The sequence below is a fragment of the Siphateles boraxobius genome, unplaced genomic scaffold (assembly GCF_051911475.1).
Source record: "Siphateles boraxobius isolate OS27281-9 unplaced genomic scaffold, OSU_SipBor_1 26, whole genome shotgun sequence".
Lineage (NCBI taxonomy): Eukaryota > Metazoa > Chordata > Actinopteri > Cypriniformes > Leuciscidae > Siphateles > Siphateles boraxobius.
In genome coordinates this window covers 20524120-21045802 of record NW_027508876.1, presented here as the reverse complement: position 1 = coordinate 21045802, position 521683 = coordinate 20524120, and the positions used below count along the sequence as shown (strand labels likewise).

Below are 521683 nucleotides of genomic sequence, written 5' to 3'. Positions count from 1 at the left end.
ACATGCATATGGCTTCCATACTGTGCTCGTATGGCAGGTTTAGCTGGGGGTAATTGTGTCAGTACTATAGGCTTTCAAAAGCCAGAGCTACGCCGTGAGACCTCTCCAAGCCTCTGGTGAAATGTCTGGAACTTTTATTACAGTAAATGTGTCAGTCCTGACACTAGGAGGCGCTGGTTTGCTATGATTTTCATTCAGTGAAGTGCTGCTTCCTAACTAAATGATCAAAGTTAAGGACAAAGTGCATGTTTTGCCTTGTCATGTGCTTAAGTGTTTGATGACAGCTTTATGAGGGCCGTGCGCAAGTGTTTATTGAGACTAAGACCCATTCTGATAACCGCTTTACATGTTGGCTCCTTCCCACCTTATGAATTTCCTGTCATTGTTTGCAACCAACTTTATTTTGATGGTCCCTTTAACACATTCTGTTGACTATAAGTAACGTTGCACCTACATGTCTACTAACTCTCCTTATAGTATTAGTAGAGACTTAGTAGACTGGTAGGGTAAGAATGAGTTGACATTTACTTGCAAAGTTACTTATAGTCAGTATGTCTGTTGGAGGACCATCACAATAAAGAGTTAGCAGATATTAAGCAGTCAGTCTACTAATACTCTAATGAAAGTTAGTTGACATGAAGTTGCAAAGTTACTTATAGTCAACAGAATTTTCCAAAGGGACCATCAAAATAAAGTGTTACCAAAGATCCGTCAAAAAATCTACAAATCAAATAAGATCCGGGTCTGTAAAAAGTGCTTTTCAGGTAACCTAAAAAAATTGCTTCACATGGTAACATTATTCTATGGTATTGACTAGAATAAAATTCTAGGCAAAAATGTTATGTAATGTGACTAAATCATCCTGACAAATTTAACCAACAATCAAAGTTATTTAGATCAAGTAGAAATTTTGAAGAATATTTTAGTTATTATATATACTTTTTAGTCAATATATATAATACATTATAATATTTAGTCCATATAAAAGTCCCACTCACACAATCATTTTTTGAGAATTTTAGTTTAGGATCCTTTGAAGATTTTTCAAATATTTTAAAAGTACAAATTATGAGAGAAATCCCATTATGTCAATCCTGTACATTCTTTTAAAGATTTTTTTAGAACTATTAAATACTTATAAAAAAAACCTTTAAAACTTTTCAAAATTATATTTAGAATTGTATATAATATGAATCAAGTGAGAATAAAAAGGGAAAGAGCTTTGATACAATTTCATTTGTTGGCAGTTACTACAAAGGTAAACAGGAAGTGCCACATTTTTAGCAACCTAAGGTACATATTGTCATTCTGACAATATGAGTTTATCATATTCACTTTAATGTCTAACTTATGAGTTGGCAAACACGACACAATAGGCCTATTTCATGCTTTATTGGTTTATTTTATGTCAAATAGGTCTCAACGTTAGGGAGAGTAAATTGAGGCACTTTCTGATTTGTTTTTTTTTAAATGATACACATGGCTAAATGTCATCCCATTCCAAAAAAATATTAATTGAAGAATATACACAATTACACATTAAGTGTCCCACTTATATTCATAAATTCACTGAACTTGGTTCATAAACACAATACTGATATATGTAGAAAACAACCTATAGAAAAACTCTCTTTGTTATTTAAGACTCATGCAATGTACAGTGTATGCAAATTTAAAATAACTGCAGTTTTTCATTGTTTCACATTTGACTGAAAAACAAACTGTCATTAAGACCTTTAAACTCACCTTGAAGACAAATACGGTGATGCTGTGAGCTCCACTAAAACATGTTTTAATTTATTGAGTATTACAGATGCATCTCTTCCATCCTCTTACAAGGCAGTTCATTTTATTTGAAGAGGGAAATTGATAAAACCAATGGCTCCAAACCTTCCTGGCTCTGAAAGATATCGACCACAGCTCAGTATTTGTGCATAAATGTGTCGTTACTATCATGAGCAGTATTTGCATTGTTAATCTGCCTCTGGCCGGCGGACTGATTGTGTGCTGATGGGAGAGAAAGGTGCATCTTATTGCCCAGGCAGTTTGGCGATTTTATTCGAGGTTCAGCTCCCAGTCAATGGGATCGGCCGTAAATTACATTCTATGTGCTGGAAAATGATGTGACACCTGTAATTTATGTCAAATAACTTTTTGAGGATGTGAAAGTGTGTGTAATCAGCGCTGGTGCTGATACTGGAGATTTAATTGAAACATTTTTCTTTTCCTCAAAGGCTGATGGAATGGCGTCTTGTGTAATGTTCTGTAATGTTTCGTTTTAAATCTAGGCTCATCACCTGGTTGGGAGAAGGTCATAGATTCACAGATTTAGGAATGAGACCAGCTTTTCCACATACATTTATTTCTAGAAATCAAGATACAGTGAGGTTAGATGCAACAAGACAGAAACATGGTACACAAGTCTAAATATGGGTCTTGTGGCCCCTCAAATTATCGATTACTATTTTCGATGTGTTTATAAGGCAGTCTGTTTCTTATTTTTTTAAATAATATTTTATGATTGAGCATATATTTCTTAGAGTGGAATTAGCAAGCTTAAAACAATCATCTTTGTTAAATAAATAAAAAAAGCAATCTATGAACACTGTTGATATTAGATTACCACCAAAAATGATTTTGAATCATCTCTCAGTTTGTCAAAACCTCCAAAAACATACATAAACACACAATGGAAGTCTATGAGACAAGACATTCTGGAGTGTTTAAAAGCATAAATTTGAAGCTTGTATTTTTGGTTAAAGTACTTTTAAATACAAGTCTTCAGTAAAAATGTTTATCATTTGATCTGTAACGTTGTTTAAATTGTCCGTTGAAGGTGGACTCAGTGGATGTAATGGAAGTAGTGCAGAGCTTTTCTTACGGTGGCCGAGAGTGCTCAACGTGCTGCAACTCTAGAAAACACACATGCAAATAGAAAAAAACCCCCAGCAAATTAAGAAAACATCTTCATAAGTTTGACAATGCATTGCTGCAAATACTCACAATGCAACCAAATACAGAAATACACTGCAAATACTCACAACGCAACCAAAAACCAAAACACGCTGCAAATACTCACAATGCACATTCGATCAAGGTGCTAAAATAAACAACAAAACTTACCTCTCAGGTCAGTTTTTTTCTGTTTGCATCAGTTGCAGCATGTTGAGCTTTGTGCTATTTGCAGTGTGTTTCTGTATATGGATGCATTGCTAGTATTTGAAGCGTGTTTCTGCATTTGGTTGTGTTGCGAGTATTTGCAGATTGTTTCTGTATTTGGTTTCTGTGCGAGTATTTGCAGCATGTTCTGTACTTGCAACGCATTTCTGTATTGCGTTGCGAGTATCTGGAATGTGTTTCTGTATTTGGATGCGTTGCGAGTATTTTCAGCACGTTTATGTATTTGGTTGCATTGCGATTATTTGCAGAGCATTTCTGTTTTTGGTTGAGTTGCGAGTTTGCATTGCGTTCTGTATTTGGTTACGTTGTGAGTATTTGCAGGACGTTTCTGTATTTGGTTGAGTTGCGAGTATTTGCATTGCGTTTCTGTATTTGGTTGAGTTGTGAGTATTTGCAGCGCGTTTGGTTGAGTTGTGAGTATTTGCATTGTGTTTCTGTATTTGGTTGAGTTGCGAGTATTTGTATTGTGTTTCTGTATTTGGTTGAGTTGCAAGTATTTGCAACGCGTTTCTGTATTGCGTTGTGAGTATTTGGAACGTCTTTCTGTATTTGGATGCGTTGCGAGTATTTGCAGCGGGTTTCTGTATTTGGTTGCATTGTGAGTATTTGCAGCGAGTTTCAGTATTTGGTTGAGTTGCGAGTTTGCATTGCGTTTCTGTATTTGGTTGAGTTGCGAGTATTTGCATTGCGTTTCTGTATTTGGTTGAGTTGCGAGTATTTGTATTGTGTTTCTGTATTTGGTTGAGTTGTGAGTATTTGCAGCGTGTTTCTGTATTTGGTTGCGTTGTGAGTATTTGCAGCGTGTTTCTGTATTTGGTTGAGTTGCGTGTATTTGCATTGCGTTTCTGTATTTGGTTGAGTTGTGAGTATTTGCAGCATGTTTCTGTATTTGGTTGCGTTGTGAGTATTTGCAGCTTGTTTCTGTATTTGGTTGAGTTGCGTGTATTTGCATTGCGTTTCTGTATTTGGTTGCGTTGTGAGTATTTACAGCATGTTTCTGTATTTGGTTGATTTGCGAGTATTTGCATTGCGTTTCTGTATTTGGTTGCGTTGTGAGTATTTGCAGCGAGTTTCTGTATTTGGTTGAGTTGCGAGTATTTGTGTTGTGTTTCTGTTTTTGGTTGAGTTGCAAGTATTTGCAACGCGTTTCTGTATTGTGTTGTGAGTATTTGGAACGTCTTTCTGTATTTGGATGCGTTGCGAGTATTTGCAGTGCGTTTATGTTTTTGAATACATTGCAAGTATTTGCATTGAGTTTCTGTATTTGGTTGCGTTGTGAGTATTTGCAGCGAGTTTCTGTATTTGGTTGAGTTGCAAGTATTTGCATTGCGTTTCTGTATTTGGTTGAGTTGCTAGCATTTGCATTGCGTTTCTGTATTTGGTTGAGTTGCAAGTATTTGCATTGCGTTTTCTGTATTTGGTTGCGTTGTGAGTATTTGCAGCGTGTTTCTCTATTTGGTTGATTTGCGAGTATTTGCATTGCGTTTCTGTATTTGGTTGCGTTGTGAGTATTTGCAGCGAGTTTCTGTATTTGGTTGAGTTGCGAGTATTTGCATTGCGTTTCTGTATTTGGTTGCGTTGCGAGTATTTGCATTGCGTTTCTGTATTTGGTTGAGTTGCGAGTATTTGCAGTGGGTTTCTGTATTTGGTTGCGTTGGGAGTATTTGCATTGCGTTTCTATATTTGGTTGAGTTGTGAGTATTTGCATTGCGTTTCTGTATTTGGTTGAGTTGCGAGTATTTGCATCGCTTTTCTGTATTTGGTTGAGTTGTGAGTATTTGCATTGCGTTTTTGTATTTGGTTGAGTTGCAAGTATTTACAACGCACTTCTGTATTTGCTTGTGTTGTAAGTAGTTGCAATGCGTTGAGCTCTCACAGTTTTTTATTTCTTATTCTGATGAACATTAGAGTGTAATGGATTATCACAAAAGAAAAAAAATTAGGGTGTTGCTCACAAAAATTAAAGCAAGCTTGCTGTCCATTGTGGAGTGGTTGGGTTAAAGTGGACTAAATGAATGGAGAAGCCGCATACGCCACCAGTCAGAAAACTGCCATTTTCACCAGAAGATTAAGTTATGACATTTTGATTAAACATTATGAGGTCAAAAGATGTAAAAACAATCATACATAGACATGGATAAATCGTTCACAATAAGATATATAATATCAGTCCACTAGGTGGCCATCTTGTGAATGTCCCCGAATCTATTTAGCGTAGTCTTATTTAAAAAGCCCCTGGTTGTAAGCCTAAACTTCACCTAAACTGTGAACTTGTCCCTCAAATCTGATTGGTTAATTGGAATGTTGTTCCAGGTTAAACAAAAATTTTGATCCAGGATCATGTTGTACATGGTGAAATTGCATTTTCTTCCATTCTTATAGCCGCCATATTGAGTATTATGATTTCTTAAATTGCTTTTTTTGTATAAGTGGTTTTTCCCCTCCCCTTATTATGTCTATGTGTAATATCATATCATTATGTCTTGATATTATTGCTACACTTTCAAAACACAGAAAATTCGGTGCTATGTCAGCCCCTAGATTTTCAAAGTAAGTGCATTACTATAAACACAAGGTTGACTCAAAATAATTCCAATAAATTTCATCAATAGAGTTAAATTTATCCCAGAATGTTATGGAGCATAACACTTTTACATAGAATAGCTTCTTTTTAAGGCTCCCTGTGCATGTGATCTTGCATCTGCCCCCCTTGGGCTGATGAAATGTGTGAGCACAGGAGATGATAATAATTGTGTCCATAGCTCATTACAGCTCCCAGATGATTTGAAGCCGCCGGGAGAGCACTGTCCTCTAACACCGCCACGGCCGCGCGGCACCGCTGACTTCAGCCGCTGATTGGTGGGATGAAATATTGCTGGAGAAAATTAAAAGGTCCCCGTGTCAAAATAATTCATGACATGCATATCTTCTGGCCTGATGAAATAGCTGATATCTGGATTAGAAGGATAATAAAAGCGATCAGGCTACAGTTAAACTATTTCGGCGGCAGAGGCGTTCATTTTGTCAATGTCAAGCGCGGAGGATCGCGGGGTCAAGTTCTGAGTGTGGAGGAGGAAGTGTGTGTGTGTGTGTGTGTGTGTCTCAGACAGTGACGGAAAATCTGTATATGCTGCGGGTCACTCAATATCCCACCTGCGATTTGAATATCTCCTATAATTGTCCTAAAACGTCCCATCAGTGGATCTGCCGGACGCCATTACGGCTCCACAATATGGTGTGACATTCAAATTCCCCCCAAATGACAGGTTATTAGAAGCGGGGAGCAGGCGGCATGTAATTAAGCACCATAACTTTGACCTGTAATGTGAAGTGATGGCAGGATTGTAATAGGTGGAGGCACTATGTTAAAACAATGCAGGGAAGAGAGCGAATCACTGGGGATTATTTGCTTCTGATTCTCCTTGGGTTTATCTTCGTAACGGGCTGTCAAAAAGATGCCCAGACGGCGCTGAGATTTCTGACCGTTTACTTCAGAGGTTACGGGCCACAATTCACAGCAGTTATGATCACTTTGGACGTGATGCTTGCTCTGCCTCGAGCTAAACTGACGATATATGATTCAATTGAATTTTTTAAGGTGCAGTCATGTGGAATTTAATTCTCCTACAAGGATGAAAAGACTTGCCACAACCACCTTTTACTGTGGTAATGATCGTCCTGTCTATTGTGTGCACATCGCTGACTTTTTTTTAGAGGAGAAATGGTCTAAAGACGTTCAATATAAATCAAGTTTTAAAGCGAGTGATATAAATCTTTTTATAGTGAGATTTTATGTCCACAGCATCGGTGGCAAGTGAAACGCGATGCAGGGTCTTTAAAGAGAAACTGCTCGCTCAAAACTGACTAAAGTAGCAGAAATAAAAGTTGTTAGACTGTTAATGCAACAGAATCATGTCAGTAAATCTGGCTCTAGGCCTCTACATCCATTTCACTTGTTTGGTTTTGATGTTCAAATCATTTAAAATCATTCAGCTGGACGTGTCACCCCCAATATCGAGAACAGTGGTCTATCAATATGGGTTTTCAGTGACTGATTTTTAAACATTACCATTTGGTCAACACTATCTTGAAAATTTGGTTTGTCGAACTTTGTCAAAAATACTTTTAGTTTGGATTATCAATACTTAGTCAATAGATTAGTAAAAAAACAAAAAACAAAAAATAAATTATGGGAGAAATTGTCAAATGCTACAATACAAAATGTGTTAATTGTTTAACCGTAACTGTAATTGTATTGCAAAATACTGCAGGATGTATGGCTTTGGGAGTAGAAAGTATGAATCTAATTAGAATTTACACTGTATATATGATAAGAAAGCACATTTACATTATATTATTAGTAAAATTGTTTCTTTGTAAGTAAAATGAGAATATTACAATCCCAGAAGTCCCTGCATGAAATATAATTTGATTGTGTATTTTTTAAAAGGTTGTCAGTTATGAGCATTATGGTGTTTTGTGTCACATTTCATGTTTTGTGTTATTACATGTTTTTTTTTGTATTTTGCCAGAATCTTGTTTCTACAGTCTTTTGTGTTATTTCATGTTTTTTAGTCTTTTGCCAGAATTTAGTTTTTACAGTTGTTTTTATCCACCTCTCTCTTTTTAAAATGATAAAAAGTATAAAGACTTAAATTATTTTGAAAACCAGTGTCATGCAAATACAGTAATAATCCAATCAGAGACAGATTTATGTTGGTCTGTACAGTCAGTTGCTACCCGAAGACAAATTTAAATAGTGAGAAAAAACAATGTGTGATTTTCAAGCATATCTCCTATATACCATCAGAACAGGCTCACGCTGGCTTCATTTCCGGCCTCGTCTTTTTGAAGAGCAACTGGACGTTTTGATGAGCAATAGAACCCATCTGCTCCTTAAATTCCTCCAACTGGTGTGTGAATATGACGTAAACTATATGTTCAGCGAGAACCCTCGTCCTTCTGTTACCTGGACTTCGCTCTGGGAAAGTATCACAGATTTTCTGCGCTTTTGGCCGCATCCGTACGAATTCGTACCTTCGTCTGCCCGACCCCACAACCGTCCCTCCCGAAGGCGAGCTGGATGCGCAAGTGTGTTAATTCAACACGCAAAAGGCTTGTCTATTGTGTGATAGCAGGAAGACTGCTGAACAGAAGGTCCGCTGTCTCTCCACACTCGCCGTGCGAACCCACCCTCACCCCCTTTCATAACCATGGCAGATGGCTCCCGATGAATCCTTCATAATCATGTCAGGACGGTTCCTCCAATCCCAATTCATCTCTTTAAACACATTTCAGCAGACAGAGAATTACACAAAAGATAAAAGCGGCCACCGGTCGACAAAGACAAACAAACATCCGCTTGGCGAGCAAGTGTTCTTATTCCGTAATACCTTTTAATCAAGCGTGGTTTCAGGCTGCTCGCGTTGGGCCTTGGGAAATGAGCCCCGAAGCGGGTTGAAAACGGATTTTTCCACATAAAATATTGACTTTTGTATTCTTTTGTCTGCTAATGTCAAATCGGCCCATGCAACGTTGTTAATTGTGGTTCAGGTGAGGTTTGTCTCACCTCATTTCAAGGTCATGCACCACTAAGGCCATTTTCTTGACTCAAAGGGCACGTAATTTCACAGCGGTGTACTCCTCATTAATCCCTCCTGAGTGGGTGCTTGGGAAGTTCCAGATCACAGATTTGTTTTCCTCTTGTTTTCTGACTCACTGCGTCTCACGGCTCCACCAAAACATTAACCCCTGCACCCCACCCCACTAAATGCACACACACACACACACACACACACACACACACACACACACACACACACACACACACACACACACACACACACACACACACACACACACACACACACACACACACACACACACACACACACACACACACACACACACACACACACACAAAGAGGCTCTTTTCGCTAATGTTCCTTGTTTGTGGATGAGTTATTTGGAGGATGTGGAAAGGATTGACGATCTGGCCTAGAAATTCAAAGATTTGCTTCCAAAATGTTTTTTATAATGGTCGGGTCTTCTAATGGTTTTATAATGATATTTTCTACCTCCTAAGTCAGGCTGTCAGGTTGTATAGGGGGTCCGTGGAAAAGTTTAGAGAAAAACATGAAAAATTAAAAAATTAATAATATAAATTTGATTGATATAATACATCTAACAGCACAGTACTATAGTGTGCAGAATAAAATGTAATAATGCTACAATATAACCTAAATATTTTGCATATTTATATATCTTTATACTTGAAAATATATAGCTGCCTTTTAAAATTTAGAATGGGGGTCCCTCACAAAAAGATGACCCTATCTGGGGCTCTGTGGCATCTAAAAGATTGCAAACTCCTGTCCTAACCCTCTCAGGAAACTTTTTTGCATTTTTAGATTTTTATTAAGACATTATCTTTGTTTTTGTTTTTTTACACAATTTCTACTTAAAGGCTGTTTACTGCTCTCCTCAACATGTAGGTGATTTAAGGTTTGACTATGAAGGCAAAAAACTTAATTATGCTTATTATTTCTTTTTTTGCATGATTTTAATTGTGCTTTGTATACGGTACTTGTACACATGACAATAAACTACTTTAAAAAAAACTATATGTAAATCTCGCTGTATGTCTAGGATAAATGCCATTGTCTGAGCTCAGTATCAACATTTTGTTGTCAAATATATTTTCCAGTATTTCTGTGTGTGTGTTAACATAGTCCAGCAATTTTCACTTTTCATTCCTTTTCATTTCTTTCCGCTAAACTTTTGTTGATGTATGAATAATTTATGAGGAAAACTGAAGCTCTTTCATCAACATGAAATAACAATTTGCAAATTTATGGAAACCACTAATTACTTGCCTTATTTGCCGTGACTATGATATTAAATATTCATAAATGTGTGATTATTTCTCTGATTTGTCTGTGGTTTGTTTTCAGACACCAGTAAATGAGATGGTTTGCTGAAGAAAAAAGAAAGAAGCAAGCAGAATAAAAATGTTTTGATTCACGTCTTTCACACAGAAATTGTCTAAAACAAAACAAAATTAACCTTTACCCTTCATGTCAAATAATCCGAAGATGGTTTTAAAGCCAACACTGATATTTTACAAAGCCGTCACAAAATGTATTTTTCATCTTCATGGGGATCTGAGTATCTTAGTCCACTAATCACAGTTGACAGCATTTTGTAGTTGTTCTTTATCTCAAAGGGTTAATCTGATCTCTCAGTAATGGTGAGATGTTGGATCCCAGCTGGGACTCTCAAATGAGCCCCCTGTCACTGCATCTGAAGGTAATCCCGGCGTTTAACCTTAAATTTATGACTTTGTTATATCAGAATTAATTACTGATAGTTCCAACAAACTGAAATGGTGCTGACGAAAACACTAAGCACAGGCAATTTAGCTCTATTTGCACATTAATTTGGGCCCACCTGTGATGCTCACTGTGCTGAGTAGCTACATCAGTTTTCATTACGGCTCACGCCGAGTGGTTTTAGTTGAATTACAGTATTAATTATCGAATTCACAAGGTAAGAGGGTGACTAACGCTCCTCCGCAGACACCTGTGAAAGTTCTCCGTTCCTCCAGGAGACGGTTTGTCTGTATCCTTGGCATAACCTTCACAAAAAAAAAAAAAACTGATAATGAGAGTTGTCATGTTCGCCCAGATAACATTTGGGCTGTTTTTTAGATTAACCATGTAAATATCAAATCAAAGGATCTGAAATAACCTGAGCTTGTAAATTAAACTCGTTCTGATCGGGTCAGTCTGTCCAGTTTCTTTGGTGGGTCGAGGTCGGGAATCAAAGAGGGCCGTCATTTAGCCCTTGGCTGGATTTTCATGTTGTAAAGTGCTGTATTAATCATAATCACACAACACCATTAGACTATGTCATTCTATTACAGAAATCACATTATCATACATTTCATTAATTAAAGTCTAACCCAGTCAACCTCTTCGCAGAGATGCCACCTCCAGAGGGGAAATGCAGAAGGGATAAGTAGTTGAGAGTGGAGGGCAGAGGGCAGAGGTCACTCCACTCTCCAATGTGACATAAAAGGGGTGCGATATTTGCATGTACAGGGCTTTTGAAGCAACTCTGGCAGGCAGGTTTTGATGGGTTCCTCTCCCGATGAGTGTCCTCCAAATGCGACTAACAGCAGGGAGATTGGAGGAACAGGTGAAGGCACAATTACATCCTGGGCTAGGCGTAAGGTAGGACAACAAGGCTCAGACAACCCCTCTGTTTCTCAGTGGCCCCCCAAATTAACATAGAGTGGCCTGGATGAGTGGTACCTTTCATGGACACCAGTGTGATGAGGCTTAAAAGTGTGACTCTTTCTAGAATGCCCTCCATGCCCCCCATTTATTGCACAAAGATTGGCATTTTCTCAAGTACGCAAACAACTGCAATTATCACAGGTAGCTTGCACTTTACACAGCTCTTGTAAACACATGCACCTTCATGCAAAACTGAGTAAAATTGCACATACAGGCCAGTGAAAACTAAAAACTCTGTGTGGCTCATTAGGCCTAGTGAGTAGAGGAATGTGAAAATGAAGGCTTGTGTTTGCCAACAGTTTTTGAGTGTTTATCCAAGACGATTTTTGTAATAGATGCGACTGTACTCCAAATGTTAACACCATAAGAGGTGTGGCAGCAGTGTGAGGTTCATATAATGAGCATCGGAACGGCAACAGAAAAGATCACAACTAAAAATACAAAATATGAACCGCCATAACTCACTAATTATGAGGAAAAATAGGAAAAAATATCACTATTATTTTTAAGTTAAAACATTATTCTTCATTTTAAACAGTTGAGGCGTTCCACTTCAGAGCTTAGAGCTGAATGCACTTTAGCAGAGATCCACAATTTGGGTATTTAATGTCCCAGACAGGAAAATGGTGAAACCAAACCAAAACCCCCTAATTGTCCATTCAGATGCATATTAACTGCACCCTGCAATAATTGCTTCTGATTGGTCAATAGCAGCATTCACTCTAGATATTCATAATTAATAATCACATATAAACTGACAGTTCCTGCATTTTATATCACACGCAGTCTCTCTCAAACGCGATTTCGGCAGATTTTGGTACTGCATACAGTTTCTTCTTCTGTTGCTCGCTCGGCTAAGTGTGGGCACCGTTACAGGACAATGGCCAAACATAGGACGATGGGCAGTATAACTACACTTGTTGTGTAATAGCAGATATATAGGCGATCAGACAGACGGTATATTGCAAGCAGGCAGACAGACAGGCAGTGTTGGTGTCTGCCATCTCTCTGGGCCTGATTAGCATGTGTACTGTATGTTCTCGAATCTCTCGCGCTGCAGTGTTGACCTGTGCTGTCATATCCCTGATTACCTCCCTGATTCACTTTCCTTGTTCAGTAATGTGCAATCAATCATAATCAATTAGCCAAAATGTTGAATCATTAAAACCATTATCATTAATTAAAACAATTATCACTTTCTGCCAATGCTTCATTGCCACTGTTGTCTAACGTGTCTGCAGCTCACCAGAATCTCTTTCTCTCTCTCTCTCTCTCTCTCTCTCTCTCTCTCTCTCTCTCTCTCTCTCTCTCTCTCTCTGTCTCTCTCTCTCTCTCTCTCTCTCTCTCTCTCTCTGCTCTGATACTTTGAAGGGAATGACTTTCTTTTGCTAGGAATCTTACTGATGATCTGCTTTAATCTTTATCAAATGGCAGTGGGCTTTTGTAATACAAATTTAAATACATAATCACTTATGGCTTACTACTCATCTTCGAATGACAAGGCAATGATTATGATGTACGTTTAAGAATTTTTTTATTTGAAAATGATTAAAATTGATATAAAAAATTGTATTTTCTGCTATCAAGTTTTGTACATTTGTATTATTATATAACAACTTTTTCTTCTACACAATTTCTTGCAATTTATTTAGCTTAGAGTGTTTGGGAAACCTGTTCAACAAAAATTATTATTTTTGCAATTCCATTTGTTAATGTTTGTGGCACAGACATTAATTCACACTTCAGCTTTAATGCTATTCTTTTGCTTCCTTGCAAGCACTGGTATTTTACTTCAGGAAACCAAATCTATCTTTTTATTGCTATATACACAATACAAATGTGCCCTATAATACTGGCACTCTGTAAAAAATGATATGATCAATACGTTATGACAACATATGTTTTTACATTGCTTTAACTCATCCAAATAAGTTAAGCAATTTTTTTTTTAAAGTTATACAAGATTCAACTAATCTTTTAAGTCAGTTTAATCTAATTTAAGTTGCAGTGACTTAAAAATCCAAGTTGACTGTACTTAAAAATTTAAGGCACCAACTTTTTTTTTTACATTGACAATGACTAATTGTTGCGATGTCAGGCGGTGTATCGTCTTCAATAAGCGAACGTTACAGCACTAGTTCCACTCTCTCACGCTTGACTCCTTTCCTGCTGTTGATGCACATCTGAATTTTGCAGGACTATGTGAGAGATGCCGGTAATGATGTGTAAACATCCAAAAGGCACACTGCACAGAAGCCCTGAGGGCAGAAAAGAGGATAGAGAGAGTCATCCGAGGGAAGGAATGGCGGTAATTCCACCCTTTCACATGACTGTCAGTACACTTCTCCTCTCTGTTCCGGATTTAAACCTGGAATAGACCTGTCATGTTAAAACTCTCAATAATTGCTCATGGCAAATTTTTCTTGAACGTACCCAGGGGCCGTGCGCTCGCGTACGTACCCCTGTCGACCGCGTCTCCACTCAAGCTCACCCGTGAGATTGAGGTCTCTGCACAGCATTGCTCAGGGGAATCTGGGACATCATTTAATGCTACGGTGCTAAAGCAGGCGTCTCATTGGGGTCACATTGCACCCTCGAAATGGAAATTGACCCGAACGTGGCGGGGGATCCCACACGCAGCACCGTTAAATCACTCTGTCATGAGTGAACTTCCACTAAGGGCCACACTGCAAGGGTCCATGCGTCCTCAGATAACACATGCGCAGGGGACTGAAGATCGGCGATGTCTGCCTCGGAAAGGAAGAGAGAAAGACCGCAAAAGACCTCATGGAGATATGAGAGGTCTGGAAAGGCCATATATAGAGCGCCATATGAAACGCACCTGATTACATTACCAGCAAATGGTCTGTAGGAATGAATGTAATTGTAGCTCATTACAAGCTCTGGAGTGTGATGTGGTTAAAAAGATTACTTTTTTTCATACACAGAACTCTCCTGAACTCTGTCTGAAGCCTTTGTATCGAACACAGCAATGAGAAAACAAACGTAATGTAAATAGCGTAACACAAGAACAACACTCCCATTAAATAGCATAACACAAGTAAATAGCATAACACAAGAACAACACTCCCATTAACCAATAATGGTTTGACCGTTAGGGCTGTCACACTGTTTCCCAAGTAGGACAACATCCTTTGTTCTTCCTGAAACATTCCTATCATTCCATACTCGTATGATCAGATTTTGTTTTGTTTTTTTGATCTACAACTTATTGCTAATTGTTAATATCAAGTACAATGAGTGCTGTTGTTAAAAAGTATTTAAGATGAGTTGTAACACAATAGAAAAAAGGACATCAGTTTCAGTTTTTTATTTTGTTAACAAAGCCCAAATCAATCCCTTCCCACAAACCCACGCCATTTTAATTCTATTATTATTATTATTATTATTAATAATAATTAAAATTTTGGTCACACTTTAGATTAAGGTCAAATTCTATATAACTATAAACTAAGACTGCCTCAATAAACTCATAATGACTGCTTAGTAATAGTTAGGGTTAATAGTATAATAGGTAAGGTAGTTAAGTTTAGGTATTGTGTGGGATTAAGGGATGTAGAATATGCTCATGAAGAATTAGGCATTAATGTGTGCTTTATAAGTACTAATAAACAGCCAATGTCCTAGTGCATGCTAATAAGCAACTACTGTTAATAGTGAGAATTGGACCCTAAAGCATTACCCTCGTTTTTTTTATAATAGTACAATCTTATTTATTATTATAATTATTATATATACAATTTAAACAATATGAGAAAAAATATTTAACAAATGTTTAAAAATAATAATAATAAACCATGTGTAATGTGGAATTGTCAAGTTCACATTACTTAATTTTTTCAACTACGCACAAAGTTTATTTACTGAATAATTTTAAGGCAACAGGTTTCCTCACTTTTTAAAGTTACATTTAAACTTAAATTAAATTCAAATACAATTGAAATACATAACTATTATTGATATTTATGTGCAATGACGGCTGATTTTGTTAGTTTTTTGTTAGTTCTGCTCAGACATGATATTTCTTTATTTTTTATTTATTCATTTTTTTTTTTACTATGGTGAACATTTTGATTAAATGTTATACATCAAATTAAAGACAATCTGTTGAGTCAGATGATTCACATTTGTCATTTAATAGGCATCACAAAATAAAATGAAATATATGTTTCTAAATATTTTTTTTACTTAATTTTAGGAGGATGTAATGCATAATCTTTGACTAAGTTCTAAGTGGTTAACTGACTGTTATAACTCACCCAGTATAACAATCATGGTGTATGATAAATACAATGAATTCGAAAAACTGTGATGCGCGAATTATATCACATAGCTCGTTTGTATGCATGATGGATGTATCCTGCTCATCTACCCAGACTGTTTGTGCTTAAAGGCTCTCATTGGTGTAAAAAAACCCAAGGCAGACTGTGCTGGCTGTCGTGTCATAAAGGATGCAGGACGAGAACGCAGACATGATTTCATGGCTAATGATTCCCGTGCTAATATCACTATGGGCAGCAGAGAGGATAACCAAGTTGAGCTGTCTTAGCTCAAATGATTCAATTAGGCCAGCTGTCCCCATTTGTCATGGCCCAACTCGCTTTTAGATTACCTTCCAAGAGTGCATACGTGCCTCCGCATTGGACATACACACTCAACAATTTCTAGGGAGGGGGAAAAGAGAAAGAAAGGAAGGAAAGTAATAAATAAATAAACAAATGAAAAATCTCAGATTACAGTAAGCACATAAAGGCAATTATTGGTAATAAATGTGACCTTTTGTTTCAAGCCAAGCTTGATGGCAAACGCTCGGTGTGAAATAGAGGGAAATCCCTGAAGCATGTCACATTGATTGGCAGGACAGAGATGGTCCTGCTATGCTTGAGAGAGACTACAGATGAGCACATTGAATGGGGTAAATCATTAAAGCAATCGAGTCAAAAGCACATGAAAATAATACAACTGAAGTGCAAATGCTGACATTTCTAGTACGACTGCTTATTGGCATTTAGGGTCATTTTGAATTATTTATAGCATTACAACAGCTTACCTTATCAATAATTACAGTGATGGTCAGGTTTTTATGTTGTTATGTTATGTTATGTTATGTTATGTTATGTTATGTTATGTTATGTTATGTCATGTTATGTTATGTTATGTTAAATAGACAATCAAATTAAAGCTACAATATGTAAGATTTTTGTAATAAAATATCCAAAAATCACTTGCACAGTATGATATATGCCATGCAGTTGTGTACTTACAATATCCCAGAAGTTCCCAAAGATTTTTAATTTCAGAAAAATTCCAATTTTAAATAATGTCTGGTCCATGTTCACTTGTCATCTGTGAATGACGTAAATCGGTGTTATCCCTGGTTTCCGCTCGTACTGTCATAGTAACCATGGCTCACGCTGTTGTTGTTTCATTCAAACATTATGGACCATGGCAAGCAGACTTTGGGACAAAAGGAGAACTAAAACGAGGATCAATATCAGTGTGGCGTTTTCGAGATGCCGAGAGCTCCACGTCCGCAACTATCTTGGACTTGACAGAGACGCCACTCTTGCATGTACTTTATTAGATAAATGAGCAAATGTACATAAAACTAATCAATGTTATCTAGCTCAACATGATGAAATGTTAGAATATGATATGATATGATCAGTATGTTATTCTAATGTTGATCTAGCTTACTGCTAGTCTCATATAGACAAACTAACACATAGAATAACTTTCAACACACTCAGTGTTTAGTGTGATAGTGTAGACCAAGTGAAACAGCTCTGCGTTACCTCACAAGTTTTACACTTGCCTGTAGTTCGGTAGAATGAAATGTCTTTATTCCTTTATATCCGCGGGACTCGCGTGTGGCGCTGATATCTGTCTCTCATTAGCAATCGTGGCCTGCTTCATACCAGTCATGTTAAAAACATCAATGTATTCACTCATCCATAAACATTATTAGATCCATCAGCATGACGACAAGTTCCATAATTCCGCTATGTGTCATAAACCTACGCCTTTGTTATTGTAAGAGGTTAGCGACCCCTAGTGGTGAAAAAAAAACATTTGTAGCTTTTAGTCTAAATAATTTGTATTGATTATTTTCTTCACAAATGTAAGATAATTTCAGTAACAGTTCACAATAAGGTCTCATTTGTTCACATTAGTTAATGCATTAGCTAACATAAACTATCAATGAGCAATATATTGTTTAAAGAATTTATTAACAAATCGAATTGTTTATTTTTTGTTTGTTTATGTTAAAGGTTACAGAGTATTAATAAATGTTAACAAATACAACTTTGGATTTTAAAAAGTAAAAGTTAAAAAGACAGCAACATAGTGCCGGCCCAGATCCGGGCCACATCTGGTATGTGGATTCGATGCGTACCAGTGTGGGCCTGATCTGGGCCAACACTATGACTATGCTGTCTGGGTCATTTATTAAGATTAATAAACGCTGTATAGAAGTATTGTTCGTTTTGTTAACTAATATAGTTAAACAATGAAACCTTATTCTAAACTGTTACCATAATTTCCTTTACGAATGCTGAAAGTGCATCATGTTGCATCACTTCATTTTATTGAGAGTGATCTTTCACTTCTAAATATTTTCTTTTCTTTTTTTCTAAAGGTAAATAAGGAGCAAAGTGAATAATGTTAAATGCATTATATGTATTTTATATGTATTTTGTGTAAAATATGTTAGCAATCACACCTAATGTACCTAATGGACAAGTGCGTTTTACCTTATTTAGAGTCATCTCTGTGTTTTTATGTTGTTTTTAAGCGCAATTAAATCACTTATAGTGAGCATGTGCAGATAAACATGATAAGATGATAAACATGACAAACATATCACATGGGAAGGATAGTTCCCAGTGTTAGAGCAGACCATGTATTTGGAGACATGGCTGAGAATAGGGACATATACTTATTACAGTAATTCAGAAAGGAAATCAACAGCCAGGAAAAGAGGGGGTCACACTTATCCATGTGAATTCACTCATTCACAGCAGCAAACATTCATTAATGCAATTTCCATCTATTTTGTCAGTCTTGTAGCCCGCAATGCTAACAAGGGGTATGGGAAATGAGGACTGTGGGCCTTGAATAAAAACAAGCACTTAAATCCTGGCCTGAATCACAGGAAATTAACAATGCTCAGACACATCGGAGCTGCTCTTGACCTTCAAGCTATCATTATTAGAGGGGTGCTAATAGAACAGTTGTCAGTTTACAGTTGTCAAACCAACAAATAACAAGAAAGTAAATAGCTTACAGATGATATTACTGATGGAAGATTTGGCTTTACAAACCTCAAGCATAAGTTAGCTGGCAATAGGAAATAATAAAGCCCTTTTCCTTTCAAGGGCAATGCCATTGTTATTTGTGCTCTTCAAGATTCAGCTTTCGTGTTAATTTTTTATTTTTTTACAACTATGAATTCTTTTGACCAGTGTTTAAAGAACTGGCTCCACTCTCAACTCTCACATAACAGAATTTAAATGACAGGAAGTGAAAAATCACAGATCCACTATGGTGGAGGAAAAAAAATAGAAACTAACCATCTATCTATCTATCTATCTATCTATCTATCTATCTATCTATCTATCTATCTATCTATCTATCTATCTATCTATCTATCTATCTATCTATCTATCTCATTTTAAGGTATCTATTGTTTTAAGGTATTAAAAACAAACGTGGTAAAAAAAATCTACATCTAAATATTGATGTTTGGATCTTTATTTTTTCACAGTCAAGAAAATCGTGTTTCTTGAAATTTTGCATATGTTGATTGTATGATTTATGATAATAGGCAATTAGTAAAAACTAAACATAATCTAGTTATTACTTTGACTATGAATTACTATGAATTACTTTGAATCGTAATGCGATCTTAATTCTACTTCCTTAAATTCAATTTTACATCCTGTGTCGGCTAATCAAATTGAGAAATTACCCGTTTAGTTTCTTTTCAGCCTGTTTATCTCAGCACATTTTAAACATTGTCTTTAATGAAACAAACCATCAGAGACATTTAGCCTGCTTACGGTTGCATTTGAGTTGACATTACGGCTTTGACTTTCCTGCGCTACCCAGCATGACGTTCTCTCTCCACATTCTGTTTAAAGGTCAAAGATTATCACCTCATTCGAACCCCATTCGAACATCCATCTTTTGATGAAACGTCCCCGTGTTCAGAGCGTTCCCGGTGACTTGTGTCCCCTCCTGCTAGCGCCGTGCTTTGTTTAGCTGAAGATGCTGGCACTCGGCCTGTCCCTCCCTACCTGCATTAGAGGGCTGATGCCATGCCAAAACACAATTTGGACTGTCTCCAGCACTTCATTGGAAAGTAATGGTTTTCACTGAACTGAGTTATGACCAGCTGTTTGCAGACAGTCTGTGACATACTGATAGACCAGAACACCGTATGTTGCTTTCCAAATCAAATGATACAAGGAGTGTGACAGAGTGGTGAAACATCTGTCATTAGCAATTTTCAGCACGCTCCACTAATTCTGGACAAAATATGGGTAATGAAGTTAACGCTGGAAACTTCAAATACTGTCAGCGCAACAAGGCTGTAAGAAACTGGTGCTCATGGAGGCTTATAATCTAATTCATTTGTTGTAAGACATACAGACGGAGCGATAATTGTTTTTGATCATCATATTTTAAAATGCAAATCTCAAATGTTCTTCTTTAATCAAAGAACAAAAATCAAGGACAGGCGGGAGATTTGTTCCTTGTACCAAGACACCCTCCCTTGTAGTTCTCGCTATCAGTGGGGGCATCTGAGCGAGGGCCACAAAGGTTTGACGCGTCTGAGCGTCATTGCTCACTCGACCCAGAAGCATGAATCTAGTCTAGCTTGTTCTCTGTGATCTACAGAAAAGACGTCCTGCTGTTACAGAGAACCAAATTTAAAGCGTTTTATCTTGCCAGCTGCAAGATGCAATTTCACATTTGCCTCTACAGTTCTCCCAATACTGACTCTCATTTCAGTTGCTTGTTTTTAGTAATGGTTTATAGAATAAGATCTGTGGATTATGTTTTGGACAGTTCTTAAAGTTGCCAATAATGCATAATTTCAGCTATAGTGTTTTCGTCACACTTTCCCCCCTACAATAGTCATTCAATCAGGCGCAACTTGTGGTTAAGATTTTTTATGTTTTTGAAAGAAGTTTTTTATTCTCACCCAGGCTGCATTTATTTTATCAAAAACAGTAAAACTGTAATATTGTGAAAATATGATTACAATTTAAAATAATTGTCCTACTTACAGTAATATATTTTAAAATGTAATTTATTCCTGTGATGGCAAAGCTAAATTTACTCCAGTCTTCAGTAACATGATCCTTCAGAAATCATTCTAATATGCTGGTTTGCTATTGCTCAAGAAACATTTCTAATTATTATTAATGTTGAAAACAGTTTTTTTGTGGAAAACTGAATACATTTTTTCAGGATTATTTGAATAGAAAGCTAAAAAACAGCATTTATTAACAGCATTATTATTTATCTTTTGTAAATTACTTTACTGTCACTTTTGATCAATTGAATGCATCTTTGCTGAATAAAAAATAAAAATAAATAAAATATATATATATATATATATATATATTTTTTTTTTTTTTATTTTTTTTTTTTATCTTACTTACCCAAAACCTTTGAACAGAAGTGTATCATCAGATGCACCCTCCCCTAATAGCATTTAAAAATATAGAAATATATTGTTGGTTGCTTTGTATGTCAGTCAGATGGTTTCTTCCTGTGTAAGTGGGCTGTTCTTGGCAAGAATAAGCTGTAAAGTGGAGCATCATTTATAGTCAGAAGTCTGGCTATGTGAGACAAGCGGCAATGCAGCTAAATAGTCTATGACATGACATGATCCATTATTACTCTATTTTCTCAGGATGAGGAGTGATATCTTACTATAAAACTACCTTTTCTGTTTTAGCTTTAACAGGGCTTATATACACACCTGAAAGACATCATAAATATAACAAATAATAACAAAAGTTTCTTGAGGACCAAATAAACATATCAGAATGATTTCTGAAGGATCATGTGACACTGAAGACTGGTGTAATGATGCCGAAAATTCATCTTTGCATCACAGGTATAAATTTAATTGTAAAATAGATTACCACAGAAGGCGGTTAATTTAAATCTAATTTAAATTTAAAGTATTACTGTTTTTACTGTATTTTTGATCAAATAAATGCAGACTTGGTGAAAAGAGAATTCTTTCAAAAACATTAAAAACCTTAATATTTCCAAACTTTTGACCGGTACTATATATATATATATGTATATGTATGTATATGTATTAGTGCTGGGCAACGATTAATTGTGAATAATAGCATCCAAAAAAAGTTTGTGTTTACATAATGTGTGTGTGTGCAGTGTATAATTATTTTGTATAAATAAATACACACATATGCATGTATTTATTTAAGAAACAATTGCATGTAAATACTGTATATATACTTATACATAATTAATATTATATATACATATTTTATATATAAATAACACATTTTTATTAAACATATACATGCATGTGTGTGTATATATATATATATATATATATATATACTGTATATAGGCTATATATATATATATATATATACACACACAAAATGATTATACACAGTACACACACATTTATTATGTAAACAAAAACTTTTATTTTGGATGCGATTAATTGTGATTAATCGTTGCCCAGCACTAATATATATATACAGTATATAAATCAATAAATATTAGGATAGGATTGGATAAAACACTTACAATGTCCTTACAGCAGCTTCAAGGATTTGTCTTTCCAAATCATTGTCAGAGTAAGACATGTTGAAGTAGGGTGGGCGTAATGAAGCGCTCCAGAGATCACTGCACAAACAAGGGGCCCGTTTTGGCAAAGCTTGGCAGCAGAAGGGCTATAAAATGATATGTGTTAATTTTGTGTTAATTATTATGGGTGCCACATGTTAAGCAGAATGTTCTACCATTGCAGAAGTTAGAAAAATCCACACGGATAATTGTGGCTGAGTGAATGTGGAAGGGAACAGTTGGACTCTGTGATTATAAAGCTGTACTGCTGGAGTCCTGCCCCAGATCTGATGCCCTATTTTACCTTTTGTAATGATGCATCTCATCTGACACGTGGGGTGAATTACTGGCAGGACTGAACTGACGATAATCACCCGAAATTCTCCAGGGAGGGGGCGGCTCCTCCTGGGAAGCACAGAACTCATTAATATGCAGAGTCCCACAATTCTTACTTTTTTCCCTACTGTTAATTGTTTAAAGCAGCACAGCAAAATTTTTAATTTAGACAAACTATATCCACAGAAGATGTCTACTAATTTAGTAATATATTAATTCATATAATCCAAACAGTCAAAAAGAGCTGGAGCAATGATGTTGCAGAATGCAGACTTGAAATGCATTGCAATCGTTTGATAATTTTGAATTGAAATGGAAAAACTGAACTGAAATGCCTATATAATATAGGTCAAATTCTAATATATTAGGCTATAATTTACAGTATTTTCTATATTTAAAAAATTTCAAGCTCCCAATTTGCCTGCCATAGTTTTGGATGGAATGCTTGTATTAAGCTGTCAGCCGTTTTAAAGCAATGTGGAGGAAATGTTTTCATTTTTCTTCAATGTCACATTAACATGATTTCTAATTGAATGAACTATATAGGTTTGTCTCAACAACAAAGTTGTTTGTCAGAACAACTGATTATGCACGCTCATTGGCTTGGCTAACAAGTTGTTGAACATAGAACAAATGAGCAATGAACAAACACATTTGACTTGGTTTGCGTTTCAGTGCAATATTTTCCACTTGATTTCCCCAGATTCAAAGATCCATGAATGCTACTGGTACATTGCACTACCCTCTTTACAAACCAAAGTAGAAGGCATTCAACATTCCTCCCTTTCTCCGCTGGGTTTCGGGTGCCCCCTCAAGCATGCTGTCATTGATAACTGCAACAAGCTCGGCAGAGCTTGGCTGGGATGCTCTTGGCAGAGCTGTGCTTTTTGCTTAGAAATATCACACTCCATCATGTTGCATGAAAAGCTTTGTTTTTCTCCCGATGACCTTCTCCCACTCCTCTGCCTCCTCCGTCCATCTGTCCGTTTGTCCATAATGACAGAGGATGGACAGTTTCTGTCCCTCAGAAACAAGAAGATCCTGTGCTGTAGCATGTGATGGAGGCTAATTCAGCTGGTCTGATTCTGTGTTTTGAAGAGGTGTTGCCTTGAGCAGCAGTTATTAGTCATGTGTCATGCATTGTTTCAGATTAATATCATCCAAAACATTTTAAAAAGGCACAAAGTTGGAGCCATAACCTAGCGGATAGCCTGCTTTAGGAATGCACGTTTAAAATGCAATGCAATAATTTTATCATTTTTAATTGATGCAGCAATTTTTTGTCTTACTGTATTGTCTGCATAATGTGTTCACAAATGCTGGTTAGTGAATCCCTGGACTTGTGAGGGAAGTGCAGGGGGTTCGTAAGTAGATGAAACTCTAATAATTATTTCAATTGAATGTAAAATTAAAATAAAGAAATGGGGCAGCATAATTAATTGAAATAAAATGTCTCGGTTACGTATGTAACCCTCGTTCCCTGAGTAGGGAACGGAGACGTTACGTCGGATGACGACAAATGGGGTTTCGCTTAGAAAGCCTATCAACTTCGAGTATTTCAAAACGAGCCAATGGCAAAGAAATGATATGGGTCTGCGGAATTTTCATGGCGTATCTCCGCCCTACCTCGTGGGTATAAAAGGAAGACGCTGGCAACATGCAGATATGTTTCTTCGCTGAGGAGCCAAGACTGAGCTCAGGCGATCCCCCTGGTACAGCGGAAAGTGGCAGGCAGACGTAACGTCTCCGTTCCCTACTCAGGGAACGAGGGTTACATACGTAACCGAGACGTTCCCTTTCGTTGTCACTACGAGTTACGTCGGATGGCGACGAATGGGGTTACCAGTCTAATCACGCCACCTTCTCGGCTGTCTTCCAGTGCCCTGCGTAAATCTGAGATCCCTGTCGTGAGACTGGCACGGACGAAGGACTCCTATTTAGCACAGGAATACCAAGGTACACTGGGGAGCATATCCCATAGCTTTAGAGGAAATATGCAATTATTGCCAACCAAGAGGGGGGGACTTAGAGAATACACATATGACCCGGAGGGATGCGTATGGAGAACAATGGGGTGTCCAGCCGCAGGTGGAATATTTCAACCCCAGGGGTGGCAAGGTGGCTTGCCAAGGGAAAGACACATGCTCAGAGAGGCTTACAGTGGAAATACACATGTGGGGGTCGCTCAGAGGAGGGACCATGCACACGGGAGGCACCTAGCTGACGCGCAGGCAATAGACACTGGCGCCGACGTCAGGAGTGCTGGAGGAACTCAGGGCTTTCGGGGAAGCTCACCTGAGGAGATATCGCACGTATCCAGTCCGTGGAGTGGAATGGCGAGCAAGCGAAGACACCTGAGCGGGTCCAGTACTAGCTGGTTAAGCGAGTACATAAGAGGACACTGGCTACACTCGGAGATTGTAGAATCTGGCGAATGTGTTCGCTGTCGCTCAGCCTGCTGCTCTGCAGCCAGTACTGCGCGACCAGAATGACCTGCTCCTCGTCCTCCATAACCTTGCGCAGGGTCTGCGCAAGAAGGCTCACTGGGGGAAACGCATATTTGCGGCCCCACGGCCAGCTGTGGCCCGGGCATCCGTGCCGAGTGTGCCCTCGGTCAGGGAATAAAACAGGGCGCAATGGGTCGAGTCGTGAGAGGCAAACAGATCTATCTGTGCGTCCCCGAACTGGTCTACAATCAGCTGAACCGACTGGGGATGGAGTCACCAATCTCCCGGGAGGGGCTGAAGCCGTGAGAGCTTGTCGGCTGCACAGTTCAGGGCTCCGGGGATATAAATGGCATGAAGCGACCTCAGATGCTTCTGACTCCATATGAGGAGGTGGCGGGCGAGTTGCGACATACGGCGGGAGCGCAGACCACCTTGACGGTTGATGCACGCTACAGCGGTATTGTCTGATCGGACTAGTACGCGTTGACCCTTGAGCACGGCCCGGAAGCGGCGCAGAGCAAGACGTACAGCCAGCAAGTCGAGGCAATTGACGAGCCATAGGCGCTTGGGTCCTATCCAGGAGCCCCACGGTAGCACGTCCATTGCACATGGCGCCCTAGCCCGTGGTGGAGGCATCTGTCGTTACAACAACATGCCGGGAAGCTCGTTCCAGGGGCACTTCGGCCCGTAGAAAACTGAGGTTCGACCACGGGGTGAAGGTCTGACGGCAGGTCGGAGTAACTGGTCTTGGGGGGGGGGGAGTCGCCGTGTTGCCATGCCCACCTCTGGACTCGGTCGCAAAGCCAAAGCTGAAGCGGTCTCATATGAAGAAATCCGAGCGGCGTTGCCGCGGCTGCAGATGCCATATGCCCCAGGAGCCCCTGAAAAGTTTTCAGTGGAACCGCACTCTTGCCCTCGAACTGTCTCAGGCAAGTCAGCAGTGACTGCGCGCGCTCGCTCGTAAGCTGTGCCTTTTACATGGCGACTGAGTCGATTTCCATACCGAGAAAAAAAGATCCTCCGCACGGGGCAAAGTTTGCTCTTTTCCCAGTTGACCTGAAGGCCCAGACGGGCTAGGTGCCGGAGCACTAGGTCCCTGTGTTCGCAAACTTGGTCTCAAGAGTGAGCTAGGATCAGCCAGTCATTGAGATAGTTCAGGATGCGAACCCCGTGTTCCCGTAGGGGAACAAGGGCTGCCTCGACGACCTTCGTGAAGACGCGAGGAGACAGGGCTAGCCCAAATGGGAGAACCGCGTACTGATATGCCGGCCCCTCGAAAGCAAACCGTAGGAACGGTCTGTGTCGAGGGAGAATGGAGACATGAAAGTAGGCGTCCTTCAGATCGATCGCTGCAAACCAATTCTGGGGCTGCACACATTCGAAAATGCGTTTTGCCATGAGCATCTTGAACGGCAGCCTGTGAAGGGAGCGGTTCAGAACGCGCAGGTCCAGGATTGGCCGTAACCCACCGTTTTTCTTCGGGACAGTGAAGTACGTGCTGTAGAAGCCGGACCTCATTTCGGCTGGAGGGACAGTCTCGATCGCACCCTTCGCCAGGAGGGTAGCAACCTCCGCTCTCATGATAGGGGCATTGCCACTGACCATAGTGGAGCGGACTCCCCTGAAGCAGGGAGGAGACCGCGCGAACTGAATCGCGTAGCCGAGCCTGATCGTCCACGCGACCCAGTGGGACAGGTTGGGAAGCTCTTGCCAGGCTCCCAAGACTGTACCAGCGGGGTCATACGAACCACAGACTTCCCACCGGTGGTGCAGCAAGGCGGAATGACTGGCCCAGACGTGGACGGCATAGCGGCCCGGTGTGGGGGCACAGTCATTAACCGCACCCTGACAGAGGAGACCAGGGAAGGATGAGCGTTCCACGGGGGTCTGCTCTGCCAGGGGGCTGGCGACAGAGGCGGTTGAGAGCGGCACGGTCCGGGGACGGCGCGCACTGTCAACCGGCTCTGGGACAGAGGAGGAGTAGGGGTGCACGGCTCGGGGGCGGCGCACCGTGTCGTCCGGGAACTCTGTGTGCTCAGGGATGAACATGTCACTGGCGGCTGCCTGTCCTGGGCGCTATAGGATTTCGCCACAAGTGTAGACGAAAAACTACAGTCTTCGGACGGGTGCTAAGGATCGCGCCGAGAAGAAGCACTCTGAGGACCCAGTTATTTTAGTATCACAACAGAGCGTTCAACCGGGGGACCCCAGTGTACCCATGACCAGCGGCCATGGGAAGGAAGGGCGGAGGAGATCAACGAGGGATCGCTGGAAGACATGGGGGTCTTCGAGGATTTCGAGATCTCCTGATGCACATTCGAGAAGAAAGGTATTGGGGTTAGACGGCGACGAGAGTCAGCGGCCACCCCAAAACCAATCGTACAGCAGCGAGCGCTCAGGACAGGGTGGAGGGTTCCACCCTAGTCCGATGCTCGCAGCTACCCGGGAAAGCATGGCTGTTATCTCAGGATCTGACTCGACAAATGCTATATGCACACCCTAAGTGGCAGCACTGTCAAATCTTCACTTCACCTGAAGATTCTTGCCCGCCCTGTGATGCTGCGATGGACAACAGATCCGATTCTGGAACGTCAAAGGAAACCCGCGGGGGGTCCGAAGCCGGGCCCGCGGGCGTCACGTGATCGTTCACGGGTTGCGTCAATGAAGAGGGGGGCGTGGGGCACGGACGGATAGTCGGCGCCTTGTTCCACACCAACACCCTCAGGTCACCCTGGCCACCAGCCAAAGTAGCACCTCACGTGGAGAGTGTTAGATCGGTGTGTGGATGAGGGGACTCTCTCTCAAACGAGATCATTGAGTCTCGACCGTAATGACTCGATGGTCACGTTCCCGCGGGGAGAACATGAGTCATCCACAAACGCTGCTCTAACGTGATCAAGCCCAAGCACACAGAGCAGAGAATGTGCCCATCAAAATCGGAAATGAGTCAACCGCCACCAGAAATGCACGGGCGAGCCGTCTTTAAAAAGACGTGCCGCGTGCGAGCTCTTTTGTGAGAGAAAAGAAACTCTGAAAGTGTTGAAGCGCCCGGGGAGAAACACGCTCACTGGCAAACCACTGCACAGATAAGCAGGAAGCGCGCACTCGCCGGGAGATCGCCGTCACACCAACACCAGAGAATCTCGCTCGTCTGTAAGAAGCTGACAGTTGAGAGATGGCTTGTAGAGTGAAGAATTAACTTCGCTCCGAAGCGAAAAACATATCTGCATGTTGCCAGCGTCTTCCTTTTATACCCACGAGGTAGGGCGGAGATACGCTAAGCAAATTCCGCAGACCAATGGCATTTCTTTGCCATTGGCTCGTTTTGTAATACTCAAAGTTGATAGGCTTTCTAAGCGAAACCCCATTCCGTCGTCATCCGACATAACTCGGAGTGACAACGAAAGGGAACTGAAATTGCAATATCATTTATTAATATTCTTTATATTAATATGTATATATATATTTTAAAGATTTTTAAAGTGAAAACAATCAAAATAAAATGCTTACTAAAAAGGTTAAATATTTTTTAATAGATTAGAGAAAGGTGAACATGTGAAGATATCATTAAGTTACTGAAATATCACCTTTAATTTTCAGGGGGTATTGCAAGTAAATATTTTACGTCTAAAGCCCAAAATTATACTTCGGCCACACTGTCCGCATGACATAATTTTCATCCCGTGGGCACGTGGTTCAGTTTCACTATCCTCCTCCTCATTCATTTTTTAAAGTTTGACATCAACCTTGTTAGTATTCCTCAATTAAATCATTATAGACAATGTAACAGAAAAAAAATAATAAAAGAGGGAAATGGGAAATAAGCTCTGACGAGGACTGTAAAAATGGTATATAAAACATCAGGTAAAACTGAACCCTTACAAGCTCCAAAGGGTAACAAAATATGCTTTATTTTACTCTTCTGTTATTGTTACTTTAATATCAGGAGAGTTTTATATTATCGCGACACGTAGAGATCAATCCCTGTTAGATATAGATCCAGGTCGCTAAAGACCCGAATATGTAAAAATGATTGGCGAAACATTCATGCATTTAAGGGTTAAAGCAGCTTTTCTTGCCCATTGGCAAATATGTTTTTTCTTGTTTAAAAATAAAATGAATCTTATAGCAAGAAAAGTTTTGTGAATTGTGAATCAAGTGAATTGTTTTTGCTTTCAGAATGTTAAGATTTTTTTACAGGAAAAATACAGACAAAAATACTGAAAAATGCAGAAGTTACACGCTTTACCTTAACATGTTTCAGCATATGCGACAGTATCTCAACTAAAGAAGCCACCTGCATTTTTTTTTATATTCGATGCCCTGTATTTCTCAAAGATTAACTATAAACCAAACTTGGTACGGCCAGAACGGAGCTACTAGAAGTACACAGGAACCGTTCTCCCTTATACGCTTGATTACCTGTGGTAACAGCATGATCGGAGGGAAAGCATAGAGAGGGCGGCTGGGCCAGTGATGGGCCAGCGCGTCCTTGTTCTTTGTGAAGCATATTGAACACTGAGCGTTGTCTTGAGACGCAAAGAGGTCGACTTCTGCTGTGCCAAAGGTGTCCCACAACAGCTGAACTGTCTGAGGGTGGAGGCAGGGGCGCGGCTAGAAATGTTGGGTCCTATGAAAGAATATGAGGTTGGGCCCCCTACCCCACCCATTCCATTAATAAAATCGATCTCTGGGGGCCCCAAATGTGTGTGGGCCCTTAGAATCGTCCTAACTTTTCCCCCCTTAGCGGCACCCCTGGGTGGAGGGACCATTCCCCTGGGGGAACGTTGTCCCTGGACAGCCTGTCTGGACGCACATTAAGATGGCCTGGCACATGCGCCGCTCTCAGCGAGAGTAGGTTGCGCTGAACCAATACAAGGATGCGTTCTGCCAGTGCATGAAGGTTCTGTGATCTCAGACTGCCCTGGCGATTTATGTAGGAAACCACCGACATGTTGTCCGTGCGGACAAGGCCCTTTAGAAGGGGAAGGAAGAACCGCAAGGTGTTCTCGACCGCCTTCATCTCTAGACAGTTTATGTGCAAGCTCTTTTCTTGGCTTGACCACAGGCCAAAAGTCGGTCTGCCCTCATAGAGGGCGCCCCAGCCCGAATTGGAGGCATCTGTCGAAACCACTATCAGTTTAGAGATTACTCCGAGGTTTACACCTGTCTGATACCAGTCGACCGCCTTCCAGGGCTCCAGAGCTGTGACACAGTTCTGAGTTACCTTGAGACGTAAACGACCGGATGCCCAAGCTCGACGCAGGACCCGTGTCTTCAGCCAGTGCTGTAAAGGGCGCATGCGAAGCAGACCTAAACGAAGAAATTATTAAGTTGTGAATGGACTGTGTGTTTGGCATGCGTTTTTAAATAAAAAATTGCATACTTCACCTCCAATTGTCATGTTAAGGACAATATTATTGCTTTTTAGTCTTGGAACCTATTTTATTGGACTCCTTGACCACAAAAATGTACCCGTTGATACCAAATTTGTCATTATAGCTATAACAGAAGCAAAGATATGTGCCTCTCAAGTATGGTCGGCAGCCATTTTTAAAAAATGTGCGTATATAAGATACAAAATGTGATCTCACTTGTGTCTTAGGATAAATTTATTTCTATGGCCCTAAGGTACTTCCATACCAAAGGGGACCTTTGCATCATGACTTGAAGTCAAAAGTCACTTAACCTCCCTACTAATAATTAGAGATGGCACAGGAGCACGGCATAGCAGGTCATGAGGCGGTGGGAATGAGCAGAGCAGTGATGTGACATGCAGACATTTCTGTCAGAATAGTGAATGCCCCCCTGCTGAAATCTACTGACATTGATTTGTAAGCATAATGGCTGATTATAGGATGGGTGACAGATAAATTTTATCAAAATTAAGGCACAATTAAACATTTCATCTTCCTAATTACTGGCTGTAGATCTGGCCTGATGACCATGTGCTGTATGAAATCAGCAACCATCACATATTTTAATGGGACACAGCTGTCCTGCGGCCTAGTAATATCTGCACAAAGCCCCGGAAATGTAATTTATGAGGGGGAAAAAAGAATAAATTAACAGTGGATCAAGTTTCAGAATTGAAATCTTTTAGGAAGTTTTGGATTAGTTTGTGGTTGTTTTTAAAGAGTCTTAAAGGTACACTCATTATTTTCCCCCTCATTTAAAAAAAAATTGTACCCTTAAATGAATAATATTTTAAGTAAATACTTAAAATCATTCATATACTTATATGTGACAAACTAAAAGCTGTTTTCTTCTAGGTTTTCACATTGAAATCAGATGACCAGTTTATTACTATTTATTTTATCTCTTTCACTAATATATCAAATTATTTATGGCTATTTATGGGTGAAAATATCTAAATTCTATGAACCAATTATTGCTTTTGCTTCACCCACGCCACTTTTTTTTTCTTCAGTAAGTCTATGACATCTGCCATATTATAACAAGGAATATTTTAATTTAAAATCAAAATTTTAGCTATATTTCGGTTAAATGTTTAGTTAAGTTGTGAAGTAGGCTACATAATTATGGCCAATGCAAAGAAACACAGATTGTTTGATGGCTTGTAATCATATTTGAAAAATCCAAATCTCTGCCCTGCACATTCCACAGGCTTCCTAAATCAGACAAAGAAGAGATTCTCATCCACTGAACGCCTGAATTTCACAGGCTTGGAAAGGCTTGTGGGGTTCACACTGAAGTAATCAGCCTTTCTGCTCTGTCTGTGCCAAGGAATTAGCCTGGGAAATTCACCAAAATGTGGGAACAGCTTGGGAACAGATTGATGCAGAGGGGTGAGAGAGACAAGAGAGGCTTAGACTGCGTGCACCATTAGCCCATTCCAGAGCAAATATATGGAAAAGCTTCTCCTAAGTAACTCGGCTCCTTGGAGCAAGGCTGTCATGCTCTCTGGTGTTAAGGGTCTTGAGTCATTGTGCGGGCCGGCATGCTCCGATTAGTTTGCTTATCAAATCTTAACTTATCTTTTTTATAACGTGGATTTTTAGATTCACTAATAAAAATATGAGTTCTGCTTGCCCTGGCAAAGGTCGCCTCAACAATGTCAGGATGTTGCACTGTACAAAAATATTTTCATGATTTGTTATCACAACATTTTTTTTTGTCAAATCAACTGCGATAATTTATGCGATTCAGATAACATAATATTTTGAGTTTCTGTTGATTAAATCAATCTCCTTCATTGTATGAACTCAATTTTTTAATTTCAATGAACTTCAAATTTTAAGGCAACCAGGTGACATACTTTTTTAAATTAAACCAACAATTATTTTTTAACAGTGTGGGTAGATGCCAGAATGTTGCTCTGTTGTTGCTAGGGTGCTTTGAGTGGTTGCTAGTCCAAAAGAATGACTTGAAGTATCATTCACGTCCATAGCATATCAAAATAGATAGATTATGTACATACTGTAAGTTTAATACTTGTGTTTAGGGTACTGTTCAAATCCAATTGTTATTATTGTATTTATCAATGTAGTATTTTTAAATGCCACAAGCATGCACCCACTACAAAATCTATGACATGCAAATTGGCTTTTACTATAAACTTAGGCTACTTTAATCACATGTAAATGGAACACACTTTTAGTGTTTAGTACTATTTTAGTATTTATTCCATTTGTATTTTTAAACATTCCTTTCTTATTAAAAAACTACTCTGAATCGACGCATGCCAAAAGATTTGTGAGCAGTCTCAGCCACCAGAAGTTAATTTTGTTGCTGTTCTCTGGGTGACATCCTCAGTCTGGTATGATTCTATTGCAGCATTGTGCTCATGCCAGTTTCCATGGCCACCCACAGATCTGAACTTGGTCCCAGTTCAGGTAAACATGGTACCCTAAAGGGGCAGTTGACCCTCTTTCATGGGGTGGTTATTTTTGGGTAATTTCACACATTTCACATGTTCTATGTTTTGCCTTCATGAACATTTTAAATAATGGGAAAAATAATAGTATGTGTGTGTGTGTATATATATATATTAACTTTACATGTTTGTTGTTCGCGCACACACGCACACACACACACAAACACACACACACACACACACACACACACACACACACACACACACACACACACACACACACACACACACACACACACACACACACACACACACACACACACACACACACACAACACACACACACACACACACACACACACACTCACACACACACACACACAACACGCACACGTGCACGTGTGTGTATGTGTAACAAACATGTCAAGTTCATTGTATGATAAATACATATAATATGCATAAATATAATTTAAATATTATGCTTTTAAAATAATTTCAATATTATTATATTAATTTAAATATAACACTCTAAGAAAATGTGAAAATGCATTAATATATTAACATAAAAATTGACATATTTAAAAGAAATTAAACACATAGTGAATCAGAAATTTCGTCCATAGTTAGTGTAAATTGAATAATAGTGATTGATGCTGTCTAGCTATGGTGAGACTTTGTTTTAGGGGCATGGATGAGCATATAGGAAGATAAAATGGCTTTTTTTTGTGTGTGCACATTTGTGACCACAGGCTCGTGTCACTGTGAGCACTGTGCTGTAGCCTGACAAGGGCTCTCATGCTCACAGATAGCCGGCTGTTGTCCTAAACAACGCAACATATTGCCACATTGCCCTGGGACAGGGAATCAGGAACAGCAAAGAACAATGACATGCACAAGGTCTCCACACTGTTTATTCCCTCTGAGCTGAGCCAAACAGGACTTTACTTGAAAATGAAACAAACCAATTAAAGTAGCTTAGGTTTATGAGGTTGTCAAGATGCCACTCTGTTTGCTGTCAAAACAGATACAGTTGCAGTTTTCTACGATAAGTTTACACTTGGTGTCTCAACTTTTTAAGAAGCATAAAATCAGATGTTTGTTGTTGTTGTGAGAACTATTAGATATTTTATTAAACCTGGCTTAAGCCTAGTTCCAGACTAAAATCCATGTTTGAGCTGTCTTAAAGCAAATTGCACTGATATATCTTAAAATTATTGTGTCAGTGCCATTATTTTGTCTCAAGATGCACATCAGTAATGTTTTTTTCTAAGGCACATTTGTAAAAGATACTTAAATGTTCTAATTGAAGGCCTACTCCTGGCTAAATCTAAGCCCTGTCTGTGAAAGTATACATAAAATTAACCTACAGTAACTAACTGTACTAACACTAACTGATTTTGGCCTGTCCTGGCATGTTATATTATATTATATATATATATTTTATCATTTTCTTTTAATGTTTATTTGATGTTTATTGACAAACATCACATAATCCCATTTTTTACTCCTATTTGTGAGAAGTGCCAATACTTGTGTTGTAAAGAAGTTTTCTCACATTTTGCATATTATCTGCCTGCATAATAAATATTATATATGAAATATGAAGAGATAATATATATTGGCGTTATTGTTCAATATATACTGACATTGGCATGCCAGATGTGTGTGTACCGTTCGTCTAAGAATTGGACTGCTAAGTGTGAAATTGTCTAATTTGCTGGATGGTATTGCAAAAGAACTGAGTTCTAAACAAGCATGAAAAATATGCATTGATGTTACACATGTCTTATTTTCTTTCTGCACATTGTCCTTTACCCTCCTGGTCATCTTCTACATATGTCTGGGTTTGGAACACATACTGCCTGCCATAATTTCATACAAGGCTGAGTCTGTTTTGAATGCGGCGCTTTTATGCCCAATGACTATTACTAAAAGAGGCAGACATTAAACCATCTGTGTGAGAGAAACTCTTTGTCAGAATTAGATTTTAAAATGTTTAGATTTTTTTTCAGAGAATGTTGTAAGATTTCCCCTTGTAATATCCATAACAGAATTAGTCATTCTTTAATATCGTCATGATGTTTTGCGATGTTATCTGTGATAATTAAATATAATTAATAAAATATATAATGAATTTTGCTATTTATATTTGCTATTCTGCTAGTTACCAAAGGCCATATTAGACAGTAGGGGTGGGCGATATACCGCTAGACGCAATTAACCGGTAGAGACTTTGGACCATCGCTACATGCGCGCGCTGTCTGAGAGATGTTTTCTGAACGCGTTCTCATGTTTATAGAGCGCGCGAGTACTGAACCGAGTACTTTTTGTCGCCTAATTGGGCTTCAACGGTAAAATACACATAATTATGTGTCAAAATACCCATCTTTGCAAGTATTCTCATAAACACAGTCATTTATGTCTCAAATGAACCTAAACAGTTAAGAAAGAAAATGCATGTGTAATGGGATCAGTGTATTCGGTCTTAAAGTGACAGCAGCCTAATAAACCTGCTGTCATCAAACAACAAAAAAGGGAAAATCTGATAATGCTCTCTATATCACTTTTGTTTTATTATAATAAGAATGAAAAGTATACATTTCACATTTCAGTGAAGAAATTCAGTGTTTTGTAATACATTTGATTTCTTTATACAATTTATGAAGGCTAATATTTCTTATTTCTAGTGCTTGAAGTTTTTCAGTTCGGTCTATTTCTTTGTTCTGTAGTTTGTTGTCATATTTCTTGTAATTAGTTTCTTTGTTCTTATTTCATCACTGACTGTTTACTTGTCTGCACCAGTAAACTTGACTTTTTTTCCCCCGTAGGCTAGTTTTTTTTTGTGAAATTGAAATTGGCGACAAGAATTATGAAATTTCAATGGTATCAAAAATTTGGATGATATAAAAAAAAACTTATTTAAAGCAAAAATAAATATTGTGATATCGTTATCATGAAATAAAATTCCTCATATTGTTATATAAGATTTTGTTTATATTGCCCACCCCTATTAGACAGGGCAAAACATTCATTCCAATAATAACCAACCGGCTTGATATGCCAACTTTTGATGTCACAGTTTCCATGGCAACTGATATCAACACAGATCCTCGGGATTTTGCAAAGCCTTCAACAACTCTCATTATTTCCAGACGAAAACAAAGCGCACAAATGCGCGTTCCCGTGTTTACCTTCATATTAAACTGTGTGAGCGCATTGTTGTTTGTTTTTTATTAGCGTCGCGCGCAGGATGCTGACAGCTGAAGAAGACTGTATTTGGGGAGGAACAGCATGGCTGCAGAGAGGAGTGGGGATCCTGAGGGAGGCCTAATGGTTCCACTCCTTCCTGCACAGAGATAAAGACTCATAATAACCGTGTATACCCACCATCTGGCTCTGTGCATGTGGTCCTTATGGAAGAGAAAGCAGTGCAATCTGTAAACGATCAGGAGCCATAGCACTCCCCCCAGAGAGACCGCCATGCAATCAAGGTGACAGATGGCACAGCTACTGCTGTGGCCGCATGGAGGAGATCAAAATCACCTTCAATAAACTCTGACTAGAATGGGCACGGGCCTCTCCAAAAGTCAGTTTGTCAGTCAAACTGTGGCAGCTTGCTTCATCGGGGGTGAGATGCGCTGACCTCCGCCCGTTTTCCATATTTTCCGTCTGACTGGTTTTGAACTGTGATCTTTCTCTAGCTGTCCTCGCTGCTCGTGGCGATGTGGGCGAACCAGGTCCATTGTTTCATTCAGGGGGAAATTAGGTACATGATGTCACAGATATGGGGCACGGGTTGGCTGGTGGTGTATGGGTCATCTAATAAAATTTGAGTTGGAATACTAGCCAACCCAGTGTACATTACTACTATTTTTATGATATATTGTTGTCACATGACCTACACCGCATGTTTAATTCACAAAGTGCTGTCCAGTTATTTATTTATTTTTAATTGTAAATTATTTTGCAATATATTTTTAAATCAAATTTTGTGTATGATATAAAATCAATTTTTTTTTTTAAATATCAATATTATGTGTTGTTTATTATTTAAATATTATTAACACGTACACATGTATATGAATAATATATATATTTAAATAGTATATGTTAATAACATTGAAATATGTTTATAAATACATTTTAATTTTTAAAATATTTTAAATATATTTACTCTTTAAAAACATTTAAAAATCGTAATCTTAAAAAAAAAAAAGGCTATAAAATATAGTCCGCTAAAATAAATGATACTGTTTGCAGTCCGATCAAATAATGATTAGAAAAGAGAATATGGTAGGTATTATTTCCGGCTCATTTGCTGCATAGAAATGTAAGGTCAAATTGAGTGCATTGCATTATGGGATCCTGCATGCAGCTCTGTATATTGCACATTTTAGAAATTATGACTAGTCCTTCAGAACACCTGCATACTAAACAATATATACATATACTATAAATATTTTCTGTATTTCAGTATTTCTGTTATATATGCTAACATATTGAAACATACAAAGACATGTCTGTTTGGTTTTTCACATTCATTGCTCACATAAATAATTTGAATTTTGAAAATGTAGGGCAATAATCAACAGCTAATGCATCTGATTTCATCGCTCAGCTTGGGAGACTGGTGAATAATTATGCTGCATGGTGTCTCTAGCCCTGCTTTGGCTCGGTGTCTCTTAGTGAGCCTGGTGAGCAAATTTGCGAGAGAGAATTATTTCACACGTCTTCTTCTTCTAAGCCACAGCTCATGTCAGTGATGTGAGAAAAACAGCCTGACTTTCCAAGCTATTTTTTTCTGCTCTACTGCAAAAAAGTTCAAAATGGAAACACCATCTGTTAAATCCATGCAAAAGCCAATCAAATCTTTTCTTGATTGGATATGTCATATCTGATCTTGAGGTCACAAGGTTTGACTGTAGCATTCACAAAATGCTATATAAATGAATACATAAGGAAATATATTTTTTTTACATTAACATAATAAACGTGTACAAATACAGGACACTTAAAATGTATGAACTTCATTACATTAGATACAAAAAAGAAATCATTATATATTTTAGAAATATGTTATTTTAGTATAGCCTATATAATAAAATTACATATATATATATACAATATATATATATATATATATATATATATATATATATATATCAAATATACAGTATATATAATATATAAATATAAAAATAAATATATATAATATATAAAACAAATTTACAGTATATATAATATAAATAAATATATTTATTTATGGGTCATCTAATAAATTTAAGTTGGAATACTAGCCAACCCAGTGTACATTACTACTATTTTTATGATATATTGTTGTCAGATGACCCACACCGCATGTTTAATTCACAAAGTGCTGTCCAGTTATTTATTAATTTTTAATTGTAAATTATTTTGCATATTTATAAAATTATTTATAAAAACAAATATACAGTATATATAATATATAAATATAAAAATAAATATATACAATATATAAAACAAATTTACAGTATATATAATATCAATAAATTTATTTATTGATTTATTTATTATATACTGTATATTTGTTTATATATATATATATATATATATATATATATATATATAAAATATATTTTATTAATATATGCTATTTAAAAATATTTTTATTTCATAAAAAAAGCCATCTGTAAATAAGTGATACATTTTTCAGAAGTAGCATTTCTGAGCCATTTTTATAATGACATTTAACCAGCTGGAGTAAAGTTGATCTTATTGGTCTATGTCCGTGTCGATAGTGCTACATATTCCACTAATCTTTGACAACTATGTCTAAAAACGTTTTGTCTTCATTTTGAACAGTACAGTATATTTATTGTTATACAGTTTATCATTTTAAATGGAACTTTTGTGACATGTTTTGCTTGTATAATTACTGTGTAACAATGCAACTTCTCATTTAAGTGAGTCATTTTAAGTTACATGTATTTAAAATTAGGGTTTGGTTTGTTGTAGTGTCAGTTACATGTAATTATGCATAATGAGTTATTACTAGTAACTACATGTAACATGTAACGATGACACTGTAAAATAAAGTGTTATCACAATGACATTGAAACATTTTACATGTAACCAAAGTGTCCAAACTGAAGGTACAAACTATCACCCATAAAATATTTTCAACAGTACTTTGAATAACAATAATGATCAGGGTGTTCAAACCCCATTTTTATGTACATCTCCATCTATATTATAAAGTCTATACCCTCTTTAACTAATATGAAGAGTTGGCCACTTATGAAAGGTTCCTTTGTCCTTTCACCTAGCTCTCATAGAGTACTCACTTAGGTAATTGGTGCTCTTATTTGATTAATTGGAAAAATTCCATTGTACTCTCCACAGCACCTTGTTTTATAGAGGTGTCTCTCCACATTCTCAATCATCCACTTTTAAACATTTTTATAAATGTTAAATATGTGCACTTGAGTCAGTAATTAGATCAATTAAGTTAATTGAAACCTAAAGCTCCATTAAAATCAAGAGAGATTTTTATGACTTTAATTTGTCACTTTAGCCGTGGCAAGATATTGTCTTGAGGACTTTTTTTTTTTTTTGCTGCATCAAAAGTCCCTTTCTCACCTTTCACGGTTCTGTTTCTGATGATTTAATTATTTATCTAGCATGAGCGAATGAAAAGAGAGCTTGTTAAAGCTAACAAGTCTTTTCATGATAATCATTCTGAATGGTGACTGCAGAGGTCACCTGTTTGTTTTGGCTGTCAGATTGCATTTCCACATCCTCTTATTCAACATGACACAGACAGCAGTGGGATTGTAGACTGTGACATTTCGCTCCTTTCCTGTCAGCTGAGGAAGACCTGCGCTCACTGATAATTGTGTCTCTCTAAGTGGCAGCTAAAGCTCTGCGTGCCATTTTCATGGAATGTGTTCATCGGACATTTGGCAATTAAATGCATCTTAATAATTTATTATCTTAATTTCAGTCAGGACCACTATCGTCAAATATGATTGACAATTAGCATACATTTTGGATTGGCGGTATGGGTCCGTTCTGGGCGAGAACTCCCTGCGCATCCATGCAGCCTAGCATGGATAATAGCAGGGAGAGCAGCAATAACCCCCCTTAGGGTAAACAGAACAGAACCAACATGAATGCATGCAATATCGTTAATTCAAGATTTTAAAGTACAACATAATTTAAGAATTTATTCTGATTCAAGGGGAAAACCAAATCCCGACTGACGAGAGGAGGAGCTGGGGATGGAGGAGGGTAATTAGCTCCTGAGAAACGCGATAGCTGCGGATAATACTGAAGGAGCTTATATATGTATACAGTGATAGGCGTCGTATTCCTATAGGTAGACGTGGATCAGCTGATAGTCAGCTGATGCGAGCTTAACTAACGTGACCTGCCAGAACTAACGCGATGTTTGATTTCAGTCAGGACCACTATGGTCAAATACGATTGACAATTAGTATACATTTTGGATTGGCGGTATGGTTCCGTTCTGGGCAAGAACTCCCTGCGCATCCATGCAGCCTAGCATGGATATTAGCAGGGAGAGCAGCAATAACCCCCAAAACAAAACCATATGCCAATAACCCCCAAACCCAACTGACAGCGTAATTCTGGATGCTTTTGCAGTTACCTGAGTGAGCCAAGGCAACAAGCTTGTTGGCAATACCTGAAAAGCTTGAGCAACAGCATGTTACCAACAATATGGAAGCCTTAAGCAACAGTATGTTGCCCTTACGTGGATGACCTAAACGAGTATGTTGCAAATACCCGCATGAGCCATAGCAACAAGCATGTTGTCAATACCCAAAATGCTTAAGCAGTAAACAGGCATATTGCCATGAATGAAATGCTTCCTGTAATGAACAAGTGAAAATTTAGATATCAAAATTAATCAGATGCTTGCGGATGTATATCCACAGTCCAGTTCCAGTTTCTTTGAGTGACGACTGTGAGCTAGAGATGAGAGATGGAGATTTCCTTCAATTATCCTTTTCAGTGAAAATACGTCACAGTACTGTAGTAATGTTTGTGGAAACTACCGGTTCACACAGAATTAAACACATGTCATTAATACAGCTGGATGGTTTGATGCTACAAGCATGATGCTGATACTTAGATATATTTAGACACAAATATGTAGGTTTACATAACTGCATACACTGTCACCTGTCAACGACGTCATAAGCTTGTTTGAAGTTTACTTCTGAAGCTTCTGTTTACGGGGGGGGGTTAGGGGTAGCGTAAGCTTCTGTTGTTGTATGTCACACGCATCACACACGACCAGCGTCGGCCAATAGTGAGCCTACGTGTGACGTAGCTCTACGCTATCACACTACGTTAACTAACTAGAGGCCCACAGAGAAGGAAATGAATAGTTGAAATAAAGTCGTTATTTTTGTTTGTTTTTGCGCACAAAAAGTATTCTTGACGCTTGAGAAACTTAAGATTGAGCCACTGTAGTCACTTGGACTATTTTAAGTCGAAGTTTCAATCCCTGAAGAAGCCTATGGAGGAGTATGGAGGAGTGATCCAGCTCTCAGATTTCATCAAAAATATGTTAACTCGTGTTCCGTAGATGAACGAAGGTCTTACGGGGTGAGGGTGGGTGAGTAAATACTGACAGAATTTTCATTTTTGGGTGAACTATCCCTTTAAAAAAATCAGATATACAATACATTAACGTATAGGGACGTCACGCCTTTTGGAACAGGCATTTTGACGGAATAGAAAATGCTATACCGCCGGTAATAATACAGCTCGTCGTGAAATATTTCTATCATGCCCGAGCGATGCTGTGCAATTGGATGCGATCAGATACGTGATCATACAAAAGGAATATCTTTATACCGTATCCCAAAAGAAACAAAACGGAGAAACAAGTGGTTGGCGGCAATAAACAGGCAAAACGATGATGGTGGTGTTACTGTTTGGCTTCCAACTCAACACAGCTTTGCACTCTTCATTTTGGATCAGGTAAGTTGTCCCCTCGAAGGCTAATGAATGATTTCCCGGAGTTCGGGATCAAATGTTATAAATCTACTGTTGCCATAGAAATCCACAATGTGTGTGTGCACACTACCATTCAGCATAACATAACAGGGCTCTCAAGTGTCACGCATTGAGCGTGACAGTCACTCATTTCGGTCTTTTGTCACGCTCTCCCGCCACACATTGTATTTCTCACTCTGAAAAACTATTTGTAAAATATTTAATATGCCACAGCGCCCAAACTCTGGCCGTGCCACTCTCACTGTGGAACCGGCAGGAATCAAGCGCGTCGCCTCTGGTGTTGTTCGTCGAGCTACACAATAGCCAATCAGAAAATAGCACTATTGTATCTGGGTAAGATTTAACACAAAAACCAATGAAAAAAAATTTACACGGTTCTAATGGTGTATGGGTTGACTACATTTTTCTACGTTTTTTTTCTAGCAGTGAAAAAAAACCTACCAACATTAGCTAGAAACAGAATTAAAGTAGTAGTAAAGAGTAGAGAAGAGAGCCGTGGAATTGCTCAGTTAGCTTCAGAGTCAGTAACGTTACTGGTAAATGCATTTACCTAACACACTGTAGCCCAATGTCAAAATGTTTTTATGTAATTATATTATTAGTATAATAATATACTAAAAATATATATTACCCACGGCAATGGATCTATTAATAGGGGTGGCCCACCCCTAATAATGGATCCATTGCCACTGAGTAGCTGACGGATGTATTCCGTCAAAATGGCTGACACGCAGCTAGGGGTCACGTGACTTGGAGATCCCTATAGCTTTAAGAACTTAGTGCTTCCAAAAACTAGATAGACGGAGCATGTCCAATTCCCGACAGAATCAACGCTGAAATGACTCAACTAAATTGTGTGGCATTCAGCATGTGTTTAGAAATCTCAAACAAGCATGGTTCAAAAAAGAAAAATATTAAAAATATATATATATATATATTTATAATAATAATAATAATAATACCTATTATTAGTATATTAGTTATTATTAATCAATAATAATTATTCAAAAATTATAATTTTTTATTTTTCTATATATAAACTATATATTAAAATTGTGTGTGCGTATGTATATACACTCACCTAAAGGGTTATTAGGAACACCTGTTCAATTTCTCTTTAATGCAATTATCTAATCAACCAATCACATGGCAGTTGCTTCAATGCATTTAGGGGTGTGGTCCTGGTCAAGACAATCTCCTGAACTCCAAACTGAATGTCAGAATGGGAAAGAAAGGTGATTTAAGCAATTTTGAGCGTGGCATGGTTGTTGGTGCCAGACGGGCCGATCTGAGTATTTAACAATCTGCTCAGTTACTGGGATTTTCACGCACAAACATTTCTAGGGTTTACAAAGAATGGCGTGAAAAAGGAAAAACATCCAGTATGCGGCAGTTCTGTGGGCGAAAATGCCTTGTTGATGCTAGAGGTCAGAGGAGAATGGGCCGACTGATTCAAGCTGATAGAAGAGCAACTTTGACTGAAATAACCACTCGTTACAACCGAGGTATGCAGCAAAGCATTTGTGAAGCCACAACACGCACAACTTTGAGGCGGATGGGCTACAACAGCAGAAGACCCCACCGGGTACCACTCATCTCCACTACAAATAGGAAAAAGAGGCTACAATTTTGAAAGAGCTCACCAAAATTGGACAGTTGAAGACTGGAAAAATGTTGCCTGGTCTGATGAGTCTCGATTTCTGTTGAGACATTCAGATAGTAGAGTCAGAATTTGGCGTAAACAGAATGAGAACATGGATCCATCATGCCTTGTTACCACTGTGCAGGCTGGTGGTGGTGGTGTAATGGTGTGGGGGATGTTTTCTTGGCGCACTTTAGGCCCCTTAGTGCCAATTGGGCATCGTTTAAATGCCACGGCCTACCTGAGCATTGTTTCTGACCATGTCCATCCCTTTATGGCCACCATGTACCCATCCTCTGACGGCTACTTCCAGCAGGATAATGCACCATGTCACAAAGCTTGAATGATTTCAAATTGGTTTCTTGAACATGACAATGAGTTCACTGTACTAAAATGGCCCCCACAGTCACCAGATCTCAACCCCATAGAGCATCTTTGGGATGTGGTGGAATGGGAGCTTCATGCCCTAGATGTGCATCCCACAAATCTCCATCAACTGCAAGATGCTATCCTATCAATATGGGCCAACATTTCCAAATAATTTTTTCAGCACCTTGTTGAATCAATGCCACGTAGAATTAAGGCAGTTCTGAAGGCGAAAGGGGGTCAAACGCAGTATTAGTATGGTGTTCCTAATATATTTATATATATATATATATATATATATATATATATATATATATATATATATATATATATATTTATATATATATATATATATATATATATGTGTGTGTGTGTGTGTGTGTGTGTGTGTGTGTGTGTGTGTGTGTGTGTGTGTGTGTGTGTGTGTGTGTGTGTGTGTGTACACACACACACACACACACACACACACAATTTTAATATATAGTTTATATATAAAAAAATAATAATTTTTGAATAGTTATTATTGATTAATAAAAACTAATATACTAATAATATATATTATTATTATTTTTATTATTGCCTCTAACTGTATATATTTTTAATATTTTTCTTTTTTGAACCATGCTTGTTTAGGATTTCTAAACACATGCTGAATGTCACACAGTACCAGCGGACAAAAGCAGCCATTAAGACGTATTACTGCGGTTATGATAATCACAGCTCAGTGCCTCACAGATATACTTTAGAAGAGTTACTAGACAACCGTGTTGTCCTCCATTACAGAATTATGTCAGATAGATATTAAAAGAGGAGGGGAGAAGCAGAGGATCTTGATGCTAATGGTGGCTTTGGGGCTCAGTGATTGGGTTAAATCATCTTGATTCATTAGTAATCTCAAACAGCCTATTGCATTGTCAAATAAAGTGTTTCATTTGAGCTTGCCTTGATTGATGCCTGTATTTCATACTGATTGGAAAAAAGCATAATGTTTTTGCCTATACATCCATCCAAAGATCAATCCATCCTTCTATCCATATATCTATCTATCTATCTATCTATCTATCTATCTATCTATCTATCTACCTATCTATCTATCTATCTATCTATCTATCTATCTATCTATCTATCTATCTATCTATCTATCTATCTATCTATCTATCTATCTATCTATCTATCTATCTATCCATCCATCCATCCATCTCAGATCGTCTGTCTATCTATGTCGATATATTATCTATCTATCTATCTATCTATCTATCTATCTATCTATCTATCTATCTATCTATCTATCTATCTATCTATCTATCTATCTATCTATCTATGTCAATATTTTATTTATATATCCAACCATAGATAGATCTATCTATCCATCCATCCATCCATCCATTCATCCATTCATCTCAGATTATCTGTCTATCTATCTATCGGCGTCCCTCTGACTGAGCTTTACATGAGTGACAGGTGTCACCTCAGAGACTGTGACCTGTATGCGTGAGATAGAGCGGTTCGGTGGAACAGTGTGTGCAGAGGAGTTCTTCCACTCCGCTTTGCTTTGCTTCACCTGACAGCGGTGCCACGTATTGTCAGATGGCATCAACAGATGACTGACAAAAGAGCCTCCCTATAGTAGACAGATCTGCCACCGTCTGTGGAGGGGAGGGTGACATAGAGTCCACTTGCAAGAGTTGCGCATAACGCTCCCGTGTTGCACATTTGAGGAGTATGTGAGCCAAATGGCACGTTTATGAGATTTACTCTCTAAAATGACTTAATAACTATATATTGAAATTATTTTTTTTAAATTTGTTTGTTTAAATGAAATAATAAATATCCACTTGTGAATAAAATTCACAATTTTACCTTATAAACTCAGTTGTGCTGGAGTTAGTCAGCCCCGTAAAGCAGATTGCTAATCCTGCTAGATCAAAATGGTGTTTCATTCCTAGACTTGGAATTGTGGAAGGACCCTCCTGTTTCCAGCCTCAGTGTGCCCGCCTCAAATCGAGGTGCTCGGCATAAACAACACTGTCACCTTAATATTTGCCCTTTTGGTGACGGTGCCCATAAACCTGACTCCATTCCAACAGCTTGATTTCACAAATGGAAAAACAGCATCTGTTTTCCTGCAGCTTCACATATGGCTGTGATTGTTGCTCATATGAGATGAGGCAGGTAGGCCGGGCGGCGGGGGTCCCAGAGCATAGCATGCAGCTCTGGGGACCCGGCTTGGGTCTTCTGTGAACGGCACTCGGTCCCTGGCCAGATGAACCTGCATTGAAAATGAGGCCAGACAGAGAAAGTCATAGTGTTAGTGTTCCTGTAGGCGCCTCACCCATAGCTTGGAGCAGATTACCAGGGGCCTCATTTATAAAACTTTGCGTAGGATTTGCGTCAGAAGTGGCGTACGAATGAAACATAGGACGTGCGTACGCACAGAAATATTCGGATTTATAAAACCGTGCGCACGCACATCCTACGCATTTTTCCCTTAATAAATCACAACCAATTCTAAATATAGCGCAGCTTTTACGGCTTCATGTCATGCCCATAGTTGCTCATAAATAGTCCGTGAAACGCCCACAAGTTAATATTCATCGATTGCGAAAGCATGGTGAACACAGAGAGGAAATCAAAAAAACGTAACTTCACTCAATGTGAATTAGAAGTTATCGTGGCGAAGTGGAAAAGAGGAGAAAAATGTTGTTTGGAGGGCACAGTGTGGGCATTACTAATGCCAAAAAGGCACTTGAGTGGCAAATGGTTGCAGACGCCGTAAATGCTGTAGCCTCAGAACATCGGACTGTGGCCGAAATAAAAAAGAAATGGTCGGACATTTGCCTAATTTGCCAGCAAGTCTTTTGCTGTCTGAAGATGCGTTCGCTCCGAATCCTTCCATTTTCCACATCTTCTAAGAGCGCAAGATCAGCCATTGTGCGTCATTACGCATTGTGATGGGGCATTTTATTTCCATCCATTTAATTGCATCCATTTAATTTTAATAGATTGAAGATAGATAGATAGATAGATAGATAGATAGATAGATAGATAGATAGATAGATAGATAGATAGATAGATAGATAGATAGATAGATAGATAGATAGATTAAAATTGCGGTTATAATCTACTTGGAAATGGGAAATAGTTCAGCGCAAATGTAATTTCTAGCAGTTTTCTGAATGTTTGAGACATACGTCATACGTTATTTTATCTAAAATAAAACAAACTAATGGCATATGCATGAATACCATAATTCCGTAGCTGACATTTTTACTAAAACAACTTTCCCCAGTGGACAAATAATCAATCTATCTATCTATCTATCTATCTATCTATCTATCTATCTATCTATCTATCTATCTATCTATCTATCTATCTATCTATCTATCTATCTATCTATCTATCTATCTATCTATCTATCTATCTATCTATCTATCTATCTATCTATCTATCTATCTATCTATCTATCTATCTATCTATCTCCCTAATTATCTATCTATCTATCTGACTGACTATCTAATTACATCTATATCTGCTCCGCCAGACGGACACATTGGCGAGAATATCAGTTTTGTACATTATTTCGTTCTGTTTACCATCTTATTTATGAGGATGAATTGTATAATATGCCAATATTATTGCAGAACATATTTCACTTTTCTTTTTGCAAATAGGCCCTATGTGTTAATTTGCATTTCTGTTGCAGATCGATTAAACGGGTGTTCGTGTAGGCTGTTAATTGTAAGACTTGCTTTGTGAAGCTTCGTTTTATTTATGAGAGGCAGTATTGCCATTTATTTTACACAACGGTCTACAGTTTCACACACTTTCACGTGTTTCTTCCATCTGCAGACGGTGTCGCCATTTCTCATTTCACCCGTTTTTGTGCGTACGCCTGGGTCAGAGCTTGCGTGAAGGACCGCACATTTTACCGTCAAGTTTGCTTTTTATAAATACCAATTATTGCGTAGAGAGCGGCGTACGCCTTCTTTTGTGCGTACGCAACGTTTATAAATGAGGCCCCTGATGATCATTGATCATGCCAAACAAACAACTACTTTGTTTGGTTAATTGATCTTTCCATATTTCACGAATGGTTTGAGAAATCTGATTAATTTAAAAAAATTGATTAATTGATGGTAATACAAAACACTATAATATTGTTTTCTATCTATCTATCTATCTGTCTATCATGTTGATATCTATCTATCTATCTCTCTATCTATCTATCTATCTATCTATCTATATCTATATATATATATATATATATATATATATATATATACATATATGTCTGTCTGTCTATCTATAGATGTCGATATATTATCTATCAATCTATCAATCAATCAATCTATCTATCTATCTATCTATCTATCTATCTATCTATCTATCTATCTATCTATCTATCTATCTATCTATCTATCTATCTATCTTTCTATCTATCTATCTATCTTTCTCGATTTATTATCTATCTATCTATCTATCTATCTATCTATCTATCTATCTATCTATCTATCTATCTATCTATCTATCTATCTATCTATCTATCTATCTATCTATCTATCTATCTATCTATCTATCTATCTATCTATCTGTCTGTCTGTCTGTCTGTCTGTCTGTCTGTCTGTCTGTCTGTCTGTCTGTCTATGGGTAATTAGATCTGGTCTGTTCTCATATGATTACACATCACCTGTCATAATCAAGTACCCTGCTGCTGCACAGCCTTCAGAGGGTCACTGGGGAATCTGTGACCGCTCAGCAGATAGTGATTTCAGAGCCACACAGACTTGCTTTGTTCTTATGCAAATAGAACCCAGCCTTTCAATGATCTGCCGCTAAACATGTTACGCATGCACAAGAACACATATACACAAACACTGGTGTGTACATAGTCATTCATTATTGAATGTACACAAACTCAAGCGCTGACGCTCAGCAAATGATTAAATAGTCTCAAACTCCCGCTTTCGGCATCAAGCACATCTGATCAGGGGGAAAAAAAGAGAAAAAGTACTGGTAATGATTGCTAATTGCCTTGTTAGTATGAAAACAAAGCTGTACTTTTTTTGCTTCAAGGGCTAAATTACCAGCAAATAAGCGAGTGGAAGGAATTGCGTAGAGGAAGCTGGTTTCACACGAGCATCTGCAAATGCAGCTGGTGTGCGATCTGGCTCCTCCTTCTCCTTTGGAGAATGCCAGACGACACCTTACCAGCATCTAAACTGTGAGCAGTGTGATGTGACATTACAAAACTAGGTCGCTCGCATTATAATCATCAAAGTTAATAATGGAAACGATTTAGTTTTGTCACTGACTAGCAGTAGAATTTAATATGCAAGTGAGGCCCTGTCCCAAATGATGCCCTTGCTGCGGACTCAAGGCCTTCTCTTTTTACATGAAGCATTTTGGGGTCTCAATTGTTGTCTTAGGTTAATAGTCACTGTCACTCATGTTGCCTCAAATCTCCAACTTACTGAAAAAAGATCACCAATTAATTAAAAAATAATGTTCAGTTCTATCAGTGCAAATTTGCTTAAAATGTGAACGCCCCATTCTGAATTAAATGAAGCGTGCACAGAAAAAAGGTAGCTGCATTAAATTTTTAAGTACAATCAACTATCAAGTCATTTCAACTTAAACTCCATTAAACTACTCTTGTAAAATGTTAACTAATTAACTTATTTTGATGAGTTAAACCAATGTAAAGAACATATGTTGTCATAACTTATTCATCATAATTATTTTTACCGTGTAGACAACTTTGGCGATAGCAATGAGAGCAAACTAGTTTTGTAGCATGGTTTGCTTGCAGTTTAGACATGAGTTGCTAACAATGAATTCTATTATCAGCTTATCTAATGTAAAAAAGTGAAACTGACAGCACATTTTTCTCTTTTACGATTGTAAGCTGTTCCCCACCACTTTTTGTTTTGTTTTTCATAGAAATGTACCTGAGATGCATCTATTTTTCCTTTTTTCCCTGTTTTTCCGCTGATATAGGATGCTGAGACATGGGACCTGCAGTGAAGATTAAAGTATATGAATGCACAATAATGATGCCTACATCTGGATATTTTCCTTTTTCTCCTGGAAACAATATTTCAGATGCAGTTAACATGATTAAGAGAGAGAGAGAGAGAGAGAGAGAGAGAGAGAGAGAGAGAGAGAGAGAGAGAGAGAGAGAGAGAGAGAGAGAGAGAGAGGAGAGAGAGAGTGAGAGAGAGAGAGAGAGAGAGAGAGAGAGAGAGGAGAGAGAGAGTGAGAGAGAGAGAGAGAGAGAGAGAGAGAGAGAGAGAGAGAGAGGGAAAACACAGATCTATTCCTTGGAGAAATGCATGTTTATATACCAGCAGTCACCTGTCACAGCGGAGCCCAAATGAGATTCAGCAGCCTATTGTCCCAATCAGCATTTTCCTTCGTTCTAAATGCTCCCCAGAGACAATCATTATTACATGACATGCTCTTCATCGTGGATAAACGGTGCTTAGTGTGCCAGGCCCGTCTGGGGTAGATGGACAGCTCTGGACCCGAAAAATGAAAGGGCCTGCAGCTTCATTGACATTTTAATCAAAAACAGTTAGCGAGGAATCACTTGCTTGTGGGAGGGCTTTGTATTCAAGCATATTCTCAAAATTCACTGGCTGCATCACGCAACCTTCTGACAAGCAATTTACCTGCTGTCAGTGGGATTGTGGGTGTCACCAGCAGGGCTACCTGTTGTGACGGGTCTTTCTGAAGCTGGGCACAGAAAAAAAGAAGAGAATAAAAGGGGAACAGGGTGGTCAAAGTGTCTGGGACACAGCATGGAGTCGCAAGCAGACTGGGGGATAATAGATGGCCTAGATTGACGTTAATGGGAGGGAGGATATTCAATTAAACTGTATTTGATTTTCTGAGAAGAACCAGAATGTTTCTGCCTTGCCATCACAAAAATAATATTTCTAGACCTTTTACAGTCTACAGAAAGAAGAATTATTTTTAAGCCTGTTAAATCACCAAAAACTTAAATACATAATTTGCAGGGTGATTAATTGCTTAAATGAATTTGGCTGAGAAAGTTATATTATTGTGGCTGACGAGTAAAGAAAAATCCTTTTTTTAAATTGACAATACATACAGGTCAGGGGACATGATTAATTGTGTTAAACTTTAATCACTGATTTTTTTATTACTATTATTATACATTTTTATAGTACATTATTAAGTGATAAGTATGAACTATTATTTCACTTATGTGTCTAGAGATGAAGAAGCTTTTATATTGTTCACAGAGTTGGCTCCCGATGCAATTGATAATCTTTCATATTTTAAGGTCAGTTTTTTCTTGTGCTGCAGGAACAAGCATTAAGATGTGTTATGTTCTTAAGATCTCTTGAGACTCTCAGCATCATTCATTTACTTGCTCGTTGTTTGGCACCATTTTCACTTGTCACCGTTTCAATAATCAGGCTGGGAAATATGCATTTCCAACTGTGCAACGGTCCAACCAAGTATTTACATAAATGTTGAACGAACAATTTCCACCTCATGAAGGTTATTTTGACTCCTTTTGTCAGATTTAATGTCCTCCGTGAGTTGGAATGTGCAGACGATATTAGGCACGCAAAATGATAACATTAGCATTTCTTTTAAATAATTCATAGTGTTCTGAAGCCCCTGAGTAAGTTTAAACATTGCAGACAACAATCCTCAAACCCGATCCCATACAACTAATTGTTAAATACACTCCATTGGGTTTTAAAGATGTTGTCACAGACTTTTCATTAAACATTAATGTGCAATCCCAGTGATTTCATGCTATCCAATTTTTATATCTCCCTTTTAATGGCACTCTCCGAAAAGCATTAAACTCATCATAAATCGCTTAGTAATAATGATGGTGAGGAAAAATCCTGTTTCTAGGCTGTCAAAAGTTGATCTATGTTGAGAGGTGCAGAGTCTTGATTCCAGCTCTAATGAATTACACCCTGACACCAGGTGACAAAACAATCTGATACTGAAATAGAGAGATATTCTGAATTTCATCCACCCCATCCAAGTTACAAAACTTTTTTTTTTTTAGCAAAAACAATTTACAAAAATTAAACAACAACATACTATCAGACCCAAAAAAACTCCTTGTTATTTTGTGTGATCGCCCCAAATGAGTAGCCTATTATGGTTAAGGTTATAAATTGAGATTTGGTTCTTATACCGTTTAAAAAAAACTGAAATACTCTGAGACTAGCGTCACCACTTTTGAATCTACATCGCAAATCTAAAAACCTGGTTGTTTTTAGTGAATCAGAACATACACGACCAGTGTATTCTCGTTTACTCTTATGAGTCAGTTATTTTTTATGAATCAAAAACATACTGCATGACCAGTGGAGTCTGATTTCAGATTGAATGACTTTTTAGAAAGTCAAAACTGAGTATGAAATAACATAGGCCTACTTTCTGAGTAGGTACATACTCTTAATTACTACATGAAAGTTAAAAAAAATCATGTTCTATATACTATGAATGTGTGTAGTAGCTATGAATGAAATACAAACTAAATTTCCCATACTGTCATTGTCCAGTGTGACCTACAGTACCAGCATCAGTTGTGTCACTTCACTCTCCCGTGGCCTCATGGGATAGTAAAGTGTCCATTCGATGAACTTCAGAGTCTCACAGAAAGTATTAGCCTATATTTTTCGCCTCCTGTTTTATAAATACTGTGAATTCATTCATACTACACTTTTCGCATACTGTTTTTTGCCTACTAGTATGCAAGTGTGTATATTTGGATGCAGCTCTACATCGCGAACAGTAAATTATGATTCCCGTATACTCTGAGCCGATTATTTTTAGTGAATCAAACACACACAGACTAGTGTAGTCCGATTTCCAAATAAATTACTCTTGGAGAACCAGTCACGTACAAGTTATTGTTTTATTGTACTTAAAGTCCCACTGTAGTCAATCGATTTATCCCTTAAAACTCATCTTTGATCACCAAAATTACATTTTACAAAATGTAAGCGTTTTTTTCCATGAAAAAAAATTTCTTCATGTCTTAAAATAGCTTAAATGTACCTCTACATCCTTGCCTCATTTAGTATACGCGGTTCTAAGAATATGCTAATTAGCCCTGCCCCCACTCATTCACTACAGCTCAGAGATCCATACGTGACGTGAAGGTGTGACGTCAGAAACACCAGCGATTTCAAAACCGCGTTTTTGAGACTGTCTTTGCTTCACTGCAGTTTTAAGGAGAAAATACCCAGCAATGGTGTTGACTTATGAATTTACACATGGTTTGTGTATTAAAAACACAATAAAATTATGTATAAAAAATATTTAAAACATCACATAGAAATATAAACAATATTAAAACCTTGATTTTCACCACATGGGGACTTTAAGGCTAGTGAGACTTAAATCACTCACTGACTGCAATAAAAATGCATATCTTTTTTCAAATAAATGTAATTCTTAAAAATCATTTAAATTTTTTTTAATGGAACTGTTATCATTAAGAGGAACCAGAATTGTTAAATTCTTTATGATTCCTTTCCCTACTTATGATTCTCTAGTATAAAATGGAAAAATTCTAGTAAACTTACTCTTATAGGGGCCATTTACACGACAGCGTTTTCAACAAAAAAAACCTGAAAACTTTCACTACAGCTCAGAGATCCATACGTGACGTGAAGGTGTGACGTCAGAAACACCAGCGATTTCAAAACCGCGTTTTTGAGACTGTCTTTGCTTCACTGCAGTTTTAAGGAGAAAATACCCAGCAATGGTGTTGACTTATGAATTTACACATGGTTTGTGTATTAAAAACACAATAAAATTATGTATAAAAAATATTTAAAACATCACATAGAAATATAAACAATATTAAAACCTTGATTTTCACCACATGGGGACTTTAAGGCTAGTGAGACTTAAATCACTCACTGACTGCAATAAAAATGCATATCTTTTTTCAAATAAATGTAATTCTTAAAAATCATTTAAATTTTTTTTAATGGAACTGTTATCATTAAGAGGAACCAGAATTGTTAAATTCTTTATGATTCCTTTCCCTACTTATGATTCTCTAGTATAAAATGGAAAAATTCTAGTAAACTTACTCTTATAGGGGCCATTTACACGACAGCGTTTTCAACAAAAAAAACCTGAAAACTTTTTATGCATTTTTGCCATTCATTTACAGAGTTTTGGGGTCCTGAAAATGCAAGCTTTTGAAAACAGGTTTCAAAGTGCAAGTTTTCGAAAACAATACCGTTATCATTTCAGTGTAAATTACAAATATACAAACCTTTGAAAACGGTGTCGTCATGCGCATGCGTATTATGTGTTCAGTCAATAGGCGCGTAGTTTTTCTTTACAAAGTCATCTGTACGGGGAAAAAGCACAGAAAAAACTTAGTACACTTTATGTGTAAACGTACCATTAGTTCCCTTTCGTTGTCACTCCGAGTTACGTCGGATGACGACGAATGGGGTTTCGCTTAGAACACCTATCGACTTCGAGTATTACAAAACGAGCCAATGGCAAAGAAATGCCATGGGTCTGCGGAATTTGCATGGCGTAACTCCGCCCCACCTCGTGGGTATAAAAGGAGGAAGCCGGCAACAAGCAGATATGTTTTCGCTTCGGAGCCAAGAGTATTTCTTCACTCCACAGTCATCTCTGACTTCGCTCTACGAGACGAGCTTCTCTCTCCGGTGTTGGTGTGACGGTGATCTGCAGCGAGCTCACAGTGCCTGCTGATCTGTGCAGTAATCTGCCAGTGTGTGTGTGTCTCCCTGTGCGCTTCAACATCGCAGAGTTTTTTCTCTCCTCTCATAAAAGAGCTCGCACGCGGCACGTCTTTTTAAAGACGGCTCGCCCGTGCATTTCTGGTTGCAGCGGACTGGTATCGGACTCTGATGGGCACGAGCGCTGTCTAGTGTGTTTGATCATGCTTGAACAGCGCTCATGGGTGACTCATGTTCTCGCAAGGGAACGTGATCATCGCGTCATATATAGGTCGAGACTCGGTGAACTCGCAAGAGTGAGAGTCCCCTCATCCACCCCCCGATCTTCGGCGGGTGGCCAGGGTGACCTGAGGGTTACGGTCTGGAACAAGGCGCCGACTATGTGTCCGTGACCCCAGCCCCCCTCTTCAATGACGGTGCCCACTAGTGAACTGCTGATTCCCGCGAGTCTACCCTCTGGTGGCCCGCGTGTTTCAGTTGAAGCTACAGAGGAAGATGCCATGTCTGTTGCAGCATCACTAGGTGGGCTTGAGTCTTCTGGAAGTGAGGGCTCGTCACAGCTGCCACCTTCCGGTGTGCATACGGCTGTGCCTGAGTCTGATCCGGAGATGACGGCCATGCTTTCCTGGGACAATTGGTTTGGGGTAAGGCCGCCGACCCTCGTCCGCGGCAAACCCCAATTCCTCTCTTCCCGGACGTGCATGATGAGATCTCGAAGTCCTAGAAGACCCCCTTGTCTTCTCAGGACCGCTCGCTGATCTCATCCACTTTTCCTCCCCTCGATGGGGCCGCTGCCCTTGGGTACACTGGGGTTCCCCCGGCTGAACGCTCTGTTGCGATGCTACTGGGTTACGGCCAATCCTGGTCCGAACCGCTCCCTTCACAGGCTGCCGTTCAAGATGCTCCTGGCCAAACGCATTTCTGGATGTGTGCGGCCACAGGATTGGTTTGCAGCGATCGACCCATTGCGACCTGTATTATTCCCTGACCGAGGGCACGCTCGGCATGGATGCACTGGCGCGCAGCTGGCCGCGGGGCCGCAAATATGCGTTTCCCCCAGTGAGCCTTCTTGCGCAGACCCTGTGCAAGGTCAGGGAGGACGAGGAGCAGGTCATTCTGGTCGCGCCATACAGGCCCGCCCGGACCTGGTTCTCCGAACTAGTACTCCTCGCGACAGCACCTCCTTGGCCGATTCCCCTGAGGAAGGACCTCCTTTCTCAGTGACGGGGCACCCTATGGCACCCTCGTCCCGATCTCTGGAACCTCCACGTGTGGCTCCTGGACGGGACGAGGCAGGTTTGAGTACCCTACCACCAGCGGTGGCGGCTACCATCACTTCCGCTAGAGCGTCGTCCACGAGACACGTCTATGCGTTGAAGTGGAACCTCTTCGTCAACTGGTGCTCTTCTCACCGAGAAGACCCCCGGAGATGTTCGATTAGTGTCGTGCTTTCCTTCCTTCAAGATAGGCTGGAGCGAGGGCTGTCTCCCTCCACCCTGAAAGTCTATGTTGCCGCTATTGCCGCACACCACGACCTGGTCGAAGGTTAGTCTGTTGGAAGGCACGACCTGATCATCAGGTTCCTGAGAGGAGCGAGGAGACTGAATCCTCCTCGCCCTCCTCTCGTTCCCTCTTGGGACCTCTCAGTGGTTCTAACTGCCCTGCGGAGTGCTCCCTTTGAGCCGTTGCAATCAGTGGAGCTTAAGTTCCTGTCTATGAAGTAGTGTTAATTTTACCAGCCATTTTTAAATTTAGTTTCAGTTTTAGTCCAGTTTCAGTATCGCTTGTTAGTTTTTATCACATTTAGTGGACATCATCCCATTTTTATTTAGTCTAGTTTAAGTCGACTATGAGTCGAGCATTTTAGTCTTTATTTTAGTCCAAGAAAACATAATTTTATTCGTTTAGTTTTAGTCAACAAAAACTGTCAATATTTTAGTCTAGTTTTAGTCAGGACATCATTTTAACCTTTTACTTTTTTGTCAGCAGATAATATTTAACATTTCCTAAAATTATTTCACATTTCAACATTTTCTCATCTTTTTGATAAAAACACAATTTAAGGAATGTTAGATTATAAACAACCACCAACAATCTCTCTGTTAAAGTACCACAATGTCTTTGTGGTGAACTGCGACGTGTCTCTTCAGGTTTGTTGTGTTTTTTCCAGCTACCATGTGGCCACATTCCTTCCCTTCGACTAAAATCAAGCATTTGGTTTTGTTCTCCACTTCAATGAAGCGAAAATGTGTCCATATATCACGTCTCCTCTTTCTCCCGAGCCCCGTGCAAAGCATGTTTTACTTTTAACCTGTCGCCGCCTCGCCGTGAATCCAGCTCCTGCCTGCTCCATGTGTTGTGTAGGCTACTCTGTGCCCGGCCCGCCCGCTCCAGGTTTGAAAGTGGGTGTGTGGCGGAAGAGCTGACGAGGAGGAGGCGGAGGAGGGGACAGGATTTGACAAAAACATATCATATAATAATATGTAATTTTCGTCTCGCCTTTGTTCGTGAACTAAAATGTCCATAGATTTTAGCCCAGTCTTTTATTTACCGAACTGCATTTTCGTCTCGTCTTTATTCGTCTACGAAAATTATTTATGATTTACTCCCAGTTATTGTTTATTAGTGGGGATTTTAGTCTCGTCTCGTCTAGTTTTCGTTCGGTGAAAAATGTGCGTTGACGAAAATATTTTCGTTTAGTTTTCGTTAACGAAATTAACACTACTATGAAGACAGCGCTCCTGGTTGCATCGGCTTCTCCGTTGACGAAGCGTGCCTGGAATTTGGGCCGGCTTACTCTCACGTGATCCTGAGACCCCGGCCTGGATATGTGCCCCAAGGTTCCTACCACTCCCTTCCGGGACCAGGTGGTGAACCTGCAAGCGCTGCCCCCGGAGGAGGCAGACCCAGCCTTGGCACTGCTCTGTCCAGTACGCGCCCTCCGCGCCTATGTAGACAGGACGCAGTGTTTCAGGACCTCTGACCAGCTCTTTGTCTGTTATGGTGGGAAGCTGAAGGGAAAGGCTCTCTCCAAGCAAAGGTTGTCTCACTGGATAGTGGACACCATTGCTTTGGCATACCAGCAGCAGGGTCGACCGTGCCCCCTTGGTGTGGCTGCCCACTCCACCCGGAGTGTGGCATCCTCTTGGGCTCTAGCGCATGGCGCCTCGCTAACAGACATCTGCAGAGCTGAAGGGCTGGGCGACACCTAACACATTCGCCAGATTCTACAATCTCCGAGTGGAGCCAGTGTCCTCTCATGTACTCGCTTCAACCAGCTAGTACTGGACCCGCTCAGGTGTCTTCGCTTGCTCGCAATTCCACTCCACGGACTGGATACGTGCGATATTCTCCTCAGGTGAGCTTCCCCGAAAGCCCTGAGTTCCTCCAGCACTCCTGACGTTGGCGCCAGTGTCTATTGCCTGTGCGTCGGCTAGGTGCCTCCCGTGTGCATGGTCCTTCCCCTGAGCGACCCCCACATGTGTATTTCCACTGTAAGCCTCTTGAGCATGTGTCTTTCCCTTGGCAAGCCACCTTGCCACCCCTGGGGTTGAAATATTCCACCTGCGGCTGGACACACCAGTGTTCTCCATGTCTCCTTCGGGTCACATGTGTATTCTCTAAGTCCCCCCCTCTGGGTTGGCAATAATTGCATATTTCCTCTAAGCTATGGGATATGCTCCCCAGTGTACCTTGGTATTCCTGTGCTAAATAGGAGTCCTTCATCCGTGCCAGTCTCACGACAAGGATCTCAGATTTACGCAGGGCACTGGAAGACAGCCGAGAAGGTGGCGTGATTAGACTGGTAACCCCATTCGTCGTCATCCGACGTAACTCGGAGTGACAACGAAAGGGAACGTCTCGGTTACGTATGTAACCCTCGTTCCCTGAGTAGGGAACGGAGACGTTACGTCTGCCTGCCACTTTCCGCTGTACCGCGGGGATCGCCTGAGCTCAGTCTTGGCTCCTCAGCGAAGAAACATATCTGCTTGTTGCCGGCTTCCTCCTTTTATACCCACGAGGTGGGGCGGAGTTACGCCATGCAAATTCCGCAGACCCATGGCATTTCTTTGCCATTGGCTCGTTTTGTAATACTCGAAGTCGATAGGTGTTCTAAGCGAAACCCCATTCGTCGTCATCTGACGTAACGTCTCCGTTCCCTACTCAGGGAACGAGGGTTACATACGTAACCGAGACGTTTGCTACTGCTCTGTCTGTTTGGTATTATTTCTCTGAAATAGAGGCGAAGCATGGCCTGACAGCTGCCTAATTTACTTGTGTCACCAGGGTGACTTAATTGAGCAGCAGTCCTTCTGACAGCACGCACACAGACGGCACAAGAAAGGTGGTGGTGTCTGCTTTTTTGATGCACACAGAACAACCAAGGTCACTTTAATTAACTGCCAAATTGCTATTTAAATGATGATACTGATCACTCACTTTGCAATATAGGAAAGCTACTTGCTGTCATGGTAATTTAGTGCCATAGGGGGAACGGACGTCTCATGTCCTGCCACGTAGAAGGTTTTATGTCTCTGTGCTCAATATTTATTTGCAGGAGATGCATTCCTCCGGAGGATTGCAATTAGACACCTCTGGCGGTTTCGTTTCGTTTTGTTTTTGTTTTTTGTAATCCCTTTGTTTTGCATGCTAAAACAAAGCACCTGACTGCATACTGAGAAAAAAGCAAACTGTTTCCTTTAATGTAATTCCCTTGCTAATGGACACAAGGTTACTGTGAATCACTGTGCGCATTTAGTTGCTAATTGGACCAGGGATGTGAGCATGTCCCTAAAATAGTCTACATTTGTACTATATGAACATATTACATCAACACATGCCCTTCTCAAACAGTACTCACACATGTGAGAGCCTGGCTGGAGACCACCAGACTAGGATCCAGACTGTTTGAGATTTATTCTAGTCAGTCTCCACCCCATTACCATTAGCGTCCATCTGGCACTGTAGCCGTGTGCAGGACTCCTAAAGGTTACTCATTTACATACAGTAAATGCTCCACCAATAATTGCGGCCCTTTAATCAGTAAGCAACTAGCTTGTGAGCTGTATGGCCAATCCCTACAGTGAAATAAAACTCAGATTGAAGAAGGGAACAGGAAATGAAGTCCTGAAATGTCATCACAATAGCTCTCTCTTTCAGTTAAACAGTGCATAATTGTGTCATATATTACGATAGGTGATCAGAACCTGATTTATTGTTGTAATCATTTCCCATATGGCACAAACTGTGTTCCCCCCTCATAGTCAAATAAGAGGAGATTATAAGATGAGGTCATAACCTTCTGTACAGCATAAAATTAATCTCAGTCTGTTTGGAGAAACTAAAAGGCCAAAAAAATTATGCAAATATATTTATCTGTTGACAACGCATGCCTCTGATGTTTTTTTTTTATGTAGCAGAAATAAAAACTACAATCTACTCAATAACTCTTATGTCAAATTAACTTTATGAAACTTTTTGTTAGATACACAAGCTAACAAAATGTATCTGGCTAACTACATTGAAGCCTAAATAAGGGGGCAATATATTAAAATATATAACTGATATGTATATTAAATATAAACAATTAGGATCTCAGTTAGAGTGACAGCATTAAACTCAAAATACAACAAAATTAATAAAATGGAAAAACAAAATATATATATAAAAAGACACAGGGACGTTTGCGCAGGGAAGTTTGAATGAACCAGTTCAGTAAAATGAATCAGATTTTCCATATATTATATGCATATGAACACATTCTAGTGAGTGTGTTTATTAGTGTGAAAACGTAATGTTTTTTAATAGGATCCATTTTGCGCATATATGTTGGTTGTCTTAGTGATCTTGTCACCACCCCGGAACTTCCTCCCATCTTCCCACTGTTTACTAATTGAAGCACATGAAGAAAAAAATATTAGTATTCATATATTTAAATGCCTATTGTGGCTGATTTTAATAGCTTACAGCTTCTCTTTGATGGTTTTCTGATGTAAACGTGACGTGTCGTGAGGATAAAAGATGGCATGATTGAGCTGCCGGAGCGGGCTCGTGTGAGTGACGGGTGGTTGGCAGGTCAGGTCCTCTCTGTTGAGTCTGGCCTGCTTCAGCACACTCACCTGTCATCTCAGGTGAAGTCCGCTTCACATCTAAGAGCAGAGGCAGTAGGACGGCTAAAGAGCCCGGATTTGACTTAGACATGAAGTAGGTCTCTATTTGTCTAGTGTCTGAATAATAATTATGTGGATTATATGTTGTCTGAGATATTGTGCAGTCAGCAAACAAAAATTGTAGGAGTAAAATTGAATTCTATACTCACCCTCATGTAATTCAAAACCAGTATCAGTGCGAACAAAATAATTTGAGTCTTTTCCTAACACAAACCTACACCTTTAGAGAATTTTAACAATTAGCCATGTACCACTTTATGATAGTTTATGTTTTTAAAGCTTGTACAATTCTTAAAAATGTCTCCTTTTGTGCTCCACTAATGAAAGAAAGTCATATGTTGTCAACTACTGTACATGAAGGTGTGTAAATAATGTCAGAATATTAGGAATAAAAATTATTTAATGCCCTTTTTTTTTGCTTTATAACTGCCATAATTTTAATTATTTTGATGAATTTCATGCAGATGTTGATCTGACTTGTACAAACTCACAAAGGCCATAAATGTGTATCAAATATTGCGTTAAATATTCAAATATCAAAATTTTAAATTTTAGACATTTTTCACGTATCTGGGAATGTCAGAAATGGAAGTCATAGTTGGGTAAACTTTAATAGTGGTCAACGGGAGACTAAAGCAAATGTTTTTTTTTTGTATTCCCATTTTCTCTTATAGTCCACCATAGTGATATCATGACATTCCAAAACAGGGAAAAAAATATTTGATTGATTACAGAAGTAGGAAGAGAAAAAGATGTCAAATTTACCATCACTCCCTCAGCCATTATTAGAAACACACTTGCAGCATTGTTAACTGTCACGTCTTAGGTTGTGTCCTTAATTGATTTGTTTCCAGTTCAGTTTCATGTGTTTCCTTTGTCTCTATTCATTTGTTTCCATGGTTTTTGATTCGCCATCATGTGTCTAATTATCTTGTTTAGTCCCGAGGGTTATATATTATATATAATATATATGTTATATAATTATATATAACTTTTTATATATAGCCCTCATTTTCAGTTGTTCTTTGTCACTTCTTTTCGTTGCTTTGGTGGTTTTTCTCTGTGTATGGTGTTTTGTTCCTCTGCTACAACCCATATTAATCGACCACTAATCTGAATTTTGTTTCTCCCTCAATGTTTTCACCTCTAAATTATGCGTCACTTAGATCCTCTTTAGATCCTTTCCAAATGTTGTTTAAATATCACACAACACCCTCGTTTAAACAGCAATGCTCAAATGCTAAGGTGTATTCAGAAAATTTGCACCAAGTAAATAAGACTATCAGAACAAGTGGTGGCTGAGATTTAACTAAATGTGAAGTACATCACATTCATTACCATAAACTACATTAAGGAGGCACCATAATAAGGCCAAATCTGCTCTGACATCTTTCTGCTCCAACTCGCTGGCTTCTGTCCTCCAAGACACTAGCAGATTTAACATTACGTTATAACTCTTTCACCATTAATCCTGGAACTGATGGGAAAAGCAAAAGATTCTTGCTTCAGACACATACACACAAACACACATCTCTCTCAGACATGTCAAGGGAAATCGGGAACTGGCTACACATACACGCCACATTTTTTTCTGTCTGTTTCAAAAGAATGTCCTGACAAGTATCGTGGGCCATGTGTCCATCAAAGTCAGTCTGATACAGGCAGCAAAGACTAAGGAATGATGGGAAGGTGGAGCAGTTCCTGACTCAGCCTAACCAGAGCACAGCAGACCAAAACACTGCAGCTGGTTTCTAAAGCTTGATTTAAGGAAAAGGAATAAGACAAGAAAAAGAATAAACTGTTTTGAATAAGTAAAAAAAAAAAAAATCTTTTTTTTTCTATTGTAAATATAATTTTTTTGTAATATTCTAACAATTTTATTATTATAGTTTTTTATTGCATTTTTTTCATGATGTACAGCTAAAAAGATTGAAAGTGAACAAACATATTTATTTATTTGAGGCACATACTTAACTTCTTAGGATTCGATGTAGCATCAAAGATTTCTTTAAAATCATGATTTCACATTAATTAGAAAAATAAGATGTAAATTCTAAATAAATTAGTGAAAATACCCCTGCCCCCCTCCCATCTCCATGCAGGAAATGTGTTTTCATCTATATATTGCCTGTTTAAAAACTGTGTATCAATGACTCATTGCTGCAGGTGATTTCTGTCCCCCAGGCGTCGAGGGGTGAACATCAAAAAATTGCATCTGCATTTTAAATATTATGATTTTCATTGTCACATTAAAAAGCATTTGCCTGTGTGTCCTCCATGTAGAGCGCTAAGCGTGCCTTGGGAGTCTAGGCCCTGTCGAAGAGATTTGCATCAAGGTATCGCCGGTGTCCCACATCTCTCTCTGGAGAGCGGTGCGCATCAATCTAGAATCAACAAACAGCTCAGCTAATTAATAGTTGCACCATGAGGGAGAGCTTTTGAACAATGTTGACTGGTCCTTGCCTCCAGACCCACAACACTAAAAGCTACTGCTGGATTCCAGAGGAAAGGTGACCAAGAGGTTGCTCCAAGGCTCTCTTTGAATGCACATGTTTGTGGGTTTGAATTTTTGTGAGGTTTGAATTTGAATCCTACAGGAGGTGTCCCCTAATTACTTTAAAACTACTGTTTCTTCACAGCGCCTACCTGCTGAGAGGCAGGCTACCAGTTATTTGGAAGTTCTGTGCATGTGTAACTGTGTTAATACTATAACTTGGAGTGATATGATCTTTTTTTTACACATGTTTATAATTAACGGGACAAAAAATTAGATAGCTAAAAATAATTTTGGCTGACCAACCTTCACAGTTTGATGTAGACTTGTTTTATTATAAGTGACTAAAAAAACTGAGTGGATTGATTAGATGTTTATGCTGAAAACAAGGTTTGGTTGCACTATATTTTACAGTATATGCACTTACGTGTATTTACAGTGTACTTACCTAAGAAAGTACTGGTTAATATAGGGTAACTACATAGGTTAAGGTTAGGTTTAGGGGGTAGGTTCAGGGTTAGTACCTAGTTATTACCCAGTTATTAACAACTGGGTAATGCTGTTAACTCGCTTGCAGTTGGTGCAGAATGCTGCTGCTAGATTGCTGATGTGTGTTCGTAAACACCAGCATATAACACCGATCTTAGTTACTTTAAATTGACTTCCTATTGTCACGGTTTGGTGTTAGCAAAGGTATGAGGTGAGGCAAACGGTTCCAATACAAAGACTTTTACTCACCATCAACTTCAGTAAGGTACAGACAGGCAGGAATGACACACACACACGCTAGAACTAAGAACGGACAATGACAGGCTGAACTGAAAGGAACTAAATACAGACACAACTGAACAATAATGAGGTGAACACAGGTGACAAGGATGATGATGATGACAGACAGGTGCAGGTAAATGAGGGAGGGAGTGCAGGTGTGAAGACAAGAGGGATGCTGGGAAGTGTAGTGCAGGCGATGACTGTGAAGGGCAGACGATGACTGTGATACCTATCTACTACAGGGTTGATTTTAAATTACTTATTTTAGTATATGAAGTCTTACACAATCTGGCTCCCTCTTATTTAATTGATCTTTTGCACTTGCATAAACCTCAAAAGAATCTAAGGTCATCAAATCAGATGATTCTAGGCGTCCCTAGGACTAGATTAAAAACATTTTTTCAGGCATTTTCAGTGATGGCCTCAAAGCATTGGAATAGCTTGCCTATATATATCTTAGACTATTACCCAGATTGGGTTCTTTTAAAAGAAATTTGAAATTGTATTTGCTAGATTTAGCTGTTAGCTCTACACATTTAGTAAACAAAGCGGGTCTCGTTCTTTGCTATGATATTTGTTTTACTTGTTTATTTATTTATTACTCTCCCTCCTTCTGTGCTGTTGGTCTCCTTTTTACTAGTTACTATTGTACAGAACATTGGTCAATCTTGTGTTGTTTTAATTGTGCTCTATAAATAAACAGAAGAAAAAAAGAAAGAAAGAAGTTATTCTAATTACTATTTTAAGTACCTATGTACATTGGGAACAGGACTGTAAAATAAAGTGCTACCCAAGATGTCTTTAAGTGCAATGAAAGTAAGGGTCTGTTCACGCTTGGCTGGTTTGGTTCGAACTCTGGTGTGATTGCTCTGTTAGTGCAGTTCATTTGAATAAGTGTGAATGTCATCCGAACCCTGGTGCGCACCAAACAAGTGCACCGAGACCCACATATTATGTGGGTTTTGGTCCACTTCCAAACAAACTCTGGTGCGGTTTGACTGCAATATGAATGCAACACGGACCAAAGACATCTAAAGAACCAAAAACAGGATGTGATGTATCTTGATGTGTACATTTGTGGAGGAATTGCCAACGCTGTTTCACACTGTGTATAAAATAAACTTGCCTTGCCTACAAATGTAAACACACACCTTAAATGTAGACCAGAGGGTGTCAAGCTCCAAAAAGGACAAAAAAAGCTCTATAAAAGAAATCCAAATGATTTATAAACTACATTCCTAGTCTTCTGCAGCCATTCAGTATAATACCTTTATGTGGCCTGAGGATATACAAGTTTTGAAGAGTAAAGGATGATAGTATTTTCATTTTAGGTGAACTAAAACTATCACGAACTAATGGATGCCAAAGTCCTGTTTATTTGTTCATTTGGGATGACTGAGGATATTTAGTCACCTTTTGTGTAGGCATGCTTGCAAACTGCTCTCGTGAAAGGTGCCCTCCCACCATCCCACCCCAAACACAAGGCCCCATCTGCTTAGAGAATGCCACAACATTTATCAAAGCACAGATGATAATGGCCTTGGCATCCTCATTACGAGCGCAGAGTAATCTTCATTTGTACATGGCCATGACAATGAGACGTGCATGATGTTGGATACACAAATAGCTTAATATCTTCTAGTTTTCCATTTGTTTAAGGCATGATGAAAAACAAAAATTCTATTTTAACAATATTTCGTGTGAAGCTGATAGAGCTCAAGTCAGTCATTTTTGCACCACTGAATGTTATTGAAAAAAACAACTGTGTTCTGATTTACAGGGTTTCCATGCAGTGTTCACTGTGCCCTATAGAGTGCAATAGTGCCCGCCCACTTTTCCGCAGCTTTGGTTCCGGAAGTATTTCTCCCATAGGGATTTAAAAAGAAAAAGTCTTTGTTAAAGCATTAGAGGTGAATCGCAACATTACAACATTTTATTTTAAGCAAAAAAGTTTTTGAAAATCAGACAAAAAAGCACAGTGTCACGTTTTAGGTTATGTTTCTTGTTCTTGGTTCTTGTCTGTCATGTGATCCCCTGTTCTAGTCATCTGACCCTGCCATGTGTTCCCTTGTCTGTTGTGTCATGTTGTCATTGGTTCATTGTTTAATTGTTTACAGGTGTCCCTTGTCTAGTCGATAGTCTTGTGTATTTAAGCCCTCATGTTTGCCCTGTGTCTTTGTCTACTATTGATTGTTTCATGTACCACTGTTGGGAAGCCCAGTCCTTGTTATTGTTCCTGTTTCGAGTTTCTAGTTTCATACTTTTCCATGCCTTTGTTTTATGTTTAATCACATTTTGGAAATAAAGCTGCATTTGGGTTCTCACTTCAAACTTGCCTTCAGTGATCTATCATTACAGAATACTAGACCAAACATGGGCCCAGCAATTCGTCTGTTCCGCCTCAGCCAAGGTGACCGTCCAATTGAGGATTACATGAGGGAGTTCTGTGAGCTTTGCCATGGGGTGGATTTTGGTGATGGTGTCTTGAAGGACATGTTTCACCGTGGACTGGATGAGCATCTTTACTACCTCATGCCTGCCAATACCCCTCACAGCACTCTGGTGCAGTATATGGACTTTGCCCTTTTGTTGAGCGGCTCGTAATTTACTCTGGGTTTTGTGGATGAGGAGACCCGCAAGCTCACAGTATCCTCTCAGCCTGAGTCACTTCACGTCATGCCTGCCCAACCAGAGACTGTTCACATCATGCCTGCCCAACCAGAGACTGTTCACGTCATGCCTGCCGATCCTGAGACTGTGCACGGCATGTCAGTCGTGCCTGTGTCTTTGGACAAGATGGCCACTGCGCCTGAGTCAGCTCTGGATGATACGGCACTTATGTTAGTCGTCACAGCTATCATGTGTGTCTCCACACATCGACTCCAGCCTGCGAACCTTTGCCCAAGATGGTAGCCACACCAGAGTCTCATCCCGAGATGGCCACCGTTCGAGAGTCTCGTCCCAAGATGACTGCCGCCATTCCAGAGTCTCGTCCCAAGATGGCCACCACCACGCCAAAATCTCAATGGCTATGTCACGTTTTGTTTTTTGTTCCTGGTTTTTGTCTGTCATGTGACCCCCTGTTCTAGTCATGTGATCCTGCCATGTGTTCCCTTGTCTGTTGTGTCATGTTGTCATTGGTTCATTGTTTAATTGTTTACAGGTGTCCCTTGTTTAGTCGTTAGTCTTGTGTATTTAAGCCCTCATGTTTTCCCTGTGTCTTTTGTCTAGTATTGATTGTATCATGTACCACTGTTGGGAAGCCCTGTCCATGTCATTGTTTCGAGTTTCATGTCTTGCCTTTTGTTTTATGTTTAATTACGTTTCGGAAATAAAGCTGCACTTGGGTTCTCATTTCAAACTTGCCTTCAGTGGACTATCATTACAGCAAAGGTACTGACTGTGTACTTACACTGTGTCCTAACTACATGCGAAGCGCGATAAAAGGTATCTTTTCCATGTTAATCAGAGATTTTGTCCTAACTAGCCACAGCGGCAACACGTAACGATTATATTTTCAGAAACGGTTTCTATTTTTCTGCGACGTCGCGGCTGGAACAACAAACACAAAGTGTGGAAATGATCATCTCAGGTACTGTTTATGTGCTTTATAAAAGCATGCAATGTGACTTTGAATACCATTTAGTACCAGCTTTGTAGCTGTAAAAGCAACAATGGATAATTCACCTCAGATCTTGAAATTAAACTAATGGAAACAAGAACGTTCAAACTGTGAACAAACAAGTGTATTTTTTGACAAAGATTGTTTAAGTAACAGTAGCCTATGTATTTTTAGTAATGTTTAAATGGTGTAATATTTGTGATTTTGATTATGTACTTATCCATTTTCTTGCGAGTGCGGACAACATTACTCTCTGGTGCTGTGCACTTGCCGCGAGACTCTGCCCACAAGCTGTTCTGATTGGCTGTGGGTTTTGATAGATTTTGACGCATCTCGCAGTCAAGTCGCGTCTAGTGTGGACAGACAAATTATTTGTCGCTGGAATCTAATTGCATCGCGTCTGGTTAGGACATGGTGTAATGGTTTTAGAGCAGTGGTTCTCAATACTGGTCCTGGGGACCCACAGCTCTACACAGTTTGTATGTCTCCCTCATTTAACACACCTGATTCAGATCATCAGCTCGTTAGGAAAGAGCTCTATGAACTGAACTGGCTGTGTCAGATAAAGGAGACATAAAATGTGCAGAGCAGTGGGTCCCCAGGACCGACATTTTACATCATTTGCAGTGCTTAGAGGTAAGTTTCCCTGCAAGATCATTTTTGTGTAATTTCCTTGCCGTGGTTCTCTGATTGGTGGAACTTTCTATGGTGGAATACCCTGTGAAGTCTACAAAGTCAAATGAAACGCACCCAGGGCCAGATTTACTTAACAGGGCAAATTAGAGTGAGCGTGCAATTCCAAAAAGTGCAGATTGGAGTGGAAAGTTTTGAGTGTGATCTACTGATTAAAGAACACAGATGGATAATTTCCATAATGACCAACGCAATCTACCAAGAGCAGTGCAAATTAGCATCTAGTTAAGACATGCTTTTTTTGGACAGTAAATAACGGTGCAAATACCAGTAATTTGACTAGCGCAAACCTTAGTAAATCGCATTCATTTAAATAACTACTCTCCTCCCATACATTTTGCGTCTGAAAGGGAAAATCCTACAAATGCATATGAAAAAAGTTCAGCCACAAAAATAACCCTGTCCACATCTTTCCAGGACTGAGTGTCCTTAGTAAGTAGTTTTTTAACGCCAAAAAAGAGTTTGCGCTGGCACAAGCTGTAGTAAATCTGGCCCCTAGTGTGTTCCAACAGGTTTTCTTCCTATATTCCATTGGTCAGACAAACAGCCCCACCCCCAACTCACAGCATTGGCAGAGCTAATGCTCAATCATACAATACATTGTTGTTGTTGTTGTTTTTTGTCATTGTCATTATACTGTACATAAAAATATATATTAGTTTAGGAATATTAAAAACAACATTAAATAAAATGTAAAAAAATCACATTCTACTTCCTTAAATATCTTTATTAATACAAACAGAATAACACTGTTTAAAGATTCCTTGTACACTTAAGGTTGAACATGCACCCCCAAAAATCAGATTTGCAAAAGAGGAACAAGCACGATTTCGTGCCCCAGCTTGGCAGGAATACGCAGACGGCCACTTCCCTTTATGTGGGTCACACACGGTTCCCAGCTGTTTGAAAGAGTCAGCTGTGCCACTACTGCGCCCACCAACATCTGCTCCACAAAAACAATCTCCAGCTTTTAGCACTCAAATGGAGGTTACACCATATGCCAGCCAGCCACTTAGTTTATGCCAGGGGAGCCAGGCTCGCGCTAGTCTCAGCAACAATGAGGAGACGAGAGAAAACGGGTGATGTGACTGCAGCCTCACATGCTCTGTGCGGCTCCATCAGGCCATCAAGGATGTGCCATGTGCATCTGTTCAAGGTGTTGGCAGCAGTGTCTGCTGAATATAAATGCCTCTAAACAACGGTTTATCTGCAAGGTCTGCTCCAAGGTCTGTTCAAGTTTTTCCTGGGCGTGTGTGGCATGCATGACAGGTAAACACGCAGGCGCTGAATGTAATCAGACTGCGGGCAATAAGCGCTGTCATCGCACGTGTGTTGATTTGCGAGTCTCTGCGGGCTGGTGGTGTTTGTGTTGGCATGGAGAAAATGTCAACACATCTGTTAAAAGAGGTCGGTGCTGTATTTGAGATTTGAGATCACTTATGTAATTGGCTCTTAACTTTTGACCCTTAATTGTGATGAGTTTAAATGGCAGAAACATTGAAAGTATTCTGGACTGTTTTGTTAATTGAAACAGCCGATTCATTGAAAAGATCCGACACAAATAAATAATCATTCAGTTAAATAATCATTTATTTAAAGAATTAGATAAAGAATCAAATAGTTAAAGAATCATTCAAATAATCATTGGTCCGCATCATTCATGCGGACCAACATTGTTTTGGTTGTGCTTCTACTCTGCAATTGTGCGGATGAATTATGTTATCCTACTGCTCATGCAACATTCGCTACTAGACTTAATAGATATAACCACTTGAACACAGAGGAAAATGATCTTTAAGCTGACTTGTTGAAGACTTTACTATAGCTATAGGGGAGCGTGGGGCACAACCTAACGCGGGGTTAAATGTAACACGGACCTTTTACATAATCAGAGTCAAGCAAATTGTGTTTCCGCTCTTTTTCTCTCGCTGCCAGAAAACGGTCTACCACGGATTTTTGGCAAGTTTTGATAAGATGTTGTGAAGATTCTGGACAAAGAGTGTTTTGACACTATGCAAGTACATTTTTTTTCATCATTCGTTTTTTTCGGTTTCTGAGTTGGGTGTGTATGTCACCAAATCTAACTTCATATTACCTTAATCACTGCCTTGTTGGCTAAAACAGCACCATTTTGAAACATATCAGCAACTCCTAGCAACTGTTAGCTAGGCTTAACATATTCTTACACAGCGGGGTTAGTTGTAGCACAGTGATACAACTAAGCCGCCAAGTGGGCAACAATAATTAAATGAAAACAGGGAGCCACACAACTTTTCAGGTTTGAGTATTTATTTATATATTTATTTTGCCACATTTTACTTTGTTGGACTTTCACGAACAATGTTGGAATTTAAATGTCAAAGTATGATTTATTTCACATTTGTTTCTATGCATTGGTTACTTGTTTATTTATTAAAAAGCCTGTTTTTCATGCAATAAACCCTTTAAATGTGATTTCGAGCTCGTTTTTAGTATTATTTCTGTTATTATTAATAATAATAATTTTGCATGCAGCTGCCACACACAAATATAATTCAATAGCAATTACAATATTTGATGAATGTATTCATTCATTTATTGCAAACCTGTGCAGCCCTTTCATATCTCTATCCATGATATTGATTCATAACAGAAGGATGATTGGATGAGGGATGGATGTATGGATATCTATCTATACAGATGTACAAACAATGTGAAACTATACAGATAAAATAGTATTATGGGTGTTACACACAAGTGTTACAAACTAACCCCTCTGTCTGTTACAATTAACCCCGCATATGGGGTTACTTTCTGTCACTTCTGTCACTTTCAGTGCAACTGTATGGAAATGTTAGGTCCTAGAAAAAAAACTTTAAGTGTTCATTTGAAGCAGAGATGTGTATGTTGCTTGTGTAAAAAAAAAAGAATAATTAAACTTAATTTTTTTTTAAATAATTGAGCCAAAACCAAAATGTGTTAGGTTGTGCCCTTCTCTCCCATTAATAGACACGGTACTTCCTTGAAAATAAATTCTGGCACATCAAAGATAATGAAATGACCCTTCACAATAGAAAAAGCTTTACAATGAACTCTGTTAGAGAGCTACGTATGAAAATGTATCTGTTCAATAAAATACATGACCAACCTGTTGAGAAATAAAAACACCATCTCCGCATCACTTTTACAACATTTCCCACAATCCCTTCTCCGAAACAATCCCTTCTCCGAAATTCCAAGCCAATGTTGATTCTTGTTTTATTACGAGCTCTGTCACATTCTTAAGACTCTCCTCTGTTTGGTTTTTTTTTTAACGGAAAAAAATCTGTGCGAGACTTTTTATTTCGTAAAAAAAAAAGACGACGCTACGAAAATAACGTTAGAATAATGACACTGACATATAGCCTGACAACATCTCATCTGACAGAGCAGATACTGAGGCCCCATGCACACTACTGCGTTTTAGTTTAGAAACAGAGAATTAAAACGAATACGATCTCCGTCCACACAAGCGTTTTAGCTGCGTATTAGAATTGATCTCAGTCCACATTAAAACGACTGAAAACGCGGATCACGTCACCATTTACCTACACTGGGCATGCGAGTGCAGTTGTAAACAGGAATCAGATTGACTATTCCTCAGATTTCGCTGATATTGATAAGTGCTGATCTGGACACTTGAAAGTTTTCGCACCATTCCTAAGAAACCACAACTTCATTGATAATATTATCCCACCATGAGCTGGTTCTTGTACGGCCGATATCGCCGCTGCACACGATCGTTGTCACAGATCGCTCGAATAATAGCTTGCCTCAAGCACATGTAGGCAGTATGACACCCAATCAGAGAGCCAAGCATGAGCCTCTGCATCATCGTTTCTAAAGTCCTCCGTTTTAACCCGTCTTCACTAAAACGCCCTCCGGAGATTCAAAACGCAAAACGGGGTCGGCAGCGTTTCTAAACTTCTTCGTTTTAGGTCTTTGTTTTTGCCGTTTTAGTGTGGACGGGAGGTGCACACGTAGCAAAAGGTCTCCGTTTCTAAACTAAAATGTAGTAGTGTGGAAGGGGCCTGAATCAGGACAAAACACGTTTTTTAATCTGCCTATGACAAAAATCAACAGCTTTCACGCACGTCTTTCAAAATAAATGTCTTGCAGCATAAAAACATTTAGAATTATGTTTTTTTTTTATTTGACTGCACACTCCACAACCCACTCAAAATGGTCTTGCGACCCACCAGTTGAGAAACACAGACACCTTTAAAAACGAACTACTTTTAAACTAAATCTTTCTTCTAAAAACATGACAGTGCTATGTGTTCATAAAAGCATGCGACCGAATAATTGCACTTTAACTTTGCTTCACTATTCAGCGAAAAAAGGCAGAGCATGTGATATGCAATCTACCCATTAAGACCAATTAAGAAAACCGGTCTGAATTGTATCTGCTGTAACACAGCTCAGTACACAGAGAGGTGATAATGACGTTTTAATTAAATATGGGAGGAAAAGGTCCCAAAATGAAGCTTACAGCTAACCAAGCAGCAGCCATTTGGTAACTGTGCAGACAAGGCCCTGTTAATGTCTCCAGCCTCTGTCTGCACATGTGGCTCTCATGGTTTCCTTCAAGCTAAAAGCTCATCATTAATCAGAGTTAAGTGAGAAAATCAAGGTCCTTACAGCTGTAGGTTAGAAGAACGCAGATCCTGATCGTTTATTTGTGCCACCGCATATTTTAGTTGTGTCTCATCCAATCAGAGAACTGCTTCAGTTTTATTTTGCAGTTACAGTTCTTACAGTTTTTTTTATATTCCCATTTAAATGCTCTATTTATTTCCTTGCAAGAAAGAAACGCATGGATTTATAATATAACAGATATAAAGAGACTTGGAGCTAAGGTAGAGGGAATCATGGGGGTTTGTCCTTGTGGCAGTGCAGGTGAGAAATCGATTGCTTTGGACTGGGCCGGGTGAACAGATGAGATTGTGAGGTTAGGTTGGCCCTGTGTGCTGGAGGTCATGGTTTGTGAGGTGTTTAATAGTGACTTGCAAATAGCACAAGGGAATCTTCTGACGGAAGGTGAAAGTTCAGTGGAGGTGTATGAAATCAAAGTGACCGCTCACATATATCAAACCCTAAATAGGGCAGTACAAGAGTGCTCATGAAATAACTGCTGAATGGAAATGTAATAAAATGGTTACTGCGCAAATAATGCAAGAAGTCATCTGGAGGAATCTGTATGGAATACATAACTAAAAACAATAACACAGCTGAATGACTTGAATCACTGATGTACCAATGAAATCGAAACTTTTTTTCATTCATTAAAGTTATTTATTTTTCTGAAAACATAAAATGGTTTTACACATAAATGAATGGTGCTTTTGAAAAATATGCCTACCAAGCTAACAAGGAACGTACTCAGAACTTTTGTTCACAGAACATTTTTTCAGAATTGAATGTTTCAGAATGTTCAGAGAACATTCATAAGTAACATTCCCATATTGTTTGAAGAATGCTAAAATGGATGTTTCCTTAAAGGTAGCTACACTCTTAAAGCCTGTTTTATGCTTCTGCGTCGAATCGACGGCGTACCCCCGCAGACCCCTCTGCGTCGCCGTGAACCCCTCCGCCGTAGCTCGACGTGCACCTCCAAAAAATTGTAATTACGCGTCGTTTATGCTTCTCGATGCAACTCAACCTGACGCAGAACCATAAAACGGCCACGACGCCGTAGGAGTGACGGCGTAGCTACGCCGTGGAGTTGACGCAGAAGCATAATGAGGCCTTTAGAGAGACAGTGCAGCCACTTGTCCTTAACGGGATAGTTCACCCAAAAATATAAAATTCTGTCATTATTTATTCACTGTAATGTTGTTCCAAACCTGTATTAATTTATTTCTTGTGCTGAACACAAAAGAAGATATTTTGAAGAATGTGGGTAACCAGACAGTTGCCGGTCCCCATTGACTTCCATAGGGAAAAATATACTATGGAAATCACTGGGGTACATCAACTATTTGGTTACACACATTCTCCCAAATAACTTCAACAGAGGAAAGAAAGTTATTCAGGTTTAAAACAACTTGAGAGAGTAAATGATGACAATTAAAAATTTTGGGAGAACTATCTATTTAATGTTAATAAAACAACAAAAAAACACTCACTGCTCTTGACTGAAGAGTTTAATAGTAGCTTTAATAAGAATCAATGTATAATTTATACAGTGAAGACTATATTTGGCTTTGACTTTGACCGAACATTTGCTCTCACTTTGCGGAAAAAATATCGGGATATATATCGTATATCGATATTCAGCCAAAATATATCGGGATATGACTTTTGGTCCATATCACCCAGCCCTAGTCACCAGGTCTTAAACAGGCGACAACCTTTACTGCTGTCTCTTATTCATTAAAAATAATCTAATAACTTTAAGGTTAGGCTACACAGCTAGAGCAGCACTCTTTAAAGCTGATGATACAAGAGGGCAACTTTTTGCCAGCTTCTTGCCCGGCAACATTGCTGGCAAGTCTGACTATGTTTTGAACGGATAGTAGCGGTCAGGGCGGGTGGCGGAGTGGGGGAAGAGTATTACGTATTAAGGGGGGGGGGGTGTCAGTATATTTTCCTGCTTTTTTGTCCTTAGGCAATCACATGCCTGTTTGGGGTACCTAGCGCAGTGGTACGGTACTAAAAGGTGGAGCTAGACTCACTGCAGAACGTTGATTGGTTGACAGAGTATCGTCATGTGCGCGTGCTACAAGGGCATTAGAAGCGCCATTTTTTAATATACAGTTGAAATATAATACTACTGTTATTGTGTCACGAAATGTAGTTTTAAGAGTTTTTCAGGCGAGAATGTAGTTTTTTAAAGCTCAAATCTGTGGTTTATTTATAGATTTATGATCATTTGACTGAGATCCATTCCAAGCAATCACCGGGCGCTCGGCGCTCATGTACACCGCCTTGAACAGCCTTTCCTCGGCTAGTCGTTCTGATGTTTGCCGCTGACTCTGACGTCTCTGTAGTGGTTAAACATGAGATATAATTCGTCTTGTATAGACCTAACAGGCGATCTTTGGTCTCGTGAATCTATAATTTGTTCCCTGGCCAATAGTTTTAGCAGAAGGCTAAGTGAATTTTCATATATTTGAGCGCTGAATTTGTATATTTGACTGAATTGTTTGCTTTATGTTATTAAAGCTTTACTGTATAGCTTTTTGTACCTTTTACTTATACTTTTATAATGGCTATTATTGATAAAACTGAAATTTAACAAAAAGACATAGGGTTGAGTTTTGTCATTTTTTATTTTATTACAAGATCATCTGTAATGTTGTGTATTGCAGCATTTTTACCAATGCACATATTACCTGGAATATGTTTAATATTTTTAAATTTAAACGAAAAGAGGCAGGGTTGTGTTTTATATGTAGTTTTGTTATAAATATAGGCTACCGTATAGCCTACATGCAATGATTAAAGGTTATGCGTTGCCTAAACCACATTTGTGTGCTTATAATGTTTAAAATGTATTTAAATGAAATCGAAAAGAAGCAGAGTGGTGTTTTATAACATATTTCGTTTTATTGTTGCCTAAAATGTACATACAGAGATAACGATACTCGGTTACTAACGTAACCTCGGTTCTCTCTAGAGAGGGAACGAGTATTGCGTAAGTTTAGCTTACGCTACGGGAAAGATTCATCTTCTCGAGATATTGAAGCCAAAAAATTATCCTTAATTTTGTATTCATTGTCAGGCCATCTCGCGTGCTCATTGGCTGCCCTGCGGGCAACTGCTGCAGCCTACCAGTGAGCCCGGCGTGACGTCACGCCCAACGAAGGACGCCCGCGCCTTCATAGCGTCACAGTCCGCCGGAATGGGCGTGGCTTAGCATATAAAAGTAGGGGCTGTAGGCTGACTTCTCTGGTTTTTCGTCGACTGAAGCGAAGTCGCTCGTGGCGCGAGCACGGCCGGTTACGCAATACTCGTTCCCTCTCTAGAGAGAACCGAGGTAACGTTAGTAACCGAGTATCGTTCTCTTATGAGAGGTTCTCTCGTATTGCGTAAGTTTAGCTTACGCTACGGGAGCACTTTGTCAATGCCGTGCGCGCCAAGCATCCACCATGAGACCCCGAACTTTCAGGGGAACCCCATAAGTGGAAAAAATACTCTCGTGGAATGAGCCCTGATGCCCAGAGGGCATTGCAGACCTTTTGACTAGCAAAAGCAGCTGCTATAGCGTCCACTATCCATCTGGACAGGCTCTGTTTCGAGGAGGCGAGACCCTTGGTGCCCCCACCAAACGAAACAAGAAGCAGTTCTGAATGCCTGAAGGAGGCGGAGCGCGTAATGTAAGATCTTAGTGCCCTGACAGGGCAGAGGAGATTCACCTCACCTTCGCTGTCAGATGCTGGCAGAGCTGACAGCGTAATAACTTGCGCTCTGAATGGAGTGCCCATCACTTTAGGAACATAGCCATGTCTAGGTCTGAGGATGACTTTAGAGTCATTCGGCCAGAACTCAAGACACGACGCGCTGACAGACAGCGTATGCAGGTCCCCCACACGTTTTACTGACGACAGTGCAGTCAGAAAGACGGTTTTCAGTGATAGATATTTCAACCCCACGGAGTCTAGTGGTTCAAATGGAAAGGCTTTCAGGGCCTCGAGGACCAATGAAACAACCCACATAGGAACCAACGGGGGGCGCGGCGGGTTCATCCTTCTAGCTCCTCTAAGGAAGCGGATGACCAACTCATGTCTTCCCAGTGACTGGCCGTGCGTCGATTCTGCGAACGCTGACACAGCCGCCACGTATACTTTGAGCGTGGATGGGCACCTCCCCTTATCCAACAGCTCTTGTAGGAAGGTGAGCAGATGCGCCACCCCGCATGTCCGTGGGTCCAGACCTCTGTCGGTGCACCATCCGGAGAACACCGACCATTTAGGCGCGTAGAGCCTTCTCGTGGAAGGAGCTCTAGACTGCGTGAACGTGTTCATCACTCCTTCTGGCAGGGCAACGAGTACCCGTTGATCAACCATGCGTGCAGAGACCAGCGCTCTGGATGGGGATGCCAGATCGCGCTGCGAGCCTGAGAGAGGAGATCTGCCCTCACCGGAATCGGAGCCACGGAGCTGTAAGTGACAGCCGTGCTAGTTCCGGGAACCAAATCTGATTCTCCCAATACGGGGCTATGAGGAGCACCGAGTGGCGCGTTTCCCTGATTCTCTTGATCACCTGTGGTAACAGAGAGACCGGTGGGAAAGCATATAGCGGGAGGCTGGGCCAAACCTGGGCCAGCGCGTCCTCGTCCTTCGAGAAGAACGTCGGGCATTGAGCGTTGTCTTTTGACGCAAATAGGTCGACTTCCACTCTGCCGAATAGGCGCCACAGCTTCTGGACCGTTTGGGGGTGCAGGGACCATTCCCCTGGGGGTACATTGTCCCTGGACAGTTTGTCTGGGCCATCGTTAAAATGGCTAGGCACAATCGCCGCCCTCAGTGAACGCAGGTGCATCTGAGACCAAATAAGGAGGCGTTCCGTCAGATTGCAGAGATTTCTGGATCTGACACCACCCTGACGGTTTACATAGGATACCACAGACATGTTGTCCGAGCGGACAAGAACATGTTGGTCCTGTATGAACGCGAGGAAGCGCTTCAGCGCGTTCTCGACCGTCATCATTTCCAGACAGTTTATGTGAAAACACTTCTCTTGGTCTGACCACTGGCCGAAGACCGGTCTGCCCTCGAACAGCGCGCCCCAACCCGAGTTGGACGCGTCTGTCTAATGACTTTACAATAAGAGATGGTTCCCATCATCACTCCCTGCTGGTACCAGTCTGCTACTAACCAGGGCTGCAGAGCCGCTATGCAGGTCTGAGTCACTCTGATTTTCTGGCCGCCAGAAACCCAGGCTCGGCGGGATGCGCAAGCATTCAACCATCGTTGGAGCGGGCGCATGCGCAGTAGGCCCAGCTGATGCACCGCTGCAGCTGATGCCATACAGCCCAACATCCTTTGAGATGTTTTCAAAGGGAGAAAGCTGCCCTTCTGGAAAGATGCGGCTAGGTGGGGAACACGGCGCGCGCGCTGTGTCGATAAATGAGCCGTCATGGCCACCGAGTCCAGTTCTATTCCTAAAAAGGAAATTGACTGGCTGGGCAGTAATGAGCTCTTGGTCAAGTTGACCGTGAGACCCAAGCTTTCCAGGTGACTGAGAAGCACTGTTCTGTAAGATAGCAGTTCTGTCTCTGACTGTGCCAATATCAGCCAATCGTCCAGATAGTTCATTATTCGCAGCCCCTGACTTCTCAAGGGGGCGAGCGCCGCGTCCATGCAATTCGTAAATGTACGGGGTTCTAGGGACAGGCCGAACGGCAGGACGGTGTATTGATATACCTGACCGTCGAAGGCGAATCTCAAAAATTGCCTGTGATGGGGTATTATCTGAATCTGAAAATAGGCATCCTTCAGATCTAGAGAAATAAACCAGTCCCTTGGGCGAACGTGCGCGAGGATTTTCCTGGTCGTAAGCATTTTGAACGGTCTTTTCGCAAGCACTTTGTTCAAATGTTTCAGATCTAGGATAGGTCTGAAGGCTCCATCCTTCTTGGGTACGAGAAAATATTGGCTGTAAAAACCTGACTTGCTCAGAGAAGGCGGTACCTTTTCTATAGCCCCTTTGCACAGCAGCTTTGCTATTTCTGCGTGAAGTAGGTGTGCTACTTCCGCATTCACTATTGTCGCGGTCCGGGCTTGAAAGCGCGGGGGACGGCGAATTAATTGAAGTGTATAGCCCTGCTTTATTGTGCTCAGCACCCATTTTGAAATCCCTGGGATAGTTTCCCACGCAGCTATGTGAGGCGCTAGGGGGCGAATGGCCTCCGGGTTCAGATCGCCGCCATTTGCGGGCTTGTGAAACTGAAACGCGCCACAGCGCATCGCTGTGGCCACAGGTTCCGGCTGTCTCAGGGAACGGCGCTTCTTCCTGCGCGGTCCCACAGAGAGCGGAGTGACTGCTGCGGTGTTGAAGGCTTCGAGTCGAGCCCACAGGGTCGACAGCGGAAGCGCTTCACAGAGCTTGCAGCCCCCGGACGCGAGGGCGAGCTCTGCATGTTCCAGGCCCAGGCAGAGAGCGCAGATCAAGTGAGCCGCAGGAAGCCACAGGAAGCGCGAGGCATCTTTAAAAAGACACTCGCTGCTCTTTTAGAATAGGTAGCAAGGTAAAGGATACGTCGCCGGATAGCGTAGCTCGCACGGATGGCTGAAGGTGGCGAAGACGGCCGGCTTCCTCAGCGCTGTCCTAAGCTGGCTGTTCGCTGTTCGACGGCGGCTGTGGCTTCTCTCAGATCCAGCAATGCGAAGAGCTCGCTGAAGAGACGAAAAATCAGAGAAGTCAGCCTACAGCCCCTACTTTTATACGCTAAGCCACGCCCATTTCGGCAGGCTGTGACGCTATGAAGGCGCGGGCGCCCTTCATTGGGCGTGACGTCACGCCGGGCTCACTGGTAGGCTGCAAAAGTTGCCCGCAGGGCAGCCAATGAGCACGCGAGATGGCCTGCTCTAGGTCTGCTAGCTGCTGCACTGCGTTGACAATGAATACAAAATTAAGGATAATTTTTTGGCTTCAATATCTCGAGTAGATGAATCTTTCCCGTAGCATAAGCTAAACTTACGCAATACGAGAGAACCTCTCGTAAGAGAACCGGAGTAGCAGAGCGAGCTGAGTGGCGCTTTCAAGAATGCGCTGTTCCATTATCTGGAATCAGCCGGATCATGGTTTACCGATCCGAACCGTACTGTACTGTACCGTACCGTACCGTACCGCTCAGTGGAAACGAGCCATAAGCTTTCGGATGCTGTGGTTACTTGATGCCACTGCTGTAAGAGATTAAAAGAGACATTTTTTTTCTTTTTGTCTTTTGTGGTTCAAATGAACACGAGAAATAGAGCATTTTCCATAACAATCTCTCTTCAACTGGGATGACACACTTTGAACATGTAGGCTACCTCAGCTTTTCTGCAATATACACCCCAGGTCATTTTGATCATAAGACTGTATATTATTTACTATATCTATTTCTATTTTCAAAATCGAAGCATTGGCCTTGAAAGTACATATTTATCTTTGAATTTTAGGTCACAGAAGATACTTTCAGAGAAATGTATTAATTCTTGCAAATGTTTTTCATTCTGTAATCTTGTAAAGAGATTTCAGACAACATCCTAATCTGCTTTGAATGCAGGGTGATGGAATAAAGCCCTTATTTATTGCTCCAAAATATTTTGTTTACTGCTTTTGTCAAGATATATTCCGTTTTTCAATTTCACACATTAATCTGATCACACTTTTAAAGGCGTATCATCCTCAAGCGAATGAAGCTGGGTTTGTATGCATTACCGGTTGCAGTCAGAGGAGGGCGCTGTTAAAGAAGGAGCCGTGACTTGCTTTCAGTAGTTTATAGAAAAGGAGCCCAGAGCATTTATTAGCTTGGCTGAAACAGTAGCCATAAAATTAAGTGCTCTTGATGCAACCCTATTCTCCAAACTACATATTAAAATTCATATTTTTGTAGTATTTGTAATTTATATTCACAGAAATGTCAGCATGATGTTAAATCTGCTCTTCATCTGTGTATGATAAATAACATGGACAAATAAGCTCTGTGGTTATGCAAATAGTACAATGATTATGTTAATTTGGGCGGAAAGGTCTAGAAAGCTGTGATGAAGTTTTCACATTATTATTAAAATGATCTGAACCAGTTATATCAAATACTATTTGCATGTTTTCTGTTTTTGTTTTAAATAGAGATTAATTATATTTGATATTTTAACAAAATTCTTTTTAAATTAATTATTATTAGTTTAATCCAGATTTAATGTTTAATTTGGTTTCAACTACTAACCATGTCATTCTTGGGTTTTTTTATATGCACAGTTTTTTTTTAAATAAAAACCTGTTAAAATATCTAACACTGATAAAATATATTTTTAATTTGTGGCTTAATTCTTAAAGTTAGAAATGTTACTATAGTGAATAGTTTATTTTTCTGGTTTTTATTATGAAATTTGTGTTTAGCAACTGCTCATGATAGGAATTGATAGAAATAAAATGTAATTTTAGTAATGTACATATTTAAACTGCCATTAAAACGTCAGACTTCAGCAAGAATCTAATATTAAACATCCAGATGCTTTTGGTGCAGGAATGTTGACATGTAGCTGTCATGTTCATCTTTAATTTAGGCTAAGAATCACAGACAAGTTCTATTGTCACTAAGTTTGCGCAAAGCCATTTTCACGCCACTCTGATTTATTCATGGTCAACCAAATGTATGTGATCCTGTGCGTCAAATGGGAGGCGCATCAACCCGATACCCAAATACATTGCCAAAGCTGGAAATGGAGCTCAATGCCACGCGTCATTGCCTTTAATGGTCAGTGCCTCAGAGCTGTGCGCCAACAATGGCTTTAATCTCCCTTCAGCTCCGCTCCTGATGCCGAAGATGCTCCAGGAGGATGCTGAAGGTGCCTGTAGGGGCAGTTAGGGTGGCATGTGTAGCACTCGCTCTGTAGGATGGTGCTCTCGGCGGGCACCGCAGGGCAGGACCTGGTGCTGTCGGATGCAGGCTGGGGCTTGGTGGCACTGCCATCTGCTGTGGAGCGAGGCATGCTGATGAAAGATTCAGGGCCTGAGACTCACTCATCTGTTATCGATTATGCTGCAGATGTGGAAGCATCCCACTTGGAGACTGTGACAAAACCCTGCCAGATTCAAACATACAGCTATGACACTTGCCATTCATAAACCATGCATTGGTGTTGATAGGATATTAGATCAGAATTTCATGTTTTGTAAAGGAAAAGTAAATATATGCTCTGGAGGCACAGGGAATGGAAAAAGCATTTACAATGTAAGCGAAAGGGGCCAGTCCATAACAGTTAAAATACTTTGTTTCAATAGTATAGTCATAGTCAGACGTAAAAAATATGCAAGCTAACCTCATTTTGGTGTGAAAACATTGCTTAATAACCTTTTCTGTGCAAAGTTATATGCAATTTTGTTAACATGACAACAGAATACCATAAATCTTAAAACCCACACAGCTTTAAAACATGCTACAGATCAAATAATACACAAGCTTTAACAGAATAATTAATATAAGTGCTTTATAAAATTGTACGTTTCTCACGTTTCTGCTCCTGGAAAAGTTGTCCTCATGCACTTCAATTGCCTCCTAATGACTTTTTCTTTTGGTGCTTTTTCTGAAAATTAGGGACTAGTCAAAATTCTTTTTTGTGGCACAAATGACTTGTATTGAACTTGGAATTTTCCATAAAAGCTGATATATTTATGCAAGATAAATGCTTGAAGACAACAAAGCACAAAATGACGTTTCTGCATGCTACCAGTTCAACAAAAAACAGTTACAGTATCTCACCAGGGTTTTGATGGATTAAGTGGCGTGTTGTGAAGCATCCATTTGTTATTGGCTGGTAAAACCTTTATTCTCGGACCAGCTTTTATTTAACCTTTGTTTATTCTTGGTTTACTTTTGTTTATTCTTAGTTTATTTCTGCAGCTGTGAACCTCGCTTTCAACAAGACTGAAAAATGTATGTAAATGTATTGGTGAGGTTGAAAAAGTGAAATGAAGCAGCCCATTTTTTCAAACCAGTCGTGCACACCAAAAAAAGCAAGAACCTTCCCCTTCCAAAGGGCAGGGGTGACCTCAATAATTAAAGGACAATTTTCAAATGCAATTCTAATTTTCTACTAGACTGAAAAGCTTTATTATCCAATGGCTGACAAAAAAACTCCCCTGAATAGTCTCGACTCTTGGGCTTTCACTAAACTGGTCATGAATGCACAAACCATCTGTTTTTCTGGACGTTTGTCAGCGTGATCGTGGCAGAGGCAGCTGCCAGAGTGGCACTGGACTGAATGATGAACCACACAACCTTTGTTTGCCGTGCGCTGGGCTTTGTGTGGCTTGGAGCTGTCCAGTCGCTCCTACGGGCCTTTCTTTGCCTCCCCCCCGGCCTCTCACCTCTGTGCGCACTAGTAACCACGAAGGAGCAGAGGAGAGGAAAGGAGAGGAGAGGATGGACACTGGCTGCATTGTAGCTGCGAGGAGGGATTTGGGGTATTGTGCGCCTTCCAATCTGTAGCTCAGTGGGCGAAGATGTCGAGAGCCAAAGAAGCTGTGTGTGTGTGTGCCAGTGGGGCAGGGGAGAGGTGAGAGCAGCCAGAGGGGCTGAGAGACACAGAAACAGAGAGTGAGATAGAAAAGAGAGAGAGAGAGAGAGAGAGAGAGAGAGAGAGAGAGAGAGAGAGAGAGAGAGAGAGAGAGAGAGAGAGAGAGAGAGAGAGAGAGAGAGAGAGAGAGAGAGAGAGAGAGAGAGAGAGAGAGAGAGAGAGAGAGAGAGAGAGAGAGAGAGGGAGACAGACAGGGCGGAGGGGCCCCTCTAGAATATTGCACACTTAAAATATAATCATGTCCTGGCAGTCGGGACACAATCTGTCTGCATATTTTCAAATTAAAAAAAGGCCAGCGTCGGGCAGCTCCGGCATATTGGAGCATAATTTGATTCTTATTATGTGTGTTGCACATCTCACTGTCTTTGTAGTTTATTTATTTGTGATCTTGTCATGTTGTTTAGGAGATTGCTTTCTAACTTATTTATTCTCTTCTTTTTATTTCACTTGTGTGAAATATCACTTTCATTTTGTATCAGCGTCGACTAATAAGTGCCCCCTTGTACCGGCCATCGTTGTGACCTAATTGCATAAATTTGCCTCTCTGGTACACTTGACCAGAGCAAAACAAAAAACAAAAAAGGCAATCTGTGATTTGAGGAGACAAGATCAACCTGTCTGAGCAGTCTGGGTGAAATAATCTGCTCTATTTCTGAGCAACCTTAAATTATAATAAAAAGATTAGCATCAAATGTAAACTAACTTATCCTTTGTTATGAAGCTTAAACATAATAAATAGGTAGACTAAATTCTATATATTATATAAACAAGAGAGATATAGATAAGATAGATAGATAGATAGATAGATGGATAGATGGATGGATAGATAGATAGATAGATAGATAGATAGATAGATAGATAGATAGATAGATAGATAGATAGATAGATAGATAGATAGATAGATAGATAGATAGATAGATATTCGCCATCTATAGATGGATGATAGATAGAAGGATAGATAATATTTCGACATAGATGGATGGATATAGAAAGAATATGTTTAAAAATATATAAATATATTTCTCTCTCTGTGATATATATCATGTAGATACATGCACTACTATCATAATGATCACAACTCTTTTTTTTTGTTGAAATTCAATATTTAGAAAGTAAAATGCTTGATTTTACACTTTCCACCAAGGAGTGAGTGACACCTAAATAGCGTAATGGACGTCTCGGCCTGATGGGAAGAATTTGGATGAATGGACGTTTGGTTGAGCTTGTGAAGTCTTTCCTGATTAGCAGTCTATTGTGTCTCATCACTGAGCTTCAATAATTTCTTGTTCCTGCTCATTGGGTTTCAGCCTCATTAAGGAAGCAGGCTAATAACTCAGAAGGAATGTATTTAATCTTTATAAAAGATTGAGGTGAATTTCTTTTTCTTCTGTATAATCAACATGGCTACATGTTCTGTTGCAAAATAGAAAGAAAATCCATTGACGTTATTAATCATTAGATATTTTAGCGTTCCAGTGAATGTTCCTGCAACCCATAGCAAAACAAAAAAGCCCTGTTTACAGTGGCCTACATAATTGTGCAGGGCCGCTGCTAGTAAAGGAAGGTTTTAGCAGGAAACAGTTGTGCGCTTTCACACAGCGGTCAGAGCACGGCGGGTTTCTTTAGCCCGAGGGGCTGTAGGCACCCAGCACCGATGCTATGAGCTTCTCTCCCTCTGAGCGGCGTGTCATGAGTCAGACCCGATTACCGATGATGGCTTTGTGATGTGGGCAAATTGTCACTAAGGGCAGATCTGGAGCTCCGGCTCTCTCGCTGCACTCGGAAGTGAAAGTCAAAGCACCAGAGACCTTGTTAGAGCTAATTCTGTACTCGTGTCTGCGAGACAAACCGTGCTAGTGTTGCATGCTTTGCCGTGCATAACAAAGATGATAGAGAGAAACCGCTTTGAGAAATAAATAAAATGGGAATTCTTAGATTTAGAAACAGGTGCGTGGTTTCGGCGTGAAACTGTTAGTCTTGTATTGTGAGACATTCATTGTGATTCAAATCTACAATAGACTGCGAGTCACTCATTGGGGATGTGGTGCTTTGTCTCTAACTTTAAAACTGCACAATAGACTGTGGTTATTGAGTAGCCTTCTTTTTAACGGTTAGTGGGCCGTGTTAGCCTGAGCATATAAGCTTTTGACTTCAGTTGGGGCCAGAGAAACATATGGAGAGCTAAATAAAATTCAGATCAAGCACAATGATCCCGGCAAATCCTTTGTTATGCCACGTCCCCCTGTGAAAGACAGTGGGAGGAGAAGGGAGTTAGATACTTATAATGAGCTCATGAGGCATGAGCAAATGAATGTATAGCTCGATAATCTGGCCTTCTTTTAAGGCAGGGGAAGTGCGGCACTGCTTGGGGAATTCTCTGAGCCCCTTTTCTCTAAGTTTGACGGTTGAGGGTTTTGAAGCCTCATTGGCCGCCCTGTGTTGTCCTGTAATCAATGACAGTGACACTTGACAGATTGTCCAAGCTTGCGTCCTTTGTTGCAGATTGGTGAAGTGAAAAGGCTTGGGAAGTAGCCAATGAATAAAGATGTTTAAAGCCAATAAATAAAGCTTATAAGGCTATCGGTGTGAGCAGAACAGGGAATAGCTTTTTTTCACACCAGAAAAAAAAATCTGCCACCTTTGAAGGACTTGTGAAGCCCAAGGCGTCTCATTGCTCAATCAAACAGATTAAGTCAGTCAGACAAGCAGCAATCTGTCCTTTTCAATAAAGTTACTTTTGTCATGTGGAATCGCACAGGCTCACATACATCCAATATTTTTCATATACTGTATATATTTATATTTATTCTGTAAAAAATTATTGTGATTTTAACAGTAAAAGACTGTAAAAATACTACGGTGAAACACTGTTAATTGGTTAACAATAAGTTTTCCTACTATATACGGTAAATAACTGTGATAGATCTACCGTTCATTTAATGTAATTTTACTGTAAAACTGTACCAGTTTTTGGAAGTGAAAAAGAACAAGTCATTGTATAATTTACAGTGAAAACACATAAATTGACATTCACACAATTCCCTGCGTGACACTTCACATTTTATGTATTTTTGTTGAAATAACTGTTTCTTCACTGTTTTTCTAAAAAAAATTCTAATCAGTTATGTACATTAGGGTTTTATGTTACATTTCATGTTGTTAAATTAATGTTTATTGCATTTTTAAAATTTCATGTGTGTTACCATGATGGTTTTTAGTCTTTGCGTGAATGACAATGTGCAGCTTTTAAAAATTAGTATTACCCTTCTTGTGTAAAAGCACCACTGTGATTGGTCAGTGTAATACACAGGTACAAAACAGATAATAGTACTTCAATAGGTCGGTAAATTAACATTATATCAGATAATGAATAGGTTTTTTTTTTACTGCAATTTAAGTTAAGTCTGTAAAACCTAAAATGTTGCTACCGTATTTACTATGGTAAATTTATGGTAACCACAGCTGACGATTTTCTTTTTACAGTGTATGTTTATATACTGTATATATATATACATATATATATATATATATATAAATTTTTAAAAGAATAAATGTTGATTTATAATTTTAGAGTGATTTTATAATCTTATTATAAAGCGAGTACAAAATAGCAGTCCCCACAGTCACTCAATACGATTTGCTGTTTACTAATAGCAGCATGTTGTCTTTTAAAGCGGTTGCGACCCAGTAATGAGGACATCTGTTTTCATATGGTGCTTGACGCGTAGCACCAGAAATTTGATGTCATCCTGTCCAAACTTGTACATGGCTGGCAGATACCATTAGATTCTCTGATTGGTTCTGACAAGTCACTGACAGCTCTGGAGGTGAGGAGGGCGCATGACAAAGGGCAAGAAAAGGCTGAGTGGATGTCAGCTGGAGTCCACTACTGCACGCTACTCCTCACAACCCCCAAAGCCCAGTCTCTGTATCTCATCGTCCCCCATTCCCGACCTCTGTGGCCTCGAATCGACACAAGCCTGTCAGCACTGTCACTATCCTGCAAGCCATGTTGTGAGGCTCCACCCACTTTAATATTAAAACCACGCCTACTTGCCAATACCTCTGGACAACTGTTCTCTCAGAATACTGAAAATTCTTCATTTACAGCTTTTTCACAGGTGTGCGATTACCTTAAAACATTTTGTGAGGGCATTTGTTATGTACGGTTATTTGATGCGGATTGACGCTTGCTGTGATATTCTCTGGAAAAAGGTTGTTATGCAAGTAAATACCATTAGTCAATTTTAGCAGGCAGACATAGCTAATCTACTTTGTTATTTAATCATAGTTTACCATCCTGGAATCTCTTAGATTGTCTATTTTTGTGTTCCAAGATTCACAAATGCTTCGTTTCCCAGATCGGCTCTGGCTTTGGCAACATCTTGCCAATTCACGCACAAATTTTTTGGCCATTTTTACGCTAAACTTGGCAAGTGGAAATACTCTGTAAATTAATAGCATAGTGGCCATGTGTAGTTTAAAATAAATTAACCTTTATTTACGTCTCTAATATTTTTCAGTACAGAGCAATTTTCAGCCTTTTCCCTTAAAACTCTTTATTTTTATATTTTTAGATATGCTTCTTCATCCACTTCAGCATCATTGCAGGATAACCCCAAAACCTTAGCTTTCAAACTGGGTTATTTGCACTCGGATAATAGAATATATTTTAAGAAAATCACTTTTTTTTATTCTAAGACTAAACCTTCATGTTGGTATTAAAAAGGTTTGAAGCCATTTTACAATCAAACATGATGCACAATTATAGATTTTTTAGAAGAAAAAGAAAGAAACCCTCTGCCACATGCATCAAGGGCCAAAACATAGGGCTGCTGTGTCTCCTGACATAATGTGTTGAGCAGATTTTTGGCTTTCAATTATCGCTAGCACCTTTTTTTTGTCCCCTTGTCAAGAATGAAATTGTCCTGTAAAAAGATGATTCACAAAAAAGAAAGAAAACAAAAACTCCACTTTCTGATGAATTCCACAGGAAAGCATCCCAAACAATTCAGATGCTATTTTAAGTTTTAGTGTTTGTGGCAAATATTAAAAAAGTATTATAATAGTTAAATTTAATTTGTTACTGAACATTTGAATTTTGGGTTTTAAACACACGTATTGCCCAAACACACATATTGCCCAATCTTACAACAACAGTATTGTCACAAGTGAAATCCTATGTTTGTACATTTCAGTATTTATTACTCTACATAAAATGAATTTTTTTAAATATGAAATTACATTAAAAAAAAAATTTTATTCCACATGCAGTCAAAGAATTAAGGCACCATTCACACGAAGAATGATAATTATAAAGATAACTATTAGTGTCCACACCAATGCATGATATTGTTCTGTTTTTTTCAAATGTGCATCTGTCGCTTTAAATGCTTGAGCTCTTTAAAGGTGCTCTAACCGATTCTTTTTGATGTTCGAAGTATTGTCAAACAAATCGGAGGCTAGCAAGACCCTCCCTCCTCCTCATCCGCGCACTACACCCAAACCCCACCCCCAAATCCTTCTTGTCGGTTATTGGCTGGCAGTTTGTTATGTTTTTTGGTGCGGGTTAGCCCAGTTTGTTTTTGTTGCCGTCTTTGGAGCCAGGGGTGTCTGCAGAGACCGCGTTTTTTTACAGTGTGTTCAGGGGACAGGCAGCTAGCGGATAGTGAGGAGATGTTTGCTGTATGTGACAAAAAATGTTTTGGCCTAAAAAACACCGTTAATGATGTCTGTCGCTTTAAATGCTCAAGCTCTTTAATGCAGGATGGATTCTGATAGGCTGTCAATGTTTTTCTCCTTCATCAGCTAGACAAAATCGTTCTGTAAGTGATTCCAACGATATCGTTTCACTGTGTCGTTATTGTTATAGTTGTGGTGTGGACTCTGCTGTTCTTTTACATTTAGAACAATTTTTAGAACTATATCTTTATCGCTATAGTCATTGTCCTTGGTGTGAATGAGTCTTTAGCTTATATAATTGGTTGTTAATTATGAATTCTGTGCAGATTTAAGTGCAGCATGCTAACAGAGATTTGAAATGCATAATGCGTTTATAGTATCATAGTAGAGAAGTTCAGTTCAGCGGGGCCATCTAAGGGTAAACATGGCCCTCTAAGCAGCCTCGTTGTTGCGCACTCGACCCTCAAATCACTCTAGCATGTCAGTCTGGGTATACACTAACCTGCCATGTTTCATTTGACCTGTGGTGGTGAGATTGCCATCTCAGTGCTACAGGGGCATCCTTCCCTCCCTGCTGTGTCGGGATACATAAATGACCCTGGCCTCATCTCATCAGATAATAATATCCTTTATAATTATAACAACAGGCTCTGAATATGATCATGTCCTGACCCATTTGTTAGTGTTTTATGTTTATGTTATTATAATTAGTGGTAATTTATAGCACTATTATTTCAGCACTGTTTGTGATATAGACATATATACATGAAGTGCTATTACTTTCTGATGCAATTGCACTAATGTTTGGTACAAACTGTACGATTTTGGGCTGTATCAGATGAAAGACGACAAAATCTTGGTGATTTCTGTGGTCGTGGATCTTAAACGGTGATCCCACATTGTACAATGAGAGAGATTCAAAGACTGCCGTCGTCACGGTCTTGCGACCAAAGATAGCCTGCTATTATTTTCAGACAGTGTCAGAAATTTAGCATGATCATCTCACAGTGTGTTTGCTGCTACGACCTATGTCAACTGACTAGCCAATAAAACTGCAACATGAAATGGCGCATTGATCAACGCTATGGTAATAAAACGTAATACTACTTACCTCCAGACATGGACAGTATTTCAATTAAATGTATTTTAAATACGTATTTAATTACTTTAGTGTATTTTGTAATTTGTATTTTGCAGGTGTGGAAAAAATAAAATTTAGTTTGTAACAAAATATTTTGAGGGAGTGTATTTAGAGTATTTCAAATACTTAAATACTTAAGAAAAATCACCGTAGTAAATGATTTTGCCATATTTTTGGTCTGATGTTTGGAATGGCAATGTCCAGGTTAGATGCACGAAAAATCACGTGACACCCTGTAGACCGGGCTCCCTCCAAGAAGTGAATGAGTTTTGAACTCTTAAAAATGGTATTAAGGTGTTTTGTGAAAAATATACAGTCAACACACACACATATTGCACACTGAACGGCATTATAGAGAATATAATTGTGCCTTATGAGATCAATGCACTATGTTGTCATTCATAAAAGGACATCATAGGCCCTAACGTTACCTATTATGAAACAGTGCGTCTGTCGTAACTCCACCGAAATCTCCATGCTAAGCAAGCGTTCACAATATAACATCCATCTGCAGTTTTTACACGTTTTTTAAACGTATTACATATGAGAAATATTGATATTGATTTTGTATAAAATAATCATCAATCCTATTGTTTTTCAGTAATTGCGCACATAGCGCGATTCTACTATGGAAAAGCCATACGCGGTCAGGGCAGTTATAGTCTTGTGTGTAAAACAAACCCACACATATTATGATTAATCATATACACTCACCTAAAGGATTATTAGGAACACCATACTAATACTGTGTTTGACCCCCTTTCGCCTTCAGAACTGACTTAATTCTACGTGGCATTGATTCAACAAGGTTCTGAAAGCATTCTTTAGAAATGTTGGCCCATATTGATAGGATAGCATTCTATCAGCAGATTTGTGGGATGCACATCCAGGGCACGAAGCTCCCGTTCCACCACATCCCAAAGATGCTCTATTGGGTTGAGATCTGGTGACTGTGGGGGCCATTTTAGTACAGTGAACTCATTGTCATGTTCAAGAAACCAATTTGAAATGATTCGAGCTTTGTGACATGGTGCATTATCCTGCTGGAAGTAGCCATCAGAGAATGGGTACATGGTGGCCATAAAGGGATGTACATGGTCAGAAACAATGTTCAGGTAGGCCGTGGCATTTAAACGATGCCCAATTGACCCTAAGGGGCCTAAAGTGTGCCAAGAAAACATCCTCCACACCATTACACCACCACCACCAGCCTGCACAGTGGGGTAACAAGGCATGATGGATCCATGTCCTCATTCTGTTTACGCCAAATTCTGACTCTACCATCTGAATGTCTCAACAGAAATCGAGACTCATCAGTCCAGGCAACATTTTTCCAGTCTTCAACCGATTTTGTTCCAATTTTGGTGAGCTCTTGCAAATTGTACCCTCTTTTTCCTATTTGTAGTGGAGATGAGTGGTACCCGGTGGGGTCTTCTGCTGTTGTAGCCCATCCGCCTCAAGGTTGTGCGTGTTGTGGCTTCACAAATGCTTTGCTGCATACCTCGGTTGTAACGAGTGGTTATTTCAGTTAAAGTTGCTCTTCTATCAGCTTGAATCCGTCGGCCCATTCTCCTCTGACCTCTAGCATCAACAAGGCATTTTCGCCCACAGGACTGCCGCATACTGGATGTTTTTCCCTTTTCACACCATTCTTTGTAAACCCTAGAAATGGTTGTGCGTGAAAATCTCAGTAACTGAGCAGATTGTGAAATACTCCGGCCCATCTGGCACCAACAACCATGCCACGCTCAAAATTGCATAAATCCCCTTTCTTTCCCATTCTGACATTCAGTTTGGAGTTCAGGAGATTTTTCTTGACCAGGACCACACCCCTAAATGCATTGAAGCAACTGCCATGTAATTGGTTGATTAGATAATTGCGTTAATGAGAAATTGAACAGGTGTTCTTACTAATCCTTTAGGTGAGTTTATATTATGATTAAAATGGAATTAATGGCATTATCGCCACCAACTGGGCTGGAGTGTCTATTATTCAAGCTCTCAACGGAAGAATGTCCGGTTGGGGTGCTAACACAGAAACCTAAAATTCTCGGGACAGCAGCATTTGTCCAAATTTCAATCTTAACCGTTCTATTTCATCAGAAACGATCTTAAAACAGGGCTTTAAGTGTAAATATCGAACTTGTCCTTTAAGGCACGGGTAGAGTAACGGTGATAATATGGCTACGTAGCCTACGTCAAACACGTTTTGCTATTAAGGGCAGCCTACCACACCACTGATGTGAACTTAGCTATACATGCCATTTATGTCAGAGGGAGCTATTTCAGGCCCTTTAGAGATTTAGTGAAATGCCTATACTTTTTTATTTTGCTACTTCGCCATTTTGAATTTACACATTTCTCATATTTGTGTTATTGCTACTATTTGCGTTATTGACCTTTCAGTAATAAAAAAAAGACTTTAGATTATTATGGGAGTATTTTTGTATTTTCAAAATACTAATTACTTGTATTTTATTTAAATACATTTTTCACATCAGTATTTTGTATTTTATTTTGTTACATTTCATGAGCCAGTATTTGTATTTTGTAACAAAATAGTTTTTGATGTATTTGTGCCTACCTCGGCTTACCTCAAACTCCACTTACAAATTTGTCATGCCAAGTTGGCTTCTTTTTCCTAGCCATGACTGCGTTCGAATTCTCCTCTTTTGCCTACTCCTCTATTTTTGAGCACACATATAAACCACAAATGCCAAATTGTGTTTCATCTTGGTCTATTTGTTTACCACTAACACATGCTGATGACGTTTTATTCTTCTACTAACTTGCGTCTTAGCCTATTCAACATCGTACCCAAGTTTATTAGATCCATGTCGTACATTTGTAATGATCTTATAGGATTGCCGAAATCGCACAGTCTGTAGCAGGCATGAGGATGAAACAGTTAATAGATAAAATTAATAATAAGCCATAATGAAAACTATGAGTTTTATTATCAATTAATCAGCTTGCACTGTGAAAAAAACTGTGCTGATGACGTAATTTTATTGTTGCAAAAAACGTTTTGTGTGTGTTCAAAAATTATATCTACACAATTTGCCATGTTTCATTGTGTTATCGCAACAAAAGAAATTGACTGCATACACACATACATTGTGTAAATAAAAAAAAAAAATAAAAAAAAATATATATATATATATTAAGCTGCTGCCTTAAATTTTTAAGTATAATCAAATTTGCTGTACAAAGTTATTTTTTTGTTGCATTTGGTTAAATCTTTCATATTGCACAGTATTTTAGTGTTCAAATACCTTTTCATTTTACAGGTTTAGTTTTCACTACCCCATAGCGTCTGTTCAACACACCTGAAATGTCCTGTTATGGTGCTTTTGCTGCACATTTTCTTTGTCAAAAGAGCAGTGATGTCTCAGTAGCCGTGCCAAGCTCTGCCAGTTTGGGCCATGACATGACCACCTCAAGACCTGTGATGCCAAACTTTAAAAGAGTATGTCACTGCAAGTATGAATCTGATAGTGATTTGTACATGCATCTTCAGTCTGACAGATGGACAGCATTTGATTTGTTTGCCTGCCAACCAGATATACAATGATTATATGTAATCCAGCCTGACCACGGCTGACCACAAAAAGGGTTTTCAATGAGAAACATGTGTTTTCATGATTACAGTTTGACCTGTGGCATTTTGTTTTAACGAAGCGACATGCTAATAATGAGGATGTTGAATACCATATGTTGGCCCATATTGATAGGATAGCATTCTATCAGCAGATTTGTGGGATGCACATCCAGGGCACGAAGCTCCCGTTCCACCACATCCCAAAGATGCTCTATTGGGTTGAGATCTGGTGACTGTGGGGGCCATTTTAGTACAGTGAACTCATTGTCATGTTCAAGAAACCAATTTGAAATGATTCGAGCTTTGTGACATGGTGCATATCCTGCTGGAAGTAGCCATCAGAGAATGGATACATGGTGGCCATAAAGGGATGGACATGGTCAGAAACAATGTTCAGGTAGGCCGTGGCATTTAAACGATGCCCAATTGGCACTAAGGGGCCTAAAGTGTGCCAAGAAAACATCCCCCACACCATTACACCACCACCACCAGCCTGCACAGTGGTAACAAGGCATGATGGATCCATGTTCTCATTCTGTTTACGCCAAATTCTGACTCTACCATCTGAATGTCTCAACAGAAATCGAGACTCATCAGACCAGGCAACATTTTTCCAATCTTCAACCGATTTTGTTCCAATTTTGGTGAGCTCTTGCAAATTGGGAAAAAGGGTTTTCAATGAGAAACATGTGTTTTCATGATTACAGTTTGACCTGTGGCATTTTGTTTTAACGAAGCGACATGCTAATAATGAGGATGTTGAATACCCAACGAGTCATTCTTCTTTTATATGCCGCCTGGTTCGCATTCTATCAGCAGTTTCCTTCATGACATTGCGGTTTTACAGTCAATCACCCTTGAATTTAAAGCTTATTCTTATCTTAATGTAAATTAAGGAGAGCTGGATGCAGCATTGCTGCAAACCCTCATGTCTTCTGTTTAGCCATTGATACAAAAGCATTGATTCTCTAGTGCAGTTCTTGCCATGAAAATTATAATATGGAACAGAGATTAGAAGGAAATTATTATTGCCAGAAGGCATTTACCCAGAGATGGTGGGCAGAGAGGAAGAAAAAGCCCTCAACCCAAAAATAATGATAATCCATTTGGTTGGGCACGCGTGGTATTATTGCTGTACATTATGTATGTTCCATTTATACTACTACACACGCCACAGCCATGCTGACAGATAGGTAATTACTCTCTGCGCCAATGAACTCTTATCAGCCCCACTGCTGTTTATTGCCAAAATGAAGAGCACTTGTCTGTCAAGGTCACTGCTTTGTACGTCCTCTTTAATAGTTCTTTCTTCACAGTTGTTGAACTTTGCATGCGAGCACTTTAAGTGGCGGTGCCCTTACGAGAGCTCAGAGCTGAGTCTTCCTCTCTCGAGGGAGATCTTGCTTTATTAATCACTGTTCAAGGCTCTATGGAGATTTACTATAGACCACATAAAAAGAAGGGGGAAAACCTCTTACTAGTTAGAGATATCAAAAATATATAGTTATTTATACATTTAAATGTGTGCGAACAAATTGTATAATTTTGAAGCGAGTTGCTTTACAAAAGGAATCATTTAAAAAAAAAAAATTAACTGTAATTGCGATTTCATGCCTTGGAATGTTGTAGAAATTAACAAAATATGTAAAGTCATGGAATGGTTAAATGGTTAGTTCACCCAAAAAGGAAAATTTGTTTTCGACATCATTAAATTAATCCATGTCAATCCCTACTGGTTTTGCAGCAGAACATGATTTCACCAATTGCTACATGTTCCTGGATCAACATCTTTGATGATCCTTGAACAACATTCATGGTTAGGGTTAGTGGTAGGGATATGGTCATGATCAAATTTTCAGACAGGAATGTTGTTCCAGGATCAGCAAAATATGTTGTAACTCACCAAAATCAGGACCCGCCGTATTGCAGCAGTTTGATGGTGGTAAAAGCTTAATACTCTGTTGATGTACCCCTACCCTAAACATAAGCGATAGTTTGAGTAAAAGCAAATGTGAGATCTTAGTTTTTTAGTTTATTTTTTAATTTATATAGTAAAAATATCAGATAATATTAAAAATAATTACTTATTGTTGTTGGCCAGAATTTTTATATTGTGCATCCCTATTGCCTTGATATCGCTCTTTGTAAGTGCTTTTCTCGCAAGACAGTGGGGTAACTCTTTTGATTGTTTTTTATACTATAAATGTTTAAATCTATTAATGTTTCATGAGAAACCTTGCCCAAAACTAATATCTGAGGGTAATCCTTTTACCCTAATGTTGTTGAAACCACAAAAGGATTTTTTCATTTTTTTTTTTGCAGAATGTTCTATCTGCTCCTTTCAGCATGTTGAAAATGAACAGATTTTTCCATTCTCTTTGCCATTCTCCAAAAACAACAAAAGATTCAGGTATTATGAAGTCATACAATGACTTTGTTTATGTCACGATTTCCCCTGAGTTTTGTTTCAAGGACTCTTATTTTGATATTCTGTTGTGTTGCTGTTTGGCGTAAAAACAGGGTTCAAAGTGCAAGTTTTATTGATACCGTTATCGTCTCTGTGTAAATTACAAAAAACATAACTTTGTGAAAACGGTGACATCATGCACATGCATATTACATGTTCAGTCAATAGGCACATAGTAGTGTTTCTTAACAAAGTGACCACCAACTACTGGCCTGGCATGTATAATACAGCGTTTTTTGTCGTTTTCACAGATCCTTATGAACGGGGATCGTTTTGACAACCTTTTTGTCTGTATGCGAAAAGCGCAAAGACATTTTTTTTCACTTTTTAGTTCATCATGTAAATGTAACCTCTAAAAATGATGGGTTGTTTCAACCCATGTTTGGGTCAAATACGGATAACCCAACTGTTAAAAATTTAAAAAAATTAAACCAACGGTTAGGTTTGTCCATATTTGACGCAAACATGGGTTGAAACAACCCAGCATTTTGTACCCTCAGATGGAATCCTCTGAACTGCGGTGAGAATGTCATAAAAGCAATGCTTAGTGCAGGATAAAAGTCTCTACAGCAACGTTTCCCTTATGAAGGCGCCTGGGTGTGTACGATAAGTTCAGCTGACAGGAACCAAAGAGCCTGTTCCTATCTTAAGGGGCAATAGTAATGCATGAATGCCTTTGTTACTCCAGTTAACACTAAAATTACAAGTAACCCATAGTGCAGGCCATGCTATGGCCTTGAGATAAAAACATATTTTTGTTGCCTGGGTCCCTTATTGCCTAAAGCTGCAGATTTCGCTATGTGAAGCCCGGAGTTTCTGCCCTGTCTCATATCAGTAGTGTGGAGACATGTGTACGCTATACGTATTTAGACTGTTTAGGTAGTTTGGTGTGCCCGGTGGTATAACTGTCTGCTGTAGTTTATGTTGTGTTTGAATATCAGTGCTGTAATATTGCTCACTTCATTACCATTTCAATTAGTTTGCTCACACTCCCTCAAAGGAAATGTTTTTATATTGCAGTATTAGGTCAGACAATCAGAATGGTTTAATATTTAATATAATAAGTTTGACATACGTTTTAAAGCAAAACCTGATTAAAAATTTGAATGAGTGCGTCTTTGATATGAAGTCTCAAGTGTCATCCATTAATGATTGGATATGGGAATTTATCATTTTACTGATGTTTCAAGCCTCTTCGAAGCCTTCTGTGTATGGACAGATTAGTTTGAAGAAATGAACAGTTCTTTCTACTCCCTCTGACGAAATGCTGACAGGAGTCACTTTGATACACTTTTGGAGCTGGGATTTTTCTATCAGTTGTGTACGTTTTTTTCCCGGGGCTTCATCTTTGCAGACGTTGTGAGCTGTCATTTCGTTACTCCCTGTGACATGCTTGACACTCACAGGTTATGACAAGTGCTGGACATCAGCCTCAGCACAGACCCAACTGATAATATTTCTTTAGGTGAAAAGCCACAATGTGTAAACATAGATGTGTAAATTCGCATGCTTCCCGTTTTCACTTTTTTGCAGGAAGAAAATGATGGTGGAAAATGAAAAATACTTGATTAGCTTGAAACTTCGATTGAATATAGATCGAAAAGCTGAAAAATAATAAGCAAAATATGTGGGATTGTAGTAGCCTGGACATTAAACAGCCTGTAAATATACTTTAAATCTAGCCAAAGTTTTATGGAAATTTCAACTTGAGTAGTTAGGATTTAGACGACTTTATTTTTCTTATGTAACACATAAAAGCTTCAATGACATCGTGCAAATTTTCATCAACAGTTTCTTTCTTACTTTCTTAAAAGAAGGACTTTAGCCTGTCTAATATTTTGGATTTCCTCTACTTGACCTGTATTGCTTTAAAGGTTGTTTTGAAATCTTTTCTGAATATATCCTATCATTTTTTTTTTTTTTTTATTGTAGCCTTGAGGCACATTTTCACAGTTCTGTGTAGACGAGACACCTACGAACGGCCTGTTGTGAGCTGGTTGCGGCACAGCTCTAACACATAATGTCTTGGTCACCTGACCTACAAAAATGCTTGAAAAACCACAATATTATTAATATGATTTAACAGAAACACAGATAGGGTTTGTAACTACTTTTAAGATACAATCAGTAAATAACACATTAAAATATCATTTATACATATAAATGTATGTATATATATATAGACCCGTTTTAAATGAACAAAAATATATAGTGTGCCCTTTTAAAGAATGCTTTGACAAATAGCCTGTTCTTTGATGAGGTTGTTCAGTGGGTGTCAGAGAGAGTGTGTGCTCATGGTATTGATAGAGGTGGAGAGTATGTGATGGGCTTCAGATCTGTTGGCACATGACCTTCAGGGCTGCCGCTGATGCCGGTCCAGGGCGTAGAACTGAGCCCACGTCGCACTTCACAGCTAGAGAGGGAATCTTGTCACCACGCACCACTCCAGGCCAGCCTCGCCACAAACTCACAAACTCTCTCTCACACACACACACACACACACACACACACACACACACACACACACACACACACACACACACACACACACACACACACACGTCTCTAAATTCATCCATCACCACGGAAACCGCCACAGGCTTCAGTTCCCTCACAAAGACAGTTTTTGACTGGAGTGCTAAGAGCCAAGATGCACACAGTCAAAATGCCAGAGATTTTACATGCCAAATTAAAAAGGGGACAAATGCTGATTTGGAACACTTAATGAGATGAAGCGATAGGAGAAGGCATGCTTGCATGTGTATACTTGGGGGAGAAACGTCTCACTGATCTAATCTCTCTCCATCTCTTTTTTAAGAAGGCATATTTTTAGACAGATTGTTTTTCGCAGATATTTTTTTTTATTCATTTTCATTGCTCTTTTAAAACATTTCAAAAAATGTATGAATGTATGTATAAATGCTCACCAAGGCATTGCATTTATTTGATCAAATATAGAGTAAAACAGTAATATTGTGAAATATTATTGTAATTTAAAATAACTGTTTTCTATTTTAATATATTTCAAAATGTAATTTATTCCTGTGATGGCAAAGCCTAATTTTCTTATTATTAAACATTTCTTATTATTATCAATAAGAAAACAGTTATGCTGCTTAATATTTTTGTGGAAACTTTTGATCAATTTAATGCATCCTTGCTGAACAAAAGTATTAATTTCTTTACAAAAAATTTAATACTGACCCCAATCTTTTGAAGAGCAGTATATACAGTATACGTATGTAGACCATGCATTGACACCTTTACCTCTAATCTACCTTGATGTTTTTGTAGCCTTGAGAAAGTTTCCCTTTCAAAGTAAGTATACTGTTACTGAATTCTAATTTTACTTTCAAATTTTGTCCAGCGTTTCATTTTCACAGCTAGGAGCACTTAGGGTGTGGTCCTAGCTTTGCTTACTTCATGGAGTGAACTGTAAGTAGCCATTATTATCATTATTTTGCATCTGCAATCGCTCAAGAAACAGCTGTTGGATTTGAGCACAATGCAAAGTGGCAGAGCCTGGAGTTGTTCTTGTTCATTCGGCTAACTACGCTTTGACGTGATGAATTCTGGCAGGGTTTTGTGCTGAATTCCACATCTTTGACAAGCATCAGTGCCACTGACCAGCAGTCATGGTATTGCCATGTTTGAAAGGGAAAGAGGAGGGGAAATGTGGAAATTCTCCACCTTCTGCTGTGGGTGCCACTGGATCACTGCCGGCTGCCAAATCTCATCCACGTCATTGGCTTGTCAGCAGGTCCCTTGGTCCTGGGGTCAGCCCAACATCTGGCCCCTCTGCCTCGTCCTTTAAGGACTGTCACTGGGCAGCATCTGTTTATAGACACTGGTCCCATACCCTCCCAGACTGCAGCCAGGAACCGATTCAGTCACCTCCATGGTGTCAACACATCTGTGTGAAGTAAATGCGTCTGCTCACAAATTGTCCCCATATCAGCGTCATTTACAAAAAAAAAATTATGTTCATTAAGGCTCTTTTTTAACTGTGTTTGAGTTGGGGGTATTTTGGGAAGGCCACTATAGATAATATTGCACAAATACTTGTTTTCTCTAGCAGTGGTTCAACATGTTGCTTTTAAAACTCATAATTCTTAAATGTGGACATTTTTCATTAAATTTATGTTCCAAACTATTTACAATTTTAAAAAAAAGTTACCATAAATGTTAGGTTGGAGCACGCAGACATACGTGTTGCATTTGTCATTTTATAAAATGCATAAATTAACATTTCTGTTGACTAACCAGTGATTTGATGTTTATTTTTGCATTTTTTGCCGTTTCTTTATTTTGTGTTAATTGTTTATCTCTTTAAAAAGCTATTTTAGCAGAAAAGCCATTAGTACATCGTACTAATACAGGTCCTTCTAAAAAAATTAGCATATTGTGATAAAGTTCATTATTTTCCATAATGTAATGATAAAAATTAAACTTTCATATATTTTAGATTCATTGCACACCAACTGAAAAATTTCAGGTCTTTTATTGTTTTAATACTGATGATTTTGGCATACAGCTCATGAAAACCCAAAATTCCTATCTCAAAAAATTTGCATATCATGAAAAGGGTCTCTAAACGAGCTATTAACCTAATCATCTGAATCAACTAATTAACTCTAAACACCTGCAAAAGATTCCTGAGGCTTTTTTAAAAAAAACAGCCTGTTTCATTACTCAAAACCGCAATCATGGGTAAGACTGCCGACCTGACTGCTGTCCAGAAGGCCATCATTGACACCCTCAAGCAAGAGGGTAAATCTCTGAACAAATAGGCTGTTCCCAGAGTGCTGTATCAAGGCACCTCAGTGGGAAGTCTGTGGGAAGGAAAAAGTGTGGCAAAAAACGATGCACAACGAGAAGAGGTGACCGGACCCTGAGGAAGATTGTGGAGAAGGACCGATTCCAGACCTTGGGGGACCTGCGGAAGCAGTGGACTGAGTCTGGAGTAGAAACATCCAGAGCCGACGTGCACAGGCATGTGCAGGAAATGGGCTACAGGTGCCGCATTCCCCAGGTCAAGCCACTTTTGAACCAGAAACAGCGGCAGAAGCGCCTGACCTGGGCTACAGAGAAGCAGCACTGGACTGTTGCTCAGTGGTCCAAAGTACTTTTTTCCGATGAAAGCAAATTTTGCATGTCATTCGGAAATCAAGGTGCCAGAGTCTGGAGGAAGACTGGGGAGAAGGAAATGCCAAAATGCCTGAAGTCCAGTGTCAAGTACCCACAGTCAGTGATGGTCTGGGGTGCCATGTCAGCTGCTAGTGTTGGTCCACTGTGTTTTATCAAGGGCAGGGTCAATGCAGCTATGCACTTCATGCTTCCATCTGCTGAAAAGCTCTGTGGAGATGAAGATTTTATTTTTCAGCACGACCTGGCACCTGCTCACAGTGCCAAAACCACTGGTAAATGGTTTACTGACCATGGTATTACTGTGCTCAATTGGCCTGCCAACTCTCCTGACCTGAACCACATAGAGAATCTGTGGGATATTGTGAAGAGAAAGTTGAGAGACGCAAGACCCAACACTCTGGATGAAATCTGGATGAAATATGCTAATTTTTTGAGATTTTGGGTTTTCATGAGCTGTATGCCAAAATCATCAGTATTAAAACAATAAAAGACCTGAAATATTTCAGTTGGTGTGCAATGAATCTAAAATATATGAAAGTTAAATTTTTATCATTACATTATGGAAAATAATGAACTTTATCACAATATGCTAATTTTTTGAGAAGGACCTGTATATTGTTCTTAATTCAGCAGATTCCCAAGTGTGACAACTTGCCCCGCCAATGAGGCATGTTGTCACGAATTTAAATTTTTTTTATTTTTATTTTAGCCAGGGCTTTATTTAAATAAGCTCAGCCTGATAACTAATTACTTGAGTAAAAAGTGTGAGAATTCGCTCTGGTATCCCATCCCATGTGCTTTACTTGCTCTTAGCTCATGCATTAAAAAGTTTTAAATAAAGCTTCATATGTAGTACAGTTGCGTACCAGAGAACATTCCAATACTAGTCTTCTCAAAGACTTATTTGTTTGGATATCTGTTCTTATCCTTTGCCCACCATCAAAACACCAGTCACATGACTGTTTGTTTGTCACAAAGCAAAGTTTCCGTTTGTGGTAAGCTGGGAGCGTCGCTGCCTCAGAAGGGTCATGACAGAAATTATTGAACACCGGTTGAGTGACAGAGGGAGCTGGCTCAGGGATCAAGCAGATGTTGCAATCATAAAGAAATACACAAGTCCTGAATTAAATATGAGGCCTTAAGGCACAGAAAACACAGACCTGAAAAGACACGGATTATTGCTGTTCTACTGGCTTTTTCGATGCAACAGGACCATAGATTGATTGTAGCGCGTCACAAGCAAGAAAATCCCTGTGAATATAAATGCATTGGATTATATGAAATAACTGTAGTTATGTCTAATGCCGTCATCTCTTAATGTGTCAGTCTTGAAGAACACTTCATTTCTGGCGAGTAGACAGCTGTTCTCAACATATTGTAAATTCATTATTCAAACGGCTGGGATCCCTGAACAGCCCCTTTTATGTCAAAGGGTTTTAAAGCATTTACTTTGCATGCACAGAGATGAAATTTGTAAAAAGGCAAAGAACTTGACAGAATCTCCTCAGAACATGATTTTACCAGGAAATGATTTGTTAACCAATCATTCCTCTGTTGCAACATGTTTGAAGAGGCCGTGTTGTGGGATCTGTGAATATTTTACAGTAAATCTGCTGGGTGATTCCAGAGTATTTCATAAAAACAGATATATGCCAATATTTGTATTAAAATATAGCTAAAAAGTATTTACAGAAACAATAACTTTATATAATCCTAAGCTTCCTTTTTCACAAAAGGTAAAATCATTTACTCTTACACTCTATAATTTAAATGAATTTAATTGAATTTTTTATTTCTTCTGTGGAACACAAAAGATATTTTGAAAAACTTAATGCATAGAAATATAAATGAATGGTGATTAAAACAACATTGGATCACATTGACTTTCATTTTATGGACCAAAAACACAACAAGAACAACAACAAAACAAATTTCCTATTCTGTGTTACAAGTCAGGTTTAAAACAACAATGTTTGATGTGATAATGTAAATGACAGAATTTTCATTTTTGAGTGAAATACCTCTTTTAGTGCATTAATTAAAGAAATAAACACAAACAAAACAAGAGTTCAGCCTTATACACACAATTTTTTTTTTCCATAGAAATGCAAAGTCCATACTAGTGTGACATTATTTATGCCAGTATGAAGCTTTTTTTACATCTGGTTAATGTTTTAGACTGATTAAAGTTTTATTGCTTTCCTCGTAATGGGACCTTTTAGTAAAGCTGACATTTGCATGATCATTTCGCATGCCAAAATACAATTCTCTCAATGGTACTCTTCCATTTACTGAACAATACAAGTGTGCCAGTGATTCTCGACCAGAGGCCTCAGCAAACTGGCCATTTAAATTAATATATTGTTATTATAATGGCTATTATTAATATTTTGTGAAGATAAAAAAATACTATTTCAGTCTTTCTACTTCAAAATTTCACATTTAGTTCAATGTTAGTTTCTGTTTTTCTGAGTAAAAAATGTTTTTTTGTGTAGATATTAAAATAATATAACTTAATTGAATAGCTAAAAAAACACAATCAATATGTAAAGTGAATTTATATTTCATTTTTCTTTTCTTCCCTAAATAACTTTTTTGAAAAAAGTTCTTGAAATGTCTAGAATCACAAAGTTAATTGTTCATTTATAAATCGACACTTATCAATAAAAAAAAAGCAGCTTTGTCATAATTACGGCAGAAATCCGAGAGGAAATATCTGATCTTATTTTGGGGCGGCTTGGAATATTGTGTTGGAAAACAGCGGGCTTTCGAGTCAAAAATGTTGAGAATACTGGTCTATTTGCAAGAATATTTGACTCTACATTTAGAGACAGATGGCTTTTGCCAAAGTGGCCAGTCAACTCTGCCTCCATATCTGTTAAACACTGTCAACAATGTCAGTGTCAGAGCCAAATGGGTGATGTAAGAATCGACACACTCCCTGAAATCACATTTTCTTTGCAAAGAAAGGGAAGTTACAGAAGAAAACAATGGTGCTGTGAATTCTTGGCAGCGGGTTGAGAGGCGCCATTGACAAAAGCAAATGTGATTAAATTTTACTGGGATGGCTAGAGTCTCCGCGATCATCAGTGAGCTTGGGCTAAAGAGAGATGACACATAAATTACTCTGCCTCTTTGCCTCTAATGGGACTCGTCACTGTGGGGAAGTATCTTGCACACAGAGCAAATGACAGAAATGTTCACAGCTAATAGACTAACAATTTGCCAAAGCATCTCCATCGTTAGGATAGAAATCACAGAGAGGCGAGGTGATCATCTCTTCTAGATGGGCTTTTTCGGAAAACCTCAGCATTGCTGGGATTGAAATTTTGAATCATGACATGCTGACATTTAGTGAAGACACCGAAAAGTCCGATTTTGGATGGAAATAAGAAGAAATATGATATTTCCGTCCTCTTGCATTTGTACCCAAAGAGCAAACCTCTGAATATGTGTGTGTCTGTCCGAGCCGGTCTATGTTTTGGCGTGTTATTGCATGTCGGCAGTGTCTGGGAAAGGAGTCTAACTTGCGTCTCTGTGTGGACAGACCCCTGGGGAGTGACATTTTCCATAGGCGGACACAGGGCAGCCGTGTGACTGTTTGACTCCCTCAGTAGTCAAGCACCACATCTAATGCCACACACCTCTTCCACTCAGTCGACATGCTCTCTGCTGACACTTCACTGAGCACAAATCGCTTCTGCCAAGGGTTTGTTTAAAATGTTACCTGAGCATGATAGGTAGACTGGGTCTCAATAATGGGTGAGAAAATAATTTTTAAAAAGAATTAATAGGTATTCATAGTTTCTTCAACTATGGGAACTTTTGGCTTAGCGGACAGTCTCTTAAAACATGTTTCTATGGAGCCCCTAAAGAGACATGGTGATGGAAAAAATAGGAGATGGGAGAAAAATATATATTTCGCTCACAAATGTTTTGATTTCCCCCCGAAAAACTTTGCGAAAAATTAATGTTTATTTATTTAACCACACATCACATGTCTCACACACTATACAGTATGCCGTAGGTATACAAGTAAACTATCTTTTTTACAGCTGTAAAATTGTTAAGAGTGGTAGAAATGAAACGACAACTGTGGGACAATTTAAAAAAAAATGTATAATCCATTTTACACAGTTTTAATATGACCTTCATATAACCCAAAAGTAATACAATAAAAATACATTTATTTTTTTGTATAATATGTTATACAACTGTAGTTTCAATCCAAATGGTGATTTTAACAACTGTGTGTCTGTGTGAGAAAGCAACCGTGAAGAAATCTGTGTGTGTTTTAGTGTGTCTTATAAGGTTAACAGCGGTGTGTAAATTCCTGGGCAGCATGAGATATAGACTTGTGATCCTCTGATCTCTGATTATGTCGGAGCCTGTAAATATCATGTGATTAATCAAGAGGGCTTGTTCTGCACACGGCTTCCTCAGTCACCTTCACAGCTGGGAGACCAGCTCTGCCTTGTTTGCACAGATTTGTTTCAGTCCCGTCTGCCCGCAGCTTATTTCATTTAATAGACCTTAAATCTGCTGCACTCTTTACTGTCTCTGTGTTTCTGTTTTCTCCGGTGGCTTGAGACGCACAATTTATACCTAGTCACATGTATTTTGTGCTGTTCTTTTTATGGTATTTACGCACATCACACCTTGAATGTGTCTTCAACCTCTACAACCATGAGGTTTTGTCACAAGACATTTGCTCTGCGTTCCTTTCACAAACACATTCAGAGGTTGTGAACATAAGGGAAAATTTATTTCTCTTGTGTGCATGTGATAACGGTTCAGCTTGTATGAAAAGTGGTTTTGCTAATAAAAACTTTCGTCAATTTTTTTTTTTAAAACAAATGAAAATAGGACAAATAACTTATCAACTCTTTGATCATTTTTTAGATAAACAAACTACTGAGTCGACATCAATATGCTTTAGAGTAAATAGGTCGACCTCAATGGCAGTGATGGAACTGGTAGAAGAGATTTCCACTTCTATGGATAATAATGAAAATACTGTGGGGGCGTTCCTAGATTTAAAATAAGCTTTTGACACTATTGATCACAGTTTATTCATGAGAAAATTGGAGAGATATGGCATAAGAGGAAAATCCTTCTCTTGGTTAAGAAGTTACCTTGAGGATAGATATTAGTTTGTACAAATAAATAATATTAAATCTGATCTAATGAAGGTTACTTGTGGTGTCCCACAAGGTTCAGTGTTAGGTCCCAAATTGTTTGTATTGTATATAGATGATATTTGTAAAGTGTCTAAAGTATTAAAAATGGTATTGTTTGCTGATGACAAATTTATACTGTTTGGGGAAAAAAATTGGAACAGCTTCTAAATCCAGTTGAAATTTAAAGGGGCATTCGGTAACTCTAGCTATTTCATTGCTGATTTTCCCTTTTGTTGTGGCATGTTTTGTCAATGAGCTCTCCCTACAGCTTTGAGGCATAAATTTCACAACAATGTCGTAAAAAAACTCACTTGCGGGCCCCTCCTCCACCTTTCTACCGCTGCTCATGTGCATTTGTTATTAAAGGAGCCGGACAACTTTATCGTGTGGAGCTATGTCTACCGAGGTGGGTAATACCATAGACATAATAAATACATAGAATAATTGGCCACTTTGGAACGTTGCTGCGATACGTCAACACGTCCGCCATTTTGCTGAGGGCAAGACTGCGGTGTAAACAAATGCAAGAAAATGGGTGAGCTGTGGTTTTCTTGGATAAAAACAATAATGACGTTTACATTTATCAACCGGTTTCAGTGTTTTGTACGTGGTGTACGTTACTATTACTAATTATATAATGACCAAATTCAACCAGAAAAAAATATTCAGTCTTGTTTGTGAAAGTTAATTCCCCGAAACCTGTTTTCAATTGTGTGGCGATTTGTACAGCCCCAAGCAGCACACGAAGTAGGCATTTTTCTCAATTCCCGTAATGAGAGGTATGGGAAAGTTGCCCTCCGCAATATGGCGGCGCCGTTGACGTACGCTCCAGCGGCCAATAGGGCGTGTATGTATTTATTATGTCTATGGGTAATACATCATACACATTGAGGGTGGCGTGTGTGTTTATGTCGAATTGCCGTAAAGCAGTTTGTGTTTCTCGCTCGTTCTCGCTTCTCACTTTTCACAAGACTTCCTATTTCGAGCTTACCGGGACGTTAATCCTCATGTTGCAAGGTTGGTTTTCTGCCTAGGAACGTTAGAGGGAGCGGGGAAAGTCACCATTCACACCAGAACAGGTTATTAAACCATCCAAATGATTTCTAAACAGTTTTATTAAGCTGAAATAGTTGCCGAATGCCCCTTTAATTGATGGTCTTAAAAAGATGGTTTGATGATAATCGACTTTTATTGAATTTGAGTAAAACAAAGTTCACAATATTTAGCAATCGCAAAGAAGTAATAAAGCTATAATTAGGATTAGTAATGAGGAAATAGAAAGAGTATATGAATATACATATTTGGCTGTTATAATATTGTTTGCTCATAGTTCCATACATTACTTATTGTGTGGAGGTGTGGGGTCATACTTATAAAACTAATACAAATTCAATATATATGTTATAAAAGAAAGCAATAAGAATTGCAAAATGGGCTGACTATTGTGAACCAACAAATATATTATTTATTAATTTACAAGCTTTAAAATTTGTTGATTTAGTTGACCTTTATTCGGCACAGATCATGTATAAAGTATATAATAATTTTACTCCAAATTGTGTTCAGAGGCTGTTCGAAATAAGAGAAAGTCAGTATAAACTAAATGTATATGTTTAAAAAAGTAAGAGCAAGAACTAATACAATATATAGATGTATACCTATGGACCTATTGTGATAAGGAATTAAAATTGTGTATTTCACTCTGTAAATTCAAGAAAATGTTTAAAAACAAGGTGATAATTATATAACTCAAAATGAATAATTTGTGTACGTCATATGTAAACATATGTAAACTATTGAAATAATATGTGATGTGTTCCTTTGTAATCATGTATGTACATCTTGGAAATTGTAACTGTTTGTTTAATTTGAATGGATCAAATCCAGAGAGTAAAGTGACGCTCATTAAATAATTATGTATAAATAGGCATAATAAGCAAAGGCTTCAGCCTAAATCTTTTTTCGGCTATTATGTATATATATTGTTTTTCTTTACTTTGGAAAATTATGTGTGAGGACCGAAATAATTTTGTCGTTGTTGTTGTTATTTTGACAATGTCGGGCTTTTACTATGAAATCAGTATCTTTTATTTTGAAATTCACAGGCCTTGTGCTTTGTTTGCTAATTGTTAGCATGTTGTGTCCTCCTAGGGACACAACAACAACAACGATGTGCCAAAAACAGATTTTTCGCATTCTGACGAACATAGTCAAAAAGATCCCCGTTAACACGGATCCATGAAAAAGACTTAAAACGCTGTATTATGCTGCCAGGCCAATAGTTAGCGAGGTCACTTTGTAAAGAAAATTGACATGCATATAGACTGAACACGTAATACGCATGCGCATGATGTCATCGTTTTCACAAATTTGTGTTTTTTTAGTTTACACAGAGACAATAACATTATCGTTTTCAGGCCCGCAAAACGCAGTTGTCGTAAAAATTAAATAAAAAAATATTCCATCGTGTAAACAGCCCTCTAGGTCTAGCTGCCTAGAGAGTGAATGAGGCAACAGTTTTGTTTGAAGGTACCAACTGTAGAAACTAATAATAAAGAAATTATATAAAAAAAAAAAAATCTAATGTAACAATGCTTATTTATTGGTAGAAATAGAATCATAGGTGGGAAAAAATAAAGAATTTGGGTCACACTCACCTAGTGACACGTTACTACTTACTATAGGAATAACAGTCAATAATATATAATATTACAAGTAACTAACCCTAAACCAAACCTTACCTGTAACTCTATAGTAACTCATGTGGTTTATTAATATTACTCAGTACTTATCTGAGTAAGTACAATGTAACTAGAGCACCTTAAAATAAAGGGTAACTGGAATCTGTATTCCCTCAACTGCCAACTCGCACACACACAGAAGGATACATTGATGCTGCCTTGAATAATAGACCAAACTGATGTTATGCAAATGTAAGATTAGGTGGGTCTTGTTTCCTTTCTGGCATCATCTGGTGCCATTTTGAGTCATTATAATAATCATAGTACTCATTATAAAGATGCATTTTCATCAAGTTATGCTTTAGAGCAGATTTCTGAGTAGCACTTTATTTCACAGTCCTGTTTCGCATGTACATACTACAGTATATACTTATTGTAGTAATTACAATAACGGGGTAATAACTTAGTACTAGTCCCGAACCAACACCTAAACCTAATCTTAACCTATCTAGTAACCTTATATTACTTAGAACTTTCTTGGTAAGTACACTGTAAGTACATTTTAGGTGCAAGAACTGTAAAATAAAGCCTTAACACTTCTTATTACTTTTTTCATTGTACTCACATGCAATTTTTAAACAGAGTGAAGTAGCTTGAAGCCAAGTAACACTAATGTGGTCTTAAAGTGAAGTCAGAAATGTTGTACATGTATGACCAAGCAAAGTTGTATTGAAATGTGTGAAACTTAGAGGTCTAGACTACATTTAAGCTGTGATGTTGGACGGGGCGTGTCGTAAAAAATGGGGGCAAAAAAGTCTGTTGTGAGTGGTAAACAATGATTTGCATTCAAAATTAATGATTTTTAAGGTTATTTTACTTTTAATGCTGTATTTCATCAAAATTATGGTGCTACTATGTATGAAAGAGCATAAAAACAACAAATTAATTACTCGTCTAATAAATAAATGTGATAGAATGTGGTGAATGTGGCTTGAAATGTGGATTTTATTGTCTTCAATTCAGAATTAGTAGAACATAGTTTTTGTCAATCATCCATTGTTTGTTTAGGCTACTTCCGTATTGTTTTTCCAAAATGCATGGCTTATCACAACAAGGAACACCCAACTTGAAAGCAGGAGCTTCCCAGGCACACTCAAAGGCTTGACCTCTTAGAAACATCCATACGCAGAGGCAAGAGTCTCCTTTCTGCATTTTCAAGAGCGTTTGACAAATACCCTGTCATCTCCTACTGCTGTTATCTACCAATTACCCCTTTTCAAACCAGTTCACTTGGAAAACGCAATCGGATGTCGTGGGTAACTCAACATGGGCTCGAAGGTGGGTGAGTGATTCGGCTGATTGCTGAAACCTCAATGATTGTCATTCTAAGATGGTGTAAGGGACATATATGTCAGCTTAATCAAGACATTAAACCTAGTGCCCGTCCGCCAGGATGCGAAGCCCTGACCTGTCTGAGAAAATAGTTCTCTAATTGGTTTTGTGTGGTGGTACAGCGTTCCCGTTCTCGCCCAACCGTCATCCCCACACACTCCCAGTGCACATCACTGTCAGCAAGCTCGGAAAATCTCCTTAACAAGCTCCACGTTACATAAACACTCCTTTTTTATTGAAGCTTTAAGTGAGACACTCTAGGAGAGGTTGCATTTTCATATCCAAGACGAGGCCTGATGACAAGTAAACATGGTGGGAAAAACAACAACCGCTAACCTGGGAATGCATCCAAACCTTAGCTATGCTAATTTTGTCAGTATCACAGCTTGACCATGGAAAGATGGAATTAAGTTCTTGAGCAATTTGAAAGGGGCGTGAGGGTGGATGACAGGCCTGGTGAAATATGCCACACGCTGCCCTTCTTCAGGTTAAGATCAGGGAGAAAATGCAAATTCATTGGATGTGCTTATAGAGGTCATGAGCCATTCTATTTATCAGCCAACCTCTCGACAATGAACAAATACTACTACCGTTATTATTTAGACATCATATATGTTATACTTGTGGCATATAGTATTTTTGCTAATGTTGTTTAACAACAAGGTGCAATAGATCAATCTCATCATAAACAGATTACATTCAATTATTTTGCATGTTCTTCACTGTAAAAAAAGTTGCTGTCTTTAATGAAGTACAATCAACTTGGATGTTTAAGTAATTTCAAGTAAAATTACATTAAACTGACTTTAAAAAGGGAGTTGAATCTTGTACAACTTATTAAAAAAGTTATTTTAAAAAGTTAAACATTTATTTTGATGAGTTAAAGCAATGTAAAAAAACATGTTGTCATAACTTATTGATCATATGATTATTTACAGTGTAAGAAAATGTTGTATTTACACATACTAATTTACTTTTTTACATTGTTTACTTATATAAATAATGCATTTACGTAAGTCAACTTTTATACAGGTAAATAAGCAAAAAAGTAAATTAGTATACAATTAAATAAGATATTTATTATAGATTTACTTTTTACATATTTGTTTGCTTAAATGTACATGTAAATTTACGGCTGTAAATTTCTTAAAAACTTACTTTATACTATTTATAGTATGGCAAGGCAAATTTATTTATATAGCACATTTCATACACTATGGCAATTCAAAGTGCTTTACATAGAAAGGAACAAAAATAATCCAGAAAATAAAAGCAAGGAAAATTAAAACATTTATATAGTAGATTCTCTATAATTTATAATTTACTTTATTTAGACATACCCGTTTACTTTTTTAAATAAAATGCAAAAAGTAAATGAGTATTTATGTACTTATATAATTATTACTTGTATACTTATATACTTTATTTTTTACTGTATTAGTACGCTAGTATCTGTACTGAGATTTTATATTAACCAGCAGTGTGCTGATAATTAATGATTAATTCGAGCTTTGTTCTGATGTCTATTCAGAAACTAAAAGTAAGGCTCTCTTCTAGATAAATTCCATATGCAAATATCATATTGGCAGAGTTATTTATTTAATCTAAAATATGCATGACTTTAGATACAGTCATTAGTTTCTCAATGAACTGTTATATTTTATTTAGCCTAATCATGTCTAACTACACTCCTTAAATAGCTGAACGGTTTTTAGGTTAATGCATGCAAACACACTGATTGAGATATGCAACTTTTATTTATATATTCAGATAATAGGTTGTTGAAACATCATTTAAAATCAGCATTAGAGAGCACTCATGTTGAGCATTCAGCATGCTTTATTTTTAATCTGGCTCATTACTGATGATAAATTACCTCCTAATTATAATGATAAACATCCTGTGTAAATGAATGAGGTGTATCTGACAGGAGGACTAATTTGCTAATAACTATCACCCTGTGAATAAATGATGACACCTCTCATTTTGCTTTACACATTAGTCATGTCTCTTTTGTATTCCTCTGTCTTACTATTATTTTTATAGATCTTTTGGAATACAGTATCAGTATGATAGGCTTCATATTTAATATGTATTATTATTAAAGACAAGCATCTTCAGGTCTACTTTATTTTCTTAGCTTGCCATCTTACACCTCAAATGTACGTTTTTTATATTCATTTCAATTCCTGGGATTGATATCAACTCGTTATACACTGTAAAAAAATGATATGATCAATAAGTTATGACAACATTGCAAATGTTTTTACATTGCTTTAACTCATCAAAATAAGTTAAGCAATTTTCAAATATTTTTATAAATGATACAAGATTCAACTTTAGACTCAACATTATACAAGATTAGAAACTTCAGATTTAAGTTTAAATGACTTACATATCCAAGTTGATTGTACTTAAATTAAGGTAGAAACTTTTACAGTGTATATAGTGTTGTGGTTAAACTGGTGGAAAAATCAGTTAAAGTACAATGTCCCAGACTTTTGTAATGCTTCAGTGCTTTTCACACAGCGCTTAAGCCCGGGTTGTTGTCTTTCTAAACCCCGCTTTTAAGCCCAGGTAAAGGAACATCACACACTTGTAATTTAGAAGCAGGGTTACCCGTGGTTATGAAACCCATGGTGATAAAGAAGAGACCCTTTCATTTTTACCCTTATAGTCCGAAAAGTCCATTCAGTATAAACTTGATTGTACATTCAACAATACAAGCATGCACAATACTAGAGCTTTTATGTAAAAGGGTTGCATGCTCCGTTCATCCAATCAATGACACTGACACTGCAAATATACAAGCATATTAACCCAGTGTTAATGAATACATCAGGTGAAATGTCAGTTTATGAATTGTTAACCCTGGGTAAATTATGAGCAGTGTGAAACATGAAAAAAAGATAACCTAGCATTTTGTTTACCCATGGTGGTTTAGAATGGCCCAGGGTTAACAATTTCAAGTGTGAAAAGCCCCAATCAGACAGAAGTCCTCTACGCAAAATGTCCATGTCACTCCATTGACAAGCTTAAGTGTTCAGATAAGCCTTGATTCATTGCACTACGCCTCGGAGCAAATCACAGCCGAACGACTCAATAGTGAGCTAAACCTCTTCAGTGATAAACATTAACATGAGGCAAGCAGACAGAGAGCTCATCCATTAAAATATACAGCTCTGGTTGCTTCACAAGAGACCGCTCATAAGACAGGACAAGGGTGGGTGACCTTGAAGCATTAACTATTCCTGCTAATTGACTAATAATAAAATGTTTTTATTGTGCAAAAAAAGCCTTTAGGATAATTGAAATTCACTCCACTTTGTGGTAGGTCTGGATTTTTGCTGAGGCTGTAAAACATGACTCTTAATTGGCATAATGAAAAAGATTACAGTGATGGCTGTGATTACAGTCCTCCGTTTCTGGAGCCTCCGCTCTGTCAAACTTTACATTGAAACCAGACTCATTAAGCTGCAAATTACAGCACACAAACCTATTGGTCCTCATTAGCATTGACTGATCCTTGTCTGGGTAGACACCCGCACATTTTTTAATTAGCTACACCTCACATCCAATCAGTCTAATAACAGGTGTTAATTTTCGATTTCCTCTTTTCTTTCTCCTTTCATCGATGTTGATTGTGTAATAGAAATGGGTGTCTTAGATTACATGATCCTTTCGACCTGTCTTGTAGTACTAAAGTAGTTTGCCAACTTATTGACTCAAGTACCCCCTTCATCAAATGTGTTAATATTAACTCGGATACCAGGGTTGTGCACCACTCAGAATTGAATTGACAATGCCTTTTAAATTCCAATTTAGTTCCTGAATTTGAATTGAGGTAGCAAACAGAATGCAGTATTACAATCGGAATTTGAAGATGGCTGAATTAAAATGAACTGAAATTCTTATATTTTATGTTATTTAATTGATACGTAGTTTATTTATTTTATGATATTTTATTTTAACTTAAATTTCATATTTATACTAGTACTGGGTAGATTGCTTACAAAGTGTAGTTGGTTACAAATTACATGACAAAGTCAATGTAATACATTACATTACACTTTTAAGATATCATCTCATTACTTTTTGATTAGGCTAATTTTATATTACTTTTGACCTAACTTTATTAATCAAATTAATTTGAATAGGACAATCTTGTACCATTTTGCAATAAAAAAACTAAGAGAAAGAAAATATATTCCATGTTGTTGTTAATAACAACATGAAGTGCATTCAACATTACATGATGTCCGTGTTTCCCTGACTGTGGTTCGTGATGGAACTGCAGGGGGTTCGTGAGTTTAATTTAAAGCTATTAATTAAATTCAAGTTTTAAATTAAAATACATTTTACAATAAAAACAATCAAAATAAAACACTTACTAAAAAAGATTATTTGTTTATCTGCCATGTGACCATTAATCAACATCAGAGAATGTGAACTTAATTTTATTATTTATTATTATTATTATTGACTTAATTTTATTATTGGCCTAATAATAGATGGTATATTATATAACATTATATTTGTACATTTTATATTAAATTGTTATTCTTATTATTTATTCACTCTTTTAATAGATTTTTATATATAGCCTATATTTTACAAAACAAAATCTTTCTAAGTACCCCCATGAACCCTCAGCATACACATATCTAAGCTATTGTGGTTTCAAATCTTTCATAAATCAAGATTATAGCCAGGTTAAAGAAGGTAAGTGGAGCTGTTCTGATTAAACTTACAGGAGTATCAGACAAGTTTTGTCATGTTATCATGTATTCTGCTACATGAAAACTGTGGCGCTGGCTCTGCCCTGAAGGCATACAGTCAAAATGCATCAATCTCAGCTGAAGTTTTGCTTGCATGCCTGCAAATATAAATTCTGCAACTGTGTCTAAATTTGTGTGGTTTCTGATGTGTACATTTTCAGATTTTACTGTGCATAAATGACCAGTATTTTAAATTTACATCCCTTTCGGTGATCCATCCCCATGCAGCACGATGCAAACTAAAGATCACACTGTGGTCTATGCTGCGCTGTGCCATATATAACGGGGACTGACGGGTCTTCTGATAGGGTGTCAGTTTGGCTGTGTGTTAATGTTAAGTTGCCGGGCTATGCTCCCAGACTCATTACAGCACATTTAGTCCTCTGAGCACAAGGGAACTGCTCACGTGCACATCATGACAAAGAGATCTGTTTTGATATTAGGTCTAATACTGAATTTTGCAAATAAACCATAACAGTTCAGCCTACACTCTTAAAAATAAAGGTTCTTTATTCTATAAAGAACCTTTCACACCCATGGAACCTTTTCATTGCGTAAAAGGTTCTTTGTAGTGAAAAATATTCTTTGGATTATTAAAAACTAAATGGTTCTTTTAAGAACTGCTAACTGAAAGGTTCTTTGGGGAACAAAAACATGTTTTTTTCTATTGCATTACTAAAAAAAAACTTTTGGAACCTTTATTTTTAAGAGTGTTGATTATGGTACTGAATGCTTCTAGTGTTCATGCTAGCAATCATGTGAATGGCAGGACAGCTGGTCTGATACTGAAAAAGACATCAGTGTTGGGCAGTGCAGATTCCCTAGACAGCAAAATCCTTGGCAGATTGCGTATTTAGTTCTCACTGAGAACCTTGATAAATGTGACTTCTCTTTTTAGATAGACCAGTACAACAAGACCACCACTAGGACCACTGATAGTAATCAATAACACAGTAAATAAACTGCTTGATGCCTTCCGGCTTAGATTTATCATAACATGTTGTGAATCAGGAAGCACACGAACATCTAGAATACCAGCCATCATCCATCATCCCTTACCCATCAGAATAATTGTTAGCATGTGGATGTCAATAGTTTTAAGATGCTGTTAACACAGCCAGATTAAGTGTCGTATCAGTTCAGTGACTTGTGAAGTGTTGTACATTTTTATGGTAACACTTTACAATATGATCTCATTTCTTGACATACTAGTTAACATGATACATTTTTACAGCATTTATGAAGCTTTTTTAATGTTAGTTAAAGAAAATAGAATCGTTCATTGTTTGTTCATGTTAGTCCACAATGCATACACTAATGATAGCAAATAGCAATTTTGTATTACCGGTAGTTCAAAATATATTAGTAACGTTAACGTTACATGTATAAATGAACACAAACTAAGATTAATGAATGCTGTAGAAGTAGTTCTTTGTTAGTTTGTGTTAACTAATGTAAGGTAGGCAATTTAAGACAGGTTAGCAATAGCAAGCTAGCTTGGAAAGCAAAAGATCACATCCACCCTTCAGAGCTTCTCCAAAGCCACGCCTCCTTTAAAACACATGATCGCACACAGCAGCTTTTGCAAAGCGTGACGAGAGTCAGAGACGGTTTAAATTACCGGTACCTCATGTTTTAAAGCACATAACATTACAATAATAATGCGTGTAAACAACTTACAGAGCTCTAGTTGTACCGCCTGACTGCTGCATATTCATTTCGCTATTGATAGTGTTGACATAAAAACGCATATCCAAGTTTGAGGACGTGAACAGCTCCGGGTAGAACGTCACGGTTTTCTTTCTCATACTGTTAAAACATGAAGTGAACGCAGCAAAGCCCGTTGTTTTGGTTCTGGAGTAACCGTAAAAGGCGGCTGCTGTTCGTTTGTTGATTGTCCACAACTCTGCATGGCCTAATGGAACGCGTTAATGACGTGTGATTTCTGCGCCAAGGAATACGACAGGCAGGTATGACCTTACTGTCTATGAGTATGATCATCTTATCATTGCATTCGGACGAATGCACCATTTTTGGTCATGTGACTTCCATAGAAGATGTTTTAATATTTAGACCACTCATATTAATGATTGCTATCAGGATGTGAAGAGAGTTTCAGCCAGGCCTAAAACAAAAAAGTGTTTATAAAACAAATTCCTAACTTTATTGAGGGAAAACTCCTAGTTATTGGTGAATATGTGTTCAAGTTTAAGTTTATATTTAATTTATTTTCATATCTAGTTAACAAAAGAAGAAAAGTTCTATGGTTTTATTTTTTAGTTAACAATAATAAACCTGCATAGTAGGTCTACATTTGTTAATTTTTACATTTGTTCTGCAGTTCACTCTACATGATGCTTGATGTCATTTGAAGCTAGAAGATCTTGGCCTGGTTTCACAGACAGGACTTAGACTTAGCCAGGATTAGGCCTTAGTTCAATTAGAGCATTTAAATATCTTTTATAAACATGCCTTAGGAAAAAAAACATTACTGGTGTGCATCTTGAGACAAAACAATGGCACGGACATATTTTAATATATATATCAGTGCAAGTTGCTTTCAGTTGAAACAACTCAAACATAATTTTTAGTCTGGGACTAGCTTAAGCCTTATCTGTGAAACTGGGGGCTAGACATTTGTATTGATTAACAGCTTCAGAATTCATTAATTATCGGTTATTGTATCATCCGTATCAATGCATTTATCTACATCACGTTCCATTATATGACATTTATGGATTTATTGGTGTTTGACTGAATATATTGTGTACTCAGAGGGAGGGGAGGGACTGTGTTTATGGCTGATCCCTTGACATGCCCTAAATTGCCTTGTTTGCTCAGCACATGCACAGAAACAGATGCTGCTTCACTGCGCTGGGTCATTCACTCCATCTCCTGGAGCTTAGTGGAAAACCTCCTTAGTTACTTTCGTCCTCTAGCACACTCATACGCTTTAGTTTGTTCATACATGCACTACTGTTAATGCAAAAGCAACCATTTTTGTACAGATGAGCTGTGTTGTCGTTACAAAACTGCTACGTTTAGGAAGCAAGCCATTCAAAATGAATTAATCTACTTTGGCTAGTGCTAATGTGACTGCCATCATTTACTAATTGTCGTCTGGCTTTCCGAAAACCTGTGTTAACTGAGGGACCACCCCACCCCCCGGAGAGGAGGTGGTGTGTGCAGACATGTCATTCGGAGCTTTGTTACGAAGGTCTGTGCTCCCTGGCCTAGATTATTATGATTAAGATCCACCTAGCAGATGACTGTCCAATTGTCACCTTCATTACGGCACTGGATCTGGAAGGGCACATGTGTTGTGCCAATTCATCGTGCCACCAAACAAATGCTTATTGTTTTGCTGTCCTCTGATGGCTTTCTCTGTGTCATTACGGATTTATATATATATATATATATATATATATATATATATATATATATATATATAAACACATCTTTACCCATAATGCACATCTAACCTCTGCTGATTATAGAAAGAAAGGCGATCCAGGAGAATGTGCATGGGCTTACAGGACGTCACATTGGATCATGACACAGTCGCTGGTAAACTAACCACGATCCCATCTCTTCTGACAAATGTATGAAGAGGCAAAAGGCTAAGCAATTGCCGTAAAGCCCACAAATGAAATATCCTGATGCTGAATGTCTTCTTTTGTGCACTGACAGGGTGGCACGTATACCTCGTGCGCATTTAGGTATACACAGTGTATTTGCAGTCGTATCAGTGACAGTGTTGGCAAAATATGTTAAATAGGGTGTAGATTAGATAAATAAAATACAAATTTTAATTAAATATTAATGTGGATTTTATTAAGTAAATTAATATGATTCATTATTAACAATTTATTAAGTTAAAGAAATTATTTAAAACAAATTGTAAAGAAATTAAAAACTGCATAAAAATTAAATGCATTGATTCATTCATAAAATGTATTGTTAATAATAATGAATCATTTAAACATTTTATTTTACCCCTGTTCTGTTTTATTCTTGCTTGAGCTTGTGGAAGTTATATTTTCATTTTTTAAAAAGTGGACATTTAATTATTTTCAATTGCTTAACAGCAGTGTTATTTTAGCATCAGGATATTGTTATAAGTTTTTACTAATGTTTTCTGATAATTGAATTGGTTATTTTATTAGTTATTTTATATCTGACTTGGTTGTAATTTTAAAGTTGTAGTCATTTTGGTTTGTGTTTTTTTTATTTATTATGTTATTATTTAAAATGTATCTATAAAGGTTTTATGAATTTGTATTTCAGTTTTAGGACATCAAGTTAAAATAATCAAAAATGAGTTTGTTTTTTTTACATTATTTCAGTTAAAGGTTATTTTATTTCAATTAACAAGATTTTTTTAATATAGATTTAGTTAATGATAATATAAAAAATGTGTTCTGCAGCTGCACCGGTTTTAAAATTAGAGAAATAATTTTCACTCTAAATGATGCTTGATGTCATTTGAAGCACATATAACGTAGATCTGGACTTTTATTTGCATTTATTCATTTAGCTGACGCTTTTATCCAAAGCGACTTACAATTGCTAGATATGTCAGAGGTCGCACGCCTCTGGAGCAATTAGTGGTTAAGTGTCTTGCTCAGGGACACATTGGTGTCTCACAGTGGATTCGAACCCAGGTCTCTCACACCAAAGGCCTGTGTCTTATCCACTGCGCCATCACCACCCCACTTTTATATTGATTATCTGCTCCAAAATATAAAAACATTTTGTATCGTATTGTATCGGCCATAGTTATCGTATCGGCCATATCAGTGTAGGCCGATCTATACATCATATTCCATTACATGTCTTTTATGGATTTATTGGTGGCTGCTACAGATTATTAAGCAGATGAGGCTGAGGCTTTTGTGGTCAGACCTTCGGATTCTGTGGAGAGAAGTCAGCTTTGATTACAAACTAAGTGCCGTGCTGCCAGACGGGGGAGGGTCTACATGCTGATATGCATTCTATCAGAATGATTCATGCAAATTATGCACATTATTCCTGCAGGAATTTCCACTGAAACTGCCTGGAGAAATTGCCGGAAATTAGCCATAAAATTCACTGTGTCTGGAGTGCAAGGTGAAGGCCACTAGGAAGCCAAGGACACTGGGCTTGTAGTTATTCCGCACGTGTGTGTAGTGTGTGTGGTAACCTGGTGTTTAGTCCATGTGGCGTTCGTGGATGCGAATACACAGCGTAGTGTTCATTAGAGGATTTTCCTTTACTAACTCACTGATGATAATTTCAGTCACATGTCTGATAATGAGGCTGTGAGATGATGAGAAGTGTAATGTTCATGAGTGTTACACTAAAATGAATCCCCAGCTGCTCATTCATTGTGTCCCGCAAGCACGCCTTCTTGTTAGTTCCTGTTGTAGCATTCATTCATGTTATCTTGCAACAGATTATTATCTTATTTGGCAGACTGATCAGTTGACATCTTAATTAACAGGTTTGTTTTTCAGCACCTGCATTAAGATTTGTTGACTTTATGTTAAATCATTTAACAGTTGATTTGATAAAAGAGTATTTTTGGGGAAAAAAAGATTGTATTTGATGTTTTAAAACAAAAATGTGTGTGTGTGTGTGTGTGTGTGTGTGTGTGTGTGCGTGCGTGCGTGCGTGCGTGCGTGCGTGCGTGCGTGTGTGTGTGTGTGTGTGTGTGTGTGTGTTGGGGTTGGTTGCTCTTCAAATTATTGCTAGAAATAACGTTGTCAATGTTTAGGTGTTCATTTGCATATTAAAAATATAAACAGACAGCTTCAAGAGGTTAAAATAACTTTATTTGTTAAATGTATTTATTTGTTTGTTTATTCTAGCAATGTTATTGTAGTAGAAAAGTCACATTTATGATGATAGCATGCCTAGTTTGTGTAGAGCGTTAAAACCAATAATATCTGTCAAATTGGTTTTGAGTGGGTTACAGTAACATTAAAACAACTTACAAATAAGAGGTCAAGTTTTCAATCTTTCAAACAGAACACGAGTTTCATTATTTTAATGAATTAAGGTTGATCAATTGACAGATCTCAACCAGAAACATAGTCTTCACTTCACAGGAAAAATATCAACAGAAACTCTTTAATAGGCTGCAGAACAATTAATTCCCTTCTCATTAGGAACACAAAGCCTTAAATAAATGGCATGCTAAATGTAGAACATGAATGTCTACATTAATCCTGAGCCACAATCAGCAGGGGGCTTGCTTTAACTCCATATGTCTGCTCTGTGCCTCATATGGCTGATGCTGGACGCCTGGCCTGTCTCGCTTGGGAACTGCCTCATGGAGCGAGAGAGCAGGGCTGTGGATGTTTCTCTGACTGAATCCCCTGGTAATGATGTTGTCCCGCTGGCACCTCAGGCCTTCCCCCACAGCCACAAGTTTGTATTTCAAAGTAAATGATTGTCACAAGTGTTGAGCATAACCGTATCCCTTCGATCGTCCTGAACAGGTGCTGCACTATTTAGCTCATAACCAGCTAAGTGTACCTTTAAACATACACATTAATATTCATGTGCCATTTACTGAGGTAAAAATGAATCATTTTATAAATGAGTCATTTGATATGGCAAGAATCAGACTGTGATCACACTTTGTCATTTTTTTTCTGTTCCGGACACATATGGTGATTATGTGACAACAGTTTCATGTAATGAAACTCCGATGCCAAAGTATTTGTACTTTTTTTAACTTTTCAGATATGTGCTGCTTATATCCTGCTTTTAATTAGGTATATTAAAAACAAATGACACATTTTCTGTGCCATAACCCCCAAACTGTCTCTAATTGGGCTGAAACAAACACTGGGTATGTTACAAATTGAAACATTCTCCCTGGAAGCCTAACAAGACTGTAGTTATTGGTGCAGCTGGTCCGTTACCTTTGACCTCTTGTGCAATACTAATCTGTCACTAGCAGCACTGTGAATTAGAACCCTGTCTGAACAAAGATGTAATCAGAAAACAACTCCAAGAACATCATTATTTAAAGAAAAGGACAGTGTTGGAAAGGGATTAAGATCTTAAAACTCTCCATTAATCTCATTCATCCAGACAATAGACAAACTGAATGTAATTCAGTAATTCCTGTTTTCAAAGAATAGCTCGTAATCACCAGTGACAGATCTAGACCATGATTCTTAAAAGATTTCCAATACTTTCCCTGACACATCTGGCATTATAACAACACATAAACATGCATGAAGATCAAGAGATTGAAGTCTAGACCCAATACATGAATGCATAATAAGATGCATACTTGTTAAACAGGACCTACATTCAATATAAATTCTGTCTATATATAATACAATTTAAAAGAACTGTTCTATTTTAATATATATATGAAAGTGACATTTATTCCTGTGACGGCAAAGCTGAATGTTTTAGCAGCCATTACTACAATCTTCAGGGTCACATGATCCTTTCTTTCATGATCCTCATTTCTTGTTATTAACAATATTCAAATAAACTATTAAGCCGCACAACTGTTTCAAAAATGTATAATAGTAAGAACCATTTTTATTAACTGAGCACCAATAATAATGACAAAAATGTATCACCAAATCAGTATATTAAGCAAGAGACTTCTTTCAAAAACAAACAAACAAAAAAATCTTAATTACTCCAAACTTCTGACCTGTGTGTGTATGTGTAATTTTAGGCTCACCATTTCTCCAGTTATTTTCACAAGACAAGTTGCCAAACGTCTGCCTACTGTATATAAATGTTTAGAGAGAGCAAGTAGTGTTTAACTTTTCAATCTTTTTAACCTGGAAATGAATCATGCCAGTGCAACTTAACATTGACAAAAATGACTTCTAGCATTACATATTTCATGTGAAGAGCAATTAACCTTAACAATAGGAAATTCGCTTTCTGTTCCTTTAATTTAACAACATCAGTTGCACAGCTCTCTGTAAATTACAGCGTGTGACATTGGGCCACTATTGCATGTACAGCATATTTCTTCTTTTAGTTGGTACAAGAACAGAGAGATGATTCAATTCCTAGGCAGTAAGTCTGATGCTGATATGAAGAGGACTGTCCGACAGGGTACTCTTATGTATACTTTGAATATCCTTGTTTATCACCTCCAGCATACATCACATCTATATAATAGGTGCCCTGGTAGCTCTTGATATGGTAAATTGGATATTTTATGGTTTATGAAGAGCCGCCTTTTTATCTTTCACTTTTATTCATGACCTCTGAAGCTCCAATCCAGACATTGTATAGACAGGTTAAGCGGTTCATGAATACAAACACTGCTTTGATTCTGTGTCACTAGTAAAGTGGTTATCTCTTAGTTGGCTCATTGGTTTTGAGTTTATGTGAGTTTGAGCAGGACAAGCTCAATCCTACAGTGATGCTCACTGATTTAACTCAAGGATCTGTGTGATAGCACTGCCTTCATGTCTCTTAAGAGAGTTCAGACTTCTTTTGATGGATCCCATCCTAGTTCTTTTGAATTAAACCCTTTGTCGTAAGCTAATCGCTGTATTAAATAATGCATCCCATGCAATCTATAATTAATGCACTCTCGTTATTGTCTCGCGCTGATGCTGCCTGTTGAGGTATGTGGAACTGGCGAATAAAAAGTTGGTGAACCTGGGAGAGAATGATGGAAATCATGTAAATGGGGTCCTGAAAGTAGTTGACTCCACACAGTAATTGCTGACAGTATTTATCCAGGCAAGCCTTTGTGATGGCTGATTACTGCTTGCCCTGATTAACGATTCCTGCACGTGTCTCCACATCTGTGCTGTGCAGAGAATTAGAGGGGACAGAGCAATACCATAATGCTAGTGCTTTCCAAATGGCTAATGTACAGAGTTGAAACATTGGAGAGAGTTAAGATGTTTTATACCCCCCTTCTGTTTTGTGGTTGAGTAATGTACTTTTGTTTTTAGAATGGGTAACTTTTTTTGTGTTTTGATTGTTTTATAGAATTTTTTAATTTCAATTAATTGCATGCTAAGGTTAGCCATGCCTTTTTTTCCCGTCTGACTCTGAATTTTATTATGCAAGCTAGTCATTGAATCCATGTTTTTTGGCTATTTTGTGATCCATTAAAATTTTCACTGGTTTAGAAAAACGCACCGTTTCCCCCAACCTCGAATCCAATTGTATGCGATTATTGTAATTGGCTAATGTGTAAAATTAGTAAGGGCTTGGCTTTTTAAATTACGTATGATTTGGTCTCATTAAACGGTGGCTGGGCAGGGTTACCAGGTCGTAAAACAGAGAAAAATCTGGTAAAAAAAAAAAAAAAACAACTTTTAAATCACCCTAACAATCCTTTCCTTTTATTATAGTATCTTTAATTATCCCCATTAACTGAAAGGGTATTTCCGGTGACGTAGTTCACTAGAGAAGGTTGTGATGTTATGCAGTAATACTGAGCATCATGTTGCTGCTAGTGGTGGTGCTGTCCCTGGTGCTGAACTAAACGAGTTATATGGGAGCGTGAAAACATGTTGTAATTGTTAAAAGTGTTCGCAAGAAACAGTTCCAGCCTTGACACCCAAAAAGTCTCACTTTTTGATGATTGGATTGAAGATTAGATGTTTAATCTTCTTCCACAAAGATCTCTTAAAAGTGCCCAGCGACAAGACAAATTAAAACGTCCTTCCGATAGAGAAATCGAGGTTCTCTGTAATGTTTAAAAGTACAAGTTTATTTTATAGGCTACATGGGTCTACATACATGTGAGGTCGTTAAATAAACGAATTGTTTTTATTTTACGTGCATGCAGGCGCTGCATCAACCCATTTATGTTTAAGGGAAAGTATATAATTCACCGTCTTTAATGTTAACAATGTTATATCTTCAGCGTTTTCGCCTCACTTTTCCGTTTATTACTATTATTATTGTGTTAGTGATTGATTCGTGATATTTTAATTAACTATAGTCTTACTAAGCTTTTTATCCTTTGCTGTTCTAATTTTAAAAATTATTTTAGTGGGCCTAATTAATTCTAAATAATGAATTTTAGTGATTTAGTGATTTTGTATACAGCCTATGTTGTAGTTCTATATTGTTTTTAAAATGCATAATTTATTTGATCTATGCCTTACTTCAGCATTCTTGAAACTTCAACTTTATTTAAATTCAGGAACAATCTTAAGCTAAATGATTAACGTGATTGTTTGTTGTAGAAGTGAAGTTTTTAAGTGAAAACTGAATTGCTGATGCACTTCATATCAGCATCGTGTGAACGGGTGTAATTGATGTGGTGGACACCAGAACTAGAACAATGCAAAATAATGACACTGACACTGATGTTCATGACTGTTTCCTGTGATTAAAGACACCCAATTACGGCAGTGAACAGTGTCGTAATTGTGTTCCTTAATCAGATCCAGGAGTTTAATTGCCTTAACGATGTGCTTAATTAAAAGGAATATAGGTATTGCAGTCGACAGTTTTGATACACTGTTGTTTTCAAATTAACATTATTAGACAACGTCACGGATCTTTTTTTAATAATCATGATCGGGGTGACTAAGCTTTATCTTGTAATACCAACAGACATTCTCCTTTGGCCGAAGGGCATTGCTGTCCATAACGTCTGGTCTTTTTTCCCAGGGCTTCGCCCGTTTATGTAAACGAGCAGAAAATTAAAAACACTCATGTTCAACAAACCACTGCTAATTTAGTGAGAGAAATGTTAAACATCTTGCTTCTTAATCGTTAAATGTATCATAACACTATTGCTGTCAGATGCCGAAGTTTAACATTTCACAAAAAACTCTCTTCCGTAAAATATATATTTTTTCGAGGCGACTTATTGATCGTGTAATCTCTCGAGCCAACAGGAGCCGTGAATCAGTTTACCAGAGGCATCACAACATACAACCAGGCATAATATATTGGATCAAAATATTTTAATAAAGCTTTCCAATACATCAACACATACAAATGGCCCTCTGTGGTCATATTGAAACTAATATATCTACATTGCTTCCAGCCTCGACCTGACAACAAGTTGAAACCGCCACGTCCCTAGTCAAACTGCATGTGTGTTTGTAAAAAGTCAAATCGGCGAGATTTACAGCAATTATGACAATGCTTAATCAGACCAGGCATGCAGACCCATTTGATTTCATCCATTTAGAGAAATTAAAAAAGCAAAACAACTTTTTAAGATTCCACCAAACTAACAATATATTATATTACAATTTTGAAAATGAACAATCTCAACTATGCTTTCGAAATAACACGTAGGCTAATTTGGAATAAAGTCCAAAAACGCTGCTCCTTCCAGCTGCTGCTTTTTAAAACACGGATGCACTTGAAAGCAAACATTTACATAACATAAATTCAAAGTAGCAAGAATACGTATTATTGCAAGTTAGAGTTAAAAACCTTGAAACGTTTGGCATCATAAAGGTAAAACATGGTTGCATGTTGTCAGGTCAGTGATACACGTCATTCTGAAGGGTCCACGTTAATTAAGTGTTCGTTCTTCATCAACAGACATAGACTTTTAGTTTGGATTTTATCCCACTCTCACCAGCACTTAAAGTATAGGCTTTACCGTATGCACACAATCGGTTTTTCTTGGAATGAAGTTGTAAGAAAAGTTTTTAGCATTCTTCTATTTTGAGCTCATTGTAAAACTGCTGGAAAACATCAGTCTCTCTTTTTTTTCAGAGTCAAACGTTGCGCATGTGCTTCTACCAGAGTCAGTACCGCTGCAGAGTTTAAGGCTTGTCAGTGCATTGCTTACAAAGGCTGGAGGTGACGTTGTTGAAAAGGGCACATTTGTCCGGACAAGAGGATGCTCCAACTCCTGCGGGGAACGGATAACCAGTCGGCTGCTCGTATGCGCTCAAACCCGGTGCTGCGAGAGCTGTGGTCGCGGGCAGCGAGGCTGCAGAGATAGCCTGGCCTTGGTTGAGATACGCAACCAGCCGTCTCATCTCCTCCAGCGCCTGTGCCTGCATGAGGATGTAATTTTTGGCTAAGAGCAAGGTGGCAATTTTGGAGAGTTTCCGTACAGACGGACTGTGCGCGTAAGGGATGACCGCGCGCAGCTCATCGAGCGCATCGTTCAGATCGTGCATTCTCCGTCTCTCCCGGGCGTTGATGTTTAGTCTCAGAGTTTTCTGCTCTTTGTTTTTCTTACCTCCTTCTGACTTTGCGCCGGGCACCATCGTTCTCCCGTCCGCCATGAGCATCATCTCGCATCGGTCGTCACTGTCATCGTCCTGGCTCTGTTCGCCGCCGCTGCTCTCCGCAGCCGAAGTTCTGTTTGCGCTCTCGCCGTACTTCACACACAAAGATCCGGTCGGCAGACCCAGTGTGCCCGCTCGCCCCCCGGGCTGCACCGGGTCTGGGTCGGTCTGGTCGAAACAGCTGATGGGCGACTGGCTGTCGCGGGAACCAAGATCAATACCCGCAGCCGGTCGAAACGAGTCCATCTTTTTGCTCGACACTGCGCTGAGAGTTTTGTGAAAAATGTCTCCACCCAAGTTTAATCTCCTGTCCATAGTCTCCAGAAAGTCGGACGCGATGGTGGGACTTCACTCAGCCACTGTCTTCTCCGTAAGTTTCTACTCTATGAAGTAGAGTTGATGTTGATGGCTGCTCCACTTGTCAAGTGAGGTGTAGAGGCAGTAGCTCCTCCTAAAGTGCTCTACACTGCGTTTATCGTGTTGAGACACACTTTGTAGATCTCGCCAGCGATCAGCATCAGCAGCAGAAGGGGGAGTCTTTTACATCATTATCTCAAGTCGGGCTATTAATGTGAAGAAGATTCGCCTATCGGGATTGAACGCGCGCTACCCAATCAGGTTAACGTTTTAATTAATGGGATTAAAACGGTAACAAACAATCCAAACGGGTTTCTCACAGCTTTACAAAAGCACCACAGCTCCTTCTCGGGTTCCTGAATGCTGCAGTCTTTTTCATAGGCTGGGGGAAGGACAGTGAATGTGTGGGGCTAATTTCTAATGCAAATAATAAAAGGGGGCACATAATTAGATCAGGTGCCCTGGTAAACACTAAAAAAATGTTTTAAGTACAATCAACTTGGATGTTTAAGTAATTTAAATTCAAATTACATTAAACTGACTTAAACAATGATTTGAATCTTGTATAACTTATTAAAAAAAAGTTGTAAATTGGGATAATTTATTTTGATGAGTTAAAGCAATGTAAAACCATATGTTATCATAACTTATTGATAATGTAATTTTTTTACAGTAAAACTCGCATCACTTTAGCTGTAAAATTGAAAATAAAATTTGAAAGAAAAAGTTATTAGTCTTAAGTGTGTTGTTGTAAAATTTGTGTTAATATTTGTTACTTCACATTTACTCTTCGACAATCAAATAATTAGACTTTTGATGTTTTAAAGCTCACCTGTTACTTTCTGCTAGTGTCATACAACACTGCTCTTTCCTTTAGCAAACCACGTGGTCCAACAGTGTAGCTATTCAGTCTTGAGTCATTTTTCAGAGTATCGATATGACCTATCCTCATCTTGAGAATTCATTATTGAATCAACCCCTTGGATTATATGAAAGAGAAAAAAAATCTTTAAAAAAAAGTACTCTTAGAAATTCACATCTACAGCATTAAACAAACACACAGAGCAGCAACTATTTGGATAATCGTAATTTTGCATTTGGGAGTATAGGCTACTCGTACTGGGTAGGCAGGCCTACTTAATAAAGTTTATCTTCGCTTGGCCCTTTTGTATAGGCTACTTTGCATCACAGTGGCAGACAATGGTAGTGTGCGAACTTTTGGGACAATGCTTCTAAAAAGAAAGAGGACACATTTGTGAGGGAGAGTCTCCCCCACGTGGCCATAATGAATTTTGCGCTCACTTGTATTTTTTAGGTGGTCTGGTCTCACTTATTTGTCAGCAATAGGCCTAGGCATATTTTGTCGGTCTCACCGATCATCTCACTGGTGATGTTTAGCTGTTCCTATAAACTCTTTAAAAAAATGTTGCACACATTTTTGTACACAAATTACATTTAGGTTTATTTATATGTCTAGATTATATATGTTTTTACTTAACAAAACAGATACAATTCCAATTCATATATTCTATTCAAACTTCATTATTACAATGCCGTAAAAAGGCTACAACCGCACTATAAAAACCATAAACCGCACATGTAGGCCTACAGTAGCTCGGGTCTAAATATTTTTTGCAATAGGCTACTGTCCTGCGCCATATGGTCTCACCGACTCACCGAAACATTTAATAGGCTATTTCTGACAAATATTAATACTAATAAACATTTTTTTAACGTAAAATAGGAACGTGACCAGTTGGGTGAGTTTCCAACATGTTTGGTATATATAATTTCAATGTACAAAACAACAATATCGGGATCTCTATTATTTTATAGGCTATCTGTTTTATGATTCCACTAAAACACACGCGCGTTTACATTTGCATATGGTTAGTTGTTCGTTATTCACTTTTATCTGTTATCAGTAGGCTAATGCAGTACGCGATATGCACAGAGAAATTCAAGCGCTGTCCACATGTGGTACTGTTGCTGCAGTATTGATGAGCAAGAAACAGTTTCCAGTGTGATGGATGAACCGGAAGTATTTTTCATCTCCTTCTAAATTCTGTATTTAGGACCGCCGAACGTAACCCAATTCTTTCTTTACAAAATTTGATTTTTTTAAGGCCAATACATAGGAGCATATCATAGACCTATTATAATTATTTCCAAAATGATACACGAATGCATCTTATTAAACATCCAACTTGATCTCATTGAACAACAATGTAGTGTATGCCTACTCTTTAAAACCATCACTTACCATGAATAATATTGGGGCAATACCGCTAATTCAGTCTCTTTTTCTGATCCTCTGTTTGTTTTCTCTCACTCACCCCTCGGCCTGTCTGTCGTTTAATAATTATTAGCCTATTATTCATCACTTAGCAACGGCTTAGATGCTCGACTCCACGAATGAATGTGTTCACATGCAAGTAATGATTTAAATGCGCCGTTAAATCCTGCTGCTCCTGCAGGTGGCAGAGTTGCTCTATACATGCCATTTCAACTCTCCTCTTGCGAAACATTATGTTCTGATCTTTTCGTTCTTTTAACAAACACTGGTTGCATAGCAACACAATGAACCGATACATGTTATTTTTTGAGTGAGTAGCAATTTTATCATTTCAAAGTGGTCACTTCATACCAATTACTGCATACTTCTGATACGAGAGTAGCTCGCCTCGCGCAATTGTGGCCGCGCGTGCTGATCTGTCAAGGCTCGCGCGTGATCTGAATAATGATGGCAGTTTATGTGATGCATTACTGTTTTGCATTGAGCGTCTAAGCTTATTTAATGCAAGTTATGTAGCGTACATTTACCAGGTTAGGTCACGTTCTAAGGAAAAGTGCGTTTTATTACGCCAACGTTTTTGTAGCAAATTAAGGGCCATGGGATTCGATGTGGATATAAATATATTTCATTCCGCCAACATCTTGAAATGTTCTTTCGTCGTGTGTTATGTAACGTTAACTGCTGGGGCAGCAATGTGATGCCTTGCTCCTTTAGTACGACTTATTTAATTCTCCTTGGTCCCTGGGCAGATTATTTATTCTCTCTCTTGTATTTATTTGTTGTTGTTATTAAAATCAAAGTGCTGCGCACAGGCTATTTAAGACAGTACAAGCTCAACTGCAAATGCTAGACTAGACACTCTTCGTCGCTCCTCAAATACATAAAACATTATAGCCTTCATGTAGGCCTATATGGTGTTTCTCGAGCAAATAAAACGTTGTACTTGTTAAAACAACCAGTTCTTTATTTACCTTTGCATTGCAAACAAGCAGAGACGGTCCAAGCTGCGTGCGGCAATTCATGGGTGGAGTGATATGATGTTTGGCCGACAGTTTGATGATCCGATGCGTCATGAGGTTTAGTCACAAGCTCTTTTTTAATACTTTTCATTGGTTAAATATGTGCAACAACAAACAGACAAACGTAAAGGTTAAAAAATAGTAATGATTTATAAAGGGGACAAAAATATAAATAACGGTTTCTGTCCGACAGCTACAATAAATTTTTACATTTATTAATGTATAAAGTAATTGTCTTACAGAATTTTAGCATTTGAGTGAAATAATAACAATAATCACACCACCACTTCATGGTTTATTTCAGATCATCATGTTTAGTCTCAACGCAGCATCATTTGAGTAGATTTGTGTGCTTCTCTTAAAGGGATAGTTCACCCCCCCAAAAGAAAGTCATTATTTACTGTTTTTTTTTTCAATATTAAGTCAATAGTTACCCAAATTGTTTTGTTATTAGCATTCTTCAAAATGTCGTCTTTTGTATTCTGCAGAAGAAAGAAAGTCATGCAGGTTTGAATCGACATGAAGATGAGTAAATTATGACAGAATTGTCCTTTTTGGATGAACTGTCTCTAGCTATTTCTCTTCTCTCGTCTTGATAAGACACTACGGTTTTAGCCGTTAGGGGTCGACATCTCCTTAGGGATCATTCAATTGGATTGAAGATTACTGTAGGTGAACATCAACTCTAAGCAGGCCATTCCCACCTTTTCTTTCAACAGAGATACAATTGTGGACATAATGCTGTTAATGCCATTCTCTCTTAAGATTCTCAAGTGAAGGTTGGTAAAATATTCATCTCAGGGTTTCAATAATATTTGTGGTATAAAATACAAAACAACGTGACCAGTTGGGTTAATACATGTTTGGTTTATATAATTTTAGAGTCATAAAACAACAATATCGTGATCTCTTTTGCAAATTAATGATACAATTAATGCTGTTTTATGATTTTAAAAATACCAGCTGTCTTTTGATACTAAAACACACTCGCTTGCACGTGTGCATATGGTTAGTTGTTAGCTGTTTACTTTTATCGCTTAGCTGTGATGCAGTTTTTCTGCACAGAGAAATTCAGCACCACGCGTAGTGGACAGCGCCTCACCTTCAAGCCGCAGCGTATCGCATAGTTTCCCTTTTTATACTTTTACAGATTGCAGTACACACATACTTTAGCAATTATTTGGCACAATATCCAAAACACACAGACCAGAGCTATCAAAACCAGCTTTTATTGGTAAAATGCAATTTAATCAAATGAAAAGTTCAGGTAGAATTTGCAGTATTTTGGCCTGCTGCTGGCGGAAGGCTCCGCTCTTGGCATTCACCGCGTGCCTTAATTGTAAGACATTAAATCAAGGTCCGCTGTGAACACGGAGAGCCAGAGTCTCAAATCACGCAAAGCCTGTCTAAAATATGCTACAAACCCTCTACATCATTGTAACCATCACAAAGCAGCTGTATTACCATGAAATCCTTCGTTTATCCAGTCATTCCTCAGCCTCTGGTTTTAGTGTCCCGGCGCGTATGACTTGAGTAGCCTAGCTACTACGGTGGATTCACTATTAAATTAATGGTTTTCAAACCCCCATCCCAGTGATGTTCTGTGCTACTGAAACCATTCCGTTAAGTGTTTAAACGCAGCACCGATCTGATATAAGCGAAGCGAATGCTCAAAAGGATTACTTAACCACCATATGATGAAATATGGCCATGAAATGTTGACAGCAAAGGGATAAGGCCTTCGGTATTTTTTGTAGCTGGTATCAAAATGACAGCCAGTCTGGGACAAAGAGGGAACATGAGGGGGTTGACCATTTGATCTACTTGAAAGGACCTCTGTGAAAAAGGGGGGGAAAAGCTTCAGGGGCTTCGACCACGTCCGTACGTACTCAAACACCTACAAGAAGAAAACACAAAAAATACAAATTAGACACATGATAGGCTTCCAGTTAAATGTGAAACAAAACACTCAACCCTTGAATACGTCAAAAAGAATTCAGATATATTCCAGGCAAACGTCGCGTTAAGCTAATGCGCATGTTTGAGAAAATATGCATCCAAAATGCGTTCGAAAAAGACGCATAACTGTATTCCGTTCGCAAGGAACAAGCGACAAAAGCAATGTACTTCCCACAGCTCCTTCTGGGACTGAAGATGGGCTGAATATTCCCAATGTCCGTGCTGTTAAACGGTACCAGTCTCTCTCTGTCCAGTCTTTTCCCCATACCGACTGACTTTAGGATTAATGGCTCTCCAGCCAAACAAATAAGGCATCTGCTTTTAGCAGAAGAGGATTGCATGGGGGTGGTGACGTCACTGGCCAAACAGATGTTTGCGACCAACGTCCTGACCGTCTCCTTATGTCCTTGAGAGTAAAAGGAGCGCACGTTTGCTCTGACATAACCGCGCTTTTTGTTTCCCTTTAGTAATTACTCCTCCTTTAGCCTTCATCTGCTTACTAGACGCCTGTCATCATTGTCAATCGATCAGCGTATAGGCCTATAGAACTAAGAGGAAAAATAATTAGCTATTGAAATTTTTAAGTTTGCCATCATCAGCATTTTCTGTGCAGAATTCCTTATACGGATTTCTGAACGCTGTATTCATGTATGTAGACTGAGATAAGATTATTTAAGAGTTTTATCCGTATAGTTGCTTGGAATACAAAGGCTTGTCTTACTCGCTCAGATACAGGTACAGTTTGCTGCACCGTGTCCAATCTTTCAATGCATACATTAAAAAAGAACCTGTCATTAACGAACTTGGATATAATTTTATCTCATCATATTCCTCAGCCCTGGTGCAGCAAACAGCCTGAGAATAATCTCAAAATCGAGTTTGTATGCGCAGTAATCCGCATTCTGTTTACATCAGTGTCAATAGACCTCTCAAAACCCTACTGTGTGTTGTTTTTAGGATACTGTATGTCAGTGGTGTATGTTCGTGGGAATAAGAAATTATGATGCCAAAAGAATACAGATTCAATAATCAAAAACATTGACAATTAAAGAACGCCATCGCCATCCATACCAAGAGACCTCAACAGCCGTCCTAACATATTTAGTCTACTGGACTACAGCTTAGTTTTTATGTTCTATTTCGTGTTTTTATGTTCAATGTCACGCAGTTTTCTTTCAGTCATTAGTAGCTAACAGCTTTAAGCTGTTTTTTGCATATGATGGTCGAATGAATGGAATCGAGAAACAAAGGGAAACGCCATTTTTGATAAAAAAAAAATGTTTGTGCATTGCATTGTAATTCGTGCATGTTTCTCCATCCTGGTCTTAAGCCCACGCGCTTCTGATTTATCAGTGTTTGTACTCTCATAATGAGCAGTAAAATATGACCTAGTTGACCCAGCGTCCATTAATCTATTGTCTGTAGGAATCAAGCGGGTACAAACAAAGCGAAACCAACACGTAACGAGTCCTCGTTCGTTTTGCGTGAAAAAACAGTTATCGCTTGCTATAAACGATTAATAAACCGTTAGAAGCATTCGCGTGGTTGTATTTTGCATGCGTTTTATCCATTGCGCTGTATAAACAATAGCAAGTGCAACGTGGGAAAAAGCTTCCCCGTTATTCTGATGATGCCGATCGCGAGCTATTGCAAACAATTAGCTACATTTTGGTCTAATATCAGAAACGTTCAGCCTTCTCTTTATGCATGTGTTGCTTTATTTTGTATTCTTAATCCCACACATGTATCCTATAGCTAATATTCCACACTTACGCGCTCGCTCGCTCGCTCCACAGCCTCAGCAGGAGGTCGTTGTTTTTCCTTGCATTCATATCCATTCATTTTTCACGAGGATGTTTTCGCAATATAATGTGGCTTTTTTGCGATTTAAAGAAACTTAATTGTATTCCCGGGTTTCTGTCGATGTGTAGTTGGATGCCTCCGCTAGCCGACTTGCCCTATCTTGTAGTGAGTCAGGGGCTGGAGCCCCTGCAAAGCATGGCTGCGTTTTTCTCTTTTTTTCAAAAGAGGGCAGGTCGCTATGCATTATAATGAGTTAAATCTCTCTCTCTTTCGCTCTGCCCCTCGCACGCACACACACGCACACACACACAGTTGCAAATTTAAAATTGCAATAGACCTATCAACAAAAACATCAAGCTTTTGTACCGTTGAAGTGCCAACCCGTTGTGTCTAATGTATATAGCCTACATATCTACTGATATTACATTCATCAGGGCATTATATAAAACTCAATCAGATGTGTTGCCTGAGCCATAATCTCATTTTAGATTTTCTTGTGCACATTGTCGAATTGTTGCGTTAGTGTTTTGAACGCAATTTGTCGCGTTCAGTCCATTACGACGCCCCAGTTGTCCACGTTATAGCCTATGGAAGAATCAATGATCAGCCGCATTGTATTTGTTAGAGTACATTTTGTTGCTTCAAATGAATCATTTGGATAGACAAATGACGTTTTATTCCACGCGCACTGGAATCAGTTGCGCAAACGTAAGTCAGATAACTTAACTGAACAGCAGGCTCATTTGTTTCATTTTGTTTTTTATATATATATATATATATATATATATATATATATATATATATATAGGCTGTAAGAAGGTTAAATTCACAGCCAATCGGGATATCCAGGCTGTATAGCCTATCCCCTGCAGTAGCCTAGCCTATACCAAATGATAATTATATAATTTCTGCACGTGCAGTTATCATTATTGCACACAGAAAACCAAATCAGAACTTATCATGGAAATCGTAGCATTTTTTTGTAAACATTAAAAACGCCAAATTTTGTCCATATTAAATGTATTTGCATATTAAAGAAAAACGTCTTAAATCAATTTGGTTTCATTTCTCTAGTTTTCTCTAAAGAACCTTTTGGACAAAAAAAATGCTTTTGCTTCTTCAAGAAAAGTCAGTGAGACGTGATGTTGCATTAATAATTAATCGAAGTAGCCTGCCGTTGTCCACCATGTCAGTGGTTGTATTTCTTTTACTTTTAGCATCGACACCTAAGGATTCAGACGGAACAATTCAGAAATACAAAACAGACAAAATGAGAATCACTTTACATAATCCTGTCGTTTTACTTCCACACAGTGTTTGTCTCTTGATGCAAATAGCATAGGTTACGGTTTAATGTAGCCTACTTTATTTTTAGGAGCTACAGAGGTTAGAGTGTCTAAATTCATTTTTTATCACACTTGCTATTTTGTGATCATAACGTTTCTGTTTGCAACGGAGAACTTGTTGGCAGGTAGATTGATCCATTTGATCAAGTTATTAAACTTGATCAAATGGAACAAATAAAACTAAGACATTATATTCGATTAATAAGCAATTCATTTGCCTTTGCATCAGTCAAATCTTGCTACTGCTGCAACTTTACATGGAATTTTAAAGAGATTATTTTCCCTGGGAAAACGCCATTGTTAGTCTTGAAACAATAGGAGCTGCAGGCAACCGCAGTGAGGCGGCATGAATGGCGAAGCTCCGGGTCAGTGCATTGGGTCTCAGGCCCCAAAAGCCTTCTTTCCCCGTGCACCACAATGACCCTGCGCGAGGTCGAGGCTCCGCGGGGTCACAGGGCATCGCCTATTGTTCTGCACTTCAAAACAGATAAACATTTATTAATCAAGGCTGGCCAGAGGGCCCTGTTTCTCAGGAAAAAGTGGGGTAAAGTTGTACCTACGAGTGCTATGGGCCAGAAGGACTTCTGATGTGTGTATGAATAAGGGTAGCCTATATTAGAAGTCAATGATTATCTTTTCCAGGATGAAAGGACTTCCAATATTCGCTCTCAAGTAAGGCCGATATTTTTTAGATGTTAAACTTTACATACAATGTGCAGCTGGCTATGTTGCATTAACTTGTATATTTAGTAGCGTATTATTTCTGTGTTAACCGTGAACACACGATGTTTTGCTGCAGGTTCTTTTTCATAGAAGTCAGTGCTATCTGTCGTGTAAGGATACAAAAGAAAAATACAATAGGAAACTAGCTTGACGATATGAATTAAGCCATAAAGAGTTAAATGATGACTTTCTTTACTGACCCAAAATCGTTCTTAAAAATCGTCATGACGTTTTGTTATGCTAGTTTTTCGTCTCATGCTAATCTAACTTGTGTTTTGGATGTCGCGTCATTTTAAATTGATGTAGGCTATTGTGTCGGCAATGCACAGACCATGAAACATGTTCGTTAAGATGAGTGGAAACCAGGCATTTAATAAATTAATTCAATTGTCAACTGGACGTCAGAACCACATCAAGCTATTTGAACAAAGACGATATCAAAGTAACATTTAAGTGAACTTATGTTGCAGCTAAGTGAAATGTAAGTAGACTGTTTGTATTGAGACTAAATTAGTTTACTCATGCACGCATGTCACAGCAATTCAAACCGTGCTCTGAACAATTTATACTTTAGTACATCTAGGCAAAATAATTGTTCGAATGATTATGCAACGTGGTTTGTGCATTAGAAATATTTAGGTGCGTTTATTTTTCTAAGCTTTCCGAAATGCAAATCGCACAACTTGAAACCACGAAACGCTGATGCTCTAATTTAGATTTCTTTATATTTGCGCAAATTTAACATGCATAAATCTTGCGCGAGAAACAAATTGCATAACAATTAATTTCAAGACTGCGAATGGAAACTGCTGTGCTTCCGTCACAAATCAAATGCATTGTGGTTAAATGACGGGCATCATGGCTCAGCTCCCTGCAGCTACCGACCGAGCTATCGTCATGTTCTGTGCGATTAAAAATAACAATAATAATATAGGCTATTTACAGCGTTTCCCCCCTTTAAATCACTTAACGTGTAGCTATGTTGACTCTACATGGCACAAGGAGTATTATCTTTAAAGGCTCTTCAGATAAATTATCTTGCTATAGGTAATTGATTTTGTGAGCTTGAGTCTTTATGATCATGTAAATGTATACTTTTGAGGAGATCTGACCTTCTCTTACAATTGCATTTTGCAGTTTCAAATAACAGATATAGTGCTATTATAGTCAATCAAATATGTACTTTTATCTAAATTAATGTGTAGAAATCTAATCACTTCATGATCTGTATTAGTTACTGCTGTGGAATTATTATCAATTTAATGCAACATTTGGTTTAATTGTTTGTCATATGCAATCTACTGCATCTAAATCATCATAAGCGAAACTGAATCATTTTGATTTGTTTTAAAAGGAATGCAGTTAGCAGCAATGTTTATGTATCAGACCTGTTCAACCCTGCTAATGTCCACGGTGGCCATGGATTTTAGTATCAGACCTCAGAGTTTGTATACTGTATCTGTGCTGAGCAAACTGCAGCGGATCAGTGATCGAATGATGGTTATGAAGTCCCTGTTTAGATTTGTGCTCCTCACCCTCCACATTATGCTCTCAGCTGGATTGGGAGGGGGGTCTTCCTTTTTTCTTTTTTCTGAATAACGGATACGGTCCTCATCTATGTAAAGTAAGGTTTTCCCTTCTCACCCACTGTGACCTAATTTAGTTGTTAATAAGCTGTTAAAACTCCTGATGAGTGTTGCTTTAGAGGATTTCTATGCACTGGACCCTTTTAGTCTATCTGGAAAGGAGTTGAGTCAGGTCAGAACGTATGAACCAATCAGGATGCACTACAGGCCTATGAAGTTCATTTTAAGAGTTTTTTTTGCCCTTTAAGTATTTTGTACTATGCACTTATAGCACAAATATCATGGCTGAATCAGTTAATTAATTAAGCTCTGTATTTTATATAAAATGATCTTCATTAGCACTCACTCACATGCTAAGTATATGTGTACCATTCATATGCATGAACCATTGTCAGGTTTGAGCATCTAGCACCTTTGTTGTTTTCCTGGCGGGTCGAGAGAGCTCATGACTGTGTTTGGGCCTCTCATGTCCTACATCTCTTAGGGTCAAACATGCATGTTGAGGCATCTGATCTACTAGCCACTCTCACACTGAGCTGTTAAATGTCAGAAAGAACAGAGAATGAAGGCCATTACAGTCTGTTCTCAGGAGCCTTACTACTTTTATTTCCCTGCCAGCTTCAGTTTTTTATTTTTTTTGACTGACAATTAAAGGAGACGAGAAGAAATTGAACAGTAGTGCTCTGACTTGTGTGAACGCCCCCGTTGGTCACCTGTCCACATAACTCCCCTTGCAAAAATGAGCCATTGTTTATATTCAAGGGCTCAAGTGAATAGGAGACATTTTTATCAACACAATTTAAGCAATTTTCAACGTTTTTCTTTTTATAAATTATGCAAGATTCAACTAATTTAAAGTCAGTTTAATGTAATTTAAGGTGAAATGACTTATACATCATCTAAGTTGATTGTACTTAAAAATGTAGGCAGCACTTTTTTTACAGTGTGTGCATCATAAAGGGCATACTGCCTATATTTATTGTTAGTAGGTGAAACAGTAGGCATTATTATATATATTGCATTATAAATGTTGTCCTTTTGGCCTCTTTGATGGAGATACTAGTCATTCAATAATCATCTTGGAATTACAAACAGTTATTGATAAAAACAGAAAATGTGCATACTATGTGTAGAGTATACACACTAAACACTACAGTACTAAGAGTAATACGTTTGTATACTATTCTGAGCATACTCTGCTAAAACATTATCAAACTGTATGATGCTGTAATATTTACATAACAAAATTGAATAGGCCTAACTGTTTGTTATAGTCATTCTTAAAGGGATAGTTTGCCCAAAAATAAAAATTGTTATCATCATTGTCTCTGTGCTTTTTGTCCATACAGTGAAAGTCTGTGGTGTCTAATGTCATCTGGAATATCTTCAAAAGATCTTCTAGCATCATCTTTTGCGTTCCACAGAAGAAAAAGTCCTACAGGTCTTGAACAGCATGAGGGTGAGTAAATGATGACAGAATCTTTATTTTTGGGTGAACTACCCCTTTAAGGTTTCATCCATGTAAGGAAAATTTTAAGCACATCTGCAATCTCATCTAACCTCCCTCAGCACTGAATTACATCCAGGTAAATAAATAAATATCCAGTTATCTAGCCATAAAAAATATAATCAAAGATGCAAGGCAGCATGGGAATCTCTTATAATCTGTCATTTTATTACAATGCCTCTCTGTGATGTCACCTGCAAAGTGACAGATAAATCAGCACCCCAAATAACAGTTATTATGCTTTCTCTGTTTGTGTCTAGGTTCTTGTATATGGTATTACTCTTGTATGAGTATTACATCGTAAACATGCTTTACAGGGACATTTACTTGGCTTAAAAAACATACTAAACAGTGTTTTTGTTTTTAATTTAAATACATGGGTAGGTTTAGGGGTTGGGGTTAGTGCAGGGGAAAAGAATATACAGTTTGTACTATATAAACACGTCCCCGTAAACACATATACTTACTGTGTGTGTGTGTGTGTGTGTGTGTGTGTGTGTGTGTGTGTGTGTGTGTGTGTGTGTGTGTGTGTGTGTGTGTGTGTGTGTGTGTGTGTGTGTGTGTGTGTGTGTGTGTGTGTGTGTGTGTGTGTGTGTGTGTTTACTGCAGTTCATCAAATGCCACAATTGTGGTTTGCATATAGCTTTGAAACAAACATTTTAATCTTTTGAAAATATCACTTAACCTCCACAGATTTTGAAATGCTGTACAACCAGCTTACGCAGTTCCACTGGAAATAGTCAATTTGTCAGCATAAACAAATAGACAGATAGAACCAAAGGGGCTGGAAATTTCAATTGCTGCTCAAGCTTCACATTGCACATCCACCCACACGCGCTACTGAATCTTCATGTGCTTTGGTAGGTCCGCTAAAGGATCTAAAGGCTTAAGCTAAATTTAAATGAATTGATGACAGATTTATGCTGTATGTGGTTGTAAAGAAATTTGCATACATTTTGTAAAAGCAAGACATTTAATTGAGAACCAGGTCTGTTGTTACTTGAAATCTGATTGATGCATTGTTTTTAATTCTTAAAAGCAAAGAGACATTACTACAAGCAGATGCTTTCTTAAGGAGCTAATCTAGTATAAATAAAAGTAGTTTTGTTGGTGTAATTAATGTAGTTTGATTGAGTTAGTCATATTTTCGACTTCAATAGAACTGGTTGATTTAGATGAAATAACATGAAGCACGTTTTAGCACGTTACTGTATGTCTTTACCTGGAAAAAAAAACTCTTTTTTTTCTCATCATATGCAACATTTCACTATTTTCATTAAGCATAGGTTGTCTTTATAGCCATAAACGGGTGTAAACCATAAACCACTTTAATATGGGCCATCAGACATTAAAGTGAATATTTGATTCTAGCAGGCATTATTTGCACCAAACTTCGGTGATCATTTTGGCCATTTATGACGCTATTAATGCAGCAAATGATGGGTCAACATATGTTTTTATGCGATTACTATCCTAGTGACTTGCTGTCCTAGTTGCCTGCTATCGCCTGACTGCTGGAATGAGAATATGTGCCTTGAGTTAATGCTGATTGCAGCAGCTGCCAACACGTGAATCTCCATGGCAACAATAATGGTTGCCTAGCAACCACGTTCTTTTAGGGACACTGGAAGTGCCCAAAGGCTTACTAAAAATATATGAGTATAATTCCCCATTAATGCTTCAGCTACCTTTACTGCTACTGCATTTACCAACAGTGACGGTCAAAGATGCACAAACCAACTCGGGGTTGGAATAGAAGCACTTTGAATTTGGATTGTAATTTCAAATACATAAACACTTTAAAGCTAAATTTGAAATCAGACTTAAAATAATTGAACATCCACTGTGACTAACACTAGATGTCAGATATGCAATAAGACCTGCCTGTGTTTTTTACAGTGTTCGGATTCATTGCATAAGCCTTCGGTGGCTGGTGTAATTGAATGGAGCGTCAGCCATCTTGCAGCACACTCAGCGTGCATCTCGCAGGCTCTTGCTCAGACCCAGGTGGCATGCGCACACGCTGAGGAACAAAGCATTCCATCAGTGCAAGTGACATCACTGCAGTCAGCTCAGCTGTTTCGGCCCACATTCTTCTAGATATTGTGAAAGAGAGTGAGATGGGCTAACGTAGAAGCCCTGTCAGGCCCATATTGTGAAAGATACCACTAGATGCGTGAAGTATATTGTGTGCAGTTTTTAACTGTGGCTTTAGTAGGTCTTGTCACTGAAGCTGTTCTGTGTTTTGATGAGGCGGCTTGATGGATTTGAAGTTTATGGTCCGTATTTTTCTCTTGCTTTGCACATGCTGTACTATAATAAGCATTGGTCCACAATCATGAAATCTTATTTTTATTTGACCCACTTTTCAAGTTAGTTTCAAATTATTGCATTTATTGTGCATAGAAAATGACATCACTGAAACTTCCATGCGTACAAAAAATTTATTGTTATATAAAATATAATACATACATACATATACATATGAGTGTGTGTGTGAGTATATATGTATATATATATATATATATATATATGTGTGTGTGTGTGTATGTGTGTGTGTGTATATAATATATACTGTATGTGTGTATACACAATATGTATGTATATGTATGTTTGTACAGTAGATTAGTGCTGTCAAATCGATTACTCATGATTAATTGCATCTAACTTAACAGTTTGTGTTTAAATAATATATGTGTGTGTGCATATGTTTATATATATATATATATATATATATATATATAGGTATCTGTGTGTATACTGTATATATACAGTGTGTGTGTGCGTGTGTATGTGACATAAACATATATAATACATAAACATATATAATGTATAAATATAATAATATATACATACACATATATTAATCGATTCATCAATTTGACTGCACAAAGTATATATATTCCAATTCAACCCAAGGTCCATGCACAGCCTGGTTAGGTGCAGGTATACAGCAGGAACGAACTTGAATAGCAAAAATAATAAGAACACTCTACCGCACACTATAGACTTTACTCTTTTACAGGAGCGAATCTGAGGACGCTATATGCGAAACGTGTTGTTCGCTCTGAACAAATATATATATATGTTTAAAAAAGAGCATTCATTTGAAATAGAAACCTTTTGTAGCATTCTAAATGTCTTTACTGTCACTTTCGATCAATTTAATACGTCCTTGCTGAATAAAAGTATTAATTGCTTGACAAAAAAATTTACTGAGCCCAATTTTTTTTAAAGAGATGTACATTTATTGTGACAAATTATTTTACGTTTTAAAATAATTTTCTGCATTTTGTTTTCCAGTAAAGAAACATATTTTTCCATTTAAAGACTTAACCACAGGACCTGTCAGACCAGCTTCAGAATATCCAATATTTTCCCAGCATGCCACTATGGAGGCTTTGGTGAAGGGGCGCACCTGCTTGCAGGCTGATAACGCCTCAGCCGTACAGTGGATAGGCCAACTTTCCTATCTTTCACTATTGATCCCCTCTCAGGAGATAATGGCTCTCAGACCTGAGTAACTGACTGATTATAGTCACTTGATTCCTTCCCTCTTACCCACACACACACACCAAGTTCTGCCGAGAACACAATAGCGAACCCTCTCTCTCTGGCACTGAAGGGGGAGTTAATGCACGTGCAGCTTAAGCTGTCACTGCAGCAAACTGGGCTGGTCTGCAGCCGCTGGCACGGTGCCAGTTCTGCCGTGTGCCCGCAATGTTCCCGTGCATCCACTGCTCGGCCAAGCCCCGGCAGGCACTCTTTCATGCAGAAGAGGGCTGAGGTGGTACTGGCTGAGAGCCAGGACGTGTGCGTGCGGGATGGATGCCATGGGTGCAACGCTACAGGCTGGCAGCAATGGGGAGCATGACGGTATTCAGAGTGGGTGAATGTGCTTTTTGTCTCTGCGCACAGTGCCAGACAGCCTCTAATGAGACGCGTCTTTGTGGCAGGCCTCTCGACATCAAGTGGGCTGGTGGGCTCATTAACCTGACGATGGCAAATAAAAAGCCCCACACAAGAGATGCCATGATAGCATACTTAAGGCTGTTCGAACCCTCTTGCAAGCTTTGTTGCCACGGAATTGATGGAACAGCACGTGTGAGAGTAGCTTCAGTTGTTTTTCTTAGTGTCACATTTCTGCTTTTCCTAAAAATAACTCTGACACAACATTTCATATGCCCAGTATTACCAACAATGATTTACATATTACTTTTTGAGCACAGTTAAACAAATAGTTCTGCTTTTGTGATCATTATTGGCACATTCTCCATTCTGAGAAGGACAAAGAGGCAATAGATTTGCCAAAATGGACTTTTGGATTAAACCTAAAATGCATGCTTTTCTCTTTTTCTTTTTTTTTTTGAAGAGGGTTTGGCTCAGTTTTCTCTGCTCTTAGCAATTTGCTTTTATCAAAGCCTGTGGTTTCAGCTTTTCTCATTATTTGGACTATCCCTCTGCAGTCTGATTCTATATTTTGAGTATTTAAAGGGATAGTTCACCCAAAACGGAAAATTCTGTCATAATTTACTCACTGTCTTTCCAAATCTGTATAACCCACTTTCTATTGTGGAACGCAATATTTTGAAGAACATGCTATTTTATAACTATGTTCTTCTGTACAATTCTTCTAAACTATATTCGTCTGTGCATTTGAGTTCATAATTAAGAGATAAGGAGTCGTAATTATGAGATAAAAAGTCAAAATTATGACAAAAAGTAAAGATTATGATTTTAGAATTATGACATGGCAAAATTGGCATAAAAGTTATGACATGCTAAGCCATAATATGAGATAAGTCTAAATGATGACATACTAAGTCGTAATTATAAGATAAAGTTGAAATTTAGACAATTCAAATTTGAGGTAAAAAGTCATGACTTTTTATCTCATAATTATGATTACCAAAGCATGATTCTTTTTTTTATTATGTGGCAGAAATGGGCTTACTATGAAGATGAATAAATGATGACATTTTTGAGTGAACTATCCCTTTAAGAATATAGATACATAAAGAGCTCTTTTTAGCGTTTTGATGTTTTAAAGCATATGGCGCAGACTGCTTTTATAATTTCTGAAGGATTTGATCGGATGGTTCGTATATGTTAGCCTTAATTAGATATTCATCATTTACCATTTTTTTCCCATGTTTCTCTTCCTTTATGATTCTTAATGTGATTTACTTTCTAAATTATTTTCCACTGTTTAGGCTACACAGACACATGCTGTCTTTTTCAGGCTGCGCTATCTAATTCTGGGATGTGGGAGCTCATGCTAAGGATTAGCATTAGTCAGGGTCGTCCTGCAGAGAAAACAAAAACCTGAATATCGGTATAAATATCAAAGGGATGACTGTGTGTGACACTGACAAATTGCAGTTGAAGCACCATTAATTAAACGGGATCAGTAATGTGTGTTTAAATGAATTTACTGTTGCATTATTGATTCGCTCACCGCACAAATTATCTTTCGAGGTGCATATGGAGGTTGCGGGTCCGGCTCCCCGTGAAGGATTTGTCAGGGTGAGGTCTGTGGACGTGATCTAGGCCTAAGGATGTGCCCGTCCCCATTTATCTGCCGAGGAAAGCCTGCCCTGGGGGGATAGAGGAGGGGTGATGGTACTTGCCGGCTTTGTTTGCATTCAAACTGCAGATAACAAGGAAGCCCGGCTCAGAGAAATCACTAGCGCTGCCCGCGCTGCCAGACTGTATGGTGAATTAGAGAGGTGTGCTTGCGTACTTCACACATGGCTGATTGTTTAGCGCACGTGCTTTGTTCTTTTCTCTCATTTTTTCCCTCATTTTTTCTTCTTCTACCAGAAATAAAGCGCTGACAGCATGCTGAAGGTTCCTCTATCGCTGTTTATTTTGCCTGTGAACCATTTGAGCACAAGATAATGTCTGAATGCCTTTACTTTGTCGGCATGTGGAAAATAGATTTTTTGGAGGGGGTGGAATTGAAACGGCTACTCTTTTCTCTTTCCTCTTTTCTAATGTAAAATCAGCCCATTAAAGCACATAGATAACAAAGCCCCCTGCTGCTCTAACATAGATCTGAATTATTTTCGATTACATCTATACAGGCTCTCCATTGCATTAAACACCAACCAGGCCTGTGACATTTTCTTTGCATTGTTCCCAAGGGCAAGATTGAGTCTGTCCATGCATCCCAGCATGCCCCTGGGCTCTGGCGGAGTGAGGGAGAGAGTGTGTTAACACACAGCAATTTGTCAGGACAGCAGCATTCTCTGAATTGCAGTTCATTGACAGGTAGCTACACAATGCACCAAAGGCAAGCGCTCTGACTCGATAAAAGTGAATGATGCCTTCTCCTAGATGTTCGCTCTTTCTAATTTCCTGTAATGGACTTTTGTATGCTTTTCAGATTTGATTTAAGTCGAAGCGGTCAGTTTTAGAACTCTGTTAGCCAGTTTGCTTCCTCTCTAATTATTTCAGAGTAATTCAAAAGCGGTGTGTAAAATGCTGCTGCTTCTCATATCAACCTAGTTTGCCATCTGCCTCAAATAGCACTCCATTCATAATAACTCTGATTCTGATTTACTTGTGTTCATTATTATTAGAAATAAAAGTGCAGTGGCATAAGTCATCATCTGTTTTGGTTTACAGGTATACAGAGAAATATTGGCATTTCTTTGTCTGCAGCAATTCGCAGTGCTGTATGCACAACAATAAAAGTGATTCACAGGAGGTGTGGATCTTGTTTTTTTACAACGTTTGAATTGACATTTTGTTTGGGTTCATGATTGGTGCCCATAGCTAACCACAGAAATAACTGCCATGATATACAGTAGGTTCGACAGCAACTTAGATGCTGCTACACTGCAAAAAATACTATAATAAATACTATAATAAAATGATTAGTAATTAATTTAGTGAGGCTTGTGCTTAAAACAAGTGAACAATCTGCCAATAGAACAAGACATAATTCTTGTTTATTCAAGATCTATTCTTAGTTAACAAATCAGTTTTCTTCCCTTAATTTTGCTTACATGTAATGTTTTTCCTGGAAAGTAAGATAAAGACACTTTAAAAATTAAATAATTAAATAATTGTATTTTTCAGCCTTGCTTTCCAATAAAATATCTAAACAAAATTGCTATAACTAAGTAGGTATATATTAGTATATATATGTGTATATATATATATATATATATATATATATATATATATATATATATATATATATACACTAAGTTATAGCAATTTGGATATAGCAAGATATAGCTATATATATATATATATATATATGCATGTATATCTTGAAGTAAATTTATTGTATTAGTTTAAGTCATTACTATATTTTTAGTGAAATTTAAAACAAGCACAAAAAAAAACCTGTAACTCAAACAGTAGATGGATAAATGCATCTGTTAAATGCACAAATACAAATATTTACATTTGATATATACATATTATTTATGTCATTATAAATGCATAACATTATATTATCAAAAGTTTGTTTCTCAAGTAAATGTGGCATATTTTAAGGAATTAGTTTTTAGATATTTTTTCCTGTAAAATGAGATATACTTTTGTATTTTTGTTATTTAATTTATTATTATTATTTTTTATTTAATTTCTTTATGTATTATTTTTTTACTGTGTAGCTAATTTTTGTAATTTAACAAGTTTCTAAAAAGAATTGTGTCTTGATCAGTTTTTAATTTCAAATTTTGCATTACTGTCCTCCTCTGCACAGGATAGCTTTGGGTCTGTGGCGAGGTTGGCTAGATTCCCATGGCACACAGAGCAGCTGCCTGAGTTTCAGGGCTCTGGATAAAACTGTTTTTCTTCCCTGCCGAGAGAGCATAATGACAGTAGGGCCCTATGGACCTGCCAGCCATCTGCAGGTACAGGTACACACTCCACCTCCAGCTCTCTCACTCTCTCTCTCTCTCTCTCTCTCTCTCTCTCTCTCTCTCTCTCTCTCTCTCTCTCTCTCTCTCTTTTCGTGCAGTGCTGCTCCAGCTAACTTCCTCTGCACTTTACACTTGTTGAACGTACCCTTTCCATCTGTCCATCATGGCGCCTGCTCCTAGTCTTGGCATGCATGTTGTGCATCTGCTGCCAAGGGAGGGACAGAGGGAGAAAAAGAGAGATGGTGAGAAGGAGAGCAAAAGCAGGCAGTATAGGGCAGATAGCGTATGACATTGTGACAGCAGAGAGAGGTCAAACTCAGCAGGCACAGAACCAAGCAATATCATCAGGAGTGACGCTGTGGGCCTGAACCCCACGGGCCGACCTCCCTGCCACTGCGTCCGAATCTCTAAATCTGTTTTTGTTTGTGCTATATGTTAATTTGACGCAATTACATTGTCAATATGTTACAAATAAGCAGCTCGTTTTTGATCTCTGCTGATTTATTTTATGGTTTTGCAAGATTCTGCATGTGTGTGGTTTACCTAAACATAGCCGTGCTGTACGAAAAACTCACAAAGCCGTCGTGGGATGACCTAGATAACTGAAGCTGAAACGCTGCTCACCCACATAATATTGCCAGATAATTTATGCAGGATTGGCTCGTTTATCTCTTCTAATCATGGTGTTTATCTGGAAAAAAACCCAGCAACTGTCATTTTCTCTACCACACAGAATTTATATATTTTAATACAGATTTATTACAAACATATTAGAGATGCATTTGCAGGCAATGTTTATGTTGAGTATATTATGATAAAAAAACAACGATTGTGCTACTCTTGCCTAAATGCAGATCATTTTAATTACAGATGAAGATATCCAATTAAAATGATTTGCATTTGAGGAGTTGCACAGTATTCATTTATATATATACAAAGAAACGGCAAGTAATACATTGAATTAAACGTTTTAAGGTAAAAAACTTAAATTGTATTTTTTTGTAAAATGTACTCCAGTAATCTTTGATTTATTTACAACTTTGAAAATCCATTTTTTAATAAATGGTAATAAAAACTGTAATAAATATGCCACTGTTATAGAAATTATTTATTATTGTTATATATTTATATTTTATTTCATTTTCATACATGCACATACACTTATATGTATATATACACACATACATACACAGATATATTATACAATATTCTTTTTTCATCCCTCACTCCCACATACCTATGCACTAAACACACAGTCATTATTTTGTGCCGCTATCATGACCCCTGCACACATGCAGCATATGAGCTGGAGAGACGGAGGGGAGGAGGGGTGGAAGATGATGGCGTCTTTCTTTCTTTGCCTTTCTCTGTCCTTGTCACTCCCTCTATTTCCTCTTATTCCAATTTCTCATTCGGTTTCACTCCAATTTTCCATCTTTCGTGCTCACTTTGTTATTCATCTCCTGTTCGTTCCATATACACCGACACACAATGGATAATGAAAGTCAAATAATATCTCTGTTTGGCAAATGGTGCCTAAACTGCACTGAAGGCTCAATTAATCTCTTTTTGACTGTGTGTTTATATCCAGGAAAATATCACCTAGTGTAGAAGATGAGTTAAAATAGGAGAGATCTAATGTAATTTAACTAATACATTTAAGGTGAGAAATATTGTTTACAAATTGCTTTGTATTGGTATGCACACAGTGCTCATGCATGTACGCCTGCATGCTTTCATGAGCGTGTGTGTGTGTGTGTGTGTGTGTCTGTATTTGTGTGTGTGTGTGTGTGTGTGTGTGTGTGTGTGTGTGTGTGTGTGTGTGTGTGTGTGTGTGTGTGTGTGTGTGTGTGTGTGTGTGTGTGTGTGTGTGTGTGTGTGTGTGTGTGTGTGTGTGTGTGTGTGTGTGTGTGTGCTCACTGGCTCTCACAGACAGTTAATAATGTTGCATATTAATCAGGACCCAGGCGCCCTATGGCGGATCAAAGCCTTCAGGTTGAGATTTTCTGCCATTAATTTTCTGAGGATGTGGAAGCGGCATTTAACCCAGCTGGGGCTGCCAAATAGAAGGCAAAACGTTCAATGTCCTTTCCATTACATTCTCCTAAAAACCTTAAATGCTCCTTAAAGGGATAGGTCTCCCAAAAATAAATATTTAATTTCCAAACCTGTATAACTTACTTTCTTCTGTGGAACGCAATAATTTTTTTTGCTGAGCTGCTTCCATACAATGAAAGTGAACAGGGACCAGGTGCAAAAAGGCACTATAAAAGCATCATTCCATATGACCCAAGTGCTGTAAATCTTCTCAAGCCATTTTTAGCATTGTGTGAGAAACAGACTGAAAGTCTATATTCATTGAAAATCATTGAAACCTTTTCTGGATTGCCTTAGTCACATTTAACTTATTTCATGGAAAAGAGCACTTCTGTCTCAAGTCAGGTCTGCGTAGAAATGTTAGAGAGTAAATGATAATCCCTTTTTTTTATCCCTTTAAAATATCCCAGTTTGGTGACATTATTGAAATCTGTTGGCAAAAATAATAAAAATGAAATGTTTTTTGCTAAATATTAAACAGACATTTTTAAAATGTTGTTTATGGTGCTCAATCCCTTTAAAATATCCCAATCTGGTGACGTTATTGATTTCTGTCTGCAAAAATAATAAAGTAAAATGTTTTTGCTAAACTTTATACAGCCATTTTTTAAATGTTGTTTATGGTGCTCAAATGTACTCTGTCTTGAGCAGCTAATTTTGTGTTAAATATATCATGTGCATCCTTTACTTATCAAACACATGCAGTTTTTTGATTGCAAACCCTTCATTAAGCTCTTGTTTCTTTTTGTCGTCTTATATCACCCAGGTCCAAGTCCAGGTTAAGCATGACCAGGTGCAGGAGAAAAGTCTTCTTGCTTCCTCTCAGCTGATTAGTGGAGCTGCTTCATTGGTGCAAATGAGTAAGCTTTTATCCTGCTTGAGTATAATCTGCTTGCATCTTTATTGGCTAAAATGCTGGCATGACCCAGGCTGGCCCAGGTACTGTCCTCAAAAAGGATACTGACACTAATGTCTTCTGACACACACATCCCCCCATGCCTTTCCTGTTAAAGTTACACACACACACACACGCGCGCGCGCTGTGGAAAGAGCTCTCCAAACCCTATGCATGCACTTTTCAATTACACTATTTGTGCAAAAATATATTTTTTATTATAAAAAATATACACCCTATTAAAATACACAATCGCAATGAAGGCGAACGCTTTATAGCTGTCGGTTTTGGTGTAATGGCTGCCTGTTTTCTTCGTATCCTCTTTTGTCCTTAAAAGACGTTGCTTTGCCTAGCTGCACAGATCCTTGGAGCATCTTTCCTATCTGTCCGTCCCTCTCTATGCTGCAACACAGCCTGTTATTTCAAGGAAAGTGCAACCTTTGCCTTGGGCTTTAATTATGTTCAATTTGCCAAGCCGAGCCTGAAAAATTCAGAGGGTAAAAAAGCTCTATGACCTATTTATTAATGCTGCGTTGGGTCTAAAGCTACACTGAGATCAGCACTGAATCACTCAACAATAACACATCTCTAGAGAACAGAATGCATCAATTGCGCTGTACTCCTCTCTCACAGCACGGAAATCATTATTTTATAATAGATAACTGACCAGTTAAATTACTTTATCATTATTAAAATAAATGTAAAATTTAGTAGATGAGCGTGATCTGTCTTTGGCGTATATTATTTAAAAGAACCTTAAATCTTTATATATATATATATATATATATATATATATATATATATATATATATATATATATATATATATATATATATATATAATTTGTTCTTTATTATTATTATTTTAGATTTTTTTAGACTTTTTTCTCGAACAAGGCAATCAATTTTTGGTTTGTTTTTTCAGTTCCTTGTACTGTTTGGTTGAGCTCTGCTCTATCTAAAGCAGTGGAAAAGCGAATTTTCTTTGTGTCGATACCGAAGGAAAAGCATGAATGATTTATGGGTCAATCTGAAGGTTTCCCCAGCAGTGCAGTCACTTCTTCAGCCCTACAGCAGACAGAGACCCCCTTCCACACACTGAAGTCTGCAGTCATGCAAATGAGAACGTTCTCCAGCCAAGGCATTTGACAATTAGTTTTATTTTTAGAGCTTGTCCGATTTACCAATTAAGACAAGGGTTCGTTATAGTCAGGGAGAATGAAAGCGTGGAATATTTTACAAACATAAGATTTATCTGAAGAGGGCATTGGTATTTTATAAATCAGATTTTAGTAAAGAAAAAATGTCTGTGCTCCATGACAGTCCTCATTATGTCTATTGAAAATCCCCATAAAACATGGAAACCCGACGTGTGTGTGTGTGTGTGTGTGTGTGTGTGTGTGTGTGTGTGTGTGTGTGTGTGTGTGTGTGTGTGTGTGTGTGCCCTGTCATTTCACCTTCCTCTCTCTTCTCAATAGCACACACCTCTCCATCTTCACAATTCGACTGTGGGAAAGATGTTATCAAGATTATATTGAGTTCATGTCAACATCATGATTTACTTCATTTAGAGAGCAACCACTTAAATATTTAAATGCAGAAAAAACGCTTTTGTTACTACAGTCACTGTTCATCCACAATACAAAAAGTAAAAAGACTGATGACATATTTGTGGTGTTAAAGTGGTAATTTGTAGTTATAATAGCTAGAAAGCAAAATATCTTCTGAGATCTACTATGTTGTCATGTTTTTGACACAATGTTACCCTGAAGCCTGCACAGAAATAGAATCCAGATTGCAGTTTTAACTGAAGTGTGTTTGTCCCGCTCACCTTCCACTCTTACCTGGTTTCCTTACTAAAAACAGAGGATTCTGAGAGGTTGTTTTTGAATTTTTCTAAAAGCAATTTTTCTTTGGTATCTTTTGGTTTCAAAATTAGTGTTTGACTCTCAGAATGACCCTGAAAAGAAAATAGAGTATTCCATCTCCCAACCCTATGACCCTTAATTATCAGTTCTTAAGTCTTAATTCTAAAAAGAAGAAAAAAAACATTGATTTAGTAAGACATTGATTTGAATTATAAACAGGCTGACATATTACGCTCAAATATTATATTATTTTCTCCATTGAGGTGATACACTACCTTTAAAAAGTTTGGGGTATTTTTTAAAGAAATGATTACATTTATTGGGTAATAAGGCATTAAATAAAAATAGTAAAATACATTTATAATGTAACAAAACATTTCGATTTCAAATAAACGCTGTTCTTTTGGACTTTATATACATTAAAGAATCCTGGGGGGGGGAAGTATCATGGTTTCCTCAAAAATATTAAACAACTGCTTTAAACATTGATAATAATAAGAAATATTTCTTGAGCAACAAATCAGCATATTAGACTGATTTCTAAAGGATCATGTGGCACTGATGACTGAATTAATGATGCTGAAAATTAAGCTTTGCCATGACAGAAATAAATTACATTTTACAATATATTAAAATAGAAAACAGTTATTTTAAATTAGAATAAATTTTCATAATACAAATTTGATTTTTTTTTTTAAATGCAGCCTTAATTAGTGAGCATAAAAGATTTCTTTCAAAAACATTAAAAATTCTTACAGACCGTAATATATATTCCCATTTCTGCAGCAAATCTGGATCATGGATCATTATACTGTATATATGCAATATAAAGATGATGAAAACTGCAAAATGAACCTCAATAGTTCTGGAGTTCTGAATAATAAGATCAGCTTTCATGGATGCAAATACACAAATGCTAATATCCCCAAATTATTCATGGCAATAAAACTCCTTGCATATAAATAATTTGGTCCAAGACTGCTGCAAGAACTAACATTATGCATATGCATACAATTATATAAATTCTAAAGGGTTGTTGAAGATGAAGCTCTTTTAGAAGTTTGTACAATATAATAAATGCATCCATCATCTAATCTTTCCACCCATAATAGTACGCCACAAAGATGTCTGACCTCCAAAGCCCAGGTGGAGGTACAAAATATCAAAGTTGTCTCATTCCATATTAACATGTAGCTCGTAACCCTCCAATGGCTTCATTTATGGTTATTTGTTTACTTTCAATTGAGGGATGCAGCATTGCTCTATTTAAGCATCATTACACTGGTGGAGAGGAGCTCCATCTCACTTCACCTACGATTCCAGTTAATCGTTCTGTATCGATCTCCCTGATGACGACGCATTTGATTGTGTTTTGACAGAAAATGTCACAACGCTATAATCTTTGTTGGTGGTGGCAAAGAGCTTTCAGAACAGACTCACAACACATTTAAACCCTATTGTGTCACAATATAAAGACCAAGTGCATCACTAATGCAATTTGACTAGACCGAGCAATTGTGTGGAAGAAGATAGCGCATTTTCATGGGAGGGGAGAAGCTTTTAAACTGTCACCTCAACTGTCTTCCCTTCTAGAGAGGAAACCTTTTAACTGGGAATGTCCCCGTGTTGGCCTAAGCTCTCTAATGGTGGAAAAACAGTGCCTCCTCCTCCCATAATAGGGTGACGATCTTTGTTTTTTCACCCGCTAAGCATTTTTCAAATTTTCAAATGAGTAGGAAAGATACTAGATTGAATGGAAGTAATGGTAAAAATGTATAGTCAGTTGTTGTGAAACACAGTGGGCCATATCACACACCCGACGCAATGCAGCGCCAAGCGCGACGCAAGTGTTTTTTACTTGTGTCAGCCCGACGCAGTTATCATTTTCACGTCCTGTGCCACGTTGTTAAAATAACAAATGCATTTGCGCCCATGGGCGTGCTGGTCTGAAAATGGGGTGTGTTCAGGCGCATTGTTGGCACGTTGCTATTTTGAGGCAACTGAAATAGTATTGGCGCAGTATTTTCTTTTGTTATTTAAAGAGCGTGTTAGTAATGTGCGCCTATTTGCGGGTCCACAGCGCGCGTACACTGCTAATTACACACACAGGGACTCGCAGCAGCACACAAACATGCCAAATATTTAAAATAAAACACACCAAATATTCATTAAGAGAATTGGGACAACCCTACCATTTTTCCCGTTTTTAAACTAGCAAAAGTGGATTCGGACACTCCCTAAGTGCACTTGCCCTCTGTGCTTAAGACCATGCTCTCAGATCGTTAAAATAGGGCCCAGTATCTCAGCCCGTTCTGAGAGTCTTTTTGCTTACTCTTAAAAAAATGTAATTTACTTATAAATGCATGTTTGGAACAGCATGAGGGATTCTTCTTTTCATGCTCTTTTGCTGTGCAATTACAATAAACGGAGAACTGTTTAAAGCTTTCAAGCTTCAAAAAGGATGCAAATCACAGTAAGAATGTCATCAAAGTAGTCTATATGACTTGCACAGTGTATTTCAAGACTTAAGATAGCTTTGTGTGATGTTAACAAATTAGAGTCTAGGATTTATTTTTAGAAGTTTCTAACAGCAATAATCTTTGGTTTGCAGGTGTCTGACTCTCTGAATGACCCTGAAAAGACATAAATTGGAGGAAAATAGAGTGTTCGAGTTATTTTCAGTGAATAAGTTGATTCAATTTACAATTCTGTCTGGGATTCATTCACAAATTAGACTGATTCAGTTCTTGAGTTCACCCCACTGACTCTGGAGGTACATTATCAGTTAATAACAACTTGAATTAAAGTCATATAAACTGCTTTTAATGATACATATGATTCTTTTATGGGGTTTTTGCATCCTCTTTCAAGCTTCAGTCTCCATTTATTGTAATTGCACGGAAAAGACTGCTCAAGATGTTCAAAACTTCTCCTTTTGTGTTCCAGAGAAGAAAGATAGCTAGTAAATGATGAAAGAGTTTTCATTTTAGGTGAATGATTCCTTTAAGCCTGAGGGAGATGAGATGTCAGCCATGATTCAGAGTGGCTCCTTTTATCAATTTGTTTATTTCCACTTCTTGTTTCTTGATCTCACAGGAGAATCGCTGGAAAATATACAAGTGAAGTCATTCATTTTGATTTTTTTTCACCATACTTAGCAACCCACACAGCTCATGTAAATAGAAGCTTTTTTGGAGGACTCTGTGTGCTGCGGTGAAACTCTCTGTAACTGTGGAATAAAAGTAAATAAATTTACAAAATGTTCAAAGTTCAAGATTGTTTATTTTAAAAAATGAAATTATCATTAACCATGACAAAGATGATGCGCCTGCGTTTCGCACACCAAGCATGAATAATGTATAGTAAGCCTTGGGCTATAGATTGAGTGTGAATATTCATTAATTTGTTTGCCCTTTGGGAGGTTATGCATATTCAAACAAAGGCGTGCTCAAGCCCCATGTTTGCCAACTTGTCTGTCCATAGTCTGTGCGAGTAAATTACAGAATAAGTGCCGATAACTCCCTTCAGTTGGGCTCGAGTCACTGTGTCTGTTCCTCTTTAGAAGGACATCATGTCAACTTTGCTAGTGGGTAAATGGTTTAAACTTAGATTACTTATTTCACAGAAGGAACCCAGCTAGCTCTTTAAGTGCTAAATCACTAAATCCTATTACTTAGCCAGAAAGAATCAGCTCTGATTGCACTGATAGGATGCAGCAGACCTGCGCTGCACAGGTCAAGCCTCGGAATAGCCATTTGGCTTCAAACAGGGACTGTCCCAAAAAAACAAGTTCAAACTATAGTCCGTCCAACTGATCTTTCTAGTTGCAAACCCTTCCATAACACTTCTAAAGATAGAGAGTATGTTACATCAGCAGGCCAGAAATGGATGGACAGGTGAGGACTTGAATCAAGGGTTCAGGTTCTGGCTGGTGAACATAATGTCATGAGCCCCTGCTGGTAGATGTGATAACTACACCATCTGGACCCCCAAAACACCTTTTTTTCTATTGGCACCACTGAAAAAAAGTAGCCCATTTGTTTATTTGTTTGTTTGTTAAATATAAACACTAGATTATATCCCTAATTATTACAATTATAAGTGATATTAATATATTATTGTTGTTGTCGTTAATAAATGATAATAATTCACTAGCTACTGTTCCTAATTATTACAATTGAAAATTATTATTGTTTAATAATAATGATAGTAAATTATGATTCACTAATATTCACTTGCTAATTATTTAATTGCAATTATAAAATAATAATAATTCATTAGTAGTAGTACTAGTAGTATTTATTTTTGTTTGATAATAATAAATAATAATAAATCACTAAATAAAAATCACTAGCTACTGGCCCTTTATTTAAAATTTTAAAATGTTTAAATGTATTTATTTGAGGGCTGTTAAATATGTGATGTACATTTTGTCCTTTTTTTGAATTTTTTTTGTATATATATATATATATATATATATATTTGCCTGATGTCAAGGACTTAGTGAAGGATTTGGGACTGTGCACATTCATATGGTGCCATCAGTGTCCAGAGCAATTGGTCACGTTCCATTTACAAATAGCTTTCTCCAGGTATTATAGACCACCTTGATTTGAATGATAGTGGACATGTAGCACATTGTTTAGAATCATGATGGACATTTGAAGGACAATTATTCAAAACATCCTAGCGAAAGCATGTGAAATTTTGCTAGATTAAATAAAATAGATATTACTCTACTTAAATGAAAAGTGTGTTATAAATAATGATTTACCTCCACCTCATCCTGCTCTGCAAACATTGCATTCACACTGGTTACAGCACCACTCGCATACAATGCAGAAATGCTAATGAGGACAAATAGCTTTTGTTTAGATGTTGATTTGCGCAGAGTTCATCAGCAACCTCGATCTCTGGCTGTCCTCGGAGTGAGGGTGGGGTAGTGAATGGACCAAGATGAATGACTCATTAGCTGTAGATTGATCACAGGCTGTAGGCCCACATGGACATTTCAGTCATTAATATTCCAATTTAATTATTCAGCCGGCTCGGCATGCATGTTGACTTTGTAGCCCTAATTGACACGTCACCATGTGATATATGAATTATAATAATGAACGTCATTTTGGTTTTAATAGTTTGTGTGTTATGCGCAACGTGTGTGTGTGCAAGTACGTTCATGCACCGAGGATTCATAAACATTCAGGCATTTATCAGTACAGTCCAATCAGTCTGTTATGTATCTGACCTAAAAGGTCATCAGCATATCTATATGAAGTGGCTTTGATAAAACCAAAACTTTAAGCTATGAATGATCTAATTCTGTACGTAGGCAAACGCTCAGTGCAGGATGACCCAGATAGCCTGTGGGCTTTGGTGAGTTGTGTTCGAGATAAAACCAATGTGTTTTGTCATTGTTAACACTTCCTGTTCTGACGGCTGTCTGTTCTCTGTCTGTGGAGTCATTTGTCATTGCAGGGTAGGTGAATAGACAGTCTTGTTTCGGCTTCTCTGCTTCTGTTACCTGTGAATTGAAAGGAAAGAGAACGTCTCTGGTTACGTATGTAACCCTAGTTCTCTGAAGGGAACGAGACGCTGCATGACAACGCTTTGGGAACGCCCCTGCGTGAGTGCATCATGAACCACGTATGAAATCAGTCCAATGGCGAGACGGAACATCATAGGCGGGTGACGTCATCGACCAGGAAACTATATAAGCACCCCAAAACACAAACGCGTCAGCTTCTGATAAGACTGAAGCAAGTGCTCACGGGCATGCTGGGAGTATGGCATAGACACGCAGCGTCACGTTCCCTTCAGGGAACTAGGGTTACATACGTAACCAGAGACGTTCCCTATCAGGGAACTCGAGCTGTGTGACAACGCTTTGGGAACGCTAATACCAACGTCGCCATACGAGCAAGTGTCCGTCGTGTGAAGTCAGAGCGCACATTCGGATGAAAGCACCTGCGCCCCTGGAGTGGAGCTGGAGTCGATATGATAAAACTTCACGAATGTGTGCGGTGAGGACCAGCCTGCCCCATCACAAACATCCTGGATTTGTACTCCTGACAGGATAGCCTTAGAGCCAAAGGAGAAGGCTGCCCGGAAGACTCATAGGCAAGTGAGATGGCCTCGACCACCCACTTGCTCAACCTCTGCTTAGATACTGAACAGCCCTTCTTAGGGGGTCCAAAGCAAACAAATAGCTGTTCACTCTTTCTCCACAGGGCAGCTCTGTGGACGTACGCATCTAGGGCCCTAACAGGGCAAAGCAGATTAAGTTTCTCTTGGTCCGACGTCAGAAATGGAGGAGGACAGAAAGCCTGCAGTACAGTAGGCCTGACCACATTGGTTGGTACCTTGGGAACGTATCCCGGCCTAGGGAGGAGGAAAGCCTTCACCATGCCTGGTGCAAATTCCAAGCACGAGGGAGAGACAGACAGAGCTTGGATATCTCCTATTCTTTTTAATGAAGATATAGCCAGAAGAAAGATAGTTTTAAGAGTGAGGAATTTCTCCGAAACTTCTTCAATGGGCTCGAACGGTGCTAGAGAGAGACCTTCTAGAACAACCGCCAGGTCCCAGGTCGGCACCCTCGTGCGAACTGCTGGCCTCAGCCTCAGAATGCTACGAAGGAAACGGGTTACAAGTGGGTGTCTCCCGAGAGAAGCACCACTCAAAGGGACGTGGTAAGCAGATAAAGACGCCACATACACCTTCAGTGTGGAGTGGGATAACCCTGTGGAGAAACGCTCCTGAAGGAATTCCAGTACTGCACCCACCGGGCAGTTAACTGGGTCCAGCTGGTGTTCTCCACACCAAGAGGTGAACATTTTCCACCTCAAGGCATATAATTTCCAAGTGGCCGGAGCTCTGGAGTGGAGGATGGTCTCCACGACCTCAGTCGAGAGACCAGATTCTATGAGCTGGGCCCCCTCAGAGGCCAAGCCGACAACCTCCATAGATCTGGGCGGGGGTGAAGTATCGACCCGCTCGCCTGAGAGAGAAGGTCCCTCCTCATCGGAATCTCCAGAGGAGAGCCGTCGAGGAGAGAAATTAGGTCCGCAAACCAAACTAGGGCCGGCCAGTACGGGCCTACCAACAGTAGACTGACCCCGTCCCGGCGAACCCTCTCCAGAACTCCTGGGAGCAGAGCAATCGGGGGAAATGCGTACAGGCGTAACCTCGGCCACTACTGTACTATCGCGTCCAACCCAAGAGGGGCTGGAGGACTTAGGGAAAACCACAGTTGGCAGTGTGATGTTTCCCTGGATGCAAATAGGTCTACCTCGGCACGACCGAAATGTTTTCATAGGAGCTCCACCACCTCGGGGTGGAGTCTCCACTCCCCGGGCCTCAACCCCTGCCTCGAACAGGATGTCTGCCCCCTGATTCAAATACCCCGGGATATAAATCGCCCTCAGTGAGAGAAGCTTCCCCAGGGACCATAGAGGGATCTAGCGAGCCAGCTTGTATAACGGGCGCGAACGCAGACCCCCCTGATGGTTTATATAAGAGACCACCGATGTGTTGTCTGACCGGACAAGAACATGGTGACCTCTCAGGTCTGGGAGGAAGTGTTTCAGAGCCTGAAACACTGCCATCATTTCTAGACAATTTATGTGCCAATGAAGATGATGGTCCTGCCACAGACCCTGGGCCGAGCGACCACTCATGATCGCCCCCCAGCCTGTGAGAGAGGCGTCCGTCGTTAGTGTTACACGACGACACGGAGCCCCCAACACAGGACCTAGGGACAGGAACCAAGGTTCTTCCCACATAGCCAGAGCACGGAGACACCGTCGCGTGACCCTGATTTTGCGGAGCGGGTTTCCCCTCGGGGAGAACCCCTTGGTCCTGAGCCACCACTGCAGTGGTCTCATGTACAGCAGGCCGCAAGGTATAACGTTGGACGCTGCTGCCATCAGACCCAGAATCCTCTGCTATTCTTTTACAGTGAGTAACTGGCCTAGCTTTGCCAGTTTGACGGCTAAGAGAATCGAAGCTATTCGAGCAGGAGACAGACGTGCCTGCATCGTCGTCGAATCCCAAACCACGCCCAGAAAAGTGGTCCTCTGTACTGGAGAAAGAACACTCTTCTTGGCGTTGAGCCTCAACCCCAACTTTTTGATATGGGCGAGAACGACATCTCGATGCCGAATCGCCTGATGCTCCGATTGAGCCAGAATCAACCAATCGTCGATATAGTTTAAAATGCGGATGCCCTGGAGTCGCAGCGGAGCCAGAGCTGCATCCACACATTTCGTGAAAGTTCGGGGAGACAGTGCTAGGCCGAACGGAAGAACCCGATACTGGTACGCTTCGCCCCCGAAAGCGAACCTCTGGAACATCCTGTGTTGTGGAAGGATGGAAATGTGGAAGTACGCGTCCTTTAGATCTATCGTGACAAACCAGTCCTCGGACCTGATCTGTGACACGATCTGCTTGAGAGTAAGCATTTTGAATTTGAGCTTCCCTACTGAGCGATTTAACAGGCGCAGATCTAAAATTTGGACGCAACCCACCATTCTTCTTTCGAACGATGAAATATCGGCTGTAATAACCCAACTCTCTGCTGGGAGGAAGAACTCGTTCTATAGCCTCCTTCAGCAGGAGAGTTTTCACCTCCTGTTCCATAACCAGAGCCTGCTCGGGGCCCACCGCTGTGGGCAGAACCCCTCTGAAGCGAGGCGGACGTGATCTGAACTGAATCGTGTACCCCTTCTCGAATAGTCTGCAGGACCCAATGAGATACATTTGGAAGGCTTTTCCACTCTGCCAAAAATTCTACTAAGGGTACCAGTCTCTCGAGACTGGGCTCTGGAATATTTTGAGTGGCAGACACAGTGCCCTGTAACGGCGCACCGGCAGGGAACAACTGGTCTGACCACTCTAAACCGCTCCTCAGAGCGGGCGAGCGTCCCTCGGGAAAGCGCTCCCTGGGACCGTCTACGCCCCGGCACGCAGGCGGGGTTGGCAGAACGGGCCCCTGAGGGCACCGAGAGAGAACGGACGCTGTGTACTGCAGCGAACACCTTTCTCTCTTGGTGGGGACCACCCTCAGTACCCTGACGTTTCTGGCGTCAGGGCTTCTTCTTCGACGAAGCCTTCCTGGCGACAATAACCGTCCTCAGATCGGCCTTGCCCCTGGAAGACCTCGTCTGAGAGCGCCGCGCCTCGGCCCAGTCTTGCTGGGGAGGAGCACGAGACGCGACACTCCTTTTCTGTTGCGCCCGGTGTGAGGAGCTACTCGACGGCCGGGGCTGCTCCCGCCCAGCAGCCCTGGAGACATGAACACGGAGGGGGAGAAATTTCTGGAGTGCCGCCAGCTGCTTTTTCTCTTCCTGAAACCTCTCGATGACCGAATTCACTGAGTCACCGAAGAGGCCGGCAGTTGAAAGCGGGTCGTCCAGGAGAAAAGATTTTTCCTTTTCCTTCATCTTGGATAAATTCAACCATAAGTGTCTCTCCGTTGCCACCATGGCTGCCATAGAACGGCCCACTGATTTGGCCATCTCCTTGGTGGCACGGAGAGAAAAATCTGCTGCCTGACGTAATTCTCGAATTACGTCAGCACAAATTTTATCCCCCTCACTCATATCTTTTAAAAGGTCTGTTTGATATCCTTGTAATATCGACGTAGTATGTAAGCATGCTGCCGCTTGACCTACCGCCGAGTAAGCTTTGCCCACAAAAGCCGAGGTATTTCTTAATGGCTTTGTGGGCAATGCCGGTGTCTTAAATGACGATGCCGTATCTGGAGATAGATGGCTCGCTAGCGTTTCTTCAGCCTTAGGCATCGCCCCATAACCATAATTTTTAGCCCCAGAAATATTTGAATAAACAGATGTTTGCTGGCTAAATATTCTGGATGACACTGGTCTTTTCCATGACCTCGACACCTCGGTGTGGAGGTCAGGAAAGAATGGAACACACCGACGTGGAGGTGCAGCACGAGACGGCAGAAATCTTTCATCTAGTTTACTTTTTGAACGAGATTCCTGTCTATCAGCTGGCCACTCGATGCTTAATTTTTCTACAGCACGAGTGAGCACCTCCATAAGCTCCTCACTAGCAGGAGACTGAAGTGACGAGTCCCCAGTCTCTGCTGTATCAATACTTTCAACATCCAGATCCTCAGAACTGGATAATTGAAGTGATGGTGCCTCAGCCTGGGGGGAAGAAACCGCACCGCGTGCTTCCTCACCCGGATCTGAGGCACTGGATCTACCAGGTAAAGGCTGAGATAAGGCAGAGCCCGTCTCAATCCCCGCTGATAGATCCATTTGCGATCCCCACGATTGAAGCCTCCGCTGTGCCTCGGCAGCAGCAGGACCCGAACCGCGGGGAGCGCGCACCGAACCACTCTCCTCAGGGGGGCTCGGCGGGAGCGGAGCGTTTTCATTGACATACGCTCGCAATGCTCGCAACCAGCTCCCTCGAGAGCTGACTGGGCATGCTGCACTCCCATACAAACAACACGCAGAACACACTTTCTGAACTGCTGTTCGCTCGCCATATTATATATATATATATCGTCTCTTTATAGTTTTTTTATATGTGAAAAACTCCTGCCTAGCAATTTCTAAGGACAGACAAAAACACTTTGAGACACAGACTGATATATTCACACACAGAGCGCTTGCTGAAGACTCAGAAACTGACGCGTTTGTGTTTTGGGGTGCTTATATAGTTTCCTGGTCGATGACGTCACCCGCCTATGACCTTCCGTCTCGCCATTGGACTGATTTCATACGTGCTTCATGACGCACTCATGCAGGGGCGTTCCCAAAGCGTTGTCACGCAGCTCGAGTTCCCTGATAGGGAAACTTAATTTCCTCCTCCAACCTGAGTAACATGACAAATTACACATGCATTTATACCTATGTCTATTTTATTTCACTGTATTTATCAATGCATAGCCGTTGACATCGCTAATAGGGTGCTAGTGCGAGAGATGAATCAAAACTTGTGCATCAGCATGTCTTAAGCTCAAAGACCATAATCTGGGATTATTTCTCATGCAAAAACGGATCAGTTTTGGTGCAATATTGGTGCAACTTGCCATTCTTTTGTGTGCATGTGTGTTATTCAATTTTGTATTTGTGTGTGTGTGTGTTTGTGTGTTTGTGTGTGTGTGTGTGTGTGTGTGTGTGTGTGTGTGTGTGTGTGTGTGTGTGTGTGTGTGTGTGTGTGTGTGTGTGTGTGTGTGTGTGTGTGTGTGTGTGTGTGTGTGTGTGTGTGTGTGTGTGTGTGTGTGTGTGTGTGTGTGTGTGTGTGTGTTAAAATGCACTCACGCGTGTATAAATATATATATATGCACGTGTATGGCACCAGAGCTGTCATTGGGGTGTGGGAGGAGCGTGAGTCAGTCGAGTGGACCGTGATTGGTTGGTTTTTGGTTTAAGCCTCTGTGTTGCCGGATCTGAGAAACAGCTCAGATAGGGTATAAATGATTATACATGACAGAGCTCAAGATGCACGTTTTGGCAAAAGACCTTCAGGATTTTCAGACCTGGCTAATAAATGAGTCCATTCTAGGAAATTCTGTGAAACAGTCATGCTATAAAACAAGTGCTTTTTCAGTTTGATCAGGTGATTTTTAGAGGAAATATTTGTAAGCTTATACAGTATACTGCTATCGTTAAAAAAAATGTTTTAGTTAAAGACACTTAATATAATGTGGATCCAAAAATATTTTCTTTGTTGTTCATAAAGGATACTACTAAAAATATGAAAATGTCTAATTTCTACATTGTATATAAGATATATATACTGTGTGTGTGTGTGTGTATATATATATATATATATATATATATATATATATATATATAATCCATATATATTAACATATATATTAGCTTTAATAATGTATGTCTTATTTACCAGTGGTTGTGTAACTCTCATTTCAAGTGCTGTGGGCTGCATTATCTCCTGCATTATCTGGCTTTTTCCTGTTTTTTAGCACTTTGGATTACATTTCCAGCAGTGTTTGTTTTAATAAGTTCCTCTCAGACGGACTCCGAGGTTAATGTAGAGCAGTGGTAGTTCTTGCCTGTAGGCGCAGCATAAATGAGATTGAACACTGACTTTCTGTGTATAGGACTGTTCCCACAGCTCTTAATTTGGTCAGGTTTTGCTCCAGGGACTTCATGTGCCGTGAGACTGCAATTTCCAAACCCGACATAAGCCCCTCGGCTCTTTTGGCCAGTTTCTTTACTACTGTCATATTTATTTACCAGCGTAGATTATGAACATAAGTCATACTGATGTAGTTTATGGATAGTTTTGTACACCTTGCATGTAAAGGGTATTCCGTGGTATGTAAAATTATGGCATTATTAATCTGTCGTACTGTACAAAAGAAAGGGTTCTGTCAGGCACTTCCCATCATTCGTGGATTTATTTTTAATTAATTTTTTACTTTGATTAAATTTCATGAATTAAACATATTTTATCACTTGAAAACATCATGCGATAATTTCAGACATTTATCCCTGTATAGAACCTTTTTGGCATAAAGGGTTCATTAAAATTGAGTTTTCTATATAGAATCCCATTGGACCTTTTTTTCTAAGAGCATTAGAAAAGCAATGTATGAGAATTTACTTTACAAGGACAATAGATTGCATCCATTTTAAGACAGCATTACATAATACATAAAGACTCGAAGCACAGATCAACAAACAAAAACATCACATTAAATAACTGATTTATTTCAGAGTCTATTCCTGAAATCAATGTTATTTATTAATACTCTGAAAGGGAATAATTTTCAATAAATATTCTGCTAAATGCAGAACCATTGCATTTTTAATTAACCTTGATTTGATGTATGAATAACTACTTGATTTAATCATGAACATGCCTTTTTTATCATTTTTATATAACAATTTGCTACAAAAATAATGATGTCCATTTATATCTAAGCTACAGTTAATTTCTTATTAGACTAGTAGCTAAACAAATAGTGCCCAATTAATTAGTCTTTACTTGTTTTGTCAACACTCTGTGTACTAAGACTATTCTTTTCATTTATATGTGTTTTTTGAATAAATGTTGATTTTGTGCATGTCTAATCTGAAAGGATTGTTCTACGTTTCACTTTAGATGTACGCTGCATTTATAGCCGTAATCTGGCCGTCCCTTTCCCACACGATAGTGGTATTAAACTAGGCCCATTCAGAAGAATTTAATGCACCATAATCTGCTTTCCAATCCCAGATTAGATATTCACATCAGAACAAATCATCAGGATGACACAGAGTGCACAAGCCGTAGGCCTTCAGTATATTATTTTCTCTCAGCATTATTCTGGTTGGTTGCAGGAGAGAGAGGTAATGGGCTCTAGTGCTGGATGTTTTAACTCTCTCTCACACACACACACACACACACATGCATGCGCAAACACACACACACACAAGATTATTCCGGAGAGCTGCCCGAATGAATATTAAAACATTTTCAGATTGTACACGTCCAATGCCTTATTACTCCCATTCTACGGCGCTAGTCATAAAACTAGCCAAAATGGAAGGTGACATAATACGGATCTAAAATTGAATAAAATAATGAACACACAATTTAATACATCAGCGACATCGCTGGATCAAAATGGAGGCCATGCCATGATTTAGGACATGTGTGTGAAATAAGAACAATTTACTTATTTATGACACCGATTTATGAAGGTGATCCATGACATCGTTATAATGACATCGTCTATAGCTGAATATGTGAGTGTTTGTACACAGAGGAGTGTGTGTGAGCGTGCAGGCAGGGAGCAGGTGAGAACGCTGATGCTGGGGGGAGAGGGTAACGATCAGGATGGTCTGTTTTTCAGTCAGGCCTGTCAGACCTGCAGCTCAGCAGCCTGTCAATGCCAACACAAAGCTGAGGGACTGGAATACATTTCATCCCTGGCCTCCTACAGGTCAGCAATGACAGGCCTGTTCTTCAATTACCAAGCATCACTGCTTTCTCTCTCTCCGTCACACACACAAATACACACACCTGTGCTCATGCATGTGTCCTGGAGTGGTGTATGTTTGCGGTTTGACTGCATGTATTTTATTTGTTCATATGTGTATATGGGTGTTTCCTGTGGACTTTTCACACACTAACTAGTTTATTTGTCTGTTAACAATATCCAACAGTGCATGACAGAAGAATCTTTTAATTTTTTAAGTATTGTGAGAATTATGTGGTGGACATTTTTTGGGATAAATAATGTGGTTAACTAATGTTAACTAATAAACCCTTTTTCATATTATGCAAATAAATTTAAATTATTATTTGAAATGATACACAACATATTTTGATATTTATGTTGATTTTTTTATGCATCACGTCTCATATCTCTGGCACTGTAAAAAGTACACTAACTTTTGAGATCTGAGTGAAACCTGAGATTTGTGTAAAAACTGATTATATTATTAAAATATTTCACTCTTTGTTTAAATCAGTGTTTGTTTTAAAAATGTAATAGTTATATGTTATAGAGATGAGGGTAAAATATATTTTTATACATAAAAGACAGTTTAAAAAGTCAACTGTTTACCGTAACCTTCCAATAAAAAAACAACAACAAAATCCAATAAAAAGCCTACAGTTGAAAAAAATGCCCTTCTTTGTATGTGTGCATTTGTGAGTATTCATTATGAATCGTTGCAAGTGATGTTTAACTGTTTAGGTGACAATAACTAAATCTCAACACCATCATCATGCATAATTCTTGACAAAGCATCCTCGTCTCGTATAGACAAACTGTAGCGTTGCATATGCGCCCAAATGAGTGGGTTATCTAATAATCAAAGCTTGAACAGAGGGCCATGCATTTTAATGGGACCTCTAGGAGAACAGACACATGACCTTACAATATAATGGATTTAGGATAAGTCAATACAATGGCAGGATTGACCAGCTGGAGCCTGTACTCTGTGACCCAGGTCAGCAACCATCATAGATCCGATTCCATGCCCTCTCATTTAATTACATGCTTCCTTTTAAACTGGAAACAGCTTATTTTGGAATAATTTTCAGTAATGATTGTCCAGTCACCCTCTTGATTCTTCTAATCAGATCCATTCTGTTCCATTCATTTTCTTTATAATAAAGTCATTTTTAATGCATAATAGTCCAAATTAAGTGATGTTCTAAGCAAATAAATAAAACATCATATGAGATGAACAGAGCTTCGAGGCTTAACAATTCAAATTTAAAGGGCCAGTTCACCCAGAAAAATAAAATTATGTCATCATTTACTCTCCTTTCTTTCAAAAGACATGATTTATTTATTTATTTTTATCTTATATTAGTGTCATGTCATACGAAGATACTCAAATGCTCAATTGTAAAAGCTGCCTTAGTTAGAGTGATTCAACTTGAAGTTGTTAAGTTGTGAAGAGCTTTGTTGACTTAGGAGAGTTTGTAACACTTCAATAAACAAACATAATGAGACTTTAGTCACACTTTAGATTAGGCTCCAATTCACTAACTCTTAACTAAGACTTTTGCCTCAATAAACTCCTAAAGACTGCTTAGTAGTAGTTAGGGTTAGTAGGTAAGTATAATAGGTAAGGTAGTTCTGTTTAGGTATTGTGTGGGATTAAGGGATGTAGAATATGGTCATGTAGAATAAGGCATTACTATGTGCTTTATAAGTACTAATAAACAGCCAATATCCTAGCAATATGCATGCTAGCGACTAGTTAATAGTGAGAATTATCTTCCCCTCTGCTAACTGAACACAATATCATCCATACATCTCTTTGTAAATGTAATTTGTCAAAAGCATAAAAGGTTGGAGGTGAATTGTCAGGTTATACTCTTTTTATATTTTGTCAATGTAACTTTCAGTGTGGTGCATTTATGCTTTTGAGATGCTGGCTGAGAAAGTGTTCACTTTGCTCTTTGCTTTTAAACCCCTTTTGAGATAAATACATGTAGCCTGAAGCTAACAGTGATGTCAGATATAAAGGACCTTCATTTTTCTCTGTGGCTGAAGTAACCAAACAGTTCTGGACTGACGGTAATGCTTACCATTAATAGAGAGATGGACTCAACAAAACACAGGCCTCGGAGGTTTGAATCTGTGGGCATCTATTGTTAGATGTGTCTGCCTGGCTGCCATCCCATAATATCTGGAGTGCTCTTTGTTCCCTCAAGCCTGTCACCAGCCGCTTTTCCTCACATTCTCTATAAGCTGCTTTTGCCTGATAGGCAGTTTGTTGTGGATTTCCCTCTGATATCTTCTTAAACGGACCAATTGGTTGCAAATTCCCAACTAAACTAGCGTAGATTTTTCAGTAGTGCGTTACAAAACGGTTACAATAAATGGTAAGGTACGATAAAACATTGTTTTTATTAGCTATTTGTAGTTCAGTCTATGAATTTAGTATGTTGCTCGGTTTACTTATATTTCTAATAACTATATGTGAAAAGAAAAAAATCCTTTAATGATTTTATGATCAAGTTTTTGGTCGGACAGCTTTTTAAAATGTTTTTAAAAGCAGCAAGGCTGCATTTATTTGTTTAAAAATACAGTAAAAAATTTTTTTGAAATATTATTGAAGTTTAAAGTAACTTTCTATTTTAATTCATTTTTAAATGTAATTTTTCCTGTGATGCAATGCAGAATTTTCAGTCTTTAGTATCACATGATCCTTCAGAAATCATTCTACACTCAGAAAAAATTTTTTGTAAAAATAATGACAAGCTCTTGTACCTCTTAATGGTACAATATACATTTCTTTCTGAGAGTGTAATATGCTGATTTGCTGCTCATGAAACATGTATTATTATTATCATCATTTTTAATATTCTACTATTCTGACTTAGATTTTTGTGGAAACTGGAAACCGTAATACATTTTAGTTTAGAATTCTTTTATAAATAGAAAGTTCAAGGCTTTTACTTGAAGAATTTACTTGAAATAGAAATCTTTTGTAACATTATGATTGTCTTTACTGTCACTTTTGATCAATTTAATGCGTCCTTGCTAAATTAAAGAATTAATTCAATTAAAAAAATCTTACTGACCTCAATAAACACTATAGCACAAAGAAATTATAATAATAAACTTTTATTTTATATTATATTTCGCAATTGGTCACTAGCTATTTGCTAGCCAAAGAGTTGTATGCAGCTCCCATATCTCTCAGTATTATATCCTGTGTCTCAGAGGCTTCAAATCAATAACCGAGCTACTGATGGAATTTGCAGCATGACTGCACGCGGAACTCAGGCCGAGTTCTGTCCGGCCCAGCATGCTTTCTTATTCAACACTTTTTATTTGACTTTTCAATGCAAGAGGGATTGTATTTTTCATTAGGATTATTTTTTTCTTCTTTTTTGCTCGATATAGTTCCCAGAGGCTGAAAGAGACTGATATATTTTGTACAACCATGGCAGACCCTTTTCAAAGAAGGTTTTGTAAGACAGGGACACTGAGCAAGTGGATTTAGAGACCCTCTGTAAGAGCATTGTGCACCTAATTCATACTGATATATCCAGGTTACCTGAGTGAGGCGGGCTGATGGGTCTGTTCCTGATTTTGACTTGCAATCCGGAATTGTAGGAATAAAAAGTTTGCATTCGGAGAAATGTGGGTTGGATATTGATTCTTGTGAAAAAAAAATGGTTACCAGAAATCACCAGATTAAAGGAATAGTTCACTTAAAATTTTTAATTCTTTAAACTGCTGAACGCAAAGGAAGATATTTTTGAGAATGTCGGTAACCAGACAGTTGATGAACACCATTGACTTTCATTGTAGGAAAAAAAATACTATGGAAGTCAACTGTTTGGTTTCAATCATTCTTCAAAATATCTTCCTTTGTGTTCAGCAGAAGAAAGAAATTGATACAGGTTTGAAACAACTTGAGGGTGATTAAATGATGACAGAATTTTCATTTTTAAGTGAACTATTCCTTTAAATTCAATTCATATGGGTCATCAATCATAATTTGCTGCCTTCTTTTGCATCAAACTTTACAGTATTTCCATAGGAAATCATTTATTTAGAATAATTTGTATTGAATTGAATTTTGCTTGTTGTTTCCATACATTTGCATATCATATACATACAGTATATCTTGGTCAGCTCAAACTCATCTCAGTCTCAGTATAACTAAAGGAAAACACATTCTTTTAAAGCAGCAGTAGAAGACCTGAACTATTGGAATCACTTCTGCAAAACAGAAATAATCTAGTCTGAGCATCTCTTTATTTTCCTCTGACTTTCAGCCTGGACTGGGCACCGTGTACGACTGTGAAAGCACTACACTGTGTGGCATGTTGGAGAAAAACAGCGAGAGAATCAGTGTTTTAATCAGATTAATCTTGGCAATAGTCCCAAGACGAAGTGCAGTACTTGTGTTTTGGGCATGGCTTATCCTAAGTCTCATCCATGGAAATAATCTGCTTTTAAAAAGCAGGAAACAAATCAGCTAAGGTAAGGACATTAGTCAGTGTCGTTAGAGAGTGATTATGAGAAAATATTTTGCATGCGTTTTGTTGTGCATGTGGTCCATTTGAAGAGAAATGAGACTCATGCAACTTCTCTTGAACAGGAGTCAAGGCATGCCGCCTACCTGCCTATTTTCTAAGCAACTAAATAAAACCAAAAAAAACATAACACACACTCATAATGTATGCTGTCTCTATGTAATAATATAGAACAGTGGAGCTGCTATGACTCCAAGGGTCCCCATAGTACAATTTATTCAAATAATTTTTGTTATTTTGCAGCCCCCTTGGAAGGCACAGAGCCCCGGACAATAATCCATAATGAGGCCATGGGAAAGAGTCATCATGATTGCAATATGTTCACAGATTCTAATATTGTATATTGTCAAATAGTTTTACATGCATTAATGAAGGCTACATGCATCAGAATCTCAAAAGTTGCACATGCAAATAAATTGCCAGTAAATAGGCCTAATGTATATATATAGTACTGACATTTTAACCATATTAATCAAATGAAATTGCTAACCAAGCTACCTTTAAAAAAAATATATATATATATAAATATATATATATATATATATATATATATATATATATATATATATATATATATTATTTATAAATTACCAACCCAAAACTTTGTACAAAACTGTACATCTGCTTTTAAGATGAAGACTATTTTAGGTGTAATAATTGGTATGATCTGAATAGTTTATGGATAGTTTCATATGCTGCGTCCCAATTCGCCTACTTATACTACGCCCTAAAAGTATGTACTCTTTTTGTGAAGAAAAAGTATATACTTTTGAGAGTGTAGCAAAATAGTAGGCAGGCTTTGGGACATACTACGTCGTCATCTTTAACGGACAGCTCTATCGCGTGCATCCTGTCACCGTAAACTGCCCTGTCAATCATCTCGTCACAGTTAAAATCCTCCATTCAATCTAATATAATTTCTTACCGTTTCGGAGAGAAATGTTGTTGCACGTTCACCTGCCAGTCGCGGGTCTTTCATGCGGAGACTCTCACTCTACTCATGTGTTTGCAATTTGAATGTAATGATGCATTTAAAAGTTAATGGCTAAACGTATCTTTACATAAGTTCACAATGCTGCTGCAGATGCAATAAAATGTAGACAACATTGAATAAATACATTTTCGTACACTTTTTTAACACTTTTCACTCGTGTTTGTAGTTCTAACCGAATCCTCGTCCAACGCGCGATGGGTTGTGGGCACTATCAGCTGTTAGAGTGTGCATCGATCTGCACTTCGGATTCTGACCGGATATAGTAGACCATCCGGGTCTCTTTGGAACACTCATTTCAACATACTACCATTTAGGACGTACTAATTCTATTTTCGAATACTATTTAGGACGGATAGTATGCGAATTGGGACGCAGCAACAGTCTTATTAATAGTTTCTTTTGCATGCATTATGCAGAGCTTTAGGAGTTGAAAATGCTTTTATAAATAATGCTGCTATTTAATAAGCCCAAATGCTTTCAGACCATAGCAGTTCACTTACAGTGATGATTCATAGCTTCATAATGAAATGATTTTTCGATAAACATAGAGGTCTCCAAATAAGTGCAATGGTCTTCTGAAGTGTGTGTGTGTATGTGAGAGATCAGCTGGTGTGGTTTTGCAAAGTGTCTAAGGGCCATGGTACAAGCAGCAGGGATGTAAATTATTTATCAAAGGCCTCAGAGAAGTCACTGCAGTGGTTCATTTCTCTCTCGCTGCCTCTCATTCATTTCCCTTTTCCAGTCGAGCGTAAATATCTAACAAGGCAAAGATGAACATCATCCGACCAGATTTTAATGACACAGACCAATGTCTTTCATTAATTACATCCTCTTCAAATACTCCACCGCGCAATACAGTAGGACGGTTTGGTGAAGAACAGATTGATCGGGCTCTGGTTGGGTTTGTCCGTGTCAGCTGTTGCCACACTTACTTTGATTGGATTCCGATACAGCCTCATTATTTCCATAGAGTTGACTCCATTTCATTTTCATGCTCTTTAGATTAAATGTAAGAAATGCCATAATGCAATTTTCGCTTATTGCGTGCTGGGGCTTTAATTGCATTAGGCCGGAGCGTTTGCACGTAGAGACATGAATGCATCCGCTGTGGACCAGCAGGTGTTGTTTTCGCATGTGCCAGCACTCAGTCAGATTAGCTGCAATCCATCTATGCAACTTAGTGAACAATAGCTGCTGTTATGTATAGCATATGCCCTACAGGACGATTGTCTGGTCTACTTCGGGAGTTTTCCGTTGAAGGATTCATCCTTTATATATCAGAAAGACATGCCTGCTCTTATACGTCTAACTAAGGACATGATCTTTCACCCTCACACATATATAGCATGGTGATTGGAAACTGAAGGATGGAGACCTTGGCAGTGAGGTTGGTTCAGTGATCTAAGGCAGGCTATTGAGATGGGAAGTAATTATAGACAACAGACATGAAGAGCCATTTTAGATCCCTTGTACATGTTTCTTTAGATTGGAATTGTTAGACTTTTTTTTTTTTTACAATATACCTCCAAAATGTACGTTTTTGAATCATAGATCTTTGAGTTTTCACATGTTAAGGATGTATCAAAGTAATTCAACCATTTAGATGTAATTTTGATAAGATGGGACTCACAGGGTTTGAACATGAAGTGTGTCCTGTGAGGCCATCCGTGAAATCTGAAATGGGCCAATCTCTCTTGGTGTGCAATCTTTCTGCCTTCTTCCTGTGGGACGTGATATTCAGCTATGTGTGCAGCCTACTAATGGAGTTGATTTAGAGCTACTGTGTACATGTTGAATGTATGTTTGTTAAAGAATTTGTCATTTCGGTTTCTCAACCGGCCTCTCTGGATATAAATACACACATACATACGTGTGTGTGTGTGCGTGTGTGTGTGTGTGTGTGTGTGTGTGCGTGTGTGTGTGTGTGTGTGTGTGTGTGTGTGTGTGTGTGTGTGTGTGTGTGTGTGTGTGTGTGTGTGTGTGTGTGTGTGTGTGTGTGTGTGTGTGTGTGTGTGTGTGTGTGGCCTGGTAAAAATGTCCCTACATAGATGGCAATATCTGTAATCCTTGTCCTTGTGGGGAAAGGTTTAGGTGTAGGGTTAGTGTAAAGAGAAATAATACACAGTTTGTACAGTATAAAATTCATTACGTCTATGGAAAATCTAAGCTATAGAAAGTTCAACAAATATATGTTTTATTTTATCTTATTTTTTATTTAATATAATATATATAATATATTATTCTAATAATATATTAGAATATTCTAATCTGATGTCATTAATGACTCACCCTCATGTCGCTTCAAGCCCGTAAGACCTCCGTTCATCTTCAGAACACAGTTTAAGATATTTTAGATTTAGTCCAAGAGTTTTCTGTCCCTCCATTGAAAATGTATGAACGGTATACTTTCCTTGTCCAGAAAGGAAATAAAGACATCATCAAAGTAGTCCATGTGACATCAGTGGGTTAGTTAGAATGTTTTGAAGCATCGGAAATACATTTTGGTCCAAAAATAACAAAAACTACGACTTTATTCAGCATTGTATTGTCTTCCGGTTCTGTTGGGGATCCGCGTTCACGAGTCCGCAGTGACGCTGATGACGTAAGACGCTGCTGACGTGTATCTGGTGCGTCCGTGTATTCGGGTTCAAATAAATATGGCTGGGCAAAAAAGTGCAAGTCTTCCTCTGTGTGGAAATCCTTAGACATGTTTGTGAAGATTGTTTTGTTTCCAGCGTGCGTCTCCCTCAGACTGTAAACGAAGCTCGGGCGCACCAGACACACGTCAGCAGCGTCTTACGTCAGCAGCGTCACTGAACGCGGATCCCCAACAGAACCGGAAGACAATACAATGCTGAATAAAGTCGTAGTTCCCCTTCAGGGACTACCGCTGCGTGAAATCGCAGTGGGAACGCCCTCAGCGTGACGCGTCTGAAGCATGAATGAAATCAGTCAATGGAGAGAATGAGCGTACGGCGAGTGACGTCATCGACCAGGAAGCTATAAATATCCCCTGAGTACACAATACGCCAGCTTTAGTTACTTCAGCAGCTCTGTGTGTGTCTGAATCTGTCGATTGTGTTTGTCTGTTTTGTCAGGAGTTTTCACTATATATATTTTATATAAAAAAAGCAATATGAGCGAGCAGTATAAGAAGTGTGTTCCCCCCTGTACTCGGTACATCACGGGTGGGGATTCACACGAGCTAAGTGTGGCTTATTTGGGAGTGCAGCAATGCCCAGTCGGCTTTCGAGGGAGTCGATTGTCAGCATTGCGAGCGTTTTCCCTTGAAAACTCTGCGCTCGCGGCGATCGCTCTTCGAGGAGAGTGATTTGCTGCGAGCTCCCCGAGGCTCGGGTCCCGCTTCTGTTGAGGCAGAGCGGCAGCGCTTGTCTTGGGGCTCGCAGATGGATCTCGCTGGCGACGTTGAGACGGGCTCCGCCCTATCTCAGCTATCTCCGACGAGATCTAGTGCGTCTCACCCGGCTCTGGAAGCACGCGCTGCGGCGGTTACTTCTGCCCGGGTGGAGGCACATGATGATGTTGAATTGAGATTTTCCAGTTCTGAGGAGCTGGATGTCGAAAGTTTTGCATCAGAGAAAACTAGTTTATCACATTGTACTGCAAATGAAGAAGGTTTGATGGATGTATTATCTCGGGCTGTTGAAAAAAAATAAAAAAAATAACAGTATCGAGTGGCCAGCTGATAGACAGGTTTCTAGAATTAAAAGCAATCTAGATGATAGATTTCTGTCTGCACGACCTCAACCTTCTAGCCGGTGCTTACCGTTCTTCCCAGATCTTCATGCTGAGGTTTCAAAGACCTGGGTTAGACCGGTTTCAAGCTGAATTTACACAAATCAGTCCAATGCTTATGGTAACATTGTTGGTGCTAAATCTGCTGGTTATGTGACGATACTGTAGGCGGAGGAGACGCTCGCGAGCTATCTCTCTCCTGCTTCATTGTCTTCACTTAAAGCACCGGCTCTTCCACCAAAAAATAAATAAATAAATAAATATATATACCTCTGTGCTGGTGGGGAAGGCTTACTCGGTGGCTCGGCAGGCGGCTGCATGTTTGCATACGATGACTTTTATGCAGGCTTTTCAGGCCGACCTGCTCAAAGGAAATCTGAGGGGGGTCCCCGCCGAGAGAGACTTGCGTTCACCTCCCTTAAGGGTGCCCTGTCTCTCCCGGCGCCCTCAGGGGCCCGTCCTACTAACCCTGCCGAAACAGGGCGTAGAAAGGTCTGGCGAGTGCTTTCCCGAGGGACGCACGCCGCCTCTAAGGAGGGTTCTAGTGTGTTCAGACCATTCGTTCCCTGCCGGTGCGCCGTTACAGGGCACTGTGTCTGTCACGCAGAATGTTCAACCAGAGCAAAGTCTTTCGTCGAGTTCGTCTTCCAAAAGAGCACAGCAGAAGCGGAGTGTCACGTCTCGTGCCCCCCTGCAGAGAAACTGGAGGGACGAGGCGGGGCGCTCTCCGGCGCGGCCTTCTCGGGGCAGGACTGATCTGAGGACAGTCATTGTCGCCAGTAAGGCCGCGTCGAAAAAGTCCTGACGGGCTGAACGTCAGGACTCTGAGGGTGGTCCCCATCGGGAAAAACTTGAGTTCACCGCACAAAAACACGGTGTCCTGTCTTTCTCGATGCCCTCAGGGGTCTGTTCTACTAACCCTGCCTATACAGGGCGTAGAGAGACTCGGCGAGCTATTTCCCGAGGGACGCTCGCCCCCTCCAAGGAGGGTTGTGGAGTGCTCAGACCAGCTGTTTCCTGCCAGTATGTTACAGGGCGCTGTGTCTGTCACTCGGGATGTTCATCCGGAGGCCAGCCTCGAGAGGCTGGTTCCCTTAGTAGAGTTCCTGGCGGAATGGGTCCCCCACCCAGCAGGGAGTTAGGATACTACTTCATCGAAAAAAAAAAAAAAATCCTGACGTGCTGAACGTCAGGGTTCTGAGGGTGGTCCCTATCGTGAAAGACCTGAGTTCACTGCACAAGAACACGGTGCCCTGTCTTTTCCGATGCCCTCAGGGGTCTGCTCTACTAACCCTGCCTTCACAGGGCGTAGAGAGACTCGGCGAGCGATTTCCCGAGGGACGCTCGCCCCCTCCGAGGAGGGTTGTGGAGTGCCCAGACCAGCTGTTCCCTGCCAGTACGTTACAGGGCGCTGTGTCTGTCACTGGGGATGTTCAAATCAGATCCGAGGACTGGTTTGTCATGATAGATCTAAAGGACGTTTACTTCCATGTATCTATCCTCCCTCAACACAGGAAGTTCCTGAGGTTCGCTTTCGGGGGCGAAGCGTACCAATATCGGGTTCTTCCGTTCGGCCTAGCACTGTCACCCCGAACATTCACGAAGTGTACGGATGCTGCTATAGCCCCGCTGAGGTTACAGGGCATCCGCTTTCTGTACTATATAGACGATTGCTTGATTCTAGCTCAATCGGAACAACAGGCGGTTCGGCACCGAGATGTCGTTCTTGCTCATATCAAGTGACTGGGGCTGAGGCTCAACGCCAAAAAGAGTGTTCTTTCTCCATTACAGAGAACCACTTTTCTAGGTGTAGTGTGGGATTCAACGACGATGCAGGCACGATTGTCACCTGCTCGTATTGCTTTGATTCTCGCTGCAGTAGATCAGGTCAAGCTAGGCCAGTCATCCACTGTAAAACAGTTCCAGAGACTGCTAGGTCTCATGGCAGCTGCGTCCAACGTGATACCTCTTGGCCTCTTGCACATGAGACTGTTACAGTGGTGGCTCAGGACCAAGGGATTCTCCCCGAGGGGAAATCCGCTTCGCATGATCGTGAGTTTGCGACGGTGTCATCACGCCCTGATCATGTGGAAAGATCCTTGGTTTCTGTCCCAAGGCCCTGTGTTAGGAGCTCCTTGTCGTCGCGTTATGCTAATGACAGATGCCTCTCTCACGGGTTGGGGGGCGATCATGGATGGTCGCCCGGCTCAGGGTCTGTGGGAGGACCATCATCGTCTGTGGCACTTAAACTGCCTAGAGATGTTGGCGGTGTTTCAGGCTCTGAAACACTTCCTCCCAGACCTAAGGGGCCACCATGTTCTTGTCCAGACAGACAACACATCGGTGGTTTCTTATATCAACCATCAGGGGGGTTTGCGTTCTCGCCCGCTTTACAAACTGGCACGTCAGATCCTTCTATGGTCCCAGGGGAAAATTCTTTCTCTGAGAGCTTTTATCTCCCGGGGTATTTAAATCAGGGGGCAGACATCCTGTCAAGACAGGGGCCGAGGCCCGGGGAATGGAGTCTTCACCCCCGAGGTGGTGGAACTCCTATGGAAACATTTCGGTCTTGCCGAGGTAGACCTATTTGCTTCTCGAGAAACATCACACTGCCCGCTGTGGTTCTCTCTCAGCCATCCAGCCCCGCTTGGGTTGGATGCGATGGTACATCCGTGGCCGAGGTCACTCTTGTACGCTTTTCCCCCGATCGCTCTGCTCCCAGGAGTTCTGGAGAGGGTTCGCCGGGACGGGCTCAGTCTCCTGCTAATAGCCCCGTTCTGGTCGGCCCGGGTATGGTTTGCGGACCTAGTGTCTCTCCTCAACGGCTCTCCCCTAGAGATACCGATCAGGAGAGATCTGCTCTCTCAGGCGAGTGGGTCGATCCTTCACCCCCGTCTAGAGCTATGGAGGCTGTGGGCTTGGCCTCTGAGGGGGCCCAGCTCATAGATTCTGGTCTCTCGGCTGAGGTCGTTGAGACCATCCTCCGATCCAGAGCTCCCTCAACGAGGAAGTTATATGCCGCGAGGTGGAAACTTTTCACCTCTTGGTGTGGAGAGCGCCAGCAGGACCCAGTTAACTGCCCGGTTGGCACAGTCCTGGATTTCCTGCAGGACCGTCTCTCCACAGGGTTATCCCACTCCACACTGAAGGTGTATGTGGCGGCCTTAGCTGCTTACCACACCCCTTCAAGTGGAGGTTCCCTCGGGAAACACCCACTTATGTCTCGCTTCCTTCGTGTCACCTTGAGGCTGAGGCCTGCAGTTCGCAAGAGGGTACCAGCTTGGGATCTGGCCATCATCTTAGAAGGTCTCTCCCTTGCTCCTTTCGAGCCCATCGAGGAAGTTTCGGAAAAGTTTCTTACTCTAAAGACTATCCTTCTTCTCGCTATCTCATCTCTAAAAAGAATTGGAGATATTCAAGCACTTTCGGTGGCTCCCTCGTGCCTGGAATTTGCTCCTGGTTGGTTAAGGCCTTTCTCTTTCCGAGACCAGGTTATGTTCCTAAGGTTCCAACTGTTTCAGTTAGACCTATAGTTCTGCAGGTTTTCTGTCCTCCGCCTTTTCTGACGTCAGACCAGGAGAAAATTAATTTGCTGTGCCCAGTTTGGGTTTTGATGCTTACGTCCACAGAGCTGCCCTGTGGAGGAGATCGGAACAACTGTTCGTCTGTTTGGGTCACCTAAGAAAGGGTGTCCTGCATCTAGAAAAAGGATGAGCAAGTGGGTGGTCGAGGCCATCCCACTTGCTTATGGTTCGGCCCATCAGCCTTCACCTTTGGCTGTAAGGGCTCATTCCACCCGGAGTATGACTGCTTCTACAGCTCTTCTTTCAGGAGCTTCTCTTCAGGACGTTTGTGATGTGGCAGGCTGGTCCTCACCGCACACTTTCGTTAGATTTTATTCCCTCGATCTTAGCTCCACTCCCGGGGCTCAGGTTCTCTCGTCGGTTTGTGTCTCCTAATGACACACGACGGGGATTTGGTCGTATGGGGATGTGGGTATTGCGTTCCCACTGCGATTTCACGCAGCGGTAGTCCCTGAAGGGGAACGTCCCGGGTTACGTATGTAACCCTAGTTCCCCGAAGGGACGGACGCTGCGTGTCCTGCCATACTCTCGGCATCCCCTTGGGTCGCTGCTTCAGTAACTTTTAAGCTGGCGTATTGTGTACTCAGGGGATATTTATAGCTTCCTGGTCGATGACGTCACTCGCCGTACGCTCATTCTCTCCATTGACTGATTTCATTCATGCTTCAGACGCGTCACGCTGAGGGCGTTCCCACTGCGATTTCACGCAGCGTCCGTCCCTTCGGGGAACTAGGGTTACATACGTAACCCGGGACGTTTTTTTTATTTTTGGACCAAAATGTATTTCCGATGCTTCAAAACATTCTAACTAACCCACTGATGTCACATGGACTACTTTGATGATGTCTTTATTTCCTTTCTGGACAAGGACAGTATACCGTTCATACATTTTCAATGGAGGGACAGAAAACTCTTGGACTAAATCTAAAATATCTTAAACTGTGTTCTGAAGATGAACGGAGGTCTTACGGGCTTGGAGTGACATGAGGCTGAGTCATTAATGACATCATTTTCATTTTTGGGTGAACTAACCCTTTAAGCAGTAGCTTCACAGTACAACAAGCGTTTAGGAATTCTGCTGATGAATTCAATCAGTGGAGGTCAAAAAAAAATGTGTTGCAAGCCAACTGTGCTGTGACTCTGAGTGAGTGAATTTGCTCTATGAGTCATGGCATCCACTACTGCAACCCCATTGAATGGCAGAAAGGCAGACCCCCAGTATTATACACGGCTCCACGCCGCAAGAATGGTTCTGTCAGGCTGTCGCCAATTTCTGGGACAAGTGCCTAAAAGTAAACCAAACACGCCTGTCCTGCTTCCAGCAGACCCTACAAAGAACCAATTGACTAACTGAGTCTCCATTAATTCTCCAGCCAATTTGTAAACATCACGGGCATTAGCTTTGACACCCACAGGCCACTAACATCTTAAGCCTCATAGTTGTGAGATTTCACCCGATTGAGTGGAGGGAACGTGTCTGGCACGTGTGCATTAGGCCAACAGTGCATTCTTAATTAAAGCCAAAGGCCACAAACCCACAGACTCCCATCATGCATCATTCATGCAGATGGTGGAATTGAGATGATTTTTGTTTTGTTTTGGCCATTAACTGAGCAGAAGGACTTTAGGGATTAAGCATTAATGCATTATATTCGTAATTATTCTAATCCAGTTTAGTGCATGGATAGCGGTTACTGCCAGTGCAAATGTATCTTACCACATGTCAATGTCTTTAAAGAGATAGTTCACCCAAATATCAAAATTATGTCTTCATTTACTCACTTTCATGTTGTTCCAAATCTGTATGTGTTTCTTTCTTCTGCAAAGCACAAACATTTTTTTTTTTTTGGTCCATTGTTCATTTGGACCCCACTGAGTTTCATTGTGCACAAAAACAGTTGAAACATTCTTTAAAATATAATTTGTTTTGCTCTGCAGAAGAATGTTCCTGTACATGTTCCTGTACAGCTCAGTAAAGCCACGGGAAAAGATTTGAATAGTGGAATAAAACATCCTTAAATAAAGACGACATCAATAATTAGAAACATGAAAGCTTAAATAGATAGGTGGATAAGATCTAAGAAATATAAGAACAAAGTGGAATATGAATGGAGAGAATGAAAATAGAGTCAATAGGGCAATGCTTTTTAACAATTTTTCCATTTTAAATACAAATCAGGCCATTTTTATTCGTCTCTACTATCTGCAAATGAACAGAATTCCTATAATTGCACAACCTTTAATGAAAAGAAGTAAAATAATACTTAATCAACATGGGTTTAGTTAAACCGGCAAAAAAGTCCACTTATAATAAGCCAACCGAATTTTAGAGCAGCTATCAATGTTTAAATAAGGTCCTTTGCCCCTATAATTAATATTTTTGCTCATAATTTTACTATTGAGAAAATGTGTCTACTGTATGTGCACTTGTTCTTCTTTTTCTCCTCTACATTAATCCCTGTTCTTCTACACTCACCTAAAGGATTATTAGGAACACCATACTAATACTGTGTTTGACCCCCTTTCGCCTTCAGAACTGCCTTAATTCTACGTGGCATTGATTCAACAAGGTGCTGAAATCATTCTTTAGAAATGTTGGCCCATATTGATAGGATAGCATCTTGCAGTTGATGGAGATTTGTGGGCTGCACATCCAGGGCATGAAGCTCCCGTTCCACCACATCCCAAAGATGCTCTATGGGGTTGAGATCTGGTGACTGTGGGGGCCATTTTAGTACAGTGAACTCATTGTCATGTTCAAGAAACCAATTTGAAATGATTCAAGCTTTGTGACATGGTGCATTATCCTGCTGGAAGTAGCCATCAGAGGGTACATGGTGGCCATAAAGGGATGGACATGGTCAGAAACAATGCTCAGGTAGGCCGTGGCATTAAAACGATGCCCAATTGGCACTAAGAGGCCTAAAGTGTGCCAAGAAAACATCCCCCACACCATTACACCACCACCACCAGCCTGCACAGTGGTAACAAGGCATGATGGATCCATGTTCTCATTCTGTTTACGCCAAATTCTGACTCTACCATCTGAATGTCTCAACAGAAATCGAGACTCATCAGACCAGGCAACATTTTCCCATTCTTCAACTGTCCAATTTTGGTCAGCTCTTGCGAATTGTAGCCTTTTTTTCCTATTTGTAGTGGAGATGAGTGGTACCCGGTGGGGTCTTCTGCTGTTGTAGCCCATCAACCTCAAGGTTGTGCGTGTTGTGGCTTCACAAATGCTTTGCTGCATACCTCGGTTGTAACGAGTGGTTATTTCAGTCAAAGTTGCTCTTCTATCAGCTAGAATCAGTCGGCCCATTCTCCTCTGACCTCTAGCATCAACAAGGCATTTTCGCTCACAGGACTGCCGCATACTGGATGTTTTTCCCTTTTCACACCATTCTTTGTAAACCCTAGAAATGGTTGTGCGTGAAAATCCCAGTAACTGAGCAGATTGTGAAATACTCAGACCGGCCCGTCTGGCACCAACAACCATGCCACGCTCAAAATTGCTTAAATCACCTTTCTTTCCCATTCTGACATTCAGTTTGGACTTCAGGAGATTGTCTTGACCAGGAACACACCCCTAAATGCATTGAAGCAACTGCCATGTGATTGGTTGATTAGATAATTACATTAATGAGAAATTGAACAGGTGTTCCTAATAATCCTTTAGGTGAGTGTATATCTAAAAATTCGTCTTTATTTTATTTACATAAAGTTACATATTTTACACTAAAACAGAATATTCAACAAGCAAAGTGAAGGCCTGGATTTAACTGGATCTTGAAAAATGGGTGTTACATTCCAGAATGGAGCTGGAACTAATGATAGATAATGTTTAAATAGCTATTTAGCGTTTGGTTAACATCGTCCGTTAAAAATAAAAACCATGAACGTGCAAGAGAAAAAGTAAAAAGTCATCTTTGAACAAGTCATATTTCCTCTTTTTGGCTCTTACACCCAAACACATTTCCACGATCTCTCATGCAGCGTAACTACACCATGCTGCTTGCTGCTAGGTATTAATACATTTTCATCTTATTGAGTCTGACTCATAAAGATGTGATCACCTCAGTGTAATGATAAATCTACCTTCCAGCCTTTAAGAGAATATATGTGAGGAAAGGATTTGGCACTTTTCCCTCCAACAACCAAGAACCTCCAAGACGCTAATGTATTAAAGATGCAGCTTTACGACTTTATTTTACTATTTTAGCAGCATAGCACGGATAAGATGTGTTAGACACTTTGTTAGGGATTTTGTGTCCTTGCTGCATTGCAGTTATTATAAACTGTATTTATAATTTTTTCACTTGATTTTTTTGCATGATTTTAACCTGGAAAGCTGCATTAGTTTTGATGTCTCCTTCTCCAAGGATGTTCTTTGACTCTTTCCCATCACAACCGTGACTTTGCAGCAGGGCCCACGTTAAGCGTAATGCATTAGTTTGCGCATTACACGTTCATTTGCGTAATATGACTTTCCTCGCTGAGCGCTGATGACAAACAAAGCTGTTTAATCCACAACAAGCACCTCATTTTGATAAATAGCGGGATTAAAAGAATATGAAGACATCAGTTGGATGTTAAATCTTCTCGTTATGCTCCCTCTCGTGTGGCATGAGCAGAGGCCCTCATAACAAGTTCATAATTAGTCGCATGCATAACCCACGGTGATTAGCGCAGGCATAAGGTTGTTAACACTACGTTCCCTCATTTCCCTAAAGAGGTTCCATTTAATTGGAAAGCGTATTGTTAGTTTTTCTTCTGCCATCTTTCTCTTTGTGCTAAACGAAAATTGCATCTGTTATAATGTGAGCCGAAATGTAAACTGCATAATGTATGTATGTGTCAAATTCACCCATGCACACCGCAATAGCCTTTCTTTATTTACAGCAAAATAACTATTTTACTTTTTTAAAGAAGCATAAACAGCATCTCACGGAAGTCTACTGTTCCTTGAAATTGAATTCTTACAATCCACTAACCCTGAAAGGAAATAAATGAAACACAAAGCCAAGAGATAACAAGAATGGCATGGCTATAATATTAAGTGTAATGAAGGTTTTCTCATCAACCCCAGCTCATGTGTTGGTCGTCCTCACACACATGAGAATGTGTTGGTCGTCCTCACACACATGGTCAGAATGTGTCGGTCGTCCTCACACACATGAGAATGTGTTGGTCGTCCTTACACACATGGCCAGAATGTGTTGGTCGTCCACACACACACGTTCGGAATATTTTGGCCATCCTCACACACACGGTCAGAATGTGTTGGTCTTCCTCACACATGGTCAGAATGTTTTGGCCATCCTCACACACATTGTCGGAATGTGTTGACCGTCCTCACACACATGGTCAGAATGTGTTAGCCGTCCTCACACACATGGTCAGAATGTGTTAGCCGTCCTCACACACATGGTCAGAATGTGTTGGCCGTCCTCACACACACGATTAGAATGTGTTGGTTGTCCTCACACACGTTCAGAATGTGTTGATTGTCCTCACACACATGGTCGGAATGTGTTGGCCGTCCTCACACACACGTTCGGAATGTGTTAGTCATCCTCACACACATGGTCGGAATGTTTTGGCCGTCCTCACACACACGGTTAGAATGTATTGGTCGTCCTCACACACGTTCGGAATGTGTTGGTCGTCCTCACACACATGGTCTTAATGTGTTGATCGTCCTCACACACATGGTCAGAATGTGTTGGCCATCCTCACACAAATGTTCGGAATGTGTTGGCCGTCCTCACACACATGGTCAGAATGTGTTGTCCGTCCTCACACACGGTCAGAAGTTGTTGGCCGTCCTCACACACATGGTCAGAATGTGTTGGCCGTCCTCACACACATGGTCAGGAGTTTTTGTCCGTCCTCACACACATGGTCAGAAGTTGTTGGCCGTCCTCACACACATGGTCAGAATGTGTTGGCCGTCCTCACACACATGGTCAGAAGTTGTTGGCCGTCCTCACACACATGGTCAGAATGTGTTGGCCGTCCTCACACACATGGTCAGAATGTGTTGGCCGTCCTCACACACATGGTCAGAAGTTGTTGGCCGTCCTCACACACATGGTCAGAATGTGTTGGCCGTCCTCACACACATGGTCAGAATGTGTTGGCCGTCCTCACACACATGGTCAGAAGTTGTTGGCCGTCCTCACACACATGGTCAGAATGTGTTGGCCGTCCTCACACACATGGTCAGAAGTTGTTGGCCGTCCTCACACACATGGTCAGAATGTGTTGGTCGTCCTCACACACATGGTCAGAAGTTGTTGGCCGTCCTCACACACATGGTCAGAATGTGTTGGCCGTCCTCACACACATGGTCAGAATGTGTTGGCCGTCCTCACACACATGGTCAGAAGTTGTTGGCCGTCCTCACACACATGGTCAGAATGTGTTGGCCGTCCTCACACACATGGTCAGAAGTTGTTGGCTGTCCTCACACACATGGTCAGAATGTGTTTGCCGTCCTCACACACATGGTCAGAATGTGTTGGCCGTCCTCACACACATGGTCAGAAGTTGTTGGCCGTCCTCACACACATGGTCAGAATGTGTTGGCCGTCCTCACACACATGGTCAGAAGTTGTTGGCCGTCCTCACACACATGGTCAGAATGTGTTGGTCGTCCTCACACACATGGTCAGAAGTTGTTGGCCGTCCTCACACACATGGTCAGAATGTGTTGGCCGTCCTCACACACATGGTCAGAATGTGTTGGCCGTCCTCACACACATGGTCAGAAGTTGTTGGCCGTCCTCACACACATGGTCAGAATGTGTTGGCCGTCCTCACACACATGGTCAGAAGTTGTTGGCCGTCCTCACACACATGGCCAGAATGTGTTGGTCGTCCTCACACACACGTTCGGAATATTTTTGCCATCCTCACACACACGGTCAGAATGTGTTGGTTGTCCTCACACACGGTCAGAATGTTTTGGCCATCCTCACACACATTGTCGGAATGTGTTGGCCGTCCTCACACACATGGTCAGAATGTGTTAGCCGTCCTCACACACATGGTCAGAATGTGTTCGCCGTCCTCACACACATGGTCAGAATGTGTTAGCCGTCCTCACACACATGGTCAGAATGTGTTGGCCGTCCTCACACACACGATTAGAATGTGTTGGTTGTCCTCACACACGTTCAGAATGTGTTGATTGTCCTCACACACATGGTCGGAATGTGTTGGCCGTCCTCACACACACGTTCGGAATGTGTTAGTCATCCTCCAACACATGGTCGGAATGTTTTGGCCGTCCTCACACACACGGTTAGAATGTATTGGTCGTCCTCACACACGTTCGGAATGTGTTGGTCGTCCTCACACACATGGTCTTAATGTGTTGATTGTCCTCACACACATGGTCAGAATGTGTTGGCCATCCTCACACAAATGTTCGGAATGTGTTGGCCGTCCTCACACACATGGTCAGAATGTGTTGTCCGTCCTCACACACGGTCAGAAGTTGTTGGCCGTCCTCACACACATAGTCAGAATGTGTTGGCCGTCCTCACACACATGGTCAGAATGTGTTGGCCGTCCTCACACACATGGTCAGAAGTTGTTGGCCGTCCTCACACACATGGTCAGAATGTGTTGGCCGTCCTCACACACATGGTCAGAAGTTGTTGGCCGTCCTCACACACATGGTCAGAATGTGTTGGCCGTCCTCACACACATGGTCAGAATGTGTTGGCCGTCCTCACACACATGGTCAGAAGTTGTTGGCCGTCCTCACACACATGGTCAGAATGTGTTGGCTGTCCTCACACACATGGTCAGAATGTGTTGGCCGTCCTCACACACATGGTCAGAAGTTGTTGGCCGTCCTCACACACATGGTCAGAATGTGTTGGGTGTCCTCACACACATGGTCAGAAGTTGTTGGCCGTCCTCACACACATGGTCAGAATGTGTTGGTCGTCCTCACACACATGGTCAGAAGTTGTTGGCCGTCCTCACACACATGGTCAGAATGTGTTGGCCGTCCTCACACACATGGTCAAAATGTGTTGGCCGTCCTCACACACATGGTCAGAAGTTGTTGGCCGTCCTCACACACATGGTCAGAATGTGTTGGCCGTCCTCACACACATGGTCAGAAGTTGTTGGCCGTCCTCACACACATGGCCAGAATGTGTTGGTCGTCCTCACACACGGTCAGAATGTTTTGGCCATCCTCACACACATTGTCGGAATGTGTTGGCCGTCCTCACACACATGGTCAGAATGTGTTAGCCGTCCTCACACACATGGTCAGAATGTGTTAGCCGTCCTCACACACATGGTCAGAATGTGTTAGCCGTCCTCACACACATGGTCAGAATGTGTTAGCCGTCCTCACACACATGGTCAGAATGTGTTAGCCGTCCTCACACACATGGTCAGAATGTGTTGGCCGCCCTCACACACACGATTAGAATGTGTTGGTCGTCCTCACACACGTTCAGAATGTGTTGATTGTCCTCACACACATGGTCGGAATGTGTTGGCCGTCCTCACACACACGTTCGGAATGTGTTAGTCATCCTCACACACATGGTCGGAATGTGTTGGCCGTCCTCACACACGGTTAGAATGTATTGGTCGTCCTCACACACGTTCGGAATGTGTTGGTCGTCCTCACACACATGGTCTTAATGTGTTGATCGTCCTCACACACATGGTCAGAATGTGTTGGCCATCCTCACACAAATGTTCGGAATGTGTTGGCCGTCCTCACACACATGGTCAGAATGTGTTGTCCGTCCTCACACACGGTCAGAAGTTGTTGGCCGTCCTCACACACATGGTCAGAATGTGTTGGCCGTCCTCACACACATGGTCAGGAGTTTTTGTCCGTCCTCACACACATGGTCAGAAGTTGTTGGCCGTCCTCACACACATGGTCAGAATGTGTTGGCCGTCCTCACACACATGGTCAGAAGTTGTTGGCCGTCCTCACACACATGGTCAGAATGTGTTGGCCGTCCTCACACACATGGTCAGAATGTGTTGGCCGTCCTCACACACATGGTCAGAAGTTGTTGGCCGTCCTCACACACATGGTCAGAATGTGTTGGCCGTCCTCACACACATGGTCAGAATGTGTTGGCCGTCCTCACACACATGGTCAGAAGTTGTTGGCTGTCCTCACACACATGGTCAGAATGTGTTGGCCTTCCTCACACACATGGTCAGAAGTTGTGGGCCGTCCTCACACACATGGTCAGAATGTGTTGGTCGTCCTCACACACATGGTCAGAAGTTGTTGGCTGTCCTCACACACATGGTCAGAATGTGTTGGCCGTCCTCACACACATGGTCAGAATGTGTTGGCCGTCCTCACACACATGGTCAGAAGTTGTTGGCCGTCCTCACACACATGGTCAGAATGTGTTGGCCGTCCTCACACACATGGTCAGAAGTTGTTGGCCGTCCTCACACACATGGTCATAATGTGTTGGCCGTCCTCACACACATGGTCAGAAGTTGTTGGCCGTCCTCACACACATGGTCAGAATGTGTTGGCCGTCCTCACACACATGGTCAGAATGTGTTGGCCGTCCGCACACACACGGTCAGAATGTGTTGGCCATCCTCACACACATGGTCAGAATGTGTTGGTCGTCCTCACACACGGTCAGAATGTGTTGGCCTTCCTCACACACATGGTCGAATGTGACCAACACACAGGATCTATTAAAGAGGCCAGGATTTTATCAGCACTGAATATTGATCCATTGCTATGCTAAGCCTACAAAAAAGCCTATCTAGCCTTTGTATTATATTTATTTATTTAAATAATTTCTTTAATTTTTTCTCTTATGTATTTTTTATCTATCTATCTATCTATCTATCTATCTATCTATCTATCTATCTATCTATCCATCTATCCATCTGTCACTCAATCCATACATCCATCTATCTATCTATCTATCTATCTATCTATCTATCTATCTATCTATCTAGCTAGCTAGCTATCTAGCTATCTATCTATCTAGCTATCCATCTGTCACTCAATCCATACATCCATCTATCTATCTATCTCTCTGTCCCTCACTCCATCCATCCATCATCCATCCATCCATCCATCTATCCATCTGTCTAGCCTTTGTATTATATTTATTTATTTAAATAATTTCTTTAATTTTTTTTAAAAATAATTCTATTTTGTATTTTTTTCTATTTTTTTATGTGAATTGTAAATTATACCATGCACATGTATATTGTTTGGTACAAAATTATTTTAACTTCCATAAACCTAACTGGAATTTTTACCAAGAAAGTAAGCTGTTATTACAGTTAAATACAAAAACTTCACTCCTATTAAAATAATTATGGCTTTTTATGTGATGCAGTACTTCTCCTGTCCACATCGCATTCTAGCCGAATGTATGAAATCTTTTCGAAATTGCAAAATCAATGCAAAAATTCTGTGAAGTGTGCGCTCTCCCCCTGTGTCACCATTCATTTGCATGTTCTGTCAGCAGTGGTCAGGAGAGCTTTGATTCAGCAGAAAGAGGCATGCTCCGGTCTATAATATTGATGCCGAAAGAGAAAGAGGGGGAGGTGTGGGGGGTGTAAAGGATGCAGAAGGGGTAGTGGGGGTGGGGCCTCTGGATTGATGGGGGGTGGGGCTGAGCCTTAGCTGCAGATTACTCTAGAAATTGCCAGCTGCAGCAGTGTCTGCAATCAGGCTAAAACCGGTTTTGACTGGGGAGGTGGAAGTCACAGTCGATTTTTGTCAAGCCAGCCCGGGTGACTGTTTATCTCCAGGGCTCAATGGGACAACATGCATTACAGCGAATGTGAAAATGTCCCAACACTTCATAGTCAGTTTAATAATTCATTCACCTCCTTCTCCAGCCTGTCACAGATTGGGAGAGAGAGAGAGAGAGAGAGAGAGAGAGAGAGAGAGAGAGAGAGCTGTGTGACTTCCGTTCAGCCCTGATAAACCATAACCCATGCATTTACATTCAAATAACAATAATATACCAAACAAAACAAAGTAAACGGTGTATTTTGGGAGCGCTGGGAGATTATATACAGCGCAGAGTGTCGGGCCGCAGTCGTTTCTTTTTCTCCCTCAGGATGGTGTTCTCATTTCCACTGCACATCTCTATGGAGCCGACAGATGCCGGAGGTCCTGCAGGATCCAGAGCCCTGGGACAGTGCCTGATTAAAACACACTATTAATAACGAAGAGCCGGCCTGCCAGCAACCGCGCCCACGCGGATTTAATCTTAATCTGCATTACGGAGCCCAGAGCTCTGACCCCCCGTCGCCTCGATTCCCTATGACATCAGCAAAGGCAGGGCGGCCATTTTCCCGCACAGCGCCGAGAATTTGTAATGGAGGGAGATGAGCTTGGTGAAGAGAGAGAAAGAGCGGAGGCGAGACGCATGGACGGCAATGGAGCAGATCTAATGCATGCAACTCCTAAAAAAAAATTGGACTGTAGGGATAATTTTAAAAGCTATAGGCTATACTACTGTTCAAAACAAGTTTGGGGCCAATAAGATTTTTTAATGGTTTTGAAATTAATATCTTAGGCTCATTAAGGCTGAATTTATTTGATCAAAAATACAGTAAAACAGTGATGTTATGAAATAAAATAACTGTTATATTTTCAAATGTAATTCATTTCGGTGATGGCAAAGCTGACTTTTCAGCATCATTACTCCAGTCTTCAGTGTCAAATGTCATTCTAATATGCTGATTTGCTGCTAAAGAAACATTTCTTATTGTTATCATTGTTGCAATTAGTTGTTCTGCTTAATATTTTTGTGGAACTGTGATACATTTTTTCAGGATTCTTTGATGAATAGAAAATTCAAATGAACAGCATTCATTTGAAAATGAAATCTTTTTTAACATTATAAATGTTTTTACTGTGATTTTTGATCAACTTACTGTATCCTTGCTGAATAAAAGTATTCATTTCTTTGAAAAAAAAACGTTTGAATGGTAGTGTACTCTTTATCAAGTTGAACTAGAGATTAGGTATAAATTGTTAACTATGTTGTTAACTGAAATGAAAAGATAATCTATTGCTCTGTTCCAAAATTAAATGAAATATAGGCAGCATTTTAGACAAATAACAAGGCAGCATCTTCCCCGAGAAGGCAATCCTAAAATGCATTATAACTGTCTCTCTGGAAAAACAACAAAAAGATGATGGCGGACAAGGTGAAAAAACAGACTGTGTTGACCCATTTCCACAATAATTAACATAAAAGCAACATTTTTTATGTTCATTTTAGTTACAGTAAACACTGGCCTTTATTTTGTGCTCCCATGGAAGTGTGAAAAGGTTAGTAATGCTATTTGGGCTTAGGACTATTAGATTATCACTGTTAGCTTAGCAACGTGCTATATCAAACTATTGAAATTGCTCGCTATTCATTGTCTGTTCCTTTCTGCCTAAATAGAGCATTCTAAATTAGTCACTTGTAGACATTGAGGAAGCTCAGTAGGTTTTGGAACAGAGCTTATATGACAGCAAATACAAGAGGCTCAACATCACTCCTCAGTAAACACAGTTTATCATGTTGATCACAGTGGGGATTCAGTTCAGATTAAAACTAGTACTGTTGTGCCTTATCACTCCATCTTCTACCTCAAACACTGGAATTTCATACAGAAATCAGTCCAGAGCAGAAGATCACAAACACCCACAATGAATTCTCACATGCTAACTCTAGCTTGCCTGTTTGTGAGTGTGTGTGTTCTCTTCCTCTGTGTTTGTGGAGTGAAGTTGTGATAATATCTCTGGGCAGAGCAGTAGATGCCCTCTGGCAAGGTATAGTGGGCAGTCAGAGAACAAAAAAAACAAAAACAAAAAAAAAACGAACCTCGCTCCATTTGTGTACAACTGTTTACATGCAAGAGAGACCTTCGTGACAACCTGCCCCTGCTTGTAGGCTACATATTTTTTAAATACAATTTTAAGAAATTTATGCTATCATTGATTTGAACAGATACAGATCTCTTTTATTAAAATATTTGGTGTTGATAACTTTTGTTTTATATTTTAGGGAATGTGGGTTTGAATGAGGGTGAAATCCCAGAAGCAATACAAGGCAGCACCTGAATTTCATTCGATAGTTTGGCATCATGTGTAGGCTGATATTTCCTCTGTTGTTCTGCTCGTGGTCTCTCTCTCTCTCTCTCTCTCTCTCTCTCTCTCTCTCTCTCTCTCTCTCTCTCTCTCTCTCTCTCTCTCTCTCTCTCTCTCTCTCTCTCTCTCTCTCTCTCTCAGGCTCTTGGTTTTGCAGAGCCATAATCCCTTGACATTTGATGTTCTCACGTTTACTGTTTGAAGTTCTCTTCGCCCTGCCTTTGCAGGCACAAACAGCTTCTTCTACATATTCAGCTGTTGTCACTATCAATCTTTTGATGCATGTGGACAAGAAGCTCAGTATGAACATTAATGAAGAGAGTGACTAATACAGTCCATGTATTAGTTTGGTTTATTTTATCTGATATGTTATAATATTTATATACAGTTTTTAGATTATATTTATTTTATTTACACTGATCCTGACATTTATAAGACAAAACACAGCAAAATTCATGTACTTAGTATATTTGTCTCATTTTTCAGTAAAATATCAGTACTTTTTGAATACAAGATACATTTAATATTCAAAGTAGTTTAAAATATTAAGATTTGAGTTTTTTAATTAAGTTTATGTTTCTTACATTGCATTGCCGAATTGTTTGTAAACTATAAATTGAGTCAGATTTATGCTTGAAGCCAGAAATAATGCTTATTGGGTTTTAAAAAATAAAGTTCTCTCTAAAAACAAGTCTTACAGTAATATCTCTTTTATGATGTATCTGATTTTATGTTTAAGTAGGCTATTTTACTGAACAAAAAAATACTGATTACGAAAACAATTTTGCAGTGTTCACTTTTACCATTTTTACAGTCATCACAGTCAAGTTTCATATCAAAGTTACATTTATTGCATGATGTCAAAACATTTTGAATAGATGATGCAGCTGTGTGATGCAAAACATAATTGTGTTTCTAGGTGAAATCACTTGGAGTTGTGGTGAAGTTCCTCAAATGTAAAAAAATAAATAAATAAGTGTCATCTTTCTAAAAGAAATTAGCCTGAAGCACCGAGCTAATCAGACACATCTAAAGACAGGAGTCACAGTACAACTTCACAGCAGAAAGTGTGGGATTTCCTGGAGATCCATGAGGTACAGTATATCTTCTAGGACCCTCTGTTTAATTCCACTTGAAATGCAAGTGGAACCTGGTCAAAAAAGCCACGTGTGGTCATTAGATTGATCATGGCACATCTGCCCATTTGACTACAATTGCGAATTGAGGATAAATTGCATTTAACGACGTGTAAACTGTGTTTTTATATTCTGATTTATTTTCAACTGTCAGATGTTCTCTGGAAAACTTTACAAATGCAGTGCCTATTTGTTTGAACTGAAACAATCAATCTCCTTATCTAAATTTAAATCTTAAATACTCAACACATTCATTTGCAAATCCAACAATGGGAACGTATGTGAGATGGACCCCTGTGTCATCCTAGCTGTAATTTAAAGCAGTGATCCCCCTGTTCCTGCTTCAATTTGCAATCACTCAGGGGGGTGTACGATGTACTCAGTTCAAATTAGACTCTTTGAATATGAATAACAAAAGGTGTGGTGCATTATGATAATAGCTTTCAATTAACCACAGATATCTACATATACTCCTTAGGAATATTAGCCTGATAACGAAACTCTGCACAATAGGAAAAGCTGGTTCTCCTAACAACATGATATGATGATTTGCAATTTCATTATATCCTTGTATTTGTATTTTAATCTGTTGCCATTAATGTTAATGGATTATCTTGTTTTTCAAGCCCTCCTGAATTTATCGCTTGGTGGCTGTCAATTGTGTAAGTCAATTTTCCAATGGACACAAAACCATTTTGTTTTCCCCATTGGCTGGTAAAATTGGTCCTTTTGAGTGTCTCTTTTCACATTTTATGTGAATAGAGTATTGATCAGTACTTCAGAGTATTGGCCTTAAAATATCCTTTGATTAGTGCCAGAAATAACCATAGAAGAAAATGAAACCCAGACATTTTGCTGAGTTCGCCTTTGTAAGAGAACAGAAATACTTATTGTAGAAACACTATTCTTTTTACACCAAACAATTTTTACAATTTGTATTATTACTTGCAAACTATTTTACATAATTTTCAAGTGGTATATATTAATATTGTGGGAACTTTTCTGGACAAATAGACGGACAATTAGGTTTAAATTTCAATTCAATTCAAGTTTATTTGTAGCGCTTTTCATAATGGAGTTTCAAAGCAGCATTTTAAAGAAAATGCTTGTTTCACTGATTACAATATATGAAGTATTCTTTTATCAATCAGAGATGTGTGTCAAAGTAATTTCCAACTTGATTTTTGTTTTAGCGACAAGCTCCTAAACTTTTCCCAGGTGGCTCAGACCACTGTTTCATGAATTTAAAGGATCAACCCCAAACTAATATATATATAAATATATAAACACATACATTATATAAACAAACTTTTATGTTAGAATAAATTAATCGCGATTAATCGATTTGACAGCACTAATATATAAATAGATATATATGATAAAAAATGTTAAATTGGGATATATATATGTATATCCCAATTTAACCATTTTTTTATCATTCTTCATGCTTGAAGAAACAAAGTTGTGCTATGTACTCATTCATCATGTTGACACAAAAAAACTTTTTCATTAAATTGGGTTTTTTTCCTTTCTTTTTTTTAGATGATGTTGTTTAGACAATCAGTGTAGGTCCTGAATAATGTATAACTCATGATTGGGAGCGTTTGTGATTTGGAGAGGTCAGAACTGTAGACTTTTACTGAGAAAAAAAGATTTATGGCAGTATAATGACATGGTTGCATGAATATTCATGAGAGAAAAATTAGAGTAGGCTATGATAATTCTAGGGTCCTTTGTTCTTATAATGACTGAAAGCAGAAGAGTTTGTGTCTATCAGACAGATTCCATAAACAGGTGAAGCTTCAAGTGTACACTGAAAACGTCAAAGAGGATTGTTCTTCTTTATCTGCGTTTGTCTGCATATTTACCTAATTCAGATAAATTCAACATCCATGGCTGCCTAATTATCATAATTATACATGTTTCTATGGAAACCTACTTGTCCTTTATTTTTGATTCATTAATTTTACCTTCCGGCAGATTTTAATTATTATGTTTTGATGTACAAGAGAATGTTACAATTGTGTTTTAAAAAGGCTGGATTAGAGCGGAATTTCAGCTGACTTTAAAGTGTGTCCTTCAAGGGCATTTCACTGTTTCAGGGTGAAGAGAGCATTTGAATGTATACGGGCAGCATTTGAATATTGGCTTATACTGTTGGATGAACAAAGCTGACCTCTTTCATTACCACATCTATTCATAAATGTCCTCAGATGACATTACTTTGGATTTGACTTGGCCGATCTGTATTGAATGACCAACACAGGAATGGAAGTTTTTGCATTTCCTTTACAAACAAGAACACTGGAAGAACCGTTTGGTGGCAATTAACTGCTCAGCTGGTGGGAAGATGTATTGCATATGCTTTTTATAGAAAAGACAATCTTATTTTCAAAATGCTTCATTTTAGTTTAGACATCAATAGTTTGCAGTTTCTGCTCATAATTGGGGGATATATATATATATAGAGAGAGAGAGAGAGAGAGAGAGAGAGAGAGAGAGAGAGAGAGAGAGAGAGAGAGAGAGAGAGAGAGAGAGAGAGAGAAATGAAAACACACAGCTAAACATTTTCTGCATTTTTATTGCCTTTTATTTTCGCTGCATCTCCATTCTGACCGTGGTCTTGTTAAAATAAGTTTTATTCAGCAGATAAAGTTGCAAATGTGTGAGATTCTCATTAAGGATGAATTGAATTGACTTGACTTAGCAAGAAATAACGAAATTAAAGAAGGTTTGTAAAAGTTTCTGTCTGCAAGGTTGATGCATTTTATAGATTTAAGTGATACTAAATTTCTTTTTTTTTTTCAGATTTTATTAACCCTTTAATGTATAGAGGTCACTACAGTGGAACATCAGTACATTCTTGAATTTCCACGGGTTTTGATGCCATAATTGCACATCAATCTCTACAGTGGATTCTGGTGCATCATCCTATACATTGCCATCAGGTTGCAAGCCAGTCAGTCAGAAATGCCAAGTTGCTCCGGAATATCCACCCATTCCTTCTATCCTAGGAAACTCTTGCAGGTAAAAAAAAGATTGTAGCATCAAGCAATATCTAATGAGTTAAATTTCACAGTTAAATTTTCCAAGTTTTGATTTTAAATTCTGATTAATCATCTGTTCACTATAGTGGACCTCATGCATCAATGGCTCTATTTCAGCTACAATTCATACTTATACTGAATTTTTTTTTGAAAATACTTTATCTGCAGTAACTTTTTTTGGACTGTAAATAAATGTAACTAAAAATAAATTTACAAACAAATTTGTATTATTAGAATGTAATTTTCATTGACATCAAAACGTAATTTGATTACATAATATATGTGACATGTAATGCATTACTTTACTAATTTCATCAAAAAAGTAATCTGATTACTTAATGCACGTTACTTGTTATGTATTACTTGTTAGATCAAAAAGTAATATGTTTAAGTAATGCAAGTTTCTTGTAATGCATTACTTGTTAGATCAAAAAGTAATCTGATTTCATAATGCACGTTACTTGTAATGCGTTTCTTTACTCGTAATATCAAAAAGTAATTTGATTACATAATGCACATTACTTGTAATGAATTACTTTACTTGTGAGATCAAAAACTAATCTGATTACATAATACATGTTACTTGTAACACATTACTTTACTCGTAACATTAAACAAATCTGATTACATAATGCACGTTACTTGTAATGCATTACTTAACTCGTAACATCAAAAAAGTAATCTGATTGCGTTATGCATGTTACTTGTAATGCGTTACCCCCAACACTGCTCATTTCAGATGAGATTGAAAACACCTGATCGCTAGGTTTTCTCAGAGGAGGGGAAAATAGTGTTTAAATGTTAAAATAGTGGGAAAATGTTAGAAATGTGTCCATCTTGAACACTATCACAATTATCAGCTAATAAGGGTAAATTGACATACTCTGGTACACTGGAGGGAGCATCTGAGTGGTTTCCACAGTTGTACCTTGACAGGATGTAGAGATTTCTGAGGGAACCATATCCTCATGTTCTGATATCAAAGATACGAAGTTCCACTTGTATGAAGTTCAATTGCCTTTGCAATATTTTGCATTTGTATTTTTGGTATATATTTTATAGTTTTCACATGATTTTATACAATTTTATTGATTGGTTTGTTAAATACACACAATATTGCTGTGTTATTATTGTATTATGTTTAAGACAGTATCTCTTCAGTTTGAACCATAAACGCATGTTGTCCACTCAAGTGAACATCTGAAAATCTCTTTTAAAAAAGTTATATAATATACATTTTAAAAAAGTCAAATCTTGTTTTTCATGCCTAGGACTCGAAGCAATAAAAACACATAGGAAGAAAAATCCTGACTGAGGTTATCATAATTCATGCATGAAAGGGTTGATGTAGAAATACATTAATTTATACAATTATTTATTTAGTGCTTGTTTTGTTATTTATATCATAATTTGTATGTGTGTTATTTATAGAAGTGGTCTCCAAAGGCCCACCAAAGGAAGATGCCAGTCATAAACCAGGATAACCATCTTTTATGCCTGGATATCTCTCTACTGCAGCAGTAGGAGATCACTTCATTTCAGAGAGACACCCAGATAGCTCTAAACGGATTAGATAGTATCCATTCAGGATCATGCACTTATTAAAGGAGCCCTGAAGGCCTGTTTCTTTTTGGGGTTGTCTAAATCATACATCAATGAATTATGTCATAGCTTTTGGCATTTTTCTAAAGATACACCAACAATTTTTAGTTTAAAATTAACCAAATTTAATGAGTCAATACATCATTAATCCTTCCTCTAAAACGTGTTTAGTCTTACCCTGAATCACTATGGCAAGCCTGTTATAAGCGTTTGTATTTTAGACCTGACAGGATGGTTTTGCAGGAAATTGCGTACACACGTCACTCACCCGTGCATGTCTCGTCATATCCATAAATAAAGAAAAGTTGCTCCGGCTTATTTGACGCCTGTATAGTGGGACATTGGTTAGTTGTCACAACGACCGAGAAAGGTTGATAAGGAGCACGCTGACTTTTTTTTACGCGAACACACAGTCTTGCAAAGTACACTTACACAGGCATTCAACACATGCAGAGCAATCTCTCGCCACGAGTTACAACCCATGAAAATATCTTTGTATTCTTTCATGCTATAGTTGTTCAAATAGGGTAGGCCTACTTTCTAACCTCTCCGCACAATCTCTCGTCTATGTTGGCTTCCATTGTCGCTGTGGCGTGCATGCGATCCGGTCTGTTCTGTTCATAGATATAAACACTAGATGTCGCCTTGGGGTTCTAAGGATGCGTCAAAACCGCCGCCATCTTGGAACAGGGGTCTTGTCATAGGAAGTAGCTAGGTAACGCTGAATTCATGGCTGATGCCGGACTTTTGTGCTGCGTATGGATGTTCACATGAACGAAATCTAAAAACCAGACAGCAAGGGGTTACATTTCACAAGTTTGTAAAATTTTGTACATTTTTTAAATTTCTCTGGGCTCTATAATAAATACATGTCCATTGGAACGAACCAAAACAACTAGAAAATCGCATTCATGACGATTTATGGTGATTTTATTTCCGTTAGACATTTTCCTACATTGATGCTGATGAGGGGCTCCCCTGTTTCAATATCGCGGCTCTATTGACGCATTCGTTCCAATGAACTGCCGTAGCCAAGGCGACATCTAGTGTTTATTTCTATGTGTTCTAAATGCAGTTTTTAGTCAAATACCTTTCCACCTTGTGTATAAACTAATTACTGCTAAAAAAATAAATAAATGCGCATGTGCGGTCTGCGACGAAATTTGCGTCAAGCGCACTATATCCTGACCCTCGCCTACGCGTTAAAAGTGAAGTATACGTTGGCCTTAAATCTCAAACCTCCAGGGAATCACTCTTTTAAAAAATATTTAACAGAGGAGAGTCTTCTGGCAAAAAGAGAACAGGACAGAGCTCATAATAAAACATGAATCAACATGGGCTTGGCTTTTCGGAGATGGAGAGAACTGAGTGATTGAAATGTTGAAAAAATGACAGAGATGGCATTTTTATTACTCAGCAGGTGAGTAAGGTATTTATTTTACAGATAAATTGCCATATGTAGCTCTTTAACAGAGTGCATTGTGAACCGTTATTGTGAAGGGTCATTTTATTGTGGTTGTTTTAGCGCTGTGCTGGAATTTATTTTCAAGGAATTACCGTGTCTGTTAATAGGTGTAGCTACAGTAACGTCTTCAGCTAGTCAGCTTGAGATCCTTTCCATTCCAGACAGCAACATTGTGTCGGCCCAGATCCGGCACACATTTGGTATGCGTGGAATCCACATGTACCAGATGTGGCCCGGATCTGGGCCAGCACTATGTTGCTGTCTGGGATCTAAACTGGTTATCTCTTAAGCCTTGTAGTGGATGTTTTATGAGCAGTACTGTAGGATAACCTTATTTGTCCATAGTCACGCAGGGCCAAAGCACAACCAAAACAATGTTCCTCTGCAAAATGCATACAGTTTTATTTTTTTAACCACTAGAGGGCCAAAAGTTGCATAGTGTACCTTTAATTACAAAGCTATTTTCATGTTGCCTCTATAGCATGTACTGTAAGTGATTATTTAATATACATAATATGCGTAAACATGAAGTAAAATTTATTTTTTTACCTTTATAGTATCTTAGTCTATTAAAAATAGTCTATTACAAGTCCATTGTCTAGCAACAAGACAAGATCTTTATTGAATTGTATATTGTATGAAACGAGACGAATGATACAAGAAACATCAATGTAGTTTAGATTTCAGTTACCCAGATGAGCGAACCAATATACAACTTTGCATTTGCAAATATCAGAGTGCTGCGACTGACCAATCAGAATCAAGAGTTACAGAGAGTCATATTAAGACATATTACTATGACATTTTATCGTCATTTAAAGGTTGATGCAGTGTCTTTACATGAGTTGGCTTTTAAAATTAAATTGAGAGAGATTTGACAAACACTATTAAACTTTGATAATGGAGTACAGTAGAAGAGCTACAGCAGCTGTGTGGACAGATGTCCGAACCTGGGAGAAATACACATTGTTATCCATCAAAGCAACTAGCGAACACACACACACACACACACACACACACACATGCCATTTTCAGTACATTAACAAATTTGCATCTGCTCTGTTGATTGAGTTTTGCTGTGTGTGTGTGTGTGTGTGTGTGTGTGTGTGTGTGTGTGTGTGTGTGTGTGTGTGTGTGTGTGTGTGTGTGTGTGTGTGTGTGTGTGTGTGTGTGTGTGTGTGTGTGTGTGTGTGTGTGTGTGTGTGTGTGTGTGTGTGTGTGTGTGTGTGTGTGTGTGTGTGTGTGTGTGTGTGTGTGTGTGTTGGAATGAAATCTGTGCCTATAATAACATTAGTAAGGGGGAGGGAGCTGTCCACCAGCAGGTGCTGAAATCCACAGATGCACAGACAAATATTCCTGTTTGCATTTGAAACACACCCTTACTCGCCTCGCATACGATTTAAAGGCAAATTCCAGATATCATTCTCATAAATGTGTAAATGTTAAATATTTATTCACTAAATACCATACTGCACCATACTTTCTAGGTTCATTTTAGAAACCATGTCTCCCCTTTCCTCCTCCCCAGACATGAGTGTATTGATGTGACACTGAAGCAGAGACACTGTTATTCTCCTCTTTCTGCTTTCATGAATTTTCCTTGAGATGCAGGGGTCAGGCCACTGCACTGAAACATTAGCCCATTTATTTCTGGGCTTCCCCAGTAGTGCTCTTTCCTTTCTGGCTACATGTTTGCAAAGCATTTTCCTCTTTCACTATCCCTCTTCAACCTTCTCCACCTTTATTTGTTCTCCTCTTTTCATCCATTTCTGTCTTGAGTCAGGGAAACAGTGGTCGTATGTCGCCCGTTCTGCACTGTCCTCCTCGCGACCTTGGAAATGAGGCATGCGCCGCGCTGTCACTGTATTCGGCACAGGGCTCCTGTGGATCGTTGGGGCCAAGGCCTCTGCGGGGATCCATCCAGCATGAAGGCTACAGTGTTGGTTGCAGGAATTAACTGAGCGTGGCGTTATCACGTGGAAGGCGAGGTCTTTGGGGAAAAATGAGTGCGAGCACGACATTCTACACAAGACATACAGAAGTTCATCGGGTTGATGATTTTTGAACTGCATTAGTGTGCTCAAAATGTTTAGGTAAATATATGTGTGTGTGTGTGTGTGTGTGTGTGTGTGTGTGTGTGTGTGTGTGTGTGTGTGTGTGTGTGTGTGTGTGTGTGTGTGTGTGTGTGTGTGTGTGTTGTTGACATACACAATCTGGTGCAATAAGTGTTTGTGTGTGTTTGTTCCTGTACTGAAGCAGTGTGTGGGAAATCCTAGTCTAGTCAGGTTAGATAAAACAGCGCCATCACCTGGTACCAGAAGGACATGCATCCAGCAAATCTCTAAATTCTGACCCCAAAATCATCCCAGTCCCATAATACACATAATTTGAATTCAGACTAACAACAATCACTCGTTCTTCTAATCAAATGCTTTGTTTGTTTTGAGTCGTAAAGGGAAAAATGAAAGGCTGAGTGTTACCTATTATCATTATCAAAATTTCTAGAAGTCCTCATTTAATTCTTATTAGCATTTCATAAACACTCAGCCTATTTTCCTTTCATTATTCTGTACCTGTTTATTGAATCCACCCACACATTCTGACACACAAATGAACCCATTAGAACACTGGCATTAAAAGCATTAAAAGCAGTTTAATTCATAATGAAGTGCTTCATTTCAGAGCAATTCTTTTCACTCTAATGTTGCCACAATAATGCTGATGCTTCAGTGATATTTGTGGCAGGCTATTTTCCATTATTACTATGTACAAGTCAAACTAAATGAATGCATTAGTAAGACCGTACCAAATTCTTTTGAGGAACAATGTGACCCAGAGGAGAGCCTTGATATTGTTTGGAATGTCTCCGTGGTGACGCCTATAAACTTAAAAGAATAGACTTTAAAGTTGAAGTCAAATTATGTTAAGCCTTGTATTTTTTGCATAATTAATCATATACTTTCATTTTACAGTCCTGGTTTTTAAGCATCCTTTTGAAATCAAACACACAGACAGACCCCAACAGTCCAATATTTAGACACAAATGATTCACACAAATGCGCACAAGCCTGTCTTTGAGTCGATAACAGGCCTGCAAAGAGTGTAATATACTGTAGCTGTCTGGTAGTTGCTTGTGTAATTTTAGGTTCACACACTCTTTTTGTTTATGTTTATGTTTATACTGCTGATTTTTAAACGCCACAGACTGTGATTTACCTTTCACTACATAATTGAAAAAGAAAATCAATAGAACTCACTTGAGATTGCTGTCTCTCAGGAACTCTGACTCTTGGCTAATGAATCGATCCATTTTTTTTCTCTCTCCAGGTTTTGTTCTCAGCTGAAAGAGCAACCCACCTCTTGCATTCATATCCACATATCATGAGCTGTCAATCAAACTGCCAGACTGCTGACATTACATATTAATTTCGACACATACCATCACCACATCTCACATGATTGCAACATGACTTGTTAGCACTGCTATCACAAATCGATGGCAGGTGGAATTTGTTTCTGACATACATGGGCGTTTCTGAGTCCTGCTGTAATATGTCCACCGGCAGAGGGAGGAGGAATCCTTTGTGCATCTCTGATATCTGCTGCAATGCTGAAACAATCCAGCCTGCTTCCTCCAGATGTTGTGAGCACACATGACTGGGCGCATCAATAGAGCTGGCATGGGAAGCCTATTGATTCGAGTGTAATCACAGGAGCAATGGCTGCTTCAAAAATTCACAATCCACAATCAAGGCTTATAGAGGGAGATTTATATCACATCTGACTCAAGACATTGGCTGTGCTGGAATGACTCTGGAATGAGAGTGTACTGCAGTGCATACCTTTAAAAATAGTTTGGGGGAAAATAGGTATTACGTTTCAAATAGTGTATGCTATAGTTTTTGTTATATGACCTCATCGTGTGCATGTTTGAAGTCAACATGAAAGGCTGTTTGCGGCCCGTATTATTTTCGTAATTTTGCATATTTCTAAGTGAAACCGAATTTATTTCTTTTTTAAGAAAAATGTATGTTCTTATTCAGCAAGGATGCTTTTTGAACTTTTCTTTTGAACTTTATATTTATCAAAGAATCCTGTAATATTCCATGGTTTCAAGAGCAATTTTAAGCAGCAAAACTGCTTTCATCATTGATAATAATAAGAAATGTTTCTTGAGCAGCAAAACAGCATATGAGAATGATTTCTGATGGATCATGTGACACTGAAATCATGGAGTAATTGCCACTGACAACTCAGCTTTTCCATCACAGGAATAAATTACACTTGAAAATATATTAAAATAGAAAATAGTTATTTTAGATTGTTATGATATTTTAAAATATTACTGTTTTTAAAATGTTTTTTAAAATTTATTTTGAATGGTAGTGTATACTAGAACGGAGCCTGACCAAATGCAAGTTTGCTAAAAAAAAAACTCATTTATTGATGATTAATTAATGAGTAAATGGTTAATTAACATTGCATTTTTGGATATAGTATTCTGTGCTATAGTTTCAACCTGCAGATTCATCCTGAATTCATTGCATGCGTTTGACCACTTTGAATAACTGCAGAAAACTGAGGCTCATAATATTCATAGAATCAAGTAAAAATAACAGAAATCATTGTGACAAGATAAATGGATAAATGTTATTTTTTTGTTAGTATTAGTTTTGCTCCTCAGTTAGAAGAAATGAGACTGGTTCACTGGAAATAATAGAAATTCTTCAGAATGTTACAGTAAACATTTTGACAATAACAAAATTAGAGGTTTGATAATAACATTACCACTATAGAAAAAGTATTTATTTTCTAAATAAAATTAAAATTAGGCACCAGCACATGGTTGCAAATTTGAAATTTAGAAGTAAATTTGTGATCAATTTCTGATCAATTACTGGCATCGAGATGTTTGATGCTTGTTTTTGCATGAACCGCAGATCACAGACAGAATGAGAGCAGCTCTCTCCTGTTTAATCCTGACTCTGCATGCTTGGAGTGTGTGAACGGCAGCTAAAAAAGCTGTGCCATTTCTGAAGGTCAGCGCTGGAGGTGGCCTTTATCTCTCTCTAACTTCCCTTATCTCTTAATCACAGGCATTACCACAAAAATGCTGTTTGTTTGTTTGTTTGTTTGGGCTGTCGTATTTCAGTGTTTGTTTCTTTCTGTGTGGCCCTCACAGCGGGAGCTAAGACTGTGGCACACATTCATGCTGCCTGCTAACCCGCAACTTATTACACACAAACACACACAAGAAAACCTGCAGTGTTGCACAAGCTGATTGGCCTCGGCTGATCCTGCAGCCAATGAGGTTGCTTGCTCAACACTGAAATAGTCTGGTTCATTGTTAGCTGTAAGCTAATCCTGCAGCGTGCTATCAGAGTTCCTCTGAAACCCTCCACCTCCCCCAGCTCCACCTGCCTAGATCTGCTACAGGTTTTATGTATGTCATTGTCTATTCATGCAGCAGAAGCCTCTCTTACATGCTCTCAGCAGCGTGTCTGTGTATCTATTAGCAGTAGTATGGACTGAATAATCAACAGCAGCAGTAAAGCAGATATTATATATATATATATATATATATATATATATATATATATATATATATAGTTGATTAAGAAACGTGCTACTTGGCTAAATTATATTGATTTATACATGGCATATTCATGCTCTTTTTGGAGCTGTGACCCATTGTTTAAAGATTAATGGGCCATCTATGATTCTTCAGCATCTCTGGGCAGGTAATTTCCTCCATCAGCCTTTCCATAGATGTGACCTCCTTTTATATGGCAGATCTCCTATCGCCAACCCATGTCACAGAGTGTGTTATTAGACAGCAAACAGGCTGTGTGGTGAATCAGAGAGGGCCGCTCTTTGAAGATGGTTAATCTGGTGAGTTCCTCTCACCTTTGCCCCGGGGAGAGATATCTACACTGTATAATTACCACATAAAATTTGCAGGAAACACCTCCAGCATGCTTAAAAAAATAAAGAGTCTACTCTGTCATGCTTACCACCTCTCTCTCTCTCTCTCTCTCTCTCTCTCTCTCTCTCTCTCTCTCTCTTACTCTACCTTTGCTGATTGTATCCCACTGTGAAAGAGAGAAGCTAATCATATAGCATTAGTGGTGGGGATTTTTCAGTGACTCCATTTGCAGGTTACATTATTACACCAGTAGGTGGCGAAAAGTTATAAGTGCGTGAACTAAAAATTTGCTCTAAACACTGATTTATTCAGGAACGAAACAATCGACTGTTTTACGAATGAGTGCAAACTCATGAGTACGGGCTTTTTTGTTCAAAACACTATTTCATTAATTAATTCCTTTATGAGCGAGTCATTGTATCTTTCAACCAACCGATTCGTTCACAAACACTAATTCATTTAGGAATGAAATTAAGCAACTGTTATAATGAGCGACTCATTGAATTTAAAGCAAGTTCTTATTTAAAGTAGTACACAGAGATTGCACTTTAGGATGCAGGGAGCGAATGTGTCTTTGAATCATTTACTCAACTGACTCGTTTTAAAACATTGATTGTTTCAGGAATGCATCTAACGTATGTTGCACAAAGATTCATTCTACTTTTTTTTGGCAAACAGCACTCTTGATTGTGTGGTACTGCTTAATTATAAATACTTTTTCATTTTAGAATAAAAAAAATAGTATTTACTTTATTTATGAATAGATATTACATTTGAGGATTTCACATGTCAGATTCAACTTATATTTGGGATAATAATTTTTTAGCTATATCTATATTCACCCACACTGCAGACTGTATTTAATTGATTTTATGTCATAATATTTATTTGTTTACATCTTCCCGAAATCCTAAAACTTTCTGTTTATTTCCAAGTTTATAGACTGACAGATATGTGGCCTTTTGGACCCCGTTGTGTCTCTCATCATTTTCTCTCCCATGTATCTCCATCATTCCATCTTGCTTGTTATCTCACTCTCATATATTCTCTGAAAAATGTCCATACATGTCAACCAAACAATGAGAGGAGAGACAAAGCCACTGAGTTAATTGCCCATCATTTACAGCAGATGGCTGCTGACAATATGTAAATGGTAGTATGTGTTTTGTGCTGTTAAGGCATATGTGTGTATTATATGGTCCAGAGGAGATTTGATCAATGATTTTATTTCTCTTGATTGATAGTTAATGATGCTTAAATATTTATGCATGTAAAAACATAATCACTGGTTATAAAGTAGGATGTAATTTGTATTATTGGAACACCCGTAAATCAAAATACTGTTATCATGTTGTCAAATCCACACGTCATTTCTAATGAATGGTGATCGTCAAGCAAAGATTTTAGTACATGATTTTAGTGATTATTACACAAAGCAATCATGTGATTTCAGAAGACTTGGATTACTGCGCACAAGTCAAAAGGACTTTTATGGTGCTTTTTTGTCCTTTTTTGAGCTTTTTTACTAAATTGAAGAGAGCAGCTCGGACATTCTGCTATCTTATCCTTCTGTGTTCCACGGAAGAAAGTCATACAGATTTGAAACAACATGAGTGTGAGTAAATGATGACAGAATTTTCATTTTGGGTTGAATTATTGCACTGTATAAACTCACATATTCATATCCTCTCCTAAAATATCACACAGATGTATTTATCCATCCAGCAAAGCTCTCAAATGTTTATGTAATATTTGTCCTTTTTAGTTTTATTTAAGGCCCTTGAGGGTCTGCCTTCTGATTCAAGCACTCTGTATAAAGAGCATGGATTGTGTTGGTAATTTAAGACGGGTGGTTTTAATACATAACATGAATTGAATACGAGGCTGGGATCAATGGACCAGGCAGAAGCTCAGTCCACAGAGCGTGATCTATGTTCCAGTGGGCAGCGCACAGGAAGCTGTGAAACCACAGCCGTGTAGAATCTTCCTGTTGCTGGATCGATATGGCTTCTGTAAACACTCACCCTCTTACTCTCTTGCCGTGGCTATAAATCAAGACTAAGCGTATATACTTCCACAACAAGCTGAGAGAGTGTGTATGTAAATATGAGGGTAGCTCCTTGGATATTAATAGTTGTATTCCCACATTGATGATCCAAATCTTTTGAATGGCTTTTGGCAATAGTAGAGAATTAAATATCGGGCATTAGTGAAGAATGTATTCCTAGAGGACAGTTTTATTGTTTGGAGCTTTGGAGACTTAATGAAGCTCTCAGTTATGCTTCAGTGAAATATCTACTCTGACTCAGAGAAGTTTCTGAATTTGACGAGAAATGTTCGAGGTCATACTTTAATCTCTTACTTCTGACTTCAGATTATTATCATGTCAAATGTGAGCACAGATTGAGACATTGTTGAAATTTCAAACTCTATAGGAGAGATGCTTGTGAGACTACTGGGGTCATTTTCAGGAGAAACATGTGAGAAGCAAATGTCTTAAATTGCTCTCAATTTAATCTAATTGCTGTCTAGAACAAACCTTTTCATTGTAATAATAATAATAATTTTAAAGGGTCATTCCACCGGTGGAGACATGAATATGTATTGAAAGTGGGTCATATATGAAGTAGAATAGTATCATAAATTTCTAATTTAGGACCTTCTTGGCCGATAAAAGGCAGAAAAAGACTTTTTAGTGCTTGTGGATTGTAGACAACAATCCCCATAGTGCATTGCAATGCTCAGCTCCGCAGACCACTCCCACTACAGTAGCTAGCTTAACTGCAAGATATTTGTGCAATGAACCTGCCACGTTAGTGTATTAACAAAATGAAAATAAACGTACTTTACAGAAAGACGACCATTTGACCCTGTAGGCTTTGGCTGACGTTGCCAGTTGAACTTAGGTATTCTAAAGTAGTTCTCCAGGACGCCGCTATCCATATTGGGTGCGAAACTCGGGTGAGCTACAACACACACGTCCGTGTCATCCTCCGATTCCGTAGCACCGCTGGAAACCTCGGCAGCAGACTCTTGTTCTGTGTCCATTGGCGCACAGTGAGAGCACAGGCTCCACCAATCTGACGCAGCTCGAGCCATTGCGGGCTCCTCGTCTGCGGCAGCTAGATCGTCTGCATCGGCTGTGGTGGCAGCAGCTTCAGCCGCCTCCGGTTCCTCCATAGCCCTCATCTGCTCGTCGCTATACTGTGGCTCATAAAGGTAGCCACGAACATCCGTTTCTACCATAACTTCGTCAAAATCCAGATCCTCCATAATGCATCCGCCTGTGTATTCAGTACCTTCATCCATATTTTCAAAAAGTTTCTCCCGGTGAAATCAAACGCACTGGCACTGATCTGATAGGTCTGTTAACGCATTAGGTCCAACCCCCTTTGGGCCGGTTTGAAAGGGTGGGAACTTGTGCTTGTAGTCTTCACAGAAATCCCCCCCTTTTACACTTCCTCCTACAATGACGTAAAATTACGATTTTTGCTTCATTGTAGGAGGAAGTGAAAAAGGTAAATAGAGGATTTCTCTCGTCTCAGGGGAAAATGAAAGTGTTGCACGACCATTCAATAGTATGACTGGATTTCTAACAATGGAAATCTTAATGCAAATGGGTGGAGTGACCCTTTAATAAGATAATATTAAAACAAATTATCATTTTGCCCAATTTCTTCCATGATAATTGTGTTCTAGTCTTATTATTTTTTTAAAGATTTAATTTTGTCATTTTTTTTCTAAGCTGTATCTCAAAGGGTCCTTCCATGATAAAAAAAAAATATATATACAATTATTAATGAGCCAAAAAGCAGATGTGGTCATGAAATACATCAAATCTTGTGTGAAAATATGAAACGAGCAGTCTGTTAAAACATGTCCCTCTCTCACACTGCATATTTTGATTAGATTAAACATTTGCTATTAAGTGTTATTGGAGCCAGATGGAGTCTTGTTCATTTTACAGTAATTAGGACAAGACGAATCACTATAACACATGTGTGTGTTATGTGGTTCTGCTTCTGATGCGTCCCTTCATCTGCTCACACACACGATGCAATTTGATCACTGCAATGGGGCTGGATGAAATGACATTTTGGTTAAACAGTATTAAAATGATGTCTGACTTGATTTACTGAACTAGAACTGTGCTTAACTGGATTCAAATGGCAGATTTTTTTTTAAAAAATTCTCTAGTAAAGAGGATATACCAGTCTCAGTGCTGTAACAGACAATAGTGTTGCCTCGAAATCCAGGATAAACCTGTAGTGATTGAGCCGGTGCATCACAGCTGGCCTTAAGTGCTTATTGGAGAGCAGAAACAGTCCTCAGAAACCGGCTTCAAAGCAAGGAGGACCTCTGTTGGTCAAGATCCAGCACTTACACCACAACTGCAGAGGGAGGAATAAAATGACACTTATCTGTCAATATTCATTTGAATTGCAAATGCTGAGCACCATGGAAACAAACTGACAAATTCTGATTTGTCAGTGTTTAAGTTAGAATAATCACAAACACATTCATTTTCCAAGTTAAGAATGATTCCACCAAAGCTATGAATTAAAAAGGCCTTGATTCACATTGGTGATCTATACACACTCAAAAATAAAGGTTATTTATTGGCATCTGTGGTTCCATAGAGAACCTTTAACATTCCTTTTCATTGCGCAAAAGGTTCTTTATAGTGGAAAATCTTATTTTGTAGATTATTAAAATGTACTTTAAATTAAGAAAAGTTTAAGAACTGTTCACTGAAAGGTTCCATTTAGCAGCAGGTAAGCTATTAAAACCATGCAGCATATCATCATTAAATACATTGCATTTACTTTGCTCATGTCATGACAGCCCTCCCCCCTCTCTCTCTTTTCATACAACCCTCCAACTCCTCATCCCCATCACTTGCATCACTTTTTGCTTGCTAGCGGTGTGTGTGTGTGTGTGTGTGTAGCGCTTTGATCCTTCCCGATCGGAGGATAAACACGGGTCCCGTCCTGAAGCAGAAAGCCATTAAATGCACTCTGTGTCTGCAGCCGCCCGTCATGCATCGGGAAGCTCAGATCCCGGCGAATCAAAGGTGTCCATTCTACCTCCAGCCCTGGCATGAATATTTATGAGTGCTGTGCCGGCTGCCCTCCTCTGTGATGTAATTGCAGTGCTGAGTGCCTCCGTGGCACAGAGTTCATCCAATACAAAATAAAACAACCACACTCTGTGTACTAGCTTGTTTCTGACAAAAGAAAGTGAAATGCACTTTTTCAGTGCTAAAAAAAAAATCCTGAGATTAGCACATGCTCCCCAGTTTGGAAAAGGTGGTTATATAACGCTTCAGGCTGTGGCTGCCACACACGTGTTAGTATTCAGGACAGAACTGCTTCTTTCCTTCACTTTTTATGACTTTCTTTGTCTTTGTGACCATCTGCTCACAACACACATTCACATACGGATTAGCTCTTTATCTATATATTTATAATTGACTGTCATTCATTTGTGCACGATACAATTTCAGTAAGCACAGTGATGAGATCAATTGTAGCGGTTAAACTAATTTACACATAGACATACACTGTCCCAAATGGTTTTGCAGAATATATTCAGTAAATATATGCCTGCTTAATTTACTCATCTTAATTTAAAGTCATCATGAATTCAAAATGGACAATTTCGTATTTTTTTATTTGGATTATTGCAGTTTTTATTATATATGATTTATCTGCACAACATAACTAAAAATAACTTAAATAAAATAACATCACAGCAATAGCAAACCACAACCATCCACCAATCCAATCAGTTCCTGATGGACAAAATCAAGTCCCGCCCTACATTCGACAAGCCATCTTACTTGGACATACGTCACAATAGAAAGGAACAGTCATTGGCAACTTCCGTTTCATGCAGACTTTAATAAACGTGGCCTACATGATGATTATTTTCGTTAACGATTTGTGCACGTGCTTTCATCCACCAATGTCATAGCGTACAAAAATGCGTATAAAGATGCACATCATGAGATTTGTCATTATTTGATGTCTATGGTATCGTTAAGAGGAATCTGAATTGGAAACGCTAAATAGTTTACGATTCCCATATCCCTGCAGAGCACGCATGTTAAACGCAACGCCATGGCTCTGACCTTCATTTTTAACCTTCACACATTTTCTAAGCATCGAGTCTCTGTTTCTGATAAATGAAATAAATCCTATTGTGGTGAAACTTGGGAAGGGACCCTCTGTGGTAAATTCTCTTTTTCTATCACTGTTGATGATCATGGAACTTAACGAAAAATTCTGCTGTACTTAACTTCTGAGAACTTTATGAGGTTTTTTTCTAAACCTTTTGGGTTTATTTGGCACGTTGTTTGTTTGTCCTGGATCTGTCAATCATGTGTTATGTGACAGATTAGAGTATAAAAACCAAAAGGATGGGAGAGACAGAGTGCGGTAATAACCAACATCCACTCTGTGGGATAAGACCCAGTTCTGTCACGCTTTTCCTCAGAAAGGCTTATATGAGCACTATAGAGACTGCTAGAATCAGATCTAACCTTCAGGTCCAGACAGAGAGCAGTCTGTAATTCTACCCCTGATGACTGGATAGGAAACATGCACACATTAGGTTACGTTAACTATTATGATTAAGAACATGTGCAGTGCAGTATTTTAGTGGTGCTTGGCTGCTAAGGTTAGGGATTTCAACAAACCCTTTACCCCAAGTATTAAACTTTGGGATGTAACTTTTAACCCGTTCTATTTTTGCAACACTTATAGAGTTTTGAATGTCTGATTCATTCTAGAGAATCGGTCCATCCTGAACTCTCTCATATCTAGTTAAGAATTTCCATGTTTATATCATTCCAGTGAATCTGTTCATACTGAACGGTCCTCTCTCTCATAAGAATGTCCGATACATTTCAGTGAATCGGTTCATCCTGAATGTCCTCTCTCTCTCATATCTGGTTAAAAATGTCCAATTCATTCCAGTGAATCGGTTCATCCTGAACAGTCCTAGTTGCAGCAGCTTAGGTTTAATTTTCAAGAACATAGAAGAAACAAAACACTTATGAACAGACTCTTTGCAAGAACAAAACAACCAAGCTAAAACGCAACAACACCAGATAACTGAACAGGACCAAACACAGGGCTTAAATAGACAGAGAACTGTGGAGCTTATTAACAAGACACACCTGAACACAACTAACAATCACAATGACAAACCGAGAGAGAATGGAGGAGAACTGAACTAATTAACAGACTGACAGTAAAACACTAGAACTGAAATACAAACATGAATCAAAACACACTAGACAGATTCTAGTGAATAATTAAAAATATATATATTTTTTATTTTTACGCTTAATTTAAATGAACAGATTTACAAAAATGATTCACCAATTAGAGTCCCAGGACTATGTACTTTTTGTCTCAATTATGTAAATTAGGGTGTTTTGGTGTGTTAAGTCTCAAGTTACTCATTCAGATTCGGTGCTGTCAGCCTAATTGAGCTCATTCATTCAAAACCCCACATTGTTTTAAATGAGCAAAATACATCTTTTTACAAATTATATCATTGTAGGGTAGTTATTTTTTTAAATTATAAAACATATTGTCCCTTTAATTATTATAAAGTATTCTTTATATTGTGACTTTTTGTATCTGATGGTTTAATGCCCAACACTATAAAAAGCTTGTTATTAGAATTCTTTATTGTATTGCATACAGTATCTCAATTTACTGCATGATGAAGGTGTTAATGCGAGAATATACCTGTTCTGGTCTAGCTGCATGTATTTTTGGCATGTAACGGCTATTTCGTCATCATGCAGATTAAGAAAGAGACAAAGAATCATAGAGAACTCTGATACCCGTGGGACACTGCTTAAGTTCAAATCCAAACAGATTAATGAGAAGTTATGTCGATATTAATAACTGCAACGATTTGAAAGCGCTGCCCCTCGGGCGTCTTTCGATCCAGCAGTCCTGTCGAACTTCACTTTGTCTGGGCCATTCTCACATCCTCAGCAATCAAGGCTGTCTGTTTGCTGGATCTTGTAACCCAGACCTGTCTTAATCTAGTTTGGCACAGCTGCAGTCCGGCCTACTTGGCCTGCCTCTGTCTAGGTATGGAGCTTTAGGAAATGCACATGTCAGCATATGGTTCTGGCACAACAGAGAACTTTAGCAGGGGACAGAAGGAAGAGGGCCAGGGGAGGGGTGACAACAGTTGTAATCGGATCATTGGCTAAAACAAGCTGAGTCGATGGGATCAATAGAAACTGCACATGCAGCAAAGAGCCTTTAATGGCCTTTAATCTCCATTAGGTCTTAGAGGAAAGAAGGTTCAAGCCCCTCCGAGTGTCTGCTTTTGTGAGGAAGATTCTTTCTTTCTAAATTTCCGGATGATTATTTACTGTTATTACTATTGTAAGTACACGTAGGCTAACATATGACACGAGGACACTGAAAAAATGTTACCCATTTAAAAAAAAAAAAGAGAATAATAGCCTACTTTTCTTCAGCAAGGATGCATTAAATTGATCAAAATGAACTGTACATGTTTATAATGTCACAAAAGATTTATAGTGCAAATAAATTCTTTCTGTTCATCAAAGAGTCCTTTAATATGTTAAAAATATTCTAAGCAATTCTAAGAAACTGTTTTAACTATTTTAACATTGATAAAAAGAAATGTTTCTTGAGCACCAAATCAGGATTTTAGAATGATTATTTTAGGATCATGAAATAAATTCTATTAAAATAGAAAGCAGTTATTTTAAAATGTGATATTTCACAATATTACTATTTTTCTGTATTTTTGTTCAAATAAATGCAGCCTTTAGCATAAGAGATTTCTTACAAAATGATTAAACCAACTCTTACCTTATATTATTTGTATATATTATTTTATTTATATAAGAACTATGTTAGAATAAAATAAAACAATTGGTTACACTTTATTTGGTAACACTTTATTTTACAGCATCCTAGTTACACATTACATGTAGTTAATATAGTAATAACTATAACTTATGCATAATTACATGCAACTAACCCTAAACCAAACCAAACCCTAAGCCTAGCCCTTTTGTAAGTACAGTTAATATTAATTACTAATTAAATGTATAATTACAGTGTAACAAAGACACCTTAAAATAAACTGTAACCCTTTATTTTAAGGTGTCCGTGTTCAAGTGTAATAATAATTAACTTCGTGTACTTACTATAGGGTTAGGATTAGGTTTGGTTTGGGGTTAGTTGCATGTAATTATGCATACATTTAAGTTATTACTACAGTAACTAACTACATGGACAAGGACACTGTAAAATAAAGTGTTACCAAAATTACCACACTAAACATCGTTATTTGTTGTTGTTTTTTTGCAAAGCCATATCAGAGGGATAAGTAAAATAATTTTTCAACAGGCACCCATCTTTATAAAGCTTCAGCGTAACCTTGCTCGCAGCCATTTCTCTGCAGTTAAATACGACAGTTGCTTCAAAGAGAGCAGAATCAAAGGCCTTTGGCTGTGGCTCTCATCTCTTCCTAATTGGCTATGCCGAGCCTTCGAAAGGAACATCTGTAGAATAACAGAACACCATTCAAACTGCATCAGAATGAATCAGCTTCTTCTGATTAAAAAAAAAAGATTAAAATCTCTCATTCAGTTTGTCCATCATGATAAAATACTTAAGTCTTGACTGCAGCTTTACCCTTTAGGATGCATGATACAATTAAGCACTTCATAAACATGAAAACGGTTGCTATAGTGAAGTATGTTGCAGTACTTCTCATTGTTTCACTGTCAAAGATGAGCCGATGCACATTACGGCTGTTTAAATGTGTTAAACATACTTTAATCAGAAGCTACATGTTGGAAATCCCATGCATAGGCGTGCAACTAAAAGTTGAGCACTCTTTGAAAGTTCACTGGCAATCATTTGCAAAGCTAAGATCAAGATGCACTCATGAAAATGCCCATAATTTGATACAAACTGTTTTAGAGATGCATTTACATTTTCACAGTAGTTGTTATAAAAACAACTTTATACGTACATTGCACAGTTCTGCAGGTCTATTGATTTGCTGTGATTAATCTGAGATGTATGTTTAGTTCTAGAGGCCTGCTGTGATCTGCTCCGACTTCTCAAAAACAAGGGCCAGGAAACCCCAAGCCAGCACAAAGCCTGAAATAAAAACCATCATTTGCATATTCAGCCTTTGTTCTTTTCATGCCTGTGAGCCAAACTGGCAATTAGAGGGAGTGAAGCAAAGGTTATTAATAGCACTGTGTTGTACAAACTCACCTAAAAAAAAAAAAAAAGTAAAGGAAAGCATTTAGCAGTTCTAGCCAGATGGGTGTACTGATACATATGCGGTGAACATGGTAAAGTCTTAATTCAAAGCCTTCATCTTAGTAATTACAACTTTTTATACAGCAGCACCACACAAAAAGAAATTTCCCCTGTCACGCAAAGGGATTCTCTTGGCAAGCCACAGTTAATTGACTTTACCCAAGGTGCAGATTGGACAACAAGTGCTGTGTTCATGTTGTAATTGCCTGATTAAAGATGAAGGGGCTCTGGGCAAGAGACGAGAGAGAGCTCTGTCGTTTTACCTAAATGACAAGGCCTTGTCATTGTGTTCATGTAGCCGCACATTCTCTCTCTCTCTTCCTTCCCGAAACACCAAGAACATAGACTCTTTAGTGGAACAGAATAATTATCTTATGTAACATACAGGTGTGCAAAAGATAACCAAGAGGAGATATGATGTAAGTCACCCTCGCAAATCCCTGTAATAAGGGAATCTAGGACCACTGGCTTTAATTAAAGCACATTTTGTTAAATAAATAGTCTCTAAATAACATATAAAGAAGTATAAACTGGGAGATATATTAATTGATATATGAATGAACTATATTTTTTTTTATCCAACAATGTTAAGAACTGTATATTAAAAAAAGATAATTAAAGGAGGAAAATAAAAAGTTTACATTAACAAAATAATTTCAGTTTACATCTTGATTGTGTTTTTAAGCATTTTAATTAACACTATTTTATTATATTAATAAAAACATTAACTTTTTAAACTACCATTGTTACACTATACTGTTTATTAAAAACAACTCAAATTTATATTTTTCTAGAATTTGGGGGGAATTTTCAAATCCCTGGTTAATTACTGTAGCCTACCTGGCATTGACATTTGATTATATCTATTATAGCACAATAGCGGTTCAGCGACTTGAACTGAAATGGAATGGGCAATAGCGCCACCTAATGTATGATCTTATTAAACAACAACTCCAGGCAAAATATACGGTAATCAGCCTGTTACAAATGTTTACATTTCATCTCAAACGAATCCACGTGAAAATGTTGCATTCAGACTTGTGTGTGAAATTTGTATTAGATTATGAGTAGCCTAATATTACAGCACATTTATATTAGTTTTGTTTTCCCTCAAATTAAGGTGATGGCACGAAAAAAGCAAGTGACGTATTAAATTAAATAAGTAAATTTCAATCGAATATTACTGTAATTTATTTGCAAAAAAATGTTGTGTGAACTCAATAACTGATTATATTAAGCAGAACTCAGGGTGAATCAATTTCAGCATATTTCTAGTTCCCAGCATGCTTTGCTTAAACTCTGTAAGGAGAGTAAATGTTGAAATCAAACGTTATGTTTATGTTTTTGGACTAATTGGTATTGAGAGATATGTTAGTGTTTAATGTTATGTCAGGATATAAAAGGGTTTATGCTGTGTCTGCGTAATTAGGCTACCTGTGCTGGATAGTTGAACCTGTGGTTAAGTCGATTTATATTTATAATGCTTTGAATAACAGTAAATGCTCTTTCTGGTGTGGTGATATTATGTTTTAATATCATGTGCGCTATCTAGCCTGCTAGCTCGTAAGTAAATATAGCAGAGTTCATGTTTTACTGACGTGTCAGCAACTCAAACCCCTGGTTTTACAGACAAAGGCTTAACCCATAGTCCCAGACTAAAATACACGTTTAAACTGTTTTAACTGAAAGCAACTTGCATTGACATATAATCTTAAAATATGTCTCTGCCATTGTTTCGTCTCAAGATGCACACCAGTAATGTTTTTCTTTTTTTCTAAGGTAGGCTACATTTATTAAAAGCCATTGAGTTTATAGTTTTGTATTAAGATATAATCTTGTCATGAGCTCAAGAAAAATAAAATTCACATTACTCATTGCTGTCGGTTTCTAAACTTAAAAGAATTGAGACAATCAGTTCCCTCAACTGAGATGAGTTATCATAACTCTGGTTTAGTTTGTCATTTAAGATTAGATCTGGTATGCTGCCATGCGATACATAAAACCAAACCTGCTGCAGTCAAGACAATTTTCAGAATGTTTTCATAAATCTATATTTATTTTTCAAATCAGATTAATCAATCACATCATACCTGTTAGCATCAGCATCATTAAGAAGCATTGATTTACAGTAACCTATACAAGCATGGCCTTAAACCAAAGCACACAGAGGAGGGGCGCGGAAGGTGTCTCTTTTTGCAGCAGTGTCATCGTCCCGCAACAGTAGAACGTGAACCCAGATGTGATGCCTGGTTCATCACTGGGACCAGTTCTTCTTACCCACATCATCCTGAAGCTAGAACAGCCAAAAGTGGCCTGTGGAGAAGGCAGCTTCCAGTGAACAAACAGGAAATGGCAGAGACTGTAATTACTTTGCATTACTCACAGATGTTTGAGAAGATCATGTCTTATGGTGGGAGTGTGATCTCAAGACACCGACAGCCTGCGCAGCTGGACCCCAGCGGGGAAACATTCGGACTGTAACGTCAGTCCATAACAACAACATTACTTTATCATTCAATCAATCAATAGACTCAAGACCTAAATAGATTGTTTCATTTGCATGGCCTCTGAATAATGCTCAGTATATAGTTGCAAACAACAAAAAACAAAAGTTCTCATGCAATACAAATTTGGACGATATCTTGCGCCCGTTAATTAAAGGAGTAAACAGCACATTCTGAAATGAAAAACTCAAACGTGGCATCGCTAAACATGTATAATGTTTATTTTAGCTAGCGAGTCACCTATAGGAGAAAACTGTCACATTCTCGCTGAGCTTCGGCAATTCGGACTAAATCCTGATTAGCAGCAGATCAGAATCCTGATCAGTCCAAAAAAGCGTTAGAGGCTATCCTGAACACCAGGCCTGGTTACGTCTGAGGATGATGGACTTCAGAGGAACTTATGGCATTTCTGAGCAGGTTTCTCCTAAGACAAATGCACTTTTGAATTACAAGATAGCAAGAAAAATAAACAAAAAAAAATATAACAAAAAAAATGTCCCTTGGCTGGTGTCATTTTGCACCAAGCTGCAAAATTATCTCTTGGTACACAGAAATAGATGCTGATACACAAAGGTGAAAGGGCTATTGTGAGGTCAGTCTATAATATCGGATGTGATTATTCTGACTTGAGATTCAGTCAGGTGGGACGCAAGTTTCTGCGCCTCAATTACATTTGTTACAGCTTCACGTAAATTCAAGTAAAGATTTGTCTTTCCTTGGATACATAATTCTAGTCTCCTCTGAGGGTGCTCAAATGTATAGAGCACTACAATTTGAATGATTTACAAAAACAAACAAAAAACACTAAACAATAAGCCTACAAATACATTTGAAATCCTCAGGACCAGCTACACTGGTTAGTCAGTTAATACCAAACAGATGTCCGATGACAGTTAAGGGTACTGGTAGAAGCTTTTAGAAGGTCTGAAAGTGCTTTAAGATACAGTTTACGTGAGTGATTTTCTATCCGTTTCGTGCGAGACTTGAGCGTGAGGGCAGATCCATCAGAAGTTGACTCAGAAAAGTCCCATGTCTTGATTAGGTGTTCGTACATCGTTCTTCCTCTGAGGTTACACAATATTTAAGGTACTACATCATTAGTGTTGATGTTCTACCATGGAGATCTCTGTAAACCTACTGTTTATTTCTATTTCGCTCCTGTAAAGAAATACAAAGAGAGAACACAGACAAAATTAGATGATTAAATGCAACATGAAGATCTTTGTCTTTTACTAAGCCAGTTTGTGTAAACTCCGATAAAACGGAAGTGTCTTTAAAAACACTTGTGGTATTTCACTTGCTCAGGAAGTCAATAGAATCTTTTCAACACTGCAAGATGCTCTAGAATCTTTTCTGCTTGTTGTGATTTGGCTCATGCTTCTTGAGATCACAATTTCAATCCAATTCAACGTAGGAATGAACTGATATTAAAATTCAAGCCGCTTTAAATTAGTTGAGAATTATTTTCATTTAAATTGGTGGATATAAATTCTATATTTTGTCAAAATTAATAAAAAATAAAAATTAACTCTTTTATATTACCATTAATGTAGGCGTCACAACATTATAATGCACAGTATGCAAATGGATATTGATTTTGAAATCTGGCAAAGATTAGATTAATTTTTTTTTTTTAATATGCATGTTGTGGGTCATGAGTAGCTGGGACTGCTGACACAGCCAGTGGTTTCCAAACAGTTAGATAGATTAGTTATCTCGGACTTGCAGAGTAAAACTTTTCACCCTTAAAAGTGCAGTAAGCGATTGAAATGCTTTGAAAATTGAAATCAACACCCAAACAAACAATTTAGTGAATATGTAAATGAATGAATATGTAAATATGTGCTGTGCGCTTTCCTCTCAATAATAAAATAAACAACGGTGAGAAAACAGCAGCTAAGAAAAGCATCTGGTCCTAGTGATGTGGATGTTTGCACAAGCTCTGCAATTCGGCACTTTCACGTTCAGCACTTTAGATTGTTTAAAAGCAAGCAGCTTTACAGTATTAAATATGAAAAAAAGCATCAGTGTCTTTCAATTAGAATAACTGCTTCAATTTCTACTACAAAGCTACTCTCCAGTGTGTTGATGTTTTTACTTGCATCTGACCTCGACAGACTGAATAGAAGAAATAAACCAGAGAAGATTTCGTTTTGGCCTGATTTTGTTCGAAATGACATCACACCAGTTTGTTCTGTTGTTGAATCACAGCTGATCCATCCATACTTGCGCAAGCTGTCTGATGCGCCAGCTGTTAGTCGTTGCCTGCGTGTTCATTATTTTGGGGGCAGAGCAATAAAAGAAGGGGTGTTTCTTTTGGGTGTCGATTTCAAATAGTAACAGTGTTTCTCAGAAATCGCTTACTGCACCTTTAAAGCAATTCTTAAAGAAGCAAGTAAATGTTAACAGAAGACCTGTCATGTAAAAAGCCATTTTATTCTATATCGGGGTGTTACCTCACATGATGGCTGCTATATGAACAGCTGAATACTACTCACTTATTTAGTAACCACTTTTGGACATTTTACTGAAGAATAAATTAAACATAGGTGACAAATATGCTTGTGAACAGAGTATTTCTACAATGTCATCAAGTAACTGGAAACTTGCTTTTGAATGATGCTGCAACCACATCAATAGGTGTTAGTATAAAGGAGGCGAATTCCATCAAATGTTCATATTATTATCTTGACGAGCTGAGAAACAACTTAACATATATTTCAATGCATAAGCCAGTTAAATGTACTTTTACTTTGCGTACTTGGCAAAAACAGGGCACAAAATTTTTAAAAGCTTTAAAAAAAGACATGATGTGCTTACCCCTGCTTTGCCAGTGAACATGAATGAATGTGTGGGAATGTTAGCTAAATCAGGAGACTATGAATACATGCTGAATATGTATGAATACAGCTAGACTCATTAGTATCTCCAAACAACATGAACATGAATTGCAACTACAAGGCTTTAGTCCTCTTAGCTGGAGCTACTGATAATATTATAGACAGCACTTTTACAACACAATGCTTTGTTTGGGGAAATAAAATTAACAGTTGGTGAGTGGATCAGATGTCAAATTGATGAGCTAATGACTTAAAATTTTTCTTAAATAAACAGCTGAGAATTCTGATGATAATAACAAAAATAAATAAATCACACAGCTCTTTCATTTATATATAGCATTAGATTTCACAATTTAAACCACAAGCCTTGGAGACCTTTTTAATTTAAATAGTTGATTTTATTATGGCTTTGGCAACCTAAACATGATTTGCAAGACAATGAAACAGACAGAAAATTAGGTTTGGAGAAAAACTAAATATGAGGTTTTGATAATCTCTCAAGAAAAGAAGCTTAATTAGTCAAAGTGCAGCAAGACACCTTGATTAAGCCATTTTGATTGCAATTTTTCCATTTATGTTCTTTACTAACAATCCTGTAGTGGCTAATGTAAAGATGCACAATATATTGTGTAAGTGACACATACTCAATCAGCTGAATACAACTAATAAGGCCAATAGAGTTGCAGCTCTGCATACAGACCATATGCATGTAGCAGCTAAATTCAGTCAGTTCAATATTTGGTTATTTACAGAAAAAAGCAGCAGCTTAACATGCATAAATCACAGAACTCTGTTCAGCGGGAGTTTATTAACAATTGCCAGACAATTCAAACATTTCTGGTAGCTTTGGTCAAAATATCTAAAAAATAAAAATAAAGTTAGACTGCTGGTTTTCATGTTTTTTTCTTTACAGGCATGTGATGGTAAAACGTTGCTATTGTTATTACCATATATGTTTGGGAGTCACTCCCAAAACTTTGAAGTGATTACATGACCACAGTAGCACAAAGTCATGCCAATGAGTCATATAGGTTTTAAACCTAGTGCCAAACATTTTCCAACAACTTCCAAACAAATTTAAGCTCTATACTAAATGACTCCATTGGTTCAAATGCAAGACATTCATCCTTAAGGGTCTGACCTGATAAACCCCCAAAATAGTGTGAAATCTGATCTAAATGCTGTGTTCATAACTCACATACAAGGATAAAATGCAGCTGGTGCCAAGGTAATGGGCACAGACATCAATTATTTGTGTTGGTTAGGCAGGAAATGATGTAAGTCAAATCTATTAATGGGACATCTGCCTGCTGTTTGAGCAGAGATACTGATTGGCGTCACAGCTCGACACCAGCCTTTTTGTCAATAGATGGGCAGAGACTTCTTAGTTGTTGTTTTTTTAAGACCATTATTTCACAATACCTAGTATATGCTGAGACTTTAGCAGTTTGGTTAATTGAAATATAGGGGAAATGGGTTATGAGCAAGCCATGTTGAGCAATAAAACACAAACAACATTTTACATAACCTCCAGTAATTATGTACCGAGTTACCAGATCAGACATTTCATTTCTAATTATGACTGACTGCACTGTTTTTGTCTTGTTTTTTCAGAAATAGCCAGTAGAAAGAGAAACAGAAAGACTAATCTGGCTTAGATACGAGTTGCTATTAAAAAAACTACTTTTGGAAATAGATGGACATGCTGACAGCACTAAAACATAATAATGATTACGAGATCTAAAGGTGCAGTGCTTGCCTTCTGCTATTGTGAAGAGTGGCAGAAAGCTGCGCTTACCCTTCGCATTGCTTCCTCTTCCTCCTGCCGCTTTTCGTAATGTGCAAAATCGTCAAAGATTGAGGTGGTATGCTTGAAAGTTGCAATAATTTTAAGCACTTGCTTTGCCTTCTCTAGGGGCACTTCTTGAGTGTCCCTGGAGTTGGTGACAGGCTTGTTGTCATTGTTCTCTAAGCGAATGTGCCTCAGTTGGTTATTGGGCACGTCCTTAACAAAGATCCATTTTACCTCAAACTTGCCCTTCCACTTATCCTGGGACCAGACGCCGGCATAGGCGTTATAGTCCACGGTCGACTTCATCTCAGCCACACCGCAGAAGTGTCCGCTGCCATTGACACTAAAGAGCAGGTACAGTGGACCTTTGGCACCGAGCGAGCGGTAGGCACCGTCCAAGCGCTTGTTTCCGTGCTCTGTGCTGCACCAGATAGAGTACTTGATGGAGCGGTGGATATCGTCCTCAGAGTAGCTCTTGATGATGAAGACCCGTCCATTTTTCAAGTTCCAGTCAAAGTCTTTGGGGTTGTAATTGTTGAGGGCCTTGAGCTTCTCCAGCACTGGGTGAACCTCGCCGGAAGAAGGTGACGAGCTCATGGGGACTCCCGTCCCAAGGCCAAAGTTCTCCATGCCGCAGTTCTGGTTAAACGTGGTTCCTCGGTTCCGAGGGGCCACCCAGCGATTTTGGGGTGGGGGATTCTGCACCTGAGATGGGTGCAGGGGCTGTGGAGGACCTGGCTGCGAGTGATGGTGAGGGTGGGGAGGACCTGGAGGCAGCTGGTGAGGGTGCTGAGGAGATTGTAGATGCAGCTGCTGGTGATGGGGTTGAGGAGGCAATGGACTCTGCATCATGGGTTGAGGTTGGGCCATGAGTTGCTGCTGCACCAACGGCTGAGGGGGAAGCATCTGTTGCGCAAGAGGGGGTTTGGTGATGGAGCCTTTGTCCTCCCAGGTACCAATGTTCATGTTATGCTTTATCGGCGGAGGGGGGATCGTTGGGCCGCTTCCCAAACCCATGTTGGGCTTTGGCTTCAGCTTGGGCTGTGGTTTTGCGGGTTTTCTCGCGATGGCCGCCCATGACGTGGGTTTTGGCACGGAGGAGCTGACAGGCGGCATGCTGTTGGCAGCCATGCTACTCATACCCGGTGTCCCTCCTAAAGGAGACCCGACCGTTTTCGTGACGGCTGACATGTCGGAGCCAAGCTTGAGCCCGGCCATTCCCTGATCGATACTACTGAGCCCTGGAACTTTACTAAGTTGCGTGTCACTGCCGAATCCAGCCTGTCCATCAGCAATGGCCCGGCCCAAAGAGCTCGGGGGATATCCGTAACTGCTGCTATACGCTGAGCTCTGTGTAGACTGTCCCTGAGAACCACTGGTGCCCCAGGTGGAAAAGTCTGCATTTCCAGGAAAGAAGTTAAATCCGTGTTGGCTGAGAAAAGGGGGCGTGTTCCCTAAAGCACCAGGCTGGCTGAAGACTCCATCGGGAATGAAGTGATGCTCACCATTGCTCATCTGTCCATATGTGGTCAGGTACGGCATAGGCGGGTCTCCTCCGGTGGACCATGCAGCCTCTCCCAAGGAGTAAGGGAATCCGATAGAGGGAGCATAATAGCTGGGCATGTAGGGATCGGACATTTGTTGGTAGCTATTACTCTGTAGGGTGTAATTCAAGATAAGTCAGTAATGATTATGTAACGAACAAATGGGTGTAAACTAATTTTATAAAAACATAATAGGAGAAAAAAAGTGTGATAAACACACTACCGTTCAAAAGTTGTTGTTTAAAGAGACAAATACTTTTATTCAGCAAGGACACAAATATTTCAAAAGTGACAATAAATGCATTTGTAACGTTACAACAGATTTCTATTTCAAATAAATGCTTTTCTGATTTCAAAATAGATAAGAAATGTTTCTTGAGCAACAACTCAGAATGTTTTTGGAGGATCGTGTGACACTGAAGACTGGAGTAATGATGCTGAAAATGTAGCTTTTCCATGACAGCAATAAATAACATTAAAAATAGTATTATTGTAAAATATTATTACAATTCAAAGATTTCTATTTTTATACATCTTATACTGTATTTGTGTTCAAATAAATGCAACCTTGGTGCGCATTAGAGACTTCTTTCAGAATCACTTAAAAAATCTTCCCATCCCCAAACTTTTGAACTGCAACATATAACAAATTTATAGGCATCAACAACAAAATAAAAAATATGAAAGAGCTCAGATTTGTTACAGATTTTTTTTAGACATTTGTACAAAGATAAACTGTAGTTTCATGTAATGTAACACTGAAAAAGGAAGGGAAAAAATGACTAATAATATTTTCAGAGTACAGACAACTAATATGACAAAATAATGACAGAAACTCACCTGATTTGTCTGGCTGCTCAGATAATTGTCAAAGTCATCATCGTTTACAGCATCCTTCTGATGCATCGAACCGTTTTGCACTAAAAATTATATCAAAAATTTTTGTGTCAGTTAATTTTACTTCAATACACCATGACGTTGATATGAAATAATGAGACAGCAAATGTAAACAAGTAAATTAAATTTTGAAGTGATTATCTAAAAATCTCTAAATTTTAAATGCAGTAAATTGCTTGCTTGTCAGGACTACAAAATCACAAAGAGAGAAAGATTAACATTAAGACCGGTCTACTACATAAAATATGATTCACAGAAGGAGTGACTATTTATAAATCCACACAAGCAAGACAGTGAGAAACACATCAGTAAACTAAACACCCTTAAAGGGACATTTCATCATCCACATGATCATATGACTTTCTTTGGCTGAATGACATTCACAAGCTCTTTCATTGCAAGGAAAAGAATATAACGAAAGTGAATGGTGACTGTGGATGCGGATAATATTCTGTTCCATAGAAAAAAGAAACAAAGTTTGTGACAGGCTCATTTTAGGGTCCCTTTGGACATTCCTGAAGAAAACGAGTCTTTGCATCACTTACCTTTGTTTCCTTGTCCTTTAGGTCTCTGGTTTTGGGTTGAAGGTGTGCGGACAGTGACAAAGAGAGAAAAAAACATGAACACCAGTTAATCAGGAACAAAACACATACAATAATTTGGCCTAGCAGGAACAGCTATCAAATAGGGCTCTCAGTTTGTGTAGAAGCGACTTGACTATGATTGATGTTGGCTTTTTCTTTTACCGAATTAAGTAAGTTAGCTTCCTGTGCGTTCGTTTGTTTTGGAGCGTTCATTCGTTCAAAGCGCGCCAATGAAACCCAAAAATGCTGTCTATGTAGGCAACTCGCTATGGTTTGAAACACAGCCACTAGCTAGCTGAGCAGCACCATCATGTTTATATAGTTCTATAGTATAGATGGAAGCGCGTCCGTCTCGCGTACCTGATCGACAGTTGTCGCAGACATCCTCCGGAAGCCCGAACTGATTGCTGTTATGACTGTCCACGGTCTCTCCTGCCACCGCTGCGGGTTCGCGTTATTTTTCCTCTCTCCGGGTTGCCCTATAATCACAGCGTATTCCTGAGGCGTTGATCTCCTCGCCCGGTCTCAAACGGTCGACAGCGGTCCTCTCGGGCGGTAGTGACGGCGAATGTCAAATGGTTGGGGGAGCTTGTCGGCTGTGTGGTGTGTTTTAGAAATTCTGAAACACTCACACACTGTGATAACGTCTGGAGAGAATATTACCCCTGCTCTGCTCCACAATGGCGGATGGGCTCTGACTCTCACTTCCGTTTGAGCGCTGACCTTCCGCCGCTGACGTCAAAGAGGAGACATGCGCCTTCATTTTCATACAGTACAAAATATTACCCATCTTTTATTCGGTAGAATTAAGACTACAGATGGTGATATAATGTGAAAGTGATCTCTACATTTTACACAATTATTATTTCACTTATGGCATGTCTTTTCATAGGGATATACACATTTTACATTTTACAAGTTTCACAATACCTAAAAATAATATTTTTGGGAAAAAAGGAAAGCTTTGAAATGTGTTAATATTTGTAAAAAATAAAAATTAAAAATAAAACTTTTTTAATCTATTATTTTATGTGTATCCTAATGTACCCATAATGTACCAATAATAAAACAAAATCTGTACACAGAGAGGGAAAAATGTATACAGTTCAAAAACACTTATACATGCAAAATGTGTTCAACTAACAGATAATTTCTCTCAAAATATAGTTTTATAACTGCTTGGAGGTATATCATTTTATATTTCAATGGCCATGGGACATAACAATTTAAAAGTGCATATTTAAAATTATTAATATTATGCAGAAATTCCAAATGGCCTACATTAAAACCTTTTATTCATTGTATACGTGACTTCATACATTGATCACTTTATATGACAATTTAATGTTTTGTATAACCGTTAAAGCAAAAATAAATCAATTAGAGTAAGAAATAACAATATTAAAACCTCTTTAATTGTAATTTAACCAGTTATACTCTGTAAATGTTGTTCATTATTTTAATCATTACAAATATTTTACACAATAATAAAGATTTCTATACATTTCTATACATTTTAAGTGAGGTGGGTGAGACTGAGAAATAAAAATATCCCCCATGAAAAGACAACATTCTGCTATAACTATTCTTTACCGCTTGGTGACACTATTCTATTTCACGAAAATAACATGCCCGTAAATTACGAGCTTTACAAGTCTTCAAAATAAAAGTCCTGTTACTGCTTATAACTCTTATAAGAAATATAGGCTATCTATCTATCTATCTATCTATCTATCTATCTATCTATCTATCTATCTATCTATCTATCTATCTATCTATCTATCTATCTATCTATCTATCTATCTATCTATCTATCTATCTATCTATCTATCTATCTATATATCTATCTATTTGATTATTCTTTGATTTTGAGCTAACATAAAAATGAGCCTTAATTTTTTTTAATGTTTTGCCTTAGGGAACCCCACAAAGATTTGCTGTGTCCATCATATTATTACAAATATGCTTAATATGACTTAATATCGTTATATTAAATTAATATTTATTATTTAAATTTTTTATCAATTATTTTTCAACTTTATTGTTGCTGTTGCTGTGCAAAGTTAAGTTGAACTTTAATTCTTGAAACAGAGTGTAGTCAAATCCTCAGCCATACTGAGCTAGTGTGTGTGTGTGTGTGTGTGTGTGTGTGTGTGTGTGTGTGTGTGTGTGTGTGTGTGTGTGTGTGTGTGTGTGTGTGTGTGTGTGTGTGTGTGTGTGTGTGTGTGTGTGTGTGTGTGTGTGTGTGTGTGTGTGTGTCTGGCTTCAGCTCACTGTGTGGTGTTGATCCTCCTGAAACACTCCTGCTCACTCAGCCTGGGGTTTGGAGCATGCAGAACATGCAGACAGTAACTGCAAACGCATTCAAGGGCGGTGCCAAAATAAATGTAGGTATCATAATTATCTGTTTGGTTATCTTTTTGCTATTAAAGAGACAGAGGCATTGAAAGGTTCAAGCTCTGTTTAGCTTAGGGGCATTAAAAGATTTACAAGAGGCTAAACTAGATCTCATAGTCTCATCGACCTTGTAGATGGTGTTCAGTAAATATAAATTCATGCTTACTGTAAATTAAATGGACACTGAACTGATTGTATCTGATTACTGTAAAAGGAAGAGTCTTCGCTGGTTTGGTCCCTCTATTTTTTATCATAAAAATATGATAAATCATATCATTTTTTTTCATTTAGAAAAAGTGTATTTGTCTTCAATCAGTTGGATTATAATAATTCATGCCAGATCTAAAATGTTTTGTTTACTTTTAATCTTGAGTAATTTCAAAGACTACATATACACGTTATGGAATGTCTGTGTTATTATATTGTTGACCAACTGTAACACTACTGTTCAAAAGTTTAGGTTCAATTAGGTTCTGCAAGATTTTTTTATGTTTTTAAAACATGTCACTTATGCTCACCAAAGCTGCATTTATTTGATCAACTAAAACTAGTGGGCTAATATAGTCAAATATTATTACAATTTAAAATAACTGTATTTTAAAATTGTACATTATTCCTGTGATGTCAAAGCTGTATTTTCAGCATCAGTCCTCAGTGTCATATGATCCTTCAGAAATCATCCTAAAATGCTGATTTGCAGCTCAAGAAAGATTTTTGTGGAATATTTGATGAATAACAGTACTGAAAGAACAGCATTTCTTTGAATTTTTTTAACAATGTAAAATTCTTTACTGACACTTTTGATCAATTTAATGCATCCTTGCTGAATAAAAATATAAATTTCTTTGAAAAAAGCTCTTACTGACCTCAAACTTTTGAACAGTAGTGTGTTTATATTTGGTACATTAGTGTTTCACAGTTTCGAATGGTCTTCAATATCTCACATGATGATTCTTATCAATTTAAATGCATTTTTCCAGTATCTCTGTTTTAAAATGCTTTTTCATAGTTGTATTACTCTTCTCCAGGGCTCCAGAATGGTGGTATCAGCACGTTCTTTTGCAGACTTCACATCTCAGGCCAGCTTTGACATCAAGGTAAAGTTCTCATATTAGCTTAAAGCATGCACAGAAAACTTTGTTCATTCAAGAAAAAAGTAGAACATGGTTCAATTTTAGAGGTGTGACCTTCATCGCTTGGACGAAGGCCCTTCGGTGCAGACGGTGCTCACCAGAGAGGATGGACTCAGGTACTACCGCACTATGCAGACCATGAGACGCATGGAGCTGAAGGCAGATCAGCTCTACAAGCAAAAGATCATACGAGGCTTTTGTCACCTGTATGATGGCCAGGTAATCCAAAACTGAATACCTTGTAGTCTATAACAGCTGTTTACACACATAACACAGTCAATGTCAAATGATTTGTCTTCTCGTTACCTCTCAGGAAGCCTGTGCTGTAGGCATTGAGGCTGGTATCAATCCCATGGATCATGTGATCACGGCATATAGGGCTCATGGTTACACCTACACCAGAGGTGTCTCTGTGAAAGAGATCATGGCAGAGCTCACAGGTGGGGACGTCCTGCATAAAACTGCATTAAAGGAATAGTTCACCCAAATATTGAAAGTATGTCATCATTTACTTCCCCTCAAGTTGTTCCAAATATGTATGAGTTTCTTTCTTCTATTGAACACAAAAGAAGATGTTTCAAAGAATGTTGGCTCCATAGTATTTTTTTTTCTACTATTGATGTCATTGGCTACCTTTAACTTTCTGGTTATCAACATTCTTCAAAATTTCTTACTTTTAGTTCAACAGAAGAAAGAAGTTTTCATTTTTGGATGAACAATCCCTTTAAAATAGAAATCCTGCAGTGCTGAGTAAAATACAGTTTTTCCAATTTAATGCGATGTGCATACTGTATATACAACAATAACTCGATTCAGGATCATGTGAAACTGAAGTAATGGGTGCTGAAAATTCAGCTTTGCCATCACAGGAATAATTGACATTTGAAGACATATTAAATGAGAACAGTTAATAATTTCACAACAATATTGTCTTTAATGTATTTTTGATCATATAAATATAGCCTTGGTGAGCAATGAGCATAAGACACTTCTTTCAAAAACATTAAAAAACATACTGACTCCAAACTTTTGAAGTAGTGTTTTGATAGAGTAAATAGCAGTTGAAATGAAAGATTTTCATAATTTAGTGAATTTCTTACACGAGTAAAATTGACTGAAATGGGAAAATACCCAACTGACTCAAATCGAATTAAGAGCTTGTGAATTGGAATCAAATCAAGGAACGTGTAATAACCAGCCCGAATCTGAACATGTTCACAATCTATTTTCAGGCCGAAGGAGTGGTGTTGCCAAAGGGAAGGGCGGCTCTATGCACATGTATGCCAAGAATTTCTATGGTGGGAATGGTATTGTTGGTGCCCAGGTGAGATGCACGCATCATATCTTACTACAATATTACATCAAGCATTTCTTAATCTAAATCTCACTTTGGAAGGTTCCTCTTGGGACAGGTGTGGCCTTGGCATGCCGGTATCAGGGTAAAAACGAGGTTTGCGTTACTCTGTATGGGGACGGAGCTGCTAATCAGGTGAGAGCAACTTCCTCCATGCATGCGCTCACGTTTGTGTGCGGTCTGCTGTTGCAAAATAACGCTTTATCTGATTTGTCCCCTTATCGAGGCAGATCTTTGAGTCATTTAACATCATAGCTTTGTGGAAACTCCCCTGCATTTTCATCTGTGAGAATAATAAATATGGAATGGGGACATCAGTGGAACGGGCCTCAGCCAGTACAGACTATTACAAGAGAGGAGACTACATTCCTGGCCTGAGGGTGACTGTCTTCTTTTATTTTCTAGATGCCTCACCATGTTACTATATTAACCAGTGCCTGCAATTTTTTAAAGATGTACATAAAAGGAACATGTGTGCAAATAAGCCCTTTTCTTTGTTTTCTCCAGGTGGATGGTATGGATGTTCTTATTGTGAGAGAAGCAACCAGGTTTGCAGCTGATTAATGCAGATCTGGAAAGGTAACAGAAAAAATGACATATTTTACTAACTTAAAGGAGTAGTTCACTTTAAAATGAAAATTAGCCCATGATTTACTCACCCTCAAGCCATCCTAGTTGTATATGACTTTCTTCTTTCAGACGAATACAATCCGAGTTATGTTAATAAACACCCTGACACTTTCGAGCTTCATAATGGCAGTGAATTGCATCCATCAGTATGAAGCTCAAAAAAGTGCATCCATCCATCATGATTGAACTCCACACGGCTCCGGGGGGTTAATAAAGGCCCTCTGAAGAGTAATGCGACGTACTGCTGATATTTACGCTACGCCTTGACGCACTATGCTACTTCCAGTGTCACAAGTTGCGAAAGTCGCGCTTTATACGCAAGTAGATTGCGTGGCCATTTGGCCGGAAGCAAGAATTTTACTTTTTAACGTGTTAAATATGAATATTTTATTAACCTTTATTAACTCCCCGGAGGCATGTGGAGTTCAATCATGATGGATGGATGCACTTTTTTGAGCTTCATACTGATGGTTGCAATTCACTGCCATTATGAAGCTCGAAAGCGCCAGGCTGTTTATTAATATAACTCCGATTGTATTCGTCTGAAAGAAGAAAGTCATACACAACTAGGATGGCTTGAGGGTGAGTAAATCATAGGCTAATTTTCATTTTTGGGTAAACTATCCCTTCAACAAGTCAAGGATTATAGATATAAGATTTAAGATAGATTATAGATTTAAGCAAGGGCTAGTTTGCTACTGGTGGGAAAATGTTTGGCCTGTGCTCTCTAGGGTCCCATACTAATGGAGCTCCAAACATATCGTTACCATGGCCACAACATGAACGATCCTGGGGTCAGGTTGACCTTCAACCTTTTCCCCCTTGGCAGGCGCTCATCCTTCCTCGTTGTGTTTAAAACCATGTCCTCATCTTCTAACCTCCATAATCTCATTTTTTCCTTAGTTTTGACTATTTTGCACATTATTTCAGTGAGCGCACTATTCGCTGTACCCTCAATCAGTGCTTTTCTGCCCTTAGTTATCGCACACGTGACGAGATCCAGGAAGTTCGCAGTACGAGTGACCCCATCTCTATGCTGAAGGACCGCATGATTAGTAGCAACATGGCTAGGGTGGAGGAGATCAAGGTACTTCATTTTTACATTATTCATTTTTTTTGTCTGTCTATTGCACTCTTTATTTTTTCTAGAGATGAACAGAACTTAATCCTTTGATTTATGTTTTTTATTTTTAAAAATGTAATCTAATGGTGCCAAACATTGTGACTTTTGTGACATTTACTATATGAATACATGAATACTTCTGAGTCAAAAAAGGAACATTATAGGAAATTAATAGGAAATAAGGAACATGAGAAAATACCGAAAAATGTTATGGGGTCTCTGATAATGTCTAAATATATATCCAAATTCCAAATGCAAAACCTAATAAAAGTAATAATCTCGAATTATATAGCAACAATCTGACTTATTTACTTAAACTGTAATAATTGATTTTTATATAGAAATAAATGGTGCATAATTTAGTTTTGTACCATTAAATCCTCTCAAAATATAAAATATTAAAGAATAAATATTATTGAAACAAAAAATATAGTACATTAATTCATTAAAAAACTGGTTCACTTATTGTGTGCATCTCAATCAGCTTAGTTCACCAGTCAGGGAATATTTTATGGGGCTGTCTCAGTCGCAAAATCCTTCCAGTGCACTGAAATAATCATGCCCTAAAAATTCCCACAACGCACTATGAAAACCAGGGAGCATTGATGCTCACTATGTTCCCTTAATGGAAGTTCAAAAGCGAGAAACATAAATCATATGAGGCAACTCACTACACATGTGATAAAAAAAAAGAATTATACAAACCCTTATTTAATTAAATGTCAGCATAAACATACATCACCAGACAGGTAATGAACATAATCTAGCTAACATTTATAAAGTATTTATGGCTGGAATTTTGCACATATATGTAAAAAAAAATTAATTTCTGCAGTTGTTCATAAAAGACACAGTAGTGATGCTGTACAAAGAGGACGTTGCCATGTCGCTGTAAATAGAGTCATCAGTGTCCCAATGTGTAGCGAGCCAGGGTCCTTACTGTCCTTTCCTTACCAGTGCCCGAATTCATGTACACAATTTATGGTTCACGACCTAGGAAGCTAACGAGTTAATTGAGATGCACCCATTGTCTTCACTCTTTTTTAACTGCTGAGGATCACAAGAGTGACAACTAAGTGAGGAAGACCTCACTGAACCAAATATGTAATAACTTGACTTATATTTGCGTCAGTATTTGTGTCACTGAATCATAATAGACTCACCCAGCAGGTGTCGCACTCTCCACTTACGTGAATAAAGTGTCAAATCACTGACAATGTACAGTAGATGCCAATTTATTGGAGGTACATTCTTACGTACATTACAGTGTCATATGATGTCATCAAAAGATTATGATGACTGATGATGAATCACACTGACGAGCAACACTTTTTAAAGAAATTGTGTCCATTGTGGATTTTAATATAAGCAATAGGCCTATATATATATATATATATATATATATATATATATATATATATATATATATATATATATATATATATATATATATATTGTCCATTGGAATAAATATTAGAAATAAATATTAAACTGATGATAAATTTGCAGTTTTATGCAGTTTTATGCAGGACGTCCCCACCTGTGAGCTCTGCCATGATCTCTTTCACAGAGACACCTCTGGTGTAGGTGTAACCATGAGCCCTATATGCCGTGATCACATGATCCATGGGATTGATACCAGCCTCAATGCCTACATCTATAAATTTTATAGATCATATATCTGAGTGACCGTACTAATTTACTACCTTCCATAGAGTAAAAGTATGAAATTAAATAAATGTAATTATTATATAAATACGTGTTTACTCGGATCACAGGTTGGGGCATCAAATGCACTGCACTCTCACCTGTCCGTATACGACGAGCAGCACAGATTTAGCCCCGCCCCTCTATTTTGATTGACAAGCATATCAGCCAATCAAATGCGTTTTACTGTAATAAGCGGAAGTGAATATAGCGCGTAAACGTGTTTTTTTCTGTCAAACGGGAAAGCGAAGAGAGCGAGAGAGAGAGGGCGACTGGCGCGAGATTAGGCAGGGCACGGTCATTCTATTTCTATGGAAACGCTGCACTGACTGACAGAAGTGAGTGGAGGAAAAGGTGGCGGCGCTTTTGGATACGTTACGCAAGTAACGAATTCGCAGCTTTCTCTATCAGTGTCAAGAGCGTGGAAACAAACAGTCATAATCTCTTCAAAGTAGCTCAGAATTGTTCTTTTGAATCTGATTCATAAAACAAGGGTACCTCCAAAAAGTGAAGATGCCCCTGGCACAACTAGTTGACCCATGGCGAAAGATGGCAATCGGCAGTGCGGCGAGTGAGGTAAGTCTCCAACGCTCATGAAGGTTTATATCACTGACATGTTAGTTATAAAAACATTACTTCTGTTTTTTTCTTTTCTTTCTTTTTTGAGGCCGTTTCTCTGTGCCGTTGTTGTACAACCTGTTCCAGATCTTTATCCGATGTTGCAGGATTAGCGGTTATAGAGTATGACCCGTGTAATGTCTGTGCGTATTGCTTTTTAAACGATCCGTTTGCCAAAGGCCCTTTGCATTTATCCCCCTTTTTTTGACTTGTAAGTTAGTTAATTTGTAAATAGCATATGAGTTCACCTTGTTCACTGTGTTTTGTTAATATAGACTTAAGTTTTATGAATGAGACGACGTAATGATCATGAATCCAAGTCTGATTCATGCCGGTGGAGTGATGATGATGAATCGGTTCATCTGTGGGAATCTTTGCTTTGTCACTGAGAAATGTAATCAGTTTAGTTAACCTGTGTGTGTGTGTGTGTGTGTGTGTGTGTGTATATTTATTAGTTGCAGTGTTGGGAAGGTCACTTTGGAAATGTAATAGGTTACAGATTACAAGTTCCCCTGTTTCAAATGTAATAGGTAGTATACCTATTTCAATTACTTAAAGTAATGTAACTGATTACATTTGATTATTTTTCTAAATTTCTATCTCTATCATTTTCAAACATTTAAACCAGGCAGGGTTAACCTTACAGTAGTAGCCTGCCTACTCAACACTGATTACTGTCAAACTTTCAAAATCCTTCATCACTTGAATTAAAATTATACTGTAATTTAATTTTAAAGCACAGCCATCACATAATCAGACTTTAGCACCTCTTTTTACTTTGAGATCGTTCTGGGGTTTAATACAGATTTAAAATCATAACAAGAAATAGTTTAATAGCTATGATACTGTTTTTGAAATCAAATCTTTGCATAGCAATGACAGGAAACACTGACATCAAACAATACCTCGAAGAAAAAAAACTGTTAATCTTAAAAAATAAAGCATTTACATAAACCCAAATAGAAAATAAAACAGTTTATCGGGAGTAGGCAATACCTTTTTGTACTTTATTTAATGACTGCTTACAGTTAACTGTAGGCTAAGTTTCATACCTGCGGATATTTCCTCAGGTTCAACATTGAAACCTTCGATGTCAATAGCATTTTAATAGTTGGTAAACATATTTTGCACTGAATTGTTATATTTGCAAACTTTTTCTAATTTCTGGATAAATTTTTTTTTTTAGATTTCCAGCACCAGAACGCGTTTTTATCACTCGCCATGGTAGCAACTCTCAGACAGGTTGTAGCCTAGGCCTAAAGCTTTCAGCTGCAATGTGGATTGATGCAATATTCAAATGTGGTGAGCTGCAAATTCAAACAAGAGAACCGATCAAAAGTATCAGAATAGCATCGCTTTACTAAATGGCCTCTTAATGGCAGCAGCCATCGTGAACATCAAAAACAGGCAAAGCAACAAATTAATATTATTCAACATATCCTAGCTTTTTATAGAAAATATTCAGATGTAACCCCCTTTGTAATCGTTAACATTTTCGTAAGTAACTCGTAAGTAAATCTAATTACACATCTTTTCTCCGTAATAACAGATTACAGTTACATTACTTTTGCAATTAAATTACTTAACTCTGTTACATGTAACTAGTTACATCATGTAACCAACATTGATAGTTGTTATCATGCATGTTGTAGTCATGAGATGAGGCAGATGAAAAAAAAAAAAACATACGATTTTTAAGATTTTCCAGATAATTCTAAAGAGAAATTCTACCTAACCCAAACATGAAAATGAAAACTATGACATACTTTGCTTGCCCTCATGTTATTAAATTTTTTCATTTGTGGAGCACAAAAGATGTTGAGCAAAATTACAATGTTTGTTGACTGTTTTTTCTGCCTAATATTGCCTTATCATGTTGTATTTATTTTTTATTTTTGATCTTTTTGTATTGTTGGGTGAACTGTCCCTTTAAAGGGTTAATTCACCACATGGACTATTTTAAAGACATGAGGGTGAACTAATCCTTTCAGGGGCAATATTTCCACCTTGGAATTGATTTTTAGGGGCATTTCTTCATTTTATGTTTCTATAATTTATGTAAACTATCTTTTAATCCTTTTTGATCTTTTAATCTGCATTTAAGTATAATCAACTTGGATATTTAAGTAATTACAACTTAAATCACATTAAACTGACTTTAAAAAATGAGTACTTTTATAAAATAAAAGTTTACTTATTTTGAGTTAAAGCAATGTAACAACATATGTTGTCATAACTTATTATTTTTATTTTTTTTAAACCCATTACTATATAGGCCTAGAATAGACTAGAATGGAATGTATCAAATGATGGAGGACAAATTTTAAATCTTATGAATTTTAGACAGAATTTGTGTGGCTAAAGATACATTGGAAGGATTCCAAGGATAACAAAGTAAACATTTATGTACTCAGGAACCCACATCGCTTTACCATGACCGTTTACTCTCTCATACTGAGTTTGATCAGTTTCATTGCTGCAGATTTCCTGAGAATTCAATACCCCTGACTGTTTTTTTAAAGACGATTTGCAAAAGATAAGGGTTTGCATGAATTCATGCATGCAAATTACTGCAGGTTTATTAGAAAAACTCAATCCAGCCTTCTCTGTCATCTACTCTGGAATGACACAATTTCAGAAATTACAACTACAACCCCATTGATCCACATGTAATAGTCTGCCGTAAATCTGCCGTGATGGCTTTGTAAAAGAGAAAGAGAAAAGAGTGGCAGGTAACACACTGTTCCCTTCCAGCCAGCAGATGATGACGGCATCCCTCAGTTTCACCCTCTCGGTGACAGATCGGCCCGTCTGAGGCGCCACCCTGACTAATTAACCCTAAACAGTCAATGACAGCATGTAGTCTAACGAGACGTTCCTCCACTATCATTTGGTGCAGAGGAACAGACGTTCATATTGGCACAAGTGTGTGTCTGCTGTAGTAATCAAGGCTTTGTATCGCTCTTAGAAACTGATCCACACTGCGATTGTTCAATGTAGTCTCAGTCTCAGACGGACTGCCTACAGACCACCCACAATCAGTTCGATGACTGTCTGATGATTCATATTTCATGAAAAGAAAGCACTTGTTAAATTCACAAGCCTCAATCAGATATCTGACCGCAGCACAACATCCGGGAGTGTTGGGAAACAAAATAATTTTCAGGTACCTGGATGATGATATGGCTATTTGATAAAGTTTGTCAGGTCAACTGACAACTAAAGTTTGTCAGTTACAAATGCACTAATGGTGCATTTGTAATTTGACTGATATTAAAGATGTTTCGATTTATCAGTAACAGTTGATATTGGATATTTAATTTTTCATGCTCATTTAAACTATTTTTACTTTTCGATCAGTATTGCCGTGTATAAGTCCCAGTATAAGCCCATTTCAATCATGCTTTAGTATGTCATAATTATAACATAGAAGTTGAAATTGTGATATACTAAGTCATTATGAGATAAAACAAATTATGACTTAAAATTTCAGAATTATGAGATAAAACATTGACATAAATATGACGTTAAAAAGTGACTTGTATCATAATTAGGACGTTTTTATCATAATTTAGACTTTGATAATTTAAACTTTTTATGCCATAATTTAGACTTAATTTCATAATTATGAATTAGTATTTCATAATTATGATTTACCAAAACATGATTTATTTCTTATGTTGCGGAAATAGGCTTTCATAGTCATCTAACACTTAATCAAAGTTAATCTTTAAAAACGCTGATAATTTAATAACACTGTTATGTAACATACTAAACATTATAATGTTTTAATGCCTAAGTTCACTTTTAAAGTCTGCATTCAAAAAGTCTGATTTTAGTGTTTTATTTGTAATTTATTTAGACAAAATAATAAATAGTATAACATTTTAATATTGCCTGTTTATGGGTATTGACCACATGAAAATTGCTATAAAAAATCTATTATATTATAGCAATGAATATATATATATATATATAAATATATATATATATATATATATATATATATATATATATATATATATATATATATATATGTATATATATATATGTATATATATATATATGTATATATATATGTGTGTATATATATATATATATATATATGTGTGTGTGTGTGTGTGTATGTGTGTATATGTGTGTATATATATATATTTTTTTTTTATCTGAGGATATATATATATATAGTTTTGAGTTATTTAATGAAATAATCAGAGCTTATTACTTTTGGACAAACAGAAAATCTGACCTAAAGTTCATGAAGATTGTTTATTATGGTATTATCTGGCCATAAAAATAAAAATACAGAACTTTGGTTGTTTTGTGCTGGTCAGGTGGTCTCTTCCTGTCTAAGTTGACAGTTAGCCAGAATAAGCAGCAATGTGGACCAAGCATTATGCTGTTAGTGAAAGGTCTGACTTTGCGCTACGGTGTTCGGTGCAGTTCAGACATTTAACACATTATGCATATTTTATTTTCTACTCGCTATGGTTCGTGAGACACTGATTTTCCATATTCACATTTCTCTCACATGACAGACGGAGCCCCATCATGTCTTGGAAGACTCGACAGGAGAAGATGAAAATCTATCATGTCAAGTGAGTGTCATGCCTCCCCCTGCTTCTACACTCTTCTTATATCTCTCTCTCTTTTCGGTCTTCTCAAGCTGTCTGTTTCTCAAACTCTTTCTACCTTTTTTAATCCGTGTCCTTCTCATCTTTTCATGACGTGTCCCCTCATGGGCTTTGATCTTCTTATTTTTTTTATCTGTTCAGTGTTTTGTAGCACTTGACATTTCTCAAGGAGCTTTCTCTGCAGCATAGAGAAGTGGCTCTTCTAAGAAGGTGGACTGAATGTCCCTCCATGTACATGTGTATCTGTAAGGGGAGCTGGTCCTAAATGATAGCTATTGATCATGTGTTCCCCATAGAAGGCAGTTGTATTGATTTGTCCTTTGATTGCCGTAAGCATGTTGGAGAAGCTGGAAATCCAGCTTGTTACATGGACACAGTTTTACAGTCAAACTGAGTGACTGTACACTGTACCGTACTCATTGTGTTGGGCCCAGAATTCCTGTGTCCCAGCTGAAAAGATACCAACCTAGACAACAAAGTACTCATTGTTTTTGTTTGTGGGAGCGTTTCTGTTCAAGCCGTAATGGTTGTACTAGTTCAGGAAGGATTCTTCCTACACTCAGAGGCCATTAATGAGTTTCCATAACACGCATGTAACGAGTCCATTATGACATCATGCAGTCTGACCTCATACAGGAAACGACGAAGACTTTTTAGGTCTCCTCTCCCACTAAAACACTCCTCCGTCTTCCTCCCTAGCTTGTGCTGAGAATCATTGATTTTTAAATGCAGGGCAGATGGACCTATGGATCTTGTTTGCTAAGAAAGCTGGTCCATCAAAAAAATTCTCTAGAGTATTTGCTTTTCCCCCTGAATGTCCCCACACATAAGCACGCACTTAAACGAATAGTGTGTCTGAAAGCTGCTCCTTTGCAAATGTTGCGATAGACGTAGGTTAAATGCACACTGTTTCTTTCTTCGCTCCTTTTGTCTGCACACTTGTGTTTGGCCTTGTATTGGAGAATGTCATGAAAACACATCAAAGTCAAAGTATTTTACATAATCAAAAAAAAAAAAAAAATGGGAAGCACCGTTTCTCTCTAAATATTTTAAATAATATATTTTTCATACATTACACCGTGTCCTAATCAGATTCGATGTGATGACATTCCAGCGACAAGCAATTTGTTTGTCTACACCAGACTTGACACAATCGATCAAAAAACACAGCCAATCAGAAGAGCGTGTGGGCGGAGTCTCTCTGCAAGCTACTGCGTTCGTAACACTTTCAGTATGGCTTTAAAGGTCATGCAAAATGATAACATACAAAGTACGACAATGATAATGTCAGGTACTGATTAAGTTGTTGTTCCAGCCACAACATTGCAAAAATGGAAACAATTTCTAAAATGGAATTCCCTGTCGATCAACGTGTATCGCTATTATTGTTGGTTAGGACAAAAACTCAAATTAACATGGAAAAGATCCCTTTTATCGCGTCCCGACATCGCGTCTTCTGGTTGGGACAGGGAGTTACAGTAATTTACAGTTTTTACCATTATGGTAATTAGAAATTGTGGAAGGGAATATGCTTATGACCATAAATTAAGCAAAAAACTTAGTAAAACTAAAGTAAAAAATATTATAAATGCATTTATGTAAGCTAAATATAAATTTTTTTTTTGTGGAAATTTAAATGATCTACCAGTGTGTCTTTGTCAGATAGAAGAGTTCACATGTAAAGGACAGCTGTATAAATCAATATGGCTGTATTTTTTCTTTCTTGTCTATTTAGTAGACTGCTGTAGTTGTTGTTATTTTTTTGTCTTTGCGTATTTGTGTTCAACATGTATGTTCCGATTCCTGTGTTTAATGGGGCGTATGATGGTAAACAGTATTTCAGTAGCATAATAAGAGTTAATGAGTTGGAGAGTGTGTGAATGCATTAGTCATGTGCTCTGTTAAATGGGCTTAAAGCAGCTCTCTTTCTCAGAACGGCTAATAAAACAGGAAGGAAGGAGTGAAAATGTGCTTTTTATATTTAGTTTGCAATCAGCCATTTAACTTAATCTGGAAGCCATTTGGGAGTTTATAAACGGGATCTCATTTAAATTCATTCCCAAAACACAGAAGCAAAACAGTGAATCACTCCAATTAGCAGCTCACTGGCTCCCCCTGGTGAATAAACATAGCTCATGTTAAGGTAATTCATTTAAATATAGATGTAAAGCATTTAGCAGACAGACTTCCAAAGTGATTAAGAAAAGTAGTAGTAGTAGACTTTTTAAATAGACTTTTTAATCCAATGTGTACACCTATTTCCCTGGAGTGACCTGGGATTATGTGCGCACACAGTTATGATGACCAATGCAACTCCATCAGAGAAGAGGAGACAATTATTATTTTTTTCTCCCATAATTAAAAATGAGTTGAAACGCTTGCTCACAGTCTTTGCAACTATCCCCATATCGGGTAACTATGACTTTCCGTCGTTCCCAGGTGCCGTGATCAGACCCTGACACTGATGTACTGTATGTGTCCAGCATCATCCATGTCTATGTGCGGGGTGTGTGTGGTGTGTCGCTTGTTTGTGCTAATGTTTGGCTATGTCTCCAGATCTATCTGGCAGATGGTATTTAATCTTCTCTGGCCATCTGGACTGACTTTTTCTCGCTTTGCGGACACCCACTCTTGCCTCTTTTTACCTCTCTATCTCTCTCTCTCTCTCTCTCTCTCTCTCTCTCTCTCGTTCTCTCTCTCTCTCGTTCTCTCTCTCTCTCGTTCTCTCTCTCGTTCTCTCTCTCTCTCTCTCTCTCTCTCTCTCTGTCTCTCTCTCTCTCTCTCTCTCTCTCTCTCTCTCTCTCTCTCTCTCTCTCTCTCTCTCTCTCTCTCTCTTCTGCATTCATTTGTGTAAGAGAGTGCCGATACATCATGCTGTCTTTTATCTACTCTGACTCACTCTTCCAACATGGCCCTGCACACCTGATTCACAGAACTTGCCTGACTGTAGTTAAATAACAACCGCAGCTTAAAAATGACTCAGAGCATTTTAATTTGCTGCAGATTTAGTTATTAGCAAGGACCACTATTACTTGTAGTTAACGTTGGGGCTTGGAATATTGTACTAAACAGACTTGAATGATACCTCATGCAGTTGCAGAGAAGTGTTATTAAAGGGTTAGTTCACACAAAAACCCTTAAAAACTCTTATTCATCTTTGATACAAAATCTGAGAGATTTATTTCCTTCCATTAAATGTCTATTGACCCAAAACTTGTGATGGTTCCAAACGTTCATAAAGAGGTTGTAGAATATGAATCGAGCAGTTAAATCCAAGTCTTCTGAAGAGATAAGATCGCTTTATTTGTTGAACAGATTTAATTTAGGCTTTTATCCACATAAACATTAATCAACAAACATGCATATAACACTCAAATATTATAAAGAGAAGCTCATCTAGTTGCTTGACGCATGGGAACAAACATTATTGGTTTTTGCTGAAGCTCAAATGTGCTGGCGTGACACACGAGAATGAACTTCATTGGATCTTGAGCTTTTGTTTACCAGATTTGAGTGCTCAAAATACGTTCACTGAGCAATTTTTATATGTGAATAAAAGCCTAAATTAAATGTGTTAGTTATATTAAGCAATTGTGTCTCTTCAGAAGACTTTGATTTAAACCATTCGATTCATATGGATTACTTTTAACACTTTAAGGCGTGGTCACGAAATTTCTGCAAAATTTTGCCGGCAGAAATTATATTATCCTCTGTCAGAAATATAATGATGCTTTGTCATTTTCAAACCAAGCAGCATTCTATTGGTCAGTGTGGGGAATTTGCATGACAAAATTGAACCCAATGTGAAATCCGTGTGGGCAAATGTTTTGGCCTTAAACTAAATTCCTTTCGCAGAGCAACTGTAAATGTGACCACAGCTTTACTTTTTAAGATGGCTGGACAAACGATTTCACTTGACATATCATGCGAACTACTTGACTTTTTGCTATTTTGCTCATTTCTTTAAATGCCCCCCCCCCCCCCCCCTTTTCATTATTCCCTTAAATCCATTTAAATTCTTGAAATTATATAATTTATTTAAACACTTTCACATTAAGATATTTATGTAAACCTGTGGTTTTTTTTCAGGTTTCCATTTTATTCCATTGCTGTGTTTCTTCCTGTTTCCCACCTAAATCAGTCCATCCATTTTCAGTAATAGGCCATGATCCTGCAACAATTGGTATACAATACCCATAATACCCTTTGAATTGATTAACAACATGGTCCTGTTAACTGACGGATCTATTAAGACCCGTTTACACATGATGCTGATGGCGTGACCAGGCGATGATTCAGTCACAATCCCTTTCCACCCCATCCTCCATTACAGCGGCATCGTGATGGGTCACAGCTGGTGACTTACAGTCCTCTAACGCTCGAGGATCAATAGAGCTTGCTGGGAGTGATGGCCCTCTCTGCCTGTTCACCCGGTCTGTGGATCTATGTGTGTTACATGCGCACAGCACACACACACACACACACACACACACACACACACACACACACACACACACACACACACACACACACACACACAGAGAGAGAGAGAGGTTATGCTGGGTAATGCCATTAATTCTTACTGAAGGTTTCCTGTGGATCTCTCATTGTGAAGCTCTTTCCTCTAACGTCCCACATAACATGGACACAAAAGCGGTGTGACGGCACTTTGTATGTGTGAGAGAGCAAGAGTGGGTGTGTGTCAGAGAAGTGGCGTGTGCAGAGATTCAAGACCCTCGGAATCTGTGTTAAACTCTGCTCTTTGTTCCGGGCTGAATAAGTGTGCGAGAGTTGACTTCATCTTCATTCCTTAAAGCTACAATATGTTAAAATAAAATAATAAAATGTACAAAAATCACTTGCACAGTGTGATATATGTCCTGCAGTTGTGTACTTACAATATCCCAAAAGTTCCCAAAGATTTTTAATTTCAGAGAAATTCAAGTTTTAAATAATGGCTGGTCCATGTTCACTTGTCGTAATATCTGCGTTATCCCTGGTTTCCGTTCGCATAGTAACCATGGCTCACGCTGTTGTTGTTCGTTCAAATATTATGGACCATGGCAAGCAGACTTTGGGACAAAAGGAGAACTAAAACGAGGATCAATATCAGCGTGGCGTTTTCGAGATGGCGAGAGCTCCACGTCTGTGACAAACTTGGACTTGACAGAGACGCCACTCTTGCATGTACTTTATTAGACCGGTGAGCAAATGTACATAAAACTAATCAAAGTTATATAGCTCAACATGATGAAATGTTAGAATATGATCAGTATGTTATTGTAATGTTGATCTAGCTTACTTCTAGTCTCATATAGACCAACTAACACATAGAATAACTTTCAACACACTCAGTGTTTAGTGTGATAGTCTAGACCAAGTGAAACAGCGCTGCGTTACCTCACAAGTTTTGCACTTGCCTGTAGTTCGGTAGAATGAAATGTCTTTATTCCTTTATATCCGCGGGACTCGCGTGTGGCGCTGATATCTGTCTCTCATTAGCAATCGCGCCCTGCTTCATACCAGTCATGTTAAAAACATCAATGTATTCACTCATCCATAAACATTATTAGATCCATCAGCATGACGACAAGTTCCATAATTCCGCTATGTGTCATAAACCTACGCCTTTGTTATTGTAAGAGGTTAGCGACCCTATTGAGGGTGTGTGTGTGAAGAGTGGCGAAAAAAATTACATATTGTAGATTTAAGGACAGGCTCTCATTATCACGGCAGACTCAGAACCTTACAATTGGGGAGGGGGTTCGGTCAGGACCAGGAAGATCTTATGTATCTCAGGTCATGATCTGCCCTATGGTCACTGTGGTGAGTAGGACGAGGCCAAAGGACGTGAGAGAACGTTGCGTGGCCGCCGGTGACGTTCATTATCACTCACGCCACCAGCCTCGCGCAGTTCTCTCACGTCCCTCGGACTCGTCCTGCTCGACCCCAATCACCAACAATGATTTGCCTTACCTTTGCCGCTTGGCTGTATACATTTTTAGTAACAAATATTTATGTGTGAAGGGAAAGATATAATTTTATATATATATATATATATATATATATATACACATACATACATACATACATACATACATGCATACATACATGCATACATACATACATACATACATACATACATACATACATACATACATAATATACACTACTGGTCAAAACTTTGGGGTCACTAAGATTTTTTGGGGGGGGGGGGGGAGAAATTAATAATGCTGTGGGAATACAATAAATTGATTGGTAAAGACATTTAAAATAGAGGTTTCGATTCATCAAAGAATCCTGAAAACAAAATATCATACTTTCATCAAAACTATTAAGGAGCACAACCGTTTTCAGCATTGATAATAATATGAAATGTTTCTTGAGCAGCAAATCAGCATATTAGAATAATGTCTGAGGGATCATGTGACACTGAAGATGTAATGGCTGCTGAAAATTCAGTTTTGCTATCACAGGAATAAATCGATTAAAAAAATAAATTAAAATAGAAAACGGTTATTGTAAATAGTGATAATATTTCCTACATTTCGGTTTTTACTGAATTTGAGACTTCTTTCAAAGGCTGAAATCTTACCCCAAACATTTAAACGCATAATATAACACATCTGTATGCATCAGGTAAAAAGAAATGATCTCATATTATAATATATATATTTTTTTTATTGTAGCAATAGTTGGACAACTCTAATGTAAAAAATGATGGCATATTGTGCAAACATCTTGTTTACTCCGCTATCTAGATCACATTACATGTATGTAATCAAACAAATGTAAGATAGCCAGAATGCTAGGTACTATTTCAAAAGGCCAATGATAGCTTTGTCAAGTGTTCTAAAACTCTCTGACATTGACTTTGATCCACTGGGCCATTCTTATCATTAAGCCCTGGTTTGCACTGCCAAGATGAACACATGACAGAGGAATGTGAAAAAAACAAGGAAAGTGAAGTGGCAGCCAGAGAGGAAATTGAAGGCAGAGGAAGAGAAGCTGTTTTACTAGAGAGATTGTGTGGTGGTTGTTGAAATGTTATTGAGATCTAGAGAGAGGGATCCATTAATCTTGTCTCTGTTGGCTTTAGTGCAAATGTCCCCTTTACCAGCACTCACTCTGCAGTTAAAACGCCCTCCATCTCCTATAGATCAGTGGCCCAGTGCCACAAAGACAATAATTGTGAATAACTCCAGTGTTTTGATAAGACGGACACGTCTGAGAAGCAGCAGAAGAGAATCGCTGAGAAAATGCTGCTATCTTCTGCAGTGTGCACTGCAGTCTGTGCTGTCAGGATGAGTAAGTGCTGTCCATTGCGCTGTATGAAGGACATGGTATGTGGAAGTTCATTAGGAGTGTCAAAGGCAAGTAAGGCTATGAAAAATTCAGCTTTGCCATCACAGGAATACATTTACATATATATATTTATTTATTTATTTATATGTATAAATCAAATAAATATTTCTTTAATCAGTTATTTTTATTATTATTGTATTTATTGTATGTATATAAATGTATATATAACTTTTTTTATATAAAAATATTGCAGAATGTAGTTTATTGGCCAGTAAGATATATTCATTGCTGGTGAATTTTTCTCAATTCAGCCACCATTGGCAGGTTTAGAAAAAAATACATTTTGGACCCTGTTCTTACATTATTTTGTCTTTGGAGCACTAAACCTTTCAGTTTGGCACTCTGTGCTGTTTATCATTCTCTAACTCTGAGAAACAGTAGAGTTGATGTCACATTTCCCTCTGAGAAAAGGAGACGAGGATGATGTTTTTCCACATCTGAACTGAAGGCGTGTTGGGAGGCAGTCTTGGCGTGGTTCCACGTGTGAGAGGAGGATTTTACATCTGAGGTCAGGATCTGAAGGTGATGTAATGCCCTCGTCAGGGTGTCTAACTTCCTGAGAGCTTTCCAAGAACAGGGGGCCGACGGGAGGGTTCCTGCTCTGTCATTCAGCACAGGAAGTAGGGTGAAGCAGATGAAAAAATAATACACAACTTTGAACTTGATCCGGCGCCACGTGACCTGGTTCAGCCCAGGATGATCTGACGTAGTCTCAATATCAGCTGGAAGAGATCTGCTATTTAAAATAAGGCATTTTAACTTAAAATGTTTAAAATATTTTAGTAGTGTAATAATATATTACACTACTGTTTGGGAGTGTTTTTTAAATATTATTAAAAGAAGTCTCCTATGCTCACCAAGGCTTAATTTATGTGATAAAAACAGAAATATTGTAAAATATTATTAATATATAAAATAACTATTTTCTTTTTAAATATATATATGTATATATATATATATATATATATATATATATATATATTAAAATGTAACTTATTACTGTGATGCAAAGCTTTATTTTCAGCATCATTACTCCAGTCTTCAGTGTCACATGATCCTTCACAAACTATTCAACTTTCTTTCAATGTCTCACTCATTTTAAATGCTCTTTGACATTTTAACTGTATCTTTTTGTTTTTGGGCACCACACATAATCTTGTTCAAAACATGGATTTTAGGGACTGCCATTATCATGTGGAGGATGTTTGTCAGACCCAGCGACAGGAAACTGAGACTCTTTTTGCATATATAGAGTATACACACTCGTATACAGCCCCCACTTGAGTGTATGAGCATGTATGTTCAAGGCTGATGTATTATTGATGCTCTATTTGGACACATGTGCTTCTTCCTGTGCAAGTGTTGCCTAGGAAACCAGGGCAGGACATGCTCTAATCTCAGTGCTGACCTGCAGCTGTAGGCCTTTCCTGGGCAGGCGTTTCCTTTAGCTTGTCTTTTGTATGCATGTATGATCCCACCACAGTCAGACCGCCTAAGTGACCACTCCTGCCACGCTGGCCAAGGGTCTTGGTTTATCCGTCCACAGCGTGGAGTGACTGACATGCGAACAGGATCATGCTGAAAATGTTTCCCCTGCGGATCAGGCAGAGAAACGCGCGGGTAGGAGCCCTTCGGTATTGTCCGTTTGAAATATTAGCGGGATTAAGGTAAAAGTTGTAGTATTTCTGCGAATATTGCAGCATGTGCAGATATGCAGCTCACATATGCTTTCTAAAGGTTATATAAACCGTTAGCTTATTTTTAAGGGAGAGACTCTAAGGGAAGAGGGCATAAAGGAGGAAACTGATGATGTACTAAGGATGTATTGTGTAGATGGAACAATGTAGTTGGAGTCTTTGTGGGGGATTCTTTGCTCATTGGTGCTCTGAGCAGGAAGAACCACATCAAAAGGCTGAAACATTCATTTTTCAGAAGAATGCTTTTGGAGTCTATGGCATGAAATGTTTAGGAATCTCCCTCGGCTTTGCTCTGTTTTATCATTGGCCACACTTTTTCGTGGTTCTATTTTGGATTTTGTGTTGCTGTGCTTGTTTTCTTTTGTTGCGTTTTTCTCTAATGAGCAATGGCTTTGTGCCCTAGAGACTGAGAGTTCGGCATGGTCTGAACTTCGCAATTAGTAGACTTGGCAACAGAAAAAGGCCCCAGAGAAGCAAAATTAATAGGGACATTGTCAATGACTTTATTCAGACCAGCCCTAGTAAATAAAACCTATACCAAAATCTATTTAAAATACATTTATTTCATACTAAGTATACTTCAAATCCATTAACATATTTATATTCGTATTACTTAAGACTAAGTAATATAAAATTATAATGAAACTTTGTTTGGAGTAGTTCTTTATTGCACATTGCACATTTCTCAACATTACGCCAAAAATGTGTTTTAATATATCACTATTAATAATGATTTTATGATTTCTGTATTATTCTGTATATATCTTTAGTTGGACATCAGCACTACTTCCGCACAGTTAAAGTGCATTAAGTAAAAAAAGTAGTTGTTCCAATTTAGCAGACTTTAAGTATACCAGTTTAGTATACCAAATGTACAATTGCAGGATATTTTTATTAAGCACATACATATGTAAATGTATTTATAGTATACTTAGCACAAACAATTTTAGCATATTTTATTTTCACTAGTAGGGAGGACATGTGTGTTTGTGTTTTGAGACGAGGTTTTGAGTGTTTGTATGTTGCACAATGTGGCTTAAATGAAACCTTTCGAGGACACAACCGGCTTGTATTTCACCTTAAAAACTAAAGAAAATTTAATTAAATTAATATGTTTAATTTAAATGAATTATTACATTTAATACTTATAGCCATAATACATTCAAACAGTTTATTTAATGTATATTTAATATGAATCTGCTTCAAATTTGCATCAAAAAATGCATCAAAAAAGTAATTTACTTTTAACATTACTTTAAAGTAATGTTGGGTTAGTTCACCCAAAAATGAAAATGATGTCATTAATGACTCACCCTCATGTCACTCCAAGCCCGTAAGACCTCCGTTCATCTTCAGAACACAGTTTAAGATATTTTAGATTTAGTCCGAGAGCTTTCTGTCCCTCCATTGAAAATGTATGAACGATATACTGTCCTTGTCCAGAAAGGCAATAAAGACATCATCAAAGTAGTCCATGTGACATCAGTGGGTTAGTTAGAATGTTTTGAAGCATCGGAAATACATTTTGGTCCAAAAATAACAAAAACTACGACTTTATTCAGCATTGTATTCTCTTCCGGTTCTGTTGGGGATCCGCGTTCAGTGACGCTGCTGACGTAAGACGCTGCTGACGTGTGTCTGGTGCGCCCGAGCTTCGTTTACAGTCTGAGGGAGACGCACGCTGGAAACAAAACAATCTTCACAAACATGTCTAAGGATTTCCACATAGAGGAACACTTGCATTTTTTTGCCCAGCCATATTTATTTGAACCCAAATACACGGACGCACCAGATACACGTCAGCAGCGTCTTACGTCGTCAGCGTCACTGCGGACTCGTGAACGCGGATCCCCAACAGAACCGGAAGACAATACAATGCTGAATAAAGTCGTAGTTTTTGTTATTTTTGGACCAAAATGTATTTCCGATGCTTCAAAATATTCTAACTAACCCACTGATGTCACATGGACTACTTTGATGATGTCTTTATTGCCTTTCTGGACAAGGACAGTATACCGTTCATACATTTTCAATGGAGGGACAGAAAGCTCTCGGACTAAATCTAAAATATCTTAAACTGTGTTCTGAAGATGAACGGAGGTCTTACGGGCTTGGAGCGACATGAGAGTGAGTCATTAATAACATCATTTTCATTTTTGGGTGAACTAACCCTTTAAATGTTGTATCAAATAAAAATGTATTAGTATACAGTACACTACTGTTCATAAGATTGGGGCAAAAATACAGTGTAATAATATTTCACAATATTACTGTTTTAATGTAAAATAATTGTTTTCTATTTGAATACATATTTAAAAATGTAATTTATTCCTGTAATGGCAAAGCTGAATTTTTAGCAGCCATTACTCCAGTCTTCAGTGTCACATGATCCTTCAGAAATCAGATGCGTGTTTGACATGTTTCGTTCAATGCTGACTGTATGTTTGGTGTTGTGTGTCTGTTCTTTCTGACATCTGTCAAAATCAGATGAATCAGACTGACATTTTGAATTCTAGGAGGACAGAGCCTTCATTTCTTTTTTTGTTTCTTTCTTTTTGTCCTTTTTTATCTCTTTTATGTCTTCTTTGCTCTCCGGGCATTTCGAGTTCACAGGGAATGCAGAAATTGTCAGGAAGTTGAGATTGAGTTGCACACTAAGCACAAAGGAAACATTTAAAATAATATTACCCAGTTTGAACACAGTCGGTTTTATTGTGACTTGTAAACCACCCAGAGGATCCTGGAAACCAGATAATCAGTTTTTTGTTTTTGACTTGTCATGGCTCAATTCAAACCTCTGACCTTTAACAACCGCAGAAACCCAGAATACATGCTTTGATTTTTGTGGGTCCTTAGCCTAGTTATCTTCAGACATCTTTTTGGATTAGCCATTCAGCTCGTAAGTGTTTCTGTCAGTTGAAATATTACAGAATGTTCAGTGCTGTGGGCCAAAGCTATGAGTTGGACCATGTCGAGGACACTAGCTCACTTATAATTGATTAGCTCTATTGATCTTCCTGTCCCCCTCTCGGAAATGTATGAATAAATTATGCCTCCATCTCCATTCCATTTGCTTCATGTAGAAAATCTTTTTTAGTCTCTTAAAAAATGCACACACTTCATTTTTCTTAAGAATATAGATTGATATTGGATATGTTATTGAATGAATTTGTTGATGCACTAGAAGGAAATACTTTTTCTTAATTATATTAAATCTTAATATATATTAATGCATGTTAATCTTTATTTTAAAAACTTTTTTATTTTATTTTTTACAGCCTTTTGCCATTTTTATTAAAAATAAAAATAAGAATGAGAAATTAATGAAGGCAAAAGGAATCAGGAAATGTTGCAAGTTTTATTCAAACTTCTGTCACCCACATGAGCACCACAGCTCAATATGTCAGCATAAAAAGCATATTTTTTAATTTAACATTAAGTTAACGTTAGGTGTGCTTATATTTTATATCTTATATTTAGTCTTCTCTGAGTCCCCACGGTGCACCTCCCTCTGACATCTTTTGAGTTTTAAGATGTTTCATCTCGTGTTCTAGAATGGAGCGTCAAACTCTCACTTGTGCCATTCACTACGACTGACCTTGAGATTCATCAGTACAATGTGAGAAACTGGATCCTCAAAGATTTCACAGCTGCTCTCTGAGGTCAGAAACCTACTCCATTGAGTTGCATAACCCATTGCGCTCACACTCACGCAAAACCCAAACCCAGAGCACAGTTCAAATCGGACCGAGATTGCCACGGTCTGCTTCTGTTTGTTGGCACCTGACTTATCGTAATAGGAAACTCTTCTCGTACCATGATAATGTACTCTTTTCAGAGCTGTTGGGTGAGCTTGTGTCATCCGAGTGGAAAATGGTGAGTGTTGCGTCCTGTTTATGGAGCATGGAGTTTGCCTTTCTGACTTCAAGGTCCTCAAAGCCAGGCCAGCCGAGCTGTTAATTGCGTTGCGCAAGCGGCTTTAGTGAAACTGACTCTCAGAATTCCATACGTGCAGCTGACAGGATCTACGAGCATGGAGAGGTGGAAAATAGAGTTTGAGTGGATTGTATGTTCCTCTTTGGAGATCCCCATAAGCTGGTTTTGTCCCTCTGTAATGTCCTGGTAACCAATGGTGTAAAGGAAATTTTCTTTTTGTATCAGTCAGGCTGATTATCCAGACAATATTTAGTCAATTTTCTTTTGGTTCCAAAATGTACCAAACTTGCCATTGGAAAATACTCATTACAATGTAACTACAAAATATTTCAACCAAATATATACACTGCCCGGCCCAAAAAAAAATCGCTGCTTGGCTTTAAATAGGCAAATACTTAAGAGTCTATGATTAGATCATTATTGCAGTGATTATTATGGTTCTAGCATGTTAAATGTTTGGCCACAGTTCTTCTAACCCTACTTGATGGAGTGTATAGCTTTTCATTTCTTAAACAACCATTTAGGAAGACACATCATGGCCATATTCCAGGATGACAGTGTCAAGATTTATCAGGCTCAAATTGTGAAAGAATGGTAGGAGGGAGCATAAAGAATCATTTTCACACATGAATAACACAAGATCTTGACCAAACGTTTATGCATCTCTTGATGGAAATAACATTACAACATTTACTTCCTTCAAGAGGTGCATCAATTTTTGGTCAAGATCTTGTGTTGACAATGCAAAATGCCAACACTCTGTAAAGTCTCCTCCAGCACATCCGAAAGACTTTAAGGTCTGGACTTTGAGGAGCCAATTCATGTGTGAAAATGAATCTACATGCTCCCTCCCAACCATTCTTTTACATTCTTTAACATGCTAAAAACATAATAATTACGGCAATAATGATCCAATCATAAGCATTTGCCTTTTTAAATTCAAGCAGGGATTTTTTCTTTTCTTTTTTGGCAGGGCAGATATAAATGTTTATACATCCGTTTTATATTACTATGGTTTGTGTGTATATATCAAACACTACAGTGATTATTATATATTATACTTAGTATTATTATAACGGCCATAAACCACAATAGCTTATCAACATTGATTACTTTTGTAACCAGTTGTGTTTTTTAAGGTGTTTGTGGAGCTAATTGAAAGTTCACTGTGTTTTCTGCACACCTATGGTCTCTGTTTAAAGGGGACAGTTCTTGTATTGCACCACTGGACTTTACAACAGGTGTTGCTAATCTCAGCTGTAGCCCAACATCCTGAAACAAGGCTGAGTGTGTGTGTGTGTGTGTGTATGTGTCTCTGTGTGACTGGTCAGCTGTGAAAGTGTGTGGGGATCTCCAAGACTTTGTATTGGAGGGATTGGGGGGGTAAGCAGAGGGGAATCTCCCAGTTTGGCTTTAACACTCCCTCTTTCTGGACTGGGCTTTCCCCCCCCGTGAGTCAGTGATTGTCATCCAGGCTCTCACTCCTTACAACTTCTTGCATATCTTGGCACACACACTCACTCACTTGGACCGGGTTCCTCCAGACCAGAGGTAGAAGCAGGGCACTATAGCGGTATGGCGGCCACTAAGCCCTGGACACTTGTTTTTGGTGAGGCAGTGATCCGCATGCTTCAACGTAGGCTGAAGGCTCTGCGGAGGCTGTTTCAGAGACAGCCTGAAAGATTCCCCAGCAGAACAGTGAGTACTACTACTGTACTGTGGACAGTGATCGGGTTTCTGTTTTGCCCCAAAGCTGACGTGTACCTCCGGAAGGCATGTATTAGACACTCAAAACAAACTTTATTATGATGTATAGTTGTTGTTTTTTTAAATGTTTTAATCTGAGTTTGAGGGTGTTTTTCCTCTTACATACAATTTGTAGCCATTTTGTAAAATTAAAAATTTCTAAATATATATTTTAAAAACAAGGACCGTATCAAAGTTTTATTAGTTACCATTTGATTGCCAAAATATACATTTAAAATTTAAAAAAAGATTAAATATAAATTAATTTTTTATATTTATTAATCTATATCTTTTATATTTATTAATCTATATCTTATACAATTTTTTTTATATTTATTAATCTATATCTTTTATATTTATTAATCTATATCTTATATTTAACTATATCTTTATACATAAAAAATTCACCAGCCACTCTGTATGTTTTTATTTCTTTTCAAAATATTATACAAAAAGGTGCAGTTTTTACACATTTTTAATCTGTGTGAAGGAGGCTTTTAACTTGAATATTTCAAAATGTCAAATTCCCCCTCTGATCTCAGACCTGTAATAAACCTCCTACATAAATAACGTGTTGCAGATGGAATGGGATAAATGCAAAGGAAATAAGTTACATTAAAAGAGTCCTAGTATTAGAAGAAAATTAATTTTACTCATTTCAAATCTAGGTATGATCTAGGTTTTTACTAGATGCTGTTTAAGTCATACAAGACTTACATATGGTTATTTATTAAAGGGGTCATGAACTGGCTTTTTAATTTTTTTTATATTGTTGTCTGAGGGTCAATTTATGACGTTTGCTTGGTTTTTACATTCAAAAACATTAAAATGAATAAGTAATAGGCTATTTTTTACCCTAGTTTTGAGCCTAGCTCAAAAACGCTCGGTTTTTATGGGCGTCTCGCATTGAAGACTTGGAAGTAAACGCCCACTGCTGTGAGTGGATAACAGTTTTGCATATTATAATGAGTTTCAACTCACTCGTCAGTGCACGTGGGGGAAATTGTTTTGAAAACTTCCAATGTTGTAAAATGGCAACCAGAATGATTGCTACAAGAGATAGACAAGAGGACAAGCTACATCCTTCATAGTTGGACTCTTCTGTGACTGATTAGACACATACACATAATTATTAGATATCAAACAATCTGTAACAATGCAATACTAGCCTATCAGATTATTATTATTTTTTAAATAAAGATTTTACTCACATAAGTGTGTTGCACCATTCCTGTCGGATCGAGTATAGAAGGCACAGCACCGTTTTTTAATCTTAATCGGTTTGCAAATCCAGTCTCGACCTGTGTCTTGTTTACAAAATAATCTTCAGTGAAATGAAGCGAACAAACGGACAATGTTTTACTCACATCAGCTGGAACGTCATTAAAAATAAACTTTAACCATGCATTCCTATTGGAATCCAGAGGAAGCTTATGCAGCGACTGTCTTCTTCCACAACCAGGCACTGCACAATATTTAGTAAACGGCATGTTTATTGCTCGGTAGCCCGATCCGGTTTGTCATCACGAGGTAGGCCTATGTTATTTAGCTATGCGTGTAATGCGTGAATCGGTGGGCGGGGCTAAACCGGCCGTGTTGAAGTAGGCGTTGATCTTCTTCTGCGGGGGTGGTGTTTTATCCTCTTTGTCGTCATAGTTCCCCACTTTGAAAAACGAGTCGTTTGCTGAGCCTGGTGTCAATAAAAGCTTTTATTGGACTAACAAGGACGGTTTCAGTTCTGAAACTTACAGGATATTCTTATAATATGATGACCTCTTAGATGTCAAAAGCTCAACGATAATTTGATTTCTCAGTTCATCACCCCTTTAAAAGGTGAAGAACCACCATCATGCCTTCCATATCAAACTACAATACTATCGTCTTTTGACTATTATATTTTACTGGACTGCAATGTTTTTACTGTAAATAGACAACGGTTCTATTCAGAGATGTGTTTAACTGATGTATTTAAAAAATTATCAACTAAATAAATAAATATGTGTTAAGAAAACAATTGAGAAATAAATATTTGGTCTGTTGTGTGCGGCTTGTTAAAACAATGCTTTGTCTTCTCTTTTATTTGATTAAAAACCAAACTTGACCAAAATCACTCTTATTTTTTAACTACATTTTAGTCTCGTCTTTTTTCGTCAATGATATTTCATGTTGATATAATGACAGTTAACGTTTAATGGCGTTGGTGTCGCCTCATCATCGTCTCATCTTGGTCATGGAAAAAAAGGTTGTCAACGAACATTTTTGTCATAGATTTTGTTAAACGAAATTAACACTAATGCACATCTTCTATTGTCACCATCTGTACTCTGAATCACAGTCTCTAAATTACCACCACAAGAACACAACACTTCCACCACAATCCAGACACTGGACAACAGCTCTGGACACAAACACACTTTAGAGCATGCTGGAGTCAAGCCTTGTGCCTTTTAACACTTTTTTGTATAACTTTGATCTTTATAGTACACATGGCTCTGATTTTAAATGGCTCCTTTTGTATCTCTGTCAACTTTCATTTGGACTCTAAAGCGTTAGCGACTCATTCTCATTCTGAAGTATCAGTTTCCATTCTTGGCGACATTGAGATGAGGTGTGAATTATGCTCCGAGAGAGCCGAGGAGGGAGGCGGGGAGGTGCTGCCGGTTGGATGCTTGTATGTGCTTAACATGGTGCAGGTGATCCTGCCTCCCTCCCTTTGCTTTTCCTTTCCTCCATCGATTGGTTCGATGATTTTCTCTGTCATATATCAGGAAAACGGAGCTTGCATTGATGCGTTGTAGACTTCTGGATGATTCCAAGGAAGATTCCAAGTTCCTTGCCACCCTTTCCTATGCTTTTCAACAAGAACTTACCAAGGCATCTGAAGTGGAGTGCAACTGGTTGAATTCTTTATCTGACTATCTAAACAGACCTTGTTTCAGGGGAACACGTAGTTTAAATGCTAGAGACAAACTCTCCAGACTGGACTAGACTAAGACGGCGACACCATTATACCATAGACTTGCCCTCGGGGCTTCAGGAAGTGACAGAAAGGTTAGGAACGCTGTCAGGGCTGGACGGAGATCCGGCGCCTCATGGCAGGATGCTGGCTGCTCTGAGGGATCCCAGGCTGACACGATGCCAGAGTGATTTGGGCTGGAACAGGATGGAGGATTCACTGGCCTCGCTTCCACATCGCTCTCCGTGGGACTCTGAGGTATTTATGGTTCCATGCGCTTTAGCGATAACACTGGAGATGGGAGGAAGAAGGAATTTGGGAATCTTCGTGGAAGTGGACTTTACATAACTCTTGTGAGCTTTACACAAAGGATTGTAGAAAATCTTAGGGTGTGTTCGGAATGGAGTACAAACATGCTGCATAATGCTCAGCCTTTTTTCCAAAATCGTAATTGAGAAGAGAATGCAGTAGTGTGCAACAATAAATGTTAATTTTTAATACATTTTGTGTGAAAATGTCCTGACTTTTGGAAGTATAATCAAATAACTCATTATGTAGATAACCTCGCTTCACCTCCATTAATAAATTTCCTCCTGTGGCCTCGTGGGATAGTAAAGTGTCCATCGAATGCACATTTCAGAATCTCGACGGAAGTAGTAGGTAATCCGGGGACTTTTCGCCTACTGTTTTTTGAATACTATGTATTGTGACATACTACTCTTTTGGCGTACTGTTTTTCGCGTACTGTTTTTCGCATACTATATAGTGGGGAAGTATTCGATTTCGGACACAGCTTTACTGTTTTTATCTAACAGTATAAATGTGTCTTAGCTTATACATTTTAGTTTTAAAGTTTTAGCAATAAGTACCTCACTTATTCAACTGACTTATTTAATTTAGTTGACAAAGCAACATTTCTAATTCTTTGTTGTTTAAGGTAAGTTTATGTTTTTCCATCTAATATTTATTTATTATTTAATATTTTATTTCAGCTATGTTTTATATACCAAAAAAAATGTTTTAGTAGTTTTGGTTTTAACAGTAACAGCACTGATTCTAAGCTACCAGATTTAAAAAAATTTGCCTGGTGGACAATTAAATGGATAAGAAAATATAGACTAATGATATCTTGTGACCAGCATATCATAGAGACTTGTAGGAAGGCTCTAGCAACCACCTAGCATACCTTAGCAACCACATAGCCCCACCCACAGCACCCTGATGGTGAGTTTTGCACAGTCAAGCACCCCAAATATAGCTGTGATGCGTTTAAAATTTTAGTTAAACGTTGTCTAAGCTACTACTGTATCTGAATGCATCATAGTGAAGGTTTTGTTATTGTTTTGGTCTCAGTATATCGAGGGATTGAGGACCGTCTGTGCCCATAAACTTTCATCACTTTCATGAAAGACACTGTGCTGGTACGCCAACGTAGGATGACATCATCTCACCATGTGGAGATTGAACGCTGATGGATTTAGAGGGGGAGACAAAGAGAAATTGATGGAGAGAGAGAGAGAGAGTGGGAGGAAGAGGGTGAGGAAAGAAGAGCTTGCACGTTGTGTCTTTAGTCACCCTTCTCCACGCCCACCGGTACTGTGATGAAGCAGGAGGATTGGGGGCGGTGTCATGGCAACCGTGTGGGAAGCTGTCCGTCACACAAGCTTTCAACTGAGTGTGGTCTTGCTCTCTCTGAGCATCAGAAGCCCAGCAGCAGGCACACGCTGCAGGGGGATTGACGGGGCTCAACCCCTCCTCCCTCGAGTATGGAGCAGGGTGCCGAGCCCCAGGTCGGGCTCGGGAACACGTGGGACACCATGGGGCACTGCTGTGATGTGCGTGGCGTGGGTGAGAGTGATGCGTTTGCGACCGCTTCGCAAACATTCCCGCTTATTCCATCCATGTATTAATTTCATGCTGCATGTCCAGGTTTATTATTGGATTCGAGTGTTTTCTGTCTGGCTGGTGACCAACTTTTCTCCGGCTTACTTGTCCGAATTTTTATTTGTATGTTTTACCTTTGGCACTTTGGCATTGTCAAAGTTTTCATGTTTCTCGCTGACGTGATTATCTCTGTGTCTTGTTGTCATCTTTTCTCCAGGAAGAAGTGTCTGTTAAAGAGATCAGCATCACACATCTTGTCAAAGAGGGCTCGGAGAAGGCCGACCCACAGCAGTTTGAGCTCCGTAAGGTGCTTGGACAGGGCTCTTTTGGAAAGGTACGTCATGGGCTGTGAAGTATGATTTTATTTACATTATATAGGTTGGTAGAAATATATAAACAGGTGGAGTTTCTGTTATACCATTTATACCAAGGGTCTTCAAACTTTTTGAAGAGCAGGGACCAGTGTTGATTTTGTTAATTAAAATTATTATAAATCATCTTCTGTAAATGAAATAAAGCTGACATAAAATATAAATGTAAATATTAGATGGAAAAACGTAAACTTGTTTCAGTTAGTTGCCAAGGCAACATTTCTAATTTCCGTTTAAGTACTAAAATTTTAATAAAAATATATAAAAAGCTATATAGAAATATAAAAAATGAATACAAATTTAAAAAGTACATAGCAAAATTACTAAAACTTAACTTAAAAAATAATAAAAATAAGAGCTAATTCAGAATATTAATAAATTCAGTATTGTACGTAAATAACGTTAAAAAAACTGTTAGGGACACCCTTTGTTACATGTCGGAGAAAGTTGAGTGTTATATTTTAAGCATGATCTAAATTAATGCATGTAATTAATTATTATTTTGTTTAACCCATACTTTCAAATTTTCACAAAAACATAAATTAATAATTTTACCTTTTGGTATGCATTCATCACATTCCAATAAATAGCAAAACATTTTCAAATGATTAAATGGGATGCAATCCGTTCGATTTTTAATGTAAATAAGTCATTAGATTAAGTGATGAATAAAACATTTTGGGAAAGTGACAATTTTGTTTGCATATTGTTTATGTGATTTAAAATAACTCGTACAGTGATACAAGATTTTGGTCATACCGCCCACCTATACGAGTATATTTTTAGTATTTGGTGTGTGTGCGTGTGCATTGTGCTTTGAGAAATAATCAGCACAGATAAAAGCCTAGTGGAAAAGTGGAACTAGTCACGGTCACCACAGTTGCAGTGTCACTGAACAGCACAGAACTAATTGTGTTTTCAAAAAAGATCTGATGAGTAAAATAGATCCTGTTTTAAAGTGTTTTTACTGTTGTTTTAATGAAGACTTGATTTTGGTTGTGTGTTGCAGGTGTTTTTGGTGAAGAAGACAACAGGCCCAGATGCAGGACAGCTATACGCAATGAAAGTGCTGAAAAAAGCCACACTAAAAGGTATTAAGTCGACCAATGTGGTTTTTCAGTTATGACATAATGTTGCTATCTCGCTGACATACCTGATGATTATGGAGTTAATTTTGTAAAATGCAATTTATCATTGTGCAAAAAACAGAGAGCACAAGGTTATGTTGTAATGCTAAATATCACGGTAGAATTGTGTGTATTTACGATCCATCGGGACCCGATGTGAGATCCACCAATCAGAGAGTTTCCCGATTTTCAATTGTTTTTTAAATTATTATTGGATAAAATGAATGGAGACTATCTCGCATTTTTCCGTAGGTGCTCGGCCATTTGCGCAGGTGATCCGCTATGCTGTAGTGGCCAAAAGTGATGTGCGGTCTAGGAAAATTCACTCCTTATTCAAATATTATAAAAAGTGTGTAAAAAAAAAGGGGGAAGCATATTGCATAGTTGTGCTTGGAATCGATTGTTTTATTTGTGATAACGAAATGAAACACGCAAAAGAATTGAGAACCAATGAAATATTAATAACTTGTAGTCAATGTATGCTTTTTCTGCTATTTTTTTGCATAGTAAAATATGACATATATGACATATATGTATCATCCATTAACATTGGACATTTTGATATTGATACAAAGGGCAAATTCTTTTACACTGCAACTTCTCTAAGTTCTATCATTGAACACATCCAATGCTCTCTGAATAGACATATCGACATGGGTCATATATCATCTATGAATAGTATGAATACTTTGAAGTATGAGCTGGCAAATTTCACTCTTTGAAACAAAGGCAATAAAACAAGAAGGAAGGCTTTTAGTTCCCGTTTGCTATAATCCTGTTCCGTAAGTATGAATTAATCGTTTTTGCCCTCGACAGGAAGTCTTGCAGGTGTGAAAGCCAAGATATTAAAGGCAGTTCAAAAATCTCATTAACTTTCTAAGTTTCTAACAAAACTTCCGAAGTGTTTACACTTTTCAAAATATCCTGTTTAAGTTCTGTTTCTTCCAGCGTGTTGGTTGGTTAATTCCCAGTTGTGGCTGTTTAAGAATGTAAATCGGTGTTCGTGCAAAGGTCCAACTACAAAAAACAGCCACTCCAGATGATAAACACATCTACATCCACATGAGTAAAATGCTCTCCTCCCCTTACACTCTCAGCTTCACTTGTCTTCTTCCGCTGCATTTTTCTCCCTCCTTTATTTAATTAGTCATCCGGTGCCATCTGCGTAATTCTGCTGTGCCAGATTTCTGGTCTGGGGGGGACATTGTTAGAGGGGAGAGAAAATGTAGTTAGTGAACTCAATAGAAGTAAACAAGAGTGTTGTTATTTATGCGTGTTTTCAGTACGAGATCGCGTCAGGACTAAGATGGAGCGGGACATCCTGGTGGAGGTTAATCATCCCTTTATTGTTAAGCTACACTATGGTAAGTGCAGGTCATCAGCCAATCAATGGTAACCATGAACCCATTCCCTCTTTCTCACACTCTTCTTGTGTTCTTCCTGCAGCATTCCAGACCGAAGGAAAGCTCTATCTGATTCTGGACTTTTTAAGAGGTGGCGATCTCTTTACTCGACTGTCAAAAGAGGTAAATAGTGAATGGTTACCCCAAGCACAGTCTCATATAGCCAAGTCTATTTTCGCCAAGACTGCCCACTTGGATAGGAGGAGAATGTCTAATTGACATTCAAAACATCTTTTCTCTTTTCCTCAGGTGATGTTCACAGAGGAGGATGTGAAGTTTTATCTGGCTGAACTGGCTTTGGCTCTGGATCATCTGCATGGTCTAGGCATCATCTACAGAGACCTGAAACCAGAGAAGTACTGAATGTTCTTAAATTTAAAGTTTAAAAATCTAAAGTTTTTAAAACACAGAAACCAGACTTCTTAAAAGTGCAAAGAAATATGTCAATTAATGGAAAATTAAGTTATCATTTAATCATTGTTTAGACTTGTATTGTGTTTGTATTGTTCTTTTTGTCTGAGGGAAGTATGTAAAGAAAGTGTGTTTGTGGCAATTTAAAAAAAAAAAAAATGTTACAAAATATTCCTATTTCAAATAAATGCTGTTCTTTTGAACTTTCTATTCATCAAAGAATCCTGGAAAAAATGTATCAGGGTTTCCACAAAAGTATTAAGCAGCACAACTGTCTGAAAGATTTATAGTAATGAGAAATGTTTTTTGAGCAAATCAAATCAGCATATAAGAATGATTTCTGAAGGATCATGTGACACTGAATACAGGAGTATGGGCTGTTAAAAATTCAGGTTTACATTTTGAAATATATTAAAATAGAAAACAGTTATTTATAATTGTAATAATATTTCACGATATGACTATTTTTACAGATTTCTTTTCCAATAAATGCAGCCCTTGGTGAGCTTGAGACTTTTTGGGTGGGGAAAAACATTTGAACAGTAGTGTATATTTTTTCTTTCCATACTTCCATTTGTCCTTTTATTTTTCATTATTTGTCAATCAAAACACCTTCCCTTGTTCTCCTTTTTTTAATCCTACCTCATTGCTGTCTTTGAGGTCGTCCATAATTCACTTTTAGGTCTGGAGCGAATAAAGCTATAAAAATAATGGTTGTAGTCTTGTAGCCGTGACACATAGAGATGTCCATGTCCTTATGGCGCAGGGTGGGAATGGCGATAGAAAGTAAGGGGACCCTTTGTGCGAGTGTGTTCATGCTCTTTTAAATGGCTTTTTAACGCTGTGATTCTTTGTAATTTCAGCATTCTCTTGGATGAGGAAGGCCACATAAAGCTGACAGGTAGGTAATTTCAGATTGCTGGAATGGCTGCATCAGCATGGTGCCACCTTGAGCATTTAGGGCTTTGTGTTGATACCGTTAAACTGCACCATTATGGGGGGGACAGACAAACGCATTAACCTTCACTCTGTAGAGGTTTATGACCATCTAAACCACACTATATGAGAAGGTGAACTGCACAGAACTAATATGGGGAAAATTCGATTTTGTGGAATGATTGTTGGAAACTGAGATTAGGCCCAGTGCTATTTTAGTATGATTTATATTCTAAAACAGCATTTATAAATATTTATAATTAGCTGTTTTTAATATATTTTCAGTTCATTTACTTTATTAATTTTCTTGTGCTTTTTTTTTATATTTCAATTTAGCTTTAATTTAGTATGTCATTTTAATACTCCAACAGGTAGTTGTTAAGGAAACATTTCTATTTTTTGTTTATTTAAAAAACATGGCTTAAATTTTTCATATAATATTTATATTTTATTTTATTTCAGCTTTATTATGAAAGTTTTAGTTATTTAGTTTACAATACCAACACTGATGTTGCCATACTGAAAGTGTGTTTGTGTGTGTCTTCAGATTTTGGACTCAGTAAGGAGTCGATCGATCATGAAAATAAAGCATATTCTTTCTGCGGGACGGTAGAGTACATGGCTCCCGAGGTGGTGAACCGAAGAGGACACACTTATAGTGCTGACTGGTGGTCTTACGGTGTACTCATGGTGAGGAATTGCCACTTCCTGTTTTTATTATTGTCTATTATTGAGCATTGTATATACTGTACATTCCCATTAAACCTGATCTCAATAAATAAAATAAAACCTTTATTGAGGAAACAAATGACTATTTTATTTTAAAGAGCATTTAAGTGATGTTATAATATAATTATGAAATTACAATAATGATAAATTAACTTTAAAAGTAACTTGTTTTGCTCTCCTTCCTCAGTTTGAAATGCTGACTGGAACGCTGCCTTTCCAAGGCAAGGACCGCAAGGAAACCATGACTATGATTCTAAAGTGAGTGTGACGGCCTCATTCTTCCGCCTTCTCGTGGAACACTATAATCTAAGCACAGTCATCCAGTCTGAGTGGGAAAAGCCAGCGGAATTGGTCTGACTAACATCTGGATGCTTAGTGCTGAAGCGATGAGGATAAGCTGACAGTGCTGTTTAGCCTAAAGACTAACCACTTAACCATCAGTAAACATGGAACCGCACATAACACACGTCACGTCATAAAGCAGCCTGCTGAGGGGTGAATAACGCTCAGGCGGCGCGCCACATTAGCACTGCTGTGCTGGATGATTCTAATCAATGGTCTGTGTACAGTTTGATGGCTTTGATAAACACTAGTAATGTGGTTTTAGTGGACTGACTGCAGACCTTCAGAGGGAAGGCGAGATGAGGGTTTGTCAATTACAGTGTTCATTTGAGGCTTCTGCTGAGGACTGATAAGAACAGACAATTGTCACTGATATGAATACACAAAGTGTTAGCTGTGGAAGTGACATCAGTGCATACGACAGTGTCTGACTTTGTCTTTGTCCTCCTTTTTGTAAGTTGACCTCTAGGCTTGTGTAGACAGATATTTTACCATAATTTGACTTGATCTAATACACATTGCAGCACATTCTGGACAAAAAAATTGCCCACTTAGAACTGGCCAACGTCATGTAAATTAAATTAACTGCAAATTTGCCTACAATTGCATGACTAGTAAAATCCAAAGTAAAAGCTATGTAGAAAAAAGCATTAGTTTTTTTGACAGAACATTAAATTGAGAGTATCTCAATCTGATTGGTCGACGACCAGCACATACCATAAAGGGATGATCAACGTCCATTAGGATGACCTTTCTTTATGCATCAAATTGTATGTGAACTTTCCATGCATGTGCTGACTCTCTGACCTTTATCTTGACTTTCGACCTCTCCTTTTGTAGGGCGAAGCTGGGAATGCCTCAGTTTCTGAGCTCAGAAGCTCAGAGTCTCCTCAGGAGTCTTTTCAAACGAAACCCTTCCAATAGATTAGGTAAGCCCACTCGTTTACACTACGGTGGAAAAGTTTGGGGTCAGTGATTTTTTTTTTTTTATAAATTTTTTTGAATACTTTATTTTTGAAGAAATTAATACTATTGTTCAGAAATAATGCATTAATTTGATCAAACAGTATTTCTGTTTCAAATAAGTGCTGTTATTTTGGACTTTCTATTCATCAAAGAATCATGAAAAATGTTATCCCGGTTTCCTCAAAAAAATGTAAGCAGCACAACTGATTTCAACATTGATAATAATAATAAATGTTTCTTGAGTGGCAAATCAGCATATTAGAATGATTTCTGAAGGAACATGTGACACTGAAAACTGGAGTAATGATCCTGAAAATTCAGCTTTAACATCACACAAATAAATTTCATTTTAAAATATATTAAAATAGAAAACAGTTATTTTAAATTTTAATAATATTTCACAATAATAATGTTTTACTGTATTTTGAGCCAATAAATGCTGACTTAGTTCCCTTAAAAGTTAAAAGTCTTTCAAAAACTAATAAACCAAACTATGAACAGTAGTGTATTAGACTGTCTAGATGCTCATTTCTGTATTGAGTTCTGCATATTTGATTTTAACTTGACTATGCTTGTCTGCAGGTGCTGGTGCAGATGGAGTTGAAGAGATAAAGAGACACCCGTTTTATTCTACCATTGACTGGAATGTAAGTATTTACAGGAATATGCATTTACAATGAAGAAGTGAGACACTATCAATGCGTGGTGGTTTTAAAGGATTTTTCATGCCTTGTTTGTCTAAGAAACTATTTAGAAGAGAGCTTCACCCGCCCTTCAAACCAGCCTCTGGGAGACCAGACGACACATTCTACTTTGACCCAGAATTTACAGCAAAAACTCCCAAAGGTACATCAGCTTATAACCGACTGTGTCTGACCCTAGATCAGGTAGACTGTGTTTGCCGTCCGTCTTTAATCCCCTTTCAGACAAATACATAAAAACCTATTTAATTAAATGCTTCTAGGCCTTTTGAAATCTGTCAGATTATTTGATGGTGTATTTAATGAGTAGATCAAAACCGCTGTGTTTTTGTTCAGACTCACCAGGTGTACCTCCTAGTGCCAATGCCAATCAACTCTTCAGAGGTTTTAGTTTTGTGGCCATCAGCTCAGAAGAAGAGTCTCAACCTCTGCAGAACAGTATGAGCTCTATAGTTCAGGTATACACATATGGTATCCTTATAGTATATGCTGTAATGATTGTGATTAAGGTCTAGTTATGAGTCATATTTTATGTCAGCATTACATCTGGTTGTTTTCTCTCTGTAGCAGCTTCACAGAAACGTGTCACAGTTTAATGACGCATATGAGGTGAAGGAGGATATCGGAGTTGGCTCGTATTCTATCTGCAGACGCTGCATACAGAAAAGCACAGGCATGGAGTATGCCGTGAAGGTGAGGAGAGAGTCATATTAAACCAACACACTTTCATTAAGGCAGTAAATCTCAAATAGACCGCCCAGAACACCTTGGCAAAATGATAGCAACATAAACTGGTACTGGTCAATATTGGATATTTAATTGTGCATGTTGATTTCCCATATGCCTACATTTAGATTCAAAAACTAAAACCAGTATAAATGTGAAGAGTGAAAAAGGGATATTTCATATTTGGTTTTGAGATTTGCTAAATATGACAATTTAACAGTGTTATTAAATATCGTTTTTAAATATAGAAATATTTTGTAAAATTATACTTTAAATTAGCATTTAAGAAGTTGTTTTTAATATTTAAAAACACTACTAATTTAATAACACTGTTTTGATTTGTAATATTCATCAAAACTGAAAATGAATATCAATTTTTCATTCTGTACATTATAATGCCAAAATTGTTGCAATTAAAGCAGTTAGTTTTAGGTTTTATAGTTTTACTTTTGAATTATTTAGACATTAATAAGTAAATTAACATTTTAGTATTATTTTTAATTATTTAGTCTAGAATTTCTGTTAATTAATTATTAATAAATTAAACAATCATGAGCTTATTGGACAGAATTTTAATTTCAGCCCATCCCTACTAAAACTGTTCTTTAAAAGCATTTCTGGCCTTTTCCAAAACAATTTCATACAGCCTGGCCCTTTTTATACTGTGTTTCTTGGACATTGTGATGAATGTCTCTATATATTTTATGTTTAGATAATCAATAAAGCTAAACGGGATCCAACGGATGAGGTGGAAATTCTGTTACGCTATGGACAACATCCAAATATAATCACCTTGAAAGACGTGAGTGTTTAAAAACAAGGATGCAGTCTTTTTATTTTCATCTATCAGGATTGAAAACAATAGTCTGCGGGGGCAGACTCCGAGCTTTGCCTTATTGGCCGAATGCAATTATATTAAGATAATGTCTTGTTCTTTTCAAAGAGCATTGATGTGTTTACCTGAAAGCGATTCTGCTCTGACATTTCCGGAATGAGGGAATAGTGTAATGAGTTCCTGCTCTAACCGTCTCTCCTGCAAATTACTCAGAGCAGGTTATCCATTATCTTTTCCAGTATGTTTCCATACATTAGAAATGCATCTGATTCAAGTGTTCCTTGATTGGTTTCAAACACAAAATTCATTTTGTTGCATATATAAACATCCTTAATCATATTGTTATGTTTTGCAGAACAAATTGCAATAGCATTCAATGAAAAGTGAAGGTAGTAATAAAATAGAAGAGGTTATCCATGATAAACTAATATAACTATGTCGCTGTTTGCAGGTGTACGATGATGGCCGCTCAGTGTATCTGGTGACAGAACTGCTAAAGGGAGGGGAATTACTGGATAAGATCCTCAGACAGAGGTTCTTCTCAGAACGGGAGGCCAGCGCTGTGTTGTACACCATCACAAAGACTGTGGAGTACCTGCACACTCAAGGGGTATGAAAACCACTCCAACTATAGGAAAGAACCAATGTGTGCCGCAATTCAATATGTTGAAACTTAAAGCCCGGCTCAAGTATGTTAAGATTGTGATCTTGGGAAACAAATGACGCTTTGTGAGACGTGCCTCTGGTGTCTTACCACATACTGGTTTATAATGGCTCTAATGCAGAGATACTCAAGAGGGGCATCCTAGTATTAAGCACTTCATTATGGGGACAAAATGAGCTGTTTTCCTCATGGGGACTAAAAAATGTCCCCACAAAGATGGCAATATCTGAAATTCTTGTGGGGACTTTTTTTTGGTCTCCATGAGGAAAACATCTTATAAAGTGATGTTTTTTTTGTTTTGTTTTTGATGGGTAGGTTTAGGGGTAGGGTTCGTGTAAAGGGAAAGAACAGTTTTTACAGTATAAAAATAATTTTGTCTATGGAAAGTAAAACATGAAAACACTACGTGTGTAATTGTAATATATAATTATTTGTATAATTAAGTGTAGTATATATATATATATATATATATATATATATATATATATATATATATATATATATATATATATATATCATTATTTTTATAAATAAATAAAACGATAATATTCATTTTTACAAAAGATATTAAAAAAATGTATTTAATTCAGGGATGTGATTTTTCTGTATTTATATGGATTTACATGGGGTGGTAAGGTGATTACTGTGTTCTGATTGAAATCGCGAAATAACCTTAAACAATTACTATATCAACTCGAATATTAAGCTTTTTAATATATTAATTTCATGCACGGATTGCTTCTGACAGCCCTGCACAAGCTCGCGGCGCCATCTGCCAGACACCATTAGCATGTTAGCTAGGTCAATGGGCTAAATAGGAGTAAAAGCTGGCATTAAAACGGTGTTACTCGCCAGTTGCCCGATAACTTTTTTTTATGAATTTTGGCAATGCATGGTTGTGAGAATGTGATACGGCTTAGTGTGATCATCAAATCATCGTGACGCTTGTCATGTAATTATATAAATATATGCCCCGTTTTACAGTGTGTGCAGAATTATTAGGCACGTTGATTTTCGGATAATTTTTTATTCCCAGGCACAATTTGCCAATTCCAAACCATATTTATATTAATTAAATGAAAAATGCCTTTAATTCAGGTGTGCAGAATTATTAAACATGTTTTCTTTTACAGATAAAACAAGCCAAAAAAGAGATTTAACTAAGACTGAAAAGTCCAAAATTATGAAATGCCCTTGAGAAGGATGCAATACTATAAATGGCAGTTGAGGCATGACCATTGGACAGTGAAATGCTCATTGGGTCAGCAGGGTCAGACAAAAACAGGTGGAGAAGAAAATACGCAAAATAATTAAGAATGAAGGTGAAGAATTAAGTGTGAAACCATCAGGAAGCTCTTCTGGAGACTCCAGGTAGGTTGCAGGTCTGTAAAATGGTGGCGCTGGAGACTAACGGGTTCCTGATGGTTTCACAATTAATTCTTCTCCTTAATTCTTAATTCTTTTGCTGTTAACATGTGTCTTTTCTTCTCCCCCTAGCAGGGTCAGACAAATACTTGTCTGACCCTGCTGACCAAATGAGCATTTCACTGTCCAATGGTCATGCCTTAACTGCAATCTCTAGTATTGCATTAGTATTGCATTCATGGGCATTTAATAATTTTTGACTTTTCAGTCTTAGTTAAATCTCTTTTTTGGCTTATTTTATCTGTAAAAGAAAACTTGCCTAATAATTCTGCACACCTGAATATAAGGCGTTTTTTCATTTCCAGCCTTCATGAACAATTATATATCACTTATAAATGATTAAATACAAAATTAATAGTAGTTATTAAGATTAATATGGTTTGGAATTGGCAAAATGTGCCTGGGAATAAAATATGATCAGAAAATCAACGTGCCTAATAATTCTGCACACACTGTACAGACAAGGCTTTAGCCGAGTCCCAGACTAAAATGCCTGTTTAAGCTCTTTTAACTGAAAGCAACTTGCACTGATGCATTTTAAAATGACAGTGCAATTGTTTTCTCAAGATGCAAACCAGTATTGTTTTTATTTTATAAGGTTTATAAAAGCCACTTAAATGAACACAAAGAAATGAAGACAACCATAAATGTTATTATTGTAATTTTACTGTTGTTCTGTAAAATAAAATAATAATAATTATTATATATTGTATTATAATATAATATACAATATACATATATTTTATTATTATTAAATACTACATTTTAATTTATTTTACAGTACAATAGTATGTATTGATGCAATAGTAAGATATTTCATTTAACAAAATAATTATTATATATTGTATTATAATATACAATATACATATATTTTATTATTATTAAATACTACATCTTAATTTTATTTTACAGTACAATAGTATGTATTGATGCAATAGTAAGGTATTTCATTTAATAAAATATGTATTTTTTTAATAATAATAATTGCTGCAGGGAGGTTTCAGGTTTTCCTTCTTTCTTTCGTTTTTATTTAGCTGATCATATGCCTATTAATTATAAATACAAAAATTGATGGGCCTAAGTCATATGCAAATCTTGAGCTCCTTGGTTCTAATTTAAGCTTCATATTCAGGTGGTTCACAGGGATCTAAAGCCCAGTAACATCCTTTATGTTGATGAATCTGGGAATCCCGAGTCCATCAGGATCTGCGACTTCGGCTTTGCCAAGCAGCTGAGAGCGGAAAACGGACTGCTGATGACGCCATGTTATACTGCCAACTTTGTGGCCCCAGAGGTACGTTTTTCAGGTGGCATAGTATTTTATCAAATAAATGTGAGTTTCTTGATCGGAGAACATCACTTTGGTCCCCAGGTGCTGAAGAAACAGGGTTATGACGCTGCCTGTGATATCTGGAGTTTAGGTGTCCTACTGTACACAATGTTAACTGGGTATGTATTTAAACTTAGCACTATAGTTTTCAAAATGTGTTTCTATTCAATTGACACCAAGCTTTTTCTCAGATTTACGCCATTTGCTAATGGCCCAGAGGACACGCCGGAGGAGATCCTGGCTCGAATCGGCAGTGGGAAGTTTTCTCTCACTGGCGGATACTGGAACTCTGTTTCACTCGAGGCAAAGGTGCCCATCTGAGAAGAGCATCTGAATATACACTTCAAAACAGGACCACCAGACAAAAATAATCATTCATTGTTGTTCTCTACAGGACTTGGTGTCTAAGATGTTGCATGTAGACCCTCATCAGAGACTAACAGCTGCACAGGTGTTGAGAAATCCCTGGATCGTTCACAAAGACCAGCTCCCCAAATACCACCTGAACAGACACGACGCCCCCCATCTGGTTAAGGTTTGGTCCTGTCTGCACACTGTGCTTTAGAATAAGACGTTAATATTTAAAAGTGTTCACATAAATATTTTACTCTGCCCCTGAGATGCTTCACAAGGTTACCAAGGTCATGGAAAATGTGTAAATATCGGGGAATCAAAACCCTAAATAAAATATTTTTTTATAAAATAAAAAATAGATTTTGTTTGGCTCAGCTGTTGAATCAGCTAGAAATTCTGTTTATAAATTATACACTACTGGTCAAAAGTTTAAAAACATTATTATTTTTTTTATGTTTTCGAAAGGCGTCTCTTATGATCATCAAGCCTGCATTTATTTGATCAAAAATACAGAAAAACTGTAATAATGTGAAATATTATCACAATTTAAAATAATGGTATTCAATTTTAATATGCTTTAAAATATAATTTATTTCTGTGATGTAAAGCTGAATTTAAATAAGCCATTACTCCAGTCTTCAGTGTCACACAATCCTTCAGAAATCATTCAAATTTGCTGATGTATTATCAATGTTGGAAACGGTAGTGCTGCTTAATATTTTTTATGACCTGTGAGACTTTTTTCAGGATTCTTTTATGAATGAAAAGTTTTTAAAAAAGAACAGCATTTATTTAAAATATAAATCTTTTGTAACAATATACACTACAGTTCAAAAGTTTGGGGTCAGTAGTTTTTTGGTTGTTTGTTTTTAAAGAGATTTTTTTTAAAAAATCCCCCCAAAAATTCCCCTCTGCTTCCAAACGCAAACCGCTGAAGAATTCAGCAAGGATGTGTTAAATTGATTTTAAAAAATGATAGTAAGGATTTATATTGTTAGAAAATATTTCTATTTTTAACTTTAAAAAAAAGTATCACAGGTTCCAAAAAAAATATTAAGCAGCACAACGGTTTTCAAAATTGATAATAACTGAGTATCAAATCAGCATATTAGAATGATTTCTGAAGGATCATGTGACACTGAAGACTGGAGTAATGATCCTGAAAATTCACCTTTTCATCACAGAAAGAAATTATATCTTAAAGTATTTTAAAATAGAAAACCATTATTTTATATTTATATAATAGTATTTCACAATATTACAGTTTTTTTCTGTAATATTTTATCAAATAAATGAAGGCTTGATGAGCACAATATACTTCTTTCAAAAACATTAAAAATAGTAATTTTTCCAAACTTTTGACCGGTACTATAGTACTATCCTATATATACTATACTATAGTACCAGTCAAAAGTTTGGAAAAATTATAATTTTTACTATTTATAAACCATAAATATTAGTTATGTTAGGGAAGTTATGGAAAGAATTTCACTTCAAATGACAGTTTAATTAAGCAAGTTTTGTGTGAAATGTTTTCTCCTGTAGGGGGCGATGGCTGCTACATACTCTGCCTTGAATAGGAACGTTCCTCCCGTGCTGGAGCCCGTGGGCTGTTCTATTCTTGCTCAGCGCAGAGGAGTGAAAAAACTGACCTCCACTGCTTTATGAGCTAATACCTTCCACCTCCAACCCTGACCTCTAGCTTGGTTAGAGCACAGCCTGAACTCGGCTTGCTTGCTGCCCACCTTGTGTCGAGGCCTTTAGAATCAAGTGTAGATTCTGAGGACCCCTGGTGGACACTCAAAATCTTCCTTCACTGGTTACTTCGAGGGCCAATAAAAACAGTTCACCCTGTACAATCATGCCTCTGCTTCCAAACGCAAACCGTTAAAGAATCTGTGGACAATCTAAGAAGCTAATTATGTATGAATATAAGCATACTGTAAAAAACAAAAAAGCTAAGATGTTTATGTATTCAGGGAGGATGGGGATTTTCGAGGATAACAAATTCCTGCACCAAACCGTGAACACAGTTGCGAAAAGCTCCAGTTGTATGGGGGAGTCAAATATGGGAAATGTTCCTGTCAGTTCGACACTGATTATTAAAATTGTATCCTGTTCTGCTCTACTATTTTACATCAGGAACGCCATATAGCATATTTAAACCCCACCAAATCATAACTGCTATGATGTATCCCAGCAAACCTTGTACTCCTGTCATCTTTTAACAACAAACTAGGACAAAATCCTCTCAGCAGACCCATACAAGACTGTAAGTCGAGTCTGAATGTTTGTATGACGGCTGCTGGCGTTAATGTGAACGAGGTCCAAAGCACAAAAATGTGGTGCAGGCCTACATGTAAACGGCACAGAATGTCAAATAGAGAACTCAGGTGAAACGCAATACAATATACAAAAAATAAAATAAGCTGGGATGGAAATGTATACGGCTGTATCGCCTCACCTAAAACCTGCTGACCTGTGTATTTGTTTGTATGTAGGGATGTACAGAAATGCTCAGAGATATATGTAGTGACTTTTTTAAGTGACTACTACAGCCTTGACATATTTTTATAAATGTGCATGGGCAAGATGCTATATTAGCCAGTAGCTCTGTGGAAGTGGTCATGTTTATGAGCATGACTGATTATGTTTTTTCCCCCCCCTTTATTTTAATTTTTTTTAAACCACTTCTAATTCCTTGCAGGTTTTTCTTTTCTTTTTTTTCTGAGCAATTTTAAATATGTTGTACATTTTCTTTTCATCTCAGTTGTATTTTTCCTGTCTTGGAAGAGAGCTAGAAATGTTGCTGTCCATATAAGCTGCTATCCTGTTCTTTCTTTTGTACATGTAGAAAATAAATTTTGCCATTTTCTAATATGACTGTGAATGTTTTTTTTGCACTGTTTTTGATTTTTTTTTAGAAACCACATTAAAGGGTTCATCACACAATACTTGAAACGTGGGTGAGCCAAAGTGCAAGCAAAGAAAGTGATTTTTGTCTTGTGCTGCATGTAAAATATTCAGATTTGGTGAACTCTGACCTCTAATTTTGCATAGCACATTTGAGGATCTGAGTCACATATAGACCTTATGCAAAGATTACAAACTTCAAAGTTACAATGCTGGCAGTGTTGCTGGAAACTGTTTTTTTAACGCTATTTCTAATTTAGAATGTAGAAAAGTCTAATTAATAATTTTGCGTGCTTAAGCGTGTGACAAAAATTGTTAAATATATATACAATACCATTCAAAATGTTGGGGTCAGTTAGATTGTTTTTGATTTTAAAAAAAAAGCCTGCATTCATTTGATCAAAAATAATAAAAACATTAATATTCTAAAATATTAATATTAACTGTTTTCTGTTTGAATTTTAAAAATGTTATGTATTCCTGCAACGGCAAAGCTCTTTCAGAAATCATTCTAATATGCTGATTTGGTCCTTAAAAAACATTTCTTATTATTATCAATGATGAAAGTTTTGTAACTTAATATTTTTGTGAAAACCATGACATTTTTTCAGGATTATTTGATAAATATTTAAAAGAGCAGCATAAATTTGAAATAGAACTCTTTGGTAACATTATAAATGTCTTTACTGTCACTTTTGATTCGTTTAATACGTCCTTATTGAATAAAAGTAGTCTTTTCTATAACTATATAACTTAAATTTTGAAAATCTGTCCAATGCAATATCAATTTCTTAAATGAAAGACAAAACAAGTATTTCATAAAAATGCATTTTAATTGTGATTTTAAGAAATTCATCTCACAAAGTACATGTCTGTGAATATGCACATAAAATGTTTTTAGAATGTCGAAACATTAATAGCAGCTAAACATTATTACTAATACCACAGAGACATAATACAGAAATCTGCCTAGTTAACAGTGTAACTAATATTTAAACATTTTAATTGGATTAGGTTCATCGATTTAATCATAATCCTGACAATTGAAATAAAAAATAAAAATCTGCCTCAGGTAAACTAAATGGTTTATACTTAATTTAACAAAATGTATTCTACAGTACTAGTTTAAACCGAGATCTCATTGTGTGCGAGCGCTGTCCTTCTCCTTCTCTTCATGGTTATCTTGAGGAAGTTCCTTTTCCAGAACCATTTCAGACTCCACATCCTCCACTGTTGACAGATCCATTGAACTCTCAGCAAGATCTTCCATGTCATCTTCGCCGAGTGGCTCCATCGTGGCCTCTTCCTGCCTATCGGTCACAGGCTCGATTCCTTCTTCTGAATTGTTCACATCGATAGCGTTTGGTTGGTTCTCAACCGACTCTTCGGGCTTCTGCTCATGGGTGAGCATGTGTGCCGCGTAGCCTCGCTGTGAGAGATATATTTTGCAGATGTCGCAGTAGAACGGGGTCATCACATTGTGTTTGTCCATGTGTTTGATGTAGCCATTGACTCTTAGAAAACCCTTGTCGCAGGTCTTACACAAGAGTTTTTCTCCAGCATGAGAGGATTTGAGGTGCTGAATTAGGGAACCTCTGAACTGAAAGGTCTTTTCACAGATGGGGCAGATGCACGTGAGTTTGGATGAGTGATGCTTCATGTGAGCAACGAGAGCAACTTTGTAGCCGAAACGTCTGGGACACAAGTGGCAGGTGAACGGCATGGTCGACTCTGCATCCTCGTGAACTTTCTGGTGAGCTTTCAAAAAAGCCTGATGGGCAAAGCCTTTTCCACACTGTGGACACCCAAACCTCCCATCGGGATTCTCCCTAGTGTGTATGACTCGATGCCGCAAAAGGAGACGCATTTCATTAAACTTCTCCCCGCAAGTTGAACACATATAAAACCTTTCTTTAACTTCAGATTCGGTTTTCTTTTTACCGTGATTAGCACGCCGATGCTTCATTAGGTTGCGTTTACTACGAAACCTCTGGCCACAAGTTAAACAGCTGATAAACTTTCTTTTGACATGATCTTCTTTATTCTCAAAGACGGTTGAAATACAGTCCTCTGTAATGGCCAGCTCACTCTCCTCATATTTAACACACTCATCCTGCTCTTGTCCAGATGTCATGTTGGCACTCAGCTCATATTCAAGAGGCTCCTCTTTGACACAAGCAAGTGAAATGGCCTCCGAAATTGTGATTTTGCATGTTTCATCTTCCACACTCTCATCTTCTGCTTCCTGCCAGATAAAACAGAATCCAGTGCATGATTGCAAAACATAATTGTTTATATACAGTATAAATATATATATATATAGAGAGAGAGAGAGAGAGAGAGAGAGAGAGAGAGAGAGAGAATGTTTATATAAAACATGGATGTTGAATTTAATGTAATTACATATATGTATATTACATACAGAATATAATTGTTTATATACAGTAAATATAGAGAGAATTTTAATATAAAACATGGATGTTGAATTATATGTAATTACATTTAATTTGTATATTACATAAAAAATAAATGTGTGTGTATACTGTATAATTATTGATAATAAATCAGTATATTACAATAATTTCTGAAGGATCATGTGACACTGGAGTAATGATGTTGAAAACTCAACTTTGCACCACATAGATAAATTATGATTATATTAAAATAGAAAACCATTATATTAAACTGTAATAATGTTTCACAATATTACTGTTTATGTACTTTATCAAATAAATTGAGGCTTTGATGAGCATAAGAGACTTTTTTCAAAAACATTAAAGATAGTAATGTTTCGAAACTTTTGACAGATACTAATATATATATATATATATATATATATATATATATATATATATATATATATACACATACATGTATGTGTGTGTTTTAACATTTAATGCCTATATTATATCTCAAATGAAATTGTACATTAAATATAATATAATTAAAATATAAATGTCCTATGAATTGAAAACTTATTGGAAAAACTTACACGTATCTCCTTTTCCGTCTCAGATGATCGTTGAACTGTATATACTGTAGGAACAGCATCCACGCTTAGTATCATACATGTGGTGTAACCCAGATCCATTTTGAAGTAGTTCTCCTCGGAGAAATGATCCCCACACACCCGGCATGAAGGGCTCGCGGTTTCCTCATCAGCTTTACTGTGTGCAATAAACTTTAACCAAAGATTGCGTCTTTTCGGATCCTCGGGTAACATGTAATGAATAATGGTTTCCGATCGGTTCGGACAACCTCCTACCACACATTTATGTACCATAATGTTTACGATCTAACTGGATTTGGGCTTTAATATGGAATGTTTAGACTATGTAAACAATCTGATATTTGCATTAAGATTGCTTGCTATCTTGATTATATTAGATAATCCTATTTTAAGAAGTACAGGCAAACATTTTCAAAACAAACCTCAATGTGGTTTCTTCAGATGTTACTGGCGTAAATGATGAAATTGTCGCCCCCTAGCGGATAGGAGGATGGAACCTTCCCCACCCCCCATATTTTTTCCTTTTCTCTTTTGAAGAAGAGACCCTAACCCTATCTTTTTCTCTGGCCTATTAAAAAATTACAATTATTTATCATGTATTGATATGAGATCACATCATAATAAATTATACTTAATCCACTGCAATAAAAACAAATGGGGTCCTATTTCCTATCAGCTCCCGATCGGGTTTGAGGTTGTGATGTCAATAAAGTTTTGCGCTGTTGAATCTTGAATGAAGCAAGCAATCTGCGCATGCGTCATTCTCGGCTTTTCTCGCTAGCGGCGGTGAACAGCTCACTATAGCATGTTTGAGAAGTAAAATATTTGACATATGGTTATAATTCCCTGACGTTTCGAAACATTATACGAGAGTCGTCGACGTGATTGAAAGAATATGCCGAAAAACAAAGGTAAGGTGGTATCTTAAGACAATTGTAAAAGATGTTAGCCTTGAATTTAGCAATCAAGGTAACGTTAACGTTAACGTGAGCTGTTGCGCTAGATATGTAGTAGCTCATTGTCAATTTTTGATTTTCCATTTTGCCAAAAAAAAATAGTTTAAGTCATTTTTGGGCCCTTTAAGCTCATAAAACGAAATAAAATATGCTGTCAGGTAACGTTAATGAGAGGGATGCCCTCGGTCGCTTTACGTTGAGCAGTTACAGATAGATGTACATTGATCTTTACCTACTTATAATATTGTTACTTATAATTATCAAAGTAATATTTCTAAGAGGGCTCCTACATGCTTAAGTTGCCCAACAAATAAACATTATAGATCAAGATCATCCATGCTGGAATGGATGTTTGTACTTTGGTCTGTCATTAGGCAACATTTGCAGTGTAACATTAGTGTTAATGAGAAGACTTTGTTCCATGTGTATTATGGCATCTGATATAATTTTATATCTCTTTATCCAGGTAAAGGAGGAAAAAATCGGCGGCGTGGTAAGAATGAGAATGAATCTGAGAAAAGAGAGCTGGTGTTTAAAGAGGATGGACAAGGTATGTTGTTGTAATACTCTTCCGTATAATAAACATTCTGCCTTTCCTTGAAATGCTTTTAGTTTTTTCATTTGTTGAAAACCCATCTTCTGTCTTCTAGAATATGCTCAGGTCATCAAGATGTTGGGAAATGGGAGATTGGAGGCCATGTGTTTTGATGGAGTCAAACGGCTTTGTCACATCCGAGGAAAGCTCCGGAAAAAGGTGCACTTTACAGTTTCAGGCTAAATGCAGATTCAGCGTTTTCATCACTTTGCGAATGAGCTTGACTGAACTGATTATAAAAAGTTTAGGCCAATCAGTCAGTATTGTTTGATTAAACTAAATAATTTACGTTACTAATGTTGTGGATGGATTTTTTTATGCTGGAAAACTGAAGCATAGGACAAAAAATGTTTATAATACGCATTTATATTGTCATTTATTGTCTTATGCTTTTTGTTTCTTATATTTAGGTGTGGATTAACACATCAGACATTATACTCATTGGATTAAGAGACTACCAGGTTTGTTAAATATTTCTTAATTTAACAATCATATATTATAATATAGCTATATAATACAAATACATATTTTGTAATATTATTATAAATGTATTACGGTTTAAATAATATATTTTTGTTTGCTTGGAAAGATATGAATTCCCAATTTCACTTAAAAGCTTTATTACTCTTGTAGTTTAAAAATAAGACTCATTCTGCTTCTGAGACTACAGAATTCTTTAATACAAGTTTTTTTTTTATGGAGTGAATATTTGACTCTTTAAACTCTGAAATATCTTATCAGGATAACAAAGCAGATGTCATTTTGAAGTATAATGCTGATGAAGCTCGGAGTCTGAAAGCCTATGGAGAGCTTCCAGAACACGGTGAGTATATTCGGAGAAACTTAACCTCTACTAGACAGTTCTTGATGAAAAGAGGTTCTTGGCTTGCAATATGCTGATCTTTTTGCTGCGCTGTATTAAATGTCATGTCATTAAATTCTCACTTTTGGTGCCTTGCAGCCAAAATCAACGAGACTGATACCTTCGGGCCTGGTGATGATGATGAGATTCAGTTTGATGATATTGGTGATGATGATGAGGACATTGATGATGTAAGTACTGAAGCAGTCTTGTATTCATCAGAAGATTAAGATTAATTAAAAACTGAATGTTTTGAATGATCCATTGAAATGGAGACATGATGCAAGTTGTCAGTACATCCGTTTTTATCTGTGTTCATTAGTGTTTGTCCTGACTATACTATATATCCATTCTGCAGATCTAAAAGGAAGAAGCGGGAAAGTGAATATTTTTCAGACTGAAGCGACAATATACTCACACCCCTCATGAAGTTGCCCCTCCATCATTATGTACATGGAGGCTCAAGTTTTGGGTTTCTCTTACTAAACACATGACTGCATTTTCACTTTCAATCCATTTTGTTATCTTTTAATGTATTTATATTGATTTCACATCAAGTGGAATTTAGTTACAAGTACAGAATCTATGGATTCGCAATAAAAAGATAACCAAATTTATGTTTGGCCTTGCAGTCTGTATCCTAATAGACAAGTTCACACGTTCTGTAAAGGTGAGTGAAACTCTTATGAGCAAAGCTGATATACCTCTACAATGCCTCTTGTCTTTTTTGAATGTTTTTGAAGTCTCTTAAGATTTAATGGTCACAAAATTGATGCGTTGGACAAGGTCTCTGATTAGCATTGTTTCAATCCATCCTAGTATTCTTTTTTTGTGTTTTTGTCTACTTCAAATGATGATAATACTAATTTTACAGGGCTGCTGAATTTATGAAAGTAACTCATCTTGAAGCTCTATGTATTACTTCAGTTGTTACTTAGTTACGGCTTAATACTAAACTACAGTAAACATCAGCAACTGAAATATTTGTAAGGTGAAAATGGAAACAGTTTTTTTACTTTCTAAAATGATAGCTCACAAAGTAATCAGAATGAGTGAGTATTTTTGTATGCAAATAGGCTAATCAAATCAAGAATAATGAAAGTTTGGTTGTATTCTTGCAGAACTGGCCCTTTTGACTGAGCTTGTTGGTTATAATTTGTTATTTTATTGTTTTGATGAGCTAACGATGGTTGCTTTTTGTCCTCTGCTGATTTTGATCAGAAAACCTGTGATTTTGAAATAAAATTCAACAACATTCAATATCCTAGAAATTTGTATTTTAAGCCTTCGAAAATATTCACTTGTTACCTCCAGTGTTTGTAAAATGTACAAAATGGCCATATATGATATTGTCGTTATTGTTGCAGGCATTTTATGTTTGATGCGGATATAAAATAGGCAGTATAATTATAGTAAGTGTGTGTCTAGCCACAGGCTTGAGTGATATTAGTCACTGTTTGTTTTTCGCCCGTCACGCGTGTTGCAGTTTGAAAAACAAAGGTAGGCTAATGCTCATGCATATATATTCCATATATTCTTTATAATATCGTATTTGGCTTGTGGTTGAAATTGTCCATTGCTAAAATTATTCAAACCAGCCTATTTCCCCACAAAATTCACACACTTCTGGATATGAAATAGGCTGTTGGTGATCTGATTGTGCACACTATGTCTCCAGACATAATCTAGGCATATATTTGCATATTTTAAGCAGTCTTTACAATGTAACTGGTCAATTATAAGACAGTGGCCATATTGTTAGTTAAATGGCATCTTGAATTTGCTTTTGATGTTCTATGAAGTACGCAATAGATATATGTTTCTAGACAGGTTAAATTAAACGTGTTTAGAAGAAAAAAATGAGAAATGTCTTCCTGTGCGCAGCTGCCGAGCTTTCCATATATAGCGCAATGTAAACTATGACGTAATGCGTTGGCCCTGGGCGCATTGCTTACGCGCGCGTGCGCTCGGTACGCGGCGATTGGTCGAGCGTGTTGTAATTTATTAGAACCTCGCGCTCTTGTGGCTCTGCCTTGCCTTCACTAATAGTGATATCTGGTCGAAAACTCTGATGAGGTTCGGATGAATAAAACCTGAGGTGAACTGTGTTTTCCGTCGCGTTTTGATTGTTCCTCTAAATAGTGATAACTGAGTGTGTGGGGTCGGAATGTCATCTGGATATTAATCGTCGAATACACCAACAGATAAACCGGAAATGGCCACAATTTTGGAAAACCTGACAGGTACGTTATGTTATATTGTCATGCTTTAAATTATATGCCTCGCCCAAATATGACAGTATTGCGGAACGGATTACGGGGAAAGCGAGCATTTTGAGCTGTTGTCATGGAAACTGCTAAGGTGAGAGCAGGATGGGGAACCAAAGACTGACCTGTCCAGGTGAAGAGTGACACCCTTATGAAAGGCAAATAGACGTAAATTGGTACCTGCTTTTAGGCAGATAGGCTTTACAGCTAAATTTAAACAGTAAAACATTCATGATACAGCAAAAGTATCAAACCAATGTTTTAGCCAAGAAAATTTTAATTAGTGTATTGCATGTGTTTAAAACAGCCCAGAAGTTCTACTTTAAGATGATTTGAAACCAACATACAATAGCACTGCTGTAGAAAACACATTTGTGTAATTGCTCTACAGTCCTTGTGACAACCAGCTCTGGTCTCCACCATAAGCTATTTATATCTGTCTAACAGACAGTTCAGAATAAATGTGTTTGATGTTGGGTTTATTGATTTTCAGGCATGCTTTGTGCTTCATATGTTTAAATTCGGATTATTGTAATGATACTATACATTATAATACATATTGTCCGAATGTCTTTTCAAGAATTTCTCCTCAGCTGTATGAAATGTGCTTTAGATTTTAAGCTAAAAATCACGTGTGTGTTCCCCTTGAGCATTTTGTCTTTGCATATATCTGCATACCATTACAGATTTAAAGCCAGCCCTCTGTTTTAGTTCTTGTAACTGGGCCATAACCACCATAGATATTTAGGGGGGCTTGACTGTTGGCTTGGGTCATGATTCCATATACAAGGTGTATTCACTGTTTATGTGCATTTTAACATTTAACGTCTTTTCACACTCAAAGATGGAGGCTCGAAAAAGGACAGAATTCGACTGGCCAAAGAAAGAAGAGAGGAGAAAGATAGAAGCCAAGGTTAGCTGCAAGTCTTTTACTAAACAGTCTGTCCCACTGAGATTCAGATACTAACAAAGAAACATGAAATTATATTCAGAATAGTCTATAACATCTTGCCTGCTTTAGAACTACTTTTAATTCCCAAATGGATTTTGTGACAATCTGGGGGATAAAATTAAAGTAGGGGGTTATTTCAGGGCAATAGACTACTACTCCATTCATCACTGAATCTAATGGCTCTTGAGTAGCGGAAGACTTCTGTAATGCCACTAAGTGCTTAGCAAAATGAATCAGCATTGTCAGCAGGTTGGGAAAGGCCGAGCCTTTCCCGTATCAGGGCAATCTATAGACTTATCCGTGTCCACTGACCCCCACCGTTTCTCTAGCTGTGCGGGAGCAAGCTCTCTGGGAGAAGGAACAGCGTGCACAGCAGCAGTATGAACGCTCAGTGGTGGAGCGAGGGAGGCGACTCGAGGAACAGCGGCAAAAGGAGATGCACCGTCGTTCGGCCGTGGAAGAGAAAAGGAGGCAGCGGGTAGAGGAGGAAAAGGTCAGGGGTTACACTCTTTGGGGTATCTGCTCAATAGCACAGGTTTTTCATACATGTCTCTGCATCCCTTTATATTTGTTTTGATTTTTAAATTAAAAAAATGTATTATGCATATGCTCTTTCTGTTTATTTTTCTCTTCAGTTGGTTTAATCTTAAAGGTGGAGTGTGTAATTTTGTAGCTATTAAAACATATTTAACATACAGTATGTGGGATCAAAGGCAGCAGAAAGGGAATGACATAAGTAATATATTCACTACTGTTCAAAACTGAGAAGTCAGTAAAGATATTTTTTTAAAGAAATGAATACATTTATTCATTAAGGATGCATTATATTGATCAAACGTGACAGTAGTGACATTTATAAAATATTTATTTTTCAAATAAATGCTGTCCTTTTAAACTTTCTATTCATCAAATAATTCTGAATCACAATTTCCACAAATATATTAAGCAGATCAATGTTTTTCAAAATTAAAATGAGCACCTAATCAGCATATTAACATCATTTCCGAGGGGTCGTGTGAGACTGAGGACTGGAGTAATGATGCTGAAATTCAGCTTCGCCATCACTGGAATAAATTGAATTTTAAACTGTATTAAAATACAAAACAGTTATTTTAAATTGTAATAATATTAAACAATGTTACTGATTTTACTGTCTTGGTGAAGATAAGAGACTTCTTTCAAAAACACACAAAAAAAGCTTTTGAACATTAGTGTATGTACATAATACATTATATCTGCCAGTAGGGGCTAACTGTACCATGCTAACATGCTAAATTTTGACCCCTTGATCACAAGACAACAACACACGCTCAACCAATGGCGTGAGTTTGGGGGTGGGACTGCCATTTTGTCTAATGGAAGATCCAGGAGGCATTTGGGAAATCTGTTTGGCTACAATTATTATCTTTGCAAATCTGCTGGTGGCACAAAAATTACACACATCATCTTTTAGCCTGAGACAAAATGTCATTTTCTTAGGTGTATTAAGTCATTTGATTCAAGATGTCGTATTTGTGATGGTGATACCATAAAGGTTGACATTTTAACTGGGATGAGTGGGCTCTGTTTAGATTTTATGAAGGGAATAGTTTTTGTTATCTTTGCGTAATTGAGTATTTATTCATGTCGAATTGAACCTCCTAGAGTTCCCACCTTTTGTGACATTGAGCTTTGTCTTAGCAGGAGAGTGAAGTCTTTGTTTATATTGATTGAAAACTAGCCACCCCCACTCAGATGCTGCAATGATTGGTGACTCTGGAGTGCTCAAATGACCTCACTGTTCCCGATATACATCCTTAACTGACATATAGAAATCCAATTACTCTAGAAAAACGTGGTGTGACATAGTTAGGGCGTGTTTGAAGAAGCTAAAAGGAAACTAAGATGTTAAATACTGTATGGTGTCATTATGATGTCTACTAACATAGACTGCAGTTAGGCAGTGCATCATTGTATGCAGGGTGTGGTGCTGTTTCTGTGTTCTGGCATGGTTGCTCTGCACTATAATATCTAGTTTTACCTAAAATCCCTCTGATCTGGGCCAGCGTTTGGATTTAAATTAATTTTGTCTCCTTGGTATCTGCAGTGGCATCAAATCTGTAGCAGTAGCTTGGCCTCTTTATGTCCACACAATATGCAGCATGAGGCGCCACCTAGTTGTGTGTACACTCAAAGTCATTCATCATCTTTTTTTGCAGTCTTTTTCATCAGATTAATCAAATGATTAAAAAAATTAGATGTTAGAGGAGAATGTAAGATATATGAGGGGTTTGCATCACCCTAAAGGGATTTATTTTTCGTTAATGATTGGACATTATTACACTTATTACATTGCTGATTATGAGGCTCTTTATAATGAAATCAAGTTATAAGTTGTAATGCCTTTTTTCTTGTTTGTGTGTTTTATAATCTGTTGATTGCATTTGGTTTTAGGTTATTTTGCCATTTGCGAATCACCCCCCAAAAAATTAAGTCTTTTTGGTCATTATTTACTCACCCTCATGTCTTTTCTGTGCGACTTACACAAAAGGTGGATCTTTGAAAAATACCCTGCCTACACTTGTCCTTATAATGAAAGTGAATAGGGACAGGATCTGTAAAGCTACAAAATCACAAAGAAGCACTATATAATTATAATAAACGTGGTCCATACAATGTGTGCACTATAATTCGAGTCTTCTGAAGTCCTACGATATCTTTGTGTGAGGAAAAATGGTGTATGCTTATTTCGGTCTTTTCATTACACAAAGCTATATCATATGGCTTCACACAACTTGGAATATAGTGTACAAGTCATGCAGATCGCCTATATGATACCTTTATGGAGTGTTTTTTTTTGTGGGTTTTTTTTTATTTTATATAAATCTTGACTCAGTCCCAGAGTCTCAGTCTCCATTCACTTTCATTATATGGAAAAGAACAACCACGATGTTCTGAGAAAATTCACTTTTTTACGTTCACAAAAGAAAGAACAACATGGGGGATTGGGATGACATGAGTGTGAGTAAATGATGATAGAATTTTAATTTTGAGTGAACCATCCATTGTGAAAAAGAAGTATACTTTTAAAAAGAGTACCTATTACAAAAATAGATTACTTTAAAAGAATATACTTAAGTGCAAACTAAATGTAGCCTATGTTTTCAGGCACTTTCTGCTTGTTAATCACAATTAAATGAAAATGTATTGCAGTTTAATATTATATTAAATGCACTTAGTTGAACTTTTTAGTGCTTTTTTCACTTGCGTACAATGTTAATAATTACTTTTGATGTTTTAGAAATATGGTTAAAGTGTACTGCCAAACTAATGTCATTTCTACTGAAACCTGTAGCCTATGTCATGTATTTAAATAAGTGTACTTTAAATTCAATTTAAAAAAAAAATCTTAATTGTTTTGAGAAAGATATTAATATATTATTTGCAGGTACAGTACTTGAATTACACTACAAAGTGTACATTAAGTGAACATTCAATACAATTAAGCACACTTCTTTTTCACAAGGGATCCCTTTGTAAAGTGTGCTACATCTTTATTATAAACAAAGAGGCTATCATTTAACCACCATTATACAAAAGTATTTGAATTCCATTTGATCAATTGGAGTGAAGTACTCCACGTTATTTCACTCTTATGATTATATTGACAATGTGTTGTATTCCCCTGAATCTGGAAGGCTGTTTAATTGTGTAATTTTGTACGTGTAAATTTCAGTTTTTTGGGAAGCTTAATATGCCCATTTATGCAAAATCGATCATAATGTGAAAATCAGATGGAGAAACAAGGTTATTCAGGTTAGAGGAAATGCAGAGAGATGGGGTAGATAGAGAGAATTTTTGGAAAATACAAATAGGCTTCCTTATTTTCACTGATGCAACCTGTGTCATGATAATACTCGGTCCGTGTGTGTCAGCTGCTGAGGGGGGAGGGTGTGGGTGGAGTTTTGTATGGCAGTTCTCTCCTCTGTCTGGCTATACGCTCTCTTAGACACACAGTCACCTGGGAGGAGAGAGATACAAAGAGAGAGTCGCTGAGTGCAAGGGAGGGTGAGGGAGAGAGAGGCAGAACCAGAAGGCAAGGCCCTCGTCATTTTGCTCGCACGCATACAGGAAGGAAGAACAGGGAGAGAGAGTCGGAGACGGATAGGAGAGGTGGTCGCCATGGAGCAACCAGCCTTATCCCCGTCCTCTCGCCGCCGTAGCGACAGCTCGGTCAGAGAGTCTCTTTTCTTCCCTGTTTTGGAACGCAACGAACAGGAACGACTAGAAGCCCTGATGCGACGTTCCTTGGAGCGGAACCTGCAGGTGGACCAGAGGCCGAAACGATGGACATGGGGCGGACCTCCCGGAGCCTGCGAGGGTGAGTGTGCGTTTGCGAGGGCGTGGGGGGTCCCTTGTGTGAACTCTCAGATGGAGAGATAGGAAAACAGGGTGTGGGAACTGCACTGCAGCCCTTTTGTTTTAAAACCGACTGCAATATTGACTGATATGGGAGCTGTGGGATGGAAACAGACAGATGCAGCTGTTTTATGAGGGAGCTGCAGTGTCACACAGGCATCGAGCTGTTGCTGATCTCAAGGAGTCGCCCCAGTCGCAGAAAAACACTCTGCCTCAAGGTTAGCGCTGTCAGCGACTGATCAGAGACTGATAGGCATTATAAATCATCCGAGGAAAATAAGGGGCAAGGCTGTTTTGGCTGGAGAACAAACACCATAAACTGTTCTGTCACTGTGCCTGCACGGGGCATATTAGACTGCGCAGCTGAAGGCGTTTTGCTCTGTCACTGCCACGTTCTGAGTGATCCCCCCCCCCCCCCCCCCCATGTTTCATTTACACAAACCTCTAACTCTCCTAAGCAGTAGACCTGAGGCTCAAGTAAATCAAATCAACTCTTGGGAAACAATGCTGCTTATAAGACAGACAGACACTAAAGCACCAGCCTGAATCTGTGGTGCATTCATAACTCCATCAATTATTTACACTGTCCAAGAGCAGAGCTCTAAGCCTGATCCTGAGTCAGATTGATAATATACCTGGATAACGTGCATGTAACGCCTTTTTTGCTTTGTGGGTAAGGGCGAACGTTTGAGAATGAGTTTGGTTACCCTTGGAGAACATTAGGCTCTTTGATAACCTGATATCATTGCATTAGATGCATGCTCTGGGTTATTTCATCTGGCAGTGGTTCATATTACTATCCTGCTTTATTAGCGAAATCAATTTTTTCAAAAATAAACAAATAAATAAAAATGCCCTGCTGGAAATTATGCAGCTTTCCGTCAGAGAAAAAAACGCTGACTGGGTATATCAGTATTTCACAGGGACACACTGTTATGACTTCCCATAATATTCACTGTGAGCTTGTGAAATACTCTGTCGTGCTCATGCACCTGTGCTTTCTCTGCTTTGCATCACCTGCTGCACAGGTGATCCTAAGATCGCCCCGCCCTCTCCTCCTGCTTCAGCCTCCTTAGCCAATGACCCCGCTGCTCCTCCTCCTGCCAGCAAATCCAGGAACGGTACTGACTTCATGCTGCTTTATGTGTCATGCCCGTTCACGTCCATGAAGTTTGAGTCACAGTGATTCAGATGTTGTATTTGTGACGGTTTGCATGTGCATGAGATTTTACATAGGTGTAAGTTATTTGCGATCTAAGATCCACACTACTGTTTAAAAGTTTGGGGTCAGTGAGATTATTTGATGTTTTTGAAAGAAGTCTCTTATGCTCACCAAGGCTGCATTTATTTGATCAAAAATACAGTAAAAAACAGTATTATTGCAAAATATTATTACTATTTAAAATAACTTTTTTTTTATTTTAAAATATAATTTATTCCTGTGATGGCAAGGCTGAATTTTCAGCAGCCATTAATCCAGTGTCATGTGATCTTTCAGAAATTGCATTTATTATTATTATCAATGTTTAAAACAGCTTAACATTTTTGTGGAAACCATGATACATTTTTTTTCTTTGATGAATAGAATGATTTAAAGAATCAGCATTTATTTGTCTTCAATGTAATTTTTGATCAATTTCATTCCTGATTTTACTGACACCAAGCTTTTGAACAGTAGTGTATATTGGTCTTGCCCATACGTGTATTTGATGCTCTGTTTTTTATTTCTGTGGTGAGTTTTATTATTGGTGCTTGCTTCACTATTGCTATTGTTCTGTACTGTAATGTATTAAATCATCATTTCTACATAATCTGACTTAAAATTGATGCCTGGCAGATGATAAAACGGGTGAAAAAAAACCCTTTGACTTTGAATGAGAAATATGAGCGTATCTAGGGACGAGAATAACATATGTGTGTCGGCACTTTTTTCACGCCGGTAAGAAACCACTCAAAACACCCTAGAGCAGTATGCTGAAAACTACTCAAAACCCTCAACTTCTGCATAGCAATTTGCTAAAAATCAACCAAATAGCAATATGCTACTTTATATTAGCATATAAACAATTGGTTTTTAAACTGTTTTACATTATATACTGTATATAGTATTTATATCATCCTAAAGCCAAATGAAAAGAAATAAATATCTGGAAAATATTAATGTAATGTAAAAAGAAAATCAGAAGAGAAACATTTTAGTTTTATTTCAAATATAGTAGTGTTATCCACAGGGGAAAAAAAATCTTAGTGTAACCTTTCTGGTTCTACTCGCACTGTTCTAAGCGGGATTCAAACTGGGATGTCCGGCATCGGAGGCGGTCGCACTAACAACAATGCTAAAGACTGCAGCTTCTAGTGTCAGTTGCTAGCGCACCAGGGGAGTGAGGTTTACCTGCACAGCTCTCACTAGCTGGCCTCCGTTACACTAGCAGCCACATAACAGCACCCTGATGTTGACTTCATAAAATATAAAAGTCTACTTGTAACCATCATAATATTCTTTGTGGTGAATGTGCATTTATACGCTATATTTATGCTGCCGCGCCCTGGAAACACCCTATCATCAGGTTTTGTATGGTCTGGCACCTCCTTTCTATTTTGTGTTTGTATTTTGGAGTAGTTTTTTTTTACTGTCTGTGTCGTCTTCTTTTTTTTTAAAGGTAAATGTTATATTAATGAGGAAATGAAAATGTTTGGATTTAGAACCAATCATAGGTCCCAGGGAGATTACAAGCTTCAGCTATGGAGACCGTCATATTCTTCCCCGCCAAGTAAGGGGTCCGGATGCACAGAAGAGGATGTGTGGTCTGGGTCCGCCTTGAGCTGCATTGCACCCCCTAAAGAATGCGTAGGGGGTCTAATCTGTTGGGTCATTTTAAATGCAGCATCCGAGTTTAGCAAACACCCTAGTTTAGCCAATCTGTACAGAAATCTACCTCATATGAATATGAGCCTGCTGCTCTCCATGAAAGTCTTTGATCAGTGTAAATATTCATACCCAAATGGCCACTAATTATTAATCAGAAAGAAAGCCTCTGGCGTTTATCTTCAAAATGAACTGTGATTGAATATCATTATATCTGATCGTATGTGCCTGTTTTCTTTCTCCCTGGAACTATTCATAATATGTTTTACTGCAGTTCCAGATTTTATTATTCCGCCCGAGTCCCCAGACTCTCTCCTGAGCAGACATCTCTCGTCCTCATCCACCACTTTGCCCAGTATGACAGAGAAAGGCAAGTTTTTTTGCATTAAGCTTCACTATATAATTGTTTTTCATTTCTGCCCTGCCCCTATTTGATCCTTTGTCTTCCTATGACCTCTTGCCCCTCAGTGTCTTGTCTTTGTTCCCGAATAGCCTCCTCCAGCCCTCACAGGTCTCCTTACAGGGCTTCACCCAGTAGAGCCGAGCGGAAGAAGGGTAGCGCATCGTTTTGTGGACCATTGAATGACTCCAGAGGGGCAGCCACAACCCCGAAAACCCCTCAGGTCCGATCTGCATGGATATGAACAACATTTTGTCAGATAGCTCAGAAATGTATATTTGGTGCAAAGCACAGTGGGACACAGCCCACAGAGGAGCTGGTCTCCTAGCAACTACACTACTCAGATCTGTGCATGTCCAGGTCCGGTCGTGGATTTACAGCCATAGATTTTTCAACTAGGTGTCTGTGAATGTCCAGCAAGGGGTATGTTGGCAGATATATGAAACATAAAATAAATACAAAGTTCTGTCATGAAACTTTTGATGGCGCAGGCTCATAGGTCCTTAACCCAATCTGCTTGCAATTACATCATTCTCTATAAGGCACAGCTGATTAGTTCCCACTGTATTAGTAGCCAATGAGCTTGCTGATCAACATTCAGATTCTTGTCTATATAGTGGTGCGGGTATGACGTTACTTTTTTAGGTGGTTCCCTCGACAAACACCAAATAGGATTTTCCCTTAGGCTTTTGGATTATCACTAAAAGCAAGCTCTGTGATCAACAAAAGTTTATGATACTTGCACGTCTTGTCCATCAAAATAATTATCACAGATGATCACAACTTTTATGAATTTTGAAGCCTAAATACAGTCGCCAGAAGTAAAAAGCTAAAGGTAGGCTATAAACAAACTACACCTGAGTCAGCAATTAAACCGAAATCCCATTTAAAAAACCAATTGATTTCGGGACGATGGAACCAGAAGTGCTAAAATGCTAACTCGCTTCTGCGTTTTGGCCTATACAAGTGATGTCATACCTGCACCACTCTGTTGTTTGCTGTAGCAGTTTTCAGCGTGCTTTCAGACACCCCTCCACCTTCCCCAGCTCCATCTGTATAGATCTACTATGGTTGTGATTCATGTTTGCTTGTAGAGCAGCAGCATGTCTTGCTTGCTCAAAGCAGTAGCTATAATCAACAGCAGCAGCGTAGCAGATCTATTCTGCCAAGACCAAACGCATTAACATTGTTATACTCATTACCATTCTAACTAAGAGAGTTGTCATGGCAAAAAAACATTTTTTTTAAATCGTACATTAATTATGTCTATAAGGTAAAAGTCGTTGATAATGTTGAATACTATTGTCACTATTATTAGTAAAATTGATTACGCTTGACAATTCGTTAAAGGGATGGTTTACTCAAAAATGAAGATTCTGTCATCATTTACTAACCTTCATCCTGTTTCAAACCTTTATGACTCTCTTTTTTTCTCATAGATATTTGAAAGCATTTCTCAAAATATCTCCTTTTATGTTCTGCAGAAGAAAGAAAGTCACAAACATTTTATAACAACATAAGGGTAGAATTTTCATTTTTGGGTGAACAATCCCTTTGATGCATTAGTTATTGTGAATAAGCAATACGTTTGCTGCATTTATTAATGTTAATGCTACTTCATACTGTACATATACAAATTAATTTTGTTATTTCAAGTATAAATAAGCTAATGTACATGTATATGATTTAACCATAAACAGTAGTATAGTTACAAATTAACTTTAACCTAGTTAAATAAATGCAACAAATTGCTGTTCATTTTTTAGTGCAGGATACCAAATATTTAGAAATTGAAATCTACACTTTTTTTATATTAAGGGGTTTCTGGGTTGGCTGAGAGACTAAGCTTATCTTTGTGGCTTTGTTAGAACAGTAAATTAGACAAATATATAATCCTGGTGTCTGTTTTGGGTGTTTAGACTGAGAAAACAGAAAAGAGCATCGCCCAAACCTTAGCCGACTCATCTATGAAAAAACTTGAGTCTCCAACAACACCCACCCGAAGTTCTTCTACCCAAAAGAACCCCAGTACACCGAAAAGGTTTTTTTTTTTTAATCAAATCAAATCAAAACAAATTTACTTGTTGTCATTGTTTATTTAAAGACTATGGGCAGAGTGTATATTTTGCCATTTACATTTGTAATTCAGATCAAGGTCCTGTAAGAGCCGCATCCAGTCCCCAGCCTCCCCAGGCCAATACCCCCCTTCCCCGATGAGGCACAGAGCCACCACACCAAGTTTAGAGAGCAAGAGGTGGGAAGGAGAGGAGAAAGGGACCATGGAGAGTAAAGGCTACAGCACTCTAGAGAGAAAGACCTCCAAAGCAGAGAGAATCCCAAAATCTACAAGCAAGGAATTTGGACACAATGCAGGTAATATCTTGTTCAGGGATTCCAAGAAAACATTTTTATAATTTTTGTCTTTTAAGTGTATGTTTTTCCTCTAATATTTATATTTTATTTTGGTCCAAACAAAACACACTCTGTCATCATTTACTCACCCACATCTAGTTACAAATCTATATGTCTTTCTTGTCTTCTGCTTTAAAAGCTGTTCTAATGGGATCTCAAACACGTGACGTGGACTAAATGCCTCCTGTCTTGTGTTTCAGAGTCTCCAGTGACTCCCACTGGGAAAGCAGGAACCACTGATGCAGAAGAGGCTTCCAGGCTGCTGGCAGAGAGACGACGCCTGGCCAGAGTACAGAAGGAGCAGGAAGAAAAGCAACGACTGGAAGAGGAGAGGTAGAGATATTGTGTGTCTCCAGGGTCTGTGTGTCATATTTATGTGTTGCTGCTGTATTATATATTATCTTCTCCATGAATCTCAGGCTCAGGGCTGAGGAGCTCCAGATGCAGCAGGAAGAGGAGAGACAGCGGCAGGTGCAGGCAGCTCAACAGGCGGAGGAGAAAAGACAGAGACAGGAGGTTGAGCGCTGCCAGAGAGAGCAGGAGGACAGACACCAAAAGGAACAACGTTGGAAGGATCTCCAGGATGAGCTGGAGAGACAGGTCAGAGGGATTTTATTATATTATTTTAAAAAAAACAAGTACTCACTATTTATTTGTTTCAAACAGTGGGGTCCAAAAGTCTGAAACCACTGATGAAAATTTATTACATAGATCTTTAATATAATATTTTTTATATATTTTTTTTATAATATATGATAAAATATATACATATAATCGATTTTTTAGTTTTCATTTAATATATTATTTTAAATTAAATAATTTATTAGATATTATATTATATTTTTATATTTAAATCTATTATATTTTCTGCACTGGTCTCAGAATTTTGAACCTCACTGTTTGAACAAACAAAAATATAACATAAATATAATTGATTTTTATTTCATCCATTTTCATTATAAATTATTATATTAAAAATAAAAAATATATAATTTCTATAATAAATTTACACACAAATAAAACTGACTCATCAAGACATATTTAGCATACTCACCCATCCAGTCACTTACTCAAACACGTGCAGCACCAATCTGTCTTCTGTAGCTGTGGATATCTGTAGGGATGAATATGATTAAGTTGGAAATGTGATGTGTCATAATGTCTGGCAGAGGGAGGAAGCCGTGCAGCGCGTTCATAGGGAGGCCGAACGGAAGAGGCAGGAGCGAGAGCTTCTGAAAATTCAGGAGGAGCAGGAAAGACTGCAAAGGAAGAAGGTTCTTCTCTTTTCTGTCTGTTTACATTAAGAATCAAGAAATGAATGGAAAATGTAATGATACTATTACAATGTGAAGTACTTTATGAGAAGAAAAGTTTAGTGGTAATTATGAAGTGGTAATCTCTAAGGGCTACTTTTCTATGCAGAGATTTATTTCTTAATTAAAGCTTAATTCAAACTTTAGAGTGTGCAGCAGAGCAGTTGAATCCGGGTCTGCATGTGTAGTCAAAATTAAAGTGTTTGCAACCCATTGGAGTTTAATAATCTGGCCTATATCTATGTCAGAAGACATATTCAAGGTGTATAGAAAGATTGATTTGTTGACCAGCTCATACTGGATAGTGCTTTATAACCTCCCACTACTTATTTTGGTTCAATGAGAATAAATCACATAACAATTGTTTATTTATTTATGTTTAGTAATATTTCACATGAAGTTATTTTTGATTTACTATATGACAAGTCAATTCACTTTACATCTGTGATTTTGACAGCGTATTGAGGAGATTATGAAAAGGACAAGAAAACCAGATGGAGAAAAGGTAAATTAATTATCTGCAGTCCAATTACATTATCAGATGACACCGATTCACTGACTGTAGCAAATAAAACTGCATGTCATGTTATGGACAGAAAGAAGAGGCGCAGATGGAAGTCCCATCCCCCATTTCTGTTTCCCAGTCCATCTCACCATCTCCCTTGGAAACTGGAGGTATTGACTTATGATATGACCCGTATCACTATGCAGATCTACAGTGGGCACGTAGCAACACTTAACTTTCCTTTCCACTGTGTAAAAGCATCAGTCCTTGTAATTCACTGCAACATACACACTCATTAATCTGTTTCTTGTTGCTGAGTGACTCAGCATGTGGAAAATCGATATTATTTATAGAAAAAATGAAAGAGTGCCATCAAGTGGTGTAATTAAGAACTGAAATTATTGTTTAGCCTCCACAAAAATATAATGTCGATAATCTGGTAAGATAATGCATTTATTATTATTTAATTTTTATTGTAGATTAAACTACTTTAATCTTGTACAACAGGTAATACAGTGATTAACAATCCACCAAAGGCAACATCTGAATCTCCAATCATATGCCTTCAGCCACTGGAGGCAAAGAGCGGGGTGGATGATCTCTCTGATGGGGTCCAGTCCATGGATGTCAGGTTAGCCTTCAACAAAGTGTTATTTCAGAGAAAATAGGTTAGATTATACCACATTGATAAAATATTGTCAGTCTCTGTAATGAACCAAATTACGTTTCCTTGCAGCCCTGTGTCCAGAGATTCCCCTGTCAGCGAGATCTCACAGAATAGCATGAGTTCTGTGGCTTTGGGCGACATCCTTGTTCTGACCGGGCAGGTCTCGCATCCCAAAATGTCTGCTGCTCCAGCTTTTGGTGACTGCAACAAGAACCTGATCCAGGATTGCAGTAGCGCTGCTATTGACTCATCACTTTTCCAAAGTCTTAGACCGACCTCAGACAAGCTCAACATCTAATATAAAGGTGATTGCTGAAAACTACAGATAGAGATATTAGACAAATAGATATTAGCATGATTTCCTATTTGATTGGAATGCATGTTTAAATATGCAAATTATGAATTATCTAATTTAACATGCACTAATTTGTATACATTTCCAGAACATACATCTGAACAGTGGTTTAAAAAAAGCCAGGTTTAAATTCTTGTTTCAATTTGGTGACATATTTGACAAAGGGAATTTTGGATATTTTTTTATCATTCCGTAAATCAGAAAATACGGCCAACAGCCAGAAATAGATTTCTAAATTTTTTTTCAAATAAATTGTTGTGTAAAATCAGGAAAATGGTCTATGATTAAACCTTCTGTTAAAAAAACCCTTCAGAATATAGATAGGAGTAAAACTGTAAAGTTTGGTGTAAGTGCTAAAAATTAGTTTAGAGAAAACGGCTTTTAACGATAAAGATATGTATTGTAAGTGAAATCTACAAATAGATAATGTGTAATAAAATAAACACTTAAAATGTGTATTTTGGATGATTTTATGTACTAATAACATATACTAATAACATACTAATAACACATAACAACATGTTATGATAAGCCCAACATTTTAAAATTGACCAGTGCAGGAAATACCAATGTTTTTGCCTGTAGTGTCTTAAAGAAATAGTTCACCCAAAAATGGAAGTTCTGCCATCATTTACTCACCTGATGTCATTTCAAACCTGTATGACTGTCTTCCTTCTATGGAACACAAAATAATACGTTCATGAGATCAGTGGCGATGTCTGATTCATGAATGAATTATTCAGACTACTTTTGTGAATAACACAAAAAGTCAAGCGAGTTTAAACAACATGAAGGTGATCAAATGAGAAACAGAATATTCATTGTTACGTAAACTATCCTTTTAATCATCTCATATTGTTGCCTTTTCTGTTTTAGACACTATTGAAGCGCGGGGCTGGACTGATGTACTGGAGTGGAGCTGAAAAATTAGCCCAGCCCTTTGTGCCTCAGCATCTTCATGAGAGCCTGAATAACCTCTTAAACAGGAGAACAAGTGACTGAATGTCAAACCATGTGTTAATAGCAAAGAAAAGACACCCTGACGGTTGATTCCCCACACATAAAATAAAGTTTTGCCTGCTCCTCGTAGATATTATATTTCACACCATTTCACCGTAGTATCACCAGACAAAGCAACTGTATTAGCGCAGTCCTAGTGGTCGTCTTAGTCCTGTTATACACCTGTAGCATTGATGAGTGATACACCGTGACAATTGTAGCAGCTCCATTGTGTAATATTTTTTATTTTGGGTTGCATAAATGACCGAGCAGTTATGTGCTGAGTCTGATAATTGTGCTGTATTAAATGGCTGGGGTTTGCAAGCAGTATATTGTGTAAATCCATGACTTCTCTGCAATCCAAGCTTCGTAGTCTGAAAGTGGATCTGAATAGATGTAAAGTGTGAAATTATTCTATCCTAACACTGTTATACTGGCATTAATGTATTATTAGTCAGCAGTTAGAAGTTATGGGGAGGTATACAGAAAAAAGTGTACTTCTAATGTCATTTATTGTGTAAAAGCTTAAAAAGGAAATTAAAAGTGCACAATTCCATTGTGTTAAATAGCATAGTGCTTTTAATTCTTCACGGACTTTTTCTGTATTGTTTTATTAAATGATATCATTGCACACAGCTCTATTCAGATCATGAAAACCAAGCAGTCACAAAACAGCAACACAAATCAACGTAATTCAGCATCCCACAACTGTACAGTAGTGGCTAAAAAGATCTGTACTTGCTGAATATGTTGCTTAAAACACACTGTTTACCATCGTGTATACTCAGGGTGCTAGTGAGCTTTGCATGTGAGCTCATTTTTGATGTTTGGTGGTCATCTCAATGGCATGTATCATGATGCTGTTGTGTAAAACTTCTGAGGCACTGGATTGCTTTAGGACCAATAAGGAACCAATTTCTTGAAAGATGTAAGTTTCTATCTGTCTGTCTGTCTATCTATCTATCTATCTATCTATCTATCTATCATTACAAGACTTGGGATTTGGATTGATTACATTTTCGATTATACAGAGAGTGTTGGGTTACTACTGAAATTACGCACTTCATAATGAAATTTGAGAAAAGGTGCATGAATCCGCTGCTTTGAAGTTGCCGAACCCTGAGATACTGACATAACAATAAAACATGTATCACACCATGAGCTGTGCTTGTTCACAATTTATATAGTTTTGCTGGTTTACATTATCTATGTGCTTGCATTATTCCTGCATGTACAGTAGAACAGACATGGCTTGTTGTCACACATGTTAGGCCTATGTCAGAGAATATTTGGTAATATATAAAGATTTTTTCCCCCAAAAAAAAGATATTTCCAAATTGCTCAGGAAAAATGTACACACTTTATTAAACACTTTTATCACTAGTGGGGTGTGTTGTCACGGTTTATAATATAATTAATATATATTGTACAAAACAATGGTTTGGTATTTTTGTACATTACCTTTTACACTGTTTCATGAATGAATTTGTTGAATAATTTACTCTTTATATTTATACAAAAATATTATAATATTTAAAAAAAATTGATTTGGAGGACAATATTTCTATAAATAAGTTTAAAAACATGCATCCGTATAATGTACAGTATGTTTTTCATTAAAGGGATAAAATGAAAATTCTGTCAGCATTTACTCACCCTCAAGTTGTTCCAAACCTGTATGAGTTTCTTTTTTCTGTTGAACACCAAAGACATTTTGAAGAATGCTGGTAGACAGTTGATAGCAGCCATTGACTTTCATAGTATTTATTTTCCTAATATGGAAATGGCTACCGTCAACTGTCTGGTGTTTAACAAAAGAAAGAAACTCATACAGGGTTGGAACAACTTGAGGGTGAATGAATTATGACAGAATTTACATTTTTGGTTGAACTTTCGCCTTTAAGAACATGAGGGTGACAATCTGCAGAGGTATCTGTAGGGGTCAGTGACGCTCGCAATCGCACTTGTGAGCTGCTGACGAAAACGAGACGTTGTTTCTCTTCCGGGTCAATCTTGTGTGGGATTGCAGGGTCAAGTTAGTCGTGTGATAAAATACGTACATCATTAACACTCCAACCATTCTTGATTCATCGTACTGATTCTGAAAGCTTCTCAGTCTGTACTGTAATTCACTGTATGACAGTTTGTTCCTTTTTTCCGCGAGAAACTGGTATTTTGGTGGACGCATCGTCTAGCAGTGTGTGGAAGCCATTTCGCCCGGGGTATGTGAGGCTAATACTGATTACTGTAACATTAATCACAGTAATTTTATTCTATATATGATGTTTATATTTCAATATTCATATAATTTCTCCTTTCTTTAAAATGTTGCATTCGTTATTACACACTCTAGCATCAGCATTGATCGCATGTCATTTTGTTGTGCAGGCCTTGTAAATAACGTTAGCACATGTCGGGGACTTTTAATTATTAATGTAAGTTAGTGTAATGCGTTACGGTTTCATTCTAAGTGCATTTGAAAACTCAATTTATTGAATATGAGCATTACGTTTTGCAGCATTGATAACACGTGTGTTCTGTGTTTGCAACGGGCTTAGTTCGACCCCTTAATAATATGTTACCATGGTTTTACTGTAGTAACATTTATTCTAGTTGCTGGGGTATCTTTATGTAAAATTAAATATGTATTTATTTTCTAGTTTTAACAAAACAATTGGAAGCGTGAAGGAAAAACGGCAACATGGATCTTAAAAGATTGTTTCCAGTTTTTTTTACCGATTTCTAGGTCAAAATTTGATATTATTAATAAACTTGATAAAACGTATAGAATAATTCATTTCAAGAATTGGTACGTTACATACAAATGGAAAACAGCCCCATACATATATATATTAATAATAATAAACAAAATCATAATAGCATTAGCAATCATGAACAACCGGAGAAGTAATAGAAAATTTAGCATTATCTTTGGTCAAAATGTGTAGGGAAAGCGATAGGTTAATATTTCTATTTTCAATAGCACTTCAGACCAGTATATCATTTAAATTTATAATCACATACAGTGCCTATATCTGTTTTAAATTCTATGTAGATTTTTATAAATTTTAAATGTTAAAACTTCAGTTTTATATTGAACATGAAAATGAGGGGATTTTTAAAAAAATGCTACAGTATTTAATTATGTGCTACAGTATTTTGTTGAAAATGTTATTGAAACACTAAATATCTGTTGAAAAAGTGAGGAAGAGTTCTGTGATTTTTATTGAAACTTTTGATTGTAATGTGTTAAGGCTGCTATTTTTTTTTATAACAAAAGCCAATACATTTGCTGGAACCATAGTAGTCACAATTACAACTATAGTTACTATGCAAAAGGAATGGTAAATCTTCATAATGGTCACCTCGGTTGAATAAATCTGGTCTCATGGCTAACGGTTTCTTGTTTTTCAAGGAGACAATGTCGCGTCCGCGTTCGAGATCCCCTATATATTCAAGGTATTTAATCTAAAGTAGATATTTTTAGTCAGTGTTACACTTTTTTTATTTTTTTATTGTTGCATTGCTGAGTATTAACAGCTTCTTGAACCTCTCGAATACCAACAGAATTCCAACCCTTCATGGGAGGAGAGCGGAAGGATTATTTGGTGACCAGATGCATTCATCGGTACAATCTGATGCATGGAGAAACCCTGAATATGTCAACAAGGTAGAAAGTAACACGCACTGGAACAAAGATTTCTATCAAGGAGAACAACATGTCGACCACTGGGCCAAATTTATTGATGCGATAGAGCATGCTCAAAAAAGAGGGCCTTCACCTATGACCAGATACCAGATGCAGGGTGATGAAGAAAGACAGGCCCATTCTCCAAGGAGGCTGCCCAGGGAGAGGTTACCTTCCCCTGATAACACACGTTTTGGTGTGGAAGATAAATACAGGATGCCGTCGCCAGGGTGGAACAGGAATCAAGGCGTTGAAAAGGAGCTCAGTTCACAGCACAGTCACAGAGAATCGAGGGACAGATCTTATCCAAGAAATCAAGAAGGAAGAAGACACATGGATTATGGATATCACAATGAGGAACATGGCGATCAGTATCATGAAAGAGGCTCCTTCCCAGAGAGGTACAAGAATACAATTCTTTCCCCGCTTCATACGTCTGACGTGGACAGAGAGGAACGAAGAACAGAAGGAAGGATTCAATCACTATCCATCTCATTCAGTGATGGATAAAATTGTTTCTAATTGCATCTGTTACACTATATGCCTTTAATTTTACATGTATTACATTTAATCTTTGTTACTTTTTATTTTGTTCATTCAGATTAGTTTCACTTAAATGTCAATATTGTCAATTGGAATATATATAGATCCAGTTAATTGTATTGTTCACTAAAACGTTGCTAGTAATTAGGTGTTTCTGTAATTTCTTTCTAATCTTGGTTAAATGTTACTTGCTTTTTTTTAATACAGGTCATCAAAGTCAGATTATAGGGAGCACCACCCTTCTTCTAAAGGATTTTCAGATTTGGGTCTCCACGATGAGTTCGTTGAGCCTCACAGGGGCTTCAGCCCACGTCGTGCACCTGTCATTGTGGAACACGATCATGGAATCACAAAACAAGATTCGAGGAGCCGCGATCCCCCGAAAACAAGTGGCTATCCGAGGAGCAGAGATCCACCTAGGCCAACTGAAACCCAGAGAAACCGGGAACCTCATCGAAATAGAAGAGACCAAGGTCATCATGCACGTCCCTTACAAGATAGACACACCGGACGACCAAATATTAACTCCCGAGAGGAGACAAGGAAGAACTACTCTTCTTATGCAGGAGAAAGTCAAGGGAGAGAGCGACCAAAACGCATGGATCAATCTAGAATGCAGTCACATTCAAGAGACTCAGAAGGACGGAGGGAAATGAATTTGAGGGATGTGAGTGATATTGATTTGAGGAACAAAGAAAGAGGCTCTGTCCATGAATGGGAGGAAGAGAGACCACAACGGAATCATGGGAGGATAATGGGACAAGAGGAGGTTCGCCAAAGAGCTCCGTATCACAGGAATCAAAATGCTAATGTTGGTCCTGCGCCTAGAATGGATTTCAGTGAACAGGAGACCCTCAAGATCAAAGTGGACATGAGTCGCCCCGTTAGGCAAACCAGGTATAGTATCATTGTAATACCACAATTGGTTAGAGTCAAAAGTTCATGCCTCTTTTCCTGTCAACTGTTGCCAAACCATGAAGACCTGAAGCACAACAATCTACAGCTTGTGAACAAGAAGACTCAATGAAAGTGTGGGGTTGAATCCAGAAAACCCACTGATGAGCCATTTTGTGTCTATCATCATGCACATTGGTATTGAAGATCACACCAAGATATCGTTATTTCAGGATGGGCAAATTATCCATTGCGAAAGTCTGACAACCATTGTTCAAGATTCCAAGGAAATCCCGTACGGCTCTGAACAGCTTTAAAAGGGCAAGGATTTGCATACCTGGATATGTCCACTGAAGTTCAGTGTCATCCCTTCTGAATAAACAATTTTTCTCAAACCATGGAGTATTGGAATGTATTAAGGATTGATCTGACATTTCTGAAGTATTCATCTTGTGCTGTTGTGTTGGCACAAAAATGTACATGTCTCATTTAAACAAATGTTTGGATGTGAAAGTTACCAGCCAATCCTTCAAATGTCAGGAACATTGATGACTTCAAGGCTGTGACATGGCTAATGCATCATAAAATGGGACCGGCAGGAGAAGGACTGCAGAAGTTAAACTACTTGTGATCATTCACAAGAAAAAGTTTCAGAAGGTATGTGAAGAAACTACAAATGCTGTATAAAATTCCAGGTTTCACAAGAAGTTGGTGCAAGTTACAGTGTGCTATTTCTTGACGCCAATGCCAAAACACCTGGGTTTGTGTTCTTCTGTCTTACGTCGTTTGTCATCTGGAGAGGACGTGATTTGAATAGCCTTTCAGTTTCACTCTTCATTTAAATGAATGTTACAGGACAGTAAATCCAGCCAAAACACATCTTCCTGCTGCTAATTCCTGCATGTAAATGGTTCATCATATGTCTGAAATACTAGACTGGAATTACATGGATCTCAACTTAATTTGCCTAAGAACCTGAGGATAATGTGCTCCACCAATTCACCCAGAGAAAGGAAAATCAGTCCCCCTATTTTCATCCACTTTTTGTCTTTTCAAGATGATGTCTCCACCAAAATACCAGTGCCCCACAGGGTCTGAGCTCTTCTACTTTCAGAGCTGTATTGACTTAAGGTAAGTCAGCAACCATACAATCGAATTGAAGTCGTGTAGGTATCCACACGTTTTCCAGATGTCCACAGCGTTCAGACTGTCATTCGCTGCAGATGGTTTTTCCTGTGGGGAAGACGTATGACCTTATTTGAAAGTAAGAAGATGGGACTGAAAGGACAAATGGCAGTCATTTAATCTGGAACTGAAGCAGAAAATGTCACATCACAATAAGAAAAATCTTGGATGCGTTTGACTTTCACCAGGTCGATTTGCTTGTTTCTATCCAATGTAATATTTGTTGATGTATTTACCATGGGCAAAACTGCATATACAAGCAAATTGGAAGCAGATGGACAAAGTCACAGTTTTAACTGTCAATAACCTGCATTTATTGATGAAAATCTCATCCAGCGATTATCCATCCTGCGTTTAGTGAGTACTCCCAACATGTGGATGCAGCAAAGATGCTTGGGCTGAAGATGATACCTAATTTTGATGTTTCTGTTGTATAGACCCTACAGCCTTCCCTTAACGATGAGTTATGAAACCAAAGAAGCATACTCAAAATATTCTACTCAAACGGACAAAGCAACAGGAATGGTTTGGGGCCTATGTGGCAGACACTCCAAAGTGACTTGCATTGTACAATTCCTTCAAGACTTGACTGTGTTCCCTGCCAAGCAAACCCATGGACTTGGCATTGCTAGCACCATGCATTACTAGATGAGCTACAGGAACTCTTTCTAATTTTTGTTTCAGTATTTGGACACGTTTTTTCAATAAATGATGAGAACTCCGTATACATGGCTGTGTCATGTGAAGACATGACTTTGGAAGTATTTTACAGTAATTTACAAGACTCTTCAATACAGTTTTGCCATCTTTCCCAAATGCGTACCTGTTATTTGGAAGTATTTTTTAGAAAGGAGATGTCAGCGAAGAAACTGAAAGAAACAAAGTGTCATTTGTAAATTCCACAAGAATAACTTTTCCCAGATGACAATGTTTGAAGCATCAGCCAATAGACATTTGATTTTATCTGAAAGACAGCGGAGCAGCGAGATTCATCATATCAGATTTGCATATTACAGATTTGCCATATGCCAAGGGAAAGTCCAGGAGCACAGCTGAACTTGAAGGGTGTGTTATTTTATTCAGTGAGGAGGAGAGGGATCTGTGAAGACCCACTGGAGATCTTCAAAACTCGTCTAGAGGTTGCCTAAAGTTGATATCGTCGGTTCAATGCATCCATTGCATTTCTCAAGCTCACAAGATTTTGCTCTACAAGTAAACATACCTTATGAACACATTTGAGATTTGTTGTCTTATCGCCATCGGTCACCGCGTGTTGACAGTCTGGAACAAATGAGTTTACTGAAGGACCCTCTGATGAATGGAAATGCACAATGACAGTGAGAGGAGAGGCATGAACTTCGACCTGCCATATTTCTTATGTATCGTCAAATTTATTATATGATAGGTAAATTAAGGTTGAGCAAACCTTAAAAATTTTAATCTTGAGCACACGACTCAAATTGAATTAATCTGAATACTGTAAACTTCAGTTTTCAGACCAGAATCGGTATGTTGAATTTTCTATATGTGGGCCTACTTTGTATTCACTGAGTCACAGTGAATATACCGTTTACACGAGACAACTTTTTATGCATTTTGGCTGTTCTTCTACCCGACAACAGCGTTATGGGGGCCTAAAAATTGTATCTTTTGAAAACGTGTTTCAAGGTGCAAGTTTTTGAAAACGATACCGTTAACGTCTTCGTGTAAACTACAAAAATGCAAATTTGTGAAAACCGTGATGTCATGCGTTTTACTGTATGTGTTCAGTCTATAGGCACATAGTTGTTATTTCTACAAAGTGATATCCCCAACTATTGGCCTGGCATGAATATTACAGTGGTTTTAGCCGGATTCGTTTTAGCCGGACCCATGTGATTGGGGATTTTTTTGACAAAGTTGTCGCCTGTACAAGAAAAACGTAAAGAAACTTTTTTCAGTTTTTTTGTACATGGTTGTCGTGTAAACACCCTGAGTTTCCAGGTTATAAAGTTGCTTTCCAAAAAAGGAGACCACTTTTAATTTCACTTAAAGATGCGTTTTAGATTAATCTAAGTAGTGCTGATGAATTTGTAGATAAAAGGCATTATATGACCAGACCAGTTGTTTTTCATTCAAATAAAAATTGCCGTGTTTATTGATTAATATGGTTGTAATACTGATCTTTTGCACCAGAGTTTTGTACCTCATTTTATTCCAACAGGAGTATTAAGCAGTAACTATTCTAAAACATGTATTTATTTATACGTATTATAGTCTGATTCATTTGAAAATTTAAAGCTGTATTGGATCACTATATCTCTGTATGTCATGTGACCTCTTGTTCAGTCATTTAGGATATTCTTCAGATAGGCAGTTATCATTGGACTTAGTCAATGTGGGTCGACAACGCCTTGATTTCCTGCCCATGCTGGAGCATTCTGGGACTTTTAGGGAATCAGCGGTGCATTCTGGGACATTTGCCCAAGAGATCATCACCCTTGTGCATCAAGTTAAAGGTCAGGAACCAGTGGATTAGCCTGGTAGCATATGATGTGTCTTACATAGCACAGAATTGATTTTGGTTAACCGTTTACTTGTTTGTTTTGCAGAAAGCTACTTTAGGGGCCAAGGCATCACACTTAATCAACGATTTGCAAATGAACAGTATTATTCACTCCAGGATGAGTTTAAGCAAGAAGAAGAGGAGGACGAGGAGGAGGAGATGGGGAATGTGAGACCAGTCATGAATAGGTACACATGCCAATTATTTCGTCATTAGTGAAGCTTGCAAAGGTAAGCATCACTGTTTTTTTAATTGTTATTTATATTTAAGGTTAAAGATTTAATCACCACCTGTTTCTAAATTTTAGTCCTTCGCTTATAACTTATCTCAAACCTTTTGCGGTACAGAAATGAAAATTCTTTCTCTTATTGTAGGCAGCTGGGGGTGGCTTCATCGAAAACTCAGATCTTCTGCAACATAGGAGCGGATCCAGTAAGTAGATTTTTTTCAGGTCTATCAAAATCAAATAGAACATTTTATGTATGTTGGTTAAAATGTAGATTCTTTTGCTAGCTTCAGAGACGACAGCTTGTCCCTGACCCTAGTGACCTCAGATATGACCTGGAACGAAGAAGACAGCAGCGACTGGAGGGTGTGAAGATCACCATTGCTGGCGGAAGCTTAGCTCAAAGGGCTCCAGACAGGTGTGGACTGAAAAGTGTTTAATATATTTGCATGCAACATCTCAACCAATCATGTTTTCTGCATTGAACAAATACAAAATTGTGTGCTTGGCATCCACATCTCCCATGATTTGAAATGGTAATGTCTTTCCAAAGTCATGAGAGTGAGCTTCCCTACATGAGTGACGATGCTGAGGAGGCGGAAGAGAACTTTATATGGTCTGAACAAGAGCGTGAGCATCCAAGGCAGTGGGTGAGTCTTTGTCTGTTTTTTGTCGATGTGGGGCACATCTACTTTTAAAAAAGTTTGGTTGATCAAACTATGACGCCTTTTGGTCCTCCAGGATGGTCCTCGTCAAAGAATGCCAGAACCTAGCAGACAAAACTACAAAAAAAGGGCGAATTCCAATCGAATTAACAGACCACGTGGACGGAGGACTTGAAATGGTGGTGAGGAAACTGTGTGTGTGTGTTATTTATTTATATATATATATATATATATATATATATATATATATATATATATATATATATATATATATACACACACACACACAATAAATATATCTACTCTATATGTTTATATACATTTTTGTCTGACTTTCAAATGGTTGATTTTTATCTAGTGTACATTGGCTCTTCATTTTTGTTTTCTATATTTTGTCTTTTCACCTGTAGGTGGCAGTGAGCAAAGAGAAAGTCAGCATTTCAAATCTGAGATCACTTGCGCACGACACAATGTTTTTCTGTTTTGATATTAGAACCACTAAGACCTTTAAATTCTGAAGCTTCAGATAACTTTATGTACATGTCACTGATCTTTTTTTTTATCCATTTGTTTCACCTACTAGTTTGAGACGAGCTGTTGATTTATAGAAACCGCTTGTAAACATTATTTGTTTTGAGGATTGTAAAGAATAAAATAGGTTATTAAAGACTACATAACACATTGGAAATGTTTCCCTGCTATAATCCTAAAACATTGCTATTCTTTATTGTCAGTGGACTTTTAGAGTTTAGAGTTTAGATTTTGATTTATGATATTCCATCATTGGCACATATTTCAATGCTTTCAATACAATTCATACAATCAAACATTTCATAACAGTACGCAAACACAGACTTTTTTGTTGTACCACCTACATGTATGATGCAAAATAGTTTCATATTTGCTGTGTTCGGCTGTGTGAACTCAAAGTAGAAGTTCTTCTGTAAATAAAATCATCTGGTGCCAAAATGTTTTCAAATGAATCTTCGGGTGTTTTCAGTCCACATAATTTATTTTACAAAAGATTGCAAAAGCTGTACATGTAAAACATCTTTACAATAAAATATTTTGTTTATATTGGTATTGTTTAAAACAAAACTATACAGAAAGGGTCAGAATGTAAAACCGCACTTTAATTCTACTGGAATATGTGTCTGGTATAACATAATTTTATACTAGTCCACAAAAGAATCACAGTAGTAATCTCACAGAAAAGGCACTAAAAGTTGTTAAACTTTTTAGACCCTCTTAAAATGTCTGTATTAGTTCAGGCATTTCAATGTGATTTTTCAAGGTTAGTGACAGGGCAACGGTTTGAAAGACACCTCTGTATTCTCCTCCAATATAATGTCATATCGACACATTAGTGCCCTGTTGGAGACAAGAGCAACATGATTAAATGCCTGTTTTTGTTTACCGTGCATCACAATCATATACTACCATTCAAAATATTTTTTAAATGAATGAGCAAGGATGCATAAGATGATCAAAAGTGACAGTAAAGACTTTAGAACTTTCTAATTATCAAGAAATCCAAAAAATATGTATCATGATTTACACAGAAGCAGCACAAGTGATTTCAACACTGATAATAGTAAGAAATGTGTCTTTAGCGCCAAATTATCAGAATGATTTCTGGAGGATCATGTGACACTGATCTGGACTGGAGTAATGATGCTGAAAATTGTGCTTTGTCATCACAGGAATAAATTGCTTTTTAAAATATATTAAAATAGTGAATAGTTCTTTTAAATTGTAATATTTCACAATATCACTATTTTTACTGTATTTTAAATGCACCTATGCTGAGCATAGGAGACTTAAAACTTTTGAGTGGTAGTGTATGAGCAGTAACCCAGAAAAGCAAAAGTTGTGTGGTTATTCACCTGTTTGGATTTTCCAGTGGAGTTATCCGAATACGGAGCAGCCTTATCTTGTATCGAGGTCCAATCACATTCCCAGTGACAATCCGTAAAGACATTTTTTGAATTGGATATAGATCCTCATCAAACTGGGCCAGTAGTCGAGTGGATGTATACTGCTCAAACCTCAACAGCTTACTGAGCAAAACATACAGAATAAGCATTACAGAATGGCAAGTGAAAGTTTGAAGGAGCTTTTTGTGTTAAATAAACTCATTACATCAGTTTACATACTTATCCATCTGGGCCTCTATTACGTTTTTTCCGTTGTGCAGTCGGAGTATGACCACCCCCCACCGTAGAAACTGGTTCCAGGTTACTAGGTCCACCCTGTAGCTTGTCTCTGAAATGAGAAATCAGAATATTGCACAAAATGCCTTTGAGGAAATTTCTGCAATGAGCCGTTATAGTGCTGATAACTCACTGCTGTAGGGAAGCTCTGCCGTAGTTGAGAAATATGCTCTTGTTTGCCCTAACCTCAAGAGAGTATCCTTCCATGGGCTCATGTCATAACCTGAGGAAGAAGGTTAGATAACAGTTAGTTATTGTCTTCAAATCTGATTGGTTGAGTGAGTTTCCAAGAGTGTTGTTAGTCCAACAGCACAGTGATTTAGTAGTGCATTAGCAGGTATTTGTGATTGTGTTTGATTTATGAGAGTTTATACCATCTCATGACTGCAGCTGATGATGAGCCCAAAACCAGCACAACCAGTGCAAGTAGACTTTGACTAGTTAATTTTACTTACTATTTTATTTATCCGTTATATTGAAGAGACCTTTTTGAAGGATAATGGTTTACGTATGGCTGTTTTAAGTACTTGAGCTTAACTTTTTAATGTTGTTTATATCTATGTGGTGTTTTTTATATTCTTTAAGACTGCAAATTCATAAGATAACACCATTGCTGAGTATTTTCTCCTTTAAACTGCAGTGGTAAAACGTTTAAAAACGCAGTTTGAAATCCGCTGATGTTTCTTACATCACAAACTACCTTGTAACCAATCACGACAAAGTGCCAGCGGTCCTTAGCATTGCATTATTATGCTGCTAAGCAGGGGAGTCTCGAGAAGCCAGGTTATCCCAGTATATTTTTCTGTTGATATGAAAATTCGTGTTTATTTAGCAATATAGCGGGTGAATTATGTATATGATGTATATTACGATGTTATTATGAACTAAATGCCTTTCTCCACTGACGTTTTAAGAACGCAGTTGTTTGACGCTGAGGTGGCGAACGGGAACATGAGCTGTGTAACATTAGCAACACATTATTAGCTGTTTGATAACGTTGTCAAGCCAAAGGCTAATCATATTAAATACCGTTATGTGTTCAACGTGTTAGAGACCGATACATAAAACGCATTACCATTCTGATATATCGACTTGTAGATGACCCTATGAGTAACCCTGCTGAAAAATCCAGCTAAAACCAGCCTAAGATGGTCAGGCTGGTTTTGGCTGGTCTCCCAGCCTGGTCATAGTTGGTTTATCAGGCTGGTTTTAGCTGGATTTTTCAGCAGGGAAGTGGAGGCAGCTATGGCACGTTTGCATATTCATTAATTTGCGTATACTAAATGAAGTTGGGAAATGTTTTTGTTGGCAGAACAAAAGCAAAATCTTTTGCATTTAATATGGTTAATTGCTAGATATTATGTTTTTACCCAGAACAGGACAGGTCGCAGGCTTAAAGGTCTCACACTGCAAACACTGGCCACTGAGGAAGTCGCTGTACGAGGAGCACGGGTATGCTGTAAGGTTGCAGGTGTGATTCAGAGCACACAGGTACAGGAAAACAGACCTCTGGTGATCACACACAAAATAAGATTTCCCTGTGGAGAACAGAAGGAGTGAGATTAGATCTTAGCCCTGTTAGCTAAACCTTATAATGAACTCAATCCCATTGAGAGGATTGCATCATTTGATTATGACAGAATCTTAATTACACAGCCAACATTTTGGGTTTATTTGAAGAGCATTCATTAATCATTAATTATTTGGATCTCAACCCTGACTTCTCCCAAATGTTAATCTTAACATACTGACCTGAGAAGATGGTCTTGGGACATCCAGGCTGATCTAATCCTCCATTGGCATAGAAATCAATATGGCCATGGGTTCCTCTGAGGCCAAAGGCTGCCACAGGAAACAGTGTTTGAGTGTGGGATTGTTAGGCTATGTTTGGAGTAGCACACTATGTAGTTCTATTTTTGTTTTTTTTAATCTAGAGCATACTGTGCACAATGTGGAAATTTTCTGTATGCATGGAATAACTGTTTGACCTTAAACATTTGCAAAAACGTGAAGTTTACAACAAATATTCAATGCAATGAATCCGACCTTCCATTTCTAATGTGACAAATGTGACCCCAGATTTTTTTTTAAGTTTTCTTGTCTTATTTAATTGTACTCTTTATTTATTTATTTTTCGATGACTGGATCACACTCACTTAGTTAAATGCAACATAGTTCAAATTATGTGACAACAAAATAGAAAACAAATTTTTGAAGAAAATTCTAAAAAACAAAAAAACGTAGCATACATTATAGAAATACTGCAAAGTATTAGTTTCCCATTCTGAACATATAATAGATAATATAAACAAATAATATATCTTTTTTTATTCTTTGTTATCATTAGCCTGTATTATACTTACAATTCATATCTGTGTGCAGCACATCTACAAACTGGGCATCGGTTGGATCAAGGCGGTCCTCAGGGGGAACACCGGCAAACATTGGCCCTGCTGGGTCTAAACCTAGAGTTGACCAGGTCAAACATTTAGTAAACAAAATTTATTAGACAAGATTAACTAAATGAAGATGTTACAACCGTTTTGTTTCATTGGCTCATATTCCTGAGTCTCACCTGTGATTCTGGCCACTCGTCCTCCCAGCATCGCACCAATGAACCCGGCAACGTGTGCACCCAGGCTGACACCAATCAGGTGGATGGAGTCAAGAGATGCTCCCTCTTTCTGATTGGAACACAATATTTTCGCCACATTCAATAATTTGGCAGACATTACTGACCAAATTAATTTCAGACCACTGACCCTACCTCCATGCTTTCTATCAAGCCTGTGATGTTCACTGCTGTACCCCTTGTGTTGGCTACAGCCGTGAAGTAGTTGAGGTTGGCTGCACCTCTGTTCCAGTCCACCACCAGGATGTTCATGTCCGTCTGTGCTGCTAATAAGTGCACAATGTGGTTGATCCAGATAGGCGGTGCCCCTGTGGGTCGGTACCCGTGTATGACAAAGGTAGTGGGTCTGGTTACATCAAACAGGGGTTCTTGAGTGAAGTTGTGGTGGGGAAGCTCCTGACCACACTCGAGGTTAGCGCGAGTGTAGAGCAGCAGCCGCACATCCAGATTGGTCCCTATGAAAGGCTCATGGAAATCCAGATCGGTGAAGTTGTCACACTCACTGTCCTCACCTAACGACAAAAGACACTGGCTTATTGGTCTGTGTTTTGCTTGTGTGAAAGAGATAAAGATGTTATTGAACCAATTAATTGATATGGTTTGTTATAGCTTTTTGTTTCCAGCTAATTTTGTGTTTGGGTTGACAGCACAGCATAGTTGACTAAAACTATAAAAAATTGTTGAAATGGAAATTGTCAGTAACTTAAATGAAGCTGAAATAAAATTAAATATAAATATTACGAATAAAAACCTAACTTAAACGAATGTAGCTTTGGCAGCTGAAATAAAAATTATTAAATGCTATATAGGAATATTAAGATAATATAATAATTACAAAAGTGCTTTGGAAAATTACTGAAACTTAAACTAAACTGAAAATTAAAATATACAAATTTAAATTAAAAATAATAAATGTTATAATAATAATACTAAAACAACACTCCAGCACAGACAGAAGATCATAAGTGGCATTTATTTTAAAGAAATATTGTAACACATTTCAAACAAAATATAAAAGCTTGTTAGGTTTCAAATTATACAACAATAGATTTTCTTTTAAATAAAGACAAAGTATTTGGATACTTCCTAATTAAGCCTCAGTCACATAGCAATTCGATTAGCCAAGACAACTTTAAAGGGTATTTGTTGCCTGTTTAGAAATTGCAGAAAATAATTTTGCATCTTAATCACAAATATGTCAAATAATGTCTTTTGCTACATATCACACAATATTACCAAAGCCAATATAGCCTTAATTTAGCCTCCGGTCAGCAAGCTAAAAGCTTAGCTTTCTAGCTTAGCATAGTGCTAGTTGGCTCTTTTAATTAATTAACTATAAAAAATATATCCATAACACACTGTTTTTAAACAGACATTGAGGCGGTTTTAGGATGTAAAAGTAAAAAATGGTCCAGATAAATTAAGTACATTCTGAGAATAATGTAGCATCCTTTGTTTGCATATTTTATATTCTGTTAACTGTTGCATTGAAGTACATCCATGATTCTTTTGTTTCATCATAAAATCTTCAGTCCCAGCTCCTCTGAAAACTGAATAATAGTTAATTTTGTTCTGTACATTTGGAATATTCACAAAAGTCAGTCATAGCTGTTCTTTCCCTCTCTTGTTCTTTCCCGAAATTGACAAAGACTGATCCTCAAGTGAAGTAAGCCTGGATTTTAGCGACTCACTTTCTGTTCAATCTTGCTGTGTTGTCCGTCCTCTCTACTCATGGTTCCATTTTTCTTTGTCAATCTGCACTACATCCTTCTGGTCATCCTGTAGATCATATTATGTGTCCACCTATAAGGCATGTAACCTCTTACGTTTTCCTTGTAGATTTCCGACCAAAGAGGTCATCTGTACTCTGTAATTAGCCTGCAAGTAAGTCACAATTGGATCATGCTTCTATAAAAAAGCAGATCATCCCACCTCTCCTTCCACATGTTTCTCTGCCCCCTGCCCTTCCCACAATAGAAAGATCTGAGATTATTACAGTGTCAGTCAGATGAGCTGGATGGTGGTTTGTTTTATTTAACCCTCTTTCACACTGATCTGCTATTTCTGCCATCTAGAGTTAATGACTACACATCACTGAAATAACATTGGTAAATATAGGCTACAAATGAATCCTCAAGTCCTTGGATTCTGCTGTTTTCTTGTCCTAGACACCAGAAACATTTTAAGGTAATCTGTGTCAGACCCCAGACAGACACAACATGAAGATTAAACCCCATGTTGAAGCTCATCACACAGTTGAATAGAAGACGGACAAAATGTTAAATCAGAAATGAAAAACACCCCAGGTTAAATATGTCTCAACTAAATTAAAAAAAATGTAAAAAAGAGGCTAAATCTTTCTCAAACCTAATTTTCCAAGTTCCCAATCAAAGTCACCGGATCAAACGTTTAACCAAATTAAATTGGTGTAATCTATAGAGTCCTGTCCTGTCTCTTACCTTTACAAAGCATAAAGATGCTCATTAAAGTCAGGAAACTCCACATTGACATTCTTAACACAAGATGTGAGAGATAGACTCGAGGAACATCAAGAAGACTAAGAAACAACATTAGAGAATGTGTAGTAAAGAAAAGAGCCCATGGAGGAGGGGTTGTGGGTGGGGCGAAGGAGATTGGATGAAATCACACATGCTCACCCTGTGGTTAGTGTCACAATGTGGTTACAGTAAGTCAGGCCAGCTTAGGACTTCCAGAAGTTTACAGAAAAGAAACAATTAGTGATGACCAAACAACCTTACAATTCGCTCAAAAATAACATTTCTGTCATTTACTCACCCTTATGTTGTGAATTTCTTTCTTTCTTAGAATACTGAGATATTTTGAACAATGCCTAAAGGTCTGTTCACACTAAAGGCCCGTTCACACCAAGAACGATAAAATACCACACCAGCGGACGATATTGTTCTGCTTATTCTAAGCGCATGCTTGTCTTGTCACTTTAAAGGCTCGAGCTCATTACAACAGTATGATCAGCTCTCTATGTTTATCATCAGCCAGATAAAATCATTCTGAAAGTCATTCAAATTATTATAAATTGTTCTTCTGTGCCGTTATCGTTATAGCTGTGGTGTGGACTGCTATTCTGTAATATTGAGAACAATTTATAGAATTACATCTTTATCGTTATCTTTATAGTTATCGTCCTTGTTTTTTGTTAATGCAATGAAAATCAATAGGGTCCGGTGTTGTTTGAACCTCCATGTTCTTAAAAATATCTCCTCTTGTGTTCCACAGAAGAAAGTCATAAAGGTTTGAAACGACATGAGGGCGAGTAAAAGATGACAAAATGTTTATGTGAACTATCTTTTTAAATCTTTTTGACACTTTTTATTTTTTTCTCTAAGGTCATGATTATTTTGCCCTCCAGTTGTTTTGTTCCGCATCAAAGGTCACAATTAGAGCAGTGGTTCTCCTTCCACACTCTAGTAAAAGGGCCACATCAGCACAGATATTCATAGTACATCAGACACAAGCTGTGGTTTACCCAGATATACCGTCAGCAAATACACACATGTAATTTTCATATTGCACCCATCTAGTTGAGCATCGAGGGCATATTGTTGTAATAGTCTCCAGAGAGAAGCAATGATCCAGGGTGCATGTAGAGTTCTGCTTCCCTGCTGAGTACCTTAAAACCTTGTTTCCTCCAAAACGATGTCATGCATGAAATAAGAAATGAGAGCATTATGACAGTGTGTCTTTGGGGTTCAGGGTCAGAACAGAAGCTGTTTTTCTCTATGCGAGGTTGAAATGGATTAGATGGCAGATTACAGTAACTCTACTAAACTGTCCACCCATTCCTGTATCTGATGCAGTCAATCCTATTATGGTGCTCACTGATCAGGGCTCAATGTACCCATTTTTTTCTGCATCGGGCCGACAGATTAACTGTAAGTCTGCTCTCATGACAGCGTTAAGAGTTTAAAGAGTCATGCTGTCATGTATCTACAAACATGTTTCTAGCATGTTCACTGTTTGCGTGTACTTATGTCTTTAAGATTAACAGGCTACAGGCATACCCAATGACATTTACATCTTAAAAGATTACTTTAATACATATAAAATAATCCAAGATGCTACGATCATAGTATAATAGAAAAACTTAGTTATAATAGGCTATTTGATAGATTTAATAATGTATTACAAAAGAGCATTTTGAACAATTACATTGTAGAACACATGAAATATTTGATGTAAAGTTCAAATCATCAACAACATAAACAGAATATTTTTTGCCTGTAAGCAATGAGTGCTGTTGCTGGTTTAAGAGATGGCATGGCTGTAATGTCTGTACAGAGATATTTGAACATATTTATTGATATAATTCTTGTATGTTGTCATCTTCTCATGAAACTAGAGATGAGGTCCATAGGAATAGGAAAGACAATAGTTGAGTTCCTTTCCGTGGCGATCTCAGTCAGTGTCTGCATATAGCGTAGCTGAAGTGCTGCCGGAGACTCTGACATCACGTCCGCCGCCTCCTTCAGAGCACGCGAGGCTTTCATTTCTCCATCTGCTGCGATCACCTGATCAGTATACAACACACTTAAATATATGATAATATGATCATTTTACCAAGGCAACACTTAAGCCAACAACCATTTTAACATGTCCCAATTCACATTCTAGTCTCTGGCACACACCTTTAATTACTCGGAAATTTCCATTGAGCAAATCCAGTTTGTTTTTCCACTGCGCTTGTGCCATGGTGTGAGGACATAAAGGCTCAGGTTTCCAGTCAACAATATGACATTATTATTGTGTTCACTGAAAGGCAAACACTTCTCTGAACTAGTGTGTGGATTGGTGGTTAAACTAATGGGGAAAAAATGGCAGATAAATGAATAAAGAATCTTTGAAAGTTTTCTTTCATGTAGGTCACTGATTTGCCTAGGCTATTTAAAAATGTTGGATGAAAATACAGGTACGCACATGTTTCCTAACCTTTGACACTTAATATTAAGTTATAGTTAAATTCATAGGTATACATACTGTGTATAAACATATTGCAAATTCTGTGAGCGGTCAGTCATCACAGATAATAAAATCAGGCTAATGTCTTGACCTGCTAGTGCTTTGCTGGTCAGCTGGTTTTGTTTTGGAAATTGATTGGCTTAAGGAGGTTCAGTTCATCTACACCCTGACCGAGTGAGTGTGAGGGTCTGCAGGTATTCATCCACACATCCAATCAGAGAAAACCATGTTTCCCCAGACAGACTGAACACAAAGCTGCAAAGCTGATAAGACTAAACTTGACAAGCTCGGCAGAACAGACAGCATAGCATGTGTTTGTTTGTGTGTGAAGCATGTAACAGTCTTTCAGTGCGAAGACACCAACCTTGGCCCGGGCATCTCTGGTGGCCTCTGCTTCAGCTGCCATGGCTCTCTGCAAAGAGGTGGGCAGTTTGACGTCTTTAAGCTCGACCCGTTCCACTTTGATACCCCAGTTCTTGGATGCAGCATACAGCACAGCCTGTCGGGCAAATTATGATGAAAGATGAACCATTTATATTTAAGGTATATCACATTTATATGCTCCCATCCAGAAGAAAATGTTGACCCTGGAGGAAATACCCTTAAGGTTACAAAAGGGGGATTTTCAGTCGCCCTAATGCCATAGAAGAAAAAAACTTTCAGTGAACAGTTCTGAAAAGAACACACTAAAAAAATAATTGAGCTAACTTAAAAGATCTGGAGCGAATTAGTTAAGTTAAAAAATTGAGTGTAGTTGCCTTACTTTTTCAAGTTTGCTCAACTTTTTTTTACAGTGCATTTTTTAGTGTGAAGAACATTTTTATAATCTAAAGAACCTATACTTCCTTTATTAAGAATGGAAAGTTTCCATGGATGTTAAAGGTTTTTCATGGAACCATCAATGCCAATAAAGAACCTTTATTTTTAAGAGTGACCTAAAACAGGGCTACAACTTAAGATTCAGATGTGTTTACAAGAAGGTTTATCTTACCTCCATCTGTTCTGACATCTCCTCACGGTCTTTTAAGATGTCTGCCAAGCTCTTAGTTCCCAGCATGTTTCGTAAAGTAGTCTGTGCAATCATCTGCGTGGCTTGATTAGCATTCTCCACTTTGGTAATGGAGACAGTGGGGTTAAAGATACGATAGTAGACCACCGCATCCACCATGATAGTCACAGAGTCTTTGGTCAGCACCTGAGGAGAAATGTCGAAAATGTAATGCATGTTACATATACTGATATAAAAAAAAGTTGCTGCCTTAAATTTGTATATGTACAATCAACTTGGACGTTTAAGTCATTTCAACTTAAATTACATTAAACTGACTTTTAGAAAATGAGTTGAATCTAGGTGAAAATTGATAGTTGAAAATTGCTTATTTTGAAGAGTTAAAGCAGTGTAAAAACATATGTGGTCATAACTTGTTGATAATATAATTTTTTAGTGTAACAACACAATAAAACTCTTCAATAAAGATTATATCAAACACATAACCTTGAATACTGAATAAAATTTTAGCTATTTAGATAATAGGTAAGATAATAGGTTTAGACGTTTTTGATTCAAATTAATCACTCACCTCTTGAGGAGGGATTTCAAAAGACACTGTCCTCAAGTCAACCTTCCGAAATGTATCCACACATGGAATAATCCAGAACAAACCTTCAAAAACAATCAAGATTAAGTACTCCTTGTTGCAATGGCACTAAACTATGTTTAATAAATTATTCATGATATTCATGAAGGGTAGGCTAATTACTAACCAGGTCCTTTAGCACCGCCAATGAGTCGTCCCAAACGAAAAATAACTGCTCTTTCATATTCCTGGACAATCTTTTAATAAGATGAAATGCAGATATACCAATTGAATTGATTGTGGGATTGTGGGACTAACTACAATATCTTAATGTTTATGTCCGATTTTATTCTTTGATAATAGTAAACTATAATGTGTTTTGTTTAAAGTAGGTTTTAAGTAATTATCTTACCTTCATACAAAACCACACAGAGACAGGAAAAGTAAGACAGACAAGGAGGAAGGAAAAGAAAGAAAGGAGGAATCCGCAGAACCCAGAGTTCCCGGATTGCTCACCATCTGATTAAACAGATTAAACATTAAATTAAAAAGTTAGTCTCTCAATGACATTAAAATGATCTGATTAAATAATATTATTTTTTTTAAAAAGATGAAGAAGAAAAAAACTCAGCAAACCTGACTGGACATTTGGTTCACTCTCTTCCTTTGCTAGAGGTTCAATTTTGTTACAGGACATCTCACTTGGAGAAGAAAGCATAGACATGGTTAGCAATTTTTGTTTTCTGCAGGACTGTTGAAATGTACTTTGAGTGAGATATTTAAGGTGAATTAAATATGCTCTCTTTTTCCATTACCGCCCATTTTCACACACAACACAACATGGAACTTTGCATGGCATGTTTCTAAGCAACAAAACTGAGCTCATGTTAAATCTGAAAGTCAATTACTCGTTTGCTCTTTCTTCCTTCCTTGAGGCCTTATCAAATATCATCATATATTTTCTTTTTGTTTACACATGCAATGAACAAATGTTTTGTTTTTCTTCTTGTTCAAATGCAGAGAGTATAGGCTATTTGAATAGTATGTAAGGCCTAAATTAAGTAATCATTTATCTCTCTCTGTCTTTATTCTAATATCTTAGCTAATACAGTTCAATATGATTTTCTAATTCAATGTTCTTTAATGTTCTTGTTTTTCTAAATTATTAATGTTTTCTTTTGGATATAGTAAAGACCTGCTGTGACAATGACTGAAAAATAATATCCTATTGTGTGCAAAATAATCCGAAACAATAAGATTTTACAGGTTGTATATTGTTTCAGGTGCTATTTAATATGCAAACATGTTTCTCACTAAGTTATATTATTAAACTTTTTATTATAAATTAATGAATTAACATCTTCTAACTAAGGTGTTCTCTTGTTATTATAATTGTAACAAAAAAAAAGACATCAAGACATTTTTTAGAAAGTAAGTTTCAAAGTGAAATCCAAAAGTCAGAGACCACATGAAAATATTAAAATAGTAAAAGGCTCAATTAAAAGCTTGTTCAGTTGTGTTCTCAAAAATTACCGAAATGGTTTTCACAACCAAATGATTGACAGCTGTGAAACATACCACGCCCCCAGCTGAAATCCCCGCTGTGATTGGACAATGTGCGCACGCTACACGCTCCACTGTTTATGCTCCAGACGCGGTTTAATTCAGCACAGAAAGAAAGCGGGCTTTAATGATCCCAAAACATGTCAGAGGACATTTAAAACGTGAATTTCATCGGCAAGCGTTAATAACGTAAATTGTTGGCTACTTTGTGATTTCCTCTAAGCTGCTATTGTTCTAGCTGTGCAGTCTTGCAGGATGTCATTTACACGCTGCAAGATTGTTTTCAGACGCCGCAAGATTTAGTGAAATGAGGTAAGCACAACTTCTATTGGGGTTTTTTTCACAGTAGGCCTACATGAACTTAATGTCTCTATTTTTAGTATGTCAAGAGGACGCAAGCAAAGTTCACATTATTGTAACGTCGACATTTCACATGTCTAGCCTAGTCAGTCAGTCAGTCAGATAGATCTGTTGATTCCCTTTGCAATTCATAAATGTATATTACCTTTCTCCATTGACTAAGATTATTGTCTTTGCTGACATCTGTGTTTTGATATTTCTACTCGCAGTAAAAAAGGAGCTTTATCTGTATGAACCTGTTTAGGTTAAATAGGTAATCTATAAGTCTATAGCTGGGGAGGTATTCTATAATGTCAACCACAGCAACCTTTTAACAGTTTTTGTTTTCAGGGTGGTTGTAATGGGTCACAGGGGACCACGGCATTTGTCTGACCTTTGCAAGCTGTATAATGAGGATTCAGTCCACACCCTATTCTCAGTGTTTGAGCGTGAGTGGGAAAAACAACAGAATTACAGTGAGGTAACTATAAAAATATACAAGGGTTAGGGACAACCCTCCTGGTTGGACTTGTTTTTATTGTTTCATTTCATGTGAAAAGCATGTTTTGTATGAGATGTAATGTTAATATTTTATATATACAGAGGTCAGACCTAGAAGAGGATTCTGGAAGAGAGTTACTGCTGGTATCCAGGAAAACCAATGCTGGTTACTCTCTCCTTTATGCGATATGGATGACATTCCATCCAGACTTAATCAAAGTTGTGCTCCTAAGAGTGTCAACTGATCTTTTTAGCATTTTAGGTCTTCTGACACTCAGGTATGACTATGACTATATATAAAAATGTGTTTGTGAGTGTGTGTATATTTTTTTTAATGTATTATGTTTTTGGAAAGCTGTTTAAATATGCAAATAGAAATAATCAAATTAAATATTAACTAACTTGCATATAATTCCATATCAGAAATCTGAACAATGGATAAAGCCAGTTTCAAAAGTCTTGTTACATTTTGTTGACATATTAAAGTCAAAGGTTTTTAAAGAGGGGATTTTTGATAGCGCGAGTTATCACTCCATAAATCAGAAAATACTGTCAACAGATCACCATGTTTTTAGGAATAAAATATATAAAATTAGGCAAATAATATATGAATTAAACCCATGACGTCACACACGGAGTGGACTTTTGTCTGAAGGTGACGCACAGGCAGAGGTATAGCAACGAGACAAAGGACCTCATTCCCCTTCTCCGGACTCCAGGGTTACAATCGAAACCTGCGACATCCCCTTTCGAAAGTGGAACTTCGACACTGCGTCTCGGTATTGGTGCTATAGGGAACCAATACCCACTACACAATGATGAGGGAATGCCTGCCTCATTAGGCTGTGAATATGCACAAACATACTGTGCATAGCATAAATTGACTCAGATTACCCAGCTGGAGTCAGAGGCATGTGAATCCCATGGGCGCATCCCATGTGACTCATATAGTGGCGCTACTCCCTAGCCAATACTCCCCAATACTAGGAAAAATCCCCAAGTTTCTATGCTCTAAAGCAAGGGAAGTCCTGGCTATGCACCTTCCTCCCTCCCTTGCGGGATACCAAACATCACCAGTATTTGGCAAGGCTCTTAGGAAGCAGCCTTCCGCTTCTACTCCATTCTAACAACCAACAAGGAGCATAGCTCATACCCTGACTTGAGTAAAGGCACTTCTCCCAGACTCACTAGTTAATGGATAAACTATAGAATGCTACAATGAAAAGGAGGGACATCTTTGGCAATCCACCCCTACTCAGTTTGTAATACTGATCATCCCTATAGAAGCACCCCACCAAAGGGGAGCAAAGATAAGGCAGACCGAAGAGTTCAGAGTTTGAGATGTGGGAACTCCCTCACCTGGCTCATCACAGTGAGCACATTCAGTTTCCTTCAAGGCCTGAACGCGCTCGCTCCATTGGCAAGACGGGAGCCTTCAAACAGCATGCAGTACCATGGGGAAAGATAGCTAGCAAGCTGCTCTTCAGCTGGGCCATTTTGAAAGGGAACTGTAACTTTGGTGTATGCAAGTGCTACTGAAGTGAAGATTTCTGGTTCAGTCCATTAGATAAAACTCATTTCGAGAAAACTGCCTCTAAGGATATGTATTGTAAATAAAATCTACAGACGCAAATAGATAAAGTGCAATAAAATAATATATATACATGCATACATATATATTTAATCTTTTTATGTACGTCTTTTAACCTCAGATGGGTGATCCTGTTCTATGAGAGGCAGGCTGTGTTTGACTGGGCAGGATACACACATTCTCTGGTGGTTTTGGGAGCAGTTTGCTGCTGCGCTGTTTCTCAGCATTACTTTGACAAACATAGTCGGATAATTACAGCCAATGCACAAGCGGTTCTGGCTTGTGCCCTCTACAGGAAGGTAAAGATCATCGACTGTCTCATTTGCTCTATTAATGTGTTTTTTTAAGTCCTAACAAAAACACTGAAAGCAAGCAGTACATTTCCACTTTTTCATATGCTAAATGGTTTCTCTTCTTTCTCCATGGTTCCTTCCATTCCCCCTCCTCCTTTAAATTGAAGACATTGTCTCTTTACCATAGTTCTCAGCGACAATCCAACACCACTCAGTGGACGGATGTATTAGGCGAAGTTGAATGTGTAGCAGAGCTGGTGGTCACATTCACTTGTCTTTGGTCCTGCCCATTGAGAGTCACTCTCTATCTGGGTTTACTGTGGGGAGAATTGGGCCCTGGCGTACTGGTGGGGGTGGTATTGCTACTAGTCCTCATCCCTGTCAACTCCGCAGTGGAGCACAAAGCCAAACAGCTTCGGGTTAGTAAGTGCAGGCTGCTCAAGCATTTGCTTGCATAAAGCGTGCATAAAATGAAGATGAAGGATGTTCATTGCATCTCAGTACATTTCTGTCTTCTATGTTTTGTTGCTGATATGTTTCATTATCTTTGTTTGTTGTCCCTCAGAAAACTCAGCAGATCATCAGGGAAAGGAGTGAACAGCTCATCAAGGAAATGTTGCATAAATACCAGGTCTTTTCTGTTCCTGATCCTTCCTGATCATGTCATATAAAGTACTTCCTCTCTTGAATTTGTTTTAATCCCAATCGGGTGATAGGATTTCGGTCCTAGGGTGTCTCAGTCATGTATCTGAGCATGATTTGGGTTGGAGGAATATTTCTTGCCTTAAGTGCAAAAAGGTGAGAATCAGTTTTTTCATAATGACTTTTTTTTTTAAATTCACATGAAATCAAAATTAACCATTCTTATTTTTTATGAAACATTGCAGTTTTTTTATATAAATTATTTATCTGTGGATTATTGTTTTATTAAAATTAATGTGTTTTGTAATCTTTACGAAAAAATATTAATTTCCCCTACCCCTTGGGGTTGGAACAATAATCTCTCCCCTCCAGCAACCTGTCACTCATATGACATCAATGGAATTAGCAAACAATAAGAATGCAGTCAATTCCTACTCATGGTTTGTGAAGCCATTTCACATTTCACAATAAATAACAATAGGGAAGAAAATACAATTATAATTTCCCTTTCACACCAGTTTTCAATAAACAATCAAATGTGTTTGACAGCAGATGTATGTCAGTAATGAATTTATTTTTGTGATTGCACTTGGTCAGTGTTTAAGTATAAAGTTAGTCCAGAAACGCAGCATTTTAATGTGTACTTTATTCAGTGCCTGATTAGTAATGACAGAACATTACTTCACTGTGTGTATGTCTTTATTCATGAAAACGTTTATGCCTTTTTTGTCATCATGTTATATTACAGAAGCTACAATGTGTCAAATTAAACATTTTCCTTTCTTTGTACTTTCAGTTAGCAAGCTAACAGCTAAGTCTACTATAGCTTTGCATAGTGCTAGCTGGTTAATAAAAGCTCTTTTGATATAACACAAATGCAAAGTTTTTGAGGAGAAGTAGTCTGGCACCTCTTTCTGTATTTCACTAGTTTTGTTACTTCTCAGTTTTAAGTTGCAATGAAACAGAATTAGTGACAGATCTTTTTGTTCCTTATTTTGATGTACATCAGAGTGAATCTGATTATTAAAAAAGAAAAAAAAATTAGGGGACTTGGTTCAATTCAGCTGTTGTTGATTAGATGGAGGCAAACCTGAATGCGAGGTTGCATTCGATTGTAAGGATTTAAGTGGTGCATCAGATTTTTTTCTTAACATTTATAATGTTTAAAAAAGGTAAAAAAACGAAATGTATTCATGAATGAATTGTTCAAAAAAATGTGCATTCAGAAAATAGGGTGAATTTTAATTTCATGCCAACTTTAATCTACCTTTGTGTAGGCGCTGAAGCTTCTTGCATGGGAGTCTTGGTTCCATCGGAGAGTTACAGACTCACGAGCCAGGGAGCTGGAGGTGCTAAGAATTCTGGGATATTTTACAGCCTTCTCTATGCTTGACTCTATCTGTATGCCTTTCCTGGTGAGTGCTTGATATTCTGGACATGAATTCCCTGGCTGTTTTTTTTTTTTTTTTTGCTAGACCAACATGTTTATTTTCTGGTTCTGCTATTTGTCTTGCTGACTAATCTAGTCAATAAGCCTTGCTGGTTTGTGTAGATATTCAACATCCTACACTCAAAAAAATTATTCATTGGATGAACTCAATTAAGTTGTGGGCAGGATTTCCATCCAATATATATATGTAGCCCCAACTCAAACTGAGTACATCCATTCAACAGAATGTAAATTAGTTAGCCTAACTCATTTGTATCAAATAGATGCAAAAGAATATAAACGATTGACTCGATTAACTTATTTCTATCAAATACTTATTACTAACCAGACTGACTTTATTTCTGTCAGATGTCTACAAAAGTTTTATTGAAAATTAACAGGGATTTAACTCTGTTTTCCATTTAAAGTTACCATAACAGTGATTAGTGTTTCCATTAGTTGGGCTCTTAACTCTTATTATATCTATTGCCTTTTTAAGCTGCTGTGACAGTGTGTTTGTTAAACACATTTGGAGCAGCAAAGTAAGCTAAAGTGAAACGAGATCAGCTGATGATGATGGTTTTATAATCATTATGAAACAGAATGATTTACTTGGTTTTTTATAATCTAACCATTTTGTTGTCACGTTTTTTTCACAACACATACCTTGTGTTACTGCAGCATGAGATCAAGGAAAATTATAGCATTAAGTTTGAAGACTTTAACGAACATGAGCACAAAAAAAGTCTGTTTATGAAGACACACACAGACATCAACAATCAGCGTATGAATCTCAACAATGGTGACAATCAAAAGTACTTTGCTGCAATGCATGCTGGGTACCACCATAGTACAAAACTCCCAGCATGCATTGCAAGATGAATAAATTATGCAGCTGAACTGTCCTATAATTTTGTTTGATTCTAAATATTTGCTTTTATCTTTGGTGTTGTATATGTTGTGAATTAGTAGCTTTTCAGTGATGTTCTGAATTAATCTGTTTATCTAAATATTTGTGATTGTCACCATTGTTGAGATTCATACGCTGATTGTTGATGTCTGTGTGTGTCATCAGAAACTGCGTTTTTTGTTCATGTTCGTTAAAGTCTTCAAACTTCTTGTTATAATAGTGCTTGATCTCATGCTGCAGTAACACAGGGTTTGTTGTGAAAAAAAATTTGTTAGATTAAAATACCTCAGTGAATCAGTCTGCTTCATGATGTTTATAAAACCATCAACCGTTAACCATCATCAGCTGATGTCATTTCACTTTAGCATTCTTTGCTGCTCCAAATGTGTTTAACAAACACATTGTCACAGCAGCCAAAAAAGTCTATAGATATAATAAGAGTTAAGAGCCCAACTAATGGAATCATTGATCACTGTTATGGTGACTTCAAATGTTAATCCTCAATAAAACTTTTATAGACGTCTGACAGAAATAAAGTAATTCTGGTTAGTAATAAGTATTTGATAGAAATAAGCTAGCCTCTCTCGTTTATATTCTTTTGCATCTATTTATTACAAATTAGTTAGGCTAACTGATTTACATTCTATTGAATGGATGTACTCAGTTTGAGTTGGGGCTACATATATTTATTGGATGGAAATCCTGCCCACAACTTAATTGAGTTCATCCAATGAATATTTTTTTTGAGTGGAGCTATTAATACATTTTTTGTTAAACAAATTAAATATATTTACACATATGATCTTAAATAGATATATTTAAATAAAGCAAATTAGATTTAAATGTGTCTCCTCTAAGTAGGGCTTGAATCATTTTTTTGAGTGTACCCAAAAAATCTGGTTTTCACTTTTACTGCTGCTAAACTACCCTCTCTTTGACTTTGACTTCAAATTACATCGTCTCTCTTCTCCAGATGCACAGGGGCTTACTAAGTTAACAAATCCACAGAGCTCTGAGATTAAAACTCAAATCATCTATTAAAACTCTATCATAGATTACAACCTGAGTTCAGAACATTGAGGTCTGCTTCATGCCTCTATTTTATCAGTGAAAACCTCTGAGTTCTGCTCAGTGTTTTGTAAAGACCAGATAGATAGATATCTCCTTTGACCCATATTTCCCACGCTCTTTGCCTTTCCATTTAGGTTGGTTTCTCTAGTCTTGGTGTGTTTGTCCTGGTGGATGATGGGAATGTTCTCACACCGTCTCAGATCTTTACATGCCTCTGTTTCTTCAGATTGCTCCGCCCACCTCTGCTGGAGCTCGCTGGGCTCTTGTGTGTTCTCAAGCAGGTAGCATGCATGTGACAACATCAAAACCTTTCATAAAATTCTAAGAAACTTTATATTTAATATTTTTGTTCTAATGAATAAGGCACAGCAGTCTCTTTGCCATCTGGAGAAAATATTTCTCACAGAGGACCTGGGCACCTCTCAGTTAGTTACTACAAAAGGTAAAGTCACAATATATTAAAAGTCGCAGATGCACAAAGAAACTTATTTATTATTATAAGTGGAAATGTTTGGCATTGTTGTTAAAAATAAAGTGTCACCCTATCAGGTGCTACAGAAGACATTCCACCTGACAGCCCTCAACAGCCATGTGATGGGTAAGTTTATTTGTATTTTATAATGTAAAATTATTCTATTGAAGTTCCTCTTTTAAAAATAAATTTACATTTAAAACAGTAATATTATTACAATTTGAAATAACTATTTTCAATGTTAATGTATTTTAATTTAATGTAATTTATTCCTGTGATGGCAAAGCTGTATTTTCAGCATCATTACACTTTAGTATCACATGATCCTTCAGAAATCATTCTAATAGGCTGATTTGGTGCTCAAGAAACATTTCTTAATATTATCGATGTTGAAAAAGGTTATGCTGGTTAATGCCTTTGTGGAAACCGTAATACAAAAATAATTTTATTTTATAACATTATAAAAGTCATTTTTGATCAATTTTATGCATCCTTACAGATTGAAAGTATTTATTTCTTAATATAAATTAATTTAAAAATAATAGTACTGACCCCAAATTTTCTATGTTCTATGTATAGAGGATTTTTGATAGTATGTCTCCAGCATGTTTGTGTGCATGTTATCTTATCCTCTGCCATTTGATTTGGCAGAGTCCTGAATCTGAGTCCACTGTGCTTTGGGTAAAGCACAGTGTGTGACCTGACCCGTAGGATTTCATTGTCCAGTACTTATCCTGCATTAATATATTAAAATTGCTTTAATCCAAGACAAACATCCATGCATTTAAGAGCATTAGCAGTGCTTCTGATTTTAATATCTTTCTGATCCCCCTGAGAGAATTTATCATGCCTTTCTTACACTGTGTTCTCTGTACTAGATTGGCCTTGTGTGGTTTAGTCCTGAGGCTTAGTGCAGGTTAAGAAAGGATGATATCCACAGAATCACAGACAGGGATTGTTGGTCACAGGATGATGGTGCCTGATAAAACCTCATGGGAAAGAAAACCTCTAGTATCACTGAACAGGGCCGCCGACATTCCCTTTTTATTCCTGATTAATGAGCTTCTTGTGGCATCATCATCAACAAGCTACACCTTATTTCTCCACCCAGCCTGTGGTTTTGTTGTGTTCATGCATGCAATGCAGACTTACCATTAATACATTGTATAAATATTCTTGATGTTTTGATTTTTACAGGTGTAAAGATAAGCTCAGTAATTCTGACGAGAAACGAGATCACTCTCTATTCCAAAAAGTATGTACCAAAAATGATCATATTTCTTTAAATAAATGAATTTTGTTTCTTAATTATTCTTTTTATTTTACTTAATGTAATAATTTTAAAGAAAATAACCATATTTAAAAAAAATCTAAATAAGCTTTGTTGTATTCCTCATTTATAATTCATTATAAGTGTCTGTCAAATAAATAAATGTATGAATGTTCACTCAAAATGAAAATGGTCATCATTTACTCACCCTGTTGGTCACCCATGGTCTACTTATATCCAATAACATAATTTTTTATACCAGTCTCCAAGTGATCATAAAATAAAAGCAAGATTTTCTGTAAATAATGACTTGATGATACAGTTTATTTTTGAGTGAACTCCCCTAGCTGTGAATATTGTATAGTGATATGGTTTGTAATTCCAGGGCAGTGGAGAGACCCGCAGGGTTTATCTGAGGGCTTTTGGCTGGCACTGGGTGTCAGTTACCTCGCTGGTCTACCTGTCTGTGTGTGCTGTTAGTTTAGCACAGGATGCCGTCCTGAGCGTGTGGACCGGTGAAGCCAAAGAAGTTCAAGGCCTGGAGGAGTGGAGCGAGCTCAGAAACTCGCGACTGTCTGCGTACGCACTGCTCGGACTCCTGCAAGGTTATTGTCAACCTGTAGTTTCATAGACAAGAGTTTGTGTTTTTTCTTAGCTTATTTATGTGCTTTTCTATTGCAGCCTTGCTTGTGTGCTGTGCCGCCTACTGTCTGACCCGCGGTTCTCTCAGGGCTTCTCATACGCTACACTCTGAGCTGCTGTCAGATGTTCTTCACCTGCCTGTACATTCCCAGAAGACAGACGCCAGATGGTCACTGCAATCATTCACTCGGGTCAGTGTCATCCTCCAGAGACCGTAGTTGAGAAGAGGTCAAAGCATGTGAACTGAAAATATTGATTCCCACAAGTAGTAGGTCATCACTGTTGTGTCCTGTAGATATTATATAACAGACACAAGCAAATATGATGGAAATACAACATAGATCTGATTTTATCCAATTTCAACAACACGTCTAATTGTGTTCTCATTTTGGCTCAGGATATGCAAGTGGTTGATGAAGACCTGGCCAAACATTTGCACAGCTGGTTGAAGAGTCTTTTGGACATATTTAGCACCATCACTTTGATCATCTTTATCATGCCAGTTTTCAGCCTAGCTGTGTGCCCGCTGATAATGCTCTTCCTCCGTATTCAGGTACCTCAATTTCCCATGAATGTTTGACCTGAAGGTTTGTACAGTACATAAACCACCATCTAACACCTTTCCCCTTTTCAGTCTCATTTTTCTTCAGGTCACATACGAATCAGACACATTGAGGCAAACCCTGTTGTTTCAATTACTTCTCTGGAGTGTGTGACACATTGTGTTGAAGTTCCACTTTCTGGGCCAAAACACAGGGAGGTGTGTCTGACGCACTGCCTCCAAGCCTCACATCAAAACCTGCTGGTCAAGTACAACAAAATCATCACCGAAAGGTTAAAAAAGGTTTTTACATACATTTTGTTTATGCAGGTGATTTGTGACGGATTCCGAAAGGTCTACACGTTAAGAATTAGTGGAGTAAAAAAAGAAGGAAAATATATATATATATATATAATTGACAAAAAGCATATTGAATTAAACAATTTAACATTGATTTAAATCAACTAATTAATCAACAAGGAATTAACTGGTTGTGGTAATGTTGATTTTGATCAACTGTTTCTATTGTCCTTCTTCAATAACTGGTGCTGATGTTGATATATTAGCTTTTGTAACTGTTTTTCTTATTGCCTTTCATTGTTATTATTAGTTAAAGTCTATAGATTATATTTACATAATTTATTTGAGATATACTGATAATAAACATTTATTTATGTACTGAAAATATCCATATTTAAATCTCCGGCTGAATTCTGTGTATTCGTCTGTGGACCGAAAGAGATTTGCATTTTTTGTTTTGACCTGCCACCTGAAAAAAATGAGAACTACGCTACACTAGGGGGCGCCATTTGAGTGTAATATCGTGTAAAATGCATCTGTGAATGATAGCTTTTGCAACTGTTTTTGTTTTTTGAGTATGTTGTATTTTCAAGCCAATAAAATATTATTTTACATACCTTTGGAGTAAAACTAAGTTTTAAACGTAAATGTTCTCTACTAAACCTGTCAAATAACTGTTACGTTTATCGCAGCATATACAGGAGCTTTAATTAATGTGATTACTTTATGACCAAAAGCAATATTTCTGCGTGCAGTTGGGCTTTGTTGCAGTTCGATGGTGTTGCTGGGATTGTGCTGTTCCTGGTCAGTCTGATTCTGCTTGAGACTCAACCTGACTCGGGGCTCGTGGCTCTGGCTTTGATCTGTGCCTTTAATGTAAGTTTATCTGTAATAATACCTAATCTGAGTTTGAATAATTCATAATGATTATGAAAACATTTTGTTACAGATTAAAGAAGCTCTCCGCCGTTACCCTCAGGCCACCTCTGATATCAACATTGACATGCAGAGCATGCAAAGATTTTGTGAATTTGCCAAAGTAGAAAAGGAGGTACAGGGTAACATACTTATTTAACAGCTAAAAACTCATTGTGCAGTCACACTTTACACATAATCCTACATGGTCAAATTCATAGTTCCCAAAGGGATGACTCTCATTTTCAGTATAATTGGATGTCATATCCTCTGCATGGAATTGAATTTAACCAAATGCCCCCTTTTACCCCAGGCAGAATGGACAGTCACCCTCAGACCATCCGTTGACTGGCCCCGGCATGGAGAGGTGAAGTTCAGGAACTATGAGTCCGAAGCCTCCTCTAACTGCACACCAGCTCTTAGAGGAATTAATCTCACCATTTTAAAAGGGGAAAAGGTATTCTGAATTTATTTATCTAACTATTTATTATTTTATATGTATTCATTTATTTATAAATAACAAATAAATTAAATATTTATATTAATGATAGATTTGTATGTATTTATTATTCATGTATTCGTTTATTATTAATTATAACAATAACAATTTGAATAATTTAAGATTAGCTCATGAAACATTTAAATGTATTTATTTTATTTGCACACTGAATATATCAGTATTTAAATTAGGGATGCAGCGATCCAATACTCAATATCGGTATCTTTTTTTGCCAGATCGGGTATCTGTCAGTACGGGACCCATCCAAATTAATTGGTTAAATTATTACACGGAAATTCTTCCCTCCTCTGCAAGCTGTCAGTCATATTTCATCTTCAAACAGCGTATCGTGTTCAGCTGTGACAGTCAGCATGGCAAAACTCTCTCCAAAATGTTCCAATGTTCCCATTATCACGCATAATCTGAACATAAAGGTGTTCTTTTGTTTAAAACTACTGTATTTAGCTGGAGTTTATTAGTGATTCTTAATGGTATGGTACTCGCTATCGGATGAGAGGACTGGAGTAGAGGATATTCACACAGTAACTGAGAAAAAAAGAAGAAAAAAAAGGCTCAGTAAACTGCTAGACAGATGCAGTAGTCTGTTGCGCACACAGTATATCTTCGCTCTCTTTATTTACATGTACATGTGTGTGTGCACAATTTTCTTTTTATTTATAATGTAGGAATGTGTAATTAGTGAGGTATAGATATTATAAACTGATCAAGAAAAAAAATGGGTTGGTGACTTGGCATCAAGGTTGTGGGATCGATATCTGTATCGGACATGAGAAAGTGGTATCAAGCCATCCCTAATTTAAATGTCAGGTTGATTTTGGTGTGTTTGCGTGTGTACACAGATTGGAGTTCTAAGCAAGGGGAAAGCAGACACCGATAGCTTGGTTAGCTGTCTGTTTCGGACAGTGGAGGCCAGGAGTGGTGCAGTGCTGATTGACGATGTAAACATTACCTGCATGAGTCTACAGGACCTTCGTAGCCGTCTGCAATTCATTTCTCAGGTTAGACCAACAATATTATATTTGCCATGCAATGCATACAAGAGAATGAGATCGAACTAGTTCGATCCAGCCAAAGCGAAATCAGTGAAAGTCTGGAGGGGAAGGAGTGTTGACAGGTAACAGAACTATTTTACTGGGTGTGGTTGGAAGAATGCTGTCGAATATTGTGTATAATGTAAAACTTGCATTACCCAGGCTCCACCAGTAACAAGCATTTTTCAGTTATTGTATAATTTAATGAGTTATGGTGTCCCATGTGTTACAGGTTCCTGTACTGTTCACGGGACCCCTGAGGGCTAACCTGGACCCGTTCGCTCAGCATACTGACGCGCAGGTGTGGCTGGCTTTGGAGCTCTGCCATCTCAAGGAACGTGTTCAACAATTGCCTGCTCAGCTGCTGCACCCTGTTCAAAGAACGTCTCTCGCTTTCAGGTGTGTGGGAATCATGGCAAATCTTTGACATGTTTATGTAATATTCAGAGTATAACATCATACCAGAATTGAGTGATCTTAATACAGTTATTATATAAATGGTTGATGTAGTATTAATAGTATATTATTTATTTAATTATAATTTGATTATAGTTATTTAATCCAATTCCCCAAAAACAGGATCACAAAGATTAAATACTGAATAAATAAAAAATAAATAAAATCTATTAGGGGGGAAGAAAACCTGTTAGATTCTTCTCAGTTGAATATTAAAAATAAAATTCCATTAAGTGGATTTGCTGTTTGGGCAACAAAATAACTGAGCTAATTCATTGTTTCTCACAATTTGGTATAAAGGCTGCTCATTTTGTGTGTAAAACAAACTGCAGTGAGAAAAGATTCACGGTCTGGCTGGAACCAATCATGAGTCCAGATCTAGACTCTGGCTATGGTTTATTGCTTCATGAAACATAGTTTTCTCTGTGGCAACCTTTATGCACTGGCACAACAAACAAATGGTTGTCATGGGTTAAATATTTCTGTTTTTGTGTTATGTAAGCTTTGGCCAGAGGAGGTTGCTGTGTTTAGCAAGAGCCTTGCTTGCAAGGGTCAGAATCCTTCTTGTGGAAGAGGCTCTTCCTTGTGTGGACATAGAAACAGAGGGCCTTGTCCGACAGTTGATCCACACAGAGTTTAAAGACTGCACCGTACTGTGGCTCACTCAGAACCCGCTCACTGTCATGCACACTGACAGGTCAGGAGCTACAATCCTTTATTTAACCTGTGACTCATCCTGTCATTTAAATGTCAAGTATTCATGTAAGGCATCTCTGATTTGTTGTTACTCCTTCAGGGTGCTGGTTTTGAATAATGGACAAGCTGTGAAGTTTGACGCCACTTCCACTGTCTTCCAGCAGGGACCGCAGTTCAGTCAATAAGACGAGACCTCCTGCTCTCACAGTACATCAAATTATTGTTATCATTTATTCTTTTCTTTTTTCTTTTCTTTTCTTTGCTGACTAAAAAGTAAATGATACAATTACTATTTATATAATAATAAGTTTCATATAATTTTCAAATCATACATTAAGTTCCCTAAAGCACAGTTTATATGCCTTTGGACAGAATATACTGAATAAAATCTTAGAATAGGTGACAATTGGAACACAAACAGACTTTGAAATATAATGTTGAATTGTGAGGTTATTTTAAATGTATTTAAATTATTCATTTCTTTTTTTTTCTATTAATCTTTTTTCTTTCTATTTTTCTATTTTTTTGTAATGTATTATTCATTTTGATAATATAATAATTTAATAATGTTTTATTAATTTATTACAGTAATATTTGAAGCTTTTTCTGCCACTTAATTAAAACAAATATTTAAGTTCACTTATTTAATGTTAACTTTAGTTACACAATACCTTAGGGCTGTTTTTACTGAATTTTATGGGATGTTTTCTTTCAGCTTATGTCAGATCAGAGTTGATCATTTATAACTAAATTATATTTTTGACACTTTTGATACTCTTATGTCAGTGTATTACAATGCAGTACAATACGCAAACGAAAATGTGGTTACACTTTATTTTAAGGTGTCCGTGTTACTGTGTAATTATTCACGGAAGTACAGAGTATTAATAATTAACATGTACTTACTATAGTGTTAGTTTAGGATTAGGTTTTGGTTTAGGGTTAGTTGAATGTAATCATGCACTATTTTTAGTTATTACTATAGTAACTAGACAGTAACTTGTATTAAGGACACTGTCAAATTAAGTGTTGTCAAAAATTACACCAGCAATGTGATAAATAATAAGCAACAGCAGGTCTTGTCATTTTTTCCTTCTAAGGGCTGTTTGAGGTTATGCACAGTGGCCGTTTGAGCTGTTTGTTGACACATTCTCCCCGTATCCATTTCCTTTGCAGTTATTGTCAGTTATTTGCACATTAGGTTGCATTAAGGTGCTGGGGTTTTTTCACAACAGTTTTCCACATTGTAACTTTCCTTTCGTGCTCTGGTCAGGTCATTACAAACCATTCAGTTGACAGTTGTTTCACCAAGAGCATAGTTTAGCATCAAGTTTTATATTTGTTTTGTTTTTTTATAGCATATTACAACCTGTATGGACATTTCCTGAATAAAATCCAAAACGAAATATATATTTGATGTGTTTTTTTATTCATGCTCTTAAATGCTGCTCTTGTTAGCTACATCATGACTACAGGAGGTTTCCCCTGCGTCTTATCATGTCCACTGTTGTCCTCATCTAAATCTTTTCCAGTTCCTCTGCATGACATTAAAGTTTAATCATTTAAAGTTTAATAATTTAGCAGACGCTTTTATCCAAAGCGACTTATTGCCAACAATAAGGCAACAATATGCAAGTGCTGTGACTAGCCCCAGTCTAGATATATAGATTAGTAAGTTTTAGCATTAGACAAAATATAAAGTGTTGACAAAAAATATGCGTCTTCAGCCGTTTCTTGTAAATTTCTAAATTTCAGATTATTCGACCAGGTAAAGGTCCATTAAAGTGATTTTTTGCCTCTTTGGGATGGCACCACATGGAGGGCACACAAGTCTGAAGTAGTGTGGTTAGGTATAGTGTTGAAGAGCCAGTGGTTGTTCTGTAGGCAAACATCAGTGCCTTGAATTTGATTCAATTGGCAACCAGTGCAATTTTATTAGGAGATGTGTGATGTGCGCTCTTCGGCTCGTTAAAGAAAAAATTAAATGAAAAAAAAATTGGTTCTAGAAGTAAAAATAGAATAACCCAAAATCAGTTATTGCCTCAGCTGCAATAACTGGAGCAACTGCAAACTGCATGCACTTGTGAAAATTGGTTGCGACACAAACCTCTCATTTCACTTATAAATAGTCCCACTCAACATCTTCCACCCACCATCGGAACTCCCCTTCAGATAGCAGATATTGACAGTGAATTTGTGAGCAGCAGTGCAGATATGAGGGTGTCTATTGCGGTCTTGTGTCTGATGTGGCTGTCCTCTTGTGAGAGCCGCACACTGGGGCGTTGTGACGTCGTCCGTATCTTCAAGGAAGAGGGACTTGATGGCTTTGAGGGATTCTCTCTTGGCAATTGTGAGTACTTTGTTTCTTATTTACATTATCACTGACCTGCAATGTTTGGCATATCTGATTGGATTGTATTTTTACTGAGGATTTTTTAGTAGATCCAGCTATTTAAAAACCTTCCATTATATATTGTATTACTTTTCTTTGAACCTTTCACTTAATTTCAATAGATGTGTGCACGGCCTTCTGGGAAAGCAGGTTTAAAACCCACAGGGTGCGTTCGGCTGATACCGGGAAAGACTATGGAATCTTCCAGATAAACAGTTTCAAATGGTGTGATGATGGCACTCAGGGTGGAAAGAACATGTGCAATGTGCCCTGTTCAGGTACTTTTATTTTCTTTAAATGGATTCCATATGACCAAAACATATTGAATACAATCAGAAGTAGGCTAGTTAAAGTAGAATACAGTGGGGTCTGTAAGAATTCAAAATGTTATTCATAGCTTTTCTTTTTTTCCCAAATTCTAAAATTTAAAAGTTATGGTATTAAATGAAGGTTTATGTTTTCTGATGTTCCTCCTGTATTAAATATTGATACATTTTTTGTTAATCTTTTAATATAACTTGTGTTATGGGGCGGTCACATTTAGGCTACTGTTGTTTGGCACATTTTTCACAGACATTTCAATAGGAATTTCAAGTGAGGGCGAAAGATTTCCCCTCACAGATTTCGCTACGGGTTCAAGTTGGTCACGTGGATTTCTCGCTTTGACCGACAGAAAGCTGTTTGGTTTGAAAGTGACTTCTGTGTGAGCTGTGCTTCATACATCGCTACACTATTGATGAGATGGGTTTTTTTGCCTTTGAGACTTCACTAATGTGATTAGGCAAAGATTGTCCTTTATCAATAGTGTAGTGATGCATAAAGCACCGCTTACTCAGAGGTAATTTCCAAACTTAGCAGATTTAAATGTAATAACTTGAATTCATTTTGACACAACTTTTTGACCCCAATGTGTCTATGTTTTAAAACTTTAGTATAACATTTTGTATATAAATCTTTCCCATCTGCTAGATTTGCTTAAGGACGACCTGAAAGCTTCAGTTGAATGTGCAAAGCTCATTGTGAAAACTGGAGGACTGAAATCATGGCAAGTATTCATTACAAACATCCTTGGGCACAACTGACAGAGCTTATTTGTCACATTGCTTGTTCCTTTAGAGATTTGTCCTCAAGCTCTGCCTAATATTGCATCATATTTAAGTGTATTGATCTGTGGTGCATGTGCGTTTTTGACATGTTTATGTTGATCTTTGTGTTTGCAGGGACACCTGGGATAGTTACTGTAATGGCCGTAAGATGAAACGCTGGGTGAAAGGTTGCGAATAGTACTAATAAGGCCTTGATTGCCTGTGGGATCTTTAATGACCTACAATGATTATGTGCTAATGCAGTTTAATCTCTTGATTGATGTGACTTTAAAGGCATTGTCATCAGTAATATTTGTATCCTTGATCTTGAGATGTATATTAAAGCATCTTCCCAAATTGTAAAGTTGTGCTTGCGTCTCACTTTTGGCTTAAGCTGATGCAGCAGCAAATTATGACAGATGGTTTGTTTGATATTACTAGATAGTAATGGTGGGCTTTTATTTAAATTGCTTTTATTAAAAATGGAATAATCGGTCACTGAAAACCCATATTGATTGACCAGTACTCTGAATATTAAACATGTCCCTCTAAATGTCTATGCCGATTACGTCTCTTACATCCAATTTCAGATGAATTAAATAAAACTATATGAACTGTGATCAATGAAATCCATCCATCATCACAAATATGTAAAACTCCACCTGAGTGCAATTGCATACACTGATTATCATTGCCAAACCCCTTTGATTAGGATTTGGCATTACTAGTAATGTCTTTGACATTTAGGTTTGATTTGAAGCTTGCAGGATGCACTGTAAAAAAATCTTTTCTCGAAGTTGTTAGGCTAATAAAACAAAAGACTAAGAGTATGTTTTACAAGACCTCCCCATTTCCACCATAAACAAAGCGTATTCCAGTTCTAATAGAGCGATGTGAAGAGCTGTTTGGATTTTGGTCAGGTGGAGAATGAGATGCTTTTGTGTTTTTAAAAAAAATCTCTAATAGGCTAAAATCACCCCCCTCTCCAGATGGGAAAGGGTTTGTTTCTTTAATTCTACCCTGTGCCTACAGACTAGTGATTACAGTCATATCTATAATTACCAGATCCTGAGTGTGTGACGTGAGTTCTCCTGTCGAAGCATAGGACTGATTAGTTTAATTGGCTCCGTAATTAGCAGTGTGCTTTAAAGTCTATGCTGGCACTAATTGCAGACCAGGGTAAATCGCATACAAAGTACCACATCTTTTCGGTGTTAATGCGGTCCAGTTCATTTGTCTTATGTCTGGCTCTAACTCTGCCTGCCAGCTGGACACCCTGAAAGCTTTCTTATCTCCGTGTCCATTTAAATTCATGGCCATAACTGTGTTTCTCTTAAACAAATACAAATGGTGCAATTGCCAATAGTAATCTGTTTATTCAGTTTTGATCTATGTATCTAAGGTATTTTTGTGTGCAAAAGAACCTTTTTCTTGAGTGTTTGAGGAGCAGAGATAAGGACGTGAATTCTTTGAATCCGATTCATATTTAATATCTGCCAATCACATTAAACTTTTTTTATCGATAAGAACAGCTTTTTAACCTGTGATGAATCACAAAACATAATACAGATTTCGTGTAACTCGGACGTCGAGTTACTCAAAAGACTGGTGATTTTTTTGGCGATTAAGCATTTACTACAAACAAGTGGCATCATTTTAGAGACATAAAAACATACTAAAACATCTTCACAATATTTTTAATCCGTTTGTACACGTCCAATTCCTGTCTCAAAAATATAAAAAGTATTAACAGCACATTTTAAATCCAAACACACAATATTACCCACACTCACAGAAACGTATCTTCCTGTACAACCAGATGTATAACTGACTAACCTCGATATCTGATACAATATTTCACAATGATGCAAACCAGTTTAATACTTTTTAGCATTGATAATTTCTATATGCAGTGTTGTAAAAGGTGATGATAAAATATTCTCATGCAAAATACTGCATATACATGTGGCAGCTTAAAGCAGCTTTGTAATAGCATCATACAAAAAAATATGTACATTTCTGATTAATTCATCTGTTTTTTGATAACAATGTCCTATAAGCTGCAGACCAAAACAGTCACTAAGCCAGTCGTTCCAGTAATTTAAGTTATGATCATGTATGTTTTAAAATAAATCTCATCATTATCAAATTATCAGTTGTATGCAGGTAATTATACATGATATTATGGTGTCATAGGCAATGCATCACACTGCATGAGTAATGTTTGAGATTAAATAGGCCTCTAAGTTCTTGAATGAGACACAAAGTACTCTAATTCTTCAGAAACCTTTAGAAGCAGGCTTTTTTATGCTCTTCAGTTTGTGTGACACTCGCTGTTAGAAGGAACTCTTAATTCCTCTTTTTATGTGGTTCCCACTTGTACTTGCTTTAATTACAGTCATTTAATTGCTCACTGTGTTTGGTGCCAATTAGCATTCACCCTCCCTAAGCAGCCCTCAGTACCCTCGGGTCAGACTATCTGACATGAAACATGAAATGGAGAAGAAGGTCATGGGAGTGTAAAGGAAACTGCGTGGTTGTGAGAGGCTGAGGAGCAGCTCTAAGCACAACATTTGTACTGAAATGCGATACGTGTGTAACTGCTCTTCTGGTGCTGCATATTTGAGCTTGTTTTATTAAATCACACACTAAACTAACAACCGGACGAGCGTGTTGCTGACCAAGCAACATTGAAGACAGAACCAGGAAGCTGCTTGAATCGTGGAGATGAATCTTTATACCTCCATGCCACTGTCTGTCTTTGGCGTCTTGGAGATCCAGAGAGTTGATTGGTTAACGCTTGTTTTGGTCCGTGGTTTACTGTTAAAAAAAGAAATATATATATATATATAATTATATTTACAATTATACAATATTTATGTACTGTATAACAGGTTTGTGCATCTTTCAGTGTCACTTTTCTTTAAAATAGGCGAGTACACTTCCAGAAAATTATTTGCAAACATTGAAAAATGTTACTTATAAAAGTATTCACCCAAAAATGTATATTAATTTACTCATGTATGAATATTCCCTCATATCTTTCCAAACCTGCATGAGTTTCTTCTGTGGAACACAGACGATATTTAAAAAATATATTTTTTGTTAATTTAAATATTCAAATGTCAAATTCAAATTCAATATTGTGCATACATGCAATTCAGTTGCATGAACAAAAACAATTCTTCAAAATATATTTTGTGTTGCACGAAAGAAATGCATGCAGTATTGGAATGATATGAGGGTGAGTAAATAATGAGAGAACTTTCAGTTTTAGTTGTATGTGTTAATATATACTGATATACTGTAATCTGTTAATATGGGCGCAGAAGTAAATATGTATTGCTTTTGTATGTATTGTGAAAATTCAATTTCCCCACTTAAATCTCCCCTTTGGTTTAGTTATTTTCATAATTTGTTGCTGAGTTTTACTGGCAAAGTTTTATAGCACAATGCATGGAATACATTTAAAGGTATTCGCGATGAACAGACCGAAGCAAAGCAGCCGTTAGGTGACTCCTCCTGGTTTTATGCTCCAAGATGGTTTTTAATCACGAGAACAAGTGGCAAACATCGTAAAACAGAGAAGTATCATCTACTAAGGAGTTAAGACATTTATCCAAAAGCTTTGAACTCGCTCCAGGAAGCCTTTTACTGAATAAAGCGCTCTCAGTCACTGCCAGTGATTGAATGCATTGTCTGAGAATCCCCGTCTGCCGAAGTGATTGGAAATATGTTAAAAAGACATCACTCTGTGGGAGCGTCAGCGTATAAACATAATAAATTACACAAATAAGCCACTATATAATGCCTTGCCAAGCACGGGCCGAGGGTTAAAGGGAGATGAACTGTGTTTCATGATCTGTGTTGATAGCCGTGAGTGGAGGACAAGAATGGCTTGCTTCAGCAGTTCTGTAGACCCGTTCCCTGGGCCTGCCGATCTGGATATTGATGGGAATAAAAGTCGAGTTGGACTCTGTCTCCAACGCAGTGTGATGTAATGCGGCAGGAAAACCCCTCCCACTTCAAATATGCCAAATCCATGCTATAATGAGTATGTTGATGATGATTAGTATGGGCTGAGCTGTTTTTCCAGGCACAGTTATAAACAGAAGAATCTGGGTTAGTGAAAGAAATAGAGGATGGTGTCAGATTTCGGCTAGTGAGCAGAAAACCTTGATTAATCAAGACGCTAAGGGAGTTAATGTCTAAAGACGCTGGTGAGACACTGACTTCCTGATGTGTCGCAGTATTTGGATGATACTTTGCATAATAGGACAGCGCATTAGCATTAGTCTGACAGCGTTTACAGTGATTTGATCTTAATGGCTCACCTCTTGCTCAACATCTGGAAACAGCACGTCCCTGAAGCCACCAGGATCAGCAAGAGAAGTGGGATGGTAGGGATAATCACGTAGATTAGCAGCATACCTGGGTAAGAAAAAAACACACTTTGATTTCTATTCACATTCAGGCATTTATTTTGAGTTGAAGGAATATTCTGCGTTCAGTACAAGTGAAACTCAATGAACAGCACATAAAAACCTTATTTATTAATCAATCAAATGTTTTTTTCAATGTTTTTTAAGTCACCTACCTTGAAGGTTGCCTTTATGAAATATAATTACAATTTAAAATAACTGTTTTCTATTTTGATATATTTTTAAATGTAATTTATTCCTGTGAAGGCAAAGCTGACTTTTCAGCATCATTACTCGAGTCTCCTGTGTCACACGATGCTTTAGAAATAATGCTGATTTGGTGATCTTTACTTATGTATCCTTATTAATTTATATAATATTAAATATAAATTAAATATAAATAATATAAAAATAAAACATATTTTCCTAAAAAATCTCACCCCAAACTTTTGAACATTAAATTCATTATTTTGTTAAAATGTGTATTATTTGATCTATAGAGCTATTTAAATAATAATGTTACAGTTATTTTAAGTTTTCAAGGCACTCCGTTGAAGAAGTTTTAAAAGTGGATATAACTTTTAATTTAAACTAAAATCATGCTAAATGCTTACAGTTTTAAGTCTTCTATTGAAACTTGAGAAATTGAAATTGGCCCCATTCACTTTCATTGTAAGTTCCTCGTTGTAATAGATTAATGATTTTTTTTTTTTTGTGGACATTCTTTTTGTGGTAATCAACATTAGACCACAAATGCTGTTAAAGCTTAACTTGTACTGAACACTGAATTTTAAATCTCATGTTACTTGAGGGCCCTGGCATTATAAGTTGAGGGCTCTCGTCCTGCTCGACGGGAGGTGTTCTCCTCTCCTCTTGTTCTTCTGTTGAAAGATCTGGAGGGCACATTTACAGATTAGTGTCAACACATCTTTAAATCTTTATGTCAAATGATGATGGATTTGACACCTGGCTGCTTACCAACATCACGCCCTCCAGGCCTGTCGCTCTGCTCTTTTACCAGGTAGCTTTCTGCTCAGAACAACATAATAAACATTGTAAAGCAGTGAGGTTCAGGTTAATCAGGTTACTTTTGACAGTCATCTCAAAAAGTTCACAGTGCAAATCACCTAGTACCTGGTTCATACTTGCAGATGAAATTGTGCTTCATATTGCACCTGTCATCATTCCACTGGTAGAGATACAGCCCGCCAGGCCCGGCGAGAGCAGTAGGCTGGTGATACATGACCACACAAGCTTCTCCTCCACAAGATGGTTCATCAGCATACCAGTTTCTGGAACACAAGTGCTAAAGTTTGATTGATCCATAACCCTGATCCATAACTCTGCTTTGAACAGGCCCCAAATCAGTCACATCTTACCTGAAATGTGAGACACTTCCATCAGTCCACCTGTACAGGTTGGGGCATGAGGCGAAGCTGCCAGGCTCCTGTGCGTTCTCACCCTCAACGCGAGTCAGCCCGATCCAGAAGTCTCCATCTGTGATGCCCGACCCCGTGGCAGCACCAGTGGAAGTGGAGATGCTGAGTTCCCGCAGGAGGTGTTCGATGTACTTCTGCTCTGCTGTGTTCTCAATGCTCAGCAAAGAACCGCCGTCTATTTCGCACGCCTGCAGAGCTTCCCAGAACGCAACACGACTCGTCACGTCCCTGAAGTAAGCGATCTTATAGCAAGGGTGCTCAGGACTACCTTGACACACTGTCTGACCTGAAGACACAAAATACATGCTGCATAGAGATTTGGACTGATGGATGGATGGACGGACGGACGGACGGACGGACGGACAGATAGATAGATAGATAGATAGATAGATAGATAGATAGATAGATAGATAGATAGATAGATAGATAGAAAATGCATGAATTTATTCTTTGAAAGAAATCATAAACAAAGCATATTGCATTATAGAAAACACTTAAGATACACTGATGGGCCCAATGAAGAGAACTGTGATTAATACACAGACTGCTAAAAGTCTAATAATAACATTAGCTCCCTGCCCGGGAGGTACTTTAAATAATTGCTTGGTCCGGATCTGCAATATCATCAGTTTGAGCCCAGTAATAGCTGTGTTTAACTGGGGGGGAAACTAGACTCAGCATTTTCTCAACCATCTTCCTTAGCTTCCTTCCTCAATTCTTGTCTCTGTGTGGCACAGTTTTCCTCCTTCCAGCATGGAATGTTCTTGCAGTTCCGTTCTCCAAAACTGCCGCTTTCTAGTTACCTTTGTTAAATCCGGATCTCATCACAAAGAACTGCACAATCGATTTTAATTTCCCTTGGTGCATCCTTATAGTTCACATATGACAAACCTGTTTTTTCTGTTCAATTGTCTGTCTCTACCCATCTCTATCACTTTCATCTAATATTTTCATTCCATCTCTTCATCAAGAGAGAACGGTTTTAAAAAAAAGTCAGAGACAAGCTTCAAGAATAATCTTCAGGACAAATCATCTTTGGGCAAGAGAATAATATGAGCTGATCTGTTAGATTTTATAATACAATTATAATGTTTTTGAGAGATGATTTATTTAAAAAAAAGTAGAGGTGAATAAGAATGAACACTTAAATACAGATAAAAAATAATGGCATTTTGAATTTTGTGACAGCCTCTAGAGTTTATTCCACATTTTTTATAGATGTTATCAAAATTCCTGAAAGCAATATTTTTAATTCAGACTATTGGTGTGACAATGGCTCTAAAGGGACAGCTCATCCAAAATGAAAATCTTGTGATCATTTACTCAATATTATATTGTTCCGAACCAATGCCTTTCTTTCTTTTGTGGAATTCAAAAGATGTTCAGCTTCAGTCACCATTCACTTTCTTTGCATCATTTTTCAGTGAAAATGAACGGTGACTGAGGATGTCATTCTGCCTAACTTCTCCTTTCTGCCAAACAAAGAGAGTTATACAGTTTTGGAACAACATGAGGATGATAAAATGATGACAATGTTTTCTGTTTTGTCTTAACTATCCCTTTAAACTCTAATACTTAAGAACAGCAAATGCTTTGAGCATCATTTTACAACAAAAAAAACCCTCAATATTTTGGTACAATTGCCCTCACTGACTGAAATTCTAGAAATGAATTAGATGGATAAAAATAGCTTTATAGTACTACATAAAAATGAAACCTACCGCTCACAACTCGCGCGCCATGGGTGCACGAGACCAGGAAAGTCACAGCACAAAGGATACCGAGTTCCGCGCGCATCCTCGCGTCTTTCACTGGAGTAGATGATGGAGTGAACTTCATAAAGACTTGTTCCAGTCAGGCGCCTTTTTAACGTTTATTGGCAGAGTCTCTTCTTCATAGTGTTCAAAGACATGATTTCCACTGAGCAGGGCTGACACTTTGCAGAGCGCCTCGGAATTCTGGGGAGAGAGAGAGAGAGAGAGAGACTAACGCCTCCACTTGCGAGCGCGCTGCTGCTCCACTTGAATGATGTCTTCCTCGCGCGTGTCTGGCTGGGCTGCAGAGGTAGCCTAATCGAACAGGGCGCAGATGTTCATCGCCTCCTTTATTAAGCAAAACAATTCTCAGGCGTTCTCCAGTTATAAGGTGGACGACGAGGAAGGTCACAAACAGGTTTAGTGTATACACATGATTTAGGCAGCATTGGGTCAACGTTTGAGGTGAAAACACTCTTGAATAATATGCATTCAATTTAAAGAACCAATAAGACGCAGCCCAATTATTATATATTTGATGTATAACATTGTGTATACAGACAGATTTGTCAGAAGGCTGTAATAGGCTACAAAGCATGTTGCACTATAAACAGATGGATGTGTGCCAATTTCAGTTATTACCCCTGCTATACAGGTCCTTCTCAAAAAATTAGCATATTGTGATAAAATTCATTATTTTCCATAATGTAATGATAAAAATTAAACTTTCATATATTTTAGATTCATTGCACACCAACTGAAATATTTCAGGTCTTTTATTGTTTTAATACTGATGATTTTGGCATACAGCTCATGAAAACCCAAAATTCCTATCTCAAAAAATTAGCATATTTCATCCGACCAATAAAAGAAGTGTTTTTAATACAAAAAAAGTCAACCTTCAAATAATTATGTTCAGTTATGCACTCAATACTTGGTTGGGAATCCTTTTGCAGAAATGACTGCTTCAATGCGGCGTGGCATGGAGGCAATCAGCCTGTGGCACTGCTGAGGTGTTAAGGAGGCCCAGGATGCTTCGATAGAGGCATTAAGCTCATCCAGAGTGTTGGGTCTTGCGTCTCTCAACTTTCTCTTCACAATATCCCACAGATTCTCTATGGGGTTCAGGTCAGGAGAGTTGGCAGGCCAATTGAGCACAGTAATACCATGGTCAGTAAACCATTTACCAGTGGTTTTGGCACTGTGAGCAGGTGCCAGGTCGTGCTGAAAAATGAAATCTTCATCTCCATAAAGCTTTTCAGCAGATGGAAGCATGAAGTTCTCCAAAATCTCCTGATAGCTAGCTGCATTGACCCTGCCCTTGATAAAACACAGTGGACCAACACCAGCAGCTGACATGGCACCCCAGACCATCACTGACTGTGGGTACTTGACACTGGACTTCAGGCATTTTGGCATTTCCTTCTCCCCAGTCTTCCTCCAGACTCTGGCACCTTGATTTACAAATGACATGCAAAATTTGCTTTCATCCGAAAAAAGTACTTTGGACCACTGAGCAACAGTCCAGTGCTGCTTCTCTGTAGCCCAGGTCAGGCGCTTCTGCCGCTGTTTCTGGCTCAAAAGTGGCTTGACCTGGGGAATGCGGCACCTGTAGCCCATTTCCTGCACACGCCTGTGCACGTCGGCTCTGGATGTTTCTACTCCAGACTCAGTCCACTGCTTCCGCAGGTCCCCCAAGGTCTGGAATCGGTCCTTCTCCACAATCTTCCTCAGGGTCCGGTCACCTCTTCTCGTTGTGCAGCGTTTTTTGCCACACTTTTTCCTTCCCACAGACTTCCCACTGAGGTGCCTTGATACAGCACTCTGGGAACAGCCTATTTGTTCAGAAATTTCTTTCTGTGTCTTACCCTCTTGCTTGATGGTGACAATGATGGCCTTCTGGACAGCAGTCAGGTCGGCAGTCTTACCCATGATTGCGGTTTTGAGTTTTTAAAAGCCTCAGGAATCTTTTGCAGGTGTTTAGAGTTAATTAGTTGATTCAGATGATTAGGTTAATAGCTCGTTTAGAGACCCTTTTCATGATATGCTAATTTTTTGAGATAGGAATTTTGGGTTTTCATGAGCTGTATCCCAAAATCATCAGTATTAAAACAATAAAAGACCTGAAATATTTCAGTTGGTGTGCAATGAATCTAAAATATATGAAAGTTTAATTTTTATCATTACATTATGGAAAATAATGAACTTTATCACAATATGCTAATTTTTTTAGAAGGACCTGTAGGTGGGCAACCTTTTTAACAATTTTTAACAAATTTAAAATTATTTTAATTTTATTTTTTCCTGTTTATGCGTTTGTCAAGGCCAATTCAACTGAAATCCTTCCACTATATGGTCACATTCACTTTGCGTTGAGTTTTTATCACCCTGTGGGGATTTATTTTGCAATAATGACCATCTCATGGGCCATTATTCTGCTTATTGTACTGCTATTTACCAAATAAATAAATAAAGACATAAAATATTGATTTGAAATTGTTTTATTATGCGAGAAGAAAAAGGCTGCAAAAGCCTAAAAATGAAACAAAAAATTTGACCACATAGTGCTGCAATTGACCAGTCAGAATCAAGTATTCCCGCATTTAAATATTAAGTAGCGTACTATAAATTAATAGAATTACCCTCTTAGAATCAAAACAAAGTCAATGAGGATTGACAGCAAAATCATGTAAATATATGAACAGATGTAGACTATTTCCTGTCAGACCTCCCATTAACAATATCATCTATTGCAGTTGACACCCTTCATCTCAGTTATTCATCTCTCTTTACTTTTAAAAAGTTGTTTTCCTCATAGAAAATCGCATGGTTTCCCTGACTGCCTCTTCATGGTTCGGATTCATGAGCTGAATATCCGAGGGAGGATTTTCATATTGTCCTCAAACACGTTTCTCTGTATGATAACTAATTATGTTGTCAAAGCGAGACGTCAGCTCTGTGTGCGGATTGATCTGTTCATCCTGCAGCGTGGAGCCTTGCCGATCCGAAGGCTGTTAACTGAGCTGTAATATGCATCGACGCCAAAATGCTATTACTTAATTTGCTGTTCCCTATCGATTACTTATTTCCCACTGAAAATGCCATTCTGCTCTACCAGTGTTCGATAACTACACTGAGATATTCTGTGACACATTATCAATAAAAAGGCAGCTGTGTTATTACTAGGACCCTTGTCAGCTGAGGTATTAAGGAGATCTGGCTGGAAGCACCAGCAGCAGAGAAGAGAAAAGAAATGTCAGGCAATCACGAAAAAAGGGGGAAGCTGAGTGCACTATACCGGCCAGCTTGCAAAAAATAACATCTTAACTGGGCCAGAGGAATGGGGTAGTGCTGATTTTGCAAGGCCGGACAATGGGCCCAGTCTGCAAGCTCTGCCAGAACATCACATAACTCTCGCGTCTGCTTCTCACCGTTTCTCCCCCTCGCTGTCTTGTCTTCTTTTCAGATCAAGCATCGAAGTCAAACTGAGTTCATTCTATCAGTGAGCTTAATTGCCCAGAAGTAATCAGCAGCATCAGGTTTAGGGCATGCACTGTTCACATTAAAGGAATGAACTGTGCTTTCCTGCTAAAAGAGGTGGATCCAAAGTGATCTTATGTTATTGCTTTGTGTTGACAGATGCTGCGACCCTTTTTAAGATATTGGCTTTAAGGTTTTTTGTGACACTTTTATCATTCGGAGACCCCAGTCTGAGACACTGACCAATTTTTAAGATGGTGCTGAGTTGGAACTCTATTGGAAATCTGACAATCAGCCAAATGCTTCAATAGAACACTCGTACTGCTCATTTGTGCCACCTTAGGATGCCCTGACCTATGAACCTTGACCCCCGTGAACATATTTTATCATTAGCATGTACTGTTGAGTATAAACAATGTGTCAATGGGTTATTAAGTCTCAGAGCATATATTTGAGCATTACTCTAGACTACCTAATTAAAAGCTTGATTTTAAATGAAAAATGACATGTAGGGTAAAAGACACCGTCCCGTCATGGCTCTCCCCACCACGGATGTATGATAGGCCCCTCAAGCCTTCTGGGTAAATGAGAACGAGCTCTTTGCTGATTGGATTAAATTCTACGGTTTGGCGATGTGAGATTAAGGGAACATTAAAGAGAGGGAGTGCCAGGGATCCATTTAAGAGTCTCTGTGTTCAGATCTATCTATATGTGCTTCCGTCTCCAATAACTCACATATCCAACTCAACTGATAATTGACCCGTATCATCTTTTGCCATAATTCACTTCAGAGATATTATAAGTGTGAGTTTGGCTTGCCTTGCACAAGTATTAGTGCTCTATTATGAACGTTTCACATGAGTTGATTGGGATTGATCAGTGGTCCCTACCACTGCACAAGCCAATTAATGGCTGTCTCCTAGAGTCTGGTTGGCCGAGCCGCAATAGATGTAAATGCAATTGATTGACTGTAAGAGTTAGTCTAAGTGATTTGGCCCAGTAAATAGGGCAAGCAGAGTGTGGGCTACATCTGAGATGAGTCTTCCACATCCGTCACAAGAAATGGCTTCTGTTCTTTCATCTTCAAGGGTGTTTGTGTGCAAATTGAGGGGGGAAAAAACAGAGTAGGAAGGGTATAAGAAAAGTGTAAGTGCTGTAAAATCAGCCAGGGAAAGTACTTCTTTAACAAGCAAATCACTTTACGACCCCCCTAAGACCCGAATGGACCAAGCTGCAATCTCTTTCTGCTCTCCCTCATTACTTAGAGAGGTCATTGACTTCCCCAACAGCCTTCCTGTCCCAAAAGGGATTGGCTCTGTGGGCTGACATCAGCTGGTGACTGGGTGCTCGTACCAGAATTAATGTAATCAGTAATTACTGGATGAGCCGGAGGGGCGGCATGTCTGTAGATAGAAACATGCAAATACAAAAATGTTCAAATGTTTGGGGTCGGTAAGATTTTTTAAATGTTTTTGAAATAAGTATTTTATGCTCACAAAGGCTGCATTTATTTGATTAAAAAAATACATACAGTAAAATCAGTAATATTGTGAAATATATTTATATTTTAAACGACTTTTCTATTCTAATAGATTTGAAAATGTAATTTATTCCTGTGATGGCAAAGCTGAACATTCAGCATCGTTACTCCAGTCTTCAGTGTCACATGATCCATCATTCCAATATGCTAATTTGTTGCTCAAAAAACATTTTTTGTTAATATCACAAAATGTTATTTTTTTTCAGGATTCTTTTATAAAATAGAAAGTTCAAAAGAACAGCATTTATTTGAAATGTCATTTTTTTGTAACAATGGTAAATATCTTTGCTGTCACTTTTAATCAATTTATTGTGTCCTTGTTGAATTTATTCTTCTTTTTTTTTATCGGTATATTTTACAGTGTCCTTATTACATGTTACATGAAGTTACTATAGTAATAACTATGGTAGCACTTTATTTTACAGTCCTGTTCCACATGTACTAGTATGTACTATTTATAGTTATTTCAATAACTGGGTAAGGCAACCCTGAACACACCCCTAAACCTAACCTTAACCCATGTATAGTTACACTGTAAGTACATGTAAGTGCACATACTGGAAAATAAAGTGCAACCATAACTATAAATTGTGCATAAATACATGCAACTAACCCAAAACCAAAACCTAACTAACCCTATATAGTAAGTACATGTAGTTAATTATTATTACTCTGTACTCAGACACCTTAAAATAAAGTGTAACCAAAAAATCTTACTGACCCCAAACTTTTGAATGGTAGTGTGTTAATGTTAAATTTTTTCTCATCGTCCTTTTTAATAACAGATGCAGAAAGGTAAAACTGTTTCAGAGAGGTTGTTTTCTCTCTGTTTTATTTCCTAATTTTTATCTATGAGAGATTTGAGATAAAAATTAAAGACCTATTGCATGGGCGAATGACTTCTGTTATAGGACCAAGAACGGGTGTATTTTCCTCTAAATTGCCCTATTTCCACAAATGGACTCTTATTGATTCTAAGAATGCATCTCCTCAAAGCAGATAATCTGTTACTGCCATTTGCCTCCTCTAGTCACCACTTAAGTATAATTACCCAGAAGTCAATACGGCTGCCAGGCTGCTGCCACAGTTAACCTCTGAGTCACCAGTCGCAAGCATCCCGCTCAAATGTCCTGGCAGAATGACAGGGTTCTGGGTTTTTAATTAAACTATTGTCTTGTCAATTAATAGAAATGTTCTCGGTGCTTAATGAGCTCAAGGCATCTTAAAGACAGGCTTTGGTCAACTGTAGCTGAGGCCGCAGGGGAATTGCATTAACTACAGATAGTTGCAGTTTAGCTGTGGCAACTTTAATTACTGTATAGCAATCTAATTTATGCCCTTTATGGACCATGCTTTAATTAGTCGTGGCAATACCTGGCAAAATATATTTTAATCTGAGCATTTTTGAAGTAATGTGATATTCCTGTTTCTATCAGTTTTGTTGCATCAATGCATTTTTATTTGGTTTAAGAATATTTTTTCTTTTGCCATGATGGTTATTTATGCTCTGATTATATATACTCCTCACTCACCTCCTCTAATAGGTATTGTGTGAATACCTCCTTTTTATTGGTATTGTGTGAACCCATTTTGTTAAGCACTGAGTGACTGATTACTTGGAGCAAAATCTGTTCTATCCAGTATACTGAGGTCTGTCTGATTTGCTGATTATATTTTTGATTGCTATTTCAGGAACATATAAACCCTCGATTATGCTAACCATCACAATACATGCTCTGAATACACTGCCATATTGCAGGCAGCGTTTAAGAAAATCAATTCACAGTTATGAATTGGCCTTGTCATAATCTCTCCAGGAGATAATGCATTTTCCAGCACTGGCAGTTGATTTATACAGCAGATGACAAGCCATCCATGAAATATGTAACTCCCTTCAGCTAACGGACTACTACAACCAGCACCATGATCAAACTGAGCTTGTGCCAAAAGCCTGAAAGACATTAGGCTAAAGATGAATTTGTCATACAAGTTATGCCCTTATGCACTCTATTGGTTTCTGTTTTAATCAGCAGAGTTAATTAAAACTGTTTAGATTTTATTACAGAATTAAATTGCATTTCTATAATGGATCGAGATAAGCATCACTCCATGACAAGATTTATAATCACGGTGAATTACTATTTTGCCTTTGTCTGGAAATACACGTCAAATCTTTATAAAACACATTTCCCCGCTCCCTCCAAACACACAGATGAGTGGTTCATCACAATTATTTTATCCATGTCAATATTGTGTGTGTATCTGCATAGCACACCCTTAAGCAATGCAACACTGCAATCCAGCTTCTTGCCTTTAGCCAGTGCATGGGGCTAATGAGTCTAATTGATGACCTCTAGTAGGCTATTTCTTCATAAAATAATTAGGAATACTGCACTCGGCCTATCAATCTTTGCCGAAGAGGCAGAATGCCTGACCAACAATCATTCTTGATTATTGACCGAAAAGAAAAAAAAATCTTAATTAAGATTGATTTTCCTTTCCATTTTATTTACCACTTATTTTGCCTCAGTAAACCTCAGCTGCACTTTGACAAAGTGATTAAGGGAAATGAACATTTATTTAGTTTTTTTACATTGAAATGTTCAGTCTTATTAATGCTGAGAGTAGGCTATAGGTCATATGCATTATAGGAATTATTTTCCCCTCACAATGTTTAATAAGAGGTAGGATCGTTTGCAAACACATTTGTTTACATCACTGTTGTTTGAGTGCTATTGTCCGATTCATGAGCGAATGTTTCTCAGTCGGATATTTTCCCTGAATCAGTTCTCAAAAATGGCCTGCGCGAGAGGGTCCACGAATCAGTCCGAGCCGTTCACGAGTCAACATCTCACTGACTCATTGAACTAAAGTTCAAAGATAAACCGAGAACCAAAAATTAGGCTACGCAGCATATTAAGCATTTTAACAGATAGTAAGCAGACTAGCCTTAAGAGCATTTGGACTGAACTTATGATTTGACTGGGGCGAAAAGTAAGTTGCTTTAATATCATCCTTCCTAACAGAAATGTTAGACTATAGGCCTATTGAAATTGCAGTAGGCCTATAAAAGTGCAAAATAGTGTGTTCAGTGATGAAAATTAAGTAGACTATTGTGTTGGCTAACTAAATACAAATTAAGCTAAATTTATGTTTTATTAAACTAGTGTCCACATATATGAATTTAATAAGAGAAAGCATGTAGCCTACGCAACGTATGCCAGCAGCAGTGAGGGACCACGTAACGTTAGCCTACTTGCGCTATTGCATAAATGAATCACTGAATTTTTTTAAACGGTTCTTTAAAACGAACTGTTCTAAAGAATCGATTCTCGAAAATGACATGCACCATTGTTTAGGCTCCACCTATCGGACAATGATGGAAAAACATTCGTAATATTGTTCAGTTGTCGCTTGTTTATTCTACGGTGCTTATCTGCCATCTTAGATACACTTTTTATATATTTTTTTTATTAAAGTAGTTTTGAAACGAAACCTTTTGTAGCTAGAAGTCCAAAATCCAAATCTAAGTTCGCATGATTCAGGAAAATAATAAATCAATTTCCAACGTTATGTCAAGTTGTAGATGCTTATCACTGTCTTCATAAGTCCCCTAATAAACTTGACAATTCAAAGTACGAAGTTTGTTTGCTAAAACACATGCTCACCGCCACACTTCCGCGACTCTCCTCTCGATAACACATGCCTCGGCGGGAAAGAAACATTTGACGGGCGGCGTCTGTTGTGTTCACGGTTGTCAGTATGGTCTACCTCAACTCGCTAGCTTTTCTCCGTCGGAATGTACAGCCGTGTCGCCTCAGAGGGCACTGAAGGGTACAGCTGATGCCCGGAGGGCATAAAGGGAGGTAACCAAACAAGACGAGCCAGATACAATCAGCCTATAATGTCAACACATGATCTGAGTTTGCAGCAGTCAAGTTGTCAAGGAGTAAAAGCCAGCGTGACTTGCGTTCTCTCAGATCAGGAGAGATTTTACACACACACTGACAAATCACGGTAGGCTATAAAGTTTTTACTTGCGTTGTGAGGATACGTTATTTTTCTGTTTCTCTCACACAAATGCTACTTTTCCTCTCTCTCTCTCTCTCTCTCTCTCTCTCTCTCTCTCTCTCTCTCTCTCTCTCAAACTGACTCTTATCATCCTCCACAGATAGCATTGGAAGTATTGTAAGCGGACAGGTTGAAATTCTTACGTAGGTAGAAGAGCCTGCGTAAATGATTACTTAAAGTAATGTGTAGCCGTCAGTAGCCACATCAGAAATGATTCATTAAATAATAGAGAATTTAAGATTAGATCTTTACCAATATGTTTGCTTGACTTCCTCTCAGTTTAATTGTTTCAGATGATTTCAAACATGCCTCCATAACATCTAATGAGTTGCCACTGGTATTAATCTTTTGCAACATGTCTAACCATGCCTATGATAATACTTTAGCTCTTATGTAATTTGTTACACCCATATTGTCTAATTATATATTTAAAAAAAAAACTAGGCAACTAGTCATTTTCTTTGCACATGTAGAGGAGTTTGCGCACACAAAAAAAATCATGAAATTTCACTGTTAGCGTCATGTGTCGATATACTAAGAAAATATCTGTGGGTGTTCCTGTGAAGATTTTTTTCTGAAGGGAGTGAACCAACCTTGAAATGTTTTCACTTAGCCTAGTAGTTGTAGTTGCAGACATGTGGATTTCATGTGTCTGTTAAGTGAAGCAGTCTCCAGCTCTCTGTAAGGTTATGTTGTAGCAGTATTATAATGCCAAAGCTTCATTAGTTTTCAGAATAAAAGTGAACAAGAGAAGTTACATCCTGGACCATCAGCTCAACACATCCACAACAAGAAGGATTTAGAAACAAGAACTACTGCATCTTCACCAGCGTTGCCATTAGCAGGCCTGCAGAAAAGCAGCAAAAGTGAGTTTATATGCCCAGATTATACATGTGATATTATCATGCTGTTATTTGTAATGCTTCTCTTCATTTGGGGTTGTCGCTGATCAGATTTGCAGATCAAGCAGATAATACTGCTCAGATCTAAGAAAGACTCCGGTAGGACATCTGAGGAACAGACGGAATCTGACAGATTCACTTCCACCATCTCTATCAGACTTCCCACCAGAAGATGCAAAAAAGACACAGCAGAGGGAAAAACGTTACAAGCCACGACTAATTTGTGAGTGTGACTTTTTATATATAGCCTATTTATTTATTTATTTTTAAAAACATTGTTACACAGCTGTTGGGGGTTCACATACATTAAAAAGAGATGTCTAATATCTGTGTCATATCAGTATTATATATTAGATGATTTAATAACACTGTTCAATGTAATCTTTAGCAATTCTCATAAAAAATTTCCAGGTTTCCTAGTGTATATTATATTGTGATGACTTGTATCATTTAAAACTATTGATTTTAGTGTTTTATTGTCAATGTTAAGCAGCAAAATTGTCATATTGCATTTTAAGCAGCCATATATCAGTTATCGGCCATAACATGAAAATATTTATGGTAATATTCCATATATGTTTATATATGTACAATATATATTTATCGTTTAATAATGGGGCATCCCTGGGTTTGGTACAATATATATTTATCGTTTAATAATGTGGCATCCCTGGATTTTATTAGCTGCATTAAAGTTCAATTAATTTTAAACTTCACTGCTTTCACTCCAAAACTGTTAGTCTCCCTATGAGAAAATGTTTTATTAAAATTTGATTCCATTGAATACAAACTTACTGCACACAATAATATCTTCTGTCATGTAAATTATGCCATAGCACTTTGCATTATATGTCATTTGGCAGTTTTCTAGCCAGAACAGCAAACGCCCTTTCAACCTGTGACTGGCAGTAATAGTCCTTATATAGCAATAACTCATGATTTAATGACCATGAATGATAGCATGAAAGTGTATCGCCAAAGGTTTACTGTTTGGCTGTACCGTATCTAGGTGTGTTCATGTGTTCAAATAAAGTGTTTACACCTTTATCTTGGAAACAGTAAATTGACATTTATTGTGCAGCATTGCAGTATATTATTAAAAAAGTATGACATCACTGCTCTCTCATCTTTTAAACTGGGTTTTTTTTTTTGAGTGAGTGTGAGACACTCCGTGCTAATTATAAAACAGTTTAAGCATGGATCCCTCCCTTCATGTCAGGCCAATGAATTGTTTACCCCTATAATGTGAGAATATGAGAGAAAGGATGGAATGTTGTTGATCTTGTTTCCCTGCATTGTGTTGATGAAAGACATTGAAGTAGAAAAAGGTTTTAGGGAGTAAGAATAACGTGTAAAACGTTCAATTGGACAAGTGATTTGTTTTCGTCATAGTTTTTCATCTTTTTTTATCTGCCTGATGGAACTTATTACGGTGGCCGAGAGGTGCCAAACAAATCACAATTATAAAACCAAAATAACAAGTCAGAAAACACAACAGGGCAATTCAGAAAACACAATAACAATTCAGAAAACACATTAACAATTCAGAAAACAAAATAATTCAGAAAACACAACGACATTTCATAGAAAAGGAAAAGGTAGGTACATTTTGAGAATGGCAAACTTGTCGCTGATTGGACGAGACACCTGTCAATCAAGCTTAACATGAAGTAAGAAATTTGTGATCAAAATGGAACACACACATTAAACATTACTTTGAAGAAGGACATTCATATGCCGTGATTGTGGACATGCTGGCGACATACCACGACATTAAAATGAGCTTGTGCTCAAATGGCTTAAGTTTATCGCACCCATCAACATGCCAAAGATAGTTCGGACCGAACATGGAGTGATATGCAGACATCCCAAGTCTCCCGGAAGTTCCCGCAAATTAGTTAAAAACTCGGAGCTCTAAACCGTGTAGCCCACGGCAGAGACGTAGAGACAGAGAGCGAGAGACCTTGCGTGTGTGTGCAAATTGTTATTTTGTTATTGTTGTTTGTATTTGTTGTTTGTTATTTTAACTTATCTTTGTGAATTGCTGTGATTTAAAAAAAAATTAACATGAATGTATATTTTAATCAATGTTCAATGTTTGCTAAAATCATATGCTAATTAAAAATTATTTTCACAATTTGACAGTTACAGCACACTTGAAGTGGTAAGGAACACAGCTTATCAGAACAAAACAGAGGTAGGCATCCAAACTAAGATGCAGACACATGAAAATCATATTTTTAGTAAGAGAATATTTGATCTATGCCTTGCTACTCAATAATATCTTGCTTACAAATAATAAACTTCCTTTTTGTACTGCCCTTTGAATATATTTCTGCTCTACTGGGCCATGTCATGTTTGCAGTTTTGTCATGCAGAGTATTTTTCAGTGGAATGTAAAGCTCAACTGTGAAGTTGATCTGTCTGTTTAAAGAGTTATGGAATGGGAGTGGCGATTCGTTCAAATAGTTCAAATGTATGTGAGAAGTATTTCTTACAATTTACCCAAGGAAGTTAGAAGTGCAATTTAGTAGTATAAAAAGTGCAAATGCTACTGGGCTTGAATTAGTGCCTCTGTTTTGTTCTAATTTTGGCACTAATCAAAACCTTTATTGCTTGTTCTGACAGCTAAGGGACGAGTTTTCACCAACAGAGCAATGTGGCAAATCAACTGGTGAATTATTTAAGGATGGGGATTGGCCAAAAGCAACCTTTGATGAAGACCACTTTACCACTCTGCATCAACATGTACATAACACACCTAAGCAGGGACAAAATAAAGGAATACAACACAACATATGCCTTCATGAGCAAACTCAAATAATCCACGACTCCCAAAGACATTCTACTCAACCTGTTTGTGAGGTACAAACCGAAGTCAACAGGGATTTTGGAGCCAACGACTGTAGAGAGAATGCCCCAACAACTCCACAGTACCACAGTAATCTGACCTCCATTGGCGTGGACAGTGGACTAAAAGCAAGCACTGATTCCCATTTTTTTGCATGCCATGGAGAAGTGCTAAACCAGGTCTTGTCATTAGCCTCTTTTACTGCACTTGATTATGAAAATACTCCTGATCCAGAACCTAGTCTTAACAATCCTTCATCAGCTATGTTGACGTCTACCCTGGCCACAGTTCTTGCTCCACCTTGGAGTAATCGTCTTCGAAGACCAAAAAAAGGCAGCAATGAAGTAGAGTACGTACCCCAAGATTGTGGACAGAATATCAAGCCATCTAGCTTTTTTCGCCAGGATTGGCACCAACAACTTTTTTTACCTTCTCAAAGGCAACCATCTGAACACATGTTGGCCAATGACAATGAAATGCAGTTAACTGCTGGAACCAGCTTTAACTCTCCTGACTGGCAAAAAGAGAACAATTCTCCGAATGTCACAACCACATTACAGCCAAAGAGACCCATTTTAAAATCATCCTCTGTGGGCACAATGTACAACAATACAGAATTATATAATTTTTCATCACCTCTGGACACTTGTCAGGCACCAAATTCAGCCCATTCAGGGTACAGAATATCCAAAACTGGAGATGAACATGGGCCTTTCAAATCATTGAGCTCCAAGCCAACAACAAGCAGCCTACTTCTCTCCTTAAGGAGGACACATTTGAGAAGCTCCAGTGATGAGCCCACACAAACGCAGACTCCGATAACTAGGTCTGTCAGAACCCTTACATTGCCTAGCAGAATTGTTTTGAAAACTCAATCGTTTGCTCATTCTGTTAACACTGAGGACGAAACCGGCAAATACCCAGACACTCCTTTAAGAAAAGAGGAAATGCCAGTCAGTCAATTCCCATTCTCACCTAGAAATAAGAGTAGAGTGCCGTTAAGGACACCCCTGTTTCAAAACAGACCAGAGACAGAAATATCGAGACTAGAAACTTCCGTTGCCAGAGAAGAGGAACATTTCCCACAATCCAAGACCAGAACTGGACAAATTGGGATTCTCAAAGCTAAACATAGTTCTTATTTAGTTCTTTTGAGGGAATATTCCAGTTCAGAGGACATTGATCCCGTGGAACAAAGTACTGTTAACAACACCAACCTGCAAAACTTCAATATTACCAAACAAAAAATAACTCCACACACCACAATTTCTCTTAAAGATTCAACTAATTTTAATCTCCAACAATCTGGCTTTAATGTTCAAAATTTAAAATCACAAAGCACACAAAATTTAACAGTCAGCAATTCTTCGGGCACAAGCACCTTCAGAGACAGGCTTAACTACCCACCCAGGAAAGACTCCTCTGTAGATGGAATAAGCCCAACAACTGTGGGACAGATATATCTGGACTCTAAGAAACATTCTCAGTCAAGTCAAAGCTCAATGGATCTTTCGAGCCCTCTTTCTCCAACCAGACCTCTCAGAAGTGTCAGAGTACCAAGCATCTATTCATACCTTCGAGAGTCCAGCCCAGCTGTATTCACCCCTTTCCCTTCCACCCATTTTCCCACCTTACAGAGAGCTGAAACTTTTCCTCCTATGGAAGATGGAGGCGTAACACTGCAGGGTGAGCAGAAGACATTTCCTTCAAAATTTTCATTTGACAATGCATTTGCATTACAAAGGTCTTATGGCTCCAGCTCTCATATAGCCCCAGCTCAATCTCTGCCTCCTGATTTTGGAAGAGGATCAACACCTCGTCTCAGCACTTCTCCATATTCTAGCCTCATCTCCTCAAGACCTGCCCTCAACAACACTTTACAAGGACTGTCCTCTCAATCTGCGTCTAAAACGCATTCCAGATCTACATCTTATGATATTGTAACCACTCACGCTGGCCTTATAAAAGGTGACCCAAGCTCTTCACTATCCACATACCCAAGGAGACCAAAGGAACAATTAGCTTCCCCTAACAGAGAACAGAGGACAGCTGTTCAAGCTTATACAAGCACCCTAGATAATCACAGACCTGCCCAGCCATGCCTCTCACAACCTGCACCAGATACAAGTTTTGTCATGGAATGCCAAAGCGCTAATATAAGCCTACACCCAAGGCAGTCCAACGCAGGCTCGAACAACTTCCCTCATCAGGAACATGGCTTGATGGCACCTCATCTTGATAAGGGTACTGCTTACCCCAACCAAAGACTGAGAGAGAAAGAGAAGAATTTACTGCTGAATAAGCTCACAGTAAAAAGTGAGACTCCTCTTACAGCTGAGAAAGAAAGTACAGCTGTGCATATGCATGAGAGATTGGAGGAAATGCAGAGTCCCAATTCAAAAAAAGGCCTCTTTGCTTCACGAGTTAAGAAAGACAATGCCTTCTCTTCTGTGTCTTTGCCAGACAAAGAGGTTGTTAATCCCCAGCATTTAAAAACCAAAAGACATTCGCCAGCGTTTAAAACAAGCAGCAGGATAGACCAGATATTAAATCGCTTAAAACTCACATTTGGTGTTAAACATTCAGACGGCGCACTTGACACAATCACGAAAAAGAACAAGCCCCCCACCCAGCAACACTCAGACAATGAGACTTTTGAAAAATCCAAGACAGAGGCGAAAACATATTCTGGAAGCCAACAGGGGCCCTGTAACTCTTCTTTTACAACCAATAAAGACTCTATGGGTTCCTTCTCACCACTAACATTAAAGAAATTTGAGAATACATTAAATATGGATTGGCAAAACATGCCAACTACAACTAAACAAAGTAATTCTGGGTGCACGTGGGAGGCCCCCGACTCATCTTTGAGCACTGATAAAGCATATTTTGCCGCTTTTGGGTCCTTGTCACCCTTAACATTAAAAAAATCATCTGAGAATAAATTAAATGTTGATCAGCAAAAGAGGCATAGCGATGAAAATGGAAACCACTCTTATAGCAGGAGCTTTAGTCCGAACAGGCTAAAGGCCCAAGGTATGAACCGTTCTGCCAGCTTGCCACATTACAGAAAATCCCCCTTCAGTCCCCAATCACCCTTTTACTTGTTTGATTTTGATTCAGAAGACATTCAGAATGACAATGTGTTTTATAGTCCAGTGAGCAAAAAAACTAATTCGCTTTGTGAGTCTGATGACTTCTCTCCACTGAGCTCCGCCAAGAGTTCAGAGCAGCAAAACCTTGCGAGGTCTCGATTGTCCTTGTCGTCTGCAGACTTAAAGTATGGTCTGCACAATGGACGATCTTTCTCAGTCAGCAGTGTAGTTTCAAGCCGCCCATCAGGCCCTGGACGAATATCAACAAGCAGCGTTAGCGACCTCTCAAGTTTGGATGACTTTGTGCTGAAGGAGAATTATACAATAGTTGACTCTCCAGTGAGTAGCTATTCCCCAAGCTATGAGCCCAGATCTGTCAGTGGTAAACAGTCTCAACCTGGATATACATATGATCATCTTGATCATGATGATGCTGACCCAACCCCCCCTCCATCACCAACTTCATCCTCTTCTCCTCGCCGGATATCCCAGGCTCCTGCTATGTCTTCCCTCATGAGGACAACTCCAGAAAATATTTCTCCTTCTCGAGGTATCCTGCCATCTAGGAGCTACACAACCAGCTTGCCTGTTTTTGAGGAGTCTGGTTCTGACACCACAACCGATGATGAATACTATGTTGACAGTGGTGATGATGAGGTAGAAACAGAACTTTAGAGGAGAAAATTATGTGTTGTTCAGTTCCATGTTGTAGATGTGATAACATGTACTGGACATTGAATTTCTTTTCCCTGTGCATGGAAAAGCTGCAGCAAAATTAGGCCTCTTTTAAACCAACAGATCTAAATTGTAAAAACAATTAGGAATCAGGACATAATTAATAGAAGGAATTATAATTATATCAGAATTATTTGAAAATCCTTTATTAGAACATTTTTTATACAGTAAATAAATACTATGGGCTTTTTTATTCTACAGTGCTTGCGGATAACCGTGTTTGATCTAATTATGAATGTATTTACAATACAGAACAATGTACTGTTGTTCCAATAGGTCTTTTGATATTTTCTGGATCTTGAGGCTCTGAGTTCTTACATCATTCATTTTATTGAGGGCTTCCTCCTGTTTCATTCACTGTATTTAAAAGCACAGCGTGTCAGTCACAATACATACCTTTACTGACAGACAGTCTATAGTCGCTGTGAAATTAGTAGCTGAACCACAACTGTTTAATGTGTTTGAATGTTTTTTTTAACTCATCCAGCCTCATTAAAAGAGTCAGAAAACAGAATAGAAAAATAGTCTTAATGTCTTACATCATGATTCCATCTCAGTTATGACTAACTCTATGCAGATTATGACATTACATATAATGTTATTGTTAAAAGTAAATGTTATTGAAAAGAACTGGTGGATTCTGGCATATGCTAAATCCACAACATGTTAATTTGAGATTTAAAGTGACCTCTCACAAACTTTTCAAAAGACCACTAGAATAACTTTTGCTCAATAATGTAATTATAACTGTTTGTGTGCATCCTTGGCTTTGGCAGTGGAACCTTAATGGGTAATTTATTGTAATATATTATGCTGGGTAGGGGGTTGGGGAATAAATTCTCCCCTAGAGCCTTAGGGACTTCCACAAGACAATTGCAGCACTGATCACAACACAGTACTAAAGGCTGTATAACTATACATGTATGTTCCTTTTTTTGTAAGATTGTTTTTTGAATGTCATCATTATTAACAATATTGTGATATTTATGAAAATGTAATATATTGACTACATTGGTTATTTTTGCTGTGCTATGTAGAGGAATACTGATCACTTTAAAAAAATAACTTTGTAAAATAAAATATAAATTAGAAATGACTAACTTTGTCTGTAAAGTTAAACTGCTAAGATAATCTTTCACACTTTGATTAGCAAGTACACTCAGTTTTCATCTCAGTAAACATAAAAATATATAATAACACAGAAACGTCTTAATTACAGCTCATTAAAACAACCTTACTCTGTTGTGTCATGTCACAACCTGCCATCCCTAAAGGGATAGTAAATATTGCCATAATTTACTCAACCTCAAGTTGTTCCAAACCTGTATGAGTGTCTTTGTTCTGTTGAACACAAAGGAAGACATTTAGAAGAATGTTGGTAACCAGACAGCTGACAATAGCTATGACTTCCATAGTAGGAAAAAATACTATGTAAGTCAATGGCTACCATCAACTCTCTGATAGGTTACCAACATTCTTCAAAATATATTATTTTGTGTTCAACAGAAGAAAGAATATCATAGGGTTGGAACAACTTGAGTAAATGATATAAGGGTGAAAGAAAGGTTGAGTAAAGGATGACAGAATTTTTTATTTTGGGTGAGAAAACCTTTGATTAAATTGTATTGCACAATGAACGGTAATGAGTGATAGCCTACGGATAGGCCTACACCTATGGGATTAGATTTCGGTCACAATTCTGCGCGCGCAAGATCACATTTTGAGCTCGCAAAAGGGCATTTCGCACGCGCGTGAACTGAGTTTTGCGGAGAAATGTTCATCTCGCAGACAAGAAAATATTTCGAGCGAACGAAAATCAATTTTGCATTTAAAATAAGTATTTGGATGTGCGCAGACGTTCTCTTTCGCATGTGCAAAGTTTCACTTGCTTGCTCCTCTCATCTTTCATACCAGCCGTGCGCTTAGCTCGCTTGCTCAACACAACCCAGCTGCTAAATTCTGATTGGCTAGCTTGTCAACCAATCACAAGACTCCCTGCATCACCGACTGTGGAAGAGGAAAAATACATGGTGGAAGATGTTTATTTTTAATGGCTTGATTTAAGTTCAAAGGTCTACCACTCGACGACCACAGTTTATTTTTTAGCTTATTTTAAACTAATTTTTTAGCTTATTTTTAATCGAAATCAAATCGTACTATTACTGTACATAATGACATGTCCCAGTGTTTGCTGCCCTTCAAGTGGTAGTTCTTACTTCTTTCTGAACTGCAAGTTATGTAATTAACATTAGTGAAATATGAATCTGACCGAGCTGGGGTCTCAAATTTTACACATTTTCAGAAATGAAGATGGACAGACTTTTCCCCTTTTAATGAAATAAGTGTGTAAAAACGGTACATCACTCACATTAGAATAAAAAAGCCATTAAATAAACGTAGAAATGCAATGTAATAACGTTAAAATAATAATCAATCTACTTGATATCCTTGGAATTATTTAAACAAAAACATTCACAGCAGAGATGTTCTGTAAAACAACTATCATACTAAAAAATATACTTTATTTTCTTATATACTATTTTAGGATAGATAGTGTGCACCTTGGGATGCAGGCTTGTTACCCTCTCTGCAAAAAAATAAAAATCTAATTATGAGAGTAATTATATAGAAGTCGTGTGAGTCACACACCCAAGATTTTCACTTACAGTTATATTTGCATATGTTTGCATTGTTACCCACATCTTTTTCTTTCTTTTTTTTTTTTTTTTTTTTTGCAGTGAGAGGAACAAGCCTGCATACATATGTGAACACTATCCATCCTAAAATAGTATATAAGAAAATACAGTAAAAAAAATTTAGTATGATAGTTGTTTTTACAGAACTTCTCTGCTGTGAATGTTTTTGTTTACTTGAACTTAAATTGAAGTTTTCAATCCATTAAACAAATTAAACATAAACATCTTCCACCATGTATTTTCCTCTTCCACAGGCGGTGATGCAGGGAGTCTTGTGATTGGTTTTCAAGCCAGCCAATCAGAAAGGAACAAGAAAGTGAAACTTTGCACATGCAAAAGAGAATGTCTGCGCACATCCAAACACTTATTTTAAATGCAAAATTAATTTTAGTTCGCTCAAAATATTTTCTTATCTGCGAGACGTAAAATTTCTTCTCAAAACTCAGGTCACGCGCGTGCGAAATGCCCTTTTGCGCGCTCAAAATGTGATCTTGCGCGCGCAGAATTGTGACCGAATTCTAACCCCATACACACCTGGCCCTTTGAGACAGCGCGAGCATGTAAGTGGAACATTTCGTACAAACACGAATAAATCAATAGCCTACTTTGAATGTTTTTGTGTTTTGTTTTTTCAGTGATCTTTTACAAATCAGTGATTCGATTACTCATTCATGATAAGACACTTCACTTGTTCTCGCTACCTACTCGCGTAACGATGTAAGCTGCTGAACGGGCCACTGACTGAACGAATCTTTTTTGGTAACGTTAAACGTATCAAGATTCGCGTCACTGAAATAATCTCCTGCACTATTTAAATCAATGGTTTAAATAGAAGAACACATAGTCCACACGTAGTTTTCCATAATAATAATTCAAAAAGACTGTCATAGAAATTTCGTGTCGTTTTCTAGCATTGTTTTCACGTTGCTCTGGTAACGGCTCTTGTAGGCGTGCAGTCACACTTCCAGCTTGTAGTATTTTGTCATTTTGTTTTAACTCTCTTATTGTTAAGCTTTCTCTTTGGTTCGTAGTTTTAGCTCTCTCTACGTTTTTAACTTCAACTGGTCTACGCCATTGTGAAAACTCACAGCTACTCTTTACTTTTCGATGTTTGCATGATGGATTTGCATCATAAGGGGAAAAATCGTGTTATTTACACTGCAGGCCTAATTACTTACATGGCCTAGGCACCTTCTATCCATTAAACCTTTTCATTCGAGTATGCTATATTTGAAAATAACCTGCTTCTTGAAGATGAATAGGACTCCAGAGATCAAGTAAGTAGTATTTTGTGGGCTGAATAGAAGTTTTATTAAAAGCAACTGTTAATTGAGTATCTGTGTGGAGTCATGTAATAATCCAGATCCTCATAATCCTATCTGAATAAACCAGTTTCCCATTCCTTGACATGTGAAAGGCTTAATCAGGGTGCTGAGCTTTAGCCTCAAATGAACAGTTAAGTTGCATAATTTATGCGCTCTCTAAGCAGAATTATGTGCTCCTTTAGTTTGGTTAATTTAAATGTAAATCCATGTTAACGTTTCAATAAATATTTTTTTCTTTCTCTTTTTTATGCTAGCATGAGCAAGAAATTGACTGTACACACAAACACTTTTGACAGGTATTAAATACAGCAAAACAGACTAATTTCTAAATGAGTGAAGTGATAGAAAAACTGTCAATCATTCTTCCGCCCTTTAGGCATCACCCAACATCTCCAGCTGGGGAAACTACATCAGAGACTAATGTCATTCTTGTCCCACAGCTGGAAACAGTTTTCAGCCGAGCAGCCAGGATCATCCAGCGAGCATGGAGGACACATGTTGTCAGTGATCACAGTCAACTTTTGTGTTACAGTTTCTTCAGCATGGTTACATATGATTGAATGCCCAAATAAAATGAGTGCATACTGTGCCTGTCATGTGTAGGATACTGCTGTTTTCAAGCACCTCAAGAAACTAGTGAGTTTCCATAATCAAGGGGATCCACGTCTCCTTCTTAGATTTATTAACCCTGCAGAGGTAAATTTATGGTACAATGCAAGTTTGTTATCAGATGTTTTTTCTCTTTTTACAAAATCGTATGCATGATGCTTTGTTGTAGGCTAATATTCTGGATGCTGCTTCAGGGGCCCTTATCCGATTCAGACTGGGTGGGGTGAGTGCTGATGTTATTCATATTTCCACCATAAGGTTATTTGTACTCAAAAACATGATGTAATGTGTGGTTGTTTTCTGCCCTAGAAGGTTACGTTTTTGGGGAGCTAAACAGTAAACAGTCAAGTCAAGTTACAAAAAACTGAAAATAACTTACTAACATTTATAAAATTCCAGCCAACCTATCCGCCAAACATCTACTTTAAAGTATACACTCGGGCACCCATAGTGGACATGTGTGCCTGCAGTCCTAAAGATTACACACAGCAAAAGAAACCAGCTCCAAGCCAGATCCATAATGGCCGACGGACGACCTGTAATGAGAATGATCACTCTGGGTGGTACCAGCGGGTGGAGAACAATGGCTGGAGGATTTTGTCTGGCAAGGTAATAAATACAGTCAAAATACTTTCATTTTCATTTTGAAAGTAATGAAACATACCAGGATTATTTGATGAATAGAAAGTTAAAAAGAACAAATAATATATATATATATATATATATATATATATATATTAGTATGTATGTATGTATATAAATATTTATTGAGCATTAAATCATGTGACACTGATGACTGGAGTAATGAATGACTGCTGAAAATTCAGTTTAAAATTACATTTACATTAAAATAGAAAACAGGTATTTTAAATTGTAATAATATTTCAAAAAATTGCTCTTTTTACTGTAGGCCTATGTTTGATCAAATAAATGCAGACTGAGTGAGCATAAGAGACCTCTTTCAAAAACACTGAAATTTTAATCATTCCAAACTTTGGACCAGTAGTACATGCAACCATTTTGGTTTTAGGTTTTATCTTTATTCATGTACCATTTAAATGTAAAATTAAAATATATATATACAAGTGTTGTTCCATGACTGAGCATTGTATATCTATTATTTCATTTATGATTAAAGATTTCCATCTTTGAAGACCCAATACCTCAAGATACCAATGACAAGAAGATTGAATTCCATCACAGCAAAATCCGTCGGCGACAAGATGTTGCAAGAAAAAAGAAGATTCGAAAAATTGAATGGATGAGGAAAATGTATGTGTATTTAAAGTAACTTTGTTTGTAATGGGTATTAAGATAATAATTACAGAAAAATGGAAATGCATAAGGTATGTATGACAGCATAATTATAAGCACAGACACTGTGCACAGGTATGCTGAGGGTCTCCTGCATGCTCGTTCAGAAGACAGCGAAACCTCTCTGCTGGTGCACAAATCCACACATAGAACGATGGATTCACTCCAACAAATTGGACCAGATTCAGTTTTAGAGCAGGAAGTGGATGAACTGCTCGCATGGACCGATGCTCTTAATTTTGATGAGTAATTAAGATTATCACACTAGATTTTTTGTAAAATAGATGTGGGCTAACTATAAAATGTGAAAATATAGTTTTTTACATTATGTTATTAATATCGCATTTAAGAATAATATTTTCTTGTCTCAGGTATATCAATGAATGGATGAATTTGGGCACCAGCAAATGCTGCATAGTTAAAAGTAAGGCTCTTAGGATTGCCCTCATTCTGCTCTTTGTTGCATTGCAGCTCCCTCTGCTTGTCAAAGTGAGTATCCACGCTTCTTCTTTTCTCCCTGTAGATGAGCTGTCAGAGAGTGACCAGAGGGACTTTGCTCCTGTCTCTGTGCATGATATTTGTAAGATTCCTCCGATCAGTCGGGATGAAAGTCCAGAGGAGGACCAACATCTGGATCACATCTGAGAATGGAATGTGTCATGCATCTCTTATAATATTCTCATTTGCTTTATTAATTTGAACAAATAAAACAGGTATGAACACTTATGGAGTCCATTTTCGATCGGTCAAATATATTTTAAAACTGTTAAAGGTATATTAAGAAATTTCTCAAAAAAATGTGTTTTACTGATGCACCAGGGTTATTATCATTAACTAAAACCATAAAAAAAATACATGAGATAGAATTATACCCCAAAAAAGCTAGATGCCAAGGTAACATCTCGTTTAAATTCTATAATAACTCAAACTAAATTAAAAAACGATATAGATATTAGAAGCTAAAATAAAATGTAAAAATCTAACTAAAAATATTAACAAAAACTATAATGGTATATAAATGTACTGTAAAAAACAACAACCACCTTTTTACAGTCTAAAAAGGTAAGAACCAAGAACATTGTTTTGGTAAGAACCCGTATCAGCGAGATATTCTGAAATACCGCGAGAGTCGTGAATGCGACGCGCAGCCAATCAGATTTTTCCTTTTTTGTCGGGGCGTGTTGTTCGCCGTTCGCAGTCATGGCGAACTACAAAGAGGCTCCTTTGGCTACACGGCCAAAAACATTAGATCCAGCCGAATATTTCAATCTTTCACCTGAGTACCGGCGGTCTGAGGAGAATAGAGCGGCTCTGCGGTCACGACTGAAGAGGCAGTATCTGTTGCAGCTAAACAATCCTCATCGGCAAGAGCTTATTGTAAGACGAACCAAAGAGAAGTCTTCAAACATTAGCATGGAGTAAAACGTTTACAATGAATCTATAAATCGCTTTGATTGCATATTGTAACAAACATATCATTTAATAACGTTATTATAAATATTTATTTAGTACGTATTCCTGTTTTAGAAGCACATATTGTTTTATATTGAACCCTCAGTGAGTGACCTTCACTGCTCGCTGGCTAGCAGTTATTATTGCTGCTAGCTTGTTTTGGTCCTCAAGTCTCAGTTGTCTTTATGTAGAAAGATCATATTCAGAATGCATCATCCTAAGTGTGTTGTTTGCCAAGGTGTTACTTAAAATACTGACAACTGCATTATTGAAACTTTCAGCAGGTAACCTGACATGTTTGAGATCAGGTGATAAACTTCCATGTGTTTTTATTTGTAGGAGGATCCTGCTCTTACAAGGTGGATACATGCGCGCGGCAGTAACGTCTATCCCAACTTCAGACCAACTGCTAAAACATCATTGCTGGGTGGCTTGTTTGGAGTTTTACCTCTCTTCGTCTTGTACTTTGTCTTTAAGACCGACAGGGTGAGTTGAAATACACATCATTTTATGAATTCTCTTATCCTGTATGTTTATTGACAATTACAAAGTTGCAGAGTTTATGATTTTCTTTCCTTTTATCTTTCCAGGACAAAAGGGAGGCCAAGATAAAGGCAGGGACCTATGAGCGCCCCTATAAGCTGTCATCCTAAAATAATTTTCTGAATTCACTGTTTATTGTAATAAATAGTACTTGTAATTATATACTAAATAAAATGCTTTATTGTTGAAACTTTATCACTGTTATGGACAAATGCTAAGAAATCACACTGTATCTTTGTCATTTAATTTGGTTTTATTGGTTATATTCCAATAGAAGGTTTTATTTTGACATCTCTGGTTAACTAAACCTCTTTTATGTAGTGATGAAACCATTGTGAACCACTGATCTACATGTCAGGCAAATCAAATATTATGATGACCAACATTCTCTCAAGTGAAAACTATGTATGTCATGTTTTATTTACTGCTAGGTTTCCAGTTTGGATTGAAGTGACTCTTTAAATTCTCCCAGCATTTATAGTAGTTCTTATCCAGACGGTGACAGGTGTCCAATCCCCACTTGGTCACAGCCATGCTGAAGGATGACTCAAACATGAATGCCTGTTGGATACAGCATTGTTTAAAACCTTTTACATGATGTGTTATAAAACAAAACACCTAAACATTACCATAGTGCCCTCGGCAACTCGCTCTGGTTTAAGAAGAGCTGTGCTGTTCTTCTCAAAACAGTCGACATCAGGGCCATGTGGGGTCATTATGCTGTGGAGACTGGCTCCTCCAGGCTGGAAACCCTCTTCCTTTGCTTCATAGTGGCCTTTGATTAATCCCATAAACTCGCTCATGCAGTTCCCTTTTAGCACAGATAGAGGGCGCTCATCAACCGCTTAAAACTTCACATGGTTTCAAAACTAGTACGTGGTCAACAGCGGAGACTTACTATGGTAGTAGGGAGGCCGAAAGGTACGGTCAGCTACACCCCAGCGAGGGGGAAAGATCACAAAATCTGCTATGGCCACACCTGGGCGAGTGGACTTGGCTGTCAAAACGGTGAAAATCGAGGGATCCTGGGAATAAAAAGTCAGTTAATTTGAGTGCAAATGTGGTGATTTTGAAAATGTCATCACTTACTCTCCCTCAGGTTGTTTTAAACATGGCTGTATGAGTTTGTTTTATTTTATTGTTTATATCACAAACAAATATTTTAAAGAATGCTGGCAATCAAGCAGTTGACGGTAACCTTATAGCCATCGCCATTGACTTAGTATTTTTCCCTATACTACTAAGGAAGTTAGTGGTTCTGGTTACCAACATTCTTTAAAATATCTTCTTCTTTTTTCAACAGAAGAAACATACAGGTTTGGAAGAACATGTGATGCCAATTTTTTATTATTTTTGGGTGAACTATCCCTTTAAGACGTCAAATAAAGCAAATTACTCACTGCGTGATCAAACGCCACACAGTTGATGGCCATGAAGTTCTCCAGATTGTATTTGTACGGTGTGTAGTTTCCGTGCCATGCCACCACATTAAATGGCGAAAAGTCCTATTAGAACACATTTAAGATGACAAAAACATGGGTACTGCAAGTAATAATAAACCACATAATTAATTTTTGTTGGCTTTGAGTATTTAATCAATAGGCTACTAATGTCAAACTCAAAACACCGAGACCCTACGATCACTGTCCTCAATAAAACGTTTAAACTGTATCGTCTTGTTTTGATGCTCTGCGCTTGTACTTGAAATAATAGGTTACATGGCGAAAAAATGTCTTCGTTAAAAACCGCAATTTTGTACACCATTCGCTTGATAATGTTGCAGCAGGCCGGTTTTGAATGCTGCTAGCAAAATCAATACAATTCATTAAAGCAAAGACTGCCTGCTGTCCTGACCCTCATGCGCCCTCCTGTTGTTTCAACCCATACACACACACACACATATCCAGGTAAAACATCAGTCACAACTGTACACACAAACACAAATCCAGCACTCAAACAAGAACACGACTGTTTTTGCAGTTACATTCAGTCACACAAAGACACTCTCTGTGCACCCTGGGGTTTCTGGGACCCCAAGGTTTGTAATCTCACAGGCATAACAGTTCTTGGGATAACTCTACCAGACTCTATTAAAACGAAGAAAAAACAAACTCATACACACAAAACAAACATATTTTCCCAGTCAAGCAAATAATAAGCTAATTTAAGCAATTTTAGCACTCAGTTGGAGGACAAAACAACAGGATAAGGCAGTACCTTCTCCTTCAAGACTGTAAATAAACCGAGTACAGATAATGGGAGCAGTCTGCTCAATGTATAGATGTGCTCTAACTGCATTTTTTTTCTTCGTTACAATGTTGATTCTGCTTCGTGATGCTACTTTTTCTTTCTCTAACTTGCTCCTGACAGCTGTAAAGTCAATTATTCACTCGACAGGACACAGGGAAAAAATTCAGTGCAAAATGAATGCTTAATGCTTGATATCTTGATCATATTAAAAACATATCCAGCATGGATTGTAGACATTTTGTGCAATCCATAAATATTCAGTGCTTTATTGATGCAGCAGTGTGAGTAATGGAAATTACTAATGACGCGGTAATTTCATAGTACCTGTTGACATGAAAAGAGCTTTCCCTGGTATTTGTTGACAATGGTGTAACCAGTAGCTACAGTACGGTCCTCGTACCAAGCCACAGATGTTTGGAAGTCCCTGGGGTTAGCCAGTCCATTAGCCCCTGCATTGTAGAACCAAATTAATGGACTTTTCCCAGCAGCCAATGAAAGCAATATATGATTCAGAGTCATTAAATAAGAAATTGTGTTGTACATACCTATAGGACCCAGGTCAGGCAGCTCAAAATGGGCTCCAAAAACCTCCAGAATATATCCCCTGGTCTCTCCAAACACATCAACACTAAAACGCATCCCTTGCTGGAAAAAAACATAAATAATTTGTTCATCAGAATATTGAATGCAAAAATGAACGCACTCTACCGTTCAAATGTTTGGGTTGAGTAAAAAAATTTTTTATAAAGAAATTACTTTTATTCAGCAAGGATGCAATTGATCAAAAGTGACAATAAAGAAGATTACATTAATACAAAAAAAATCTATCTGAAATAAATGCTATTCTTTTCAGATTTGTATTCATCAATGAATCCTGGAGAAATGTAATATATATATATACATGTACATTAAGCAGCACAATTGTTTTTAACATTAATAATAATAATAAATATTTCTTGAGCACTAAATCAGTATATTAGAATGATTTCTAAAGGATCATGGAACACTGAAGACAGGAGTAATTATGCTGAAAATGAAGTTTAGTATCACATGAATGAATTACATTTAAAATGTAAGCAAAATATAAAACATTTCTTTTAAATTGCAATAATATTTCACATTATTACTGTTTACCAAATTAATAAGAGCATTCTTTCAAAAACATAAAAAATGTTAAGTATTCCAAACTTTTAACGGGTAGTGTATTAAAATACAAAACAGATATGTTAAACTGTAATAATATTTCACAATATCACTGTTTTTTCTTACTTTAGATCAAATAAAAGCAGCCATGGTGAGCATAAGAGACTTCTTTCAAAAACATTAAAAAGTTATACAGACTCCGAAATCTTAGATATAGATAGAGTGGCACCTGAATGACACAAATCTCATTGGGCTCCACCATCATCTTCCCAAATTCTGTAGTAATCAGGATTTCACCTTGTTGAGGCACTGAAACACAGATTGCAGTGTTAATTAAAAGGCATTACAACTAAATCACTTTTAAATGCATCTATATAAACTGTTAATCCTGAAAGATAAAAATATAATAATCTTGTAAAAATATGGCAATGAATAACAAGACCACAAGCTGACCAATAAGGAGATCCCCATCTGCATTTTGGAAACATCTATGAAAAGAAAAAAGTACCATCTTACAAAAAAACATTATGAACAAAGAATTAAAGGGATAGTTCACCCAAAAATGAAAGGGTGAAAATTGAATTTAGAAGCTTGAACATGCTTGAGCTTCCGTTTACCACAACTGATGTGTGAGTTGATTAGTGTTTATGTGAATAAAAGCCTTAATTTAATCTGTTCATCATATAAAACAATAATGTCTCTTTAAAACATTTGGACTAAACCTCTCAATTCATATGGATTAGTTTTACAGTCTCTTTATAAACTTTTTGAAGCATCATCAAAGCTGAGTTGCGTTGCTGTCTATGGAGGGAAAGAAAGCATCTTCATTTGTGTTCCAAAGATGAGCGAAAGTCTTACAGGTTTGGAACGACATGAGGGCGAGTATTTATGACAGAATTTTCAATTTTGGGTGAATTATTCCTTTAAGGTCATTAAAATCATTGGTGAGTTGAATCCAATTCGATCTGACCTGTCAGTCATTGAAGTGTTACAGGTGTACATGTGGATGGCGATTCCATTACGAGATTTTGAATCTCCAGCTCCACAGACAGTATGTAGACCCTGAAAATATAAAATTAAAGCTGGGACTGAAGATGATTAAAATATGAAGGAAAAATGAGTAGTATGGTCAAGAATGAAATCATTTACCGATATAAAATCCACTTTTTTCTCTGAAGATTTGAGGATGTTAAACGGCTTCCATCGTAGCTGGTTGGGGTCAGGCTCCACTTCATTCCAGTTCTCTGTGAGATCTCCACAGCTCATCGGAGTGAAAGGTTTGTGGCGCACAGAGGGTAAAATGCGGTACAGCCAGCTATAAACACATAAGTGTGCTATGCTCAGGAGTTTAGTATGCTTAAGAGTTTAGGTTGGACTGTTATGTTACAAACTGAGATGACTTTTTTCAAAGCTATATGTACCTTCGCTTATTGGTCGACCGTGGGCAAGTGAAGGCAGATCCAGAGAGTTGCTCAGCATATAGGCCATATGGACACACTTGTGGATTGTTCTATAAGACAGTAATCTAAACTGAGCATTTGATGTGCAATGTTTATAAGTCAGGCAGGTGATCAAAGTTTTGGTATTACCTGTCCCTCAGGTAGAGATCCTGGACAGCGAGGGTCTTCAGAGGCAAACTCATTGCCAAAACCACTCATGTACTGCAACACAGTTATTTGAATACGGTCAGTTCATTTTATTTTCAGAATGATATAGATGGCAAAAGGTGATAAAAGAGAATAGTAAAACACAAAAGAAGCTCTGTAGAACCATTCCAGTATGTCCTTCATCCTGTGAGTGAGCGACAACAAATGTGCTTAGTCATGATGCATCTGCAGATGTGTTCAGAGCAGCTCTTAAAGATCTCAAATAAGATTGAATAGGCTAACTGAAAACATAACATTTGGAGGGGTAAAATATGACGATAAACAATACTTATATAAGATTTCAACTGAAAACACCTGTAAAAAAATATTTCTATTGGTCAGTTGTTTACATTCTTGTCTACTAGATAATTGAGATCAGCAAGAGTCCACTGTTGGTAGACTATGCTAAATTCATCTTGACATTAGGCCTTTGTTCTATAAAACGAATAACCAGTAATAATAAACCTAAACAGCTTTACAGTAGAGCAGTGATTAACCTCATCTGGGCAGCTGCAGATTCCAGTGATCTGATTGGTCAGGTTGGAACGCCCTCCAAATCCTCCTCATGTAGCAATGTTTGCATCAATTACATTCGAATCGGTTCTCTAAAGCAATTCGCTTCAATGAACCGGTTCATACAACCAGTTGAGCGATATATTTATTCCAATAAAGCCATACTGTTGAAGTTTTATTAATTGTGATGTTTGTTGTAATGACATGTGTCCCAGTTGTTTGTTGATCAGTTCTATAATTCAGCTCGTAAAAACAATAAAGTAACTTGAATATTTTCATTTACATTAAACAAAAAATGATCTCCAGATGAGTTGTCCACTCGAGAATCGCTCTGGAAAATAAATGTTGTTTAGTGAACAAATCGTTCAGAGTTGCGTTTCCCAAGAGTATTTTTTGGCTTTTCTTTAGGTTTCTACGCTCTACTTAAGGCTAAATATGGTGTTAGGAAAAGAAAGCCAAAACCTGGTTTGTGAATCATTTTAAGCGAATTATTGAAAAGATCCGACTCAAAAGAGAGATTCGGACATTACTCATAGGATGTGCCAGTGAAGTGAGTCTCCAGCAAAACATAAAAACCAAGCGTAGTTTTTACATTTGGTATATAGGCTAGCATATGTGTGCGTGTTAAAAAAACAAAAACCTATGTTTGAAAAAAAATTTTTTTGACGAAAACGTTATAAAAACTGATACATAAAACTGGATTAGGCTTACGATACTACAATATAGGGTATGTAGATTTATAGTCCAACGTGCACTTACCTTTAGACCAGCCATGTGCGTTATATACTGATAGTCTAGTAATATTTAAACTTTTCGAAATTAACGGCAACTTTCCACAAATGACACAGAAGATCTTCCGTCTCTTGAAACTGCTCGTACCGATTCAGCGCTCTCCCCCTTCAGAGGATCGAAGGAGGAACTTGGGTCGTATTTACGTTTTTCTCAATATGGTTTTAATTAGACTCAGACACGACTCGTGACGCAACCAGAGATTTGGGCAACAGAAGAGGGGAGGCGAGGTTTAATGTTCACAAATCGTTCAAAGAATGACCCCTGGCATAGGTAGGCTACAGCAAATGTCAGTTAAAGCAAGATCGTAAAGTCCATTTCTCAGTCCTTTAACAAATGCACGTAGGCCTACTTCTTGTTAACTATGGGGGAGTCCAAGGGAGTGCTTTGTTAGTACATCAGTGTTGTTTAAAAAAAAAAAAAAAAAAAAAAAAAAAAAAAAACAATTTTAAGTTTAACTATGCATCTCAAACCTATAATATAGCTAACCATATTTGTGGAAATATTAGCCTATCATAATTTCGAAAAATGTAGGCCAATTCAAAAAATTCAAAACAGCAAATAAAATTGGAAACAAAGCTAATAGGTTGATCACATTTAGACTGTGGTATACATATAGGATTTTTATTGTTGTTGTTGTTGTTGTTGTTATTGTTGTTGTTGTTGCAGCAATTTTTCGTGTGTCCAGTAAGAACAAAGCAGTCACAACCCTCCCCACCTGGTCCAACATATTTCTAGTTTGTATGTATTTAAAAAAAAATACAAGATGTTGAATATACAAGAAAAATACAAGAAAAACCTGCTGATTCATATGATTCCAATTCATGTACTTTACCATCCATTTACCACAATTTAAAGTTATAAAGTTACTTTGATCGTCCTATAAGTTCACAAAGGGATAGTTCACCCAAAAATGAAAATTCTGTCATTTATTACTCACACTCACCCTCATCAAACCCATAAGACTTTCGTTCATCTTCAGCAGCTATGCAACTGCATAACACGAGAATGAACCTCATTAGTTCTTGCGGAAACTCAAACGTGCTGCATAACACGAGAATGAACCTCATTGGTTCTCGCACGTCAAGCGAACATGCTTGAGCTTCCGTTAACCACAACTGATCTATGAGTTGATGAATGTTTATTTGTCAATTAAAAGCCTAAATTCATTCTGTTCATCATATAAAGCGATCATGTCTCTTCAGAAAATTCTGAACTAAAACTAATTTTATGATTCTTTATGAACTTTTTGAATGTGGTAGTTGCATAGCTGTCAATGGAGGGACAGAAGGCTTTTAGATTTCATCTAAAAGATCTTCATTTGTTCCGAAGATGACCGAAAGTCTTACAGGTTTGTATCAACATGAGGGTGAGTAATTAATGAAAGATTTTTCATTTTTGGGTGAACTATCCCTTTAATGTTATACTAGAGACTTAGATATTCTGGTATCACCTCAGAAGGGTCTAATTTTCTAATTTCTTATTGCCTAAAAAGATGATGCTACAAGTCTATACAGGAAATCTGTACGATACGTGCTTCACCCTGCTCTGCACTTTGAGTTGGGCAGAGCTATTCAAATGCTGTAGTTGTTTCCATAATTTAAACATAGCCAACAGGGTTTGTGTGTAAGGTTCCACAGTATGAAACCGAACTCAGGCACGGGTCCAATTGTGCATTTCTTTCTGAGAAAATGAATAGGCGTAATAAAAAACCGAAAACAATATCACGTCGAATCAATTTGCCTCTTTCATTCCACACACTATTCCCTTTCTCTCATCTTTTGGGGAGGTGATGTGTTGGTGGGGTAAATTATGGCAATTCTCATGGTGAGGCGCAAATAAACTCAGAGCGGCAGAAGTAACTGTTCTCTACTGAAGCGTGCAGCTGTGCCGAGTCTCCCGCTGGCAGGCCGTTTAGGTGCTGTGCTCAAGTCGAGAAAGACTAATGCCGGAAAATATCTCGACCCAGTCTGCGGAAATTGATCTGCTCCTCAGGGAAAAAATGACTGATTTTAATTTTGTCACGCCTCTCTCTCTCTCTCCCTCGCCTTTCTTAAAGTAAGCCACGTTCTTCCACAGGCAATAGAGTGACAAAAATGGCCTAGGTGCACAGATGAGCAAGAGTATTTTCTGCAATATAGCCTTGATGTTCTCCCCCCTGGATAAACTACATGTTGATGGACTTGAAATCAGTCCCCCACACATTCCGTTCAGAGCAATTCACAATCACAGGATGCAAGGCGATCCGTAAATCCTGACAATTCAGGATAGATGGTACAGCTAGTGTGTATGGATTTTTGGAAGGACCCCAAACCGAGCCTGATGCATGAGCAAGTGTATGATAAATATGCTTCCAAATGCTGCGTCCTGATCTCTCTCACCTCCCGCTGCATTTGCACCGGCAGTAGTTCCACTTACCGCCGAATAGATTTGCTGAGACACCCACTGTCCCCTTTTAAAATGAAGAGCAACTGGCCTTGATAAGGGAGTCTCTCCAGCGGCTGTAATGTTATGCAAATGGTTTAATATGAAGATAAAGACTGTAGCGGCATGCCACGCTCTACCAGTTCAAGCCCCGGTGGATCCTCAGAGCCTTCACTAATGAGAGAGGGATTATTCTGGAGTCATTAAATGGTGCCCTCCCTGACATCTCTCCCCTCCTCCCCCGGTTATGCCCATTAATGCACTGTACACAGACTTTAGAGATACCTTTTACCACCGGCTCCTGTTTTTTTACACATCAGAATGTCACTGAATAGCAAATTACATTCTCTTCCCACAGAGAAAATTGCTTTTGAATCGCTTAGTTATAAAGAATTTTTTTTAGGAAGGATGGGGGGGGGGGGGGGGATGCGAAAACATAATTACTTTTGTTGAAAATCTCATTGGCAGTTGTTGCATCTGTGCATCTGTGTGTGTTTGTTTGGACATGCACAGAAATGCACTTTTTATAAACCAATACTGATGCATTAAGTACTATAACTGACATAACATCGCACAAGCTGAGCTAGAGCTGTAATGGTTCGGCTAGATAGTGGCTAGATAGTTTAGCGCCCTAATATCAAAGAACAGCATGGATTCAGGTAATATCTGATTGCAGATGCTTAAACCGAACAACACCATGCAGCCACGTGTGTAGTTTCAAACTCATTATTCTAAGCTGAAGGATGAAAATTTGCATTTGCGTTTTGGAGAGTGAAAGAGAGGAAAACAATGATTTAAGATGAGAATGAAACAAAATAGTGGATGACCCTCACATGTCCACTGTCGCTATTTGACCCTGTTAAATTCCTGTTGTCGCAAACAAAGGTGAGTGCGCCATGACCCAAAGGGACAGACCGAATTTACTGTTACTACTTCCTAACCACAGGGACTCCAAGCACCAAGAAATGGAGAAGTAAGAAATCCAATATAGATTGCATGCCTCACTCGGCTCCCCATCGTGCAGTTCAGAGCTCAAAACGTTTTTGTCTCTCCCACTAAATTGGTCTGGAGGGCTTGGAGAGCAGTCAACTTCTACTAATGATGCCCTCTGATACATTCACATAAAATGCTTGGCCTTTCCACACATACACATCTCGGTCCATCGCAAAGACACAAACATAGCGAAATATCCCCTTTTATCCCTGTCAGCCACCCCTGACCACTTCCAATCTGCCAGCTACAGGGAAGCAAAACAAACATAACTATGGGAGCTAGAATTCTGAAGGAGAAAAAGAAAGAGGGGAATAGAATAACTGGCCTCGTGTGGAGACAGTGACTGGAGACAGGGACGGAGCTGGACTGAGCCAGAGGAGAGTTTGTCACAGCAGCCATTACCATCACAGCTGAACTCCAGAGAAGCCACCTCAACGCCACGCAGGAAGCTAATTTCATTTGAGATGAAGTCTCTGATGAACTGCTGTGGATTATCCCCTATAAGTATCCACAGACCTCATTAACAATACCCCAAGACATCATGTTTGGTGCGTTATCAACATCTCACGGGCCTGGTGAATTATAGTTTTAGCCTACAGTACAAGGCCAGTTTGGGGGTTTTCCAATTTTCCTCTGATGCTTTACAGGTCCACTAGATGTCAGTAGAACCAATACAACATATTTGGTATTGGCCACTGGACATTTATCAAAACAGCTGGAACATTTTGTTACAATTAAATTTTAAGCGAATGTCTTTAAAAATGTCACGTGGTGTAACGTATCAAATAAAAAGTAAAAAGGCAGGCTAAAAAAAGTACAAAAGCTAAACATTTGAGGCCTGAGTGTACACGATTTCTTTCCCTCAAAAATAAAAATAAGATATGAAAAACATATCAAGAACATGCATTTTTATTCGTGAATAAATAGTTATAGGAGTCTAAATAGGTCCTTTTTCGGCTTTGGGTATCATGACAACAAATGAAATTCTTGCAAATTATTTCTATCTTCTAACTAATTTGGCAGACAAAAAGTTCAAGTATAAATTATATTTTAAAACAAAATTAAACAAATGATGAAATGTTAAATAAATTAATGAATGAATATGCCTAACAACTTCTGCCAACATTTCTTTTATCAAGAATGTCTACCTTTTAATGAGACATTATTCTTCCATTTTACAATCTCATACCCACATAGGCTACACATTTTATTTAAAGCTTCACAAAAATAATCATTTTGATTCAGAAAATGAAAAGATGTTCATCATATAGCCTAACTTAAGATGTGTAAAGCCTACAAGAACTTTCTGTATGAAATGTTTTTATTTTTGAATAACTCAATTGATTGGGATAAAAAAAAGTCTTATCATTGACCCATAGACTCCTATGTGTCAAGATGGTATGGTACAATATTTTTCCAAAATAGGCTACATGACCTCCTTCTGTGATGTTCTCCGGCTCATGATAAAGCTCAGCGAAAGACACAAATTATTTTTTTTCCCGTTGAAAACCACTTGATTACTTCTTTTATACTAATGTCTAAATGTCATTTATTTCCTTGTGTCGTTTTTAAAAAATTTACATAAAACTCAGACAAGGTCAGATAGCAGCTAAGTCTCTAATTTACTCTAATCAACTTTCATTTGCATGGCGATATTTGCGCGCGTTATTGACGCTAACTGAATAAATGGACTTCTTCAAATTCAAGGGGAGAGGTTTTAATAAGCTCATGGGAGAAGAAGAATAATTTGCATGTATTACTTTGATTAACTTAATAAAGGATTGTCATTCTTGAATTTAGATATTCATATTCTTTCCAAGAAGCAATCAATAAAGGGCAAGAGCACCTCTTTTAGATCATCAGCGCACACGAACTATCGTTTCAGGCAAAAAGAAAAAAAAATATAGCCTATATAAAATAAAATAAATAAATGCTAAGTGCAGAAGCCCCTGTGAACTTCTTCAGACCTAAACGATAATAAGATCGGAGACGCAAAATTGTTCCAACTCATATTTGTAACCTTTCACCCAAATGCATTATTAAAGAAGCCATTCCACGCTTCGCGTTCCACAAATCGATAAGAATGCAGAGGAGAACTCACAGTCCCCTGTAATCTACAAAAAAAATGCATTCAGGCTTATATGAAATGATGCGCAAAAATTGAAAACTTGACAAACTACCAAATGAGGAACTGTGATCTCAACTGTATCATCTCTGGGGGAAGCGGGGGTCTATCCAACACCAAAAAGGCCTGAACCCATGTATTGTTTTTACACAAGTAGCCTATAGCCCACCCCTATATGTTAAAAACGCTTTTCCAAACGACGTTTTTTTTTAATAATAAAACTTGGATTAGCTAAATCAGAATGAGCGAAATAACCGCCAGCGAACAGAAGTCGCGAGGAGGTTACCATAGCAACAGTTCGCTGTTTCAACAGTAAAATCGTGCAAAAACAAAACAACTTTATTTAGAACTTATTTATATTTACGTCATAGCCTATGCATAAAGATGCAAGTCGACCGCCCTGAAAGTCACTGAATATTCTGCTCTTACACTTGACGGGTGACTGGTCCGAGAAAAAAAAATCAGTTTATAGAGAAAAGGTGACGATCAAAAACCTGTAATTTTATTCAATATAAAAAATAAGATAAAACTAGTTTATGTGCACAACAATGACTAATTGTTAGATGACTGTTGTGATTGTAGCCTAATAATCAATGACTCACATAACTGTGCAAATTAAATCAATTAAACGAATGGTCCTGTGTTTGTGAACGTGGATGGCCACTGCAAGTCATGCATAGACATGCAAATATGGAATTCTGCGACCCAAATGTCATTGTTCCATATGTTACATGTAGGCCTATTTATTATAGTAATAACTATAGGCCTAAATAATTACATGCAACTAACCCTAAACCTAATGCCCCAACCCTATAATATTAGCCTATTCAGTAATTACACTGCATCGACCTCTTAAAATAAAGGGTAACACTTTATTTTACAGTGCCCTTGTTACATATGTTACATGTACTTACCATAGTAATAACAGTAAATCCATCTATATTTACATGCAACTAACCCTCAACCAAATCCTAATCCTACTTTAAGATTATAGTAGGCGTATAGGCTACATAGTTAATTAATATTACTCAGTAATTAAATATATAATTACACAGTAACAATGACACCTTAAAATAAAATGTAACCGATTAGGATTGGGATTAGGATGACCTCAATACAGCGCATAGGGTCACATAATTAGGTACAGTCACAAATTTCGGCACAACACCGGAAAACATCAAAATGGAGCAAAATCAACTGTTTTCGCTTACTCTGTCTGCACAGAAGCATCGTTCTGGAAGCCCACCAAATAGCTAAACAATAGTCATTTGGCATGCAAACAATAAAACAATTGTGATCCTATTTACTTGTGACTTCAAGGACAGGATAATCTTTGGTTAAAGTGTTTGAGTTGTCTTTCCTCTTCCTCCTTCTCTCCCTATTTTTTAAATAAATTCAAATTATCAAATCAGATGAACAAAATTAGAGTCCTTTTGTTTTTTATTAGTGCGTATTACTGGTGAAAATTACAGATGATCATTGCGTTCTAGATTGCTATTGTTGTTCCGATCATCGACTGTCATTCTAAACTTAAGCTAACAAAGTCATTAAATTGACTCCCTCGCGCTCTCATTATGCGTGGTGTTAATAACCGCTAATTAACTTTGCTTACGCGCGCGTCTGAGAGCACGTCTTTTTGTTCGCCCTTTCAAGCAGAGCAGCATCCAATTAAGTCACAGCAACAGGAATGAAGACACACCACCTCTGGAGCAGAACTGTCATCAGTGTGGCTCCTAAATTCAACACTGAGCCGCTAACCACACAGTAACCTCTACACTAACTAATTAATAATCTGAACTCTCTGAGATAGATAGATAGATAGATAGATAGATAGATAGATAGATAGATAGATAGATAGATAGATAGATAGATAGATAGATAGATAGATAGATAGATGGAATATGCAACTATGTTATCCGTGATTATCCATAATCAAAAAGAAATGTGGCAGAAACTTTCCACATGAATTACAAATGATGATTTAAAATAGCGTCAATCATGATGCAGTTCTCGTTTAGTTTTTGCTCAACTGACTGGCTTTACCCATGAGCGCTTTGTTAACACCAGGAGATGGCGCTGCTTGAAAACGTGGGAGTGATAGAGTGTATATTAGGGATTTAGACACAGCTGTTGAGCGGTTGGTATAACATCACCAAAACTATGTAAAGTGTCACCTACTGTCACTTAGTTTGAGAAAATATTCTTGTTAACGGAACAGGGGGTGGTTTGCATGCGTATAGCCAAAACCCGACGGATTATGGGCCATGTAAACCCTTGCAAAACAGAAGACGATTGTAGAAATTATCAAGTTAGGCTGTTGTGAAAATATGACACACTGTGGTATCGGGTAATAGAGGAGCGTGAAACTGACTGGCACCCACTAACAGCTTGCCTGCCCGCACGTAGAGCGCTAAATAGACTCAGGACTGAATATGGGCAAATTGCGCATTTTTTTTCTCAGATGCGTGCGTGTAATTAGTGCATTTAAACAAAGCGCGGATGTCCTGCTGGCGGTAATAGTCCCTGACATTTCTTTTCTTGGGTTAATAACAGAGCGCGTATAAATGAATCAAATTGTGCCCCCAAATTACATAGCGACTTTAAATACCCGTCTGCATTACGTGCCTGTTTGGGAACGAGAAAAATGTCTTATATTGTTGTTATTATTGTCATTACTCTGTTCTGTTGATCTGCTTAGATGATGCTGATGTTTGAGTGGAAAAATAATTCGTCATAACAGTGATTTTACTGTTGTTTTATATTGTTTATGAAGAATATTGAAGGGCATTTTTTCAAAGTCCAATTAAAGCCAAACCAATAGTATTCTCATACAGCATTCTCACGACCCTAATCTCAGCAGAATCATATAACATGAAGAGGAGAGAGTAAATTGCAGCTTCGTTGCAAGTTTGGGATTGAATTGTGAAAATGATCCTTTTAACATTGATGGTTCTGAGCGGCGAGCTGGGGATGGGTCATGCCATCCGCAGCAGGTTAAATAGACTTTTATTTAAAATTACATTCTCAGTCTGTCTCTTCAGTCTTCTGGAGTCTAGTTGCCTGTATAGCATAGGCTCTCAGGGGGCTATTATCACCACCCTCACTTTTTAAGTCAATCATCTATGGCTATCTGATCGCTTCACTCTGAGAGGACAGGCGTGTGTATACGCACAGAGGGTCCAGGTGAGCGATTCACCCGGTCAGGCCTTGAGTCTAGCTTTGACTGTATTGCACTGAGAGTATAAAATATTAATATCACATCTCTACACAGACAGACTGACAGACCAATATTAGACAAATAAACTGTGTCCCTTATTAAAATGCCTAAAAATAAATGTATGGAACAGAGAGTAGCCTACAAAATAATATAAAATTAATAATAATAAAAAATTGGTAATAGACAAAAATAAGATGCTCTTCTTATCAACAAAACAAATATAATTAGATTTTTTAAATGCCAGTGTATTTAATTTGTAATATTATTTTAAATATATACCCTATATATATATATTTGTATTTTTTTAAAAGAAATGATAATAATTAATAATAATTATAATAATTTAGTTATTATTATTAAAGATCACAACATCCGGCATTACAGTATACAACCCGTGAATGTAGATAGGCATAAAACCTCAGAATTTAGCCTATCTCCAACGTTATATTTATTCTTTTATATTAATCTAATTTCAGTCTAAATGTGGAGGTGCTTATCCAGTAACTTCAGTAATCCATCACAACATTCGCTGAGTTCATACTGTTTAACTTTAATAGAAAAATATATAAAGATCCCCCTTGTTCCCTTGGGAGCCAATCAGATTTGCGTTACACGTCAATGCAACAGAATGGAGAGCGGAGCTACCGCCGATCAGTGCATATAGCATTAGCGGCCAGGGTGGGATAGGCAAGAGAGACGTTTCAGATACAGTGCGAGAGAGAGTAACAGTCTCCCACTCGAGCACAACCTTGGACGATACAAACATGAGTAGTCAGTACGACGACGATAGCCGCGACCGAAGCGAATGTAAAAGCAAGTCGCCCACCGTGCTTTCCTCCTACTGCATAGACAGTATACTGGGCAGAAGAAGCCCATGTAAAGTCAGACAACTGGGAGCGCAAAGTTTGCCAGCACCCGTCAGACAGGACCACGACCAGTCAACCGAAGGTAAGCCCTTTAACGTTATTTCTACTTCTTTTGTGCGGTTTTACGTTCTGTCAGTCAGGAGCATTCATATTTGTAGAAACGTGTACAGAAATAGGGTCCTGGTCAGAAGCAACACCTTGGGAGCGCCTCTGGGTGTGAAAATAGAGTCCTGAAAGTTTTAAGAACTTCTCTAATTAAAAAATAAATTCAAATGAATAGCCTTGAAATCCCTCATTCGTTAAAATAAAGGTTTTAAAGGGGGGGTTACGCAATTGGAGAATCTTTTTAAGTTCCTAAGAAAACGATTCCTCAGGGCTTCTTAATGGATATACTTTTGCTAACCAAGAAGTAAGACCAATGTTTTTTGGCCATGCAATCATTCAGTACCATGGCATATACCAAAATACCATCTGATATTAACACCATCACTATACAGTAGGGTACTGAAGAAACTATAACAATAACTTTTTTATCTTAGCCTAATAATCTACAAAAAAAAAACTTTTGCAGCAAAACGGTATCAAAAACCTTACATTTCTATAATATTTATAATATGTATGCCCCCACAAGTAACGGGAATGTGCGTATATAATGCTTTCTTAATTTATACTGTTTTGAGCATTTAATAATATGATATTGTTTTATTTTTCTAGTCACCTCTAAAGAGAACTCGTTTGACTCGGACATGCACCTGCCACCCAAACTACGCCGGCTATACGGCCCTGGGGGGAAGTACCTGGACTCCGGGAGGGGGTTTCACGAGCACCTAGAGAAGGGTGAGAGGGAGAGACTGCTGGACCAAGCCTGTGAGAGTCTCAAAATCAACCAAGCGCCACAAGTTAGCATCAGCCGTAGCAAGTCGTACAGGGAGAACGCGCCCTTCAGCAAGAGTGATGAAGGCCAGAGTCCCGAGCACACGGCCCAGGAACTGGTGGAGCTCAGCACTCTGAAGTTTGAAGAGGATGTTGTCAAAGAGGAGGCGTGTGGAGACGCCAGTCTGTCTCCGAAGGATGAAGAGAGCATGCACAACGATGGGGATGTAAAAGATGGAGAGGACAGTGTGTGTCTATCGGCCGGGAGCGACTCGGAGGAAGGGATGCTTAAACGAAAGCAGAGAAGATATAGGACTACCTTCACCAGCTATCAGCTGGAGGAACTGGAGAGGGCCTTCCAAAAAACACACTACCCTGATGTGTTCACCAGGTATACCGCACAATAGCTTTCACGCGTTATTAAGGAAGATGATGTTTAGACAGAGTGTATGGTTAATAGATTTTGACCAAACGATGTCTGAAAAATAGTAATATTCATGTAATGAATAGGCTACGATGTATGCGTAAGACTTTTTTTCTAAATATAAAAAATATCTAAATAAAAAAACAAATTTATATAGTTTTATCTGTGTTTAGTATTTAGTATTTTTAATTAATTTATTATTATTATTATTATTATTATTGCATCGAAAGAAACATGACGAATACATTATTTAAAAAAAAAATCCAATACAACATAGGCCTACTAAACATTTAAGGTAAATATTTAAATTAGGCTATATTTTGAACATTTTGAAAATAGGCCCTATAAATGTAAAAAATGGAAAGCCCAATATATATATATATATTTTAGAAAACATTAAATGATGTAAACATTGATAAATAAAAAAAGTGTGGATTCATGAACCAAAACATTTGAGGGAAACGCTTATGTTGTGGATAGGCCTATATATATTCCGTTTAAAGGGTAAATGTATTCTTTGTATTCTGAAAATTATTTAAATATATTTAGCTTTGTTAAAATAATATTATACCGGTTAGTAGCCTGACGTTAAATCGGGAACACAATCGGCGTGCAATTCTGTACAAGAGCAATAATCACTGAAATGTGTGTATACTCGTTTATGTCCTGTGTATTCTTATACGACTGTTACTCACATTATTCTCTATGGGTCAGTTAGTTAATATGGGCCTTAAAAGAGCATAGGCCAGCAGCAGCCACTTCACACTCAAATGTGTAAATAAATATTTTAATTACGAAGTTTAAGTGTGACTGTTGGTGGTAAAGGGGTTTTGGGCCCATTTTGATTTTCATTTCAACAGCATTAGAAAAGTGAGCCACAAAATACCGACAAGACAAACTGAAATATTGGCTAATTAACATTTAAAAATGTTATGGTTAAAATAAAATACCATAATAAAAGTAAGCCTAATTTTAATACGAATGTGATGTAGGCCTATTAACTGATATTAACTAATGTTCTAAAGTTATGCATAGGCTATACAATTATTTGAGTTACAATATTTTTATTATAAAATATTGCTGTAGCCTACAATTGATGTTCTTTATTGATAATGAAAATAATAGTTGACGAAAACTAAACATTGATAAGAATTATTTTTTTTGAACTTTGAAAATACTGCCCCACATTTATTCGTCATTCGTAGACAAGTTGCATGAAAGAAAAATAATCAATATGCCAAACAGCACAAGTCTATTAAATATAAAAAAAACATCAGTCTGCTTAATGACAAATTTACCGTTGTGAGGACCGTTGTTCTTTAACCAAAATGTTCGTTGTTGATCATGAAATATCGATGTTTATATTGACGTGGTAGATAATTGTCATAAATTTAGTCAGGTATATTTTCAGTAAATGCGCAATTGTCATATAATAGTCTAGACGCCATTATTTCCATCATTATGTTGTTACAGTCAGCTTTGCCCAACGAAACAACCCATTATGAAAAACGTACAAGTTTTCCGTTCGATTTTCATCAACCCCAAATTGCTTTCATTCTGACAATTTAGGTAAAATCTGTTTTCTTACGGTGTTTGTGGGGGTGAAAAAAGAAATCCCTGCACACATTTTGATGATGTACATTTTCTGTTCCAGAGAGGAGCTCGCGATGAGGCTGGATCTGACAGAAGCGCGCGTGCAAGTGAGTGCTTACTTTTCTTTCTTCTTTTTTTAGCACAAAATAAAACGAAAATAGATCGAATTCAAATGCACACAAATATTAACGTGTACTGTAGGCTATAAAACAGCTGAGAGCCTTAACTTAATTCAGACGTTAAAAGGATTTAAATTGCAGCGAACTGAGAGAAATAACCTAGATATAATATGACAACTTCTCGGCATTTTAAAGGTAAAGATTAACTACATGATGTGAGCCTGCGAATTCTTGCAATTTGCTTATAGGCGTTAAGACAATATACCTAATGGTCTATTTTTAATTTCATTTTAAAATGACAATCGTAAACTTGGTTAAATGACCCTGTACGTCATGGCAAGGTCTTTCCTGTTATCGAAAGTTATTATACACAATAGAGCGAACATTTTAGCGGCAATTACACAGACGCCCCTGATTCATAAAAGCGCACTTACCGAGAGAGCAAACACTGCTATTCCAGGGAGAAAATGGTGTTTGAATTCTCATCGCGGCGCGGGGGAGAGGGAGGGGTAGGGGGGATAATGCTATTTGATTTCCCATTTTGTGATTGCAATAGACCGGCATTGATCCGATGCTTTGCACTTGGAATGAGTGAGAGACTATTAAGGGTGTTTGCCACCCCTCCTTTCTCTATTCAAAGCGTGGCTCGCATGTTCAAGCCCAACTCTCATAACCAAAGAGACAGTGCAAACATGAGGAAGCTACCAGGGTTATTGGCGTGTAAAACAACAGATGTCAATTTGGAGATGTGGGAGAACAAATCACTTAACAGGCTAGATCAGGAGGTGATAAAGCTAATAAATGCCCCAGGGGCCACATAATGCAAAACGGTTTCGAGCAAGTGTGAGGGGCCAAGGTCCCTGTTGGTTCCTCTGTTGACACTTTCCTTCATTATGAAGTCCTTGCCTGCAGGTCATGTTCTTGTGGCACAACCTGGTAGGGTTTAGCAGGATAGGAGGGGGATCGTGGGAAAGTTAAATAGCCTTTTGGAAGCAACTTACATTTGGAGGAATTTAATTTAAAGTGCATTAATTGTTATTGGATGCTGTTCCGACATCTTTTGTTAACACGGCTCTTAATTACCACGCTCCACCCTGTTTTTTGCCCTGCCCGAACCAGATTTTAATTAGCAAAGTTAGGGTAACAGACCGTAAGTTTAGGGCCATGTAATTACCCTTGACTTCCAGCCTATTTGTCACCTCATTAAAGCGAACCAAATATTGCACATGAACAAGAGCGACAATGACAAGCTCATGCTTAAACGACCATGCAGGCTGTCAGGTGGAATATTAATGGCTCTGAATGTGAAACGTGAAGGGACAATTTTCAACTTCTCCAGGCCAACTATTTAAGCAGGTTTCTGATTTCAAATTTAGTAGCATAGTCAAATTAGCTGGATTCATCCGTACACCAGCAATCAACAGTAAAGTTTGGACTTAATAAGGCTTCTGTCCCAAATCTCAGGTTTGGTTTCAAAACCGAAGGGCAAAGTGGAGGAAACGTGAAAAGGCGGGAGTCCAGGGTCACCCCTCGGGCCTGCCCTTTCCTGGGCCACTGGCAGCCGCTCACCCCCTGAGTCACTACCTAGAAGGAGGACCTTTCCCACCTCACCCTCACCCAGCTCTGGAGTCAGCATGGACTGCCGCAGCCGCTGCCGCTGCTGCATTCCCAGGCCTGGCTCCACCCCCAAACAGCTCCGGCCTCCCTCCTGCCACACCCCTCGGCCTAGGAACCTTCCTGGGTACAGCGATGTTCAGGCATCCAGCCTTTATTGGACCCACTTTTGGCAGGTAAAGACCATTCGTAATCACAATAAGTCATCGTTGTTCTTATACGACACTCTTTAAAAAAAAAAAAGGTTCCAAAAGGGGGCTTGTCATAGAACTGCGACTGCCATTTTAGGTTTCCCCAAAAAATCTTTCAGTCAACAGTTCTAAAACTTTTTTTTTCTTATAGTGTGAAAAGCATTTTAATAATCTAAACAACTTTTAAAGGGATATTTCACCCAAAGTGAAAATCAGTCATCAATCAGTCAGTCATTCTGTCATCATTTACTGACCCTCAAGTTCTTCCAAACCTGTATATATGTCTTTCTTCTGCTGAACACAAAAGAAGATATTTTGAAGAATGATTGTATTTGCCCAATTGACTTCCATAGTTTGGGGGAAAAATACTATGGAAGTCAATGTGGCCCATCAACTGTTTGGTTACTGACATTCTTCAAGATAACTTATTTTGTGTTCAGGAGAAGAAAGAAATGTATACAGGTTTGGAACAACTTGAGGATGAGTAAATGATGACAGAATTTTCATTTTTGGGTGAAGTATCCCTTTAAGAAAGAATCTTTTGAGCAATGGAAAGTTTCCATGGATGCTAAAGGTTCTTCATGGAAAAATATGCCAATAAAGAACTGTGTGTGTGTCTATTTATATATATATATATATATATATATATATATATAGCATTAATAATCACATCTAAAAATGCATATGCTCTTATTTTGTACCCTTGACTAAAATGTTATTGTATAAGTGTGAGCATGTTTATGAGTGCAGTACATTGTATCACAGGAACTGGCTCTCTTCTCTTTAGACTCTTCTCAAGTATGGGTCCTCTGACCAGTGCTTCCACGGCCGCCGCTCTCTTGCGCCAAACTGCACCGCCAGTGGAGGGTCCTGTGCAGCCGCCGGCGACCCTGCCAGACCCGCCTTCTTCCTCGTCCTCTATGGCCGCCGATCGCAGGGCATCCAGCATCGCAGCACTGCGTCTCAAAGCAAAAGAACATTCGGCCCAGTTGACCCAACTGAACATCCTGCCGTCCGGCACTGCAGGGAAGGAAGTATGCTGATCCTTTTCCTTAAAACAAAACAAAATATTAAAGAAACCATCTCAACAAAAAGCACGACCAAATCCATATAGCACTAGCACACCGGAGACCCATCCAACTCTGGAGTCATCGCCAAATCACAGAGCCGCCCACTGGACATCATCACTAAATTTTACACAGTGCATCAAAAATGTTTCAAAACCCTGAACATAAAGATTCTGAGTGTAATGTAGGCACCTCAGAGGGTTAGGGAAGCTGTGCTTGGTAAAGTCATTAAATCAATCCAGTCTTTTGGGTCAGGAGCAAATGTGGCAAAAGACACATTTGCACCCACACAGAGAAGAACTACACTGCAATACACAGAGAACTCTCATTTCTTCCCAGTCTTCTCTCAGTGCTGAAGCAGAGATGGGTCAATATGCCAAAGGGAACTGCCACAACCTGCTACCCATCCTGAACCATATCCATTCAAGTTTGGCCTCAGTATTGACAAAGCAAATCAAATTTCTGAGAATGAATCCTAAGCTTTACTTTCTGTTTTCAACTCTTATGTTAAATATATTTAGGAGGAAAAAATAATGAAAAAGAAATGCTGTTTGTTTTAAGGATGAACAATGTGAAAATCTAAACTTTAGCCTGTTTACTGATCTGTTAAGGGTGTCCTGTATATAGCTCTGTTTTAAAATGAATGGGGTGGGGTGGGGTCAGGGTGGGCAAAATGACAAGAAAAAAATAGTTTATTTCAAAAGATGTTTTGAGAATATGCTCTCCGTGTAGTGCTGTAGGAATGGTTTCACGTAGATTCATCCTCTGTTGGTTTGTTTAAAAATTTTAGATTTTTAGATGATTATTTATGTCTTACCGGTAGAGAGCTTGAAATCCAGACCGGGAAGTTTTGCTATTCAGTGAGAGTTTTCCCTGTCGCGCGCAGGGACCAGTCAAGTCGGAATAAAATAAACTGGTGAAAGATAAACCCTTCTGTATTATTTACAACTGATAGTTTGAATTAATATAACAGCCATTTATCTTGGTAAAACGAAAAGTGTCGATCACAAAAAATATAGCATCTGTTAATATTTTTTAATGCTTGAATAGACGCTAGCCTACATTATTTCAAGAAATCATAGCTAGTTTTACAACCTGAAGAGTAAAACCAGCTATATGATTTGTTGAATTTCTAGAAGTAATAGCCTAGCCTAGGGTAGGCTATTATTCAATGGGAGTCCGGAGTCGCTAATAGAAAACAGTTTAAGTGATCACTTTAAAACATTAAGCAATTAGTTTCAGTGTAGCCTAATACTGTGGCTAACTGCAATCATGCTGTAGGCTAAAGTAAACATTTATGTTTTGTGGAAAAGGCCTTTTTTTTGTTTCCGTTTGCTATAAATGATTGGTATTTCCATAATAATCAAAATTACGTAGCCTATTTATTTTTTATTTAGTCGGATCATGATGATATTCATGACGGCTCTATTATCCAACGCTTGACAAAAAGAGCCTTGTAATTATTCCGCTATCTCATCCGTTGTAGGCCTTACAACTTGTAGAGGCTCTAAATTGGACGCAACATCTGTAAATGCCCAACACAGTCCCTTTCTCATTAATGAAGTAACAAGCAGTTTATCAAAAAGTCTTTCTTTCGAATTCCTTATTTAATTCCCCAAATCCCTCTCCGTTGGATCTCACGCGCGAAACGATTCTATTACGGCAATCAATGCGCTCCATTCAAACGAAGTCATTTTCGCCCATTTGACCCGTCCATGGTGTCGAACCAAACCGCGTGAAATTACCTCAAGGATTAATTTTCTCCTTTATCGCGCGCGCCGCTGAAAAGATTTCTCTTTTCCTTGTTTTACCCACGCTAATCCGTTTCATTATGACGCCACAAACAAGCAGGATCAATGAAGATGGAAACGACCGAAATGAAGACGGGTTTGGAGGCGTGAGGGGATCAGTGCTCCTATAACGCCCAACAAATTGTTCTAAACATCGCGCGTCAAGGACCCCCCTCTTGCAGCAAGTCCGTATTAAACATGTTGGCATGCGAGAACATGTTCAAAGGAGCATTAAGCAAAGGAAACCAATTTTCTCTCCAGTGCTATACCTCCAAGCGAGGTGCATAGACTTTTTTTTAACCCCCTCTATTTGTAGAAGGGACCACTGGAGCGTGCAGCCCACTTATGTTGGGATTTTTATGAGATTTTCTAGAATGCCTTAATCTTATTGTCAACATTATTAATGAATCGCAAACCAATTTGCTCGTAATATCTGGGGAATGCTCGCCACAATTGTAGAGGCACTGACCTGAAGTGTTTAGGGCGACTTTCTCTTTAACTCTTTTCTTACAATGCATGAATGAAGAAACAGACTTTGTAGAGACTAAATGTGCCTCTCTATTTGTGGAGAGTGTGTAGATGATTCATTGCCAATGTTCTGACCACAAAGTACACCCTAGAGTGCCAAAACACCTGTGAATCATCTATTTTGATTCAAAAAAAGGTAACTCCAGTAAATAGATGCAATTTCATTTTCAAAAAAAAAATTTTCAAAACCAAATTTAAACATTATATTGAACAAAAAGGCGTTATGTGCACTATTAATTGCATATCCAGTTTAATAATGTATAGGTTTCCATTTTTAAGACTGTTGTACTGACAAACTCTTGTCTTTTCAAAGTTCATTATGGCATTTTATTTTTAGTTAATGGAATTGTGCAGCATTTTAATAGCCCTTATGATGGTAACAGAGTTGACAAAATCTCAAGTCTCTTTAATAAATAGTCCTCCAAAAAAATGAGGAGAGAGAATAAATAATTTCCCCACAAAAAATAAATTGTCCATATTAGCTAAACAAGAAGTTGGAGAAACAACTGGAGACTGAGCAAAAAGCATGAAGAAAAAAAGCTGGATTTTTGTGTTAAAAATGGTAACTTTTTAAGTCAGTTTACTTGTTAACAAGGAACACAAAAGCAATTTTTTGTGTGTGAGGAAAGACCCACCACTATACAGTACAAACTACAGCATTTCAAATTAAGTATACACTGACAGTTCATAAATGCATGGTCAAATTTCACATGCATTCCCTTGATTTTAGCTCACTGGGCTGTGCTTCAACAACCAGCGAATAATCACGCTTTTCCATCCCGACAGCTCGAGACACCGGGGGTAGGTGAAAGCACTAAAGGCGCTTTGATGAGCCTCTCGTTTCCTATTGGAGCAGTAGAGTAAGAAATCACGGTGAAAAGGGCTGAATGGCGGGCCACTGGAACCCTGTCCCCTTTTGGTTTGCCTTAATTCCTTCGTCTCTTTTACCCTCATCCAATTAGTCCAGTGTATTAAGCGGTTTATCATCTCATAGCCTGCTATTCAGAGAAACAAGAGGAGCACTTTGCAATAGGGCCGGCTTTCCTTTTGACACCCACGGGTACTTACATATTCCGCGATGCCATGAATAATAGAGAAAGAATAGGGCACTAATTCCCTCATCAAAGAGAACCTTGTCCACCGCTTTGCTCAACACCACCATTCTGGTCAAAAAGACAGGCAATAAAGCTTAGCATAACAAAAACGAATCATTCTTATTAGCTTAGTGGGGTAAATTAATGCAAAGCCTCATCTGCATTGAGTGGCCCAGTTTGAAAACAGCCTCCGCGGGCACGACAAAAGCACGTTTACGGTTAAAGGAATGTCCTGTTGAAAGCCCCAGATTCATGCGATGACTTAATCTTGTAAAAGTGCGATGTAACGTTCAGGAACTACCTGCATCTGTTAAGTATAATTCCAAGCTTGGCTCACACATTAAGCTAAATGTATATATAGGCCTATATATGTTTAATACATTGGCAGCAAAGGCCTACAATGCTGTCTGTCATGCTGGGGACAAAAAGTAGCTCTTAAGTGTTGCTGCACTCTCCAAGGTCGGTGCCATTAGTCGCAGCCATTTAAGGCGATTTTTTCAAGCATGGCATTTATGGAAATTGACATCTGATGAAATGGTTTAAGACATCGTCTAACTGTCATTATAAACACATGGAATGAGCGAGTGAAGCACCACATTCTTAAACCCGACTCGATTTAAGTGGACTAATCTCCTCGCTTTCACACACTCTTGGCTTGCCATTCTCCAGGTCTTGAAAATGAAGCCTTCCATTTGGAGAAGTTAACTGGCCCTCTTCAAATGTGTAAATGTCATCACTCCCTGCAGCATAGTGAAATAAAATAACCAAAGAGATGGAAAAAAGGCAAATGTGAAAGTGTTATGAAATGCTTTTATTGGTGCTTCCGTATCAAAAACAATTAAGAATCCCAAGACATTTTCATTGGCAACGAACATGCAAAACATGCAACATAAGCTGCCAGGCGCAGATCGAGCGATCTAATAAATTCACAACATACCAGCTGAGAGCAGTTCAAACATGAGTTCAATTGTTCGAAACTCCAGAAATCACTGGCTACCTCTGTATCATTGGCTAATTGCTGTGCTGTTAAAGATGAAGGGGGTGGTAGAGAAGTCATTACTGAACTAAGACCCCTTCAAACCGCTACAAGCCCCCCCCCATGAACTTGCCTGTCATTACCCCTGATTGTTATCTCTAAAAACCCTGTGTGTGGTGCTAACGGGGGAGTGGGGGGCTGGGTTGTGTTGAGAGTGTCTTTAGCCCCTTATCATGGCCATTTTACCACAGATTCATCATCGATTAGACCTGGACAAAGGCTAAATTGGATGGGATACAAGAACACAGATTAGAGTGAGAGACAGGTGCTCAAACATGGAAAGGTTTGGTGATTACATGCAGATTGACTCTGAGCTCGTCACCTTTGACCTTAATTCACGCCTAAGACGTCAGCCACAAAAACTCTGTCAGGGATTACAAATGTAAAGCAAGTGAGCTAGAAAATGGAATAGATTACAAAATCACAAGGTGTATTTACAGCAGACAGGAATTAAAATGAAAATATAACATTGTACGGCTTCTGTTGGTGGGCAGAAAGGCATAAATATTATGCCATATCGGATTACCCAGGACTGCTTTGGGACAGTTGGTCAGTACTTGAGGGATATAAAGGCCTGGAAAAGTTTGGCGAGGTTGACCTCAGAGTATCCGCTGGTGGCGAGGTGGTTGTCTATTACATCCTTCAGCATTTTGTACACTTCCATTTCTCCTTTCCAGCCATTCTTGAATCTCACTGAGAAGAGAACCAAATAATACATTAATAATCACCAGACTGTTCAGACTTTTTGATGCCAGGGAGCCCCAAATATCATGATCCCCTCACAAAGGACCCTTTCCTTAATATATAAAGCCATCTATATATTTTCAATCCATAAACATCCATTTATACTGTATAAAAATGCTCATAAATGATGGAAAATGATTAATAGAAAAATAAACGAATAAATATATTTTTAATATTTATAATAATAACAACAACAACAAAAAATATAATAATACTAATAGTCATATAATTTCTTAAGCTCAAATTGTGTTTTTATGAGGTCATGGTTAAAGTTTGCATGGTTAACACGGTATTGTACAGCCGGTCTTTAGAAAGTAAAAGGTAAAAATATTATCACTACAAGTGTGACACGTCCCCAAACATACATTTGATCACAAATATTTTTTTATCCAAATTTTTATTTTCTCCCACCTACATGCCATTAGAAAAAATAAAATAAAATAACGCAACAGACAGGGCTGGATTGGATCCATAACGAGTCAAAACTGATTCGAAAAGAAAAATATCAGTCATAATATCGAACTATGCTCACGGACATGTGCTTGGAGAGGTCTATCAAGTATCATTTCAAATGAAAGTCTTTGAGAATCGATAAGAAACCAGCAATCCAGACAGTTTGAGGGTAGAGCGCTGGCGAGAGGGGCTAGGTGTCGGCAGAAGCTAAATAGACTCTTCTGCCAGGGGTCCACGAGGTCATGCAATCGGGTCGATATCCAAGGTCATTTATCCCATCAGGAGGGCCTTCAATACCATAGAGACGATAGAGGAGTCACTGGCAGGATAGCAGGACTGAATGCGAATTACAGACTAAATCAAAAGCCTTTAACCAAAGACTTTTGTTAAAAGCGAGTCTTTGCTTTGAGAAGAGGAGATCCAGCCAAGAAGAGCATTTACATGAATGTTCCTTGAGAATATGTAAATGCTCGGACTAAAATTCATATGACAAAACGTGTTTATGCTTGAAAGACTAATGAATCTGTGCCCCTAAATGTTGTTGAGCCCCCAAATGGTGGTCTAAGACTCCATCACAGTCCATTTCCATTAGCAGGTGTAGTAGAAACAGATTACAGAGTCAATCGCAGAAAATGGCCAAACATGAACATCAAAAAATGGGGAATAGTATTCCAAACGCACCATCTGCGGAGCCAGTTACCATTATCACTTGTGCATTTTTACCTCCAGCAGAAGAAAGAGATGGTGAAAGAAAACAGAATGCTGGCACATAGAATAGGGAGAGGGGGACTATTTACCTGAGGAACGAAAAAAAGGGGGGCTGGAGAAAGATGATGATGCATGATCAAGGGAAAGCAATCATGTCATCATTTTTGAAAGGTGGGAGAAAATAATTTTTTTCTCTTTCCCTCTTTCTCCTCTCCTCTTCTTCATTCTTTTCCCTCAATCACTGTGTGCAGAATGTATAAAAGAAACCTAAAAGCCACAGAGGTTGTCAGAGACCTCGTGTTCCCTCCCGGCCCGGCAGGGGACGCATTTAAAATAAATAGCATTTTTAAGAGGGAGAAAAGATGTGAAGAGATAGTGAGGGAAGACGTGAGAAAAAGAGGTGAGCAGACAGCAAAGGAAAGAGGGGAATACAGAGCGGAAAAAAAGAAAGAAGGCGGGTGCAACAGGACGGAGAAGATAGTCCGGAGAGAGAGAGAGAGAGAGAGAGAGAGAGAGAGAGAGAGTGTATCAGCTTCCATGTGCTCTAACAAGGTGTAAATACAATAACAAGCATGTAATTAAGTGAGCATGATGAAGTTAATGGGGATCATACATTCCATTTGGGCTGCTTATGAATATTCTATTAGATGTTATCAGGCAGCTGGAATAGCTTTTAATTTAATCATCATTCCGAGCAGAGAAAAGTTCTTTGTGCGAGTGTAATTGCACAGAATGAATAATTGATTTGACAATCGCACCCGCGGATTTCCAGCAGCTCAAGGCAGGCAGAGCGTGGGGGAGGAGGGCTGGGGGAGGGCACACGCGTCGTGCCCTGAAGAGGTTGCCGAGGAGCTCGCCTGCAAATTGAGCACTATCAGTACACAGATAAAGGACAATTTCTATTTTATCAATGCAGTGAAATTACATTACTGCCTGAACATAATCACACTGCCCACACTTAAGAGGAGACAAGGCAGAGAGGGAGAGCGAATTAGAAAGAGTAAGAGATACAGAGAGTGGCGGATGTTGAGAGCGGGAGAGAGAGGAGGAAATGGAACGGCGGGAGCGAAAGGGCTTGCCTAAAAGACGTTATGAATTGCTCTTCATGAAAAGAATGAAATCAGAGTTCAACATGATTTGGAAGTCATTGATATGGGATATCTCATTTTTTTGAAACCGCAGAAAAAACTGTTTTATTATGGAAGGACTCCTGCCGTGCATGAAATTGCCTCCACATTTAACTCAGTAGCTGCAATCAGGCAGAGGACTGTGGTTTACATGTAGATCAGACTCTAAATGTCTCATTTCTCACACGCGTACGCGCCGATATACACAAAGAAAAAAGCACCCCACGCACGCTGCGTGCAGACACAATGCATGTGTGTGATATAATCCACTGGCGGAGCCATTAAGAATGTCGGTGAAGGCGGTTGGACAGGAGGATCATGGGAGTCAAACAAGAAATTTTTATTCATTTTTACTGTCAGAAGGCCAGAGACTCCACTGGGTCTGTAGATGTATGTTCAAGTAGAATTAGCCCAAAATAGAAGGTGCCCTAAATGGCTGTTAATGCATTACATCTATTAAAATCATAAAAATAAATAACATTTAATGCATACAAGTCTTAAATTTAGTTAGTTAGTTCAGAAAGCAGCGGCTCGGCTCCTCTACGGAAAACGTAAATATGATTCTGTCAAGCCAATATTGATCTCACTACATTGGCTGCCGATCAAATATAGAATTGATTTCAAAATTCTATTGTTTGTTTTTTAATCCATTCGTAATGAGACACCACAGTATTTAACAGATTTGCTACACCCCTACGTTCAGTCAAGGTCAATTAGATCTGCTAACTCTTTTCTGTCATCGGCCCTAAACTATGGAATACTCTCCCGGTTCATATCAGAACTGCCCCAACTTTATCTACCTTTAAGTCCTCCCTCAAGACGCATTTATTTTCTTTGGCGTTTAATATACCTTGAATTGCTGTTTCAGGATTTTACTTTTGTTTTACACTTATTTTACAGCTTGTGTTTGTTTTATCTTCTTTTGTAAAGCACTTTGGTCAACTGCGGTTGTTTTTAAATTGTGCTTTATAAATAAACTTTGTATTTGTATTTGTAAATTTACTTAAGGCATTTATCAAATTTGACATCCCAACCGTTTTATTCTGTGCAATTTATAAAGGTTATTCTGAATATAAGCAGAAGCTCAGGTGTATTCACACGCAAAAATGTTTGTGGAGAATAAAAAAACAAAAACAATTTCCTTAGGAAAACAATAGGGCCTTCGCCCTTTCAGGGCTTGGGCCCTAAAAATGGATAAAAAGTTGTTTGTACCTACATTATGTTTTTAAACATCGTCTCAGTTTGAAATTAGTGTCATCAGCAGTTTTTGTATGGCAAAGGTTCAACTAGTATAAAAGAATCTACAAGCAATACTATCAATACCACAATAGCAATACTTTTTACTATTATTGTATGATATAAATAAATTAAAACATGTAAGTTTATGTAGCAGCAGTATATATATATATATATATATATATATATATATATATATATATATATACGGGACGGTCATGGCAGAAGATTCATTTTGTGCTCAGTTACCCATTTTTGTGTTGATTTTGATATTTGTTTTGGACCGTTGTCCTGATGGAAGATCCAACAACGGCCCATTATAAGATTTCTAGCAGAGGCAGTCAGGTTTTGAATTTTTATCTGTTGGCATTTGTTAGAATCCATGATACCATGTATTTGAACAAGATGTCCAGGACCTCCAGCAAAAAAATAGGCCCACAACATATAAGATCCAGCAGTATATTTAACCGCATGGGGTATTTTTTATCCCTGTTTGCACCAAACACATCTGGTGGATTTCCTGCCAAAAAGGCCTTTTTTTGTTTCATCTGACCATATAATTCGGTCCCTTTTGAAGTTCCAGTCATGTCTGACAACTGAATATGTTGGAGTTTATTTTTGGAGGAGCAAGGAGGATTTTTCTTGAAATCCTCCAAAACAACATGTGGTAATGTAGGGGTTGTTTGATATATATTTTTAGGCTTTCTTTCATGTTCCTAGTCACCCTGGTGTGCTAAAAAAAAGGTAAATATTAATGGGAATTTACTTCAGATATATTTTACTCTTAAAAAATTCTACGAGTGCCAATAATTGTGGCCAACGTGTTTTGGAGAATTTTTTTTATTTCATAATGTTAATTCCCCCCCACTCTCAATTCTTTTACTTCAATGAAAGATAAGATTTTTGCACATTTTTTGACTGAAAGATCAAAAGAATAAACAATGCAGATTTATTTTTTACGGACATTTTTGATCATATTTACCAGGGGTGCCATTAATTCTGACCACAACTGTATATTAGTGCTGTCAATCATTCAAACATTTTTACACATTTTTCCGTAATTGATTGCGATTAATATTACCTAACATTAAAGTTTATTTTATATATTTTTATATTGTAATATCACATTTAATCTCCAAATGAATGTAAAAACAACAAAGAAAGTAGAATATATTTTAAATATTTGTTAAATGGCATCTTTCTTTTTTTTTTTTTGAAAGATGGCCAGTATCACCGATACCAATACTGCTATTGAAGTCTCTATGAAATGGATTTTTTCCATTTATTTTATCCATTGATTAAAGGCATTAAGCATTACAGTATAATTAAAAGCTATCTATTTTAACATTTATTAAGCTTTAAAAAATATCAATTTTTAATTTAAGTGAACTTAAAATTGCGTCACAGACTTCAGTACATAAATTATAAATTAAATATAGATGAACACTTATTAAATCTACAAATGTTATTCCGTCAAGAGCAGTGAGTGATTTTCTCTCTTTCTTTTGTTCTTTGATTATCTAGGCGAGACATAGCAGGCAAAAACATCGTTTTTTTTTTCACTGGTCCATTTTGAGATTTCGGGATATTTTTTCTTCAATAACATGTCTTCTTTCAGAATTGTGGTGAAAAAAAGTCCGAAATACACATATAGGTCTTTGTTTTACTACACTTCTGTCTGTTTGCGTCTGTAGATTTCTCAAATTCAACAAAAGTTGGCGTTCTAAATCAACATGCTGCTCCGGCGATCGCCGTCTGCACCGTCATCACATATACCGTTAGAAAGCTCTCTCTCTCTCCTGTACAATGCTGTCGGATCCAAATATGGTCATTTCCTTTTTATCAGCAACCAATCGAGAAAGTAAAAGGGGGGGATTTAACTCTAAATGCGCAATCTCATTTTACAATATAAATCTTTAAAGCCCGTTTCTCAAAATTACTTTTCTCTCATACTCCAAGTCCGAAATCTCCACTTCAGTAGCACCTATATACATCAAACTTCACAGTCTTGTACCTAGTTATATTATGAAGACATTTACAGAGGGATTTGAAAATGTATTATTCCTAGCCTGATTTATATAACATTTTATTCCAAAAAACATGACGAAAATCAATTTAAGGCTATTGACAGTATATTCTGATTTACAGGATAACAGAAGTAGATATCCATAAATCCCTCTAATTTTTTTCCATCTAATATGTGAACACAATGAAAAAATAATTTTGAACCTGGCTTTATCCAATACTCAGATTTCGTTTTTTTAATATATGCAAATTAGCTCATATTTAATTAGATAATGCCTAATTTGCATATTTAAACATTAATTTACAGAAAACTTGTAATACATTTTTTTCTCATCTTAATGTAGGTAATCAACTGGGAAAGTTTCATGGTGATATCTTCTAGTTAAAAATTTTACCCTATTCACTTGTAGTGTCTCGCATTAAAGGGATAGTTCACCCAAACATGAAAATACACCGTAAGACCTTCGTTCATCTTCGGAACACCAATTAAGATATTTTTGATGAAATCTGAGAGCTGGATCACTCCTCCATAGGCTTCAAAAGGATTGAAACTTGCCGGCCTCGAAAAGTTATTAAAGACATCATTAAAATAGTCTAAGTGACTACAGTGGCTCAATCTTAAGTTTATCAAGTGACGAGAATACTTTTTGTGCGCAAAAACAAACAAAAATAACGACTTTATTTCAACTATTCATTTCCTTCTCTGTGGGCCTCTAGTCAGTTAACTTAGTGTAATAGCGTAGAGCTACGTCACACGTAGGCTCACTATTGGCCAAAGCTGGTCATATGTGTGCGATGTACAACAATAGAAGCTTACGCTTTTACACTAGTGAACTGACTCGAGGCCCACAGAGAAGGAAATGAATAGTTGAAATAAAGTCGTTTTTTTTTTTTTTCGCACAAAAAGTATTCTCGTCGTTTGATAAACTTGAGATTGAGCCACTGTAGTCACTTGGACTATTTTAACGATGTCTTTAATAACTTTGAGGCCGGCAAGTTCAATCCCTCAAGAAGCCTATGGAGGAGTGATCCAGCTCTCAGATTTCATCAAAAATATCTTAATTCGTGTTCCGAAGATGAACGAAGGTCTTACGGGGTTGGAACAACATGAGGGTGAGTCAATACAGACAGAATTTTCATTTTTGGGTGAACTACCCTTTAATGACAAACAGCAGCAGGTTTAATAGGGTGCTGTCACTTTAATACCTGACGCAGATCTGACGCACATCCCATTTTCTGACAACCCTTTATGTTCATTTAAGACTTCATTTAACTAATTTAAGAAGATACTAATCAAAACAGGCAACGTTTTGTGTGTTTTTGTCCGTTCAAGTGATGTCTGCAGTGGCTTTCTGTGTGCACGAGTGTGTGCATCACAAAGACAGGAGTTTCACATATGCGCACCAGTAGTACTTTTATTGGTTTAAAAGCATTTGCATGAATAAGATGGCGGGAAAAAAACTGATGCTGCATTAATTGCGTTAAATATTTATAACGCATTAAACTGAAAAAAATGTATTCCATGCGTTAACACAGTAATTGTGTATATATATATATATATATATATATATATATAAACATGACTTAGAAATCCACAGCAGCAACATGAAATGTTTTTAAAATAAAAAGCTTACAACTATAAATATCTAAAATGGCACACTTAAATATAAATAAATGGCACAAGTAAATATAATATAAAAATATATAATCATTATTTTTATTATTATATTTTTTTTTCTTATAAGACGTATTAAAAACTGATTAAACTGTAGTTAATGCAATTACTCTAGCTTTTTTCTTTCTTTCGAAATGCAGAGTAAATTTAGATTAGTGATCTATCAACAACCCAACTTTAAACATTACTGAGATGAAAACAGTCAGTTGGAGGGGTTAGAGTGTGTCCAGTTGAGTGAATCTGACATTATGGGTTGTGACGAAGGGACAGGTTATGGGTAGAGGAATGGGCATTCTCTAGTGATTTCCTAGGATACAGATACTCGAAAGAAAGCACTTTCTTTCCTTTACCTTGCTCTGTATGTGTGTGTGTGTGTGAGTCAGTGTGTACGAGTGTGTATTTGAGTGATGGGGGTTGGGACGCCAATTTTCATCAGTCTTTCCTCTCTGAAGGAATCAGGTAATCTAGTGAGGAAAAGACTGCAAATGGATAAAGCACTGACCAGCAATTTCACCATCAAGCAACAGAGGGATGAATTTACCACGGCCCTCCTCCATCACAGCCCTGCAATGCATTCCACCAGACCCAAACCACAGCACCACCCCTGGCAAAGACAAAACACTGCAGTCTGTCCACTCCATCAAGGCAGCATGTAATTTTAACACCTCTTCAGGCTTAACTTACAGACTGACCAAAAAGGTTCATTCAGCCCTTCTCATTGTTCACACTGCTTCCAGCGACCGTGGCCGAAGACAGCTGGAGACTTCTAACCTCCAGCCTTGGAGTCCAGCAGAAACAGCTCTCTCTTGCTCAATCTACCAGCAACGTGCGTCTCCAGTTATCTAAAGCTCCACAATAACAGCAGAGCAGACAGAATAGGGGGAAGATTGGTTTTTCTATTGTGCTGCTGGTCTGGCATAATGCCCACTTTAAAAGCAATTCCTCCGTCATCAGAGACAGACAGAAAATCTGGCAGATACGACACTAAATGTCTCATGGTGTGAGGAGGAGGTGGTTGGTAAATTACGAGAAGGCATGTGTGTGTGTGTGTGTGAAGAGGGCAGCTAAAAGTTTTCTGAACTGTACTTTATTCCACTATCGCTCCCAAGCATTTCCATCGTAGTCAACAGCTGCAGATCACAGCTCAACCCTCTACCTTTGTTTGCTGTAGTCTGGTAATCAGTGCAAATGCATAGAAGAAAACACACTTTGGTTGTGGAATGTTACAAGCTTCTACAAAGATCTACAAACACAACCTTCCAAGCCCTTGCGTGGTTTATTGTATGTTATGGTTATTTTAATTTTACTATTTGACAATTCAATGTTATGCCTCAGGTGTGACCATCATTACCAACCTGCATTGATCAGTTTGATTGAACTCTTTTTGCATCATTGAATCATTATTTTCCTATGAACCACTCTAAAGCTGCTGTGAAACAAACTATATTGTATAAAGCAGTGGTATTCAAATGGCGGTACATAATTGCGACATTTTACTGTTTCTACAGTTTTAAGTGAGCAACGCGTCACAACAACGGAGCGGTTCACACCACAATCACTCAAGGTTACGCTAATGATCTTTCGGCGCAACATCCTCTAATATTTTTATCTAGAGCCAAATGCGCTTCATTCAATCCCTTTCCGCTCCATGCGTGTTGCTTTCTCCCGATTAAGACAAAGCGCCATATTAAGAGCTAAAGATTATGTGGTTGTTTTAACAACAGTAGCAGAATCACGGTGAGCAGAAAAATAATTACTTTTTCTAAAATACGGCAGAAAACAAGAATGCAGAAAATACAATTATTTTTATCCTTCATATAGATGACTCTGACCGTATAAAGTTGCTGTCCGTAACTTTTTTGTGTTCAAAATGTACAAAATTAATATAATAAGAGTACATCATGAATTCATTTTTCCAAAAAGTGTTTTGTCTTATCTGAACCACTACGGTACACCTATAATAAGTGTTTATATTCTGACTATGTTAGACTGGTTTGGGTCGTACCGATGAGGAGTAGCCCAGAACCAGCGTGACTCATCATAGACATAAACAGAGAGAAGTAGCTCCAGCTACAATGTTCTTCCGCAAGACCCATGCAGTTGTGTTTATTAACTGCTAGAGTGCAAAAAGTTATGGACTGCAGCTTTAACTAAACCAGGTTTGTGAAAACTAAGTTAACGTGTGGCACCTTAATATGTTTTGTTTTTTTCCATATATAGCATGATTAATCAGCATATTAACCCTTTCGCACGTACGATCACACCGGTGTGATCAGTCTTGGCTGGTCCCTGGAGAGTACGATCACACCGGTGTGATTAGAACAGTTAGTGCATCACGTGATCAACTGCTAAATTCAAACGTGCTTTGGCGCGTTCGATGGCACTGAGCCAGAGACGGATGTAATCAGTGCTGTCATATATCACAACTATTGAGTGTTTTCAACCACATAATGTTTATTTATGTATAAATACACAAGTACTAGTAAAACAATGATTTTGAGTTTGTAAAATACACACTGATGTCTATGGAATCGGCAATAATAATCCTTTCCATTTTAATAAGACGACACGTTTTATTCATATCAGATACACATTGTTTAAGTAGCTTTACATGTTACCCTATTCTTATCCCAGTTCACCGGCCACTTACTTTCATGTATTTTTGTGAGAAGTGGAGGAATTGACGTGTTTTAAATCCATCCAACAGATCTATGCTATTGGAACTGTGAAACAAACTAACATGGCGCCTCCCATTGCGCATACAGCTCAACTAATGCGATCGTTATAAAGGTGTTTAAACAACAAAACACATCCACTTGCACATATTTGACAATCGGAATATCAGTGTTTCATTCTATAGTTAATACATTTGTGAATATTTTTAATAAAAAATGAAAAATTACATAAAAGCAGATCATCATTCATTCAGCGCTGTGTTGTGGTTGCGCGGAGTCACGTGTCAAGCAATGACGCGTCACCATGGGAACATTAAAGTGACAAGTTCTAAATAATGGTCACCTTGAAAAACTCACTCTGGGGGGTCAGTTAGAATATTTTAAACTTACGTGTGAAAGGGTTAAGAGCATTTCATAATAATGTTATTTCAAAATTATGTAGAGATGGCAAGGGAAGACAAAAAAAAAAAATCTAAAATTGCTAGTTAACTTTATTTTGTGCTCATGATGAGTTCTGTTTATTAGATTATGTACGTTGCTTCTTTTTAGTAGTTTATTAATTGAGCAAAATATAAAAAATGGCCCATACTTTCTTAAGAGGTAAACCCTGCAGTGTGTTTTCTCAGTCCCAAGGCCTTCTATGTGCCTTCAATGTAAAAATAAAAAAATACATAAAAACAGCCTGATAAAACATCTGATTTAACCTTTTGTATTCAAGTCCAGTAGGGAGAATTTGTTTGGTAAAAAAATCTAAGAAATCACTGCCTTGGCTCTCAGGGCCCAAGATTCTTATCTTTGATGGCTATTTTGAGTGTTAAGGATTTTTTCCTTTCACAAAGTACTATGGCTGCCCCGAAGGAAAGATTTTTAAACATTTTTGAAAGACGTCTCTTATGCTCACCAAGGCTGTATTTATTAGATAAAAAATACAGTACAAAATTTTAAAATATTTTTACAGTTTAATATAGTTTTCTGCTTGAACACATTTTAAAATCTACTTTATTCCTGTGATGGCAAATGCTGAATTTTCCGCATCATCACTCCAGTCTTTAGTCACAAGAACCATTTCTCAATGTCATTAATGTAGCTAAAAACAGCTGCTCAATATTTTTGTGGAAACTGATTTATTTTTAGTTTTTTTATGAATTTAAAGCTTAAAAGCACAACATTTTGTAGCAGTCTAAACTGTCTTTTGTAACATTCTAACATTCTTAACTGTCACTTTTGAACACTTTAATGCATCCTTAAAGAATAACAGTATTAATTTCTTTCAACAACAACAAAAAAAACATACTGACCCTAAACTTTTGTACAGTAGTGTGTTTATATTGATATACTGTATATATGTATGGGGGGTTAAGATCAAATACACTAATTACAAGCATAGATAAATACAGTATAACAAAGTTACAAAATGAAGTAAGGTCTAACTGTACTGTAGTGTATTCAGGTACAGACATGTAATACATATATAGTACTCTATTATTCCTAAAAAATTTAATAAATTATTAATACTAAGAACAAGTTAATCTAACCCCTAGTTAATTATTTCATTTAACTGATTAGACATGTTTTTGATTACTGAAATCTGAATAAACAAAACAAATGGTTTCAAGTTTTTATTCAACGGTCATTTTAACTGGTGACACTTAATAATAATTGATTGTTTAATACTGCATGCAGTGAAATTTTGGTTATCATGGTTATCATTCCGTCAAAATCTCATACCGTTACAACCCAACTAGCATTACTGGCGTAGCTTCATCATGAACTATCCACCTAGCTTGTTGTAGCTAAACCAACATTATACACCGATGCTGTAACGGCACTGCAGTCCAGTGCGAGACAGTAAATTCAGAACCCCTATAATGGCAGAGTTACATCCCAGGGTCTAAATAAGAAACTGGACCAGGTAAAAGGAAGTACAAAACATGCAGCCCTGTAATTTCACCCCTAGACCCCTGTAAACCCTGTGGTCTATAATACAGTAATGTGTAGTATTATAGTGAGAGGGGAGATAACCATTTCAAGGCTATACTTCAAAGCCGTGTGTGATGTCTTCCACTAATCCCACAATATACATGTGTACATGATGGAGCTGCACATATATAATGACATATTATAGCATAATAAATAAGATCCCTTAATCTGATACACTAAATGCAACTAGAAACCAAAAAGTCCAAATAATAAATGGAATAAACAAATGGTTTCTGAGAACAATTGTGAAGGGAAAAAAAGGAAAAGAAAAGAGGAGGAGGAGGAGGACAAGAGTAGTAACGTCACCTCTCATTCCGCCTGGTGAAAATCAGGGCTAGAGGGTTAAAATCACTCCTTCAGGAATTAGAGCCCCGGCTGCAGTGATGGGCAGTGTGGCTGACAGAAAGCCACAGATTGGCCACAATTACTCACAGAAACAACAGTCGAGAAAAAGTAAAGAAATAAAATTTCACAGAGAAGCCAAGTCTATAATCATGTTAGGCCCCCGCCCCCCGATACACTCTCTCCTCGGCCTGCTTCACGTTCTGAGTGGTCATCTATTGATTACACATTATATTTATCTACGGCTCTCGCGCCCGCCTCGGAACCTCATCGGCACATGTAAAAATAAATAAATAAATGTATAAGTCTATTCCAAGAGGTCCTTTTTAATCAAGTGACATCAATCAAAAAGGATTGTGGGTAAGTAGCCACGGCTCGGCTAGCAGCGGCCGTGAGCGGTCTGGATCCTCCAACGGCCCGTTGAAAACATATGCTCCATGTCCCATTATTTATGAAGGGCTATCCTTTAGCCTTCTCTCCAATTACTCGCCCTATCATTTTCCAAAATCTAAAAACTGTTTTCAATCAACATAGCCAGCGCTATTACCGAAGGTCTACGGGATGAGAGGAGGCTCTCTCTCACTCACTCCCCTCTTCCTTCCAACTGATTGGACCGCTTTGCATTCCGCACCGCGCCATTCGGTGATTGAATCCGTCGCCTGAATTACGGCTGTCGACTCGAGGAGCTGAGGATTCTTAACCCAACCTAGTGGCCGCCTCCAGCTGCTGTGAGGTGTGTGTGCACGTAAGTGCACGTCTAGCCAGAAATATGTGCCGGACGAGCGCTTATAGGTAATGTTTGGGAGCGAATATTCAGGCTAATTAGTAATAGCTGATGTTAATGCGAAGTCTTACATTTATCCTCAGACGACAGGACCTTGTTGATGGCATATTCCCAGTCAAAGATGTATCTGTAGAAGCTCAGTTGGTTGTAGAGGGCTTTCTCTGAATACTAAAAATGAGAAGAAAAACAAAACAAAACACAGATTAAATCAGTTATCACAACATATAGGGTGATGACATGAAGAGAAAACTCCCAGGTTACGCTTCTGGGAAACTGAAAACAAGGTTAAAAAGGTTTGTCTGAAGCTGGTCAAGGCACTAGACTAAATGAAGGCCAAAACCAATGGCTTTTGCCACCTGATTCCAGACAAACTGATCTATTAAACTCTGTGCTATCATTACTGCAGGTATAACAGGGAATATTTAACTGCATTTAGCCATTTCCTCAGGTTCTTGGCTGATTTCTTGCAGACTTCCAACAAGAACAAATTTCATTGTACCGATGTCACAAGAATTACGAACCAAACCAATGCTACAATAAAATAAATGTAACAATATTGATATTACAGACTAAATTCAATTTAGTTGCATTGTTTTAAAAAAACTGGGACAAAGTCCTACAGTCTCAGTGGTAGATTATTGCACAAAAATTCAAGAACTGCTTATTTAAAAAAAGTAACACTATTACTTTTACATTTTTAAAGCTCTTTACCAATCCTTTACTGACACTACAGTAGCTGATTATTCCTTTGCATATTCAATACATAAAAAAAGAGAGAAAAACCAATTAGGTAAAATCATACTGATGTAGTTTAGTACTATGTGTTATTGTCCCAGGGAAAATGAAAGGCTGAAGCGTAATGAGATTGGTACGACTCAATCAGGGAAAGCTGGAGAATCACCTGTGTTAATTACAGCTGTGGAGACAGGTAGTGTTTGTCATATATTCTCCACTGTCACAGACAAAGACAAACACACACGCTCAGTCAAACCCAGAGTTTGGAGTCACAGAACCTGTGAAACTGTCTGATTGGCTGAAAACAGCCAGCATACTCCCCATCTTCTCTCCTGACAAAAGCAGGAAACTGTGTTTGGTTTGTAAATTTGGCTGTAATTACCGCTAGCCATGTGTCTAACTGTCAGAGGCGCGCAGGTCGAGCGAGAGAATAAAAGACATTGGGGAGGGAGGGAGAGAGAGAGATGTTCAGCTCTGAAATTACCTCTTTCATAATAGTTTGTTTTGATAAGGCAGCGTGTGTGGATCTGATGAACAACTGTTGCTGTCAATTTGATTAGCCATTATACTTTTATGTTAATTGCTGTTATTGGGTCACAGTCTTTCTGTGTCACCATAGAATCAGAGCAATGTGGATGCCAGAGGAGTTTAGCAAGCGCTCTCTCTTCAGCACAACGGTTTTTAATTGCCCTCTACAGCTTCCGATGAGCCCAGCAGCTGTTGACCCATAATGCACTGGCTGGTCAACAGCAGTGCCTGTCGATGCAGCAATGTGGCCATAATGGAGCTCCTATAATCAGAGCCAGGTCACCATGAACACGCGAATGCACTCCGCTCAGCAAAGGAGATCGTGGACTAAAACCGCAGTCCAAGAAATAAGTGGATGGACATGTGAAACAGGGCTAGGACGAGCTTCACAGCTGTGCTGACAGGTGTCAAAAGGGGTGTGACCAAGGCGCCGTCAAACGTGATTGAATTTAAACCCCCCCCCCCCACACCCTGCAAACAGAGGCCCCTCCCTTATGCAGCTTTGCTCGGCTCAATGCTTTGTTCCTGTACTGACACCATTTCAATTTTCTCCACAAATCTGCAGCATTTTCAGCCCGAGTGACTGGGGAGCAAACCAGCTGTGAAATTGCCTCTCTCCTGAGACCCCCGCCTCACCCCCCCCCCTTCTTGATATAGACGTGGCAGCCAGTGCCGTACCACCAAACCTTTGCTACAGCCCAAACACAACCTGCCGGAAGAGCTGGATGGAGGGGAACAGAGAAAAGGTGTCAAGAGTGAGGCCTTATACTATGACCAAAGGGGTGTAAAAATAAAATAGTTAAGTTTAAAGACACTCAAAGATGATCATTGGCCACACTTACGGTGGGGGATCATTTAAAGACAGGGAATTGAAATTATTTCGCTGCTTACGGTCACGTTGCTTATATGTAACGGGAGTATAATGTCCGCTGAGCAGAGCAGCAGAGAAAATGGCTACTTTCAATTCGCACAGAACTGTGCAGCTGCAAAAGAGAGGACAGGAAAAAAGAAAAATCTCCAAACAGTTTTAATGAGGCTTAACAAAAAAAGCTCCAATCTGAGTTAATTTTAACGGGCTGAGCTGGAAAAGGAAGGCGATCGGCATCACAAGGTTTCATAACGAGTCAATATATGTAAATCTTTACAAGGCAAACACAGTGGGAAACAAAGACATTTAACTGAAGCGCCAGTTGATGTCTCCACTTTTTGTGCACATAATTTCTCCCCATTGAAAGGTATAATTGCCTGCTATTTGAAGATATTCATGCTCAATTTTTGAAATTAATTTCAATTGGGGGGAAATGTAGAAATGTCAGCTCCCGTGAAAGGGATTTGATTTCAATTATCCTTGCTCAAAGGACTGTGATTTCCAAATACACTTAAGCAAAATTATGACAAGAATTTTTGTTCCCAGAAATTCAGTGTTTAAAGAGCGATTAGACGATAAATGGACTGGCTTTGAATTGAAGTGAATGCGCCGGTTACCATCTGAAAGGCACTCAATTATCCCTGATTGCTCCTGTTATAATGTATCAAATAGAGATACCTGCTATTGCTGTAATTTGTGTGAAAATTAACATGCTGCAATTTCCACTAGAGGGAAAAAAGGAAGCCCTAATGGGTGCCTGAACGTACATCAATAAAATGGAGAGGGAGAGAGAAAGAGAGACAGCGGGTGGGGGTGGTTGGAGAGATCTGAGCGAGGGGAAAGCAGCTGAAAAAGAAAAACGGAGAGAGAGAGCGCCAGTGCAAAGAAAAAGAGAGCGCGGGGGAAAAAAAATTAATTTACTGAAAATATTATAAATTGCACCTGTGTACAACTCCTTCAAATTACCGGCCAATCAGCCGAGGGTGCCTATTACGCATCCATTTAATCTGGATACAATGGTAGTCAATGTCTCTGTGTCCGTGGAGACACCAGAGAAGACGCATTGCTGTCAGCCGAGCTGTAAAGCCCAGAACGACAGAGGGATGGTAGAGGGGTGAGGAAGTTAATGTTTTATTCAGCTGGCAGTTTAAACTGCCATCTCACCAGGCAGAGCGGAGGAAAGCTAAGTGGCTATGGTGACAAGAGAAATTGTCCTTTTGGGTTTCAACCTGTCGCCACAGAACTAGACGCAGAAATAAAGCATGAGGAAGATAAAATTGGGGTGGTGGTGGTGGGGGGGGGGGGGGGGTGGTTTGTCTGTACTGGACGAAATTGATAAAGAAGATGGACAGGGACAAAGATAGACACTAATTTTTGGAAGGGACATCCCGAACTGTGTCTTTGAACCAGGCGAAGATGCTCTTGAAGTGATCACAAGATGAAGTAAGAGTGAAACACTCCACATTCATGTCTCGGCATGTGAGTCCAAGGCCAAGTCCATCAGGAGGCCGGATAGTAGCTTGTTGAGGCAGGAAGCAAACACATATGTCATATGGGTTAGGTAATATATAATGGTTAGAAATACGGGTGATGGGATGGATGGAATAAAGCTAAACGGAGAGGGGAAAAAAGGCCTGGGCAGAGGCAGGGAGAACATTCACAGGCTCCACAGCACCACCATCTGGACAAAATGACTGATTCTGTATGTGTGTGCAGTACCTCAGGCCTCAGTGTGGATCTGAGACAGGCTGGACAGATTGGTCCAGACCTCGAGAACGCAATGGGCAGCCGGCGAGTTCGGTTCCGGCAGGCCTGATCCTCACACAGCAGCCAACCCTGTGTATAGAGAGTAAGAAAACAATTTAAAAAGCTGATTGGCAGAGAGCTACTGCGGCCCCCAAGAGTGGGGTCGCTGTACTTTTGCCTGTGGTGGGGCAGTGTGAGGCCTCAGCCTGAAGCAGATGCAGCTGCCCCCCCGCTAACACTGCCTTTCCTGCCCCTGTTATTAGAGCGGGGGCCAGGGGCTAATATGGGTAATGCCCTGCTAATGATGGAGCACTAAATAAACCCCTAGTATCAGAGGAGCACCTGTCCCTGAAGAATTACCACCACCTCCTTACTATAGACTGTTATCAACATCACCCTCTTTCTCTCTCTTTTTCAGCCTCTTTCAGAGGGTCTGGCAAAATACACTAAAAATAAGAACATATTACACATAAAAACTAAAATAAGATATACTCTACCGTTCAAAAGGTTAAGATTTCTTTTGGAGGGAAATAAATATTTTTGTTCACCAAACAGGCATTAAATGAATCATAAATGACAGCAAATACGGTCCCACTTTATATTAAGTGGCTTTAAGTATTATGTACTTACATTGAAAAATATGTACAATGTATTTATTGTGTTCATGTTGTATTGTAAACCACTTTTCCTGCTATTGAGGTGTGATACGGGTAAGGTTAGGGGGATGGTGTGGTGGTATGGGTCGGTTTAGGAGTGGGTTAAGGTGTAAGGACAGGTTCAACAGTGTAATTACAAATGTATTAACATACATTAATTACAGCTGTAATTACATGCAGGTATTTTTAAAATATAAGTACAACATAAAAACATGTACACAATAAGTCCATTGTATCAAATTATTAGTTTCAATTTAAGTACACAGTACTTAAAGCCACAAATCAAAATATTAGAAAAATTTCTGAAGGATCATGTGACACTGAAGACTGGAGTAATGGCTGCTGAAAAATTCAGATTCGCCATCACAGGGGAAAAAAATTATTTTACAATATTTTAAAATATTTCATATTACTATTTTTCATCAAATAAATGCAGCCTTTGTGAGCACAAGATAATTCTTTCAAAACCATTAAACTTTTAAATTCCACTTTAGCAACTTTTGTAAATAAAAAAATCTTTCCTTCTTGTACCTTACTTAGAGCAAAAACTAAAAGATGGAAACCAAGAGATTGATAGAATGAGTACTAAAGGAAGAGGAGAAAACAAAAAAGGAAATGCCATCACACACAGTTATAAGTGGTTTAATTTGCTTCTATTTTCTGAGCTATGAGCATCACTGGATGGTACTTCACAGCTTATCACCCCTGTTGTATCTAGAGATGAGTATTCTCATTCCATCTGTGATGTTCGGAATACCTGGGTTACTGTTCAGACCTCAAAGTATTATCGAATCAACAGGTTGTTTTAATTTCTCAATTTATCTCATCTGGGTGGCGTTTGTGCGGATGTTATTTGGGTAATTAGTGGTAAGCCCTGGGGCTGAGGGGAACCCAGAGTGTGTAATTGAATCTGAACATATGTGAGCTGTTTGGCTTTCATTTTGAAGGGAGCACCGGTGTTATCACCCCTCTGTTTGCCATAACGGATCTTTTGTGCTTCTGGAGGCCCAAGACTAAACCAACAGTTCAGTTCCCATGGGCTTAGCAAAAGACTGCGTCTACAGGAACACACACAGGCCAACTGAAAAGCACAAAAGTATGTCATTGTTTTCAAACACAAAATTCAGCGGGGACAGCCATTTGAGACTTTGTCCTATGTACAGTGGCCTGATTTGAAGGAAAAGGGTAGGATGGAGACTTTTTGCCATGTCACCTGATTGGTGACCTCAGAGAGGATTGTGATTGCATTGGGACTGCATATGTGCAGACTTCTGAAGTATTATTTTTCTCCTCCTTGGGCACAAGAATAAAAACACTGTGGTGGTGAAACAGTGTTATCAGTGTCAGTGCACACCATACAAATTATAGGGATGTAATGATGCACTTGTTTTCTTGATGCATTGATTAAATCATGCGGATTTATAAGTATCAATCTTAAAATAAGACTTAATGTATGTGGGTCGGTATTGGTCTCTTATGCTTACCAAGGCTGCATTTATTCAATCTAAAATACAGTAAAAACAAATTATATATTTAAAAATAACCGTTTTCTATTTTAATATATATTTTAAAATGTTATTTATTCATGTGATGGCAAAACTGAATTTTCAGCATCCATTACTCCAGTCTTTAGTAATCATTTTAATATGCTGATTTGGTGCTCAAGAAACATTTCTTATTATTAGCAATATTGAAAATAGCTGCTTCATATTTTGTGGAAACCATGATGTATACGTTTATGCATACGTACACACACATATTTACATTCTATGCAACACTAAACCAATACTGGCCTTCATGTGTCTGACCTATGCATGCTTAGAACAAATCTAAGAATCCATTAATTCCATTACTAAGAATGTTACGTCCACGTATGTGTTGTTTATTCCTAGTGTAGTACTTGTCTCTGTGTATTCTCTCTCTTTCCTCGTTGCTCCTCCCACTATCCACTTCACAGGTTTGGGAGTGCCACCTGATTTGTGTTCCAGCTCGTTAAGGTGTTAGTGGAGCAGTGTATATAAGAACCCAGAGAGTTCCAAACCAAGAGAGAGACTGAGGCTTTCCTCTGAGAGACTGTCATCTTCCGGTCCCAGCACTTGTTGGTTTCATTGTGGTGTCAGTTATAGTGGTTAAAAGAACGTATGCTGTGTGCTAACTTCTATGTGACTTTGTGGTAACCTTGTGTTTATAGTTAACATTATCTAAATGGAATGTTTTTCTTTTAAGTTAATACACTGTTTGGTTGTTTCTTTATTGGGATAATTTGTTGGGAGGTGGATGCCATTTTATTTGAGAATTGGTTTTCTCCTGCGTTATATAGAGAGGATGTAAGGGAAGTGTATGTCTTTTGCCTTCTTTTACTTTTAAAGCTAGGTAAGTTATTTCTAAAAACCTTTAGTAAGAATATCTTTTGTTATTTTGCCCATTTCCCCTCCTGAATCCTATCTTTATATCCGACAGATTATGTTAAAATAAAACTGGTGTCCTTGTAATTTGTGCATGTCCTGGGACCTGGAGAAAGGAGTTCTCACCCTCTCACCGCAACTTTTGTTTCCTTCCTTTCCTGCCCCTAGACCTGAAACGGATCGTAACATCATTATCTTTTAAGAATATTTTATAAGCAGATTCTGTTTGCATCTTCATTGTAACCAAGAAATGGAGGATAGGGGAAAAAAGAAGAAAATCAGTTAGCAAAAGGGAGAAAAAAAACCCCCACCTAAATTGAAACACCAAGAGCCCACTTTGTGAGAGAGAGAGGCAGGATAAAGCTTCATAATTGCATAATTATACCAGTCGATACCTGACACTGCGAATACAGCCACTTCTGCAGCCGTCAAATGAGTTCCACATAATTTAACCAAACACTGGGCAAAGACTGGGGCCCACAGATCAGTGCAAGCTACCGGAAAAACGTTCTCACTCTCCTCCTTTCTTTCTCTCTTTCTCCATTTCACAATTCCGCTGTCGCATCTATACCTGTAGGTCTTTTTCTACAGTGGTAGAAATTCATTTCAGTTCACCTCTGAAGCTCAGACTACAATCAGAGCTTAGCACTAGGGGTCGACCGATTATCGGCGTCGATATTGAGCATTTTTATGGTTATCGGTATCGGCCATTTTCAAAACCGATTTGCCGGTAAAATTATTTAATTTTGAAATGCGCTATATTTGGCTCTGACGCAGCCACCTCTGTCGGAACTCACCACTCTGTAGACTCGACCAATGCAATGTCCCGCACATCTGATTTGTTGGGAGTCACGAGTCCGGCCAATCAATGCGGAAAGCTGAAGGCACTGAAAGTTTAGCACTCACACCGACATCACTCGCTGACTGGAACTGCTGCACTGATCACGCATCAGTTGTCTTGTCTCTCAAAGTTAAGGCAGCAGCAGACTTTGCTCAGGTAGCAATTAATTACTACACTGAAGTTGCAAAACACCTCAATATAATAGGGTCCTGTGATGTCCGCGATGCAGAAAAACACGGACCGAATCGCGGAATCTGGTCATAAAAACGGAATTTATTGTATAAAGCGGAATGTCACGGAATTTGTCAACTTCTTGATGAATTAATAAAAAGCAGGTCAGTACAAATCAAATCAAATTTCAAACCGCAAAAATACTTTAAATATGAATCCTGCGTGTGCCTAAATGAATGGTGCAGACGCGTGATTTCATTTAACACACACACACACTTGAGCACGTGACGCTTGCACTGTTTTCAGCCTCAGCCGCATCATTATATGAGGACATGATTGCATAAACATCATCTCCAGAGCCGCTTAGTCACTTCATGAGCTTTTTAAAGCTTCAACTGAGAAAAGTTATCGCCATATCAGTAACACACAGAAACCCAAAGATCTCCACGGCAACTCGTCAAAGTAAAAGTTAGTTTTTTCATAGGGCCCTTAACATGTAATTTTTGTTAAACTGTAAATAAATTGAATAAGTTTGATGATTTAATTAGAAATGCTTTTTGATTACTAAAATTTATTTTAACCATTAAAGTAGAGTCTTTAAGTTTTACAGAATGCTGCTGGGTGCTCCCTGCACATTTTATTTTTTAGTTATTATTATTATATAATATTAATAATAATAATAATAATAATAATAATAATAATGTTATTATTAACAGTTCTCAGATTTAAAGATATGTTTAAAATAATTTAAAGAAAGTATTTGTCAAAACTCTTTGTTATTCTTAATTTTGACATTAACTTACATTTTTACACCAGACATAAGCTATATATCGGTTTTAAAATATCGGTTATCGATCTATTTAATCTGTAATAATCGGTATCGGCCCAGAAAAATCACATATCGGTCGACCCCTACTTGACACTTAAGGTTTCATTATCTGTGTCAGCTTTGTAAGATGATATGTTGTTTCTAAACCATTTTGAATGTAAAATGCAACTCGTGCAACTGCTTTAACACCTGATGCCGGAAAGCAAACTAGATTTTTTTTACCAATTCCAAAGAAAATGATGCAAAATGTGCAATGACACTTTGTTAAATGTTTTTAGCGCATTGTCATGTGATTGCTATAGTATTGTGGGGCATTACTACGGTGTGGCTTACTGGCCCATCCTCAAATGATGTTCCAGTCCATAGGCATGCACAACTGATTGAAAATGCGGTGTCAAGTTGCAATATGGCTAGTGCAATTTAATTAAATAAATATATTCACTGCTTGTTTCAGAGTGAAGCGCAGTATGTTCCTTTACACGCGAGCAGCTCAAGGTAAGGTGTTTTCAGTGTCTCAGAGTGGCTTGGTTCGAAGTAAATGCTGTAGTGGCGGAATTAGAGATTTATACGTTGGGTAACCAGGGCTAATTAAAGGATCTATAGACCAAGTTCTGTTTATTCCGCCATTGAAACACTGATTGAGAAGTTACATGAGGCATGATTAATCTCAGCAAGTTGTACGGTTTCTTTTTAACATACCCTCGGATGTTCATTCATGTTTATTTTGTGCTGTAACTAGTAGTAAAGAGGAAGTGATTATCAGTTCACGTGCTGCTTCAACTGCGGCTCTACAACAATCCGTCACGCCACATTAATAAAACTTACAGAAGTATCTTGCTCTGTCTGTCAGCATGTTATCAATGTCCTCTTTGCTCTGCGATGGTTTTCACAGCCCACCCGATGGAGCTAAAGCCAGATTCCACAGCAGACACAGCCTGAGCCTGCCGCAGATAACGCGTCAGCGAGCCCAACTGAGCCGTTCCCGCCCCAGAGCCTGAGCCCAACAACGCATCTGACCTGGTGCACGAGTTGACAACAACGCCCTTACCCGAGGAGTTCGAGGGCATGGAGGGAAGGCCCCACCCTCAACCACGCCGCTGTAGAGGAGTAGTGCCTGGCCTCTGGACATTCTTTAGAGGAAATTAAGGAGGATATACCCCTGGATCTCCCATTTCCAATGGTCCCGCCCAGCTTCAAGTCTCTTGCGTCTCCTGTCTTTCAGAGTTCCTGCCCAGCGTCCCTCTCCTACCTCATCTACCGAAGCCAGCCAGTTCTTTAGCCCTGCCACCGCTGGTTTTCCTCTGGCCCTCAGCTCATCCTCAGTCTGTTCCATCTGGTGGTGTGGATCCACCTGGGGCATTCCAGTCTCCAGCTCCAGCTCTTGGCCTCCATCCTGTTTCCGCCTACAACCACAGAGCCACGGAACCACAGAGCCACGGTCCTGCCTTGGCTCCATGATCCCTTGTCTCCACCGTGGTCCGTCATCCCACCAGCTCAGCCAGGCTCCCTCATCCCTCTGTCTCCGCCCTGGTCAGTCGTGCACCTGGGGCATTCCAGTCTCCAGCTCCATCTTGGCCTCCATCCTGTTTCCGCCTACAACCACAGAGCCACGGAACCACAGAGCCACGGTCCTGCCTTGGCTCCATGATCCCTTGTCTCCACCGTGGTCCGTCATCCCACCAGCTCAGCCAGGCTCCCTCATCCCTCTGTCTCCGCCCTGGTCAGTCGTGCACCTCTGCCTTCCATCCCTTCATTTCAATTGGGTTCTGCCTTTCCTCCAGCTCCGCCGTTGTCCTCGGTCGCTCCGGCTTCACCGCAGTCTTATGGGTCCTCGCCTCTGCCTCAGTCCCAAGAGCCGCCAGTTCCACCAAGGCCCTCCAGACCTGCGGTGTCACCCTTTATCTGTGTCTCCTCGGCTCTGTCTGGGCCTCCTCCCAGGCATCCACCATGGCTCCTCCCTCCTACGACTAGGGATGCACCGATCCGATACTCTGTATCGGCTCCAATATTGCCATTCTTTGCCGGATCGGGTATCGGTCAGACGAGACCGATCCAAACTCGATATTGTGCGTATTAGGGATGCTAACCGATGACCGTTTAACCGATGGTTGACCGTATCAACGTTACCCGATCAAAGTTGTCGGTAGTCGGTTAAAAAAAAAGTGATCTCAAAATTAGGCTATTATAGACAGTGGACTAAACGCTACTACAGTTAGCCATCTCATTCCAATATATTTTGGTGTGAAGTGGACAAAAGTGAACGGCTTAAATGAGCCGCGGCAATGTTTCAAATGAGTTTCTAACGCTAGACTAACGCCTTTATTTTCAACGCGATCACCTTGTACCCAAACCATTTCGGAACTAAGTAGCCATTTGCCTTCCGATTACATACAAGCTCCTCAGCGCCGCGTACTTTGTGGGATTAATGTTTCGCGCTGTAGGGGATTTAAAAAAAAGTGACGTGAGTGGAAGGGCGGCGCCGGGGCAGTGTGTGTGTGAGCGGGAGGCAGAGAGAGATGCGACAGAGTTGCGAAATTGCAGGCGCGGCTCGAAATGGCTGTTATTTCAAATAGCGTAGCATATTTCAAACTAATCGGTTAACCGGTTTCAACCGGCTAATGAGGCTCGGTGGTCAGTCAAGAAAATTTTTAGTTTTCGCCATCCCTAGAGTGTATACTATTCTGTGTTATTGTTAAGCCTCACAAAATGCACAAAAACATTATAAAGAACCATCAACTTTTCGTGCACTATAAGTTTTCTAAAGCCATTCCATAGTTTAATGTTACGTAGAGAGAATATCAAAGTCGTTAAATTCAAGTAAGTGCTTCCCTCCGCTGCGTCTGTCAGTCATTCTCCGTTCAGCACTCAAACAGCACGTTGCGTTCAGTTACGGCAGTTAACATGATGAAAATCTCTGCAAGATGATTCAATGTTACTATTGTTATACTTGATCTGTAGATAAAGGTCTATAGTTCCGCAGTAAAATCACTTAATCTTTCTGGAGTTTATTGCTGTTCATGTAACTTTCTCCCGGGTGTCTTAGATCACAACACTGGAGTAGAGAGCGCTATAATTGTTCTTCACACACACAGTAACTGACATTTTTAAACTGTTAAAAAGAAAAGGCTCAATTAACTATTGCATTGATATAATACCGGAACTGCGCATCAATATCTCTTCCTTTTTTGCTTTGAACTTTTCAATGCCAAGCGCTGTGACTCCATGTTGCTTCAAGCACATCATTCTGCGCATGGGATGCGCATAAGCAATTTGTGCCGCTCTGTATTGGAGCCTTTCATATTATAATACTTTTGAGCAATGAAAGATTATTAATAGCCTTTCTTGTTCTGTCCTATTTATAATATGTAGCTGCCTCATTAAACAGCTGCGCTGTATATTTAAAAGGAACGTCTTTTAATTTTATTGTATGTATTATACATACATTTCCTTGTTTTTCATGAATGTATTTTACAACAATACAAAGAGAAATGAGTTACATTTTAACAGATTTAGAGTTACCCTCATTCATTTTTATTTGTTATCCATCTCCACTAAATAATGTTTTTTCACTAAATGTTTAGATTTTATACAATTATCGTGCTCATGATTTTTCTAGAGTAACTATTGCTGCTGAATTTAACTAACCTGGTTTATAATAGTATTTTGACAGATTATGATCATCATTTTTTCATTTGTAGTTTTTCTTTATAACGATGTTTAACACACAAAAGAGTAATTATCAGTTCAACAAACAGAGGTATAGAGATTCTACATTGATTTAAAAAAAAAAAAAAAAACTGTGCTGATATCGGATCGGTATCAGCTGTTACTCAGAATTTTTGGTATCGGATCGGATCTGAAAAAAAAAAGGTATCCCTACCTACGACCCCTCCTTGGCTCATCTTGCTGGCTGTGGCCCCTTCCTGGCTACTCCTGCTCCTGGCTCCTCCCATACTCCACTCCCCCATGGACTGTTTTGACCATCTCAGTTTGGTTTTGTCTGTACTGTAACGGTTATATTATATTCTGTTCTGTTCTGTTTTGGCTGTTCATGGTGTTTTAGTTCTGTGCCTGTTTGGCTGTGTGACCCAGTTTCCTAGTATCTGTGCCAGTTTGTTCCCTTGATTGATTATTTCGTTCACCTGTTACCCAATTAATTTGCTCTTTTGTTCCTCTGTGCATTTAATTCCTATCTTCCTGCAGTTCTTTGCTCTGTGTTGTCAGTGTTAAGCAAGTGTACTGCACAAGCCTTGAAAAGTGAAGCCAAAACATTTCGATCACCCCCAGGTGGCTGGATGCAGTATAGGTCATAAACCCCACCCTCTCCATGTAATATAATGGAATGTGAGACAAACTAAACAATCAAATTACACTTCAAAAAAATGTACGTCAAATTTTTTTACTTTTTTTTTACACACGGGAAGCAAGTTCAATGTGGAGGTGCAAACGGTTGTCTTGTTAACGAACAGTACCTGCTTGTAAAAGCGAATAAACATATCTTGTATCTTGAGGCTAAATCACTAAATATTGAGAATGCAACAGCTCGTATTACATTTCACTAGAGCTTCACCTTCACTGGAGCTTTAATCAAGAGAGGGAAAAGTTCAGAAGTGAGTAGAAGGAGGGCAGCAGTATGCAAACTGAACAGTAGCTACTGTTAGTAGAGTTATTTAATAAAGTAGTTTAAATTATATACACCTTGCAATCGTATTATTATTTTACTAAAGCCCGCTGGAAAAATAACTGCTGCACTGTTCTTTGTTCTATCATTCAGTCAACATTTAGAATATTGATTTTTGAAATTTATGAATCGAATTGAATCATTAGAAGATAGAATCGCAATTCATAAAAGAATCGATCATTTATGCAATTTCAATCATCATACAGTAAAAAAAAAAAAATATCTGATTAACGCAATTCACATGGGTGATACTTTTCAGGTAGAAAAATACGCAAAAAATCATATCCCTGCCAGTGGCAATTTTATTTTACAGTGAAATAATACAATTATTAAAATAAGAAATATTGCTATTATATTAAATATTAATAATAAAAATAACAACAACTATTAATATTACTAGCCAAATTGTGCAACCCTAAAAGAATAAGAGGTGTTTATTTTTATTTTTATCAGAGTAGATAAATAAATAAAAAGTTCCCCCAAATCATACAGCCCTACTGGTCCCTACTTAAGGTTAAATGTGAAAATCATAAGTATTTAACACACACAATTTAAGTTTGTAGCTTAAAATATGTTAGATGAGTTGCATGCCGAAGTTTAATAAAAAAAAAGGCACTGCATGCTAAATGAAGGAATTTTTCCATTCAAACACCCAGAAACCCACCAGCCCCACTGAATACGCACACAACCACTCGCTGATGCCCTTAATCCAGAGTCCCTTTTAGGCAAAAAAAGAAGCTGCTGCGATTACAGGCAGCTTGGAGCCAAAAAGCCCCCAAGACAACAGCCTCTCACAGGCTTTGTGCCTCAGTAATCAACAGCTGTACATTCACACAGTGGCTGCGGAGCCCAAGAGCGGCTGAATGGACGCAAATGCGTCCACTTTGTACATCTCTGCTTTAATCAAGCCTTTTCTATTCAGCAATCTGACCTTTTGTTCAAAACAGGATTATCACCTTTTTTTTTTTCAATCACCCCCCCCCCCCCCCAACATCATCATCATCATCACATCCCCAAGCCAGTTACCAAGGGGCGAAGCACATGATGAACATAATAGCAATAATTTGTTAAACGCCATGGCAACCCACATTAGAATGGGGTAAATACGGGGGGTGCCACTTCGTGCCACGCTCTCATTTTGCAGAAGACGCCAGGAGTCAGAACGGATGACAAGGAAAGAGAGGGGGGGGGGGGGGGGGGGGTGAAGAAAGGGGGAAGGGAGGGAGACAAGAGCAAAGCATATTTGCTTTGTCTCTAAAGGGTGGTTTTATTGGTAATGGTGGTGGGCTGAAGGTGAGGGTGGCAGTGATTTCTTTCATGATTAATGCCTCGCTGGTGTTCCGTAGGAAACTCAACAAACACCGCTGACTTCCAATCTGTAACCATGTAAGCTGCGAGTCCTCCCTCATGCAGGCAGGCTTTCTCCCTCTATCTCTGCGAACAAACAACTCTATTTGAGCTCTCCCCTCAGCTGAAAGGAATCCTTAATTACACAATATCAGCCTCTTCATTGCTCCTAGTGTGGGAGGGGAAGGCTGAGCTGTGTCCACTGAAGCCGGGCCTGGGCAAGGAGGGGGGCGCATTCACTACCAGCAGCTGTTTCACACATACTGACAAAAGAGTCTACAGGCACCATCCCAACGAGGGAGGTGGCTACATTCAGGCTGCTAATTTATTTTTCTGCTCGGCCCTGTGGGAGAATATACCCCCACAACTTTCAAGTCAGATTCGTAAGTTTCCGGCATTCCAGAACTTCCCTGAGTTCCAGAACCTGGCTTGCTCCTGCAGATTGGACGCGGTTGTGCAGTGATTATGGTTGTCAATCAAAACCCTCAGCTGGGAAATTAGATACACAGATGTATGCGTGCTCTTAACGAAGGTCCAATATCTGCACACTTGCCACATCGCCAGGGCCTGTATTTCTGCCATGCCGCGAAGACACTGAGAGTGCATACAAAATTAAACCCATTTGTGAAGCAGCGGGAGGGGGCAGTTGCTGTTTTGGAGCAACGCTCAGGAGCGAAAAAGCCGCTTCAAAAATTCAATAAAAGACAGGAAATAAACAAACAGCATGAGGAAGGTGAGCTCAAATTAACCCCTGTAAGATGCTCACGGAGAGCTTAGGTGGTCAAATGTGAATGTAGCATATTACTGCCATCAGAACATTTCAGATCAACTCAAATAAGTACTCAACTACTATAATTAAGGTAGAAAATGAAACGCCTCAGACAAGGAACTTGATAATGCGTACCTGTGATGTTACTGTATAAAACATGTTTTACAGTGGACAAAATGAACACAAAGCTTCTGCAAAAGCGCATGCAAACAACTTTTTTATTACCCTAGACACGTTAACATACAAAGAATTCAGAATTCAGTCTGTCTAAAGTTTTTGTTTAATATTAACATTTTTATCAGGCTCCTATGTATAGGTTTCTACCCAAGTACCGGCATTTCTGAATGTGCTGAAGCTGGGATTTAGTGAGTTTTAAGTGAAAGTATTTGATGAACACATACTATGTGGGGAGATCATTCATTCAATATAATTATCTCATTTTTGACAGTGGTGGCTTTTGCATCAGAGGTCTTCATATAGACGTTAGACCAATCGAAGATGACTCCAAGTCATCTTTAATCATTGATTAAAGTTTCTGCATGGTTTTGGAAAAGTTGGTTTATTTGAACAAAAATTGAGAAACACTTATATAATAGATATAATCATAGATTATTGTTGTAAATTAAACACTGTAATTATACAAAGTTGCCACTAGACTGTACTGTACTCTATCTGTTTTCTGTCATTATATATCTATACATATCCATCTATGCACATCTATACATACATATAATCTTTTATATGTTCTGACCTTTATTTATTTATTTTTATTTAGTTGTGAATAATTCAGGTTCTTTAAATATTATGAATTTATTAGCTGGACTGAGTATATTTATTTTTCCTTTAATTTTGTAATGCATTTTTGAAGAAAAATATGAAATATGCGGTAATTATTTATTCTACTTATAGATTGATATAATAATATTTAATTAATATATTTAATTAATATTATAAATAATATTTTTTATTATTATTACTAATTGTCTTTTGATAAAGACATTATTCATGTAAATAATTTGTATTTTGTATGCTGTAGTCTAGTATTAAGGTAGATAATCTAGTGATAATTTAAAAAAAGATATATCCTGAATATCATAATTGGTCATTGAAAATATGAATATTATTAATGTTAATATTAATAAGGAATAATATTAATAATAATACTATTAATTCATTTTAATTATAATATAAATATATTTTATTATTTATATTTTTTTACGTCATAAGTTAGTGATAATGTAATTATTACTGTTAAAATACATTAAAAAATGTATTCTAAATATCACATTTGGTAAAAAAAACAAAATAACAATTTGGGTCATTTGGTGGGAATTTTCACCAGTGAATTGCACCATTCCTGGTGCAAAAAGATCTTTAAAGTTACACACCTCATTATGCAACACCATATTCACAAAACCTGTAGTGGCCAATCGGGAACACATGGGCAGTGCATTACGAGAAGCATTTATTAATACTCACACTGTAGTATTTCCTGATGTGCCGGCGAATGTCCAATTGCAGTTTGTTGCTAATACGGATGGGATATTCCATCGGGCTGCCCCCACAGGGGATGTGGCAGCAATTCTTGAGGCTGGGCTGCAAGGTGCTCCCCTGGAAACAAACAAATTCACTTTTAACACAGCATTTGATCACGATACACAAGTCAAGCCCACATACAAAAAAAAAAAAAACATAATCAGGGCATTTATACTGTTGACTGGCATTGCCCAAAGAAGCTTTTAAGGCTATTAGACCTGACCTATTAGACATTCAAACATACTAAAAATATAATGTCGGTGCCCCCACACCAAGTCTCTAGGGTATCCAGATAGGAAAAGAAACAAGCAAGAGCAAAAATGGCACTGCATTAAGCGTTCAGCTGTGTATCTGGGTGACAGCAAGTAACAAATTCCATACTGCGCAGATGATTTGCAAGCTTTGCCTGCTTGTCTACATCTAAAAGGGCCCAGACCTCCCATTGAGTAACAGTGGTAAAAATTGTAGTTAAATAGTGGATAAAAACTATTGTAGCCTGATATTTCTTCAATCTAACCTCACATGGGCACTAGCAGAGCTGTTTATGGTGCTCATTATGCCTCAAATAAGCTGAAGGACCGAGTGTGTGTGTGTGTGTGTGTGTGCGCGCAGCTAATGCATCAGCACACTTGCTCGAGCTCACAGTCTCACACAAACAAATTACTCTATTTTATGGCACGGTGGTGGTGAAGCGGTAGTCGCTGCGAGCCATTAGCGTTTTTATGATCTTTACATCTTTCACTGAGCGCCACTTTAAGGGAAAACTGTGCGTCTATGCAAATACCGTCTCTAGTATCGTCTGTTTGCATTCCTGTTGTCCTCCTCCCTCTCTCCACGGCTGGCTTTGATAAGAGAACGATTTGCAGTGTCTATGAGTCAAGGCTGTTCCTTCAAGTCTTCCTTTCATCAGCCCCCTCCCTATAACCAGGGCTCTGCTATAACCCCGTACTCCTAATTATTAGATATTTTATCAGGTGAATATGAGAGTATATGTAACAAGCCCATTTATTCATCCACATAACATACACTGGGTACCACATGCATGAAAGTGTACACTGGAAGTGGATATCTGTAAAAACTACAATACAGCTTAGTCAGGTTAGACGCCACATCGAATTTGAAAATAAGGCTGTTATGTGATTAGGGCTTTGCGACATACCGGTACTGGAAAAATATTGATGTATATCATATTTCAAACGGTATAAAAACATGACTTTGCACATTTCAGTACTTGATACGCTGCTGTTCCGAAGTTCACTGCTATGTGGTAGTGTGTCACCAAAAACTGAGGTGAAACCAGCAAATGTGATAAAAGGGACAAGATTATCTAAACAATTTTGCTGATGATATATAAAATTAGAATAACGTGAATATCAATATAATGTTAATGCTTCTGTATACATTTGTGTAAGCACTCCGTGAAGAGCAAAGTTCAGCGTTGAGCATTGTAGCCAATCACAGACATAACTGTTGAGCATGTGAACATATTGGCCAATCAGAGGTGTTTAAGTTAGTCAGAAACCACTCATCACCACTGAAAACAAATTTTTGTTTCGCAAGCTTAGCTCAGCACATCCACGAATCATTTTAAAATAAAATAAAAATCACAATTTAAATAAGAGATGCATTGTGTTGTCAGCTTCATTGATTATAACAGGAGTTTTGGCTGCTGAGCTTCAGTGATTGTATTGGGAGCCCTCTTTGCTCACGTTTTGTAAACAATAAGCATGTGTCATGCTGCATACTGCTCATTGCAAAGTTTCTGAATTAATAACCTTATCTAAATGTGGGACTTATCCGAAACTTCGATGACAGAGTGATAACCATAGCAGCAGATGGGACAAAAATCTGTTAGTCAATATAGATCTGTGCATCAAGTCTTGAAATGTAAATGCAAATTAATAGATCTGCCACTTGTTATAATGTGCAATATGCTTTTTGTAGAAAGATTGCACTTTTTGTATAATTCAATGATAGTTCTATAACAACAAATAGCATTTTAATTGTATAATTCAATAATAGTTCTATAACAACAAATAGCATTTTAATTGTATCACGTTGTGGCAGTCATGGCCTAATGGTTAGAGGCAGACTGGTAATTGGAAGGTTGGGGGTACGACTCCTCAATACTAACAGGAAATGACTGAGGTGCCCTTGAGCAAGGAACCTAACCCCAAATCGCTACATTAAAAAAATGGCTGACCACTGCTCCGGGTGTGTGTGTCCACGGCTTGCAGTGTGTGTATGTGTGACAAATTCCGAGTATGGGATACCATACTTGGCCTTCATATGTCATATGTATCATTTCAATTTTACTGAGTATGGAGCACTCAGAAGGGCTATTTATGTTGTTCATATATTTATGCTTGGAAAACAAGCAACACATTTGATACTGCAGAGTGTCATGCAGGGTTCTTAATAAAATTACTTTTAATTCAGTTATCTTTTGAGGCTGGTTTTCACTTACGGCATCAATTTAGTATCAGTACCGAGGTATTAGATTCTGGTATCGTACCAAAGTCAAAATTGTGGTATCGAGCAAACCCTAGATGGGATGAATGTATATTCTGTTCAATGGGCTTAGTGTTTCCTGCACTTCTATTCTGGAATGTTGCCATGTTGCCGATGAATCTGCATCACTATGGCTAAATATTTGTAAGCTAGCATACAGTGCTGCCAAATTTGTAAACAAAGCCCTTAGTTGCGGTTCTTTGATTCACCAGTCAGTTGAACTGATTTGTTATACATTGCTGATTCAGTGAGAATTTGAGTTTTCAGACTGATTCAGACCAAAGACAATCAATGTGCTCACTGAACAATCCAATGAACAGAGCAGAGAAATGTTAAAATACTGTAATATGAAACAAACAAGAAACATTAACTAAAAAACAACAACTCATTAACAACGTTAAATTATTAATTGTAACTGAAGTTAAACATTGATCATTAAACATATTGATCCGTCTGTACCATATTCATAGACTTGTTTTCATGTCACGTTAATTAAAATATTGCTTCCACCCTGATTAAAGTCTATTAGCGCTTGTAAAGCATGTATAAGTTACAGTGCACATAAATGCCATAAAGTTTTTCCCAGAATTCCAAGCCTTCCCTGGCCTGCAGAGGGCAAAATCTCCAAACAACTAGGAGGACAGAGATCAGCCCAGTGGAAGGGGTCAATGTCACCTTTTATGAGTCTTGGACAAGAGAAAGCTGTGCATTAGCATGTGTGTGTGCGGACCCTTAATTAGTGGCAGATTACACATGCTCCTCTAGCCCACGCTGACCTCGGCCTGGAGTATGACAGACATCCTGTGTACTGAAGAGCTCCAGGAATACACACTGACAAAACCGCTCCCCCCCCCCTAAGAGCTCTGCCATGCCTCTATAAATAAAGTGTGTGGCTCTAAAATTAATAGGCCGGTAAAAGCCAGAAGCAGAGGAAGTAATCACCTGCACCGCTCAAATTTATTGTTACCTGTCATTACACAATATTTAACAGGAAGTTGAGGTAGGACGCAATTGAATGGTGAGAAATGCATGAATCGAGATGGACTGGTAGGCATTTTGCTGACTGATAAGATCAGGTTTGTTAATGGATGTGAATATGAGAGCTGATAACTTACCGTCCCCTCAAACACATTGTCGTAGATGTTTTCGGTACCACAGTCAGGGCAAGTGAAAGTAAACCTCTCGCAATCACGGTAGCGCTCTTCATCAGTGAGCTGGGCCGGAGCACCAAGAAAATTGTCCCCTTCTTCCTCACGTTCCTGCTGCTGTTGGGCTCGGAAGTGACTTGGGTCGAGTCCTGGACAAGCAGGTCAAAAAAAAAAAGTTGGTGCTGGGAACACCTTTTTAAAAGGCACTCAAGCTAAAAGCTTCATATTTAGCATTTAACAGCAAAGAAAATGAACCAACTATGTAAATATACATTTTAAAAAGTCAGCAATGCAAGTTAGAACATTCTGGCACATCCTGTGTTGGTGATAATGCCGAGCAGACTCAGACTTCCCCACGGTTGTATTTATGGACAGTGGAAAGAAAGTGAAGGAAAGAGGTATAGGGAAAGGCTGAAAGAGGAGAGAGGGACAGGAAGAAAGAGAAGATGGCACGGCTGCAGAAGGCAAGAGGAGAGAGACTAGCAAACGATAAGAATAAACTGGAAACATAAGGGGAAAAAGGAGGGGTAGAGAAAGCACAGCTATCCGATTTTTCCCAGGCAGCTGAGATCATCAAATCATTAAGAGACAGCAGCTGAATCTCCATTTAATCCCCCCAGGTGACACCGAACACTACTAGAGCATGGAAAAACAGTCTACGTCCCCCTGGGTAATTTGGCTAAGTGAATAAATGAGCACATAAGTAAGTGTTGACTATGAGACTTCGGGGATTAGCCGGCGTCTCTGAGGATCCAAGCCCGCTCTTGCCCGGGTGCTGCTGCCATCTACAGGCAAACATGCAGCATGTCACACACCGGAGTCCAAGGGAACGGGGTGGTGGTGCGTGAACTGTAGTTAGAAATCGACAGAGAATGTAGTGTGTATTTTGAGGCAATTTTGAGACTGCATAAGAAGCAAATTCTGGGAGCAAATGTGACATAAATGTGTTGCTAATCGTTAAGTAATTAAGGTCACCCTCTATTTGGTTCTAGTAACATAGTGGATAGATTGAATTAGTGTCTGAGTTTTTGGACCCAACTGCAGGATACTAAACAAACAGGGTCTGTTGTCATGGAGACAGAGTGGCAAGGTTCATGCACTTTTTAAAGAAACTGAATTTCCATCTTGGGGGGGAGGGGGGTGCTGGTTGGGGTGGTAAATTCTCAGCTGCTAGGCAAAAAAAAAAAAAAGTATATATATACACACACACTTGATATTTTTAAAAGCTCCAAAATTATCATGTTTACGAACTATCTTAAAAAAATACAATACATAATTAAACAGTGAAAAAAATTAAAATTGTTAAAATAAATTTTAACTGACATTAAGTTAACAAATTTTTATTGAATAAAAGAAAAATTAATATATATTAATATAAAATCAATGGAGTACATGCTACTTATGAATTGGTCCCAATTAAAATGTCCTTTTTGGCTAAACATAATGAATGCTAGTCCAGAAAGTCTCACCTAGCCAAGTAGCAATTAGCACTGCATCAATGCCTTCGATAGGCTCACAGATTCGGCCCACCACAGGGTGCACCTGCTGGGACAGGTAGTACTGTGTGTCCAGGCTGAGTCCCGGCTGTTTCTGAAGCTGTTCCAGGGCATACGCCCTCTGACTGGCTGCCAGGTTTGAACCGTCCTAATAGGCAGCGGTAGAAGGTTAGTGTGGGTTTACTGCCAATTTATCAGAGATACAAATACACTGGATTCTCACCTGACAGATGACATAAGAAACAGTGTCACCCGCTTTAACCTTCTTCCCACCCTGAGAGTTGATCCAAAGGGCAACATGGACGTGTGGGAGACTCTTCTTGTCAGGGTAGTCCTGAGGTTCCTTTGTAAGGGACTGAAATGAAAAAACAACTCATTGCCCAGAACAAACTACATGAGACTACTAAGTCAAAAGTTTAAACACCCATGAAATTCTCTTCTCATGCTCTTAAAAAAACAACAACAAAAAACAGTTATTCAAATCTTTATTGTAAAATTCTTTAAATAGTCAGAACTAGGACTGTCAGGATTCCTCGCATTAGAGTACTCGATTTAAAAAAAATCCTTGATTGCAATTACCCATGTCGAGTAACTGGCAAAATACTGGAAGTAGCGCATTTCATGGGACAAGAATACATGAACCGCATTATTAGACCATTTTCTAAGGCTGCAAGATATATTAAATCCATTTAAAAAAAAACATACTATAGCATAGTGCTATTGTGAATTCACAAAGGCTCCAATTCAATTAAATAAATATATTCCCTGAGGGTTTAATATATAGATGCGCTTTATTTACATACGTGTAGGTTATGTGTGTCTAAGAGCGACTCCGTTCACAGTAAATACTGCTCCACATGACCTGTTATCATTTACATGCATGGTGCGCGTCTCAAACTATCTCTGCATATGCTGCGAGTTTGGTTGGCTTATAACTTTCATCTGGGAAAGATTTAATCTGCTGTAAAGTGTAACAAGACCAGGCCGTTGGTGTCCTCTTCAGGCATTTTTTATAATACATAATGCACATAAGATGATTTTTTATTATGTATATTATGTATTTTAAGTTATTTTATTAAACTATTTGATTACTTGCTTTTGATACTTAAATTTGAACCCAATGTTATTGCCTCATTGTTATTATATACGGTATGTATTTTAAGTCATTTTAAAGGCTTAGGTCTATTTGTATTAGCAAAAAAAAAACAGATTAATAAAATAATCAATCGAATACTAAAATAATTGTTAATGACAGCTCTAGTTTGAACTCTCCTAGTTTTAAATGAGTTTTTGTTGTTTCTAATTCAGTCCTTTACCTTGTGTATCTCGAACATGTTGAGTGGGATACTGCTATTGGCCACCTTCTCTCCAACCTCAATCAGATGTTTCTGAATGTTCTCAACGATGGTGTCACGGTTCTGGTCTGACAGAATCTGACCAATCACATAACTGGATGAAAGGGAAAAAGATCATGTAAAACCACAACCATATTACAAAAGAATATACAGAGGGCTAAGAATACTATTACATTACAGTCTTTATAAAGGACTGATAGGGCTACTGAAAGTTCAGTCCACTGACTTGCCACACTCCTTGGCCAGGTCACACCAATCTCTGCGCACAATGTCCAGGCCTTTGAGCTCTTGTTTGGTGGTGTATTTGCCATCTCCCTGCGGCTCAACCATCAGTGCTGCGTATTTCTTCTTTTTCAGCAGCAGAAGAGACTTAAACACGCCATCGATGTCAATCTCCAGGAGTTTATAGAGTTTATTCACCTCACTTTTCACCTACACAGACACATCTATTCAATTGGTGCTGGTTGCAGAATAGCTGGTTTAATTCTCTCCTGATTGTCAGTGATGTCTCAATCACTAGTATCGGACTCATTCATGCTTTAAAGATCCGATAGCATTTTTCTTTGAGACGTGCAGAAACCCACTCTCCACTCTTTCCCAAACTTACCTTGTTTCCCAATTTGAAGACCTCCTCCAGGTTGGTGCTGTTGGTGTTGATCATGATGGAGTCGGTATCCCCGTATATGACCTCCAGATTCATCTAAGGGAGAATTGTAAACCACCAAACCCACACACGGCTTACAAATAACAAACGCGACAAGTGCCGCTTAATTATTACTGTAACATACAGTAATCATGACTCACCCTCTGCACCATTTCTTTGGTGTGCATCAAAATCTGTGGGAGACAAAAGACCGCATGTCAACCGGGAAACACAATAAATACTAAACACAGCAAGCAGAGAACAATATCAATTTCAAATCGGTCAAACTGGTAAGTCAAACAAACCCACTCACTTGGGTGTATATACATCTATCAACAAGAAATAGTAGGAAAAGAAATCGCACATGCGTAAACTCCAACACACACGAACACGAGGATTCGCACATGCAAACCACACAAAGAATTTAATTAGCAAATCTATTCAGTAATTCAACATTTATCAAAGGGGGAGAGAAAAAGCCTCTGTGATTTGCTTCTAAATGGAGGATAATTGGCTAAGAGGTCTATTAGCTGCACTGAAATGAGGCTCCAAACCCACACACCAGCAGAGTCATTATAAGGCCTAATAGACTTAATCACCACTGGACTGCATGACGAGGAGAGAGAGAGAGAGAGAGAGAAGGAGAGAGAGAGGAGAGAGAGAGAAGGTGTGAGAGAGAGAGGGGGGGGGGGGGTTGTCCAGCTGCAAAGAGAGACCCATGTAAACCACAGCTGTCAGAGAGAAAAAAAAATGGTGCCAGACAAAAGGAAAAATGAAAGAAAGAGGGAGTAGAGCGCAAGGAAAAAATAATACATGTTAAGCAAAAGAAAAAAAATAAACAGAGGCTGGGGGGGGGGGGGGTTAATTTTTTATTTTTTTATAAAATCCATAGTGAGGCTCAAATAGAGGTTTACAATTACTGAAACATTCCTGTAATTAAATTAACTACACTACCATTCAAAAGTTTGAGGTATGATTTTATGTTTTTGAAAGAAGTCTTGTGGTAACCAAGGCTGCATTTATTAGATTAAAATAAAACCGTAAAAACAGTAAAATTGTGAAATCACAGAAGCAGAATTTTCACCAGCCATTATTACAGTCTTCCGTGTGATCCTTCATAAAGCATTCAAAACTTTTATTATTATAATCAATGTTGAAAACAGCTGTGCAGTTTAATATTCATGTGGAAAGCTTGTACCTTTCCAATGGTATGTTAAGGATTTAATATGGAAAAAAAAATAAGAAATACAGCCATATACCTGATTTCCATGAAAAAACCTTTAATCTTCACATCATTTCCTATCACCTCTTTACTTTTGAACTGATTCAAATTATAGATAGGCCTCAAAAAGGACACAATAAAGGAGACAAACCTATCCTACAAACACACTGCAGACAGTGACAGGTAGACACAGAGACTGTACAAATCTGAAGTGTCATGATAACAGTGACTGTTTACTCAGGGTGTCCAGCCTTAAACATACACCCCACAGCCGCTGTGCCGGCATGCAGGGTGACCTATGGAAGAGGGACTCGGACAGGTGGGGGGGTCGGTAGGGGAATAAGGGGCGCTAATCTGAGGCCTCAAAGAGACAGGGACACACTGCAGCCTGTCAACAGCAATCGAGCAAGACACCAGGATTCATGCCCCCCAGCACACACCGTAGCCAAACCCAAGCCCCCAGAGGGACAAGGACGAGGCTATTTCAGAACATGGGAAGCTCCACTCCTTGAAACTGGAGAAGGACTTAAGCATGCTTTATGAGGTGTAACATGCCTCCCAGAGGGAAGTAGGAGGTCAGGTCTGAGTAATAACAAAATAGCTGTTGGCATTAACCAACATAGCCAAGGTCACCCCAAAACACACAAACATGCACCTAATTAAGCAGGATTAAACATTCTTATATAGGGTTTGCTGTTGGTGTGTCTTCCATTTTTGCATTTTAAAAACTACAATCACTTTATTAAAATGAGAAAAAGCAAGTACTTGCCCATGCAAAAGTTACTGCTAAGGTGTTTTGAAAAATGTTAGGGGTGTTTTGTTTCAAATCCCTAACCTCAAGTATTTAACCACTAATAATGCACAATACAATACAAACTCTAGGTGGCATCACAGAGACTTCACAGAAGGCTGAGGTGGCTCTAGTCATCAGACTTTGCTCCGCACCCAGCTTTCCAACGGTACCCATAGAGCCCACACATAAATTGCTACACCATCTGTCTCTGTGTGTGTGAGTGTTTCTGACCTTGAGCAGGTGCGAGTTTACTTCACAGGGAGTCGTAAAGTTACAGCCACTTAGCAATGCAACCGTGCACTGTACATAGTTTATTTAGCTCCACTGTTAACGCTGAAGCAGTCAGATATTAACGAAGTATAGTATAGTTAGACCAGCAAAAAGGAAAGGAAAAAAGAAAAGAGGCTACAGTAATGAGTTAGATTATGTTTGCATAGGTTTCCATGGGCACTGTAATGTATGTCAGTGCATTAGGACAACAGAAACAGGTTGGGGGGGATACATGTGCTGCTGAAAGACAAGTCATTTGACTATGCCTCAGAAATAAGAGTGGGGACAGCTCATCTTAAAACGCATGCCGACCAACACATCTGAGAATAAGCATACAGAAAGAAGGCACAGAGCCGACTGTTCGGTCCACGTCCTGCCAGCAAAACACAGTTAGTCAAACAAAAAACACATTTTCAAATTGCATCAAACATCTCTGAAACCCCAACATATGAAAAATAAAGCCACTCTGGCCTTAACGGTTTTAAAAGATAAATTACACACTATATTAAAACAATATTTATCTTTATTCAGCCTAAATGTACTAAAGACTAAATTCAGTCTTTATGCTGATTAAATAAATCTATAATTTCTTTGTTGTGCAGGAATGACTAAACACAAAGACAACACTATCTCATCTGTAAATGTTTTCGACATTCTGTATTTTTGTCCAGTGGCCCAACAGTGCCCCATTTAGCCTTTTCTCAGCTCCCTGTCTGACTGCGGGCAGAAGTGACAAAAGTGGACTGTAATTAGAAAGCCCAGTGAATTAGCGGCTGTTAGAGCAAAAGCCGCCAGTTAGTAAGACGGAAAAGGGGACCAGACCCTCTCCGTCACATGCCTGGGGACACATCTGGAGCGTGACATGATAAAGAGTCAGCAGAGGGTCATTATGGAGCCTACGATCAGATCACTAATGCCTCTGTCACACACACACATTCAAGCAAAAACGCCTAACTAATTGTTCTTTGATGCATCAGTAAATACTTTTTTTTTTGGTCCCACTTTATATTAAGTGGCTTTAAGTACTATGTACTTAGATCGAAAAATAAGTACAATGTACTTATTGTGTTCATGTTTTATTGCAATACACTTTTGCTGCTATTGAGGTGTGATACGGGTAAGGTTAGGGTCTGGTGTGGTGGTATGGGTAGGTATAAGTGTAGGTTAAGGTGTAAGGGAAGGGTCAACTGTGTAATTACATAAATGAATTACAGCTGTAATTACATGCTGGTATTTTTAAAATATAAGTACAATGTAAAAACATGTATGTACACAATAATTCCATTGCATCAAATTATTAATTTCAATGTAAATACATAGTACTTAAAGCCACTTAATATAAAGTGGGACCTTTTTTTTTTAGTTGCTTCTTAAACATCATTAATGAACTGTATTTGCTCTCCGTTTAAATGCCTAATAATGTAACATGTGAGAGACATGGCACCAGTAAACAATAACGCCTACTTTTTATACTCTAAATAAATCCTGATGGATTAAATGAAGTCTCAGCCTACTTTAATATTCAATTCAAACTGGAAATACGTCACTTTACGGAAGTTAAAGTCATTCCAAATGCCTCTTACTCGAAATTGACTCCAATAAGCTCTTAATGGAAATTGATACCAAGCAGTGCATCCTAAAGTTAAAATGGTGTTGAAATACCACCAATGAACTGAAGCAACTGGCTCAGATTGCAGTGATTGACAGAACAGGAGTGTTTGGCCCAGTCTACACAAGGCCCTTCATCTTTTTGCCCCAATTGACAGGTCTGTCATTAACACGTTCATTTATCTCTTCCTAACCATTTCAAGCGGCTGGTGGAATGGTTATAGAGAAAAACCGAAGTCTACGGCTGCTCTCATAAACAGTTCATTCCTCATGCCCTGTGGTGCCATTTGCTCACCCGGGGCATCTGGCCTTCTGTTGGCTTCGGTGCACATCATAGCAGGCATTTTAAGCCCCAGAGCGGTACAGAAACCTTGTAAAAGAAAGTATCTGGTGACGATTGTTTTGAAAAGCATCCTGCTGAAAAGCATTTTGAGGATGACAGTCCTCTGCCTGAAATAGCAACAACCACACAGCACTGTCAGGGTGAAATACATCCGCTGTCATCTCTCTATCCTCTGGCCAGAGTATTTAAAACACACACACACAGGCAGATTTAAATCACAGTGGGACGCGCAAAAATTAATTGCCCTCGTAGCATGCAAACACGTCTTTTAGGTAGATGGCCACATAAAGTACCTCTCTGACAATGTGCAAATCATGATCAAAAGGACACAACAACAGCAAACACACAAAAGACAACAGTAAAATGACAGTCATTTCTGAAGACATTTACACAAAAAAGAATAATACAGATTCTGCATAAACCGTGTAGAAGCAATCGGGACAGATCACATGAGCTCTGAGCTCTATGGGGTAAAATATCACTGCAAATCCACTCTCTGATTTAATACGACCGCCTGAAATCTCTTTAGCGGGCAGCCTGGCATTTATAACTGCATGTAAAAATACACCACTAAAAAGAACGCCGCGTCCCGTTCCAAAACCCCAACATAATACCTCTGATCAATATTTCCCAACAAAATTTATTAGATCTTGTTTCTAAATTAAGAGCTTGAGCTGACACACTAATGCACTATTTGATCATACTGTACAAATAATCTCAACACAGGTGGCAAGCCCTTCATATCCATGGGGGCCTGTGTGAGAACATTTCGGGCTTATTATAATTCAACAATACTTAAACTAAAACCATAAAAAAACACACACTTTTGTTAAACTTAAATTTATTGCAAAGGCAACATTTCTCATTTTCATTTAGTTTAACTTGATGTGCTAAAATAAACAAACAAATAAAAAAGTAATAAAACTATAAAAACTTTTTTTTTAAATCAAATCATAACAAATTTACTATAACTAAATGAAAATCAAAAATATATTAAAAAAATCAAAACTATAATAGCATCTCAATACTAAAATAACACTATACAAATAATATATATAAATATTGACTACTTAATTTTCCCAATACTTTGAATTCACTTAAAACACTAAAATTCTCAAAACACTTAAAACTAAAATAAACAATAATTTTTACTATTGTTATAATTATTTCATAAATAGGAATTTTAGTGGGACAATGGATGCATTCATTATATTTGTTCTAATTGAGTTTCTTCATTCGAATGGACTTTAGAATCAACAAGCTGTTCTGCTTTATTCCTAAAGGAGGCTGCATTGTAATTCAACACTATGTTCTACAGTTTACTGAACTACATCATTGGAAAATTGAGTAGCACCTCAACACATGCAGGGCGACATTATTCTTTCCACTTATTCATTAACAGAAATACCAGTCTCTAGGATAAAGATTTCATTACAGCTAAACAGAAGCGTTTCATTGAGCCGAATAGGGAAAATGACATCAATCGTGTCATTAAATTTAAAGACACAACATTAAAAGAGTCCACAGAAGGTATTAGTTAAGAATAACACATCACTCATGATGCCAGCCTAAATTAAAAGGTGCAAAGCTCTTGAGGGGACCTGTGCGAAGAACGTGAAGCTACGTGAGGCCGACTGCATCTCGCGCCCAAATCCAAAAATATTCTTTGGGCCCTGTGACTATTTGTTAAGTCCAGTGATATCAGGAGCAAATCCCCAACCAAAGACCACAAGGTCAAACGGTGCATACAACAATGACTACAGGGGGGAGAAGGGCACTTGCATCTTATTCTGGGAAAGTTAAAAATGACCTTTGTAATTTGGACAACTGGATATGTCGTCTGAGAGAGCAGCAAGGAAACAATGTTTACTCAGATGACACCTAACTCAACCTCCCCGTCACCACGACAGTCCATCTCATCTCACCAACAGCCGCTTAAGATCTGAAGAATTCATGGCACAAGGGCATGCCATCCTTCACAGCATAATACGTTTTGTTTTACTCGTGAACTCGTCTAAACTAGGTAAAGAGGAGTCCAGTGCATGGCGGCAAGGTGGGGTGAAAGGTCAGGCTAACTAACGTTCCAGAACCATCAGCAGTCCGTAGCGACAGAAGTTGTAAACATCACTCGATTAACCCCAGACCCAAACCCCCTCCCCAGCTCCACAGCTGAAGCTCCGTTTTTCACACTGGCTGCCACACAAAGAGCTGAAAATAAAATGTAGGCACATCAATCAGGACGGACCCCTCAGCATGAAACCCTAAACGTCTATTCCATGGCATACATTTCATACCAGGGGAGTACAGGGTTCGCAACAGAACAAATGTTTCCCTGGAAAGGTCAAGGGCCACGGAACGTCACTTTACAAGTGCTAAGGCTAAACGCACATGGCTCTTGCTAACTGGCCAACAGGGGGATTTCCCCATACCGCCATGCAGCAAAATGACCAAAATACAGTGGCATAAGCCAGTTTTGATAAAAGAGAGTCAAGTTTTACATCATATTAACCACTTCGCTAATCTTGTTTTGCTTCTATAGATTCCAATGTTGAATACAGTTGTGATGCTTATTACTTTTGTGGAAACATTCAGTGAAAATATTCTGATAAATAGAATGTTCAAAAAAACAGCATTTATTTGAAATATACTGTATGAATCTTACATGCATTAATAAACAGAAAGATGGTAGTTTCTTCTTACCATTATTTTCTGTAAAACTGCTTTTTTGTGAAAAGCACAATACAAATTCATTTGAAATGAATTTAAAATGTTCCTGTGGGTTTATACACTTAACTTTATTAAATGTTTAACATACTACAATAATAAATAAAAACATACTATACACTTTTCTCACACAGCATAAATTGAGTTTTATAAATGGAAATACATACAGTATACAGTAGCTGTCTTTATATTTTAGGAAGAGAGTCCCTCGCAAGCGGAAAATCAAATTAAAAAACAAAAAAAGGGTTGATGGGGAGAAATAATTTTTTTTTGAGGAAAACATTTCTGGGTTTTTCTTCGAATAATGGACTTCAATGGCAACCAACGTTTTGAAATCCAAATCAATGCAGTTTCAAAGGTCTTTGAAGTGCTTCAACGGACTGTGCACGATCGCAGCTGAGGGAGAGGGTCTTATCTAGCAAAACGATAGGTCATTTTCAAAAAACAAACCAATTTTGGTCGCTTTGTAAAGAGTTGGGCGGTACTTCCGCCAGCGCCGGCGTCATCGAGCGTGACCTTTCAACGTGATGACGTAGTTCCCGCCGCATTGCAGATCAGCTCTATCCGAACAATTGTAGTTAAAAAGTTTTTGTTTGTTTTTTGAAAATGACCTATCGTTTTGCTAGATAAGACCCTCTTTTCTCAGCTGTGATCGTGCACAGTCCGTTGAAGCACTTCAAAGACCTTTGAAACTGCATTGATTTGTACTTCAAAACGTTGGTTGCCATTGAAGTTCGTTATTCGAAGAAAAATCCAGAAATGTTTTCCTTAAAAAACGTAATTTCTCTTCCACTAAGGAAAGAAAGACATGGATATCTTGGATGGCATTGGTGCGAGTAAATTATTAGGAAATTTTCATTTTGAGGTGAACTAATCCTTTAAGAAACCGACCCTATTCCTTCACTCAAGGCAAGCAGCAAATAAAGCTCAAAACTTTCTCTCTTGCGGCACCTCTAGACTTCAACCCACTTGACAACACCTGCTGGCTGAATTTACACCCCTGAGGCAGGTTAGCACTAAGCTAGCTTCTCAGAAAGCATTAGTTAGCTCTATTAAAAGCAGAGCGCCTGTAATTCTTATCCCAAAACAATGATGGTGCAGACAGCAGACCATCCATCAGAAGTTGAGGCTGGCGCGCCATGTGACACAATTTAGTGTTTGACGATAGTAAAACCTAATTGTCAAATTAGATAACGGTTACGTTCTGCGTGTCTGACACCAATGGAAGACACAAAAGAAAAAAGAAAAATCGCCTATTTGACTTCTTGCCCTCTTAAAAGTTTGAATCAGAATATAGTGCACTAAATCCTTCGGACGCTGGTGCCAAACAGCCGTCATCTCCATCACGGCTCTGAGAACCTGCATATTTCAACAAGTCGAGAATCACCGGGGGCTTGTCCAGATCCCCTTACCGTAGGCCAATCAGGAAAGATGAGAAGCTCAGGAGGGCATCCAAATGGGGGCAAAATCAAGCATCTTTAGCGCCATGGAAAAAAATGACATCCACAACACCTAAGCCTATCGTTAACATGGTTCTCATCAGATAAAGAAGCCACTCAATCAAAATATAAATGGCAACTGAATACATGAGCATTCAAATTACGGCACTAATGTCGGGGTCAAAGTAACGCAAGTGTGAGAATTTGTTGCTAACGTCCCCCCTTTCCATTTCCCATTGATCTGTATCAATGCATCTTAGAACACAGTTGGGTACCACGCTGGTTGACAGTGGAGAATATGTATCACAATAAGACTAATCAAAGAAATTAGGGTTGTTGAGTCAAGCTGGTCTTGCCGACATGAAGAATCGCATATTAATATTGGCGGGACTCCAGTGAAGTGGCTTCAGGACTGCAAAATTTAATCTTCAAATGTAGAAATCAATGTCACATGCTTTCCTTTTTCCTCTCATTGAACTTACTGGGTTTTTTGTTGCTCTTGTAACAAACCAGGCACACCGAGGCAGTAAAAAGCTGCGTTTTGAATTCTGTGGCTTAATGCAAAGAGATTGTAATTACTGGTTCCCCCCAAATTTCAAACAATGCCCCATAACGCCCCGCGGCAATGTCGAAGAAGGGAGAGGGGCATGAATGTGAATGTGTCGCCGTTTGTATTGCTACATCCCAGTGGGCTTTCAAAAGTCTGGTCTCATTAAACTCAAGAGCAGGTAGCCGGCAATCATGCCAAGGAGGTGGCATAAAAGGAACAAGAGATCAAGTCAAATTGGTTAAAACACAAAAGAGAACAGAGGCTCATGAGGAAAGAGTAATTTCAGAGCCAGAGGCCCGAGGAGCAGCTTGTGCGTAAACATGGGGATGGCTGAGTTTATACTGCACTCTAGTGGCAGGAACTGAGCATGGCGCCAATGGTTTATGAATGGTAATGTAATACTTTGTGGTATACTTCATCTAAACTCATGTTAAACCTTTCCTAAATATTGCATATTTCATGAAACTCATTAAGAAACTAAATCATTTGTCAGAAAACTATTGTTAAGCTTTTGTTATTGCTATAACTAAAAAAAAAAGTTGTTTGTCAATTGAAATAAAGCTGAACTAAAACAAAATATAAATATTAGAAATGTTGTGGAAGTTGAAGTACTAAAAATACTAAAACTAAATAATTGAAATAAGTTAAAGTACTAAAAAGACAAATTAATATAAAAAAGAGCGAAATAAAAAAGGACAAAAGCACATAACAAAAAGCACTTAAACACTAAAATTAGTTAAATTTATTAAAAATACAAAAAATGAAAAGAAATATATATAAAAATTATATATGTAACAAAATGTATGGATTTTGTTTGTCCTTTGTGCCATGTATGATTATTGTGCATCTAACAATACATAAAATGGTAAATGTGGTAAAATGGTAAAATATATATTTTGTTTTGCAAATTTCTGGAAATTGCCACCCAAAAAAATCCTGGTAGAACTGTATAAGCTTTAAGGTAGTCTATATTCTTAAAATGTGTAATTTGAACATTAAAAACTATTATTTTTAAAATGTTTAGATTTAAAATGTAATTTCTTACAGGAATATAGGCTGAGAAAAAACAACAATGTAAATTAAATAAAAATAAAGTAAGTGATGAAAGATATTTTTAGAGGGGGGGGGGGGGGTACGTTCTTTGTTAGGTTCCACCCAACATCCCGTTTCAATCAGTGTCAGCACATTGAGGAAAAATCATAATTGAGTATTTCACTTGATATCGTAACCATTAAACGAAAGCCTCTGATTCAATCATTGGCCACTGCATTCATGTGCACAACTGTGCAGCATCTGCGATTGATCACAATGCTCAATGCTGCAAAAAACATGTGAAACAGAATCCTTTCGTGCAACAGGAGTACAGTAGATTTAAACAGTATACCCACTAAATATAGTATGTGTATTGTTACATACCTCTCTTCCTTTATGAGTGACCAATGCAGCCAAAGGCTTGGCGTAAAAGCGACTGAAGGAAAAGCCAAGGCATCCGTACATGCTGTTAGCTGTCAGCTTAAGGGCCTTCTGCCTGATATCATACTATTAGAGGAGATTCATCAATGATTGAATGCATTGAAAGTCTTTATTTCAGTGTTTTAAAACAAAAAAAACGACATTGACAGAGCTAGGATAAGACTCTTAACATGCATATCAATGCAGAAAGATATTTAAGTGTTTCCTGGGATTGTATTTACCTGCAAGTACAGGTCAGGGTTGAGGTCCGCTTGCTTCATTAGCTGTTTGACCTGTCGTCGGCGCTCCACCAGTTTTCGAATTTCTTTGGGAAGAATGCCCATCTCCAGACTCTGATCTGGCAGCTCGGGAATTTCATCTTCATCCTCCTGTAATCATGGAAGTTTAGGGCATGCTTAAAATATACAAAGCTACCCATGCAGGCACAGCCGGCCGCCCCCTGGACGCACCACAGTTTTCTTGCGTGCATTGGTCGCTCCTCTCTCAACGGTAGTAAAGCAGATGTTGAACTCCTGAATGATGGAGGGATACAAGCTGTTGAAGTCCAACAGCAGAATGAACTTATCATAGAAACCTGGTGGCAGAAGATAGAATAGATGATTTAGGAGGCACAAACATAAACTCAACCCATGAGATGCACAAAGACACAATGGTGTTGTCAAAAGTGCCGACTTCGGTACCAAGTCTTTGGAAAAAAAATGTGACGCTTTGAGGGCTGTTGAGCGTAATCGTAAACACCTGTGAATGGCCATTGTACTCACGCACTCATCAAATATACATCAATGTCTCTCTCCAGTGAGCGCTTACACAGATACACTGGAAAGTTTGAAAGCATGCGTCTTTCAAAACACTTCCGTGTGCTCTCAAACGCTCCCGTGCGTTGATCATTGTAGCCTATCACAGAGATATCCGATGAGCTTGTGAACACAAAGGCCAATCACAGGTGTTTATGATTCCACTCAACAGTGCTCAAAGCGTCACATTTTTTAAATTTCAGTACTGACTTGGTACCGAAGTCGGTACTTTTGACAACCCTAAGACACAATGACTCACCAATTTTTGGGTCCAGCACCAAACCTCCAGCATAAGCTGCCTTCTTCCTCGTTTTGTTGGATTTGCCTTTCCCTGGGTCAACATCCTCATCCTCAGCCTAAGAACATAATTAAAAGACAAAAAAGTATTGGAACAGAATCAATTAAAGCTAAAATTGTCTGACAACTGCAATAAAGGGGGGAAAAATATCTAATACCAGATTTTGTTGCGGCTTCTTAAAGAACTGCTTGTCTGGAACAATGAAGTTCCTCTCATGGAAAGCATGGAGCAGTAGGTACTCGTTCCTTTCAGAGCGTCCACCCATCAAAGTACGAGACTGCGGGAGAACAAGAGAACTGATGAAAGGTCAAGCATTAGAAAAGCATGAATTACATAATTTATTCACACTGAATTGGCCGAATAAGACAATAAATATAAACAATATACAAAACATGGTGGAGCTAGTGAAAATCTAAACCACTAGTCTGATAAGGCAAGCAGGATGCAGCTCGAAGTGATTGAGTCAACTGTCGGAATATAAATAAAATATTTGGCATATAAATCAGAATGTAGACATTTATGCGTCTTATACTGATTATATATCAAATAAGAAACACTATTCTAGAATGTGGTTACAACAGGTCTAGTAAAAAGTGGAATTATTTATAAAGGTATCTTACCATGACGTTACCGGCAATGTTAGTGATCTGCATTGCCAGAGGCAGCACGTTCAGCTCGCACATGATTTGCAGAATCAGCTTAGCATCCATCCAGGTGACCTCCAAAAGGTAGAGTAAGTGCGGGGAATCACTATTGAAAAAGGAGAAAAAGAAATTAATAGAAAAATTAAAACACTGCAATAATAGTAAATATCCTCATGATTGAAGGAGGACTCAAATGCGACCCTACAGGTGCCAGCTAACCTGTAGAAGTTCCTGATGTTCTCTGGTGGCACCACAACCCTCTCTGTCTTTAAGATCTGGGCAGCCAGCTCAGTCAGGTGATAACTCTTACACCTAATCAGCTCTTTGGCAGAGATCTCAACATCACAAACCAGGCGTCCACAAGTGGCACTCTTCTCAGCAAAGCCACTGCGACCCTGAGATAAAAAGAGATGCACAAATGGATTAAAACATTGCTTGCTTGACAAAATCACAATCTGAAACGACTTCATGTAAAAGAAGACTTCCGACCCCCAGTTTGGGCATGTTGGCTCTTCTTAGACGGCCAATCTTTGACCAGTGAGGCACTTTGCACACACTGATCCTCTGCAGGAGCACTTCAAGGTCAAAACCAAAGATGTCATGGCCCTACAGCATCAGAAGGAAGATATAGTCAAATTAGAAATAAAAAAATAAAATAAAAATGTATATAAATAAAATGCATCAGCAATGTACGAGCTTACTGAGCACATTTTAGCTCACCACTAAGACATCTGGATCAATCTTGTGCATCTTGGCCAAGAAGAAACCCAAAAGTGCCCGCTCTGTACCGGCAATCTCCACTATCCCGTTCTGAGTAAAATCAACAAGCAAAATCAAGAGGATTTTATTGAACACATTATCACCTTATGCATAAATCCAAAACAAAGCAAACTTCATCCGGGAGATAAGAACAATTACCTTTTTCCTGACCGCATCTTTAAAATCATATGGGAAGATACAGTCATTGGGCTTGCTCACCACTGCAAAAGAAAATAATTAGTTATATAAGCTCAAATAAGCTGTGATATTTAAAAAATGACTATCAAAATAAAATAAAAATATTCATTTAAGCCTTATAATGCAAAAAAAAAAAACTGCAAGTACTTTAAACTTTTACCTTATGACTGCTCAAAAACAGTCCAAATTTATGAAACCTACATTTTCTAGAATAGTTGCTGTTTGGTCAGAAAAATGTTTTGAAACAAAATATACATTTTTCTTGAATAAACTTTCAGTTTTATAATGAAAAATGACTCTTTTTTTCAATGGTTTATCAATAGGTGGCAGCAGAGTTTTTAAACCTTCCTTTCGATTTCAAATTAAGATTTGGTATTTAATCACTGCTTTGGGCTGTAGTTTATTTGATGTGTCACAAATATTTGTTGCTTGTTTATAGCATGTTCATGCATGCATATTCAAGTTTATCAAAAAAATTCAGAACTAAAAGTGTGTGAAAGATATGGGACAGAGGCCATGCATTTTACATATGTATTTTTGAGAGAAATCTAACTTAGATGTATGAATTCAGAAATCTCATCTGGCTCAAATGATCGGAATGCGTTATGGGTTAAAATAAATTTGGATGTTCATTGGAGAGTTTTGGACATCACTCTCACACTCAAGCTATAAAGATGCAGAGTGGAGGAACCTACCACAGAAATTGGTCTGGAAAGGGGGCCGTGGTGGAGCTTTGTCCAGAGGAAATTGATGATGAATGAGGGCAGCGAGGGATATAATCTGCTCAAGGTAAAACACAAGAAGAAGTGTTAATAAACTGCTTAAAAGATGTACAAGTGCGGCTCATCTACAACCTAACAAGTATGATTTGATATTCAGTTATTTCGAATCTCATTGACTGCATCGGATACCTGCAGAGAGTGTATGAGGGTTCAGATCAAGATTTTACCTCATTCTGGTGGGTCTTTGGGTTCTGCACAGTCTTGAGGCTTATGGACATGACGACCAGAGGAGGTGGTGACAGGTCTTTAACTACTGAGATCAGGTCACTCTTCTGTGCAACAGCCTCCACCTTAGACCAGCTTATAGGCTGATTGCTCAGCTCTAGAGGTGATGGCGAGAGTGGGCACAGTAAATGATTACAATATTTGGATGACTATCAAGTGTTACCGAATGCTCATTTGTTTAGAAAATCCAGAAAAATGGTTTGTTTGTATGTATGTTTTACAAGAGAGATTCAATCTTACGAGGGGTCTTCACATCAAGCCAGCAAGGTCCCCGGATCTTCCTATTAAGGAGGAAGTGTTCCAAACTGGTGGTGTTGGTGCCAAACACATGGGAAAATGTTGAGCCCTTTAGCTCCGATGGCAATGAAGGAAGCTCAGCCTACAGAAACAGAATGTGCATATTACAAAAAAACACTTCAGACTCATTCCAGGAAGTTTCAATAAAATAGCCATGACTGTTTTGAGTGTACAAGGGAGAGACGTCTACTCACAGAGTATTTGACTTCAAGGTACTCGCTCTGTGAAGGGATATCTGGGATCTCAAAAGCATAATTCTTGGTCACCGGCTGTTGGAACAGGGGAAGCATGTTTTATAAATCAGGGTTCTACGCTAAGGTTTTTCCCAAGGATCACATGTGCTCCTAAATGAAAAAATCTAGGAGCACACAAAGACATTTTGGAGACATTATCCTATTAACCTGATAATATGAATGATTTTAAAGTTCGAACATATACAGATTTAACTATGTGACTTAAAATATATATCTTAAAATTAAATAAAAACACTTTTCCTAAAGTAGAATAGTCTTCTTTCAATGAATGATATATGCATTCTTTATAACTACTTGCATACATCATTCTTTATTATTTCAAGCAGCACACATATTTATTTGTATGAATTAAATATAATGAATCCTTATTAAAGCTATTAACGAGCAGTGAATGCTTTTCTCTTTTTCTTTTGTTGCTTCATCAATATTAAGGACACAGACTGCATTAGGTTTATTCCTCACGGTCACTTTAAGACATCGAATCATATCCAATTACATACGGATCCAATTGCACTGATGCACATCCGAAACACTCAAAACTGTTTAAGACTTAACCGACACAGTTCACATGAATACTCTCCAAAACGGACATTTCGACATAATGTTGTGTATTTGTCCATTCAGACACGAAAGAGAGCTAAATTCAGTCCTCGCGCACTGTGTGTGGCTGCACGCTTCGAGTCGGTTGTGTGCGCACAGAAAACTATGCGTCGTCGTCACTCTCATTCAGATCTATATGGCTGCTCTACTCATTCTCCCAGACGTTTACATTTTTTAATATTTTATGAGACATGCAGCGCATGTGAACCCGTGTGTCGCTGGTAGATCAGCACGTCCCTACTACAGGACAAATATGCGCATCTACAAATGCAGGCCATCAGTTCTGACTGGATCGCTTCCCAAATCATCACTATCTAACATTTTTGTCTAGTTTTTATTCGTTGACCAAAATGTCATAGATTTTCGTCATAGTTTTTGTCATTCAAAACTAGTTTTTATTTAGTTATCGTCTCGTTTTCGAGATGGTAGGTTGTAGTTACTCGCACATTGTGCTCGTAAATCATTTTTCCGGTTCGCACGTATCGATTTTTAGGGGCATATGCAAGCAAAATGGTCGCATTGTAGAGCCCTGTAAATGTATATTTGTAGTTTCCAAGGCACAAAAAGCAGAAATGATGGATAGCAGCAATTACCTTGGACTTAAACTTCATGATTTTGAACTTCTCAGAGAGACTGTTGAACTCTTGGTACACATCCATCATTCCTACCACACTGTCCGTCTGCTCGCCTGTTGCCAGATTCACTTTCTAAACCACAGTAACACAAAAAAATGAATTAAAGATGCATATTTTTGTATCTGCATGTCAACTAAATAAGGGCAGTCTTACATGTTCTCGAGGAAGGAGATACATCGTCCTCTCAATGTTCCTTACAGCAACACAACAGCTGACATGTGCTTCAGCTGACTCAATCCAGACCTTTCCAAACAGGTACACCACACCTTCACAGGGAAACAAACAAAAAATGTACAGAACCACCTTTTATGGAAACCAAATCATTGCAATTATGTAGGAATAGGAAAGAAAACATTAAAATTGATCATTTGAAGTTTAAGCATTTGATTTGATAATATATTAATTAATTATGAGTCAAAAGACCTAAAACCATTGGAAATTAGGATTTGTATGCAAAATCATGGAGGAGCAGATGCTCACCGGGTTGGTTGTATAGGTCTTCAAAAGCATCCAACCAGTAAAAGCGGAAAACCATATCTCCATCAGGTCCCTCCACCAGCGGGAGTTGGCTTGAGTCCACCTGCACATCCACAGGAGTCTCCATTGGTTCCCCCTCCTCCATCTTTTCCCAGCCCATGCCACCAACCAGTCCAGATCTGAGGAGAGCAAACAGGAAAGTTATGGCATCTTTAGTAGAGTATACTGCATTCATGCATAGCCTGTGTGTTGCAAACATACATTAACATCTCATCCTGTGGCTCAGTCTTGGGCTCCGCTTTAACAGTGGGTGTGGTATCAGGCTCAGCCTTCATTTTCACTGGCTCCTCCTCCAGGGTCTCTGCTTCCATGGGCTCATCAAAGTCCATCTCATTAAACTCAATTGCATCGTCTAAGTACAAGTTTAAAACAACAATTGAAAGCAACATATTTTCAAGACATTTCACCCAAATATTGAGGTCAGACATACCTTCAGGCTCCTCTGTCTTGGGCTCCTTTATCTGTGTGGTAATAGGTTTAATATGAGCAGAAGACCTGTATGAAGGTTCAGCTGGAGGAATCCCCACAGGTCTGGGCTTTGACAGTTGGACTTCAGGTGAATTCTGAGAGATGGACAAAAGGTTTGTATAGTGACTGTTTCACATACTTACAGTATGTAACTTCCTATTTACAATACCATTTAAAAGTTTGAAACCAGTAGTCTTTTTTTAAAGAAATCTCTTGTGCTATCCAAAGCTCCATTTATTTTGATTTTCAAAAATACAGTAAAAACTTATATTGTGGAATTTCATTACAATTTAAAATAACTGTTTTCTATTTTAATATTATACTATAATGTATTCCTGTGATGGGAAAGCTGAATTTTAAGCCTTATCCAGTCTTCAGTGTCATATGATCCTTCAGAAATCATTCTAATATGCTGGTTTGGTGCTTAAGAAACCATGATACATTTAGGATTCTTTGATGAATAGAAAGTTTAAATAACAGACCTTACATAATTTGTAACATTATAAATGCCTTTACTGTCACTTTTGATCACTTTAATGCATCCGTTCTGAATAAAAATGAAAGAAACCCAAAGTACGCATCTTCAGCCTCACGAAGAAAAAAAATCTAAGTTTTATCCTTTTGAACAAGGGATCGCTACCTTTGGCACCTGTGGTTTGACTGAAAATGGATTCATAGGGGATCCCAGTGTTTTCTTCTTCTTCTTCAGAGTAATGACTGGCGGTGGAGTGAGCAAAACTGGCTTCTGTGAAACATTCAAATGATCATGAGGTCATGAAGCTGCAATGACTGACATGTAGTATGAACATTGTAGACTGAAAGCGCATATAGGATGTCTGTTTTAAAAGTAGACTGTTATCTATTAATACAAAAGGTCATAAACATTCACCTCAGAGTGCAGGTCCTGCAGAATATCTCCCAGCAGATCATCTTGAGACAGATCTACATGTTTCTACAATGCAAATCATGGAAAAAGACAATTCTGTTCAAACTACAGAACATTTTTTACCTCTTTGATCTCAATTACAAATGCCAAATAATGGCAGAACTTTCCTTCTTGGTTGAACTACTCCTTTAATATTTAAGTGCAAGTTAATTTAATTAATGTTTAGATTAAATAGTTACATAAAGGTCAATTACACTGAAAAAACATACAGTGAACAAAGTGGCAAATTGAGTCTTACCTCAGTAGGTTTCTTCACATTGCTATTCATGAACATGCTTTTAATGCTGTTGGGTTTACTGACAGACACTTTTTTCGCATTCTTTTTCGAATCGCCTCCCTTTCCACCTTGTTTACCTGTTTACGATAATAAACTGGTAAAGACAACTCAAAGAACAATGCTTAGTATTGCTAATCGTCAAAAAAGCTGATTTTTTTTTTTCAACACTCACTTTTAGGGCCCTTCTCCAGTGCATCATCATCCAATTCTTCATCAAAGATTTCTCGGCCATCCTCCACATAGCCTGTCCCATCTGACAAACACAACATACATTCAGCTGGTGTACTTTTAAACATTGAATTTAGCAGAGTTATGAATATTTAACTGACCGTCATCAATGATCCAATCATCATCCTGTCTCTCCCGCACCATTTTCGAGTACTGCTCTTCATCCACCTCCTCATACACACTGGTGAACTCCTCCACCTGATCACAATAAAATGTTAAAACACTGGAACAGCACAGGTGACGTGTACCAACAGCTGACATGCAACGTACCTCATATTTAACCTTCTCTCCCTTCTTGGCTCGTTTAATTTGCTCTAAAGCCGATTTGCGCCCCACTTTCTCTTTTTTCTCCCGCCTGGAACGCGAGGCAGCAATGCCACATGTGTCGGATGCATCTATAGGACAAGGAAATGGGGTTCAGTAAAATCAAACTGCAACAAGCATAAATCATATTATACATCAAACTGAAATGACAAGCACCAGATTATAAACAAATCACAGTGTTGTTTTTTTATCAAACGAGTTAAATCATACACTGTATGATTTTAGGTTATTATTGAAAATAAAAAACAATTTAGTATTGTTTTACATATTAATTATTGTTTTATTTTAAAGAGATGTAATATGAAAATAGTAATAAAAAAAATATTTGTAATTAAAGAAAAAATATATAACTATATAATTTGGTGTGTATAAAAATATTTTTATATTTACATTTTTCTGGTGGGACAAGTGAAAATTCCAAATAACGTTAGCTGAGTGCAGGTTTCAAAAATAAAAACCAAACAAGAAACCACTGATTCTAATGTTGTTATTATTATAACAAAAACTTAAATGGTCCAAGAAGCAAAATTTTACTAAACATTCTTTATTAAAAATATGGTATAGCAAATGTAAAAAGATATTCTGCAGGCTAACGTTATAGTCTATTACACAAGGAAATAGTTGCAAATTCATCATAATATGAGCAATTTTGTTTCGGGTTGGAAAGAGTAACTTAATTTGATAGAGTAGACATTGACATTAATGTTCATGTTCAATTTGCATTCAAATTATGAAGCGTCAAAGAAAAGCACATTACACATAAGTATAGTTGCATAAACGCATATTTAAGGGATTGGTACAGGAAAATAACAGGAAAGCAAGTTCATTTCAAGCTGCCGATGTTAGTACAGGCACCCAAGGGACCGTTCTAAATGCATTTCAGTAATATTTTGTAAGTTAATAAAATTAAGCACTGTAAACACGCTCACCACAATCCCCACCGTCCATGTCTTTATCGGGATTTGAGACAGGAGCCATTAACAAAAATTAGTGCCTGATGTGAGGTAGAATTCCACCCTTCTTCAGAAGCGCCGAGCCCAAAACAACAGTTTCCGCGCCAAAGTGTCTTCCCGGGGAAACTCGAGCAGCGGATATGACGTTGTCAGCAACCGTCCAATCTGATCTGAACTAGTTCAGTGATCCGTTAGACAAACCCTATCTATGGATAAACCTGATTCAGTTTGTTGTTTTATACAACGAAATATTTTAAGAAGGTTGGAGACTCGAAAAACACAGTTCTAAAATAATTTTAATATAATTTGTTATTTACCAAGGTTTATTTTTTGTATACAGCAGCCAGATAGAACATATTGTTTATTTGACTAATAACCACATAAATACAAAACACAATCAGTTTAACAATAAACCAATGCTAAAAAAACATGTACTAAATAACATAAAGCATTTTTACATTCGTTTCCCTTTCAAATGATTGGAAAATTATATTTTACAGTATATGTTTGTTATTGTTATATATTTATTCTGAACTGTAACCATAATCGTCTATTTACTACTTCAGTGGTTTGTATTTTAGTGTTCTTCAAAATACTCTAAATAATCTGAACACATTTACATATCAGTGATAAATATAAATACATTTAATCTTCTAGATGAAAGATGTTCGGTTAAGCTATACGATTCATACATTCTTTGAGTGAATCATTGCATTTTGTTTGGTTGAATCATATGTCCGAACCGGTCCGAACACTCAAGGTAACTTCTGGCCTATGGCCATTTTATTCATTCTGAACACAAAATTCGACTCTGGTGGGACTCGAACCCACAACCTTTGAATAACCCCATTCTTCAATCTAGAAGTCCAATGCGCTATCCATTGCGCCACAGAGCCGATGGGACGTCCCGGTAGTTTGTCGGTACTACTGCTGACTTCAGAAGAGTACTTTATTTTGTAGCAATAATAAATAGACACGGCTATATTACATTTATTATTTTTCCTAAACATTTGTGTGCAAAACACGATTAAATTCATTTTATATAATTTTTTAAAAGTGAGTTTTCAAGTCCTTTATTTTGAAATAAAGTCCTTCCGCTTGCAGCAGCACATGTGAGAAAACCACGTTGTGTGTCATTATAACCAAAATGGCTTCGTGCAGCATAGAAGACGTGCTCGCCAAAGCAGAGAGAGACGAAGCTGAAAAACTAAGAAGTATTACAGTAAACAAAGAGTTAGATCTTGAATTTGACCCGGGTAATTTGCTTGCGTTTGACAAGAACCGGATAGATACTCGGGAATTTAAAGACAACCGAGGGGAAGACTTTCTACGCTCTTTAGCGAGAGATAACACACAACTTCTCATCAACGAGATATGGAAACTTCCAACAGAAAAGGTTGAAGAAGTAATCGTCGCCAAGCTACCAGATCCAACCACACCATTGCCCAGGGAAAAGCCTGCACCGAAACCAAAGCCTCCTACAAAATGGGAACAGTTTGCCAAGCTGAAGGGCATTCAGAAGAAAAAGAAGACCAACATTGTGTGGGATGAAGTTCACAAGGAATGGAAGAGGCGATGGGGTTATAAACGTGCTAATGATGACACCAAGGAATGGCTGATAGAGGTCCCAGTGACTGCAGATCCCAACGAGGACCAGTTTGCAAAAAGGAATAAAGCCAAGAAAGAGAGAGTGGCCAGGAATGAGTTCAACAGACTCAAGAACGTCGCCAGAGCTCAGAAGATCAAGGTGCCTGGAATGGGGCTCGCTCCCACCCCTCAGCAGTCTAAATCAGAGCTGGCACAAGCTGCCAATGTTGCCAAGGTTTCCACCGCCTCTGTTGGTAAATTCCAGGAGAAACTGCCTAAGGAGAAAACGCCCAAAAACACAGGGAAAAAGAGAAAATTCCAGCCTCTTATTGGTGACTTTGGTAGTGAGAAACAAAAACAGCTGGATTTACTAAAAGTAATGGACAGTAAGAAGCCACGGCTTGATGTTACGAAAGCTGTGAATAAGCAAATGAGGGAAGAGGACAGGGAATCGGCTCAAAAGAGCAAGAAAAGCTTTGGAAAGAAGGGACGAAAGGGAAACATGTCTGGTAAAGGAAAAGGAAAAGGAAAAGGAATGGCTGGTGGAAAGGGAAAGGGTCCCAAAGGCAAAGGACGGAAACCTAACATGAAGCAAGGAAAGCGCTAAAATCTACAGCAGTCTGGACTTTTTACCTATATATATTGTACACATGTTGTCAACCTGTCATGTGTCAGATAAAATCATAACTTTGAGTCATAACTTGGTGCTGGAGTTTGAATCTGTACAATATGGTTGTATTTTGATGTTCAGATTTACCGTCTTTATAAATGTCATGGATGCACTGCTGGACTGAAGATAATTTGACTTTTTCTTGTTGTATGGTGTGATTTAATTTTGCCACCTGTTATTCATTAGTGATTTCACAATAAATTTTTACATCTTTTCTGATATGTCATATGTTCTTCGTTGAATCTTGCAAATATTTCACCAAAAAAGTTCAAATATTAAAAGCATGTCATTATGATTTGCATAATACAATATGTGCTGTAATATAATAATGCGAATCATTCTGCCTGGATACAATATTTTTATAAATTAAATTATTGACAATGCTAATGATTACTACTATGTGTAAATAATTTGTGATTTAAAATTTATTATTTCATGAAATAGGATGGACATGCTCGGTTATAATGAAAAAAGTGCAAAACTACTTCATAAAAATGAATTTTCTTTATAAATGTGTTGTGTGTGTTTATTTTTTTATATATATACACTAAAAGCTTTTTGATTTCACTGTTAGCAGTTGTGTCAGCAACATGTTAATATCAAAATATGCTTCTAATCTCTTATTTCTTGCATTTGCTCATTTCTGGACAGCGTAACTATATTTGTTGTTCCATTAAGGAATAAATGGAGTTTAATTTTCAGAATCAGAATCAGAAAGAGCTTTATTGCCAAGTGTGCTTGCACACACAAGGAATTTGTTTTGGTACTGAGGCTTCCAGTGGACATATACAAATACAACATGAAACATAATACTACAAATTATAAGAATAAAAAATAAAAATATAAATATATGAGAATAAAACTATCACAGTTGGGTTTAGTCAGAATAGACATTTTCAGATTTACAGATTATGAACCTATTTACAGTGTTTTGAATATTATAAATAAATAAATCTACATATAAGTATCACCTGAGTTGTGGGATATTGCACTAAACAGTGGGAGTATTGCACTTACAGGCATATGCCTTGGGAGGAGTGTCAACTGTTCAGGAGGGAAATGGCCTGTGGGAAGAAACTGTTCCTGTGCCGAGATGTTCTTGTGGCCAGTGATCTGAGTCTCCGTCTTGACGGTAACAGTTCAAACAGGTGGTGTCCAGGGTGAGTGGAGTCTGTGATGATTTTACCTGCTCTCTTCCTCACTCTGGAAGAGTACAGGTCCTGGAGGTTTGGCAGGGGGGCACCAATGATCCTCTCCGCAGTCCGGACTGTCCGTTGTAGTCTCCTGATGTCTGATTTGGTAGCTGAACCAAACCAGACAGTGATGGAAGCGCACAAGACAGACTCAATGACGGCTGAGTAGAACTGAATCAGCAGATCCTGTGGCAGGTTGAACTTCCTCAGCTGGCGAAGGAAGTACAGTCTCTGCTGGGCCTTTTTCACAGTGGAGTCAATGTGATTGTCCCACTTCAGGTCCTGAGAGATGATAGTGCCCAGGAACCTGAATGACTCCACTGCTTCCACAGTGCTGTTCATGATGGTGAGTGGGGGGAGTGCTGGCCTGTTCCTCCTGAAGTCCACGATCATCTCCACTGTTTTGAGCGTGTTCAGCTCAAAGTTGTTATAACTGCACCAGGCAGCCAGCTGTTCAACCTCCAGTCTGTAAGCAGACTCGTCACCGTTTCGGATGAGACCGATGACAGTGGTGTCGTCTGCAAATTTCAGGAGCTTGACAGAGGGGTCTTTAGAAGTGCAGTCATTAGTGTACAGGGAGAAGAGCAGTGGGGAGAGAACGCACCCTTGGGGAGCACCAGTGCTGATTGTGAGTGTCTTGGATGTGTGTTTCCCCAGTCTCACTCGCTGCTGCCGGTCCGTCAGGAAGCTGGTGATCCACTGACAGATCGAGGATGGTATGGAGAGCTGGGTCAGTTTGGCTGTGAGAAGACCAGGCATGATGGTATTGAAGGCCGAACTGAAGTCCACAAAGAGGATCCTTGCATAAGTCCCTGGTCTGTCGAGATGTTGCAGGATATAATGCAGTCCCATGTTGACTGCATCATCCACAGAACTGTTTGCTCTGTAAGCAAACTGAAAGGGATCCAGCAGGGGTCCAGTGATGTCCTTCAGGTGGGCCAGCACCAGTCTTTCAAACGACTTCATGACCACAGACGTGAGAGCGACAGGTCTGTAGTCATTAAGTCCAGTGATTTTGGGTTTCACTGGTATTTCAAACCTGATAGTTCTGGAAATGCTATAATCTGGTTCGATGATTACTTCTAAGAACTTAAATAAATGGGTCTGAACTTACTGACATGGTTATTTGCCATTTAATATCAGAAAAATATTCATTAAACATTTTAAAATCAATGCAGCCACCTGGAGGTACATTCATGTAATGCATCCAAATGCACAATGTTCTGCAATGACCTCACATAAAATGTACACATTTGACCAAGCTAAACTGTAACTAAACATTTATGTCCCGTTTTTTTGTAGTTTTTGGTTGATTATGAGGCAATTATTAGTTGCATGTTACTTTAATGATGTAGTAATTTAATGTGAATTAAATGACCATAAATACCCTCACCCATCCACCAAATGAAAAACAAGATGCCATATGTTCAAAATATTGATGCGTCTACAGAATTGGTGTCTCTTTCTAAGCAAATGAATACCCTGTTCTTGAGTTGATGGATGGTGTTTGACCACCAACACCATCTCAGATCAGCTGGGGGGCTTTGGGAGGGGAAGTACCCATCTGTTGACTGCTGTCAGGCTTGTAAAGCATCATTAGTCAAACAATAACAATACAAACACCCCACGCCAATGGACAGAAATATAGGGCACACTTAATGCCAAAATCAATTACCACTGCTGTGCTGAGGATGCAGGGTGTATTGATTCACCATAGACTATATATATATATATATATATTGCATTTTTGAGTTCCGAAATATATATATATATATATATTTCGGAACTCAAAAATGCATGCATCATCATCCACAGTATTATCAAAAGATACTGTTGCAGAAGAGCTGGGTTGATGTCAAGTAAACCCTAAATATCAGTAGCAGTGGATTAGAGAGCAGCGTTTATTTAGGACAGATACAGAAACAGAGGGATCTCTGTCAGTGGATCTCACAAACAGGCCTCCAGATGCAACAGCACATTTAAATGCAAAGCAATGGACAGTTTGAGGTTTTCACAACCGTTTTCTCTTCACAAAGTTTGTCCTTGGCAATTTAGCATGTGTTTTAACTATTTGTGCTTATTTATGCATATTTGAGTTGTCTAATATCTGACATAATTTGAGTATTATTGCATTTGTTGATATATTAAACACATTGGAAAACAAATTTGTTTTAACAATGTGGACAATTCAATAACAATTTCATTTCATTTTAAATTATTTGCATTTCTGTGCATTCCTGTTTTAATCCATACTGAAGTATATAATTCATAATCTGTCCACTAGATGGTGGTAACGCACTGCTACACGCCTCAATGGCCAGACCAGGGCCATACCATGGACATAATAAATATATGTCTATGTGCCAGACGACTCAGAGGGTGACGTCATTTAGGTACTCTAAAAGCAGGAATCGAGGTGGACCGGGCGCGTGCAGGACAGCCAGCAGGGGCTACTTACCGTCCCATGTGTCTCAGGTTAGGTCTGAGACATGACAAACATGACAATATCAATAGCCGCGTTTCCACTGTCGGGCCAAAAGCGGGCGTGCTAGTGCGTTCCAGTCGCGTTTCCACTGTCACTTCCGGACATCGATCGGGCCTCGTCAGGGCTTCCTCGGGGCCAACGGCCAGGGTTTTCTGGCCCGCCGAAGACCTTGGTCCAAAGCGGGCCAGCTCGGGCTAGAGGAGTGGACGAACAACAGCGGAGTTTACCTGGGTCAGGAGACGGCAGCGCCGGCTGATTCTGTCAACTAACATCAGCATTAAAGACTTAGCTGCTACCTCAAATTAAAATTACATAGAAATAATTTACCTCAAAACTCACTTTCATGTTTGAATGCCTTCTTTTTGTGATCCGATGTGGGTTCTGGTCGCCGTATAAGGTAAAAAATATTATACGCGATGCAAGACTATGCACGCGCTAACCATTGTAACGTTACCATAGTAAACGGTAAATATGAACGCTTGAAGAAATCAGACAAATCATAAAGGCCATCACAATTATGTTTTTTATTTTATCTGTCAGTAGCCTACGTCTCTTCTCTTTTTACCGGATTATCTTAAAATAAAGCAGGGAGCTTTATATTTTGAGGGAGCTTTCTCTGTTTCTCTGACAGAAAATATAACTGTAACGTTAACGTTAGTGGAAACACGGCTATTGTAATAACTAAGCTCAGACAGTGACACAAGCTTTATTTTTGGAAGATGCGTAATTTCATACACTATATTTCATGCAATTTTAGGATAGTACGAGAATGCAGCTAATCTTTTTTCTTTGTGATTTAAAGCTTTTGTTTATGTTCCTAAAGGCATGAGCTCACTAAGAATGGCTTAAGACGGCACAGTTCAAACCAAGCTGGGACTGTCGTGATCCTAGGGGACTGGGGAGGGCACGGGGTGAGTATAATGCCACCATACATAATGAGTCTGCAAATTGCAGAAGTTGACGCCCGTCGACCCCCACCGACACACACGGGCAGCTGCTCCCCCTCCCAGCATCACACTCCACAAACAGGTGGCTCATAGCTCATTAGCTAACAATGCACACAGATAGCACACAGGCCTGATCGATTCTTGCACAATGAACCCTTCCCGGTGGCTTTTATGCATTTCATATACACTGGTCAAAAGTTTGTAGGATGTTTCTGATGTTTATGTTTTTTATGATTTATGATAAAAAAAATTCAGTAAACAGAAATATTGTGAAATATTTAATAAAATTGAAAAGACGTGTTTTCTATTTTAATTAGTGCTGGGCAATGATTAATCTCGATTAATCGCACCAAAAATAAACGTTTGTGTTTACATAATATATGTGTGTGTAGGCTACTGTATAATTATAATTTTGTATATATAAATAGACGCATGTATTTAAGACATATTTGCATATATGTACTGTAGGCTATATATATTTATAGATAATTTTTATTATATATAAATATAAATATTTTATATATAAATAAAAATAACAATTCTTAAATGTATACATGCATGTGTGTGTATTTACATATACAAAATAATTATACACAGTACACACACGTATATTATGTACACAAACTTTTATTTTGGATGTCATTAATTGTTGCCCAGAACTAATTTTAATGTATTTTAAAATGTAAGTTACTCTGTGATGACAGCTCTGAATTCTCACCAGCCATTACATAGAAATTATTAAGCAACAAAAACTGTTTTCAACATTGACACTAATGACGAATGTTATTCGAGCAACAAGTCAGTATTAAAATGATTTCTGAAGGATCATGTAACACAGAACGAGTAATGATCCTGAAAATTCAGATTTACATCACAGGCCTAAATTACACTTTCTAATATAATCAAATAGAAAACAGTTATTTTATATTGTAATATACTTTACAGGATCATTTTATACTTTTCCTGTATTTTTCATCAAATAAATGCAGCCTTGGTGAGACTTTATACTGCATAAAATGAGCTAGAAACATGTTTGCATACTGTTCTGAATTCAATGGAAAGTCTTTTCATGCCATTTCCCAACCAATAAACAACTCTGCCAGTGCAATTACACACTTTTCACATGCGTGAATTCCTATGTGATGATTCTCTGCGTTCGAGGGACTATGGTCTGGTCTTGTTTTGAGCGGTCAAGGTGTGGCGGATTAACCTCGCTGCGGTCTTTTGATTGGTGATGGTCTTGGACCAATACTGAACAGCCTGTCACTTATCTCCCCTCGTCAACGCGCTGGAATCTGGGTCATCGGGAATAAACAGGTCCTTTGTGCTTGTTGTTTCCTCTTTGTGTTCCCCAGCAGAGGCAGGCTACAAGTCCCCTGGGGGAAAGATAGGGAGGAGGGCGCTTTCCTGGCGCTCAGACGTGAGGCCCGCACACAGCTCTCCCAACATGCTCCAGAGAATCTTGTCCAAGCACCGTAGGAAAAGCCACTGCCAGGAGGCCACCAATGGGGCTTCTGAGGCTGATTGAATGACTCCTTTACAGAAGGCTTAGGAGAAGTAGTACTGTAGCTGTTTTGTGTATGTGCATTCTTAATAGCCACTAATACTATACTGGGGGAGACTGGGGGCAATTATTCTCCTTTGTAACTCACAGGCGAGTGATTTTTTGGTGTGAGGAACATGTACAGTACATGTGCCAAAAGTAACAGCATCATCAACATATTTGCATTTAGAAAGAATTTATTGTAATATTGAATTTTATAAGTCATAATTATACAACCTGCAACATTGGTTGAGGGGAATTGTAACACACTTTTGAACAACTGTTTTTGTATATTAATAAATGCTCACCTCAAAATAGTAATTTCATTGCTCAATATTTGCCTTATACTTTATTTCAAAATATTTGAAGGATTTTATCTAATTACTGCAGTGTGTTATATGTTTTTAGCACTGATAGATACTGTTTGTCACTTTTCTCAAATTTAGATTTTTACTTATAATCCCTTTTTTGTGTGTGTGTGTGTGTGTGTGTTTGTTTGTTTGTTTTTAAATTAATACATTAATCCTACCAAAATATTTCTATGCATTTGTGGATTTTTATATGTATGTGTGGTACTATACATAGATATTTAATATCTATGTATATTTGGTCACACTTTAGATTAGGATACAATTCTCACTATTAACTATTATACGACTTTTGCCTCAAACTCCTTTTACTGCTTAATAGGTAGTAATGTTGTTAAATTTAGGTATTGGGTAGGATTAAGGGATGTAGAATATGGTCATACAGAATAATAATGCATTAATATGTGCTTTATAGGTATAGCCTACTAATAAACAGCCAATATCCTATAATATGCATGCTAATAACCAACAGTTGGACCCTAAGCTGAAGTTGTTACCTTATATTTTTATATATTATACCTATACTAAATTCTTGATTGCTGTGAATTATAGAAAACAACTTTTATTTTGGGCTAGTAGCACGGAAAAGGTCTGACCAATAAACATGTCAAACTTATCAACCAGTAACATATATTTAATATAACAACAATTATCTTTCCCTAGACCAGTCTGGCTGCTAAATCAAATCCCTGCACTTCAGTTTGAAATATAGTGCTCATCATGCACACCATATATTATAAGATTGACTTTGGTATACTCTTTCCTTTGAATCAGCCCCAGTAAATGACTTCTCTCAGGTTTTATCTTAATAAGATGCCTTGGCCATCTGCTAAGCGGCTTACTGGTCACAATGACTTCAGCTTTCTCCTGGACCCTTTTCCAGGGCTCTTACAGAACTTAATTAATCCTAATCCATCGATGCAGTGACTGTTGATGTCATATTGATGTTCAACTGCACTTCAGAAAATTAAATTGAAATATGCAGTGAGCTTTTGCAGTGTTCATCTCGCAGCATCTGTCGCCTGCAGCTCACCTGAGGAACAGCTGCCAGTCAGGAGAAAGACTTAGATCTGCCCCGCCCATAACAGCATCCCATTGACCAGGTGCCTCTTCACCAGGACAGCCATTTCAAACAGGAAAAATCTGTCTTGAACCAGTCATGGTGTTGCATCCTACTCTAAAAAATGCTGGTTGTCAACCCGTGTTTGGGTCAAATATGTACAAACCAAACCGTTGGGTTTAAAATTAAATTTTTGGGGGGTCTCTAAACTTTCTAATTTGGAATTGTCAGATAAAAAGTCACAATTTTTATTACTTTTTAAATTCTAAGTTCATTTTTCACAATTTCTGCGACATATACACCGTAAAATAATATTGTTGGTTTAACTTAAAGTAAGTATAACCTGGTTGCCTTAAAATTAAAGTCATTGAAATAAAAAAAAGAGAGTTAATACAGTGAAAGAGATTGGTTTAATCAACAGAAACTCAAAATATTATGTTATCTGAACCACATAAATAATTTAAGTTGATTTGACAAAAGAAAAAATGTGATAACAAATTTAAAAAAACTTTTTTTACAGCGTAAACATGCCATTATGTGGGGGAGGGAATCAAAATTGTGATATAAACAAAAAAAGTATTGCAAAATGTTAATTCAAAGTTACAAGAAATAAAGTAAGAATTGTGAGATGTTAGCTCAAAATAACTAGGAAAATATAAAGTAGGAATTGTGTGAAATAAAGTCAGAACTGTAAGATAAAAAGTCGCAGTAACCTTTATTGTTATTTTTAAAAATTTTGTGGCATAAATTGCCCGCATGCTAAACTGTGTGCACAGCAGAATCATTCATAGGCTACTTACTACATGAAACGCAGTACACTATAGGCCTCTGTTGAGTTTAATGGCAAGGGCCCCTTTTGCTCTCAAACTCAAAAATCACCTATGAGCTTATTTATAGCAAGTCTCTACAGTATAGCTATGTGCCTGGCCAGCCCAGTGTCCAAACTCTCAGCAGTCAGCCAGTCATAAACAGTGGAAAGACTGACCTATATTAATAGGCACCTTTGGCAGCAGAGCAACACGCTTAAGTTTCCCGCCTGAAATGTGGGTGCCTGCCAGATGACTAGGGCTGTCACTGCTGCGATAGCCTACCATCTGCTGTCTACTGCACACAATGGCAGGCAATGTGCACACAGTCCCAAGGGAGGGGCTTCAAGGGATGGCTCTGTACCACATGCTGCACTGGGACACTTCAAAATACACACACACACACACACACACACACACATATGCATTTAAGTGTGCATGATAGTGGTATTCCCTCATGGGCTATATGAAAGCTCAATATACCATAAAATAGAAATATTATTAGGAAAAAAAGTGACCAATATAATTAATGAGGGCAAACCTCACTCAAAAATGACATTTCTTTTATCATTTACTCACCCACTTGTGGTTCCAAACATGTAGGCCTATATAGTTTTCTTTTGCTCTACAATAGCCTAATATATTTTTAGAAATATTTTTGTTTGTGTGTCATTGGTAGGCTATAACCAACATGGTTTGGTAAGCAACATTCTTCAAAATAATTTAGTTTGTGTTAAGGTTAAAGAAAGTCAACAGGTTTTGAGGGTGAGAAAATGATGACGTTTTCATTTTCGGTTTAACTAAGTTAGACCTTTAAGTAAGCTACACTGCTTCATTTTACTACGGACATCACTGAAAATAATAATAAGTAGCAGTTCAGTCAATGAGTCAGTCAGATACAGTAACCTGACGGATTCAGTGAGTTAATTTAGTGAAGGATTCGTGAAAGGCGCGAACTCGTAAGCTTTTTGAGCGATTCATTAAAATAATCGACTCAAAAGAGTTATTTATTCCCGATTCAATTTGACTATGATATATTTTTGATTCACTAAAAAAGAAGTCATTTGCTCTTAAATAGGAACACGCTGTTTGTTTCTGCGAAGCAGCGACGATTAGCGAAGTCTTCTCAGTAGAAAGATGTTTTTTGTTGTTGCCATTATTATGCGATAGTCTGTCTTTTAAGCTAAGCTCATTATTTAGGCTGTAGACCTAAGTAGGACTGACAATTTCCATTCACTCTAGTAGGCTATATAGCCTGTAGATAAATATGATTTCTTCTGTAGCCTAGATTCGTCACTCAAAGTAGTAGGCTAGCCAATGAATCTGAGCATGACTTTTCATTTGTTCGTGCTACTGGATAAGGATATTAAAAGGTAATTTTCCTCGATGTGCATTAATTAAAAAAAAACATTAATACACATTTAGAATAATTTTTTTAGACCAACGTAAAAATAGACAAAATTGACTATTCACTACAGAAATATCAGTCTATATTAAATTCCTTAATGTGTCCCCATTCTTATTCTAAATATTCTTGTTGCCTACGTCTTCTCTAAACATATCCAAAATACATAAAGCCATCACAAATAGTCAGCATTTTATAAGCTGACCAACAGAGTAGGCTAATTTTACAACTTGTAGACCAATAATCACCTCAATCAAGGTCATGGCTTGGATTTCAACCTAAAGATTAAAGTGCTTTCTAAATTTACAAATCACTGTCAGGGAGTACAACAGGTGTGTTTTGCGTTGAGCCAAAATGGCTACAGTAGCCATCAAGAACACAGTGCACTTTACAAAAGCCCAAACCAGCCATCCAATTTATCCCCACTGGGCTTTTGACATCTCTCAACCTGCACACTGACCATTTGAAAAATACAATGGTAAAGCGTTCTCTAAATTTGAAAGAAACATTTAAGTGCACATGTGTTAAAGGCTTGTAAGGGCCGTCAACAGCAGAAGGCATGTCAGTGGGTCCTTGCGCCCCTCTATTCAGGGGAAATTGAGTGAATGGGCCTGCAAAACCAACAGACATGCAGAACAATAGAGCCAAAAGACATTATTTCATGGCCGAGTGGGCCTCTTTAGAGAGAGCAGCTGACCTGTGGAGAGCTGTGTTGTTCAGGGAGGGTGTGGGTCCACGGACCCCAAAGGGTGGAGATTGCGGCACCCCCAGGTCTGGTGACAGGGCATAGCCGTCAACTCAAAGAGACCTCAACTTCCATTACTGCTGTAAACACCCAGCCTTCAGAAGAGAACAGGACTCTCTTGAGGTCTTTTGCAGGGTGACATGAACATGAAGGTGATTATTAGATGAAAAACTAGGTTCTGGGAAGGATGGAAGAACTGTCAATCCAAAAGTTAAATACTCTTTGAATAAGTTTGAGGGTGCAAATCAGAGAATAACCCACAATCTACAAAGAAAAATACAAACGTGAAAACATATTTCATTTTTATTTTTAGGTATGTAAATGACAACATAGCTATTTAACAAGTTTGTTGTAATATCAAACAAGCAGGTAATAATTGTTTTACGGAAAATATGTAAAATAAGTAACATTGCATGAGAAATGAGTATGTCAGTTAAAGTGTGCTGCTTGTTTTCATGCATGCCAGTTAGCTACATATACTTGCTTTCCTCAAGACTACAGAAAAAAAGGAAATACCAACAAACATTTAGACAGTCAAATGAAGACAAACAAAGATAAATAAAAAAACACATTACACAGTTATGTTAAATGAGCCAAAATAAATTAATCTTGCCTTAACGTAGATACGGTGAGGGACACAATGTGTAGTGTTTCTTTGAATACAGATGTTGAGTTTTTGCATTTTATTATCTGGGTTACAATTAACAACAAGTAAACTTTATACAAAATATCATTCTGTGTCCTATTAAATTAATAAAAACGTGTTTAAAACCCCAAAACGTAACGCTAATACTGCCGAATTCTTTAACATAGGGGTCTTTTTTTGCTCGGACAAACTTATCAAAATAAATAACCTGGAACTATTTTACATTGGTTCTTCTCAGTATAAAATAATAAAACATGACATTTCATTCAACATTTCATCTCATATGAGAGCAAAGCATTTGTCCAACACTTCTTTCAGTCAATTGTGCTTGTATCCATTCCTGCTGTAACTCTCAGTAGCAGCGAGCAAAACCTTATTAACATTTTTCGAGAGCGAGAAAATGGGAGGAACTACGTTTACATCATTTCCCCTTCGGATGTTATCCTGACCCGTCAATATTAATGATATGTTTAAATACATTCAGCCACCACTAAAAATACCCACATACAACAAAACGTAAAGATACTAATGACAAACCAACATTTATACAATATTTAAAAGTGCAATTTCCCCACATTTGGAGGCTGAATGCTGCTACTTTTACGGTCAACCAATTGGTATAAAGAGGACGGAACCTTTGAAAGGATGTTACATTTACTGTACAGGCCAAGAAATTAGTGGCAGTGTTATTGAAATCAGAAGTATGAGATGGAAGGTAGTCAAATCTTTAACGGAACAGAAATATAATTAGAGATTTTCTTTATATCTTTGAAATAAATAAATTAGTAAAGATTTAATAAATAGAACCTACAGGTCTAAACGAACAAATCTCACCCATGTATCTGTTCTTGGAACGTGTTGTTTATAATGCGACGTGCGCATTGATATTGGTACCAAACATAATTTCGGCTAAGAGAAGAACAATTTCATGAGCAGCAACGATGCTAGATTTAGACTTCAGTTGCAAACACAAGTCGAGTTTAGGCCTCTCCAGATGTTCGAAGTATAATTCACTTCAACAACCTTCATTTTACAACAAAAAATAAAGGAAAACAAAAAAGAAAATGATCGAGGTACCTTCCAGTAGACGTTAACTTAGCAAATTCACACTATACAATACATTCAGTGAGTGTCCTACTCGTAAAAATAATAAGCGGGGTGGAACATTTGTTACGTTTGGAGCGGAAACGATTACGTTGCAAGTGCTATCCAGTTATTCCTCAACACTGTCTCTGCTCCTCACCCTAACAAACAACCACAGTAGTGCAACACTGCCAGTGCTCCCCTATCCTTAACACCAGTCTCTAAAATCCTCTAAAAAGAGCTTTAAAACTATCTGAAAATGTCATTTATACAATTTAATCCTTCTTAAAAAAGTTCATTGAAAAGCAGCCCTTAAAATCAGCCCACTTTTTACGGCTAAAAATGGATAAAAATAACTATGTTAAAATACCGTTAGCTAAATACTGCAAATCTAGGGCTATTTGTATTTTGACTACATTTCCATACAAGTTTTTTTTTAATCCTAAGCGATACATTGTTATATCAGAAGGTGTTTAGCAAACATCATAGTGAGTGTTTCTGTTTCCTACACCAGATTGTCAGAGAGGTTAAATGCCGGTGTGATAGAGAAAAAGAGGGAGGGTTGCTGTAGTGCAGAAAGTTTAAAGGATGAGAGCTCTGGAAATGCAGGCGGTGGGGTTGGCGTTTAAGTAACGCCTGGCCTGCTCCGTCATGATCAGCTGATCCTCTGTTTTCCCAAAAACCACTGCCTCCCAATTGCTGTTGGCCTGTTGGATAAGAAAATAGGTATTTGAGATTGACCCAGTGTTGTTATTGTTAACCAAATCTATGAATTCTTTTTTTGTTAACTGAAATAAAGCTGAAATAATGTCAAATTTAAAAAAATCTAAAATGCTTTCTTGGCAACTATGTAAAATAAAATTAATTTAAGTTGAAATAGTAAATAAAAATAAATGAAAGCTATATAGAAACAAACAAAAACTAATACAAATGACAAAGGCACAAAAATGTATTACAACTTAAATTAAAAATATAAAAATAAAAGCTAATAATATGGATAAATACTACAATAGTATATAAATAATACTAAAATAACACTGGTTTGTCCACAAGGCTCAAAGGTCTCGAATTTGTGTATAATGAAGAAGAATAAAACAAAACTGTTGACCTATTGAATAAGAACATAGGTATTTGAGTTTGACCCAGTGTTGTTATTGTTTACTAAATCTATGATTTTTGTTGTTAACTGAAATTAAGATGAAATCATACAAAAATTATTAGATTAAAATTATTAATTTAAAAACGTAAAAAAATATATTTTCTTGGAAACTACCTCAAAGTTTAAGTAGTAAATTAAAGCTATATAGAAATAAATATCTATAAAAAAAACCCCACAAAAGCACATATAAAATAAAATATAAACAATCCAAAATAGTCCAAAACTGATTTGTCCAAAGGTCTCATGTTTATAACAAAAATTTCATTAAATTATAAACATTTAAACATGAATTATAAACATTATGTGTTAACTGCAACACACTCAATATAAGGAGATTAATGTCATATCAGATCCAGATTTGGTCAGGAAACAAATGAGTAAATTACCGGAGTGGGTGTTTGGTAAGGTGGGCTCCTTTGGGTCATGTTTTCTCTCTTGCCCTGTGGGCTAAGGGAACATACTAATGAAAGCGAATCCTTCAGTGATCTAGGAGAGCAACAGTTCTCCTCTCTCTCTGTCAATGGCATCATGAGCATGGCTCTGGTCAACAGGCCGTCACCGTGAGACTATGTGGAAAAAGAAGGGCGAAGATGGTGGATGAAGAGGGAAAACAAAATGATTCTAAACTCAAAACAGAAAACCGCTAATGATGCATCAGTAGAGTAGGATAATGGTCTTACCACGGCATTGTTGTTAATCTGCTGTTGAGGAAACAGCTGTACATTCAAACAGTCTTTTTCCCAGTTGTCCAACACCAGAGACTTTCTCACTTTCCTTGCAGGAGCTTCCATCTGCTGTGAACACCAAATGACAGTTTAAAAATAAAAACGAGTATTTGATATAAGAATTAACATAAGATGAAACCTTCTGAATATTTAAACTAAACCTATTGGCATGACTATGAAAACAGGTATGTAAGAAAGTGGCCAGTACCTCGTAAGATCTGTACTGAAGTTGGTTCTGCACTTGTGTGAAGATGTCAGCCCCTGTTTCCTCCTTCAGAACCTCTCTGATGTCCTCCTCAAGAAGTGCCAGAGGCTGGGGCTGAACACACCAATGTAATATATCAAAAGACAAATTAGCGACTGAAGCACTGAATAAACACATGAAGAGTCTTTATAGGTGAATCTCATGAAACCTGTCAAGCCATATTTAACCTTAAAATAAAGAATCTCATACATAATTGTATGCAAGAGAACGCAAAAGCATTGACAAATTATTTTTACTCACATCCTATATTGTTTTCTTCACTATGTCCCTCCATAGAAATAATAAGTACTAGAATTACTAAAACTAAAATTGAAATAAAATGTATAATAATTGATTCCAATGAAAACCAAAAAGTAATGTGAAAAAAGCTAAATATAATTATAATTATAAAATAAATAATACATTTAATATACAAATATTCAATTATAAAGTAAAAATAAAAAACATTTATGTAAAAATATATTTATTGTATATTTATTTATGTAATATAAATATTTATTTAATTTATGCAGATTTTATCAAAAATAAAGGTGTATTACAGTATTAGGAATCTAATGAAAGTCATCATTACAAAAAAACTGAACAGTAAAACACTCTGACACATAGTAATGAGAATTTTGGGGTAATGTGCTTAATTGTCATGAAAAATATCACAATACATATTGGCTTTTTTTATGTGTATCTTTACAGCATTTTACAGATTTACTAACAGCTTTTGCCAACGCAAACCCTCTTTTGGTGTTAATAAATTACTGTCAGGATTTACTATTGCGCGCTCACTCTAATTTCCTAGTTTAGTAAATCTGGCACTAGGACTTACCACCATTCTTAATGGGCCATGCATCTTCTCCTGGGCAGCCAAGGCATTTTTGAAAGGGGTGGGTGTTCTTGGAGTGTGGATTATAATATTCTTATGGAGTTTCGGGGTCCTAAAACTGTGAAGACAAAATACTATTAGTTATGTCTTGATTCTGAGATTGTCAGCTCGTTATTCTCAAACAACAGATGTGAAGAATAGGCCCTGACCCTGCGTTCTCCTTCTGGTGTTTTGGTGTGGTTTCTCTCTGGTTGGGTGTATTAAGGAGGCATTTCTGTCCACATACTGGAGTGGATGTAAGAGCAGGATTGTCGAGGCTCAAGGGCTCACCACCGGACACATTGAAAAACTAAATGAAAAAAAGTTTTAACTTCAAGTTTGAATGAATCCACAAATTTCTGTGCTTTAAATGTTATGAAATGTTATACATGTACCCATACCTGAGAGGGGGAGAATGGCAAGCCTTTGACAGGGGTGTTTTTAGGTGAGTTCCCACTGTTGTCTGTAAAAGAACAGCAGTTCCTTTCATCTGCAGCTGACTGATCCTCTCTCTCTCTCCTCTTCTTTCTCATCATGGAAGCTGGTAGAGAGCTGAATCTGTTGGAAAGAGCCACAGACTTGCCCTGGCTCAGTGCAGCACACTGCCTGCTCATCACTGGGACAGTTGGAGCATTTATTGAGTAGGCAAGGTTTTCTGTGCACCTCTCCTCAGTGGGGTTAGCGTGTTTTGGGGAGGAGCCTCTCTCAGAAAGATCAAAGCCGGTCACATCACTCCAGGCCAAAGGGTCCTGCAGCATCAACACGCACAAATTATTCCATTACTTTTCATTAGGTGGCGAATAAAAACTGCATTTTTGATGACATTTTACTAAACTAAAGAACTAAATGCCTACAATGCCTATTGAGTAAATGATATGTAAACAATACCGATATTAGTAAAGTTTTTAGTTTTTGTCAGAAATACAGTGAATAATTATGAAATCTATAACATATATAACCTATATTATAATAAATTTTCATAATATACGCACGCACGCACACACACACACACACTGCTGGTCAGAATTATTTGCCCCCTTGGTAAATATGATCAAAGATGGCTGTAAAAAATAAATCTGCATTGTTTATCCTTTTGATATTATTTTTTTTTTTAAATGCAAAAATCCAACCTTTTATTGAAGGAAAAGAATTGAAAGTGGGGGGGAAATCACATTATGAAATAAACATTTTTCTCCAAAACACATAGGGAACAATTATTTGATCGAATCCATGATGCCATGTATCTGAACAAGATGTCCAGGACCTCTGGCAGAAAATTAGGCCCACAGTATTAAAGATATGGTGTACTTTTTTATCCCTGTATGATCCAAACCCATATTAAGTGTTTGACTTTCAATTCTTTTACTTCAATGAAAAGTTTGATTTTGTCTAATTTTATTACTAAAATATCAAAAGGATTAACAATACAGACTTATTTTTTACAGCCATCTTTGATCATATTTACCAAGGGGGCAAATAATTATGACCAGCATTGTATATACAATTCTCTGCTTACTGAGTCAATGAGCTCCATGGTCTCTGCAAACTCTGGAATAGTCTCTAGTGTGGACAGCACAGCACTGGCCTCAGCAGCCAGGAACTTGCTAGGAGAGAGGGGTAGAGGCATCCTAGCAGGCTGGCCCTCCTCTAAATGGCACAGCTCCACCCCTCTGTCATCCACACTCTCTGTGGTGGTGACAGTATCATCCGGCAGGCTGTCTGACCAGCTGGAGTAGCTCTCTGGATTCTGTGATGGACCAAACCATTGAATTCAGTAAGGGAGTTTATGATAAGAAAAGACCAAAGGAAAACGATAAACTGCAGTGATGTGGAGAGGAGCGTTAAACTGAAAAATCAAACACACATCTGTGCCAAAAAACCTATACTAATAATATCTGAGTTTATTACTTTTTGACCATAAGCTAAAATCTCTGGTAAACATTCAAGATATTAAGGTAACGATATTATGGTAATGATAACAGTAGGTTTGCTTACTATTGACAGGGAAACTGTGAATAATTAATTAAATTTAATTAACCTACTAAATGTATTTAGAACAGAATGAACTCACAAGGAAAAACATTTAGAAAATGTAAATATATAATAATAAATGAACTGTGCCAATTTATTATATTAATATGATTTTTAAAGATAAGATTTTATAAAGATGCAGAAAATAATATAAATAATAAATAGGCGTAATAAAACAAATATATATTAAAACATGCTTAGTTTTAGTAAATAAAACCACACAGGAGGGTGTGAGGGAGGGAGGCAGTGAAAGCGGGCAAGCTTTACTAAGCACAGCTAGAAATGAAGGTATGGGGGAGTAAAATGGGAATGGAGGGATCAATGGCGCACTATTCTACGCGCACACACAAGTGTTTCTTACACGAGGGCCCGACTGTCTTCTGACTTCACTCTCAGCTGACATTAGCAACAGCTCTAGCTCCTTAATTCTTTTCTCTTTGTCTGGGTCGTCATGGCACGGCTGTGAGGAACAAGAATCAGGAGGAAGAGGCGGAAAGAGAGACTGAGACAAAGTTTACTGACAATTTCACAAGACTTTTATGAGGTCCTGAATTTCACCAAGAAAAACCACCCAGGATGCTGATGTAGTTTATCTTCAATGTACTAGATTAGATTAATGTCAATACGTTTCAATTCAAATTTGTATAACGGCATTGGTGAAATTCAGATATGGATCAGTTTAAAACACCACACCACACACATGCAGATTAAACAATTACCAACAAACATATGAGTCGGTTTTTATTTATTTATAGAAAAGACAAACAGACTTCAGAATGCAGAAAGTTCAGAGATACAGAGGAGACTGAAGCATGCCGTGAGAACTGCACCATAGGACTTACCGTCATAAAGCTAGAGATTTCGACACTTATGTTTTCCATACACTGGTCGCTTTGTGAACCATACGGATATCTGGGCGGCTGCCAATCAAAAACAATATGAAAGCTTGTATGTTTACTGAATACTTCATATCTAATATTTATTATATTAAGTATAAAAAGGGATAAACAGATCAATTCTGTCCAATCAAAAATTATTTTCATGTCATGGCCGATAACAGATAAATGGACAACAAATAAAAATTCTATACTATTTTGTCTAAATAACTGTAAAATAAAACACTTAAAACTAAAATCAGTCATTTTAAATTATCAAGTGACATCACAACATTAAAATATACAGTATGAAAATGGATATTCATTTTCATGAAATTTACATTTAACAGTGTAATGAAACTATTAAGTGTTTTAAAATATCAACATTAATTGAGCTTTAGATGACAGCAGAGGTACTCTAAATGTAAAAAAACTAGCAGGGAAAACTAGCAAGCATAATTAGTATTGACTACTAGCAATATAAATTAAAATAACTCTAATCTCACCAATATGGTATCAATATATTGTGCATCCCTAAATATAAATTATTATCTATAAAATCACTGGTAGCATGGTTTAGATAAACATTCTGGAACATCTAAAAAATAAGTATGCCACACACTTTATGATACTGATGCAAACATAGTATTCTTGTGAGTGTTATCACCTGTGATTGGTTGCTCATGATCAGTTGATTCTGGCCATGTGAATATTCCACAGCTTGGCTGGATTTGGGCCGTTTCTTCTGGCCAGAGTCACTTCTGTAGCTCTTGCTGGCCTCCTGCAAGTAACCCTCATGTTCCACCTTCCTGCGCATGGTGGAGTTCCAATGATTCTTAATGGAGTTGTCTGTCCTATAAACGTACAGTAAGATAAATGTCATTCTCTGGCCTACACAAGAACACTGGTATCCTTCAATATTCTGTATAGCTTTAGAATAAAAATAAGAGCTTTTTACCTTCCAGGCAGCAGCTTTGAGATCTCAGCCCAGCGGTTGCCCAGACGTTTATGTGCTTCATAGATAATTCGATCTTCTTCCTGGGTCCAGGAGGATTTCTTCACTTCTGGGTTGAGGTGATTGTGCCAGCGCTCTCGGCACTGTTTGCCAATGCGGCCCTGTAAGTGCTTGGCAATCACTGACCACCGTTTGGGCCCATACTTGTGAACTAACTCAATCACCTGTGGAGAGGTCAGAAACAAAGTACAGCACTAGGGTTATAAAATATCCTCTTCATTTGGAACTCCATCCATATGAATAGTTTTCCAAAATCTGTAAGAATGAACTCCAAATTTTTGAATCTTGGCCAAATAAAAACAGTAAACCCTGGTTGCTGAGCTGACGTAAAATTGGACAAACTGATATCCCCTCAATTTTTATTTTCAAGAGCTAAACTAAATTCTAAACTATAGATTGCACATTTATATCATGATATTCTGTACCTTTCAAAAGTCTGGGGTCAGGCAGATTTTATTAAAGAAATTAATGTTTTATGCAATAAATTGATCATAAGTGACAGTAAGCATTTATAATGTGACAAAAGTGCTGTTCTTTTGAACTTTGTATTCATCAAAGGATCCTGAAAGCAATTTATCAGTTTCCATAAAAACGTCTCAGGTTACGTATGTAACCCTGGTTCCCTGATAGGGAACGAGACGCTGCGTTTGAAACGCGGTGGGAACGCTCTGCGTGATTACGTCGTGAAGCACGTGTAAAATCAGTCCAATGGAAGCCCGCTACGACATAGGTGACGTCATAGACCAGGAAACTATAAAGCAACCCTGAAATCAGACCGCGATAGCTTCTGAAAAACCTGAAGCAAGTCGATCAGGGCATGCAGGAAGTATGGCAGGCAAACGCAGCGTCTCGTTCCCTGTCAGGGAACCAGGGTTACATACGTAACTGAGACGTTCCCTTTCAAGGGAACTCGAGCTGCGTTTGAGACGCGGTGGGAACCCTATACCCACTACGCCATAGTGACAAATGCCCGTTCTGTGTGAGGTCCTGCGCACACTAAGAAGCAAGCAACCTCGCCCTAGGAGTGGAGAGGTCAAGGTCATAAAACCTGACAAATGTATGCGGAGAGGACCATCCTGCCGCATTACACACGTCAAGAAGGGAAACTCCCGAAATTAAGGCCATAGAGGCCGCCATACTCCGAGTAGAATGGGCCCGCACAGCCATAGGTGAAGGCTGTCCGGCCGCTTCATAAGCCAATGAAATAGCCTCGACTATCCATTTACTCATAACCTGCTTAGATGCAGGGCATCCTCTCTTGAGTGACCCAAAACAAACAAATAGTTGCTCAGATTTACGCCACAGGGCAGCTCTGTGAACATAGGCATCTAAAGCCCGGACTGGACATAACAGGTTAAGCTGTTCCTGGTCAGGGGTATTAAAGGGTGGAGAATAAAAGGCCTGCAGCACTATTGGGCCCTCAACATTCAGTGGGACCTTAGGAATATAACCCGGCCTGGGGTAGAGAAATGCCTTCACCATACCAGGTGCAAATTCCAGACATGAAGGAGCAACCGACAAAGCATGTAAATCACCAATTCTCTTGATAGATGAGATAGCAAGGAGAAATAAAGTCTTTAGAGTGAGGAACTTTTCAGAAACTTCCTCGATGGGCTCGAAGGGAGCTAAAGCCAGACCCTCGAGTACAATGGCCAAGGCCCAAGCCAGTGCTCTAGAGTGCAGTGCAGGTCTCAACCTCAATGTACCACGGAGAAAGCGAGTAATTAAAGGGTTTCTCCGAATAGAAGTACCCCCCAGAGGGGTGTGGTAGGCAGATATAGCCGCCACGTAAACCTTTAGGGTGGAAGGAGATAACCTGGCCGAGAAACGGTCTTGCAGAAAATCAAGAACTGAACCAACAGGGCAGTTAACAGGCTCTAACTGACGTTCAACACACCACGTGGTGAAAAGTTTCCATTTTAGCGCATACAGCCTTCTCGTGGAAGGAGCTCTGTATTGAAGAATGGTTTCTACAACATCGGTCAAAAGACCGGTCTCGCTGAGCCTGGCCCCCTCAGAGGCCAGGCCCACAGTTTCCACAACTCCGGCCGAGGGTGAAATATCGTGCCCCCGGCCTGGGACAGGAGGTCCACCCTGATTGGGATCTCCAAGGGGGAGCCGTCCAGAAGAGACACCAAGTCCGAGAACCAAACTCGGGTCGGCCAATAAGGGGCTACTAGTAGCAGACGAGCCCCTTCTCGGCGAACCCTCTCCAGAACCCCCGGAAGCAAAGATATCGGGGGAAAGGCGTACAGGTGCAGCCTCGGCCACACGTGCACCATAGCATCCAGACCGAGAGGAGCTGGGTGCGTTAGAGAGAACCACATGGGACAATGGGTTGAATCTGATGATGCGAAAAGGTCTACCTGAGCACGACCGAACTTTTCCCACAGGAACTCCACCACTTCTGGGTGAAGTCTCCACTCCCCGGGCCTCAGCCCCTGTCTCGACAGAATATCTGCTCCCACATTCTGATGCCCCGGAATATATACCGCCTTGAGCGACAATAACTTCCCCTGGGCCCATAGGAGGATCTGATGGGCCAATTTGCAAAGGTGACGTGACCTCAGACCCCCCTGATGGTTGATATAGGAGACCACCGAAGTGTTGTCTGTGCGGACCAACACGTGATGGCCTCTCAGGTCTGGCAGGAAATATTTGAGTGCTCGAAATACCGCCATCAACTCCAAACGATTTATGTGCCAGGAAAATTGATGGTCCTGCCACAGACCTTGCGCCGAGCGGCCACTCATGACCGCCCCCCATCCCGTGAGGGAAGCATCCGTCGAAAGCGTGACGCGTCGACAAGGAGCCCCCAACACTGGGCCCTGGGCGAGGAACCAAGGTTTCTTCCACAAGGCCAAGGCACGAAGGCATAGCCGCGTGACCTTGATGTTGCGGAACGGATTTCCCCTCGGAGAAAACCCCTTGGTCCTGAGCCACCACTGCAGGGGTCTCATGTACAGAAGGCCAAAAGTATAACGTTGGACGCAGCTGCCATGAGACCCAACAGTCTCTGAAACTGTTTCACAGTGAGTTACTGGCCAAGTTTCACATTCTTTGCGGCTGTGAGAATCGCAGAAATACGAGCAGGAGACAGGCGTGCCTGCATTGTGGTCGAATCCCAAATTACACCTAGAAAAGTGGTCCTCTGAGCAGGGAGGAGCACACTCTTTTTGGTGTTTAGCCGCAACCCCAAACTCTTTATGTGGGACAGAACAGCATCTCGATGCTGAACTGCCACCTGCTCTGACTGAGCTAAAATCAACCAATCGTCGATGTAATTTAATACGCGGATGCCCTGGAGTCTCAACGGAGCCAGAGCTGCATCCACGCATTTTGTAAAAGTGCAGGGAGATAAACCTACCCCTAACAGGTCTGGGCTGCGAGCGCCACTCAGGAACCGTAGATTGAGGAGGTGCCCGAGCGGCGACGCTCTGTTTTTGTTGAACTCTGTGAGCGGAGCTGGTAGACGGACGAGGCTGCTCAGACTTTATACTACGAGCAGCCTCGGGGACAATAGACCGGCGAAGAAGAAACCTCTGAAACGCAGCCGCTTGTTTCTTATTTTCTTGAAACCTATCGACGACACAATTTATAGCGTCGCCGAACAGACTTGTAGGTGACAGCGGTGCGTCCAGAAGAACAGATCTATCTTTATCCTTTATTTCTGATAAATTTAACCATAAATGGCGTTCCGTGGCTCAGAGAGATAAATCTGTCGTGCGACGCAATTCTCGAATTGCGTCAGCACTAACTTCCTCACTATCGTCTATGTCCTTCAGCAGGTCAGCCTGGTACGCTTGGAGAATCGACGTAGTGTGCAAACATGCTGCGGCCTGACCTGCTGCCGAATACGCTTTACCCACCAACAAAGATGTATTTTTTAATGGTTTGGTGGGTAACGTCGGGGCTTTCAGAGAAGAAGAAGACTCAGGGGAGAGATAGCTCGCTAGTGTGTCTTCAGCACGAGGCATAGTCAAATAACCATAATGATCAATCCCTTGAACTTTATTTTAATTCTTAGTTTGTGGGTTATGCACTCTGAAAGACGCCGGTTTAATCCACGATCTCGACACCTCGGTGTGGAGATCGGGAAAAAACGGGAGTTCCCGACGAGGAGGTTGTGATCTAGATGGTAAATAACGTTCATCTAAAAGACTCTTTCTAGATTCAACATCGAAATCATCGGCTGGCCACTCAATATTTAATTTAGTAACAGCACGAGATAAAACCTCCATAAGCTCCTCATCAGCAGGGGTATGAGCTGGCGAACACTCAATATCCCCCATACTACCGACATCCAGATCCTCAGAACTGGATAGCCGTAATATTGGTGCCTCAGCCTGGGAAGGAGAAGCCGCAGAGCGGGCTCCTTCCTGGGCAAAGACACCGAATCCAGCAGGTAAGGGCTGGGAAAGGGCGGGGCCCGTCTCAAACCCCGCTACTAGATCCATCTGCGAACCCCAAGATGAAAGTCGACGCTGTGCCTCGGCAGCAGCGGGACCCGCACCTCGGGGAGCGCGAACCGAACCGTCCTCCTCAAAGAACGCCCGGCGAGAGCGGAGAGTTTTCATAGACAAACTCAAGCAATGCTCACAGTCAGCCCCCTCGAGGACTGACTGGGCATGCTCCACTCCCAAACAAGCAATACACATACGATGTGTGTCCCCACCCGTGATATAACGAGGGCAGGGCACAACACAAGGTTTATAACTTTGCTTGCTCGCCATAGTGATATATATATATATATATATATATATATATATATATATATAAGGGGCTTGACAGACAACAATAAATAGACAAGGACAGATATACAGAGAGCGCTTGCTGAAGGTGCAGAAGCTATCGCGGTCTGATTTCAGGGTTGCTTTATAGTTTCCTGGTCTATGACGTCACCTATGTCGTAGCGGGCTTCCATTGGACTGATTTTACACGTGCTTCACGACGTAATCACGCAGAGCGTTCCCACCGCGTCTCAAACGCAGCTCGAGTTCCTTTGAAAGGGAACAACTGTTTTCAACATTTGATTTTTTTTTTTTTTAAGTGCTGAAAATTCAGCTTTGGAATAACAGGAATAAATTGCATTTTAAAATATACTTAAATGATATTTTAAATTGTAATAACATTTCACAATATTACTGCTTTTACTGTATTTTTTATTAAATACATATATCCTTTATGAGCATAAGAGAATTTCAAATCATTAATAAAATCGGAATAACCCCAAAACTTTGGATAGTAGTGTATGTACAACTTATGTTTTACATTACAATTATGTAATGAACAGGGCAGAAAGAAACCTCTCGCATTTATAACAGCATCAGTTCTTCTTGAATTTTGTCAAAAACAAAAGCTTTCGGTTCTATGGGTGGTAGAGGAGGACAATGACTTTTGCATTCTAAAACAGAATCAAAACTAAGAGATCACACCCCTCCTAATCCCACATCTATCGCCATTTATCCATCCATCTCTGTCTTGCTCTGAGGACACAGAACACCCAGCTCGTCTTACCCTCTGATCCTCCTCTTTTGTCCAGGGTCCTTTCACCAGCTCCGGGTTGAGCACCTTTTGCCAACGGTGCTGACATTGACCATCTGTCCTTGTCTACCAAAGTGCAACAAAATCCCACATCAACACCTGCAGCTAGTACACATACACCTATAATAACATCTTTACTAACACAAAGACCTGTCACTAATAATACAACATAAATTGAACAATAGTTCTGCTGTAATTCTATCTAGTCTTTTCATTTGCAACAGTATTTTCAGTCTAAAATTAGAACTTTAGATACGTGGCACACCTTTTGCCTAATTTGTGTAAAATAGATTTGTTTTAATGGTACACTATGTAACTTTTAGCGGTCTAGAAGAAGAAGACTGTAGCTGGAGCTACTTTCTCTCTGTTCATGTATATGACGAGTTACACAGGTACTGGGCTACTCCGCAGCGGTTGGCGCTCAGTCTAAAATAATCTGAATATAAACACTTATGATATGCATACTGAAGTTTTGGAAGATAGATTCATGATGTATTCACTTATTATATGCATTTTTTTAAACAAAAAAATTTACACAGTGTTCCTTTATATGTTTTATATTTTATTGTAATTTAAAATATTTCAGAAGACACTTCTGAAATTCGTTCTTCCATAGAAAGATAATAAATATGTGAAAAAGTGAGTAATTCAGTTTACAACTAGACCAGTTTTTAACATTCCAACCACGGGTACACAATTTTAAAAACATTTTCAAAGTCATGATTTAGCATCTGATTCAGTGAGTTACTTACTGGGAAATAATTGGCAATTAATTTCCAAGCATCGGCTCCGTGTTGCTCAACAAGCTTCTTTAGCTTCTCATCCTGTTTGTGAAACAGACATCATGAGGTTTTCCATCTTAGAAACAACTAGCCCGCTGTGACAGCAGCACTAAGAGCACTGTAGCAACTCCCACCCATTCCTGTTTCATCATTGAAACTCAAGGAGTAAGTATGATCTCATTTGAACTTAAAATAGCACATGTGGAATTGGTTGGAAATTAGAATTCATGTATTAAGTACCTCATCCCTGGACCATTTAATTTTGCACAGGGTCTTTTTAGAATTCTTGGAGTCCCTGCTGTCAGGATCTGTAGAATGACGTTCATCATCCTCATCTTCACTGCAGCCATTAAACACAAACAGAAACACACATAGTCAAACACTATTAAAAGAAAAATATATATTCTGACACAAACCATTGAACAGACAAGCTTGATCAATCATCTGTACAAAATGCAAACAGTTTAGAAAAGCTGCTAGCTTGTTAAACAGGACATGCCTGAGTATAATTAGTCTGCAAGCAAGCAAAACAAGCTGCAAAATGAATTCCAGAAGAATTCAAAATATTCAAGTTCATTGGTTTTTGCATTCATACATAAATGTAAAGATTTAAAGAATATTTAAAGAATGTAAAGAATATTTTTTCCAGTATCCTAAAGTCTAAAATACATTAAAAAATAAATAAATAAATAAATAAGAAGTTATTTTCACACAAGTAACTCAAAGTGACAGTTCAGACTTCAGTCTGTAGCCTTGTTGCCTGGTAACATTTCACCAATGCAGTGAGGTAGAGAGTTTTTAATCAACACCATGTACTGGGTAGTTAAGTCTCCCTGGGATACCAGAGCACAAACTTAATGGAAAACCATTTATCCAATGCTATAGGTGACTACCAACATACACGAAGCTCAAGCCTTTGTTGTAAAGCTAAAAGATATTCCAGAAGAACAAGGAAAGAAGTTTGATCATTAAAGAAATATGCAACAGCTCATTACAACCAGAATACCTTGCTGCAAAGTCTAAAGTTGTGAGGAAATGTGTTTAGGCTGAAGACCAACTTTGACTAAAGTGGTACAAATATGGAAGTTCACAATCCTTCTTGCTGCCAGTCTGCCTGTTTATCATTGAAACATTGGCTCACTGTATTACATGCCAACAGATGAAAGAAGTGTTTCATTTAAGAAACATGATTTAGTATGATCTCCACCCTCAAGGAAGGGGTGAGGTGATAATAAACAAGCCCATTTTACTTCAGAGGTGATTTGCTTACATCATTCAGTCAGGAGGAGGACCGAACTGACCAAATCTGTACAAACGACAAATCCACTCAGTCAGATTAAGGTCTTCAGCTGGTCTTCTTTTTTAAATGACATTCAGATATCTTCCATTCATGTCTGACACAGAAATGTACACACTTTCCATTGACATAATGATTTTTATACAGTACAAACCGTATATTCTCTCCCCTTACACTAACCCTCCGCTTAAACCTATCCATCACAGAATACTTTCTGCTTTTTTACATTATCAAAAAAGTATGATTTATAAGCTGTTTTCCTCATGGGGAAACGTACATGAATTTCGGATATTGCCATCTTTGTGGGGACATTTTGTCCACATAATGTAGGGTTCACCAGGACACGCACACACACACACACACACACACACACACATCAACATTCATCCATAAATAATATCATGGTTATGTTTGTTTAGGCACAGCAAGCTGTGTCACCATTCTTCATCATCGTTTGGAAAATCTGACTCATATAGTTTTATAAACCAAACTAGATGTGAATAAGTGTGCAAAGCATTACACACAAGATGAATATTCTTACTCCTTTATTATTCTAATAAACATTAATATAGAGTTTCATATTTATTGTGTATCTCTATTAACACAAATCCATTTTTTTTAGCTAATCAACTTAATATAAGTTGTTGTATATTCATTTCAAGTTACTGTAACAAAACAAATTCATCCTAAATCCCTCTAAATCATGGCAAATTATAAACTTATAATACCTTTTCAGATTTATGTAAATGTAAAAAGATCTCAAACATATGCAAATGTTTACAAAGAGTAAGATACAACTGATTAAATATTCTGCTTTAGTAATTTGATTTTTCTACATACATGTTATGTTAGTAATCTGTAGTTATTATGTAATGCCCTATTAAGGCATCAGTACCCAACTGTTTCATCTAATACCATATAATCCTCTGAAGCTGGAACACTTGCACCTTCCCCCATTTCTGTTTTGTGACCACTCTTACTTGTAGATTAATTTAAAATACATTTAAAGTAAATTCAATTTAAATTACAATTTTACAATTTAATTACAATTTACAATTTAAAATAGATTTTATTTACTTGTGGCCAGTTTCGTTTAATTTTTGGACTAAGATTACTTCAGAAATGATAAACTAGCCGGTTAGCATGCTAGTTTACTCCGGCTGTACTGTTCAGTTCAATAGAGAATGATGATCTAAGACAGGCTAACCGCTAGCATTCAGGCTAACACAATGAACTTATTTTAGACATTTGAAACTGTTTGACAAATGACATTTGGCATGAGGAAACATTATGGAAGAACTAGCAATAAGAAATATGTTTTTAAAACACGAGTTAGTATTTAACTCATGATCAACCTCGTTGATCAGCAGGTGCAACGTGATGCGTCATAGGGACCTGTCATTTCATGTTAAATATCATAATTTAATAACGTTTTAGATTATATTGTGGAATTAAATTCTTAATTTTGTTATTTTGAGCTTTAATGTTGCCATAGCGATTTCTGTTGCGTCACAAATATCTTAAAAACTCCAGATAAGTTAGATATAACGTTATACTATACATTATATACAATCTCCCGATGTTTTAAGCTGAGAATCAACATAAGATCACAATTATTATTCTCAATTAATTAAAAGATTGATTTCGCTTTTTATATTTTGATTTAGTTTGCAAAGCACTGAATAACATCCATCATCTCACCTGCGAGACTTCATATTTGGCATGTCAACTGTGATCAAGTCCAGTTCTTTTCAAAAGAAAATGTCTTTAAAACATCCAATGTTGCAATTCTTCTTGAAATCAAAACACACAGATGTATTTTATCCAACCATGCCACTGTCACACATGGGTATATTTTCCGCAAAAAGCTTCAGATCCGTACAGTCACATCCCCGAGAGCCCTAATGCATAAATATGAAATAATGAAAAATGCCCTTCCAAAATTCTTATTATTAAATAATAAAAGTAAAAAAATAGAAAACTTCTAGCTTAGTGCGATCTCAAAATGGTAAAGGAAGAAAATCCATAGATATAACTCTGTGTTAGTCTTGCCCGCATTGAACACACACCCCTCTGTACTGTCACTCGGTACTGTTTCTCAGCGCGTGTGTTTTTTTCCACTCTTTCTCTTTCATTTTTTGTCCATCCCGCCGAATCTCGCGCCCGTCCTTCTTCCGGAAACGGGTTTGAATCTGCGCACGCGGCCTCACCGCTGATTGGTGGAAAGCAGCAGGCGGAGCAGCGCGCTCTTGTTGTTGAACACCAACTGGACTGTGACACTCGCTGACGCCCTTTTTATTTGCATGTAGCTAGATTACTTAGTTTTACTTATTACTTAGTATGTTTACTGCTGTTAACTTTTTATATTTATATAAACCAATTTAAGATATTGTAGCGCGTTATTGGCAGGGTTTGAATTTTAGAATGTAAGTTACAAAGTACTGCAAAATAAAACTGATCTCATTGAGTACGTCACAGAGTTTTCTTATTATAAGCTCATGCTGCCCTCTTGCGGATATTTTGTGATTTAATTTTGCCTTTGGAGGATTCAAATATTTGAATAAATATCTGCTTTGTTTGGCATAAAAATATTAGTTTGTTAAAAAAATACTATAAACAGGTTTACGAAAAACAAACATATAAGGGACTTAGCATGTAACAAATATTATTAAACGTTTAATTGCCATGGCAAGTTACATGTTTTTTCTATTTTAGTTATGATAAATTCTATTATTTTACATAATATAATACAATATGATGTAATAGGACTTTTCAGCAAAAGTAAAACAAATATGAAACAAAATCATTCAAAAATGTAAAAGGCAAGATACAAAAATATCAAGTGTAAATAAAATAAAATGTTATAACTAATACATTTTATGAATGTATGACATTTAAAACGTTCCCCCGTAATTTATTTTAAAATATCCTTGCCCTAACAAGTTACCTTGTAAAAATCTACATGATATAAAAAAGTGATTGACAGTATGCGTCACAGTTCTGCCGCTAGATGGTGCTGTTGTTCATGCCCCTTTACAACATTACTATTCTTCGTTCCTCTCTCGCATTCAGTCGCGTGACTGATTGTTTCGGAACTTCGAAACAAACGTCAATGTGTCTTTCTTTCACTGGCGGTTCATTGGTTATATGATGAATGTAGGAGACTACAAATTCTTTCCGTTAAGCTGGGTCAGTATTTAGTACCCAGACACGCCGAGTTTGGTATTTGAATCGTTGGACTTCCTTTGCCTCCCGACACGTCACTGGAGTCAGTTGGATGGAAAAAGTGAGAAAATAAGGCAAGTTATGTCTTGACTGTCTTTGAACAATATGAAGCTCGTGAGTACCTCTAGAAGTACGTCGGTGTTTGAAGTACAGTTTGGGCTGTAACATGTCTATTCTCTGCGATAGTACACAATGTACATTACGTAATAAAATGTTTATTTATTTATTTAACAGGCAAGCCAAATGCCAGAAATACAGTGATCTAACTTACAAGAAGGAAACAAATGTCAGCCACTGTCTGCCAGAAACGAATGTCTTCCAGTCAGGGTTTTTGTTTTGAAGCTTGATTTCAGTTCAAAATATGTTCCTAGCCGTCTGAATATCTAGTTACAAAAATCTTCCTATTTACAACATATGGCCATCATGAATTAAATAATTCAGGCCACGGTCATTATTTTCAGCCATTTATGTCGTTTGAATGTGTTGTGCTGCAGCAGTGCTATTTATTTTGAATATATTATTATTATATTAATATTAATAAAAATAGAGACTAATAATCAGTTTTATTATCACTCTTTATTTAATCAGTAATCAGTTTTTCTGTACCAGCTACTATATTGTAGTCATAATTGTTTAGTTATTTGAAACTATTAATAAAAATCAGTCCTACATATTGGTTATTACTTATTAGACAAAAATCATCTGCATTTGCATCAAAAAGTATATATTGCTCAATCCCTTGTTTGGTAATATTTCATTAAATTAAACTGATTTCTTAAACTAATTTAACAACAATACTCATGGATGATTTATTTTTTGAATTATTCATAGAATAGTTTCTAATTGAGAAACTAATCTATGAATCCTGGTTGGGCTAGTCTGTGTCATTCAGTATTCTTGAGGAGTAATGTTGTCCATTGAAATAAAAATGATATGACCAACAAGTGAAATATTCCCCAAGCCTTCCGTTAGAAATTTTATTGGAAGTTAAACTGTCCTGTTTTTTTTTATTGGTTTCTTTGACACACATCCCACTTATAGATTCCAGTGTATTTAGATATAACATTTTTAATAATGTAGGATTACACATGAAAGCTGTACAAACCTGCACTGATGCATTTTGGCACGGGATGAATCTAGGTTTTAATGTGTGACATGTCTGTGCTAGTTTATGTCTGTTCATATGCACTTTCTTTGCGCTGCTCAAACCTGTTTGACAGTTTGAGGTGTTATAGTATGAGGTCAGGTTTAATAAAAGTAACATTTTGACTACTTCTATGTAGTGAGGACATTAACTAATTGGCTATAGTTTCCTGAAATTGCATAATAATGAGCCTGAAGCTGTGGTGTCATTTGTCCTGATTTTATTTTGTTAATTTGAAATAAGCCTTTGACAGTGATCTTTCACTTCTCATGTCGTGCATAAAGAAAACAGTTTCTAGTTTCAGTTTCAAGGTGAAGTGTTTCTCTTTGGTTATTTGGCTCTGACTCTGGAACAGACATTTCAATAAGGCTATGCTTCCTGGTGGTGAGTGTTTCCAGTTGAAGAGAACTGCAGGTAAATCGTTAGAGCTGGGCAGATGCACTGGGAAGTTTATTTATTTGCATATTTAAACAATACTAGAGCTCCAATATATCTTACACATTTGAATATGCATGTGAGTCATTATCATTAAACTCCCTCAAAATCTTTGAATAGTTCAATGGCCACGTAGGCAAATACACTTGTGACATTCTTCCAAGCTCACATGAATGTAGAAAATACAGATCTCAGCGGTACGTAAATTATGTCTGCAAAAGCTACAGTCTGTTATCTCATCTGGACACATTTAGTTTGTATTTCATGTCATGCAGTGTGATGAGTACTTATTCTACTGCTTATTTTAAAAATAATTATAATATGCGTAAAGATGTTTATTATTCTAGAAAATTGTCTGTTTTTCTTTGTTTTGGTGGTCACTATTTTGATGAAGCTGGTGCATTTAAAGTGTCTCACAGAATTTCGGTACATAGCTAATTATTTGAATTCAGGTTTTTGTAATATGATAATAAAAAAGCTTTTTATATCTTATATACTGCATATATAGATTTGATTATTTTTACATTTTTTATTATTAGTATTTTTTTTTTTTACCTGTCATCAAGCTAAAACTGTTGCTGAAAATGCTGACTTTTTAAAAAATCATAAACTGAGGAATGTCGGTGTTCCTGTGCACATAAATATTTCTGAGCGCTCATTCACTTTCTCCTGAGCTGCTCTTCAGAGGCTTTGCCTGGCCTTTAAATCTGCATCTTGTAGGTCCGGTGCAGCGTTTTCTAAAAATACCTCATATACAGTACCTCAGAGGGGAAGGGGAATGTCGCCCACCCAGAGAGCACTGGTGTGTTGCACTTGACAGAGGGAGTATGTGGCATATGAAAGAAAAATATCTGCGTTTGCTCCCTCTCAGTTGGAGAGAAGCAGAGGGGAGGATAAAAGAATGCGAGGAAAAGAGAGGTGGAGACTCATCGCTTGACTGGCCAGACTGAGACTCCTCTCTGTGTTCATGCCACACTTGATTAGTGACTCTGAGTGGCCTTCCTGTCCTGTCATGCAAGGCCCTCTGGAGCTAAATTGGATGCTGGACACTTGCTGAAAAGAGCACTTGACGGTGGTAGAACATCTTGCTTATGTTTATGTTCTGTGCAGGAGCAAAATGGAGTGTTCCCATCCGAATCAGGTGTGCACAAGAGCCAGGGGAGCATTCTGAGGACCTGTGGGCCGTTGCTTGTGAGATTCTGAGAGGCCTCAGGATGGAGGAGCAACCTAGCTTCCCCAATGTCAGCATTCCCTGCTACAATGAACAGAGAGACAAGAATAAACGCTATACTGTGAGTCACATTACCTCTGATGCTCTCATACACACTCTGTCTCACTCTTTTTTTTTTAATATTATGTTAGAGCATCGGATATGTGAATGTTTTCATCCTTGTATCGTTAGGTTTACAAAGTAATGGTCAGTGTTGGGAGGCATGACTGGTTTGTGTTCCGGAGATATGCAGAGTTTGATAAACTGTACAACACTGTAAGTACATTGATTTGTAGTGTTAATCTTTTGGAATGTATCTTTTTTGTAAAATGTCCTGTACAAACCTTTCAAAAGTTTGGGGTCAGTAAGAGTTTTTCTTAAGTCTATTATAATCACAAAGGCTTTTACAGTATTTTTAATAAAACAGTATAATATTAATAAAACAGTAATATTGTAAAATTGTCAATATATTAATTTGTAAAAAAAAATAAAATAAAAAAAAAAATAAGGAAGACTCCAAGTTTGAATGGTAGTGCTTTTTAAAAAATATAATGTTTTTTTCCACAGTTGAAAAAACTGTTTCCTGCTCTGAATTTGAAGATTCCTGCTAAGAGAATATTTGGAGACAACTTTGACCCAGGTATTTGACATTTCCTTGATTTCTCATGAATTATTGCATATTGTACAGAGCCCGTAGAAAAATTCTGTCATCTCGTGCACATACGTTAGTGACTTTGCTTCATTTAGCTTAACAGAGATCATGTGTATTTGACAAATTTGATTATCCAACAGTGTTCCCTACAGAAAATCAGCCATGCTAAATCCGCTCAGCCCGAGCCTATAAAATCTTTGTCCTTGTTTAATCTCATGTTATGCTCTCAGACAATGTGGCAGCAAAGTTGTGTGCATAAATAACAAAATGAGAATGCACACCCAAGTACCAATTGTATTTAACTCATATGCGACCAATTATGTGGCCAGTATGTGGTCAAGATCTTTTTCATAGAGAAATCATCTGGTCATTGGAAGCACATGCAAAATTTGTGCACATGTTCTAAAGGCTTCTTCACCATTGGTAGGATTCCCCCCCCCCCTCATTCTCTCTGGATAATTGCTGTCTCACTGGACAATAACAGTCTAATTATTTGGTGCATATTTTCACGGTAGCTTCCCATGCTCCACTGAGGGTTCACTTTGTATTCACATTGGACAGCATTGGTTTTGATAAGTTACTGATAAATTAGTTATTTCCTGTCAGAGGTGATTTTAGTCATGAGAAGTTCTCAAAAATGGGTCGTAGATCTGATTGGGTCGTGGACAGCATGATAATATCAAAAGCTTGCATTATCACTTTTGGATGCACAGCTTTTGACATCAGCAATCATGCTCTCCTTTATTTTGGTGCAAATTCACATGTCACTTCCTGGCAAACTAGGCAAATAAGCAGATGCCAAGATGGACAGGTTGCTAGACATCCGCAAAAACCACAAACAAAAATATGCTAGATTAAAATAATGATTCAGACTACATGGATAAATATGGGTTTACTTGCAATGAGAATAAACATGGTTTGTGTCTACCACAAAGTGTTTAGTACAGTGAATTATTGGCTACCAAGAACATGAAGCCAAAATTCATAAGTGTACATTATCCTATTCTGTCTGTTTCATGGTTATAATTTTGAATTTATAACCATGGCAGTTCTTAATAATTGGGATTTTTGTTTCCTTTTTATGATAAACATTTGTTATATTGTGTTGGCTCACTTCTTGATTAATGTAATATCGGGCAAAACCAGATGAGAACTACTGCTATACACATTTTTATCAAAATGTTTTTTTTTTTATGAACCGCCTATGTTTTTTTGTGTAATTCTTAGAGTTTATAAAACAGAGAAGAGCGGGGCTACATGAGTTCATTCAGAAGATTGTGTCCCATCCACAGCTCTGCAACTAGTGAGTATATCAGCCAGTTTTTTTATGTTCCTCCAGTTTCTTTCACCACTCACGGTGTAAATGCATCTACATTTTTGTAAAATTTGAATGGTCTTTGGATGGAAACAAGCCAAAACCAGCCACAACTAGATATCTCTCTGAACTTTGAGTACAAAGTTGATTCGATTATATCTTTTGAACTTGTGCCAAATAAAAGATGCTTCTTTTTGATTCTCGGTCAAATTCACCATGGTTACGGTTCTTGTTACAGAGAGCTGTTGATGTTAGCTTATATTTCTCCTCACAGCTGTGGCTTTGTATCGCCTCAGTCAGACCTCTAACATGATAATGTTCATTTCAAATGCGCAGTCCTGATGTCAAAGACTTTCTGCAGATGGACAAATCTAAAAACTTCTCTGATGCCTCAGAGGATGAAGATGACAAGGTAGGTATTTGAACTAATATTATGTTTTTAATATACAAGGTATTTGAGTAAACTGTCTTTATACTTTGCTAGCTGTCTCGCTTGCTTGCTGTGTTCACAGGCATTGAGTGTTATTTAGGTATATATTAAGCATGTTTGAGATGCTATACTTATTTATAAATGAATGTTTTGTTCAAAATAGAACAAATAGACATTTTTTTAGGTTTTAAATCTAAGATTATATTATGTACTGTTCATATGCAAATAAATTCATAATAAATAAATAAAAAGAAATAATTTTTCTACAACTTTGAATTGAGTCATACCTAGTTGTTGTATTTTTGTCATATCTCTTACAGAGTAACTCTACCTCTAGAAACATTAACCTGGGACCATCTGCGAACCCACAGTAAGTGTTTTATAATTGTTTAAAATAATTGTATAGACTTTATTACTTTGTATAGTGATAAATATGTATAAATTTGGTAGCAAAAAATGGTGGAAATTAATAGGGATGCACAATATGTCGGCCACCATATCAGTATCAGCCGATATACGTTCATTTTTAATGTTGTCGTTATCGGTTCGATATATTAAAGCAGATAAATAATGGATTATTTCCTTCAACTGAGACACTTAAGATGCGCACTCTTCGCCATGATGTTTTTGAATTTCTTGAAATATGATTGGAGTCACAAAGGAAAAATACCGTTAAGTGTTACATACTTACACTTACACTTACAGCAAGTCAGTCATATAGGCTACATACAATTATAATTAGAACATCATTATAATTGTGTGCTTGGGACATGGCTTTTAATGGTGAGACTTTTGTAATCAGGCTCTCAAAAAGTTTATACAAATTTGGATTTAGATTTATCGGCCAATACTGTATATCGGTTATCGGCTTTCAAATATAAAGAATTATCGGTTATCGTTCCGGCCAAAATAAGATACATATAAGTGCATCCCTAGAAATTAATGATGCAAATGCCTTTATTTTAGCCTTAATTTCCATATCTTTTCCATAGAGCAAAACCTACAGACTTTGACTTTCTTAAAGTCATAGGAAAGGGAAGCTTTGGAAAGGTACATTTTCTTTTTAAATATAATACATTTTGATATAAATGTAGTGAAATTATTGACTGCCACAGTAGTGAGAGAAAGTGAAACTGGGTCAATTCCTTGTTTGTAGCATGTTATGTGTCAGTTACTGAAAGTTCTGAATGTCACTGAGCCTTAATACATTCTCTGTTTTGTTTGCTGTATGGTTAGCCATAGTGTTTGTTTCTAAGCCACGGACTCTCCATTCAGGAAGTGAAAGTATCTCAGTTATGAAGTTAGAGCTTGTCTGTTTTTTGTCCACGACTGGACGTACTGGAAGGTGAAACTATTGCTAACCCATCGTGTCCCCTCCCACACAAAGGTTCTCCTTGCAAAGAGGAAGCGGGATGGGAAGTGTTACGCCATCAAAGTCTTGCAAAAAAAGGTCATTTTAAACAGGAGAGAGGTAATGATTTTCTTTGTTTTAAAGCCAAAACTTTAATAATCCTCTCTCTCTTATGTTCTTTGACATTTGATTAATGAATACATTTGATATTCTTTTCACGCCAGCAAAAGCACATTATGGCTGAGCGTAACGTGTTGCTGAAGAATGTTAAACACCCCTTTCTGGTTGGACTTCACTATTCCTTTCAGACAACAGACAAATTATACTTTGTCCTGGATTTTGTCAATGGTGGAGAAGTGAGTATTATTTGTGGTTTTGAAACTCAAGGCTGACATCTGCCTTATCACATCTCAAAAGCCACTGTTTGGCAGATTAAACCAATATGTTATAAATAGAGCTATTGTTGACAGTGACATTTGTCATTGTATGTCTTAAAGGGATAGTTCACCCAAATATTGTCATCAATTGCTCATCCTTATTTCATTTCAAACTCTCTTCTGCCTAACTCAAAAGATATTTTGAAGAACTGTTTTTTTTCCCGTACAAACAACAAATTAAAAGAAAAAGAAAAAAAGTCATACAGGTTTGGAATGACATAAGTGTGAGTAAATAATGACAATCTTTTGGTGAACTATCACTTTAACAAGGAAATGTAGGAGATTGCCATGTGACATGTAAGTGAGATGAAGCCCATGCATGACTGTTGCAAATTATTCGTCATTTTATTGCCATTTTGCATGGTTCCTATTCACATGCTCAGTTAAATCACTGGTCTGACTTCCTGTTTTTTAGGTTTTATAAGTCTGATGAACATAATTTTAAATGTCAGCTAATGAAAAATAACATAAACAATCAGTAGCATTGTGAGGCAGGCTAAAAAAATAGCCACGACAAACCATGATGTAATAGGTAGCCTGACTATTTTCTGCATTTACTAAGTGAATATTGCGATTTTTGATTCTTTCCATTACAGCTTTTCTTTCACCTGCAAAAAGAGCGGACCTTTCCTGAACCCAGAGCGAGGTTTTACATCGCAGAGATGGCAAGTGCTCTGGGTTACTTGCATTCTCTTAACATTGTTTACAGGTAAATTCAGCTTTATTAAAGAATCACTCAAGCTATAAATACACAGGTTTTGTGGATCTCAGATGATGTTTAGCTGTTAACGTGTGTGAGAATTCCCAGGCGCAAAGAAATGTTTAACAGACACATTCTACACCTCCTCTGGTTTTCCGCGTTGTTGCCATAATGTGACTTGGAACTGTACCTGAAAAAATTGTGATTGATGAACTGACTTGACTGTAGTCATTTGAAATTACACTCACGTGTGAAATGGCCATCATGAGAGCATAGTTTGCATTCATAGGGTGTGTCAGGATTGCTATTCATATGAATTAAATTGCTTGTCTTGTCATATTATAATAGCCACAATTCACTGTTGATGGTTTTTCTGTGTGTTCTGTGTAACATATTTCAGTTGAATTGTTCCTGGCTGAAAACATATGACAGAATGCTAACGCGTTAAGTGTTCCTTGTGTTCCCAGGGACTTGAAACCAGAAAATATCCTGCTGGACTCTCAAGTAAGTATCCCTCTTTTTTCCCCACTTTTATCATTGCCAGAGCATAGCTGATCAACGTTGTGAGAGTTCCAGGGGAAACAGAGTAATCTACCCTCACTGTGAAGTATAACAAACTCTTTTGATTTTCCAAGACGAGGTGTACGAGGTATAGCTTTGGCCAGCCAAATAAAATATAGCAATGAAACCGAAGACTTATTTTTAATTTGTAAGAATGCTAGAGATTAGTTTAAGTTTTATTTGTGCATTTCCTGTCAAATCTGATGAAACTGAGGTTTCAAGGCCCTGCCAAATATTCCAGTCAGACACTAGATTCTTTGGCTCTGTGAAGAATAGGCCTTTTGTGTGGTGACATGCTTCCTGAAAATGTTCCTGTTGGCATCTTTTGTTTGTTAAGGGACATATTGTCTTGACTGACTTTGGACTGTGTAAAGAGGGCATCTCCCAAGCAGACACAACAACCACATTTTGTGGGACACCTGAGGTATTGTATAATATAAATACGATGGATGAATGATGCTTACACTACTGTTTGGGGTCAGTAAGATATTTTTTAATAGTAAATTAATTCTGTTATTAAAGCAAGGACATATTTAATTGATCAGTAAAAAGTTTTTATTTTAAATAGGTGCTATTCTTTTGAAATTCCTTTTAATCAAAGAATCCTGATAAATATGTCACGGTTTCCACAAAAATATTTAACCGCACAACTGTTTTCAACATTAATAATAATAAGATATTATGTAATTATCATCATCAATGATGCTGAAAATTCACTTTTGGTATTCTCAGGAATAAATTACATTTAAAATAAGATTTAAATGGGACATTTTTTTTACAGACCAAAGACTTTTGAACGGTAATGTATAGCATGTGTCTTAATGTTTGAAAAGTGTGTCTAACATGTTGCAGTGAATAAATGGTTTCATTAGTTGTATGTAAAAAAAAAACTTATTGTGATTTATTTTTATTAAATGGTTACATATTTGGTCATCACACTTGCCTAGATAACCCTTGTTACATTTTCTTCAGAGAAAATAGGGTACTGTAGTCGTGACTTCGAAACCCGGAATACTAATTCACCAGTGGTTCCCTCAAGATTTTCCTAATGGGTTTTTCAGTTTATGAGTAAAATAAGGTCTGTGGTAAACATATGTTTTGCTCTATTACACACACTTGCACCCCAAACGTTATTTTCTAGTTACTTATTAGAAACATACATTATAATAAACATAACTGCTTCAAAATTCGCCTTTTCGATTTGGGCGTGTGTAATTTATGTTGTAGAGAAAAGCATCCAAATATCGTCAAGTTATGTTTACCACAGACCTTATTTTACTAATAAATCTTAAAACCCATAGGAAAATTTCGAGGGAACCATCGAATTAGTCTTCTGGGTTCTGGCGTCATGGCTGCTGCACTCTATTAACGGCAAATTAAGCTTTTGGAGGGTAGAAAAACATAACAAATTTAATGCAATAATTGCATTCTTTTGTTGTTTTGATAGTATCTAGCTCCAGAGGTACTCAGGAAACAACCCTATGATAACACTGTGGACTGGTGGTGTCTGGGATCTGTGCTCTATGAAATGCTTTATGGGCTGGTAAGGTACAAATACAAATCTGGCTAGTTGTCTGAAATACATTGGTAGTAAAGCTTAAATCTTGTTTTACATTTATGCCAACAGCCTCCGTTCTACAGCAGGGACACACATGAGATGTATGACAACATTCTACACAAGGAGCTTGTCATGCGCCCTGGGGCATCCACAGCTGCCTGGTCCATCCTACAGACCCTGCTGGAGAAAGACCACACCAGGAGGCTCGGCTTCATAGATGACTTTGTGAGATATTTAGTACTTATATATCACCCCCTGGTGGATGATTGTGTCAAACATTTTAGTAGAATCTCAATAGTGTTTTTGCAGTATAGTTTCATGATACATGGCATTCAATCAGGCAATGAAACACTTTCGAAAAAAAATAAAAAATTAACCTCATATTTTTCAAATAAAAATTGAAATTGCTTTTTTATAATATTTCTATACATCTTATAATATTGTTATTCGTCATGAAAATAGCCAAGAAAACTGGCATGGCGTTAAAATGCCAACAAAGCAACCAAACAGTCAGGCAATTTTGAATTTTTTAAAATATCTTGGAATATCATAAAAAAGACCTTGTATGCTATTTGTTACAGAATGAAGTCAAAGAACATGAATTTTTCTCATCCATTAACTGGGATGACCTTGAACAGAAAAAGCTTCCTCCTCCATTCAACCCTAGTGTGGTGAGATTTAACAACATAATTATTTTGCTAAAGTTTAAAACTTTAATACATCAGTATATTAAAACAGTCAACTCTCAAATGTTTTCTTGCAGGAATCCCAGTATGACATCTCAAACTTTGATCCCGAGTTTACAGAGGAAACCGTGCCAAACTCGGTGTGCTTCTCTTCAGGGCAGTCAATCATCAATGCTAGTGTCATGGAAGCTGATGATGCCTTCCTGGGATTTTCTTACGCGCCGCCATCAGAAGATTCTTTCCTGTAAGGGCGGCACTGCTTATGGCGATCCACAGAGAGCTGCATTAAAATTCTGTGAACACACTCTCTGATGAAAGGGAAGCATTTGCTGAGCATGATGTCCCAATCGGAGGGTGGACCCTTTTGTTTCTTAACAGAAGCAGTGCATATACCTTTTGGGATGCAGGGTGTTTCAAACTTTATTTTTATGCAGAAATAACATTATATTTTGTTTAACATTGAACGCCTTACCTGAGAGTTCAGCTCAGGAGCTGAAGTAATGATGTTGTTTTCCTGAGAATATTTTCAAGGGCTGGTGATATTTGTAAACAAAACATCCAATTTGACGCATTCCTTGTTTTTGCCCTAAGTCTTACACTTGATTGCTTATAATATTGTGCAGTGTATGAACAATAAAGTTTTTGTAGTTTAGTCTTTTATTAGAAATTTACTTTAAGGGGATTTTTTTTTTCATATTATTTCAAAACAAGCAATTAATTTATTGCTTGACATATTAATATATATTCCCTTTATACTGTGTAATATGTGAGTTAGATAAATAGGCAGACCTTTAAGCTGTTTCGAAGTGAATTTCAGTAAACCCTGTAAGGGTCATTAACAGCCATAGTGTAAATTATACATTTGTCGCTATTTGCATATTAGATTTCTTAGAGTTGATAGCACTTAAATACTGACAATGACCCTGTTATAAACCACTATTTCATTTGCCACCCTCTGCTTATGAGAGGAGACACCATAGTGCCTACTGACCTATGACATTACCTTTAAATGATGTACTGTACAAGTAAACACGTTTTCTTGAATCACTTGGCTGTCACATGTTGCCTCTTATTTGCATGTATTATGTTCAGAGTACATTTGGGATTGGGAAATACATTAAATTAAGCAATAATAATCAATTTAAATAGATGCGGTGTGTTTCACACTCATTAAATACTAAAATGTTTGTTTATAGGCGTTATTAGAAGGGTTATTCGACTCTATGGTTCTTGAGTCACGTGTGATACATCTCATTTGCATATATTATATTGATGTCTAGCTTCTCCAATCGTCTAACTGCCGAGCGGTATATTTCGGAGATATGGATAGACTACTTTCTTTAAAAGAAGCAATAGTAATTTATTTAGATAGAAGTGGTGGATTGCGTAAACTCATTGAAGACTGTAATGTCTTTAAAGGTTTGTTTATAAAGTTTGGGAGCATTATTAGCTGTTTAAATGCATCTAGTAGTTTTCCTCAGTGGACAGGAGCTCGTGCTCGTGACGCATACAGTGTCCACATCTGTTTTTATGTGACGTTTTAGATTAATCATTACACTTTATGTTATTATTATTATTATTATATCAATAACTTTGGAAAGGGGGGTAAATGTCTTTCAGGTGCACAGCAGATGGGGGCCGTGTATCGGTTCAGTTTTGATGTAAGTCCCTCAGATTTGCTTGAGCTCGACGCCCCACTGGGAGACTGTATACTACACGATCCTCTCAAAGCAGTTTCACTCTTTCAGTCAGTGAGTTGCACAAATAAAATATACAAAATACCAACTTATTAGTCCGTTACCTCACGTTTGCTTATCCAAAATGACAGCCATGCATTTTCTACCAGCTACAGTTTCCTGTTGGTGAAAAAATAAACAATGTCATGTTTTGTATTATGCTTAACAGACCAACTTGATATTTACATTCTGAAACTAGGCTACTCCGTATTTCAAACAAATGAAAATGCAGTGGTTATTTTTCAGGTTTGTTATCTGTCTATAAAAACTCTGTCACTTATTGACCACATAGAAACAGAAAGCCAGGTAAGGAACAAATTAATTAAATTCATATTTCACTTATATTTGTTTGTTTATGTGTCCACTACTGGTCAAAAGTTGTAATGTTTTTGAAATATTAAGCAGCAACTCTTTTCAACATTGATAATATTAAAAAATGTTTTGCTAATCAGCATAGAATGATTTCTGAAGGATCATGTGGCACTGAAGACTGGAGTAATGGCTGCTAATATTCAGCGTTGCCATCACAGGAATAAATAAAATATATTAAATAGAAAGCAGTTCTTTAAATTGTAATAAAATTTCACAATATTAAAATTTTTACAGTATTTTTGATCAAACAAATGCAGCCTTGGTGCGCATAAGAGACAAAAACATTTAAAAAAAAAACCTTTTGACTGATAGTGTATGTGTGAGTACAGACTTTGGATATTCTTGAAATTCACTAGACAATCATATAATAGAGCCATCAGTGTATCAAAATATAAAAAACATAAGATATATTTTTTCTTCTTCTGTAGGTTAATGTTGTTTTAAAGCCAACTCACTTGCCACCTTTTCCTGACTATTGTTTGGATCTCTCTGAGTTTCCTCGTGGATATGGTCCAATGAGACCTTTTGCTTTGGAGGGCCTCGTAATTGCCATGACACGTGTCACCAAATACACACAAGGGGCCAGATTTCTCTGCTCAAAAGAGACATGTCCTTGCTCAAGAGGTAGGTAACCTAATTAACTTTATGGGTATTATTTGTTATTTTTGTACTACACAATTTGTCAATTTGTCCAAAGGGTTTCATCATATCAGAGTTCATGCACCGGGTGCCACAGAGTCTGCCACGGTTAGAAGTGATTTTACCTGCTTTCTCTGCTCTTCACCGCTGAAAGAGGATGTGAAATCTCGTGTTTTAGGGGGTGAGACAACATTAATTATAAAAAACTTTAATTAAATATTATATTAAATATAAACTTGATACATGGGGGAAAAAAATCTGTAAACTTTATAGTTGCAAACACTACCATTCAGGTTTGTGATCAGTATGATTTAAAAGATAATAATAATACTTTTATTCAGCAACGGCACATTATGCATTGATCAAATGTGAAAGTAAATATATTTATGTTATTAAATGTTACTTTAACTGAACTTCAAGAGAAAACAGTTATTTTATAGACTAAATGTTATAATGTGTAAAATTGTATATATATATATTTTTTTTTTTATTCAATTCACAGATAAACAGCTAGTTGAGCTCATGCATGTAAAAGCACTGGATATTTTGGGAGTTCATGATGCTGCTTCCTTAAGATATCAGTCTGTCACCCTTTTTCTAAGAGGTAAATGCACTTTTTGTTTCCTAAATTACCCCCTTTTACTTTCTCATGGTATTGCAAATAAACTTTACTTTTCAACCAACCATTAGGAAATAATCCAGTTAGTCTCTTACTTGTCATGCCTGATTAACCTGGTTTTCATAAGGTTGAATCAGAGCTCTCAAATACATAAACTGCCGAAACACATCCTCTCACAGTGTCTTTCAAAATTAGATTGGGTGTTCCTGTCTCCTTCAATAATATTTCTCAGTTAGCCAACTGGAGAGGCCACAGATTCTCTGGACGTTATTAGCATATTGTGTTGACCTAGTATTAGTCTGGAATTCAATACGCCAGGCTCTAGTTACTGAACAAACATGTTAATAAATGTAAGGTACACTCATTAGTTGCTACAAGTCATAGTGGAATCATTGTTTAAAAGAGCCTGCAGTGTTTCTTTTGGCAGTCGTGTTGGTGGTGAGCTTCTTTCTCAAAATAATAAGTGAAGACCAGCCCCCAACTGTGATTGTTTTGTTTCTCTTAACGTAATTAGATGAACTGTGTAACTCCATGAGAATTGGCCATCTGTACCAAGTTGTGGGGATTCCAGCTCATGTGCACCAGTGGCCCAATGTAACCTGGAGTGTCGAGGCTTGCAGCGTCCAACCATGGACCCCAAAATGTAAGGTCTTGTTTTGACTTTGATGGTGTAAAAACAGCCAGACAAATTCACAGCATGTCAAAGTCGTTTGCTCCTGACTGCCGCTCACAGGCTCCCGTCTGGTTAGCAACAACTTCCAGAACCTGCAGGCAGCCTCGGCCTGTTCCCCGTGGAGGTTCGCTGCCATTGTAGCCAACTCATTCGGTTCCCCGGTGATCCCACCGGGACTCTACAACACATTAAAGTTGGGGCTACTTCTTAGCTTGGTGCAAACTGAAGATAATCCAGACTCGCCCAACCACCTGGATGTGCTTGCTCTCACCAGTGACAGTCTAATAATTGATAGGTACAGCTTTATCAAATGCACATATCCATTTTGATAATAATCATCAAAATATGATGCATAGTATGTGTTTATTCGTTGACAGGTTGATGAGATATAGCCTGCCATTGGCCTCACGAGGGATTCATCATGCGCTGACAGGAGAGCTGTTGGCATCTCTATCTAGAGATGAACATGGAGCAGGTACCGCCAACATCCATGCAGGTTCAGCTTTGCTGGCATCTGGAGGAGTCTGTCTGCTGGGAGACCTCACATGCTACAAGAAAGACAAGATGGACATGCTTCAGTCTGGTGCCAATTAATTGTTTAACATTATTTCTATCACAGATGACAGCTAGATATGAAAGACTGTACAAGCATTAAAGCACACCAATCCTAAATACCTATTTTTCCTTCAGCTCTTGAAAGCAGAACTGCGTCTATTTTCATTCCTGCCAAGAAGTATGGTGATGATATGGACCAGCAGCTCTCCTTCCCCATCCAGTGTAACTTTTGGGCCTTAGCTGATGCTGCTTCCCCCTCCAAGAGGACAGCCAGATGTGATAATGTGGTGCTGGGTTCTGTGGTGGGTTCATATCCAATCTTATTATAGTCAAATGGAGCTTTTCCTCAGGAAATGAGATGGGAATGATAATATGGGAATTTTATAAGCATGCAGTACATACCAAAAGACTGATTAGATGGAATGCTGGAGTGCTTCACAGATGAACCCACCTTTTTCTGTATTTGGGAACAGGAACCAGAGACAATGCCATCTATTTTAGGAGAGTTCCTCATTTTGCTCATTTGTATCAGTTGCTGAACCGCACCCCTGGTTTCTCCAAATTGTTTAAAAATGACTTAAGTGTTATTTTATAGTACTACATCAGTAAATCTTTAAAGAAGTCATGGTTTTACAGCTTCTGCTTATTTATAGTGATTATGATTTATTTTATAAATGCAGGAAATGGGCTCAGTTCCCCTTCAACTTGCAGGGGCATTTGGACTCGTAGTCCAGTGTCGAGAAACAAGCGGCAATCAACCACTTCTGTCCATGACAGTGCATACGCTGAGACAGGCCATGTGCCCAGGAGAACCCCTTTACCCAGCATGCATGCAGTTTACCACACACGACTACAAAGAGGTCTGTCAATAATACACTACCGGTCATAAGGATCGAAACCCCTTTAAATTGTAATAAAGGTGCATTCACATCATATTGTAATTACCATAATTACGAGATTTCAACTTGTATAGCGCTTACGTCCTCGTTGAGATCGTAATTACAAATTTTTTGAGAGCTCCTACTTGTACCACATGACAGCTGCAGATTCATTCAACCATAGTGTTGCAATAGAAATGCATAATTCCCAGCTCAGAGTTGAAATTTCTGCAATTATGACATAGCATGCACTTAGCATAATAAAAGTCTGTTTCTACTGTATTTTGCAGCTTTGGTGAACATAAAAGGCTCATTTAAAAAAATATGAATTAACTTTTGCCCATTAGCGTACAGTATAACACTGTATTTGGACTGCTGTTTCTTTTTCAGTCTACCACTTTGAAATGAAGATTTTATGTAATGTACATAAGGTTAGACTTTGTTACATGAAAAAACATGCCTGTTTTCCACACTTGAATATCTTTTAGCTCTTGGATCACGCAAGGGAGCTGAAGGTGGACATCTGCCCTGAGGCAGAAAGGATGATCCATGGCTATTACATGGCCAGTCGCAGGGTTCGCTCAGACTCAACACTGAGATCCTCTGTCACTTCTGTCAGACTGCTGTAAGCACTACAAAATTAATTTGCAGCAACATTTGAACTGATTTTAAGAAAAGCTATATTATGGCAACTCTTTACAAAGTCATATTAGACCACTAGATGGAGCAGTTATATTGAAAGTCTGCAAATTAAGCACTTCCCCATTTCCAAACGATTGTCAGCAAACAGTTGTCTAACAATTTCTTTATGATAGTTTTAGATATTGATGGAAGACATTTATACAACTAGTTAAAAAAAGGGGATGGAGGAATAAAGCATTAGGAATCCAAACCACTTCTGTAAAACAAGCAGAAACCATAAAAAGGAGATTTAAAAATGTAACCATTTCATACATAACTAATATTTTTTACTGGTTCTTTAAGGATTTCTCTGGCCCAGGCTCATGCTAAACTCAGTCTGAGGAAGCAAGTTCTGGAGGAAGATGCAGTCATTGCAGTACTGCTGTGCGAGAGTTCAGTCACCATAAAACATGGTTGGTATCCTCTTTCTTTCTTAAGTCTAAAACAAATACACAAAATCTTTGAAATCCAGTGGGTCATTCTAAAATGACATTCAGTAAAGAAACAAAATCAGGAATGTTTTTGATGGTAATTTATTTCAATATGTGCATTTGATCACAACCCATTCACATTTTAGCACTTCATTACAAGTTTAAAGTTAGGATCAAGCTCCCGTTACTGTGTGTGTTTGGGAATGAGAAAGTTTGTCTTGGGAATGCAGGGGCCTCTGCGCTTGTTTTTCCACCCGATGCAGTGTTTCCCCGTGCTCTTCATGACCTGGACTCCTTGCACCAGCGGGACCTTACACTGGAAGAATACCGCAAGCAGATCTTGAATTTTGTGCACACCTATGCAACCTGTATAGAGGAATGAAGCAAGGTATTACAAGCAGAAACTAAGCTTTAGCCTATTTAAAGTCAAGACCTGTCCTCAGATAGTCACAGTTTCAGCACCCCAATTTGGTCTGATGGGTAAACGGCGAATATGTGAATTCATCATGGCAAATGACATGATCAAATATAGAATTAATTGTATATAATTATTTACCTGTATACAAGTAACCAGTCTTCATTCATCAGCACTTCTGTCACCGTTTTCTAGTTTGTCCTTCGATCTGGTAGGGGAGGTAAAATAAAATCAATACTGTAGTATTTTCAAATTGGGTTTTGGGCAGCCAATTCAATTCTGCTTCATGCTTCAGATAGTCACAGTGTCAACAACCCAGTCTGGTCTGATGGGTAAACGGCAAAAATGTTCTCATCATGGCAAATGACATCAAGTAAGAAATTAATTGTATATAATTATTTACCAGTATACAAGTAACCAGTCTTCATTCATCTGCATTTTTCATGTCACCATTTTCTAGATTCAGTCCTTCGATCTAGTAGGGGAGGTAGAATAAAATCAATACTGTAGTATTCTCAAATGGGGTTCTGGGTAGTCAATTCAATTTTGCTTCATGCTTCAGATAGTCACAGTCTCAACAACCCAGTGTGGTCTGACGGGTAAACGGCAAAAATGTGATGTCATCATGGTAACGAGCAATTTTCAAAAATACACATTTTGCACTCCAAAAGGAAAAAATTAACTTGCCAGTTTTCATATGATCTGAACTTCTCAGGTCACCCTCTCCTAGTGGAATTCTTGGACCTGGTGGGAGGATAAGTAAGATCAAATTTAATTATGGTGAAATCTCAAATAAGCTACTGTCTAATCAACTCAGCTGTTGCTTCAGATAGTCACAATATCAGCAATCCAATTTGGTCTGATGGGTAAACGGCAAAACGTGACTCATCATGACAACAAGCATTCGTCAAACATTCATTTTGCACAAAAGAAAAACATGAACTCATTTACAATGTATATATATAAAAAAAATTAAAAAAATTAAATGCATCTTCATCTGCACTTCTCGTCACCCTTTACCAGTAGCAATCCTTGAATCTAGTGAGGATAGGTGAAGGTGGCTATATATTCTTAATCGCATACTAAAGTCAATTGCTCTGCTGTTGCTTCAGATAGTTTGTTTCAGCACCCAAATGTGGCATGAAAAGTAAACTGCAAAAACGCGAAATCATTTCTTTTGGTTTAACCAATCCGACACGCTTTACATCCCGGTAATCTTCTCCACATCTTTTAGTTTTAAAAATACATTTAGCAAATTCAGTTTCTTACCTTTGCAGTGATTCTTTCCACTAGCTGCAGCCATCTTCATCTGCCTCTTCTGTGATAGAAAAAAAGAGATTTAACTTCTAATTCTAAGTAAAGACACATGACAAAAGCAGCAGAAAGTTATGAATATGGTCACTAATTACCCATGTTATTTAAGCTATTGATTTAGTGCCTCAAATAAGCAGCACTGAGGGAAGAGGAAAATGAAAAACTCAATTCCACCTCAAAAAGATGACTGATGATCTAGAGGTCAAAAGGCATTGCAACACAGCTTGAGAGTAGACCCTCACACTCAAACACAAAGGCCTAAGCAAGGCTAGTTCAACTCAAGGTCAGGACCTTTACCAAGACCACAGCACCGCCAAGTGAATCAAAGCCCTGATTACCCAATCCAGGTCATGTAAAACCATTCCCAAACCAGTCAGGCCACACAAGGGACAGCAGACCTATGCCGGACAGAGCACAGTCCTGCCGACAGCAGAGCAAATGGCAAAGGAGCAATTTATCACCAGATCTGGGACACTCACCTGCCAAAATGATTTATAACAGTCCTCATGGGATACTTAAAACCTTTTCTAAGATAGGTCATGATTACAAGATTTCATAAAATCATGTCACGATTACAATATTGATCATACGGTCCCTGAAGAAACGCAATACATCCAGTCAAAACTTTAGTCACTTTGGGCTCAAGATAAACCGTTCAAACGAGGTCTAAAGCAAAGTAATTCGAGATCTATGTATTCTCCACATCATTGCTCAAAAGCTCATGAATTAAAATATATACAATGAATATTTCTTCAATATATTCAAATATTCCTTCAAATTCCAGTTATTAATGACTAATGATACCTCTACGAAACGACGTGGCAAATTCGTATAATAAAATAGTATTTTTGTAACACGTGTGGGAACCAACCACGTGGCAAACCCAGGATGCAAAAATCTCTAAACGAGCTTATAACCTCACGAACAGTTCCACAAATCGCTGCAACAATACTTTCACTTATGTTAGAATTAACCAGTAGAACTATTAATTGAAATACATTTACCTCAAGTTATACTGCAACACGTAAAACGTGCGACCAGCTCAGTCCACTATTGGGAGGAAAAGGATGTGACGAATGCGTACTCCGGGTTTAAGTACTTCCTAGTAGGACCAGCACATGCGTGCTGATGTGCTAGACTAGTGTGATGAAATAAAATCGTCTGAAACTGTTTAACTCTAGCATACGTTTATGACACGATTGTATTGATATCAATCCAAAAACACAGTAAAGTTTGATGAAAATTCTTTTGGAATTTGATTTCTTTAATGAAAGAACCTTGCTTATTGAATCTAGCTACTCAAACCTAAAGTAGGCTACACGCGCGCGCGCACAAACACACACACACACACACACACACACACACACACACACACACACACACACACACACACACACACACACACACACACACACACACACACACACACAGTCACACAAAATATAGGCTAGTAAGCTATAAAATATATATTATAACTTTAATAATAATATCCACAATTTAGATAAAAATGATGCATTCAGTCAGCCATATGTTACTTATTTAGATTAATAGTAGGCTACAATCGGGGCCATAAACTTTTCTCTTTAGGGGGTTTAAAACGGCTTTACAGAGTTAATAATATTCATTGCTTCCCACAATTTTTCAGTAATGTGTCATGACTAAGCTTTAAAGTTTTTTTTAATGTTTCCATGATCAATTTCACAGCATGATGCCATCACATGAGATATAAGCCGAACTATAAATACAAATAATTAAATATTTTGATAGGCTATTTAAAATGTTCAATGCATGTCAAATACCGTTGGAACACATTTTATTGCACATTGTGAATGATTTAGAAAAACATCGATAGGAATATTGATAATAAACTTGAGATCAGTGTAATTTTAGTTTAAGAATTGTTTTATTTATTCCACATATTATTCAAAGAAGAAAAGGGATGGTGATGCTATTGTTGCGATTCTGACAGACCACTTCAATTGACGAATGTTGAGTTATTCACACATGCATTTAGTGCAAATGTTGTAACAGAAAGTGCATATAGCAGACAGCTCAAGCGTGACAGCTCATTATAACCCGACACACGGAATTTCAGACAAGTACAGAACTGCAAATAGCAACAGAAGTCTGAGCAGAAACCCACATTTAAAAAAACACAAAAGTTTAATATTTTAATCTTATTTACATATTTGAAATAATTAGGATATATAAATATGCACAATTATTCAGCTGTCTGTTGGCCTATGGCAACATAATGATAATCAGTTCAAAGATTTCTGTTCATTTGTAGCGTAAAACAAAATTTTACAGGCTGCAACTGGAAAATTTATGCAACAAAATTTCTAAAACAACAACATTTTTTTAACCTTCATTTTTAAATCAATACCTCCAAAAACCTTTTGTGCAAATAATCTAGGCTATGTCTGAGACGATGATGAAGATGCCCCTTGATTTTCATTCGAGTTACCCAGGAACTGACCAGTGGCACCGATATACAATCTTGAACGCATTGGCCATTTCTGAAAGACAAAAACGATGAATATAAACACTTATTTGAAAACTGTTTCATAATATGAATTGCCACATGTAAAATGGATATTTGCAACCTCAATCTTAAAGTAGCCTGCTCAAAACTTGTATTGAATTAATGAAAATGTGAAAAATCTCTACTTTAAATTTTTATTTCATGGTAAAATATAGGCCAATAATTGGACAGCAGAATTTACCAAAACTTACTTTCACAGGATGCAAGTAGCCATCGCCTTTAAGTGAATTCAAAGCTTCAGTTTGTTTTGTGTTGTCCTCTTCCATCCCTTCCTCTTGTAAGGTTCTCGTTAAATGCGCTATGTATGTGGTTGCCAATATCAAGACGTCGAGTTTGGACAGTTTGGTGTCCGGTGGCACCGACGGTAATGTTCTCTGCAGCTCGAGGAACGCATGCCTGAGCGTCTGCACGCGACTCCTCTCGCGCGCTGCGTTGGCTGCTGCGGGTCTCCCTCTGCCACCGAGGCCACTAGACGGGACCACCCTGGAGTGGGACAGGGCCTCTGCGCGCCGGCTGTCCGCTGAGAGCGTGTCGGGACTGGGGCTCGAGTTGGGGCTTGATGCGGGACTGTCATCCATAACTGTCACAGAACCAATGCCATTCATACGGATCGACTGTCTTCCAACCATTGGAATCACCCCTTAACCTGGTTAAAATAGTGGGCTACGTTAAAAATACACATTTAGGTAAACGGGCACATTTATACAAGTATTGAAGAATAGGCTATGTCAAAAACACGTTTAAGCTCATACACTCGTTAAAAACTTTTATGGGAAAATTTGACTCAAGTGAGCCCAAACAAATGTCATATCCAGTATGAGTCAATCAATGTCAAAGCAATAAAACAGCCTAATAGACGCCTTAAGTTATGATTTAGGCTACATTAAATCATATCAGAAAATGCCGTTTTAATACAACTCAAGTAACTTGTAAAGGTGCATTTGCATGAGAACTTACTGAAATTTTATAATCATACCTGTATTATCGTTTCAAGTGCTGTCCTAAGAAACACACATCAAGGCATGAAAATCCCCACAGCTCGGCGGCAAAAGTACCGTTGTAAAATATTAGTCCCTCTCCCGTTGTAAAAATATACAGTCGTGGTGCTGCGCGTGAACGGTCGGATAGGCTGTATGTCCGCGCACACGCAGCGTCCTCACCTGAATGACTGCGTAAAGTCTCACGAGCCTCTAATTTATCGGGCAACACAAAGAGCTGACAAGTGTTTCACTCCGGTGTAATTAATCAAAAGCCACAAAAACTCTGGCAACTGAAACCGTTCTCGCATCGGTCGGTAGGAGGATACAGTCCATTTTCCGACGCCAGAGGCAGCATTTTTGGGTTACTTTGTAAACCACTTTGTAATCCACAACTTCAAAAAAATGATATAAAATATTGTTTATCTAAGAAATAAATAGGCTACTCATGTCCCCTTTTTTGGCTTTGTGTGGTGCTAATTTATTTGGTTTGTTTTACCCAAGTATTCAACATATTGTAATTTTCAAGCTGGCAAACAGATCGTTGCATATCGTCACGGTGCTCGACTATTTAATTAGCCTAGCCTACTTTAACATTTAAAAAGGCATGTCGATATTATAATTTTGAGCCGCAGATATCAGCTTTATTTTCTGGGACAAAGCCAATAAATAAACTCTAAACACTGCAATCAACTGGCACGCTTGAGGAAATTCTTGTGAGACTCCTAAATTAATCATTCTGTTTTCCGCAAACGGAGATGTGGGAGAATTAATGAATGGAATTATTCATAACATGTATCTGAGACTGTTCTTAATAAACATTGTTTTCGTAAGGATGAAGTAACAGTATTGCCCGCAGGCCAATAATTACGAAGCAGAGCAAATGAGGTTAAGTAGCTTCTCTGTCTAATTATTCTACATCTTTCAGGGGTTATACCCTGGTGTCGATATACACATTTCCCAAATACGCAGAAATTACATTCGTGCTTTACTGTTCTCACCGCGTATTCTATAGGCCTATAGGCTATGTCTAAACATTATTATAAAATCAGTTTTATATTTCATACTCATTTACCGTTGCAATCCAGAACGCAATGTCCATGATGTTGATAAATCTGCTAAAATGTGTAAGCTGAAATAAATCCTCAGTCGGAAAAAAAGTTAACTATGAATCTAAAATATAATATGATTAGCTCTGAATGTAAACGACTATTTAATTAGTAATTTAATTTAAAGCACGATCCAGAGATTTGGAGCATTAATTTGTTAAAATACTCCATATTTGATCAGAAAAATATAATAAATATATTATTTTATAAAAAACATGAAAAAACAACGTGCTAAAAGTATATTTGATAATGTAAATAACTAAAAGCATCATCAAACCTTAAAAATAGAAAATTAAACTACAGATGTAGTCTATAGTCTGCGATTTCACAGAGAATTTCCAATGGCAAATAAAATCTCACTTTGAGATTTTGTTATTAAAATTACCTATATCTAGGATTTTTTAAAAACTATATTTAATGAACAATAACATTACTAATACATGTATATCCTAAAGAATGATGATGAACAAAACATGATCATATTAAAAATACTCAAACATTTTGCAAAGTAAATTTATTACAAACAAACAATCAAACACATACACAAATATTTAAGAAGTAAGAAATATAATTGAAGATGCAAAATAGGCAGTGCAAAAGACTTCACGAGAGTGCATTATGGTGAACCTGCTCAGAAATTCACATTGTATGTAAATTGCAGAGCTGAAGAATCGCTGTATTGAAAGTATTTAGGAAAAGTCCTCACACAGACGGCAAAGACTTTTATAAAGCCAAAAGGACACTGATAAAGGGTTTTAAATCAACAGTTTCAGATATTCAGAGTCTGCCACTCCGCATTGGAATATTTAGCCCTCTTGACCTGGGAACACACCAGAACATTCATGATTAAGTAAATAAAACGAAATGTCATGAATTACACTATTAAAACAATATTTGTTGACTTTTATGCTTTTTGTGTTTATAATTTTTGTGTTAATAGTCAAAATAGTAAATACTTAATATTAAAAATAGCCAAGAACAATAAAATCCTGGCACACACTGTCTAATATATGCTTATATAAATTATGACTAAAATCCTTCTGTTACTGGACCCCTATAATAACATAGAAAATTAGGGCTTTAAACAACTGTCATTCAGCATTATCATTCTTTTTACTCATACTCTAGCTTGTTACGTTTTTTTTCTCTTGTAAGTACAAAAACATTTAGTTCATATTTATTGTAGCTATAACAAATCATTTCTGCATTTCAGAGGCCACACACTGATAAAGCAACTGATATGATAACCAATAGGATTAACATATGTAGAATGTGAGACATCAAAGGGGTATGATTTGTGCAGTAAAAGATGATGTCACATTACACAGCACAGAACTGTGGTTAACCTCAGGCCAGTTCTAAAGGAGAAAGCTGTTTATTTGCATGGGTGGGAAAAATAAGAGTCATACAACTTGAGAAACAGCAGGCATTTGTCCAGCATGTCTGATGGCAACACGATAGCTTTTATTTAAGAATTTCTTTCCCTTTTTAATAGAAGATAGTCGTAAGTATTCGATTAAAAAAATGAAATAAATAACTAAATAGATGAATAGCATGCAGAAATTTCAGTTGTTCATACCTTCTTCCTCTGCTGTCTGCTTGAACTTGTTCTGGCCGAAATGTTACGACGGGCTTCCCAAATTCTGACGGCTTTCTCAAAGAGCTACTGCGGTCATGGGCAAAGAGATGTTGGGGGCCCTTTTGAATATCAGCTAAAGCAAAACACGGGTTAGTCACACATTGTCACAGAAATTGACATAATGGATGTAAGGCTTACTCAACCACATGCTGATTATATACAATAGTGGAATGTAAATAAATTATGCCTTGCCCATTACTAGGACAAATGCATTCAAAAATGCATAGCAAAAAAAAAAAAAAAAATTACTGTAAATATCAAAGAACAATAATGACAATGTCATTGGAATGCAATCAACAAAGACATTTTGTAAATTCAAATGCAATAATGGTGACATGTTAGGGCCCTATTTTATTTGTAATACAAATTATACAGTGTGTGTATTTAAATAATATAACATTTATTTTAATCCTCTATATATACATTTATGTAAATAATGACACACACACACACACACACACACACACACACACACACACACACACACACACACACACACACACACACACACACACACACACACACACACACACACACACACACACACACACAACAAGCAAGCAAATATTTATACTTGTAAGTGGATTTGTGATTTGTCCTCTGATGTCTTTTTCATCCTCTAGTTTCTTCTTTGCATCTTTTGAGGCTTTCCAATTGATTAGAAACTGCCTAGACAGCTCATTTATTTGTCTTCCATCGAGGTCCTCTAAATATCAAGAAATAAATACAGTTTCCGTATTATTTTACTCACTAAATAATTATTTAAAATGCAAATCACCAATAAAAATAACTATCAAAAATAGCTGTCATTAAAATGCTTAATAAACATTATTGAAGTGTCATTAAAAGTGATGAATTAATAATAAAGGACAAACAATTCAAGCCATTCACTGATTCTTTTACAATAAATAATTAAAATTTAAATGACTCAATACTCGTATTCACAAGTTAGCTAACCTTTCTCACCTAGAATTTTGCAGACAGTTATTAGTCTGTCCCTGTATTTAGGTTTGTGACACACAGGATTTCTACTCAGATCCAGTAGCCGCAGTTGAGACCATTGGCTGAACACTGTCTCTAGCTCCTGAAAGCGTAAATAAAGGCATTACATTTTACTCTTAATCAGTGGAAAATAAAATCATTGGTAGACAGAGTAAAAAAGTCCTGAACACTGAAAAGATTTAGAAGATTTTAAAGAAGATCTGCATGGTCAAAAATAAACAGAGCGACAATAAGGACACAAACATTAAAAAAGAAATTAAACCCAAAAATTGGAGGGGCAAAAAGTATAAACAACACATCAGCTTGTTTTAATAAATACTGTCACTCGGACTAACAAGTTCCCCTGGGCAGTAGTCCTCAAGCATGTTGCCTGCAGTGTATGTTTATCTAAGGACACATTAATCCAGGCTGGAAATATGAATACTCTCTGGACACGCTCTGATTGTTCATTGCCTTCCTGTCTCAACTAAAATGCTTCCACTTTTCAGTCCGCGTGCAATCAGCTCTAGCGGGACCCCAGCGAGCCGCGCGCTCTCAGGCTTTGATAAATGATCGTGTCAGGTCTGTCACTCTGAGGGCTTGGCTGGGAACTGCCCAGCGCCAAATTGCCCTCCCATGCGCGGGAGTGCTGAATGCACTCCTGACTGGGCTCTTTCCAGCCCCACACTGGGTTAATGATGGCCAGTTATGAACCTGTATTTGACCAGCGCTTCGATCCCTATCTGCACTGTCTGGCCGTGCGCCACTAACAGCCTCTGCAGTACCCATTTGTCACTCGGCTGACTGCCTGTCATAATCTATTTTAAAAATCCATAATGTTTCCTCTGGAATTGGACCAAACTGCGTAAGGCAGGAATTGATCCTTTGGGTGCTGTCGCCACTGAATCAATAGTGGCAAAGGGGTTGTATAAATTAAAGGAGATATCTGCTAAACATGAAAGCTTCCTCTGACACATGGATCACTATTATCGGTGGCAGTTGCTGAGAGAATTGTCTTTTGTGCTGTTGGACAAAGTTAGCGAGGTGCTTGACAAGGTTTTTTTTTACTCGTTACACTACTGCAGAGAAAGTGTTCAGAAAGTGTTCCTTCACCAATCTTGTAGTCACTGAATGTGTGATATCGATAGGTTGGAAATCCCTTTTCCAGAAGAGGTTACTTTTCAGCTTTAGTTTCACTAAATGTTTGCCTCAAATGGTTTTTTAATACAAGGCTGAAGTTATACGGGGCACTGAGTGTATTTCAGAGGAAAATCAGTTCACTAAGGAAGGAGGAAAACTTGTGCTTGTTTAAATTGTCAGCAGAAGCTGTCCCTGGAGACTGTCCCGTTGATTTGTTGAATAATTCTGACCCTGTGCAAGTCTGGAGATTGCTGGAAGGATTTGTAGGATTAGGTTTTTGCACTACTCTCCCTCTATCATTTCACACTTCATTGGAAGATACAACTTTGTTGTATTTAAACAGAACAAAAATTGCAAAATGTAACTTTCATTGTGCTTATAAAATTAACCATTGTTCATAAGTATCTTATTTATGGAAAAATCATATTTACCTGTATGTCCTGTAGCTGGTTATCAGCAGCAAAAAGATGGGCCAGTTTTCTGAGAGGGGCCAAGTCCCATATCTCATCAATGTTATTTTTGCAGATATTTAAAATGCACAGGGTTTCCTGAAAGAATATAATATAAATATAATTAGTAATGCACTTTTAATTTGAAACCAGTTCCACTTCTGGTGAATCAATGAAGATTTCACTGTTAGTAAAAGGAGAGCATTTAGGATTTTTATTTTTGTGGGGGAAAAATTGGGTACACTTACACTTGCAATTTCATTAATTATCAAAATAAACAAAATTTTCAACTTTTCGGTTTGTTTTCCCATAGCCTGGGCAGTAAATACTCCCTGTTGATTTGTCAGACAAGGAGGCAGCCACAGAGACCTCTTTTTCCCTCATCAAATTTTGCACAGAACTGCTTTGATACACATCTTGGTCCTTGAGTCATACGCCTCTCTTCTGATTCTGACAGCAAACTCACAAGATGCTTCAGGACACTGTGCTATGTTAATCTAAATATAAGTGCACTAGACTGAAGATCTAATTGAGCAACCTAAGGCTCTTCTTCACTGAGGTGAATGTTAAAGAAACAAGTTACTCACAGAGAGGCTAGAAATGGATTGTGGGTCAAAGACCAGCTTTTCTCCACGGGGTAGTCTCTGACCTTCCACATGCAGCTCCTTCAGGCTCTTCAGCTCCTCTAATCCCTCCACCACAGTGATGCTGTTTCCTCCCAAGAACCTCAAATACAGAAACATTAGTAGCCAACAACAAAATATTGATGTCATACTTCATTTTAATGCAAGCAGGAATTTAGATGAAAAATAATAAGCTTGCACTTTCATATACTTACAATTTGGAGAGATTATGCAGAGATGAGAGGTTCTCTATGCACGAGATATTGTTATTTTGCATGTATAAATGTGTAAGGTTTGAGGCAAATCCCAAATTGCAGATTTGTGATATTTGGTTGTCATAAAGGTAAAGGACTGTGAGGTTTCTGCAAATCGATAGATCATCCTATATGTTAAAGAGGGAAAATAATCAGTAAAAATTAAAATATTGCCATTGAAAAGTTTAGGGTTGATGAGATTTTTTTTTTTTTGACAGAAGTCTTGTATGCTCACCAAGGCTGCATTTATCATACAGTAAAACTGTAATATTGTAAAATTTTGGATAACTGTTTTCTATTTTAATATAATTATGTTCAAATGTAATTTATTCCTGTGATGTCATTAATTTCCCCAGTCTTAATTGTCACATGATCCTTCAGAAATCATTCTAATATGCTGATTTGATGTTCAAGAAACATTTCTTATTATTATCAATTTTGAAAACAGTTGTGCAACTTAAGATTTTTGTGGGAACAGTGATACATTTTCAGGATTCTTTGATGAACAGAAAGTTCAAAAGAACAGCATTAAAAATATATTTTTTGTAACAATGTAAGTCTTTAATGTCACTTTTAGTCAATTTAATGCATCTGTGGGGAACAAAAGAAATCTTACTGACCCCAGACTTTTGAATGGTAGTGTAAAATTTAATTTAATGGAAACTAGAATTTGAACTTACAATGTCCTCTATACTTTTGTTTGAAAAGTTGAGATGGGTCAGTTTCTTCAGGTACTGCTGGAGAGATTCACTTCTGCAGGTTTTTGAGTGATTGCTTGATTTTGCGATCAGATGCACTGTAAGGCGGACCATAATGACTCTGTGTGTAAAAATATCACAGGATAGATTTCTCTTTTGCAGCACAGCATGTCAAGGGAATAAGAAGATTTATGAGAGAGCCAAAAACACAATAAGCAATTCAAGACCATATGATCAAATAGAATTTAGATTACTAGGAATGCATTAGGGCCTGTTCACATATCGTGTCTTTTGCGCGCTCAAGTTCGTTATTTCAAATGTAGGCACGCGGTATGCGCGCTCATAATGGAAGCGACGCGGTGCGACGTGTTTGTTTTTTCCAAGCGCGTCCGCGCCGCATCGAGATAAAAACATCTCAACTTTTCAGAATGCCGCAAGCGTTTTTCTTGCTGTAAGGCCGTGTGTCCACCAAAGCGTTTTTTCACGCAGCTGGCGTAAAATTCCAATTGTTTTCAATGGGAGCGCCGCGTTTTTTAAACGCCATGAGCGTAACGAGGCGCTGAGCGTGTATTTAACGCTCAAGCGCTGAGCGCCCAGCGTTTTTTACTGGTCGCCGAGAGTTGAAAAATGTTCAACTTTGGGTAAAACGCTGCGCTCATCACTGTCACTTTTTACACAGCCGTCCAATCACAGTGGAGGAGGGGTGGGACAAATACCACACGACCAACTGTCACAACATTCTTTCTGTACAAGGACGTCAACCAGCAGAGCTAACCGAACACAATGGATGAAAAAATAATTTTTTAGTATGAAACAAAATTATCTGCGAAATCAGTTACAAGTAAAGTGTGCTGCGGATATTCTGTATCATAGCAACGAATCGTCTCAACTGAAAAAACGCAGCGCTGCCAAAACGCTCTCAAGCGCCCACAGCTAGGCGTTTTCAGCAGAGCGTCCAGCGTTTTCAGCCGGCTAAAAACGCTTTGGTGGACACACGGCCTAACGGAGAGCGCAGCTGATGGTTGCTAAGCAACGACAGACGCATCCGGAGCGCAACCGCTTGGAAAAAGGAGAACACGGCGCGCCTTTTCTACGCGTTTTTAGGCGCTATATGTGACCGCAGCCTTACTGGGGTTGTAAACTCAGAATGCTATCCTATCTATTTAATAACCATGGTAATTTTGCTTAGGAAATAGAACATTTTCAAATCTTAAAGGTAGAGTAGGTAATTTTTGGAGCGGCTAGCTTTGAAAGCATGAGATCCCAACCTTCCTTGAAACGGCTCTCCAAAGCCACGCCTCCTTCAAAACCAGCATAGACTGTAAAAAAATATGGATGTAGTGTCCGTGACGTCACCCGTAGGTTTCTGAAGAGCGTTTTTGAAGCCCAAAGTGGGCGGAGCCGGCCATTGCATTTTGGCAGCGTCACTGCAGGTCACTCCTGGATTACCAAAAAAATGGGCAAAGAGGTGGTATTAACTGAGGTGACGTGCCAGCTAACAGACAGCAGCCAAGCGGCTAGTAGTGACAGCAGCGGCAATCCACCTGTCACTCAAGAGGCCACGCCCTTAATTATGCAGAACTTTAAGGCTTAATATAATTAAGCGGATGAGTTACAAAAAAATTCACCCCCTCACAGTTGTCATGAAGGGCAAAATTAGCTATATAGACCAAAACCACTTTTTTTTACACCACGCTGTAAACATTTTTTTTATGGGATTGAATGTCTTTTGGAGCCTGTCTCTAGCGGCCAGTCGATGAATTGCAGTTTAAGTCACTTCCTTGTTGGATTCAAGAGAGAGATCGGAAGGTTGCCGATTGTTTAAAGCAGTGGTTCTGAAAGTGGGGTCCGTGAACGATAGCCAGGGGGTCCGCAAAATAATTTATAACTGCCTACCGTTTTTCCATGACTATAAGTCATGTTTTCTTTATCATCTGAAAACTTGCTATTTATTCCAAAGTGACTTATCGGCCTAATGCATTTAATGTCAAATAATAAAAAAGTATGCTTTTAAAGGTTTCTATAGATAGATAATCTATCTATATTTCTTATGCCTGTGCGTCAAGTATTCGCTGTGTTTTGGTCGTTTTTTGGGCACGCGCGCCAGAAGGAGACAGAGACGGCAGAACCGGCATCCTGTTGGTTTTTTTATTTTTAAAAGGCATGACATTTTGTAGTCATTTTTAATGTACACACAAATAAAAAATTGACATTTTGCCGTTTTGAATGATGTACTCTTATCTGTATGACCATAAATAAGAGTATTCCTTTGTTTCCACTGCATAGGAAACAATCCAAGTGTTCGCGCCGGCGTCTCGCGTGCGCGCACAATAGGCTATGTCAATTCTAGCACTGCTAATTTTACATCAAAACCTATTCATTATCAAAATAAAATACTCACCGAACTTATAAAAAGTTCTGCTTAATTTAATTTGTCTGTTGTGCACTATGAAGGCAGTGACGGTCAATCATTATACCGTCGACTTGCTGTTGTTCCAATCTCATTTCTCCACATGTGAAGATGCTGATACGTGCAGGTCTGGACCTCTGTAATTTTTTTAATGTGTAGCCTATTATATAATGAGAGTTTTGAAATAATTGCCTAATATAAACTCTAATTTGGCGCTGCAAGGATATTAAACATCGCGATGATAAACTGACCTTCTCATCTGAGCGGTTTCAGCAGACTACCAGCGCTCGTCAATGTCAAAATGCGCATTTCCGCATGACGCTTCAGTTATTCGGTCATAAAGTGTGAGATAAGATGTAGGCTAAACAAGATCTAGACACGTGTGAAATTAATGTGGGAAAAAATAAATACTCTGAACCCCAAGTGAATTTACACAAACTGAGAAAGTCAAAAAGCATTACTTTGTTCCCCACTCTCCCAGCTACAGGTCAAGAGAAGCATACTGTGTCCAGGATGAAATTAACATTATTTTTTTTTAGCTAATTACAGTGGATATAAGCTCAATTTAACAACACAAGCACCTATTAAACATAATTTGCCATTATTACTGTACTATAGGCCTACTATTTGTGTACCTCGAATGTGTTCAAATATTGGAATTTAACATCTTTGCAAAATAATCCTTGAAACATTTCTCATTTAAGGCCATTCCTGTTTGGAATATGTGATTGTGTTTTGATGTGATGTGAACAATAATCTTATACATTCTGCATTTCCATTTTGTATGTGGATCATTCATTGTAAAATTTAAACTGTCATCTACTTGACAAAAAATGTATTCCACTGCCCACTGACATGCTTTTAAAGCTATAGTTATCCCATTTTTTGGCCACCTTAAAAACACCTTAAAATGCATGTGTAGATCAAGAAAATCTAAAATTCCTCGGGGGGGGGGGGGGGGGGGGGGGATCTGGACCCCCTAGCAAGATCACTTTTGGCACCTAAGTACACTATTTAGAAAACCCTGCATACGACCCTGGGTGAAGACTATTTGTGTCAAAACATTTCATTAAGCGCTCCCACATTAACTTTGGGCTCAGTCACTGTTATAAATATGAGGGGGTCCTTGGAAATATTTTTCCCCCGTAAGGGGTCCCTGCCTCCAAAATGTTTGAGAACCCCTTGTTTAAAGCACATGAACGCACACAGCAGAGGTTCCAAAGCGTCACAAGAAGAGAGAAGGCATTAAACTATCTCATGTCTCAAATCGTATAATCAGCATAATAAAAAAAAAATTCTGGAACAAATCGCCTACCCTATCTTTAAGTGAGAAATTAAGATCAGAAGTTTCTTTAATACAGCCCCTAATCTCAAAATATGTGTCTATATTGATTTTAAATAGGTTTTTGGAAAGGAATAATTGATGTGGTGACCATTATTTCTTTGATATGTAGCCTACTTTAGAGACAGCATAGTCAATTGACCCGCAAACCTTTGTAAAAATTACATATTATTTTTGAAAAGTGAGATGGCTAAAGGTGAAATAGACATGTGACCTCATATTATCATAAAGGGAGATCTGTCCTCCAGGAAAAACTAAATAACCCAATACCCTTGAGATATGCGTTGTCTGTAATGTTAAGCTTGACACATCCTGCACATCTGCATGCTGTAATCTGGACTACTTACTTGGAAAGTAATTATATATTTTTTTCTTCTCTCTATATTGTCTTTTAAGAACTCTCTATATTGTCTATACTGTCAACCGCACAGACGATGAACATTAGGACAGAAGTAAAGGGAATACATACATCAACACATGACAGCAGGTCGGTTTTACACTTGATCTCAGAGCAGCAGACTATGGGGAGTTGACATGGAGAGCCTCTTAAAATCAATAACTTTCTGAGGTTACACTCCAGGGAACGGGATAAAGATGGCAGTTTGCCAATCTTTATAATGTGATTCTTATCTTATCTTATCTTATAATACACCGAAGTATATTTAACAATATATTGAAATACACATAAAGGAGCATTCTTATTTCTAATAAACAATGACGAGCAACGTTAGGCCTCTGTTGACATGTAGCAGCTAACGTTAAACAGAAAAGGCACACTCGCGCTATAAAACAAGCACGGCGTCTTCTTACCTTAATATAACGTTAAGTATAATACAAATGTTGTGCATTAACTGTCGTCAGGTATGAACGCGAAGTGTTTCTGCTGTTGTAATGTTCTTCTCTCTTTTCCTCTTGTTTCGGCTTTGTTTAGGAAGCCAGCTGATGTTGCCATGGCGAAGCGACGCGAGCGCAAGATCACGCGCCAGAGTTGTTCAAAATGTGTCATGACATTCTCAACCGAAATGGAGAAAAGTTTAAATTGTTTTAAATTTAATGTTGACTTTAGAACACGATGTTCACTGCTTGTTCTGTTTCTCGATTTATGTGTGAAAGAATGTTTTATGATGCTGTTAAAAGTAATTTATTCCAAGAGCTGTAGTAATTAATAAACTTGTTTAATTAACTTCAAATTAGAATTAACTTCTATCATTAAAGGAATAACTTAAATGAACGTCTGAGTCAGTCTAATAAATGAACATGTAAAAACATGCCCGTGCCCTTTAGATAGTTGATATTTGTCTGAGATGGCAAAAATGAAGCCAAAAAAGAAGAAAAAAGGCCACTGCTGAGAAAGTATTTGTATAAAGTGAAGGGATTAAATGACACACAAATTAACCCTACAGGTCTGCAGAGGATTAAAAGGAGAGATACAATTGTTTGGGAAGAAAAAATAGGTTCAAACCAAAACCTGTGGCCAACCATGAGCCTTGTTAGAGTAGACAAGACCGTAAGGGGATAGTTCACCCAAAAATGAAAATCCTGTCATCATTTACTCACCCTCAAGTTGTTCCAAACCCGTATGAATTTCTTTCTTCTGCTGAACACAAAATAAGATAATTGAAGAATGTCTGTACCCAAACAGTTGATGGGCCCCATTGAATTCCACAATATTTGTATAAGGAAGTCAATGGGGCCTGTATCGTTACCCATATTCCTCTAAATATCTTCATTTTTGTTTAGCAGAAGAAAGAAATTCATACGGGTTTGGAACAACTTGAGGGTGAGTAAATGACAGAATTTTAATTTTTGGGTGAACTATCCCTTTAAGCATTTACATGCTGAAATAAGAAACCGTGTTTATCAGCTTCGGCTGGTAGACCGAATATTTCCCTCTTCTCTCTCATTCCAAACTCAAACTGCTGCCCCTTATAATGCATATCAGTGCGGTGGGCTCCGGTGGGCAGAGGCACTGCAGTGACCCGTGTATTGTCAGGCTATATACTGTGAAGGAATGTGCTTCCTGAGACTGAGTGACCTCTATTTATGCATGCAGAGTACTTGGCAGAAAGGAAATGTTGCTTTGGTTGGTTTAGGGACGTAGAGGGGGAGTTCTCCCCTTTTCAGACTCTCGTCTAGGGCATTAAACATGTTTCAGCTCCTTACTGCCATGCTTGTTGAGATTATTATTATAAGGTCCAAAGAAAACATCAGTGCTACAAAATATCTTTAGGTCATTGGTCCCAAAGGCTAGTTCAACATTGTCCTTGTGATGCTGATTATTTGTGCTCATCGCTCAGATATATTCTCTTAATCACATATCTATCATAATTTCTCAAGTCTTATTATTTTCAAACATTTTCTTTGGGTTCAGCAAATGAAGTGGAATTCCATGTAATTTAAGAAGATTTACT

At 38.1% G+C, this 521683-nt stretch overlaps 27 protein-coding genes, 3 long non-coding RNA genes and 1 other non-coding gene across 53 annotated transcripts; 17 read left to right on the top strand and 14 right to left on the bottom strand.

Moving 5' to 3' along the window:
* Window positions 1-126711: 126711 nt before the first annotated feature.
* Window positions 126712-129427, bottom strand: bhlhe22 (basic helix-loop-helix family, member e22). Its single transcript, XM_077244062.1, has one exon. The coding sequence runs from the start codon at window positions 128336-128338 to the stop codon at window positions 127550-127552; it is 789 nt and encodes a 262-aa protein (XP_077100177.1). The 5' UTR covers window positions 128339-129427; the 3' UTR covers window positions 126712-127549.
* Window positions 129428-132908: 3481 nt separating this feature from the next.
* Window positions 132909-134151, bottom strand: LOC143751501 (uncharacterized). Its single transcript, XR_013207255.1, has 2 exons — window positions 133823-134151; window positions 132909-133592 (listed from the first exon to the last, which is right to left on the bottom strand). It is a non-coding gene; the product is annotated as an uncharacterized LOC143751501 (long non-coding RNA).
* Window positions 134152-146791: 12640 nt separating this feature from the next.
* On the top strand, window positions 146792-151540 carry LOC143751976 (uncharacterized). The gene is made up of 3 exons (XR_013207316.1): window positions 146792-146892; window positions 148343-148493; window positions 151366-151540. It is a non-coding gene; the product is annotated as an uncharacterized LOC143751976 (long non-coding RNA).
* Window positions 151541-218908: 67368 nt separating this feature from the next.
* Window positions 218909-227749, bottom strand: ythdf3 (YTH N6-methyladenosine RNA binding protein F3). Of its 2 annotated transcripts, XM_077244785.1 has the most exons (5): window positions 227393-227749; window positions 226994-227018; window positions 226392-226471; window positions 224014-225663; window positions 218909-220533 (listed from the first exon to the last, which is right to left on the bottom strand). In XM_077244785.1, the coding sequence occupies exons 1-5, from the start codon at window positions 227414-227416 to the stop codon at window positions 220510-220512; spliced, it is 1803 nt and encodes a 600-aa protein (XP_077100900.1). In that variant the 5' UTR covers window positions 227417-227749; the 3' UTR covers window positions 218909-220509. The 2 variants fall into 2 exon arrangements, with proteins under 2 accessions (XP_077100900.1, XP_077100899.1); XM_077244784.1 differs by lacking the exon at window positions 218909-220533 and having other exon boundaries at window positions 222592-225663.
* A 1431-nt stretch (window positions 227750-229180) lies between these two features.
* Window positions 229181-233793, top strand: pdha1b (pyruvate dehydrogenase E1 subunit alpha 1b). The gene is given in 10 exon segments (XM_077244841.1): window positions 229181-229419; window positions 230458-230526; window positions 230608-230781; window positions 230876-231002; window positions 231795-231886; window positions 231959-232057; window positions 232147-232296; window positions 232424-232495; window positions 233278-233345; window positions 233525-233793. Coding segments are annotated over 10 exon segments (1104 nt in total). The 5' UTR covers window positions 229181-229362; the 3' UTR covers window positions 233721-233793.
* Window positions 233794-235569: 1776 nt separating this feature from the next.
* On the top strand, window positions 235570-275410 carry rps6ka3b (ribosomal protein S6 kinase, polypeptide 3b). Of its 3 annotated transcripts, XM_077244824.1 has the most exons (23): window positions 235578-235714; window positions 235870-235952; window positions 240533-240592; window positions 260430-260546; window positions 261593-261674; window positions 262994-263074; window positions 263157-263236; window positions 263363-263469; window positions 264388-264425; window positions 265008-265150; window positions 265377-265447; window positions 266372-266460; window positions 267080-267144; window positions 267241-267343; window positions 267535-267656; window positions 267766-267891; window positions 268637-268726; window positions 269211-269369; window positions 271981-272142; window positions 272221-272297; window positions 272370-272487; window positions 272573-272713; window positions 274078-275410. In XM_077244824.1, exons 2-23 carry the CDS (start codon window positions 235890-235892, stop codon window positions 274198-274200), a joined length of 2217 nt encoding a protein of 738 aa, XP_077100939.1. In that variant the 5' UTR covers window positions 235578-235714; window positions 235870-235889; the 3' UTR covers window positions 274201-275410. The 3 variants fall into 3 exon arrangements, with proteins under 3 accessions (XP_077100940.1, XP_077100938.1, XP_077100939.1); XM_077244825.1 differs by having other exon boundaries at window positions 235570-235952; window positions 267769-267891; XM_077244823.1 differs by having other exon boundaries at window positions 235570-235952.
* An 849-nt stretch (window positions 275411-276259) lies between these two features.
* Window positions 276260-278909, bottom strand: LOC143751968 (uncharacterized). The gene is made up of 2 exons (XM_077244822.1): window positions 278438-278909; window positions 276260-277690 (listed from the first exon to the last, which is right to left on the bottom strand). The coding sequence occupies exons 1-2, from the start codon at window positions 278726-278728 to the stop codon at window positions 276584-276586; spliced, it is 1398 nt and encodes a 465-aa protein (XP_077100937.1). The 5' UTR covers window positions 278729-278909; the 3' UTR covers window positions 276260-276583.
* Window positions 278910-279176: 267 nt separating this feature from the next.
* eif1axb (eukaryotic translation initiation factor 1A X-linked b) lies at window positions 279177-282128 on the top strand. The gene is made up of 7 exons (XM_077244783.1): window positions 279177-279366; window positions 279878-279961; window positions 280062-280165; window positions 280417-280467; window positions 280748-280829; window positions 280968-281059; window positions 281227-282128. The coding sequence occupies exons 1-7, from the start codon at window positions 279351-279353 to the stop codon at window positions 281230-281232; spliced, it is 435 nt and encodes a 144-aa protein (XP_077100898.1). The 5' UTR covers window positions 279177-279350; the 3' UTR covers window positions 281233-282128.
* A 774-nt stretch (window positions 282129-282902) lies between these two features.
* Window positions 282903-284692, top strand: LOC143751954 (uncharacterized). The gene is made up of 3 exons (XM_077244782.1): window positions 282903-283111; window positions 283980-284048; window positions 284417-284692. Exons 1-3 carry the CDS (start codon window positions 283084-283086, stop codon window positions 284662-284664), a joined length of 345 nt encoding a protein of 114 aa, XP_077100897.1. The 5' UTR covers window positions 282903-283083; the 3' UTR covers window positions 284665-284692.
* Window positions 284693-288022: 3330 nt separating this feature from the next.
* Window positions 288023-299160, top strand: map7d2b (MAP7 domain containing 2b). Of its 5 annotated transcripts, none has more exons than XM_077244778.1 (14): window positions 288073-288447; window positions 289514-289606; window positions 291626-291721; window positions 291844-291974; window positions 293671-293792; window positions 293901-294124; window positions 294364-294496; window positions 294583-294763; window positions 295333-295437; window positions 295934-295981; window positions 296073-296151; window positions 296489-296612; window positions 296718-296953; window positions 297880-299160. In XM_077244778.1, exons 1-13 carry the CDS (start codon window positions 288249-288251, stop codon window positions 296944-296946), a joined length of 1764 nt encoding a protein of 587 aa, XP_077100893.1. In that variant the 5' UTR covers window positions 288073-288248; the 3' UTR covers window positions 296947-296953; window positions 297880-299160. The 5 variants fall into 5 exon arrangements, with proteins under 5 accessions (XP_077100895.1, XP_077100893.1, XP_077100892.1 ...); XM_077244777.1 differs by having other exon boundaries at window positions 288074-288447; window positions 291820-291974; XM_077244780.1 differs by lacking the exon at window positions 289514-289606 and having other exon boundaries at window positions 288023-288447.
* An 802-nt stretch (window positions 299161-299962) lies between these two features.
* Window positions 299963-308727, top strand: LOC143751950 (uncharacterized). Of its 3 annotated transcripts, none has more exons than XM_077244773.1 (11): window positions 299963-300224; window positions 301418-301461; window positions 301570-302091; window positions 302441-303130; window positions 306641-306810; window positions 306904-307045; window positions 307232-307289; window positions 307371-307501; window positions 307637-307733; window positions 307825-307930; window positions 308159-308727. In XM_077244773.1, exons 2-10 carry the CDS (start codon window positions 301424-301426, stop codon window positions 307921-307923), a joined length of 1947 nt encoding a protein of 648 aa, XP_077100888.1. In that variant the 5' UTR covers window positions 299963-300224; window positions 301418-301423; the 3' UTR covers window positions 307924-307930; window positions 308159-308727. The 3 variants fall into 3 exon arrangements, with proteins under 3 accessions (XP_077100888.1, XP_077100889.1, XP_077100890.1); XM_077244774.1 differs by having other exon boundaries at window positions 307825-307941; window positions 308159-308299; XM_077244775.1 differs by having other exon boundaries at window positions 307825-307947; window positions 308159-308289.
* A 14-nt stretch (window positions 308728-308741) lies between these two features.
* On the bottom strand, window positions 308742-315178 carry lipib (lipase, member Ib). Its single transcript, XM_077244776.1, has 10 exons — window positions 315053-315178; window positions 312729-313105; window positions 312537-312645; window positions 312325-312426; window positions 311714-311803; window positions 311332-311499; window positions 310095-310184; window positions 309905-310013; window positions 309635-309808; window positions 308742-309119 (listed from the first exon to the last, which is right to left on the bottom strand). The coding sequence occupies exons 1-10, from the start codon at window positions 315162-315164 to the stop codon at window positions 309044-309046; spliced, it is 1407 nt and encodes a 468-aa protein (XP_077100891.1). The 5' UTR covers window positions 315165-315178; the 3' UTR covers window positions 308742-309043.
* Window positions 315179-316897: 1719 nt separating this feature from the next.
* Window positions 316898-319889, bottom strand: LOC143751499 (stomatin). The gene is made up of 7 exons (XM_077244061.1): window positions 319802-319889; window positions 319578-319684; window positions 319353-319422; window positions 319169-319251; window positions 318580-318783; window positions 317953-318087; window positions 316898-317140 (listed from the first exon to the last, which is right to left on the bottom strand). The coding sequence occupies exons 1-7, from the start codon at window positions 319887-319889 to the stop codon at window positions 316952-316954; spliced, it is 876 nt and encodes a 291-aa protein (XP_077100176.1). The 3' UTR covers window positions 316898-316951.
* Window positions 319890-320846: 957 nt separating this feature from the next.
* On the top strand, window positions 320847-334985 carry abcc13 (ATP-binding cassette, sub-family C (CFTR/MRP), member 13). 2 transcript variants are annotated; one of them, XM_077244771.1, is made up of 22 exons: window positions 320847-321040; window positions 321419-321548; window positions 321671-321846; window positions 323281-323458; window positions 323620-323871; window positions 324018-324083; window positions 325372-325509; window positions 327639-327785; window positions 327868-327946; window positions 328054-328102; window positions 329174-329231; window positions 329632-329851; window positions 329928-330079; window positions 330286-330441; window positions 330523-330722; window positions 331485-331605; window positions 331679-331780; window positions 331958-332101; window positions 333004-333162; window positions 333428-333594; window positions 334154-334348; window positions 334448-334985. In XM_077244771.1, the coding sequence occupies exons 1-22, from the start codon at window positions 321036-321038 to the stop codon at window positions 334530-334532; spliced, it is 2979 nt and encodes a 992-aa protein (XP_077100886.1). In that variant the 5' UTR covers window positions 320847-321035; the 3' UTR covers window positions 334533-334985. The 2 variants fall into 2 exon arrangements, with proteins under 2 accessions (XP_077100886.1, XP_077100887.1); XM_077244772.1 differs by lacking the exons at window positions 320847-321040; window positions 321419-321548; window positions 321671-321846 and having other exon boundaries at window positions 323289-323458; window positions 323640-323871.
* Window positions 334986-336489: 1504 nt separating this feature from the next.
* On the top strand, window positions 336490-338188 carry lyz (lysozyme). Its single transcript, XM_077244770.1, has 4 exons — window positions 336490-336697; window positions 336862-337017; window positions 337709-337784; window positions 337960-338188. Exons 1-4 carry the CDS (start codon window positions 336562-336564, stop codon window positions 338021-338023), a joined length of 432 nt encoding a protein of 143 aa, XP_077100885.1. The 5' UTR covers window positions 336490-336561; the 3' UTR covers window positions 338024-338188.
* Window positions 338189-339505: 1317 nt separating this feature from the next.
* On the bottom strand, window positions 339506-354316 carry chodl (chondrolectin). Of its 4 annotated transcripts, none has more exons than XM_077244766.1 (8): window positions 354127-354316; window positions 345406-345786; window positions 343625-343970; window positions 343380-343537; window positions 343224-343274; window positions 343052-343138; window positions 342159-342255; window positions 339506-340644 (listed from the first exon to the last, which is right to left on the bottom strand). In XM_077244766.1, exons 2-8 carry the CDS (start codon window positions 345521-345523, stop codon window positions 340560-340562), a joined length of 942 nt encoding a protein of 313 aa, XP_077100881.1. In that variant the 5' UTR covers window positions 345524-345786; window positions 354127-354316; the 3' UTR covers window positions 339506-340559. The 4 variants fall into 4 exon arrangements, with proteins under 4 accessions (XP_077100881.1, XP_077100884.1, XP_077100883.1 ...); XM_077244769.1 differs by having other exon boundaries at window positions 345406-345753; window positions 354127-354283; XM_077244768.1 differs by having other exon boundaries at window positions 345406-345642; window positions 354127-354283.
* Window positions 354317-354347: 31 nt separating this feature from the next.
* On the top strand, window positions 354348-363208 carry LOC143751943 (uncharacterized). Its single transcript, XM_077244762.1, has 5 exons — window positions 354348-354475; window positions 355256-355395; window positions 355483-355654; window positions 357577-357628; window positions 358060-363208. The coding sequence occupies exons 1-5, from the start codon at window positions 354363-354365 to the stop codon at window positions 362050-362052; spliced, it is 4470 nt and encodes a 1489-aa protein (XP_077100877.1). The 5' UTR covers window positions 354348-354362; the 3' UTR covers window positions 362053-363208.
* Window positions 363209-365338: 2130 nt separating this feature from the next.
* cunh11orf65 (chromosome unknown C11orf65 homolog) lies at window positions 365339-368778 on the top strand. Of its 3 annotated transcripts, none has more exons than XM_077244765.1 (9): window positions 365339-365368; window positions 366510-366633; window positions 366737-366829; window positions 366912-366965; window positions 367142-367351; window positions 367881-368014; window positions 368132-368302; window positions 368428-368480; window positions 368580-368778. In XM_077244765.1, coding segments are annotated over exons 1-9 (963 nt in total). In that variant the 5' UTR covers window positions 365339-365366; the 3' UTR covers window positions 368702-368778. The 3 variants fall into 3 exon arrangements, with proteins under 3 accessions (XP_077100880.1, XP_077100879.1, XP_077100878.1); XM_077244764.1 differs by having other exon boundaries at window positions 365345-366429; XM_077244763.1 differs by having other exon boundaries at window positions 365345-366633.
* A 424-nt stretch (window positions 368779-369202) lies between these two features.
* ndufb4 (NADH:ubiquinone oxidoreductase subunit B4) lies at window positions 369203-370241 on the top strand. Of its 2 annotated transcripts, XM_077244760.1 has the most exons (3): window positions 369206-369433; window positions 369848-369994; window positions 370099-370241. In XM_077244760.1, exons 1-3 carry the CDS (start codon window positions 369257-369259, stop codon window positions 370159-370161), a joined length of 387 nt encoding a protein of 128 aa, XP_077100875.1. In that variant the 5' UTR covers window positions 369206-369256; the 3' UTR covers window positions 370162-370241. The 2 variants fall into 2 exon arrangements, with proteins under 2 accessions (XP_077100876.1, XP_077100875.1); XM_077244761.1 differs by lacking the exon at window positions 370099-370241 and having other exon boundaries at window positions 369203-369433; window positions 369848-370003.
* Window positions 370242-370285: 44 nt separating this feature from the next.
* On the bottom strand, window positions 370286-376530 carry hgd (homogentisate 1,2-dioxygenase). Its single transcript, XM_077244759.1, has 13 exons — window positions 376363-376530; window positions 375034-375105; window positions 374866-374954; window positions 374594-374759; window positions 374415-374506; window positions 373898-373932; window positions 373674-373753; window positions 372847-372946; window positions 372626-372750; window positions 371452-371556; window positions 370950-371076; window positions 370681-370862; window positions 370286-370612 (listed from the first exon to the last, which is right to left on the bottom strand). Exons 1-13 carry the CDS (start codon window positions 376375-376377, stop codon window positions 370469-370471), a joined length of 1332 nt encoding a protein of 443 aa, XP_077100874.1. The 5' UTR covers window positions 376378-376530; the 3' UTR covers window positions 370286-370468.
* arxa (aristaless related homeobox a) lies at window positions 375040-392826 on the top strand. Of its 2 annotated transcripts, none has more exons than XM_077244758.1 (5): window positions 375040-375129; window positions 386732-387281; window positions 388969-389014; window positions 390491-390816; window positions 391619-392826. In XM_077244758.1, exons 2-5 carry the CDS (start codon window positions 386764-386766, stop codon window positions 391872-391874), a joined length of 1146 nt encoding a protein of 381 aa, XP_077100873.1. In that variant the 5' UTR covers window positions 375040-375129; window positions 386732-386763; the 3' UTR covers window positions 391875-392826. The 2 variants fall into 2 exon arrangements, with proteins under 2 accessions (XP_077100873.1, XP_077100872.1); XM_077244757.1 differs by lacking the exon at window positions 375040-375129 and adding an exon at window positions 385768-386099.
* A 3274-nt stretch (window positions 392827-396100) lies between these two features.
* pola1 (polymerase (DNA directed), alpha 1) lies at window positions 396101-454134 on the bottom strand. Of its 2 annotated transcripts, XM_077244755.1 has the most exons (37): window positions 453978-454134; window positions 452995-453119; window positions 452826-452922; window positions 452669-452749; window positions 452458-452573; window positions 452163-452225; window positions 451914-452018; window positions 451236-451368; window positions 451007-451157; window positions 450749-450924; window positions 450422-450534; window positions 450227-450340; window positions 448974-449048; window positions 448723-448861; window positions 448425-448579; window positions 448171-448255; window positions 447437-447498; window positions 447239-447328; window positions 447008-447124; window positions 446738-446913; window positions 446495-446624; window positions 446032-446151; window positions 445836-445932; window positions 445232-445356; window positions 445004-445150; window positions 444726-444848; window positions 434522-434554; window positions 434325-434417; window positions 433944-434149; window positions 433679-433811; window positions 432586-432717; window positions 432336-432510; window positions 430834-431015; window positions 427151-427282; window positions 413946-414062; window positions 410167-410263; window positions 396101-397039 (listed from the first exon to the last, which is right to left on the bottom strand). In XM_077244755.1, exons 1-37 carry the CDS (start codon window positions 454024-454026, stop codon window positions 396897-396899), a joined length of 4407 nt encoding a protein of 1468 aa, XP_077100870.1. In that variant the 5' UTR covers window positions 454027-454134; the 3' UTR covers window positions 396101-396896. The 2 variants fall into 2 exon arrangements, with proteins under 2 accessions (XP_077100870.1, XP_077100871.1); XM_077244756.1 differs by lacking the exon at window positions 413946-414062 and having other exon boundaries at window positions 453978-454125.
* A 673-nt stretch (window positions 454135-454807) lies between these two features.
* Window positions 454808-454897, bottom strand: trnar-ucu (transfer RNA arginine (anticodon UCU)). The gene is given in 2 exon segments: window positions 454808-454843; window positions 454861-454897. It is a non-coding gene; the product is annotated as a tRNA-Arg (tRNA).
* Window positions 454898-455113: 216 nt separating this feature from the next.
* rrs1 (ribosome biogenesis regulator 1 homolog) lies at window positions 455114-456770 on the top strand. Its single transcript, XM_077244754.1, has one exon. It carries the CDS (start codon window positions 455149-455151, stop codon window positions 456193-456195), a length of 1047 nt encoding a protein of 348 aa, XP_077100869.1. The 5' UTR covers window positions 455114-455148; the 3' UTR covers window positions 456196-456770.
* Window positions 456771-459772: 3002 nt separating this feature from the next.
* Window positions 459773-462741, top strand: LOC143751498 (uncharacterized). Of its 2 annotated transcripts, none has more exons than XR_013207254.1 (3): window positions 459773-460333; window positions 460760-460847; window positions 462239-462741. XR_013207254.1 is itself a non-coding variant. In XM_077244060.1 (3 exons), the coding sequence occupies exons 1-3, from the start codon at window positions 459916-459918 to the stop codon at window positions 462409-462411; spliced, it is 390 nt and encodes a 129-aa protein (XP_077100175.1). In that variant the 5' UTR covers window positions 459773-459915; the 3' UTR covers window positions 462412-462478. The 2 variants fall into 2 exon arrangements, 1 of the variants encoding a protein (XP_077100175.1); XM_077244060.1 differs by having other exon boundaries at window positions 459773-459926; window positions 460760-460965; window positions 462239-462478.
* Window positions 462742-467095: 4354 nt separating this feature from the next.
* Window positions 467096-485186, bottom strand: mybl1 (v-myb avian myeloblastosis viral oncogene homolog-like 1). 3 transcript variants are annotated; one of them, XM_077244751.1, is made up of 16 exons: window positions 484790-484942; window positions 482032-482131; window positions 481762-481833; window positions 480983-481075; window positions 475409-475629; window positions 475118-475304; window positions 474418-474495; window positions 473937-474035; window positions 473061-473291; window positions 471946-472293; window positions 471715-471854; window positions 471509-471623; window positions 470632-470742; window positions 470379-470492; window positions 470085-470264; window positions 467096-469246 (listed from the first exon to the last, which is right to left on the bottom strand). In XM_077244751.1, the coding sequence occupies exons 1-16, from the start codon at window positions 484810-484812 to the stop codon at window positions 469121-469123; spliced, it is 2238 nt and encodes a 745-aa protein (XP_077100866.1). In that variant the 5' UTR covers window positions 484813-484942; the 3' UTR covers window positions 467096-469120. The 3 variants fall into 3 exon arrangements, with proteins under 3 accessions (XP_077100866.1, XP_077100868.1, XP_077100867.1); XM_077244752.1 differs by having other exon boundaries at window positions 468970-469246; window positions 470379-470489; XM_077244753.1 differs by lacking the exon at window positions 473937-474035 and having other exon boundaries at window positions 484790-485186.
* An 886-nt stretch (window positions 485187-486072) lies between these two features.
* On the top strand, window positions 486073-497839 carry sgk3 (serum/glucocorticoid regulated kinase family member 3). The gene is made up of 17 exons (XM_077244749.1): window positions 486073-486387; window positions 489003-489184; window positions 489295-489378; window positions 489670-489742; window positions 490982-491057; window positions 491406-491481; window positions 491820-491869; window positions 492492-492549; window positions 492887-492970; window positions 493075-493206; window positions 493884-493996; window positions 494455-494491; window positions 494886-494972; window positions 495996-496091; window positions 496176-496331; window positions 496688-496777; window positions 496870-497839. Exons 2-17 carry the CDS (start codon window positions 489107-489109, stop codon window positions 497038-497040), a joined length of 1461 nt encoding a protein of 486 aa, XP_077100864.1. The 5' UTR covers window positions 486073-486387; window positions 489003-489106; the 3' UTR covers window positions 497041-497839.
* Window positions 497840-497966: 127 nt separating this feature from the next.
* mcmdc2 (minichromosome maintenance domain containing 2) lies at window positions 497967-503937 on the top strand. The gene is made up of 14 exons (XM_077244750.1): window positions 497967-498211; window positions 498413-498543; window positions 498775-498834; window positions 499329-499524; window positions 499598-499720; window positions 500042-500143; window positions 500673-500801; window positions 500892-501126; window positions 501209-501414; window positions 501522-501688; window positions 502067-502246; window positions 502753-502889; window positions 503249-503358; window positions 503607-503937. Exons 1-14 carry the CDS (start codon window positions 498115-498117, stop codon window positions 503756-503758), a joined length of 2025 nt encoding a protein of 674 aa, XP_077100865.1. The 5' UTR covers window positions 497967-498114; the 3' UTR covers window positions 503759-503937.
* LOC143751935 (uncharacterized) lies at window positions 503371-506193 on the bottom strand. The gene is made up of 6 exons (XR_013207312.1): window positions 506110-506193; window positions 505061-505109; window positions 504479-504535; window positions 504195-504266; window positions 503933-503999; window positions 503371-503742 (listed from the first exon to the last, which is right to left on the bottom strand). It is a non-coding gene; the product is annotated as an uncharacterized LOC143751935 (long non-coding RNA).
* Window positions 506194-507522: 1329 nt separating this feature from the next.
* Window positions 507523-508302, bottom strand: tcf24 (transcription factor 24). The gene is made up of 2 exons (XM_077244082.1): window positions 507842-508302; window positions 507523-507624 (listed from the first exon to the last, which is right to left on the bottom strand). Exons 1-2 carry the CDS (start codon window positions 508277-508279, stop codon window positions 507523-507525), a joined length of 540 nt encoding a protein of 179 aa, XP_077100197.1. The 5' UTR covers window positions 508280-508302.
* Window positions 508303-510235: 1933 nt separating this feature from the next.
* ppp1r42 (protein phosphatase 1, regulatory subunit 42) lies at window positions 510236-520219 on the bottom strand. 2 transcript variants are annotated; one of them, XM_077244747.1, is made up of 9 exons: window positions 520083-520219; window positions 515503-515641; window positions 514784-514950; window positions 514533-514671; window positions 513928-514044; window positions 512342-512459; window positions 511950-512081; window positions 511316-511448; window positions 510236-510556 (listed from the first exon to the last, which is right to left on the bottom strand). In XM_077244747.1, exons 1-9 carry the CDS (start codon window positions 520118-520120, stop codon window positions 510514-510516), a joined length of 1026 nt encoding a protein of 341 aa, XP_077100862.1. In that variant the 5' UTR covers window positions 520121-520219; the 3' UTR covers window positions 510236-510513. The 2 variants fall into 2 exon arrangements, with proteins under 2 accessions (XP_077100862.1, XP_077100863.1); XM_077244748.1 differs by lacking the exon at window positions 520083-520219 and adding an exon at window positions 519742-519856 and having other exon boundaries at window positions 510380-510556.
* Between the last annotated feature and the right edge of the window lie 1464 nt (window positions 520220-521683).

Excerpts from the sequence above, each read along its gene's own strand:
- bhlhe22 (XM_077244062.1), bottom strand. The coding sequence starts at position 128,338 with ATGGACAGGAGATTAAACTTGGGTGGAGACATTTTTCACAAAACTCTC.
- ythdf3 (XM_077244784.1), bottom strand. The coding sequence starts at position 227,416 with ATGTCTGCGACAACTGTCGATCAG. Across the intron at positions 227,019-227,392 it reads CTGCGACAACTGTCGATCAG|AGACCTAAAGGACAAGGAAA; the intron begins GTACGCGAGACG and ends ACCCAAAACCAG. Across the intron at positions 226,472-226,993 it reads TAAAGGACAAGGAAACAAAG|TGCAAAACGGTTCGATGCAT; the intron begins GTAAGTGATGCA and ends TATAATTTTTAG.
- rps6ka3b (XM_077244823.1), top strand. The coding sequence starts at position 235,890 with ATGCCCCTGGCACAACTAGTTGACCCATGGCGAAAGATGGCAATCGGC. Across the intron at positions 265,448-266,371 it reads ACCATGACTATGATTCTAAA|GGCGAAGCTGGGAATGCCTC; the intron begins GTGAGTGTGACG and ends CTCCTTTTGTAG. Across the intron at positions 266,461-267,079 it reads AAACCCTTCCAATAGATTAG|GTGCTGGTGCAGATGGAGTT; the intron begins GTAAGCCCACTC and ends GCTTGTCTGCAG.
- LOC143751968 (XM_077244822.1), bottom strand. The coding sequence starts at position 278,728 with ATGGTACATAAATGTGTGGTAGGAGGTTGTCCGAACCGATCGGAAACC. Across the intron at positions 277,691-278,437 it reads AGACGGAAAAGGAGATACGT|GAAGCAGAAGATGAGAGTGT; the intron begins GTAAGTTTTTCC and ends TTTATCTGGCAG.
- eif1axb (XM_077244783.1), top strand. Across the intron at positions 279,962-280,061 it reads GTTTAAAGAGGATGGACAAG|AATATGCTCAGGTCATCAAG; the intron begins GTATGTTGTTGT and ends TCTGTCTTCTAG. Across the intron at positions 280,830-280,967 it reads TGGAGAGCTTCCAGAACACG|CCAAAATCAACGAGACTGAT; the intron begins GTGAGTATATTC and ends GGTGCCTTGCAG.
- LOC143751954 (XM_077244782.1), top strand. The coding sequence starts at position 283,084 with ATGGCCACAATTTTGGAAAACCTGACAG. Across the intron at positions 283,112-283,979 it reads AATTTTGGAAAACCTGACAG|ATGGAGGCTCGAAAAAGGAC; the intron begins GTACGTTATGTT and ends TCACACTCAAAG. Across the intron at positions 284,049-284,416 it reads GGAGAAAGATAGAAGCCAAG|CTGTGCGGGAGCAAGCTCTC; the intron begins GTTAGCTGCAAG and ends CCGTTTCTCTAG.
- map7d2b (XM_077244777.1), top strand. The coding sequence starts at position 288,249 with ATGGAGCAACCAGCCTTATCCCCGTCCTCTCGCCGCCGTAGCGACAGC. Across the intron at positions 291,722-291,819 it reads GCCCAGTATGACAGAGAAAG|TGTCTTGTCTTTGTTCCCGA; the intron begins GCAAGTTTTTTT and ends CTTGCCCCTCAG. Across the intron at positions 291,975-293,670 it reads CAACCCCGAAAACCCCTCAG|ACTGAGAAAACAGAAAAGAG; the intron begins GTCCGATCTGCA and ends TTGGGTGTTTAG.
- LOC143751950 (XM_077244773.1), top strand. The coding sequence starts at position 301,424 with ATGTCGCGTCCGCGTTCGAGATCCCCTATATATTCAAG. Across the intron at positions 301,462-301,569 it reads AGATCCCCTATATATTCAAG|AATTCCAACCCTTCATGGGA; the intron begins GTATTTAATCTA and ends GAATACCAACAG. Across the intron at positions 307,290-307,370 it reads GCAACATAGGAGCGGATCCA|CTTCAGAGACGACAGCTTGT; the intron begins GTAAGTAGATTT and ends TTCTTTTGCTAG.
- lipib (XM_077244776.1), bottom strand. The coding sequence starts at position 315,164 with ATGTTGTTTCTTAGTCTTCTTGATGTTCCTCGAGTCTATCTCTCACAT. Across the intron at positions 311,804-312,324 it reads GCTGCACACAGATATGAATT|CCTTTGGCCTCAGAGGAACC; the intron begins GTAAGTATAATA and ends TTCCTGTGGCAG. Across the intron at positions 310,014-310,094 it reads GGCAGAGCTTCCCTACAGCA|AGACAAGCTACAGGGTGGAC; the intron begins GTGAGTTATCAG and ends TTCTCATTTCAG.
- LOC143751499 (XM_077244061.1), bottom strand. The coding sequence starts at position 319,889 with ATGTCTATGCTTTCTTCTCCAAGTGAGATGTCCTGTAACAAAATTGAA. Across the intron at positions 319,685-319,801 it reads TGAACCAAATGTCCAGTCAG|ATGGTGAGCAATCCGGGAAC; the intron begins GTTTGCTGAGTT and ends CTGTTTAATCAG. Across the intron at positions 317,141-317,952 it reads CCAGAGATGCCCGGGCCAAG|GTGATCGCAGCAGATGGAGA; the intron begins GTTGGTGTCTTC and ends TATACTGATCAG.
- abcc13 (XM_077244771.1), top strand. Across the intron at positions 327,786-327,867 it reads TCTTGTGTGTTCTCAAGCAG|GCACAGCAGTCTCTTTGCCA; the intron begins GTAGCATGCATG and ends CTAATGAATAAG. Across the intron at positions 331,781-331,957 it reads TTGCCAAAGTAGAAAAGGAG|GCAGAATGGACAGTCACCCT; the intron begins GTACAGGGTAAC and ends CTTTTACCCCAG.
- lyz (XM_077244770.1), top strand. The coding sequence starts at position 336,562 with ATGAGGGTGTCTATTGCGGTCTTGTGTCTGATGTGGCTGTCCTCTTGT. Across the intron at positions 336,698-336,861 it reads GGGATTCTCTCTTGGCAATT|ATGTGTGCACGGCCTTCTGG; the intron begins GTGAGTACTTTG and ends TAATTTCAATAG. Across the intron at positions 337,785-337,959 it reads ACTGGAGGACTGAAATCATG|GGACACCTGGGATAGTTACT; the intron begins GCAAGTATTCAT and ends TTGTGTTTGCAG.
- chodl (XM_077244766.1), bottom strand. The coding sequence starts at position 345,523 with ATGAAGTTCACTCCATCATCTACTCCAGTGAAAGACGCGAGGATGCGC. Across the intron at positions 343,538-343,624 it reads GGAAGTGTCTCACATTTCAG|AAACTGGTATGCTGATGAAC; the intron begins GTAAGATGTGAC and ends CTTGTGTTCCAG. Across the intron at positions 343,275-343,379 it reads CATCTGCAAGTATGAACCAG|AAAGCTACCTGGTAAAAGAG; the intron begins GTACTAGGTGAT and ends TGTTCTGAGCAG.
- LOC143751943 (XM_077244762.1), top strand. The coding sequence starts at position 354,363 with ATGTCAACACATGATCTGAGTTTGCAGCAGTCAAGTTGTCAAGGAGTA. Across the intron at positions 355,655-357,576 it reads TTACAAGCCACGACTAATTT|TTACAGCACACTTGAAGTGG; the intron begins GTGAGTGTGACT and ends ACAATTTGACAG. Across the intron at positions 357,629-358,059 it reads CTTATCAGAACAAAACAGAG|CTAAGGGACGAGTTTTCACC; the intron begins GTAGGCATCCAA and ends TTGTTCTGACAG.
- cunh11orf65 (XM_077244763.1), top strand. The coding sequence starts at position 366,463 with ATGAGTGAAGTGATAGAAAAACTGTCAATCATTCTTCCGCCCTTTAGG. Across the intron at positions 366,634-366,736 it reads GAGCATGGAGGACACATGTT|GATACTGCTGTTTTCAAGCA; the intron begins GTCAGTGATCAC and ends TGTCATGTGTAG. Across the intron at positions 366,830-366,911 it reads GATTTATTAACCCTGCAGAG|GCTAATATTCTGGATGCTGC; the intron begins GTAAATTTATGG and ends GCTTTGTTGTAG.
- ndufb4 (XM_077244760.1), top strand. The coding sequence starts at position 369,257 with ATGGCGAACTACAAAGAGGCTCCTTTGGCTACACGGCCAAAAACATTA. Across the intron at positions 369,434-369,847 it reads CTCATCGGCAAGAGCTTATT|GAGGATCCTGCTCTTACAAG; the intron begins GTAAGACGAACC and ends TTTTATTTGTAG. Across the intron at positions 369,995-370,098 it reads TTGTCTTTAAGACCGACAGG|GACAAAAGGGAGGCCAAGAT; the intron begins GTGAGTTGAAAT and ends TTATCTTTCCAG.
- hgd (XM_077244759.1), bottom strand. Across the intron at positions 372,947-373,673 it reads ATGAGATTTGTGTCATTCAG|CAAGGGATGCGTTTTAGTGT; the intron begins GTGCCACTCTAT and ends GTTTTTTTCCAG. Across the intron at positions 372,751-372,846 it reads GCCTGACCTGGGTCCTATAG|GGGCTAATGGACTGGCTAAC; the intron begins GTATGTACAACA and ends TCTACAATGCAG.
- arxa (XM_077244757.1), top strand. The coding sequence starts at position 385,916 with ATGAGTAGTCAGTACGACGACGATAGCCGCGACCGAAGCGAATGTAAA. Across the intron at positions 387,282-388,968 it reads TACCCTGATGTGTTCACCAG|AGAGGAGCTCGCGATGAGGC; the intron begins GTATACCGCACA and ends TTTCTGTTCCAG. Across the intron at positions 389,015-390,490 it reads TGACAGAAGCGCGCGTGCAA|GTTTGGTTTCAAAACCGAAG; the intron begins GTGAGTGCTTAC and ends CCCAAATCTCAG.
- pola1 (XM_077244755.1), bottom strand. The coding sequence starts at position 454,026 with ATGGCTCCTGTCTCAAATCCCGATAAAGACATGGACGGTGGGGATTGT. Across the intron at positions 450,341-450,421 it reads ATCTCCTTCCTCGAGAACAT|AAAGTGAATCTGGCAACAGG; the intron begins GTAAGACTGCCC and ends ACTGTGGTTTAG. Across the intron at positions 434,150-434,324 it reads TCTTCAAATTGGGAAACAAG|GTGAAAAGTGAGGTGAATAA; the intron begins GTAAGTTTGGGA and ends GTGTCTGTGTAG.
- rrs1 (XM_077244754.1), top strand. The coding sequence starts at position 455,149 with ATGGCTTCGTGCAGCATAGAAGACGTGCTCGCCAAAGCAGAGAGAGAC.
- LOC143751498 (XM_077244060.1), top strand. Across the intron at positions 460,966-462,238 it reads GCATCACACTCCACAAACAG|CAGAGGCAGGCTACAAGTCC; the intron begins GTGGCTCATAGC and ends TGTGTTCCCCAG.
- mybl1 (XM_077244751.1), bottom strand. The coding sequence starts at position 484,812 with ATGCCAAATATGAAGTCTCGCAG. Across the intron at positions 474,036-474,417 it reads AAATCTCTAGCTTTATGACG|CCGTGCCATGACGACCCAGA; the intron begins GTAAGTCCTATG and ends TGTTCCTCACAG. Across the intron at positions 473,292-473,936 it reads GAAGACAGTCGGGCCCTCGT|AATCCAGAGAGCTACTCCAG; the intron begins GTAAGAAACACT and ends GGTCCATCACAG.
- sgk3 (XM_077244749.1), top strand. The coding sequence starts at position 489,107 with ATGGAGGAGCAACCTAGCTTCCCCAATGTCAGCATTCCCTGCTACAAT. Across the intron at positions 489,185-489,294 it reads ACAAGAATAAACGCTATACT|GTTTACAAAGTAATGGTCAG; the intron begins GTGAGTCACATT and ends TTGTATCGTTAG. Across the intron at positions 492,971-493,074 it reads TCATTTTAAACAGGAGAGAG|CAAAAGCACATTATGGCTGA; the intron begins GTAATGATTTTC and ends TTTTCACGCCAG.
- mcmdc2 (XM_077244750.1), top strand. The coding sequence starts at position 498,115 with ATGGATAGACTACTTTCTTTAAAAGAAGCAATAGTAATTTATTTAGAT. Across the intron at positions 501,415-501,521 it reads GATGGACATGCTTCAGTCTG|CTCTTGAAAGCAGAACTGCG; the intron begins GTGCCAATTAAT and ends TTTTTCCTTCAG. Across the intron at positions 501,689-502,066 it reads ATGTGGTGCTGGGTTCTGTG|GAAATGGGCTCAGTTCCCCT; the intron begins GTGGGTTCATAT and ends TTATAAATGCAG.
- tcf24 (XM_077244082.1), bottom strand. The coding sequence starts at position 508,279 with ATGGTTGGAAGACAGTCGATCCGTATGAATGGCATTGGTTCTGTGACA. Across the intron at positions 507,625-507,841 it reads GCTACTTGCATCCTGTGAAA|AAATGGCCAATGCGTTCAAG; the intron begins GTAAGTTTTGGT and ends TTTGTCTTTCAG.
- ppp1r42 (XM_077244747.1), bottom strand. The coding sequence starts at position 520,120 with ATGCACAACATTTGTATTATACTTAACGTTATATTAAG. Across the intron at positions 512,460-513,927 it reads ACCAGCTACAGGACATACAG|GAGCTAGAGACAGTGTTCAG; the intron begins GTAAATATGATT and ends TTACGCTTTCAG. Across the intron at positions 510,557-511,315 it reads GCAGACAGCAGAGGAAGAAG|GTCAAGAGGGCTAAATATTC; the intron begins GTATGAACAACT and ends GTGTGTTCCCAG.